Here is a 576716-nt window from a genome sequence, read left to right as displayed (position 1 = left end):
GAATATTGATTATGTGGACAGGCCCATTTTGTTTGCAACACATTACTTACTGTATTTTGTTGATGTCCTCACTCTACTCTGTCCTCAGCAACTGTATGTCATGTCTTTTAATCATCTTTTAAAACTGTAACTGATTTTAGTAGAGATGCACCTATATCAATGACATTATTATGTCTGTATGCATGTACTCCAGCGGCCTCGCGAGGACTATATATCATAGCGAACATTTATTGTCATAGCCCCCCTAAAACCACTGTTCAGCCCCCCTAAAAAATATTGGTCTCCAAAAAAAAAAAGATGAAAGGTGAGAACAAAGCTAAAATTGTTAGAGATTCAATTCCATACCAACCATCCTCAGAGGTTGTATGACACACATTGACAATTGTGAGGTGCAGAGCATCACACGTAAAAATGCAGAAAGAAGAAAAACAAGCCTTAAACTATCAAAAAGAGTTTGTTCGTACGTCACATATGTATTTCTGTCCCATCTCTGGTGTCAGGTACAATTCTGTGCTGCACTTTTGCACCCTCTCCCTCCTTCTGCCACTTCCTGCCTCCAGCACTCGTTCACAACCTGCTGTGGCGCTACTGACTCTGTCACATGGGAACAGAGGGAGGAAAGGGTGATAATGCTCGAAAGAACGGTGGGAAATGCACGAAGATTACTCATCATCATTTAGAACTGCATACAGCATTATTTTAAAAAAATTAGAATACTAAATTATACAGTGGAACCTTAAAGGTGAAAGACAATCTGCTCTGTGGCAGCTTCAGATCAATGACACCCACAAGAGAATTGTCAATAAGGCTGCGGCGTATCCAATTCACAGTAAAACACATAATTTAACATTAAGCGCAAAACTGTATCATACTGTAAAATTCAAAAAATAAATAAATCAATACATAAAACACTCTACTGTCGATAAGATGGTTGCAGATAACGTCAGCTATGCTGACTCACAGACTTAAACTCCTCGCTCAACGCCGTGTCATCGCTAGTTTTTGGGTGACTTTTGCATCATAATTTAGTTTATCACTTTCCAAATGGTATTCCAAACTTTGGGCATTTACATTTTGGTGTTGCACTGCTCTTAGTCAATCAGTCAGTTCGCTAATTAGGATATTTTTTACCTTTTGAATGTGTTTTGAGGTTATCTTTTTCATGTAGGAGTAACTTTTAGGAGAGAAATGATAATTACGAAAATTATTGCCATGATTAATGTTCAGTTTTGTCAAGAAATCTTTAAGAATAGTTTTTTTTCCTCCCAACATTTAGTGTGTGTGCGCAAAGTGTTTCATATTGTTACAGAATATTAAATGTACTCCTTTGGAATAAAACCTCTGGCTCGTTTTAGAGGAACAGTTAGTCCATCTGTGTTATTGTGTTTTAATGCGGTACTTGAAGATCCAAATGTTATTTTTTTTTTCAGGTGGAACTCAGTGTAAAAAGTTTGACAACCACTGGGATGGACATTTTAACTTTGAATGCCATACATTCTTACTTGCTGGTGATGGTCTAAAACTAACATTTTGGGGGGAAAAAATGCCGTTGGTAAAAATTTTTCTGAAACACAGCATAGGTTACTTTTGACTGAGCTTTATGAAAAGTTTTTTTTTTTTTTTTTATCCTGTCCTGAGCCATGTTAATGAAATGTTTTTTTCAAATAGCACTGACATGTTGACGAACACAACAAGGAGAGTCAAATACACCTTTTAGAAATATCGCTGTATCTTTAATTTGGTGGTGAAGGACACTTCTGCGCCAGACGGGTTTCTCATCTCTACTACCCGAAACCTATGGATATGGTTTACTGCAAGAGGAGCAGGGACGGAGCAAAGGGAGGTGAGCAGTATCTCAGTACATGTCCCTGTGATATAGAGGCCAGTGTAAACACACATGTCCTTCCTGTAACTGTGTCATAAATAGCCTGAACCATGCATGTTGCCACTTGGAAGTTACACATGGGATACAGCTGTGATATACAGCTGGCTTCAGCTGGCCTACCCCAAGAGATGTATGAAAACGTGCGCGCGCACACACGCACACAAATATTTTCCCTCATCTAGCTCACACACACACACAGACACACACAACAACAACAACAACCTCACTACTACCCCAGAGGTGCTGTTAGTGCAAACACACAACATTACACACCAGAAGGCTCATCCTACCTTTACAGCCTGGAGAGACATTGAATAGGGAAAGTGCGTGTGTGTTCGTGTGTTTCAATAATACCAAAAATTTGCACTGAATATTCATGCAGGTCTCATTCACAACGTCTGCAAATGCACCTGTAGGTGGCATCATTATCACGTGCGAAGGAACTAATGGGTGCTAAAGCTTGCTGATTTACAACTGAAGTTGCTCTGTGATCCTTCACGCAAAATGTTAATGCGCCTTACACAAAAAGCTTGTGAGTGAGTGAGAGATGTTTTTGTTTTTGTTTCTTCAATTCCGGACAACACAGTAAATCTACAGCGCTGCATAAAACCAAAAATGAGATGAAATATAATTATTTATTACAACCAGGTGCTTCAGTAAAACCTCTGTTCTGAAACCCAGGGTGCGTTCCAAGGTAATTGAGGCCCTCTACTGAACTACAATTATTCATGCACATGTGTGCACGTGCACGAGTATATTAGGGACTGAAGACAGGATGAAAGCACAGAAGTCTGTTTGTGGTTTAATCCCCCTCATAGGTCACTGGGGGTCATAAACTGGGGCACAATTGTTAATGTGCGTGGAACAGGAGAATTTCAGGTTACTAATCGGTCTCCACGTGTATGCATGCAAGCTATCATACAAACAAGATTCCCACAGGCAGACAAGTAGTATTTACTGCACTACAGTATATGCACAAAAGCATTGTTGCACTTGGCAGGAAATTGGAAAATTAGATGAAATACAGTACTCTGTTCAGTGTCGTTTGCTATGTGTCAGGGGATTGTTGTCCATTTATTTAGAATAACACACAATATAATTTCTGAGGTGTCTTGAAATTACCATCATTGTATCATTTTGTTTTCAGGCCATTGAAACCTAACATTAGTAAATTATTGCACTGTGTTTTGTTTCGAGTCACGAAAAGGTTATCATGTGGAAGTCATACCTGGGAGGGATGTTTTTCAAATGCTTTGTGCCTGTGGAGCCAGATATTAATGGAGCGATGTTATATATGTTTGTGTTGTGGCTGAAGAGCACGACCAAACTGTGACTCACTTCTTCATCAATCAGCCAACAGGTGGAGCTATTCCACACAAGATTAACAAAAACAAAGCACGTGCCATTGTGAGGCCTGATAGCAGTTTGTTACAAATGTCTCACTTGAAAAGCTGGGATCACATGCAGCACAAGTGGCTTCTTCACTGTTATATTCTGTGCTTTGTTATACCGGATTGTAATGTATTGACAGACCGTGTTAAGAACAGCATTGGAGGTGAGGGGTGTGCATCGGCAGCGGTTTTCCCAACGTAAACGCAACCACATGTTTGTGAGGAGCACCTTGAAACTGACCAGATGACTGATGCTTATTTCCGATGGAAAGACAAACGTCATTAGTTAGGCCCAAGAAATTCAGCAAACAGTACACTGAAACGAAAGTACATTTCTTGTTAAAGACAATTTGTACAGTACATATGTCATAGTGATGCCATAGTTTTAACATCTAAAAGTCTCTCTTAGGTTTGATATTTCTTTGTGTTTTCACAAGTTGCTAGTCTGCTTCCTATCGAGGTTCCCTTGAGCAAGGCACTGTCCCCAGCCTCAAGCTCTCGAGGTGTAGCATTTTTTTCCCTCTTCTTAACATGCCTGCGTCATGTGTGTGATCAGGTTGTCTGTGTGGCACAAAACAAAAACATACGGCAGCGTAAGAGTTTAGTTTCCTCTTGAGGGATTAATCACGAGTTAATCAAATGGAATTCATTTCAAAAGAGAAACTTCAACCTGTGCGAATCATCGTTGATGTAAGTTTACTCCCGTCTCCTCAGTCTTCTTGTTAGCACTTCTTGATCAAACTGTCTTGCAAAACAAGAATACAGATCAACCTGACTCTTCCCGGGTGCTATCGTGTTCTCCCATCTGCTCTGCTGTTGTTGTTGTTGTTGTCGTCTTCCCTGGCTGGGCGTGGCCGACCTACGTCTGTGCCGCATCGATTCCTCCTCCTCTCCCACCTGAACTACAACGCTGCTGATTACCACTCACCTCTGCTGCAGCTCAATTACCGGGTGTCATTCTCCACTCTTCACCCGTTTGTTGATTATCCTCCAGTGGTAACCAGCCTTTTTTGTTGTGTGCACGCCCCACTCTTTGTATCCATCTGATTTTTGCTCACCTGTTTCTTTGTCCTCAGTGCCCTGCTATATGTTTCCTTTTTTTTTTTTTTTTTTGCTCCACACTTTACCAGCCATCTTTTCCTCCCCTGAGAGGTTTTCCCCTCACCTCATCCTTGGACTTTTTTTCATTAATTAAAAAGACGGTTTTGGTTCAGTCTGGTTTGTGGATCCAGTTTTGTTTCCTAAGCTTCGGTAAAACACGTTCGTTCACCCAGAATTGCGATGCGAACACTGACAAAGAGAGAAATGCCTAGAAGGCACGGTAGCCTCAAGGCCGAAAATTGATTTCTAGAATCCCGAAGTGGGCAAAACAAGAGGTGGTTGGTTTTAGGTGAAGGCTACAAAGAGGCAGATAGAAACAATAGTATGTTTTTAATAAATGTGAGAATCTGAAGACTTATTAATTAAGGCTTAATAAACAGTTCTCCTCTTGAGTATCAGGTTTGTTCTAACCTTGAATTTGTACATTTACAGCCGAGACACTTTTAACTAACTGATAAAGCAATGCCCCTAATTTGAGGATTTAATTGAAAACGCGAATCACCAGCTGTTTAGCTTTTCAGATGCTCTATAAATGGTTTCTTTAAGGACATTTGTGACATAATCATTCTTCTCACCACATGGTTCTGTCAATGAGTGTGGGTAAGGGTGCCAGATCGCACACTTGTGTATTGTTTGGGAGCACATTCACCTATCGGGAGTAAGAAAGGAATCGTTTATGTTGTTTTGTGAGCAGCAGGAACGCTTATAGGGCCGCAGTGTTCCGGATCACCATTAACATTGCACAAATCTGTCTGGGAAATGGAGTCATAAGACTGTGAAACTACAAAATGTGTGACTGATTATGGTTATGGGGGCACTTTGGGAAACTAATGCAGTCACAAAAAGTGACCATTTTGCAGCGGCACAATGATGATTGGTCTCTCTGAAGTGGCCCATGCGAGAGAGGGCAAGCCAGGCGAGAGAAAGGATCATCTCGTCCCAAACGGAAGGGAAAGGATCAAAATCTTACGTACATGAACAGAGATGAAATAAAAATTGACAGACGCTACAATTGTACCTAATTTTGATGTGTTGACCTGTAGACTTCCCGGTGGAATCGTAAGTTCACTCCTGTCTGTTAGAATTGCTATTGATTTATTTGAAGTTGCACACGTCATCATACAGTACCTAACATTGGCTGCTAGCTTACTCTCATGAATTGTTGTGCTCAATAGCAGGTTACAGAAGTAGTGAAGATTGTCATTCTATTCAATATTGTGTATATCATCATAAAGTTAGTATTTCCCTGTGTGGCTGTTGTTTAGCGTGAAACAGACACATTTTTTTAAGTTGTAGCTTTTGTAAGTGTGGTCGGATAGCTCAGCGTTTAGTGCTGCTCAACTTTGAAGCCAGTGACGATTGTGTTTCTTTCTTCTGCAGACCCCCGTCAAAAAACATTTGTGTATACTTTTCATTTTGCTGTCTTGTATATATTGTTTTGCTCTGTGAATCATCATCATTTAATAGCCTAGGAAATGTATCGGTAGAGGTGTTTCAGTACTGATTTATACTGTTTATAAATTATCCAGTGTACAATTATACAGTGTAAGGGTCATTTTATTGCATATTCAAGTACACTTGAAAGTACATTTAGGTTTAAAGTACAATGGAAGCATCCATTTGTGGTGAGAAAATCACACCAAAATGCAGATTTGTAGCTTTAGTCTGTACAGAAAATAACTGAAGAGTTCCATACAGTTCAATTATGTATACAACTGAATAGCATGCACACAAAAACGCAAAGCTACATGTAAGCGAACACTCACGCAGATGTCCAATCAATACTGCAGAACCCAACCACCTGTTCCATACACAATCTGCGCACAAACATAGTTAGTTACATGCAAGGTTTGCATTGTTAAATCAAGCTGATTTGCTGCCATTGTGAGAGGAAATTAGCATACCAAGGATGGGATCAAATGAGCTCGGTACAGTTTGAATCATAAATTGCAGACTGAGCGAACGTGCCGGCGCAAATGGATTGTAGTTCAAATCAATATTCATAGAAAAAGTAGGCGTCACAATGTTTTTGGGCTTGTTTAGTTCACATTTAGCTTTCCCACTACGTGCCTCATTTTCCCATTGAATACTATGATGGCTTGAACATTTGGACAGGAATCTAAAAGTCAAAGTTTTGGTGGTATTGGTATGATCATTCATCATAAAGTATTTACAAGCCTTATACAGTAACCAGGGGTGTACAAAAGTGGACCGCATATGCACCGAAAATAATAAAAGCGCACCAGATTCAAGGGTCTCACTGCGCATTTGTTAACCAAAACCAAGCATGTGGCTTTTTATTTTATTTTATTATTTTTTTAAATTGCTCAATATGGGCTGAAATATGTGCCACCAGAGACTGAATTTGAATCATTTATATCAATTTGAATTGCTAAACTTGAATAATTGCATTTTTAAAAAAAAGATTTAAAATAACATCATTTGAATTTTTTTTTTTATTTGAAACATTAATTTGAAATTGAATGTAGTCGTTTGGAGCTGAAGTCCAATTAACTTAAAAGTGAATACAAGCTTGTTTTATCCCCAGTGAAAATTTCAAAATATATATTTTCCCAATCAGTTTGATCATTTCCGATTCAGTTTGACAAATTCAATTTCAAATTAGCTGTGACAGACATCCGGGTACTTTAGGAACAACAATCGATCGGAGATAGACAAATCTCCTCTTCAGCCAATCAGCGCTTTTGTTTTTGAGCATGTGACATATGGCCTCCCCGGAAAGTCAAATCTTCTAACCAGCTACAGTATTTTAACCTTGATACCATCTTTCCTTAACTTTTGTGGAATGCGTCACATGGTCAGAAAGAGATTAAAAACGTGCTTTCTTTTGAACATCGGCTTGGAAATTTAGGCCCAAAATCACTCATCTGTACTTTAAAAAGAGTCAACTCACTCTTGTGGTGGTGGAAAATGATGATCGGGTATAAGCAGACAAACACACACAACCTCACAAACACACACGTTCACACACATTCTTGCATGCACAAAGTGTGCAGGATCAATGAGCAAGAACAGACACAATCGAACAGCTTTGCTCTTCGTCATCGAGTTAGCTCCTCACAATGAGTCAGAAGGGACGTGTCGGCCGGCGTGTGGTGTGAAGCAATCAACAGTTCTTATGCTGTCAAATGCTCTGGAAGAGATCAATACAACAGCTTGAATGTCCATTTTGGTCTGTAATTGAGTGATTTATGCCAGTAATTCATGGTCTGAATCTGAAAGCCATAAAAATGTGATGGGGATGAATACATTTTGTAAAACAGTGTGTCCAGTTATGAATTCTAAATGATCCCTGCAAACACTTGAGCAAGAGCTGACGAATATAATGCCCATTGGTGGATTTTACATTGCTGTTTTGTTCACAATAATTTGGTCCAAAGAACAGTGTTGGATTATAAAATACCTTTGTTAGAAATCAAGTTGCAGTAAGGCGTAACATTGTTCTATGCAGTACAATCATGCAATTAATAATCTTTTAAGACAACCCGTGCCTCGAGAGAGGTTTACAGTTTGTGAATTAATGATAGAACGCATGTATGGAATAGAATAATCCATTGGCTCCTCTGCCTATGCAAACTTGAGCATTCTGCAGGAAGATGTCTCGAAGTCTGGCCCCCCACATGTCCTTTATTTGCCCTCTGTAACAAGTACAGCTGTACATTGTATTTTTTTTTCACTAGTGCAATAGCTGATTTCTTTGTGTGACGAATCCATTCATCCATGTGAACCTAACATCCAGTAATTGTTCTGAACTGTGGAAGACATGTAAAACTATCATAGAAAGACTCGGAGGTTTGCGATCATTTTTGGGCGTTGCTATAATCCAAGGGCTTGTCCATGCCAGCAGTTGTGACACTTTTTTACTAGCCTGTAACCAATCTTATCCAAGTAGCAATTGCTAAACGTTATCCTGCGGTCTCAAAAAGGGGAGGAGGTCAGCAGTAGCCTGTTGAATATCAAATAATGCCCTGAATAAAACAGAATAGAGTTTGTGGGACGTTTACCAGGACTTGTTATGTTTGATACTCAGATAGCAGATCTCCAAATGGATTACACATGGAGGAAATCTTGGTAAATAACCTTTCTCATCACAACTTGTTTCATTCTGTCTGGTGCAGCTGGCTTCACGTGACAGTACTTAAAGCAATCTCCTTCAGGGAGATACAGCAGCAACGACCAAAGCCAACAAGCAACAAACCAGATAGTGTGATTACAGAGTCGAGTTTGGTTAGGACCATTGCCTATAATCACTTTATATTCATCTTCCTTTATTTGAGTCGGTCTTTTATGTTGTGCTGTTAGCTGTGTGAATGTGTGATGTGTGAATTCACTCACACTTCTGTTAGGTCTAATGAGTGTAATTGCAATATAATATACAGTGTCAGCATCCAGCCAAAATCTCAGAGACGAGATTATTTTCTACTTTACGGTATCGAATACAATGGAGGAATTCCAGCTTTTCTAGTGTTTTTGTGCCAAATTTCCAAGCACTCATCCCTTGCTGCGTGCCAAGGAGCAGATTAGATTAGATGCATGTCTCATAGATTATACATTCATATCAATAAACAGATCCTTAAAGAAATGAAATTACAATTGCACATCAACTCGTTGATGAGTTAACCAATCAAAATCACTACCACTAAAAGGTAGTGTTGATGAGATGGATCACGACATCGAATTCACCTTCGTACATTTCGCGCCTCTGTCACTTGCATGTTTGGATTATTGAGGAAAATAAAATTTTGTCAATAAACTGCATTTGTTTGACTTATTTTTTTTTACTTTATTTAAAGTGAACATTAGAAAGATCAAAATAAATTAATTAAATTAATTGTAAAAAGTAAAAAAGTCTTCAAGTTTGAATACTGTCTGAGTTGTTACAAATCATAATAAATAACTGAAATGGACAGCGCATTGTGCCTGTCACTCCATGGCAGCTGTACAGGGGACATGCCTTACAATCAAGATGGGTTCCGCATCCTTTTGTGTCACCAGTAATAAAGTAAATATTGCTGTGCTCAGTTGAAAAGAGCCCTGATAAACTAGTTTAGAATGGGCTAGCTTAATCGCTGAGAAACATGCAATAATTGTTCTTTTGCATGTATAGAATATGCTTTTCCGGGTTTCCGCAGACACTTTATACAGTGTCAACTTGCCATAAGTGGTAGTTACAATGCCCCAAAAACATACATTGACGTGCTCAACTGTACAGAGGTTCCAATTTTCGAGAACTGTTCGATGTTGTGTAATTTACATAATGACGGCTTCAACACAGTAAATGGAGGGCGCGAGGGCGCACGGTTGTCAGTCAAAACATTACCTTCTTTGAAGCCAAAAAAAGAAGAAGAAGAAGAATGGAAATATTCATAGTACATAATATAAAAAAGATTTTGAATAGGATAAGCGGTACAGAAAATGGATGGATGGATGATTATAACTCGTTAAAATATATAGTTATAAGTCAATTTTTTTTTTGTCTCTGTTTAAAATGATGCATTTCAAGTCTGAGGGGGGCAGAAATTTTTAGCCATCGACTGTGGTTAAAACATTATTAAAATGCTAATAATGTCTCCATCGAGTGATTTCTTTCTCAGTGTTACTGTTGAGTATGAAATAGATATAAAAAAAAAAAAATATCCAGCTAGTGTGTAACAGTACGTTAGTGGAGCTGGCTAGCTATGGTTTAAGAATGCAGTTGTCGGTAAACTTCAGCTCAGCGGTTAGTGCATTTGTCTGCCAGTCGGTAAAAGCGTGTTTCAATCCAGGTAAACCCTGTAATGTGATTGCTTTTGTAAAAGTCGTCGTTAACGATGTTTTTGCCTCGTTCCTCCGTCAAACAGTTGCTTTGTGTGCTCATTTAAAAAAAAAAAAAAAGAAAAACTCTTAAGATTGTGTCAACGTTGGTAAATTAAAAGGGTAAAAATATCTTTGATAATTTTGAATGACTTCTAATGATTTAGTTAAAGCTATATAGATATACTGTATATAAAGATCGTGCCCTCCACCTCCCCGGAAGAAAAATCCAACAGCTGCCACTGCTTCAATATCAAAAGGTTAATACCATATTCTTGCGTGACATTTTGCTCACTAAATATTCACCATCCGGGATTTAGAGAGTTTAACCTTCTATATGAATATGAAGTTATTGAAAAATGCATTGCATCCTGCAGTCAGAAACCAGATATTAACTAATAAAAAAAAAAAGAAAAAAAAACTGAGTCAAAACAGAAACTTTAGTTTTAATACAAAAAAAGCCTTCATTACATATTCTCCTCCATGGCTGATGGTAACATTTCTCAAATGTAATTAAACTTGCGCCTGTGAGGATAAAAAAATAAGCTTGTTAATACGTCCTGGGTGTAATAAAAAAAATCATAATAATAAAGACAAAGAATAAAGTACACACAAGCACTGCCTCCCATTTATTGCTTCAGAAGTAATATTCTATTTAATAAGCCACCAATGTGAGAACATATATCAGCCTATCATTACAATAAAACAACTTGGCAACTGAAGGTTAGACTGAGGCTGAGAAAACCTGGAATTAAAACAAGAATTTAAAAAAATAAAATAAATTAAAAATCACCCGAGAAATGACAAGAAACAAGTGAAGTCGCTGGACTCGCATTCAAATAAGAAAGGATGCCGGAGACTTCCAGGTACATTTGTCAGCATTAAAGTGTTCAGTGATAGTTGCAAAAGATCGTGGATGGCTAAGCAGAAGTATTGGCTGTGTTTAGAAAGCTGTTAATGATTTGATTCCAGTTTTGGTACCTTTTCGAACAACTTATAAGCAAATGTCTATTGCGAATGTCGGTGATCATTTGATTCATCTGTTTGTGCCGTTTGACAAGAAGAAGTCGTGAGCGAAGACGTCAATTGCGACTCGAACTTCTTATGCTAGCTAGCTATCCGCCGACTGGTTAGCTGTCATCGATCCATTAAACTGAACGTGAGTCAGTGGTGTATTTTTTGTGTAAGCCTGCACGCGAACGTACACTAAGCACAGGGGTGACACATCCGGTGGCGTGTCTAAACCATCAATATGCTTCTCCTCGTCAGCTGTTGTGTAAGTTTTAACATTTACGAAGTGCATGTTTACAAAAGTGCTTTAAGACAAGGCATGCTCAGTAATTCAAGATTTACATTCCACAGAAATTACTTTTCTGCTTTCTGAAATAAACTAATCTGTGTCACCAATGTGATTCCAAAGCAATCGTTTAATGATTGAAACCACCTAATCAGCTCCAGTTAGGATTTCAATCATCCAGTTATGAGTCAGTATGTTAAAAGCAAGCCAATTATTCAGCCTATGAGTTCATAACCTCTGTTTATAACTGACTTTTTTTTTTTTGTAGGGCTTCCAAAGTTCATTCAAGTGATAATCCTCAATTGAAATTGAAATGGAGGATAAAAAGATATATAAAAGAATTCAAACATCAACATGGTCTCGGGCCCACAGAAAATCCAGACGAATAAATAAACAAAAATGCAAATTAAACACTCTGGCAGTGCACAGTAAGCGCAGTGTTTATGAGGGTGGTTTTCGTCAAAGGCATGCGCGCGCACACGCACGTACGCACCGACACTGACATGCTGGTGCTCCTCTTTTGAAACGCACTTTTAAGGGAAAAGGCAAAAAAGTGTCAGTGATGCAATCCCTTCAGCAGGCTGGAGTCTTGACTGTGAGTAACTCTGAGGTCTGCTACAGAGGAATGGAATATAGTAGCGACCATCGTCGTAATTGCCTGCGTGTTTGTGTATGGCATAGGAAGAAATATGTGTGTCTGTGTGTTGCCTTCACCACCCCTTGGCTGAACTGATGAGCTCATTATTTTTGCTCCCAGAACCCCCAACAAGTCTCTGGAAGCGCAACACACAGCGGAGCTCCCCATGAGTGCTTGCTGGTGTGCGCGTGCGTCTGCTTGTGTGTGTGTGTTTGTGTGTGTCAACTTGGCCTTTACTTTGGAGTTGTGCCTTTGAACTATTTATTGTGAAAGCAAAAGGCCCTCGACAGAGATGCGAGACAGAAGAGAGCGAGTGAAATGTGATGTCATCGAAAGTGATAGGTGAAGGCAGGTGAGTAAGATGTTTGCACAAAGTGGGAGAACGATAAAAATGAAATACTGTATCATAACGTTAGCGTTCACCCCTGTTACAGATAAAAACCGTTGATGAAATTAACATGTCATGACAAATTGTAGACTTTGGGGGGTGAAAAAAATGTGAAACTGTCAGAATTAAACAATTACTATATTTTTAACGTCAGAAACAGAAATGTACTCTACAGATGTTAATGTCTCTCATCAACTCATTTAAAATGGCATTAGTTGTAATCGTATTACATTTTATTCCCATGCATCAAGATAAATTCTTCGTCTGAAAACATTTTCTCTTGGATCCCAAACTTTGGGACACAAAGACGCTGCATTTATCGGAGCTTCCTCCATTTTCCCCAGTGCAAGTACGCACAAAAAAAGCAAATATGACATTTTTCTATTCCGCCCTGTGCCTTGCCGCGCCGCAACACGGCAAACCACGGTGCCACGCCCTCAGCACATACACAATCAATGGCAAAGTCGAGGGCGGCATTCGCATTGCCAAGTGCGGTGTGAAAAGGCCTTAACGCGTGCTAATGTGTGCTAATGCATGCTAACACATGCTAACACTTACGCATGGTAACCGAATGCTCGGAGCAAACCTGTTAGCACACCGCTAAGAGCAAGTAGTAGCGATGAGTTCCAAATAATGCTTTGTGCATCTCGTTTCTCCACGAGTGGAGACTCGTCCAATTATTTTTCACTAAGCCTACAGTCAGATTAAAAGCAATAATAATAATAAGGGATGAGAAGCATGTCGAAGGATTTCCTGGCCAAAGAACTTTTTAGATTTGTTTTCTGACAATGACGTGGTGACAATGTCCAGAACTTGTATTTCTCAGGCTAAGAAAGTAGAACTTTTTGTGTACGTCTTTTTCTAGCCAACAGCTGGAGCTGCAAGCCCCATTTACAAGATTCCGATCAGTTGTGTTGCAACACAGTTTAAGTGCTGGAAAGTAGAGGAAAATAAAGTAAGATACAATCTGGACTAAAAACAAACCAAACTTTAATGACCACAAGGCTATTATTGGTCTCCTTAATGTCCTGAAAACAGTACTAACAGTCATAAAGTACCGTAATTAAGAATATTGGTGATTTTGTTTGTAGTATTTATGTTGCTGCTGTTGCTATTCCGGGTTCACCTAAAAGAAACAAATAGAAGACGAGCGGGTTGAAGTATGGTGTAGAAATGATTGGCTCGAAGATCAATTCTACCCATTGTGATGGTCACCTGACTAGTTTGTTGCTTAACTGAGCTTTCATCGTTCATGAAATCTAACTTGAAAACAGCGGAGAGAAATGAGTGCCAGCCAATCACAGACTTCATACTCCTCGTCCTACGGACGGAGGAAAATATGTTCTGACGCTTAATGATGGTATATCCATACTTTTGATTATTTTCCAGCTGATCAACTAATCACATGTATGAATGATGTGGCCATGGAAGTCAAAGAACCATCAGCATTGTTACAAATATTCAAATCGCACTCTTCTGCTGTATTACAATATGGAAATATGAAACTGCTCAAAAGAAAATGGAGTTGGACTTTTTATTTTTTTTTGTCTGCACACATTTGAATTGTCATTCCCATTTCATGCAACATAAATTATAGTTGTCTGCAAGGACTGTTTGTTTAAAACGCTGGATATTTTTACTTCGAAAATGCGAGGAGATCCATGGAAGTATAAAATGTTATGTAAAACAAAAAGTAATCTTGCGTCTCGTTTTTTGCTTCCATCCAGAAAATCATTTATTGCTGGCGTCTTGGGAGCAGTGTGAATTCTTCACGAGCGAAATGTTGGAGTTTTGTTTCCTGGAAGATTCAAAGATTCAATGTCATTATATTTGCAAACAATAGGCGGGGAACCTGTTTGGTTGGGTTGTTGTTGAGTAATTTGGGGAAAAACATACTGGCTCATTACAACGAGTACTAGCAGTGTAGTCAAATTTTATTTTGATATATCTCTTAATATTGCTCTATTGCTTCATTGATTACCCGTCATTAACACTGCATTAGCACACATTAGCACGCATGAACACTGTCACTATTTTCAGGATTTGGGCATGAGCATAATGGAAACTAACTGGAAACATGATAAATTGACTTCAGTTAAGGTGTATTCATGGAGAAACTATTTTTACCGAATCAAAGTATATGTCATGTAAAATTCTTCAATAATAGCCTATTGGATTAGACTGAAAGATGCTTTGTGGGATAGAATTAGATTTAAAAGTGTAGAGCAGAGATTGAGGGAAAACAAGTGGCGGAAATGATAATAGGCTGAAGCAGCAGACACATAAAAATGAAATGTGAAATGGAGGCTTGATTGAGGGGAAATAAGATGGCACAACGAGACCGAGAAGGAGAAAATGTATACGACATTCACTGACCACGGATACACACACGCATTCCCTTATACACAATTTACACACTCTTAACTTGTTCCACACCATATGCTTGTCCTATTTGCTCATTCTCTCATATGCAAGCAGCGCTGTGGCTATAATTTAACAATAATTTGTTCCTGCTGTTTCATATGTCTGCATCCTATTGCTACCCTTGTGGCCCCGCAGTGGCATTCAGTTTCCATACAGTATTGCGTCTATTTCCAACATCTCCATCAGATAACATGCAGGACAATCACACATGATATTGGACCGGCGCGCTCTTTCTCTCATAGCACTGTGCTTTTCTGATTACCATCACAAGCAATATGGAACACTGCAATTCTGCATGTATAAGACTGCATTATGCTTTTATTGGCAACTGAAGACTGATTTCTAATACAAGGACAACAACAGGGGGGCATGAATAAGAAGGCACCGTTGTGAATGCAGCCTTTAATAATATAATTTTGGCTTCCACTGCAACAAAGGGCCACCTTCAGTATTGCATGTATGGCTTTGAAGAGGAAGAGAAGATCTGAAAAATGAATACTAAAACAGTGTGGTTTCGCTACTAAGTGCGCATTTATGGAAACGTAAAAGGTAAAGTGTATAGTAGAATTGACTTACATATTGTCAACATTGTCAGTGCACAAGGGTATAGACACAGATAGTCCCAAATACAGCAAAAGTGCCATGATTGTAGAAAAAAAAGAAAATGATTTTAACCAAACCCTATCTTAATTTAAATTAAGCAGCCATGTTTCCGTGGTATTCCGCCTGTAACAGAAACTACCCTGATACTATAAGTACCAAACTCTCAGCAACGACACAAAAGAAGGATTCAACCAGACCTGAACAAATTTCACTTTTAAAACTGCTAAAAATATTTGAGTGTAGCCTCATTTAAATAACCCCACCCCCAAGTCTTATGACCAAAGCCACGCCCCTCACATGCACGAGACGTGCAATGTAGGTAATGTGCACTGTAAACAAGCCAATGTTAGCCGTGGCTTCTTCTTAACTTTTGTTGCTAACTCGAGGTGGATAGTCCGTGAAGGTTTCAGCTTTTTTAACCATGTGTACTTCATGTGTTTTATGAAATTGCATTGTCCCCTTTAAAAAATAAACTGATAAACTAAAAGCTCCGGTAGCACAACGAAACAAGTCAGGGAGAGGCTGCGGGGATGTGCCCACGAGAGTACAGTAAATGACTGACGTCACACCGTCTGTCTCGGATGGGTTGTTTTTAACCAGGCACGATGGTTTCTTAAAAATTCACCTTTATCCCAACCGTAGGCCTAAGCCTAACCACCACAAAGTTCTTTGTTTTTATTTTGTACAAATGTGATACAGATTTAGAATGGTCATTCTTTTACATTTGCGTAGCCTGCCCTTCCCGCGACGCAGGAGCCAATCACGTTGCAGCGGGACGTCGCCGCCAGTCCACGCTCACTCAATTGACATTTGTGCAGGCAGCGTTGGTTCAGTTTCTACTGAGCGACGGTGTGAATGTAGATGCAGATAATGCAGATAATGTGATCGAGCAGTTCAGGAAGTTGTCTGCCTTCATTTTTGGAGCCAAAACATTAGTGATATGAATGGTTAGCATGTCTTCCTCACCGTCGAGACAACCTGGTTTTGGGTCTCTGTAGGTCTCCTGGAGCTACACACTCAGGATGTTAAAAATCAATACTTCTTCATTTCACCAAATGGGTAATGAGTGGACCAAAATCCCAACAGGGCAGTGACATCATCAAACAACTACGAAACGTCTTGATAAAAAAAATGAAAATAGAGCCTCAGCACGAGTAGTTGACTGTAATGGCTGGTCGCATGTTTCAGTCTGAGTTGCATGACTTCAACTAAGCTGAGTGATTTACATACAGTGTCTCAAAACCAGTATTGTAGTGTTGAGTGGCAGATATTGTCCAGATAGCCACCTGCAACGACTCAGAGATAGTGATGAAAATTGCCTTCAGGCTGCGCTGTATGCATCAACAACAGAGGAAGCCTTAAATTTATAAGAACATGAGTGGCGGGTACGCACACATAGCCCCTCCCATGTACAGTACTCAAAAATACTCATTGATTTTCTACACATGAACACAGCGCTATATAGAGATGGTCTGACAGAAGGGTTTGATTGTGCATGAATGAGGCTCACATATCATATCACGAGGTTGCATCAGCCTGCCAAATGTCTTTTTACTCTTTTTTTGCAGCAGCAATAGTGTGCAAATTGGAGGGGATCAAGAGAAGCAGTGGAAAACCTCAGTTTACGAATTCAATTTGCTCAGTGAACCTGTTAACAAACCAAAACGTTCACAAACCAATTTAAAGTTTTCCCATTGACATGAATTGAAATGCAATTAATCCATTGCAGCCGGAGAATGTCATATTTACCTTATTTTGATGTTTTGTTTTGGGTTTTGTTTGTTTAAAAAAAGTTAGAAATAGGTGAAAACACGCTGACTGTTCATAAACCAAAAATAGTGTGTAACCCGAAGTCATTTTTCTTTTAAAAATATGTTCACGAACTGGATTGTTTGTAAAGCGGTCGTTCGTACACCGAGATTCCACTGTATTAGTGGTTTGATCGTGTTAACAGCAAATGTGAAAAAGCAGCTGTTAATGCCACAGGTCTAAAATGCTTATTCTTCCTGGGGTGTGTAGATTCTCAGTCATCAAGGTCATAGTAATCTGCAGACGTTGAATCGAGGCAACTGGACTCTTTGTCGAATTTATTGTGTTTGTTCTTGTTTTCCAAAAGTTTTGTTTTAAAAGTTACTCTGACAGCTATGCTATTGGGCTGAAAAAAAATGATAATTTTCAGACAAATCAAGGTAAGTTGTATAATTTCCCGTTGGACCTCTCACAAACTCTCTCGGTAAAAATTAGTTGGGAATCACTGAGAGAATTGTGTCATACTACATGAAAACACTTTCTGGCTAATGTAAATGTTGCGTCATTCTACATCGCAATACAGTAATTGCAAACTTGAAGGAAGTTTTCTTTTCTTTTTTTAGTCTTACATAAAGCGTGAATTCAGTTGCTTGGGTTTATTTTGAGACCCACGCACACATAACTTAGCCATGCACTCACTGCTGTCAGGCTTGCTTTTGTCAGTGTACGCTATTGTCTTTCATCCGGGGAAAGTGAACGTTTGGAGGGGATTGTGACAGATTCATGTACACAGACACTGAATTAAGCCCGAACCAGCTGCTATTTTTAGTTATTGAAAAGGTGTCTTCAAACAGAATATATCTGATAGTTTGGATGCTTTTTATTCTTACAATGTCTTTTATCTCTGCTTTCTGAATACACTACTGAGCACTCTACTTAGTCTGTTTTTTGTTCTACGTTTGCTATTCTGTTATATTCTATTGTTTTCTGACCCAGTTGCTATTTGCTGTGTTTATAGTCTCTCAGCATCAGAGGCAGTGAGTGTCAGTTATTGCTCTGGTGTACCTCTCTTGAAGTCTGATCTCATTTAGTGCACATTTCCTCTGTTAGGGTAACGGGTGGCACACTCAAACACATCCTGATGGGAATCGGGGGGGCAGTAGGACTGCTCATATTTAAGGGTAAAAACATTCCATGTTCAGTGGAACCGGTAGATGAACAATTTGGTTTGGAAACTAAATTCACAAAGAAAAATTACCTTGATGTTTTGAGTTCATTAACAGTGTTGGCATGGCCACACAAGGTTCACTTGTGCCTCGTCTGGCGTTGCGTACACATCACTGGCTCCCTTTGTAAGTATCTTAGTTTTCTTGGGGTTTTTTTTTTTTTGTTTTTTTTTTGGGCTCTAAATCCACCTTGAATATGGCGCCAGAGAGAGTGAAAAATGATAGCGATCATGTTATTAGATGATGATTAACATAAGTAAAAAAAAAAATACAAAAAACCCAAGCCTCAGTGGACGCAGCAGTGAGTGGCATTTGTATTTATAATAAGGAAAAAGTGCATTCTTGAATATTGTGCTTTAAAAAAAAACCTGCAACATAATTAAATAAAGAAAATAAAAATAAAACATCAAATAACTTGTGCATCATGATTTATTGCTGCAATACAATTTAGTGTACTGCACCTTCTGGTGTGCCCACCTTGGCCACCAGAAGGCACTACTGTATAACACAGTCAGAGAGTAGACTTCTTCTACAACCCCAATTCCAATGAAGTTGGGACCTTGTGTTAAACATAAATAAAAACACAATACAATGATTTGAAAATCATGTTCAACCCATATTTCATTGAATACACCACAAAGACAAGATATTTATTGTTCAAATTGATAAACTTTATTGTTTTGAGCAAATAATCATTAACTTACGTTCCAAAAAAGAGTAAAAGACTACGGGTACTAGACTGGTGCATTATGAAGCGTAAAATACGACAACAGAGACCCCGGACTGTTGAACAGCTGAAGCTGTACATTGAGCAAGAATGGGAAAGAATTCCACGTACAAAGCTTCAACAATTAGTGTCCTCAGTTCCCAAACGGTTATTGCATGTTGTTAAAAGAAAAGGTGATGCAACACAGTGGTAAACATGACTCTGTCCCAGCTTTTTTGGAACGTGTTGCAGCCATAAAATTCTAAGTTAATGATTATTTGCTAAAAACAATAAGGTTTATCAGTTTGATCATTAAATATCTTGTCTTTGTAGTGTAGTCAATTAAATATAAGTTGAAGATGATTCGCAAATCATTATGTTCTGTTTTTATTTATGTTTAACACAACGTCCCAACTTCATTGGAATTGGGGTTGTACTACAACTAACTAAGTTTCTGTAATATTAGTCCTTTTTCAAAGAGGATAAAGAATATATGGCTCTTAGTATTTCAATATTATCTTATTATGTGTTGGTCCACCATTTGTTTACAAGTATCTGTTGCTTAAAGGGTTGTAAAGCAGCAAATATCGAGGCTAACTGTTAGCATTTCAATGGTATTTTCCATTATATTTTAGCATTAAGCTAGTAGGCCATTCTTAAGGCAACATTGTTTGTTTGTTTTGGACAAACATGTAATTCTCTATTTTATCTTTAGTTTGACAGAAAGTGCAATTAAATTGAAGACTGTTTTTTTAATGAAATGCCAAACTGCTGCTTGTGTGGTTTTCGTCCTGGCCGTGGAACAGTGGACCAGCTCTTCACCCTCGGCGGGCTCCTCGAGGGTGCATGGGAGTTCGCCCAACCAGTCTACATGTGTTTTGTGGACTTGGTGAAGGCGTTCAACCGTGTCCCTCGTGGAGTCCTGTGGGGAGTGCTTCAGGAGTATGGGGTACCGAACCACCTGATACGGGCTGTTCTGTCCCTGTACGACCGGTGTCAGAGTTTGGTACGCATTGCTGGCAGTCAGTTGGACTTGTTTCCGGTGAGGGTTGGACTCCGCCAAGGCAGCCCTTTGTCACCGATTCTGTTCATAACTTTTACGGACAGAATTTCTAGGTGCAGCCGAGTCGTAGAGGGGGTCCGGTTTGCTGGCCTCATTATTGCATCTCTGCTTTTTGCAGATGGTGTGGTTCTGTTGGCTTCATTAAGCCGTGATCACCAACTCTCACTGGAGCAGTTCTCAGCCGAGTGTGAAGCGGCTGGGATGAGAATCAGCACCTCTAAATCTGAGACCATGGTCCTTAGTCAGAAAGGGGTGGAGTGCCCTCTCCAGGTCAGGGATGAGATCCTTCCACAAGTGGAGGAGTTCAAATATCTTGGGGTCTTGTTCACGAGTGAGGGAAGAATGGAACGGGAGATCGACAGGCGGATTGGTGCAGCGTCTGCAGTGATGCGGACTTTGTATCGGTCTGTTGTGGTGAAGAAGGAGCTAAGCTGAAAGGCGAAACTCTTAATTTACGATCTACGATCTACGTTCCTACCCTCACCTGCGGTCACGAACTGTGGACCAAAAGAACAAGATTGCGGATACTAGTGGCCGAAATGAGTTTCCTCCGTAGGATGTCCCTCCCTTAGAGATAAGGTGAGAAGCTCGGTCATCCGAGAGGATCTCAGAGTAGAGGGGCTAGATGAGGTGGCTCGGGCATCTGTTTAGGATGCCTCCTGGACGCCTCCCTGGTGAGGTGTTCCGGGCACGTCCCACCGGGAGGAGACCCCGGGGACGACCCAGGATAGGCTAGAGATACTACGTCTCTCGGCTTGCCTGGGAACGCCTCGGGATCCCCTCAGAAGAGCTAAAGGAAGTGGCTGGGGAGAGGGAAGTCTCGGCTTCCCTGCTGAGGCTGCTGCCCCCGCGACCTGACCTCGGATAAGCGCAAGACAATGGCGTATGAAAAATGCTGCTTATTATGAAGAGAGTTTAATTGAGTTCACTACCACCACACAGCACTCATATCTCAAGTTTGAGCTCACAATTCAAAGCAAAAAAAGTTGTCCGAATGACGGCTCATATCCCGAAAAATTCTGAATTTGTTACACTCGTATCTTAAGGCACCACTGTATTACGAATGTTCAGCCTTGGGGGAGTTGTGGGAGCCACCTCGTTTGGATTTATACTTTATTTTGCTGGCTCAATCTCTGTCGACACTGCCCGCTCGCCCTCACCACCAGCAGCAGCAATTCGTTCTTTTTGTCAGTATCTGTCTGGCTATGTATGAACAGACAGGCAGAGACACGGAGAAGTTGTCGTGCTTGCAGTCTGACACTCTTCAGCTCATAAATTCCTGTCAACAGCTTGTATGTCTCCTCCCTCCCTGCTCTTCTTCCTCAGTCCCTCCACTGCTGAAGGAGTGGAGGAACCCAGTGACCTTACTGTCTCACACAGGCGCAGGTTTTGGTCTGTGACACAGAAACTAAAAAACATGAGGGCGGTATCTACCTTCATCTAGATCTTCAGCTCCCTTTGACTATATTTCTCTTGTCTTCCCCTCCTGTCTTTCGCTCCCTCAGGCGGTGTTTGCCTGCAGACAGTCATCACTGACAAGCATTTCCTGTGGTTGGGGTGAACACCTGGGTAATGAGGTTTTCCTGCACCTAAAACAGAAAGAGAGACAAACACGTCACGCGGGCAAAATAATCATAATAAATCCATAAGAAATGGGCATGGAAACACATGGAGAGAGCAGCATCTGCTAAACTTGCTGTGAGCCAACAGAGCCGTGTCAGCCAAGACCCAAAAATCCAGACATACTCAAAGTTATGCTGCATTAAGATGAGGTGAGGGGGAACAAACCCAAGTCAAGCGTCTTTTCTTCCTTTGCCGTATTTTCGATAGGCTGTATGAATTTAGCCCAACGTGTAGATTTGGGCTCTATCGACTAATCGCGGTAATGCTTATTGATGACGTCACCGCATCTGCCTCATTGTAAAAATAGCTTCAAGCATGTCTGATCACGGAGAAGCTGGCAGCAGTCGCCCATCCTGCCTCCTTTCCTCGCCGCTCGGGCACTCTCAGGGAATGCTGGGCGCTATCTTGCGCCATTCCAGCTAGCTACTAGCTGCGGCTGGCTACGTAGCGTGGCTAAACACGGTGCGGAGCAACTCCTCTACTCCACTCATCGTGGCCTGCATGATCGCGTATAAGCTACACTTCTGGCAAGTATAAGAAGAAGATGAGTAATTAACAGGAGAAACAATGGTAACCGCTAAGCTATCGTGAAATGTAGATGCAAAACCCCAGAATATGTAACTGGGTGATACAGTACACTTTTCATAGAAGTCTGGCTGGAACCCCATTACAGTGGAGAGTAATGAACATCAATTTAGTAGGCAAATTAATAAGTGCAGAAAATACTACACCACTACTATTATGTTTCAATCACTTCAACAACATGAGTGATGCCGCACATGTGAAAGCTGTGAGCATGGACAACCCTGTGCAGTAACACAATCCCCCCAAAAATAGGTTTATACGCATGTTGAAACCTCGTAGAGTTTGAAAGCATTAAAGCATGATGGTACATACCATCCATCCATTTTCTTTACCGCTTCTCCTCACTGGGGTCACGGGCGTGCTGGAGCCTATCCCAGCTAACATCGGGCAGGAGGCGGGGTACACCCTGAACCGGTCGCCAGCCAATCGCAGGGCACATACAAACAAACAACCATTCGCACTCACATTCACACTGACGGGCAATTTAGAGTTGTCAATTAACCTACCATGCATCTTGTTCTTTGCATTGTAAGATCCATACTTGCTTGCATTTTTTTTTGACAACATAATTGTATATCTTTCCTCTCCACCACAAAACATTGTTTTTATGAAGCCGCAAGAATTTCGCAAGTGATTCACTTAAGCTTGAATCTTATTCTAAATTCTGAAGGTATAACTGTCAATACAAACACAGTCATGCATGTGTGCGATATGGACTGTTTTTATTCTAATTTTGTGCACTTTCTGTGATCTAACAAAACCTACTTCATATTGTAAACTTGCAACTAACTGTAGCGACACGTAAGCATTGTGTAAATGGCTGACAGTGAAAAATATGACCAATTCCCATTTTAGTTTCCAATAAAAAGCAAAGCTTTCTCAATATTTATGGGCTCTATTAAAGCGAACAGGAGAGACGAGTTTAAGCATGAAAGCATATTCCTTATCACAATTAAAAAGCGCTTTGACATTTCTGCAAACCTTTCAAGTAAGATTAATACTAATATTGAACTCAAACAGCTGAAAGTGAATTGGCTCTTGCGTTCCTTTCATTGTCTTTTTTTTCCTTTTTGCTGACAGATTTTTCATTTGGAGCCAGTTTTTTTTCCTTCACTCAAAAATTACTTTTAGATAGAAAAAAAGTGTGCATGAGTTGAGTATAAACTAGGACCAACGAAGTATAAAGAACAGTAATTTGACAGCAAAAGTCTTTTCTTCAAGCATTAAAGTGTTGAGTGACAGAAAATCAGTCGTCCATGAGGCCCATCGGCAAAAGGGACAATTATGAAAATGAGCACACCGAAATGCTGTACCTTGATTCTGGGCATTTGAAACCAGATGGTAACTTTGTGAACGAGCAATCTAGCCACCATTAAATATGAGCTTGTGAATTTAAACCCATCGTCATGATAAAAAAAAAAATAATAATAATAAAATAAAATGCCTTCCAGCTAGGACAAAAACACAAAGATGGGAGAGATTTTCTATTTAGAGCGAAAGAGAGTGAGATAGCTCAACCACAAGCACAAAAAGAAGACGACAGAAAGGAAGGCCGAGGTGACAAGGTTAGAAAAAGAAAGAAGAAAAATCCTCTCAGGCTCACCTGAAAGTGCAGAGAGCATTAAGATGGGAAGACATACAAAAGCCCAAGCAGCTGCTTAAGGTTTACATGCTGTAAATTATTCAAGCCATCAGCTGGGGAAGGACACAGACACATAATGGTAGGGAACTGATAAGAGAAACAAGTCACAAATACAAAGACCAAGAGGTTGACGCATATGTATAAACAATGACAGAGACCGAATGTACATAGAAAGAGAACAATGGTCCTGTCTTGACCATATGACCTTTATGACTGCCACTGCCTGTCTACTACTTTTACGCATTGACACCTTGAAAGTCTTTGAATAAATACACGTATTATTATGAAGCAGCTTCAGCAGGTGCTTTTACAGTGCAAGTGTGAATGCAAAATAGCCGACCTTCAGATTAATATTCTGCACACAAAACTGTAGAACACAAGAACTGGGCGGAAACAAAATGCTCCATGCTGCAGTCGGGGAAAATATGTCTGACAGCCACTATATGCGAGTAATATGTCAAACATAATCGATTCAGAACACCAGTTGACTTCCAATTGGTTCGACTTTAGAATTTAGTTAGGAGAAGAAATAATAGAAATTGAGTCAATCACAGCTCAAATCCGGGCTCCAGCTGGCAACCAGTCCATGATGTAATTGCTCCTGCTCAACAGAAAATGGATGGATGGATGGATGGATGACACTGTCACCATTATGTAACCCTAATTAATTGTCCATGTAAGGTGTTAAGTAACTTAAAACATTCATACTGGTCATTTCAGTGTTAAAAATAGTTAAAATTGTTAATAATGGACTTAAAACCAGTAGATTTGATATTTTACCTTTTTAGGATGAGTGATGGAGCTTCCAGCTAACATCAGTTAAATTATACACAACTGCTGCTGCTGGAGTATTCAGTATATGGTATATAAAATATTTATGGCCCCAAATGAAGGCACTTTCTTTCTAGCTGTGTAGTAATAGCTTGAAAAGGTTGACTGAACTCCAAATGATAAACTTTGAGGTAAAAATATGACACAAGCTCTTCAAACATTAGTTTTACACACCAGTGGCAGGAGCTTAAAGATCGAGTTGCTGGCACTCAAAAACATATGGGTTACACATGGTAAGTCAGCAGACTGGAAAGCTACATTTGTTGGACTGCATGGCCTAAAACTGCATCAAAGGCACCCGAGCAATAAATAGTACATGAGGGCGTTCACAGTAACACTGGCAATAAAACACAAATCCCAACTACCGTCAAGACTTCATGTTGTGTCTCACTGTGGCGCGAGGGGGTGAAAGTAGGATGATGAAGGATAAGAAAGAAAAGGACCGTTACAAGAAATACAGAAAACAACTGCCAGATGAATCAAAGATCTGATGACAGACCAGTGAAGAAAGGGCAAACATGTCAACTCTTAGTGTCGGAAAAACAATGCCCATCAAATTGTGCCTCTCCATCACATGGTTTTCGTGGGCATGTCCGCATTTCCGCATGACTCCCTCTTGTTTTTCATGATTCTTGTGTGTTCTGACCCAGTATAAAAGCATTTGCGTTTTCCCACATAGTTGGAAGCACAGATTTTCCCACAAGGACAAGCAGTATTGAAAATGGATTTACGGCAGATTTCTAAAATATTATTATCATACTGTATGACTATATCATCGCTTACTGTAAGTGTGTTGTTTTTTTTTGTTGTTTTTTTTATCCAAATGTGCTGCTGACTTGTGATTCTGGAATTTGAAAAGGCAAAACGACCGGTGAGAAGAATGGAGTTGATTGACAGGTAGCAAGTGAGGCCACTGAGTGTGGAGCACGACCCAAAAACCACGAAAGAAAGCAGAGAGAGGAGGGGAAAAGCGACATTAGGACTGACTGACGCTTCCCACTGAGCCATTAGTGCAAATTAATTGGGTGGCTGTCACTTCATTTGACTATAATTACTTAGGAAATGATTCAAATGCATGCTAACTGACATATGACAGCACTCTTGTGGTGTTACAGACCGCACCACTCTCTTTCGCTTCTGTGCGTTTACAATCAACTGAATGGTCACAAATAACATTTGGCAATTTAGTGACACAAAGCAGCAACATGGGGGAGAGGTGAAGAGGGGTGGGAGGGGCAAAAGACAAAAACATGACAAGAGCGGTGGCTTGGATGTCAGAAAAACACATTCATAAAAGGTGATTTAAGGCCTGGCTTTGGAGTCACATATTACACTGTCACAAAATTCACAGTAATCACGATGATTAAAGTGAAGAAGGGTCAGACAAATAGTCGTTACGAGCTAGTCAACACAATGTCTCCCAATGTAATGGAGGCGTGTGTGTGTGTGTGTGTGTGTGTGAGATAAAGAAACATTCCAGGCAGATGGGAAGCATGTCCTGGCTAATCCACAGGCCATAACAGTTAAGTTTCCATGACCTCAACTCCATGCTGTTAAACATGCACACATTGTGCATACAACACATGTACACGCACACACACACACACACTGCAGTCCAGGTTCAGACGCAGTCAAGGTCTCATGCAGATGATCAATTGCTGTTGAATGAAAATAAAAGTTTTGTCTCCCAATGGCCGCAGTCACAGGCTGTACACGAAGCTATGTTTAGTACTACTGTAGCTCTTGTTGTGATCACGTGACTAAAATGAGCCTATCAAATTGGTTTCCCGAAAAAGATTTACGGCGACGATGGCAGGTTCAAAAGTTCAGAAAATTGTCTCAGGAAATGAAGTTTTGAAATATGAATGTACGGTCCTCTTCTTTTTAAATCTTCCAGAAGCGAGCGGAAAACTTTTATGTCTCATGTTATATGAGAGGCGAGACCATGGCTTTAATAAAATGCGGAAACGGTTAAGCGCCACTTCCAGACGAAACCCGTGTCCTTCGACTGAACATATCTACCGAATGCGGATGCCAGAAGATGCCAAATGAGCTAATTGAGTGTCATCTGACTAATTACGTACTCGTTTACAGCCCAACAAAGAGCAAATGAATGTGAAACTAACCTCGCGGACTAGTCAGTCCCAGCTAAGCCTTGTTGCATGAACTGATGAAGCCTGCTCAGATGAGAGACGAAACATCTTCTAAGACAACCAGAACAGCTCCAATTGAGTCAATGCTTTGAGAATTTTCACTGAAATATCGGCCTGACGTTGGTGCCAGTTCACGGAATATTTAATTTATTGCTGTTGTTTGTATTTAAATGTGAACTGTTTTCAGGGTTTAGATGTGTGTTTACAAAAACACTGTGACACTGTGTGTCTGTACATATATTCATGTTCTGCATTTTTCTTCATGGAGAACAAAATGTTGTATTTGCAAAACCACAAATACTGTTGTGAAAAGGAAAAGAAAATGTGCCAATTTGATTTTGTTTGACTGGTCGGCAACGCAAATCAAAACATTTTGACGTTTGGACCTTTGCCCTGAGAAAATTTTTGCAACCGGACCCCGTCGAAGTTAAACTGAAGATCCTTGCTTTAGGCCAAACTTCAAAATTCCAGCAGTGTTTACAGTTTGATGATTGATATTTTTATTATATAAGTGCTCCTGTCAAAGCACTAACACAGCTACTTATATTGTTGATTCATGATACATTCTTGAGGATTTTGTATTATGTATTCATGAGCAATGAACTCAGTCACTTTAAATGTTGATACCGCTTCAATATTTAGATGTATGGTGAATATTTTATCAATTGTTTATAATTAATGAAGCACTTCATGGTGTGGGGGAAAGTACGCTTATACTTTTAACTCATGAATTAGTATTTTATGAGAGTTATTTGCGTTATCTAGTATTCATGTTGCGACACCGTGGTTCAGATCAGGAGCTGTCGGCTGACAAAATAAACTGTCATACAGACGAGATTCATTAAAAGTTTAGCAAATGATGTGACAAAGTGACCGAAAACTGATGTTAAATATTGAAAATTTTCCTTAATCTCTATGATGTGAGGTGGAACAGTAGCTGTCAAATGATAAGTTGCATCTGATTGGCTGTGGCTCCAGATGAAAACGGGTGGGTGCCAACCACTTAGACAAGTAAGTACATTTTGCTTATTTCGCACTTCTCACAAAGTGCTTCTCATGGTTAAAATGCAAAATCACAATCATCATACACTTTATACATGAAAAATCAGATCAAAATACAGTCATCAAGATTTACTATGCCTGCCCAAACAGATGTGTTTTTAATTGCTTTTTAAACATTTCCACAGAAATGGAACCTCTTAGCTCAAATGGAAGTGTACTTCACAATTTGGGTGCAATGACCTGCAAGGCTCTATCACCTTTGGTTTTTAAATTTGTGTGTGAGACAATAAGTAAACAGTCGTTAGCAGACAGCAGAGGCCCAACAGGCCACTGAAATGATGAGGTCCACTAAGCATTGACGGCTCTGCACACTGCAAAAACTGAATCTTACCAAGAATACAATTTATTTCGAGTCAAAACTAACTAATTAGACATTGCTTAAAAAGTAACTTGTTTGTAGACAATTTTTACTTATTTCAAGCTATTTACTTGAAATAAGTAGGGGGGGGAAAAATCCAGTGGCGCAAAATTATTTTTTTTTTAAATACTCCAATGGCAATTTTCGCACAGTCATGTTAACGAAAACTATCTAAATTTGTGTTCGTGACCAGGAAGTGTGGACAGATCCTTGCAACATGGGGCCATGTATTATCATGTTGGAATATGAGGTGATGGTCGTGGATCAATGGCACAACTGATCAACTCGACAGGTACCGTAATTTGTCATGTATAATGCGCATCCATGTATAATTCGCACCCCCAAAGTTGACCTCAAAATTCTGGAAAACCCTTCAACTTATGTATAATGCATTTTTACAATGCATGATTTTGCTTCTACTCATATGATCAAAACATGTATGATCAAGTATGGTCTGTATTTTGTTAGTTTTTCAAAGAATTATTCTGAAGTTAAGCACTTTATTTGAACACAATACTTTCTTTTTATTTACTTGCTCTTATTTTGAAATTCACAGCCCTACTTTTATTTAGTAAATGAGAAAACACACAGTTGTGCTCATATGATTGATTACCCAGGCAGAATTTGTAAGATGTGTACAATTCTTTTAAGAAAACATGAAGGACCAGGCAAAACACATTTAATTTTATTTTAATGGGATTCAAATTAAACAGTTAAGCATTTCAGAAAAGCATTATCATTAAACAAAACATAACCAAAAATAAATTAATGATGGTTGTTGTTCAATCAAGTCACTGATGGTGTAGTGGTACACTCGCCTGACTTTGGTGCAGTGGGTTTAGTTCCCACTCAGTGACGGTGTGAATGTGAGTGCGAATGGTTGTCCGTGTCTATATGTGCCCTACGACTGACTGGCGACCATTTCAGGGTGTCGTCCGCCTTTCGCCCGAAGTCAGCTGGGATAGGCTCCAGCGTCCCGCGACCCTAACCAGGATAAGCGGGGTTTAAAATGGATGGATGGATGGGTTGTTCAATCATCAGTCATATTTAAAAAAAAGAAGGGAAAAAAAAACATTTCACCAATTCTGCCTTTGTATGTAAACTTATGAGCACAATTCTACATATATGCAGTCATACGTACTCCAGTCATATTGGAATGAAAGTGTAGTCTACACCTTTTTCATAACCTCTATGTGGCATACTAGAATGAAAGTGTACAACTTTTTCATTAACCTCTTGGGGGCGGTGGCATAGTGGAATGAAAGTGTACAGCTTTTTCATAAATTCTAGATGGCGGCATACATTTATAAAATGTGAAAGTATTTTTAATATTCTCCTATAGCTGTGTATAATGTGCACTATTGACTTTTGACATTTTTTTGGGTTAAAAAAACGCACATTATACACGAGAAATTACGGTATGTGAAGGAGATCTGTTGCACTGCGTGAAGAAAATGGTGGTCACACCAGATTCTTACCGTTTTTTTGCTTTTCCATTTCTTTTGTAGTTGTGGGTCAGTGAGAAATAATAAAATAAAATAAACTTAAATCTAGTTGACGCTGAATCTAGCGCCCCACTGCAGTGTTGGAATTATCCTCTCATCTTTAAAAAGTAAATACTCCTCCTCGAAAAGTACCTGCGCCTTATTACAAAACCACACACACACACAAATCACACATTTAACAACAAGAGATTATTTTTCAATCAGATGGTGTCCCAGTAAGGTGTCAACATACTGACAATGCAAGTTGTCATGCCATCGAATCTTTTCACCAGAAACACTTAATGTGTTGCTGTGCATATACTGTAGCTCATTGGGAATAGTGGGCTCTCCTTCACCACATATTCCACAGGGTTTTTCTTCTATCCTCCACATTAATTAGATTTTTTATTTTTATAGTCTAGACATTTTGTTGACAGTCATATTCAAGAAATATATAAACAGTGGTCCCCGGCAAAAAAATAGTTGATCACTGATATAATTGCATTTAAAAAAAAAAAAATTTTTAAAGTGTGAATAGGCAGGAAAAAAGGGGGTAGGTTGCCAACAATTAAAAAAATATCAATAAGCAGCAAATAGGTGAATTGACGGAAGCTGAACTGTGAATATGCGGGGTTCTGGTGTATTTGAAGGAAGATCATGTTTTAATAGAAAACAACCCTTTTTGTTCCAAAAGCACACCGCCGTGTTTGTTACAAAAAACAATATGTTCAGATATTGCTGAAAAATAAAGGTCTTTATTCCAAGGTTCAAGTGAACAATTGCATACGCAAGGACGTCAACCACAATCAGGTCCACTTTTGATTTGTTTACATTTCTAAACAACTGACATCATGTATTACGGCAGTTTGAGCTCAAGTTTTGTGCCAGTAGAAGTAGTAGTTGTATTATATCTTGAAAATTAGATTGAAATCAAAATTGTACAACCTCTGGTGCGTAAACCATACTTAGAATGTTAGAAGGCAAATAAAACCAATGAAAAAGTGCTCAACTGATAAGACACAACGCATTTCAAAATGTGTCTGAGTGAGTACAGTACAATAAAATAAAAGATATTGAAGATTAAACTATCTCCCATCTGGAAAGCATTACAGTACCTTACAGTTAGGCATATGGTTTCTTCAGCATACAGGAAATGGCTTATTTCTCCTGAGCAGACGTGCCTGAACGAGGAAGCGGCTAACCACATGAAACTAACGCGATCCAGCGTGTTTACTTGCCAACATTTGCACAGGTGAGCGATGAACACAGCACAGCCTTGTTTAGCTCCTTCTACTGAGCACTAAAAAGTGTTTGGATAAGTCATGAATTCATGTCATTCACAGATTTCAGACTCACATGTGCTCAAGTTTTATTTCACACATGAAAAGCAAATACTCTTACATAGTTTGGAGTTATTTTAATGGGCGGGGCGTCCTGTGTGGCATCAGCAACGAATCCCAATTAAACCCACCTAAATCCATTCATTACATCAACAGCATGATTTGTATGTTTGATGTAATATCTTTAACTACTAGCTATGTATTTAGACTATATTAAATGGCGGGATTAGTCATGTAACTTCATAACTCCTAAAACTGGCTTTTTTTTCACTTTGTATATTTCAATTTGCATATCTTCAACTGTGTGTACCTCTTTAAAGACGGTGGAAGAAAGGGGAATAGGATTTAAAAAAAAACGTTGTTTATAGGCAATATTTCGTTTTCATTTTTGTGTTCAATAGCTTGAATAGATTCTTGTTTTGTTTTGATTACATTTGTTGCGTTAATGGCCTTGCAGCAACAACATAGTGAGGTAATCAACGTAAAAAAAAAAAACAACTTGTAAACATCTGATCCGATGACCTCTTTTTACAAATAAGTAATCAAAAAAGGAAGCTACATAACATGCGTTAAAAAGAATGTTATAATTAAGCTGCCTTAATTCACCAAAGGAAGGTTAATGCAACATTTTTCACAGATTCAAACTGAAAAGCCTTTTTAAAAGTTAATAGATTGACTGCATGGCTGTTGTCCTGGAAGGAAGCAAATATGGAAAGAGGTGAGGGGGATTTTGGGGAGGGGTGTAGTGGTAATAACACGATTTTCGGTTTTGATTTCAGGATAGAAGAGTGTGTCAGGAAAAAAACAGCAGGGGCTCCCCTGCCTCGACTCCATGCCAGATTTCTGAACAGGGAAAGCCAGAAGGAAAGTAGATACCAACTGAACAAAAAGAGATATAGACACTAAATTGCAACACATGCCAATACAAAGACCTGAATTTACACAAAGAACCACATTGAGAAAATGCACTTCTAAAGACAAGTAGTGGGGAGAGCATTCCCAATGAATTTAAACAGCTTTGGGTTCCGCCACCAGCTCAATCACATGTAACCTCGATACAAAAAAAAAAAAAAAAAATGCAGCTGTAGCACATTTTCCTGACCGCGATTATTCTTAATCAGTCAACAAACCTGACAGTGTACCTGGCACCCGAAAGCAAGGGACAAGACCCAGGAAATGAGACCGACAGGGACGGAGGGGATTATGGGTAAATGCAGAACCGCCTGCCGCTCACACCACATAAACCCAGGGACCCGATTACCACAGGCGTCTGTATTCACACTTGAAGAGCATTTCAGTTTTAAAGTCTTCCTCCAAACCTGTGTCAGCCATCGCACATCTGTCTGTCACCCGGCCGTGCTCTGACAATACCACCGGCACAATTAATATGCTCCTGTCAGGATGGGACAATTTACTCCTAATTTCCTTCATGCTACTCAAACCTGTGTGTGTGTTTATCATAATATGAGTGGTGTCATTTCATTTGCAAAAAAGAATCTCCATTTCAATAAGGATGTCCCAATTTGCCCATTTCGAAGCGCATCCCAATTTGGAGCTCTCAATTTCTGCAGCTTTATTTGAATGCAGCTCCACATCAAAATGGTCAGACCGACTCAAACGCTGAAAAACTTTTGCTACATGCATTGCATTGTGTTGGAGTCTGCTAAGTGTATATTCAAAAACGGATAGCTACTAATGGCTGACGAGCAAAAGAACAAGTGGAGAGCTATTTGGATTTAATAATAGCAATGTATGTGTCACGAGATGTGTTGTGTTTATTTTTTGCCTTTTGATTTAACATGAATGACAGCACAGTGGACGAGTAGTTGAGACCCTTCTGTGTGGAGTTTGCATATTCTTCCTGTGCTTGTGTGCTCCGGGTACTCAGTTTCCCTCCCTCCCTCCCTCCCTGCCTCCCACATATTAGCCACTACTAATTTCTGCCATCTTGAAATCATGTGACCATAAGAAGCGTTTTAATTGTCCCATCATCACATAGCTTAAAGGAGCAAGCACATGGTGTCTTCTAACCTTGTGAGGAAAATTATATATATAAAAAAATAGCCATATATTCGCTTCAAGACCCTGTGAGGCAAAAAAAAAAAAAAAACTCTGAAGATTATGTGCACATAGGGCTGTCTGCTAAGCAACCGGCCTCCAATGACTTTTTGCTCAGCAGATGTATGCGGCAGGCTTAAGCAGGCATGCTAACCATGTAACCAATATGCTGCCCCTTACAAACAATACATTACATTTTACATCATATTGTTGTTGTTGTTTTTTTTGTTTTTTTTGTTTTTTGCATTTTCTAGATTTTTACAAACTTTAAAACAATGATTGCTAATATTAGGTCAGGTCGCTAAGGTCTCACGTCACATCACGAGCAGCGGCTGTTTTTTCTTTTGAATTCACAATGTCCTGTTGGTCAAATTCAGTATTGTGCAAAGTCCCTTTGGGGTACTTTACATTTTATGTTTACAATTGTTGAGTACTTTTTTTTCACGAAATGTGATTTGCATTTGTCTTCAGAATTATTCAATCTGACCAGTCGTTGTCAGTTTAACCAAGCTTTGCCATTTCTGTGCTCTAATAAACCTCAAATAAATCACACATTCATTTGATTTTTACACGCAATACCGGAACAGCGAAATTAGTTGTCCTAATTATTGGCTGATTACTTTTTACGCAGTTATAAATCCAATTAGATCAACAAAAGTATCAATGGGCTGCATAAAGGTTTTCCGAAGAATACTTTGTACTATCAATGCCAGACTGGACAGGACTGATGAATACTGTGTGTGATATTACAGTAACTGCATGGGATGAAATGGACATTTGTTACATATTTACTGCTATTGTATAGAGGCAGTGCTATTTCTCCGTGCGCCTTCCCTCATTATCAAGGCATTTACAATGACTCAAATTAAAACACCCATTAATCTGTCAGTGTAATCCTCCTATTGCATGGAGCAGCCTATTCAGCCCCAGTGTGGATTAGAGAACACTGAGACCCCGTGTTGGTGGTCACTGGTGTATAACAGCTCATAACGATAATGCTGTGTGTACGTGGGTGCCTGTGTGTGCGTGTGTGTGTGTGTGTGTGTGTGTTTCCTGCTGTGCTGGTGGTCAGCATTGTAAAGTACAAAAAGTGTAAGAGTGTGTGTGTGCGATGGGGGTGTGTTGTCCATGTGGATAATGTGGTTCTTTCCTTCCTTTGTAGTTACCTGGTGAAGGAGAAAATCCCTGTGAGGTGGTCTTCTCACAATGTGGACTGCAGAGAAGGCAGCCTGTAATAGAGGAAACAGTGAATTAATAAAATAAGCCCCCCGAATGGAAGATTGTTTAGAGTTAAAGGGTTTAGAGGTGGACAGAGAGAGGTGGATCTCATCACATAAAAGGCCACACCTTACATCCTTACATAAAGTGGCATACGGTGACATCATGTCTTCCCTCACGACATCCATCAACCTTCTCTTTGGTCTTCCTCTTGCTCTCTTGCCTGGCAGCTCCATCCTCATCATCCTTCTACCAATATACTCGCTATTTCTCCTCTGGATGTGTCCAAACCAACGAAGTCTGCTTTCTCTAACTATGTCTCTAAAACATCGAACCTTGGCTGTCCCTCTGATGAGCTCATTTCTAATTTTATCTAACCTGGTCACTCAGAAGATAGCGAACCTCAACATCTTCATTTCCGCCACCTCCAGCTCTGCTTCCTGTTGTCTCTTCAGTGCCACTGTCTCTAATCCGTACATCATGGCTGGCCTCACCACTGTTTTATGAACTTTGCCCTTCGTCCGAGCAGAGACTCTTCTGTCACATAACACACCTGACACATAACACACCTTCCTCCACCCGTTCCAACCTGCTTGGACCCGTTTCTTCACTTCCTGACCACACTCACCACACTCTTACACACCACCATCCTATGCTGTCTAGCCACACTCTCCCCTACCACTACCTTACAGTTGGTAACCTCCTTCAGATGACATCGTCTGCACAAGATGTAATCCACCTGCGTGCTTCTACCTTCGCTCTTGTAGGTCACCCTATGTTCCTGCCTCTTCTGGAAAAAAGTGTTCACTACAGCCATTTGCATCCTTTTTTCAAACAAATAAATTAAATTTCAAATTATCCTATTCAGATTCAGTTTTTAAATGCAATTATTCAAGTGTAGAAATTCATCCATCCATCCATTTTCTGAGCCGCTTATCCTCACAAGGGTCTCACAAGGGGAGTGCTGGAGCCTATCCCAGCTATCATAGGGCAGGAGGCGGGGTACACGCTGAACTGGTTGCCAGCCAATCGCAGGGCACACATAAACAAACATGTTTTTGGGATGTGGGAGGAAACCGGAGTGCCCGGAGAAAACCCACGCAGGCACGGGGAGAACATGCAAACTCCACACAGGCGGGGCCGGGGATTGAACCCCGGTCCTCAGAACTGTGAGGCTGACGCTCTAACCAGTCGCACACCGTGCCGCCTGTATAAATTCAAATTCAAATAGAAATGATTAAAATTCATTGCTGGCATTTCAGCCCATAGTTTTTTCTTAAAAAATAATACATATACAGTAGCTACATTTCTGTTGCATCACAAAATGTGGTCCTAAATTAAAAAAAAAAAAAAAAAGCTGCATTATTTGAAATTATGATCCATAGTACTTTATCACTGTCTATGTTTATGAGTGTGCATCTATAAAGACGTCTCAAATATGTGTCGTGTTTATTCATGGATGGCTTTTGTAGCTACTGCATAAAAATGGGGCCCACTGCTCCATAGAAGCAAAACTGAATTCTGAATTTTGGTGATCTATTCTACAGAAGCCATCAAGTCAAGTATGCTTAGAACTAACTCAATGAATACACATTTACAATGTAGTGATTTAGCGAAGAGATGCTTTCTGTCAGCAGATAATAAACAGGACAAAAATACAATTCTGATTTTTGGTCGATGGGAAAATTATTTGGCAGAAAATGTGATGTTATCTGATTACCTCTGCACAATAGTAAGTGGGTGAGATTTGTTTTTTTGATGACTATGTTTGATGTTAGGAGAATTAAATTGAGTAGATATAAATGCACAGACGTCATTTCCTTTTCTCCATTTGAGTCATCGTAGTCAGCAAATAACCATCACCCCTCCCCCAGAACGGAAATTTATAATCTGATTGTCTTTTATGTTAAGCGTGATAACTAATATATTGACAAACCAAAAAAGTGATCTATGATTTTTGTTTTTGTTTTGTTTTGTTCAATTGTATTTCTTTACGCACCACACACTGTAGTTTTTGATTTAGTTAAATTTTTTTACTTGTTTTAGTGATGATATGATAACTTGTGGCGGCACGGTGGCCGACTGGTTAGAGCGTCAGCCTCACAGTTCTGAGGTGCGGGGTTCAATCCCCGTCCCCGCCTGTGTGGAGTTTGCATGTTCTCCCCGTGCCTGCGTGGGTTTTCTCCGGGCACTCCGGTTTCCTCCCACATCCCAAAAACATGCATTAATTGGAGACTCTAAATTGCCCGTAGGCATGACTGGGAGTGCGAATGGTTGTTTGTTGCAATGTGCCCTGCGATTGGCTGGCAACCAGTTCAGGGTGTACCCCGCCTCCTGCCCGATGACAGCTGGGATAGGCTCCAGCACGCCCGCGACCCTGGTGAGGAGAAGCGGCTCAGATAATGGATGGATGGATGGATGATAACTTGTCTCCAAAGTGTTCTGTAAATTGACTGTCTGTTGTACTAGAGCGGCTCCAACTACCGGAGACAAATTCCTTGTGTGTTTTGGACATACTTGGCAAATAAAGATGATTCTGATTCTGATTCTGATTATAAAATTGTTGCTTCGTTTCCTTGAGCCCCCTACAGTTGAGAATTGTAATTGATCCGAGATGTACATTTGAAGATTTGACAAGCCGTTATTAAGTCCTTCTTTATTAGTATCTCGCCATGATCATGTTTCAATAAGCACTAGCAGCAAACTGTATGTCATTCTCTGCTGCATTTTAGTGGAATTCTTCTCCGGTCTATTAAACCAGAAAATCAGTTTCCAGAAAATCTTGCAGTATTAATGCAGGACTGCTGGTCATGCTCTAAAAAACATGGGTGGGCACCCATAAAGTGTCAGGTACAGTGTTGAACAAAAATCTTCTAATCCCCCTTCCCGCCTTGCTAGTCATTATTATTTCACAGGGCAGTCATCCCAAATACATAAGGCCCCCGACCCTTCTGGGCTCAGTCTGCCAAGCTCCAACTCTGGGTTTGATGTTCCTCCAACATCCACCATGCTATGATTATTTCATTCTTTTTTATCAGAACACATTAATTATTTAACCTTTCTATTACCGGATTAGATTTCGCCCCCTCCACCAAAACCCGAGCCTGAAACTGGATCGAGTCCCTCAGCTGTGAAAAAAGTCCTGCTTGGTTTTAGGCGAAAAGACACCCCACCCTAAGGATCTCAATAATTATAGGCCAGTGGTGCTGACCACTCATCTGATGAAGACCCTAGAGAGCTTAGTCCTTGCCTCCCGGCACCCCCTAGTGTGCTCCTCAGTGGACCCACTTCAGTTTGCCAATCAGCCTGGCATCGGCATGGAGGAAGCCATCATCCACCTCCACCACACAACACTGGAGCAGTGGTTCTCAACTGTTGTCACCCTGGGACCCGCATTTTCTTATTGTTGCAAAGTCGCAACCCATTTTCATAGAAGTTAAGAACAATAAAGACATTTTTGGTTTAAAAATAGTCTTTGAAAACACATGTAACACGTAATACAGTATATGTGAAGGATAGGTTGTTCTGAAGAGTCCAGTAAAATCAAGCATGGGTGAAAGTTGGTGCATTACATTTTGTCCTTCCAGATTTTCTATGGTCAGATGTAAGTAGTCTCCATAATAAATGTTTGGAAAAACAGTAACTGAGCTACAAAGCGAAAGACCACATCACATAGTCACAGAGTCGGGTCCTTGAATGCGGAACACATGGTGTGTAAAAGTCGCCAACGCTCTGCTGACTCAAGAAATACGGTGTTCCAACCCACCTCTGGCATTAACATGCCAGGACCTTCGTGGCTATGGCTGAACAGCTGCAAGAAAATCTTACATCACCATCAAAACATGAAGACGGAAAAGTGTCAAACATTTAGACCTGACCCTATTAGCTATCCATGAAGGTTCATTTAGGTGAGCTATTGATTGACTATTTTTTCAGGGCATTAAGTGTTTTTGAAGAGAAATCTTAATGCTTCACAGTTAACCAAGACATTTGGACAATTGTACGCATGCAACTTTGTGGGAACTTTTTGGGGAAGACCCTTTTCTGTTCCAGTGTGGCTGTGCCTGAGTGCACATGGCGTTACACCGCAGAAACAATGTCTTCGGGCAGCGCCTTTGTTTTCTTTTCTTTTGTCAATCAACTCAGCTGCTGTTACCTTGCCTCCCGGTTCATGGAGGATGACAAACAGATAATTGGTTCATTTATGATTGTGGGTGTTGGAAAGTACATTGATGCCAGAGTGATTAAAATTGTGCGAATATATTCCTATATGCATGCACAATCCTAACTATCCAGGTTGAACTGGCTATTTATTTTTTATTTATTTATTTACAATTTGGGTAGTTTTACAAAACTGCAATTGGCTGGCAATCATTTCAGGGTGTTTCCCGCCTCTCTGCCAAAGTCATTTGGGAGCGGCACACTCACGACCTGATTAAGGTTAAAACGGTTCAGAAAATGGACGGATGGGTGGTGATACAAATCTTTAAGTATGCCAGTGTGTTGGCATTCTGGATCATTTCGTTATTTAGCTGGTGGTGCCCAGGCCTCGCATTAATTCCTACCTACACAAAAATGACTTTATCCTTTAGCCTTTTTTTCCCCCTCCCACCTTCAATTGGTTTTCTACATCTTAACTCCTACATCCTCATTTCTGCTAATGAGCCCGCTTAAACCCATGCCAATACACAAATAGAAAAAGCAGAACTAGGTACAGCTCTCACTAGATCCTGTTTGTTGAAGGATTCATCATGTGAGCTGTTTTTAGTAAATAATTGATGCAACGCTGACTTTTGTCTGCAGACGAGACTTCAGGACATGAATTATGCATTGTTATTCCTGGATAGGGCAATGCAGGGACAGTGTGTGTGTGTGTGTGTGTGTGAGTTTGCACTGACTAATTTCTAAGACTTATAGTCAAAGCACCAACATGGGCTGAGCTCACTTGTGATTACACTTCTGACAACATTGTTTTGTGCGTAAATACCATCACGGTTTAAAATTTCGACAAGCTCAATATGCATGCAATGAACTTTTAATCAAACGTGATGAATGGCTTTGTTGGAACTTCAGTAATTAGTAATATCCATCCATCCATCCATTTTCTGAGCCGCTTCTCCTCACTAGGGTCGCGGGCGTGCTGGAGCCTATCCCAGCTGTCATCGGGCAGGAGGCGGGGTACACCCTGAACTGGTTGCCAGCCAATCGCAGGGCACATCGAAACAAACAACCATTCGCACTCACAGTCATGCCTACGGGCAATTTAGAGTCTCCAATAGAACCCGGGTCCTCAGAACTGTGAGGCTGACGCTCTAACCAGTCGGCCACCGTGCCGCCATAATTAATAATACTAACAGTTTATTTTTATTATATATTATATTTATTATATATTAGATCACTATTATATTATTACTTGATTAACTGAATAAGGAAGAATAGAATGTGTCTTACTTGGGGTATGTGTAAAGTGTTTTAGTATTTTTCCATTTGATCACTACTCTTTCCCTCCTCTTCTTCCGTACTTTTTCCTGCTCTGCAATTATTACAACAACAAAGGAAGCCATGTTCCCACAAACAGTGGAAAGGTTCCACCTGCGATGCTAAAATGTTTTCATCTGCTTCTTGACTGCTGTCGCAAGGGAACACAAGGAGGAAAGGAGAAAAATTGATTGAATATCAGGAAAAAAAGAATAATTACATGGAGGAGAAAGGCTCCCATCCACCCGCAACAGCCATCATAAGTGAACTGTGCTGTCATTTTCCTCTGCTGTAAATAATTCATCAAAAGAAACAAGAGCAAAACAAAAATGCAAATAAACCTTACAAAAAAATATGCCAGTAACATCAACCAGCTGCCACATGGGAAGAGTAGCAGTGGATTTTTAGTGGTTATACCTGTGATGAATTTGAGTTCATCTTATTTCATCTATCTTGACAGTACCAAAGTCACACATGCATAGAGTGGGGGCGGGGCCAGGAGCCAGGGGGGGCGGGGCGGGATTTGAGGGTTTGATTGAGGAGGGAAGTGGGTGGAGGGTGTCGGTGGTGGAGATTAAGGACACGGGGTATGGAAGGATTTGGGGAGGGGGAAGGAGAGGCACGATAGAGGGGCTCGTCAACATTGGAGGGAAGAAGAAGAAAGGGATTTGGGAGTGGAAAGGAGGGAGGGAGGGAGGGAGGCTTTTGACGGTGTATTCGTCAGTACGTGAAAGGTAGCCATCAAGAGCTTTGATGAAAACTGCAGGCCTTGGAAAGCTTACCAGTGACAGACAGCATATGATTTGGTCAAAGTATGAAGCCTTTGAAAGGTGCACATTCTCACTCCCATTCATCTGCGCTCTTGCAAAATTCCAAATGGCTTTGACAGATTGGCTACATGCAGTATTGTCCCAGTGACTTAGAGACACAGCAGGTCGTCTGCAAATACAGAGATGGCGAAATGAACGGATTACAAGTAATGTTTAAGCAAATGGTCCTTAAATTAGGAGCTATTCACAAAGTCACATTCGTATTAGGCAAATGACACAGGTCATATAATTTGATATGGAGAAAAGAAATCTCATTATCTTTGCCCTTGATGCAGAAATGGTGGCTGAACAGTAATGCATTTTAAAAGTTAAAAAAAAAAAAGCATGTGAACTGGCATTTGTCACATCTGTTAAACTCTTTATATTGATGACTTTTGCTGTCAGCTTAGTCACCTGAATTGAAGTGTCGGCTGTAGATATATGTAGATATAATGTCTCTGACATTATCTGTGTTTTTGTTATTGCGATTATATTTTCTATTGAGTCTCGTTTTCATGTGTCCCAGGTTCATGTCTTGTCTTGCTCGTTAGGTTTTCATTTCCACCTGCTCTCGTCAGCCCTGTTCCTTGTGTCTACCAATCAGATCCCTCCAGCCACTCATGTCTGTTCCAGGTGTGCCTCGTTGGCTTGTATTTAGTTCCCAGCTTTCTTCACGTCACTTCATTGTTGTTGTTGTTCCTGCTGCTTTTGTCATAAATCATGTGTCCTGGAGTGGGGAGTGTTTTGTTTCTTAGTGTTTCTTAATTGCATAGATTCTTGATTTTAGGGGACTTTATTAATTTACTGTTTAGATTTTTCCATGATCCCTGTTTGCCTTTAGATTTTTTTTTGAAATAAATACTTTTTTTAGTCTCCTGGTCTCCCGCTTGGCCTCCTTACTTCCCTCCAATTTGGTCCTCCACTTTTGCCACCAACTCCACTACACAAAGCTGCAGGCTTGATAATCTCGGTCACATCTGTCGTCTGTTGAAAAACTTGATGATTATGACGTCTTAACATAATACGATTCTCAGTGTTGTCTAGCTCTCATATTCAGTGTGAATGCATAGCGAACTAGCTAAAAGCACACTGTAGTAGTAGAATTATACAGTAGGCAAGGAGGGACTCATGTCTGTCGTCCAACTACGTCACTGGGCGGCTCAAGTTCTTATGTAGTGTAGAAGGGGAAACTCATGAAGGACGCTCAAGTGAGTCACTGGGTGCCGTTTTAGCCACATCCCAAAACAAAATCTGGAAAACTGAAATGGCGAAAAACAGTTTAACGCAAAAGTCAGTCTTTGCATGTTTTCAGTAGTTATCTTTAAGTTTGTATAATGTATTAAGAAACAAATCAGAATTCTCTTTACTCTGAATTATGCTAATCTCATGTTTAAATATTTTGAAACATTAAATGTACACGACATCCAGTGATGTCTTTAAAAAGAGATTTACGTTTCTCATTTTAAAGTGTTTAATTGTCCCTTATTTGTGTTGTGGTTTTATTATTACTTCAATGTAAATTAGATTTTTACTGCTCCTGAAAAAAAATAAAATAAAAAAATACAGTGGCCATCACACATGGATTTTTACCCTCACTTTTGTCAGAATGTTACCTCAATAAAATAAAAAATCATAAATTTCCATCTGTATTCTAGCAACTGAGTGTAAAATAATTGTACTGCCTTGGTCACAGCAATATGGACAGGCTTTCAGAGCCAACAGTCATTAAAATGAAGGGTTCTACTGGCCCAGGTCAGCGGTAACACGCCTGTCAGATGACACCCAACATGAATGCACACATACACACACGTACACGAAAGCACCCACAGATGTGATGCAATGCATTATGTTTGGAATAAGTTTCCAGACAATCACAAACAGACTCATGATACTGCACAAGCTGCACTAAGTGAAGTGAACCTACGTGGCTTTTGTCTGATAATGGTGTTGGGCCGTCCTTCTCGTAGTTACGCACACACACACATACAGATAATGGGATCTAATTTAGGTTCCCCATATCTGCAGAGTCCTCCAGAGGACTAGACCTCATTGGGAATATATTGGTGACCTACATACTAGGAACTCAGTCACACCAGTGCATGCTCGACACTGTTGGGTTCACGGAGACAATGTTGTGGGGCATCTGTATAATGTCTTCATAAAGACAGAGGTACATTCATTTATGAAAGTAGAACTCAATCACATACACAGAAGCCTGTAAACAGAATTGTTTGCTGTATACAGCCACGCACTCAGAAAATCAGCCACGCACTCAGAAAATCCTACACAAACGTGCAGAAAAAGAAACACATCCACATCAATATTTAGAAAATGTTTAATATATATATAAATTTAATTTCTATCATTCTGTATACCAATAAGAAATTCATTATCTAGGCATGTGATGTGAGCAAGCTTGCCTACAGAGGCTCTGTCATAAATCAGACAACCGATAGTAAAGAGCCGCCCGGTCTTGCGAAAATGACCAGTGCAAAGTCACAAATCACATCTTCTTTAAACGAAGCTCCACTGAAAATAAGTATAGCTCACCTTCAGCATACTTTAACTCCCATATAGTTTAAAATTCCCCACGGTGGGGAACTTTTGTAAATACTGTTTCGAGATGGTTTTAAGGATGAGACAGGATATTATAGGATAGGTTGAAGACTTTATTAATCCCAAATCAGGGAAATTCACTTGTTTGAATACAACAGCATAAAGAAAAGTAAGCAGTAAAATAATTATAAGTAGAAAAAAAATAAAGGGAAAAGTATACAAAGTATAATGACTATGGTAACGGTAACTGGGTAAAGAACAAATTGAACTACATTACTGTAAGCAATTTTGTGAGATTATTCTTAAATTTTTAATTATATTTTAAGATCATTACTTTTCACTGTACAGCAACAATGTGTAGAAATCTACCTTTGCTCGGTAGGAGGGTAAACCTACCTTCATATCTTTTGTGAAATTAATGTAGAGGTGCAACACAAAAAAAATAGATGTGTTTAAGTGAATATCCACAAAGTGTCGCATTGAACAATGTAATAGTTGTTTGTATAAGGAAACTGTCACAGGTAACATTCCTTCCTGCACTATGAATGTAGTTTGTCTCCACAGTCTGTAGGGAATGAGAAGGATGATTCGTAACTGTTGTCAGTGACAAACATCCTCCAGAGTGGGCGGTGCTTTTCTGTGGAGAGAAGATATGCCACAGTTACAAAAACAATAATGTTTCATAAGAGAAAAGAAGAGGCACTTCCTCTATTGTGTTATTATAAGCATTTGGTCGGCTGTAGACAGCGTTCCAGCGACCATTCATCATTCTTAAGGCCCTGTCGGGTTTACAGTCTGCAGACACCAATCTACTTCACTCAAGAGACAAAAAAAAAAACAGTGACTAAGGCGAGATAAAAAGTAAGCTATGTGAAACAGCATGAACATACTGTATATTGTTACTTTCTACTTAATAACCCACTGAAACAATATTCAGTTTCTTAAAGGAGAACATTAGGCAAGGACCTGACTCCTATGTGGTGGTTGAGCCTTCATTTGGAAATATGATCAAGAATAAAATTCATTAGTCACATATATATGCAGCCAAAACACGAATACTTCATTAATATTAAACACATTGAAAAGACTGTTTGCATACAATGAAGAGTAGATTCCTTTGATGAATATACAGTAGAAGTAGATCATGCAAATATTTTTTTTTTCAAACTGTTCTTGTAACATCTTACATCTTACTCCCGGCAATCAGAGTCACTTTTGTTCAAAATATTGTAACAGCCGACGCAATACCCCCAGATTAAGATGAACTGCTCCATTGTACAGAACGTATACGTAGGTATCCAAAATAACTACAAAAGTATGACCACAGAGCCTACAAGTTATTCTCGCCTACATGACCTTGAGAGCAAATGCAAAGCTTTGTTTGCTGAACTTGCTTCCTGAGTTTCACAGGACACGCACTCGCTCTGTCTCCCGATGCCTTGAGGCAAAACCGACAGAAGAAAAATCATCGGCACACCTGCAACGAGCTGCCTGCTGCTGCTGCTGCATTAAGAACAGTCATCCAATTCGCTTGCAAAAAAGAATACAAACATGGGTGGTAACGTCAGAAACTCGTCTTGACAAATTCTGAACTGGTGGCCAACGTGCAATTGTTCCATTTAAGATGGCGCGTATTGCCTTAGTCTTGATGTCTTTGTTGGGTCAAAACTGAAATCCACCACTACCGTCAGAGGCGGCGGAACCGGTATATGTCCGTGATGTTTGCCGCTTTTCTGAAATGTAAAATTCCCCTTTTCAAGAATGGAAACTTTCGATCCGCTTGGTTTTCAGGATGGAAAAGTTTGAGTAGCATTCACATTCACTCCTTAACATGGTGAGGGACGGTGCGTTCACGGAATGCTCAGTCGTAACTGACTGACTGGTAAGTGGCAGACTAAGTGGTATTCATGCACTAAAATGCAAGTCCTCTGTCTTTTATATAGCAGAATTTACCAAATTTTGTAAACTAAGAAAGGCGGGGGGAAGTAAAAAAGACATTGTAGCTGTAATATATAGTCAAACAGACTCGAAGCCTGCCCTACACACTTCCATTTAACTTATTTGCCCCCCACCCTCACCCCCATGTTGCTGCTGCAGCTTGCCCTGCACTGGTGAGTCTCACTTGCTCTTCTGTCTTCCCTCCTCTTATTACTTAATGTGTAATCTGTTAAAATAATGGGTTGGCGCGTTTGTTTTCATGTGGCGTGTCTCCACATTAATCATTAGCTTGGAGAAACGGATGCCGATGAAAGTGTAACCCCGCAAAGAGGAAACGATTGGAATGATTCAGCACAAGGGAGGGATATTGCCGTTCATTTGTACTGAACGAATCTCGAGTCACATTCGCTCAGGTGTCAACAGTGCCTCCCCCGCCCACACGCTGGCTGCGTCATCGCAGCTCCACTCCCGGCCGGCACGCTCCACACAACTGAACCGAGAAAGAAACAAATCAGGTCATGGAGTGATTTTATTCAGTAAGTTCACGCAAAAGATTCGTTGATTTGAACTAAACAACGCTAAAACAGAGCCCGGGGGACTTTTTATTGGGTCACCGATTGTCAAACTGACATAAGGTAGTTTACTGATCATCAATTAGAATGATAATGAAAAATAACACCATTTATTTTAATCATTCATTTATAATTATACTGTATGTTGATATGATTTACTTTGATATTGAGGGCAAAGTTACAGCTTGCAATACCAACATGAACCTAAGAGAACTTAATAACTAAAGACAAATCACAGAAGTATGCCTTATTAATAATACTTTATTGATTCATTTGAGTGCAACAAAATACTTTCTGAATAATAATGTCTTCCTTTAATTTGAAATGTTATGACCAGGGTTTTGCATTAACGTTTTTGCTCACCAGCCACTGTGGCTAGTGGTTTCCCAGAGTTACTAGCCACTCAGCATTTTCACGAGTCACAATTTTGTTGTTGGGGTTATGTGGAACCAACTTTCACACTGGACAAAAATGGTCGAAGCACTTCCTTCCGGTTCAGGTGACTGGCAGAGACCTATGGCAGGAAACCAGGACAAAGCAACTGTAGGAATTTGAAACTTCTACACTGTTTTTTGTTTTGTTTTGCACAAGATGTCTTAACAAACTACCAAAGATGTTAACATATATCATATTATACAGTATATGGATAAATAAATGATATACAAGTATTTAACTTTTGTCCAAAGACATCAGCCATACAGAAAAAAACTTTTTTTTTTTTTTTGCAAATTCATGTTCAAACCATCATGTCATCAGCCAGTAGTTATGCTAGTTATTCCAGCATACACAGGAAGTCCGTTAACCTGTTTTCCAGGTTTGGTCACATGATGTTCAGCATAAAGTGGGTTATAACTACCTGGATGAAGGATCCTAACCCTATTAGCCAAAAGTTATGAGTGGCATTTTCATGACGATAATACAAAAGTGAAAAAGGTCACATTCTGAAGTAAGAGGCAATGTAAGAAAGAAAGAAAGAAAGAAAGAAAGAAAGAAAAAAAGAAAGGGGACGTTGAAGGCAACATTTCTCTTCATACGTTCAGCATGTGCTGCAAAACAGCTGAGCCACTCTTATGCTAACCAGAATGAAAGATTCATGAGCAAGCCATCGTGTCACAATCAACCAACTGGGATGGTACATGAATGATCCATATGGTGGTTTGGCTACTATCAGAAACTCATCTACAGCAAATGGGGCCGCTCTGACAGGTCCAAGAGACACTGCAACGTGATATGCCAGTGGGCAGCGAACGTGACATTTTTTATTGGTATGGATAGAAAGATGTCATAACGCCAGAGCAACCAAGGTTAGATTCAAACCGGGTGGAGAAGTGTGAGAGGGTGGCGCATAAGGCATTCCTGAGCCCCTTCACAGCAAAGTGCTTGACCCCAACCCTTGCCCTCAGCTGGACCTAAGCCCAGTTAGAACCTTAACCCCTCCAACTTCATAATGCGATTTTACTGGCGTTTGCGTTCACAAAGTCTTTAGCTCCCAGACATGAAGTGTACACACAAATACCGCCATGTGGTTATCTGTCTTTTTGTATCTGAGATCATAAGAAAGGAGCTGTGCTGTGGGAAGTTGTGGGCCCAAAACCACTACCCCCACCACCATGAAGAAATGAGGACTTAATAAGCTGTGGGCTTCTGTTGTGGTTTCTTTAACTCTCTTGCGCTCTTTTTCAGCTTCTGCTTCTCACTCGATCACACTTTCTTGCTCCAATGATCTTTTACTCTCCACCGCCCTTCCTGAATTTGCTTTATCCATCAAAGTTTCTCTCATCGTTGCCCATGCCCATTTGTATCTCCCAAAATGCTCAAATACTCAAGTACAGGATCATATTTAAACTTAAACTGCAGTGCATGAATAAGTTTTATTCAGACAATATGCTTCACAATTAAAAATTACCCACAGCCCACGAATTGTTGTTAAAAAAAATATATATTTTGTGTGGTTATTGCAGAGTGACAGCAGCTGAAAACAAACACTCAGAAATTGAGGGATTGCAGACATAATGACGTGTTAACCTCACTGCATGGCCTTGGAAACCTCACTTGTTCCACTTTTCACAACAGCAATGTTTTAACCAACTTTGTTTAGTTCAAAATGGTCCCGCTTTCTTTTTAAGTGTATGTTTGGGTTATGGGGAGCCTGTTTAGCCAGCAAAGCAGTGCGGCCTGAATCAATGGTGCCCTTCCTTGATTGCTGCCAAGTAGTAAAATCTATAAAGCCGCCTTTGTTTCAAGATAGTGACCAAGCAACAAAGCTTGTCGATACCAACCTTAACTCAGTTACATACAGATAATCAACAAAATTCTTAATCAATGAAAATCCATCATGCCAGTGCTTGTTCACAATATCTAGCAGATATAGAAATACATTACAGTGGATGAAAGTCAAACACAATTTGATCTTGAAGACTCTTCTGCTGAAGTAGAAATTAATTTGTGAATAGCATTATTGCTTGGGGGAAAAAAAGCTCAATAAGCTCAATAAGATGTTGTTAATAGTAAAATTGTAAAACAATGTAACGTGTGCTGAAGTTGGTGAACGATGGGCAATAAGTTAATTTTCAGCTCAATGCTAATTACAGTTTTCCTCTTTGTCTTATCACCTCAGATATCTTTGTGACAGTACAAGCCCCAACCCTAAAGAAAAGAAAAATAAGAAAACAAAACATAGGTTAGCTGATGACAAGCCAGTTTGTCTATTTCCATCCACTATTTGTTTTAGAAAAATATTATGACATAATATCCAAAAGATTGTGGTTCAAACCTCTGATTCAATTGTTTGATGGCCAAACTTTTCAGGTTCTGAGAGTCCACCATAAGTCTAAGAAAGTCACGTCTTTAGCATCAAAGGGTGCTAGATCTATTTTTCATGTGTTGGTTTATGTCCTTCAACAGGACTGCAGGAGGAGTTCGGATAATTGAAAGAGAACCTCCTCGAAGATAAACCACACAGCTGTGTGATCATAAGATGGTGGACTTGGTTGAGGTTTAAAACCTCTGTTGTGGTCACTTTGGTCTTTGGTGCAATTCTTCATTATTATTTTTCCAGCACTCCTCCATGTACAAAGCCCGCTACCCTTCTCACCCTAATCCCTTTTGCCTTTGTTGAAGTGTGTCATTTCAATGGTGTGAGTGCGATATGAGCAAAAACTAAAACTTATGCAGCCCTTTTGAGTTTTCACTTTTTCACGCCCTCCCATTTGTGCTCTGCATTCGTGTGGGAACCTCAAAGTCCATGGGAGGAAAAATAAACATCAAGGCAACCTTAAAAAAGGGTTTAATTTACTGAAAGTCGGTTGACACCAAGAAGCAAGTCAGATCCAGACTCTATAGTGTAATGCCATTGTCACAGGCATTTACACCGACCTGTACACTTTCTACACTCGAGCACACATTCATACTGTTGCACTCCTACACACACACACACACATTTTTATAATTTTTGTGCCTTTCTAAAGATGCCAAACCCACAACAAGTCTCCTTAGCCTGCTTCCTCAACTTCAACCTCCCACGCGGTGCCTCTTAGTCAATTAAAAACACTCAAGTCTGGATTCTGACTTCAACCCTTTTGAGGTGCTCGCGTGTTCACGGGTATGTGTTTGGAAAACTTCAAGACATCCTATGCCAGAGTGCTTCCTGCTCATTCTGGTAATGGATGGGTGACCTATGACCTTTTAATACATTCTATGCCTGCCTCTGGGCTCCTTCTCTTTTTATTTTCACCATCTTATTTTTTTCCCCTCTATTTCCTGTCTCTCCATCTCACTCTCAATCTCTCTTCTTTAATGAGATGGTGACTGTCTCTCCCTGTGGGGAAAGAGGTCAACGCCCCTGACACACAAACGCACGCACACACACCTACGCAAACACACATTAACTGCAAACATGCACACACATGCACATTTTCACATTGATAAAAGGACAAGTCCCCATAGCCGACCACCCTTGCCACACACGCACACACACACACACACACACACACACACCCGCGCGCGCAGACATCACAACACACATACTGACCCAGAAATTCCATCTCTATTATGCAGAACATCAGTTAACTGATGGCGCAGCTGATTATGCAGCCACCCTGTACTAGCCCACAACTCCCTTGTGGATATCTTCCTTTAAAATCCCAATCCCAAATGTCTTTTTAGCATATCAATAGAGAATTATACATTCGGAAACAGTTCGACTTACATCCATACAGCTTTCTGCAATGTTCTCATATTATGTCAAAGAAAGAAGCCATATCAAACTAGACAAAATTAGACAAACGCTTCACACAAAAAGAAACACTAAGCTGTCAAACAAATGCTGTGGAGGATACCCACCATGATTTGTTTCCACGTGTATTAGCACATAGTCTATAAATATTTTACAAGCACATGCTGATATGTTCTTTTCAAATCATGTTTAATGAGTTTAGGATGCTGTTAGTTACAAGTACTGTATACTCGCTCTACTAAATTCTTCTCTATAAAACCGTTTTATTTCCCCTAAACTGTGTAACTATTTGCGTTGTGGAAATAGCTAAACCTTGAAATGAGAACATTTATGAAATCACCAAACAAATTATAGGGCTTTATTCATAAAATTGCATTTTGAGAGTAGCATACAATAAATTTTTATAACTAATGATGATAAAAGTAGTATACAGTACATAGTATAGTTTAGTATAGTAAATCAGAATCAGAATCATCTTTATTTTGCCAAGTATGTCCAAAAAACACAAGGAATTTGTCTCCGGTAGTTGGAGCCGCTCGAGTACGACAACAGACAGTCAATTGATAGAGAACACGTTTGAGACATAAGGACATTGACAAAAACAGTCAGTCTGAGCAATAAAGGGTTGCTAGTTATCTGGTAATGCCGGTACAATTTATTATTATTTTTTTTGACAATTGTGCAAAAAGATGCAGAGTCGTCTAGCAATTAGAGCAGTTTGAATGACTAATATAGCAGTTTAAAGTGACTAGTAGTGCGATAATCTGGGACAATGTTGATTGTGCAAATGTTGCAGATACTCCTCAGACTGTGTGCAAGAGGTGCAGATGCTACTCTGTCATGAGTGGCCAGTATTGGTCAACAACAGCTATGCAAATAGTGCAGTGTGGAGAGACTACTACAGTGAGTGCACGAGTAATGTATAATTGGTCCGACAGAAATGTCAAGCTCAAGACAAAACATTTGGCAGCACGTTGCAATGGAATTGTAGGTTAGCTGTTTAAGAAGTTGATTGCAAGAAGGTGGTGTTGGAATGTCTGCCAGTTCTAGTTTGCATTGATCGGTAGCGCCTACCAGAGGGAAGGAGCCGGAAGAGCTGGTGACCGGGATGTGGAGGGTCCGAGAGGATTTTGCATGCTCTTGTCATAGTTCTGGCAGGGTGCAAGTCCTCAAGGGTGGGTACGGGGGTACCGACAATCTTTTCAGCAGTTTTGATTGTCCGTTGCAGTCGGAGTTTTTCCTTTTTTGTAGCAGCACCAAATCAGACTGTGATGGAAGAACACAGGACTGATCTCAGGAACACTTCAGAAAACCAATGTAAGTAAATACAGTTCGGCGCTACATCCGTAAGTGCAACTAGAAACTCTACTATGCAAAGCAAAAGCCATTTATCAACAACACCCAGAAACACCCGGGCTTCTCTGGGCCCGAGCTCATTTAAGATGGACTGATGCAAAGTGGAAAATGATCTGTGGTTCGATGAGTCCACATTTCAAATTGTTTTTGGAAATTGTGGACATCGTGTCCTCCGGGCCAAAGAGGAAAAGAACCATCCGGACTCTTATGGACTCAAAGTTCAAAGGCCAGCATCTGTGATGGTATGGGGCTGTGTTAGTGCCAATGGCATGGGTAACTTACACATCTGTGAAGGCACTATTAATGCTGTAAGGTACATACATGTTTTGGAGAAACATATGCTACCATCCAAGCGACGTCTTTTTCATGGACGCCCCTGCTTATTTCAGCAAGACAATGCCAAACCACATTCTGTACGTGTTACAACAGCGTGGTTTCGTAGTAAAAGAGTGCTGGTACTAGACTGGCCTGCCTGCAGTCCAGACCTGTCTCCCATTGAAAATGTGTGGTGCATTATGAAGTGTAAAATACGACAACGGAGACCCCGGACTGTTGAACAGCTGAAGCTGTACATCAAGCAGGAATGGGAAAGAATTCCACCTAAAACGTTTCAACAGTTAGTGTCCTCAGTTTCCAAACGTAATGATGATGATGTAACACAGTGGTAAACATGACCCTGTCCCAGCTTTTTTGGAACGTGTTGCAGCCATAATTCTTAAATATCTTGTCTTTGTAGTGTATTCAATTCAATATAGGTTGAACATGATTTGCAAATCATTGTATTCTGTTTTTATTTATGTTTAATACAACGTCCCAACTTCATTGGAATTGGGGTTGTAATATGTATTAATAGAATGTAATATACTCTAAATCATAATAAATATTCTAAATTGTATTGTGGCCTCTGTCACTCTGTTTGTCCTACATGGAATAAATCAATTTCCATTCGACTTCAACTCAGCTGACTTTCTTTCTTTCACCTCCAGCTCGGCATACTCTCATCTTGTCAACGTACATCCATTTCCCAAACTCCAATTAATTTCTGGCCAGTGTGGATGCTTTTTATCAGGAATGCCCCACTGCATACACAAGCCTTTTTCTGTTAAAAATGTCCACCACATAATTTCAGCTTTACAGATGCCATGTCTGTTCTGCCTGCGGCGTGTCTTGCGGTAAAGAGGTCAACCGCGACACAAGGTTTCATCAGTCATCCATCCATTCGTCATACTACTTGTCCTCCTTCGGGTTAGAAACCAACACTGGACGAGTTGCGGGGTGCAAAACCCACGCAAGTGCAGGAAGAACATACCAACACCTCACAGGAAGGCCGACAGCCGAGCTAAGGAGCTCTCGACTGTGAAGCTGATGTACAAACCACTAAAAACCAGTGCACCAATCACATTAAATGTAATTACAGACTCCTCGTGGCAAAGGAATGGAAAAGGGGGATTCCATTTGAGGTTTGTGGGGTTATATATTCATGTGAGGGACAATTTAATTGTGGCTATTTATTAGTGTGTCACTATTTCATGAAAAATGCATAGCATTGCATTTTGGTAAAATTTTGTTGTGACTTGAGGATGTGCCATTGTGGTAAAAGCCTGATGTACAAGAATTTTAAGTGACTATAAGCCTACAAGGCTTTCGGAAAAGTATTTGTAAGAAAGACTTAAAGAACTGTCCCAGATTTAGTCAGAGGTGGATAGTAACACGCTACATTTACTCCGTTTCATTGACTCAAGTAACATTTTCCATAAACTGTACTTGTCAGTGTGCGCGTCTATTTTTAGACTTCATCTTCGACTTCAGCATACTAGGGCGCCCGTTGTACCAATCAAACGGGATCACTGTCATTTGTCCCCAATTCACCAATCAGACGACACAATGCAGTCACATGACCATGCCCGTAACCTTCGCAAGCCAATCAAAATGACTCATTATGGGCGGGGAAACAGCCGCGCGAGTGTGTTTATTTTACAGACTCCCAAAACAACAGCTTTATCATGCAGCTCTGAAATTGTGACTGCCCAAACTTGGATATTTCAGCCCATTTCTAACTTGAGAAGTCACCTTGCGGTAAATTGCAGATGTTTGTATTGTTGTTTTGGCAGTGGATATGGCAAAAATAGCACTATCCCTATGGTGTCGCACACGCACGCGCACACAGCAAACAGCTTTTTCATGAAGTAATTTAAACGAATAAAGCAAATAATGTTTCTGTCGGGGCCAATGTATGTGTTGTCGGTTTTTGGGCAGTTAGAATTGAAGTGGTGGCAGGTGTGTGTCCACTCCCATATATATATATATATATATATATATATATATATATATATATATATATATATATATATATATATATATATATATATATATATATATATATATATATATATATATATATATATATATATATATATGGGAGTGGGAGTGGACACACACACACACACATATATATATATATATATATACATATATATATAATATTTTATTTTTTTAAATTTGATGTTCATGCTCTGATTAAAAAAAGAAACTCAGAAGTGACTCACAAGTTACTCATTACTTAAGTAGTTTTTTCATTGAGTACGTTCTTACTCTTACTCAAGTAAATATTTGGATGACTACTTTTTACTTTTACTCGAATCATATTATTCTAAAGTAACTACTCTTACTTGAGTACAATATTTGGCTACTCTACCCATCTCCGGATTTAGTATTATAGTGTGACTGCTTGCAAGCCATTCGGGAACCACAAAGGTTAATTAATATTTAAAAGAAATTTAAGCTTCCGTGTTTGACGTAAACCTTTGAAGTACATATGTAAAATGAAAAAATCAATTGTTGCTCACTCATCACTGTGGAAAGGATAGATTGGCGTTTTTGCAGTGTGAAATGGTGACCTCCAAAAAGATTGCTTACGTGGCACAAAAATAACCTGCATGTTTATAAATGCAAATGTGCTTCTGTGTTCCTCTGCATATGATCCTGTGTGTGTGTGTGTGTGTGTGTGTGTGTGTGTGTGTGTGCGTGTGTACTTGTCTACTTGCTAATAAGCAGCTAAGAATGCTCTTGCGTTCATTGATAATGCCATGCATTGCATTTCTGTATGTATTAGCTTGGTAATTGAAAGGCCATCTGTGGCCTAGTGGGGAGGTTTAGTAAAGGGTAAACTATGAGGCTCATTATTTTTTGGAGAAGTATGCTCCCACTGGTCAAAACAAATGAGTTTGTGTCCAGTTTAACCTTCACAAAAACTTAATTACTGTAGGTATAATGTTTATATGCACATTATTCAGACATGTTCTTTTGGAAGTAGAGCAAACTCACATACCTGAACCATACATACTGTACAATAGTCATTTTTACATCTGTATGATGAATAGTAGCCCTACGCAGTATGAAGTTGTTGGTGTTGTGCGGATATTGCTGCTCTAAGTTTTATCATTAGCTACTTTTAATCCGATTGTTGCAAAGGTATTATAATTGAAAGCTTAAAGCCCGTGTTAAAAAAAGTTGTGATGTGGTACTGTTACTATATCCAATAGAAAGACCTTGTCCAATAGGCCTCAAAAGGAATGAAAACACAGTCCGAGTGTGCGAGCTTGTGTGTCTGTTAGGTCCATAAATTTGAGAAGAGACATGAGCTGCATGTCTCAGCAGTTTCCTGTTGTAAGCTGAGCTCTGCTGCATGTCCCTCTGGTTCGCACGTCACTCGGCCGGTCTGCAGAGCAACGCTTGCTCCGCTACCGCTGGTGAGCCAGCACATGTGTGTCTGCCTTCACGTGGATGTGTGTCTCCTGTCACCAGCAGTCCCCTCTGCACCATTAGGACCTGTTAGGGTCAAGGGCCATTGCTGCAAATGTCAAAGTTCATCCTTCCAAAGGTGAAAAGTCACAAGGGTTGTTTGTGGTGTGAAGTGACACAGGACACGCATGCAGCTGCAAACTTGATGAGGAATAGATTTCTTTTTTATTTTAGTCTTTCAATTTGTTTTTATTTACTAGTATCAGTATAGTCTATGTTTTATGAACACAGTTTTCCTTACTTCTCTTTGTTGATTGGCCTGCAAGTAGGGGTGTGGTGTCCATTTGTAGATGTGATTTCTTGATACAATAAAGTTCGCCATAGTTTATTTCCATCCTTTTCTAAATCAGTGATTTTGGATTTATAATATTCCCTTTGCTATTTTTATTCAGTTTTGTCACAGTATTTCTTCGTCTGTCGGACTATAGTCCAGATTAATTTGCAATTGTCTTTGGGTCATTACGCTAGGCAATTAAGCTTTTTATTTTATCATCTAGCCAGGGTGGACTATTAAATTGAGCAGTCCGTGTCTTCATTGGTGCATGTTTATCAGCAATCCCTATAAACAGATTCATAAATATACCCAGAGCTTGCACTGGATTTTCTTCAAGGCATACTTCCTCCCATTTCCCATTTTTGATTTCTTCCATAAACAGCATTATAGAAACATTATTGGATTCAACCAAATGACATAATCCTCGTTCCTGAGACTACATTCACTTAAATGTGCAAACAATAGCCCTTTTTTGGCAGATTCATTGTATGCCACAATCGCATTATGACTACACGGCGAGTCAGGGTGTGAGAGTCAAATCCAACCCGAGAGAACGGAGCGGGAGCCATCTACTCATCACATTTACTGCCATATTTCTCAGTCACAGATTTGGGGGTGGACGTCATTTCGTTCTTGTGAGAGCATCACCAGCCCTTAATGACGCGTTATTGGGATTCCACGCCTAAGCCTCAACCCTAGCCTCAAACCTAACCATAACAAACTTCTTTGTTTTTAATTTGTACAAATGTGATACATATTTGGGATGATCATCTTGTTCCATCTCCCGTAGCCTGCCCTTCTCGCGACGCAGGAGCCGATCATGTTGCAGCAAGCGTGTCCTGCTTAAAAACTACTGTATGTGAGAATCCTAATAACGTCTTGTGGACACCGCAGCATCGTCTATTGAGGTTTTAGCCGTCGGTGCTCGCTGACATTGTGCAGCCTGCCTCAAGGTTCTGAGAGTGCTTGTTGCATCCACAGAAGGTGCTGGTGCTACAGCATGACTGGATAACATGGGGGACACGTTTTTTTTTATCGGCACTTGAGGAAGCCAGTGTGCTTCTCCTTGTTAATGACGGTCTGAGACGTTGCGAGGCCACTCTCGGGACACAATGAGAAAATAGCACATTTTTTGTGGCATAAATGAAGCCTTAAAAAAAAAATTTCTGAACCTCTAACCTTAGCATAAAATTATTTAAGAAGGGGAGTGACATTAGAGTTTTTCCTAATACAGACTATGGCTCGACCAACAGATCAAATCATTTACAGCATAGAAGTTTTAATCACTTGCCAGATCATATTAAGGGCTTATGTGCTGCAGTTGCATGTAGCAAAGGGACTTTATGCGTGATGAACATCAGTGTGAGAGCTGAGTTCCTGAGAGATGACTCAGTTAAAAATAACTGCTGTCAGTCTGTGTAGAAAGACTTGGAAAACAGGGACATCCAAGTTCACCCAGGCTTTAAGGAGAGGGGCTGTTTTGTGTACACACAGATATTTGCTGACATCTGCACACTCTCACACAGTCGCGCCTAGACAACACAATGCCCAAACAGAAATGTCAACCGAGCACTAAGTCAACCTATTCACCGAGCGCCAGCAGCAAAGTTTCACTTCCAGCTAAACTCTTAAATGTAATTGCATGTTATTATTCTATTTCGCTACTTGTTATTCCGTATTTTCTATTTTGGGTAACCGGGGAAGTCTCATAGTATAACCCCATCCCTAACCTAATATGAACACAGAACATCTATCCCTTTTCTTTACCGCTTATCCTCACTAAGGTTGCGGGCATGCTGGAGCCTATCCCAGCTATCTTCGGGCGGGAGCCAGGGTACACCTTGAACCGGTCGCCAGCCAATCGCAGGGCACATAGAAACAAACAACCATTCGCACGCACACTCACACCGAGGGGCAATTTTAGAGTCTTCAATCAACCTACCACGCATGTTTTTGGGATGTGGGAGAAAAACCGGACTGCCCGGAGAAAAATCAACCAGGGACGGGAGAACATGCAAACTCCACACAGGCGGGGCTGGGATTTGAACCCTGGTCCCCAGAACTGTGAGGCAGATGTGCTAATCAGTCGTACACCGTGCCAGCAATTCAGTGAAATACAAATATTCACACTAAGTACAATGCAGTGTGTAATCGTTGGTTTATCGTGGAGGTTACCTTCCAGAAAACCCCTGTAATAAGTGAAATCGGCAAAATAGCGACCAATTATGTATTACATTAAGGTAGAAATGTATAAGCTTCATAGATATCCAAGCCAATAACAATGTAATAAAATTATATATGATCCGATGTCGTTACCTTTACAGTGAATCTATGAACTTGTTGTCTTAACATTGGACAGGCACTTAAATTATAATGAATATTGGTTAATAAACGTCTGGTAGAGCACTATAATAGTGAGTGTCCCACATGTTGTGTGAACATAAATGTGTTTAAATAGAAACAGTGAGCAAACTGTTTGAGGTAGGGGTCAGGTTTAATCATCGCATGGTTTGAATCAGGATCCAGGAAATGGATATAAGTCATTGTAATGTGCTCTGAAGTGTGCGGGCCTATGGGTGCGCATATGTATGAATGTGTCCATACTTTGCGCAGTTGAACAGGATATCGGAGGTCAAATAAGAGGGGTTAAAGGTTAAAGCCTGACTAAATAATTACAAGATAGTGTTTCCAGTGTCAGTCACACAAACACAAAGTTTCATGACTATAGAGGTTGTTATCTTAGAGGTGTCTGGACAGTGTCTTCCTCTGTGACCCCCCCTTAGCAATACACAAACACACACTTGAACATGTTCTCCTTCCTCTCTGTCTCTGTGACCTCCACGCACCCACCCGTCACGCAAACGCACATAATGTCCCAGCCTGAGAGCTTGTGCTATCGACAGGCAAGTAGTCAGGAAACTGACAGGGGGGAGGCATGAGAGGCCCAAGCAGGAGAGGCAAGGTGGCTATATTTAGCCTGTCAGTCACAAAGGGTCGGAGGTCACGCTGAAAGCCTACTGACACCTATGCACTCACACACATGCTGCAGTGTTCATCAAAACAAGGTCAAGAGTGGAGGGCAGGCAGCTGGCAATGGGTTTAGAGAGCCAAGGAGCAAGCAGACAGCTGCCCAGTTTTACTGGTGTCTGCCCTTTAAATTGAGACCGGAGGAAAGTTTAAACAGGACACCGGTTAATTTTTACAGCAGGGCAGAAGAGTGCAAGCACGTATGAGTAGTATGCATTGAAAATATCATTGCAATCACCCGCAGCCAAACAATTATTTAAATGATTTCAATCATACTCTTTAATTTTGCAGTGGTCTTCGTAAAGCTGAAAAAAAAAAAAAAAAAAAATGATGGAAGTATGTATTGATTGAGATTTTCAACCAATGTTCATTTCAATCAAATGATTTTTTTAAATGCCCATTTGGGGCTTTGCGGCATACAAAGATTCAGCTATTAGGCTACAGTGAAAAGAAGGAGGCTCTGGAGGAGCCCTAATGACGCTTTTAAAAGCTAAGAACTCAGCACTGGTATGCTGGTGGTAGCAGCATGCTCTGATGCACTGCACAAAGTAGATAGAAAGAGGACTACCTTTGAATTCTGCAAATTCACTTCAAATCACCAGCTAGACAGCAATAAACGTCCCAAAGCCCTCAACATTTACGGCCGATGTTTAAAAGCCAGTTTTGTCAGGAAAACGAGTCATTTACTATAAATGAACACTACCAATTCTCGCCAGGAAGAGTCGTGAAATAATTATGCCAGAAAATGGATTATGGCTGTAAAAAGTGAAATTTGCTGTGGAACATTAAATCAAATATTAGTGGAGGTGTATGCATATATTTGATTCATATGGTATAATTTTGACCCTGAGTGGATTAGAGAAAATACAAAATAAATGTATACTTATATATTTATCAAATCATGATGTATGTTGTATGTTCAGTCCACCTAGTAACAAAAACGGTTCAAATAAATGGGCCCAAATGCCCGAAATGAACGTGACACACTTGCCCATTAGGAATGTTCTGACTGCAACTGAATAAAGTATGCCTGTCGGAGATTTCTAAAGCAAAATCTATCACCACATTTCCACGGTGGTGCCAGTGTACCTGCGCAACATTTACCTGTCACCAAATTATGGCTGTGGTTAGGTGGTTAAAACATTTGTGAGGAAAATTAAAACCACTACAAGTCAGATCAATCATAATCTGTGAAGGAAGGACCGCTTCCATCTGCAGGAACCTCACATGGGGGCCCAGTCTACAAGGATGCAATCCCCTTGGACGATACGATTATTCCGTCGTGAATAAAGACAAGCCATACAGAACAACATGGGTGGTCAAGGTGGGCAGAGTGGCCAGGTGGGCGAGAGGAAAGCGGAATGTGTCGTCAACACAACAGGAGTGGACAGTTCATCCGTGAACACACACAAAAATGTGCACATACCAACTGATACACTAAATGATAAAATGACGCATGGTCAGCCAATCATGGAGACAAGGCCAGGAGTCACATGAGCACATTACCCTGGCCAAGCACTAGACTACAGAGGAAATATTTTGATGTGATTGCAGTTAGTTCGTCTGGATAAAAGTGAGGAATTCATTTTCACTATTTTGAGTCACTACAACGTTTACTCCCCATTCAACGATTACACGTACAGCCTCGTTGTCGGAGTCACTTCGATTTTACAGCACACAGTGAAGTGGCTCTAGCGTCGGTCAACATGGAACATATGGAACAATATTGGTCCATGGAAGACAGTAAATATTAGCACCACGTGCAGGACACCTGTTGAGCCTTGAAGGAGGTCCATGCTCCACTAATTGTGCTAGCTCATCAACCGTACAGAAGAGGCCGTGACCCCTACAGCCTCCTCTGTTCATGGTTAAATGCTATGCCTCAACTTCAGAGCACTCCCTGAATTCCCACACTAGGGTTGCAGTTTTAAAGGCAAACTCCGTATAGTGTGGCATCTTCTGTCTGTGTGAGCTCGTCGTGCTTGAGGGGTTGATCATGACTAAATGTGGATACGCCTCGCGTTCTCTCTTTAATGTTATGCTGTCTTGGTTCTATATTTCTTTTAACCACTCACGACACATTCCTTGGGTATTTACATCATTATCTCCCAATCCAAGTGGCAGAAAGATGAACAACAACAAAAGGTTTGTGTTTTTTAAATTCACTTCGATAAACTATAATGGTTTACATTCTCTATGGGGTGGACAGGAAAGCAATCATTATCAAGATCAAGGTCGAGCACAATGCAAAACCATCCATCTTAAGTAAATTCACTGCATGCTCACTTGTATGTGTGTGTGTGTTAGGGGGGCTGTTTTCAATACAAATGCCACCCCCAACAGTTTCTAATAAAACTCACTAGTATCCCACAGGACACACATGGAACACATTGCTCTTGTGGATTTTTCTTTTTGTTCTAAACAAATGCGAATGCACTTTTACATTGAGATCAGCCACCTTTAGATTTCTTGCTATTTGACATACAAAACTACACTTGCTCAGTGTAGTCTCATCGAACTTGGCAAGAACTAGATTTTCTTGCAGAGGGTTTTGATCACCTCTTCCATGTCACTCCAGCAGCTTAATAACATAATGCTCTACATAACTCTTGTTTTTTTTTTTTAAATTGAACATTATTTTGTTTACATACTGACAAAACAACAAGAGAGCTATATGAGGCCATGGTCCTCAGTCGGAAAAAGGTGGAGTTGCCCATTCCAGATCGGGAATGAGATCCTGCCCCAAGTAGAGGAGTTCAAGGATCTTGGGGTCTTGATCACAAGAAGAATGGAGCGCGAGATAGACCGGCAGATCGCCGCAGCGTCTGCAGTGATGCAGACTCTGAATCGGTCTGTCGATTTACAGGTCGCTCTACGTTCCTTGCCTCACCTCTCATCGCAAAAACAAGATCCCGCATACAAGCGGCTGAAATGAGTTTCCTCCGCAGGGTCTACAGGCTCTCCCATAGAGATAGGGTGAGAAGCTCGGTCATCCGGCCGGGGCTCAGAGTCCAGCCGCTGTTCCTCCGAGTACGAGAGGAGCCAGATGAGGTTGCTCGGGCATCTGGTAAGGATGCCCCCTGCACGCCTACCTGGTGAGGTGTTCCGGCCACATCCCACCGGGAGCTGTTGACCCCGAATAAGCGCAAGAACAATGGATGGAGGGATATATGTGTGTGCATATCAAATGTGGGCAAAATCAACAAACAACTCATTACAACATTATAGAAGAAATGTGAATCACAAACATCTACACCGAATTAGCAAAGTAATGGAAATACAACATTGGAGTCAGTCCCAAAATGTTTGGGTGTGACTGCAGATATTATATTTGGTCATTACACCATTACTAAAACAAAAATACTGTCAATGTGGACTTTTGCAAAGTAGTGTACATGAAAAACTCTCATAAAGCCCCCTAAATTGTTATGTATTGGTATAATTCCCACAAGTTGACCTTGACGAACGTGCCATTCCTGCTGTTAAATGTCCGAAATATAAATTAATGAGGTGTGCATGTAACAGTTTACGGGGTAGTGATGGTTTCATCTAGAAGAATGAGACATTTCAACAACATTCCCCATATTTTAATGCAGTTGCTTTGCCTCAAATTATAGGACTTGAAAAGTGCAGCACACACAGATCTACCGTTTTCGACGGGAGCACTGTTATCTGCCTATTCATGTTCATTTGACTCAGACTATAATAGTGCATTATTACCATGTGGTGTGACAATCCAATCTGATGGCAGGAGAAACTCCACCCAACCTCGATGGCAGTAGAAAGATTGCACGCAAACGGCGTCTCTCTCGCTAAATCAGATGAGGGGGAAACGACTCACAATGGGCCTGTTGTATTATTAGCCCCCGTAGAGGAAGCTACATTTGTCGGATCAGACTCCCCCAAAAAAAAGAGGTCTGGGAAAATATCAGCTTCCTGACTTAGTGTTTGCCCTTTTGCCTGCCTGTCTGGCTTCTGCAACCATTTTCTGACCCTGTTATGCTGAAATTCTCTCTCTCTCTCTTGCTCTCTCTCTCTCTCTCACCACAGTTACTTGGCCCATTCATTGTTTACTTAGCTCAAACTCGGGTGGGGTGGGGGGCGGTGAGTTTGAACAAGCACATGCACACACACTTAAGTACACACCAATCAAACGTAGCTGGCACTGAAGCACCGTTAAACATCACTGATTAAAAAAAGTGAGTTGAACCAGAATCTGATTCTCATAAAAAGCACTAGAGATCAGTGAGGTTTATGGTGACATAAATAAATTACTGAGTGCACACTGGAAATAGGTTAAAGATGTGAGGGAGGGCAAGAAAATATGATTGAGAAAGACAGCGTTTCATTTATTACCATTTTTATATTATTAGCTCTGACATTGAATTTTCCAGTCTCAGGTTGGCCTCCATCGTTTAATCAGAGCAATAAGAAAGGAGAGAATAAGGGCCCCTTCTGACTTATCTAGTTGGTAGTCAGCTGTATCTGCCTGACTCCGCACTCACAGTCAGTCTGACCTTGACTGAACTGTTTGCCATCAGTAGTCTCGCTGCTGATGTTGCGCTCAAAGTGCAGCAGTTCGTGCCAAAGACAGAGCGAGACAGTCCTGACTCAGAGGCAAAAGCAATCCTCCCTTTTAAATTGCTTTCTTAACTTTGCGGTGAAAGTTACTTTCTCCACTGCAATCAACTCCACTTCTTTCATCATCATTCATTTTATCAGTAGAAGTAATATTAGCTTTATTCCTGTTACTAGTTATTTCCGAATTAATAGTTATAAGAGATACACTGTATTTATAGTTATTAGTTATATTTTGGCACAAAACTTGTATGACCCTGAATCTTTACTCAAATCCAGTACAGATGCTGCATTAAGGGCAGGGGGGCAGTCTTCCACCAGATGTTGTTTTCTTTATTCTTCTTATGCATATTTTATATTGAATACAGAGCAGTGATTCACTTGTGGTTTTTTAATTGTGCTTTGGGGTACAAATGATTATGCTCCAAAAATTCTGCTCTCTTTTGCTACATCTACTCGACAGTATTGCCATGGGAACTGTTTTTTGTTTTTTTTCCCCCCCATCTCGCTATCTACTATTTCTCAACACAAGTGGTCAAGGCAGATCCTGAGTCAGGGTTCGAACCAAGATTTGTGATAGTGATTCATGAATCTAAATTTTTCTTTACCACTGTTGCAAAGTTGTCAGGGTTATTGCACAGTACTTTTTATTAACATTTGGTGGGCGTTTACATTACATGGTATGAGAGTATGGAACACAAGTACAAAAACATGCCCTAATATAGGCATGGTCAGTAGGTCAGTAGGTCAGTAGGTGTGTGTGTGTGTACGTGTGGTCATTTGGTAACTTATGTACACTATCTTTCACAAAAGTGCTTGGTCATGTTAGGAGCGACTGGATCTCTTTAATAATATTCATTATAAATGATAGTAAAATTAGGATGTTCTTTACTTGTATGGAAATTGTTGGATCTATCTTACCCAACATCTATAAAAAATAGACACAAAAGGAAATAATTACAATATACAATACAATATATTTAACAGAAATGAACTTTAATCATTTACTTCCCAGCTAATTGACAAACACTGGCCAGTACATTTACATAATTTACATTTTAGGTTGAAATAATGTGTCCGCGAAAGTCTGCCAACGCTGACTTTCAGGAAGACAGATTGATAGAAAACCTAACAGACAGGAGAAGCAAAGTCATAAAATGTCGAGTTCGAGATTTGAGAGAGTGGGTGTTTCTATGACAAAATTTCAAAGAAATGATGCCGTTGACACCTGCGAGCAAAGGTACAGAGGGGAGTGATGAGTTTGGCAGAAAAGTTCAAGAAAGGACTTGGAGCTAATCAAAAAATGTTTTCGATCCAGTTTTTCATTTCACCTACAATGATGTTTTCTCTAGATATTTTCTCATTGCTAAGCACCAACCTCAGTTTGGGATTGGCTACACGTTTTGAGGAAAATACTTCTTTGGCCTTAGATAAACTGCAAATCCTGTACAGCGGCAGATTGTTCAAGTTAGTTGTGCAGGGATGTTCAGCTTTTGGGTAAAATATCAGGATGAATCTAAAATGCACTATAACCTTTACAGATAAACTTAATAGCTCAGCTGGCACGTCGCTCTGAGAAAATCCCGTTCCAAGTCTCACAATTTCGAGGTACTGCTGATCAATGGTTAGGTGTCATCTTGGTTTCGTGATGTCAAATTGTCTAATTGAAGCAAGAAATGTATTGGTTGATTCATGGCTCAAACACCTTTCATGAATTTTGCCATTCATCTCCTTGTGAGAGAACAGCAAGTTGGGCAAAAAATAGTGAAGCAGTGAGGAGTTGGAAATGTGCATTCAAAAGTTTAGAGAAGGTCAAATTATGTTAACTTCTTCAGGTATTATTTAGTTGGTATAGTAACGTTTAGGTTCTGTCGAACTATCAAGTGTGCACTTTTGTTGGTTCATTTCTCACACCACATCTGCTTTGGATGATCGCATGATGATAAGAACGACAGTTGGATATTAATAATCAATCGGTCTTATTTAAAAATAGTTATTTCGAACTAATTTATTCTTACATCCTGTTTACACACGTTCCATCAAGAATGGAGCAGATTAGGCTCTCTTTAATGGCACAATATACTGTACATATATAAAAATACTGAAATACAAGTTATCAAAAATATTCATTATTGTTATTATTATTATTATTATTATTATTATTATTAAGAAGGTAGCACTTACCAATATACAGTATGTTTGATTATAATATTGGACTGTTTGGTTTACCCAATCTTTTTGAAAGTCAACCTCGGAGAAGCTCTTGATCAGCTGAATTGATCAGACGTAAATTGAGAATAAGGGTATATTTGACAAATTTGACATAGACTGCAGTGTATCACTCTCAGTGGTGCACTTATTATATATACATATACAATATTCAGTAGGGACATTGTGGAGTCAGTTCAATATTGGTTTATAGGACATTGTTGCAGGACACAAAATCATAAATGTCTGCTACATTGAGTGATTAAGACTGACATTTTAAGTTCTATTGCTCATGAACAATTGAGTAGTGACGGAATGATTTCCACCATAAGCTAGAAAGACTTCATAGGGATCAGTCATAACTGCCCATTGGCCATTGAAATAATTGGCATATGCTATAAGCCATTTGACAAACTAGGGGTTGACCACTGAGCCATTAGGAATCGGATGTCAGACAGACCTGCATTAAGCCAGTCAGAGCAAGGGATTTTCACACTTAAAAGCTACTCTGTATTATATGTAAAAACATATGGGGGGGTGGAGCAAAACAGTGCCATCTAGTGGTTATGGTGGGGCAGTGCCCTACTGTAACTAATTCAGAGTAACCAACTATATATGTTTGCCTCTCGCTTCGAAGAGATTAAGAAGCAGATTAAAGTTCATCTGAAGTTTCTCAACAGCATTAAGACATCATGTGCAAAACCTTGTTGACAAAGTCATGTTGGCTCTCACAAGCACACGTGCAGTGTGGCTGTGTCTGCCACATGAAATGTATGTGACACATCGGAAAAGTCATGAGCCCCGCACTTCCTCTCCAAACACAAGAGAGAGACATGAGGCCTGTCTTGCATTAAACAATGAAACATACAGGAAACGTGTGGGTGCATGTATGTGTGCTGCCTTTCGTTTGGTGTGTTTGTATTTGCACATGCATGTGTCCTGGTCTCACGTTCTGCCCTCGGGGCCGGTGACCAGCCTTTGTAATCGCGCCCCTTTGATTGCCTTCATTGAGTAGACGAGACTGCAACAATTACAGCCAATTAAGAATGTGCACAGGAATTGCTTGCCCCGCAGAAACATCAGCAATGTGTCAATTTGTGGGGTCAGCATTATTTGCAAAGCATATGGTCGCATTTATACTTCAAGATAATAATGATTTGTTGTCAAATCCAATAAAATAATGGCACCAACCCACCCAAAAAAATAATAAATAAATAAATAAATGTCACGGTGGATGATAGCGCTTGTATTTAAAAAATTGTACGGTATGATAACGCAGATGGTTGTCCTAAATGGAGCAAACTGTAAAAGTTTCACTTCTCCTTACAAAAAGGTACAAACCGTTAGCACTTCTGCTTTTTAATCACTTGACTTATTTCTGTGCGACCGTTGTGTGCTACATGTGTCTTCCTTTACCGCCTAATTCGACATAATGTTGTTTTTGTATGGTGGGCAGCTACAAATGCAAGTTAAAACGCTACCAGGCAAAACAAAAGCCATATATCAACAACACCCAGAAACAATGCCAGCCAGCTTCTCTGGGCCCGAACTCATTTGAGATGCACTGACGCAAAGTCGAAGAGCCTGCTTTGGTCTGATGAGTCCACATTTCAAATTGTGTTTGGAAATTATGGACGTCGTATCCTCCAAACCAAAGAGGAAAAGGACCATCCGGAATGTTATCAGCGCAAAGTTCAAAAACCAGCATCTGTGATGGTATGGGGGTGTGTTTGTGCCCATGGCATGGGTAACCTGCACATCTGTGACGGCACCATTAATGGTGAAAGGTACATACAGGTTTTGGACCAACATATGCTGCCTTCCAAGCAACGTCTTTTTCAGGGACGTCCCTGCTTATTTCAGGAAGACAATGCCAAGCCACATTTTGCACATGTTACGACATGTGGCTTGGTAGTGAAAGAGTGCAAGTACTTGAGTGGCCTGCCAGCAGTTCCAACCTGTCTCCCATTGTAAATAAAACACAAAATACAATGAGGGAGACCCTTTACATAAACCTTGTCACATTAAGCGCAGTTTCATCTTGGAAGTTCTTCCAGATTTCTCATTTCCCACCAATTGAACTTGGAATTGAAAACAGAATTGTTGCAAACAAAATGGCAGTGCTGAAAGTGGGATGCCTTCACAACTCTCGCGACTACAATGATGCAGTTTTTAAGGACATCGGTAGAAGACTATCAATTTACCTTAATTCCCTTGAACATTCCAATATTCGGTCTGAAGCCAGCCAGGGTTCCTCCAGTGTTAATTAAGCGTCTGTCTTGGAGAAAATTAAGGTCGTGATCCCCCAGACCTCATCACTCCCACAGGCCCTAGGAGAAGAGACTAAAGAGACTTAATGAAGGAATAAAAAGATGATATGACATAATGAACAGCTTAATGAGGCCTGTGTATATTTAATATGTGCTTCTTAGAGCTTAATTAGAACAATAATCAGTCTTCTTTGGAGTTGTTCATCGTTGACTGGTGGCTGCTGTTTTTATAACTGCAAAATAGACAAACTTACAAACATACTTTTTTTTATCCATTGCATGCGAATAACATGAAACAGTCTCTGTATAGTCATATAGTGCAGAGTATTCCTTTCTCCACTGATTAAATCAAGACTTTACTGACTAATTGAATATCTGTGTGACTGTTTGATCCAAACCCTACGATCATCATTCAGAATCTGACAGAGTCAAATTGTTTAATGGACCGTAGCGAGCGAGTCACATGGTTGTGTCACCGAAATGATTCAGCTCCCCTCACTGCTTCAAACAGTGTTTCCTCTATTCATCGTGACTTGCGCTAGTCAGAGACTAAGGTGCATTATTTATGCCCATAGGCAGTGTTAGGTAAGACAGTTGAAGAACCTGACACAGTGACATCATTAGCCCTCAGAGAAGTGACTCAAGCATCGCAGAGTGTTGTTTCCCACACGAGGGCTCTTTGTCTCCATGTCGGACTCATTTATTTTATGACCGTGATCCAGATTGGTGATGCCCACAGGCCCTCATTTGCAGATCGGGATATTCAGAGGTCCCAGTTCGGTAACCACAGCGTGACCATGAGAAGCCCTCAGATGACGCAGCCAAACAATAAAGCATGATGAGTCATGAAGTTGATGGAATCCCAGTTTCCATAATAAAGACGGAAATTTTAAAAAGGCTAACCTAGGCAAAAGATTAGCAGTTGTGACCGTGGTAACTAAGAAAAAAAAATACATAAATAAATGCAGTAAGCCATTTCAATGTCGGCAACTTGATTGCCTAAATGGTTCTGCTCTGCACCTGGGCTCATAAAAAGCCTTTTCCATGACGAGACGACTCACTTCACCACCTGAGCCACGGCTAGTACAGAACGCTATTTGCAACAGCATTCCTTTTTTTGATTATTATTATTATTTTGTTTTTTTTGTAATGACATCAAGGAGGAGGAGCAGGATAAATTAGGTACTCCGATACCACACAATACTTCAATTTAAGATTGAAAACGAGCTGTAACAAAGACTGCCATAGTGTCTTAACTGACTCTTATTTGATACTGAGTGGTATTAATTTAACAATATCATCAAATTGGCAGTAATAATAATTAAATGATTAAATGAATATGTAAAATATATCCAAAAATTTTTTTTATGAATAAATACATTATCGGCTTGTGGTGGGCTTAAAATGTCTTAATTCAGATGAGCTCTAAAATTAAGGCATCACTGACCCTATTTTAACAGCACGTGGTAAAACAATATATAAAATCTCTATATATAAACATCCATGGAGTCAAACCCACAATTGTGACAAAATGCCTTTATCTCAACACTGAGTAAGTAAAAGACTTTTTATTTCTTTTTTTTCTCAGAGACCCATCATCTACCTTCAGTACACATAGACACAAGCTTTTCTTGGAAACTGCTGACTGCATACAAACATGTTTTTCCAGTACTGTGGTCATCATTTCCCACCATGCCCTTACTTTTAGTGTGCTAATCCAAGCGTGGAGCTTCAAAAGACATCCACAGTTTGTTCGTCACTTCGCATGAGCAGAGCGAATAACTAATGTTGCTCTTTGCTTTTAGTTCAATGCCGTTTTGAGGATTCCTTTGAGAAGAGGTGGCAACTCAGCCCGGCTTCCTAGTTTCATTCATTTGCTCTTGCAAGTGAAAATTATTTGGGAGGTTTTCCAAGGCTTAACACTCCATTTGTTGCGTTTGGGGTTTTAAAGCGTTATGACCTTTTTTTCCCTCAAGTGTTGATCATTAGTTTTAAACTGTGTGCCAACATCTGGGAATTTTGTCTGTGAGCCTGAGGGCAGTCTGAAATCAAACTCTCGAGGGTTATTAAGTGACTTTACGTTGTAATGTTGATTCACATGGAACATTGCACAGAAATGTGTGACAACGTCGCATAAGGAAGGTCTGAACATTTACAGACCGAGTTCATGAACCATGTCGCTGGTTCACTGCTGTGCAGAATCACTTTAATCCCCTCTCAAAGTTTATTTTGAGAAAGCCAGACAGCTTACTGCTCCTACAAAACAGCCAAAGATTTCCACTCCTGTCATTTATTCCACTTGTGAGGACATATGTCAATTCCTTGTCAGGATTAAAGATTCTAGTCATTGTTCTGCAACATGAGAATGATGTCAGTGTTCCGTCTGGCCCGCTTCTGTGAGGAATTCACAGAAACGCAGCTGACGGATTCTGCAAAGATGGCAACGTGTCACTTTGTTTGAAAGAAAAGTGTTTCTTGTCACTGATCTGTGCGTAGGACACTTACATGCAGTAAAAAAAAGCATGTCATCTTTTCAATTTGTCCAAAGAGTTTTTCTGCTTGATGCCTCTGAAGGTGTGATGATGATGACGGTCAGTGTCGTCTTGTTGTGGTAGCAACAATGATGTCATCCCCCTCATAGCTTTGTTTACCCCTTCAAGCTGTTAAACAGGAGCAGGTCATGACCTTAGCCTTTGTCGGAACAACCAGTTCTTGTATGAGCTCAGCAGATTTATCGTGTCCACACAAACTTGCTTGTTGAGTGCCGGAAGTATACAGCCACAATAACCATGTTTTGAGTTTAGAGTCCAATCATCCCAGGATTTTCACACAAAATATATATTCAAAATTTCAGCATCAACAGACAGTAACAGACCCTGAAAGGATAGACTGTTAAAATCATAGTTTCTTTTTTTCTTTTTTACTTAAGGGTTAAATCCAATCTAAACTGGAAAAAAAGAAGCAGCTCAATTAGTCTAGTCGTTATTTCTCTGCACAGGTGAGACACTGTGCTACATTTGAATTTCTTCAAAGAAATTCAAGTTACCACTGTGAGTCTGTTACAAGGTCTCATAAAAGCTGCACTTGCACAAAAACACGACCATCTCCATTGTTCATCCCATATAATCTCACTTGATTCCCTGTTTATATGCCAGCCCGGTTCCTCTTTCAACATTTCCAATTGCCTTTGGCCTTCTTGCTCATACGATATAATTTGACTAACTATAAACAGTTGCTGTACAACTTAAAACGCAATTAAAAAGGTATTATACACCTTTGCCTTCAGTTAGCGCAATTAATATTCAACTTGTATGTCCATTTTCTATACCGCTTCTCCTCATTAGGGTCTGGCGTGTGCTGGAGCCTATCCCTGCTGACCCCGGTCTGGAAACCAGCCAAGCAGCACCGTATATGTAGTTTCATTAAATACTCTGCACTCAGTGACCACGACTGAAAAAAAAACGTCATCATTCGATTCAGCATATTCTGGAACCCTTTCACATTATGTGGTGGTTTTTCTTTTGAGAAATGCTGACATGTGAAACTATTTTGAGATTTTATGAGCATGAATGCTTGACTCCTGCATCTGCTTATTTATGCCCCAAATATGTGTTATACAACTTATGAAATAGTAACAAGATTAAACCCTTGACTGTCATTGGAAGGGCTCTTAAACTGTTCAAGCTGTTTCAACACTAAACAGCTGACTGCGCCAGAGCGTAAAAGGATTTTGCATGGCAGAAAATCTATCAGAATCTTAAAATCAATTTCTTTGGATACATTAGAATGGAGAAGGCCATCAATACTGGTGAGAATGTCAGGATGTAGCATACTTTGTATAGATGCAAACTGTGGAGTATACTGTATGAGCATGCTGTACGTTTGCCCAGTTGCACAAGGGAACCCTCCCTGTTCGGACATGTTTGGCCAATATGATGGCCCTCTCGTTCTCTCAGGGCCTCCGTTAAGTGTGTGGCCTTATTAAAAGCATGCCAATAACATGTTCTAAACTTGCCTGACTAGTGAGGGTTCCTTTAAAGGAGAAGAAGCACAAAGTGTAAGTATTTAATAACAGTTCATTTGCAAGTTTATTTTGTTTTCCCTTGTTTTTTTTTTGCAGTCTCTCTCATTTCCTACATTTTCCTGAGTTCCACCCCAGTGTGTTAAACTATATCCAACTTTACACAGGCCGTGACGTAATTCTGCCTGAGGGGCTTTCCCACATTCATTCCCACTCAGCTGATAACACATGTGGTAGAGAATTGTAAAAACACACATGGGCGGGTAGTAGTTTGAAACTCAGAGCCCATATCAACCTTCCCTGAGAACCAAAAAGAGGCGAGGGCGATGGCAGTGAAAAATGTTCCGCTCATTTTCAGCACCCGGCAGCTTTAAAGCTCATCTAGGCTGTGATTAAATTGGCTGAATACAACAACCCAACCCATGTTGTTGCACGCTGGCTACAGATGTGCTTCGCTACATTTAACCTCTTCTAAGTGTTCTCAATTGTTTTTCTTTCACTGGACTTATTAAAAGAAACACAAGCGCCACTTGAATAAATCTCCTAGATGCTTAGCAGGGCCTTTAAATGGTCAAAGACAGAATTCAATATTCTCTCAGACTGCTTGAGATCAGAGTTGGCTGTGGTTGCACATTTACTGCACACTGCTGTGCAAACCAAACACTGCTCCGACGAGCCACTGCAATGTCAGCTGCTTTCATTTAGTTGGACTGAGCAGTGAGTCAGCCAGGGTGGCTGGTGGAGAGTCCGCATATCCATATACAGTGATTAATCACATCTGACACACTCTGGTCTTCCCTGAAGCAGTATCTATTCATATTCTTTGGCATATCTTATAGAATTGAAACAAAGACTATTGAAAAGTAAATAACAGCCCAATGCAGCTGCAAAAAAAAAGTGATTATAAGCCAATACTCTGTTTGGATGTGTGTGGGAGATGAGAGAACAGCAAAATAAGCCCTTCAAGGGCGCTTGACAGGATAAGCTCAACCGATAAGGACTCTGGAGAGGAAGCTGGGGTTGTTTTTGAAGGAAATGACATGATCTGGTTGGATGGAACAGTGACCTCATGTTGACAAGATAATAGCTCAGAGTGTGTGTGTGTGTGTGTGTGTGTGTGTGTGTGTGTGTGTGTGTGCTGATAGATGAAAGGTTTCTTGAAACACCATAGCTGATTGTTCAATTTTGGATACAGGCCAACACTGGCTGACTTTAATTTCCGAATGTTACACATCTCACACTCACAAATTAGGACTGGGTGACGAGAAGATAGTGCAGCGCCCTAACAAATCCAGCAGATTTTGCTGTTTTTCATTTGTAACGAGACAGATAATATTTAATACAGAGGTGTGGTTAAATTGTGACACGATTTTTTTGGGTGACATTTCATTTCCTCAGTGTGTGTCTGTAATGAATTACCCTGTTGGCCCTGAGTTTGCCATTGGACCCTAAACCCAACCCCTAACCCCCACAAGAATATGTGTTCCCATTCAGTGACGGTGCAAGTGTAGCTTAGTGTCGTCAGCTGGGATAGACTCCAGCATCCCGGGACCCCGAACAGAATGAGCAGTATAGAAAATACAGGCACCTATTTTATGTTTCCGTATTGCATCGTACACAAGGGACCGTTACAAATTCCAAAGTAGCTTTTTGCTGCTTTGCACTTTCTTTAAACTCTTTTGTGATGACCTCAAATTGTCCTGGGGATTGGGACAGCATGATTGAAAATGTTTTAAAAATTATGCCAAAAAAGGATCTGGAGAAGCTGTTGGCCTTCCCAAGAGATGGGCTGGACTGGGGTCCAAAAACAAAGCTTTCCGTTGAGTTGAAGCTCTTAAAATAACTCGTGGATTATGAATCTAAAGAACCAGAACATACTCATGGACAGTGATGTAAATAAAGTACAATGTTTTTTGAGGAGAGACATGTTAGTGATGGTTGCTGTTACACTGCCAGCATTCAGAAAATAAAGTAATAGATTTCATCAGTTAGGTTTCCAAGAGTTGCTTTAACAATTAATTACTTTTAAAATAAATATATTATGGTTTGAGGAATCTTAGGCATAATCGTAGGTAGTACACAAGTCAAAGTTGGATATAATCTAATCAAACAGGCACTTTTCATGCAATCTACTGTATGTACAGTATAAAGTAGAAACATACTTTTTTTTTTTAATATTGAAAACATTTTAAGACCCACCAAAGACGATCCTTCCAAGTGATGAGGCGATGAAGGCGGTTTTCCCACACAGAATGGTTGAATCTGGCCTGTTTCGCATACGCCATTGTAAATGCTAACTTTTAATGATGTGATGATCTCACACACTCATTTTCACAGAATCCCTAATGAAGAATTAGCATACTAGAACAACATATTGTCTCCCACTAGCTCAGGGGGTGGCTGGGGGGCGTGGCGCAGCGGTGAGCGGGGACACAATGTGGTGAAATTTACAAGTTTTGCCTTGGGCTGCAGTCGGAAGAGTGGTGTCTATTTAGCCAAATCCAATTAGAAAATATGGAAAATATGTACGAATATTGTATTTGAAAATGGTCCCTAATGTTATTTGATTTCTAAATGATGCTTTGCACCTGAGATTTTATTTATCATTTACAATTCATGCGTAAGTTTGCGTTTTAACTTTTTGTTCTCTTCTCTGTCCAGATGTATAATTGCAAGCATGCATTATTAGCGGATGATGAAAACAGCATTTTCCCCCATAGTGTGAGCTTTAAAAACCTAATCAGCAACTCCATGTAGCAAAGACTGATCCACCTCTGACACACAAACCCGCCCCTGCACATGCCAAACATTGTTCTCGAGAGAATCTGCTGCACTAAATATGGCGCCAATAGCAGAGGAGAAATTTTGAAATAAAAATGCAAATGTAAGCAACAGCCCTTTAATATTACATCAAAGACATTCTAAGGTAGCTGGTAGCAGATATATAGACAAACATGATTTTTAGTTGAGCCAAAAGTGTTGGAGCAGATTACACTCAAAATAGACTAAACTGAATAAGATGGTATTTATTTGCAATCATTAAAGTAACTGCATCAAGCCTGAGCCGTTTTTCACTAATTTCAGCTGTAGTTTGTTTTGGGGCGTTGTCTCCTCTTTGGCAGGTAAAATGCAGACTCTATAGGGTTTAAATTTGGAGATTAGACGGACCTTGCCGAAAACCTTCTACGACTGCCCCGTGATGCACTCCTTTCGCAATCCGTTTCGTTCTTGAAATGGGCAGACAAATTGTGTCTGTAGACTTTTGAATTACATTTTGGAGAATCTCATCATGGCCTTCCTATTCTTCTTGCTGATGAGTCATTTGCGGTTTCTGGTCTGGCCTCTGGACATTTGCGTATTTATGATACTTTTACTCTTGCCCTCTGAAGGTTGTTGACAATGAAACATTTGTTTTCAGGGGCTTTCTTTTTGACTTTCACAATCAGTATATTAACATGCACTAAAAAGTGAACTACTGTATTGCAATAACTAATGAAACCAAGTTTTGATTGATTGATTGATTGATTGATTGATTGATTGATTGATTGATTGATTGATTGATTGATTGATCGATCGCTTAGAAGTATGTGGCTCGACATGTGAGTAGCTTAAGTAGGTGGAGAGGTCGGTTTGCTGGTAGACAGAAAGCGACTGACATTTACGACGTATATCAAAGTGTACGCATGTCTTTTCAACCCAGAGAGGAACGCACAGCAGAATAGGGGTGAATAGGGCGTGCTGAGGATGATATGAAGAAGGAGCATATATATTTCCCCCCATTTACCTTCTGACATGGCCTCTCTAAGAAATCTTAGCGGGTCCAGTGCTGTACTTTTAGCCGTCGTGTTACACTGGCTCAATTTCTGCTCTTTCATTTTGGGGATTTTTGATCTCATGATGTTCTTAAGGGGAATTGGCAAAAGAGATGCAAGAGCAGACAGCCTCAGAAGTTGAACCATCGGTTAAGTAATTTATGGGCTACATGATTCACCTGCACACACAGAGAAAGTGTCGAAGGAAGTTGTAGATTGAACCTTTCATCATAAACTTTGCATTTGTAATGTTGCAGTATTTCTTATAGGTATAGTCATTCATTTTCCAATACCCAAAGAATTCATGAACCTATCCTAATTAAGCTTTTTAAGTTTGGCCTGCCCACATGCGACACCTCCAAACTCCATAACAGTGTTGAACTTAAATTTTAATGGGTGGAGTGGAACTGATTTGAGCTTTTCTGCAGATGTGAGGCTCACATATGTGATGTCAATGGGTCCTTTCAGAAGGTGATAATTTAATCTGCCAACACCTTTTATAAATCATTAACTTCAGGGAACGTGAACCGAGACAGCTTATTTTATCACATAGTGGAAGCGGAATGTTAAAAGCAGACGGCAAATCTGAGATACTAAAAGAAGGCCTATCGGGACTTAAAGCTTTCACCTTAAAGAGTACATAAATAACAGTCTCATGTTGATTCAAGTACTTCGGAAAAAAAATAAAAAATTCTCAGACAACCCACCTCTCTCTCTCTCTCTCTCTCTCCTCTCTCTCTCTCTGTCACAGTGAGATGTTTGAGCCCACCCACAATCATATAGCGAGAGACTATATTAAAGAGTAGTGTCAGCAACTTCCCCTTAAACCCTTCTTTTTTCCAACCCTACCGCGTCATGTTAAATTGACACGCAGATCCTTTTAATAATCACATTTTTGTACAATATAGTATAGCCGATAACTTTGTCAAAGTATTAAAAGAAAAACAGAAAGCTCTTGTTTCATATTGTTATCCATTTACGGGTACAAATGTGCAAACTTGGAATAAAAAAAAAATACAAAAAAGAATGAGGAGATATGTAAACGAAAAGCACATTCATGAGAAAGTATGTATATTTTATCTACGGTGAAGTAATCCATCAAACCAGAGTGGAAGTTTGTGGGAATTTTATTGTGCTATAAATCAACCACAGATATGATCCATTTGGCTGAGAAGGAATGAAGTCTTAAGAGGTGAAATAAACACAATCTGGGTCACGAAGGGTCACAGGATTTTCTGAGTGACTTTCGTCCGCAAAGAGGCAAACGAGCAAAAATATACAGGCAACTACACATGCAGAGAGACACACACGAACTTGCAAACCTTGGCCACCCAAGATGAGAACAAGAGAGATGGAAACTTTAATCGTGTTTATAACCCAACTCTGGATTATAGGGTAGACTGACAAGAGGGAGAGTGAGGAGTTTCAGTTGCTCAGCTGTAAATAATTAAAAGACAGCCCTCCTGCATTCTGTCTCCCACTTCCTGTCTCCCACAAACACACAGGGATCCTCCATTATCTTGATTATAACTTCACTTCCCGGTATGAAGCATATTAGCTGTTGATTTTACAGGGAAGTTTTAAACGGGAAGCACCGTGTGCTTACTGTATATTGTTCAAATACAAAGTGTTGTCTGTATGTGTTTGGATGTGGTTACTAAGCGACAAGCCTCAGATCCTGCAGCAGTTATCTGTGTAGATGCTGTTATCATCACATACCAAGTGATGAAAAATGTTTTACAGTGCAAAGCTTTAGGACAAAAGTGTTTGCAAATGGGATTATTTGGGAAGTATCATGGTTTGCAATTGCTTAACTTTCTTTCCTACTTTAATAATCCATGTCAGACATTGTCACGTGACAACATTCCAACCGCATAGTGAATCGCGTAGTCTCACTGAGTCCAATGTAAAACATTCCATGTCAAAAGTACCGTTTAATTTATCAACTTTGTGGTTTTTCTAGGCTTTTCTACATGGCAAGAGTTGTGGCTAGATCAAAGTTGAGATGGAGCATGCTGCACTCAGATGACAGCTCAAGCTTAGTGACAAAGCTTTATTTACACTAAAGCCTATAGACAGCTCACTCTATTTAAAAACAAAAAAAAGTTCTTATTCAAGAATATCAGGTCTATTTCCGTTTAATGGCTTAACACTACGGCTACTGGATCACTGGACAGAAAAAAAGAGATTTTACAATTAGCACTAAAAGTTGAAATGTCTTGACATTTTCATCATCATCATCATCATCATTCACAGTTTTTAAATCTTTTGGAAGAAGAGGAAATCCTCTGCATGGTCATATTATTATATGACTTGTCTTTTGATGTCAGAACCAAGCCACATTCTCGTTATTGCCTTTAAAACGTCTGTCTCCCCTTGGTCCTGCGTAAACAGAGACTTAGTGGCGTTGCTTTTTTTTTAAAAAAAAATAATAATTGAAATGAGTCGATTAATTACTTTGGTGGAAACTATCTGAGACAATTTTGAATAATAGTGCTTGCTTTAGCTTCCAAGTTGGAGACACAAAGCTGGGTGACCGACACACAGCCATGATCAGTATTCTTCAGACCACAAAATACATTTTAGTTGCAGAACAATTTCTTTTTTTTTTATATTTACTTACTGTGCATAAAGGTTACAGTGACAGGGACTGCAAAATTGTTGCCAAGTCTTCACCCGTGTTACAGACAAAACCAATGAATGAGGCTCATGAAAATCTTTATGGCCTGAAGTCCACTTTCAGAATACGCTGGAAACTTTGGCTAGAGACAGACAACATCAATTTTTCCTCCCTAGAAAATTATGAAAATTTAAGCTTTTCTGGCTGTGCCGAATCTCCGTCCACTCGAATCTGTCTTTTTCCGCACCTTCATGCCAGATACGTACTCTGGGTGGAGGCCAGGTGAAACCCGTTCCGTGTCGACAAATCTGGTCGTCCGCGCATTCTCCCGTCGTCTTACGCACATTTCCTCTAATGCGCTCGGGAAGGTGAAACATCATATTGCACGTGAGGTTTTTTACAATACAGGTATGTGCTAGCACACTTTGTAAGACACTTCCAGAAAACTATTTGCTGTGCAGTGGCTGGAATTAAAAGACAAGCCTGTAGAGTTTTTTTTTAAATGTTCGGCTCCCGCGATGACAACAACCACAGTCATATAGTAATGGTGCAATCGTGACAAATTATATTTAATCATTTGGTTTTAGTTTCTTCTATTCCTGTCGTCCAAATATGTTTACGTGCTGAAGTTTGGTCCATGGTGTGAGCACTGCTTATCTATAGAACGGCGGGGACAATTTTTTTTTAATGCTGGACCTCCAAACATTCATGTAGTCATAAACACGGTATTCTGATTAAATTACTTTTATCGGATTAATTTCCAGCGGCACGGTGGGTGACTGGTTAGAGCATCAGCCTCACAGTTCTGAGGACCGGGGTTCAATCCCCGGCCCCGCCTGTGTGGAGTTTGCATGTTCTCCCCGTGCCTGCGTGGGTTTTCTCCGGGCACTCCGGTTTCCTCCCACATCCCAAAAACATGCATGCTAGGTTGATTGAAGACTCTAAATTGCCCGTAGGCATGACTGTGAGTGCGAATGGTTGTTTGTTTCTATGTGCCCTGCGATTGGCTGGCAACCAGTTCAGGGTGTACCCCGCCTCCTGCCCGATGACAGCTGGGATAGGCTCCAGCAAGCCTGCGACCCTAGTGAGGAGAAGAGGCTCAGAAAATGGACGGATGGATTTCCATCATCCATCCATGTTGGATTTATCTTACCCAACATTATAAAAAATAGACACAAAAGGAATGAAGACACTGGTTTCTTTTTCTCATGAGGAGGGCGTATGGGAGATTGTTCAGATCACAGCCTCTCAACACGCTCTCCACAATCCCCCCCCCCCCCCCCTCGCTCCTGTATTTATTTGAAATAGGAGGGATTTACAAATCATAATGTTCTAAGCAATAAGACACAACACAAAATATTTGATAATAAGAGGGTTTTTCCCAGACATAGTATTCTAAGTAATAAGACACAACACATTGGACCAACACCTGTCACGTCCCCGACCACATCCGATCACGTCCTTGGTCCAGGCGCCCTTCCATCGGATGATGCTGAGTCATCTTTTTGAAGGCGAGACATCTAAAATCGTCTATAATACTAATGCAAGCTAAGCAAATAAATGATAACTTCTAGAATATATTTAACAATCCATCCATCCATCCATTTTCTACCGCTTATCCGAGGTCGGGTCGCGGGGGCAGTAGCTTTAGCAGGGACGCAGAGACTTCCCCCCAGCCACTTCATCCAGCTCTTCCGGGGGGATCCCGAGGCGTTCCTATGACAGCCGAAGGACGTAGTCTCTCCAGCATGTCCTGGGTCGTCCCCGGGGTCTGCTTCCGGTGGGACGTCCCCGGAACACCTCACCGGGGAGGCATTCGGGAGGAATCCGAATCAGATGCCCCAGCCACCTCATCTGGCTCACAACGTCCCGAGTCGAGGTCAGCAGCACCCCATCCCCACAATACACAGTGAACTCCTCTCATGCCCGGGTTTGTGCTTCAGCGACCACCAAAGCTGCATTCCGCTTGGGCAGCCGGTACCCATCAGTTGCCTCAGGAGTCCCACAGGCCAAAAAGGACTCCTTCTTCAGCTTGACGGCAAGCTGAAGAAGGAGTCCTCACCGTTGGTGTCCACCAACGGGTTCGGGGATTGCCGCTACGACAGGCACCGACCCCCTTACGGCCACAGCTACGGTCGGCCACCTCAGCAATGGAGGCGCGGAACATGGTCTACTCGGACTCGATGTCCCCCGCCTCCTCCGGAAAATGAGCAAAGTTCTGTCGGAGGTGGGAGTTGAAACGCCTTCTGACAGGGGATTCTGCCAGACGTTCCCAGCAGACCCTCACAATACGTTTGAGCCTGCCAGGTCGGACCGGCATCTTCCCCCACCATCGGAGCCAACTCATCACCAGGTGGTGATCAGTTGACAGCTCCGCCCCTCTCTTCACCCGAGTGTCCAAGAAGTGCGGCCTCAAATCCGATGACATTACCACAAAGTCGATCATCGAACTGCGACCTAGGGTGTCCTGGTGCCAAGTGCCCTTATGCTTGAACATGGTGTTCGTTATGGACAATCCGTGATGAGCACAGAAGTCCAATAACAGAACACCACTCGGGTTCTCATCGGGGTGGGCCTTCCTCCCAATCACGCCCTTCCAGGTCTCACTGTCATTGCCCACGTGAGCATTGAATTCCCCCAGCAGAACGATGGAGTCCCCAGCGGGAGCGCTCTCCAGCACCCACTCCAAGGACTCCAAAATGGGTGGGTACTCTGAACTGCAGACAGGACCCGTCCCCCCACCCGAAGGTGGAGGGAGGCTACCCTCTCGTCCACTGGGGTGAACCCCAACGTACAGGCGCCGAGCCGGGGGGCAGTATACCCACACCTGCTTGGCGCCTCTCACCGTGGGCAACTCCAGAGTGGAAGAGAGTCCAACCCCTCTCGAGAGGACTGGTACCAGAGCCCAAGCTGTGTGTGGAGGCGAGCCCGACTATAACTAGTTGGAACTTCTCGACCTCACACACTAGCTCGGGCTCCTTCCCTGCCAGAGAGGTGACATTCCACGTCCCTAGAGCCATCTTCTGTAGCCGGGGATCGGATCGGCAAGGTCCCTGCCTTCGGCCACCGCCCAGCTCACACTGCACCTGACCCCTATGCCCCCTCCCACAGGTGCTGAGCACATGGGAAGGGAGACCCACGTTACACTTTCGGGCTGTGCCCGGCCGGGCCCCATGGGTGCAGTCCCGGCCACCAGGCACTCGCCTTCGAGCCCCACCTCGAGGCCTGGCTGGGGGCCCCGGTGACCCGCATCCGGGCAAGGGAAAACTAGATCCATTAATAGCTTTCATCATAAGGGTCTTTTAGCCATGTTTTGTCTGGTCCCTCACCTAGGACCTGTTTGCCATGGGTGACCCTGCCAGGGGCATAAAGCCCCAGACAACTTAGCTCCTAGGATCATTGGGACACACAAACCCCTCCACCATGATAAGGTGACGGCTTCCAGGAGCGGCATTTCCAACATAATTTAAAAAATATTCTCTTTAAAAAAAAAGTTTTTTTTTTTTAAAAAGACCATAATTCAGAATGGGAGAATGTATCCCTTAGTGAATTAAATATAATAACTGAACATAAGGCACCAACTGATGCACTTAAATGTTCTTCAGGGCAAGAATGGGGAGAGCAGTGCACATTTGTCATACATACAGTACATTTATAAAAACCTCCATCATGCACTCATCACAGTACATCAAATATACAAAAATGGCACTTTTGTGGTCTTGGCATGCTTATTTGAGGAGGTTCTATTTTTCCATCCAGCTGAAATCAAACCAAGATAAAGTTCACACTTAGCAACACACAAAATAAAACACACACACACCAGCATCCTTGCTGTTTCTCGAATAGCCTGCCAATAGCAAAGTCCTGGACTGCCAAGTCTTTGCACTGCTGGAGGTTAAGGGTTCAGCTCCTGTCAAACATGCATTTTACCAATCACACACACAGAAACTCACTCACAAACAGTATAACCCAAGTGCCCAATCCAAAAAGGGTGAGGACCTCTTTCATATAATTAGACCACAGAAACAAATTGTGGCCATCTACTAAAATCGGACCAGTAGATTTCCATCTTTTCCTCCTCCCTTCACTCATTTACTTGTCACTGATCTTTCCATTGCACCTTCAATTCTACCGGATTTATGTAGTTATTTTGGAAAAGGTTTTACCTAGTCTCTCACCTCTCTATGGGAACATGGTGGTAGCAGAGATAATTAGATAGAGACAGGGCAAGGCAAACAAACTTTGTTTTTCTTTTCTTTTTTTTTTTTACAGAGTCATCGTCCTGAGTCTGCAGCTTGTCAAATGTAAAAAAAAAAAAAAAAGAACAGGGAAGATATGCTCCTGGGGGAGTAGTACATTATTGAAAACATGAAAGTCATGTCTTTCATTGTTTTTCCATCCCAGACTCTCTGACCAAGACCAAATCATTTTATTTGGCGTGTGGACAAGTGCCCATAGCAGCAATAATATTACTTCAAATAGGCTGACAGTATTTGATGTCTCCTAATTTTTTATTGCAAATCCACAATTCATGAATGTAGACAATTATCCAAATATATTACCCTAATTATTAGGGAAGTACTGTAGAAAAATTTATGCAAATAGCTTGGGTTTATTGTGAGGGGGAATGAACCATAACTCAGAACACACACTTGTTTTGCTCACCATCTCCAGAGGAGTCAGTGCTCCACAATGTTGACATGCCGATTCAAAGCTTCGAAGCTGCATGTGATCCACCTACGATGAATAGAGAAAGTGAGCACAAGTGAAATCCTAGAACACACTTTGCTTCCTCAGATGACAGATCTTGAACGCTAGGCTGAAGCAGTGAAGAATCCATACTTAAGTAAGAGTACAGTACCGCAAAGTAAGAAATAGTCCATTTAAATTGAATAGACTGCATTCAAGCCATACTTTCTGTAAATTGTTTCTTGGAACACATTTGAGCTGTGATAATTTGACTTGCAATACTTCGATATTCCTTCTATAATAGTAGCCGAGGATTCAAAGCTGGCAAAGATTTTACCTCCTTGGATTTGGTAATAGAATCATAGGACATAAAATAATCAGACAATTTAAGATGCACGATGTGACTGACCCTAATCTGGGGAAATAAATGATCCAGATTGTCAGTGGAAATGGTTAGACACAGACAGACAATTTCCCTTGAGGATGCAATACTGACAAGACACGCCAATCGCCCCATTCACACGACACGCATTAGGAATTAGAAGCACACCTATCTCCCCACAGCATGACTACACAACTTTTGTATTCACTTTTTTAATGAATGGTGAAGGGGACAGTGATATATCACCCATAGGAACTTTAAACGTCTACAATGTGGGTTTTTTTCACACCAGCCATAAAGAAAACATCATCTAAGTGATCAACCCAAAATGATCCTCGTTAGCGTAACACACAGGAAGTCTGCCAACCTGTTTGGTCACGTGACATTCTGCATATAGCGCATTAAGCAAATACAGTGGAATCTCCAACTCTCAACACAATCTGTTCCAGTCACACTGGAACATTCTCTTGACCTAAATGACGAATCATGAGGATGTATTTACTATTAGACGTTTACCACAAACCGTGAAGTCAAAACACTTGACCTATGCATTGATGGGTGCTGTGAACATTTGGTATAAAAGGTAACATGAAAAGTGAAATCCATTGACCTCCATGTTTATGTGTAACGTCAGGGCATATTTATTTTCTGTATTTTGATCAAATTCCAAACTGTATGACCTCTGGGGGTTTGAAATTGTGAGGTAGCACCGCAGTGGTAAAAGGAAAGGGAAGACAGAGATGTTAAATAAGCACTCTTGGACATCCCACAACTCCAGGAGCTGGTCCTCCATTTCTGGGGTCTTTGTGTTTCGGGTAGAACATTTTTGTTTTCATTTACGGCCGCTTCCTCGTTCTTGATTCAGGTCGCTTGTCGATTGGCTACATTCCATTTCAAGTTACAATTCACGGAGTTATTTCCCCACACACATGAAGATTTTTGGTTGTAAATCTTGAACCCATTTCATATTTAAGAATGTGGGCACCGACCTGTTTCGGATCCTATTATCGGTGCAAATTCACTCTTAACACACCTCAGACCACAGGATAGTATAAAATAATCTTAGGAAAGGTAAAATAATCTAGTGTTTGTAGTCATTGGTCAGAAAGGGGCAAAATTGAGCACAAAAGTGCCCGATTATCTTTATGTGTTTAGCTGGCTTTAGTTTTAGCGGAGGTATTCCTCAACATGGAGCCAGATAGTGAGAGAGAGAGAGCATGAGCAATTGGACTGGGTAGGCACAGGGCAAACAACCATGTCAAATATTTTACCAGCAGAGTTTCTTCCTGCCCATTTCCAATTTCTAAACCACTTCCAAATGTACTGATTCATCTGTCCATCTTTGCACACCTTTTTCCTTCACTCTCCCCTGCCATATACATTTAGCCTTAGTATTGTAAAGTCCTTGCTTTTTCATTTGAAGCTACACCAAATCCTCATAGGAGTTTTACTCTCTGACATCCACATCAATGGGCCTTCTGCTTGAAATACGCAATTTCATTTAAAACCTCAGCCTCGATCACCGTAATAGTTCATTTTGTTCACAACAATGTGGCAGCTATGTTCACACTGGGCTGACAAGGATTAATAATAGACCTTCGCATCACAAATCATGAAAAGGCTTCGCTTTGACCTTTCACTACATTAGAAACGGAGGGTTCATAATCATGATTAAAATGTGCGATTGTTTATTTGCTGTAATTATGGGGCACTGTCAAGAAACAGAACACTAACACACTGGCCTTTCACCTCGGCCATTTTGTGTGATGTGATATAAACTGTACATTAGACAATAAGACTTGAACACTTGATGATTGTCTTAGAATTGCAGCCAACAAGATTGTAGATCAATGTAGAATTACAATCACCGGGTGGGGACTACAAGAGATGAACAGTAAGAGCACATCTAATAAATTGATTGTAGAATACATCGAGGCTTGACCCACTTAATTATTAGAACTGTCTTTGACTGTCTCTTTCTGCGCCCGATCTTAGCGCCGCTAAAGCTAACCTTATCTCACAAATGGGCCCCATCCGGACACATAATCACCAGTTATATCAATGACGCCACACTGGACAAATACACAAAATGCTCACATCACATTAATGGAACTGGACTTGATCTTTTTTACTGCAGTCCATTTGCGGTGAAAGACACAACACATTAAAAAGAGTGAGCGAACCTCTGAAATGAAAGGCTCATGTTTGAGCAATCTGTCAAAGCAAGCAAAGGTTCAAAGTAGGGTCAGTCTACCGGGGGGATTTTCTCACTATCGCTTCTCAAATAACATGGAAGCAAAGAGGCAGAGTGGAGCAGGGTGAAGCTAGACTGCAGAGACATACAGACAATGTTGTAATATGCAGAGAGAGATGGGACCAGAGATGAAGAAGGCTCCAAATCTGGCGTTTTGAAAAGTTTGGGGGACAGACAAGAACAGGGTGCTGCTCTAGATTATGAAAGAAGTTATGAGCAGCCTTTAGAATGGTTCAAAAGATTGCAATCCACCAAATTGTTGGATACGATCAAGGGTGTGAATAATTGAAAAGAACAAAAGAAACATCCATCCATCCATTTTCTGAGCCGCTTCTCCTCACTAGGGCCGCGGGCGTGCTGGAGCCTATCCCAGCTATCATCGGGCAGGAGGCGGGGTACACCCTGAACTGGTTGCCAGCCAATCGCAGGGCACATACAAACAAATAACCATTCGCACTCACATTCACACCTACAGGCAATTTAGAGTCTCCAATTCATGCGTGTTTTTGGGATGTGGGAGGAAAACCCACACAGGCACAGGGAGAACATGCAAACTCCACACAGGCGGGGCCGGGGATTGAACCCGGGTCCTCAGAACTGTGAGGCTGACTCTCAAACCAGTCGGCCACTGTGCCGCACAAAAAAAAAAAGACTATTCAAAATTAAACAAACTGGATCAAATTTGGTCAACTGGTTTGGTTGAAAATGAGCACGTTGAGATGGATTGATCTTTTATCATGGAAATGAACAGCCATTTTTTTCATCTTGATTTGAAAAAACATTTTTATGGTGGGTTATGCTATGCCTCTCAAACATCTAAAGCCTGAATCACTGTTGTTTGGTATTTTACAATAAATTTGTACCCAACTTTCCCGTCAGAGGAAAACTGGAAGACCAGGAAACACCTTTTCCCAAATGAAGCTTTTGTGTACTAATAAACGACCCAAGCGCTAGAAGACTCAATTGGAAATGTTGTATCCACTTCAAGGTTGCCCCTTTTTTTTTTTTTTTGAAATCACCTTCATCTCTGTTCAGTAATTTAGCAGGTTACACTGTGTCACATAATTTACGTCACTGATGCAGCTATCCTCTTCCCGATAAACCATGCAGCGGAAACTCGAAACAGATGAGGGTTTACCTTCTCAAACTTTAGCTGATTGTGCTCAGCTGACCATAGATTTCTTTGTGTTACAACTTCAGCGAGACAGAGTGCCAGAGCAGACAGTGCGCCAGAACAGGTGACTGGAAGGTCAGTAGGCCACGATTAACATCAAGGAGATGTCTCGCTGTACAACGCCACCCCCATCTTTCTCCAATTTATCTTTCTTTCGCATCCTGTTACTCTTTAGCCATGGCGTCATCAGCAGGGCTCGTTTTCCTTCTTTTTTAGTTCCCCTCCTCCTGTTTCAAACACACACGGAAGCCAGTCAGTTCAGTCACCGACTGAAAATGACCGCAGGCATTGAGAAGCAAAAGCTTTGTGAGAGTATGTCGGTATGGGGTTGGGTTGAGGGAGACAGTGACAGACAAATATAGGGGAGAAAATGAGAACCAGAGACAGACAGAGTCGGGGGCCCGCCTCCTTCGCCCAGTAAACACACTGGGATTAAAAAAGTTGAAGCCAAAAAAAAAAAAAAAACTGCAGAAGCTACAGAAGCCATTCTCTCATCTGTCTGTTCTGTCAACTACAAGGTTGAAGTGAAATGCTGACAACTCCTGTTCAGAAAAGATGGCTCTCCTGGAAGCACTGCCTCAGAGCCAAATAGACAACTGACACTTTTGAAGGATGTATTTCAGAAAATTATTTTATCAATCAGCCACACCATTATGGGTAGGCATATGATACGGATGGTTACTTTGGACTAGAACGCTGGCAGAGACAGAAACTCGACACAAGTGTGCAAATCATTACGAAAAGGTTTGTTGACTCCACTTCTGACTGTCAGAGATTTTAAAATATAGAGTGCTTTGACCACATTTTCCATGATTTTTAAAGAAGTGTGCCAACCCAACAGGCACCGCTTACAGATTGCTTGGCAACCACCACTTGTTTAGTTACTGTTCAAGGATTTTTCTGAGGAAAATAATTCCATTTGAAATATTTATTTGCAAGAATATGACTTGCACTGTTGTCTGCTATGTATTACCACTTTGATTCATCCAGTAGCCATAGAATGCAAGGTGGGGCTTTTTAATTCCCATGTATAGCGAGGAATTGGCTCAGGTCAAATGGCCAACAAAGCATGTGTAATTCAATTTTGTGCACAGGAAAAGTCAGTGGTTTGAAACATGCCAGTGCAAGAAAAGTTACGGCTGGGAAAAGCGAGATGGAACGATTTCCTATTTCTGCTCTAACTCCAGATGCTTGACCAAGAACACCTGAATTTGAATGTTCCCCAGATCAGATGTTCTTATAATTAATATCAGAATCCGCTTATTTTTCATGTGGCTTTAGCATGTGTCAATTGTTCCCTTTCTTTCAAATTTGGCAGAGAGGACACAAGACGGCTGACAAGTTACAGTGAAGTACTTCATGGTCCTTCATTGGCCCCAATTAAGTTGTTTGTAACATGGGGTGAACTCAGATGGACTGAAGTTAGGTGGTCTCTACTTGCTACAGAAATGCTTGGAGGAAAATGGTGACAAAGAACATACGATTTAGTCAGGATACATTTTGTCATTGGGTGAAGGTAAATCATTGTCATCCGAAAAAGATATTAAAAGATATAATCCAGAAACATAGGAAGTAAAATGCCCTACATTTTTTTATTATTTGGACAAGAGCAATGGAATTCCAATTAATGTCAAATGGCTTACTCTGGATATATAAAGTCTACACACCCCTGTTCAAATGCAAGCTTTTTGTTGCGATGCTAAAAAAAAAAAAAAAAACAAGACAAATGTTTTCCAAACCTTTTCTATCATTAATTGGAACTATAACCTGTACAACTCGATTGAAAATTGGGATGAGGCTGTGTTCAGAATTAACCAATCGCATTCAAACATGTTAAATGCGACTAAGCACAAACCTGCCACCAATAAAACTGCATCTGATGAACCCCAAATGAAGTGCAACTGTTCTATGCTTTTCCTGACATTTTGGTAGTCCCATCTTGCAAAAGTCGTGGTCTGCAGAGAGCCTCCACAACATCAGAGTAATTCATTGTTCACAGGTATTGGGCAAAAAAAATGGTACAGAAAAATTAGCAAGGCATTAAATCAACTATGGAACACAGTGAATGGAAAACTGCAAGTCCCTCCAAAATTGAAGACCAAACAAGAACTGTTCAGGGAGGCTGCCAAGAGGCTGACAAAAACATTGAAGGAGCTGCAGGAATTTGTGGCTAGTACTGGCTGTTTAGTGGAACAAACTCCTGTGGTCTTCCTATCTCTTTGCTATCAGGTCGCCTGGCAAGACAGAAGGCTTATCCCCCAAAGAAAAACATCCAAGCCAGGCTACATTTTGCAAAAAACACACTTGAGATCTCCCAAACGCATGTGGCCAACTCTGCTATGGTCACTGAAACTACAGTAAAGTTAGTTAAACTCATGTTTGGCACAAACACAACACTGCTCATCACAAAACAAAGCCAGACCTTGAGTGAAGAATGGTGGAGGCAGCATCATGCTTTGGGGCTGTTTTTATTCAAGTGAAACTAAGATCTTGGTCAAGGTGGAGCAAATTATGAACAGTTCCAAATACCACTTAGTGTTAGCACAAAAGCTTCAGGATTGATCTGAACATGATTTGGGATTAATCGGAGGTAAATGGTCGCAGGAGTCCGCTGACTCCCAATTAACGAGAGTTTGAATGTGATTGGTTAATTCCGACCACAGCCAAATCCCCAGTTAAAAGAGGGTGTGCACAGTTTTGCAACCACATTATCTCAATTGTAATTTTTTACTTCACCTCTCGAAAATAACAATTTTTTGTAAAGAGTTGTGCTGCTAATTGGTCACATTAAAGGTGGAAAACATTTCAAAACGATTTATCTTGGTCACATTTTTCAATATGACAAAAACTTGACATTTGAAAAGGGGTGTGTCGACTATTTGTGCCCACTGTACTTGTGAAGCTCGAGAAGATCAATGTAACCCAACTCTCAACTGTAATTCGTTGTGTTTTTAAATGTCACTTTGACTTCTCTCCTCGTTCCATTGATGGATGCCAGTGGAATACATTGTTACGATCTACCATCATGAATTCTTTTTAATATATCTTTTCTGACATTTCTAAACAAGAACAACTTATTCCACCTTTCTAGAACTCCAAAACAGACTCTCCTGCTGCAATAGTGCTGCTCCACCTCTGCACAGTTGATACAGACTGGTGCACGATAGCCTTTCTGAAAGAACCAAATCTATTACTGACTGTGGAATGAAAGCGTCACAGCTGTACCAGATGGCTGAACCGACAACATGCAGGCCTGAGTGTGTTGCTTAGTATAGCAGCAAGAGGGAGCAGCAGTACAGAGCACACAAGCTACATTTTTGATTGCAATGATGTCATTCTTCCAGTCAGTGGGGAAAAAAAACAAAACATAAATAAATAAAACTAACAAAAACGGGTGTTGGAGCAAATAGTGACTGAAAGTGAGTCCTGCTCATGTTATGGATGTTCTACATTTCCTTGATTCCAATTAGAATAAAGATGTAGAAACTGGCAAATCTGCTAATTTTGTGTTTATTTGCCATTAAAAAATGATTAATTCTTACTTGATGAAATACATATTTAGTTCTGAAAATGTATTGTTTAATTACATTTGTTGTAGTTTGTCACCTGAAAATGAAATTCATTTGAACATATGACTCAAAATCTTACATATATATAAAACGCTCCTGCGTTTTCCCCTGGTAAAACACAAATGCACCACTCTGTCCGCACAAACCCAGACACTGACGTCAGGAAAGAACAGAAAGTGAGCAAGGATGTCTCTGATGAGATTCGAAAACTGTTATTTTCACTGGGATTTGTTGTGTGATGTTTCCCCAACAGGCTGCTGAGTGCTGCAGAAAGAGGATAGTCACGCTAGAGCTGCTTTGTATGAATAACATTTCACGTGCAATAATCTGTGGTTTTCTTGTCACAAAAACTGCACACAAGCACAGATGGGGGAATGGCTTCAACCTTTGCCGCAATCACACAGCTGTCTGTTCCTCTCTCCCATACATATACAGTATACTATAATACGTACGTGCCAGTTTTGAAGTTAGGTATTGACGACTAAGCGACAGATTTAGACAAGGGAGCAAATTAAACAACATACATCACAGAAGGTTCGTAGAAAATTATATAATGCTATGAATAAACCAGCTTTGACTCATAGCAGCAGCCTAAATTACTGACTGTGGAGCCCGATATTTTTGGATACAGTAGGAACGGGAACATTTGAAACTCGGTTCGTAACATTGTCAGATTTCCTTCACAAAAAGAAACTTTTTTCTCATTGGGTGATCGTTAACATCAGCGAATCCTAATTGTCAAGTAAATAATGGGAAACAATTATATAACTAGATCACCCATAGAAATATGACAATGTGTCAAAAGTGTTTTGCCAACCCATCTGAATGACTCATATCACTTTTGAACAGTAACTAACTGGTTAATCAGGTAGGCTTTGACAATGTGTGATAGCCTTTGGGAGCAGTGGTTGTGTCACAACACGTGTGCGTCTATATTTGTTCGCGTGCAGAAGTGATTTGCCTCTACTCCAATTAACAGTCAAAGCTGGAAAAAGGTCATTACAAAGCTGCGTAGGAGAAGTAAATTCACGGCAAATTCAGTGACTCAAAATGATACACGAACACACACCCTCGACTGTTGAAAATGTCGACATTGTGACAATTTTATATTTGCTTGGATTATAAACTGGAAAGTCTTCAAGGACAAATGGTGATGGATGTAGTCAATGTCATTGGCGATAGAAAAAAACTAACCAGATTAACCAAGAAAATACAGCTACAATTTTGTAAATAACAAATAAAATCTATATAAGTCCATGTCTAAAGAGCATTATAAAGCCCTATGATTACACTTATTACAGTATTATGGGCTGTATAATCACAATAATAAGCACTCTTGATTTCTTCTAAGACTTGCTATATTAAGGATAGAACAAGTGTCATTATAATGAATTTATAACTATGGGACAAAGTTATTGGAACACCGACCCTTACAGGAAAAGAGACAAAGAAAATATTGAGTTGGTCCTCCAGTATGACAGCGTGTGCTTTTCTGGGAAGATTTTCTACAAGATGTTAGAATTTGTCTGCAGGATTTGTGAGCATTTGTGAGGTCAGAGGTCAAGGTGCTGTATGGGTCATTCATGTTCTTTCACACTAGACTCATCCAACTATGCCTTTAAGCTTGGAATTTAAAAAAAAGACCATCTCCAAATTTTTCCCATGAAGTTAGAAGCCTAAAATTGTCGACATTCTCAAGAATTAAGGTTAATGGGGAACAAAGGATGCAACCAATCATCTGATTACCTGATTAAGAGGCATTTTCCAAAACGTGTACCGTAATTTCTCATTTATAATGCACATTTTCCCCCCCAAAAATTGTCAAAAGTCAATAGTGCGCATTATACATAGGTATAGGGACAAATGGGGGGGGGGGGGGGGGGGGGGGAACGTTCACATTTTCTAAATGTATGCCGCCATCTAGAGGTGATGAAAAAGCTGTACCATTTCATTCCAATGCCACCGCCACCTAGAGGTTATGAGAAAGGTGTACACTTTCATTCCAATACGACAGGGGTACGTATGACTGCATATATGTACAATTGTGCTTATAAATTTACATACCCTGGCAGAATTTGTGAAATGTTTTGTGAAACTATGTCTGATGACTGAACAACAACCATCATTAATTTCTTTATGGTTATGTTTTTTTTCATCATAATGCTTTTCTTAAATGCTTGAATCCCATTAAAATAAAATTAAGTGTCTTGCCTGGCCCTTCATGTTTTCTTTAAAGAATTTTACCCATCTTACAAATTATGCCTTGGTAATCAAACATATGAGCGCAACTGTGTGTTTTCTCATTTACTAAATAAAAGTAGGGCCATGAATTTCAAAATAAGTGCAAGTAAATAAAAAAAATATTACGTGTTCAAATAAAGTGATTAGTGTTTTGTTCATATGGGTGGAAGCAAAATTATGCATTGTAAAAATACATTATACATAGGTAGAAGGGTTTTCCAGAATTTTGAGGTCAAGTTTGGGGTGCGTATTGTACATGGGTCCACATTATACGTGAGAAGTTACGGTATTTGCATTGCCTCATCATTGAGTTACATGCAATCAAAAATATAAACATCAAATATGTTAAGACATACTGTAACTATAATTACTAACATGGAAGTCTGACAAAATCCAGTGCTCATTTACTTTCTAACCAAGTAGACTTGTATGATGTGACGTTCTTACAGATCACCAAAACATCAGCTGAGACATGTCACGACGACCGCTCCCCCAAACCCCGCCACCCACCTCTCACACACAAACACACGCAACCACACAAACACATACAACAACTCCTACTCCCATTGGCTTCTACACCTTGTCAAAAAGGTACTTGTTGAACAAGTTGTTCGTCAACGTCGTATCGGGTCATCCAGATGTGCGAACAGACAGTTTTGGGACTGGAAAAGGAGGCAGAGAAACCAGGTCAACTGGTGGCCACGTGTGTCTGCAGGCGTCTACGGATCAAAAAACAAAAGGCCAACTGAACATTTGCACACGTCCAGACTTGTCTGAAATGATGCAGAAATTTTATTTGTGTCTTATCCTTAAAGCACCTGTATAAATGGACATTATAAGATAATCACTTTAACATCCAAAGTCCTTAAACATTTAAAGCAGCATACTTGTGAGCATTGAAGCCGTGTCTCTCAGAATGTTTCTCATAAATCACATTAAAGTCTACACATATGGAGCCTTTTAATACGAACAGGTGGTGGGGCAGTCAACACTGACAAGTGTGATACCAGCACATGGACACACAGTCTTGTTTAGCGCTGCTCTTGTTTCATTTATGGCAATAAATCAACTATTAAATCAGACGTTCAACCTCATGTTGCTGCATGGAAGTAATGAAGGAAAATGAAAAAGCAGCTGCCTCATCATTTAGAGTTCTGTCATCACAAATGATGAAACAACATTTAAGGCAAGGTGCCAGATTATGTTAGCATAACAGACAGAAGTTCCTCACAGAAGCCCCCCCTCATAGCTATTTAAGCTTCTAAGCTTCCCCACTTCCATTCAACCAGAATAATATTTGTGTCATAGGTCACTGGTACTGGATGCGAGGCCCTGGTTCACAGTTTCAGTTCTAGTTCAACCCGAGCGGATTAATGATCAAGTATCTCAAGTTCTTCCACATGAAACTCATCCAAGATTACCTATAAGGACTTGGATTTGTGCACCTCCTTCTCAAAACTGTTCCCACGAGATCCCCAAATGTTTTAGTTAAATTAAGAATTTTAAGACTCAACTGCTCAGTCGCAGCTTAACTTTAGCTGATGTGGCTGTAAAATCTCCATATGGGACACAATGCGATAAAGACTGCAAATTATGTCTGTTTCACGTCCAGGAGTTTTTTGGGGTTTTTTTTTTGGCTGCTGTTTTCTTCCCAGTCGAAAATGTTGAAGCAGTCTGACGATCCAAAGCCGAACCATTTCCAAATAAGTCACCAGGCTGAATGAGTCGTATCACTCAGTGCAAAAGGGGACGTAATATTCCTTACTATGAAACAACAGGAACCTGTTATTTCTCCCAGCTGACCTAGCCCAATCCCGAATTAACTGAAAGACTTTTTAAATGTTAAATATATACAAAATTGCACTGCAGGTAGACAGAAAAAGACAACTCTTTTTCATGCCTGCATGGTGTATGAAGGGACTATTATCTTGTATCACATCCAACTATTTCTTTGTCTCTTACTTTCTTCCTTTCGGTCTCCTTTTCATTTGAATATCATTAAAATCAATACAAATCATAGTTAATGCATAAAAATGAATACATATACATGTGCAAAATTTTAAAATAACAAGCTTGCCATGAATGAATATTTCAACATAGTTATTTCCTTGTTATTTATGCCACTCTGAGGCTGCCGCCGCCGCAGGAATGACAACCCTTGTCGGGATTCTGTCGCATCAAGCCAGCAGATTTGAATGCTAAACCCATTAGCCGAGCATCACTCACAGTCAGAGCTGGCGATGATAAATAACCCGACCAGAGGAATCTGATTAGGCGAGATGGAGGCAACAGATCTGAGGGAATGAGTAACAGCAATGTTGCTGTTATCAGGACTCAGTCAGATTGGAAATCGCATAGCGAGACAACATGAATCTGCAATGAGTTGTGGCGGCTTGTTTCCCAAAACGTGATTTGGGTCCCAAAATTGGATATGAGGTTTCTCACTGGTGGGTTGCAATTAAATGAAAGCGGAATTTTTGCACACATGTATGTTTAATACCACTGATGTACACAACACGCAGGCTGTTTGAAGGTGGATTCCAAGTGGAAGAATATGGCAACTTTTTGGAATGTTGCCTGAAAGTCATCTTTAAATTAAATACACTGCTCAGTCCAATACAAGGTCACCTGAATGTAAATTTCAAATGAAATGTTATTCATAACTGAATCTGGATTTTCTAAAAAGCCTTCTGTCTTTTCCGCTGACTCTCTTTTTAATGTTTGTAAAGGATGAATTGTTGTTAGGGTGGAACCTACTTCGCTCTTTGTGGTTTCCTCTGTGGTATTTACTCTTGCTGACCACTGCCTTACGTCTTTTAACTCCCCATATTTCCCAATTGCCACCAGGGGGTACAGGTTACCAAAAAAAAAAAAAAAACCTGCCTTTGAGGCTATGTTATATTTCCTCCTAATATATTTTCAAGTGCAAGTTCAGGCGTGGTAAACCCAAAGAAGGACTGAATACACAAGCATTCTTTTCACTCCAGCTCAGACCAAAGACATTCACTTTGACATTTTTTTTTTCATGTCTTGTGAGTAATTTGAGGAGGAATTCATGCAAGAAAAAAAACAACAGAACCAAAACCAGCCAAAAATGTCTTAAACCAACAAAGTGAATGACATGTCACATTGAGCGCAGTCAGTTTAGCTGTTCAGTTTTTTTTTGCCATCATTTCATAGTTTTAAGAAGCATTTTAATCATCTTAACCATTATACAGGTGTAAAAAGGCCTTTACTGCTGTAAATAATACAACATAATAAGAACATGTGTTCAACCCAATACATAATCATTAAAAATAATAATAATAATAAATTGTGTACTCAATGTTTTTTTTCTGATGAATGAAGGACACGGTTCTAAACATGCATGGAGAAGATTACTTAAGGCAAGTCATCTCACATAAAAGCTAAACTGGGTGCCAGTGGTTGCCATAGTAATGAGGTGGGTGGTGGGTTTTCACATTTCACTTGGCTTGACACCTGGGGCCTGCGCGCACCCCTCTGTTGTCACGCCGCGGAGGGGTGGAGGTCACCCCCTCCCCTTTGGGCCCCGCCTTGCTCTCCCCCCTCTTGGCGCTCTCGCCCGTCCTTGCTCACGACGGGCTCGCTTTGGCGGGCTGTGACCGGTTTTGGGTGGTTGCTGGCTCCTGCGTTGGGCCCTGTTGGTGGGTGGGGCCCCCATGCTCTCCAGGTATGGTGGGGTGGTGGCAGCGGCGGGCTCGCTGGGTAGGGGGAGGGGTGGTTGGGGGGTGGGTGGTTAGCCGTGGTCCGGTACCCGTGCCCGTCGGGCGGGGCGCTTCGGTCAGGCTTGAGACCTCCCTGGGGGGTCGGTGGCGTCCCCTTGGATGGATCCTCTGCTAGACGGGCTCACTGACTCGCTAGACCCTTCCTCAATGTGACGGCTCAACAACTCCTTACACCACTTGACTAACATGCATGTGATATGGTGTTCATTCACTCATAAGTTTGAAAGAAATGCTTTAATTACTTGTGCTGGGATCACTAACAACAACACGGGTTATACTAACATATCAACTCACAGGTTCTTACAGGTGTTGAGACACTAAAAAACAATCCCACCGCACCACTCGTCAATAGTACTGCCTTGCTCATTTTCCCACATCCTGTCCTTCCTTTGTCTGTCCTCTCTTGTTATCTTGCTTAGTTATTGCATGTCTTCACCGGGTGCCCCCCGCAACCTACAAATGACTGTTGCAATGTTACTGGTGTTCAAATATCTAGATTGTCTCACTTGTTCTGCTGTGGTTTTCACCCCTAGTCCCCTTGCCCACTCTATCTCTCTGTCTGTCCCCTAAAACCCTTTTCTGTCCAGCTGCATTTTCAATAAACATCAGAATAATATTTCTTTTTTTTTTTTTTTTAAATAAGCCGAGGTAGTATTTCAAACTCCCCTGTTGCACAGCACAAAGGCAAGCCCATTCTGCAAGGCCAAGCAGCTGAACAGGACAGGTTTATTTAAAAATAAAAATTTAAAAAAGCTAAACTGGGGAGGCAGTAACTCAGACAATAAGGATATGGGCTTTGCGACCAGAGAGTCTCTCTCTCTCTCTCTCTCTCTCTCTCTCTCTCTCGCTATATATATCGAGAGAGAGAGAGAGAGAGAGAGAGAGAGAGCGAGAGAGAGAGTGAGAGTGAGAGTGAGAGAGAGAGGCAAGGCCACATTCCCAATTTTTGATTGTGGCTAGTAGTGTCGTAAGTAGAGGTTGAACCGACGAGTAGACTAGCTGACAATGAGGGTTATCACTTCAGGGCAATTTAATCACCATTGCTGTATTTGAGCAACAAAACGGACGACTCGCTGAAATCAATAGCTCGAGGGTTTACGAAGCAAACCAGCATTTCTGGTTCTATGGTCGTAACTGAATTTTTCCTCTCACTGGTAACCTGGTGGCACGGTGGGGGCTGGTTAGAGCGTTCTGAGGTCCGGGGGTTTCAATCCCCGGCCCTGCCTGTGTGGAGTTTGCATGTTCTCCCCGTGCTTGCGTGGGTTTTCTCCGGGCACTCCGGTTTCCTCCCACATCCCAAAAACATGCATGGTAGGTTACTTAACAACTCTAAATTGCCCGTGAATGTGAGTGTGAATGATTGTTTGTTTGTATGTGCCCTGCGATTGGCTGGCAACCAGTTGAGGGTGTACCTCGCCTCCTGCCCGATGATAGCTCCACCACGCCCGCGACCCAGCAAGGTCAAATCTAAACATTTGACTTCTTCATATTCCATGAGGTCAACTTGATTTTAGTGACATGCTCTACAGCTATGTCGAGATTACACCCATGACTAAGGTGACTGTCTGCAGATGAGTATGTTGTAATTGTTACACTTCCCTAATTGTATTTCAGGTAATAATGGGTGTAATGAATGGCCAGTGGCTCCAAATGTTAATTATCCACTGATATGTGAACATTACCATGACGCAAACATTGCATCTTTTCAATAAATAAATAAATGCCAGGGCATGGGTAGAAGCAACTGAGGATTTGAGCACATATCACACTTGACAGCCAATCATCATTAGAAAGTGTTTCTCCCACAGCAAAGGACACGCAAACACAGCACAACATTTAACGATGAGTCCTGGTTAATTATTAAGAGCAAATTCAATTTTAGCAACACTAGTTCAGTGACAAGCATGTCTATACCTCCTGCACGGAGACACTAACACATCTTATAAGCCTTCCCTGTGAGAAAACAAACACACGTGCGCCATCGATTGACCTTTCCCACCGAGTGTTATTAATAATTGCAGGTCGCATTAGGAAAGGTTAACGAGCAGTAGTATCACAAATGCTCACGTGGAATACAAACAAGAGTGGTAAAGAGAGGGTCACGTGATATGTTTTATTTTTATTTGTATCTATTGTTATCAATATTTTACTCATACCCTAACAAATATTAGCTATTAGCTAACAAAACAAAATGATCACATGAATAAACCCGCAGCAAAAAGCAGGCTCAGCAAGTAAAATGCCATCATTTTTTTTCACAGCAAGCAAACAAGTTATTAAAAATGCCACATTAGACACACATGTACAGTTTAAAGTGGGCTTACGTTTGATCACCATAGTCAGAGAACTATTAATTTCCAAACAATAGTACAGTGCGTTTATCAAAATGCTTGTGCTTTGGTGTACAACTGCATCGCATCATTCTAATACCATCATTGGCTTTACTTTAATAAGCACCTGCACTAGTATTATTTGTACATACCTAAAGTGCATGTTTATTTTACATTCAGCTTTCTTTAAATTGACAGACAAAATATTTCCAAAGACTTCTGAGTTCATTTTGACATCATGTGTAATTAGAAATTATTTCTGAGCCTGTCACAGAAGAAGACATTCGCACAAGTTTTATAAAGGTAGTCGTGTTTGGCTTAGAATGGGAATGAAATAATGATTTTAGGTCAGCTCACCCTATACTAAATGTTTTAATTGTATGGTTTTTAAGTCCATATCTGGTAGAATACTTTTTAAGTAGGCCTTTAACATATTCATACAGTAATTAATCCACATAAACATTTCATTTAGTTACCTGTCTGGCTGGCTCAGTGGTTGCATGTGTAATTAACTATAACCACAGCATGGGCCTTCTGGAACATTACAGTACAGAGGGAGTCTTTCCTAAAATATTCAAATCAATTACCTAATTGCACACCCTCCTGAATGTTGTAAGGATTATCCCGGCATTCAGTTAACATTTTGCAAAATTAGCGAAAGATCAATGAACTTCTATATTGTTTATCATAAGGTTTCAATGCAGGTCTAAAATTTTTGGCATTGTATAAAACTGCTTAAAAAGTAAGTATAATAATTGGTCGGCATGAATTGGAATCTCTTTGTGTCTCTCTCCCACACACACACACACAGACACACAGTATGTGGGTCAGTTTTACGACGGTGTCAGTGTCTGGACTCAGCAGCAACATATTTGCATCAGTCATCCTAACTAGACCGTGAAGAGAGACGGATTTCCCTGCTCAGCTGTGCTAGTGAGTCAGAGAAAAGTACCCTCATAAAAGCTTGCTGGACTGAAGCGAGGCATGAGGATAACTCGGATCGAAGTAATGAGCTAAACCTCAGGCCGTTAGCTTTTGGCAATGCAGAGTTATTGTAAGTGGAAAGCAATGTGTCACGGGGCACTTGGACGATCAAGCATACAAGTCATAAAAATTTAAATTAAATCTTATTCACAAGAACAATCTGGTGGACTAATTGAACCTGCATTTCCTCAGATTCTGTATACAAAGTAAAGCTTAGTAATTAAAAGGAAAATGACCTAATTTGGTTAGGCTTACTATTGGGCTCACAATTAGCAAATTTGCATTAATCACTTCAACACATTGTATAACTTAATTACCTCCTTATTTAAATACTTGATCTAAATCACAACGGATTATCGTGTTTCATGGGATATAGTATTTTCATAGCAACGTGTCTCCCAAATGCAAGCAACACCTTGAATTTAATTATCTCAGAGGCATGGACAAGCATAGCCTAGTGGTTTGTAAAGCTTTTACAAAGCCACAAGAATTTTTTTTCATATTAAAACAATCCTGCTGTAGAGTACTAGCAAAAAAAAACAAAAAAGAAATATCAGAATCAGAATGATCTTTATTTGCCAAATATGTCAAAAACACACGAGGAATTTGTCTCCAGTAGTTGAAGGCGCTCTAGTACGATAACCGACAGTCAAGTGACAGAGAACAATTTTGAGACATAAAAACATAAAAAACACAGTCACTGAGCAATAAAAGGTGACCAGTAAGGTGGTAATGCCGGTACTTTTATGGTATTTTTAAATTATTTTTTTATCTTTTGACAATTGTGCAAAATGATGCAGAGTCCCCTAGCAATTAAAGCAGTTTTAAATGACTAATAGAACAATAGTCTGGTTCAATGACCATTGTGCAAAGACTTCAAGAAATTTATGCAGTTTAAAGTGACTAGTAGTGCGATAATCTGGGACAATGTTAATTGTGCAAATGGTGCAGATGCTTCTCAAGCACATGAGTGGCCAGTATAGGTCAACAACAGATATGCAAATAGTGCAGAGTGGCGAGACTACTACAGAGAGTGCACGAGTAATGTATAATTGGCCCGACAGAAATGTGACAACGATTTCAAGAAAAAAATTGACAGCATGTTAAAATAGAATTGTAAGTTAACTGTTTAAGAAGTTAATGGCAAGAGGGAAGAAGCTGTTGGAATGTCTGCTGGTTTTAGTTTGCATTGATCGATAGTGCTTACCGGAGGGAAGAAGCTGGAAGAGGTGGTGACCAGGATGTGAAGGGTCCAAGGGGATTTTGCATGCTCTTGTCTTAGTTCTGGCAGCGTGCAAGTCCTCAAGGGTGGGTAGGGGGTTACTGACAATCTTTTCAGCAGTTTTGATTGTCCGTTGCAGTTGGAGTTTGTCCTTTTTTGTCCCAGCACCAAACCAGACTGTGATGGAAGAACACAGGACTGATTCGATGACCGCTGTGTAGATCAGCCTCAAAACCTCCTGTGGCAGGCCATGCCTCCTCAGTAGCCGCATGAAGTACATCCTCTGCTGGGCCTTTTTGAGGATGGAGTTGATGTTGATCGCTCACTTCAGGTCCTGTGAGACTGTAATTCCCAGGAACTTGAAGGTCTCGACGGTTGACAAAAGGCAGCGTGAGGGGCAGCTGTGGCGAAGGATGCCTCCTGAAGTCCACGATCATCTCTAGAGTCTTGAGCATGTTCAGCTCCAGGTTGTGTCGGCCGCACCACAGCTCCAGCCGCTCCACTTCCTCTCGATATGCAGACTCGTCACAGTCTTTGATGAGGCGGATGACTGCGGTGTCGTCTGCAAACTTCAGGAGTTTGACAGCCAGGTGTGTTGAGGTGCAGTCGTTTGTGTAGAGAGAGAAGAACAGCGGAGCGAGGACACAACTTTGGGGTGCCCCGGTGCTGATGCTGCGTGTGGATGAGGTGGCCTCCCCCAGCCTCACCTGCTGTGTCCTGCTCGTCAGGAAGCTGTAAATCCACTAGCAGATGGCAGGTGAGACGCTGAGCTGGAGAAGCCTGGAGGAGACGAGTTCGGGGATGATGGTGTTGAATGCAGAAGTCCAGGAACAGGATCCTCACGTAGGTCCCCGCGCTGTCGAGGTGTTCTAGGATGAAGTGCTGTCCCGTGTTGACTGTGTCATCCGCAGACCTGTTTACTCTGTAGGCAAACCGCAGGGGGTCCAGCAGGGACCTGTGACCCTCTTGAGGTGGTCCAGCACGAGTCGTTCAAAGGAGTTCATGACCACAAATGTCAGGGCGACAGGCCTGTAGTCATTTAGACCCGAGATTGCAGGTTTCTTGGGAACTGGGATGATGGTGGAGCATTTGAAACAGGATGGTACTACGCACGGTTCCAGAGATCTATTGAAGATTTGTGTGTGAAGTTGCTTAAGTTGTTGTTGTTATTGAACGTGCGAAATGACTTTGTCGGTACACACACCCTAATGGCTAATATGCCTAATATAGCGTATACAATGACCCGTCTCTCCATTTGTTTATCTCCAGCTCGGCGTGAGCTGTTTCCTTGTCAAATATGTATTGCTGATGTCAGTTCCACACCTTGCATTACGTTGCAATCCTATTGTCTTAAAGAGAACATGTTATGAAAAGTGCTTTAAAAAAAAAAAACAAGTACACAAACAATTACAGTGCAGCTTTTGTGAGCTGCCTATTTTTTTTTAAATGGTGGTGGTGGGGTAAGTGTGGTAAATGTTTCAAATCATTACCCTCCCATTGAAATTCTGTTCCTCTTCGTTATGATGGTTTTGACTTTTAACATATTTAAGTACCTGCAGTATGTAACACTATATGTGTGTAAAAAAAATATATAGAAAAAAAGTCATTTTCACCCAAGCCACTAAAGAAGATGACACAATGTTGCTCCTCGGAGGTATGGGGGTCTTAATGGTCCATATTTCACGAAGAGGTTGATTTTTTTTTTTTTTTTTTGCTCAAGAAGAAGAAGAAGAAGAAGAATCACCTTTTATTGTCATGAACATGCATGCATGCACACGAAATTTGTTCTCTGCATTTAACCCATCACAGTGAACACATACACGTTAGTGGTACACACTGGAGTAGGGGGCAGCTGAAGCACCCAGGGAGCATTTCGGGGTATCAGTGTCTTGCTCAAGGACACCACAACCGTTGAGTCCGGGGGATGTTGGCGGATGGTCCAGTCATGGTCTTGAACTTAGGTCCCCCAAAGGTGGCAGTCAAGAAAATGACACTGGCAGTCATTTCCAATAATACCAATCCATTTTGGAGCAACTGGCAAATAACTAATTGCCCTTGGAACGCCCCCTTTTGATTGGTAAAATCGACACGCCACCATGTCTTTGTGTGATGTAGAGGGCAGAGACCAAAAGGAATGTAAGACTATAAAACTGTAGTAATTAGTCATAATTTAGAGATTGTCGCTCTCAGGTGGAATCCCCCTGCCTTGAAAATGACAATATATATATATATGTATATATATATATATCGTAGCTGTGAAAAAATGCTGGTGCTAAATCTGCTCAAACCAAAGATGTTGCTATAAAACAAAACAAAAAATGTGATACACAGTTTTTTTGGACACAAAAACAAAAAGAGGCATGCAGTATGGCCAAATTTTGGAGACAATAGTACATGTAAAGTAGAGAAAGTCACAATCCTGAGACTTTTTCTCATGACATTATTATTGCATTAGAAGAGGTGTGACAGGAAAAAACATGCTGAGCTATGAGCTGTTTTGCAACACTCGTGGCAGTATAAATCGAATTCTGCAAGGAAACCAAAATAGCCTGCTCGTGTGCTTTAGGGTTGAATGTGAGCTCACTTGTGCAGCCAATGCAAAGCAATGAAATTCACCCTCTAATTAGGCCTGCTCATCTCAAATTTAGAAGGCTGGGACGAAGTAAAGAAAACGTCCATGTAAAAAGCAGCCTCGGGGCATCCATCCCTAAACTGGAAATTTTGGCTGTGATTGCAACTGTGGGGCTTCATTAATTCAACAGACAGGCTCGTCAGGTCTTATAAAAATAGTTTGAGACGCTATTCTGGAATTATGATGAGGCAGAAAGGTGGTTAATTAAAGTCACAGAGAGATGTAATTGCAGCAGCCATCTTGACTCTTTTACTCACCTTTCTGTCATGTAAAATCTGCTTTTTCTGACAAGTGTACAGAATGACAAAGCCAAAGAAGGGAGGGCTACAAACAGAGCGATGAAAGTCGCTGTGACTCATCACCTCGGTAACACTCCCTTCCTGCCCACACTTCTCTGCTCTGAAGTAACTCATATGATCTTGCCCAAGTTTGAAACTGATGTCTCCGATATCTCATTTTTATTTTTCAACCAAGACTTGGGTGAGTTGAGAGTCGGGCCTTGATCCCAAACTCCCATTCTGGTAAACTTTCAACTCCAAAAGAGCCCCCCTATTGCTACTTTCAAGTTTTCATCTCGCGCCAGTGCTCAAAGAGCTTTGTCGATAAAGTCCCTTTGTAGTGAGGAGATTTGACTCACCTTTTCACACTCTTTGGGGTGTGTTTGCTTTCAAGATGTTCTCATGTGTCAGATGAGTTCAATTGGAATGCCGCTATCAGATCCCAATGTAAAAACTCTCTAATGTCAACATGAAACTTCTGTATTCAGTAGGGGGCAACGCACTGCGGCTACAATACGCACATGCTCACAACAGTCCTTTAGTCATTGTCACGGCAGGCCTAAATTCCTCAGACTCAACTTGTTCAGAACAAGATGAGAAGGTACACGCTTTATCGGCGCTATCACTATGAGTGTACAGCGAACAGTTCCTTTGCCAAGGCGACATTCTGTTGGCAAACGTTGTGAGAGGCGCCAGTCGTAGATTCAGTCTGCTCACTTTGCATTTCTTTCGTTATCTGTGTTACTCACGATGAGAAGTATGCACTGACTCTGCTCAAAAACGTCCTTGACGACATGTAGGCTACATGAACTCAATACTGCAGTTGGTGGGCTGAAGAAATCCAGTGGTGGACCCCACAGGTGAACCAAAAACGCAACCTCACATCTCGCACTTTATTATAGTTATTTTTGCATTCCAAGTCAACTCTCTCTGTATCCACGTTGACAACCTATTTAGAGACATCGGGGATAGTACAAAAAAAATAAAAAAGTGTAAATCAGTATGAACACATTGAACATATTTTAAATCAATAAAATGCGCAATATACTGTTAGAGTTTACAAATGATAGTATGTAAAGTAGGTGCATCATTAAAATATTTTATCATATTAAAAAAAAGTAATTAGCCCCATCAAACACAAACATAACAGTTAACATAACATATCGGCTAACGCAAACACCCCGTCCCCACATTTTCAGTAGGTTATCAGAAGTTAATGCTGATAACGCCGTTATCTAATGTTAATCTGTGCATTCAAGACCGCAGCTCGGATAAGCTTTTGGCTTTGACGTGAGAGTGGTGCTGTGCAATCCAGGAGTGTCTTGGGTCTCATACACAAAAATGGAACCAGGGCCATTTTGAAATTGTTCGACTTATTTTTTTTTTTTAACACGGTAAATCCAATCAATCAATCAATTATACAGTAGCCTATATTGTTTATATATTATAGTTATTTTATACGTTACAGCTTTCTGTTAAAGGCGATGTGGCAAATAGTTTATCCCACTAGAATAAATCCGTCCCTGCACTGAGCAGCAGATCTTCACATTCAGAACCAAAACAAGAGCCATTTGAAGTACGCTGACAATTCTTAAAGCTTTTCAAGATATGCAAACAAACGAAGATAGTAACAACATTTCTCTTCATAACAGTGAATAAAGATTATTCAGTTTTAGAAACAAAAAAATGATTTCATCCACTTTCTGCTTCAAGGTCTGATTTGTGAACATATCACATTATTGATCCTCAAATAACTGTTCTATATAGATCCAATTTACTGCATTAGTAGTAGTAGTTGTAATCATAGTAGTGTTCAGGGGCGTCGCACCCATGGGGTACGTGGATTTCGCAGCACCCACAGTTTTTTGACACTGCCCCCGACCCCCTTTTTAAATCGTGCCGCAGACCGTGTCAAATGTTATTTTCAGTATGTGCAGCGGGTCACTAAAAATTGCCCCCAGGCTGTATTTTGGACACCACTAGCGTAGCCCAACCGTTGCTACGAAATGGCAGCTCTTCTCCCGGCGTAGCTGCCAAGTCATGGGTGGAGAAACGTGTGGGCGGTATTATGTAAATCAGCCTCATCGCCATGGCACAGTTCTGCAGAATTTAGGACGGCGTGCTCACAGACACATTTTAAAAACATGCAGCGTTCAAAGATTTACTTGGTTGTGTAATGTCAAAATTGATGGCTGGTCAGGCACTCCAGAGACCCAACTATTTCTATACACAGTACAAGCAATTAAAAAGTCAATTTTCCATAAAGTGAGCTGTCAAAAATTGTTAAAAGAATCAAAATGAACATTAAATATTTGCATATTTTGGGTATTAAAAAATGTGAAGGAGAACACAAATCTCCCTGGAGGCAGCTTTGGCAAGGGATGAATTGCCAGCCTTTTTTTTTTAATTGAAAAGTTTGAAGTGAAGAAAAAAAACCATTTAATGAGTAACTATTCAGAGTAGGAAGCCTGGGTCTCGTTTCCCCCAATTAAATTCAGATTCTTTTTCTTCAATAAATACGTGGTTTGAATAAACAGCAGTAGAAGAAAAGACAAATAATAAAAACTGTTCCTACAGAGTGAAATTTGTCATCCTGGAGGGTACCGACCGTCACCACCAAATTGCTTTTAAGTTAAAGAAAAAGAAAAAAAAAAGGATCGTTCTTATTACACTACTTTATATTATAGTAGGGTTAATAGCTGTGCTTCATACTTTGCCCTCAAGTCAAAGTTGAATAGAGGGCAAATATATGTGGAAACATGTAAGTCATTTAAAGCTACTAGTGAGGGTTTCAGTTGACCCCTTTGACCTCAACCAAAACTAGAGTGGATGCGAGCAATAGCGCCCTGAGGCAGCGCAAATGTTCGCGTGGCTTAATGGGCAAATGAGAGAAATAGGTGTGCAAGCATGTGTGTTAGAGTCTGTTTTGTGTGTGTTTGCACATATGCGTGCTTTCGTGTGAGAATCCGTGTGTGTGTGTGTAGCTGTCAGCTCTAGAAGCAACAAACCCCGAGGCTGTGACAGACGGACTCTAAAACACGTTACCCACATACCCCAATGCCTTGCTTAATCGTGCATGAGATAAGAACACTTGGATTTCAAAATATCCCCAACCCACCCCCCTTGAGAAAGTGTGTTCTATGGCTCTCGAGTTAGAGACAATGTTTCCCGTCCTGGATGGATGAGATAAGAAATTGAATGTGGATTCAGCTGCACCAAAGTCAAAAATATGTAGGAAATGACTTTTTTTGCCACAGATACACAATGGGTGTGTGATTGTAAATGTCTACAAAACAGGCACAACAGGCATGCAGATAAACAAACACAGATGCATCAGCTGATACGCTGCCTACATGGACGTGTGGATGTTGAGGGACGCGAACAAGTTGACAAAGACAAAACAAACACAAGCTCCGCTCTACTCATGCATTTGTCCTCCTGCTCTACTCCGCATATCAACTGAACCAATGCAAATAAAGTGAGTAAATTAAGTGCTAGGAATACCAAACAGATCTACAATAACCAGAGATGTCACCGTCAACTCCAACAACGCTGGTTAATGGAATGTGCATTTGGCAATTGAGGTCATTTGAGATGAGAAAAGTAAGGTCAAACTGAAAGAAAGAGTTGACTCATCCTCTTCTGGCACAGTTTGAAGGTAATTTGAAGACTGGAAGCCTCTCAAGCTGCAGGCTCCCACAGGGATCCGATTACCGTATTTTCACGACCATAAGGCGCACTTAAAAGACTTAAATTTTCGGGCAGAAAAAAAGCGGACTTGGCTGAGGACAGGGGAAGGGTGCGTGAAGTAGGTCGCTAAAGGTGTATAATGCCGGGGTGTTTTTTTTGTTTTTTTTTTGTTTTTTTAACCTAAATGTCACCTACGAAGAGACACGCTTACGAAGCACAGTTTAAACTGCAAGCTATCAGTTACGCGGAGGAACATGGGAATTGAGCAGCCGCGAGAGAATTCAAGATCAACGAATCCATGGTTCGCAAGTGGAGGAAGCGGGAAAACGAGCTTCGCCAAGTCATGAAGACGAAGCTGAGTTTCTGCGGGAAAAACAAAACGCGGAAACAAGGCGAGGTGGCCCGAGTTGGAAGACCAACTCGAGCAATGGATTAATGAGCAAAGAACAGCCAGGAGAAGCGTCTCTACAGTCACCATTCGACTGAGTGCAATAACTCGGGGTTTGCCATCATTCCGAACTCCAACCGCTGGACATCGGTGTAAACAGGGGGTTCAAAGTGAACTTGCGAGCGCCGTGGGAGTGATGGATGACAGATGGCGAACACAGCTTTACTAAGACTAGGAGGCAGCGCCGGGCGAGTTACGCCACAATTTGTGAATGGATTGTGGATGCTTGGGCTAAGGTATCTGCTTTGACTGTTGTCCGAGCTTTCGTGAAAGCAGGCATCATTGCTGAACAGCCCCCCGGCAACGAGACCGACTCTGACAATGACGAGAGGGAACCCGGCGTGTTGGAGAACTTGCCCAGCTGTTCATTTCGAATATAGAACATGAGGACTTTGATGGATATGTGGATGAGGATTGATCAAAAAATAACGTGAGTACAATAAAGTACAACCGAACTCAGTTTTGCTCCCGCTGCCTTTTTAAAAACATTGTTTTAGCGTGCACGCATGATACCGTATGTTTTAAGCTAGCATATGTTTTACCACGCCTTATGGATGTGTTAAATACGGAAATAGACCCCGTAACTGAAACTGCGCCTTTTAATACGGTGCGCCCTATGGTCATGAAAATACGGTAAATATGACTCTGCTTGACAGTGAGACATTCAGCACACCTTTGCATACATGTACATACTACAAGCTAATCACTGTTTGTTATACATGAAGGAAAATGAGGGCCAAGAATAATAGCTACATGCAAAACTACAGTAGTGTCTGTTGCGCTTTTTTTTTTTATTATTACAAATTCAATGCTCTAAAAAACACAAACAACAGTCTAGTATGAAAGTTTAGCCCAAAGAGCAGATGTGGCTTTTCATTTTTTTTTTAAAAGATCAACAACATTTAGAGTACCAGAGTCATGATGCTGTCTCCCAGACAGGAAACTCTCTGTCTGAACTGCGGCAATTTGATAATCGAAAGCATTTTGTTGCTAGTCTAATGTTGATCCAGGTACATAAACTCTTTTTCTTCCGTTGAAACTGGGGCCTTAGTCAGGGGCGTGCAGACTTTTTCTATCCACTGTAGACCCCTTTTGCCATGATGAGACAGTGCAAACCTCTTGATCATCATGCTTGTGCAGTGAGCATCTAACTTTTGTAGAAATCATTTTCACCCTATTTTTAAGGCCTTCTTTGGAAGCTTCTGAGACAGATGAGTCAGCACAAAGGGACTGCATCGCTTCATTCTAACAGATAGAAGTTCCTCTGAGGCAAGAATTATACAGACGCTTGTCAGAAGTTACCCTTTCAAGAGAATGCAAATTTGTACTTGAAGTGTTTTTCTTGTTGTTGTTGTGGAGTACTGTTTAATATCTGCGTCTGGTAACACTTGCTGTCACTGTCAAATTTGCATTTCTGTCTGACATCATTTCTGTCAATGCGGCGACAAGTGAACTGTCGGTGAACTTTTGAGGTGGGCCGACTCGTCTCTCTCCGTGTCTGTTTCGGCGCTGCATCGTACCTGCGCGTCATTGAGAGAATCTGACAGAAAAATGAAGTCAGAGAATGTGGTAAAGAGCTACAGTGATGGGTTAGACAAGTGGGAATACATTACGTGAGGAAACAAACAGATTCTGTTTGGTGAGGAGCGTAAATAGCTGAATGTGTGCCTGGTCTATTTGTGTCTCTGGCCACAGTTTGTGTCGGCAGCTTTCATTACCACACACGGATGAGAGCATCGGGGATCTTAGTAAGCATCTGGCAGTGGTGCCACTGTCGATGTGCGTACGCACAACAGGAGCTTTGAAACGACAACAAACACAACTTGCAGGCAGAAGCGATAAGTTGCACGGGAAATACATGTAGCTTCATCGATCACTCTTTATGGCCACCCGTGCAATCTAACGAGACGGTCCAAAATGTTTGCCTTCACAAGACTAACAAGAGCCCCGCACAAAAACACTGAGTGACATCAAGTCAATTACAGTATCATGCCAGATAACGGTAATATGCTGGTTGAAAATGTGAAGGTTACAGTCAGTAAGGTTCCACTCCAGTCCTGTAGGTGATACAAATTCAAGTGCCAAAGACTCAAGGATAAAAATGTACATCTGCCATCAGATCACAATGATAAATTATACACAAAAAATACACCATTTGAACCAAGAAGTAGCCCCTCCTGCACTTTACACAGACGACAGTGTTTTGGGAAAAGGTTGTGACAATGCTGGCTTGGATGACCAAAGTAAAAGTGATTTCTGTTTTTTTGTCTCTTGAAGACATTTTACCTTGAATCCAAAAGGCTTTTTCTGTTCTTAGTTTTTCAGTGTGGAGTCTCCCTATTAGCTGTCTGTCTCTGGTGGGTGCGTCCCCTCGGGATGGTCCCATTGTTGTTGTTGTTGTTGTTGCCAAGCATAGCTGATGAACGACTGTCCTGCATTATCAACCGGTCGTTCGCCTGCCTGCTGGCAAAACCTGGCAGAATGCGGAATGCCGTGCTCCCTTACGTGCCTACTTTGTCAAAGAAACTACGAAATATTTTCTCCAAACATAACATACCAATGCATTTCCAACCCGCATTTCCTGAGACGCAAACTCCGCAAAATGTTGTTTATGTAGCGAGGTGCAGTGGCATGCAATGACCTCTTCAAGGGAGAGACCAAGATATCCCTATCCAGCAGGTAATAACCTTGCTGGAGGTACTGAACCCTGCAAGTTTGGTTTATGTCAAATTCAAAACAGGTCCATATTATATTTGTGCACAAAATCAATCAAGCCGATCAAATTCACCAAAATTGTGTTAGACCAGCAGTCTACTGTGTGCCAAAAGTTAGACGTGGTCTGAGTAGGTGTAAGTTTAGCGTGACCTTCCGCCACCAAATTGTAACTACGCCGGGTATATGTCAAAGGACACACCCTCGTTGCGCTGGAACGCCCAGCAAGCCTTGCGCTTCACCGAAAATCAGGATACAGCAGTTTTTGCGCTCTGCAGCTAATTCTCCATCAATGGAAATAGAGCCCTAAGAACTGAAAATAACTTGTGCATTACAGGTGAAATGTTTTCAACAAACAAGAAGAGTGCAGTTGTCTCGCTCAACCTTTGCAGATTAAATAATTATCTTTAAATATTTAAAGATGACTTTTAGTTGGTGTGTAAATTTTGGTTGATTTATTTCACCTGCAAACACAGATTGTAAAATAAAGCTGGTTTTATTTTGGGCAGTTAAAAAAAAAACACAATTTTCTGGTTTTAGTGAAAGCATGCAAAAAGATTACAAGGTCAGTTCTAAATCGATTTTTGACAGCTATCTGGAAGTTCACGGTGCTTGTGTGAAGTTCAGTGTGCGGGGTAATGCATAATTGAGAGCATGACTCACGCTTACTCAGCTCATTTCTCAGTGGAAGATGAATCCTTGACCTTGTCAGGAAACAAATTTGGATCCAGTGTGATTCAACACTGAATGGTTAGGCTTCCAGAACACCAAACAACCTCGCGTGTGGGCTGGACAGTGCCCATGAGTCACAAACACAGTACAACCAGTTGGCATGCAAATCTAATTTTATTCATCCATGACATAAACAAGTAACTCTGAATGTCACCTTGTGAGCCACTGCTGGAAACGTGAGCGAACAGCTAATAGCTTGTGTATTTTAATTGAACACATTTTATAACTATATAACTATATACTTTAACTAGTCCTTATTCAGCTGTATCCCTACCCAAGATTTACATCAAAGAGTGCCTTAGTTCAGCATAAAAATTATCTACAGTAGAAAGACTTGGTTCAAAACAATACTCAATACAGTATACGTTGGATAGTCGTCTAAAACTTCCGTATTGAAAGTGACTGCATATGGAAATAGCCCTCCTAACATTTCAACACAGCTAAACTATGCTTAGTCAAAAACTATTGGGTTAAATGTACGTAAATCTATGGTCCTACTTTACCATCATGTGCTGAACCTGAACATGAACCGTGTCATAATGCGTCCTGTATCCAGCTGTATTGCAGCATGCATCTCCTACATTATTGAGAGCTGGCCACTTACTTGAGTTTATTCATCCCATCTCCAGCCACTCAGATTATGACTCTTACTAGACTGGAAAATCGTGTCAATGCAGATTGTCTCATGGGGCACTTCTCTTCGTCTCAGGCATAATCTGCCCCGACGATTTTTCTTTTTTTTTTCTTTTTTTATGCTATCGTCTCATGACCATAAATGTGTAAAGATTAAAAGGCAAATATTGTTCATATTATGAAATATTTTTATGCTTACTATCTAAATCATGAATCATTTCACTGGGGAACACTTTCACTTTGTTGAGTTAGGTCTGACAGCTGTTTTGAACTAATTCTTTTCTCAATCATGTCCAATTTTTGAACTATAGGATCCCTGTTTTCTTTTTAAAAATATGAAAAACGTATGTATCTATGTAAATGAAACACTAAGATGGAATAGTTACAAGCTTTGAAAACAAAAACAAAACAATCAGAATCAGAATCATCTTTATTTGCCAAGTATGTCCAAAAAACACACAAGGAATTTGTCTCCGGTAATTGGAGCCTTTTGAGACATAAAAACATTGACAAAAAAAATAAAAATAAAAAACAGTCACTGAGCAATAAAGGGTTGCTAGTTATCTGGTACTGCCGGTACATTATTTTTTTTATGTTTGTTTTTTGACAATTGTGCAAAAAGATGCAGAGTCCTCTAGCAGTTCGAATGACTAATATTGCAATAGTCCGGTGCAATGACCATTGTGCAAAGGGCGCCGAGACTTCAAGCGAGTAGTACGATAGTCTGGGACAATATTGATTGTGCAAATGTTGCAGATACTCCTCAGTCAGTGTGCAAATGGGGCAGATGCTACTCTGGCATGAGTGGCCAGTATTGGTCAACAACAGATATGCAGATAGTGCAGCGTGGCGAGACTACTACAGTGAGTGCGCAAGTAATATATAATTGGCCCCACAGAAATGTGACAACAAACTCAAGACAAAAAAAATTTGCCAGCATGTTGCAATGGAATTGTAGGTTAGCTGTTTAAGAAGTTAATTGCAAGAGGGAAGAAGCTGTTGGAATGTCTGCTCGTTAGAGAGGTGGTTCAGTTTAATTTCAGTTCAACTTGTTTCAACTTAATTGGCTGTGTATTCATTCCTATGGTGGGGTTGGTTCTGTTAGCGTTGGATTTAGAAATACAAGTGCGGATTCATTAATAAATGGCATATAACTGTATATTAATGTTCTGAAATCCTGTTTCAAAGCCAGTGTTGCATTAAACGGACGTTACCTCTCTTGAGGAGTTGCCAAAGCAGAATTCTGCATGATATAATTACTTAGGTTGTCATCTTTTTTTCTACTTGAAAAGAATTGCAAGCAGTATGAATGAAGAACAGAACTCTGTGAATGTGTGAAAGCCCAAACTATTAAAGGCTAGTATGAATGTTGGAGAAAATGAATGCATGACAGAAAACAAGTTAAATATTAAAAGGCTAGAGGAGCTCGAGTCCCATTGGTTGAATGCATGAATTACACATTGTGATATCAGTGTAATTCCACAGTGCAGGGTTGTTTGGATGCATTTATAAAAAAAAAATGAAAACGGTCCCTTTTGTGGAGAGAAGTCTGATTTGGTGAGTTAGTGTTGCAATACATGAACTTATTCATCATCTTTTTTCCTAGGTAAGTAATAAAAAATGTCTCTAACAAAACCGAATCTGATTCAAGACTATTCAACCATCGAGCGCAATTCTGACAATGTATTACAGGGAATAAAAAAAAAAAACTGCACAGTTTTGGATAATGTTGCTGAAGGACCCGGACCATAGCAAACATCCAGCAACACAATAACAGACACTCTTTATTGCACAACAATACTCTGATAGCTGCATCTGAACAAGATTGTAGCTCACTGCAATACCCCAATGAAAATAATGTCAGCAGTCACAAGACATCGGCTCCAAATCGTGATTTTGGGACCACGTCGAACTATAACACTTGTGTTCAGATCGAGCTTTAAATAAGGATTAAGAAAGTGACGCAAACGTGAAGATGGAATCATTGAAAAAGGAGAAATAACAAATGGAGGTGAATCGTTTGACTTTGCACAGTGTTTCTTTTTTTTTTTTTTAAATAGTTTAAATAGTAATTTTTAAAATTCTAATAGAAACTCGAAAGAGCTTGACTTGGCTTAGCTCATCTTCTTTCCCTAATTTGTATAAAAGCAAGAAACTCATTATTTTGTAAATGGAAGCGTTAGTTACCATCAATTGAGAGTCAAGGACAGCTTGTACTATGCAAGAATTGTGACACATTCCGAACTCATAACATAACCCACAAAGATCATGTAGCATCTCTCCTGAAAAAGTATCAACAGCAGATGAAGCTTGATTTAAAAAAAAAAAAAAGCTACCCTCACGTGCACATGCTGGCACAGAGTAGAGAACAAGTTGACTCAGGGTGCTAACACCAGCCACATCACCACCCACACTCACATCTGCGCCATTTGGTAAAAAGGGCTAAAACGAGTAAAAGTAGAACAAAATATAATACAATCCTGATGGCTAAGTTGCAAATGTTATGCTTGAATGCCTTGACAATTATTATACTCTTTCCCACCATAAATATATAAATAGAGTTTCCAATAAGCAGTGTGGTCATGAAAGTCTGGCCTGCAACAGCGCAGGCAAGTCATGCTCGTTGGCAAATGGATTTTTCCTTTGGCTAACACATTTTTGGAAATCTGACTGAACAGATTGGTTTGGCGCAAAATGTTTTATGTATTTGGCATTCAATTACCCAAAAGCAAGTACAAATATTAAAATGAAGATGCATCATTCTTGTGGTAATGGGGTTTTTTTGTTTTTTTGTTTTGTTTTTTTTTAGTATGACAAGCTTTCCCACTTTTGAACAAAGAAAAAAAATCAAATGGGCAAGAAAAACAAAAAAGGAAAGAAGATATGCTGAATGAATGGACGTGTCGTAGGAACGAGATGCAAAGACACAAAGGCAAGCAAAGCGCTCTATAAAAGCTGTCAGCTTTATGATTTACTGAGTCACCATCAAAATTTTAAAGCCCACCAGTCCTGATACAATTACGCAAGCTAGCGTTCGTCCTCTAATGACACGTTGTATCCGTTGGTGTCTATGAATCACTGCTTTATAATCTCCTAACTACCAGACAATAACAGATTTATCTGTGATGAAATCCTGTTATTTACACCATGTGCCTGTGTTCTGAGCCAGTCTCTCTACATATGTAAGTCTCTGTGGTCCCATGTGGATGGATCATATATGTATATATATTTATATGTGTGTGTGTGTGTGTGTGTGTGTGTGTGTGTGTGTGTGTGTGTGTGTGTGTGCGTGCATGTTGGTTGGTGTGAGCAACAGATTTATCTTTGACAAAACCCCAGTCTTTAGTTGGATTATCGGGCAACACCCAGACAGCAACATGCTGAGCATTTGTGGACGTCGTAAGTTGGCCTGCAATTGACAGACAGACAGCGCAGGCTGACGCTGTCGTTACGAGCATTGTGTTTACATCTACGATATACGAGGGCAAATGAGGAGAAGAAAGAAATATGTTCAGACACTGATCCATCTGTTCTCAAAGTCACCATGCAAATTGTCAGATCCATGTTTTTTTTTGTTTTTTTTTGGGGGGGGGGTGGGTTATCACCTTCATGTGCTTTTCTGGCTGATTTGTTATAGAGAAGTGAGCAGTGCAAGTTTGACTTATATTCAAATCCTGCAGGCCAATGTACGGGCAGCGGAAAAAGAAGTCACATTCGAACACACACAAAAAAAAGATACTTGAATTTCTACAATTTGCAAATCGTTTGAAAGTTTGAGTTAGCTGAACCACCTCGTCTTCATTTATTTTCCATTGGAAAAGGTTCATATTTCCCATGCGCCTAAATAGTTAGGTACACGTGCTATTCCAGATCATTATTTTAGGGGTGCTCATGCACCAATCAGAATGGCAAGCATACACCACTGTGCAATTAGTGTATTACTGAAATAACAATCCTTACAACAGTACAATACTTTTGTTACAATGAGAGGTAATCCAAGAAATATTGCTTAAGAACCTGAATAATCACATCCAGTGTGTGTTGGTTTCTAATCTAGTCTACCGTTTTCAATTCTGCAACTCTAAATATGAAGTCATCGGCCTCTATAATGTTAGAGCAATGCGATAATGCACATATATTTACATTACTAGAAGATCATTCAAAACAGCACACACTTCCACCAAGGCCAACTTTTTTTTTTTTCTTTCCACTTCGGGGTAGTGGGGGGGGAAAAAACTCATTAACCTTGTCTTTGCCAAATATAAACTTTGTCAACTGTGATTCCATAATCGCATTCAAATTAAAAAAACAAAAAAAAGACACTTTCGCTAGGTCACTGTGAAAAGAGACGAAAGAGAGACAGATATAAGGAGCTCTATGTAGCATTCGGGCTATCCTAATCTCATCTTCCTCATCCTTTTTGCGGTTTATATCTCATCCTCTTCTCTCTCACATTTTCCTCCCTATTTCCACCCTTTCTTCAACACTCATGTTGTTTTTCTCTTCTCCGTCTCCCTGTGTTGCCTCTCTGGCTCCATTCCCTCCCTCAAATGCTCTGCCTGCTGAACAGTCATAAAAAAATAATTTATTCCTGTCCCCTAGTGTGGGGATGTATTAGCATGCCAGTGGAGCATGCTAAGTTATCTCCCAGCTACAGGCGCTGAGTGGTAATACTAAGCTCTGATCATTTGTAACAGAATAAGAATTAGAACTGTCCCTACAATTCGTTGCGGCGAGACTAATGCTATGTTTGACCGAACTGTAATTCACTGTACAGTAGCCACAGTACAGTAGTGGCGTGCATGATTGATGTGATATGCACAAAAAGGTCAAATCAATCAAAATTCAGCTTGCAGGAGAACTCACAACAGTGGTGATGTCAAGCACTGCAAAAGAGTATCGTTGAACTTTATTAGAGTTGGATTAAACATAAATATCAAATATTGACATCTATTCAAAATAAAAACAAAATTTATTTCGGTTACCTGAAGGGTAGAACGTAAAAAAAGACTCCGGTACCTTTATTTTGCTTAATAGGCCATGCCCACACAAACGCTACCGGAATTTTCTAAATTGTGTGTCTTTCTACGCATTCCAAAAGGTTTTGGGTCACTGAAAACAGACGTTCTGGAAAATTACATCAATAATTTCCCTGGAAGATGTACATACAGATGACAATACCGTGTCGTCAAAACTTGGGAGGCGCTCAAGATCATCTTAAAAGACATTCATAAGCATGTAAGGTTACGGGTTGGCTTTATGACTTTGCAAAGACACACTAGACGCATGCACTCATGCCCGAAATCTGACGACCATTTTCATTAGTCCCATAGAAATGCTACCAGTCAGTACATTTGTTTACACGCACAGATTGTTCAGGTTACCGACATACTTTACGTGCACTGGCTGATATTCGATTTTGAACTGACTTGACATGATACACTAGCAAAATGGAATACTAGTTAACAGTCCGTTTACAACTTATTTTACTTAAAATTCCTATTAGTGTGTAATGTTTGGCAGATCTGTCCAGATAAATCAATCAATCAATTAATTAATTAATAATTACTTTGAGCACAATCAAGTTGCAAAGATTGTCTTTAACTGCCGCTTCATCTATACTCACGGATTTAGGATTGAGGCCAGCAGAATCCTGAATTTCACTTTGTCCATATAATGACAATAGATTCTGTCAACATTTTTCCCCTCAATGATCGATTGAATTTCAAAGCAAGCCACGCTTTACAAGCCATTCTAAAGCGTGCCGATTTCATCTGGAAAGTCCAATAAAACACTTTTGTCCTCCTACAACCAGTGGTATAAATAATGTTATGCTCGGAAGAATATTTGATATTTGTGCTCAGTCCCGAATGCCTAGCGGGCAGACTCGATACTCATGCTCTTTTTCAACACAGCAATGTTTTTTTTTTGTTTTTTTTGTGTTATCTTCAACAAAATGAAGATCTGAAATTAATGTGATCGCAAAACCAGATGAATGATATGCTACAAAACTCCTGCCCATCTTAATGAGCATTCCAGCTTAGTCACACGTTTAAGCTTCATAGCGGGAAGATGACACAGATTAATGTGCTAATGTTTTCCTGTGTAACTCAATGGATCGGCTTTAGAACTCATCTCCCACCGAGACAAGGCACAAAGGCACTTTCATAATACTCCCAGCGAATGGTAAACGTTATGTAAACTTCAATGTATTTGATAGTGGTATAACAGATAAGCAATGTAATTAAGCTACACAAAGTGGAGCAAAAGCATGAAATGCCTCCGCAGTGGTTTGTTTTCCTACAGTAACTTTTACTACTGTAAAAGTATCATCAGAGATGGAAAGCCCTCAGAAAAGCACCTAACGGTGGTAACATTGCTCCCTTGGGTACCCTTGCACAATGATAACACAAAGCTGAGCCTCGTTGTCTTTGTAAAGCTTTTGTATTTGTTCTCATTCGATCGTGCCGATGTACTTAATGTTAGAGAACGAACGTGATAGTGGAAACAGCAGCATTTACTGTGTAGTCCTCGTCAAAGCCCAATAACGGCATGAAACAGCGAACAAACATGACATCGATGTTGAGCACGCAGAGATGCAGTCCAGGCACACGACACACCCTTCCCGTTTCGACAGCTCAGCATCTTTTTGGGAGCACACGCACACACGTCTCCTGTCCCTGCTAACCCCGTCTGCATGACTCATCAGCACCCATCCTCTGCCGCTGACCTACATCTGTCCCACCTGTGTGTCACCGTACCGTTGACTGACCCACATTCCACTGATCCTGGCACTTCCAGGCGGTGACCCGCGGCAGATCCACACCAACGGCAGGAGGTGGATGAATGCTGCTGGTGTTGGTGGAACTCTCTTCCATTAACAACTGCAGATTTATTATTGATAAACTACTCAAACACATCAGTATTGTCACTCTCACTTTTGATCCTGCTGTGCCTGACATTTCCAACATGCAATGTTTTTCAAATCTTTTTCAAAGGTTTTTTGCTTGGACTAGTAACAGCATTTGCCTTCTTTTTGACCTTTGTGTGACAAGCATGAATGACAGAATGAAAGAGATACAATACAGAGTTTTCACATACTAAAGAGGACTCATACAGTATGTATAGACAACTGACAATTGTCCAAATTCGGTAGTCGGGCCTATGACGTGCCTGCCCACCCATCAAGTGTGAAAGTAAATCCCGAGTTATGTGGCTATTGCTGAAAACGTGTCTGTGAGTGACCCGTTCTGCACTTCCGCCCCACTCTTAGGAAACAGACTTAACTTAATAAACACCCCCAAAATTCGTGGCTGAGCCAATTACTTTAATGCGACGGCTGAAGCGCTATTGTGTCAAATCCAAACGGTAAGCCGAGCTGCAGTGTTATCCCTGATTAGCATTAGCCAACAGTGTTAGCGGCATTATCTTCCGATACTAATAGTATGATAATGCTCGGCTAAGTTGTCGATGTAGTGATGGGGGGTGTATTTGTGTTTATGTGATATCAAGTGTAATTCAGCAGCTAAAATACAAAAGACAAAGTCAAAACGTATCCGTGGTTGTGTCCTTCTGCGATTCGTAATGCAGTGACAATGGGATGCTGCGCTTTGCAAAAATATCAGGCAGAAGGCGGGGCTTGGATGCCGACAACTACCGCTCGCTCTCATTGGTTCTCAATGACGCCATTGATAGAAAAAAAAAAAGAATGAAAGGAGCACATCTCTCTCAAAATATGAATTGAACCACTCTACGACAATAAAACTTATATGAGGAAAACTTTTTTTTGTGTGCACACAGTATCTCCAAATAAACATTCACTTATCCATTTGAACATTTGAAGTGCGCATAGATTGTTAGAGGGGGTCTTTGAATGACAAAGTGGAAAAGTTGTGGAATAAATATGAAGTTAGGTCACTTACTGCAACGTAGGTACACTGCCATCCTGGTGAGCTTTTTAATCTCCAAAGTATATCCAGGTTTTTACATTTCCATGTATGCCTCGAATGGCAAAGCTGCTCCAGGGGTTTAAATCCAGAGTCTTCATCTTCTCCCAAAAATCTAAGTGTTCTGCCTCTTCATCCCGAACGCTTCTTCATAGATGACTCTGGAGGTCCTACGTCTGTCTCCCAAACATTTGGGGAACATTTAACGGGCCGTCTGAGTTTAAGGTTCCAGCTGCAATCGAGAAAGACACAAACAAACAAAAAATGTAAAACAAAGTTAAGAAAGAAGAGTGGTCAGTTTATGGTCAATTTATAATAGAGAGCAAATGATGCGTAAGTGTAATGCACCAGCAAACAGCAAACACATGAGACTTTTACAGCAGGTTCCAAGTTGTCTGTTTGCACAAGTTGGGGAGATAGAAATGACTTAATACAGTTCAAAATTGTGTGTTTGGGGGAAAAAAATTAAAAATAATCATTAATGCAGCTTTCTGAACTAAGAATTGGCTATGAAAACTATTCTAAAGCAAGCATCAAAATACATTTTGGCAACTTAAACTTAAGGGAGGGCTCACGTGGAATGTAAAGTATTCAACCACACCTATACTACATAAAGGAAAGTGTTTTTGTCGTTGTTTTCCAAATATGTATGTAAAACATATTTTTTTTGGGGGGGGGGGAGAAAAAGTGAAGTATCGTCTGATTAGAGATCCTGAGGCTTCACTCTTGTCAAAAGTAAAAGTCAAATTGACGTTTAAACATGACAACAAAATCATTTGCATTCATTGCAAATCAGAATGAAAGAAAATCAAGTTCTCTCCCGGTGGATTTTTGCAGCTTTCTTGAAGTTTTCTTTGTACGGACTGAGAACAAAGGAGCCTTTACTGTAACAAAGAAGCTGCTGAGTCTTCTACCTGTTGATCTGTTCCCGGTCAACAAAATGCAAAGTTTTCAACTAATATGCAACTTTTAAACAGTTTATACTCAAGCCTTAACACGTCGGTGTATTCCAAATTGTCTATTAATTCGTGCAACAAGTTTCTTCTTCTTTTCTTATTGGCTTTACACCTGATTACATTGTTCTAAATGCCCCTAGTGCGTTCGGAAGCTCACGGGAGCACAGATAAAAAGACAAAGAACTACCAGCTATATCGAGCTGTGTCATGCTATTTGCATGAGGAATAAGTAACTGCAAACAATCTTTTAAAAAAAATAATAATAAATAAAAAAAACAATGATTTCTTGCCCACTGACTATTCGCAGTTGCTTTGTCTTGAGTCGCACATCCCGAAGGAACCAACAAAAACAAAAACAAAAAACTACAACTAAAAAAAAAAAAAAAAGTCAACCTGACTTCAATGAAAGTTTACAATCATGAATGGAATTCAAACATACTGTACTGTGAGCATGATGACGTGCCTTCAAGTAATGTCCCAAAAGCTCGAGACGGAGCGTCAGACAAAGGAAAAGAGGGACCGCTCCTCTCTCTCTCGCTCTCTCGCTCTCTCGCTCTCTCTCTCTCCTGCCACTGTGCGCCTATGTCGCTCTACCTTTGCTGCTTTGTGCTCAAGTTTGAGCGGCAACTTTTTTTAACTGGCAAACCACGCACAAAATCACTCCTGGAGCGCCCGAGGGTGGGTGTGGTGTGTGTGTGTGTGGGGGGGGGGGGGGGGGGGGGCAACTTACCTGAAGGCGCTCTGCTACGTGCTGCTGGCCGTGCGGACACACACACACACGCACACACACAAAGAATCATCAATAAATGAAAGTTTGTTGGGACACATGCAGCGTTGTGTTGTGGAGTCCCCCCCTTTGTCTGCACGTGTGATAGATGGATGGGGCTCGTTTTGGCCGCGCCTCGTTCATTGCGCGCTCCAAACTGGAGTCCCGCCCTCCCCGACTCCAACTGCGACGCACACTTTTCATCCATGCCAACGTTGCTGAACAACTTTTGCATGTTTATTTCTGCCCACAATCTTCACCGTGACTCAAAGTGACATCGTTGCTTCCGTTCCTCTTCATATATAAACCTAGTAATGCACACAAAGATCACCTTTGGTTGTGTCCAGTCCTTTCTTCCTTGGTTTTGTTCTGACTCAGTCTTAGAGTACATATAGCATGTTGCACTAACTCTCCTGGATTTACTAACTATGTATAGAGTATTTTGACAGCAGCGGCAATGGACAAAGGAAGAGACAAAAAGAAAAAGGTCTCATTCTCATGTATTCATGTTCAGATGAGAAAAAAAGGGTCGCCGTGCACTGCAGCCTCTTTGCATCTGAGCAGTGTGAGCAAGTGATGATGAGAATTTCCCAATTCGTGCACAAAAAAAGACCATCGTGGTCATTCTGGGGTGATATTTATACCCAGAACTGAAATGGGTTTATTATATGTGCTGTAAAATGCTGTACATCCAGAAAGTCATCACTTGTTGCGTTTCCTTTTGAAACACAACAGCCTGCAGTGACTTCCTGCAATATTAATTGATTGTAACTTATTGAGTTTGCCAAACCATGTGTCAGATCAAGTGCAAGTCAAGTCAATATGATTGATGTCGTTATCAAAAGCCACTTTACATGTGGAAGTGCAGTCCCCCCCCCCGCTTGCATTAAAGAACTCGCTTGCATTAGACATGATTGAAGTCGGCTGTGGTGACGCCCACACCGGCGCGGACGTCCCATTTGAAATGCGCCAGTCCGCGGTATTAGCAAAACCGGGTCTACGCCACGCGAGCGCTGGATTTTCACGAGTCATCAAAATAGAGCCCATTGTGTTTCATTGGGTGGTGCCGTTCTTTACCACTTACAACTACAGTAACTACCTTATCAAATATATCTTTGTGAAAGATGACATTTTGATACACAATTTTCATCCGCGAGATTAGCAAGTGTACCTAAAATTTTGGGTGATGGGGTGTACCATGTGTACTTTAGCAAAAGCATTGCTGGCACTTTGCGCACAAAATGTCAATCCGGCATTAAGTCATTTACTTTGATAGAAATACTCTGTTGATGTTGATAAGTTAAAGTAACAGATTGGTTCAACAAATATTTGCAAAACAAAAACGAGTTAAAAACTGACAAGTTCAAAAGCAAAAGCAGCGCTTGCATGCAGTAAAATGTCTCGTCTTGAATTCAACAGTGAAACAGAAATAAATTCACGCCGGAGATTTGAATGAGGAGAATTTCTGTCAAATCCTCCGCTCGTAGTAGTAGTTATACATTTTACAGAATCTGTGAGGCGCACTTTGAAGCAGGAAACAGTTCCGATTGCGACTGGGTGAACACGCGACAGGCATGCACACACGACCGTTTCCTCACAGATCCAGTCAGACTTATTATCGGGATTTGTCTCCTCTGGCACACTATGAGTGAGGTGAAACTTGTAGATTTGTGTGATAACCCCAAGTCCCGCCTCTTTTCACACATTAGCCAATAACTGGCCGCTCAACACACACATTGGCCTGCCGTCTTCTTCTTTGGTAGTGCTCTCTGTTCTTCTTCTTTTGGAGTTCATGTTGGACGGCAAACCAACTCACTTGTGGATTATCGTCAACAACCGGGCTGAAGGGTGGCGCAGACGTTTGTCAGCAACAAAAAAATATTGAATAATTTACTGGTTGCACATCCACGAGTAGATAAACAAAAAATTACTGACGCTGTTAGAAATTTTAGAGGCAAAATGTGAACATTTATGGGCACAGTCCGGACCCCTGCAGGTATATAAAGAGAAATATTGAAAAGGGGGCAAAAGTAGCAAATGTGCAGATTTAGTCTGGAGCAAAATGTGCAATTAAAAGGAGAGAAATACTGATAGCAACACTGCTCCGCCCCCCGGGAAGAGAGTTGAGCAGATAGGTCGACATAGCGATAGTCGTGGCTCTTTTTACGCACCCACTAGCGCAGCTCTTATCTCCCCCCCCCCTGCTGCGGTTTTACTGGACCACTGACTCCAGCAGGGAGACTGTTCGGCTCCACTCTGCTCTGCCCCGGCTCATCCCTGCAGCTCTCCCACCGAGGAGTCAGCTGAGCAACGCATGAGCCGTGCATGAGCCTGCACACTGAACAGGCTTCATACAGCTCGGGGGAGCTTAACACATTCACAGAGGTGCCAGCGCTCTTTGGAAATGCGCAAGATGATATGGCATGCTGGTGATATTATGTGCATGCGTGGTACATGATGATTTCTATCATTGGAATAAAGTTGAGGAATAAAGTATTACACCGCAGCTAACACAAAATGACTGCTGAAAAGAACAGTGAAAATATTTATATTCACTGTGGAGTCAGTAATTACTCCCAGCCATGCACTGTTGGGATGGAATAGATACATCAGCAAATTGCTGTGACTTTGCAAGGGCTTATACAGCGGCTTGAAGAAATAAAGAAAACAATGCATCAAGTTGTGCGGTGAACGTACTAGCAGCCGTATCTTGTACACAGCTTGGAAACACTGCAATGCATCAGGCTTTCTGACCATTTGTGTTAAATACATTGCTTTGCTGCTGTGCAATAGTAGGAAATCATCTTGCTCCTTAGCTAAGCGATTGCACACTTCGACTAATTCAACACAATAACGGGCAACCTGGAAAGACGATGAAATGTAACTCAATGAAATGTCTGCCAAATACAGCACAATAACGTAACAGGAAATGACCACCGGGATTTCAGAAAGCTAATTAACTTAGTTGTATGAGACACACAAATATGACATTAAAACTTGACGCACGCTCATTTAAACCACTACGCCTGATTGAAGACTATGACCGACCGTCAAAAAGTAATCCGCAGCCCATAAATCATCACGGAGAGGGCAGACATACAGTGTCTGCTCTCACTGTGGGGATATCCTTGTACTGTCATTCATTTCACACAATAGAATTTTAGCCATCACACAATCATGCGTGCGTGCACACGTGTTACACAGTTTCACACACACACACTGTAGGTATTCACAGAGCTAGACAGGCAGACATGCTTGTCAGCGCTGGAGGGCCCTTGGCTGACTGCTACTAAAGCAGCCCTTCCCCCACAATAAAGATCCGTCTGGGAGAGGGGGAAGGGAAAGCATGACTGTCTGAACATCAACAGCATAATGTGCTAGAACAGAACCTCTTGAAACATACAGCAAGCGAGGTCCTGATCAGAAGGAAAAATGGCCCGGAGATAACTGATATTCTAATTTGGAAGTAAATGACAAAATAACGCTTCAGAATTCTGATTTCATAATCATGCAAATCAACAGCATAACATTTGGGTGAAAACGAACTTAAATAGCGCCACTGCGTACGATGGTTAACTGTGATTTTCATGTTTTTTTTGTGGTTTTTTTTGTCTTAAATCCAAACTTTCCAGGGCTGATGGGACGCAGACAATACACGTCGGCCCTATCAGCAGATGTCACCTTGTGCGTCGCGTTCTGTTTGCTCACCAGACACCAATTGCAGTCTATGAATTCATTTGGAATACATTATGATGTGAGTCCCACTCATTAATTGGCAACATGAATCATAAATTTAAATATATATATATATATATATATATATATATATATATATATAGGTTAATGTGTGTCATTGCCAATGTGATTTTAACTGTAGTCTACCCTTACTGCATAGGATACCAAACCTTGCCCTATTTATCCGGACCAATGAGTATAAGAGTCATGAACGTATTTTACCATTACCAGTTAAGTTATCCGTGCTCTTAAACCTTAAAGCTACACATCAATTAAGAATATTTTAATTTAGAGGAGTATACAGTAAAATCAACCTCTACATCAACCGTTTACATTCTTGAACCAGGCGTTTGTGTTCGTTGCATGTCACTGATTCAATACTTACGTCTCTGTAAATGTATACAATAGAGTATTCTACTCAATGACTCACTGTTGAATTCATTGATTCCTACTGCAATATGTGCAAGGATATGCAATTAAGTACAGTATTTGTGTGCAAAAGTACATGCTGTATCTGTAATCCATGTAAAACCTCTCATTCTCAGATTATGTCAGTGATACATTATGTGTCAGTAGTACAGTCAAAAGGTTTTACGACATAATCCGCTCTGACTGCTAACTAGACATTTATTGGCCAAATAAAGTACTGCAGATTTAAATTCGGATTGAAGGTTGACAAGTACATATATTTTAAGATTTAAGTAGCTTCTGACTTGGCTATCATTAACTGGTGGTAGTTATACTATAGTAGTGTGCTGATAGTTATAGTTATTATTTGGATTTCTGGCAATACCTAAACCAGTAACAATCACTTATTGAAGATGGAATATCACGATACCATGACCAAATGCCGAGAAAGAAAAGTTTAAGAATCAAGAGAGCGAATCATAGAGCTTCAGTTCCAGCTGATATTTATTTTCCTTCCTTGAAAAAGTTCTGTACACAAGTTTATATCAACAATCTGACAGGCAGTGAATGGACACAATTTAGCTGGCATGAGTTCTCCTCCCTTTCTCTGAGTCTCAAAAAAAAAAGGTGGTTCCTTTGTTTATGGCATGATTAGAGACAATACATGATAATTCTACACAGCATATTGCACAGGATGGATGAAAAATAAAGTTAATATACTTAAAAACGCTTTTATTTATATATATATATGTATATATATATATATATATATATATAGATATAAAAAGTCCTGAACTGACCACCTTAAAAGTAAGGATGTGGAAAAGATAGTCATTCTAGACAGTGCCTGTCCTTGATGGCAACAACATACATAAACACACAATCTTTTTGCTTTATGGTACAGTCAAATACACAAAGATTAAGTTTCATTTTTCCCATTTTTTTTCTGAAAAAACACAACAGCTAGGTAACCTGAATCCGAAATACAAATGCTATTCACCATGCCATAAACGTACTAAACAATTATCTAATAGTTAGCCAACAAGTAGAAAAGATTATATATTCAAACACAATGAGAAACGCAGTACAAGTAGATGTTGCGGAACTCAAGTCAGAAATTTGAATATGCTTGATGTTGTCTTCTTTGTTGTTTGTTGTCTAAAAAGATAGCCTATTCGATCCAGTGGCTGGTGGATGAGTTTGACATCAGTTCATGAAAACATCAAGAAATAAGTCAATTTTAAAGCTACAATCTCCGCACGTGTTGTTGGAGGCAATATATCAGAGAGAATGAGAATAATAAAAAAGGAGTGGCTGCTTCAGAGGCTGACTGTTAAAACCACATGCTCCACAGGAATAGCCTCTGGCAATCATCACTTTGTGTGTCTTAAAGAAGCCTGTCGACTGGCACTGTAAACTGTAGAAGGTAGTCTGACACAAAGACTGGTGCTGTGTTCAAGGGCTCTTGGGGGAGAAAAAAAAAAAACATTACGTGTATGCCTGCGTGGTTCAACAAAAAACAACAATATCAGATTGGTTTAAAAAAAACAGTATTTTTTTTTAAATCAAGAGTCTTGCTGGTGATAATGTGGTAAAATTAGCCAAATTCATGCTCCATTAGAGTTCAATAACTGATCAGAAGAACTGCTCTGTGAAAACAGCCAAATGCAGCTGAGCAAGACTTCACATTGACCACCACAGTGTAATATGCTCGTTTTGTTGCTTGCCACCGCAAAGACGTTTCAGCAGGCAATCAACATGAACAATAATGAGCTTTCCAACAGCACTTAAACCAGTCATCTAAGGGGTTCAACATCAGGAAACCAAATGTAGCTGAATAACTAGGCTACACACATCGATGGTTGACTCCTCCTGCTCCATATAGATTTGTACAAAAATACACTGAGAAAATAATCAAACTGTTTCCTATATTTTAAGTGTCCAAAAATGTGTACATTTAAATATTTAAAAAATGGAATCAAAGTTGTGTTTTTAAAACTCTAGCCCTTCGCCTGAGAAGAAAATGTGACAGAATGACAAATAATTGGATGAGAACACAAAAACAAGACTTAACATGAAATTAAAAAGTCCAAACTGCTTGGCCCAGTATATAAATACAACAACCCATATGAAATGGCATGTCAATACATGTACAAAACAAAGCTCTGCGCATGAAAACAAAAATTTTCTATAGGCTATTATCTGAAATGATAAACAATTTTGGTCCTGAAGAGTAGAGAACGTGTATAAAGTTCAGCACTGATTTGTAGTTGCATTTGAATCCTGAAGTCTGAAATATTAAAACAGCTGGTGATTATTTCAGTGTCGTTTAATCCCACCCCACAAAAAAATGTTTATTTATTTATTTTTTAAATTACAAAAGAGAGGCTCTGTACATTTAAATAACCCTAATACTGTAGCTACTATTTGTAACTGCTTGCCAGTCTCACATTAGATGTCAGCACAAGATAGGAACAAAGTAGGCTATCATGCTTCAAAGTTTTTTTTGCTTTTGAGATGTCAAACTTGAAAAAACCAAAAAAAAAAAAAACAATAATAATCAACCCACCTCGGTTTCATACAAAATCCCTCTGTGAGCACACGGCAGTAACAATGTCGCAAGGAGTCCGAGTTATGTACCTTTTTAGTGGTGAAATTCACTTGGCAAATCTGTTAAAAAAAATTAAAAAATTTAAAAAAAAAAAAAAAAAGTGTCAAATGTCCCTTTGAAAAATAATCAGCAACAACATTGATTAAGTGAACGGTGGACCGCGTAACGTGCAAATCAATCACAGTAAAGTTGTTCGGGTCAACCGGTTCACCACCGAGCGTCTTGTTCAACAGGAAACCCAAGCAGTGTCACATTTGTCGGCTTCTCTCCTGTTTTGCAGCCCCCCCGCTCCTCCGCGGTCCGCACATTCAAAGCCAAGTAGCCCACCAAAAAGGGCTTTTTCCGCCATGGCGCTAGTTTTGAACGGGTCCCAACTGCTCTGGGAGTTCGGAGACAAAGCAGGAGCTGCCCCCCGAGCCGCTCGCGTCCGGTACCCGGGGCTCCGTGTGTGGTCGTCGCTTGTGGCCACTTTGGTGTCAGTACGTGAAGACCAGGTTGGAAATGGTGGACTCCAGCCAGTCCCCGGAAATCATTTCGCTGACTTCGGGCGTGCAGTAGTCGGGGAACTCGAAGTGGGAGCCCCCGGAGCCGGACTCAAAGTTCAAATCCAAGTCCCTGTCCAGCACCGAGGAGCTAAAGCTGCCCAGCGACATGCTGTCGAAGTTGGGGCTTGGGTTCATGTCGAGCAAGTCGTCCTCAAACTCTTCGTCCTCCGAGGAGGAGGAGGAGGAGGAGGAGGACGACGACGACGAGGAGGCGGAGCAGTGGGAGCCGGAGGGTGTGGGCGACGAAGGCCGCCGACTGCTGTGCGTTTGCCCGCCGTGACGCTCCGACGAGCCGCCCGGGCTGCCGCTGCTTCCGCTGCCTCCGCCCGGGGATTCGCTCCCATCCTCCCTGCCGCTGGACACGTCCTCGTACAGGCTGAGCGGCTCGCTGGAGTCCGCCGAGTTGCTGAGCGTGGGACTGGCCGGGACCGTGACCGACGACGCGGGGCTGACGCTCAAGCCGCCCCCGTAAACGTGGTACACCCGCTTGGCTCTCTTGGCCTCCGGTACCCGCTTGGCGGTGGACGCCACCGACTTGGACTTGTAGAGCAGCTGGCCGTGGTGATCCGGCGGCTGCTCCGAGGCCGACTGTGAGCTTCTGCTGCTCCCCGAAGGCGTTTTGTGGGCTTTGCTGCTGGGCGATTTGAGGCCGCTCTTCCTCGAGGATGACGACGACTTCATGCTGGTGGTGTTGCTCGAGCTCCCGTTGACCTTTTCCCCCTTTTCGCCGCCACTTCCCGGCTTGGGGCGCTCGATTTGACCTTCTTCCTGGGCCGGTACTTGTAGTCGGGGTAGTCCGCCATGTGCTTGAGCCTGAGCCGCTCCGCCTGCTGGATGAAGGGGATCTTGTCGCCGTCTCTGAGCAGCTTCCACCGCTTCCCCAGCCGTTTCGAAATCTCGGCGTTGTGCATATCGGGAGACTGCTCCATGATCTTCCTCCTCTCGATCTGGGACCACACCATGAACGCGTTCATGGGTCTCTTAATGTGGCCGCTCGGGGTTTTACACCACGCCGGGTTGTCGCCCAGCTTGTCCCCGGCGGTCGAAGAGGCTGTGGAGCCCGGGGAGAGGGGCGAGTCGGCGGGGTCTAGATCCATGCTCGCCCCGGAGCTCGAGTCCCCGCTGAAGAAGGAAGAAAGCGCCTCCGCGGTGCTCTCCATGTGGCTCATCTTCTGCACCATGTCGCCTCTCTTCTCGGCGCACTTAAAAGCAAACTCAGCTCTTTTCTCCCAGCGTGTGAGTTGAGGGTTTTTTTTTTCACTCCTCTGATGTGCAGTATAAACTCAGTCCACTTTGGCCAAATATGAAACACAAAGTTGAACTTCCAGAGCCTTTTTAAGTGTCTGATTTCCCTCTCTCTCTTCCTTCAGTGTGGTAAAAAAAAAATCGATGCAAACGAATTGTGCCCAGCATAAGCACAACACGGTCTCAGTGGCCCACTACTGCAAAAGGCTCCCAAGTACTTTTTATAAGTGCTTTTTTTTCTCTCTCTCTCGGCATCAGCCTGTGTCCCCTCTCCTAGAGACAAAAACCAGACATGCTGGGGAGGGAAAGGGGGAAAAAAAGGAACTTAGAGTGAATAACACGGTCCGCCCTCCATCTGTAGACTTGCAGCAGAGTTTCAAGCAGCCCTCCAGTCTCGTCCCCCTTTGCATGCATTTATCCCTTCCCGAGATACAACGGTGATAAAAAATAAGCCAATGGGAAGCTGTCACTAGCCTGCCTCCACGCCAAACCCACGCCCATCTCGACGCCGATTGGTCCAAAATGGAATCTAATAATAATCAGCGCGTGCAATGAGCAGCCTCGTGTCTGACCTCATTCTGGAATACAAGAAGAAACTTCACATTTTTTAAAGAGACACTGGCTTATGTTATCGCCCCCTCCCCTCTTTTCCCACTATACCAGCGACCCCATGTGTATGTCATTAACATATAGCTATAAGGGAAGCCAAGTGTATTTTGCCAGACGGAAACTTTGTGAACCGTTTGTACTAGTGGCTAAATGTGAATTTAAAAAAAATATGCACCCTGTTAAATTCACCTTTTTTTTTTCATTCTCACTAAGAGAGCATATATAACACATAATAGAGAGTCTGTGCAGCCGAAACACTTCCCTTGGGCCATTTGGGGGAAGGACTTTAACATACGCTGTAAAAAGAAAATAAATCTATTCTCAATGATGGCAATGGAGGGAAATGTGTAGCGGACACATATAGTTAACCTATCATAAACTGCCCTCCAGGTATATGAGCACATGATGTACTCCATATTTCAGTGTCACTGCCGACGCGTGTGTATGTGTGAACACGTTGTTGAACAAGCGCACGATGAGCAACAGAGCAGTTGAGCCTCTCACAGATTTAATGTCTGACACCTCAGATGGTTGGACTGATTTGAGAAGTCTCCCTCCCTCTCTGTGTTGGGCAGTGCTGTGTAGGAACACAACAGACCAACCCTCTTCAGGCGCACACTAGTAAGGGAGGGGGAAAAAAGTGGCTCGAGACGGGTGTACAATGTATGCACAGTTGCACACTCTGTGACCCCCCCACACACACACACACACAATCAACTCCGATTGCACAGAAAAACAAGCATGCGAGAGCATCAGGAGTTGTGCACAAAAGTAAACAATTTACACGCGTATCCATGTTTATAGTTTTCATTGGTACAAAAAAAAAGTTGACATTGACGTTCATTGCTGTTACATTGTGGTCCCGCTGAATTCAGTCTAGAGAATTGTATTAACGTTTTCTTTTTAAGATGCTACTGTGCTGTTTCTCTCCGGAAGGAGGAGGAGGTACAGTACACGAGCGAGCACATGGGCAGCCGTTGCCTGCCGCTAGATGGCGTCGCAGAGCCAAGACAGAGGCTCAGCTCAGCTATGGTGCACAGAATTTCAGATCCAGCATCAAGAACACTGACTGGCGGTTAGTGGGTGGGCTTACATAATCCCTCTGTGCCATAAACATGAGACTTACACCTGAGTACATTTTCTGGATTTTACTTTGGACTGGGATGAATTGTTGAATGATCTTTTATTTTTGACGCATTCGCATTGTAGGACAGTTTCAACGTGATTGTGAGTGTAACATAACTACTGATTTGTTTAAAAAAAAAAAAAAATAATCTAATCTAATCACCTCTGATCCGATGGCCCTTTTCACCATCAAAATAATATGAAAAGAGTGATGAGAGAGATGAAATGAGTCGACCACACGTTCTGTTTCTAAATGAGAGTCAGAGGTGACTTAGACCACCGGTGGGAAATTAGTATGGAAGCATAGTCACCAATGTTACTGGATGCATTTCAGCGGGTACAATTATACTCAATATGGCCTCATATCTGCGGTGCATTCAAGTAAAGCAATGGGTAATTGGGCTCCAATTTGTGTGTTCATGGAGCATAACAGCAATGGGAAAAAGGTTAACTCATAAACTCACACTGCTCCAGAATGCCATTTTAATAAGAGATTGCACGAAAATGAAATGGCACATAAATATGTTCCAGAGAAGTGCCTTGATGGAGTGCTGGCATCTTTGACAGCCTTTAGGAAAGGTGTACCTAATGAAGTGACCAGTGATTGTATACTATATAGTCCATACATATAGTATGCATAAAGTACTTCTCTAAAGTAGTTCTCTAAGTATATTACGTACATAACAAACATCTATCTATCTATCTATCTATCTATCTATCTATCTATCTATCTATCTATCTATCTATCTATCTATCTATCTATCTATCTCTGTCCATCTGTGTTTCAATCTGAACTAACACTCAATTCAACGTTTTTAACCGGTTACCTCTATTCAATTCTATCATATTGAAATTTATTCTCCACCTGAAAGATATTCAGGGTACATTACATCCTACTGGCCTCATATTCAGTTTGAGCGCACGTCGTTCTCTTGGGTAACAGTGGCCTGTCTTTGCCTTTCTCCCAGTGTGCTCACATTAGTATGCCGTGCACACACACGCACGCACACACACACACACACACACGAATACACGGGCTGAAAGGATAAGCAGTGCTTTCAAACTTTCCTCTTGCTTTTTGTGCCGCTCTCTTTTACTGCCATTGTTCTAGTGTGGCGCAGCTGCCACGCGAGTCGGAGTGGGTCGCGTGCCAACCCTAATCTCAACAGGTGTTCTTTTGGAAAACTCCCACCGCCCCCCACAACACCTCCCCTCCCTTCTTCTTTGTCATCCCTCACGCACACCCTCCCACTGGTTACATTTACCCTCCCCCATGCTTTTGTTTTTTTCATCTCTCTTTTCCCTCAGCAAGTTCAGCAAGTGGAGTTTGATTGAGACTTTTAAACTAAAACTGCGAGATATTCTACAGCTACACCTAACTGAACCAGTCCTCCTGAAAGTGGTCTCCTATGGTCACAGAGGGACAGGCAAGGATTAGGCTAAAATGCATGGCAGTTTGCTCAGTGTCCTCTTGAGTTGCCCTCTCCAGCACCAATTAATGTGTTTCTGGTTTACAGCCAATCACAGAGCCAGTTTTCTTACTCGTTACGTCTGCCATTGTCTCTTGCACCAATGGAGTAGACGAGTGCAGTACAATGGTCACCCAAGCATCATGCGTTTTACGCTGAAGGAGCTCTCGTTTCCTCTTCAGTCTCCCTTCTCCAAGTTTGACCTGGCATCAACTTTCATGCAGCAGGTACATGCACTATATGGACAAAAGTCTTGTAATACACATCATAAATTCATTGATTAGTCCGGCATTTACAACCCAAATTCCAATGAAGTTGGGACGTTGCGTTAAACATAAATAAAAACAGAATGCAAGGATTTGCAAATCATGTTCAACCTATATTTCATTGAATACACTAAAAAGACAAGATAGTTAATGTTCAAACTGATAAACTTGATTGTTTTTAGCAAATAATCATGAACTTAGAATTTTATGGCTGCAACACGTTCCAAAAAAGCTGGGACAGTGTCATGTTTACCACTGTGTTACATCACCTTTTCTTTTAGCAACATTGAATAAACCTTTGCGAACTGAGGACAGTAATTTTTGAAGCTTTGTAGGTGGAATTCTTTCCCATTCTTGCTTGATGTACAGCTTCAGCTGTTCAACAGTCCGGGGTCTCCGTTGTCGTATTTTACGCTTCATAATGCGCCACACATTTTCAATGGGAGACGCTGTTGTAACACGTGCAGAATGTGGTTTGGCATTGTCTTGCTGAAATAAGCAGGGGCGTCCATGAAAAAGACGTTACTTGGATGGCAGCATATGTTTCTCCAAAACCTGTATGTACCTTTCAGCATTAATGGTGCCTTCACAGATGTGTAAGTTACCCATGCCATTGGCACTAACACAGCCCCATACCATCACAGATGCTGGCTTTTGAACTTTGCGTCCATAACAGTCCGGATGGTTCTTTTCCTCTTTGGCCCGGAGGACATGACGTCCACAATTCCCCAAAACAATTTGAAATGTGGACTCGTCGGACCACAGACCACTTTTCCACTTTGCATCAGTCCATCTTAGATGAGCTCGGGCCCAGAGAAGCCGGCGGCTTTTCTGGGTGTTGTTGATAAATGGCTTTTGCTTTGCATAGTAGAGTTTCAAGTTGCACTTACGGATGTAGCGCCGAACTGTATTTACTGACATTGGTTTTCTGAAGTGTTCCTGAGCCCATGTGATGATATCCTTTACACATCGACGTCGGTTTTTGATGCAGTGCCACCTGAGGGATCGAAGCTCACGGGCGTTCAATGTTGGTTTTCGGCCTTCCCGCTTCCATGCAGTGATTTCTCAAGATTTTCAGAACCTTTTCAGAATCAGAATCAGAATCATCTTTATTTGCCAAGTATGTCCAAAAAACACACAAGTAATTTGTCTCCGGTAGTTGGAGCCGCTCTAGTACGACAACAGACAGTCAATTGACAGAGAACATTTTTGATGATATTATGGACCGTAGATGAAGAAATCCCTAAATTCCTTGCAATTGTACGTTTAGGAACATTGTCCTTAAACTGTTCGACTATTTTCTCATGTACTTGTTCACAAAGAGGTGAACCTCGCCTCATCTTTGCTTGTGAATGACTGAGCGTTTCAGGGAAGCTCCTTTTATACCCAATCATGGCACCCACCTGTTCCCAATTACCCTGTTCACCTGTTAATGATTATTTGCTTAAAACAAGTTGATCAGTTTGAACATTCAATATCTTGTCTTTGTAGTGTATTCAATTAAATATAGGTTGAACATGATTTGCAAATCACTGTAATCTGTTTTTATTTATGTTGTAGACAACGTCCCAACTGCATTGGAATTGTATAATAAGCAGCCCAAAGTTGACCTCAAAATTCTGGGAAAACCTTCTACCTATGTATAATGCATTTTTACAATGGACGATTTTGCTTCTACCCATATGATCAAAACATGAAATATTATCTGTATTTTGATAGTTTTTTTTAATAATTATTCTGAAGTTAAGCACTTTATTTGAACATATAAGACTTTTTTAAATTTACTTGCTCTTATTTGGATATTCACAGCCCTATTAAATTAGAAAACACACAGTTGTGCTCATATGTTTGATTACCCAGGCAGAATTTGTAAGATGGGTACATTTATTTAAAGAAAACATGGAGGACCAGGTGAAATACATTTAATTTTATTTAAATGGGATTCAAATTAAGAAAAGCATTATCATTAAACAAAACATAACCATAAATAAATTAATGATGGTTGTTGTTCAGTTATCAGTCACATTTTAAAAAACAACAACAATATTTCACAAATTCTGTCAGGGTATGTAAACTTATGAGGACAACTGTACATATATGCAGTAATATGTACCCCTGTCATATTGGAATGAAAGTGTAGGCTACGCCTTTCTCATAACCTCTAGGTGGCTGTGGCATTTTGGAATGAAAGTGTACAGCTTTTTCATAACCATTAGATGGCGGCATACATTTATAAAATGTGATTCCCCCCCCCCCCCCCCGCATTTGCCCCTATACCTATGTATAATGCGCACTATTGACTTTTGACAAATTTTTTTTGGGGGGGGAGAAATGCGCATTACACACGGGAAATTACGGTACTACCTACTGAACAAAATGAGGCTGCGTGTTTGACTGATTGACAGGCGAATCCTGACAGTCTTTCCCAGCGTGTGCTCACACACTGACATGTTACTATATATTACTCAATATATATATTACTCTTACCCAAATCATTTTATATTTTATCTTTAACCCTATAATGCCAAATGATGAAGATAATTATATTTTTGGATAATGATAATTATAGTGTTGCATTAAAGAATATGAATGAATAGAATATTTTATCTTTAGATTCCACATACTGGTTTATTAACTGCAGGAAGGTAGTTTCGTATGTTTGCACTGTTTCTCAGTTTCTTTAATTGGTACGAGTGTCAGGTGAACAGTCTTGCAAAAACTTTTGCTCCTCATTTTCCTTCTGAAGAATCAGATCTAAGGTCATTGTTATTTAAAAGCATTGACACCAACCGTGTGGTGAACTGTGCCCTCAGCGCACCTGCAGTCAGTTTCATGAAAACTTAAATATTCCCATATTAAATATTGATAGAGCTGAACAGAGTCTGTTTAAACTTAATTATACCACACACAGTGAATGCTTATTCCAAAACTATAAAATAAAATGGATTTTACACAGAAAGAGAAGTAAAACCAGGGGTGGACTGCCTCATCTGTTATACTGTGTATGTATATAAAAACTTTGACATTAATTCAGCCACTTACTTTTTAATACATTCAGGTGGATTTGACAAATGTAATGTCATATTTATTATCAGTGTCTTACTTGTTGAGTTGTTTCGGTTTTCATCTTCTACCTAATAATATCCTCTCTATCTCCGAAAAGCAAAGAAAGTTGCAATTGGGAGCTGAATACTGGACTACAATACATTAAAAGTCAATCAGGGAAACATTGTCTCACACAGTGTACTACTACAACTAACTCTGCAGCTCGGCTCTTTGATTTATTATATTTTCACTGTCATCAAAGTCAGTGCTCACAACACAGATCTTTACAACCCCCTAACAGACAGATGGCTGGTTACTGTATATATGAAATGTATTTATTCAGTCATTTCTAAAGCTTTGTTTGAACAGGTGTTTTCGGCCACAGATACAGACAATGATACAGACATAAATACACATGCAAGAACACACACTCTCGGCAGTCAATGTCTTATCTTATCCAGAAACAGCAGCTGCAAAGTATGACCCAAGCTGCGCTGTTAATGATTGGTGTGTGTGTGTGTGATCTCTCGTCTTTGCCAACTGACATGAGCTCATTATTAGTGGCCTCACTTTGATTTGTGAAGTTTAGCAAGTTGAATTTGAACATCTGCGGCATTTCAAGGTGGATTCTGTGGGAACTAGAACTACACGCACACAAGAATGTACACAAACCTTACAAGCGGTGGACAGTAATAATAACAGTAATAAGAATAATAACAATACTACTACTTAATAATAATAAAATAATAACACTAGTACTACTTGTACTAATACAGTATTAGCAATACTTATAACAACACACATAATAATAATAACAATAATAACAAAATTCTTATGTGCACCCCTGATGATGATGATGATAATAATAATAATAATAATAATAGAGAATGTATATTATTAAATAAAGAATTATATAATAATAGCAATGACTAATAATAATAATCCAAAGGAGCACCTGGTGTTCATTTTTTCCTATTATTATTATTATCATCATCATCATCATCATCAGGGGTGCACATAATTTTATTATTCTGAGGCAAATGTGTTTTACATCAGAAAGTGAAAAACAGACAAACAAAAAAGCTATTTTCAGTTCAGCGTGGGTATGTTTGAGTGTTGTTGCATCAAACATTTTCGTCTTTCTCAAGAGTAAGAGTCAAGTCATTTTTAGCTTTTTGAACAAGTGGGATTCAGCAGGGTTTAAAGGTTTTATACTGATGAGTGATGACAAAATATAATTAATGAATCTTGCTGTCAGTGTGAACATGAACAACCCTTGACCTCTCACTTGGCATTAATGTACTTGTGAAAGTTTTGCATGCGACCTCCTTGCTGCAAGCGCCACCCTGCGACAGCTGCTGAGGGACGTCGTTGCAGTTACAGTAGGTGACAGCCAACTAGAGAGACACCTTCAGTCTGCCATATGTTTGAAAGGTGTCTTAAGAAATGAATGTATCTGCACATACATTTGTGTGGATGTGGGCAACGTGCCAAATTTGCATGTTCATTAGATTATTGTGTATACGTGTATTTGCGTGTGTGTGTTTGCACGTGTTTTTTAGGTCAGAGAGGGAGATTAAGTGAGTGTCCATTCAGAGGTGATCACTTGTCAGTTAGTTTTGACAGGAAGCAGGAATCATAAGACATGGCATCACCTTGTCACCTCCAAACATTACTGTGTGTGTGTGTGTGTGTGTGCGTGCGTCTCTGTGTGTGCATGTGTTTGTGTCAGTCATACCTCTCTCGGGACGTCTCAGTACTCACCCAAACGAAGGCTGCATGGATGACACTGTGAAGGGTCCTGGAGTGACGCTCAGGTGATGAGGCAGCGGGCCGTGTGTGTGTGTGGGGCCTCGGGGGGGGGGGGGGGGGGGGGCTGGGGTATGTGTGTGTATGTGTGTTCATGGTGGGTGCGTGTGTCTTCACATCCCATGAGACTCACTACCTCCTTCTGGGAATAGATGACTCACATGATCATATTGGCGTTGCCAAAGTTGAGCTGTGATCTGTAAAGGGAGTTGATGGTGCAGTCAGTAGCTGTCGGGGTCATATGGAGAGTGAGGTCATAAGAGTTGTGAGATGAAAAGAGAAAGTTATAAATATATTACTTCAAAAGGAGGGAAGTGTTATTTGTACATACCATTTTGCTCCAGGGGTTCCTTGATAAAAAGGTAAAGCGGTCCAGTTCAGGAAGACCCTGTAGAGCAAAAAGAAATGTCTTGTAAATTTGACAAACCACATGGAAGAGTACTGTTAACAACCCTGCCAAATTTAAATGTTTAAAAAAAAAAAAAAAAAATCACCAAAATAACTGAGGCTTCATAATCGTGTAAAATCAAGCGCTGTCTCCCCTCTCAAACCCTGTGGGCGTGTCCGCTGAATATTCTGAAACCAGTCCCCACTCAACTGTCAACTGTCGATCAAATACCACTACTGTAGATGGCAGTGTATACATGCACTCTGAAAACGATGGTAGCTTACACAACACAAACTCACATTAGAGGGCTCGCCTAAAAAATGTAATTACTGTGGATTATAACCACAAACAACCAAAAAAAAAAAATTAAAATGAAAATTTACTTTGTACCGGCTTTACCAGATAACTAGCAACCCTTTATTGCCCAGTGACTGTTTTTGTCAATGTCTTTATGTCTCCAAAGTGTTCTCTGTCAATTGAGTGTCTGTTGTCGTACTAGAGCGGCTCCAACTACTGGAGACAAATTCCTTGTGTGTTTTTTTGGACATACTTGGCAAATAAAGATGATTCTGATTTTGATTCTGATAAAATAAGCACATGAGCCAATTTACACTCATTGGTGGGAACATAAATAAATAAATAAAAAATTCAATGCTTTTGTTTAGTAAAAATATTTTATTGAATAAAGCAAAAAATGGCAAAATAAACACATTTGTTAAATATCAAAGCTTCTTGCGAACTACATTTGAAAAATTATTTCAGTTATGAACTAAACAAACTTCCACCCCTGTTTCCTTTCAGTCTTTTTTTATTTTCGTGACTAGTGCAAATACACTGCAGTTGGCGATGAGGTAGGCGGGACCCGGTTTTGCGAGTTTCGCGGACCAGTGCATTTAAAAGTGGGATGTGTGGGCATCACCACAGCTCAATTCAATCCTGTCCAATCGAAGCGGGTACTCTCATTCCCTTTAAAAGTGGCACAATATGGGGAAGAGGGTGCAGCAATCCGTGCGTGACTGGAGCTTGGAACGTTAGCGGGTACCCTTAATAAATGAATAAATAAAATGAAATGGTGAAAACCATTGGTGACTGAAATACTGTATGTCAGGGGATTTAACCAAAAGTTGTTTCATTTTGACACGCCCCCTCCCCTAAAAGTCAGACGTGGTCTGAACAGGCGTAAGTTTAGACTGACTTTCAGTCACCAAATTGTCACATGGGCCTGGCAGAGGTCAAAGGACACACCCTCGTTGCGTCGGCACGCCCATCTGGCGCAGACTACACCCTAATGTGTTTATCCCAAACATGCTTCTCTCCTCTCGCACACAGCTATTTACTCTGGGCTGATTTGTCATGTTGGTGGAATTACTACGGTATCCAATAAATTGGTGTATTTCTTGTGTGCGTACAAACATAATGAACAGAAAAGCTACCAGGAAGCTTTGAATAAAACTGCTGAAAGTACCCCCAAAGTTGCGCAGGTAAAATTACAAGCACTTGTCAAAATGATCTCATAATAGATGTAGGTCCCTATATAAAAGTATACATAAAAGTTTTTTCACCTAACTGAGGACCTCTGACACGCCATATGCAAGCACAGGCCAAGATGATTGTTACGAAATATACATTAGGTACACCATATCATACCATAGAACAGATGTTTTGTTTTCAGCGAGATTAGGGTACAAAAGAGATATGATATATATTTTTTGCATTTTCACTTTTTGGAGTATGCCTTTGGTTTTCCATAAGAAGGCTACTGTAAGTATTACTTTCCAATTTTCCATCAGATTAGAAACACATTGGATGTAGCCTCCATTCAGCAAGGTGACAAAGTACATTCTCACCTATTATTGACTAACATATCCTCTTCACACCTGGCAGACAATGAGTGTGCTTGGCGTGTGTGCATGTGTGTGTGGTATATGGACATATTAACTCAGAGAAAGAGGTTTACCTTCCCTCAGACTTCATCAGGCTATTGACTTGGCATGAGTTTGATGATATCACAGTGCCACAATGGATAGCTCCTTTATTCTAGTCTTGATTTGCACTAGTATGCCTTTGGATCAGATCGTGTACATGCATGACTGAGAGGTTAAGAATGCGTCGGGCCATCGATTCTCCTCGTCGACGGACAATTACTGTACGGTGAGGGTCGTGAAATGACTGATGAACCTTGGAACAAAGCGATGACGTCACTGATTTGAACATGCAATTTGAAATCACTCAACACAACCCATTGAGAAACAATCTCATCTAAATAGTACAGAATCTTCATTTTCACTCACCAACATACTTACAAACCACTTTTACAGCTGAGCTGAGGTTGAGACGAAGGGCGCTTTTCCTTGGAAGTACGGGGGCCTTCATTGGCAGCTGAGGGAAGTGGATGGTGACAAGGGTAAAATAACAGGTTCGGCTGCTACGGAAGATCTGTCTACCCCTGTTGGATGCTTCAGAATCAAGGACAAAGCAATTTCTCGAGATAAAAGGCAGTCGTGAGAGCATACTTCACCTGGGTACTCAAAATATTCTGGAGCATCATTTATAACACGGATGCAGGAGACACTTTTGTGTTTATTCGTTCCTAACAGCTTCCAAGATTGTGGTCGTTAATCTTCATGTTTCATAATTTCATGGTAATGTTTTATTTATTTCTTTTTTACAAAACTGCAAACATAAGAAAGTAAAGAAAAAATCATCATAAAAACATTCACCAACATGACATCATCCAGATTGAACACATCAAGCCTGTGAAGGAGATCCAATGTATTAACAGTCATAAAGTTGAGCTAAATACAGTTTGTGTGTTTCTTAAAAGTGCTGATATCCTCAGATTCCTGAACTGAAACATGAAACATTTTGCTCCATTTGACTCTGAGTCAGCAAGACAATTAAACCGAGTCGCTAGATGAATGTAAATGTTGTGTATTTAATCATAATGTTGTCACCGGTTACAAACAACGAATGAGGAGAGCCGAGTGTCACGACTTTTTAGGAAAATGAGTCGATTGCGACTTAATGGAGCTCGATCGCAACGAAAGACCAGGACAGTGCGCTGCGCAAAGCATTCAGTTACACAAACACTTTCTGCCAGTCTGCCAGCCCAGAGTTAGCAACAGCGTGTGCGTTTCGCCTCTCTCACTTCTCCAAGCCAGTCGCGCTGCACTGCGGCAGGCTGGGGAGGCACACACACACTCTCTCACACACATTTTCCTTCACTCCCATATTTTTTGGGGAAAGGAAGCGATGAGGAGCGAGCGAAGGGCTCACAGTTTTCCTGTGTTTTATTTAATATCTGCTGCTAAAACAAGTGTCGGCACTGCGCAAGGAATCTACACGACCCAACTTGCCAACAAAATGAAAAAGAGACCAAAAGTTGGAAGCAGGAAGACACAATTTGGATCTACATGATGGAGTATTGGACGTAAGCTATTTTTTCTCATTGCGCCGCTTGGAGAATTTGACCCCTTCGGACTCTGGCTCCGGTCAGTCTTCGCCTGTGTGTCTTCCTGCTGATAAAAGCGATGGAAATCTCCCACTCTCATTCCAGGATACAGATGCAATCGGGCCTTCTGCGATATAAAAGCAATATAAATCAAACCCCGCTGCAGCGGTTTCCAGCTAGGCGTGCTGTCCAGCTAGCGGCACCCAGCCCAGAGAAATCGCAGCCCCAGTGGGGGGGGGGGGCCTCATGGTGGAATGGTAGAGAGAGAGAGAGAGAGAGAGAGGAGCTTCCAGACAGGATGACCTACATTTAGCACAGTCTAAGAGTCAAAGACTGAGGGAGAGGGAGAGAAATGGGGATGAGGGAGACAGTAGGAAGAAGCAATGATGGTACACAACCAAATGCAAAGGAAACAGAGAAGATCCATTAGGAGAATACATATGAATTGTTTTACTCGCATCGTTTGCTCTCCCCCTCCTCATTCTACCTGCTTTTCCATTTGTCATCACTAACCGGGAAGGCTTTTATTCAAGTGTTGTGCAAGTCACAATGCTGCTTTTGCTTCTGCTTCCTTTATATACGTTTGTTCCTGTCCTCTGGACTCTGTCGTACCACGCTTATCCCTGTCGATCGTAACCCCGCCTCGCCGGCTTTATTCCTCTGCGCCTCCTTTTCTATCGTCATTTATCTGGCACTTGGTAGCAAAAACAGTATTTTTATGGTGGATTACTATGTCTGGCTACATGCTGTTATCTGGGGCAGCGCAGGCAAAGAAACGGCAAGCAGCAGCTCCGTCTTTCTGTCGCACTGTGTGAGCCTGACTGGTTAGCTGAGCTTCATGTTTTATCCGTCAGATGGAAACATGTCTGTCTCCTGTTCGACTACTTTTGAAGCCTTTGTTCACTTGACTTTTGTGCATTCGTCCCTCTTGGCTTTTGCACGCGCATGCTACGAGGTTTCCCAGTTGCCAGTGACTTTGTAAATAACTCGTCTTCCGTATGTTTGCTTAAAGACAAACACGCCCGCTCTCAGTTTTCATGCCGCCTTCTCCCCCCCCCCCCCCCCCTTCAGTTACCATGTTTTGTACCCACTTCATCATTTCTCCCCACATGCATGGTAGTCCTTCGGGATCAGTGTTAAGGACGTGCGAGTGGATTGCAGCTGAAGAGGAGGAAATGACATGGCTAATGGAAGAGGACACACAGCCACCTGTCAGGAAAAATCAAGGGTGCAGAGCGAGAGGATATGAATCATTCATGAGACAAAATTACTCTGCTTTCACCTTCTTGAATGAGATTAATCAGAATTCTACATTCACAAGTGCACATTTGTCTTTCCAGTATCCGTCATTTCTGACTTTCAACAGCATTTGCAGAGCCAAGTTCTTCTTTTACTCACCAGTAAAATCCATATTTTTGTATTGAGGGATAGAACGCTTCAACATGTTAAAGTAAGAATGCATCATGCATTTATCATGCCATTTTCCATCTGGTTACAGTCACGTGGACGGGTTATTTATCTGAAAGCCTGCGTTGTGAGGAGGGCGGGTTTGAACCTCCGATCTTCACACATCCTCACTGTGGGGAGTTTGCATGTTCTTAAGTGTGTCTGCACGTGCAATCACATCATATTGTATAGCTTCCTTCCACCCTCAGAGATATGCGCAATATTTCAGTATTTATGTATTTATATTTAATACTCCATGTTTGTGTCTTCGCTTTGAAGGGCACTCACTGAAATGCTGTATTTGAAAATGTCCAAATTATGCCCCTTACATTTATTGTAAGACCACTGACCTTGTCTAATTTTTTTTATTGGATTTATTATAGTTATGTAGAGGTTGATATACTAATATTTCATTATATATAATTAATTTGTATCACTATAATTACCTTTCTATGCTGATTGGCTGAGAAAGATAACAGATACTGTATCTACTGCCTTTTTGACTTAAATGCATGTTACTTACTATGGTTGCTTGATCTGTAAAGGGCAAACAAACCAAAAATAATAAGAATAATTAAGTATTCTTAAAATGTTGCAAAGATGCTTTTACAACGCTCTGGCATCTTTGGAATAAAATGCGTTTCAGTGGTGGGCAAAACCAATTTTGAAGTAATAGAAAGTTTAGGGCGGAAGACTGGTTAGCACATCTGCCTCACAGTTCTGAGGACCGGGGTTCAAATCCCGGCCCCGCCTGTGTGGAGTTTGCATGTTCTCCCCGTGCCTGCGTGGCTTTTCTCCGGGCACTCCGGTTTCCTCCCACATCCCAAAAACATGCATGGTAAGTTGATTGAAGACTCTAAATTGTCCGTAGGTGTGACTGTGAGTGCAAATGGTTGTTTGTTTGTGTGTGCCCTGCGACTGGCTGGCGACCGGTTCAGGGTGTACCCCGCCTCTCGCCCGAAGATTGCTGGGATAGGCTCCAGCAGGCCCGCGACCCATGTGAGGATAAGCGGTACAGAAAATCGATGGATGGAAGGAAAGTTTAGTTGCCAGTACAATTAGACCAGCATCCTTGCCTTTTTCTTTTTTTTTTCATAATGGTGAAGGATGTGGTCTTTTAAATGGAGCGTGCTATTTTTCTGCACTGGAGTCCAAATCATGACTAACTCTACCTCCATCCACTGTGACCCAGACAGATACTCGCTTGTCGTTGTTGACAGCCTTGTTTTGGTCACTCCGCTCTTTCGATATCAGCAAAATAAGTTTGCCCTTTATACAAAACATACATCCACTGTCAGCCCCCTCACACACACATCTTTTCATACGCTCTCCTTCCCACGTATTACGACAGGTCCATTCTTTTCAAACAGCGACAATGCTGTTTGTTGTCGTTCTGTGCATTGACATTCGGTTTGTGCATGTCTCTGAAACTTGGAGGAATCTGGAATGACTGCAGAAATCAAGTCACCTTTACAGAGAACTATCATAAAGCTTGTTGCAGTTGTTCCGAGTACATGGCAGACCACCCTGCTTGTCAATTACAGTCAAAAGATGTGGACATTCTCCATGGGACTTTGTAATAGATTATGAAAGCTTTCTGGTTTCTTTCACCTTTTAAAGTAAATAGCATCTATTTGTTGTTGGTGTAAATGTACTGCCCTTGTGATGTTTTCTTTTTCTCATAGCCAAGTTATGTTTGTGTGGTTTTTCATTAATTTCTCAGCTCTATACAATTTTATATTCATAAAGTCAACTTATTTAATATTATTCTGCTCATCTTGTTATTTCAGTGTTTGAGATTAGCACCACGTAGCAGAAGTGTAAGAATCACAACACTTCAATTAAACACTAGTCACGTTCATGAATCCAAATGTGAGGCAAATTGACTGTTGAACTTTTTTTTTTTAAATAATAAATCTCCTTCATTTTTGTCAGCGCTCAATTCACAGTAGGTGATCTAATGCTTTCATAAATCTTGTTTGATTTCTCAATCCAAACCTTCCCATAATGCTGTTGTATCTGATGTGAATTTGAACACAGGAAGGAACACAACACATATTTTAAAATGTTTAAAATAAAGATTGTTTCTGTTATTTCTCCGTCTTGTGATTCTTTCCAGTTATGCTCTTCAGATACGTAAAAGTGAAGTGAGAATGAACTGAGGTGAATGTAAATGTTGTGATTACTGCAGTGTGGTCGCTTTGGCCATTAGCGACTGTTCCAAGTGACGCCTGACATATTAAAGTGGGTCACAGATCAGAAAGTGTTTAAGGTGCAGTGACAAGACGAGCCATTTAAAACCAGAATTCCCATTAGCTGCAACTATGCTGGTGACTTCATTCCTGTCTTTCCTCACAGAAGTGAACATGTCAGAAATATCTCAGGTGGCTAATAGTATTTGTATGTGAATAGATTATGTCCAAGTTTAATGCATCCAATGAGGTGCGATATGAGCAAGTGCCTACTCTACGTGCTTGCAATTTTCACCATACCTTTGCCAAATATATGTTTATCTTTCCACTGAAAGCAGGTAATAATTAGCTAAGTCAATGCATCCAGCATATTCTGAAAAAAAAAAAAAAAAAAAAAAAGCAACTCGATGTGTATCATGATGACTCCATAGCAACTGGAATTCTAAAGTTGCAGAGAAAAAAATTGGACTTTGGATGATTATTATTATTTTTTTTCAACACTTGGTACTTTTGGTGTCAATCTTGTCACATGGGCCAAGAAAAACCTATGGAAATGAATCTTGCCTAAAGTTACCAGTGACATCAAAATGTATTTCTATACCTGTTCTTTCTCTCTGTTCCATAAAATGAGAGGCAGGTTTTTACGTTACGGTCAGGTCCAACCTGCTTCAAACCACTATGTCAGTATGTTTTGTCAACAGATACAGGGATATTCAAAATGGAAATGTACTGTATGAATGTGCACACACAAAATGCATCTTTGAAGTGAAGCGTGTGCACCAGGCATGTAAATGATCTGTTTGTTCAGTTTAACTGATGCAACTGCTCTATACAGGCACACGGGAACCTTAACAGGGAGGTCGAAAAATTCATCATCTGAAGAGAACAGAAAAGCTAATAATGTATCTATGTCAAATGTTTTGTTTTGATGATGAATTTATACATTTTATATTTTCTGATGATATGGTTTCAAACCTTTACTGTTTTATTAGGTATTGAATTGTGGGCTCCTCAGCAGCGTGGGTACATTTTGTGGCTCCTTTTCTCATCAAAGCGTTATTTTTAAGCTTTTGTACAATTGATCACAAAAGTTAATAGGTATGAAAACAATCTTTTTATATAACGAAATAATACAACATTTAACAATAAAAATAACAGTTGTGTGTCTATCTTTGCAGAGATGTCCATATTTGCCTGTACATTTGCTGTGAATTTGCCAAGCGCATATCCTTGTCCTCATGTCTTGTCGAGGAAACGAGTATGAACCGGGTGACACAACGACACAGTGTGTCCTGCGGCCGCTGTCACAGAAAGAGTACACAAGCAGCCTGCGCACGTTATGCAGAACAAGGTTTCATGACATGGTTTTTATAGGATTTGAGCTGACTTGAAGATGCATACGGATGCAGAAGGAGGCAAGTACGCTTCTAGCATATTCTTGTGTGTGTAAATACACCGTATCGGAAAAAAAAAAAAATTCCCCCTTATTTTGCTATCTTACCTGTTACACATAAAACATAATGGGCCCAATGGCATGCCCAGATACGTTTGGTGTGGAAGAAGTTGAAGATACCGTTGGGACCTCACACATTGGAAGTAAGAACCTATGGAGGACCCCTGTGTGTTTGGTGTTCGGAACTACGGGCCCAAAACAGAGCACTAGTTTACTAATTATTTGTTCGGGGCCAAAAGAAGAAGTTTTTAGGTGTGTTGTACTCTTGAGTGGTCCAGGAACCTTTGGCAGGGTGTCTGCTGTACTAAACATATCTGATTGGAACCTATTCGTACTAGGAAGTACATGTACGAAGAATAAATAGTTTCTGGAACTTAAGTGGAAATGTGATTACAAGCGGTCCTCGGTCTGATGTTTCGAGGTTACGACTACGTTGCATAGCTGCAGGAATACGTTGCACAAGAAGTGACGGTACTTACTGTTTTTCATTTGATTTTTATACTTATTTTATAAATAAGTTGTATTTTTCAGACAAATAATTATAGTATAGTATGACTTAGTGATAGACTACGATGCATTTTGACGCGTACAAATTTGGCTTACGTTGCCGCTTCACGAACGGAACTCTGTCGTAAAGTGAGGACACAGAGATACGATCCAAAATAAATACAGTAAAAAGTATTTTAGAGATGGAGGTGCAAATGTGTGACAAAATCCATTCTGTCTTCTCATTTCTATTCCTGTCGGTGTAATGGACTGATGTCCCAATACTTTTGTCCATACAGTGTATGAAGTATTTGTTGAATCCCAGAGAGAAATCCACACATGAGCATAATACAGATACAAATATTGGCAATAATCAGTTCACTCAGGTGAAGTTTGCACTCACAAGGTGATTGTTCTATCTCACAATCAGCAGGCAGGATTTTGACCACTCAAACACACAATGAGAACATCAATACATTTAGTGCACACAGTCATGACCAGTGGCACACACACACACACACACACACACACACCACTCCCAGACAGTCCCATGGGGACTCATTAGGGGCCAGTCTATCGCCACCTGCGCACTGAACAGCCCAACGGAACAGTTTTGACACTGACAACGGACGGGAGCCGTGCAGGGAATACGTTCCCGCACATGCCAAACACGGGCGCACATTCACAGGTGTAGCCCATTATGCATACATATGGACGCATATAAGCATGCGTGAACATATGAAAATGCAAGTGAAGACACCTGAGAGACATCGCTGGAGGCAAACTTGAACTCTTTAATAATTCCTGGTGTGTAGACGGTGGCGGTTTGCGGGATTGGGAGCCAAGCAAGATGACAAAAATGTTCTCGGAGGTGCGATTAGTGGTCATTTTTGCCCTTCTTAGACTGACATTGGGACAAGCAAACATCCATTTTCTGTACCGCTTATGCTCACTAGGGTCGCGGGCGTGCTGGAGTCTATCCCGGCTATCTTCGGGCGAGAGGCGGGGTACACCGTGAACCGGTCGCCAGCCGATCGCAGGGCACATAGAAACGAACAACAATTCGCACTCACATTCACACTTACGGGCAATTTAGAGTCCTCAATCAACCTACCACGCATGTCTTTGGGATGTGGGAGGAAACCGGCGTGCCTGGAGAAAACTCACGCAGGCACGGGGAGAACATGCAAACTCCACACAGGCGAGCCCGGGATTTGAAACCCGGTCCTCAGAACTGTGAGGCATACGTGCTAACCAGTTGGCCCACCGTGCCAGAAGCAAACATAATGTTGTCAATGTTTTGTCTGAACACAAGTGTGTACTACAGTGATCCTATAGGGTTAAAAATAGAAAAAAAGATCAATACTGGACTGATCAATCAATACTCACTAGCAGATTAGCAGAAGGACCACTGTAGTCCTGATGAAATACGGTGCTGTGAAAAAGGATTTGTAAAGTTCAACTGTAGTCTCATCAGTACGTAGAATATTCTCACAAAAATCTTTTTTTCTTTTTTAAGTAAAGACGGACAAGCCTTTGTGTTCTTTTGGGTCAGCAGTGGTTTTCACCTTGGAACTCTGCCACTGAACACTGACCTCAACTGAGGCAAGGGCGGCCTGCAGTTCTCTAAATGTTGTCTTGAGTTACTTTGTGACCTCCTGCATGAGTCGTTTCTGTACTCTTGGGGAAGTTTTTGTAAGCCAGCCACTCGGGGGAAGGTTCACCACTCTTGCATGTTTTCCCCATGTGAGAATAATGGCTCTCACCGTGGTTCACTGGAATCCTAAAGCTTTAGAAATAGCTTTGTAACTCTTTCCAGACTGAGAGACATCAATTACTCATCTGTTCTTGAATTTCTTTGGATCGTGGCATTTTGTTGCAGTTTTTTAAGCTCTTTTGTCCGACTTCATTTTGTCAGACAGGTTCTATTTATGTGATTTTGGAATAGAACACATCTGGAGGTAATCAGGCTTGGGTGTAGTCAGTAACCCAGCTTTCCAAAAAATGTTATCAGCCACAGTTAATTAATGATTTAACAAGGGAACAAATACTTTGTCACACAGGTCCAGCTAGCTTTGAATAGTTTTTTCCCCCCTTCATAAATATAATCAGCATTTAAAAACTGGGTTTCTGTTCACTCGGGTTATCTTTGTCTGATACGTACATTGGTTGATGTGTGTTAAAGTGTAGAAATTCAGCAAAAAAAAAAGAAAAGAAATCATTTGAGAAGGGGGCAAATACTTTTTAATTTTATCATTAGTAGCAATTCAACATCGTTCAGATCTTGGAATATTAGATAGAGTTTCTTCTTATTCTACTCCTTCAATGATTTTTTTTTTTTTTAATGATTACCCACGCGGTTGGCCTCCAGTTGTCTTACAAAACAATTCTGGTTCTGAGCTCTGCGGTGTGAAGGGATTACACTCGAGGCCCCTCAGGTCTGCAGCTCCGTGCCTGACGATCGAAAAGATTGGCATCCTTTTAATTACTTCTCTAAATGTATCTGCAAGAGTTTGCCATTCACACATAATTGCGATGGCTAAGATTAAATTAACAAATTAAGCGTAACAAATTATCAGCAATGATTTCGGGGACACTGGCATGATAAAACCATGTCAAAACTCCTGCCTTTGTCAGATACGTTCCAACGGTTTAACCCAAGTAAAGTAAATAACGGCATCAACAGAAATAAACAGACCTTTCAAACTTACCAACAATTAAATTGCCAATTAATTTATTACACCGGTGTAATGTAGGGGTAGGGATTACAGAAAAACTCATAAGATATTATCACATATTACAATACCCTGAAATAGTAGTGCATCCATAATGTAGTCTGGCAGGATTGTCAAACTCATTTCTGTTGCGGGCCATATCGTAGTTATGGTTCCCTTCAGAGGGCCACGATGACTGTGAACACATTTAAATGTATGATTGTCTCAGATTATTACTACATACACCAGATCACAAAAAAGAACTAATTTTAAAATCAGTTGTTATTAAAAGTGCAGACAAATTGCAATTTTGGTATTTTAGCCCCAAAAAAACAAGTCAATGCGCATGGTTTTTTTTCGCGGGCCGCACAAAATGATGTGGCAGGCCAGATCTGGCCCACAAGCCTTGAGTTTGGCACCTGTGATGTAGTGCATTAAGTTAAAAAAAAAAACTAAAAATCAGCTCTTCTTATTATTTTATTATTCTTATTTGTGTTCTCATGAAAACTGTTCAAATCAGATAAAGTGGCAAACACAAACTTAATCACTAAAACGTGAATTTTGCAGATCAGCAGTCTTACAGACGTTTGGCAAGGACACTGTAAAAATCTTTTAAGAATATTTTTCTCATGTCTAGTCAAAGCTAAGTAAAGTAATCAGACTACTTTTGAGATTTTTACTAGAAAACCGACAAATATTCTTGATAAGATTTTGAGTTTTGGCAGTGTACCACATAGTTGAGGCAGGTTTGCTATAAGTGATGACGGAACATTTAGGAACATTTAGTTACGCCTCCAGCTGTACTGCATTATTGAACCAAGAAGAAAATGACTCACGATAGACTTTCTCATTCTATTCCCATTGTATCCTTGACGGAACAATTGAGCATGTCTTCCCTCATGCAAGGATTTGTTATAACAAAAAACAAAAAGCCTCCTTTCAAATAGAAACCTGATGCTCTTACACTATTTGAAGAACTCTACCATACCAGAACTCGCTCACTCACTCACTCACTCTCTCACTCACACGCAAGCACGTACGCGCACACACAATCCCGATAATAGCATAACCTTTATGGTGGATCAGCTCCGTATGTCTCAAGATATTTGAGCACATGGAAGTGAGGTGAAAGATCTTGTTTTCTCCTTTTTAACTTTTTTGCAGCTCTTTTTGCTGCAGCTTCCTTCTTGTTTGCCTCCTGGCCTCCCTGCGTTATCCCAGCAACCTTGCCTTGATCTGTGAACTCTGCTCGACCCTCTACCGCGAATCTCCTATGCTCCGGGGAAGGCAGCGTCAAAATGTGGAGCTGTAATGGACTGGAGGAGCTAATGTCTAAAGTTGCACAGCGAGTTAGGGGAGATGGGCGTTGATGGCATGACTATTGCCAGGCGCCATGACAGCTTCGGACTTGACTGAGCTATTGTTCATCAACTCCTGCCAAGTCATTTACAGGAATTCACAAGTGTACAATTAAATACATGTTCTTTAATGTTAAAGTTGACTTCCATTCTCATTAAAAATGTGTTAGGGCCCAAACTAACATATGGTTGTCCTCCATCATACTGAGCAACTGTTATCCCCGGACTGTTTGCATTGCCAATATGCTAATCAAGTCTTCTCTAAACAGAGCCAATGGAGTGGGAAGTACACAATTTACAGTTAGCACTTTAAAAATGTCAATAAATATTAACTCAGTCCTTTCACTCTTGGTAGGTTGGGACAGGGTCATGTTTACCACTGTGTTATATCACCTTTTCGTTTAACAACATTCAATAAACGTTTGGGAACTGAGGACACTAATTGTTGAAGCTTTGTTGGTGGAATTCTTTCCCATTCTTGCTTGATGTACAGCTTCAGCTGTTCAACAGTCCGGGGTCTCCGTTGTCGTATTTTACGCTTCATAATGCGCCACACATTTTCATTGGGAGACAGGTCTGGACTGCAGGCAGGCCATTCTAGTACCCGCACTGTTTTACTACGAAGCCACGCTGTTGTAACGCGTGCAGAATGCAGTTTGGCGTCCATGAAAAAGACTTTGCTTGGATGGCAGCATATGTTTCTCCAAAACCAGTATGTACCTTTCAGCATTAAGGGTGCCTTCACAGATGTGTAAGTTACCCATGCCATTGGCACTAACACAGCCCCATACCATCACAGATTTTGAACTTTGGGTCCATAACAGTCCGGATGGTTCTTTTCCTCTGGCCCTAGGACACGACGTCCACAATTTCCAAAAACAATTTGAAATGTGGACTCGTCGGACCACAGAACACTTTTCCACTTTGCATCAGTCCATCTTAGATGAGCTCAGGCCCAGAGAAGCCGGCGGCGTTTCTGGGTGTTGTTGATAACTGGCTTTTGCTTTGCATAGTCGAGTTTCAAGTTGCACTTACGGATGTAGCGCCGAACTGTATTTACTGACATTGGTTTTCTGAAGTGTTCCTGAGCCCATGTGGCGATATCCTTTACACATTGTCATTGGTTTTTGATGCAGTGCCGCCTGAGGGATCGAAGGTCACGGGCATTCAATGTTGGTTTCCGGCCTTGCCGCTTACATGCAGTGATTTCTCCAGATTCTCTGAACCTTTTGATGATATTATGGACCGTAGATAATGAAATCCCTAAAGTCCTTGCAATTGTACATTGAGGAACATTATCCTTAAACTGTTCGACTATTTTGTCACGCACTTGTTCACAAAGAGGTGAACCTCGCCCCATCTTTGCTTGTGAATGACTGAGCAATTCAGGGAAGCTCCTTTTATACCCAATCATGGCACCCACCTGTTCCCAATGAGCCTGTTCACCTGTGGGATGTTCCAAACAGGTGTTTTATGAGCATTCCTCAACTTGCTCAGTCTTTTTTACCACCTGTCCCAGCTTTTGTGGAACGTGTTGCAGCCATAAAATTCTAAGCTAATGATTATTTGCTAAAAACAATCAAGTTGATCAGTTTGAACAATCTTTCTAGTGTATTCAATTAAATATAGGTTGAACATGATTTGCAAATCATTGTATTCTGTTTTTATTTATCTTTAACACAACGTCACAACATCATTGGAATTGGGGTTGTACATTTGTCTCATGTCCTGGCACATTGCCAGTGACTCAGTCATTAGCATTTTGCCTACGCGTGCACGCACACACACACACACACACACACACACAAATTGCAGCCAACTCCCCAACACGCTAGCACCACTGAAGAACACGCACGTTGTTACACGCACACACGCACGCCATCCCATTCAATTTCACACATGTCAAGGGAGGCTCCCCACCAGGCAGTCATATTAAACCAGCTCATTATTTATGCAAGGGGAGAGATTGCCAGACCCCGATTTGTCTCATAAATGTTAATATATTCATCGGGAAATTGTAGACTTTTAATCTGCCCCACCAGAAAAAAAAACACTTTTGCTACTACAGCACTATACAGCATTATATTAGAATATTACATCATACTCTCCCTCCTTACACTTATTTGACTCCCTTCTCGAAATCTCTAACTGTTCATGACCGAGGAAGCGAGAAGTAGCTGGTGGAGATTTTGGGAGTTTTTTTTACCTGTCTTTACATATACAGTATATAACTCAATAAAGTTGAAACAACATCCATGATGCTTTAGATGAGTTCATCAGTAGACTAATTATTATTATTATTATTATTATACTACTGTGTCTTGATTGGACTAGATAGGCTCATAATAGTGAAAAATGTTTTCCTTCAACAATGTGTAACTTATTCATAAAAATTAAGAAAAATGTAGTTTTTATAAATATAAAATGTTTCCCCCTCCCATTTCACCACCACGTTTTATAAACACACACACATGCAGTGGGCTTATTTTAGGGCATTATGGGATATTAGTTTGGCTGGGGAAATGACAGGGCTTTGCACAGATGCTGTGGTTGCTTAGCAACTAAGGTAATTTCCAGCCAGCTCGTGCTGTTTCATTTTAGGTGCTATAGGTGTGTGTGTGTGTGCGTGTGTGTGTGTGTGTGTATTTTGTACTCCATGTGTGCGACATTCACACAAACTCCAAAAAGAACTGATGAAGATTTTATGGCAATACTAAATTGCTTATTCTTGTTTTTTTAGCAATGCAGATACAAAATGTGGTTGCCGTGGCAGCAGGCCGAGCGGCGTAACCGAGGTGTCATCAACACACTCCATCTCCTCCTGGGGGTGATCCCAAGCCAGATGATCGTAATTATCCCTCCAGTGTATTCTGGCTCCACCTCTTAGGCGACCCAAATCTAAATCAAACCACCTCTACGGTGGCACCTGTGTAAAGGAAACTATTTGCAAAAGCTTGTTGCAACGACCATTTTCTGGTCATATTAATTACCTTTTTTAATTGTAAATGGACTTAAAAGGATTGCGATTGGCCGGCGAGCAGTCTAGGTCCGCCCCGTCAGCTCAACTGCGACGCTAATGAGGACAAGCGCAATAGAAGAAAGATGGATGGCCTTCAGAGAAGGTTGCATATGAATAATATGCATAAACAGTTTTGATTCTAGGATCTGAGGTTTAGGGGTGCTGGGATTCAATTTAGCACGCTCAAAATGAGCTAGAAACACCTACGCGCATTAATAGGCACTCAGCAGCCAAAATAAGTGATGCTGTCAAAGATGCAGGGAGTTATTGTAGTTATACTTCGCACTTGCTATAGAACTGCTCTGTGTGCAATTGAGAGGTCACATCATTTGACATTGTTATTTGAAAAATTCTTTGAAAACGGTAATTCAAATTATTGTGTTGGTAAAGGCAGACAAACAGCTCTTGTATTGGATCTATTTAGATTAAAAAAATCCTAAAAATGACTTTATATTGTTTATTAGTGATTAGGAAACTGACCCCCTCCTAGGATCATTGTGACACACAAACCCCTCCACCATGATAAGGTGACAGCTCAAAGAGTCTGCTCATCTAAGTTATATGTTGGTGTAAAAAAAAAAAAAAAAACACGCAGTCTCACACAAACCAAAACACTATCGCCAACACTTCTATATCATGTCGCGAGAACTAGGCAATACTTACTATATCTTGAAGTGTGAAGACGTGGTGACGGCAGCGTGCGAGGACAGTCGGTGATCTGCCCTCGCTCAGACTGCTCACAATGTGTGGAGCGAGGTGACGCGCATGTGTGCCTTTTGTAGGGTGATCGCCACTCAACAGTTTTGTGATGCAATGGTGGCAGGAACCAACAACGGGGCAGTCGAAGTCCAGCGAGCAGCACAAGAGTAAATGCGGTGGTCATCGTTGCTGTTCAATGAAAGGAAAAACAAAAATAAAAGTACTTTTTTTGTTATATCACTAAATATAAAGATAGATCACATTTCCATTAGACAACTACAAGTTCTAACAAGTAAAAATAAAACATTTCAAGAAAGCTTAAAAAAAAAAAAAGAGAATTAAAAAAATAAAAAGGACAAAGTGTCAGTCTCTGCTTTTTCAGTTTCAAAACAAATCCTATGCACTTCAAATCAACACTTTTGAAAGTCCTTTTTGGCTTTGAAATAACTCATTGATTTACATCCAAGTTACACATTCATTGCAAACTTCAATTCCAACTTTCTTCTGAAGAAAAACGTTGGCCCTGACAGCATGTAACAGCCTGACCTTCTGTACTTTCCAAATATCAAAGGACTCATTTCAACACCCATTCATTCAATTTCACACATTAATATCACACATTCAACGGTACAATAGGCCAACATACAAACACACGCAGATGGCAGGCGCTGGGTCCAGTCCAGTGTGTGTGCGTGCGTGCGCGTGCGTGTGTGTGTGTGTATGACTTTGGCTGTGGGGGGTTGACAGGCAAAGTCTGCGTGATTGTACAGTATGTCAAGTCCAATTTTGTCTACACCAGCCAGGATAGGGAAAAGTAAATGGTTGTGAGGTGCATATGTGTGTGTGTGTGTGTGTGTGTGTGTGCTTGGTAAAGAGGGCGACACAGGCTAATGTAGTGATATGTAAAAACATCTGCATGCAAAGGAAAAGGAATGCGCAGATACAAAAACAGGCTTTACTCAGTTGCTCGGTTTTGGTGGCTGAGTGATAAGCTCGTTGAAAGCATGACAGTGAATAATAGCCAACAGCCTGCTTCCATTCTCCATCCAGGCGTCTCTGGATTGATAAAACTGTGTTAGCCACAACCTAGCTCTGCCGCAGACTTCAAACACTTATGTATTGCCTTGGAAAAGGTTGAAGGCTGGGTGTCAAGCAGATAAATACATTTCTGATCATACATCTCCTTCAATGTATTTACACTATAGTTCAGCCAGGCCATGCTGGAGTGCAGGAGTGGGAAGGAAAGGAGCGGAAATGAAGGATGGCTGGCAGAAAAGGAAAGATGCAGTGAAATAAGAAGAGCGTGATGGATGAAGGAATGAGGACATTTTACTCCTGACAGCTCTCTTCTTTCCTTTCCAGTACTCTGATCGTTCAAAGAACAATCAACTTCCTCTTCCATCTTCTTCCTCTCAAGTCGAATGGGAACTTCTTATAGTGCAACACATTGTGCAACGGGGGAGGGGTGGGGGGTGGGGGACACACACCCAAACAGGTTTGCATGGACATAAACCCCCCCATCACCACCACCGCCGCCGTCGATGAATCCATTTCGCTCGGGAAAGACGTCATTCCAGGACAAAACTTCCATCGGCCCTGTATGTTTATACAGTAGCTATGTTACGGCACAATCTTTTCCCAGATAAAATCATTGGATTTCAACAAAACAATGTTTTAGATTTGTGTTAGACGTGCTGCCAGACATGCACTTCGGCCAAGTATGTATACAATCAAAAAATAACAGCAATAAAGGATCTTATGCCAGTCTGAATACTTATGCCTGTATGATATTTCAGTTTTTCTTTTTTAACAAATCAGCAAAAATTTCAACAATTCCGTTTTTTTCTGTCAATATGGAGTGCTGTGTGAACATTCATGAGGGGAAAAAATGAACTTAAATGATTTAAAAAAATGGCTGCAATATAACAAAGAGTGAAAAATTGAAGGTGGTCTGAAAACTTTCCGTACCCAAACTACATCTTGGAAGTGATTTATAGGTTTTGTGTAACTGATGTTCAGTGAGTGAAAGTGGGTTGAGCCACATAAAGCTGACTTGGCACATGTTGTGTATTTTCACACGAAAGCATGTAAATAACAGCAGGCGGTCACACTCTCGTGGAATCAAGTGAAGAGACTCCAACAGTTTGGCACATTGTAATCGACACTTGTTGTATGTGAACCGTGTCCATCTACTGTATTTTGTAATTCCCTATTGTGGTGAAAGGCTTTCCGTCCAAGCTGCTCGTGCTCTGATGAAAAGTTGTAAAGAAGCGCATATTTGGGCCCACACCGTGTGATTAGATGTTCAGTAGGATTTCGATCAATTCAGAAGAGTCGCTAGCCATTTTTGATTGTTTTTAGGTTTTATTTGGGGATATTCGAAGACCTACGGTCTCCGATTGAGACATAACTTTCTAACATCGGGCATTTTGCGACAGGATGTTTTGATCGTCTTGAGATTTCATTGTTATCCTGCACAGACTGGCCGCAACCGTTTTCTGACTGGGGTGGCCGTGACCACCACCTAGCACCGCCCCTGGATGTTACACCAGACACCTGGGAACTGATATACAATGAGAAGAAAAAGGGAAAAAAAACACACCTATTTCAAAAATCTGAATTAATCAAGCATCTTCAAAAGTGAATATATCACAGTGAGTTGCATGTCTTTGATTTTAAGAGGATCAGCTTCACATGTCTACCAAAGTGCACACTGAGATTTGTGTCAAGTTGGCAGTGAAAAGATTTCCATTTGCACTCAGAGAGAATGGAACACGTGAAGAGTGCGAAGACGAACGTGTCGGGCTAACAGCGAGCAGGACGGACAGTGACACCTCTGTGCATTAAAGCTGCAAACTCTCCCTTCCGCATGCGCGCCGGCACCGTGACCTTTTCAACGCGGGATGTTCTCACCGCAGTGCAGGTGACAGCGCATGTCAGCCGACATGCCAGGAAAGCGGCACACTGTATAGGTTTAATGAATCCTTTAATGAGTGCTGTATTAGGCCAAACTACAGGGCTGACAGCTGCTGAAAGGAATGTATGCTGGGGAAAGAAAATTAACATGACTTTTGTTCTTCACTGCGACCATATTCAAAGAAAAGCAGTGAAAAATAGAAACATAGGGGAAGAGACGAGAGCGCAAAGGTGGAAGCAAGGTTACACATTTAAACACACGTCGCCTCACTTATAGAAGCTGAAGAAAAAGCTTTTCTGTTGCGGTCGATTACAATAAGTGCATGTATGAAACTTGCCTTTTAGAGTGAACGCCATTCATTGCTGGAATGCTGAGACTTTGATGGAAAAAATGCAAAGAGCTTTTTCACAGTCAATACTGTGTGTAATTGTCAAAGGGCAAATTCCTTATGTGTGTAATAAAAGTACAGCGTTGCTAGCATAAGTACATTTACTTACAACAAAACTAACAAAATGGAGGAACGACAGAAAAATAAGTACTATACTTATATACAGCATACATATGGACTTTACTATATATATATTATATATATACACACACACACTGTGTTTGTATATATAGAGGGATATATGTGACATACTATGTGATGTATGTGACTGTAACTGTCACTCTGAGTGTTATCATCATTGTAAAGACATAATTGTTGTTCTTGTATCTGATCACCTTAGATTTTGCAAATGCTCATAATGCTGCAGCCAGGTAGTGTACATCATGTGAACCCATCCACAGAATACATGACAAGGTAGGGCGGGCAGGAGGTCTTCATTTAGTAAGTGTCAGCAAGCGTTACGGAGACTGCCGAGCAAATGAGAACACGTGAAGGTTAATGTTAGTCATCCATATGTGGATAAGATCGAAAGACAGATGCAAAAAGACAGTATATCAAGACTGCAACATTACAGTCTAACATGTTCCACTTTCAATTTGAGCATCGTAACATTGCATGCCATCCAACTATTACGGTACACTTTTCCCACTTTCCTTCTCAAGGTCTCAATGTCAACACCTGTTCTGCTCACACGTCTTCATCTGGTCCCCCTTTTCTCTTCAACTTCAATCAACCCTCCTACTCTCTGTCCCACTCCTCATCTCATTCAGGAGGGATTTAAAAAAAAAAAAGAGCTAGTAGATTACAGATTTTATTGATATGATCCCACCGGTTTTAATCTCAGTGATGCTAAAGAGATTATTTTTGGAAAGCAGTGTGTAACCATCTCTGTGTTTGCGAACACAATCCCACTTAGCGTGCATGATACTCTGTGAAAGGATTTGATTGATATGGGAAGTGACAACCACGCACTGGCAAACCAGATGCTGAAACACGCAGAGAATATTTGCATACACACTTGAGGTCATGAGAAAATGATGCAGTGGCAAAGAAGAGATAGAAAATATGAGATAGGGTCAGAGTGAGGGTAATGGACACATTTGAAAAACAAGTCTACTTTTTTTTTTTAGTTAATATAAGTTTGCATTTTTCGTGGCAGCTATTGGAAATGCAAGGTCTTCATTTCCTATTTCTTCTAACAAGCGAGAATGTGGCAAGCCTTCTTAACATTAGGTTACAAGTCATGAGAGCTGCTTAATGGTCTCGAGAGAAACGTGGTGACTGAGTAGTACACTTCACTTTAACTGCTGCCAGGAATTTGTTGCTCCAACAAAAGAAAGAATAGAAAAGAAAAAAAAACACTATCTATTAGAGCCCCACAACCTTAACGCCGCAAATTATAAATACTATTTTCTGGGGCCCTTAGAATCTGCATCACTTTCCCCCCTTACAGCAACTGGTAATAATTGTCTTGGAATGATAATCCCTAATCTAGACTGAGTATCCCCCACATAGTTGTTACAACAGTTGGATGAAAGAAACGCCCGTTACAACATCCTCGCTAATGTTCTCCTTTACTTGTACAACCCCAATTCCAATGAAGTTGGGACGTTGTGTTAAACATAAATAAAAACAGAATACAATGATTTGCAAATCATGTTCGACCTATATTGAATTGAATACACTACAAAGACAAGATATTTAATGTTCAAACTGATAAACTTTTTAGCAAATAATCATGAACTTAGAATTTTATGGCATGACAGGGTCATGTTTACCACTGTGTTACATCACCTTTTCTTTTAACAACATTCAATAAACGTTTGGGAACTGAGGACACTAATTGTTGAAGCTTTGTAGGTGGAATTCTTTCCCATTCTTGCTTGATGTACAGCTTCAGCTGTTCAACAGTTCGGAATCTCCGTTGTCGTATTTTACGCTTCATAATGCGCCACACTTTTTCAATTTAGTACCCGCACTCTTTTACTACGAAGCCACGCTGTTGTAACACGTGCAGAATGCAGTTTGGCATTGTCTTGCTGAAATAAGCAGGGGCGTTCATGAAAAAGACGTTGCTTGGATGGCAGCATATGTTTCTCTAATACCTGTATGTACCTTTCAGCATTAATGGTGCATTCACAGATGTGTAAGTTACCCATGCCATTGGCACTAACACAGCCTCATACCATCACAGATGCTGGCTTTTGAACTTTGCGTCCATAACAGTCCGGATGGTTCTTTTCATCTTTGGCCCGGAAGACACGACGTCCACAATTTCCCAAAAAATTGAAATGTGGACTCGTCGGACCACAGAAGACTTTCCCACTTTGTGTCAGTCCATCTTAGATGAGCTGACATTGGTTTTTTAAGTGTTCCTGAGTCTATTTGGTGATATCCTTTACACATCGATGTCGGTTTTTGATGCAGTGCCGCCTGAGGGATCGAAGGTCACGGGCATTCAATGTTGGTTTTCGGCCTTGCCGCTTACGTGCAGTGATTTCTCCAGATTCTCTGAACCTTTTGATGATATTATGGACCGTAGATGATGAAATCCCTAAATTCCTTGCAATTGTACATTGGGGAACATTGTCCTTAAACTGTTGGACTATTTTCTCACGCACTTGTTCACAAAGAGGTGAACCTCGCCCCATCTTTGTTTGTGAATGACTGTCTTTTTTGCCACCTGTCCCAGGTTTTTTTGGAACGTGTTGCAGCCATAAAATTCGAAGTTAGTGATTATTTGCTAAAAACAATACATTTTGTCAGTTAGAACATGAAATATCTTTGTCGTGTATTCAATTCAATATAGGTAGAACATGATTTGCAAATCATTGTATTCTGTTTTTATTTATGTTTAACACAATGTCCCAACTTCATTGGAATTGGGGTTGTACTTTTCCACGCTTGTTTATCATTTAGTGTTCGTTTTGCGTATGACACAGCATCGCAGACGCTGTATGAATGAAGAGCCTTATAACTTTGATTTGTGCCATTGCCGGTTTCTCTGTGCACTAACAAACACACGTGATGAAAATGTCATGTTGAGAAGCTAGCTACAGCCATGACGAACAGGGACTCTTAAACGAACAGGGCCGACGGTGTGAAAAAGCGGAGGTGCGCTCTCAAAATTGTGGTTTTAAAAGTAATACAAGTACTGCTTCTACCATGTTTTTTATTTTTTAATTTTTTTTATTGTAGATACTGTATATAATGCAATACCTGGAAAGACAAATATATTGTATAGGTGTAAAATTGTTATTATTATCATTATAAATATAAAGATTAAAAATAAATGCACGTTGAATATCATTGAGTTACTGTAGTTGTTTAACATAATTATATTATCTCATGAGAAATTAAGAAAATGTGGAAACATTTCAAAATGTTAACATGAGTGGGGGGGGGGGGGGGGGGAAATAATTTCTGAGCAATCAAATATAAATGGTTTATCATTGTCCCTGGAAACTGCTTAAATTTGATTGCATAAAACCCCTAAAAAATTATGACAACAATCCTTGGTAATGGCGGTCACAAAAAAATACAAGTACCGTACATATGAAAGAAACTCAAGCTGAGTACAGTAAGAAAAAAAAATTGAAAGGAAAAAGTGAAAAGAGACAACCATAATAAACGCATACATTATTAATAAGAACATCATTATGGCTGCTTAACAATGCAGCGTCCATAAAAGGACACGAGTCATTAGTGCCCAGTGCTGACTCGAATGAAAACGACAAAGTGGATCGTTAATCACCTGACAGTACGACTCCCTCGGACAAAATTGATCCGCTGCTGCTGTCAGTCAATCACAGACGTGATATTTGAGAGATTATTATTCCAGTTGACTCAGTAAAACCGTAAACATCACACAAGGCCCACATACAAGTGCTTTAGGAGGCACGAAGCCAACTGGATAAAGCAGAGCCGTTATTCTGTATAAAGCAATAAGACGGCCATGAAAGTCCAAAAGACAGAATGCGGCACCTTAATCACTCTCGCGCAATACGCCCAGCCCGCCCCACTCTTTTTCCCTTTTTGTATGCCTTCCGAGACACTTTTCGTCGCGATAATCCGCGGCGCGTTGCTTTAATCACATCTTCGAGGATCTTCACTTTTTAATTAAGGTCCGTGTTTCAGCTCATTTCACTGCACATATTTAGAGAGCCGGTGGGACGCCGAGACATTCATTAGACAGATAGTCTGACAAAACAGCATCCGGCTGCTCCTGAGCACAGATCTTAAAGACATTGATTGGGTTTTGAACCAAGGGCACTTGAAGGCGCACACACACACACAATTACAGACAAATGGAAGAGCCCGACGTGATATATTTTGCCAATGGATACATCATTTTATTTGATATGATGTCATACTTTACACATAACACATTACAAGCAAAGTGCACTGTTAGAAATTCCTGTAGATTATTTACCACATAGCATACAGGCAAATACTTTAACGTGATTTTACAGTAACACCCGCAGTTCCCATTGCATCATGGGATTTTGGTTCACATCACATTGAGAGTTACTGCATTTTTTTTTTGCACAAGAATTGCGAAGCCGCGTTGCTCCCAGCATGCATTGCACTATGAAATGTTGAACTGTTGCCGTATTAAAGATGTTAACCCTTCATGTTCATGAATGATTACGATTAACGTAGCATGACTCATGTGTGTTTATGTTACCTGTACTTCCTTGAATGTATGTCTTATTTAACTCTTACATCACATTCATGTTGCACTTTGTTTTCTTAAAACCCTGACTGTGGGTTGTGTGACATCCGGTCAGTTCTGCTATATGCTAAGTGAAGCTAAGCTAAACCCTAAAACCCGGTAACTTATTAGCTTTATTCGATACAATCGTGCATTTCCTTGTAAACATTGTTGCCACTAAGTTTGGTTTTATGCAAGTTTACCAGTAAATTACAGTAAAAACCCTAGAAAATAATCCTTTAGAATAATCATGTAGAGTAAATCTAATGGAACCAAAAACATTCCCTCTAGAATAAATGGACAATATTCCTACGATGACTTTGATTAGTGCTGATACGTTTTTGTTTTTAAATGAACATAATATTGCCTTAACCATGTGTTTTACCGCCACATCAAAAATTCAATTGTACCCATACGAACGAATATAAGTAGGTGTCTCTGCAAGCATATCCAAAGACTATAAAACTTGATCTTACATTATTAGCCCCTTGAGTCCAAACCAGAATTTCACATTGCTCCGTCGCCGATCATCACACAATCTTCCATTAACTTCACAGCAAGCTCTTGTTTGTCATCCTAAGCTCTGCCTTCAATCATGTTTGCCCACGCCTTTACAGCACATTGCCCATTTAATTGGATTGAGAAGCCCATTTTGAATATGTACGAGCAGGAGCTGCATAGTAATCAGTTATATTCAAATGGCGGACGGTGCTGTTAATTGACATTTCTGGGTGTGTTGAAAGGACAGAAAGTCGTCTTTTTAATGGTGGGTCAGCGGTGATGGTGGCTTTGTAAGAGGTTTGCTTTCTAATGAAAAATGTGGAATCCTAATTCACCAATAAATTATGTTATCTGGAGTCGCCCTCACACTGGGAGAGATGCTACTCTCCTTATAACAAGCCGGTGTACCAGCATTATTAATGCAGTATGCTCAAGTCATTATTTTAAGGTACAATTAGCACACATTGTTACTAGAGGGACATAAAAGAGAATAGGTCAACCAAACATTATTTAACGATAGTCATGCTCCAGAAGTTCAAAGTCACAGCTAGAACAACCCTCAGTTGGGCGCATATCACCGCCAAGGTTAACGACTGAACAAAAGCAACTTGTGTTTATTTGTCTGTCCGTATTTTAGCAGGTCACGTCCTGGTTCAAAGTGGGTGACGTCAGATGACGGGGCGATACCATTTGAGATAATCGGGAGGGGGGAATGCTTCAGCAAATTTCCAAGGCGCCGTACTAAAAACGGCAATCTTCCTCCAGCCCTTGAATACTCGATGGAAGTAAGGAAAATGGGACTCAAATGCTGCATTAACAGGATACTAACGTAGGGTCAGGTCCACGGAGTCCGCGTACACATGTTGATAAATAACGAGGACTAGCACTTTTAGATTTTGTTGATATGTAAAGTGCAAATGTATTATTATTATTATTATTGTTATTATTAATGAAAGAGGCCCATCACTTAAACCACTGGAAAAGGAAGTAAACAGCTAAAAGAGAATAGCTTCCTCAATTGAGTGATTGGGTAGTAGGAGTTGAACAGACAAGTCAGCTAGTCCATAAGTCTACTTGACTATTTGGCATCGATGTTTAGCGCTTGAAGTTGACTAATCTCTAATCACGTGTTTTTTGGCATCTCGTCTTCCAAACCGCTAATTTACGGAGGACTTTCGACTCGCCCGTCCGCTACGGTCATCGGTGAAAAATAATCCACCGGAAAATGATGCTCTGCGGGGGCTGCGAAATGTCCGGCCAAATAAACAACAGTCTTCATACGTCTGTGCGGGTCCGCGACGATGAAAAATAAGCTTGCGTCACGAGCTTTAGCTACTCCCATCGCCGCTAGTCTTAAAACATCAATGGTATGTTCAATGCCGCGCGGAAAAAAACTGTGTGTAAATGAGAACTTGATTCCCTTACAATACACACCGACGACACTTGTATCACTTAAAAACACTTTACAACTATGACGTCAGTGTAGCGTACACGGCAAGCGTGTGGAAATATTTGACCAAAAATGAGACGGTCACTTGAAAAATATGTGTGAGTCTCTCCTCACACAGTGAAACAGAGAAATGTTTTTTTTTTTTTTCTCTTCAGCCTTGGCTACAATGTCCTGTCTTACAATAATAACAATAATAATTAAGTATAATGGTAAGTTTTATTTGTAATCATTTGTTTTTCTTTGTTTCTATGACGGTCCATCAAAACGTTTCTGTGAAACCTGTCCGTGGCGCAAAAAAACAATTTTTGGAACCACTGTACTGCACAGTACTGAAAAAATATCAATTATGTCATCAACTAGACAAGACGCCAGCAAATAAGGAGCTGCAGCGCGTGGATCTTCTTCGCCTTTTAATGGTGATTACAGCTTCAGCCTGTTATGGGACCACATGTATGGAACACGCGTGTCATGAGGGAACACCTGCCGCTTGTTGCAGCAGTTAAACAATTGAAAAGCACAGTTTGGTGTGTTACTCAATCTATATGTGCCTTCTGGCACTCGGAGCACTCACTAAAGAGATTGGAAGACTTAACTTAAAGGAAAGGAACATTTAAAAGGAAGCTACACAGGCGTCAAATGAAACAAAGAATACTGACAAGCAGAAAGTACTTACTTACGACAAGGTGACACGGTTCAAAACCGGGCCAAGGCCTCTTGTCTCCTCACTGCGCGTGCACGCATGCACGCACACACAACGGGTAGACAGAGAAAAGGGTGATTCCATTTCTCCGAGCTGACATAAAGATCAGAGTTTCATAGCCCAGGCGGCCTACTGAGCGCGTTCACTGTCAACTCCATTACTTCCCAATGGTGCTGCTGCCTCGGGGACAAGATCTCACACGCACACGCGCACACACACACACGCACACGCACGCAAGCACCCACACAGGCTATCGAAGCCATAATGTGAATGACAAAGACCTTCGATCCCCCGTGCGTACAGTTGTGCAGTATTTCAAACCCATGTCGAACTCTGTGTGTGTGTGTGTGTGTGCATGCGCGTGCGTGCGTGCGTAATGCTGGCCCTTCCACCTCATCGGCAAATGCCAGCAAGAACCCGAGTGTCAGTAAATGTGCAAATGCCAGTCATGATAAGAGAGAAGGGCAATTACCACCATAGGGCTTTGAGACAAACCACTTTTGTGCCTTTTCAGAAAAGAGATGTGCGCTTCAGAGAGATCGTCTATCATTGTCTTACGTACATAAAAGAGTTGAACAAAAAAAAAAAGAACTGCAATTAGAACTGCAGTTTGGCAAAACCTTGCTATGTTGTGCTGAATGTCTTTTGATACGTCTAGATTCTTTTTTTCTATAATCCGACGCTTTCGTGTCCAGACACAGACATGAGGATTGTTTGAGCTGGAAATATATGTCAAACATCTATAACGCTTTAGTGTAAAACATAGGCTATAATCTTGCTGCGGTTTTAATTCAATCAAATTCAAGGAAGTGACTGAAGATGAGCTTTCACGGGCAAATATGGAAGAACAAATTTAGCCAGTGGGAGACCCGATTGGACCTTTAATGTTTATAAACTGGTCTTTACATCTATGGCATGCCAATGGGACACTTTCACTAGCTTTGCCTGTATATGGGTCATTTTCATATTATTCGATTAATAACGGTAAAGACACTTAATAGCTGCCACATCCTGGCACTTCAGATCACAGATCCCTCTGGTGCATTGCAACAATGTAACAAGGCGCCCTCCAGTGGCATTAACGGTAAAAACAGCAACTCTGAAGACACTAAGATGCAATCGCTGAACTGTCATTTTGGCCTGCAATTTTTAGGACGCAGACTGTTTGAAGACAAACGGCCTCAATGTTAAGTGTAGGCTTGGATGAACACGTGCAGAAGCATTAATAACAACACTGTATGTGTGTTCACACATCCATGAAGTGTTTTGAAAAGACATTTTCGGATAAAGTGGGTTTGATCATCTCCCTCTCTCTCTCTATCTATCGATCATGAATGAAAAATGTATCTCACAAAGCATTGTGGGTATGTCCTGAAAATGCCTCACTTTTTTTCCTACAAAAAAATAAAAAATAATCAATCATTTGCTGTAATTTCAATGCTATTCTGTCGTTAGGATTGAAGCAAGTGATGTTATTTTCCACTCAGTGTCATAGTTTCTGAAGTTGACTCATTTAAATATTATTTAGTCTTGGAGCTTTCACAGGAACATACAAAATGATGTCATCATCTCAAACATGCATGTCAACCAGGTTGTGAATTGCATGACTTGTGTTCAGATAAAGCACATAACTTTATACTTCCTATCGCATGTTGCGTACATTTGCATTAACCTGCGTGCGCTGAAAGCCTCCCGCAGGTCTACAGATATCCGTTCGTGTAAGCATGCACATAAAAACCTGGTACACATCGAAAATGGTATTGGGGGTCGCAAGCGTGATGAGCGCTGTTGTGCCCACATGGTCAGTGGGTCGCCTGTTTGGCTGAACAGACGGAAACACACGAACACACACACACATACACACAGGTCCCCCTGGAGCAGCGTACATATAGGGGACATGTTGGCACTGATTAGGGCAGACAGTTCGCCCCCTACAAATAGACAGGGCCAGACAGGATGGCGTGGTGCCAGCAGTGGCTACAAGCAGTCTGCGCGCGTGCGTGTGTGTGTGCGCGCGCCTGTGTGTGTCAACTCTGGCCCCTTCAAGAGTCCTACCGGGAGTCAGGCTTGATGGTATAAACAAACAAGGAGGAATACACACATAGTCAACAAACGTGAAGACAGTGATGACAACAAAGATCATATTCATGTTTGCGCCCATCTTTCAATAAAGGGAGCATTATGGAGCCGAGTCATGAGACCCTCTCTCGGCTTGACGTTGTGCCATTGAGTAAAGTCGTTTGTGTGCCTGAGTGTGTGCGCTCGGCTCCCAGATCGCACACTTTTGAAGGCGTAAATGAGATTCAAGCAGCAGTCAGGGAGCCACTTCGAAACACCACAGAACGAAAGCGCAAACGAGGTAGAAGACTGACATTTTGTCTTTTTCAAGCTCTTTTCACTCCCGTGCATACCTCCAACTGAACACACACGCGCGCGCACACACACACACATACACACGCCATGCCATATATGCGCCTCACAGACCCCCAGTTGTTCATTGCACTTGCTAGTTATGCAAATGCATCTCCTCACTTAGATTGTCAAGGCGTGCAACGGGATTAGCATAAAGTTGATTTCAAAGCGCAGTCGCACGCTCGCACAGACACACACGCACACACACACTAATGGGCAACACACATGCATCTGGTCGACTCAAAATAATCATTCCCCTGACAGTACGTATCATAAATGACGTACGGGAGGCATACGAATAAGCAATGCTATTCTTATATATTGAACATCAACCAAAACAGCATGAGATCAATCTTATATAGTAGTTTGCATTTTTCCATCACACGAGCTCGGTCGGGTGAGAGAGGTCGTGTTGGAGGGTTATCGAAGGCTTAGTAAAGCGCTTACGAAATGTTGCATGAGTCTTACGTGTTTGTCCGTCAGTCAGATAGAAAAACAAAAACGTAAACGTAGACTTGACTGTTATTAAATCAATTCCCCTCCTTGCATCGTTTGATCCAATGCTGCTTCGAAATACTGTATGCTGTGTACAAAGACAGTGAAGTATTAACCTTGGTGATGATTCGAAATTTGGCGTAACCGCTCTTTGGCTGTGTTCACACTTCACAGGTTTGGTTGAGGTAAAATGGAGGATGACGGAACATTATATTGTAGCTACGATATTGTCATTCATTTGCTCCAGTGTTGACGTTATCATGGCAAACCCGGAGCACATCGAAACGTCAAATTTGTGCCTCGGCTTAATAAAGGTTGGGAAACAGTGCACTAAGTGATGCAGGCCAAACGGGTAAAACCTGATTTAGCTTTTGTGTATTTGCAAAACAATACAGCAGCTTTGTACTACTACACATGCGAAAGGTCAAATATTTTGAGACCTTTTACAATAGAAACATAAAAAAAAAAACACACATATTGTAGCAAACTGAATCAAGCTCGACTGTAATTCCAAATTTGTAAAACGAACTAAAATGAACTTTCTTGCAATGAGCGTCAGTACCATTGTTGACACATTTAAAAATATTATTTTAGCACTGTTAAGCAGTGGTGTAGTCAGTAAAGATGGAGCAGTACTATCTTAGTTGTGTATCTTATCTTCAAAGGCAGAACATATGATACAGCTCAATTGGGCTAGTGGACCTAATGAAGTGGCCAATGAAAGTACAGACACACTGCCCCACGTGTTATTATGTAAGGTTCTTTACGAGGTCAAATGGAAAAATATAATGCCGAAAATATTGGGGAGACAAACACACGCACGCGCACACTGCCATCAACATAAATGACACCTTGTTAAACTACAGAAACAATCAATAAAAGCCCCACCCAGTTTGTTAAAATGCCAGTACCTTTATTAAGGCAATACAGCCTTGCATACTGATTCTTCATGTGCAACGTTCGCTTGACTTTGGAAGGACCAAGAGGAGTAGAACAGAAAGCTTTCTTTCTGAATGGCAACTGAAAACGACTCAAAACGTCAATCAATAAAACATGGAGACGGAAGAGCCAGATGGATGAAAACACATTTGAAGGAGAGGAAGGGAGAGGAAGATGAGAAGGAGAAACAAGATTGTTTACTTCAGTTCCTCTTTTCTTTAATTTGAAAAAAAAAAACATAATTCTGCGCCACCATATGTTAACCTTTAGGGGAATACACCATATGCTTGGAAATTCAATTCAGTTCAAAAGCAGCTTTGCAACTGGTTCTGCAGAGCAGTGAAACGTTTTATCATTTGCATCTACACGTCTGTCAAGGTGAATATTCTAACTGATATATAAGTCCGCTACGTACTTTGAAAATTAATTAAAGTATGTTTTTTAGTGGATGTAAATTTCTAATGATGGTATTTAATAACACCAGCAGAAGTCTAGGATAATAGTTTGTTCAACCTTTCTTCAAGTAACTGTAAAAATGGGATTTGGTGACACAAAATGTTTGCAATATCTCAACATTATTATTGAGTACATATGACAATTTGACATTTTGGCACATATTTTAGCAAAAATCCTTGCAGTTGCCACACCTGATTTGCTTCCGCGGGCCACAGAAAATCATGTGGCGGGCCAGATCTGGCCCCTGGGCCTTGAGTTTGACACCTGTGAGTTCCACAATTCGTGGCGCGGGCTGCCGTATTCAGGACGGTCGAGAAGTTGGAAATAATATCTCCCTTGAAGTTGGGGACCTCAAAACATCTGACAACGGTGCAGCAGGTATTAAAGATCTGCGATAAACAAATACAGGTGTACAGTAAATATTGTCAGTTTGTAAAATATTTTACTGTGTGTTGGTACCATTAATATTTCAAGCGACCATTATTTTTTGGAAAGTGGCCATCAATTGAAAGTTTCCAGTGGCGAATGCTAACGAATATTGAAAACAATTCCAGTGTTTTTGCCAAATAATTCACAACAAGACACCAAAAAAACAAAACTTCTGTCAATACCAAAAACAGTTGAGAGTCATCTTTGACTTTCCTCTACGTCCTTCAGCGCCAAGCAAAACATTCCATATTGAAAAACACTGTATAGAGGCAGAAAACATTTTTAAAAAGACACTGTCAAATTTATTATGCGCCTCCCCCAGAAAAAATAAAATGCCAGACTTTTCAAAGCTTTTTCCACGTTTATGGAAATGCCGCAAATCGCAGGGAAGACGTACACTTTGAAAGACGTGAATTTCATCAGGAGGTTTTTCAAATCAACTCCAGTGAGTGTGAGTGGGGGGGGGGGGTGCCCCAGAGGCCTCGCCTTCATCCAGGATGGAGGTATATATGCACACAGTAGGCATTTTGATCCTCTCTCTCTCTCTCACACACACAAACACACACACGCACACATGCACGGCGTAATAAGGTTGCTTCTTTGCACAGATGTGATAGGGGATCATGAGCATGTGGTGAAAGAGCCCCATGTCCCCAAGAAACACACACACACACGCGCGCAGTCTTGGCCCTGCCTGTCTGCCACGGGTGTCAGTACATGTAAAAGGTCTCAACATAAATGGGATTAATGCAGTCTCTTTCCCATCGGCAGTCATTAAGTATTCTGTTTAAAGCGCAAACACACTCAAAATAAATGTACTTCCACCCTCCCCTGCTGCAGTAAATTATTCAAAGAAAAAAAAACATTTAAAGGAAAGGGAAGAGGAGAGAAAGTGAGACGGGGGACTCTGCATGAGGGGAGATCCAAAGGAGAGACAGATAAATAAGAAGGCAATGGGGAAGAAGGGGAGCATGGAGGAGTTGTTTCAGGGCTGAGAATCCTAAAAAGCAAGCGCAGTTGTCACTTTGGAGGGTTTTATGCTTTTTGCCTCAAGTCTACCTACAAACAAAAAAACATCTTCCTCATTGTCTTCCTTACCACCTTTGTGCTTCAATATTCCAAATCCCTGCTTGTTTTATGTCTGTTTACTTTCCACTGAAAGCAATTAGGCAGAGTTGTTTTTTCTTCTTCTTTTATATTCTTAAAGATTTCTAATCTTGGTTCATACAATGGCTGTGTGACTGTAGTCAAATATTTCTGCAGCTCAAGTCTTAATTCCCATCAAAATAAGAAATAGTGCATTTTAAAACGTTGGCAAAGCATAATGACCTTGACTGTCCGACATAATTGGCACATTCTCACAAGAAAAAGGAATGAATAAAAGTTTGATTTTATGGTCCTGTTATTTTGTCACCTTAAAAACAAGCCATGAGATTTCTTCCCGTCTGACAAAGATGTAGCATCTGTTGTAGCGCCATCACTTTTCATGCTGAAAACTGTCCTTCAGGTGTGACATGTTGCACAAAGAAGTAATTCATATTGTATACCAGTTGAAAGCTTCCATTTAAAGTAAGGCTGGAAGATGTTTTGGGTAGAAACGAAAATACAAATCACGTCAAAGCAGATCACTTGGAACTCGTATGAAGCGCAGCATTTACCGACAAGCTGCTCTTGAAACTAGAGAATGTGACAACAATAAAACAACAAAACCCTCAACTAAATATCCTTGCCTTAAACAATAATAATAATAATAATAAGTAGTAAAGAATGCTACACAGTCAAAAGGATTGAGTTTGTATCCTGGAGGAGTGCACGTTTTCTCCCCAAAACGTGCATGTTAGCTGAACTGAAGGCTTTAAATTGTCCATAGGTGTGAATGTGAGTGTATTTGTGCCATGTAATTGACTGGACGTACTCTTGCCTCGTGCCCGAAATCAGTTGGGAAAAGCCCCATTGCCCCCACGACGCTTACCAGGAGGAGCTGTGATGCGGTGCTAGGATGAAAACGAAACGAGATGCCGACATTATTTGTCGACAAGAAACGTAGATTTTCAAATCCTCTTTTACGGCATTGCTTTTTTTTTTTTTAAATGAATGACTCGGGGACCTTGATATACCCTATGATTGGTCAGCAGTCAATCACAGGGCACACCGACGGACAATTAGGTTGACAATAAACCTAAGATGGATGTTTTTGTAATGTGGAAGGAAAGTGGAGTAACAGGAGAAATAAAGCACGTAAAACCCGTCAAATTCTAAAAGCAAACGACCAAACTGCAGACGCAAAGGATCCAAGCTGAGATTCAAATCCAGAACTTTTCAATGTGAGGCAGACGTACGAGCCACATGCACCACCGAGCTGCCCGTGAGGAAAACTGATTGATTTTATTGTTATAAATAACAGCCACTGATGAAATATATCTTTTTAAAATGACATTTTTTGAATTCTTATCTTTTGTACATGTCTGGATTTTTTTTCTCGTCTGCAATTCATCAAAGTGAATTAACGAGTAGATACCGTGATTAACTTCACTTGCAATATGCAGCCCCACGGACTTGAAACACAGCAACGTAGATATATATTTTTTCCAATTAGCTGGGACTTTGCTGTGTTTAATTGCATTTCTTTTGGCTCAAAAGCAAGATAGAATGTGACTTCTAAGTGTCGGTATATATTCCACTTATCTGTTCAACGGTGATTTGAGAAGCTTCAAGATGAAACAGCAAAAGTGTTGAGCAATTTTCTTGCCAGTAGAAGATTTCATTTCAATTCCAAGCGTGTACATCAAGTTAAGAAATGCTTAAGTTCCACCACTAGAGGTGTTGTTTTTTTTACGGTGGACCCTTGGTCATCATTATCCAGCATTTTTCCTCTCTGTCATCACTAGCGCAGTATCTGCCGTGGCATGCTGAAGAATTTTAACAAAACAACACAATGAAGTCAACGAAAAAGCAAAACACACTTGTTTGCCAACCCCTGTATCGGGAAGTGAGTAAGGAGGAAGTCGTCCGCGAAACGTCTTGGCCAACAAGAAGGAAAAATGAATACAGGCTGAGACATCAATCAATACTTTGTATATACAACCTTTCATACTTAACAAAAAATAAACAAGACAAACAAATGCCTCCTATCTGCGCACAATCTGGGACCCATCTATTTCCCGGACGAGACGGCGACCCCTCGCCCGATGCTTGAAAGCAGCTACAGTCTTAAAAGAGAAAAAAAGGCTCGATTAAAAGGCTGATGAGACACTGATGACTTTTCTTATTGATGCGCATTCATTTGACGATGAGGTTTGGAGCGCACCTCCCTCACCGGGACTCCAACAACTTGCGTGTTGCTGTGTGCACGCTTGTCACATTTGGTTTGGTTGAAACAAACTTGAATGCAATTGCTGTGGCAGTGCAGTGTACACACAATCATTCCAAGTCTGGTGTGCATGCAAAACAAGTGGAGCAAGACCGCTTGGAGTGGTTTTCTCAGTCTGCCGGCAAGTGAACAAAGACAGTGACCAAATTTAAAAGCACAGCAAAAGCATAGGGGGGGGGGGGGGGGGGGGGGGACATATTTCACGGTAAAAATCGACAAATACGCATTGTGTTGTGTGAAATATATAAGAATGACTATATTCACTTCAGCAGACATCATTCATTTATCTTACGACATTGTCCTGCAAAATCAAATATCTTGCAAATGATTTGATTTTGAAACAATGCCTCCAAAGTGTGCCTGTAACTGCACATGCGGCGAAGACCATCCTAACTTCTTCCGCTAACAACCCAGGCTAAACTAAAAAGCACCTCCTGGGCAAACAAAGCTTGTCAACCAGTTGAGATGCATCGCTTCAACACCAATGTGCTCCGATGCGGTTAGACATGGCTCGGGCGCCCTGCCGTGGCATCTTCATCTTCTTCAGGCCGTTTTCAGAAAGCGCACAGACAACACAAATAGCATTTTCTAGCACATGGAAAAAACCTAACAAAACATGAAATCGTTAATAGTGAACCATGAATATTCAGGGGGTTATTGTATCTGCTTTATTTTTTCGCCTTTTGTCTGAGCCACCATTTAATTTGTTTCTCCCCCCCCCCCCCCCCCCCCCCCCCCCCCCCCCCCCTTTTTGGTCAGGACGAGGTGAGGTGACTATGTCACATGTTGTTTTGAAAAGTGTCTCCTCTCCTCTCCTCTCAAAACCATTGCAAGAGTCTAAAAGTAGCTATGCAGTTTCAAAAGAGACCCCTGCATTGAAATACAGAAGCCACAGAAGTCTATGACAAGCAAGGTCTCCAGCCACGAGCTTTGATGAAATACGCTTCAAGGGATGAAGGCCGGCTATAACATCCATACCCCCATTTCGTCTTCTCTTTGACTTTCTCTTCACTCATAAGTAATGGTACACCCGGAGACTCATCAATAACCTACAGCGCTCCTCTGTGAGAACGCATCAGGATCATAAATGTTATCGTTACCCCCCGATGTATAGACTAGGGGACTGCCAGACTGTATCATATATCAGTCATATCTTTGTGCAGCGATGCGTGATAATGTTTGTGGATGAATGAAGTTGTTCTCATGCATATTTCACATCCGATGCACTGTACGCGTGCGTTCCCGTCAGTAAGGCTGCTAAATCCTTTTCTTGATTGGCTAATCATGCAATCACTTCTTGACCGCATATAGCGTCACATCTTTGTGTAATGACACTCGCGCTCCTCAGAGGCTCGCACTGATTACGTTACAGGAAGCCGGCCGCACACCTAGCGACGGGTGACGAAGAGACAGAACTGGACCATCGCGAGAAGATCGCAGTTGGTCAAATACAGGTGTCTCCCAAAGTCGGCTACAACGATAAACTTCAGCTGCTCAGAAATCCTGACGAGGGCGAGTGATACCGAATTTACCGATACCGATATGAATGCTTTTCGTTGGACAGCAACAATTTGCATCTGTTCAGACACAATCTAAAAATACCAAAACATATCTGACATTTAGACAACGTTTTGAAAAGGCTACAAAAAAAATCGATTTGAATTTTCACCACGGTGGTAGATACAAATTACCCAGCAACAAACTATCAGCATTGACGCTGAGTTGATATGATATATATATATATACATATGACAGGTGTACTGGCTGGTCAAAAGTATATTAAAATATGTGCGTGTTTCCATGGTAACAAACCAGCGTACAGCTAGAATGGTTTGGGGGCTTGAATTGGAAGGTTATAACGACTACATATTTGCTGTTTGCAGTAATATCCTATTAATTGCAGACGTGCAATCATTTCGCACTCACAAAGAAGCAATTCAGGGCTTATTATTGCAGGTCCACTTCAGCAAGACGGTGGATGGCGCAACACTGGAATGTCCCCAATCACTTGCATAATTAAATTCCTCTTAACCTTTATTAGTAGCACATACAGCCGTATGACATTTTTATTTTATTATTTTTCTTAAATACACAACAAACAAAATGGGGTATTTGGTTTTTCAACATCTTTTGTCTTTGGAGCAGACACTCACAGGGTTCATGTTAGTTTTAATGTTGATCCAAAGGAGGACTTTGAACAATTAATTAACTAAGCACACTTGGGCTTTTAATGTATGTGGTCTCTGCGTCCTTATTACATGAGCAGGACCGGAGGGCATCGTGGGTCGCGATGAAAGCGCTTGATGTGCGCCACTTCAGAAGTTTACAAGGAAAAATGTCAATGTAAGCAACATATTGAAGGGGTCTTTGGTTAAATACAGTATTTGTCTTGAAGCTAATCAACTTTGCTAGGTTATCTTTAAAGTGTTCAGTTGCTTGCCTAAAATTGAGATTTTGTCTTTGTGAGGATCAGCGGCATAGGAAACGCGTGGATGGGTTTTCTTTTGATGTGACACCAAATATTTACAAAGATAAAATCTTCAGTCTTCAGTTTATGTAGTTAATTCTTCCACATCTAAATGGAAATTGAACAAAAGTACTTTTGAAGATGTTTTTTTTTTTTTTTCTCATTTTGTTTTTGGTTTTGTAAGATGAGCGCACACATATTTTCAGAAATCATCAAATGCGAACTATTACTCACATCACGTGGAAAAACACCTTGAAGCCACCACGCCACTATAGCCAATTTAATTTCCATACGCTTATGCTAATTACCCTGAAATAATCAAGCTAATTTAGAGAGATGCAAATGTGTTTGAGGTTGGGATCATTAGCAAAGAAGCTTGCTGCCCGTGCGTGTGCATGCGCGTGCGTGTGTGCGTGCGTTCGAGGGAGGCGCCAATGTGTGAGCAGAGCAAAGTGGACAACATTGATTTTGGCAGCTATGTAACTTCAGTGTGTGTGTGTGTGTGTGTGTGATATAAATGTATTTATTGCTGCTCCTTTCCCCCAATGCACCGTTTTAATAAATGACTGAAATGAAAATTAAATGTCTCATGATCCCTCTGAAGTTTAATTACAAAGCATGAGATTATGGATTTGATCCACATAAAAATAGTACGCAGCTTTAAACTGAGGGTAAACAATTATAAAGCCAGGAAATTAAAGCTATAGTGACAAAACCAACGTGTTTTCATAAGATTCAAGTATGAAAGTGGGCAAAAAGTCAAGCAATAGATTATGTTAAAACTTGAATAGCTTGCAGCATGCTTATGCAATCACCCGATAGTGACCCACTGCAAAAAAAACAAACAAACAAAAATCCTACCTCAAAATATTCTACACTGTAGAAATGTTGCTGAAAAATGTGCCATGCTTACAGAATGACTGATCCTGGAATCTTTTCAGGTCCACTTCCCGGATCTGGTGGGCCCCTGGCCCGCTTACCCACAATGCAAAGGGACTGACGTCGGGCAAAAAAGCGAAAGGGCACACTGGCCCGGCCGCCAGTCAATCACAGGGCACAGTCGAAATGTTTCAATGTTGAATTAAGACATACTCGCTTTTTTACTTAAATCGCACATAGTATGCAAGTTGCCACTTGCTTTGCGTGGATTTACTCTGGATTTTGGCCTGTTTCACTGCCGCTTCACCTTCCTCTCCCGCTTGGCGAGTGGACTAGGTGGCGAAGATCAAATCTGAGGCTGTTGCTGTCTGGATTGTGCACCGACCGACCGACTGGGACAAGATCTGAGGTGGACCGCTTCCCTAGAAGCGTTGCTCTGGACGATTCTACATCGAGCGACCGCGTCAGGTCCTGAGGAAGAACCATTTTCCCGTAGTACGCCGTACGCCTTTGGTCTTTTAACGAACATCGTACAGCAGCATAGTATGTGATAAATGTTGCCCGCTCGGAAGAGGGATCTCCCCCCCACCCCCATCTGTGGTCCCTTCTCAATGTTTCTTCTTTTCTGCCCAAATGAGGTTTGGAGTTTTTCCTTGCCCTGTTGGAGAGTTAAGATCAGCCGATGTTGGCAATCTTTGTCAACTGTGGGCCTGTCAAGCCCTTTGAGACGCTTATGTGATTAAGGACTAGACAAATAAACTTGACTTGACAGACACACATGCACTGGGACCTGAACCCAGGCTGCCTGCCACGGAGTCAGGTGAATGAACCACCATAACGTGCAAAGCTTTGATGAATAACCCAGAAATGTCAGAATTTCTACTAATAATAGTACACTCCTTTCGGTTTAAAAACATGCTCGAAATGAACCACTGGAAATACCTTTATCTTGCAACATCAAGGGACTGTCATTGAAAGACAAGCAAACACCAGCGATTGCAGTAGCATGTTCAAACATTCCGATGGAGACGGAGTGAGACACTCGAGCCAGCCCAGTGCGGTGTTGTACCTGCAAGCTCCCTGGAGGCCGGGCCTCGGTGCCATCGAAGGTTGTCGCAATTAAAAACATCCTCCTCCACTTGTCACAAACATGATGAATTTATAGCACCGAAGCAGGAATCCATGACTCTGGAGAACAACCACCGCAATATGTCACTTTTTGTTTCTTCTTCATATTCGATGCTTTGCTTCGACGTGTTAGCTGATGTATCGCTAAATGATCTTTTATCTCACCGTGGCGGCTTTTTTCCCCCCCTCCCCACCCTGAGAGGACTCACACATGGGTCGTACAGGAGAATCTTTTCAGATGGCGCCACACTGCAGAAGACATGCGCAATCTGACTGGCATTGCAGAGACCGCTACATGCGCGAATGAGCAGAAATGAAAGGGACGAGACATCGTCTCGCCGTGTGGGCGTTCGAGTGGAGGCGCGATGATTGAAGTAACAATCCCATCAACCCAATCGTCTCTATATTGAATCGCAGAAAAGTTATTTTACAATTATTATATAAAGTACCGTAGAATATTTGCTCATTTAGTATTTGAGTGGGGGGGGCTACCCTGCAGTCGTCTATTAGGGGTAAAACCTTTATTATTCTGGATGCCTTTATTTGCATAAATACATTTTGCAATTGCATCATATTAAATAATATTTCACATTTCCCCCCACTAATAAATAAGCCTATTTCATTACAATAATACTGTATATAATAAAATGTAAGTTTTAATAAGTGTAATATATCAAATCCATCCATTTTTCTATACGCCAACCTTTTTTCTGGCACGGACCGGTTCGCGCTCGGACCGGCAACCATTTTCTGACAGCGCAGCCAAAACAAGGAGCTCTCTTCTTGTCAACGCTAAAAGAAATCATTATTTTCTTCACTCCAATTCCTAATTCTTATCAGGTCCATTTTTTTAAATGTTTTGCTCCTACATGTTGCTTAGATGTTCACCATAAACTTTCGCTTTACAGATGCTATATGATATTTTTTGTGGTATCGGTCTTAGTGAATTAAATAACAAGCAGGAGGTCACTATTTGAGCAGTGTTAACAATCTACCATCAGCAAGCATGTCTCAGCAACTTTTTTTTGTGTTGTTTTTTGTCCTGCTTTAAGAACGACTTCAGTTGATACCCAAAACTGAGGCCCAATGATATATGGAATAGCTGCAGTTCATTGTCATAATGTAGTGTGGTAGATTAATACAGATAATAGAGTCTTGGTCATTGTTACGTTCTTAAAGAGCTTTAAAGCGTCTCATTCCAAATGAGAATGAGAAGAATGGATGAAATTGCCAAAGATAACACACCTCCTTCGCTCACCCCACTTTTCTTCCCCCCCGAATTGTTCACATGGATGGCATGTAGAAGAAGCAAAGAAGAAAAGAGCAAGGAGGAGCTTGTACAAGGGTGCAGGTCTCTCCAAAGATGCAGCGTTTTAAACACTCCTTTTGGGAATAACAACCTAAATTAAAATATGTATTACATAGCTGGCGAACATACCATACAAAAATCAAACATCTGGCTCTTCTCTCGGAGAAAACCTGCTTACAAATTGCAGCTGTCTTTTTTTCCAAATGTGTTGGATTCACACCAGAAATGTGCTCACAAGAGTTAAAATCACAGCACGCCACTAATCAAACATCTTATTTAGACAACTGTGTACAAAATCGCAAAGTGTTCGCTTTAAAGCAATTACTCTAGCTTGCAAACACATGTGACATCATCACACTATGGAAGCTTTCCCTAGCCGAGCAAACAACAATGCATTAGCCGCTTCCGCGTGTTGTCTTCAGGCGGCCTGCATGCAAAGTGCAACGAGGCACTCACATGTGCAGTGACCACATGCTTCTGCCTCTTGTGGAAACGTGCTAACAGGAGCTTAAAGAGGTGACCATTGTCAGCTGTGAGAGGAAATGTAATAAAATCCTGCTTAAACCCGTTGGGTTACTCGTTATGTCGCCAGTCGACCGGATTTTCTGATGACGGAAGTATCGACAGCCGTTGTCAGAAAAGTTCTGCCACGCTGCTTGGAACTTTTTCTGACCGCTTTCACCTTGTATTTGTTGCAGCCGGGATTGATTGTGTTTCAATGTAGTAAAGGTAACATCTTCAACAAAGTCAGAAATTTACAAGATATTTCGGATGGCCTTTGCACTAAAGATATTTCCTGGAAAGGTTTAATCATGAAAAATACCGTATTTTCACGACCTTCGGCCGCACCGTAATAAAAGGCGCAGTCTCAGTTACGGGGTCTATTTCTGTATTTAACACATACATAAGGCGCACCGTATTATTGGGCGCAGGCATGGTAAAATATACGCTAGCTTAAAACATACGGTAGCATGCGTGCACGCTAAAACAATGTTTTTAAAAAGGCAGCGGGAGCAAAACTGAGTTTGGTTGTACTTTATTGAAGTATTTAACAACTTGTTATTTTTGGATCCATCCTCATCCACAAATCCATCAAAGTCCTCATGTTCTGTATCCGAAATTAACAGCTGGGCAAGTTCTCCATCAAACACGCCAGGTGCCCTCTCGCCATTGTCGGAGTCAGTCTCGTTGCCGTGCGGCTCCTCAGAAATGATGCCGGCTTTTACGAAAGCTCGAACAACAGTGCAAGCAGACACGTTAGCCCAAGCATCCACAATCCATTCACAAATTGTGGCGTAACTCGCCCGCCGCTGCCTCCTAGTCTTAGTAAAGCTGTGTTCGCCATCTGTCATCCATCGCTCCCACGCCGCTCGCAACTTCACTTTGAACACCCTGTTTACACCGATGTCCAGCGGTTGGAGTTCCTTCGTCAAGCCTCCCGGAATGATGGCAAGCTCCGAGTTATTGCACTCATTCGAATTGTGATTGTAGAGACGCTTCTCCTGGCTGTTCTTTGCTCATTAATCCATTGCTCGTGTTGGTCTTCCAACTCGGGCCACCTCGCCTTGTTTCCGCGTTTTGTCTTTCTATTTTTTCCGCAGAAACTCAGCTTCGTCTTCTTGACTTGGCGAAGCTCATTTTCCCGCTTCCTTCACTTGCGAACCATGGATTCGTTGACCTTGAATTCTCTCGCGGCTGCTCGATTCCCATGTTCCTCTGCGTAACTGATAACTTGCAGTTTAAACTGTGCTTCGTAAGCGTGTCTCTTCGTAGAGTAGCTGTTCAGCCAGCCACCCCTAATTTTGTTCATACTAGGAAAAAATGGAAATAGGTCGCCAACCCGCGGCGAAAGCCACCTTCAAAATAAAAGCTTCCCAATAATACGGACGGTTAACGAATGCAACCAGCAAAGTAAATTTGAATCTTGAGATACATTCAAAAATGTAGTTTATTTGATATCTTAGGAAACTGGGAGCAAATTAGGGTTTAGCGTCTTGCCCAAGGACACTTTGACATGCGACAGTCGTAGCAGGCATTCGAACCTGTTCTATCTACTGAGCCAAAGCCACTCCAAGATAATCCCATTGGTATCGCAAGACAAGTCCAGACAGGTGTGACAGACCACCAAGGTCTCCACTAAAAGGGGTTTGATGAAGATCAAAATAAAAATCTGTGAAAACTGCAGATTTTGCTGTCATTACCCCTGACTGAAAAAATCTGTTAAAAAAAAATCTATGAGATACGTCCATATTATTGGGAGGCTTTTATTTGGAAGGTGGCTTTCGCCGCGAGTTGGCGACTTATTATCCTAATGCCTAGTATGAACAAAATTAGGGGCGGCTGGCTTGACTGCTACTTTACGAGTGGAGGCCGCAGTCATTTTCAGGGGTCCTTAGCCAAACCGATGCACATAGCAGAACTATATATCTACTGGGGGCGTGTCTTTAGCGTCCTCTGTCACGCGCACCCTTCCCCCTTTACGTCCGCATGTTGTCCTCAGTCACGTCCGCCTTTCCTCTCTATAAGCAGCGTGTCGGCAGGAAATGCTCCCAGTCAGTCAAGCAGAGCGCTCATTAAAGTCACACAACAACCTTTACAGATTTTGGAACTCGGTGCACACATAAGGCGCGCCGCATTATAAGGCGCCTCGTCCATTTTGGAGAAAATTTAAGACTTTTAAGTGCGCCTTATGGTCACGAAAATACGGTACTTATCCCAGTTCCCTTTGGGTGAGAGGCATGGTACACCCTGCATTGGTTGGCAATCAATCACAGACCACATCAGCGGCGGTGTCCAGCGCCGCGTGAGCGCACGGACGTGTAAACCGTGTCCACAGACTACTACCATGGGAAAGGTCCGCTCTCTGTCAAATAAGACGGATGAGCTATCGGCATTGATCGAGCTGCTGCGGGAGTAAAGAGAGAGCAGTCTCGTATATTTCACCGGTTGAACCTGGACACACCGCAGGACACCGCAGTGGAGAGTTTTACACTTGCCCGTGCAGAGAGCAGCAAGAAGAAAGGTGGGGGGCTGTGCGTGTTTTTTTTTTTAAAACAGGTGGTGTCACCCTGGACACGTCACCGTTGAAGAGAAGATGTGCAGCGAAGACATTGAGCTTCTAGCAGTCAACGCCCGGCCGTACTACATACTTGGGGAGTTTTCACGTCGGCATCGTGGCGGTGTACATTCCTCCGTCCGCTTACGCTGCTACTGCGTGTAAACAAATCCACACCACCTTGTCCAAGCTGGAGACAAGGCGCCAAGACTCTCACCAACTTACTACACGGTGTGTGGCTGACCACACAAGAGACACTAGAACACTGAACCTAACCAGATGCTCAAGCCGCCTCTTCTGGCACCTCTCGATGACTACAGCTCAGCCGCATCAAAACACAGAAAGCTCAACAGTGATTTGATAATTCCCCCTTCAGGTTGGAATAAGTCATTATTCCAAAAATCAGCATCTTGATGCAGCTCATTGCTAAACAATCAGAGCTTGTGAAGCCTCTTCCCTTGCTTGTTAACTGAGCAATGAGCTAATGGACCTCTAGTGTGGGTCTAATTTCAGAGCCTGCCTTTCTATCTGCATGATTGTTCAGCAGGCGATATTTAAACTTCTCGCGGGTTTATTACATTACCTTGCAGCATGCTATTTTGTTTGTTTATTTTTTTATTTGTTCGCTTCTTCTTGGTGAAACCGCTAACTAGTTAATCAATTTATGACAAACTAGTTAGAGTCCATTTTGCCGCTTCTGTGTTTGACCGATAATTAGAAATCCACACGACATTCACAATGTTAAATATTATCGTGTGTCAGTCTACTTATCAAATAGTTCACAACTGTGGAAAAACTGCTTTCAGTTGCTGTAATAATTACCATTTGCACTAAAGCCACCACTTTGCATTAAATATAATGGAGCATTAAAGCAACAAACGTTAACTGTAATCACTCTCTGAGGGATGGAAGATTCAATCTTGAGTTTATTAAATATTTAAATAAAAGTACAGTGAAAAAAAAACCCCGTTACCTGATTAGAATAACCACAAGCAATTGAGTTTGTAAAGCATTTCACAGGTGCTGACAAGAAAAGTCTGATACATGTTAGTCGTGCTTGGGCCAGCCAACAAATGTTTGACCACGGCAAGAGTGGAAAACTCTGAGCTTGACCACGAGCGAGTCAACCTCAGATTTGGTTCAATTTTACTAGGATTGAAACTAGAAGTAATATGTCCCCTGTTCAAGCTCGTCACCATTGCAAACACCTTTATTTCATAAATACAACTTTAAAGGCTTGAAACAAACTTATTTAATTACATTCTACTTCTTGAGGCGTAACTGATTTGTTCAAGGAGTTTGCCGTTTATTGTAACACGCGAGCGGAGGCCATCGCTAACAATCGAAGACCAATAAGAAACCGTTTGTTTTTCAGTCCAACCTCCATTTTGCTGCTTCAGAAAGTATTTCAGTCAATACCAAATTAGTTTAGCGAGTCGACCTACTTTATGCTTTGACTGCATATTTTCTTTTCATAAAAAAAAGGCAAAGAAAAAGCCAAAGTCACACAGTAAATACTCTGTCTCGTGTGACGTCAAGAATGACTGTTTTGAACTCTATATCGCCCCTTTGACACTGTATTTCAAGATGTACTTTATCGTGTGATTTATTTACAGTATATAGGTTAAATAAGGCCACAATAGAAAGCTTGACTTTTTGATAACGCATTTTTATGATACACTGGATTTTTAGGTTTGATGAACACACAGAAAATCACACACAATCAATTATACGACCCCTGTATTGTAAAGCACAACGTTTATCAACCTCCACAACAATGAAATCAAAGGGTTGGACGGCCTTGACATTTTGTGCAAGATAATACACAAATCCATAAACGAGGAGAGGTTGACGGCGGGAGGTGTCCTACTTTGTTGTTGTTAAGTCCGTTGTAAAAAGGAGCCATGCGGGGCTGGCAAATCTCGATCAAACCCGTTAAGAGTGGTTCGAATTGCATTCTCTAATATGTCATTAAACACGGAAGATAACGAGGGGAGGAAATAATTTGCGCGTTTCAATTCCATTTTCCTCTTTTGAATCATCTCAACACAGGGACCAATATGCAGCCTCGATTAAGAAGCTTTCAGGCCTTTGAGAGGTTGAATGGATACATGAAAATGTTTGGATGTTGCAGCAGGTAATTGAAGGCATATTGTCCTCAAGCCACCACAGAGCCAAGCCAGATGATAAATAACACAGACTCAGTCAATAATGGCTGTTCTCATCAAAAAAGCCTATTCTCTTGGGATTTGATTTTTCTCAGAGGCTCTTATCATCATCATGTTTTCATGTCAAAGGCGTACTTTTATCTGTTTGTTTTGCAGGGCGCTTAAAGTTATTTACAGGGCCGGGGGGCGTTTTAGGCAGGCGGGGGGCTGTGCTGCTTTTATGTGCAAGCAACAACACTTAACAAGAAATGACGCAAGAAAAGGTAGCAATGTGACATCTTGGCGATGCCGTCTCTCTTCCAGCGAAATTTTGGCACCGGCCTACTTATCTTTGATCACGAAAAAGCGGCTATTGATTCGCAGCCAAATGTTGACATAAAATGAGTCAAATGTGCTGATGACCTTTCTGAGTCCCCTCCAGCTGAAGGAGGGCGAAGGTACAAAAGCTGGCAGAGTATGCGCAGGAAATTATTCCTCCTTGACATTTGAGAAGAGTCGGCCTGCTGCTTTTTAACATTCTAGCCCAGGCACCAAAGAGAAAATGTCACCTTTTTTTATTTACTTATGGGGATTCACCAATTAAATGTGACTTTAAGACCATTGTATGATCGCTCCCTCACACTACTGTCATGGCTGCCCTTGAGCAAACACACGCACACACTTAAGCAATGGATCTTCATCCTATCGGTGACATTTTAAATAATGCTGATGCTTGACCCTGTTGAGGTAACCTTTCCCACACGGGCTTACTCAGAATTAATCAGCAGCGGCTCTTAAACTAACTGTCGGGAGCGAATGGAGCTCAAAGGTAGACCTTGAGAAGTTCTGAAGACTGCTCGCAAAGTGTCAAAGTGGTTTTGGGTTAGAATTTAGTTTTGCAGCTTTCCCTGTATCTTTCTGACATTACAATATGTACAAGTGTGCAGATATCCTGTTTTTTGTTTTGTTTTTTAACACCCTCAGTATTCACGACTGCAACAAGTAGCCACCAAACTTCCACAAAGTCAAAATGGAAGAAAACATGATGTCAGTCTCCCTTTACAGCTCTAAAAGCTTCCACGCTTTCTACTTGATGTTGGTGTGTGTCTGCGAAAATTGTTATCCAGAAAAAAAAAAAACCACTTGTTGTTGAGATGAGAGCGTGGCTCTGAATTACGTTTCTGGTTCATCCAGTAGTTGTTTGTCGGGGGTGAGTTTGGAGTTTCGGGTTCTTCGGTACCAAATTCCTCCAAGCATACTTTTCTCTAATCTGTCTGGCTCTGCACAGCAAGTGAGCGGCCTGTGACGGACAGCGTGTCGTCTGCCTTTAGCACCAAGTCAACTCCAGCTCCCTGCAGCCCTAACCAGGATAAGCGCCATAGGAAATGGATGGACAGATTACTATTGGTACTCACGCGTTGTGTAATGGTTCACTTGTCTGACTTCTGCGTAGAAAGCGTGGGTCCAGTTCGCACCCAGTTGTTGTTGTTGTAACTTTTGGCTTAGCTCATCAGGGAGCGCCACACAACACCAGCGATTTTTATGCCGGATGTGATGGTGTGAACGTGTGAGTGGTTGTCTGAAACGGACGATTGTTGCTGGCGGGTGATGATGCCTGTGGACATACTCAATCGCCAGAGGTTTTCACCAGTTCATCCTGCATTTAATCAGGGAACCCGCTAACATTCAGTGGATATCTGCATCCTCTTCCGCATATAGAGACGTCTCCATGCAAGACTATTGCGCCGCTTTTAAAGGGAACGAGAGAAGCCGCTTCGATTGGACAGGGTTGAAGTCGGCTGGGATGGTGCCCAAACCAGCGCGGACGTCCTATTTTAGATGCGCTGGGTCCACAAAATGACCAAAACCGGGTCTAGCCTGTCTCATCGTAGAGTTACAGTACGTCACGCACAGCGCTTGGTTTGCACTGGTCCCGAAAATAGAGGCCAACAACTTCAATCCCTCCATGCATTCTCTCTAAAGCTTATCCTCATTGGAAAAATGAAAAAAAATGTATGCAAGCCTGTTGAGAACACGCTAACTCCACACATGGAAAACTGGAGTCCAAATTCGAAGGCGGATGTCAGAACTGTGAGGCAGATGTGCCAACCACTTGGCTTCTGATTGGAATGGTCCATATAATTTGCCTGTAATATAAAAAAAAAAAATTATTAATGATATTGTTAAAAGTGCTTTCTAATAGAGACAACAAATCATGGGCATTATGTGTTGGCTAACGCGGCATTTGGACAACCTCCTACACAGTCGTCTCCTTGCCAAGTTCCCCGTTTCAGCACGTTATGGAGTCCTTGCTTGATGTAAACGTGTCGGATTTTAGGCAAGAAGCACAAGATGAAAAAGAAATGATGCAACTTGTCAAACTGGATAGGAAATGCCTCTGGAGCACAAGGGACCTTCATCTTGTTCCCCAGATTCCTTCACTCCTGACCCCCCCAATCTGCCCCCTGTCTGTAATTAGTGCTTTTTTTTTCTGGATCTCCAGCATGTTTTCATCAGTGTAGCGCCACGCACGGCCCGGCTGAGGCTCCTCTGTGGCTGTTAATAGTTCTCATGTCTCCCCTGGACTCTTCTTTAATTGCTCTGCTCTGCCTGCAGGGTCATTATTACTCTGATCAAGTGCAATACAGTTTTGTTTTGTTTTTTTCCCCTCATTGCTTCTCAGAATATCATTTTGAAGAAAACAGCTTTGAGGTCCCGCTTACAAATGTGATCATTTACCAAGAAATGTATGAGCCTTCTCTGCATTACCGAGACAATATCTGTCATATGCGCGGCTTTCAAGGCTTTGAAGACATTATTACTATTTTTTTTTTATTCATTGTATTGCTTTCATCATCAGCAAAATGACCAAGGTTTACGGCGAACAGGTCAGGCAGCATAATGAAGCTCATGAAAAACACTCACCACGTCCACTTGCTTCTAGACCAACATCACCTATTGATTTCCTCGTGAATAATTGTCATTTCGAATTCCTCCAAGGTTTCACATATTGACAACACGGTAGTTATGGCAAAAGTGTTCACTTAATAGCACTTCCATACAAATGTTTCTTGGCTGATGTACAGCGGGAGAAACAATCGGCCTAAAAGCTACTCTTCGATATTATTATGTTGTTGTTTTTGTCAAATGCAGTAATTATGGAAGAAACTGAGACATATTGTTGAAGAAGTGCCGAAACACCAGCAGACATATAATTACACATTTTGCAAAGAACCAGTGAGGTTTTGTATCCTTTGTTTCAGGTTACATTGCTGTATTGCGTACATTATACTTTTTCAATTCAAAGGAGGCAAGGAGGCCTTATTTTCACGACAGACACACAAATATATTCAAAACCCGATATACAGTGGGTCAGGAACGTATCCAGACCCCCTTCAATTTTGGACTCTTTGCTATATTGCAGCCATTTGCTAACATTATTTAAATTCATTTTTACCCCTCAATGTACACACAGCACCCCACCCACATTGACAAAAAAACTGAATTGTTGAAATTTTTGCAGATTTATTAAAAAATAAAAACTGAAATATCACACAGCCGTAAGTATTCAGACCCTTTGCTGTGACACTCGGGTGCTGTCCATTTCTTCTGATCATCCTTGAGATGGTTCAACACCTTCATTGGAGTCCAGCTGTGTTTGATTCTACTGATTGGACTTGATTGGAAAAGCCACACCCATGTCTATATAAGAAGACCTTACAGCTCACAGTGCATGTCAGAGCAAATGAGAATCATGAGGTCAGAGGAACTCAAGAGCAAGAGCTCAGAGACAGAATTTTGGCAAGGCACAAATCTGGCCAAGGTTACAAAACATTTTCTGCTGCACTTAAGGTTCCTAAGAGCACAGTGGCCTCCATAATCCTGAAATGGAAGACGTTTGGGACGACCAAAACCCTTCCGAGAGCTGGCCGTCCGGCCAAACTGAGCAATCGGGGGAGAAGAGCCTTGGTGAGAGAGGTAAAGAAGAGCCCAAAGATCACTGTGGCTGAGCTCCAGAGATGCAGTCGGGAGATGGGAGAAAGTTCTAGAAAGTCAACCATCACTGCAGCCCTCCACCAGTCGGGGCTTCATGGCAGAGTGGCCCCACGGAAGCCTCTCCTTAGTGCAAGACACATGAAGACACACAGAGTTTGCTAAAAAAAACACCTGAAGGACTCCAAGATGGTGAGAAATAAGATTCTCTGGGCTGATGTGATCAAGATAGAAATTGTTGGCCTTAATTCTAAGCGGTATTTGTGTAGAAAACCAGGCACTGCTCATCACCTGTCCAATACAGTCCCAACAGTGAAGCATGGTGGTGGCAGCATCATGCTGTGGGCGTGTTTTTCAGCTGCAGGGACAGGGAGACTGGTTGCAATCGAAGGAAAGATGAATGCGGTCAAGTACAGGGATATCCTGATATCCTTCTCCAGAGTGCTCAGAACCTCAGACTGGGCCAAAGGTTCACCATCCAACAAGACAATGACCCTAAGGACACAGCTAAAATACCGAAGGAGTGGCTTCAGAACAACTCCGTGACTGTTTTTGAACGGCCCAGCCACAGCCCTGACTTAAACCCAATTGCGCATCTCTGGAGAGACCTGAAAATGGCTGCCCACCAACGTTCACCATCCAACCTGACAGAACTGGAGAAGATCTGCAAGGAGGAATGGCAGAGGAGCCCCAAATCCAGGTGTGAAAAACTTGTTGCATCATTCCCAAAAAGACCCAAAGGCTGTATTAGCTCAAAAGGGGGCTTCTACTAAATACCGAGCAAAGGGTCTGAACACTTATGGCTGTGTGATATTTCAGTTTTTCTTTTTTAATACATCGGGACAAATTTCAACAATTCTGTTTTTTTCTGTCAATATGGGGTGCTGTGTACACATTCATGAGGGGAAAAAAAATTATGATTTTAAAAATAATTATTTAAGCAAATGGCTGCAATATAACATAAAGTGAACAATTTCAGGGGGTCTGAATACTTTCTGTACCCACTGTATGCATCCACTTCATTTGCCCTTCATGACACACAGGAATTAATACTTACCCTAAACACTAGGAGTCATCACCCACTTACATTATATCAACCTACCGTATTTTCACGACCATAAGGCACACTTAAAAGTCTTCCATTTTCTCCCGAATGGACGGGGCGCCTTATAATGCGGAGCGCCTTATGCGTGCACCGAGTTCCAAAATCTGTAAATGTTGTTGTGTGACTTCGATGAGCGCTCCGCTTGACTGACTGGGAGCATTTCCTGCCGACACGCTGCTTACATAGAGGAAGGCGGCTGTGACTGAGGACAGCATGAGGACGTTAAAGGGGGAAGGGGGCACGTGACAGAGGACGCTAAAGGCACGCCCCGAGTAGGTATAGAGTGCCGGTATGTGCATCGGTTTGGCTAAGGAGCCCCAAAAATGGCACCTACGAAGATACACGCTTACGAAGCACAGTTTAAACTGCAAGCTATCAGTTACGCGAAGGAACATGGGAATCGAGCAGCCGCGAGACAATTCAAGATCAACGAATCCATGGTTCGCAAGTGGAGGAAGCAGGAAAAAGCCGGCATCATTGCTGAACAGCCCGCCGGCAACGAGACTGACTCCGACGAGTACGAGAGGGAACCCGGCATGTTTGATGGAGAACTTGCCCAGCTGTTCATTTCGGATACAGAAGATGAGGACTTTGATGGATTTGTGGATGAGGATTGATCAAAAAAATAACGTGAGTACATTGTTACATACTTCAATAAAGCACACTCAGTTTTGCTCCCGCTGCCGTTTGAAAAACATGGGCTAGCATGCATGCTAGCCTATGTTTTAGCGTGCATGAATGCTACCGTATGTTTTAAGCTTGCGTATGTTTTACAATAAATACAGAAATAAACCCCGTAACTGAGACTGCGCCTTTTAATACGGTGCACTTTATGGTCCCGAAAGTACGGTAATTGGCTTGCTGATTGTGTGTGCATGTGTGTAAGTACGAGTTATTCTTCGGTTATTGTAAAAAATACATTCAGCTTCTTCCTTAAATCCTGCTACGAGTGAAATTATTCATCGATGGCGTCCCGCTGTGAGTGGGCGCTCGCCTCATTGGCCGCTAATAAACACAGCAAATAAATCATAGTAATTGGATTGCACAAGAAGCAAATTGAAATATGATACATAAACATATAATAAGCCGTTAGCTGCTTATGGTTACCAATTAATGGACATGGTGAAGATGTTGAAAACAGTGAAACGGTATTTAAACAGAAAAGCAAAGTTAAAAATCGCAAGACGAAGACGAAAAAGAAAGGAAAGAAAAAGCACAATACATCCAAAGAGTTACAATGATGACGTCATGTGTGAAAAAGTTGTTCACGCCGGCTGTTTGAACTCTAAAGTTTGCTGAGACATTAGAGACATTCTTTATCCAAAGCTTTGGGCCAAATTCCGAGGTGGACAACTTCTGGGGTGTTTGACTTTCGAGGTTCACATAGCAACTTCTGCACTTTTCAAATATGAAGCAACAACCTGTAGAGGGCTCAAAATAAAGGTCAATTCCTCTTAAGATATAAAACATTTGTGGACACCACCCAATCGAAGCTGTGACACCACTTAAAGGAAAGTCCAATTTTCTTTGAGTAATTGAATTGTGTTTTCTGCAAGAATGTGCAACATAAATAAAAACATTAATATTTTTAGACTCTAACCGCAAGTCACCAAAAAAACACAAGGTTTGCATGCCTGATAAAGTCAAGCAGCACCAGAGGGGGTGGAGTTGTTCCCACCAGGCTTGCTCATTGCACATTCTATCTTATAAATGAAATATGTTTTTCAAAAGTCCCTCAAGCATTTTTATTGTTTCTGCTGGTGCATTCTATAGATTTACATTGTTTGTCCCATTTTTACAGATGTCTCGAGCTGTTTTTTTGTTTTGTTTTTAAATGCTTTTAATCATGTAAAGCACCTTGAGTTACCTTGTGTATGAAAAGCGCTAAATAAATACATTAGCTTTGCTTTGCTTATTATTAATGCTGTAAATGCCTCAGGCGACTTCATTCATCTCTTGATTGGTTGGTGGAGTCGGTAAGTAGACTGTTGTATTCAAGGGAGTTTGGAACAAAACAACAAGAAAAACAGAGCAACATAAAGGAGAGTAAAATCAGAGTAGACTTGACACGTTCCTTTCTCAAAGCATCTCAAAGCCGTAAAATCAATAAATCACAATTCAAATGGAATCTGCCAATCAGATCACTTCCCCTGGGGCAATCAATCACATTGGGTTTCAAGAGGTCAGGGTTCATTCACTTGAATCAGATCTCAACATTACATCCCAGCGTACGTTTCAGTCAGGATCGTAACTCGTGTGTGTGTGTGTGTGTGTGCTATTGAAAAAAAGAAAGGGTGATTGGATGAGGGCATCATGAGCAAAAACATTTTTTCATTTCACGCACGCACGCACGCACGCACACACACACACACACACACACACACACACACACACACACACACTTTGTCTGCCAAACAGATCCATTAAAAGATTTTGGCAATGCTTATTTATTACTGTTGACATCTGTTGTATTTAAAAAATGTCCTTATAAGACGCTAAAATGTGTGTCTTTCACATGTCATTAAGTGAGAAAACACATACACACAAAGAGAGATACAAGAGATTACAGCAAAAACAACAAGAAAACATACACGAAGGTGATTTGCCGCAGTCTGATCCAAGTTTACCAAGCAGTTCAACTCTCCAAATATATTGACAGAAAATGTTCTAATGGGGTATTTTTTAGATGCAGTGTGTCGATGCACTCTGGAGCTACCAACGTCACATGATACATTTGGAAATGTTGTATAGTATTAATATAGTATTAGTTTATTAAAGAAGTGCAGTAAACGATTCGTGATGCACAACAAGTAATCACTGTAGAAAATGCTACCAGTAAGTTATATCACAGTAAAGTACAGATCAGTAACTCAGTGCTGAATTCCATGGAGAATGTGCGAATAATTGACAACCATTATAAATACATTGAAAACAAAAACAAACAAATCATTTTGTGTTGTTGGTTTTTTTTAGCCCAAAACTATTCTTGAATAAGCGGGGATATACCGCCAAAAAGTATTTTCTGCCGAGGTTACCCCCCCTTACGCAAAAAAATATTATTTTTTTTTTTAAATGGTGGAATTATTATTATTATTTTTTTTAAACAACCTGCAAATAGGTGAATCTGCTGGTGCCGAACTGCAAGAATGCAGGTGACCACTTTCCCCTACACATACAATGTAGTTTTAGGAAAAACAAAACAAAACAAAAGAGAGCGTAGTTCGCCTTCATTGTGTAATGTGGTAATTGCACTCCACCTCTCTGTTTTCTTTGTGATAGTTTTGACGCAGATCAATAAGTTACACTTATATACACACACGCAACCACCGCACACTCTTTGCATAATGTCTGGCCAATAGATGTACAGTTTGAACGCTCTCCTGGAGGTAGGAGTCACAACAACTCTTCTCAAGGTCAGCAACATTCTGCTACTTTTTAATCGACACTGCTGTGTGCATGCGTGCGTTAATACTGCATGTGTGGGATTTCCTATCAGCTCAATAAATGAAGTGCCAACTTCATACTGTATATGCAGATATTTAATTATTCATGCTAAATTAAATGGCTGAAATGCACACATCCTTTTTACGGGGTCATAATTTATAACCTTAGAGGCCTTAGTGTACAATTTGAGGTAAAAATGTCACATGGGGAAGGCGTGGGGCGGGTGGGGGTCTGCGTAAGGCAAACGCACACATGGCGGTTCAGACACACACAACACACACACACCAACAAACATAAAGGAATGGCCAAAAGGACAGGGTTGCCTAGTGCATCTGCTACTTAATTAAAATGAGTGAGGGGCCCACAGATGAGCCTTGAATCCAAATGGGGCCCACGTAAAAGAATTATTTAGTTTAGAGTGTGTGTTACTGTGGTGTTGGGGGTCTGGTCACTATGTGCAGGTTTCACGCTGCAAACAAATTGGCACGATGATTCAGACGCTTACAGGGGTGAGCTCGTACTTGTGCAATAGAGCGCACACGTGTGTTTGTGGGTGTAACTGAATCCATAGGGTCCCTCTGGGGGAATGTGTGGCGTCTAAGTTAAACGCAGTGAGCAGGACACATATATCTAGCATGACTAACAGGATTAAATCTGACTGGAGAAGGAGACAAATAAAGAAGAAAAAAAGGGGAGTACTGACAGAAAGGGAGAAAAAGCTACAACTGATGAGAAAAGACAGACCAATAAAGAACATAAACCTAAAGACATAAAACCTATTAAACTACGTAGGCCTCATAGTCTTTACCTAAAAGTTGATTCCTCTCAAAATAAACATTGAGCAAATACTGTATATTGTTGTGATTGGGTTATAACGTCGGTGAAGGCACCATTAATGATGAGAGGTACATACAGGTTTTGGAAGAACATATGCTGCCATCCAAGCAACGTCTTTTTCAAGGACGTCCCTCCTTATTTCAGCAAGAGAGTGCCAAGCTACATTCTGCACGTGTAGCTTGGTAGAAAAACAGTGTGAGTACTTGATTGGCCTGCCAACAGTCCAGACCTGTTTCCCATTGAATATGTGTAGAGGCAGCACATTATGAAGCTCAAAATATGACAACAGAGACCCCAGACTGTTGACCAATTTAAGGTGTTCATCAAGCATGAATGGGAAAGAATTGCACCTACAAAGCTTCAACAATTAGTGTCCTCAGTTACCAAACGCTTATTGAGTGTTGTTAAAAGAAAGGTGACATAACACAGTGGTAAACATACCCGTCCCTGCTTTTTTGGAACATGTTGCAGGCACCAAATTCAAAATGAGGGAATATTTGGAAGTTCATCAGTTTGAACATTGCAGTGTATTTAACTGATTATTGGTTGAAAAGTTTTTTTTTCCAATTCATTGTATTGTTTTTTTTACACAATGTCCCAAGCTTTGTTGGAATTGATGATGATCATATATTATTTTATGCACAATTTATCGAATGTTTAGAATAGCAAAAGTATTGAAACAGTCCAACTGCCATGATAATTAATTTTATTACATTTATTTAGTTGAAAAACAATCACTTGCAATGACTACATCACCGAACTTTGGCAGTCGTTCGTTTTCTTTGTTTCACAAATGATATGAGCTTGTATGTTTGGGATCATGAGTAGCTCGTTCTCTAACTTTAATCTTCCCATCATCTTGGCAAAGGTTCTTTTTTGTGTGTGTGTCTAATCTAAAAAACATTTGGCAAATTGTTGAGGCTCATCTCTGGACTTGTTGGCAAATTACAGCCTGGTTCTTCATTGTAATGAGATGTTTGCATCTTCTGGTGTAGCATTTGTATTTTTGCTCATGAAGTCATCTGCAATTGATTGCGATACCGTCCCTCTTCCGTCTGGATTTTGTTGATGAAGTCACTAGCAGTTGCTTTTTTTTTTTTTTAACAACTCCCGAAATGTTTTGGTCATCAACAGCTGCTGTTGTCATTGGAAACCGAACGCAGACATTCAATGCTATATAATGCTTGGATGATTAATTTTATAGGACACACGTGAACTGCAAAAACAGGTCTTCAAAAAAAAACAAAAAAACAATGAAATGAGGAATACACAACTTTAAGCAAAATGGTCTGTTAACAGAACAGGAACATTTGACTTGAAATGTAAAGAAAGCCCACCAATTTCTTAGAACATGTGTATTTATACTACCTGCCTAAAGAATTATGGTATTTCTTTTAAGATACTGCAGTCTTATTCATAACTTGAAATCTCAATAAATTATAATACTTTACCATTTTAAAGGAAAAACAATGCTTGAAGGAAGCAAGTAAAACGTATGCAAAAAAACCTGCCTGCTAAAAAAGAAATATTGGCAGATGAACACATATTTGCCATAATTTAAGGTGTTTGATCTTGGTTAGATTTTACTTTTTGCAATGTGGCAAACAAAACACATCTGTCAGTCACATGTTCCAATACTTTTGCGCACATGAAAAAAGGGTTTGCCCAAACAAAAGGGGATAATAAATGCAGTTGGCAACATTTGGAAATAAAAGCTGAACTATTGATCTCTTGTCGCATATTCACCTTTTGATGTCACAGCTAAATGTTTTCAGTCTACAAGCAGAACTGAAGAAACTGGAAAACGTACAAACATAAAGCATGCACGTTGTCTTGATGTAGCGTTTAGGTTTATTGTCCATATGGAAGCGTGACGCTTCTTCCTCTATTGGAGCTGCGGAGCATTTATCCAGCTCGATAATCCCTTGAGCAATGTCGAAACACTTTCACACTTAACAACCTTGACACTACCAAGCGCGCACACGCACACGAACACAAACTTGCACAGTCTGTACTTTTTTTCCTAATCTTGCAGCATTGAATATTAGATTACTAAAGAAAAACTGTATCTTAGTACAAGCCCAATTCCAATGAAGTTGGGACGTTGTGTTAAACATCAATAAAAACAGAAAACAATGATTTGTTCAACCTATATTTAATTGAATACACTACAAAGACATTTAATGTTCAAACTGATGAAATTTATTGTTTTTAGCAAATAATCATTAACTTGGAATTTTATGGCTGCAACACGTTCCAAAAAAGCTGGGACAGGGTCATGTGGAATTCTTTCCCATTCTTGCTCGATGTACAGCTTCAGCTGTTCAACAGTCCGGGGTCTCCGTTGTCGTATTTTACGCTTCATAATGCGCCACCCATTTTCAATGGGAGACAGGTCTGGACTGCAGGCAGGCCAGTCTTGTACCCACACTCTTTCACTACGAAGCCACGCTGTTGTAACACGTGCAGAATGTGGTTTGGCATTGTCTTGCTTCATGAAATAAGCAGGGGCGTCCATGAAAAAGACGTTGCTTGGATGGCAGCATATGTTTCTCCAAAACCTGTATGTACCTTTCAGCATTAATGGTGCCTTCGCAGATGTGTAAGTTACCCATGCCATTGGCACTAACACAGCCTCATACCATCACAGATGCTGGCTTTTGAACTTTGCGTCCATAATAGTCCGGATGGTTCTTTTCCTCTTTGGCCCGGAGGACACGACATCCATCTGGTGATATGGTATGATATTGTTTACACATATATGTCGGTTTTTGATGCGGTGCCGCCTGAGGGATCGAAGGTTACGGGCATTCAATGTTGGTTTTCGGCCTTGCTGCTTACATGCAGTGATTTCTCCAGATTCTCTGAACCTGTTGATGATATTATGGACCGTAGATGATGAAATCCCTAAATTCCTTGCAATTGTACGTTGAAGAACATTGTCCTTAAACTGTTCGACTATTTTTTCACGCACTTGTTCACAAAGAGGTGACCCTCGCCCCATCTTTGCTTGTGTATGACTGAGCAATTCAGGGAAGCTCCTTTTATAGCCAATCATGGCACCCACCTGTTCCCAATGAGCCTGTTCACCTGTGGGATGTTCCAAACAGGTCTTTGATGAGCATCTACATCTATCGCACTACTCGCTTGGAGTCTCGGCGCCCTTTGCACAATGGTCATTCCACCGGACTATTGCAAAATTAGTCTTTCGAACTGCTCTAAGTGCTAGAGGACTCTGCATCTTTTTGCACAATTGTCAGTTTGAACATTCAATATCTTGTCTTTGTAGTGTATTCAATTAAATATAGGTTGAACATGATTTGCAAATCATTGTATTCTGTTTTTATTTATGTTTAACACAACATCCCAACTTAATTGGAATTAGGGTTGTAAAAGAGACTGCGCAGGAAATATAAAGGCTGCATGCTGGGTGAAATGTGTTTTATAATTGTGTCAACTGCTCAGCTGGACTTTACACACAGCAAAGACACATTTGACACAAGCGCCGCAATCGCACTTTAAATCAACATTTGAAGTGCATGTATACATAAAGTACTTCATGTATGAGGCACTCTGCTTAAGAGGCCAACAAGTGAGAGAAAATGACTTGAAAACACAACGGCAGCAGCACTTACCGATGATGGAAGTGAAAGAATTGGAGGTCTACAAACATTAGTGCTGAACTTTTGTGTTATGCAGACATGCATGAATATGATTAATGGATTCCAACTGGATTAAAGAAGAAAACCTGCTACCTTTTTTTTTTTTTTTTTTAGTGCAATTGAATGGTTACTTCTCTCACAATGAACCTTTTCTACTTTCTAGTTTAGGAAAATGACTGAATGTCAAAAACCATCCACTGTGGTGTGAGCGGAATTCTGAGTGTGCAGCTCCCAGTTGGGAATATCAACAGTGGGAAAATATGTTCTTTGCTGGCTTTCCATGAATGAAGCCTGATAGCCTATAAATGACTGATACAAATACTCGGAGATTATAGGGCGCGTGTATCCCGCGTGGAATCTGAGTGAAGAACCGGACGACGGAGAAGGCATTATAACAGCAATACATCAAGATGCACTCTGGGACTAGGGACTATGAAACCCTATGTGGACTATAAATCTCCATAATGCAGGTGTAGAAATTCTACAATTTTGATATTATATGCAACTGCGACATTGGTTCAAAGATCTTTGTACAGGAAAATAAACAAGTTTCTTGAAGAATATATATGGAGAGCAAAGGGAGAGGACAAAAAAACGAGATTAATGATGACAGTCGACAGCGTATGAGAGAGAGTAGAAGTACTTTTCTTTTTGCAAGCTCATCACAAACAAATAAGCCGATCGTCAGGACCCAGCCTGCCAATTAATATTTAAGGAATTAGTTTTCTTTTTACAGAAAGAAAAGAAGCTAGTTGTTTTTGCCATATGAGGATCTATTTTGTGAGCTTAGGCTATAAACAGCTTGAAATCCCTTTGACAGCCCGCTCTATCTCACACACTACACACACACACATACCACGGGGGATTTTAATTTCAATCTGTGAAATTGTAATTGCCTCTCCTGTAAGAGGCAAAGGATTGTGGGAAGGCTGAGTGCAGCATCTCAATTCTTCCACTTGATTTTCCTTATCTTTAAAATCTACTTTGGAGTGATTTTTTTTTCTTCTGGATGTTGTTTTCCCATTTTTCTTATCTTTCTTCCCTTTTTGTTCACAGCTAACCCTTGCATCCTCCTCTCACACCTCCGTGCTCTCATATCGGTTTGTCTCAAAGCGGCGAGGGTGAGGGGCCTTGGAATTAACGGGCGCTGAATGGAGGCCGGTCGAGAGAAGACGAGCAGAGAAAAGCGTGAGAATGTGAAGATGAAATGAGCGCAGAAAATGTGTTTTTTGGGGGGGGGGGGGGGGGGGGAGATGGCATTATTATTTGCCTTCGTCCTTTGTTGTATCTTAAGTGAATGACTTTGCAAGCGTGCACGTGATTGTTGTTTTGCAACGTGTCGGCGAGAAAGCCCGTAAAACTCGCTCACATTGGAACGGCCTTCAAAGCGGGAGGCCGACTACAATGAGAGATTTCAATGTGTTTCCAATTACTTATTTAGCCTATTCCCCCGACTGCAAGTACAGTTCGGTCAGGAAGTATTTGGACAGTGAGTTACGCACAGATACGACATAAAACAACATTTGATTCAGGTGTGGACCTGCATGAAAATATTGTATAGAATTTAGGAAGAATAAACATTCAATGCACATTTTCGACATTTTCAAGGGCTCACAAGTACCTGACCAAAGTTACGTATTAGGAGCCATCATAACTACTGGATATTTTGATACTTGAAGACAATTCCTTTCCAACCACTGCCTATTGAGTCATCCGTTTAGATATCAAAAGAACTTTCATTTCATGAATAATTTTCAAAATTCAGGCGTATGAAAGTAATGATTCCTTGTAGTATCAAACTGCATTTTGTGTATGCAATGTGCCAATGTGAGGGCAGCTACTGTATGGTGTATTATGCTTGCAGAGGAATATTTGGTCTGGTTATTTGGGATTGCATTATTTTATGTTTTGTGTACCTTTTAAGTTTTGTTTGTTGGTTTTGTGAACACTTTGTGAACATCACATTATAAAGTTTGTTGTCTATGCCTTACCTGAAAAAATAAAGGTCAAGAAATAAAATGTACATTGATGTATACAAAGTACAAAGACTAGTTGTTACAAGTTTTTTCACCCTAATGCCATAAATCATGTTCTTAAACTAATATAATCCCCACTAGGCAGTGTTTTCTAACCTTTATGGAGCCATGGCACATATTTTATATTTAAAAAATCTCACAGCACACGCAACACGAAAAATAAATGGCTCCAATTCAGGCAAATGTATTTGCGATTGACATTAATGTCCCGGTATTCACCAACTAGAAGCTGCGTTGTTGTCTTAGGACTGCGATGCAAATTTGAAGTTTGCGCTTCACTATTAATCAGTCGTGTATTATGAATGCATTATTATTACGCATTATTGAATTTCAGGTTCAGTTGAAGCACTTCCTGCTAGCTCTATTAGTCATAAAAAAATTATCGATTAATCACAAATCCAAAGATGAAGTCCTCAAGATATCTACTGTCCTTAACACAAATTGCACTGAGTTGAGTCAGAAAAGTTATTTTTTCCATTTTCCACTTGATCACTAACTTTATTTTGTGGTCCCAAAAGGGTAGAACTATTTTTTTTGGGGGGGGGGGGCGGAGCAGAGCATTAGTGTGTCTCTAAATCCATCACACATCCGTTGACAGCCTCCTTGCTCAGTTCAAACACGACTTGCCATCGATTCGTCTTCATTCGAAAGGTTATGCGACAAGGTCACATCCAACATCGGCATCTCACAATTGATTATCAGGCAACACGGTGAGCGAGCGCTTCCTTTAAAAGCAAATGAGCTCATGTGAAAGTATTGTTTGAATTTGATTGGTCACAAAATAACATTAGCTTACAGGGTGCGGACAAAAGCCTCGTCGATGGGCTTCAGGTGTGCATGATATCCGATTCTACAACCCCAATTCCAATGAAGTTGTTACGTTGTGTTAAACATAATCAATACAGAATACAATGATTTGCAAATCATGTTCAAACTATATTTAATTGAATACAGTACAAAGACAAGATATTTAAGGTTCAAACTGATAAACATTATTGTTTTTATCAAATAATCATTAACTTAGAATTTTATGACTGCAACATGTTCCAAAAAAGCTGGAACAGGTGGTAAAAAAGACTGAGAAAGTTGAGGAATGCCCATCAAACACCGGTTTGGAACACCCCACAGGTGAACAGGCTAATTGGGAATAGGTGGGTGCCATGATTGGGTAGAAAAGGAGCTTCCCTGAATTGCTCAGTTATTCACAAGCAAAGATGGGGCGAGGTTCACCTCTTTGTGAACAAGTGTGTGAGAAAAATAGTCCAACAGTTTAAGGACAAACGTACAATTGCAAGGAATTTAGGGATTGCATCATCTACGGTCCAAAATATCATCAAAAGGTTCAGAGAATCTGGAGAAATCACTCCATGTAAGCGTTGAAGGCCCGTGACCGTCAATCCCTCAGGCGGCACTGCATCAAAAAACGATATCAATGTGTAAAGGATATCACCACATGGAACTTCAGAAAACCAATGTCAGTAAATACAGTTCGGCGCTACAGCCGCAAGTGCAACTTGAAACTCTACTATGCAAAATAAAAGCCATTTATCAACAACACCCAGAAACGCCGCCAGCTTCTCTGGGCCTGAGCTCATTGAAGATGGACTGATGCGAAGTGGAAAAGTGTTCCACATTTCAAATTGTTTTTGGAAATTGTGGACGTCGTGTCCTCCGGGCCAAAGAGGAAAAGAAACATCCGGACTGTTATGGACGCAAAGTTCAAAAGCCAGCATCTGTGATGGTATGAGGCTGTGTTAGTGCCAATGGCATGGTTAACTTACACATCTGTGAAGGCACCATTATTGCTGAAAGGTACTTACAGGTTTTGGAGAAACATATGCTGCCATCCAAGCAAAGTCTTTTTCATGGACACCCCTGCTTATTTCAGCAAGACAATGCCAAACCACATTTTGCACGTTACAACAGCGTGACTTCGTAGTAAAAGAGTGCGGGTACTAGACTGGCCTGCCTGCAGTCCAGACCTGTCTCCCATTGAAAATGTGTGGGGCATTATGAAGCGTAAAAGGCGACAACGGAGACCCCTGACTGTTGAACAGCTGAAGCTGTACATCGAGCAAGAATGGGAAAGAATTCCACCCACAAAGCTTCAACAATTAGTGTCCTCAGTTCCCAAACGTTTATTGAATGTTGTTAAAAGTAAAGGTGATGTAACACAGTGGTAAACATGACCCTGTCCCAGCTTTTTTGGAACGTGTTGCAGCCATAAAATTAATTAACTAAGTTAATGATTATTTGCTTCAAAACAATAAAGTTTATTAGTTTGAACATTCAATATCTTGTCTTTGTAGTGTATTCAATTAAAAATAGGTTGAACATGATTTGCAAATCATTGTATTCTGTTTTTAGTTATGTTTAACACAATGTCCCAACTTCATTGGAATTGGGGTTGTAGATTGTCTCCACAATATTGTCAGCGCCTTTGGAATTACACTTTTGTAATTACTGCCAGGAGTGCTGGACTTAAGTTCCGCATGATGGGCTTAAACATTAACGATTTCATGTGCGGACGATTCCACGGGAGCACTTTACCATAGCAACCAGGCAGCCCTCAGGACTCCCATGCCATGAAGTTATTACGACAACAACATCATTAAAAATTTCAGGGCCGCCAACGGAAGACCTCTAATCAAATATTAACAGGAGGAAAACAACAGCTGCAAGTCTTTTACTACTTTTTTTGCACTTCTTCTTTATATAATCTGTTATTCTAATACAGTAATCTCTCCCTATATCGTGGTTCGCCTATAGCGGATTCAGTGCATCACAGATTTCTTTTAATCACACTTATATTGCTGATAAATCATCATCACGACATTTCTTTATATATACTTTTTAATTGTGGTAAAATAAGCCTTTTTGTATCCTAAAACATCAAAATTCATTAAAACACATGCAGTGCAATCATTTGTGCTGAGCGCTGAGATTTCCAAGTGTCTTTGAACGCATCTCCGTGTGTAAAGGCGGGGAGCCGCGAGAGTTCGTCGTCGGTTACGTCTCACAGTGACTCCGCATTGTGGCCTCATCAATAAACGTGAGATAATAAGTAGGACTAGACGTTACAATACGTTATTCAAACCCTACGAGGGCGCCTAAACAACAAGTTAGTGGCAGATGAAGATGTTAGCATTAGCAGCTAACTAACAGAAAAGATGCACTCTATCGCCACCTCGTCTTCTGCAACATTGTACAGTAGCAGGATAACCAATCCCAGTCATGAATTGGAACATTTCTTTTCACTGAGTCTACAAACAGCTCGGCCTATCTTCAAACTCATAACAGCTTTTCAATCCATGTAATAGTGCACCGCTGTTATGCCTCATATTAAAGTACTTTCAAGAACGATACAGCGCTGCGCTAAAATATTGACTTTGGTCTCACGGCCCAATAGTGAATACAAATGCCTCGCAACACGAAAAAATCCAAGATGTAGAAGCCCATCAAACGCACATGCGCTCCAAAACAGAATTGGCACGTCACCCCGACTCTCCGATGGCGCCAATCGCTCCCTTGCGCACTGTAAATGCCCAGTTTCGGTGTGCGTGTGTGTAGATAAAATCCAGCAATCACTGAACGCAGGCATAAAGGTCCATCAAACCAAACACTAGGTTGAACTTAAGGACTCATGGACTTGTGCACATACACACTCAGTCACTCACACACATTAGGAATGGATATTCCTGCCAAGTAATTTTCCCCTCTGTTCCAGAAGGCATTGGTGTGCACTGACGAGCCGATAGAAAAGCAAAGCGGAGGGAGATGAGGAAAGGGGGGAAGGGGCGCATGTGTGGATTTGGGTGCTTAGTAGGCGGGAGGTGGCGACAGAATGCAACAAAGCATGTTGGGCCCCAAAATTGCAAAAATTAATTGGTCACACTCATGTGGGCCAGCTTGCTTCTGGCAATCTCACTGATGCCCGCAGTTGTTGGGATTGAAGGCAAGGAACGTGCCTTTTCATGACATTGAACGCAACGCTTCAGTGAAAACATTTTTTACTTATAATCACGCTTTAAAGTGCAGCTTACATTTAAAGACTTTTTTTTTTTTTTTTTAAATCGTAGAAGCACACAGTTTGAAGTCTATTGTCAGCTGTGTTGAGTCAATTGGGTTGAAACTTCCACATCATGCTTGAGTAAAATGTCTGTCGATTAGACGAGAATTGTCTTCACAAGCCTCCAAAGTTGCTCAGAACTTCAGAGCTTGAATTGCTGTGATTGATGCATGATATCATATGATAAACTGTTGTAATCTCCGTTAAATGAGCATCCAGAGGATTACCACCACAAGTATGTTTTCCTTTTTCTTTTGAAACTCATCTCGCAAGCACAAGCAGTAATCTCCTCCTGCACATTTTTTTTCCCCACAACATTGCACATCACGTTATAACGTGATACTGAACTTTTTTCAAATATATTTTCTGTTGCCCCAGCAATACACTTCTGTAATAAACCATCTGCTTCACAAAACAAATGGTTCTTCAGTACTCAAGACGCGACAGCAAATGAAAGGACCTCGCTAATGCTTTGAACATTGGCAATTATTCCACAGTTCGAGACATAAAAACGACGTTTCTCCCCAAAATCGACTTAATAATACTTTTCGGTTTGTTTTCTGAGGACATATTTGAATCCCGCCCACATTTAAAGTGAAAACCTGCGCCAGGCTGCTGAAGTCAGCGACTGAGAAAGAGGAAATTTCTTTACTTAATTAGTAAATGTTCTGCGGCACAATTGTCACCTACATTGAATGTCTGGATGTTTTTTTTTGTGTGTTTTTTTTTTTTTAAAGTAACAAGTGAAAACAGTGAGGTTAGATAGATTTGAGTAGGCTTGGTTTTGTTAAAATTGATTGCTGTAATCTGCTTCATTGCAGTAGGAAGAAGGGGGGCATTTTGGGGGGCTGTTGTGTTGATGTGAGTGTGCAACAGTAACAATAGCAATTCAAGATATAACAGAAACTTGAACAAGGCGGTATTTGGAAACTCAAGCAAGATCATTATTATTATTCTTTTTTAAATGCCCTAAAAAGTTGTCATTTTGGAGTTGGGGGGATTCTGCCTGACAGCGTCGATATAGAAAATATGAGTAAATACTGCCACTTTATAGTATAGTACATTCCTGCGGCCATGCGGCAATTTTGGTCTCCAGTTCCGTCGCTGGCGTCACACCAAGACACATCGATTTTGGCTATGTAAAAGGGGCGTTCCCAGGGCAATTAGTTATTTACTGATTGCTCCCAAATGGATTGATATTATTGGGAATGTCTCACAGTTTCATTTTCCTGAAGAAAACAAAACAAAACAGTACATATAGAGAACTTGTTATTGAAATATAGGCCAACTGGACACTATAGGTCCTTTAAAACTCATTCATGTTAACATGGATATTTGAATTCAATAGCCATCAAGGGCAGTGAATTAAGCACATCACACACATACACACAACACACAAGTGTGTCTGAGGGCTACAAATATCTCTCTCCTTCAAAGAGATATTGTATAATGTATCCAGAAAGATATCCTTAAAGCTCCCACAGTTCATATAAAACGAAGTGAGGAAAAAAACTGTTTTTTTAATGGATTACTTCTGAAGAACTTTGGCTTTGAGCAACAGCAACTGGAGGAGCCAAATTGGGCTTCAGCAGGAAAACATCAACGTTCTAATTATTTCAATGCTTCCTCTCAACAATCACAATGATTGACTGCCTCAAACGTAAAACCTTTAACAAGACTGGTTTCAAGTGAACGATAGCTTTCATAGAAATCCTCAGTTTGTATTTCTCTTTTTGGCTTGCACCAAAAACAAAACAAAACAAAACATTGAAGATCTCTTCTGTTGAAAACGAAAGGCATTCATGAAGGAGCGGAATAAATGACAATGATCACAAACCGAGCCGTGCAAATGTGTCGTAAATGTCGTGAAATGTTCCCTCATACTAAATGTGGACAAGCAGGAGCGATACAATAATCCAAGTGGTAAATGCGAGCACAAATGAACAAATGAAAAGGTCACAGTCGGTCGGAGATGGAGGTTAATGAACAACTTGGTAGATCTACTGGAGATCAGTGTTCCCCCACCTTCTTTGCACCGCGGACCTGTTAGGAGTCGGCAATTTTTCCCACGAACCGGCTGTGGTGGCTTGCGCGCATATATACTATATATGTATACACACACACCGATACATACATACATGCACACGCTTGCCTCGCTTCTGCTTCCTCCTTCGCCGTTCGTGGCGCGTCCACTGCGAGCGAGATGCAGGAGTGGGGGTCAGAGTTATTGTCGGCGGCCAGACCAGACTGCAGTTCCGTAGCTCCTCAATGAGAGTAGACTTTTAACTCCGTAAAAGTAGTTCTGCCTGTGTCGAGCAGCACCCTACGACTGTATCTGTATCAGAGCGGTAAACCCGTGTTTTAAGTAGGACTCCTGATATCGTTCAAAAGAACACATCTTTTCAGTAAACGTAACGAGCTGAATTAGTTTAGGAAATGATTTTGTTCTTTGAGCTCCGCCGCCTTCAATCAGTCTTCAATCAACCTACCATGCATGGTTTTTTTGGGGGTGAGGGAGGAAACCGGTGCGCCCGGAGAAAACCCACGCAGACACAAGGAGAACATGCAAACTCCGCACAGGCGGGGACGGGGATTGAACCCCAGTCCTCAGAACCGTGAGGCAGAAGCTCTAACCAGTCGTCCACCGTGCCGCCCAAGTGTTAGAAATGACATCAAATTCGGGTACTCTTCCAATCTTCCTACAAATTAATACTGTGTTGTTGTAATGTGTGTGCTTCAAATTTGGCACCTTGATTGCAGTTTTTTGCCGCAGCAACTGTGTAACACGACCCTAGCTAGTAAATGAAAGAGACAATGTCCACATTTCCACGTGATTAGCACACGATGCGCACGGACAGAAGCAAACACGTGCGTTGCATCGTCTTGACTGGAAAGCTTCTTGAATTCACATGAAACGGGCATCTCAGCGGCGATGACAAATTGGCGACAGCTGCGAGTGAGAAAGAGTCAGAAAGTCTTGTTTTTATGAGACACTACTGAAGGGAGTGATGCAAAGTGAATAACGATCTCCTCTCTCCAGGTCCCGCCTCCATATTTCATGCTAAGTGATGATGTACCAACATAAAGGGTGTCACAGCATCCATATTTCATTGGAGAACAATGCAGTGTAACGGACACACACAGCTGAAATGTGCTTACAAAGCATCAAAAGAACTGTCACACACTATGGATGGCTGCAGAATAATATAGGGGCGATGCTGGATGGATGTAAGGAGCTTCATGGCGACACGCATCATTTGATCGCGTAATACAAAGCTACACTTAGTGTAAGTGTGTGTGTATACCACACGCATCATTTGATCGGTTAATAAAAAGCTTTAGCGCTTGCGTTAGTGTGCAACTTGGCACGCATCATTTGTCCATATGATACAAAAGTTGCACGTTGTGTATGCTATGTGTTTATTTGGAAAAGCCGTGTGTGTTTGGCGAACGCATGACACGCATCATTTACTGAGATAATACAAAGCTAGCGTGTGAAGGCACCAAACTGTTGCTATATCTAATAACAGGCTTTCCGAATGGAGAACTGAAGGATTCTGGCTATTTGGAAACGCACACACACGTATGCACACTATCTATACACTGGCCTTCCGCTAAATTAAGCATTTGGGAACCTACAGCCACCACATCAGAAAGGACACACAACAAAACACAGCTGACAGTGAGGGAATCTCACAGACAAGCTGACAGACAGTAGAAACACACACACACACACACACATGCACAACCACAGAAAGAAAAAGAAAAGGACTGACAAAGACACATGCCGGTGCAATGCGATATAAATTGAGGGCATAGATTATTGTGTGTGAGATTTCAGAGACCATGCTGGGATGGCAGCACCTTAAACCGGGAAGAGATTCGAAAGGCAGACTGTGTGTGCGTGTGTACGTCTGCACGTGTTTGTGAGAGATGGAGCAAAAGACAGACAAATTCCGGCTGCAGTAAAGACTCAGGAGACGCTTTTGCGGTAATTCTATAGGAGCCCGTTCAGACTCTCTAACCCTCTGAGGTATATGTGTTCGCACCACAGTTTGCTAGTAAATCATACCAAAAGTTAGAGAGCATCACATCTCATTTTCCAGCAGCGTGAACAAACTCGACGCACGTGTGCGCTTCTTAGTGACAAAGCCTCTTGCAAACATGCTCGACATATAGCGTGCTGTATTCTGCCATACTCCTAGAGCAGTGTGAATATTATTTTATTCAAAGGAATCAACAAAAAACAAGATTTTTCAAATAGTAAGCAAAAAAGTCAATTATCTACATTACTTGAGTTAGAATCATTTTTGTAAGACCAGGTTACATGAAGTCAGTGTTGATTCATTACATTTAGAATTGCACAGAACACTTCAGTAGCATTTTGCTGAAACAACAGTTAAAATAAATAAAAACTTATTTTAACTTAACTAAATTTCTAGTTTTAATCTGATAAGTTTAAAACAAAACAAAGCAATTTCTTCCCATTTACTTCAATGGCGGAGTCCTATGAAGGCATGCGTGTCCTCTTTTTAAATCCTATTACACACTGGGCCTTATTATTATTATTTGTACAGTATTATAGAAGAGCAGCGTAGGTACGTAGTCAGTAGCCTATTTATTTTATTATTTATTGTCTTCTTCTTTTTGTGTCTCATAAAAACAAGACACAAAAAGAAGCAACACACACTGCACCTTCATCGGGATTGCTTCGGTTTGTTTTGGTGAACGTGAAAGTGGAGAAAACAGTTACAACATTGAACTTATGACTACTAATGTGAACTTTATCACGTTAAAACATGAACTTTGTCACATTATAATGTGACACTGAACTTTTTTTTTTCCTGTTGTGGCAGCAATACGCTTCCGTAGAACACATTTTGTTACCACTCAATTTTTTTCCCCAGTATGCGAAAGTTTGCCTTACTTTTGATGTTTGAGAACAAACAATGCATTTGATTCCTACATTGTGAAAAACAGATTTTTACTTTTAGTAGTTTTAAAGGCTGTGGGAAATCAAAGCTGAAGAGAAATGGCCAGCAGATTGCATCAGTTATGACTAAGAGCCCACCTCATTCTACCGTTGTTGTTGTTTCTTTGCGTCTATAAATGTCAACAGAGTCTGCGTCTGTATTTAATGATGATGGGGTTAATGATGAGAAACAATTTGACAATGTCGACCACACTGGTTTGTTAAAATGGTTTCATTCTGTAGCGCATTCATAAAAATGCCAAATGATGTTTAATGAGAGAATTACATGTTTCCAAGAAATCAACTGTCAAGACTCTTTACTGTGAAAATCAAACACAGTATCGGCGTTTGGATACAGCTCATTAACTTGGGATACAGCTCATTAACTTGGTGTAGAAACCTGAGCGTGAGTCTAGAAGTCCACAAGCAGCACACGGGCAAACGTAGCTGTCGACCACGAGGAGGTCACTTGGGTGTTCCATCAAGACAATTGAAGAACAGCACTTCAGGATGGAGACAGTTTGTACTGAAAGAAAAACGTTTATTCGCTTTTAACACAATGACTCAAATAATGGCCAAATGAAGTGAGATTCAAAGAAAAAAAAGTCAGCCAAACGAGGTGTCCTTTCCCCTCTTTGAGTGCACATAGCACAGAAAGAAACAGGTAGGAGAATTTGATGACGTCGCTGCCATTCATGCTGTTAAGACCCCAATTATGTCGCCGTCCTCTCCCTGGTTACGACTCGTCTTCCGGCGTACGCTTGCGCCGCTAATAGATCCTCTCCACAATAAAAGCCAGTAAGGCAGCCGCCAGCGTCAGTCCGACACCCAGCCTCTTCAATAGCTCTCGGTCCACATTGTAAGACCCCGTCAACAAAAGAGAGGAAGACATAGAAGAGGGACCTTGGACACCATTTGCCATCTGCACCTGTAAAAGGAAACACACAAAGAGAGAAGAAAAAAAAAAAAAGAAGCTTTTCAACATCATCTTCTCCAAGAAAAGATAATCAATTTCTCCACAATGAAGTTGGAATAAAGTTGACTTGCGGGTCGGCGTGACAGCCAGCTGCAGGAATTCTACATCACACACACACACACACGAGATAAACTAGTTTGGTGGAAAGGCTGCAAGTTCTAATCAGCACATACGGTAAAATCCGAACGAGGGCCTGACCGATTAATCGGCTGACATTAGCCCTTTTCAAATTGGCAAAAAGTGGTTGATTCTTTAGCGGATTTGTATTTTATTTTTATTTTTATTTTTTAAACACACTAACACATTATAACATGAGACAAAAAAAAATAAATCAGCTGATATTTCTTCATTCTGTTGTAATGGTAACAAATTATTGTCAAACAGTCTAATGTTCCGCCTGTAATTCATATCTTTATTGTTTATATTTAGTGTTAAGGGACCAAAAAATAAGTTATTTTATTCGTTATATATGTCTGAAATTAATTAGCCGATTAATTGTTATCGTAATTTTCATCAACCAAATAGTGGAATTGGTCTAAAAAAATGCTATCTTTTTTTTATTAGACTAAATAATTTGACCTTTAGAAAAACATGCAGCAGCGTTGACTGCTTTAAGGCCCGGTAAATGTTAGAATTGTTGTCATTTCAGTGTTTTCTTCACCTGCTGTCTGTCTACCTTCGTCTGCTGCCTCTCAGCGAGGCCGTTTAATTTGAGAATAACTAACATGATAATGAACCAAATCGGATACCGTGTAGATGAACGCATTCATGTCAAAACAGCTGTTATTTTATGAATAAATGAAGACCATAAGTGATCATAATTAAAGCACGAAGCTGTACGGCAGTTTGGCGGTAATCAAATTATTCCTAGGCGCCCGTGTGCTGAATTAGAGTTGATGTCGACAATGAGCCGTGATGGGACGTGTGAAAAGATAAATGTGAGGAAGACAAAGTAATACAAGATTGATTTTTAGGTGAAGTTGCTTTGCTATCAGTTGTTGCTGCTAGTATGGAAAATTCAAAAGGCGTACGGTGCCTCTGGCCCAAAATTGGGGAATATTTTGATGTTTGTTACTGGTATATTTTCTTTTTCGTTGAAGCAAGTCGGTTCAGGCTTAGGCTATTGATCACTAAATAAATATGGAATGCTAAACGATGCGATGTGTCAATTTGAGCGTTGGTCACGTTGGAGGAGAGAATCTGTGAAAATGGATCGGGATGACCTTGAGGTGGTTCCTGCACATCTCCTCCTGCCCGACTGTTGATAAAAAGCCTTATCACCGCCCAGATGGATTATGTAGAGGGATATTGAGCAATTGATCTGCGGCTTTCTTGGAAAAACCTTTCATCAAAGTTCACTCGGGACAACAACGTCATGAGCTTTGCCGTTTTATATTCACCAACAAAGTGCATCGACTTATTCGCTCCCTTCACACTTTTCACCTCAACCGTCAAATCTTTCGCGATGATCATCGAACGCACGTGCCTTTCGTCTTTTCATGTTTCTTCAACTTGAAGAAATATTTTCCTTCACTGTCTGGTGTATCTTTACAAAGTCACATCAAAAAGCATATGAAAAATCTCCCAAAGTTGTGAATGCACGTAACTTCTTGGCCAAGCAACTCCAATTTTAACCTCTGAGAAGCAACAATTTTGCATATGGACAAAGTGTTATGTGGACGCCCACACGTGTTGCATGCACATGACTGTGTGAGCAGCTGCACAGCATCGGTCCAACACGCTCCCATCCTCCAGTCTTCGCAACTATCGACTAGCGTTGTCTCATTCACAATCTCCTCTGTTGCCGCACACAAAGCTGCAGGGATACAATAACCGCCAACGCCTACGTGACACATCCACACTTTTGTGTCACTTTCCAGTGGTGGTGGACGATAGCGCTATAAGCGCAAAGTCTCGCCGACACATTCAAATTTGGGTCACGTTAGGCTCACTGCAAAGTTGGATTACCTGATGGTGAAACTAAAACTTGTTTTGTTGTTGTTGCTACAGATCCTCAAAAGACAATAAGAATGCTTTTTGCTCGAGGACATGATGGTAGTAGTTAGGGGTGGAACGGTTCACAGAAGTCGCGGTTCGGTACGCACCTGGGTTTTGGGGTCATGGTTCCATACGAGTTCGGTACCACAGGAAAAAGCAACACAAAGTCACAAATTCATAATTCTAAGATTCTTTTATTTTCAGCAGAGAGAAGTGTAAGAACATGTAGAACATGTAGAACTACCCGAGTTAGCTTTGAATAAGCAGCAGAGTCTTTATGCACCACTTACAGGTAAGCTTAATTCTTTCTCTCTTTAACGAGGTAAGGCAATTGAGAACAGTGTCTCATTTACAAAGCCAATCTGACAGCAGCAGACAGCAGGGCAAAACAAGGCAAAATAAAAGCATGTACAAATAAATGCAATAAAAACAAATACATAGACAACAAATTGTACTATGTGTTATGGCTACATATTTCCATAAAACATTTCATTACACAATAGCATATGATGAACAAAAGTTTCATCAACTAAAAACAGGCGTGGCGATCATGTACAATATCGCTCAATAACTTCTTAAACGATGATATCGGAATGAATGAGGAGAGTTCAGGTTTAAAACGTCTACATTTTCAGTCATCAGGGAACCTGCTGTTGACAAAACCCTTTCGTTGGGCACTGAGGTGAATACTAAAAACAACAACCCTGCTTTTCTTTTCTTTTCTTTTGCCTGTCTGATTTCAGATCTAGAGGCTTCTTAAAAACATTGGGGATAAATTGTTGGACTCACGTTTTGTTTTGTCTTGCTCCGTGACTGGCTTATCTGGATGATGGCGTCTAATATGCAGTATAGCATGTTGGGACGCGTGTCCACAGACAAGACCGCACAGCTACCGAACAACGCCGGCACGCTGTCCTCGTCCTATTCGCCTCTCCAACGCCATCGCTGTTGTACTCGACAGGAAACCCCACATTTTCCCAAACAGCTGAATTGAATTGAATGCCGCCTGTCAGCTGAATTTGTCAGGTGCTTTGTTTAATGCCGGTTGGCAAACCTGGTGGCATTACCGCCACCAGGTTTGAAGTGCAGATACGCCAATGAACTCACAGCGTAGTCGTGAGTGTGATTGCATGCACCAAACAGTGGCGGTTCGGGATGAATTCAAATACTGTTACACCCCTCGTAGTCGTGTAATCCTTGTTACCATGTACAGTGAACATCTTGAGTGCTCATAATCTGAGGTAGAGAGAGACATTTAATAATGAAATTGGAGACCAGAGCAAAGGAAACAGACAGACGAACCATCATCTATCAATGGTGTCAGGCCCAAGTGCACTACCACCTTCTTCTCTATCCGTCTCTTTAACTGTCTCTCTGCAGGTGTCATTAAACAACGGGGTGCCAGGATAGAGAGTGAACAGTGCCATCTAAAATCTATTACTAGTTGGGCGGATAAGTGGCGGTGGGTGCATGTCAGCACAGTGGGAGGAGAGGAAAGTGGAGAAAAGCACAGTGAAAAATGGAGAGAATGCCGTCGGAAAAGATACGCTTTTGTGTGACATTTCACCACCAGGTGCGCAAGCAGACGTCTGGGCAGCGTAATGTTGCTCTCTCTGCTCCCAGCGGGGGGACAGAGCCAACATAATCATCCAGAAAAATCATCGAACAGTGGACTGGTACAGGTAAAGGACTGTGAGGGACCAAAATGGTACTTTTGTCTCTCACGACTGCAACTCAACACCAGCATCACAAGAGAAAGAAGAAACAACAATACGCACTGGTCACATTTCGCATTTGATCCTCACCAGCTGTCACCGTCACTCTAGACACAACTCAATCTGTGTGTGTGTGTGTAAAAAGATACTAAGTACAAGAGTAGGCTATCAAAAACCACAGGGACAATTACAAGGAGCTGCAGTTCAATCTATTAAAATGGACAAAGGCCCACAAAACAAAAGAAAATATTGAAAGACACGGTAAAGACAATTCTGAGATTAGTTTCTAAATACATTATAAACATTTGAAAATAATTAATGAAAACGTGCTACGACTGAGACCAATGTAGTACCGAACTGTGGAGATAAATCAGTTTTTCAACATTTAAGTTTTCCTGATTTTTTTCGGGGCGTGGCTAAAACCGCGACCGATAACGTACTTTGGCATCCGGCATGAGTGGGCCTACGCCAGATCGGAAGACATCGCGTCGCATGTAAACAGTTGACGTGAGATCTTCAATCGGATCGATTTTAATCGGAACGCCTCGGGATCCCCCCGAAAGAGCTGGATGAAGTGGCTGGGGAGAGGGACGTGTGGGCGTCTGCCCCCGCGACCCGACCTCGGATAAGTGGTAGAAAATGGATGGATTGATTTTAATCGGAATGAAACAAAAAAAAAAAAGTCTGCAATGTAAACCCGGCTAATATCGTCGCTGTGCCTTTTCTGGAAATCACTTTCTACAGGCTTCTGATTGGCTAAAACTCCCTTACAGTAACAGTACCACCAGATGATTTAAGATGCACCTTGCATCTTACAATTCGCTGGCATCGGGCTGTCCAAATTCGGTACTTTTAATATTTTTTCACAATTCGATACTATTGATCAATCCCCATTTGGGTACGTTATTCTTTCAAATTATTGATCCGTTTAAAGTGTTGCAAATGGCTTGCTCTCTTTGACGTTGCGATGTTAATGGTTCAACAAACACAGCATTTTTTTGGGGCTTGATGTTTTGGAGATGCGAGGTTTCCGCCTAACATCAGCAATTTGATGTTGATTTTTTTTTTTTTTTTTACTGAAAACAAAAAAGGTTCAGAGTCCATGTCCATAATTTTACAGTGGGATCCAAAACATCAAGAGATTAGTGTCAACAAATCTGTTTTGCCTCAGGTGCGTAATTTACAAATTCATAACTAATCAAGAGCACATTCCTTTCAATGCAGATTAGTCACATTGCCTTTGATTATTGAAAAGGCAAGGCTATGCTTTCATTTGCACAAAGCACACATTTGTCCATTTGGAAACAAAAAATCTATTTCAAAAAGGCTCCTTTGTACAATTAGCACAACCACAAGCGAGCATACAGATGGACTGCAGAAAATGTTTTACGGCCGCCTCCGTAAAATACAGTGAATCCCATTTGTGTAATTGCGGCCCATGCAAACACATGTCGGGCACATGACGGCCACTGTAACAGACAGGAAATGTAGCAGATGCTTTAAGCACTGGAGTAAAGCGTGCTGACCTGAGTTACGATTACTTTCAAGACATCCTGTTTGGAGATGCACACACATATGGCTAGTTGGATAAGACTGAAAACCTGCTTGCTAGTCTACTTGCACACAGTCAGGAACAATAACAGCTACTTTTCTATGTCCTGTTACTCCAGCTGTTGCGTCGTTCCAAGCAAGCACATCTGACTTCCAGTAACTTGTGGGTAAAAGCTATTTGCCACTAATCTTAAGAGTGTCTGTGCTGATTAGGTCGCAAGGTTGTTTAGGGCCTGAGATCTCATGGGGCAATCACATTTCTCAGGTGGATCTCAGAAAACTGGAACAACATTTAGACAGATACGACAACATGTTGCAAGGCCACTAGGCGTTTCCGGCGCCTGGCTTGGGTACTCGATGAGAAGCAATCAGGTACACTGTAGCTACTGCCAACTCCTCAAAGGCAGTCATAGAACTTTCAGAGGAAGCATTTCTTTTGGATGCTGTATGTTGCACACCAACACAGCCTGATTCCACAGACTACCAGGCTTTGACCTTTAATTCATTACATCATGAAATCCCTACTTTAAATACAATACAGTATGAGGGGCTCCATTTAATCTAAAAGCTGACAATGAAGACTGTGTGATCAAAAGGTAAGACTGTCCCAATTGGAAAAATATACTCTTCTTCTGTTTTTTTTTAAGAGGCTATACTGCTCCTTATTTCCAATTTCAAGTAACAAGTCAATACAATATTAACTTTCTTGTACACAGTCACTCTACAAAACCTGCTAATATAAGTGACTAGTTTAATGTTTGCAAGCATACCACCATATACCTGACTCTGTAGTCTTAACTCTAAAAACTAGAAAGAAAAAGCTGATGACTTAATGACTTAAGATCGTTTTTGAGCAATTGATGGCTGTGTTCTTTGTGATTTATATATATTGCTCATCTTTGGTTCAAAGGCAAACGTGTAGCAAGGGGCATATAAAGCATCTTGATGTAAAATAAACGAGAGAGGATGAAACCACGTAATGCCAGTTGGCATATTGGGTTAAAATAATGAAAAGCAGATATGACTAATATTTTGATGGCGTAATAAAATTCTCCATTATTAGAATTTTGGTTCCTCAAAGCACAGGCCATGTAATACAATCTGACATACCAAATGAAATGCTTGAAATAGCTACGCCTGCTGTTTTGAAGACAAAACAAAGTATTTGCTGTGAGAGAAAACAGTCAGACAGGCCAACCGCAACCTTGCGACATTTCTAAGAAAAAAAAAAAGTTTAAAAATAGATTAGCAAGCAGTAACTGTGTGTTTTGATTTTTTGCTGTTGTTTGACAACACATGCGACAACGTGTGACATCAAGCAACGACCTTGAGTTGTATATAAACAGACAGAGCTGCGCAAAAGCGACATGTTGATTGGTATTTTTCTATCTAGCAAGTGTGTCATTTTCCTAAAGATTGCGTTTACAGCCAATGATTTGTTCATATAGCCTGGAGCCAGTATCTATCTGGAAGGCACACCAGGGGGTGGCGGTCGCGTTAGAATGGGCGAGTCTTTTTCATGTTAGCGCGTCAAAATAATAGAAACTCCTCTCAGTAAGACACACTGCGGTTGTACACAACTGCAAACTAGAACACTAACAACAGACATTTTTCAATGGACACCTTTCAGACAGACTTAAATCCAATTTGAGCTTGTTATATTGTACAGGTATACCTAATGTTATGGTTACTAAGTGTGTCACATGTATGCAAAGGGCAGAATGTGAATTTTCACATGAACCTTCGATTGAAGGATGATGCAAACTGCTAGCAATCACCCACTTGATGTAACAAAGGCAAAGACGACCGTAAAGGGAAAACCAAATGGCACAAACTAAGTGAAAAGCATCCACACTCAACTGCTTGTTTGAACTCTGTAGCAGAGAAACAAACAAACAAACCAAAAAAACACATGTATGGTATTGGTGAGAAATAAACAGGTCATTTGATGATAAGCCATTTGTTTAACAAAAGCTACAATCAAACAAAAAAACTATGTCCGTGAAGAAAGGAAAGGCCAGACAAAGGTAAGAGCCCAACATATTTCTTCAGTCATTTAAAAGTTGTTTATTAGCTTTTTTCTGTCTTCTTTTTATGTTGTATTTCATACAAACTGTCAATTTGCTGCCTTGTGGAGGGAAGGGAGCTGTTTTCTCTTCTCTCATCCATTCTCTGGCTCTCCTTGAGAAAGTATGCGGTGAAAAGACCTGATTATTATTAGATGGCACTCACGCTGCCTTTGCTGTCCCCCGATCTCTCCATCTACCACGCTCTCTTTCTTTCTTGCTTCAGTTTTTTTTTGTCTCCTCCATCATTTAATTTCATCTGAGGATGAGGACTGGTGAAGATACTTTCTCATTTTTTTCTCCTTTACCACGCTGTTGAGTGCTTTTTCTGCTATTGTGTCCCACTAAAAGACTCATTACTGTCCTTCCCCTTTCCACGGGAAAGTGCTGTTTGTGTGATTTAAGGGTTGACAGACGGCTAAGAGGGAGACAGAGAACAAAGGCTAAATTTTCAGGTGCTGTTGTCGCTCTGAAACCTTGGTTTTTCCAGTGGGATGAAAAAGCAAAAACACCTTTTCATACACATCCCATAGTAACCTTTGCTGGAATAATAGATTAAATCCAACTCTTTTCACATTGAAAATGACTCAAATATTTTCCGTAACGAGGGCAAATGTGGTGTCTGCCTAGCAATCTGAGAACCGTTGAGAAGAGATGTTGCATATATTTAGTTTAAACTGAAATAGATAAACCTCTTTGGCAATATTCTGGACTAGAATCAAGCAAAAGAGGTGAGCACTTTATTGTCAACCACTTTTGCATGGAAAGGAATTACAATTCTCTGTGTGTTGTGCATACCCTCTACCTAGTGTTGCGGTTGATTCAAACAAAACCAAAAAAGAGATCAACATCCTTTGAGAAGTAAGCCATAACAGACGGTGGTGTGCTTTAGTTGTAGGGAGAATGAAAATTGAAGTAAACGATGGCAACCACCAAAGAGACTGAAGTGATGCAGCCATATAATCAGAACTGGACCTCGTGTCCCACATGCTTGTCAAGAAAATCCTACGTAGTTTATGCCACATTCCACATTCCCTTGCTATATCGCCGCTGATCTATTTGTGATCTCGCTACATTGCACATTTCTGTGTTAAATGAACAGATTTGGTGTGTGTTGACATATATTTACAGTGTTTAAATAAGTTACAATGCAATTACAGCATGTGTCAAGTTTAAAAAAAATGTTTTAAATATGTTTTCGAGTGTGTGGAAGGGGTATCTTAAGACTTAAACCACAACATTATTATTCTTTTTTTTTTACCTTATCGCGATAAGCGCACATTTTTCGACGTCACTCTCAAGACATAAAAGACTTTGACAAAAGGAAACAGTGGTTTCTCGATGACATAGCTCTTTCCCGTGAAAACTCCTCAATGCTCAATCCTCGGTCCTCCATTCACCATTAAACGACAACTAAGGTGCTCCTCAATATGGCGGCGTCAGAACAACTTCTGAGCTAGGAACGTCGCAATTAAGAAATATGAGATTCAATCTCAGATAAGGCAAACAATGGCTCGTTTGTTTTGTGTTTTTGAAGCCTAGCCTTTCCAAACAGTTTATGTCAGAGCTTTCTCAGATTGATGTCAGGCTACAAAATCAGTGCATCATCAACTCGCGTGTATCCGTTGTATGCATCCAACCTATGTCGTCTGAGATGTTTACATCCACAGATAGACATCCGCTTTTACCGCGATAACATCATAGCCGAGCATCGACCGGGCCGTATTTGCTGAACACTTGCACGTGTGTATGGAAGCTGGCTGCTGTGCAATCATTTCTCTTTGTGGCTTCAAAATGACAGCTGTCTCACTTTGTTCTACTTTGAAGCGATAGACATGAAAGACCTTGGAAGGTCGATCTGCCTTTCCAATCACTTGGTGCTATCATCGAGCAAACTATCATGCACCTATGATGCATCACACCATCTTACTCCCCCTTTTCTTCTTCTGTTTTTCTTCTGTTCACGGCCAAAAGCCTGCAATTTTAAGATTGCAAGTGGGTGAAAGTGTAATCATTCATTCGTGTATCACAAGCACGCACACACACACACACACACACACACACACGCACACCTTAGTGTGTGCTGGATTCAAGCAAACACTGATTGATAACAGATGGTCTTCAGATATGTACCTGTATGGCAGCCAAATGAATGTAAATAGTTGTGTGAGTGCACTAGCATGAGATAGAAAAACAGTGAATCCAGATTAACACATACATGGCACATGACCGGAATTTCCAATGTACCAGAGAAGGCCAAGTTGAGTGGAAGCAGTTTGAAAATGATTTGTACAGCCACTGTGATTGAAGTGTTTTATCGGTAGCATTCCTATCGAGCAACTGTAGAGCATCTATGAGGGTGCACAATGGTCATTGCACAATGGTCATTGCACCGGACTATTGCTATATTAGTCATTCAAACGGCTCGAAGTGCTAGAGGACTCTGCATCTTTTTGCACAATTGTCAAAAAAATTACTAAATAAATAAAAATAAAAAAAATTGTACCGGCATTACCAGATCACTAGCAACACTTTATTGCGCAGTGACTGTTTTTCTCAAATGTCGACGAAGAACACTGATGTATTTTGGTGGTTTTGTTTAATGTAAAATATATAGATAAAATCTGTCATGACACAAATATAACCAAAAAATGCATCAAACACAACAAAATGAACGAGGGCATGTGTGGTTGAAATTAATGAGGAAGGGAATGTGTGTCGGATGGGGGTGTAGACTTTATGAGGCAACTTTAAAAGGTCTTTACCACTGAACTTTTCATTGCAGTGACGTTGCTCGGCTTTTCCGTGAAACCCGTCGTACTGTTCCTTATTTCATTCTGCCTTCCGTTTCCCTTTCTCTTTCTCTCTCGACTTGTCTTCCCTCCACTTTACGTCGATCTGATTGGTGAGATCGGTATCGGCCGATAATTAGCATTTTATGCTGATCGGCTTTCGTGTCATAATTCGCCGATCCGATCAAGCTCCGCACAAGACATTTAACTTCGGATCGCTGTTGCGTATGAATCCAAAAGCTAGTTTCTTTTTAGCCTTGTTACATGTCTTGTGGCGCAGTACTGTAACTATCTGAACGCAGCGTGAAAAAATTATTAAAGCCAAACGGACGCAAACTCTGGACAACACCCGTCCATACAGCCGGGACACTGAGAAAGTTAGAGTAAGCGTGTCATTAACAGTATTTATTAAAGTAATTGAATTGCAATAAAGTAATTTAATGTCATGTAATTTAACGTTGTAATGTTGAGCTGACCTAAACTTATGTCAGTGGCCAATCCTTGAATCCCCCTTAGAGGTCATTGATGTTTTAAATTTCGTCTAAAATGCTAGAGAATCATTTTGAGCTGGGATGGGCTCCAGCACGCCCGCGACCCTAGTGAGGATAAGCGATACAGAAAATGGATGGATGGATGGATAGATAGATACAGTACTCAGTATACACAAGTATATACAATAAATGAACAAGTCATGTAAATGGCCACATTGCTCTATCTTGTGATCGGATTGGTGATCGGTTATCGTTTTTTTTTTTTTTTAAACTTGCTGATCGGTGATCAGCCCCCAAAATCCTGATCGTGTAAAGCCTAGTCTTCCCCTTTATCGCTGCGAAACCCTTTGCCTCTGTTCTCTGCCTTCCTTCTCTAGCTGTCTGGCAGTAAAGGTTGATGGAGTGTGAAATTAGAAAGTGGATCATATTCTGCTCTGTGGCTCAATGTCCTGAGCTATAAGCTACAGCTAGTCACAGTGAAAAATAACATGCACTGAAACGGATACATTAATGTGGTGTTTGTGCAAGTCTGTGCATGTGTACGCGTGTGTGTGTGTGTGTGTCAGTTTATCCAATCATGGTTTATCTTAGATGACTTATCACTGACGCATTGGACTTTTCTCAGGGGGGGACACAAACACATGTTAACAAGTTGTTTTTATTTGCAACCGACTATGTTGCACCCGTGTTAACTCCTGGAGATGACTATAGTGGTGCCTTGAGATACAGGGTTGAATTCATTCGGTGTAAACACTCTTATCTCAAATCCTCTTTCGCCATTGAACTGAATATGAAGCAAATTCATCTCTTCCAGCATCCCCGTCTCCCACCAGAAAACAGAAGTGTTTAATAAGGAAAAATAGCACTCCATAATATTGTACTTGTGACTACTGTAACACAGGGTGATACAATAATGAAATCGAATGTAACGCATTCAACAGTTTGTGCCGCATGTGCTCATGTTTCACACCATCAATGTGCTGCGCCTTCTGGTGTGCCTGCCTTGGCCACCAGGACGCACTATTTTATAATAAAGAGAGAAACGCAGAGAAACGACAAAGAATACACTTCTGTTGGTCTACCACCCAGTAAGTTGCTGTAATAGTATTACATTTTTTGTCACGGATGAAGAATATTTGCATGTGGGTAATATTATATTATCTGTCCATGTTTTGTTCCAACATATGTCTTCAAATATCTGTTTCTTAAACGGTTTAAAAACCGCGACTGTCGATGCAAACTGTTAGCTTGTCAGTGGTGTTTTCCATTCATTTGGTCATTGTTGGTTTGTTAGCATTAAGTTCGAAGACCTACCTCAGGCAAAGCTGTGGTTGTTTCATTGTCTTTATTTTATGCTTAGTTTGACCATAAACCTCAAATGGAAGTGGCATTAAACAGCTTGAAACCGCTCTTTTTTCATGAAATGTTCAACACGTGTTAAAGTGTTGCTTATTGTGGAGTTGGATTGAGTTACTGCCACCATAAAGCGCTTGTATCTCAAGTTTGTGCTCCCAAGTCAAAGCAAAATTCGGTTGAATGACAGCACGTATCTCAAAGAAATCGTACGTTGGGTCACTCGTATCTCAAGGCACCGCTGTATTTCAGTAGATGATACAGAAGCTTTATAAACCTATCCATTATACACAATGTAACTAAGGCAAATAATTCAAAGTTACTGAAGTAAATATTTAAAGTACTGCATATATCTATTGCATGCGTGTGAATGAGTTTACCTGCATCAGGCCAGACACTTCTCCTTTTTGAAGTGGGGCAGCGATGGAGGGAGTGAAAGGTTTACTGTCTTCCACCGGTCGTCCTTTCAGGAAGTGTTTTCCTGCCTCGTAAATGTCAACTTCAATCATTTTCCCTTTGAACTCTAACCTCTTGGGCACCAGTACCTGCAAAACAGAAATCGTCATCAGTCAATCAACAGTTACACTAATATGTGTGTATGGATATATGACAATAAAAAGTAATTCTGGACAGTTCCCTGCTTCTACCTTTGAAGGAATATTTTATAGGTTACCAGTAAAGGCATGCTTGGATGAGTTTGGTGTAGAGGGACTTGAGGAGACATCAAACCATCAGTCACCTTTGGGGTGAACTAGAACAGAGATTTCAAGCTTGGCTCTCCCTCAGGTCCAACAACAGAGACCTCACAAATGTTCCTCTGGATGAATGGACAAAAATTCATCCAACATTTTGTCCTTGAAGTAGCTCGAATTATCCCACGACGCGTCCCTGTAGTATTTCCTGTACTACTTTAAAGTTGTACTCGATCTTTCCCCAATACACAAAAATAGGCTAGTTGTGTGCCCACCATGGCATAGCTGAACAGAAGAAGAGAAATGATGGAGCCGAAGTGTTACCGCTTTGGTGGCACAATTACGCTTGGCTCAGTGCTAATCTGTCAGTCTTTATCCAATGGCTGGAATATGATAGGCAGGGCAAAGGAGGCCACAGCGTCTACCAGCCGGCGCCGCACCTGCCTAATCATGGCACCTGCTGCTCACCACAAAAAGGTGAGCGTGTGTGTGTGTGGGCAAGAACAAGCAAGCAGCAAACTGAGAGTGGTGAAACGGTGGATGTGGAGGAGGTAGGTGACATCGGGCGTGCAGGTGAGGGTCATTTGAGGTCCATTAAAGGGAGATTAAATGATGAAAGTGCTTGTCCTAAGTCAACGGAAACCCCCACCGTAACCCCCCTAACCACCTTGCGCAATTGTCAGGTTACATAGCCATCTGATTGGTGTTAAAGTGTGACCGAGTGATTTGTTCACATTCCTTTTGCGTCCTTCCTTTCGGCAACCCACCCACCGCCTTTTCACATCCATTTCCTTGCACCCAGCGCTACACTTACCTAACCCTTGGCTTCTCCTTGTTCGCTCCCCCAATGCGCCCATTCCTCAGAGCTCAGCAGTCCTGGGCTTTCATTTATGAGCCAATTGACAGATTGGTTTTCCAGCGGAACCTCTAAGGTCAAAACCAAACTATTCCTGGACACTCTGGTCTACTCCAGATCATGTAAACTTTATTAACTACAGTATTACTATTTTTAAAGTAGCAAAAAGTGGAACACTGCTATCTAACAAAATGTTCTATAAACTGTGTTGGGCAATACAATACTAAATACAAATAATTAATAATTAAAATAATAACTAAATAATTTCAGTTACATTTGAAAAACAGCCGACACTTGTGATTGGCTCTCTGTGGTCATGTGCCATTCTGCGTAATCTCTAAATATGACCGCGTAGCACCATTTGTGGTGCAATCTATGAGTTTGTCTGAGATTTTGAAAAGGTTAGACTCAGAGTACTGTAAATGAACTTTGACTTTTGAACAGTTTTATCTGTATAATTTTGGACTTTTTCTGGAGCATTCACTTATCTGGGTTGTCATATGAAGACATGTCTAATTTGTGCACTTTTGTCATTAGGGCAACATGGTATGGTGGTTTTCCACATGCTGCACACATAACAACAAACATATTTACATTTTATCATCCTTTTTGTATGTCAGTTTATTATTTGTGTAAAGAACAAATATGTGGTTAATTCCAAAAATAACTATCTATGGTTTTTATCCACTTTTTAAAAATAAACACCCAATGATCCTGTCGATGCATTCTTTCAAATTTAAGAAAGGTAATCAAAATGTAATCAAATGTAATTCGTCATATTATTTTCAGAAAGTCATTGAACTAGTTACATGACATTTTCATCAGTGTAACTTGTAACCAAGTACATTACAAAGTACACTGACCATATAACACGGTAGACAAGTGGTTAGCCCATCCGCTTTACAGTTCGTATCTGGGCTCAGTCATTGATCAAATTATATAAAGTTTCACACCTGGAACGCAATAATTCAATTACCATTATTTCTTATTGGAAAAATGTATTTGAAATCCATACAAATCCAGTGATTGATTTTTACAAGGGTCTCTCAACAGCAGGAAAGCCTTGCTCCTGAAGAGTCAAGGCATACATACAGACGGCAGCTCGCCTGCGTGAGCGCACATGCACCTGTGGCAAGTGTGTGAAACTTGCAACCTGAGTTCATAGCGTGCAGAAGTAGGCGCACAGGGGGCGGGCAGGAGGGGCGAGGGAGGGAGGGGAAAAATATTGCCATCCGCTGCGCTCCCTGCTAATAAAAAGCACAACTTCAAACATGTTTCTGATGATAGTTAAACCGCAGAGGAAATTGATTTATTTGAAGATGTTTTAAAGTTAATTTTTCACAGGTTCAGAGAGGTTCTTTGAAGCCACGTTCGATGAACAGCTGTGTGTGTTGATGGAATGTTCATGTCTTTAGGGCTGATGTTCGCACATTTGAAGATGGGGGAGAAAAAAAAAACGTATTGCTGCCAAATGCTCTCATGACCACCGTAGGGGGCGTGTGCGCGTTTGTGTGAGCGTGTGATATTCCGGCTAACCTACTTTATTCGCTAGATGAGCTTAAACTAGTGGCACCTTACTGTGAGACCTCGTGACATGCAGAGCAAAGCCCCTCATCTGATTTGCTAAGTATGAAAACGGGGAAGAACTGAATTAGCGACATGAATGGAATATGAAATATAGGCAATACGGGTGGGGGGAAATCTTAATGATTTACAGCTCACTCACTTTACACTTAGTGCTGAACTGAAGCTTCCTCCAACACTAAAGATATCTTACAAAACAAAAAAATTGTTAAATCTGTCTTACCTGTTCATAGAACCTGTTGTGAGCCACATAATATTGGGAATCAAAGGACTCCTCTGTCACCAACACATGTTGTCTCTCCCCAACCTAAACACAATCATATAAAAACACAAATTTACTGCATTGTCCTCTGAAGAAATATCTATTATAGAAATGCTAAAATTGTTCATTTTATGTTAATTATTCATGCTGTCTTCTTTATATTACAGCATCTTTAAGATTCTTGCCATTGGTAAGACTGACTGACACCGACACCACATTTGATAGAATGCTTAGCTCTAACAGTATACGTTTACACAGACTTTGCTTCACCGCACACAAAGTAATGTTACAGTATATGTTTGTGCTCATTGTGATCTCAATTGAAAGTTTCACTCAAGTTTTCATTGCATCTCAACATTTAATTACCACCTCGAGGCGCCTGAGCCACTTTACTTTCAGTGCCTTGCCTAAGAACATTCTACAATAGTCATCCCTGGACTTTAAAAAATGTTTAAAAAAAAAAAATTAATAAAATAAAAATGGATGAAAGGAGAATGGTGAAAAAAGCAAGGCTGCGAATTTAATACAGAAAATGTCCATTCAGGATATCAGAAAATCAAGTCAAGGCAAGGCCGTTGCACTTTGTGACGCACAATTTGTTCAACCGAGCGATTCAACGTGCTTTAAAGAGTCAAGAAATATAATGAGAGTGAGAGAAGTGTGCAAAAGCACAGAGGGGACTTACAAAATAGTCACAACAACTAAAATGTAAGCATATTAAAGCCTTCAATAATTACTATGTGACTCTTAAGATGGCACCCTTAAAGAACAAAGCTTTTGTGATAAACTTGGTTAGTATAAAATCAACTGGGTAGTCCACGTCTGTGTTGCATGATCACAAAACCGCCTCAATTTGTCTTTTTTGACTCTTCAACAGGCACTAAAGCAGCACACACGGCCAAAAGCTGACACAAGGATCAGATGGCAAAAACAGATGGAAACTAACTATTTGGCTCCAAATAAGGAACAACATTTTTCAATCAGTTCATGAATGACTATTTGTAAAATGTGGCTGTGTTACTTTATATTTGGTCCGAAATCTTACTGGCGAGTATGGTGGAGCTGCCAAAGATCTTGGACATGGCTGGAAATGATCTTTACATGATTGTGGTTGTGGGCGAAAGCGAAGTACTCTGAGAAAATCCAGACACGCATGGCGACCCCCCAAATGTGGGGATAACATCGGCGTAACATAACAATATAACGTCGATGGGTTTGTAAACTTGTGCCGTTTCCTTACTGCTTCGGCATCTTTTCACAAGCAAACCAAGATGCAAACCACGTGAAGTCACTTTGGATTTGTTTCAATCAGGCCTGTCAATTAAGATTATATTAAATGATAACCAAAATGTATTCCAACAATAATTCTGGGCGGGGATCCTGCTGATGAAACAACTCCAATGCAGGATATATAGCCAACATGATGGATTTGAAATATTGCAACCATGTAAACAACCCCCTCTGGGCAGTCTTTGACGGAGTAAGATTTATTTTCAACACCCCCCTTAAAATACCTTAAGTGTCAATTTCTGTGTGTGTTTTTAAGGTTAGATCTTCACACTGAAATGTTGCCAAAGCCTGGCCTGATAGAATAATGCAAATGGTCTTGTCACTCAGGGACTCAACTTAATATCTCAGCAATTTTGGGACTGCGCTGCCCCCAATGAACAAAGCAGCAAGAAAACGGTGGGGTATAAGATGTACTGCAGTCCAAATGACCACGATTTCCATTTTGATACTGTTTGAAATGAACCCAATACTTTAAAAGTGAACTGACTGATCACTTTCCAAGCAATCTGTCTTGGAAGGCCTTAGAAGTTAAGCTATGAGAACACTCGCATTTCCGCAGACATCTGTCCTCACTTCCTCCTTTTTTCTGTCTTTAAGCTCAAGTCCTTCGAACTCTGGGCATGGCGTAACTTTACAATGTGTGTGTTCCAACACAGCCACCACCTGCACAGGCATGCTGACAAGCTCCTAAATCACAGACCTCTGCAAACAAAGCAAATTTCAGAGAGCACAGACCCTTTGAACGTGATTAACACAAGGCAAACATTTGGATTTTTGCTACTTCAGATTGGAGGCAGATGTCTTTCCTTTGCGGAACTTTACATCCTGACCTTATGAGACTTAAGTACTTTGTTTTCATGTTTCAACATTTGAAGAAGACTTACCAGTGATATTATTATTATTATTATATTTGTATATTTGTATTCATATTTGTAAATAGTCCAAATGAGCAGTGACAATTTCAACCCATCATTCTTATACGCAAATGTAAAGCTGTAGTGGTTAAATTCAGACTGAGATGTCTGATATGTGATGAAGAAGAAGAAGAAATACCTTTATTGTCATGAACATGCATGCATCCGCACGAAATTTGTTCTGTGCATTTTACCTATCACAGTGAGCGTGCATCTGCCTGATATCCAATCCCCACCTATATAAGCAGCAAGCAGCAACGATGTTGGTTTAGTGTATGTGCGAATGGGATTATCATGCACGAACACATCCCTGCATCGACAATAACGTACGGAGGAAATATGTTTTGCAGCAAATCAAAAGTTGGTGAGCTTCCTGTGTCAATTACACAGCGACTGGTGTGTGTTTGCATGCAAAACAATATAAGTTGGCCTTTGCTTGTGCACTTTCTGCCACAGAGCGCCCGTGTTTGGATTTGTGTTTACCCAATATGTTGAATAGCAGGCCACCAAATAGCACGTCTTTGCACAGTGAGTTTTAATTTCCATCAACATCCAGAAGACGACATCCCAGAGTACATGGCAGATCCGCAACAGATTTATAGGATCATGAGTTTAATTGCTAATTAATCCACATCATAACACGGTAATGATGGCACCGTGGCTTTGAATTTGTAATCAATGTTTTTATCTGCGTCATAAATAAAGGAGCAAGTCACTCAAACAGGATTCAAAATCCCTTGCCACCGTGTTGGCTTTTTAAGCGATGCAAACCACACAGAAAGCCACTTGGACTGCTGCAATTAATTTGTGAGTAGTAGTAGAAAAGTAATGCTATTGCATTCAAACAATGTAACGCTTCAATATAAACTACTAAGTATTTATGGATAATTTCTAAATGTTTTTTTTTTTTTTTTTACAATATTAGACTGCCTACCCTCTTAAGTGTCCTTTTCCTCATCTCTTGTCTGAAGAAAAGATCCTCACACGGCACCTCCACCAATGTAAAATTCTGTCTTATTGACCCACACATTTTTATTTCTTCGCCCATCTCCAATTCATGAGCTAGCCCTTCTCTCCCCTATGCCCACTTTCTTTCAGCCTCCCGTGTTACACGGTAACACTCACAGAAACACAGCGAACATTGATGGGCCTTCCTCCTGCCAAACCGATGCAAATTTATCACGCGCATAAAAACCAACAGCCCTGCGCCGCTCAAACTCAGCACTGTGGGGCTCCTCCTTGGGAGAGTTTCACGGTCATTGTGAAGAGGCAAAATAAAGGCGCTGTTTTGGTGAGCCTGCTGAAAGACCACATAACAGCTCAATTGCACTTAAGCGGTTCAGACAATGGATGTTTTCTTTATTGGTTTTACAGTAGACTTACTAACTATAATGCCCTCGCATGTGGGAAAGGAAAGCCACAGTTGCCGATGCACTTTTCAGCAGTTTACTGTACCCCAGGAGAACAGTAAAACACAATGAGTGCACTCACGCAGAAGCTGCTGTCAGCCTCAGCTGTCATCCACACGCACACACAGAATCACCGACATCACAAACCGCTCCACCAGGCCCCGCCTTTTAAAGGCACGTGCATGTACACGGACACGAAAAATACGTCCATTATTTTCTGTACATTTTAGGCGATTCGTTCGGATATGTTTGCATGTGTTTTAGTAGTGTGGAAAAGTGTGGGAATGGGTTGAAAAAAGTTCTTTATATGATCTCTCTCTATCACAGGTGGGTCTGAAAAGTACACCCCACAGAAAATGTATTCAATATATTTATTTTTCTTAACGCTCCACTACATTCTAATTTCATATGGCATAAAGTAAGAAAGGCCATAACAACGCTTTACGGTACATTTTATGACCAAGTAGTAACCCAAATGCGTTTCCTTTACAATCTAGTTTATGTTCACATGCATGTGTTCATCTGGCTTATTTTAAAGTAAGAAGCACTTGGAGGTACTTTTCCTGGTCAATAAACTGACTTGTGACTCCTTTACTTACATCTGGAATCTGTTAATCTATTGTATATGGATGATACATTTTTCCGCTGAATCATAAGTGTAGTGATAAAACATTTTTTATTGACAGGCGGAAAATGGTTCTTTAACTGCAGTAGGCTGGAGTACTATGATTAGTAGTCGCTATGGAACCATAGATTTATATACGTAGTATCGCCACCATATTTGTAAAATTATTCACATCAAAATTACTGTTGAATGTATTAAGCATAAAACATATTTAGATTTTAACAGTTGGATATTGTGGCCTATTGATTTCTGATTACAGTATCCCTGGCAGTGTACAAAATATAACTTCAATTTGCGGGAAAACAGAAAGAGAAAGAACGATATTGACAAAAACCATTGCAAAATGTTTTCCTCCACATTGAATGTGACTTACAACCTGGACTACTCAATGGAAAAAATGAAATCTTTTCGAGAGGGGAAGTAAATATGATAACTAATTATGATGATATACTGTAACTGGGATGTGGCTGTGTTCGGAATTAACCAATCACATTCCAAAAAAAAAAAGAGTAGCTGTTCTACAAATTCAAAAATCTTACCTTTTTCAGACGGATATACTGTATTTCAACCACTTTAGCTTAGCTTGGTTTTTTGTTCTTGTTTTTCTTTGGGTCAGAGTGTGACGTGATTCTTTTGGGGATCTCGGAGGCTACTTCATTTGATCTCACAGGTACTTTTGAAGTGATTTCTTGATCTGGCATCAGTGTGGCCAGTAAAACGGAACTTTGCTTTCCAAAAACTATGGTTAATCACAGTTAACTCATGATTTAACAAGGGGTTAATTTCTTTTTTTTTTTTCTTTTTTACTTTGGGACATATTTTAGGATTTTCTTTCCCCTTTAATCAATAAAAGCATCACTTGGGAACGTCATTCTATATTTACTTGAATTGTCTTTGTGATATGTTAACATTGGCTTGATAATAGATGATAGAAATGAAGTGTGATAAACATCCCCCCCAAAAAATTAAAACAAATCAAGAATGGGACAGAGAAGTGGTAGTTGCATGGAAGACACGGTAGAAAAGCAGAAGAACATGAACCAGGGATCACAACATTGTTCCATCTTGGCCTGCTTCGCCTAAAACATACGCATGCGCATATTAATAGACACAAACATTGCTCATTGACACAATTACAGCATAAACACAAATGCATCATTTATTTTGGCTAATCAGCAGAAAAAAAACATCTCACCTCCCTATTGTGTGACCAATGGAGTTTGACAGATGAGACTGATAGATGTCCCATTTCCACGCATGCATGCACATACAGAGCTCTTGTGTCTCAATGCTAGAATAAATCACATCCCACCAAAGAAACTAATGGGAAAAAAAAATGTGGGTAATACTTTTAACACATTAATGGTAACTTTATTTAGGGTTTTTAAATTGCTAAACCAGTAGTTATTATTTTGTTGGTATAAACTTGATAAACTGCTTAAAGCTAAATAGGAAAAGAACCTTGAGCCCACAATCTGCTTAAATATGGAGAAATAATAAAAACTAAGTTTGTAACGTTTGGGAGCATCTTGTTCGGCCGAGCTTGTTTCTTTTAAGTTTTAAGTGGAAAACAGACTGTCCCAAACTCAGGCTAATAGAAAGCAGCTCGTACTGAGCAGTGAAAACTGTTGTATTATGCAGATACTGCTAAAATAATTTGGAAAAAAAAATAAAAAAAGTAAAAAACCCACACCTTTGATTTATTCATTGAGCGATGAGAGTATGCGAAGGTGCGCGTACGTTATTGCGTGCAAGGCTTGCGGCGAACCAGCCTGGGGCATCCGAGCGCCCATATGTTTGCAAGTGCTGCATCAATCAGAGGCAGGCTGTGATTGTCAGGCTGATTGTCCATTATGTCTGTGTGGGCTCGGAGGCCTTGGACCGAGTGTGTCTGAGGGAGAATAAGTCAGTGAATGCGTAATGCACACATCCATACATCCACATTAATCTATAATTGAGGCTGAAAATAACACCTTGGCAACAGGAGTATGATTGTGATTACTGGAGGCACCTCCTGAAGACCGCAAATCATACATGCAGAGGAAAGCAAATCTGGCGAACACGTCTGATTGCAATTGAAGGCTAGCCCTCTAGTCGTCTTATTAGCAGGAGAGAAATATACGTGTTTTAATAAGAGAGGGGGGGGGGAAAATCTGGGCCACGAGGCCATCCTGGTGGCTGTGGATAAGGCAAGAAAATCTCATGCACCCAATGTTTGATTGCGTTAAAAGTCTGCACATCATCACTGATGCCTAACCTGCTGTTTTCCCTTGTCCTGGCTTCTAGCAATAACTGAGCTATAAAATGTGTTCAAGGGGATGGGAAATTTGCCTGGTAGATCGTTTTTTATTTTGTTTGCTTTACTGGTGCCAAAAATGATCTATTCACGTCATAGATGGAAAACTTAATCCTCATTGTGTAGAGAACATGGTAGAGTTGCTAAGGGAAGTCAGCATTATATAATGTAATAGATAGTTAAACAACAGCAAAAACTCAAAACTTGAATCCCTTACCAACGTTTGTGTGTAACAAAAAAAGTCTACACACCCCTGTCAAAATGTTCTTGTGACGTACAAACCAAGGCAAATAATAACGTGTTCCTTATTTTAATACAGCCTCCACTGTGCTTCACTGTGTTGTTGGTGTCCTTTTTGGTACCTGTATGTCCAGTGATACTTTTATACCAAACCTACCTTTCACAATAAAGGCCAACACTTTCAATCTTGGTGTTGTCAGAGATTTACAGACCAATTTAGTCAATGGCATCCCCGAGCCTTGTACATTGTCTAGATCAGCCTAAATAACAGATATTTAGGATAACTGTTAAGATATGCACATATGTGCCTGTTTGTGTGACTTTGTGAAAAACATGAAAAGTGATGTAAAATGATGGACTGTCAAGTACCATTTCTTTCTGTCTCAAAGGAATACAAGAGCAAGGGACAAAGGTGTGGAAATAGCATGGAAGACTGCCAGATGTTTGGAAAATTGGGGCCGATAATTTCAGCTGATCTGTATTGGCTCAAAAAGATTCGATCCTTTTTATTTCTTACATTTTTAAAGTTCACAAAGTGGAAAATAATTCTGAGATACAAAGATATTGCCAAATGGAACAGCAAAAGCCTAGTTTTATATTACACAATGCAACATTTCAGATTTTCTTTCGATGAATTATTACAAGAGTGACAGAGACCGCTTCGGGCAGCGTTCTGTGCATCTGCACTCTGCAGCCATACACGCGGTCTCTTTAGATAGCGGTGCCTTGCAAAAACTATAACTCCCCTGAGCACGTGTTCGGAGCGGGAGGGAAACGGCCTCATGCGGGGATTGTCCTCCAATCCAGGTTGGGAAAGGAATAGTTTCAGAACCACCTGCAGACCCCGGAGGGATTTTACTGGTCTTGGACATTGTGGAGTGTGGAGAGAACATTAAGGTTGAAAAGCCCTGACAGCACAGATCAAATTGGTGCTCTATAGGTCAGAGAGTATGGGTAGAATGAAGCCCACATAATATGGTTCCCTGTTGGGAGATGGTTGGCTTGGGGTGACAAGAGTAATGTATGCCGAGAGACTTTTCGGCCATTCGAGCCAGGTCAGCAAGAAAAAGCATCTACAGATTTGTGAGTGTGTCAGTACAATATAGCAGAAAGGTTAGATTGCCAATAGCTCTGAATACATTATTGGTACAGCGAACAGTGTTTTTCTTTTTTTTCATTGTTCATTTAACATTAGCTGTTTGCCTTTTACATGCTGTCGAGGAGTTCAGATGAAATTTGTTATTGTTATACAAATTGAGTTGTCACAAAACATATGAAGAATTCTACTCGATTTCCCGCAATGATATCAACTCAAAAATATGAAAACGGTAGATCTGTCTCAGTGTTTTCAAAATTCACAAACCCTGATTTGGATGCTGCCCATTGGGTTGCAAATCTTTCTATGAATGCAAATCCTACACACACACTTCTGCCTGAGGATGAAACCTCAAATTTACAGCCGGGCATTAATCACACTGATCAAGTTACGTAGTTTTTCCAAAATATTAGATTCTGTCCAATGGTGCCTCAGACAGGCTCATTCAGATTTTTAAATTCAAAACAATCAATCCAGAATTCAGAAGTCAAACATCCAACTAGACAAGATATTGGTCCCATGTTTCGCTTGTTCTTGTTTTACATTGCACAGACAGTTTGGAATTACCACTAAACTTGCTGCAATACTAAATCTGGCGTTTCCAGTCATAGTCCAAATGTTTTGTATGTATTGCATGGGTTGACAAAACAAAAATTCAACCAGAAGCTTCTACCTTCTGGCCCATGTTTGATTTAGTCTTGGTTTGTTTTATCCATGCATCCATTTTCTGAGCCGCTTCGCCTCACAAGGGTCGCAGGCGTGCTGGAGCCTATCCAAGCTATCGTCGGGCAGGAGGCGGGGTACACCCTGAACTGGTTGCCAGCCAATCGCAGGGCACATACAAACAAACAAACCATTCGCACTCACATTCACACCTACGGGCAATTTAGAGTTGTCAATTAACCTACCATGCATGTTTTTGGGATGTGGGAGGAAACCGGAGTGCCCGGAGAAAACCTACGCAGGCACGGGGAGAACATGCAAACTCCACACAGGCGGGGCCGGGGCTTGAACCCCGGTCCTCAGAACTGTGAGGCAGACGCTCTAACCAGTCGGTCACCGTGCCGCTTTTGGTTTGTTTTATTGAAATTTTTTTGTTGGTGTGTAACATGACTAAAGCTCAACTTCCTCTCTAAAAATGATTAGAAATCGATGTGGGAAAAATGTATAAAGTTGTGGAAGCTCATAAATAAGTACAATAATAATTGCATTATATGTAAATGATGATCCAATTCTATAAAAATGAACTGATCCCAAATAGTGTAAATGCGATTGGATAACATATCGCACTCACTCAGGGCTGAGAGGAGATTACCGTATTTTCACGACCATAGGGCACACTGTATTAAAAGGCGCAGTCTCAGTTACGGGGTCTATTTCTGTATTTAACACATACATAAGGCGCACTGTATTATTGGGCGCAGGCATGGTAAAATATACGCTAGCTTAAAACATACGGTAGCATGCATGCACGCTAAAACAATGCTTTTAAAAAGGCAGCGGGAGCAAAGTTGAGTTTGGTTGTACTTTATTCAAGTATTTAACAAAGGGGCGGCTGGCTTGATTGCTACTTTATGAGTGAGTGGAGGCTGGTTTGATCGCCGCTATATACCTACTGGGGGCGTGCCTTTAGCGTCCTCTGTCACGCGCACCCTTCCCCCTTTACATCCGCATGCGGTCCTCAGCCACGTCCGCATTTTCCTCTGTATAAGCAGCGTGTCGGCAGGAAATGCTCCCAGTCAGTCAAGCGGAGCGCTCATCACACAAAAACATTTATAGATTTTGGAACTCGGTGCACACATAAGGCGCGCTGCATTATAAGGCGCCCCGCCCCGTCCATTTTAAGACTTTTAAGTGCGCCTTATGGTCGTGAAAATACGGTCATGTGTCATGACCGTTCAGTGGCCACAGGCAGAACAAAACAAAAACGACATATTGGTGCGAAAGAATGCTTACTAGCCACTGTATGGATGATGTGCCTACTATAGCATGACATGTAGGCTTCCATATTAATATACTGTATGTGTCAACTTGAGAAAAATTGACTGTAAATTCAGCTCTCGATCAAATCTGATTAATTTACAGATTCTTGTGAAATGAAAGGGAACATTAAAAATCAAGTCAGTTTTCTTTATACCCACAATACACAGTGTGTGTTTTAGTTTTTTTTAGCATTACAATTAGTCCTAATTAATTACATAAACAAGAACATTTTACAGAGTGTAGGCTAATGTGAGAACGAATATGTAGCCAAAATCATAATGGTTCATTTCCATTTTGTATGAGTAGTTTATGTTTTTGTTTTATTTCACAGCAGTAATGTTTCCTTGTTAAAAATGTTTAACATGTTTGTAATACTTGTACAGCAAATAAAAGTTTTACGATGTCCGAAGTGTGAGCCTGTAAGTAATTAAACCATTTTTTACTTATATGTTACAAAAACTACAAAAATGTTTTTTTTTTTTTTTTTGTTTGTTTTTTTTTAAAGGAAGAACTTGGAAGTCAGCCAGTCAGGGACCTGATCGTGTTCGACATCATACGCACATTTGCCCCTCACTCTTTCCCCCCCGACATGAAAATGGAAAACACCAACTAAATCTCCAAAGCAAAAATCAAAACAGACAAGCCAGAATTTTCCTCTGCAAAGTCACATTGGATTGAGCAAGATGCGACTTAAAAGGAGCAAATGGCTCGCGAATGGGGGGTGATATTAGCAATTGAATGGTGTTGATTGATTTATCCTGGGGGAGGGAGTTGGACATCTTCGGCTTCAAACTGACTCAGAGAGCACACGCCCACAAATCGCGAACATTCATCAAAGCGAGCAGGTAGTAATCAGACAGAGGCGAGACTGCTCGTGCAGCTGTGCCTTTCAAACCAACAGGCAGACAAGACAAAAAGCAAACCATCAGCACTCAGCAGCAGACTGGGAGCTCCAATCCAAGTTGCAGTCTTGACTAAACAATGAGATAGAGCTGCGCAATATCATGATATCTTCTATTGTAGAGCGATATAAAAGAATGGGTTGGGATATATACAACCCCAATCCCAATGAAGTTGGGATGTTGTGTTAAACAAATAAAAACAGAATACAATGATTTGCAAATCATGTTCAACCTATATTTAATTGAATACACTACAAAGACAAGATATTTAACGTTCAAAACTGATAAACTTTATTGTTTTTACCAAATAAATAATCATTAACTTAGAATTTTGTGGCTGCAACACGTTCCTAAAAAAGCTGGGACAGGTGGCAAAAAAAGACTGAGAAAGTTGAGGAATGCTCGTCCAACACCTGTTTGGAACATCGCATAGGTGAACAGGCTCATTGGGAACAGGTGGGTGCCATGATTGGGTATAAAAGGAGCTTCTCTGAATATCTCAGTCATTCACAAGCAAAGATGGGGCGAGGTTCACCTCTTTGTGAACAAGTGCGTGAGAAAATAGTCCAACAGTTTTAAGGACAATGTTCCTCAACGTACAATTGGAAGGAATTTAGGGATTTCATCATCTACGGTCCATAATATCATCAAAAGGTTCAGAGAATATGGATAAATCACTGCATGTAAGCGGCAAGGCTGAAAACCAACATTGAATGCCCGTGACCTTCGATCCCTCAGGCGGCACTGCATCAAAAATCGACATCAATGTTTAAAGGATATCACCACATGGGCTCAGGAACACTTCAGAAAACAAATGTCAGTAAATACAGTTTGGCGCTACATCCGTAAGTGCAACTTGAAACTCGACTATGCAAAGCAAAAGCCAGTTATCAACAACACCCAGAAATGCCACCAGTTTCTCTGGGCCCGAGCTCATCTAAGATGGACTGACGCAAAGTGGAAAAGTGTTCTGTGGTCCGACAAGTCCACATTTCAAATTATTTCTGGAAATTGTGGACGTCGTGTCCTGCGGGCCAAAGAGGAAAAGAACCATCCGAAGCGTTATGGACGCAAAGTTCAAAAGCCAGCATCTGTGATGGTATGGAGCTGTGTTAGTGACTATGTCATGGGTAACTTACACATCTGTGAAGGCACCATTAATGGTGAAAAGGTACATACAGGTTTTGGAGAACCATATGCTGCCATCCAAGCAACATCTTTTTCATGGCCGCCCCTGCTTATTTCAGCAAGACAATGCCAAACCACATTTTGCACGTGTTACAACAGAATGGCTTTGTAGTAAAAGAGTGCGGGTACTAGACTGGCCTGCCTGCAGTCCAGACCTGTCTACCATTGAAAATGTGTGGCGCATTATGAAGCGTGAAATACGACAACGGAGACCCCAGACTGTTGAACAGCTGAAGCTGTACATCGATGGGAAATAATTCCACCTACAAAGCTTCAACAATTCGTGTCCTCAGTTCCCAAACATTTATTGAATGTTGTTAAAAGAAAAGGTGATGTAACACAGTGGTAAACATGACCCTGTCCCAGCTGTTTTGGAACGTGTTGCAGCCATAAAATTCCAAGTTAATGATTACTTGCTAAAAACAATAAAGTTTATCAGTTTGAACATTAAATATCTTGTCTTTGTAGTGTACTCAATTAAATATAGGTTGAACATGATTTGTAAATCATTGTATTCTGTTTTTATTTATGTTTAACAAAACATCCTAACTTCATTGGAATTGGGGTTCTATCATTACTGGGATATATAACTACCTACATGTAAATTTGGGATATCAAATTTTGTCCATAATAAGATTGCCTAGTATGAATAAAATAACAACCAAAGCTTTTGGAAGTTGGGAGCTATTTCAGAGCTGAATTAAAAGTTGATCACACACTTGAAATGAAAATCCACAATGCACTTATTTACATTGGTATTTACATTATTTACAGACACAAACACAGGCTGCTGCGACATGCCTACCGAATGCAAACATGAATGGTGCTTGCCAAATACGGCGTTCATCCCCGACATATGAAGGCTCGTATGCAGGGACGGGTTTCGTCCTGGAAGACCCGAGCAAAACCTGGTACTCCTGAATGAAAATGAACTTTCATTCGAAAACCAATCTTTGAGCCCAGAATCAGCACGTTCTCAATACCGTTCATCACGTACAAATGAATTAAGTTCAGTTCACGCTTACCCAAAATATGTAGTAGATCATGAACTTGTGTTCATTGAACTCGTTCAGGTACAACACTGTTGGAAGGTGAGTTGAAAATAATATTTATCACTGCTATCATTCAACAAGATACACGCAACATACGGTGCCGTGAATTCTTTTTATCTGATTATATTTTTGACATTTATCACACTTAAATGTTTCACATCTTCAAACTAACTTTAATATCACACAAAGACAACCCCAAGATAAAATGCAGTTTCTAAATGAAGATTTCTATTTATTAATGGAGAAAAACACTGCTCTACAGCAAAATTCACCGTCTCAGTACTCAGTCGTTGGAAGTGACAGAAAAAAAACTGAAAATATGTTTAGGAATAAATGAGCACCTAAAAAAAAATCCTGTGATCTTTTTTGGTTGTCAATATCTGCACACTGCAGTCCAATACATAACTGAGAGCAAGGTCTAGTTGTAGTAGTTGAGCTAAAATCTGATTGAGCCTGACTTTTTTTTTTAAGCACCAGAGCAGTTGTATATAAGGTTTACATGCAAGTAACCAACAAATAAAAAAGGTTCAAGCTGTCACTGTGAGCTTTTAATGTGCTGTGAGGATGTCGTGACCTTGTTTGTCTCAGTGAATCCATTGTTACTTACATCTTCTCACATATGATATAGCCCACAGGATAGAACATATAAACTGGCATATTAGCCTGTGGTGAATGTGGCTTAGGTGGCCGACAAAAGCTGATGGCGGTTTCGCCCGCTCTATACGTTCGCCTCCTAATGAGCATGAGCCGTCACGCATTAATGTCAATGGGCCCACATCCGTAAACAGGTCAGCACAAGTAACAATGAATTCATACAACATTAGATTAATAAAGTAGCCGCTGTCCTCCAAAAGCCCTCCACACTTTGAGCCACACTTGGCGGACAAAGTTATTAACTAATACGTTAGACAAATAAACAGCTTGGTTTCTCCTCTTGGGTCAGAGTAACATGCACTACACCTCATCACATCCGAACTCATGGAGGCAACTGTAACTTCGACGATGTCTTTTGGCAGTATTGCAAATGTTATACAGGGGTCCTCAGTTTATGGACTTGGACATGGACTTACGGTGTTTCCTAGTTACGAACAGCGTCAAAAGTCAATTAGTTTGCACCTATCCAGTGTGCACGCCAAAGACAAATTAAAGGTAGAAATTGTTGTTTTGTCTTTTTATGTTTCTGTTTTTCCTTTAAATACAGTGTTCCTTCATGGTTCACCTGTTGCGGATGTGCATTGTGGATTCTTTGTCTATATCGCGGGATTTTGAGTGTATGCTATCATTTTTTGTGGTAAAATAAATGCTTCTTATAGCCTACAACATTAAAAAAAAAAATAAAATAAAAAAAAAAAAAATTAAAACATTATATGGAATAAAATAAACAGTGTACAGTACTACTGTGTATTACTGTATGTTTAAGAGTATATAAAGTGTTTATAAGAGTTTGGTAGCGGTTAATAAGAGTGTGGGAAAGATTAATGAGAATCTGGCGAGGTTCATATAGCTTTAAAATATGTATAGTTTATAAAAAAAAAAAAATATATATATATATATATATATATATATATAAAACACAAAAAAAAAGGTTTGTTGCTACTTCGTGGATTTCACCTATTGTGGGGGTGGTCCGGAACCTAACCCCTGCAAAACCAAGGGATTCCTGTATTTCATGTTCATGGTCCACTAGTGTTCATCACCCAAATATTTATTGTAATTATGACTTCACTACAATGTTACTATAGGTTAGCGATTGCGTGTCTTCCAAAATCAGATTACGTTGTCATCGGAACAAACGGAAGGAACGCTGTCGTAAGGTCTCCCTGCAGTGTTTTGATTATAGTGCAATAATTAATGATATAATGCAAAATGAGACAGCCAATAAATAGTATAAGTAGAAGTTTAGTTTGGCAGTTGAGGATCATCCATTCTAATAGACGTCATGCCTCCTCTTTCCCCGCAGCAAAAAAAAAACCAAAAAAAAAAAAAACTGGTGATGCCGCGACACACCTTTTCTACAACCCACACAGTTGACCCCTCAGTTGACAAATGAATTTGACTGGTTGTTTATGTTCAACGCTAGCTTGAGGACTTTCTGTCAGGGCGTGTTTTGTCTTAATCAAAAAACACTTTCCAACCAATGCAATTACAACGTGGCCTTGCAGTCCGCCTCGGAGTACGGACGTCAAAAAGCAAGTGCAAAAACACACATAAGGTAACAAGGATGAAGACAGATGTGATAACAACCACTTTTGCGTACTTTTAAAATCATTTCTTATGAAGTTCCCATTCACAATATACAGTATATGAATATTTGTTTATGTAGTGATTAAGAGGAAGAAATGTTCACCTCAAGGTGATCTTTTCACTTTAAGCTGCAACATTTTTCCGTTTGTCTATTATCTTTTTTTTAGCTCCTCCAAATAAATCAGTCCTACCATCTGTGAAGGTCCAACTTCAGAGATTGCAACACGAAGACAAACATACAACACACAAAAGTCTGTTTAACTACATATTTTTTGTATATACTGTATAAAAGTGTATTGTATGGAAAATTAGGCCAAGTATCATGGAATTAGAGATGATGTAAATTGAACAAACACCCCCGCATTTAGATTCAGTCAAGAGTTGGTATTAGTAAAATATCATCTCATAATACAGTACTAATAAAAATGATATGATAACAATTGTATTCCAAAGCAAATGTATGTAGTGCACATATTGCACGGAACAGTGACGCGCCGTGCCCCTGCACACAGGTGGCCATTAAAATACTTTGATCTCCACTGCTTTCATTCAGCAGGAATCTCATGTCATCAGGTTGTCTGACAAGCCTGTAGGCTGCTGCGCTTACCTTTTAATGGGCACACTCACGTTAACAATATGACACCAATACAGTAGATAAGAGGGATGGATGCGTGAAGACGTGACCAAAAAAAAAAAAAAAAACCTGAAACTTCCAGATGAGGCTGTTTCCCTTTTGGTATTTGATCATTTCAAATAATGCAAATGTATTTTAAAGGATAACACTAAATATATCAAAAAGCTAACCTGACGGAGAACAGGGCTGTTTATTTCTCACTTTTTTTTTTTTTTAAATATACAGTGAATTGAAAGTTTTTCGTTTACTCGTGCTTTATCATTCAAATATAAATTCCCAGTGCTCAAGCCAGTCATTCCTAATTACTTTTAGCAGCCTAGCTACCAAAGAGCTTGTTTGCACTGCAAATTATATGACTAAAATTATCCAGGATTGGAAGAATACTAATGAGAAGTACAAATATGTAATTTGAAAGAAACTCGGATCAGATAACAGCCTCATTAATTGCAGCTTTATAAGCGTGCCTCCCCGAATGAGCAAATGTGACAAAAGGTGACTCAGTCTGAGGCGCATCTCCACCCATTCAACTTTATTTACCTATAACTTTATAGGATGAACAACTAAGCTGCTCTTGTCAAAGAAAAGAGAAAATCCCTGATGTTGCTTTGCTGTTTAAAAGAACTCTTAAGTCCATTTTTTTCCCCCCACTGGCAAGACTTCAAACAAGCCGCTTCAACAGGTCTGGGCTCATATCTTATTATCAACACTCACAGATGAGCTGCAGTGAAGAGGAAGCAAAGAGAGAGACAAAGAAATATAGCAAAAGGGAGAAAAGCGTGGGAGAGGCTGTATTAAAAAAAAGAATATAAAATTGCAATAAATGATGTTGTGTCTATATTTTCTTTCACACAAGAATAGTCTATTAAACTCCAAAGACATAATGTTAGGAAGATAAAGACAGGTGCAAAAACAGTGTTTGAATTAATTACATTTTTAATAACGGTTCATTTCGCTTTTAATCACTCCGCTTTTTAACGAAGAATGAAAATATGATTAAATGACATGTATTATAACAGCATTTATAAATGAAAGTGAAATTCTAGTCATTAAATAACTTTACTTAAGAGACTAAAAATGACAGCAATAATCCAATTTGATTTGATTTAATCTAACCTAATCTAGTCTCTGAATGAGTGAGCCCAACATGCACGTTTCATTTCAACCTTTATTTAGCAAGGTAGACCTCATTGAGATTATAAATCTCTTTTACAAGAGTGTCCTACACATGAACTGTCAAAAGCACATCATTGTGAGTCACTTGCTCCCTTAATAATAGATTTGATTAAAGTATGTGACAATAATGTCTTTGGCAGCTCTTGGCTATTTGACAGATTTGTTTTTGCGCATGGAATTATAGTGGTGGGTCAAATGAAAACTTGTCAGGCTAATTTTGAAACCAGACAAACAATCTTGACTGAAGCCTGTGTTTATTTTGGTCAAATGTTCATTTCTTTGCGGGCGGTGGGAGCGGGGGTGAATGGAGCGGTTAGAGTTGCGTCTCAGGTCAGTTTTTGTTGGCTCGTCAAGTGTAAAAGGCTTTAGGCAATTTCATTGACCGTCAAGTAATCACACATTTTGGGCTTTTTCCGTTCCTGTACAATTACATAATGTATTGATATTATGGCAATATCATTAATACATTGTATATTTTTGTAAATCGGAATCCTGGGGAGAAACGATATTTCTTTAGCCCCCAAAATGTATTATAATGTATGTAATTAGAATACTTAATAATCTCATGACATATTCCATATGAACTTCCTGATTAACAAATAGAATACATCAAATCCAGGAACAACTCCGCAATGCACTTTGTTTTTCTGTCTGCATCATGCTATCCTCGCCTTATCCAACCAGGCCTGGTAATTAAAGCTATTCATCAGCTCCAAACAGCCAATTAACAGTCCTTCAGCACAACAAGGCAACGCACGAATCGATACAAAACACACGAGGAGATGACCAAGGAAAAGAACAATAAGAATAAGAGGGGCAAAGATGTGAACACATGTCAAAGCTATTAAAAAGGGGCCGTTAACCCCATTACCTACGATCCAGTTATTCTGTTTGGTCTAATTCTTGTTTCAATTATTGTTGATGGTGAACATGTAAAGCTGTTTACAATTATTTTGTTATCTGCTGTGTTCAAATGTTTCATAATTTTTTCTTCAGTTATAAGTTGGAGTATTGAAGTAACACTAAATAAAATGGTATGTTTAAATACAGGTCATATGTTTCTTAAACACTAATGATAGTGCTTGTTTGCAAATAAGAGGCATTTGTCCCCTTAATTTACTAATTCATTTTTCTAAAGCATCTTTATAAGTAAAACTATGGTATATGAATCTTAAGAGTATAAAATGTATGGAAACAAATCAGGATGAAAACCCATGAATCGTTCCAACTTAAGTGATGTGTTATTTTTCATATTTTACAAGAAAGATGTTAGAGTTGCACAATAATAGCGGACAGTCTATAACAGCCCTTTTTTTTTTAAAATACCTCCACTTTACCACAATATGGCATTGATCTACTAATTAGCCTCCAGTGAAACAATCAATACCAAACTCAACATCTCATTCAACTCAAAAAAAAAAAAAAAAAGCAAAACTATTTAAGGTGCTTAAAAGTTAGTATCCAAAGATGAAATGTCAACAGGACGATTAAAACAGATGTGAAAACAAGGCTTATTTTAGCTAAAAACACATAAAACATAATGGTAAAATGCATGATATAATTTTCTTGCTTGTCATCACATTTCATTCTTACACACACACACACACGACAAACAAATAAAACCACACCTGAACTTAAGACTGAATGCATCACTTTCCCCTCCTGGTGTGGCCCAATTTTGTAACTCCGCTATAAAGAGAACAAAGCGCAACAGGAGAGAACCTCCAGTGGCCCTATTTGTTCCTGCCTCGAGTGTGTGTGTGTGTGTGTGTGTGTGTGTGTGTAAGCACTTGTCTTATTCCTCGTCAACTGGTCTAAGCTCATAAAGGCACAGCCATGAACCTAATGTATCATATGTCACAAAACGCTAAGTGAAGATGCACAAAGGCTGTTAAGTGGGAAGTTCCCACTGGGAGCTCTTATTAAAAGTGCATATAATATGTGAAACGCTATTATGAACCAAAACAAATTTTTGGAACAAACATAAACAAAATATTGTACAAACCGAATAAAAGATTAAAGAGTAACAACTGTAATAAAAATCTGCAATATTGCGGAACCATCAAGCAAGAACCGCGATGTAGCGGAGGATTACTGTATCTGTATTCCGTGATGAGAAGTTGCAGGGACTCATTGTTCCAGGGCTGGGACTCATTGTTTCCGTAACATGTCCATCCCGGGACTCACATACAGTGGGTACGGAAAGTATTCAGACCCCCTTAAATTATTCCCTCTGTGGCCCAATTTTGTAACTCCGCTATAAAGAGAACAAAGCGCAACAGGAGAGAACCTCCAGTGGCCCTATTTGTTCCTGCCTCGAGTGTGTGTGTGTGTGTGTGTGTGTGTGTGTGTAAGCACTTGTCTTATTCCTCGTCAACTGGTCTAAGCTCATAAAGGCACAGCCATGAACCTAATGTATCATATGTCACAAAACGCTAAGTGAAGATGCACAAAGGCTGTTAAGTGGGAAGTTCCCACTGGGAGCTCTTATTAAAAGTGCATATAATATGTGAAACGCTATTATGAACCAAAACAAATTTTTGGAACAAACATAAACAAAATATTGTACAAACCGAATAAAAGATTAAAGAGTAACAACTGTAATAAAAATCTGCAATATTGCGGAACCATCAAGCAAGAACCGCGATGTAGCGGAGGATTACTGTATCTGTATTCCGTGATGAGAAGTTGCAGGGACTCATTGTTCCAGGGCTGGGACTCATTGTTTCCGTAACATGTCCATCCCGGGACTCACATACAGTGGGTACGGAAAGTATTCAGACCCCCTTAAATTATTCCCTCTGTGGCCCAATTTTGTAACTCCGCTATAAAGAGAACAAAGCGCTACAGGAGAGAACCTGCAGTGGCCCTATTTCTCACCATCTTGGAGTCCTTAAGGTGTTTTTGTTTTTTTTTGCAAACTCCATGTGGGCTTCATGTGTCTTGCACTGAGGAGAGGCTTCCGTCGGGCCACTCTGCCATAAAGCCCTGACTGCAGTGATGGTTGACTTTCTAGAACTTTCTCCCATCTCCCGACTGCATCTCTGGAGCTCAGCTACAGTGATCTTTGGGTTCTACTTTACCTCGCTCACCAAGGCTCTTCTCCCTGGATTGCTCAGTTTGGCCTGACGGCAAGCTCTAGGAAAGGTTCTGGTCGTCCCAAACGTCTTCCATTTAAGGATTATGGAGGCCACTGTGTTCTTAGGAACCTTAAGTGCAGCAGAATATTTTTTTGTAACCTTGGCCAGATCTGTGCCTTGCCACAATTCTGTTTCTGAGCTCTTCAGGCAGTTCCTTTGACCTCATATATAGACAGGGGTGTGGCTTTCCTAATTAAGTCCAATCAGTATAATCAAACACAGCTGGACTCCAATGAAGGTGTAGAACCATCAGCAAAAATTTCAACAATTCCGTTTATTTTCTGTCAATATGGGGTGCTGTGTGTACATTAATGAGTGAAAAAAATAACGTAAATGATTTTAACAAATGGCTGCAATCTAACAAAGAGTGAAAGATTGAAGGGGGTCTGAAAACTTTCCGTACCCACTGTAGTCTCAAGTGTGAAACGATCTATGGAATCCATTGCACACACGACAAATAACCTTTACCTACCATTAAAAAAGTGGGAAAGTAGAGGTCAGATTTTTTTTTGTAACCTTCCATCATGAAAATTGAAAAATTCAAGATTTACACGGTCAGTCATAACTTCTAAAATCCCTGAAAAATCCAATAATCTCGTGCAATTCTAAATTAAATTACAGCATTCATTTCTATGCTCATTTTTATTGTACATACATAAGTGCAGGTGTGGGGAGTAAGTGCCTGTTGACTCATACAAAAAGCAGATGTTGTTGTCAGACTGTTGTTACTCGACTGCTGGTGTTTACCCACACGGATTAACAGAGACACGCACCTATACCTCTACATCAATTTTCGGATAACACTATCCCATTGAGGATACTTTATTCATAACTCAGAATTATTGCATAATAAACTTTGATTTATTTTTCTTTTACAAGTGATTAACTTGGACAAATGAGTGGCAAGCAGAACTTATTAAAGTTACATTGGCCATGTCCTTGCAGAAATGTTTTATACAGGTGTTGCATTACAAACGACATGCACGCTATAACATTACGTTATTGAAACAAGACTTTCTGGGAACTGTAGCGAGGATGAAAGTTTTATAATACTCAATTTTCACAATTCGCAAGTGGGGAGAGCAGCTTTTTCTATAACTTCTCTGTATGCTATTATATCCTTACGTACAGAAGCAATGTTTTTGCAAATGCTTTCTTGTTTTTTTCTTCTTTATTTTGTTAACCTCAACTAATATGTGGTAGTTAGGAATAACTATCGGAGCACTTGGTATTTTCTTCTCCTTTTCCTCAAAGCGCTATAGCTGGTATTTAGCACAAATATGTTCTACTGGCTAAATCAGTGTTACAGCAGGAGTTAAAAGGCCCACCTGCTGCTTGAAATAGACCTCACAACCTGCAAACAGAATCTGGATTCACTTCAATCTTTTATAACGATAATAAACACGTATTATTCAGTGAAAGTAAAAAGGTGAATGTTTCATATCCAATTACCAAATTGAAGGCGTGAGTAGTTTTAAAACCTAAACATTAATACAGGGCATCGCTTCTAGCCAGTTTTACCAAATCTAAAACAAAATATATTAATGATTTCAACACTGATGATTGCCATGTAAGGGTGGATTAGCAACAGTAGAGGTACAGAAACAGAGAGAAAAAAAAATGTTGTGAACATGTAAACACGTCTATGCACAGTGAGCGATAAGCTCGCCACAGTGTGTTTAATGAAAAGCTGGAGTGCCTAACAAAGAAAACCAATGTAGTTTGCGTCTCTCAAGGCAAAGTGAATTAATCCTGCAGATATTGGCTGAGTTATTTGGCTGTCTTAGCATTGTGTGTGCAACTCTGTGATAAAGTGATAAACAGGGATTTAAATGGAAAGGGTGAAAGGAACAACCAACCACACAACATGCACAACATCAGCCAGATAAATAAGTACAGGAGCTGGATCAGTCATCTGTCCCTCGTCTTTTAGTGTGCACGAAAATAGAGGTCCAATCACAAGCAGTGAGGAATTCCTCTGACAGCACAGACACAAAGAAGTAACAAAAGTTAAAGCTGTTTCTGTCAATAGCTTGAGACAATGTGTCTGAATTTCCATATAGATTGTAATGATTTTTCTTGAAGCAGGCTTCAAATGTCTAAAGATTAGCTGAGCTAAGCAATCAGGGACAGCGAAACAATTAGGCAAATGAGGCTGCATTCATAATAAACCTTTATGCCTACTTGGCCGACACGCGTCCACTTGTAGGCTGGGAGCAATTAGACTGCTGGTGGCATTGTTCCAACGGTTTTACCCTTTTAAACCGACAATACAGCAGAATCTGAGGCTGTACAGTTGTAAATTGGACCAAAATTTTTGTGTAAAATTTTTTTTTCAATGACGTTTTGGTGACACTTTAAAAAAAAAAAAAAAAAAAAAAACTTTAAAAAAATGGAGGAGCCTCAACAAATAAAGTTCAGAGAAAGACAGAAGAAAGGAAGAATATACACTGCAACATACATGATTTTGAATAACGAAGAACCGTCGCACAAACTAGACAATCGCAAAAAAGAAATAAAAAGAATAAATACAGTCGGTGACCGATACTGTACCTGCACACGTAGCGATTGAATCTCGCACATAAAGTATACCAACTCACTGCACCGGAATAACTGCAACTCCTGGTGTTCTTATTGGAAAACTAATTTGTGGGCCACCACATACAGTGGCTACCGAAAGTTTTCAGACCCCCTTAAATCTTTCACTCTTTGTTATATTGCAGCCATTTGTTAAAATAATTGAAGTACATTTTTTTTCTCAATGTACACACAGCACCCCATATTGACAGAAAAAAAACGGAATTTTTGAAATTTTTGCTCATGATTCTACACCTTCATTGGAGTCCAGCTGTGTTTGATTATACTGATTGGACTGATTAGGAAAGTCACACACCTGTCTATATAAGAAGACCTTACAGCTCACAGTGCATGTCAGAGCAAATGAGAATCATGAGGTCAAAGGAACTGCCTGAAGAGCTCAGAAACAGAATTGTGGCAAGGCAGAGATCTGGCCAAGGTTTCAAAAAATATTCTGCTGCACTTAAGGTTCCTAAGAGCACAGTGGCCTCCATAATCCTGAAATGGAAGACGTTTGGGACGACCAAAACCCTTCCTAGAGCTGGCCGTCCGGCCAAACTGAGCAATTGGGGGAGAAGTGCCTTAGTGAGAGAGGTAAAGAAGAACCCAAAGATCACTGTGGCTGAGCTCCAAAAATGTAGTTGGGAGATGGGAGAAAGTTCTAGAAACTCAACCATCACTGAAGCCCTCCACCAGTCGAGGCTTTATGGCAGAGTAGCTCGACGGAAGCCTCTCCTCAGTGCAAGACACATGAAAGCCCGCATGGAGTTTGCTAAAAAACATCTGAAGGACTCCAAAATGGTGAGAAATAAGATTATCTGGTCTGATGAGACCAAGATAGAAATTGTTGGCCTTAATTCTAAGCGGCATGTGTGGAGAAAACCAGGCACTGCTCATCACCTGTGCAATACAGTCCCAACAGTGAAGCATGGTGGTGGCAGCATCATGCTGCGGGGGTGTTTTTCAGCCGAAGGGACAGGGAGACTGGTTGCAATCGAAGAAAAGCTGAATGCAGCAAAGTATAGGGATATCCTGGATGAAAACCTTCTCCAGAGCGCTCAGGACCTCAGACTGGGCCGAAGGTTCACCTTCAAATAAGACAATGACCTAAGCACACAGCTAAAATAATGAAGGAGTGGCTTCAGAACAACTCCGTGACTGTTTTTGAATGGTCCAGCCAGATCCATCTTAAACCCAATTGAGCATCTCTGGAGAGACCTGAAAATGGCTGCCCACCAACGTTCACCATCCGACCTGACAGAACTGGCATAGGAGCCCCAAATCCAGGTGTGAAAAACTTGTTGCATCATTCCCAAAAAGACTCATGGCTGTATTATCTCAAAAGGGTGCTTCTATTAAATACTGAACAAAGGGTCTGAATACTTATTGACACGAATAGAGAGTGGCTGGATCCAAGAGCAGTCGGAGGCAGATGCGAAAGGATGAATAGTTTATTGATGAAAGGTAATGGCGGTAGTCCTAGGTGGGTTGGCAGGCGGCGGTGTGGACAGGTGGCAGGCAGTGGTGAGGACTGGCGGATGGCTTGGCGGCAGGAATTACGTGGATCAGGAACATGGGGGGAAAACACACTGGAACAAGGAGACACAGGAGTCAAAAAGGGAACGAGGAATAGGGTGACTCACGGGAGGTAAATGGGCCATGGTACCACTGAAAGTAACTGCAATACTGCGGCGAGGAGTTCAGGGTGCAGGTGGAGACAGGCTTAGGCAACGAGACGTGGAAGTTTGGGTGAATTTTCAAGGACAGTGGAAGCTTCAACCGGACGGAAGTGGGATTGATGATTTTGGTAATCGGGAAAGGACCAATGAAACGAGGAGTGAGCTTACGGGATTCAGTCTGAAGTGGGAGCTTGTGAGAAGAAAGCCAGAGAGATTTGCCCACCTTGTATTTGGGCGTCAGGGAGCGATGACGGTCCGCAAGCTGTTTGTTGCGTTCAGCGGACCGGGTCAATGCCGCACGGACGTCATTCCATACAGCCTGGATCTGCTGGAGATGATCCTTGACTGCGGGGACTGCCACTGCATTTCTGGCCAAGCAGTATCTTTCATTCAAATATTTACTGTAATTATGAGTTTAGTGCTGCATTTGCAGCAGTTTACGGCACGTTCCGACTTACAAATTCAGGCTACGTTGCTATCATAGGAATGGAAATCTGTCGTAAAACTGAAGATCCCTTCCAATCAGACTTTAGACTGCTGTTGTTGAGATGATTCTTTTTTTTTTTCCCAGTTTAATTTCACTCGTATTTTTCTGCATTATATGTCATCTCTTGCCTACTTATTGAAAGCTACAAGGACAATACAATGAAGCAGCACTGTGTGGCCACACAGATTAGAATCCCAGAAAACCGGTTGCAAGTGAAGTCACGGCTCTCATTTGCGTTTCGTCATTTGCAGCGCCGTACATGCGTACGTGTGTTTCATAAGTCCCTCTTGTGTAAGCTTGACAGATTGAGCAAAATGTATACATGTCTATAGAACTCTGCTGTGCAACAGGAAAAGAAGAGACAAGCATGTCTTTGGCAAACAGCATCGCAATGTGGGCGGAATATCATTGCAGACGCGCACACCAGATTTTAATTAACATGCGAGAGGACTGGGGACAGTCAGTGGCATTGTTATCTCATGCCAATATTCTGAAGATGGTGTGACCTATTGGACACTTTTTAATGATAACACTGAAATAGACGTGGACAGACAAGCAAATAGAATGTGGAAAGAAAACAAACCACTGAACCCAATACATGTTTTGTCTCTTTCCGTTGCCGCTTTTGTCTACTCAAGTAGTACATTAATTAACAGGAAAAACGAGGAAAAAAGTGTGGCGAGCAAACGTCAAGTTTGACAAAGACAGAGGTTAGCTTTTCGCAACATTATAAACCAGTAGCTTGGAAAAATCCTTCAGCAAATAAACACAATTAGGATCCCCAAGTGGGGAGGGGGAATAATGGAAAAAAATATATTAAAAGTGATCTGTTGGGGAGAGAGAGAGAGACCCGTTAGACTAATTAACTTTTTCCATTTTTTTTGTTTATTCCTTCTTTGTGACAAATGCTAATAACGTCAATGTTAGCGGGAAAACTGGAAGTTCACAAAAACTGGTAGGAGGGTGAATTTATTGTGTGCAATTAAGTTATATTTTCCACGAACGCTCATTCATCGTAACTCCCCCTACCTACTTCCTTTATTCCAATTGAATTTTTTTTATATTTTGCACTGCCTCTCTCTTTTTGCCTTCCCTGGTGGGGCTGAGCAGGTGCAACGGTCCATGTTGACAGCTTGTCCCTTCTCTCTAGCTGCAAGGCAAACTGTCACTCTTGTCATTCAGGCCTATGCACACAGCACGGAAAATGGATGCGGCATCTGTATATGTATGTTCTCAGGAGATTATGATGGCGCACAGTGACAGGGTCAAGGGGCACTGTAAGCACTGCGAGAACCAGCTGAACGCGTGCACTGCACATTCACCCGGGCATGCGTCTCACAACTCACAACACGGCAGGGCCAAGCCTTCAGGGGCAAAAAAAAAACAAAAACAAAAAAACTTTAAATTAAAATAAAAAAAAGAAGAAAATCAAGAGAAAATGAATGGTGTTAGTCTGTGTATTGTGTTTTTACACAATTTATACAACCTTGCAGTATGTCTGTGCTCAGCAAAAGCACATTTTCTCTGGAGTACCTAGAAATTGATGTGAGCAGCACCAGCAAGCATATTAATCTCATCTTTAGCTGAAACAAGACGACATTATTCCTAAGACTATCATATAATCACATGCATCAGTTCAACAAGAAACAGCTTTTTTGTTTGTTTGTTTCATTATCTTTCTCAATGCAGGCATGCTGACATAGTGAGAGTACAAAATGGTAAAAAAAAAAAAAAAAAAATAGATACAACTATTGGGATTGCACAAAAAATACATACTTGAGTCCCACAAAAGTTTGTAAAAGGGTGGCACATGAGCCCAAAAAGAAAACATTAAATTTTGGATTTGGACAGGTGTAAATAAATGAATACATTTTTCGATGTCAAAACCGTAACACCTGTTTCTTTGGTTGTCCTCCAAGAAACAGTAATCAACCAGCCAATTAAAACACCCAAAACAATTCAAGAAGTCATAATTCCCTAACTGTTAGCGATCTGTGCTCTACTGAGTGTCAGTGCGTAGTTTAAAAAAAAATAATTCCCTACTTTAAGCTCGTGACAACCAGCTGACCACATACATCAAACCCTGTTTATTCTATAGTTATTTAAGATAATACTTGCAAAGTTGACTGCCTTACTCGAAAACACGAGAAAAAAAACACACACAATCTACAAATGAATGATCCAGGACTAATCTCTGAAATACGGCGGCTTTAGACAGAAAACACTGCAATATTATGTATTCTAAAACAACACACTGAACAGTGGGGCATCATTGAGAGTTCACTGTAAACACTACTGAGCGTGCGTGTGGAGGTGTGTGCATGCGCGTGTGTGGTGCAGGGCACTGGCCCTAGACAAAGTGCTGTGCCAGGCTTCTGCCCACCGGTCTTTTCATTGCTGATGGATGGGCCGAGTTCAGCACCATCTGGCTACAGGATACTTCGCATTAATCATTGCAAACACACACAGAGGCACACCCACTCGCAACGTTTCTCTTAAAATACACCCGGGGGGTGGGGTGGGGGGGTTGAGTGTTTAACACTGTATGTACATATTCATAAAAATGTATACTCTCTTGTCATATTTTCAAATTAAACACTTTAACTGAGATCAACTATATGACAGGAAAATACAAAGCCCAATAAAGAAGGAAGCTAATATTTCATTAACCCAATTGAGTGGCAATATAAGTCTGTATTGAAGGTTGACATTTACCTCTCTCGTGATTTCTCATTAGCCATGGGAGGTTAAGACACAACTTTGGCAATAAAACAACAATTAGTTCATTGAAAAAACATTCTTTCATTTAGGGTTGTAGCCCGCAGCTTTGAAACAATAAAGGCCCACATACAAAACAGCCTCCCCGCAACTCAGTCTTTATTAATGACCTTTTCCTACATCGCCGAATGCATATTAGCAGTAATAGCCGTAAAGATGCAGACTTCTCGCTACCCTTTATATACATGCTTTCTCGCTGTTACACGTGTACACAGACAGCACACTAATGTGAACTCACAAAACCTTCTCTAAACCATAAGCTGAAAGGCCAGGCACCCATTGGATTCAAACTTAATAGGAGGGCTACTGTCAGACTAACAGCGATATGGTCTTAATAAAAACAGATTTTCATCCGCATTTCCTCAGTGAATGGACATAGGCAAGGACGGGCAGACCTTGGTGGATCTGGGAGGACTCATGCTTGGCATTAGATCTTTTTAGCAAATTATATCTCACAGCTATCTTGACTTGTAATGCACAGGGATTTGTTTTGCACGTCTACAATCTCTGGAGATGGAAAAAGAATTACATGAGCATTCTGGGATTTATCGGAAACTGTGTAATAGTAGATTTGTGAAATCATTTTAGTGAAAGAAGGATTGGACTAGTGTTCCTGGGTTGTGTTTGAAATCAGAGTTGCACTGTTCAGATGCAGTGTCTATTTTTAATAGTATTTTGGAATTCCACCTCGTAAGAAGAGGAGTTCTCTCTGTGTGCTGTAAAGCTTTCCACAAAAAGAGAGCAATAATCATCCAGATTTTCCACATCATTTAGTTGATGGTGCCTCGGTATTGAACACAATACTAACTGCATCACTGAATTCAGTAAGGCTCGATCACCATACCGCATAGTTAAATGCTGAGCATCAAGCTCCGAGGAAAATGGGGCCCCATTGTAATCAGGAGCCTAAACTTAACATGCTTTCATCCACAAGATTGGTGACAAGAGATGATCCCTATTAAGTGTAAAACTCAATCATCACGGTCCATGAATGATGACTGACAACTTCTGATGTCAAGTGAGGGGCTTCTTCGGAGGCGCATGCTGAAGATGAAAGATGAAAGTGCGTACTGATGGAGAAAAAAAAAGACAAATACAGTCTTACCTTGTGGTCATAAGGGTTGTAGGAGTGAAATAGTTGCGATAGTTCTTTTGTCCGTTGTTTCTTCTGTGATTGCAAACAGAGATGGAATGGAAGGTTAGACAGATACACATACACTTTAAACAAATGAAAAATCAAAGTCTAGATTAAATTGTTCCACTCTAGTAAGCCAGCGCGGTCTAATTTAAGGTAAAAACACAGCCTATGGTTTGAAGATGTGAGACGTGATACATCTCGACTTATTAACTTGTGAGGTCACTTGAGCAGACGGAGGAAAATCATTATGGCTAACAGCAACGTCCTCAGTCATTTATTATCTCTGGGAAATATAAAATGAAGACTGGAAATTAAGCTAGCAGGTTTTGGGCTTGGGGATGGAAAAAAAAAAAAATCCCTTTATGTGATGGAGGACAGCACACAAAATGGGGGGTGTGGCCTCAATACCCTTACATGAAGTTGTGTTCTGTATGTGTGGGAGTGAGTGATGCACTGCAGGCCATCAATTTGATTGTGCAAGATGCAACCCTATGCACAATCATCCGATCACCTCATCACGCCTCATATTCCTGTGATCACACATTTCATCTTCCCAATGACTACTTTGCAACCCCCCCAATTAATGTTCTTCTGGCTTCGATAATAATTTTCCATGTCCATCTACTTCAGGGTTTATTTTTCTTTCACCTAAATCCCTCTAGCACTCCCAGTCGAGGGGCTGGTCCACCGACTGAAAACCTCTCTCTCTCTCTCTCTCTCAATCTTTTCTTTGGCTTTCCCTCGGTGCCCTTCTTCCTCATCTCCTATATCTCCACACAGGAGGGAAGAACTCATACTTATTCACTCTTCACTGTCTCCCCCAGCATCTCCTCCCCCCTTAGTCAGTGAATCACACTACATGTGCCTGGAGCACCTTAGGTGAGAGCAATCCTCTCATCATCACTGCTTAGAACCATTCTGCCTACTTCTGCCACCCCTTCATCAGGTGTGTGCATGTGTGTGCGTGTGCGCAGCCACAACACAGATATATATATACGCAGGTCAGGGTTTCTTTATCCCCCAGTTTCTCCAATGATATGCACTACATGCAGCAAATTCATACACACACACACACACTAAAGTTGTTGTTCAAATGCACTCATAAAAAGAACACATAAAAATGTAAATAATAGAAGGACATAGAATGAGAAAATGTGCAGAATGTCAACAGAGACTGCAACAATGAACTAAACACAAAATAGTGGAATAATAAAGATTCTCCTCCTTAATAATGTGATCTTGTAAAAGTAATGTGAGACTGTCACAGGCAGACATCCACATTATGACATCCACATTTTCAATTAAACTTGAGGCTCCAGGTAGGATATGCCAGGATATTACATTACATACTTTTTTTTTTTTTTTTAAATGTTGAAATAATTAATTAATTTCACTCTCTAAAACACCATTTCCATCAAATACATGTTTTACATTTTAAAATCACAGGCAAAAAACTCACATTTGCTCCGCTATGATCATAATGGTACTGCACAAGTGCAAAGTTCTAATAATGTAATGTGTGTGTGTGCGCGCACGCATGTGTGTGTACGTTGTGTGTGTAAGTGTGTTGTCTTCAACCCAGAAAACTAAATCTAGCGTGCTGTCAGTGACAACCCGGCAATGCAAAGCCAATGTGTTTATGTGGCTTTGCCATCAATGTGATGGGGAACGATAGTTGTTGCCATGACGTCCATCTGTTGTTGCTGTATCTCGAGACAGATGCTGTGGCTAACAGGAAGTGACATTACACAGATGCCTACACTTACACAGAATACGGGGGCCCACGCTCAAAAATCTCATTTTATGAATAACACAGTATTGTACATGCATGTGTGAAGATGTTGTTGTTTTGTGAGGAATTCTTTTTGTGTGGCTTAATACTGTACGCATGAGGCTGATCTTTTCCGAATTAAGACATTGGCTTTGGTCTTTTCAAACTGACTTTTCAGACATTGCAAGTTAGTAAACCGCAATACAATGTAGATTAATAAAGTGATTATACAGCCTCTCACTGGATCGAGTTATAATTATGTATGTGTGCCCAAAGACTTAACAGGAAAATAACTTGGTTACAATTCTCTGTAGAGAGTTTAGGGTAAACAAATAACCCAATGATGAAATTATAGGACAAAGATTGGAATTTCACATCCCTTTTGGATGCATGTTAAATTGCCCCAATTTTAGGTTGAGTTTGGTGCAATAACTTGCAGCTATAAAAAAAGACTTTCCACACTAAAGTTCGACCGAAAATCCATATTCATATATATATTGACACGTGCGGCACGGTGGATGACTGGTTAGAGCGTCGGCCTCACAGTTCTGAGGACCCGGGTTCAATCCCCGGCCCCGCCTGTGTGGAGTTTGCATGTTCTCCCCGTGCCTGCGTGGGTTTTCTCCGGGCACTCCGGTTTCCTCCCACATCCCAAAAACATGCATGAATTGGAGACTCTAAATTGCCCGTAGGCATGACTGTGAGTGCGAATGGTTGTTTGTTCCTATGTACCCTGCGATTGGCTGGCAATCAGTTCAGGGTGTACCCCGCCTCCTGCCCGATGACAGCTGGGATAGGCTCCAGCACGCCCGCGACCCTAGTGAGGAGAAGCGGCTCAGAAAATGGATGGATGGATATTGACACGTGTTTTACAACCCCAATTCCAATGAAGTTGGGACATTGTGTTAAACATAAATAAAAACTGAATACAATGATTTGCAAATCATATTCAAACAATATTTAATTGAAAACACTACAAAGACAAGATATTTAATGTTCAAACTGACAAACTGTATTGTTTTTATCAAATAATACGTGAGAAAATTGTCGAAAAGTTTCAGGACAATGTTCCTCAACGTACAATTGCAAGGAATTTAGGGATTTCTGCATCTACGGTCCATTACATCATCAAAAGGTTCAGAGAATCTGGAGAAATCACTGCATGTAAGCGGCAAGGCCAAAAACCAACATTGAATGCCCGTGACCTTTGATCCCTCAGGCGGCACTGCATCAAAAACCAACATCAATGTGTAAATTGATGTATTATCACCACTATTATCACCACATGGGCTCAGGAACACTTCAGGAAACCAATGTCAGTAAATACAGTTTGGTGCTACATCCACAAGTGCAACTTGAAACTCTACTATACAAAGCAAAAGCCATTTATCAACAACACCCAGAAACGCCGCTGGATTCTCTGGGCCCGAGCTCATCTAAGATGGACTGATGCAAGGTGGAAAAGTGTCCTGTGGTCCACATTGAAATTGTTTTGGGAAATTGTGGCCATCGTGTCCTCCGGGCCAAAGAGGAAAAGAACCATCCGAACTGTTATGGACGCAAAGTTCAAAAGCCAGCATCTGTGAATGTATGGGGCTGTGTTAGTGCCAATGGCATGGGTAACTTACACATCTGTGAAGCCACTATTAATGCTGAAAGGTACATACAGGTTTTGGAGAAACATATGCTGCCATCCAAGCAACGTCTTTTTCATGGACGCCCCTGCTTATTTCAGCAAGACAATGCCAAACCACATTGTGCACATGTTACAACAGCGTAACTTCGTAGTAAAAGAGTGCGGGTACTAGACTGGCCTACCTGCAGTCCAGACCTGTCTCCCATTGAAAATGTGTGGCACATTATGAAGCGTAAAATACAGCTGAAGCTGTACATCAAGCAAGAATGGGAAAGAAGTCCACCTACAAAGCTTCAGCAATTAGTGTCCTCAGTTCCCAAACGTTTATTGAATGTTGTTGAAAGAAAAGGTGATGTAACACAGTGGTAAACATGACCCTGTCCCAGCTGTTTTGGAACGTGTTGCAGCCATAAAATTCTAAGGTAATGATTATTTGCTAAAAACAATAGTGTAGTGTATTCAATTAAATATAGGTTGAACATGATTTGCAAATCATTGTATTCTGTTTTTATTTATGTTTAACACAACGTCCCAACTTCATTGGAATTGGGGTTGTACCTTGTAGAGATTTTGATACAGTGAAGTTGTTGCTTTGGCACATTTGAATAATTGCATGTGAAAGTAAAACCTGAAGGTGAAAACAAAATAAATAAATAAAAAATAATCAAACTCATTAATCATGTGCTAGTCGTACCTGGCCCCAGACAGCAACTTCAGCGTCAGCTCACACTTAATGCTTGTTGCCTCTGGTCAAGTATTATTGGCTCCCATGATATTCATTAGAGAGAAAGCCTTTGCATTTGGGACGGACGAGCATGTGTTTTTGCATGTGTGTGATGGCGGAGATGAATGATGGCAACACTCTGAGAAAGTGCTACTAGTAGCTGGCCAGCTGTTTTACTTGGAGGGCAGCTGCACCAATGCCTCATGGGTAATGAAGTCCTTAACCAATTAGAATCTGGGGAAATTAAAAACACAGTCCCACCAGAGCTACTCATCTCTTTCCCCATCACTTTTTTTCCCCCTTCTCACTCGCTTCGGCAGCTGCTCACTGGAAACTCTTTCTAGCATTCAAACAGACAGCCCAACACACGCAAACACACAGACTCGATTCAGCAAGTCCATTTATTAAGGCTAAGTTCCGGTCACCTGGGGATGATTATGGAGATCCAAGCTAATAGCATTCACATCCTTCTATTCTCTACATGCTGCCATCTATCCCTTTATCCCTGTGGTCTTATTTTCCTTCCATCTGCTTCTGCTCTACGCTCCATGCAGCTTTCTCGCATATATCACAGACTACAATAGGCAATAACTTGCAGATACCACAAAACACCTGGACCTCCTCGCAGCTGGACAGTCTCTAGCTCTCGTGTGTGTGTGTTTTATTTGCGTCACTAATTAGGCAGTTGGCTTGGGCCACTGGCCTAATAGATCAGCCTTTGGTGATTGCCCGAGTTCTGTGCCTTTTCATCTGCTGTTAATGTTAAACAAAACAGTACACTGACTAGATTACGTTTAAGGTCTGAGTTCTTTCTTGCAGTGCCAATATGCATCTAATCATCTAACAATACACAAAAAAGCAAGCACTTTTCAGATTTTTTTTTTTTTTTTTTTACGTGTCTAAATGAGCTGGTATTTATTCACCAAACCTTGATCTAGCTAAGATAAACAGTCTCCAACATTTCTGCTTCGACACATACAGGTCACCCAAAAACAATCCTTCACTCTTTGTATTTTGAATTCTTAGACCACGTCAATTTGACATGTTGCTAATGTTTGTCTAAACTATTGACCAGGCTTCAGGCCACAAGCAAAGAGGCGAGTGCATTTTGAAGGGGCGTGGTGAGCAGTGGCTCATTTGCATGGTGCTACCAGTAGATGTTTAGTGTGTTGTAATTCTTTACACTTTGTGTATTTTGTATTGCGAAACAAATGCATAGTATTTTTGGTTAAAGGGATGGCCGGAAGCCAAATGTCTTCCCCTTCTAGTTTCATCATTGTCGTTTAGGCTCAAATCTTATTAGTCCAATTGAAGGGTGGTGCAGAGCAATGTAAGATTGCATTCTAAGCCCAAATGAACCTCGGCAAGCTTGTTTGGAAGCCGCACTTTTTCTCGGTGGTCTGGACCTGTTGCTTTGTTTCTGTTCGGTTACTGTGTTCACACCTGACTGAACAAACTGCACCAAGGGGAAAAACAAAAAAAAAACACATTGATCTGCCAGAAAAACAACAACAACTGAAAACTAGCATTACATACTGTTGAATTTATTAATTGAAAAGGCAAAATATAAGCTTGCCAATTATCCCACAGCTAATTGATGTGAACTTTCAGCCAATACAGTCGAACAAAGACGGTGAGGTCTATCTAAGTGCACAGTGCCACTCCAGAGCCCAATGGCTCATTCCCCAGTAGGTATTCTTTTCATTCCAATTCCAACTTCTTTTCTACTCGCTTTCGCTCCCTCTTCTCACATCCGCTCCCTACTCCATCTACTACTCCATCCATCCCTCCAGCCCCATGGCTATTCAGCGCACTCGCGTTCCAGACAAACCATCTGGTCCGCTTTATTAATGACTGACCCTTCACGGCCTCAACGTCGCCTAGCTCCCACCAAAGCGTGTGTGTTTGTGTGTGTGTGTGTGTGTGTGTGTAAGAGCAGGTGCATGCTGACAGATGTAATTTTTTTTTTTTTGCAGGTTTGTCCAACAGAAGCAGGTGTAATACTAACACAATGTTTGTTCTTTTGTCACGTAGTAACTGTTAAGTACGCCTTCAATTCAATTTTCATTTAAACGTAGTTGGCCGGTGGCCCATTACTATGAAGTAACCTATTGCATGATTGTAAAAAACAACCGCATCCAAATTATCTGAAAAGTAAGCTATTGCAATAAAGTTTGGAAAAACTCTCATTTTCTTGTAAACCGTTTCTACAAGCTCTGGCATTTTTCCACTGTCTAACTTTCAAAGAGTTGGAGGTAGGGTGTGAAGGGGTGCCTGCTTACATCCAACCCCTGACAATAAGAGTCGGATGAGACCGATCCGACAGAAAGAAAAGCGAGCAAAAAAAGATAAGAAGCGGAGCAGCTGTGCGGTTGCCTGGGGATTGATCCCTCTAAGACGCACTCAGCGTCTCCTCAGAGAATCAAGTGAAGGGGGGGGACAAAGGGAATGACTTATGAAGACGCTCCACATGAAAGAAATGTGTCAACACTTTGATGGTAAAGAGTGAGAGAGTGTAAATGCAAGAGTAGATGGAGCATAACATGCAAGGTTCAGAATAGGAGGTCACGCTGCAGAAAAAAAGGTCAAAAAGTAGCCGAGCTTCAATTTGAAGGTAAGCACAACTGGCATGTTCTGATGGTTAAGTTTCAATTTGAACCTGTTGAATTATGGAGCATGCTAATATTAGCAACCTGGAACTGTTGTGTTAATAGCTTCATGCTCACTAACAAGTCCTCATTTAGTGCTGTAGTTCCTTGCATCTGCTGCTGCAAACAAGATGAAACACTCAAGGCTTCTTTATACTCGCGCGGCGGGCGACCGCGCTGACGTCACTGCGGCTATCCCGCACGCAGTTTGCCTTTATACTCGAGCGCAACCCACGTGCGCCGTTTTGAAAGTGTACTGCAGTTCTCCTCCAAGTCAGGGGTGTCGCTACGGCTGGTATTGGCTAGGACGCCACAGGGTGGCGTACAGTTTCCTCTGCATTTTGTGGCCATTTCCGGTTGCCGTTTTTACTTTCCTTTCCGTAAGAAGGAACGAAGCAACAAAAACGCCGACTGTGGAACAGAGTCTGCTAGAACAAATGGACCTAGATGACCAGACGATAGGTTCAATTCTGCTGCAAAATCGATCGAGAAGGTGGCGGCGTAGGTGCTACGGGGAACCGGGAGGAACGCTGATTACATCATCACAGCATGTGACTAAAAGGGACCAATCACGAGCGATGATCTCCGCGGCATTCTACGCGCAGCAACAATTTTTGCCGTGTGCGCGTCAACCTATGCAGAGGGGTCGCGCGGGTCGGTCACGTGATACGGGAATTTCAAGAGGCCTTAAGGCCTGCCACCGCACACCGAGTGCTGCGGCTGAACCCGACTAGAATGGACCATCGCAAATTATAGTGAGTTGGTGACTCACACCCGTACATGAAGCGATTTGATATTCCGACGCTTTGCGACCCTGCATTGTGTTTTGACACTCCACATACAGTATATTGTACTGTATCACTTTATTAAAACCATAAAAACATAGCCTGAGGGTCAGTCAAAGACAGGAAGTGGACAGGAAGGAGAGAGTGTGGATATTTTGTCTTCTTCTTCCTTGACCCCATTCACCGACTGTAGCCGGCTCGCTACATAAATCGCTCGTGTGCATTTTGGCGACGGAGAGACTATTTTATCCACAAGTACATATATAATTATGTACCTGTCCTCGCATACTCTCTGCGGCCCCCATTTCGAGAACCACTGTTCTAAAGGATTGCTGTGTGACAATTCTAAAATTCTATTGGAGCCGCAAGACCTGTAGGCTTTGTGATAGTTGTTTGACTGATAGATGCCTCATCCCGTCACCTACACTCAAGAGCATACGCTAATCCAAAGTAAATCCGCCCAGGTAGTTTCAACTTGGAAGACATTTGGAACTCACGAACAGGCTTTAACACTTACTGTAAGACGCGTGAGCATTAATATTTGGTACCTTCAAATGACGACTATATATATGTGGGTTTGTCTTTTGATAGCTTTCAGGATTAGTAATATTAGAATCTTTATAGAAGTTATGGAGACACGACAGAACTGGAGCAGGATTTTTGGATTTCAAATGACAAGCGGCAGGCATGTGTTTCCTCTTAACCCACACAGGGAAATTTATTGAGTGTAATTCTAATTTCTTTAAATGCACACACACGGAGGAAAAATCACCCGAAATAAGCACACGCAAGTCCTCATATTGCAAACTTCAAAGCACTTGAGGTTTGGATTAAAGTTGAATTAAAAATCGGGGTTTAATTTTTTGGGAATATATAGTTTACATTCCAAAGTTCAGTATTGCTGTATTTGAATGGGAAAGGTGTTTTTATTGTCGTGTCGTTCTTCCTTTTTTGTCTTATACGGGCTATGACTATTGAACATGACTATTTGATTTAGAACAGAAATGAATCAATGTATCAACAAGATTCTATTATGTAGTCACTTCATCTTGAAGCAATGTGGGTTTGAACGGTTAGTAGAACGCAACAATGCTTCAATGTTGTTATAATAGATTATCTTGTTTTGTTTTTTTTATTAAATCTTACCTAGCGCTTATCGTTTTCCTTGCTATGGAAAAGTCATTGTATTAACTGTTCCAGAGCCCTAGTCACATATTTTACTGACTAATACATACAAAAGTAAAAACAGGATAAAGCCCCCCCCCCCCCCCACATAAACTGTAATGCATACAAGTCAAGACAAAATGCTTCACACTTGAATTGTCAAAATGAAAGACTGTATCCTCTCTTCTTTGCATGCACTCACCACGTGTGGAGGCACTTGCTCCATCTTGGCGGCTGGCGTCCCAGGTCTGGGGTAGAACTGATTGATGAAGAGACTGGGGAATCGATAACGTTTCACCAGGTCTATAGTTTCTCTGAAGTCTTCCTCTGTCTCGCCAGGAAAGCCGCAGATTATATCTGTCGCAATTGTTACACCTGGGACCCTGAGAGAGTGACAGAGACGAAGAGCGTGAGACGATTTAAATTAATGACCGCAACATACAATGGGACGACTGAGCATGAACAATTTCAAACTGAAATGCTTGTAGACGACCACAACGGAATCCTGGAATCCTCCAATTCCTTATGAGAAGTTATGTTTAAAGTTTATCATGATTTTTGACCTCAACCCCATCCAACACCTTTGGGACGAACTTCAATTATGTTTGTAAAATAGGAGATGAACAACAACTATAACAGTACAACTCTGGCCCCGTTAACAATAAACTGCACTAAATAACCTGCTATGATTGGGACCACAACTACGGCTACTGCTTGATCAATTTTTTATTTTATTTATTTTTTTAATGGGGAAGAAAAAGAAGCCGTGGTTTGTGACGAACCAACATTTTCCCACTGCTGAATAACTACGTGAAGTTCCGTAGAAGGGCAGGGCAGGTCCCCATGGACTCATTCAGCCAATCTAAACCTGATTTGGAAACCATTAGCCAATTGGTTGCTACTGATTATTGATCTGGTTGCTCACTGGATTAATTGTAGCCGGGAAAAGGGAATAAATGCATTGATTCGTTCTACACATTGTGTTTGTATTGGCAAGTGTTGAGCGGCTCGTGAAAGAAATGCAAGGCCGGGCCGTCCGTGGCTGGAAAAAGCAGCTCTCTCTGGAGTAACTACTTGACATTACAGTTTTAATGGATGCTGTTTTCACATGTTGCAATACAGTTTTAATGATTAGTGAAAATCCCTGAGGCATTTGACCTCATACCTGATGGCCAAACCAACTGTCCACTGTTTTCACGAAAAGGGCAAAATTAGCAAGTGGAGATTTCTGACAAACAACATTCATGAGAGAATACTTTACGTACATTAGAGTTGTCCCGATCCGATCACGTGATCAGAAATGGGGCCAATCATGTAATTTTCAGATGATAGTTCTTGGGTGAAAACAATATATATATATTTTTTCCTGTTCTCTTTGGCGCCAGCACGGTGGATTACAGGTTAGCACATCTGCCACACAGTTTTGGGGACCGGGGTTCAAATCCCGGCCCTGCCTGTGTGGAGTTTGCATGTTCTCCCCATGCCTGGGTGGGTTTGCTCTGGGGCACTCCGGTTTCCTCCCACATCCCAAAAACATGTGTGGTAGGTTGATTGAGGACTCTAAATTGCCCGTAGGTGTGAATGTGAGTGCGAGTGGTTGTTTGTTTCTAGGTGCCCTGCGATTGGCTGGCAACCGGTTCAGGGTGTTCCCCGCCTCCCGCCCGAAGATAGCTGGGATAGGCTCCAGCAGCCCGCGACCGTAGTGAGGATAAGCGGGAAGGAAAATGGATGGATGAATGGATGTTCTCTTTGGCATTCCAGCATCCTCAATTTGAGCATCTACATGTATTTGCATTGGAGGAATGTTCTTCATTCTTCATCTCTATAGGGACACTTCTACATTATTCGTACATTTGTTTTGATCACGCTGGATTATTTTCATACTTCTGCTCACTCATGTGTTTGAGAACTCTGCACCATTTGGACAATCGTCACTGTACCAGATCATTGCACTATTAGTCACTTTAAACTGCTCAAAAAAAAAAAAAAAATAATAATAATATATATATATATATATATATATATATATATCGTCATAGTGGCTGTTAGTTGTTGTACTAGAGTGGCTCCAACTACCGGAGACAAATTCCTTGTGTGGCTTGTAACATACTTGTCCAATAAAGCTGATTCTGATTAAGACAGGGGCAAATGGTATTCATTGTAGAATTACACATTTTTCTGAATACAAACAACAAAGGGAAACTATTTATTACAAGCCCTCTACTAAAGAAACAAATTGGCACTGTATTCCATAGCCTATATATGAAAGATATAAAAACAAAAATAGCTTGGTAAAAAAGTAATTATGTGTGTTTGAGTAATGAGATCAAGAACAAGAAGAGTAAAGAAAACAAGACAAGGAATGGTCTCCCCAATCGACAACATGATGCATCTTTGATTACATTAACTTCCTGCATCTGCAACCCCCTGATAACCCCTGACCTATTGATGAGTTCCAATTGGCTGATGGTCATTAATATTAACCAATGGCCTTCAGACACAGTCATCCTTGACCTCTGAGATCTAACTGATAACTTCCCTACTGAAAGGAAAATTAAATGTGTGTGTGTGTGTGTGTGGGGGGGGGGTGCAAATAGATGTCCAGAGTATATTTTGATGAATGACGAACACGACAGGCGCCACGGTGGCCGACTGGTTAGAGCGTCAGCCTCACAGTTCTGAGGACCCGGATTCAATCCCCGGCCCCGCCTGTGTGGAGTTTGCATGTTCTCCCCGTGCCTGCGTGTGTTTTCTCCGGGCACTCCGGTTTCCTCCCACATCCCAAAAACATGCATTAATTGGAGACTCTAAATTGCCCGTAGGCATGACTGTGAGTGCGAATGGTTGTTTGTTTCTATGTGCCCTGCTGGCAACCAGTTCAGGGTGTACCCCGCCTCCTGCCCGATGACAGCTGGGATAGGCTCCAGCACGCCCGCGACCCAAGTGAGGAGAAGCGGCTCACAAAATGGATAGATGGATGATCACGACAGACGACATTTCCATTTCAGGACTCACATGAATGTGGCGTATCACCCAGTTAATAACATACAATTTATGAATGATACTTGTATCCTTCCGCATTGTATTGATTAGCAATTTTAGTAGCAATAAGGTGGGGAAAAAAAATCGATAGAAGCATTTAAAAATACAGGGATTGGTTTGATCAATATTTACTGAAACAAAGGACTATTTGCCGTCTGTGGGCAATTAATTTAGTCAAAGCCCCTGTAAGGTGAAGATGTTTTGGGGGGGTTTCAATTGTATGCACAGAGTTGTAAATTTTAATACAAACTTTTACAACCCCAATTCCAATGAAGTTGGGACGTTGTGTTAAACATAAATAAAAACAGAATACAATGATTTGCAAATCATGTTAAACCTATATTTAAATGAATACACTACAAAGACAATATATTGTTTTTGAGCCCAGTTTAAGGACAATCTTCCTCAACGTACAATTGCAAGGAATTTAGGGATTTCATCATCTACGGTCCATAATACCATCAAATGGTCCAGAGAATCTGGAGAAATTACTGCATGTAAGCGGCAAGGCTGGAAACCAACATTGAATGCCCGTGACCTTCGATCCCTCAGGCGGCACTGCATCAAAAACCGACATCAATGTGTAAAGGATATCACCACATGGGCTCAGGAACACTTCAGAAAACCAACTTGCCGTAAGTGCAACTTGAAACTCTACTATGCAAAGCAAAACCCATTTATCACCAACACGCAGAAACGCCGCCGGCTTCTCTGGGCCCGAGCTCATCTAAGATGGACTGATGCAAAGTGGAAAAATGTTCTGCGGTCCGACGAGTCCACATTTCAAATTGTTTTGGGAAATTGTGGACATCGTGTCCTCCGGGCCAAAGAGGAAAAGAACCATCCGGACTGTTATGGACGCAAAGTTCAAAAGCCAGCATCTGTGATGGCATGGGGCTGTGTTAGTGCCAATGGTATGGGTAACTTACATTTCTGTGAAGGCACCATTAATGCTGATAGGTACATATAGGTTTTAGAGAAACATATGCTGCCATCCAAGCAACGAACAAGCTGAAGCTGTACATCAAGCAAGAATGGGAAAGAATTGCACCTACAAAGCTTCAACAATTAGTGTCCTCAGTTCCCAAATGTTTATTGAATGTTGTTAAAAGAAAAGGTGATGTAACACAGTGGTAAACATGACCCTGTCCCAGCTTTTTTGGAACGTGTTGCAGCCATACAATTATAAGTTAATGATTATTTGCTAAAAACAATAAAGTTTATCAGTTTGAATATTAAATATCTTGTCTTTGTAGTGTATTCAATTAAATATATGTTGAACATGATTTGCAAAAAACGTATTCTGTTTTTATTTATGTTTAACACAACGTCACAACTTCATTGGAATTGGGGTTGTAAATGGCTTGTAGAACCGATACAATTTTAAGTAATAGTAAAGCTCAATCGCATTAATATTTTGGAAGAGTTATCAAAAATAAATAAATGATAAATTATCACTGTTTCCTGCTATGTAATGTTCTTGTCACTGGAGCGCATGAACATATTGCTTCAAGCCATTCTATTCAGTGGGAGGGGAGGTAAATAAAATTAGTTCATAAACATGCATATTTTTCTTGCCCTTCCCTTTTTAATCTCCAAGGGGGGATGTTTAATTTGCTGCTTGTAGCCTTTGGTGGTGGGGGAGGTTGCATATTATTTTACTAAGAGCATTCACACCATCGATTGACAAAAATGTACAAATCAGGCCAAATTATAAACCAACACATGGAGATGGAATACTGCAAGAAATATGTGCAAATTGACTTTTGTGGATTAGGTGGAGGCTGTGAATGCTTAAAAAAAACCAAAAAAAACACGCACAACACACTGTCATTTTGACACCTCTGTCTCTCCAAGATCTAAGGGTGATAGAGGTGTGATGCAAGATCATAATGAACGAGGGCCACATTCGTACACTCCTTGTTAAAATGAGATAAGGAGCAATGTGTCTTGTTATTGTTCACTTTTCAAAACCAGAGTGGGAGAAACAGAGAGCTCGAGGTAATGATCGCAAGACAAGGGTGGAAACCAGGACACACACCAGATGAGTTTGCAGCTTCAATTTGCTTTCAATTAACTCAATAAGAGGCTATTTTTAAACATGCAAAACTGCTAAAAGAACTTAGAACAAGGGAATAAACTTTTTTCAGTGTGATTTCAACATCTTTAAGTGACGTATATAAATAAATAAATATAAAAATGTTTTGAGAATAGACAGATTTGCAAAGCAAAAGAAGCACAATTTCCAAATGTATCTCAGATGTTTGGTCAACGTATTCATGCTTGTGATCAAAAGAACAGAGCGAGATTGCAAACCAAAGACAACGGGCCGACCCATTTGACTGACGGCACAAACGAATGAAAATCTTGTCTGGTGTGTGGAAAGCTGATAGAGATGGACCGAAGAGACATCTCTCCACTTAAGTGAGACATTATTGAGTGTGTCAGCGCTAAAAAAAAATTATTTACTAATTATTAACAATTAGTATTGATTAGACGATGATACCATAGGGATTTTATTTTTATTGTTTAATGAAAATGTGACGTTAATATCCAAATAAACACAACATTGTTTCTGCCCTTGGCCCTGCGCTAGTAACTTGTGAAACAAACTACATTTTGGGTCTTTATGAAAGGGCAGACCCGTTATAATATTAAATAAAAAAGGCAGTCTGTGTAACGCTCTCCCTTAGGTCATATTAAAAGTAAGCATGGCAGCTAATCTTTAAGTTAACTACTGTAAAATCAATAACTCACTCTACCTCAGACATCAAGATGCAAAAAGCAGCTAGCAATTCGACAGTAGCTAGTTAACAGCTAACACTAGCGGCTCAAGTTAGCGGTTGACCGCACTGCCGGCCGGAACTTCAGGTCTGTCTTGCATGACATCACACACGATCGTGACAAGACTTATTGATTATTTCAAGCAATTTAATATACAGTACCAGTGCCACCAGTCTGAGAATCTGGTCATAGGAAACAAAAGTCTATTAATTAACACTAATTGCGCCGTCATTCCCCATCTGCCTTCAAAAGGCTGAATTAAGTCTCATAAAAAAAACACATGATTTTCTTGTGCCTATTTATGATCAACTCTTTGTTTGCTAAGGCCCTTGTGTGTGTATTCGTTTCCACAGTTATCCACTTCATCATATATTCAAACCATGTGCATGCGGATGCAAGCATGTTTACTCAACAGATGCCTGTGAGCGGGTCCCCCCTGATAAGATAAAGACAGGACCACTGGGACAGAAGAACTCGAAAAAAGAAGAAAATAAAAACATTTGAGAGGTATGGAGGTATAACAAAGACGGAGATGGAAGGATTTAAATGGAAGGGACAATCTGGGAAGGTAAATATTTCCAGATTCATCTGTTGAGAAGAGAGCACACTACCCATCTGTGTTGCATTGTGTTTGTTCTCTGAAATGCTAATGTGTGACACTGTGGGACTGCTCTAGTGTCGGAGGTGGACAGTGAAGGGAGCGATTTGGAGGTTTGGGAAAATCGCAGCCTTGTGTTTGCGCAGGAATCAAGTCATACTAAGACATAATCGGACATGTTAACCATCATGAAAAAATATTCTTCTTTTTTTCACAAAAATATCAATGTTGGCAAAATGATTCCTGTCAACACGGGATGACACTTTGTCAAGAAACACGAACCGCATGCGCACCAATAGCTTTACTTCCAGGTCGTTAAAATAATCTTTGTCAATGTATACTATGTTACCTTTAAGTAATGTAATTCAAATAATCTTTGTCAATGTATACTATGTTACCTTTAAGTAATGTAATTCAGCTAGACACAGGAGTGGTGTAGTAAATGTACACTTTGCTTGAGAGGTTTTTAAAGCACAGGGCTGTTTCACTATTGTTGTTTTGGCTGTGATGTCAACAGGCCAACCATGATCAATTTCACAGAACACATTTTCACAGAATACCGTTTTCAGCATTCACACGAAAAGAGTGACAGCGACATTTGTATTTGAATGGGTTGGATGCTCTATCAAATTGTCAAAAGAGTCAAATGTATGCAATTACTAGACTTGAAATTTTATTTCCATTTATACAACTAGATGAAAGCTTAAGTCGAGTTGCTCTTGCAGGTAGTTTGTCACAATTGAAGGAAATACCCATGTTAACGAGATAGCTCATGTAAAGACCATGGTATTTACAACAGTTTTCATTGTCGCGGATTATAAATTAAATCTATGCTGAGGATCATGACAACTCATTCACATATTTGAAAGATATAGCCGTCAATGGCAGTGAATGATCAGATATGAATTTGCCTGTTCCTTTCGGCCAAAATTTCTTAAGTACAAAATTGCTGTGTTTGAAGTGTGCGTTCACACACAATTTGCAGTTCACCCCATTATAGATAAAATTAGTTGCATTGTGACATCCGCAGAGCAGCGACAACTGCTTTCAATATCAACTGGCGTGGACAGTGAATCTCTGGTGTTAAACTCTCTGTAAAACACTGGTCGTATTTACGCCTCTGATTCAACATCAAACGCCGGTAAATTTAGGATCAGGTATCAATACCTTTACACACAGGACAGACAGCAAGCCAGGTAAAAAAGCTCTGAAAATGCAGATTTTCGATCACCAACATAAAACAGCAAAAGAAAAAGACAAATTGGCAGGTGCATTCATTTTGATGTAAAGTGCTTGTGCAACTCAAGTATGAAGACAGTTTAATGCTATCTAGAGCACATGCATGCAAGTAGAGCAGTGAAAGCAAAGTGAAGAGGTGATCTTGCAAGCAATCTTGCTTGTAATTTTAGTGCGGAGAGAAATTATTTACCATAATTTCTCGTGTATAATGCGCCCCCCCCCAAAAAAGCCAATAGTGTGCATTATACATAGGTATAGGGGGGGAATAAATCTAGGTTATGAAAAAGCTGTACACTTTCATTCCAATATGCCACTGCCACCAAGAGGATATGATAGAGGTCTACACTTTCATTCTAATACACCACCGCCACCTAGAGGTTATGAAAAAGGTGTAGCCTAAACTTTCATTTCATTCCAATATGAAAGGGATACGTATGACTGCATATATGTGCAGTTGTGTTCATAAGTTTACATACCCAGAATTAGGACTGATGACTGAACAACAACCATGATTAATTTATTTATGGTTATGTTTTGTTTGATGATAATGATTTTCTGAAATGCTTGACAGTTTAATTAGAATCTATTAAAATAAAATTAAATGTGTTTTGCCTGGCCCTTCATGTTTTCTTTAAATAATTCTACCCATCTTACAAATTGTGCCTGGGTAATCAAACATATGAGCACAACTGTGTGTTTTCTCAGTTACTAAACAAAAGTTGGGCTGTGAATTTCAAAATAAGAGCAAGTAAATAAAAAGATTTAAAAAAAAAAAAAGATGCATTGTAAAAATGCATTATACATAGGTAGAAGGGTTTTCCAGAATTTTGAGATCAACTTTGAGGGTGCGTATTATACATAGGTGCGCATTATACACGAGAAATTACAGTAGTCTCCTTGCTATACGCCAGTGAAAAATCTACCCTTGAACAATAAAACATGCAGTAAACGGCTTTAAAAAGTACAAAAAGAAAACACTAAATCAGTAAGATTATTGCAGAATATTTATCTTTACCTGGGATTTACCATAACTTTTTCAGACAAATGCATGTCTTCCCAATGGAAACAAATGAGACACATGCATGCCATGCGTGCAGACACAGGTATGTTGACTGTGGCTAGTAGCTTTCAGTAAACACGAGCCATTTGTCTGGAAACTTGCAGTGCAAAATAACCTCTGTGCTTGTGTGCACCAAGTCATTTGTAAAGATCAAGGGACGCAAGGGAGAGCCACGTGAATAATGTTCCCACCAGAGTCATCAGTAAACTTTATCATTTAATGAAAGGGCCTGAGCAGAACTGCAGTTCAATTTAACTACAGCGCACATGCGGAGACACGCATGCTTCATTAAGCGTGGATGAGATTTCTGAGAACACACAGACAGAAAGGATCAACGGACAGACAGACACACAATGTGGGCATGCAGCGTGCCTCCTGCCAGGCTGTAGATTTCGCACTTTATTTCAATTCTATCAAACCTTTATTGACATGCTTGCAGCAAGGCATTCATCATTCCCTCTCGTGCTGCACTGATCTGACCTGGCCGGTTATCCAATAAGATCAACGTACCGGATAAGTGATGAAAAACTTTCATGAAACAAATGTATGATCATTGAGCTTTGAGACAAATAATCAGCTTTTTTTTTGACATCGAAACAGAAATATGGTTTAAAAATAAAGGATAAAGAAACTACATCTACTTTCTGTTTGAGAAGCACACATTACAGGTGGGGGGGGGAATACAGTGAATCAATGAGGAAGTAACACCCCCCCTGTTTTATAATTGCCCCATTCATAGTATAAATGCTAAATATACCCCAAACTGTGATTTCAGAATGCTTTAATACCATTTAAATATCATCTTACAACATTAAAACTAAAATACACTGGAAATGTGAGGACACTGGTGTGTATGTTGCTGCTTCACAACATGTTGAAATAGCAAATACTACTTTCCAATTAGCTATTTTATGAAGTTTTTAATTTAGAGACACTGGATATAGACACTCTCATCATCTTGAATACATGTATTACAAACAACTAAGTTTGGTCGGAACTTACTGTACCTTCCTTTGAGCACCTAACTGTTAACTTCAACAACAATGTCAATAGCAATCTGGACCCTTCTCTGCATCATCCTTAAGAGGTTTACCACCCTGCTTTCTCCCCAGCATCGAACCCGCAAAGAGCATCACCTGCCTGTCACACTTCAACTGGAAGCTTCAAAACTACAAAAAAACACTAAGCTATTAGTGAACAAAAGTGAACTTTTTTAGTAGTTAGTTTCATGAATAACTAGTTGAAAGATGGTGAAAGATAATACATTTGTTTGTGTTTTACACATGACTTACACAATACTTGAGAATGTTGTTGTCGTTTTTTGTTTTTTACTTCAGATTTCCAGATCTCTTTCCCTATGAGCTCCTCTGGCTCTTCCATGGCAAGAACTGCATTTCATCTCAGAGAATGAATGAATGAATGGCTGTAGGGAAACAAACGTCAGTCAAAAAGTGTTGGAACAGCACGGGGTAAGAGTGAATTCCAAAGCCCTTAATAACTTAGCAGCAAGAAGTAAGTGAACCTGCGAGCTTACTGCTTTGGCGGCACAGTTCCCTCGCTTGTAGACAACAGAGTAAAGGAATGCAGAAAAACAAAAGCAAGCACTGAAGTAGCAACGAGGCAGCGCTGTCCATCAGTGGAAAGCCGCCTGAGTGGTCAAAAAAAACACACGAGTCACGTGCCAGAAGTCCTCGCACGCAAACTGTGCGGCTGACATGATGAGACTGAAGTGTGAGTCAGACGGCGAAACATGACTGTTGTTAGATGTACCCAAGTAGCAGCTGTAGTTTTGTGTTGGAGCATGTGGACAGTTAAAGATGGTTTATCTGCTTATATTATGTGTCCATGCTGGTGCTGCATATTTGTTTGTGATAAACGTGGTTGCATTATTCTGTTCTCCGTGTGTATGCAGCGAGACAAAATGATTCTGGCCGTATTTTCAGTTAAAATTAAACATAAAATGACACAACAAAGTGGCGAGAGACTTTTAGAAGTTGCGAAGTCGTCAACCATCACATTAGCTTTGTTTGTCGAACTGCCGAGCTGCTTCACGGTTCCATTCTAATGGCAACAGTGATCACTTTGTTCTAAAAAGCAGCAGAGTAACTACAGTAACTAGACTAATTTTTAACTTGCGAGATGTGCTTCATGAAGCGGTATAAGAAATAAATCTGCCTTGTAGTAAAAATGCAAAATCCTACCCCATCAAACAGATGGGGACTCAGATTTTTTATGGGGTGTGTTCAGAAATGCATTTCGAGCACACTGTGCGACACTCAGGACCGTTTACATATATCAATATGGCGGCACCCATGTGGTCCGTCATGATTCTCGCTGAAAAGCGAAAATGTACCGTATCATACATACATTTGTAACATTAGACATTAGATATCATAATGGAATAAAGGTACAGTGGTGATGGGTTGACATAATTCCCCGACAGAACTAAGGGCTAATGTGTTCCACACGGTTTTTGGTGTGCCGGACTTCTAGTTTACTTTTTTCAGAAAGAGTTCTTTTACTCGTTTTATTTCATTCAACATTTTTTTAACTTTGGAAATGTGCTCTGTGAAATGGCGGTACATGAAATAAATCTGCCGTCTAGTAAAGACAGTAAATCAGATGCCGTCAATGGAAGGACGCGGGAGCAACAGATATATGATATGATACGGCGGCGCCCACGAGAACGTCATGATTCTCAGGTGAGCAGCGAAAATTTACCGTATTATACATACATTTTTGACAAGACAATATATATATCATATTGGAATGAAAGTACACCATTTTCACAACCACTAGTTACCAGTATACGTTTATACTGTGGAATAATTTTCCTTATACCCATGTATAATACGGTCTTTCGACTTTTGACGAACGTTTTTGGAGAAAAAAAGCATATTATACAGGAGAAATTATGGTATTAGAAAAGTCTGTGTGTGTGTGTGTGCAAAGAATGCAAAATCCAATCATTAAGCAGCATCGATAAGACACATTTAAGTCGATAAGACACATTTAAGTAAGTAAACATAACTTTTGCAGCTATTTTTACTACGTGTACAGTATGTGAAACTGACTACTATTGAACCTCTTGAGGCCGCACATAACGTTAGTGAAGATATGCACTATATATAGACTACTAATCTGTGTTATAACGCCTTGAAATTCATAACACACACACAAGCAGTAAAAAGCATCAGGGGAAATAAGCAATTATTTTGGATCAACTCAGGGGATGACGTTACAACGTGAGGCATTCAAAAGGACATTTTATCTGACTGACCAATTAAGAAAGCAGCCACATGAAGTGATCTTGAACAGTGAAGACACCCAAAATTAGTATTCATCGCACATGTGAGCCATTGATAGGTGCAACACAATCACTTGGAGAGGCCAATGAAGAATCGCACTCCTCACGCTTAGCTGAGTGTCAATACAACTAAGTACATCTATTTTTCTCCTCTCACTATATGAGTGTGGGGGCTTTACAACAGGAAGGACAGGTAATGGGGTTCTGAGAAGATACAAATAAATGACAGCACTTAATGAATGAATTATTTCTCGTAATTAAAGCTTTAAGTCTCTACTCTGCATGAGTGTGCTTAAAGAATACAAAGTGTCATCCAGAAAGACGTGTCAATAAGAAAAACACTTGTAAACATGACTTTTGCAACTACAATCTCTACGTACTGTATGTTTATTAACATAATGCAAATATGCATACTGTTTCACTTTTTAAGGCAGCAAATGAAGTGAAGAAAGACTACTAATCATCTGAGTTAAAACATGTCTTGAATTTATCACACACACTAGAAGCGTAAAATGCATCGTGGGAAATAACCAAATATTTTGGTTCAACACATGATGTTGCAATTGAGCAAACATTGAGTACAAAGTGACCCAAAGTTTTTTTGGGGGCACAAAAGCTGACATTCTTCTGGCGGATGATCATTTTTTTGAAAGCAGCAAGGAAAATGGAAGCTTGGAGAAGGGCATGTTTAGTGCAAATGTGGCTAAGTAGAGGGCATACAGTAATTTACAACAGAAAACCATTGACCGTATGAGTCACATGTATAATTAGAAACCACTATCAACATTAAAATAGGTTAAATTGCTACCTAAAAGGAATAAACTACTTGTTAACATAAACATTTTTCAAATGTCCTTCCAGTGAGTGGAAATAAGATGTTTCACTGGGGAGAATTAGCAGATGTCGATTTGTTGACTATTACTCTACATCCTCAGCCTCTTGGCCATACCGAGATTAAAGGTCTTTAAATATAAGTGGAATGTGCCCAAATGAGGCAAAGTATGGCTGCTTGATTCAACTAGCGGAAGCTCAGCTCAGAGTGTAGAAAACAAGTGAGCGCTTACAAGGAAAGCATTTGTGTGACACATGCTTTATAAAACATATACTGTATTTGTATCGATCCATCCATCCATCCATCCAGTTAAGTACATTTTACACAATTTGTCCCCTTTAAACTCAAGTCATTAAACAAAAGCAAAGCAACTCCCAAAGGATTCATTGGGTTCCAACGTTACTGTCTATGAACACTGAAGGGTTGTGGCTGTTGTGAAGCTCAATGAGGACTTAACACGGAGGCAATCTGTCTTTACATTTCTTGCAGAGTCATCATGTGGAGAAAGAGCAGAAAAATAATTAAGGGGTAAAACCCTGAGAATTCCCGCCAGTGAAACCGGGCCAGCCCTGCCTTGTTTGCTGCTCTCGCTTCCCGCCTGCCTTCCCTCCACGCATTTCCCTCTATTTTTTTCCCTCTCCAATCTTATCGTTTTTTTTTTCACTTCTTGTTTTCTTTCCAGGCCCCCAGGGAGACTGACGCCCCTCCTGCATGCTATCCCGGTGAAACATTAGCCTCATCTGATACCTGAAACCTGAGTGTGACCAGTAAACCAACGAAGGCATGTCATCAGCAACGTCCACGTGCACGCGCGGACACACACACACACGCAAAAGAGTCACGCTATGGCTACATGCGTCCTCTTGAAACACAGGGAGGCTTGATATCACCCTGTCACTCCTCCTGACTAATAGAGATGACTAACACATGAACACACACAGACGCTACACAAACACAAGCATCTTGCAGCCGGTTGGAGCCAGTCACTACACTCAAGAGACAGACTGGCAGACAGAAACATACACATACGCATGCAACATTTGTCAAGACTTTCAAGCAACAGTCAACAGCGACAACTCTGCAGACACTTTGACAATGCAAACAACAAGGTCGAACAAAGTGTGTGGCACCTATGAATGTAACAACTAAAATGAGAAAAGAAATAAATGTTGTATCTCATAGATTTTGCATCAAGGTAAGGTTATTGGATGATAAAATCAGCCACTAAATCATGAAAGAAAAACAACTTTCAAACACAGACAGCTCTGGTTTGTAAGCCACATATAATAAACATACTGTTCACGCTGACGGTGGCAGTACTGTGAAAAAGTTATTTGATTGAGGATGTCAAGAATAAGTAGACAGTCAGCAAACTGAACTAAAGCTAAACTCCAGCAGTTGTAATTGTTTTCACATGGCAGAGAGAATATATGCCTGAGTTTTCTCTAATTTTCCATTCATGTTACTGCCATTTTTTGTTGTTGTTGTTTTTATGCTAAAGTAACAGTTTGAGAGTCTAAAATGACCGCAATAGCGATGCTAATTTCCATTTGCCTGTCTACTGTTTCCAATTGCATGTTAGGATCAGGCTTGAAGGCTTTGGTTAAGTCTAATGAAATTAGCAGTGATGCTGTGTTAAAAGTACTTTGAAAGAACATTTATGTTAAATGTTGGTTGTCATCTGACAAATAAAACACTGCATGCTCAGGTAGGGCAGAATACATAAAAATTTAAGATCAGAAAAAGAAAATAAAACACCTGTCAACCTTATTGCAGGAAAAATACTGCTAGTGCCACGAAACATATGCACAACAAAAAGAATTTTCAGCAAGGAAAAGGTGTGTGCGCTCGAGCAGAGCAGACTTCAAAACCAATTGGAATGCAAATTTACTTATCAAAAAACAAAAACAAAACAAAAAAATCATTAACATATTTTTATTAGCTTAAGAGAAGCTAAGAATAGACGAGAATGCGACGCTCTTGTGATCTTGAAAATTGCAAATAAGGTCACATCTTTGTTTAAGCCCCAGAGGTTAAAGCTAAGGGAAAAAAAGTCACGGCCTATCGTCCAAAATTGGGTTAGGTTTGATCCAGAAACATTAGGGGGAGACCACTTTTGTGGTGGGGGGGGGGGGGGGGGGTTTGGGTCACACAACCACTTCATAAACACAGCCAAAAGCTCTCTCAAAATTTGAATTGTAAAATAAAAAATATTTTGCAAATAACTTAAAATTATCCCATTTTTAAATTGATTGCAATGGGTTCATTTTCATACAAGAGCAGCCTCACACAATTGATGGACATGCATGGACAATTTTTTTTTGGCACATTTAACAACCTAAAACTACAGAGGATGCTTTAAAAAAAAAAAAAAGGGGGGGGAGACTTGTAACTAAATCCCCACATGCAGAGTGAAAGAGGAACGCTAGGTTCCCACAGGTCACATTGTAGGTTAAGGGTCATTGTTCTAGGCATCTCATATATTAATCACCTGTTGACCCATTCAACCGATCCTTATTCCTTTGCAACCACAAGTGCAAACTCCCCACTGGTCCTGCAGCTGCACACCTCTTAAAGAACATCTAATGTAGAAGTCAAATGTTTTTTTTCTTCTTTCCTTTCAGCCTCAGGGGTTACTACTGTACCCACGAGTAATAAACGACACCAGGCAAAGCGGACACCTATGGAAGCGAGGTTGTCTCTTTCGTAGGACGACGGTCCACGCCTAGGGGTGGACAGACATTTCAGAGGTCAGCAACACGAAACCTTCAGGGAAACCAATCCACAAAGCTGAGAGGAACTCAAGAATGCCTTGAAGCCCCCTCATCCTCAGGCACTCCCCAATCATCAATACCTTCCTGCTAACATCATGGCTAACACCTCCACTTCTACCACTAGCAGCCAACTTGCCTTGCAGTTATGCATTAGAACATAATTCTGACAGACTCGCCTCCTTTGCACACAGACGGCACCAATCAATCGTCAGACACTTACATGTGTTTCATCTTTGGCCCCTGTGGTTCAGACACGCTTAATCTAAGAGAGTATTTGACGGTGGGGAAAAAAACCGCTCAGATCATATAATAAACTACAAAATAAGTGTGGAGAATCCTCTGACCATGTTCTCTCACTGTGTAACCGCTTTATTCCACCATAACAGGATTTTCTCCATACAACTTACACGAGGGCTGCACTTCATTATTTGACTTTAATTGATAGGAACAGGAAGAACACGGTGGAAAAAGTTGGCCACTGATGACAAATTAACAAATTTAATGAAATAATCACTCCAGTTACATTTTGAATTATGCATGGAGAAAACATTATTGTTGGAAAGGAATTGCAGAAATGAGTTATTATGTTAAGGAGGGCACATTTAATGGTAGAACGTTTCTCTGCGGTTGATTCCCTGTCTCAAAACAATAGACTTGAACATAATCGTAACGTCTTTACTGCTCTAATGTAAATATAAAATGTAATTTATTCTGTTTTACAAGAAAAAGCTTCCAGTAGGATGCAGTTTAGGCCAACGTTACTGCAAAACACAATTTGAACAATAAGAATAAGAATATTGAGTGTGTATTTCACTCAAATTTTTCAGCTCTTCAAAGCCTTGTTTATAGTTTCCACAGTAAGATCTGCAAACATGCTGAATTAAAAAGCCTTTAAATAGCTAAAACATAAAAAATAAAAATGAATTAGCAAAGTGAGATGTATGCTTCAACAACTTCCCAAGCATTGTTGCCTCACGTTTACACTGCGATTGCATTGTGAAGGATACCGAGGAGGGAGGTCCGATGTGTGTCTGCATGTTTTTGCTGATTAGAAAGGCCAGAAGCATTTGACCTTTAGCGACCTCCACAATGTTGGTGGCATGAAGCAGAAAAAAAATATATATTTATCTCCTGTTGTGTGTGTCGAGTAGATAAACCCTGACCTTGCACTAAACAAGAACTGGTCTGTCTCCTACTTTGCGGTTAACTTCTTTTTGGCCTAACAAAGCACTAATTGTCATCTGTGAGGCTCCCAAGCCAACCACCTGCCAACCTACACATGCAAGCACACGCACAAACTCTCACACACACACACACACACACACACACACAAGGAATCCCCTTTCAGTTTGAGTTGTCAGCTTTGACCGAGAGCACCAAAGTGAAGAGACAAATGAATTAGTCACTGAATGACTCCAACATTCACGAAAGAAAGAAAAAAGAGAAAAAAACCAAACAAACAGATTGGTGGTCCCTAGTCTTGGCAGGTCCACTAAACAACAAGTTGTGATTTAATTACAGTTGCAAGAAAAACAATGTGAACTCTGTGGAATTACCCTGAATTTCTGCTTAAATTGGTCATAAAATATGCTGTTACAACAATAAACTGACGGCTCCAAAAGCTACTCAGAGTCAAAAGTCAGCCAACTTAAAAGTCCAATAAAAGTGATAGGATTGAAAGTGTTGGTTGAAGACTCTGCCATATATATACATATAAAAAACAACAACCCAAAAAAATAACACAACCGTTTTGAATCATTGACAAGATTTATCAGAATACCTACAATTACAAATGAATTTGCATGAAATTCGAAAAAAAGGTTACAAAATTATCTGTAACAGCCTTTACGTTCATCAGTTCCAGGTAAAACACATTGTTTAGATTGCAAAAATTCAGCACTGTTGTTACTCTCCCAAACTGTAAGAGCACAATAAAAACTGCTCAATGAGAAGAAAAATCCCAGCGCATAATTTTTCAGAAATCTACTGGCACATGATCTCTGTTGACAAATCTACGATTTGTAAAACAAAAACAAGAATGGGTGTCAACTGGAGGATATCACGGAGAATGCCACTACTGTTCAAAAAATAATTGCTGCATGTTTTAAGTTTCTGAAAGAGCATCTGGATGTTCCACAGCACTAATGGCAACATATTACATGGACAGATAGTTGTTTGGAAGGAACACAATGCCATGGATGGAGAAAAAGAAACTGTGAAGTATGGTCCCAACTGTGAAGTATGGTGGAGAGGGCATCACAGTTTGGGACTGCAATGCTACCTCAGGGCCTGGACGCACTGCTATCATTGACCGAAAAATTTATTCCCAAGTTTATTTTACAGGACACATTAAGACCATCTCTCTGCCAACTGAAACACAATAAAGGATGGCTGATGGAAAAAGACAACCACCCAAAAGGACAGAAATAAATCAACAAAAGAATGACTTCAACAGAAGAAAACGTGCCTTGTCAGAGTGTAGCCCAGTAAGAGTCCTGACCTCAAGCCTAATGTGAAGTTGTGTCTTGACCTTAAGAGAGCGATTTACACTGGACGACTCAAGAATACTGCAGAACTGATGCCTTTTGTAAAGAGGAATGATCCAAAATTGAGCGCTGCGCACATCTGATCTGCTGTTTTTCTGTTACGAGTCGCCACATTCTTTTCCATCTAAAACTACAGAAAGCATTTGGTTGAGGTTATTGCTGCCCTGGACAGTGACACTTGTACGCTCTGTCCAAGTATAACATGGAAACCTAATTGTTTGTGTGAATCAATTAAAAAAACCATTATCTGTGGTTGTGAGTTCAACGAAGATCAGATTACATATTAAGAGCTTTGATGCAGAAACCCGGGTAACTCCAAAGGGTTCACGTACTTTCTTTTGCTGCTGTATTTAGGGCACATGCATTAATACTGATGGGGAACATCTCTTGAGATAGTTGTTTCAAAAATGTCAGTATTTCATTTGTAACAGGCTACGCAGGCTGTGAATATCATTCATCCAGGTAATTTCATTCTCAGGGCATTGAATTGATAGTAACTGGACTGTTTTCTTTGTCTTATAAGACGTTTCACCTGTCATCCGAGCAGGCTTCATCCGTACATGCAATAAGGCTTAGGACACAGACTAATAGGCTATTGACACACTAGTTTCCCCATGCTTTTTATATACAATAACATTCCCCCTACTGGTAACTTTCACAAGACCAGTAATTTAGTATAAAAGCTTAAGACACACAGAAATGATGGCACAGAGAGACATGATGGTGACACACACTAGGACAATCTTACATACTCTCACGCCATCCAACATAGCGGGTGTGTGTTTTGGCTTGTCCTGGCCTCGCTCCCAGACAGAGCTGCAGCCCAGTTATTACTGCCCCTGCTAAACTGAGCCAAACGCTATATGAGTACCGGCACTGAGTTCACTTAACCAACATCATGTTTCGGTAACACAAGCCAGCAACGGACTGACCGTGCATAAATATATACAAAAAAGACTCGCGCAGCGGGGTCGTCTGCCAGTATAAACAAGATCGTATGATGTGATGCACTGAGTGTGGTGAGGTTGTGTCTCCTTAGACATTTGCCACGGCCTTTTAGGATTAGTGTCACTGTGGTGAATTCCTTTTGAACACTAAAATAACAACTGGAGACAGTGGAGAAGAACTCTGCTAGACCAAACAATGGCCTAAGCCACAAATCAACACTCAAAGACAAGCGTCAATGTTAAAGGGGCATCAGGACTGGACAGAAAAAATTGAATTGTTCAATCTTCAGCCCCAGTGAAAAATAGACTGTGACTAATCAGACGCCTACAAAACTTAAATACAGGTTTGATAGAGAGATGGCAAAAGAGAATATTGCCAGAATACTGACACAGCAGATGGTAATGTAGGTAATGTGAAAACCAACATAAATTCTGAAATGAAATATGGAACTGGAAAAGTGTCAAGCATGGAGTCTAACACTCCCAACATCGAATAATGTTTCAAACTAAAGGTTGATAAACTGTAAATGTCAGGAGTGCAAAGACCAGATGGGTCAAGATTTCTTTTTACATAACATTTTGGAAAGTTACAAGACTGTTTATTCGCAGAAACTAAAACAAGAAAGATATACTTGGTAACACAGTACAAGTAGGGAAAACATAAATACAATATATGAGCAAGCAACAAAAGAATTAATAGTGAGGGTAAACAACAAGAAAACAAAACATTTACAATTTGGATGGTACTTGCTTAGGTGTGGGATGACAGTACTATTAGCATAAGACTTGGTAGACTACTGAAAAAAGATTTAATGCTGGGATGTTTCTCATTCAGAAATGTATTGTATTCTTTCTTTAACAAGGAGATGCAACTGATGAAGGTTTCATTCCGATCAGGTGACAACTGGGAACGCTACCACTTACAAAGAAAAAAAGCAGTACAGTTCGCTTCGGTTTTCCAAAGTACACTTTTGTTGTGTTCAACTCTGATCTGGCATACGTGTGTAGACAGGCAGAAAAAAAACTATTCTCTCTCTAGAACGCTGCAACACATTATAGGAGAATAGAAAACAACTTCTGTCCATTGAAATCCATGCTGTGTTTTAAAATTTCACATTTTATTTTATTTTTTTGCATATCCTCCGTACTCCAAACCATACCTTACAAGTGCCAACAGTACCGGTACCTCCAAAAAGGTTCTGAAAAGTGGGTGGATACATGTTAAGATATTTTGGTAGACTTTATAATGCAAAGGTCAAAAATGTATACCAGACCGAACCATACTGTATGGTGAAATGGAAGGATGCCCAACAATGGGCATGATATTGACTCGATATGCAGTAAGAGTTCTTTACAACATATGCGATAGTAGAGCAGGAAAACAGAATAGTCGAGTAGAAAATGGTGTGAGACATAAAAATATGAGTGAACACCGCAAGTAAATTGAACACAAACTGTATACTTTGAATATAGCGATGCGAGATGTCAATGTCTCATTATGTGCTTTTTGTTGTACCTTCCGGCTTGTATTTGAGCAGATTGTTGACCTACATAAAAGTTACATACATAGTGTCCATAAATATATTTACTGAATTGTATAATACATGGATTTCACCTGCTTCGGGCAAGCTATAACTGCCTTAACCTATTTAATCTGCAGCAGCAGAATAAACGGGCAGAACGGCAATGTCGTATTTGTCAACTAAATGGTGTTTTGAGCGACAAATACATCATAGACTGCTTATCTGAAAACATTGCGTGCTTGCCATTTAATTCCAGGGGAAAAGCCTTTCTTAAGGATAAGAGGTTATCATCTGGCAACAGCAATAACATCCTTGCATATAATACACACATCTTACTCCAAAATCACTCTGTAATATGAAGAGATTTGAGCCAGATACGAGGCCTAAGCCCATTTTCAGATGATTCTCTTCATACTGTATTATCTTATTGATATTTGTGCAGAGCAACAATCGATCACAGTCCGATTATTTTTACATACACTGTGCATTATATTTTATGGTCTGCACAATGTCACAAGATGGAAATCTAGTTTTACAGTAATGTTTATACATTGGGAAGGAAAGTTTGAGGGGGGGGGGGGGGGGGAATTGTTGTCAGTGCTCACATTGTGCAGCTCCAAAACTAAATTAGGATTCAAGAGTTGCAGAGCGAAAACAGTGGTTACGCAGCAGTGAAATTTGTTTCTTTCACACTGCTCAGAACAGCATCATCAAAGGGAAAGATAAACAGAATAAACTTAACTCCAGGCATAAAAACAATAAATCTGAGCAAACGTGTGAATAAAAGAGCAGAGTGTAGTTAGAAGATAAGGTGGCGTTTAGTATGTGGGATCCTGTTAGAGTGGTAAGACATTCAGAATGTGCAAATATTGCTATGCCAGATGAGGCACTATAGGCACATTCTGAATATATTCAAGTTTTTCAAGTTTTATGGTGTTTTGTTTTGATGCAGTTAAACTCCTGAGTTGTGTCTATGATGTATGCTTTACTCCCATGCTGCACCTGCAAGCCTGGAGGTGGACTGTGTAATGAGCTGCCGTCTTTTTAAATTAGTTTGCCGACACAAACTACTAGAACACTTCAAGATACATTTGAGTGAAGCCGGAAACTCTGGTCTTCAGGATTTAAAAATTCCTCTTAAAAGTTTGACCAAATAACAGCCCTGATGGAAGATGAAAACATCACTGAGGTCACGACTGCCTTCAAAACCACAAGTCCACAAAAAGGCCAACAGCTTGGCTCACCGCTCTTTCAAGAAGTCAACCACTCTTCTGAAGTCATCAATGCAATACTCTCTCTTCATGTCCATGAGCACGCTGTCCGAGGCCGACTGCACAGGAACGTGAAGGAAGGCGTAGACATGCGGATGATTCAGTATCTTGGCCATCTCCTGAAGAGGCACAGGAACACACAAGGAATGAATGGCATCATTTGTTCAATGTTGGAAGGGATTTAGTAAAGACGAAAAATTAAAGAGAGATCTAAAGGCAACTTGAGAGACTTACAAATATGTTCGTGTTTACTTAATTATCGTGGCGAAAAGCATGCTTTGTTTTCCATTTATCCACACAAACCCACAAAACATAAAAAACATTTTCTTTTTTAAATGCTGGCTATTCCATGAAGGCATACATGTGTTACTAAGCCTCATAGTCCTTTAAACCCGTCAAAGTGAAAATAGCTGCAGGCTTAGAATGAAATAAATGTTTAAAAACTTCAAAAAGCTGCAAGTCCCACATTACTCTTTTTCAACTCCTAATAACACCCTGGCAGAACATATTTCTACTTGATATAAATGAAATAAAGATAATTTTCTATTAAACCAAAGGCAATTGTCCAGTTGCTTGAAGACTCAAAAGATTTAGGATTGCCAATTAAAAAAACAACTCCTTGTGAATTTTAAAGTAACTCAAAAACAAAAGAGTTTTCCTTTTCTAATGTGTCCCATTAATTCTGATAGTTTCACTATTTTAATAGCAGACATTTGTTTATTTTTTTTTTTTGTAGTAACTATCCATTTAAACTGACATGCATTTTAATATGCCATATTAATTAGGATAGTTTGCAGGGCCATTACCTTTTTTTTTTGCACTATAATTTCCATAACTAAAAAGCAGGCTCGAGCACAGATGTCAAATTTGTCTGACGGACATAATCAGGGTGGTATCATTAGCATGCTAATCACCACAAGAAGGGGCGAGAGAGAAAAGTAGAGGGGAGAAAGAAATGATTTAATGATTTCCTCCAAGAATGTGCTGATTGCAGTCCGTCTTCTCATTAGGATCTATTGAAGAGCGTTCCTTCTGCGTGCGCAGACAAACGCACGTGTGTGCATGTACACGCACAAATGCGGAGACATACAGAGCTCAGTCACAGCGCACCGCAGGGGGTTGACCACTGCAGGCTCCAAATTAGGAAGAATTAATTTGGTTGGGGGGAAAAAAGGAGCTTGATTGGTGACAGAAATCAGCTTGCTGCAAGTTTGTGAGCGCGCGCGTGTGTGTGTGTGTGAGAAAGGGTGAGCAGGTGAAAGAAAAACAATTCAAGCAACATAAAATAACATTTGTTCTAACACTGTGTCGAGCACTGACATATTGTCTTCAAAGTCATCCAAAATTACTCTTTGTACGTGATGATTGGATGTTTTGATTTTTGCTCAGAACTAAGTTTTACAATGTCCCAAGACCGACTGACCATCTACATAGAAACTCAACATCACTTTTAATTCGTACTAATAAAATGGCCAAGTTTTCATACAAACAGTCTTCGCTTAATTTGGTCAACCAGTCCAAAAATATCAATTGATCAGCAAAAAATATATATATTGAATATGCAGCCATATAAAAAGAAATTCATGAAATGCATTTTAATCTCCTGGAATACATTTGTAGGCCGAGGGTCAGAGAAACATTGGGATATGAAAAGATTGTCGGTACCCCCCTACGCACCCTTGAGGACTTGCCAGAACTAAGACAAGAGCGTGCAAAATCCTCTCGGACCCTCCACATCCCGATCACCAGCTCTTCCGGCTCCTTCCCTCTGGTAGGCGCTACCGATCAATGCAAACTAGAACTGGCAGACATTCCAACACCTTCTTCCCTCTTGCAATCAACTTTTTAAACTGCTAACCTACAATTCCATTGCAACATGCTGCCAATTTTTTCTGTCTTGAGTTTGTCGTCACATTTCTGTGGGGCCAATTATATATTACTCGTGCACTCACTGTAGTAGTCTCGCCACGCTGCACTATTTGCATAGCTGTTGTTGACTAATACTGGCCACTCATGCCAGAGTAGCATCTGCCCCATTTGCACACTGACTGAGGAGTATCTGCAACATTGCACAATCAACATTGACCCAGATTATCGCACTACTAGTCACTTTAAACTGCATACATTCCTTGAAGTCTCGGCGCCCATTGCACAATGGTCATTGCACCGGACTATCGCTATATTAGTCATTCAAACTGCTCGAAGTGCTAGAGGACTCTGCATCTTTTTGCACAATTGTCAAAACAAAACAAAAAAACAAATTTGTACCGGCATTACCAGATAACTAGCAACCCTTTACTGCTCAGTGACTGTTTTTGTCAATGTCTTTATGTCACAAAAGTGTTCTCTGTCAATTGACTGTCTGTTGTCGTACTAGAGCGGCTCCAACTATCGGAGACAAATTCCTTGTGTGTTTTTTTGGACATACTTGGCAAATAAAGATGATTCTGATTCTGATGGAGCATTTCAAAGCATGTTAGGCATCCCATATTTTTTTCAGTACCTCTTTCCACTAATTAGGTGCAAAAAAGCTAAGCACTAAATAACTGGAATCGTCGTCTATTCCTATTTGCATAAAGCAAAATGAATATGGTGCAATAAGTACAGTCCAGTGGAACTTCTAAAGGTCATACTTAGGCTTTACACGATCAGGATTTTTGGGGCCGATCACCGATCAGCGAGTTTAAAAAAAAAACGATAACCGATCACTGAGCCGATCACAAGATGGAGCAATGTGTCTATTTAAATGACTTGTTAATTTACTGTATATACGTGTGTACTATCTACTGAGTATCTTAAAGTATTCATTCTCTAGTCCAGTGATTCCCAACCAGTCCGTCATGGCACATTAGTCTGCCATGAGCAATTTCAGGGGTGCTGTGGGAAATTATCAAATTTTACTTAACTGCTCAAAAACTTATTCATTTACAAGAAATAATGTATCTTTGTTGCTCTATTTATGCCAGTGAGGCATAGTGACAGACATTAAAAATAAAAGCTCTTCTATTAGATGGCAGGAAGTACATACAGTAATTACCGTGTATCTACTTTTTGTGACATTTTTGTTTGTTGGTGTGCCGAGAGATTTTCCAATTGTAAAATATGTGCCTTTGCTCCATAAAGATTGGAAATCCCTGCTCTAGTCAGATCGTGTATTCTAATCAGTCAGGTCAAACCAACATTACAAAATGACAGAAATAATGGGAGCTAACTTACTGTAGTTTAATTACTTTATTGTAATTAAATGACTTCACGCACACCAAAATTTTAGAGCATGATTCGACATAACAACTGCATGGTTGCGCACAACCGTTAGTGCTAGCACTAGCTTGCTAGGCTACATAACATTTTGCTGGCTGCTTGCAAGCAGTATGGTATTAAACGTACGTGAACGTAATCTCCCGGGCACTGGTGACCACCAGCACACGTTTTCCCCCATTTTGTTCTTATAATACACGCGTTGCGATGTCGTCCCCATGGTAACGAGTGTATCCGGTCTCGTTTATGAGTTGACAAGATAAAAGTCATATTGTGGAGTATAGCGATGCTGAGCAAAGCTCCTTGTTGACATGCGCCTAAAATAAATAAATAAATAAAATGGGGGGAAAAAATGAAACAAAATTATAACTCAGAGCATCATTGACAGCACTCACCTCTCAGGATATAGAAAAAGAAAAGCAAACGGCGAATAACTGATATTGCTGTGTTCCCACAAGAACACAGACAGGATAGCGGCAAGAGTGTGGTCTTATTGTGCTTTTTTTTTCTTTTTTCTTTTTTTAAGACAGTGTTTAATAACAGCATAAGAGGAGTAACAGCCTGATGTGCACGTGGCTCTAAGCCTGTAGTAGAAGTCATACAGCAACACTGCTACACAACACAATATATATTCAGCGGTTACTAAGCTTTTAAAGTCTCATATTTATTTATAATGAATTTAATCCTAGCAAAATACCACTATCATAAAATGCAATGGCTTTCCTCAAAGAAGTCCTGTAATGTTTACTGAATTCTAACAAAGAGGCTCAGCCACGAGAAAAGTCCATTTTCCACTAAATTTATATTTTGGTGGATTAAGTCAGTAATGAATTGGTGTGACATACTAAAATTGCTTTTATATTATTTCTCCACACTGGCTTGTTTACAAATCTAAATATGGGTTTTTGACCAAGTGTAATAACAATATCACTGGGTCGATTTCAGAAGAGCAAACATACATTCAAATTTGTGCACCTAATTCTGCGTACCGTGGTGGTGTTTTTGTATGCGAGCGACATCCATTATTAGGGAGAGCAATATGTTGCAGTGTAGATTCCCTATAAAGGATGAGTCCCAGATGACGCAGGTGTATGTGCATATGTGTACTGGGGTGAATGAGGTCTAAACGTGATAGTTTGAGAAGCAGGGCATTGCTGAAGGCAACTGGGGGATTCATCTGTAAGGGGAGGACTTTTCATTCACGAGCCATTTATTGTGCGTGTCTGACACAGTGCATCCCATCCTCCCATCATTATCCACAACCCTGATATGAATCTCTATCGTTAGCGATCCCCGCAGACCGCAGGCCTTTTTAGTGCTCGCTGACACTTTGGCGAGTCCACGGAGACGACGATGTTGCGATAACGACGGCACGTTCGAACGTCACCTGGTGGGCTGATGTGCTTTTTCCGTTAAACGAGGTGCAAGTGCATTTTTGTGGATTTGTTCTGTTTATCAATTGAACATCGGTATAACATTGTGTCACTTTTTTCCTTCTCTCCCTCCCCCGTGAAGCCTATCGCTCTCATTCACGCAAGCAAGTCACAAAATCCTTTCATCTTCACTATATCAGCTCAGATAGACACACAAATCAGAAAGGTTCTATCTTAACTGGCTTAACTCAAAGGATCTGATATCTAGCCCCTTAAAATCAGATAGCATTGAAAGGAAAATATGTGTGTGTGTGTGTGGGGGGGGGGGGGGGGGGGGGGGTTGAGGCGGGGTAGACTTGGATGAAAGATCTCAGAAGAATCACACACTAACTTTCACGTCTTTCCTTTATTTCAAAAAAGAAACGTAGGTCTTTTGTTTTCTTAGCAAATATCTATTTGGGAGTTTTCACTGTTGCTCCCTGAGACATGGCCTTCCTGTTTGTGTTCCCTGGGCTGCATTACAAATGAAATAGTACAGTTAACTTTAATTTTCAAAAACAAAAACACATGACTGAAGCTGCCAAGTTATTATCAGACCAACAGCACATTCGATTATTACAATGCTTCATCCTTTGTAAAACCATGTGGATAGATTTTTTTGTTATTATTATTTTTATGGTGGGCAGCTCAGAAATAGGTAATTATGCTGGTTTTGACATTAAACCTGTATTTGAAATCTTCATTTATAGACGTTTTATAGGCAGATTTTCTGGTATTAGCTATCGAAGAATAGCACAGATGTAAAGTTTGTAAAAAATTATATATATATATATATATATATATATATATATAAAATATATATATAAATAAAATATATGCACACACACACATCGATTTATATTCCTACGATTCAACTGCATCGATCTGTGCTTGGCAAGTTAGCCTTCCGGACATACTGTAAATATATTCATTTAAATCAATTTAATGCATCACTGTAGGTATTTGCTATGTGCCAGAATAACAAGATAATATTTTATTAGACAATTTTTCATGACTTTCTTCAAAGTCAGAAGTTTCAATACATTTCATGATTATTGGTACCATTGGCTTTAAACTGTATGACTTAGGTCAAACGTTTTAAATATCCTTCCACAAGCTTCGTACAATAGTTTTGAGGACTTTTTGGCCATTCCTGCTGAGAGAACTTGTGTACCTGAGCCAAGTTTATAGGCCACCTTTTTCGCACATGCCTTTTCAGGTCTGTCTGATTGCGATCAGGGGCTTGCGATGGCCACTCCAAAACATTGACTTTGTTATCCTTAACCCATTTTGGAACGAATTTGGGAGTATGGTTCAGGTCAACTCTTGCTCCTTCTCGTGAAGCAAACGCCGCAGGATCTCTTTTTAGACAGGCTGGTTGTTCGTGTGGCCCACACTGAAGGGGAAAACTCGTAGTTTGTAGTTGGGGTATGAAATATATATATATTTTTTTTTATTTTTTTATTTTTTTTGTGACACTAGCCTTGGAACTTCACTGGCACACTTCATATATATGCGAAGCAAACCCACAAGTTGTATTAAGCGGGTACACCCAGGGGAGTGTGATGGAAAATGTATTTGACAATCTGTTCCCAGGATATTAAGTCAAATCCCAGTTGGTGGGAACTGCATTCAGCAGCAGCCAAGAGAAAGCGAGCCGCTTGGATATTATACATCTCAAGGATTGCTCTTGATTTTCGCTGGAGGCTAACACCAGCATGCAGCACCTCACACAGCGCAGTTACAATACATGGATTGTACAAGAAAGTATTTGTAGTATTGGAATGTCAATGGCACCTCTACATAGTGACTGAGCCGACTATGTTACGCAAAACAAGTAAACAAAAGGCTTAATTAAGTTGGTTGCCTTTTTTTTCTTCCCCTAATGAATCTACAGAAGACTTTGTTTTCTGAAGTTCAAACAGTAAGCTCTTTTAACTGGAAAGAGCAACGATTCAATATATGATATCACTTATTAAGTGCACTACAGCTGCTGACATGAGGTCATGAATTTACTTGGATTCAATTTGAGTTTACCTTATTTTCACTCAAAACGAACAGCTGAAGAAACAACAAAAAATCCAAAATAAATTAGTTGTAAAGCACAGTTTCAAATTATGGACTTTCTTAAACTGGACCTTGGGTGCATCTGAATCCAATTGCAGAAGAGTTCCAAAAGCAATTCAAAAATGTGTGTGGTCAAACTGTAAATGTACAGTGCCCGCACCACTACTACAACCAACTGCCACACAATAAAACATAGTGAAATAGCAAACTACGGGGCAATAAGCCAAACAAGGACGTCGAAATGCGCGTGAGTATGTGCTAACGCCGAACTAACAGAGGGAGTGGCTCCTGTTACGTCACGACACAAAACGCAGACGACACAGTCTGAGTTATATTTATCAATTAAACTTCTATAAAATTGTTATATAATAACCTCAAAATTGCAGTTATTTTTTTTGTAAAGGGGGTCTAGAGGTATCAAGAAGAATTTTTAATTTTTTTATATCTGACCTGTGACCTGTCAGCCTCAGGGCTCACACTGATTTTGAATCTATACTTCTTTTTGAGAGTTCTGCACTTTTGTCGGTTGACATTTACTTGACTTGGCTTCATACATCTTCAAATTATATAAATATAAGACTACTATTAATGTTGCACCTCGTCAAAGTCGCTCTCCCACAGAGCAGTTTTGACAAAGGCAAACTGAATGTCTGCAATTATTTTTCAGATTTACCCAGAACTGTGATAACAGATTGATACGAGAGATTTGGTAGATTGAAGGTTACTTCATGAGGGAGCATATTTGTTTCCCTTTTTTTTCTTGCTCAAGTCCAAGCGTAATGAGATAAAAGTCATGAGTTTAGCCACACTCTCAGCAGGAAAGCAGAAACTAGCTGCAGCCAAGTGGAGAGAAAAAAAAATTAACTAAATTGGGCCAATTAAAACACTTTCTAGACGGAGAAGAAAGGTGTCTGCGCCGAACTGCTCAGAAGCATGAGGCACGCCTGTGACTTCATCTACAGTGTTTATTGAAGTGGAGCAAAATATAGACAGGAAACAGCTGTACATTAGCAAGATCTTCTTCTTAAAACGGTAGACCAAAGGCACGCTGCTAAAGTCTGAATTCACCGAATGCATTCTTAGGGCGTTGTTTGGCTCATAATCGTCGCCAATCATATTGAAACAAATTGAAAATTGTCGCCCAAGCACGGTCTCTAGAAAACTTTAAAACTGATCACCGTCATTCAGAAAATGAACGACTGACTATGCAGGAAGGCAGGGGTCATAATTTACAGGCAGATGAGAGCAGTTTTAGTGTGGGGCTTCATTTGGTGTGGGGTCCCTCACACAATGCTCCATTAAGCCGCTAATGTGACGAGGCCCCCAAAGGCTTCATTAAAATGAAAATGGTCTTGAAGAAGTGGAGTCTAAGTGTAGTTTGCTTGTGTGCATGGCTCAGTGTGAAGGTGAGAGACTAGCGTGCGAAGTTATACTGTATTTGTACACATACATGTACTGTATGTGACTATTACTACATTGGTATAAAAACTTTTCAGGATGCAATTTCATCATTTTAAGAGTTATTTCAAGTAATCTGGGATGTCACAGTGGGATGGCAAAATATATTTTTTTTAGCTGTAATTGGGAAAGTCTTAAAGATTTAACAACAATAGAGCAGTATCTGGTGGGATGTAATTAGTGTAAATGTTGACCCAAAATGGGTCTGGTGATATTGAATTACTCTTGGCTTTTTGACTGAATGAAGTGAAAAATGCCTTCATAATGAATTTATGTGGATAATGTATGTAAGTCCCAAACACATGCTATATTTTTATATATTTAGGTCACAGAGGAGAATCATAGTCGAGCTCAAAATGTTTTGGGAAACATTTGTCTAGTTAAACAAGTCAAAAAAAGTCAAAGCAGTTATTTCTTAAAATATATTCTCTCTCTTAATAGCAGACACATTTCATTAATTTATTTCTTAGATTTTTATTCATGTAATGGAAGTCAGTTTATTTGGGTGCAACTTCCTGTCTATCATTTTTGATGGACTGAATACTTTTTGGGCAGTGTTCCTGCAATAAATACAATTTTGTTGAGAACCGGCACACTGACAAAACATAAAAATAAACACCTTTAATCCGATATGTCCGTCTCGTGTAAGATTTGAAGAAAATGTGAAAATTGGTATTGTCAAACCAACTTACAGATGGCACGCTTGACATTATAATTGCACACCAAAATGCAAATTCCTGTGTTTAGACCTTTTCTCTGGGTCAGATTAGGTTGCAAATTGTTATGCTTGTATGTAGGACCTTATTATTACACACTGTTTTGTTGTATCAACTCACAGTTTGGAACTAAGCATTCATAAGAGAAATATGTTAAAACATTGCATTAGTATTCATTTGACTGAATGTTGTTAAGCAGTAGATGTCTTGGAACTGCTAGAGTTTTGTTAAAGAAAGCTTAACAAAATGTAAAGTAAACCCCTCTGAGCTTGCCCAGGAACGGCATAAGCCCACCATTGCACATCGCTCTGTGTGGAATGTGTGAGCAGCATATCTAATGGCTCTCTGGTCAAACTCCGAGGAGCTTGGAGGAGGATGGTTAATGGACAAGAGCGATTTCATTCATCTCAGCCTGGCTGATTGCTACGTACGAGGCTACTTTCACACCTCATTTGATGCTAGCATGCTCAATTCAATCACACGCAGGCTCGCAAAAGCAGTCGCGCAGGTATCATCATGTGCGCGCACAGACAACTTACACGATCAAAGGATAAACCGGTGCACCTTTGAAAGCCATTTAGCAACTGATTAGCAGGTGGATCAATGGACAGCGGGATGAATGGCTAAAAATATGAAAGCGTAAAAATGGCAGAAAAGTGAGGAGCAAAATGTGGCATTTTATTTAAAACTACTCTAAAAGGAAATACTGATTGCTCAATGCAATCAACTAAAATGTCGGAGAGCAGAGGACCATGAGAGGCGACTCAGCCTGTAACTGCTCCAATCAGCAAATGGTACTGAGGTTGTCTGACAGAAAGAAAAGAGAGGGGAAAAAGGCAGCACATGAGGAAATTGCATGTTCTTGGTTGTCAGAGGGAGACAAGGCACAGGAAAAAGTCTGTGGGTGCGCTTGCGGGGGGAAGTGAAGAGGTTACTTAGCATTTTCAGTTCCAATCACAACCATTTACTATGCTGCAGTTTTACAGTATGAACGTCACTGTTTTTAAAATGAAACGGGGGTCAGTCGGGTGTACTCTGGTCTTCACTAAACATGACGGCCTTCATCATAAAGCTCTTCTTATTGCTGTGATTACCAGTGTCATGCTCAGAGCTGTGGAGAAGGGATTGGACAAAATGTATTACATTTCGGAAAAAAAGTACAAATGTATTGGTAGGAAAGGAGATACTTTTATTAACTGCGCATGCAATGTTTGAATGAACATTTGATCACTCTTAACGGCCATTCAGGTGTAAGTTAAGGGGGAGCGAGGATGCAATATTACAAAAAGATGCATAAAGATGACAAAATAGCTCACTTTGCGGTATACATACCATTCTTTTTATTATTACTGGCAAGTTCGCCATATTGCACAAAGCAGCCTGGACAGGGATATGCAATGTCATATGATGAAACGTTTTTCCTCAGTTTCCAAACCTTATGACTTAAGGGCGTTGGAATGCAGAGGTTCTGCTCTATATTGCAAAGGAGGGAGAAAGAGCAGGAATAATCACCTGAGAATAATCTCATTTATCCAGGTCATTGGATCGAACACAAACGGACTGTTCTGGTTGACCTAGAAGATGTTTGGCCTCTCATCCGAGCAGGTTTCATCAGTTCGTGCAACAAGCCTTATTTAGGACACAACATGCCGAAGGTTTTGGTGTGGAAACGTGACCATTTGTACTCCAAGTTGGATGCATGCCTTAAACCACGAATGGTATCATTCTTTTAGAATGCAAAAGAAATCACAAAACACAGAGAAACTGGAAAACAACATAGGTTGCAAAAAGATGAAATTGTTTTATTTTTTATTAGTATTATTTTTCTTTTACTTTTTTTTTTTTTTTTTTTTTTTTTTATACACATATTGGCCTACAGGTTGTCGTCCTCGTAGAGTTTTGAAGTGGGTCAAGAAAGGGTGTTGGGGAAGTTGGTGGGAAACAAATCAAGAAGTGTGGGCGTAAGTTGAGCGGGGGAAAGGGTAAATGGGGGACAAGAGCAACAAAGGGCAAAGATAAGTTGAAGAAGAGGACTCTTATCTTTTCTTATGTAGGTTAATTGACTGAGGAATTAAAAGGAAAAAAAAGATATCATTCAATGTGATGCATGGACATTAACAATAAACGGGTTGGCAGCATATGAAATTATTATTAAGATACACACACACATACAGATGAAGCTAGTGTGTCATCCAAGCATATTTCTAATTATCGGTTAATTGTTATTCCCTACCATTAGGAGGGTGGTTTTTAATTGTAATGTAGCCAAGCAGAAACCCTACCTATACATGTGGGGGGACAATTAGCCACCTCCATTAACCCCTGGTTAATTACAACCTCCACTGCTACATCCCACAGCTCTGTTCTCACTCCTCTTTAGCCCTCAAATCTATCCCCGGGCCTTCATCCCAATTTTTTCCCCCAGTTCTGTCCTCATTTCAGTTTATGTTAGCCAATCAGCCTTAATTGTTTGATTCAAATGCATATAATGTGTGTTGTGAACTTTAGAAGTGTGTCTCCTTTTTTCTTTTCTAGGTTAGAAGTCCCTGTTTGAGTCCTCCATGTCATCTCTTTCTCCCTTTTTAATTTTCTCTTCAACATTTCCAAATGAATTTCCTCAGAGATTGATCGTAATCTTAAAAAAGATAAGCGCAGCTGCTTTTTGGAAATCACATCATTGTAGGTTACCCACTCCCCTCCGAAAAAAGTAAATGTGTTCATAGAAATTCAAATCATCTTTTAAGGCAAATGTGATCATGGTCTTTATAAGCTAAATAGAACACAAGAGTGGAAAGAACGCGACGAGGACAAGAATAAGCTTCATTCATTTTCAAATTAAAATATTTCTAGGAATACTGGAAACGATGATCATTAATAATGATATTTAATTAATATAATTATTACGAGGAACATCTTATTTGAATTCATTAGTAATAATACAGGTGACCATGGTGTACCCCACACCTCTCACCCAGTCAGCTGGGATCAGGGTTATAAAACATTTGATTATAATCATCATCATATTACCATTATATATCTCACTATAGCTAGTTTTTATTTCCTTTTCACTTTTTTTTTTTTCAAATTCAGTTGAATTTAATTCATTTTTAAGAGATTTGTGATGCTTCAGTTGAAGACAAATTTCCTGATATTTTAAAAAAGGAAACTGTTGCAACGTAGTATTCCGCCATTTTGGTGTGAATGACAGGACCGTGGTGTACATAAAGATGGAAGAAACAGGCCGAAGAAGTACTTCTTTAAATAGTGTAATTATATGATTACGACTGCTACTACATAATAATATACATGTATATAGTGCTTTTAATGGACGCTTATGTGTTGGAAAATATATGTTTCATATATATATATATATATATATATCAAATATATCAAATATTACTTCTATTAGTTTTAGACAACCTTCACATGCTTTATTGTTATGTTGTTATGTTATGACTATTAGCGCTACGTGCGTCATACTGTAGATAATTGTTTTGTTTTCTTTCTCTGTCTCTCTCACTTCGATATAACAAGGGGGATTTTAGCCTGGGCTTCAGAAAGGGGTGACAACTCGTAAGACTTGTACCTTTTTCTCTCTTTGCAAAGACTTTTCTTTCGTGTAATAAAAACCCACAAAGACAAGATTGCTTCCTCACTTATTCTGTCAGAAAAAGATTTGCCATAACACTTTACATTTTAATTACTGCCATGGGTTATTGTTGCGTATACGAGGAGCGCCATGTTAGGGAAGGAGTAACTAGCATTGGCCAACAGCTTATAGCTGGCCAGCTCGACAACAAACTGAAACATTACGGAAGATTCCGGGAACAGTCCGAGGCTCCTTATGGAGTTGACATCAGAGTAAGCAGGGGCAGAGAAAGTTCCTGTTCGTGATTGGCAGTGGTGGAAGTTCACAGCTGATCATCTGCTCAACATACGGAACAGTAAGTTCCCAACTATATACAACCCCAATTCCAATGACGTTGGGGTGTTGTGTTAAACATAAATAAAAACAAAATACAATGATTTGCAAATCATGTTCAACCTATATTTAATTGAATACACTACAAAGACAAGATATTTAATGTTCAAACTGATAAACTTTATTGTTTTTAGCAAATAATCATTAACTTAGAATTTTATGGCTGCAACACGTTCCAAAAAAAGCTGGGACAGGGTCATGTTTACCACTGTGTTGCATCACCTTTTCTTTTAACAACATTCAATAAACGTTTAAGAACTGAGGACACTCATTGTTGAAGCTTTGTAGGTGGAATTCTTTCACATTCTTGTTTGATGTACAGCTTCAGATGTTCAACAGTCCGGGGTCTCCGTTGTCGTATTTTATGTTTCATAATGCACCAAACATTTTCAATGGGAGACAGGTCTGGACTGCAGGCAGGCCAGTCTCGTACCCGCACTCTTTTACGACAAAGCCACACTGTTGTAACACGTGCAGAATGTGGTTTGGCATTGTTTTGCTGAAATAAGCAGGGGTGTCCATGAAAAAGACGTTGCTTGGATGGCAGCATATGTTTCTCCAAAACCCGTATGTACCTTTCAGCATTAATGGTGCCTTCACAGATGTGTAAGTTACCCATGCCATTGGCACTAACACAGACCCATACCATCACAGATGCTGGCTTTCGAACTTTGCGTCCATAACAGTCCGGATGGTTCTTTTCTTCTTTGGCCCGGAGGACACGATGTCCACAATTTCCAAAGAAATTTAAAATGTGGACTCGTCAGACCACAGAGCACTTTTCCACTTTGCATCAGTCATCATGATTATTTTCTAAAAGCAATAAACTTGATCAGTTTGAACATTAAATATCTTGTCTTTGTAGTGTATTCAATTAAATATGATTTGCAAATCATTGTATTCTGTTTTTAATTATGTTTAACGCAACGTCCAACTTCATTGGAATTGGGGTTGTACATTTGCAATAATTACAGGATCTACGAATTACTGAGTCTAAAACATACATATTTGCTATATTGTTATTACTCACTCTATACTACAGAATCACATTTACTGTTTTCAACTTTATCCCATTCTAAGAGGTTTTAAAAAAGAAAAAGACGGAAAACAGCAAACAATACTATGCTTTGTTGGGTTTACATATTCTTCTGTATTCACATTCAACTGAATGAATTCATATAAAATAATGGCGACATTGTTTGGCCACAGCATGAATTACTGGTTTATGGTAATTATCTTTTCTTGATTCATCCAAAGAATTCCAACAAATAAGAGTCACTCGTCAAGCTATCTCACACACTCCATTCAATATTTTGGTGTTGTGGTTTCTGCTTACTCCTGCCCCCCAAAACAAACATGTTCCCTGAAAGCAGAGGTTAGTAATGCTATTGCCTATTGAAAATTGTGACATGCTGTGCTGTTACCACTGACAGAGACAATAGATGTAGAAAAGAAATCCAGATAAACGGACAGAGTGAAAATTGGCAGATTTTAGTGATAGTAAGTCAGACTGACAAGACACATGGCGAAGAGCAGACTGAACGGCGAGAGAAAGAGAGGATAACAATGTCCATTGTTCCATTAGGCAAGGCAATAATGACTGATAAAATGAGACTACTAAAGAGGACACAATGGTCCTTAATTGACTCATTAGTGAGAGAGGAGAATGAACTGCACTAATGAATGGAGGTTTGCAGCTATACTGCTTGCTAAGCAAAACAAAAAGGCATTTAGTTTATTAAATCTAGACAAAGCAATATTTGTCCACTAAAAGGGACAACACAATATTCCACAGGGATAAGGCAAAAAGAAAAAATAAATAAATAGGAAAGAAATGCTCTATTGTCAATAATACATTTCCTTAAATACATTCCATCTAGTTTGTACAATATGTCCTGGTATCCTTGCCATAAATGAGCACTGATGATTTTGGAAAACATTTTTTTTTTAGCTTTCCATACCTCAAGGTGTTCCAGGATATAGGGTGGGTTGGTCATACCGAGCCTGAGCATGGCCCCTTCCGGAATTTCCGCCACCAGCCTCCACAGTAGCGTGGGCAGGTCAGTCCCGATGTCTCGACCATAAGCTCCTGTGTCCTCACTGGTCAGCCAGATTTCACACACTCCCTCTAAACAGACACAAAAACAAGGAAACATCGGATACGTCAACAAAAGACCCTTTTCCACCGGGCAGCATGATTCAGTAGGGTTGAGTGTAGTATTGTATCTGATTCTTTTGGTGTTTTTATTGGAAATGATCCTAGCGTTAGGGTACTGGTAACAGTACACTGCGGTCAACCGTACATCAATCCACACGCTGCCGTCCACTGATTGGCTGACAGACAATTACGACTTTCATGTTACAATGGACTTTACAAACAGCATAAGAAAACGGCGTTAAACAAAATTCTACATAAAGAGGAATTATGAGCGTGCACCCCTTGTGGAGTATATGGATAATATTCGCCTTGTAGCACGTCACGTCATCTTTGATTAACTCATTGGCAAGCAGCATGCAGTCTTCCTGCTATGAAGACGCCTACATAGCCTGTGGTGGAAACACATGCCAGATCAAGGTGAAGCGCTTTAAACTGTACTGCGGAAAACAAAACTGAACTGTACTACTGAGATGAGACGCAACTTCAATTTCACTACTGCATGCACAATAAACAGTCACGGTAAATACACGTATGTCAACCTCATTGTGGTGAATAGCATGCAATACACAAGAGGACCTTCTTTAATGTGAGTAGAACTTCCCCCTGGGGAATCATGTTGATCATTAATTGGATTTTATAGCACCTTAATTTAGAGTTACAGTAGGTCTGCAACAGGGATTGACTTTTGAACAAGAGAAGCTTTCATTTATCACAATTTCATACATTAGGAAGAAAAATAAACCAGTAAATAATCAGGTCTTCTTTAAACTCATTTTGTGTTCAAGCTCAACAACTACAACAACAATAACAATAACAATAACGACTCCAAACCTAAAATGTAGAAATGAAGAATCCTTTTGGATCAAAGATGAAAGGTCTTCAACAAACATCAGTTGCCTTGATTCAACTGTTGTGAATTACCATAACCTGGATGATTGAGAATCTATACAGACATTTTAGCATGTCCATTTTTCATATTAGCAAAATTATTGGAACATATGACTCACAGGTGTGTTTAGTTTCCCAGGTGTGTTCCAATACAACGATGATTCAAACAATAAATATCGCTGAGTGGCAATCTATTTATTTAGTTCAATGTGTAACAAGCATGTAAGCCAGAGAGCTGTCAAAAGGTGGAAAAATAATGGTGAAGCTGAAAATAAATAGGGGGGGGGGGGGGGGGGGGGGTGAGGGTTGATCAATGATGAGAGGAAAACCCTTTACTAAAGTGAAGGAAAAGCTAAAGCTTCGTCAAACAAATGATCTGGTCACAATCTCAAACTCAGCTCATCTGTGAAACTCAGCTCATTAATCTTCTGATGCAACACACAATGGTAGAAAAAAAATTCAGAAGTCTACATCAATATTTTGTCTTCAATTAAAAGAAAGATACACCCAGACTGATTGGGTTGATCCTTCATCATGTGAGATAATGACCCAAAACAAATAAGAAGTTAATCAGTGGAAAGAAGTGGAAGGTTTTAGACCGGCCAAATCAATATCTAGACTTAAAACTCTAAAGAATGTTTATTTTACGTGCTAAAGAAGAGACTGGAGGGAGTCGCCCCAACCAACAACTGAAAGAGGCTTTGGTGAAAGCTTGGAAAATAATCACAAATAAGCACCCATGTCAATGACAGTACACAAAATAAAAAGCCTAATTCCAATGAAGTTGGGATGTTGTGTAAAATTTAAATAAAAACAGAAACAAATCATTTGCAAATACTTTTCAACCAATATTCAGTTGAATACACTACAAAGAAGAGATATTTGAAACTGATGAACTTATTTTTGCAAATATTCACTCATTCTGAATTTGATGCCTGCAATACATTCCATAAAATCTTGGACAGGGGCATGTTTACCACTGTGTTACATTACCTTTTAGTAAACACTCAATAAGCGTTGGGAACTGAGCACACTAATTATTGAAGCTTTGGACGTGAAATTCTTTCCCATTCTTGCTTAATGTACAACTTCAGTTGCTCAACAGTCTGGGGTCTCCGTTGTCATATTTTGTGCTTGATAATGTACCTGCATAAATGCGCCTGCACACATTGTTAATGGGAGAAAGGTCTGGACTGGACTGGACTCGCACTCTTTTACTACAAAGCCACGCTGTTGTAACACGTGCAAATGTGGTTTGGCATCGTCTTGCTGAAATAAGCAGGGATGTCACTGAAAAAGATGTTGCTCGCATGGCAGCATACAGCATGTTGCTCCAAAACATGTATGTACCTTTCAGCATTAACGGTGCCTTCAAAGATGTGCAAGATGCATTGTTACAAATAATGCTATCTTGTAAACTGCGTATCACATGTAGATGTGAAAATGTGTAAATATAAGCAAAATTGTTGCTCTCTTGTCCCATTCATCTTTTGGTGTCAGTCAACACAAAAATAAAGAAATTTGACTTAGCTTTGAGTTGATACTACGGCAACGTTACTGAAAAAAAAAATGTAGCTCCATTTAACATTCATTCATTCATTCATCTTCCGTTCCGCTTATCCTCACTAGGGTCGCAGGCGTGCTGGAGCCTATCCCAGCTATCTTCGGGCGAGAGGCGGGGTACACCCTGAATTGGTCGCCAGCCAATACATTTAACATTCAGTTAAAAATTTACAATCAAAAATCACATCGTGCCCTTTAATTACTGTTAAAAGTTTGTCATTGATTCAATGCTGCAAAGCCATCACAGTCAGTCACAATAATTAAAATAACCACCTTATAAACATGCATTGCCATAAACTGAAGGTCATATACAGCAACAGGGGACTTATCCGGCTTCATGCTAAATTAGAGCAACACTCACTGCTACAGCTTAATGAGCTAACTGTCATTTGGCTGCAGGTCTGGAAATAGTTGATTGTCTGCTTAAGCTATGTGTTACGACATATCCCGGGATCATGCAGGCAAATCTAAATGCATTTGCACTTGCAGGGAGGCAGTGGTACACACTCACAAACACACAACTGTCATTACCATTAGCCAAGTGGAGTTGGACAGAAAGATGCGTGTGGTCATTTGGAGAGGAGAAACGCTGTGGCTAATTGGATGTGTGTGAGTGTGGAAAACTTAAAGGAGTAAAAATACATAAAAGGTGCCCATGGACAAGAAAGATTAAAGATGATGGTGGCATAATTGTCCAGATAGGATCCACTAATGATTTTTTGCAGGACAGCTGCACCTACACCCACATCCATCAATCACACGTGATCAGATACAAAGCATGACACACACACACACACACACAGACACACACACACAAACAACAGGATAGAAAGAATTAATTAAAGACAGTTCACCTTGGTCCAACAATCAGAATAGCCTGGTTCATTAAATTCACTTAATCACTTACTGAAGTTATTAATTTGAAATTTGAGGAAGCAAGTAGGCCTTATTTAAGCATGGTCTGCTTTACAGTTCTACAGATAGAGGTGGTCAAGGTTAATAAAGGAACAATGACGTCGCCATTAACCAATGTGGAATAAAATTTAAGATTAAAACCCGTGCTGTGGTGTTTTTGTGTGTGTGTGTGTTTTTTTTCCTTGTAAAAAGTATCTGTAATGAGCCTTGAGCCTACTACAATGAACATTAGCACACATTGGATGACACAATGATGCAGTGGAATAACCACAGTGTTGGATCCCTTACTTTGTGGCGATACAAGGTGACTGCATATCCCGATGCCAGTCAGGACAATGGAACCTGAAGCTCTATATATTGCAATATTAAGGGAGGATTTTGGTGTTAATTCTCAAGCATGAGCCATAATCCCCCCATAAATGTTGAAATAAGGACAAATGTGCTATATTTGTCCAAGACTGCATGAGAATACTATACACAACACACAATAGGTGTGTCACTTCATTTTTTATTTTTTTTATTATTATTTTTTTTTAAAGCTAGTTTTCAGATGAAATAATGTAAGGTGTCCTTGTAGTGATAGGTACAATGCTTCAACAGACAACCACCTGGAGCACAGGACAAACCTTGCATGTGCACTGAGCTTTACAGACCACTTGGAAATTAAAGGTCATGTTAAAAGTTGGCTAGTGGCCTAAGCGAACAGGAAGGAGATAAAAAGGTTGAACCAAGTCGGGAGTCCTTTCAAAAAATGTAATCACTGAATGCAATATTCCAATGCTGACAAGCAAAACATGATTTAATTGAAATTTTTGGAAAGGGGGGGGGGGGGGGGGGGGGTTACTGAAGCAGTTTGGTCATTGTTATAGCTTTCTTTAAAACTTTAAAAAAAAATAAAAAAAACATTCTGTTATTTATTCAGACAGAAGAAGAAGGCGATGGGGTTAAAAAAAAAAAAAAAAAAAACATGGACGATTAGTTCATACAGTGGTGAATTTTGTTATTCTGCTTTAATTTATATATGTGTACAATGGGTACATTCACCATTGAGCTAATGTTACTTTGTTTAGCTTAAATGACACCACACGGTGTGCCAAGGTCTTACCCTCGCTTGCATCATGCACATCCCATGATTGAATGGATTCCTGTAGTTGCCACAAAAAAAAAAAAAAGACATCCCTTTTTGGGTCAAAGCGCTGTTCCAGTTAATTGCTGGCCACATGCTTTTGAAATAAATGACTACACCGGCTTTAAATGGACCTAGGAGCTAAAAATGTCCATTTCAAAACAAAATTCCAGTGACTCTTTGCACATGCTGGTGCCAAGCTGTATTGTATTGTCTAATATTCAAATGTTCCTGTGGTAATTATATTTAAGGGAAGGGGCACATTGCAAGGGTCACAATACACCCAATAACCTGCCCACTACAGTTGATTGCCTTCTCTGCTTGATCATTAGAGTCTTTGTATTATCACACCGATCGTGTTATTTTTGGCAAAAGATGTAGCCGTTGAGTTGGAAATGTTAGCCTGGTTTCCCTCATCTGTCTGCACTCACACATACACATCGAGTACACAGCTGTTTCCTCTGCTTTCCATATGTGCAGCAGAGAGAGGGGCCACTAACTATCATGAATTTCATTGTTAATGCATTACTTGTAATATAAACAGAGAAGTTGACATCGTGAATTACAATTAACTTAATGTACCATAATCAATTCCCAGCGCTTTACCACAATAACAACTGTAACATAGTAAACTAAGGATGTTTACATGAAAGGTTCCATATACCGAAGCCAAAAAGTATGAAAACACTCCCATTCTCCCATAACTGAAGATTTTCAGCATATTTTGCATCGATGTCAAGAATTTAAATGTATGTACTGTACATAATGCATTGGACACTGCAGCATTATATAAAAGTACACTTTGCTGGAGAAGTCTGAATATTTCACACAACTTTTGAATCGGATATCATTCTATGGTGGAGGTGGTCAAAATGTTGCGGCTGACCTTGTGTGCGCAACCCTCAAGCCTAACCATTTTTTCAGTAAGCCAGAACAATTGGAAACAGGGACCAGGCAGAAAAACTTTTCCTGCGCACAAATTCCATTCAGTTCACTTTGGCACAGCCTCGCAAAGACGGCAAAACAATGGAAGATGAAAGGAGACAAGGGGTTGGCGATACTAAATATGGGCCAACAAAGAGCAGAGCCCACTTTGTTTAGGGTATGAACCTTCTCAGCTGCCAAAGAGAAGTAATAATACACAGTACCAGAGGAAACAGCTGTGTACAGCCCAACCATACAATAGCACAGAGTTACACAAGCATAAGTAAGGCTGCAGCTACCAAATATTTTTAGAATCGATTATTGCTTTGATTAGTCGAGTACAAAAATATTAAGTTTATTGCAGTATTTTTTCCCCCCCAAATGACTGCTTATGAACAACTTATTGATGTTTATTCGGCATTGGTTAATGTTTAAACACAACCAAATAAACAACAGTTAAGCAATATCACACGAGGGAATGATGTACTCGCCAACGTTTCTGAAACTGTATATTGTTATTGGGATATAAAATTGCCAATATCGGGATATTGTTCATATAGCACAGCACGACTATCAAAGAGACTTGCTTGTAGCGAGTAACAACTAAATAAGAAAATCTAAATACTGGAAACAGCCCTTAGTATTTATTACACAGTAAAGCTCCATTTATTTAACAAGAAATGAATGACATGACATGCCATGATGAATCATTTTTACTACTAAACTACTATATATCCCCCACAAACTAATCTAGTCTTGCCAACACTGTCTAACACTAGGCCGCACGCACACTAACAGACCCGTGATATTGTTTATATGTAATTTCACGTGGCATTATCACTGTGTGGGCCACTTTTAAACAAATGGCAAGGCAGCAGGTGAGGTAGCAGATGATGCTTTGAAGCGGTTCCGCGTTAAGCGTGACACATCTAATTGATTCAGGTGATTGGGAGCTGAATTCAAACGCGAAAAGGTTCTTAAATCGTAATGAGAGACGAGAGGGCAAAACAAGACCAGATATTTTTCGGCTTTTCCAGTAGTTTCTATTAATACATGCAAGAATTGTCATATTGTACATGAGGGAACATTTTCAGTTGCTTCTCTACAGGTTCCTACCTCTGTTTTATTGGTTTGTATTTTTTTTTTTTTTTATTATCTATGAAATGCCATCTTTGTATAAAGTTTGAACAGATTGTAGATTACATGAGCATGAAAAGGATCCCATTAAACTGCAATAAAACCCAATTATTTTGCATGTTACACAATATACAGCATCTTGAGGGTGAGCGAGGATGACGGAGGAGGAGTAAAATCATATAGGGCTCAATTCATTGCAGTTTTTTGTTTGTTTTGTTTTATATCGCTATCTGTGGAATGACCACGTAAACAAATCTGTCATCTATACATACATCACAAGGGCTTAAAACATGCTTCGCTGCGTGTTGCTTTGTGTCATGGAAAACAAGGATTTGATACAGTATAATAGGATCAGCTTCATGTGCATTATAATCTAATAAACACGACCACTCACGCAACCAGTAAGGAAGTGCATGACCTCATAACGGCAATAGCAGCTGAGATAGAGCCCCTTCAGCATATTAGCTTAACAGATCTAGCAGCGTGTTTTTGGTTTCGTCTTGTAGCTGTAATTTAAAGCATTTTGAATCGAGAGAACGTGGAGTCAAACAAATTGGGAATGACGCACGTTAGCATATTTTTTGAGTTAAAGCATTTTCAATACTGTAGGCAGCATCGGCATCACTCAGTGAACACTCCTTTTTAAATTGTAAATAAGCCTCAACCACAACTTGTCCGCCTTGACTTGACCTGTCAACTCTCCACGTCGATTGCCATGGAGACGATAATTAGACAGAATATAAATATGCACAAACACACAACAGCCCACCACAAAGAGAGAAGAGGATAAACATAGCGCAAGGATCGATACATTCCCCCAAGTGCATATTCAGCTTGTTAACTCACAGCAATTCACATCGAAACAACACAGCTAAAGAAAGAACAAAAATTAAATAGCGCGTATTCTCAAGGTACAAGGTACTTTTATTGTCAATTCTTCAATATGCATAATACATACAGATGATTGAAATTACGGTACTCAAGGGCCCATGGTGCTACAAAAGACATATATACATATAATAACAGCAATATAAAAGCAAAATAAACTATAGCGTATATATATGAAGTATAAAAAGTAGTAATTGAATGTGCAAATATCAAAGGTCAGGTGACGCGTGCAACATAGTCAAGGTCAGAGAACCAACGCAAATAAGACATTTATAAATTAGATGACAAAACCCCAATGCTACTAAAGTGGTTGGTGCGAGTCTGCGTCTAGTGTGTGTGTGCGCGCATGTATTGTGTGTGTGTTTGAGTGTGTTTGCATCTACATGTTTGTGGGTCAGAGTTCAGAGTTCAGGTGGGCAGAGGACAGAAGAGGTAGATGGGGCAGAGCGAACAGAGAGTTCAGGGATTCACGTTATGTTCAGCATTTATAGCTTTTTATCATCGTGAATAATTAGAACACAGCAAACGATGTTAAAGAAGAGGATCATTTCTCATGAATCTCACAGTGGATCAGTGGCAACTGCACGTTTTCTCATCTTTCTACCCTTAAAAGGTCCAGGGAGGCTGGGATTTGAACTCGCAGGCAGCTAAATCTTCGACTGTCACCTCGTCGTGCTGCCCTCCATGAGTAAAATATGAATGCTTACTTCAAGAATGGTTGAATAAATTCTGTGTTAATACACACGGTGAACGACTGGTTAGCACATCCGCCTCACAGTTCTGAAGACCCGGGTTCAAATCCGGGTTCACCTTGCATGTTCTCCCCGTGCCTGCGTGGGTTTTCTCCGAGTACTCCGGTTTCCTCCCACATCCCCAAAACATGCATGCTAGGTTAATTGAAGACTCTAAATTGTCCGTAGGTGCGAATGGTTATTTGTTTATATGTGCCCTGCGATTGGCTGGCGACCAGTTCAGGGTGTATGCCACCTCTCGCACAGTGTCAGCTGGGATAGGCTCCAGTGCGCCCGCGACCCCACTGAGGATAAGCGATACGGAAAATGAATGGATGGACTACAAACATTTCTGGGGGAAACTAAAAGAACATTTAACCCAAGGGACAAATTGGAAGATCCAGTTTTATCTGAGAGCAGCTTCAGGTAAACTCATGAATGCAAGTAGCGTGCAATTTCCGCTTGGTCCTTCTGTAGCGGCATCAAAAACAGACCCAAAAGAAAATGCGCACACACACTGAGCACGTGGCCTTTTAAGAAATATTTTCCCTAAAATTCATTCAGTTATGTTGTTTGGTTATGGTTAATGTATATTATGATGTGTTGAAATGTGCAGGTTCTGGTGTAAAAAGACTTACTTTTTCTTTCAAAATAATGCTTGTGAAAGAAAATTGTAATTTGCTACATGATGTACTGCTGGGAAACACCACCTTGAATGTGTATTAGGCATAAAAGTAGGAGTTCCGTAATTATATGCGCGCTACCACAATCAAGAAATGATTAATTTCTTAATCACATATGAAGAGGGAGAACACACACATCTCATACATAAACGGGCGATAATGTTTGTGCTGCGCCATTACTTCGAGGCCTGTCTGACCTTCAGTCACTTCCGTCCCACCCCCATCCGACAGTCAAGCCCCCATAGCCGTCTTGTGCCGTCGCAAAAAAACCTCCCCGCCCACTTCAGGAAAGAGACTAATTCGAGGCCAGATGTCAACAGCAGCAACTTGAGCAACTGAAAGTCGTAATAGAAAGTCAGACAGTGTGTGCAGGCTACAGCAATGACCATGTGTCATTGTCAATATTAACAACACTGTATGCGCAAGTGCTTTTTGATTTATGTGCAGCTTCCTGACATCAATATAACTCTTGTGACATAACTTCATTACAACATATGATAAATCAATTTTCCCCAATGATTTGATGCTGATGCTACCACAAATCAACCTGAACTTGAAGCTGTGTACAAAGATGATTATTACTATTGTTGTTGTATTCTTAAAATGCATTTGTGCAGGGTTTGCTTCTTCCTCAATATGAAAACAATTCCTGGACAAATGCATATTTTAAGGATGGTAAGCAGTATTCTTTGGTCACCTTTGAGTGACTAGAATGAACAAAATGCTGTAATGAAGATTCATATTTAAAGATGTAAACAGATGCAATCACTCCCAGGCCACACCCATTTCCATACGCATGAGCAAATGCCACGCACACACAGTTTAACGGGCATAATTAAACATCTTAATTTAGAGTAACAACTGTTGCTGTGGAGCGTGGGCATCATCATCCTCGCGGATTAAACCAACATGTACTTGTATTATGCAAATACTCCTTCTCAGGCATGTTTAACATTAAAAAACACGCATGTATGTACGTACACGAATGTGCATGAATACACACACTCACACACACAGATGTAGATGCATGTGAGCAACTTTAATGAAGAGCCAACACAATCCTTTAAACAACACAACATGTCCGCTTTAACCTACTTTCCAAACTGCAGGCATGACCTTCTATGCACGCCTGCACATGAGATAAGGTGCCTGCATACATCAAAGCTTCTGCTGGCGTGTTTGTGAGCATGCTCGTGCGCACGCAACCTATGTGAGGAAAAACGTGCCATATAATACGACCCCAATTCCAATGAAGTTGGGACGTTGTGTTAAAATAAAATATGCTGCCATCCAAGCAACGTCTTTTTCATGGACGCCCCTGCTTATTTCAGCAAGACAATGCCAAACCACATTCTGAACGTGTTACAACAGCGTGGCTCCGTAGTAAAAGAGTGCGGGTACGAGACTGGCCTGCCTGCAGTCCAGATCTGTCTCCCATTGAAAATGTGTGGCGCATTATGAAGCGTAAACTACGACAACGGAGACCCCGGACTGTTGAACAGCTGAAGCTGTACATCAAGCAAGAATGGGAAAGAATTCCTCCTACAAAGCTTCAACAATTAGTGTCCTCAGTTCCCAAAGGTTTATTGAATGTTGTTAAAAGAAAAGGTGAGGTAACACAGTGCTGAACATGACCCTGTTCCAGCTTTTTTGGAATGTGTTGCAGCCATAAAATTATAAGTTAATGATTATTTGCTAAAAACAATAAAGTTTTTCAGTTAGAACATTAAATATCTTGTCTTTATAGTGTATTCAATTAAATATAGGTTGAACATGATTAGCAAATCATTGTATTGTTTGTATTTATGTATAACACAACGTCCCAACTTTATTGGTATTGGGGTTGTATATTGATCAGACATATTGTATGGATATATCAGAAGTAATTGGCAGAGGGGCTCAGAGTACTGTACTCGTGCATGTGTGAGTGTGTGTGCTAGTATATGTAGCTTTGTATTTGCGGATGTGTATATAGGGTATATTGGAATGGATGTAACATCCTCTCTTTCATCTTTTTTTTTCAAGACAGAAGTATCTTGTGAAGTTTCCCAAGCAGATGGCCAGCTACATAAGAGGAAAGTGAATCTGTTGGGACAAGTACAGCCCTCATCATCACAGCAGAACTGCAACTGCAAGAGTATTTCCTGTGAACCCACGAGTGGAGGAATGCTGAACTGGTGGACGGAGAAAAAATAGGAGAGTAAAATTGCCAATCGACATTTATTCATGTTTCATAATAAAAAAAAATTTCGCTTTTTTTTTTTTTTCCTCTTCCACTCGGTATCGCAAGTTTTATTGACTATCCAAGAGTTTAAAATGCTTTTGGAAGAAAATTAAAGTGCTCCATTGTTAACTTGTCAAACAAACAGGGTGCTCCCGTACAGAATTTTAAAATAGAGAAAAGATCAAATAAAATGAACACAGAGACAAAAGTATCGAGACAACTTTGTGGGAACAGTTTGGGGAAGCTCATTTCCAGCCACAGCTTCCGTGCACAAAGCAAGGTTGATAAAGGGCGTCGATTCATCTTCACCTTATTTGCAACGGCATATACCGGTTCCCCTTTTGATTCAATCTAAATAATGAACCACAAAACAAAGTCACTTCCCCTTTTAAATATCAATTTGCTGCATGTACAACTTGAATTCATTTTCCACACATCTAAATAAGAAGCAAGAGAGTAAAGAACTACTCTGAAATTCTGACGACAGCATAACAAGAAATGTTTTGTCATAGGCCAACATTATCCAGTCGTTTATGGTCTTATATATGTACCATAAAAGTTGTTCCAATGAACAATCTGGTTCCAATAATCAGATAATATCCTAAATTTAACTATTAAATTGCATTTAATCTATGAACTGATTGTCATAGTTTTTAATCAGAAATGAAGGAAAAGATACCATTTTTGGCTCGTGTCAAGATCTTGATTCATGTTAATTAATCCAACACACAATTTGAATGTGACGCAAAAAATGAATGCAGTGACCTGCGTTTGCATGTAAACAATATCTTTGGCTGACGGATGACAGTGAATCCAGTGCTCCCAGATGGAGAAGCCACCAAAAGGCCAAAGAAAAAGCAAATAGTAGTTCAGAGTTCATCCTTTGAGGCTTGCTAAAACTCGCAAAATTTACTGATGTCGCATGTGACATCATGCTAAATGGTGATCTGGAGCAGTGACGCAACTGTAGGGGTATAAGGTAATTCTAGAACCTGCGCGGTGTCCACATTTTGAAGTTCAGCTTTATGTCCAGTGTGTGTGCGTGCATGACACGATGCAAGGCACTGACACCATTGTATATTTTTGTTGCATACCACTCAAGAGAAGCAGACCGAGCACATTGCAGGAAAGCCAAGGTGACAAAGCGAATGGGCACACAAACGCAGTCCCTCAGTTGAGTCTAAGGGGCTTCGGAGCCTTGCTCAAGAACACGTTTTGGGAAAAAAAAAAAAAAAAAAACTGACTAAATAACTGTTTTAAAAATATATCTCCTAATTAATCAGTACCTTTTTCCAGGCCTAATTGAAACAATTTAACAAAGACATTGTTTTCAATTGCCGTATGTAGCTATGAATTACAAAAGTCAATATAAAAGGGTTATCCATCAAATGGGATTCATCCACACTTGACCCCACTGTCAGTCTATCAGGATAATGAACATGTACAATGCGTCATTAAAAGCACATGAGTCGAAGCCAAGGAGAGAACGAATGTCGACGGGGAACCGGGATGAAAGGACGGAGAGGCTGTAGCGAGTGTCAGAGGGTCCAATAGTCAAAGGAAGCCGTGGGGGGCAAATCACGTCTCGGTTCACGGAGCCCACAGTACAGCACGGCACTGGCAGCACCACGTACACACCCGCACGCACATAACGTATGGAAATGACTTCCTATTAAAAAGCCATTGAGGTGGTAATAGTTCCTATCTGCTGTCAAAGAAGTCACACGCACACAAACACACACACACGCACGTGCACGCTATTATGATTAATCAGACATAATAAGGTTTAACTTTAATTCAAGGCTGTCGACCTAATTTCTGTTCATATTGTGGAAGGATGTGTGCGCGTAGTGGCCTGTGTGCTTGTACAGGACCTAATTTGATAAATAATAATACGTCTGGTCAGTATTTATGCTAATATATTCATGACCCACCGGGAGGCATGAGGTTTGTGTTTGTTAATTTGCTGAGCCAGTAAGTGTGTGTGTGTGTGTGTGTGTGTGTGTGTGTGTGTGTGTGTAAAATGAGTTACTGTGGCAAACCATGCTGAACTTCACTTGCAACCTTTTTGTGTTTCTTTGCTTATTGGTGACTACGATGGTGACATCATGTATTTAGCTTGTATAGCAGTATTTGGAAAATTGCATTGCCTTATAAAAACTGCGTTCACGACAACATGTTAAATTTGAAGATTGCTATTTACATAGTTACATAATCACGTAAATATTATAGCTTTGATGTAAATTATTAAACATGCACAATATTCTGTATTATTGCTCAGGGCTAATGACTTAATGAATAGTTTGTTGCACAAGTTGAATATTGCTAGAAACAGTATTATCAGAACAACGCAAAGAGGAAATACAGAAAAAAGAACAGTAAAGCTTGCCTGAAGAGAAAGAAACAATCTTGCCACATTTTACATCTTACCTAACTGACTTCAAGAGCATTTTCAACTGAAAACAAAAAAACTACTCTTTTGGCTGTTTGTTATTTGCAGCATGAAAGCGCAAACATTTTGTTGGGGTGGGGGGTAAATGCGTCTGAATGCTGAAAATGATCATCTGTGGGCATGTAATGCACAACTAAAAACAATTCGAATAAAATCTTTCCCAAATAAGTCACCTGTCAAACCAAATCCTTCAACAGTGAAAGGACAAGTCAAGTCAGGTCAGTTTTATTTATATAGCACCAATTGAAAACAGTTTTCTCAAGGCAGTTTACACATTTAGCAGGTCAAGAACTACAGTCATCTTCTCACTCATTCTTTATCAACTATGAAACGTGACTCATATTACAGCATCAGACTGATTCGCCATCGTTGTTGTCTGCATGACTGCATTATGCTCCCCCCTGGGGGCCGAGGCGGGCACACCGGAAGGAGCAGCACAATGAATTCAATTACAGCATTAAATCATTATTTGTCACACTGTTTCATGATTTATGTTTTATTTGATAATGTTACATTATGTTATACTACAAACAAAAACAAAGAATAGTTTTTGTATTTTGTACTTGTGAGGGATCTCCAATAGGAGGCAACGACCACTGTAGACTAGAGAGGACACAGACACACACACTCTTCATCAACATGGGAGTGTTTTGCTCCTAACCCACATACACAATGAGGGTGTGAGGGAATCAAAGAGAAGGCTTTTCTCCAGCATGACAGATGCGAGGAGAGGCCATCTTGTCAGGCAGAAACACTCAACAGCTTCTTCAGCCGAAAACCCGAAGTGACATTTACCAGCGAGACATGTCAGCGCAGTCACAAATGCAGACGCATAAGCAAGCACGCAGCAGAATTACACTAAACTGCAGAAAGCAAGTGGAGCACATGATTTTCTTTTCTGGCCTCTCTTAGACACACAGTACAGTATTACATTTTATACCAATTTGTGAACACATTACTATGTTAAAAGTGTAAGAAGCTACGATTTACTGCAACACATGCAATAAGACACTAAGTACTAATACTTCACAATGTAACAATAGTTGACAATCGCACGAACATTGGCCATAGCCTGTGGAACCTTTCGTCCAGTACTGAGCTGACCCCTGAAAAATTATTGGAGAAAGTTTGACTGACGGGACAAAGATGCACATTTATCAAAGGTTGGACTGATGAGGCAGAGGATGACCATTTAGCAAAGTGACGGAAAGGCTCAGGATTTGAGAAAGAAAAGGATCCGCTCATGATCCCCAACATACAAGCTCATTTGCCAACCCGGAAGGAATGATGTCATGGCTTGGGTTTGCATCACAGGCTCAATCTTCATTGACAATGGAAGCAGCCAAACAAACTCAGAAGTCTACAGAAACATTTTGTCTGCCAATTTAATGAAAGACGCAACCTAACTGATTGGAGGATCTTTCATCCTCATGCATGCACTTTACCTGCTCAAGTGAAGACTGAAAGGGGGCAACCACCCAAAACAAATAACAGTTGAAAGAGGCTGTCCCGAAAGCCCGGAAACACATTTTTACAGTTCCGTGACGTCAATGCATTGCAGGCTTGTTGCCTTTATTGCAAGCAAAGGATTCGGGACTAAATATTACTTTGAAGTCAATATGTTCCAATAATTTTGCTTATCTAAAATGTGGAATTTCATTACAAATAATGTTTCTAATCTGATACCTCAAAATAAAAGCTGTTGATCAGTTGCCTACTGTCAAATTCATCTTTTAATGTCAAACCCAAATATTGTTTGTCTACAGCCAAAATAAAGGAATTAGCCTCACAAAAAATACATACATAAATACCACATAAGCTTTTTGACAAAATTAGAATTGTGTTTCCTCAGAAGAACATGCAACTCGTAACACTGCAGCACGGACTTGAACAGAAGCTGACCAGACTGCAGGCTGACACAGATGCATGCCCCAACTTGTACAGACATGTACTCAACTTGGAAGGTCCAGGAATATGTAGCAATGAACAACATTATATATATATATATACACCTTCCTAATAGTTCTAATTTTCCATGAATGTTTTTTTTTGGGCACTCATATTCTTCTTATTTTCTCACATTTGGATTTTTACCTTTTTGTTTACTTCAAATTACTTTTTCTTTGCATGTCTGAAATACCTGTGAAGTCATGTAACTGTCAGTCTTGCTCATTTTGCCAAGTAAATGTACTTTCAATTTCATAAAACTGATATGTTAATGTGAACCACTTTTAAGCTCCACAAAAATCTTGCACACTATATCTATATAGAAAAGCTAACCTCAAAAATAACTTTTTGACATTTAAATATAAAAAGGGGGAATACATGTGGAATGATATGCCGATGAAGCGCCCGCTTTCAAATAGTTTCTTGACATTGCGTGCAATATTTCCATGATGTTTGATTGAAAAATGATGAAAAAAGCTGAACATACAAAGCCACTTGTCAAATAATGATGCCTCCCATAAGATATTCGCATTTCAGTCGCACTGCAACTTCGAACACATTCAGGAACATATTTGTTTCTTCATGTTGATTCCCTTGAGTAGTAAAACACAATTATTTTTCCAGTCAGGCAAGGCCAATAAATCCATGTGCAACCTGAAGCAGCTAAAGAGAGTAAGTGAGTTAAAAAAGTGGAAGGGAACATTGCTGGAGGACATACACAACAGTTTGCAGCATTTCCAAACATTTCTCAGAGCAAATGTCTGTGTGGGTATAAGTGTGTGCATGAGCTGTCCCCCCGTAGCCCATTCGTGTCACCCACCGCTAGGGGCTCGCGGCTGTGGCCATGGGTGGCCCATTCTGTGAGAACTGATCCCTGCAGGGAGTGTGAAAAAGAAAACCCTACATGACATCAAAATAAACATCACGAGGAGGACACACACACACACAAGCAAGCAAGAATGCACACACAGTCGCAGGGGGGGCAGAAGTGTAGCAGCGATAACAGACCCCGAGAGCAAAGTCATTTCTATGAAATGCCTCAAGACATCAATGCAGCCACCATCACATTGTTTTATAGGACAATTCTGCAAAAAAAAAAAAAGTCTGCTTTTTTTCCGGAGGGATAGCTAAGCTGCTAATTAAAACAAATGTATATATCAGACATGCCCATCAACTTTACAACTAGTAGGTTTGAGGTAATTGTTCCCATAGTCTACACAGGCTAAAACAATTACATGTACAATCAAGAGAAATACATGTATACTGAGTCCAATGTACCATTTTTAAGGCCCTTTTGTCTCGACTTGCTTGCTGTCACCTTGCTCTTAAACTTGTGGACTGTTTTGACAGAAAAACAGGATCGTACATAAACCTACAGGCTTGCTTCTTTTTCTATTACTGTAGATACATCTTGATTTGTAAATGAAGTTTACGAATATTTTGTTTTCACCAAATATACATCTCCGCACAGTAAGAACTAAGAGTCTGACCTTTTGTTAAAATGACTTGATAAAGTTAAATATCATTCGATAAAAAATTTTCTGTTCACAATTCCTGGATTTAGCATTGGAGTGAGCAAATGCTTTTATTCTGTATTCAACTATATATATATATATATATATATATATATATATATATATATATATATATATATATACACACACACATTAATCAGACAATTTTAGGATTGTATATTTTCTCAAAATAAATCTGAAGTCTAAGCCTTGCATTTACATCACCACTGATTCATTGTACCTGCTATAGGACAATTCCTTTATACACTAAGCTTCTTTTATAGAAAGCATTTCTAATTCTCATAACAGTAATATCACCATTCTCTGCCTGGCACCTCCTATTCATGTTGCAGCATGGGAATTGCTAATGCACGATAAAATGTGCTGAGCTATTTCAAAAGTACTGCTTTTCTTGCTGTGTTTCAATGCCGATAAGCCATGGCAGAGCATCAGACATTTATGACGGAATGATCCCACAATGTTCACTTGTTGATCAAAGACACCAGGCACTGCAAGCAATGGTGTGATTTGAACCAAAACAGATAGCTGGGAATGATGCTAAAGAGACAGAATAGATTGAATGTGAGGGAGGATCAGAAGGGGAGACGGGAATGACCAAGAGAGAGCGCAGAGGGGCAAAAAGAAAAGCAAAACACATGAGGATGGAAGAAGCATCACTGCTTGTAATGTGGGAGTCAAGTGGCTGAATGGATCCAGGCAGGGAAAAAGGCAAACAGCCAAAGTGGGGCAAGTTGCATAATGTCTCAATTGAGCAATCATCACATTATCTGAATTTGAAAAATTTGAAAACAGTGTCCAGCCACTGCTCACATGTTGACATTTTACTTGCCAACACATTTCAGTCTCAACATTTCAGCTTTTAGTGTTCTCGGCTGAGGCGGCCGACCGGAGCTGTGGCCGTAAGGTGGTCGGTGCCTGTCGTGGCAGCAATCCCCGAACCCGTTGATGGACACCAACGGTGAGGGATGCCGTCAAGCTGAAGGAGGAGTCCTATCGGGCCTTTTTGGCCCCTGGGACTCCTGAGGCAGCTGATGGGTACCGGCTGGGCAAGCGGAATGCAGCTTTGGTGGTCGCTGAAGCATAGCGGGGATGGGGAGCTGCTGACCTCGACTCGGGACGTTGTGAGTCGGTGGGGAGAATACTTCGAAGACCTCCACAATTCCACTGACACGCCTTCCCATGAGGAAGCAGAGTCTGGGTTCTCTGAGGATGGCTCTCCTATCTCTGGGGTTGAGATCACCGAGGTGGTTAAAAAGCTCCTTGGTGGCAAGGCCCCGGGGGTGGATGAGATCCACCCGGGGTTCCTCAAAGCTCTGGATGTTGTGGGGCTGTCCTGGTTGACACGCCTCTGCAACATCGCGTGGACATCGGGGACAGTGCCTCTGGATTGGCAGACTAGGGTGGTGGTCCCCCTTTTTAAGAAGGGGGACCGTAGGGTGTGTTCCAATTACAGGGGGATCACACTCCTCAGCCTCCCTGGTAAGGTCTATTCAGGGGTGCTGGAGAGGTGGGTCCGTCGGGAAGTCGAATCTCAGATTCAGGAGGAGCAGGGTGGTTTTCGTCCTGGCCGTGGAACAGCGGGCCAGCTCAACACCCTCGGCAGAGTCCTCGATGGTGCATGGGAGTTTTCCCAACCAGTCTACATGTGTTTTGTGGAGTTGGAGAAGGCGTTCGACCGTGTCCCTCGGGGAGTCCTGGGTGCTTCGGGATTATGAGGTACCGAACCCCCTGATATGGGCTGTTCAGTCCCTGTACGACCGGAGTCAGAGTTTGGTCCGCATAACCGGCAGTAAGTCGGACTCGTTGCCAGTGAGGGTTGGACTCCACGAAGGCTGCCCTTTGTCACCGATTCTGTTCATAACTTTTATGGACTTTCAAGGCGCAGCCGAGGCGTAGAGGTGGTCCGGTTTGGTGGCCTCAGTATTGCATCTCTGCTTTTTGCAGATGATGTGGTTCTGTTGGTTTCATCAAGCCGTGATCTCCAACTCTCACTGGAGTAGTTCGCAGCCGAGTGTGAAGCGGCTGGGATGAGAATCACCACCTCCAAATCTGAGACCGTGGTCCTCAGTCGGGTGGCGTACCCTGTCCAGGTCAGGGATGAGATCCTGCCCCAAGTGGAGGAGTTCAAGTATCTTGGGGTCTTTTTCACAAGTGAGGGAAGAATGGAACGGGAGATCGTCAGGCGGATCGGTGCAGCGTCTGCAGTGATGCAGACTTTGTATCGGTCCGTTGTGGTAAAGAAGAAGCTAAGCTGAAAGGCGAAGCTCTTAATTTACCGGTCGATCTACATTCCTACCCTCACCTATGGTCACGAGCTGTGGGGCGTGACCGAAAGAACAAGATCCCGGATACAAATGAGTTTCCTCCACAGGGTGTCCAGGCTCTCCCTTAGAGATAGGGTGAGAAGCTCGGTCATCCGGGAGGATCTCAGAGTAGAGTCGCTGCTCCTCCACATCGAGAGGAGCCAGATGAGGTGGCTGGGGCATCTGATTCGGATGCCTATCGGACGTCTCTCCGGTGAGGTGTTCCGGGCATGTCCCACCGGGAGGAGACCCCGGGGACGATCCAGGACACGCTGGAGAGACTATGTCTTTCGGCTGGCCTGGGAACGCCTCGGGATCCCCCCGGAAGAGCTGGATGAAGTGGCTGGGGAGAGGGCGTCCCTGCTAAAGCTACTGCCCCCGCGATCCGACCTCGGATAAGCGGTAGAAAATGGATGGATGGGTGTTCTCTTCAGGTATTTTATCAGATTTCTTCCTCAGGGAGAAATTTGTCTTCATTACAGCATTGGTGTGCGATTCATGTTGATACTCAGATTTGTCTTTGCCATTTTCAAGATAAATACAACTTATGTTTGAATAAATAAATGAATACAAAAATAAAAACTTGTGGCGGGCTAGGACTTTTCTAATTGTGTGGATTCCCCCATCGATTTTAGTCTGTCATTTATACTGTACACCTTTCTTTCCAGATATGCACTCTGGGTGGAGCAAACCTAACCCCGAAAATCTGGTGTTCCGGCCATTCTCCCGTCGCCTTATGCAATTTTCCTCCCATGCGATAGAGGCTGTATTCAATAAAGTGCACCGGGAAGGTAAAACATTTTATTGCACTTGAAGTTCGGATTTAGTTTGGATCTTTTTCAGGGATTTCAATGACATTAACAAGTCAAAATTCATGCCCCCAGGATTTCCAGGCAGCCTGGGATGTCAGTAAATCACACCTTTTTGGTGTCTGCGCACTCATTCCCAGGTTACGGTCGGTGGGTGTGTCAGAAGTCTGGATGAAGGAATCCATGTAGATGAAAAGTATCATGTCCAGAATCAGATCGGAATCAGGTGCGTAAATCCATTGTATTCTTCTATTATTTAAATGATTTTATTTAATTTTAATGCTGATTATAATCCCGCTAGGGGAAATTCAATTTACACTCTACTAGATGTATTTTGTGTTGCATACCACGCACATAGAAAAGCTGGCATGCAAGGAGGATTGTCAAGAGTGAAAATGTTCCCCCCAAATTTGGGTGAATTTCAAACAGTACGACTGCCGGGGGCTTAAAGTTCAGAAGTTGTACTGTTTTCAAATTCCTTGTCACTATTCTTAATAGCTTTGTTCCCAGATGCTACGTGAAATTCACCAGCCATTATCACCCAGGCTACAGTTCAAATTCAATTGCCTATACTCCTTAATCAGGTGGCACTGGCCCTTTTTTAAATGAATGGCATGTTAGTCTGCTAAACAAATCCATCTCTTTATTACTATTACTATTATTTATGAATGGCCAAGACGTGGTAATCACTCAGCTGCACCAAACATTTTGGAAGGCCCTCTTTTGTCCATGCTGGCATGAGCACACAGTGTTTTGACTACTTTGTCTCTTTAAAGCACTTCAACTTTAATGGTGAATTGTGCGACACAAAACATTTTACAGAAACAACTTAAAAAAAAAAAAAATTCTACTATGTGAATCACTGAAGAGGAATACTTTCTCTGAAGTGTTTGAGGAAACCAAAGGATAGAAAAGTGCCACAGAGCAGAACTCATCGGTATCAATCAGGATTTTGTTTGGTGACACACGGCCAAAAGGCTGAAAGGGTTCAGACAACGGCTTGTGTAGATTAAACAGCCCAATTAATCTCTCCTTCTTCAGCCTGCCAAATTCCAGGTCTCAACTTCAAAGCACACACAAAGTTGAGGACTTGAGCCATTTGTACATTTTTCATTCATGTGTGACTCAGTGGGCTTATGGAAACAACCTTGTAGTCATGTAGTCTCTTATCTTCAATAGTAGAGTGACGGGCTACGAACCAGTCAGGGCAGAGTGCAAAAGCTTCCTTATGTTGCCCGAGGAGATAAAACCATTTTATGGAGAGGGTGGGGGGGGGGGAAGGTAAGCTCAAAAGAGAATGAAACTTCAAGTTCAAGATGAAATTATATCAGTGATCTTGTGACATGAAGAGAATAAAGCGTGAAAGACTATGAAGCAGTGCAGAAGGACATGCTGGTGAAGGGGGAAAACAGGAGAGGAAAATAATAAAGAAGGCATAAGTTATTGAGAAGAGTTCAGTACAGTACAACAACCCTCAGATGGGTCAGAGGCTCCGAGGGGAATTTTTGTACATTTATTTATTGAACATGTGTCATAGGATAAGCATAAAGACACGCGCCAATGGATAGCGATGAGGTAACAAACTGAATCTGACCTGCATGTCATCATTAGCTCTCTTCTTAGTACAAGTGACGTAATCATTTGACAATGTTAAAACAATTGCATGCTATCTTGTTGACTTTTCCAAAGGCTTCCATTAATCTGAGAAGTTTCAAAACGGGATGTTATAGCTCATGATTTTTGTTGTTGTTGTTGTTTGTATTACATGAAAATGCAGGCAAAACATATATATATATATATATATATATATATATATATATATATATAAATCTGCAAAACAAGGAAGGTGACAATTATTCTTCCTCAATTTTGGGGCTTTAATGGACAATAACGGAGTAAATAGGTAATCTTGTAACTTGATATACTATATAAACGACAATGAAATTGTCTGTTTAATATCTGGCGAAAAAGAAAAGCACACAAACAGAACGACAGTGGTGTTATCATGGGGGGGGGGGAGCCAAAAAATGAGTCAGAGGATTGAGAGGGGTTAAACATTTTAACAGGCGCAAACCGACTCTTAGGAGGATGAATGTACATGTGTGAAGGCCTTACAGACAATAAACAAGTTCACTGGGTGAGCACATGGTCTCATCTTAAACCTAAGTGTTGTACTGCCACCTATAGACTGAATATGCAACTGCTCTCCCCTCCCCCACAGAGCAGTCAGCTTCAATATACAGCCTTGTTTTAAGAGAACGGGGAGAGTTGAGTAGCGGTAAAAAAGCTCCCAAAATCATTAAATTTAAGAGGGGGGAAAATTGTGAGGCAGCGCAGCGATGGGAGAACGTAAAAAAATTACACTACAGTACTTTGAGGGGGGAAAAAAAAAAAAAAAAAAAAAAAAAAAAAGCTTTTTGGTAGTTACACATTTCAATAGAAAAATGAACAAATGAAGCTGCAATTTAAAAAGAAAGCGGATCATTAAATCTAGACACACGTGAAGTAATGCAGTCCAACGACTGTGGAAAAAGGACAGAGGAAAAAGGTGTGGACACAAGTTCACAGAGGACAGAGCAGATGGCGCACGCACACACACACACACACACACACACACACAAGCACACACTGGTGACATAATAGCAGCATGCCAGGTGTGCAGTTGGTGGCCTGCAGTCTGGCATGGGCCAAAGTGTGCAAGTGTGTGCTGTCTCAATCCCTCGCTGTCTTTGTGTGAAAAGGGCCCCCTATTCACTCCACTCTGCTGCCAGCTTGGCACTTAATCACAGGACAACACTAACACACCCGCGCGCACACACACAAGAACACACTCGCGCAAACACCACCCTCTGTTGCCTTTTTGTCCACCCTCTGGAGCGACTGAAAAGACGCCAACGAAGAATCACGAGAAAAACAAATCAAATACAATATTTTGGATGAACTTTAAGATGAATATGTAAACAAAAGACGAGAAATAGAAATGTCAACTTACTCCTGCACTAACAAATTCACCGACACCACACACACACACACAGACACACACGCACGCACAAAGGAGCATGGCCATGCATAATGAGCGGTGGTAGAGGTGAGACAGCAGCTGTGTTGTCCAAATCGGGCCTCGAGAGAGTGCCCGAGGAAAGTGTGGATGACTTTCTATCGTGGTAGGGACAAATGGTTGGATGCAGAGAGCATTGTGAGGATAGTTTGACTTGTCAAATGACAACGTTTCAAAACAAACTTTGGGTTGGATTTTTGTGCTGTGTGTGCACGTGGGTCCACACATACAACAGAAGTATAAATGTGAAAATGTGTCTGTTCGTGATTCCTGGTGTTCAATGCAGGACATAAAACCACATTGCCATGGAAAACATCATATTGGAATTTTAAAAAGTCCTCTTAGCAAGTCCACAACATTTCATTTCTACTCCAAGACTGGCACAATATTTCTGTGTATACTGTGCATCAAGATCATCAATACTGGTGTTATGGAATATTCAAACTACAGATGAGCCTTTGATTTCGTTTCCATATTTGGTCATGCAAAAACTATACAATCGTCAACTTTTAAATAGTATTTTTAATGGCAGAACATGAGCAGAATAATGCTGCCTGGAGGAGTTAGTGGAATTCAACTTCCCATTGATGGTTACCAAATTCTTTCGAATGAAACACTGAAGCTTAATGAACAGCGCCTCTGTTGGTTACAGTCAAGTACTGCATTCCACTTAGCCTCATTTGCCTTTATTTGTTATTCAAAAATCAATGCCACACAGACAACAGAATTCTTAACTATCAATTAATCCATGCCTATGTCAATCGCTACCTAAAATCTTTAACCATCTTAGTCTGGAGCCGACAATAAAGCAACAATAAAGCTTCTCTCCACGGAAAATGTAACATCTCCTCCAAGAGCACAATTGACTTCATTCTGAATACATTAAGCCTCAAAGATTTGCAAAGAAAGTCGTCAGGAAATGTTTCTAGTGGCATACATGTGAACTCTGCTCTGAGTGTGTGGTTTAGAATTCAGTGGCTGCACAAGAGCCAGATCATGAAAACCGTTGCTGGAGCCTAAACTATGTCTGAGCGCGGAAGCGCACACATGGGGAGACTTTTCTTGCTTGAAAATGGCAGCTTCTCAGTCTACGAGAGCTTCTATCCAGAAATCAATTTTAGCCCTTCCATGAGAGCTTTAGCCTCGGATAACGACTTTGGCTAGAATTTATTTAGCAAGCGGAGTTATTTCAAATAGACGGCACATGGTGGTGACTCAACTACAATCAATGCAGCCCTGTCAATACTGAAATCTTTCCAATCTGTCATCTACACAACAATAGAAGACATTTGACAGAACCTTCATATTGACATATAGGCATTCAGGATTGTACCCATATACTGATCCTTCCATTAAAAAACAAATCTATGAACCCTATAAATCTCCCAATCTCTTAAGCCCTGACCTTGGCATTGTTAATGACTGGCTGGCTCTACTTACAGGGTTAATAATAATCTTTTTGTACTTCAGATGTGAAAATTCCAGTAACCAAAAAATTCAGTTCTACCAATGAAACTGGTAGAACCGCTGACCCGTGGAGGATTGTTCCTGGCAAACTTTGGCATCCTTGCCTGCCCATGTGTCACGTTACAGCAGTTGCAGCAGCAGAGGTAAACAGGAGCTGACACCTGTCACAGATGTTGCAGCTAGGCAGTGAGCTTGCCCACATATCTATCTGAGGCTATCTGTCAAACGCCATCCAGCTGATGCCAGTGAAATAAACGGCGTCATTCTTGCTGTTTGAAATTGATCGTTCAGTCATGTGGAAATGACAGAATAAGGAAGATTAAACATGGGCATATTGGACATTTGTTTTCATTGGACAGCAGAGCACAGGAGGCTATTCAACCTTTGACTGGTTCACATTTAGAATTCCTTTTACCCATTAGAAATCATGGCAATTCTTCCATTCAATGGGTTAAATTTGCACTCACACATAAAACAACACTGTTTTACTGACATTGTAACAAATGTCACAAAGAAGTTATACGAGTATGTTTCATCATCAAAACTTAGCAAACCTTAGTTTAAATGACTAATACTATTGGCGATTTAGTTCATACTGTAGCCGTTCTTACCATTTGCCTGTTTGCCTTAGCTTCACTGATGCCCTTGTAAAAAGGTATGTTCACAAAAGAAGGTGAGGCTGCAAATGAGATCTGCTGATGCTGTGATACTTTGTCTCGCCTCTCTCCGTGTTTGACCTCTGGGCTGTGTTTTATTTTATTTGAAGTCAAATTCTCAGTTCAGCTTCTGAACCGTTTGAGTTATAAGGATTTAAAATCCCTTGTAAAGGAATCTCCTGTTTAAAATTTTGTGAAAATGTGTCTTAGTTATCTGTCCAAGAATAAAGTTTGTGTCATGCTGACTTTGTATACAGTATTTCTTTATCAAAAATCCTGTTGAAAATCGAATGCATCAAACTTCCAATAACGGATGACATCCACTTTAAAAAGTCATTGGCAAACAGAAGGCTTTCAATATTGGGCTCTAGCGAGTCTTGGCTCTGTAAGACCGGCTCGAACCCCGAGTGGTGTTGTGATTGTTAGAATCAGTGTCACACACTAATGTAATGTGTCATGCAGGAGTGATGGCAATGCGTCTGTATCTATGAAGTGTCATGTCGTGTTGTAGTCAGGACATCCGACTGACACACAGTTGCTAAAACGACAGCCAAAGTAGTGGTTTGAAGATCCCAACAAAAAGTGTACTTACTTTTTTTTTTTTTTTTTTTTTTTTTATAATCACAGCTGTGGCCAATCCGACTGAAGTAAATCTCAAGGTATTTGTAAAAATCTATCACAAAACAGCAGTTGCTTAGGGATTAAGAAACGGCTCACTGTAAAAACGCAATGCATTTGTTTGGTTTCAAATTCTAATAATAATATATAATAATTAATATTAAACATTATAAAGGTGCAAATCAACATTCAGAATGAAATTATGCATGAAACTGCATCACACACTGCAAGTACAACTTGTTTTTATTTTATTTATTTTTTTAAACAAAAAACTGTCAGCTGTTACTAGGAAGCTAATTACTTTAGAAAAAAGAAAGTCATCACAAAACAAGGATGGTGTTTGTGATCACGCTGCACAGTTTGGTTTGGCAAAATCTCCTGCGCGTACTATTGCAACAATTATAAAACTTTTTTTTTTTTTAAATCAAATTTGTTAAGCCCTTTTCTCAGCATACAAAGACACTTAACATATGTGCACACAAGCAAAGAGACAAGTCAAAAATTATGGTGGATGAAGCGAGGAGTGTACGAAAGAAGTATGGAGGCTCTCTAATATTCATTAGTCAGTAGAATAAGAAAATTCCATTTACCTTTATCAGATTCAAGCTATTTAATTGACCATTGTGGCCTTTATGATATTATTTTTTTTTTTTATGGAAAGGTACCAAAAATGTTGTCGATGTATGTACTTACATACACTCGGTACGGAAAGTATTCAGACCCCCTTAAATTTTTCACTCTGCCCCCCGCGACCCGACCTCGGATAAGTGGTAGGAAAATAGATGGATGGATGGATATTGCAGCCATTTGTTAAAATCATTTAAGTTCATTTTTTTCCACATTAATGTACACACTGCACCTCATATTGACAGAAGAAAAACGGAATTGTTGAAATTTGTGCAGATTTATTGAAAAAAGAAAAACTGAAATATAACAGTATTCAGACCCTTTGCTCAGTATTTAGTAGAAGCACCCTTTTGAGCGAGTACATACCCATCTCCTGAGTGCATCTCTGGAGCTCAGCCACAGTGATCTTTGGGTTCTTCTTTACCTCTCTCACCATGGCTCTTCTCCCCCGATTGTTCAGTTTGGCCGGACGGCCAGCTCTCGGAAGGGTTTTGGTCGTCCCAAACGTCTTCCATTTAAGGATTATGGAGGCCACTGTGATCTTAGGAACCTTAAGTGCAGCAGAATTTTTTTTTGGAACCTTGGCCAGATCTGTGCCTTGGCACAATTCTGTCTCTGAGCTCTTCAGGCAGTTCCTTTGACCTCATGATTCTCATTTGCTCTGACATGCACTGTGAGCTGCAAGGTCTTATATAGACAGGGGTGTGGCTTTCCCAATCAAGTCCAATCAGTATAATCAAAACACAGCTGGACTCCAATGAAGGTGTAGAACCATCTCAAGGATGATCAGAAGAAATGGACAGCATATATGGGTGTCACAGCAAAGGGTCTGAATACTTATGGCTCTGTGATATTTCAGTTTTTCTTTTTTAATAAATCTGCAAAAATTTCAACAATTAAGTTTTTTTCCTGTCAATATGGGGTGCTGTGTGTACAGTAATGAGGACAAAAATGAACTTGATTGACTGATTTTAACAAATGGCTGCAATATCCATCCGTCCATCCATTTCCCTACCACTTATCCGAGGTCGGGTCGCAGGGGCAGTCACCACCTCATATGGCTCCTCGCAATGCGGAGGAGCCGCGGCTCTACTCTGAGATCCTCCCGGATGGCCGAGCTGCTCACCCTAAGGGAGAGCCCGGACACCCTGAAATAGTGAAAAATTTAAGGGGGTCTGAAAACTTTCTGTATCCACCGTATACTATATGCAATCTCAAAATGTATTTCACTATCATTCATTTCAATGTATTTTAGCGTATTAAAAGAAACGATAACATGGTCTCAGTCAACTAAATGCTGCGTTCCAAAAATTCAAGCCCTATACATACCTTGACGTTCATTCAGTTTGAAAATACTCAACCACTTGTGGGAACCCAAGTTACAATGCAACAAATTTTTAAGCAGTTGAAAAGAAATCTTAATTGCTTATCACTTCATCATTGACTATTACGGTGAATTTGGTCATGTATGTAATAATTGATACCTTGAAATAACAAGGCAATTACAGGTGCAAAAAAAATTATAAACTTTGGCTGTATGGATCGACATTTACTCACATATTGTTGCACGATTATCTGCAAACAAAGAAACTAGATTCCACACAAAATATTTATGACGTGATGAAACCTCAACACATTACATATTCTAAAAATAGCTTACACACACATACTTTTTTTCCTGTGACATACCCATGCAGGTTGTACAATCTTTATTCATTGTCTCTGATGTTTAAAAATTACACATTTGAATAATTCCCACTATGTTAAGCTGTGCACTTGCTCACTCTTATTTGCACATGGAAAGAGAGCTATTTACCTCAAATCACATTTGAATAAATTCCATAAATCCTTTCAAAGTTACACAAGATAAACCAATCACACTCTCAAAGCTGGCTGACTGGCCAATCAAAAGAAGTATTCATACTTGCTGATTTTTTTTTTTCCTGTTCGTCACCAAACAGCAAGATTTTGTTAGTTCCAATTTAAAAACGGAGTGAAAGCGAAAGCAAAAAGAGGGGCTCTTCATTTAACAGTAATGTAATTCCAAACAGCACAGACAGCCTTTGGTTTATTATAAATGGATTGAATGATGTGTTTAACAAAAGACACTTCTGAACAGGGAGCATTTTGATTAGATGTCGGAAGGGTGTATGTAAGGGCCAATAATGTCCCACAGGAAACCTGTTCATCACAGTTGCCAGTGTGCTCGTGTATTTGTGGGAAATGATTGTGTTGTGAGGAACTTCATCTGTTTTCGTATTCACAAGAATGAAAGGAAAGGTAGGTCCTTCAATGTAATCTCATGTTTAGATTGAAACACAAATTATAGGCCAGGACATAGACTGTGTCACCTGGGCATCTTATGTTGGGGACCTAAGCAAATAAATCTCATTTATTTACATAAATAAAATAAATTCAATTAAATAAAGTCTTGCCAAAGGTACATTCATTGTCATTGTTTTTTTTAAATGGGGTCACAACCTTTAGCTTCCTCTTTTTGTGTCTTGAAAATAACAACCGCCACTTGCTATCATGTTTCCTGTTATAACGGATCACTCATACATATCTCACCATCAAGCAAAACTTCCTGCTTTACGTTTTATGACAAGTGTTCCTCTTGAACTGGAATAGATTACATTTCAATGTATTACAATGTAATTTGTGAAGGCAACTGCAGCAAACATTTGGCAAGGGAGACAGTAAGTGTATTTTTACTGCATTAATTAGGGTTGGTGATAACAAACTTTCAGAACACAACAAATACCGTATCCAGAATGTTCTATGCTACACGTGCCCTTCAAGTGTACAAAAAGTGGAAAGGGCATGAGATCGTCAACCTGCAATTGATTTGCACGCACAAGCCAACACCAAGGTCTCGCCAGCTGGTGAGTTCGCCCTTGAACGGCCACCCCCGGGCACTGCCGTGGTATGCATACGGTTATTTAGAAAAGTTCTGGATAGTTGCGCTGCAAAAAGGTCTCAAGTTCAAATGTGGGCTGCAGCCGTTCAATGCACAGTTTGCATGTTACGCTTGTGCTTGCGTTGGTTTTCACCGGGCTTCCTCCCACAGACCAAACACATCATGCGATTACATTACCCATACGTGTGGATTTGAGCGCGAACACTTCTCTGTCTGTGACACTTGGGATGGAGCTCAAGCTCCTTTGGCCCTCCAATGAATAAGCAGTATGAGTGGCACGTGGACGAATGAATAACCTGTTAATCAAGTAATGAATCAATCGAGAGTCGGCAGGATAGTTTACTCGGTCCTGACTAAGCCTTGCTGCATGAACTGACGAAGCCTGCTCGGATGAGAGGCGAAACGTCTTCTTAGACAACCAGAATGGCCCAGTTGCGATCAAATCAATGCCCTGAGAACAAAACGACCTGGATGAATGAGAATCATCCCAAGCAATCAAGAGTCGGGTTACGCACCTCAGTTCCATCTGAATCTTACGCTTCTAATTAGGGGGGGGAACCGTTTGTGGATGGCTCACTTCTGTTTCAGCATGAGTGTGGCCCAGTTCATAAAACAAGGTCCATGAAGCCATACTTAAATGAAAATAAAATAATAAATAGTAATAAAAGACCTGACGAGCCCACAAAGAGGCCTGACTTCAACTCCAAACACCTTCAAGAGGAACAGATCAGACAGCCAGGTCCTCACATTAGTTACCTTTGACTAAATCTTGACCAAAAGAAAAACCAACAGACCACAATTGTGGTTTAAAAAAAAACAACACTTTTTTTTAACAATGGAAGCAATTATATACGCAAAAGGGAGGTTTCGACTCGATATTTAGAGTTCAGGTAAATAGGCATTGCATTGTTTATAATAACTGCACTAAAACATGATCATTCTATGATGTCAATAGGTAGATTTGCCCTTGACTGACCCGCCTGGGGGTCTTTTTGAACCAACCCTACTGCTGGGAGTCTACTCTTAACGAACAGATGCCAGGGCACAGCAGCTGTTCATCTGGCATCAAACCAAGCCAACTGAATGGGCCCACAAAGCAAGAACAAAAAACATCAACATGTGCTACTAATACCGTCCCCGCATGATAGGAGAGCCACACGCACACGGAAAGCAACAATTAACATTCATGTGAAAATATGAGAAACATATGTATTATTATTATTATAATGAACTCACCTTGAAAAGACTGTTGCGCTCTCTCAACCAGCTCTTCTATAGGATAGCTGGCCAGGTCTCCTCTGGCATGCTTTGTCTTGCAGTAGGTACACGCATTCAGGCACCTGGACGACAACGTGTACAAGCAATGTGTCCATTATCTAACAAATGAAAAAGCAGCCTTTGTAGTGTATTGATATATTGTACGTTACTTGTGCTCAAAGTGAAATGTTACAAATAAATATTAACGGTAATGTTTCAATATGGCAAACTTCTGTTACCAGAAAACAAACAGTTACTTCACAAATTAAGACGTTAGTTATAACAATTCAACTTGTCTTCATTAAAACATAAAGTCTAAAAAAAGCAACATTCATATTAACATGTAATTAAATTACAAAATGTGTGCAACTCCAAAGGCCTCTTTATACACCCGCTGTCGCGCGGCCGATAACGCCCGCATTGGATCACGTGACCGACGAATTGCCCGCGGACACGTCAAAAATGTTTCCTCCTAAGGATACATTACATATGAATGCATACTGGATACGCTGTATCTATCTTCTGTTCAATGTTGAAGATATTAAAGAGCAAATCGCAAAAATAATTGATCAAGAATCGGATTGATAAGCAGGATCGATAATGGAATCGATATCACTAAATTCTTATCAATTCCCATTCCGATAATTAGATGCCCTAACACATGATAAGATACACTTCTTAATTTCATCTGATAGAACAGCAGAGGTTGACCAAAACAGTAAACAAGACTAACACAAGTGGGAGCACCAGGAAATAAGTGGGATGACAATTTCAATTCAAATAAGATTTATAAAGAAGCCCTTAATCTGAATAAAGGGGATCCTTCTCGATAGCTGTCAATGTACAGTGTGGCAGTTAATAGGAGGAAAAAAAAATTCTCATTTTCATCCGTTAAAGTCTAATGTCTGACCTTAAATTTGGTACACTGAAACAAACAAGTTAGAACAAAAAAATCTTAATGCAGTGTACAATTTGCTGCAGCATGTCAAATAGTGTTTTATCCAAATGTTCTAAAATATCTAAACTGTGACAAATAGTTGACTTCAGTCCAGTTTATGAATGAAAGAACCCTCTGTTGGCCCACTGTGTGCCTTTTATAAAAAAGACAGATTGTAGAGAGTCTCTTTTTCAAATTGGTTTGCAGGGGAATAAATTTGCCTTGACAAAGAGTGTAATGATTAATAACCAGAACGGGCCTCGGTATGCAGCAATTCATGTGATGATGGTATACTTGGCTTTACGACAAGACTATTCTGTCTGCTATAGAAAAATAGAAATAACAGGCATTGCACTATGGCTTCACAGAAACTGGCCTTGGACCCAAAGAGATACTAATCTGGCTCCAATAACATTGATTGTGTTCGGGTGCAAAAGCATACCACTGTTTTAACGATGTGATACTTTCTGAATCTCTAGTTTACACTGTAATATTTGAATTCCAGCTTTCCTCTAGCCCAGGCGTATTTACACATAGACCATGTTTTTGTTTTTGTTAGGGGTGGGTCGTGGACATAAATGTAATGATAGTTTTACGCCCCAAACTCACTCAGAGTACTACAGTAGAACCTCTAAAGTTGAACGTCCCTGGGGTTGCCCAATTTGGAATTTAACAAAACCAAAGATGCGACATAAAAATTGCAGCTAGAATTGATAAAGATTTTATGAAAGAGAGTTTGAAATGAGTATTTCCACTGATTGTATATTAACTGCTAAAGATGAATTAGAAAACAATATTTGGCTTGCTACTGGTGCTTCCTCCCATCTTCTATTTTAATTGCCCACTTTAATAACATCACCACCATCTCAAAATAAATTAACATTTTATTTAAATCACGCTTTTTCTAATTTAATGTTTGAAACAGCACTTCAAGAAACAGCGACGGATTAACACAACAGTGCTTCAGTAATCCTTTTGAACTACAAACTACATGCAAAGAGGCACGTCACCAAAGGCGAGAAATTGAGTAGAAAAATAGTTGTGTTTTAATCTGTCTATCCCTGCCACTCTATGCATTCCTTATCCCAGTCGAGGGCACTAAAGATGGCAGCTAGGTCACATAACCTCTATGTGGCGAAAACAGAGACAGATGGGACCCTCAAACAGACACACACAGACACACACCACAGCCACCACCACCACCAGGGGGTCCATCCATCTTAATGTGATCAGGCCCAGCAGAGTGGATCACACCAACATTAATCTCAAGAGACAGTCAGTGGTCTACTTGCTTGTGTGTGCGCGTGTGTGTGTGTGTGTGTGTGTATCAATTATAAGTATACGTGTACATGTGACTTTGTCAGTGGACTGCGCGCTGAGAATTGGTCCAATATCACGACAGCGCATTAGCAGATTCGACATCCACATCACCCCAAACCAAGTGCGACAACTAGTCAGCACTCTGGCACAAAAAGAGGATGGAGCAGAGGAGCCGTGTCACAGCACGCCCTGTATAAAAACAGACACCCGCCATGCACTCCAAGTTTGTTGGGGCCAAGAGAGAACCACTTTTGACTTTAAAACTAAATCACTGTGAACGTCAGTATGACAGCAAAAAGAAATGCTTGTATATTGTTTCCCCCCTTACCCATTTTATTTCCTCCTTTGTTTCTCACATACAGCCCTTCTGTTTCCTACTGCCTAATTAAACCTCAGAGGTAGCTGCAGCACCTGACAACTGTGTAGTTCATCAATGTGTTACAATGAGAGGGGCTTCCTCCCCAGTGTGTCTGGGGCTGGTTTGTGTGTGTGTGTGTGTGTGTGTGTGTGTTAACGGCACTATTGTGTTGCACTCTTGAAAAAAGAAAGCACTGCGGTTTCTCTATACATTTGCAAACCTCCCTTGACATGTGCGCACACACACACACGCACGCACGCACACAAACAGAAACAAGCAGTTTCCTTTCGAGGGACTCCCTTGTGCAACATCTTAAAAGACGGAGACTTGGGAGACAGTTAAGCAGGAAAAGGTTTTCTCAATGATAAGCATTTAGAGTTTGCACATTAATTAGAAAACTGCTCCATGCATAAAGAAATTGGGCCGTGTGCGCGCGCGAGTCTTCGTGTGTTGACGGGGGGTTCGTGCCAGCTTGAGAACGCAATTATCAAAATAAAAGCTCACACCGCTCGGGCAAATCGGCGAGTTTGAAATTTTTTAAAGCAAGGTTATTCAGTGCACTTATTGTTCACACGGAGATAGGATGGAGTGGGTCAAATAGCAAACACAACCTTCAACTGCTAATATATGGCCGAACAAAGCTGAGGTCAGGAAGTGTACAGTCAGTCATCGCAAGTTGCAAGTCAAAGAATACGGCATCCTCAACAATGAAGCCATATGGAGAGAAATTTATAGATGGTTATCATATAGAAACGCTAGGCAGTTAAATCATCCTAGATGGAGGGCATGGAACCTGAGGAATTTGCATACACGGTAATCGTACTTTTTTTTTTATCTTGAAAAATGCCTCTAATTAAAAAGGTTCCAGATCTTTGGGGTCAGTGTAAATTTACGTGGGCTTGCTTGAGACACACACTGTAAATAATAGGATACTAAAAACAATGTGGCCCTGCTGATTTTTCTTTTTGCCAAAAATATCTCTGTGCAAGGTAGAAATGCTGAGAAATAAACATGCACACAACCACACATAAAACATTTTGGCTCACAGTTCTCATAATAGAATGTGCGTGTTAGCTTTTGTTGAATCTGTATACACGCACGCACCCTGAGCTAACTGTCCTTCTGTGTCTGCGTGCGTGTGTCTGTATGTACGCGTCAATACAGCAGAGCTCGAAATGTTTTCAATCAGGCCTTTGTACATGAATTTTGTCATGGCGCAAAGCGAAACTACTGCATGTGAATTTGACAAAAGGTCACAAGATGACCTTAGAGATCTTTGACTACTACAGAAGTCTTGCTTGTTGTTTTGGCTCTGAGAGAGAGCATGTGCACAGTGGATGTGTGAGAGACCAAGACTTCATGTCAACATGGGACCTCTGAGTGTTTTCATAACTTCTTGTTTTGTCTGTAGCCAGACCTTGAGACTCTGTTTTTACTAGATCAGTCAGGTCATTGTTACAGAACAAAAATGGTGTTTTTGTGTACAATGAAATAACCAAAGATTCTTCTAAAACATTCAGACTCGATGAACTAGGGTATTTATTTGAGATTTGACTTAAGATGCGTACTATTTACATTCACCACACTATATTTGGACTACATGTATCACAGACACAGTACAGTGGAATTCAGAAAGTCGCAATAAATTTCAGTCATGCAAGACCTCAACTCAAAATGTGATTATTAACTACACACACACATGCTTTGCTTTGTATTTGACTTTTGCATGCTTTTTGTATGATTCCACTACAGAAGGGCAAAGAGGAAAATATATTACCGTATCCTACCATGGAATCAGAAATGGAACTGATAATGATGTACTGGGAGCGTGTCTGTGTTATGACAGAAGCAACAATAAGTTGAACTCAATAAGGACGACTGAGTTTAGTCTTCATGTGATGAGAATTGCGTTCCAAGGACCACATTTGCCAACATGTTCGTATCCGCTACGCATCACCACAGTTAAGAATACGTTTTTTGATTATGCAGCAATTAACTTCTTTTATACTTGGACCGGCATTACAAAGTGCTATGCATGAGGTCAGGAACCCTCCCGTTCATGTGCATTTTCTATCATTTTCAATAGGGGGAAAATTGTTTTCTGAATTGAAACAAATGATAGTCCCATGACGTCATATCCGTTCTGGATAATACGGTTTACCCTCTTCCGGTTTGGGGCAAACTATGACAACCGTGTATTTATAATCTCGAGTAAACGGCAGAATATGAGCAAAGCAAAAGCAAAGCAAATTATTTTTAGCTCACATTTCATACACAAAGTAACTCAATGTCCTTTCCATGATTAAAAGCCTTTTAAAAACAAATAAAAAAAACAGCTTATACACATTTAAAACAGAACAAAAATAAAAGTACAATTAAAACAGTGTACAGGAAGTCCTCGAGTTATGACACACTCCACCTACGACGTTTCGACTTTACGACGCCCGTGCCTCGTCCGCCATTTTGTCCCAGCACCTTAGTGTTTCTGCTTAGCTAGTGCATAGTGCTTGTCTGTGTTTGTGCGGCGGGAGTATCTTTGTCTTTTTCGCCGTCCTTTTTTCACACTCTCAGCAGTACTGGTAAGTACAGCATCTCATTTTATTTTTTTATTTTTATGTATTTTAATTTCTTGTTTGCCTTTCCTGCTACGGTCGCCTGACCGTGGTCGGGAGACGCAGGGGTTAACTCCCTTCTCTCGTTGCACAGCTGAGCTGGGTGGCGGCAACAATAAAGGCACGAAGCACCGATTTGCTGCTTTAATGGCTTTATTAGCTCGACTGCACATTCGACGTCAACGGGTCCTCCGCTAATCGCTACTCTTCCTCGGTCGCCGTCACCACACTTGCTACCGTACACACTCGCACTGGCGCGCACTCCTTCCTCCTTCACAGTCCCGTCTCACTCCCACATCCACGCACACGCGCACACACACTGAGCTTGCTGTCACAACCACGTGGGACAATACCCGTAACAGAAGTATTTCGCCGTAAATTTCGACTTTAACGGTGAAATCTGACTTACGCGGAAATTCGTGTTACGTCGCCAGCGCAGGAACGGAACTCGTTCGTAAATCGAGGACTTCCTGTACAGTGTAAGAAATATTTAAAAGTGGAAATGCTCTAAAAAGCATGAGAAAAAAGAAGAGTTTTTAACCTGGACTTAAAACCATTCACACTTGGGGCTCACTTTTGTTGGCAACTTATTCCATTTGTGTGCAGCATAATAGCATAATGCTGCTTCACCATGTTTGCTTTGGACTCTGTGCTCCACTATTTGACCTGAGTCTGTAGATCTCAGAGCCCTACTGGCTTTCTAATCCATTAGCATTCTTTCATGTATTCAGGACCTAAATCATTTAGTGATTTATAGACCATTAGCATAACTTTAAAATCTATTCTAAAGCAGTGTAGAGACTTCAGAATTGGCGTAATATGCTCTGACCTAGTTGTTCTGGTCAGAACCTGAGCTGCAGCAGTTTAATGCTCTTTTGGGGGAGTCCAGTCAGAAGACCATTACAATAGTCAAGTCTACTTGAGATAAAATCATGGATGAGATTCTCCTGGTCTGTTTGGCACATGTAAGCCTTCGCTCTGATATGTTTTTCAGATGGCAGAAGGCAGTTTTAGTAATTGATTTGATATGACTGTTGAAAGTCAAGTCGGAATCTATCAGTACCACCAAGGTTTCATACTTGGTTTTTGTTTTTTTAAAGAGAGTGACTCCAGGTATTTACTAACAGTAATACTCTTTATTGCAAGAAACAATTGTCTCGTTTTTTGTTATGTTTTGTTAATTGAAGACAATTTTGGCTCATCCAGTTATTCATTTACAGAGTTTTAGTTATAGTTTGTGCTTCTTTATGGACCTGAAGCAGATAGCACTGTACAATTCCCACGGCTGTCTGTCTTTATTTGACAATAAAACAATCAAACACAGATTAAAAAAAAATATATACAAGACAATGTAAGCTATTTTCTGCTTAAATCACTGGAAATGTTCTATTAATATTAATACAATACCACACGCATATTCTATCACTAACCGGGATGTTTTTTTAATCAGCATACTGATGAGCCATATCTAACTTTAGGAAGAATATTGACTTTTACTTTCATTATGTAAGAAGAGGCATACATCTTAAAGCCCATCTGTGTATTGCTGCTCCGTGCTTTGGAGGAGGACTTACAAGGATGATTTATGTCCGTGATGGTTAGTTTGGGCAAGTCCTGTAAACACGGTGTGCAGAATAAGGCAAATTTTCAAAACTGGCAAAGACCAAAACATAATTCGAGATTACGTGCAAAGAGCCCATTGTGTTCAGCCTATGAGGTTTCCCAGCATTTTGCCTCTCTTCTCATCTCTCCTTGCTATCATGTGAGGTGAGCTGAAATAAAAAGAAGGGGGGAAAAAAAGGTAATACAAGAAAGCTACAGACCACTGCATCTTCCAAGAGAATCAAAATCCTCATTTTGAGACATAAAAAGCAGTCACGCTTTGTTTGACTTTGCTGGATGACTTGTGAAATGTGCAAACTGTGAAACAATTGGAACGCCTGCTGGGAGAGTCACCCATCAACAACAACCAGCTCACAGCAACCAAAATCATCACAGCCTCACTGCTGCTGTCAACTCGCCACTTGAGCTGCAAACAATACTGTCGATCAAAAGTCATGGTCAGTATTCAAAACGGACACGCGGAGACAACTGCCACTGTCAATTTCATTGAGACTTTCAGAGCTGCAAAAGTCAACTTGACAAGGGAGTGCTGACGTCAAATCAACAAGTTTACAACTTTCAGTTCACTGGGGAAATTTCAACACTTGGGAGGAGAAACATGAGAAAGCTGGTATATTCAAATCTGTTGTCTGAATGTGTGCGTGCATGTGCAAATGTAAAATGTGCTTTCCTGTGACACGCTGGTGTTAATTCAGTTACTCGGGGGTTCTGTAGCGTAATGTCTTGTAATGACATACAATCTCATTTTGTCCAAGGAGAGACATCAATCTTTTGGATTTACTACAGGGAGCACAAGCTCTCCTGGTCTCCTGGTGATTGAGGGAGAGAGAGCCGCTTGTGTGTGCGTGTGTGTGTGTGTGTGTGTCTAACGCGTGCATTTGTGTCTTTGTGTGTTAAACAGTGGGAAAGAGGGAAATGGAATAATATGTTCAGACCAGTGGAGCTGAAAACTACCCATACATTGGTTTGATAAACATCAGGAAGGCCACTGTGGTGCGCACTGCCAGAGGAGGTGGAGGTGTGGGTCAGAATCTACTTTTGTGTGTTGGTCCTGGGTGAAAATAAATAAATGAGAATTTATTTGTGGGTTTCTTTGTGAATGTGTGATGGAAAACATGTTAGCGTGCCAAATGTAATGTGATTGTGTCGACATTGTGCATGCATGCATAATGTCAATCTCACACAGGAGATCAGCAACTGTAAACACCCTTTAAAGTTTTGTTTGTCAACTTTGTATTAAGAGACTTTTTTTGTAATGAAAATATTTTGACATGAGTGACATAACATTTCTGAAGCATGTCAACATGTTGTCTACTCTTGGGCTCGGCTTCGCATGACGCTTTAGGATAGCAGACCAAAAAAAAAAAGGAAAAAGGCCCACGACTAGTGATTGTCAAATATGGCTATACGTACTTTACAGCTGAACAGTCAAGCGGTAGTTAACTGATGCTTTTGAGATGAGGGAATGGTCGATTAAACCTGAAGAGAATATCATGTCAAATCTGCTACAAGATAAGATGCATCTTGAGCGGGCTTGCCAAACCTATAATTAACTTTTAGGCCTGCCTCGCCTTAATTTCCCTGACCCAATATCATTGTCATGTCTTCCATTTTTCCTGTACAGGGACTTCAAACAAAACAGGAGGAGGTTTGACTGAGTTCCAAATAGACAACAGAGCCCATCTGTTGCTCTTGTAGAACGTTATTAAAACTGTGCATTTGTTAACTAAAGTAATATTTTAAAATTGCTAACTGTCATGCAAGTGTAAAAATAAGTTTAATTGTACACTAAATACAGCAAACGTAATAGAATATATATATATTCCTTTTGATTACTCATAAAAGACACTGTTTGCAGAAGAAGAAAGAGACGGTATTTCTAATTTGTCTAAAAATTCATCGTGCTTTTTAACATTTCAAATTGTCAGTCTGAAAAGTTGTAACTGTTGTGTATCTACTGAGGTAGAATTACTGCTTGTAACATTAATTAAGATCACTTGGCAGCGTCAATCCCCCTCTTATATGATTCCTGTTGACTAATTGTACTGAGCAGCAAGGACAGCGATGTGTTTACCACTTACTTCTGTTGCAACAATTCCAATTTCCGGTTTGAGGGTCACAATTATACCCTTCCTCTTTGCTAGCACCAGTATCATTATGTAGTGGCATCACAGAAAAACAAAAACAGCGAAAGAAAAAGGTAACACGTGGAATTGATAGGCTGAGTCTCACGTTTTGCAAGGTTTGACATTTGTATTATTGTAAAACGTTTTCAGAAAATAGAAAAATGATATGTACATATGAGGTCATTAGAATTTGCATGTTCTACTGTTTTGTGTGCAAGGAGAGGTATTCTTTCTACAATAGAGAGCTTATTTATCTATTATCTGGCTGACCTGTGACACAATAGTTTAAATGAGGACAATAACAATAACTGCAGCATATCAGGTCAAAGTGCTACTGTTTCAACTGCCTCAGGTTTTCTTTTTTTTTTTTTTTTTTTTTTTAGAGGTAATAATTATAACCTAACCTAACCCTAACGCTGCTGACAAACAGAGTGGTGGCTGTGGTTTCAAGGGGAGTTCTAGCCCTAGACTCAGAGTCCAACGGTTTATTGTTTTTCCTCTGCATGTCCATGTCTGTGACCCCAAACTGACCCCTCTCAGCTGGCTAAAGCTGTTAACATTGCACCTTGGTCACAATGCCCAACACAAATCTATGTTAAGGTCAGCGACAAGGTTGATAAGAAGCATTATTGTACTCTGGTCAGAGCAGAAATCACAGGAAACTTGCAGCGAACACACTTAGGGCCTGATGACTTGAAAAAAACATATTCAAAAATCTACTCACAGTTGCACAAACTTTTCAGAGAGTCTCTGGGTAAAGTCCATGCATGCCTGTGTATATTTTGGCATGGTGATTCCAACAGTTATTTACTAAACCTTATAACAGTTTGGGCCACAGGAATTTTGGCCCACTCATCTTTGCATAATTGTTGTAATTCAGCCACATTGGAGGGTTTTCGAGCATGAACCGCCTTTTTAAGGATATGCCAGAGAATCTCAATAGGATTCAGGTCAGGACTTTGACAAGGCTACTCCAAAGTCTTCATTTTGTTTTTCTTCAGCCATTTAGAGGTGGACTTGCTCGTGTGTTTTGGATCATTGTCCTGCGGCAGAACCCAAGCTCATTTCAGCTTGACGTCACGAACAGATGGCCGCACATTTTCCTTCTGGATTTTTTGGTAGACCTTAAAAGTGAACTCCAAAGTCAAGGTACAACAGAGGCAAATGGCACCATTTCTTGTTGTTTGAACCAAAGTTGACTTCATGGGTGACAACCAGGGTGCCAGAGTTTGCAGGTTTTCATAGTGTTGAGACAAAAGGTGGAGGACCCAAATGCAGGGAGGCAAGGCACGAATGCAGGAATCTCAAAAAAGTATTTATTCACAAACACAACAAAGGCAAACAAGGATCATGAAAAAATCCCTGCAAGATGCATGACAAAACTAGGGACACATGAGACGTGACAGAAACAACAGTGAACAGAAATAAACCAGGGAACCAAATACAAGGTAACTGACGAGACAACAAGGCACTCCTGGACAAGACAAGTGGCCGGAGGGAGCTGACTGGTAGACACAAGGACCAGGGCTAACGAGAACAGGTGGAAACGAAAAGTTAATGGGCAAGACAAGACATGGACGTGGGACACAGGAAAACGACACAAAACATGAAACAAAACATCGAAACAAAAGCAAAGACTATGGCACACGGAGGACATCACTGGAGCTTATCCTAGCTGACTTCGACAGATCATTAAAAAAAAAAAAAAAACAAGACTGGAATTTGCCACAGTGCATATTGTAAATCCACTAAGATTCTTGGAAAATGTTCTTTGGACAGATAAGACAAACAAGGAGCTTTTGGGCAACGGGTATCAACTCTATGTCCTCAGACGCAAATATGAAGCACACCAAGAAAAGAAAACGGTCCCTATTGTGAAGCATAGAGGAGATCTATATTTGTAAATCCTATTGAACATCTGTGGAGGAGCTGAAATATGCCACCTGGAGAAGGCACCCTTCAAATCTGAGACAACTGGAGCAGTTTGCTCACGAGGCGTGGGCCAAAATATCTGTTGACAGGTCTAAGACAAGTTACAGAAATGTTAAAGGTACTCTCAATTTTTTTCCAGGCCTGTTTCATTCTCAGTGACAATTGTGGGTTTTTCTTTCATTAGAAAAACAATACAGTAATCGACAAAGAAGACAATCTACCCCGCTAAGCCTGCTCCATTTAGTCTTTAATGGAGGCAACTCGCCTTACGAGCAGATAATCTCCCTCTGCACATTTGTCTTGGTGTCTATCGCTTGTCATCATATTAAAAGATGAGTACTGAGCAGTATTAAGAGACTTCTTATGTTTTGTTACTTACAACGATGAACATAGTTTTACACCTTTAAAACACTATCTCAGTTAAGGATGTTAGATGTAACGGAAAAAAACATGGTCTGCACAGTGAATAATGGTTGCCATTATTTCTTACTGCAAGAATAAAATGTAAAATGTATTGGAAGGTGGCGACGGAAACTGATTTGACTCAAAATAAGAGAAAATATCCTGCCTGCCTCCCTGTGCACCTGGAGGACACACATAATGAAGCTAGAAGAGGACCAGAACAGACTTTAGCATTGCAAACGCAATGTGAGAGATCATAACCACCAAAAATGTAAACTATATAGAGAGAAGGGAATGGACACATAATGAAATGAAATGAACTGTAACTGCGGAACAAATTACTTTTTCTTTTTTTTTTATGCCTGGAGTCCAACAGCGATGGTTCATGCAAACAAACACAGCAACACCACACATACACGTTTAATGACCCATTCTGACTGAGTGGCTGTAAATGCCTGGTTTATGATGCTAGAGCATCCCGATTCAGCTAGCTTACAAAGAGACTTTTGTTGATGCTGACAACACACACACACAATCAACACACACACACACACACGCACAGATAAACCCCGTAAGAAGGGACCCTTAGAGTACCCGAGGGCCAGACACACACACTTACACATACACAACCACCAGCTTGGCTAATAGCATCACGTGTTCTAAAACTGGGACACAAAACAGAACATTAGAAAGACAAGTGTAGTCTCTTATTTTCAGGCTTAGGCTATTTAAGCAATGAACTCTGCCCTCAGGCATATCTGTTTGCAAAAAGGAGCTATGCTGAGAACAACATGAGAAAGAACGCTTAACTATATTTGAAAACTAAATGCTGGCAATAGGAACGTGATCTAATTTCAGAGCATGTGTATGTGCAGTTGGCACAATGAGGAAGTGAGAGATAAATATAACTCACCTAATTGAACCCATGTTTGTCTTCCTATGCATTATTGTGTGCTTTGGTATCACACAACCAGTAAATCAGTTTTAGCTGGACTACCGTATTTTCACGACCATAAGGTGCACTTAAAAGTCTTAAATTTTCTACAAAATGGACGGGGCGCCTTATAATGCGGCGCGCCTTATGTGTGCACCGAGTTTCAAAATCTAGAAATGTTTTTGTGTGATGAGCGCTCCGCTTGACTGACTGGGAGCATTTCCTGGCGACACGTTGCTTATAGAGAGGAAAAGCCGAAGTGGGTGAAGACAGCATGTGCCCGTTAAAGGGGGAAGGGTGCGCGTGACACAGGACGCTAAAGCCACGCCCCCAGTAGGTATATAGCGCCGGTATGTGCATTGTGCAAAACAACATCGGTTTGGCTAAGGACCCCCGAAAATGGCACCTACGAAGAGACACGCTTACGAAGCACAGTTTAAACTGCAAGCTATCAGTTACGCGGAGGAACATGGGAATCGAGCAGCCGCGAGATAATTCAAGATCAACGAATCCATGGTGCGCAAGTGGAGGAAGCAGGAAAACAAGCTTCGCCAAGTCAAGAGGACGAAGCTGAGTTTCCGCGGAAACAAGGCGAGGTGGCCCGACTTTTATCATGCCTGCGCCCAATAATACAGTGCGCCTTATGTATGTGTTAAATACAGAACTAGACCTCGTAACTGAGACTGCGCCTTTTAATACGGTGCTCCTTATGGTCGTGAAAATACGGTATATTGATTTTTTTTTTAACCCCCCCCCACCCCCCCCCCCCCCCCCCCCCCCCTCTGGTGAAGATGAAACTAATTTAGTGCTAGGGGGGAAGCTAATCTAATTTGGATTTAATAGGTGCAAATGAAATTAATATGCAATTTAATGAACGTCATATTGTGAATAAATCGGAACACGGAATTAAACTGCCCCGTGTGTAAAAACTATGCCATGTTGGTGTTGTGAGGGTTGGTGCACATAGAAGCAAAGCCGACGGGACGGAGGTTTGATCAGATAGACTCAGAATTAAAACAAGGATTGTAAAAAAAAAAAAAGTAATTAGCACTATAAATGCTGGTATGACTAGACTGTATTCATATGCCTCACTGACCAGCAATTGGCCATCTGAAATCAATATGGGCACGATAATCATGAACTCCAAGGACTGTCTTAGTCAAACAGAAGCTTGAAGAAAGTCAATTTCGGATAAATGCCCATATGCCCATAATCTAGATTAATGAGAAGAGTGTTTTAACTGATAGTGGAGTTCTGTAAATAAAGTCAAATGTAATCAAGGTAACTACGACAGCACCTACAAAAATAACATCACACGCTGTGACGTCATACAAAGATAAACAAATAAAAGGGCCAAAATTTACTGGTAGTTTGGATAATTTAACCTAGTATATTTTTGAGCATTTTATTATGGTTATAGTAATATTACTTGGTACATTGCAAAGGTAACATTTTTTGACATTAACATCTAACTGCAGATGAATACGGAAGTGTTTGGTGCCGGAGCATCGTTTCAATGTAACATTTGCCTACATGTCCTCTAAAACCTCTGGTCAACTCTCCAAAATGCTCTTTTGAGGCAGGAGGCAGCAGAAGTTGGGTCTGCTCTTCATGTGCGTGTCACACAAAGATCTCTCTTGTTTTGTCGACTAACAAATGTCACCAATGATGTCACTACTTCAGAGGCGGATTTAAAATGGATTATCTAAAAACAGAGCGTATAAAGAACACACTGTCTCTCTCACATATAATTTTATATCAGCAGAGCCTGGTCAAATTAGGGACACCAATGGCTGACCAAATTACACAAAAGCAGATGTTCAGCATGGATTTGCAGCTACTATTCACATAATCCGACAGCCTCCTAAAAGACTTCCAGTATAGAATAACAAAAACAAGAGGATTTGTTTGTCGCCACTGTGACCCCTTCAGAAAAATACTGTAGTTGTAGTAGTAGAGGACTTCACCTACACTGCCTATACTACAGCAAGCAAAAAAAAAAAAAAAAACAGCCACATTCGTCTTGACTCAACCTCTAAATTATACATTACATATGCATTTATAGTAATGTGTCGTCCATACTGAACATGTCAAACAAAGAAATTATGTGAAGGCCAAGCACAATGAAATTAAGTCTACAAAAAAAAAAAAAAAAAAAAAAAAAAAACTGAAGTAGGCCAGTGAGAAAACAGGATATGGGTTTGTAGATGTGCCCTGCGATTGGCTGGCGACCAGTTCAGGGTGTACCCCGCCTCTCGCCCATAGTCAGCTGGGATAGGCTCCGGCACGCCCGCGACCCTTGTGGGGATAAAGCGGTTCAGAAAATGGACGGATGGATGGGTTTGTAGATTTGTAAACATGAAATTATCCCATCAAACTCATTTGTTCTACTTTCTTTGTTTGTATGGATTACTTGGTTTGTTCCCAACATCTGGTGAAATTTTCGGGTCAATAGCACCTTTGGAAGTATATTTAGTGACGTGTTAAATACTTATTTCAGCTGCTGTAGAAGTGTTCATAATCAAAGCGGTGTGTTTAAAAAAAAGCAAAAACACTAAATCCTTGTAATAGCTTTATTTCAATAAACTCAAAAGCATTAGGAACATTATATTCTCTTTCGCAACATGAATAAAAAATGTATCAGATTTTGTTCATGTATTTTCACGTCACAGAAAGTGAAGAAAAGGTAATATCAAACTGCTCAAAAAGCTGCGCGGTACCCCCCTTCTATCGCTGGCGTTAGGTTCAAGGCCCCCACCCGCCACACAAACGAAAATCCGTGACATAGACATACCCTGTTTAATTGAATGTATTTACACCCTAAGGATGTTTTTATAGAACTTACTACCCTTATTTCGTTATGGTATTTAAACACACTTTTAAAGCAATACAAACACATTTAAGCGCATAATATAGTGAGACGCAGAAAGTGTTTGCAAAGGAAAATGCAGACTGCTACTTGAGAACAGCCTCATATTCCTTTTTCTGTAGATTCATTTTTCTTCCATTATAAGGAATTTGAGCTTTTCACACTTGTTTTTAATACACTGCTTTTATTCTTAGTAACAAAAAAATGATGGGTTTCTGTTACATATACAGTATACAATATTTTGAAGACAGTACAATGGTCTTCAGAGGCTACTAAACACAGAAAGTTAAGTAAAGACAGCAGAAGGATGTATAAATTCTCTCAAGCTCTCAATTACATACATACACTATCAGGATCAACGCTGGATAATACCGTATGTCCTTTGTGTCTTACCCTGTGTTAATGGAGATGATTTCAATCAGAGGGTTTTTCCTTATCTTGGGCAGGTCCAGTCTGGCCCCCCCTAGCCTCCGACCTCCATCTTTCTTCTGGCCCAAAAGACGAACGGAGTGACCTGAATCAAAGAATGAAAATGATGTGGTGACTTTCAGGAATCACACACCCAAGGTTTTCTCAAATAGTGCTGATTTGTTTGGTCATTTTTGATCAACCACCGTTCCCTCAGCTTAAAATGAATACATTAAGTGTCACCGCACACAGCTCAACCTGCCCGAACGCCCGTAAAGTGGACCATCGCGAAAAAAATGACAGCTGCCGAGCAAGCAATTGAGTATCGCACATATAGTACACGCCTGTATCTGGTTTCAAGACTCCACATACAATAGATTATATTACTTTTTATTGAACCACAAAAACATGACGTGATTGTCAAAGAAGAAACAGACTGCCAAAAAGACAGGAAACAGCAAGGAGGAGTGTGGCTATTTTGAGAGGCTGTTGGCAATGATCGATCGCCCTATTCACTGAGTGCACATGCATTTGAGCGACAGAGAGTCGCCGCAATTTGCATTTTAGCCACAGGTAGATATTAAATTATCAAAAATAGTTCGGTATTATTGTGGAACAATTAATAATTACGCTTAAAAACCGGAAAAGTTTTTTGTGAAAGCGCATGTGCATTTATTTATTTTTTTTTAAAAGGCTTTTCCATCTGTGATGTTGTGAAGCCGTTCACCGGCGATTCATATTTTGAATCGCAGCAAAACTAGTGTCTGATATTTGTCCACTTATGAAATGTAGTTGCCGAACCCTGTGCAATAGTTCATTCCAGCTCCTGAAAATGTAGTTCAATAAAGGGGTCCTGCACACAGAAGGACTGTAAACTACAAAATGTATAACGCTATCTAGAAAGAACACTATAGAAGGGATGCAAATAAAAATCCATAACTGAGTCAAATAGTTAAATGTCAGTGATGTTCAACCTTTATTGTGTGGAAATGGGATGCGGTGGTCTCCTCTCTCTAATAGCCTCATAGAAAGATGTGTGTGAGATGGAGGCGCTGAGGGATGGAATTGTCTTGCTGTTTCCATCCGCTTTACATGAGTCTCCAGGGAGGGTGGGCTCAGGGCAGGAAGCATGGCTATCATTGGTAGATAAAAATTACTATCTGCCCCTGAGGAGGACAAAGAGCCAATCGGTGAGGCGTGACTGGTCGTAATATCCCAGCACAAGCGAGGAAATGAGAAAACTCCACTCATGGAAAGAAGCAAGGACTGGGTGCACATTAGCTACTGCATCTGTTGAGACAGAAAGCTGTGTGGGGATATATTGAGATATTATTTTTAGATTACTTTTTTTGTTTAAGTCTCTACCAGTTAATCAAAACATCTTCACAACAGCAAAATTTCTCTGTGCAAATTATAAAGGTGAGATGTCAACTAGAACTCTTCAAGGTCCATCTATATTTTTCTACAGCTTTTTTTTTCTATTTTTATATTGGAAAGTTTGAAGCCTTTTATTACGAATCCTTTACTCTTGTAAATTATAGGCCACTGGCCAGATTACACAATCTTGCCAGACTCAAATGGTCAAAATTGAGCAGTGCAAAAATAGTTTAGAGGGACCAATTGCTGTGACGGGTAACCCTAAATGTACCCCGATAACTCTATTGTCTGTGCTCACTAAATGCCTTCTGCTATGGTCCCGCTGCAGGTCAATTCCGAATTTTTTGCCCAATGACATGCATCTTCTCCCCCATGTCAATGTGAACAGTACAATTCAGATTTTTTCATATGCAACCCAGGCCTCTTTGCTATGTGGATATAAATCGGATATGTATCTGATGCGAGTGGAGTATGGATGCGGATGTCGCACTCATCCATGCCTACATTGCAATTGTTCAACAAAACGGACACACCACAAAAGCAACGTGCCGATGAAAAGATGCTTAAGAACTGATACATTTTTAAAAAAGAAGTTGGCTCCAGTTGGAAAAAAAAAAATCCTTGAAATTGCTACAAATGTGCTACACGCGGTGCCATTCTTACGTCCGCAAACAGAGGGCACCTCATGATGTCCCGTTTTGTGTCACGTCACGGACTCATTCCGTCCACATCAAAAGTTGCATTTGTTTTTGTAATGTGAACGATTACATAAAAAGATCAGATTCACCGAAAAATCAATGCAATGTGATCGTAGCTTAGTTTTAGCCACCCTTCAAATGTCCCTGCTTTTTCTCCTTTGTTCACACATAAATGCGACTTGACGTAATCCATCCAGTCATAAATGCCTCCTGTAACGTGATGGTGAAGGAGGGATAGCGAGAATAAATAAAAAGGCAAGATGAATTCCTCATAGATGAAAGCTGTATACGATGACCAGATAGGATGGTGGAATCACAGCGGTAGGGGTTAAAAGGATGACCTGTTGACCTACGGCTGATGTCTCATAAGTGGTGAATCCCCTGTTTGATTGGAAGGCATCAGCCGGGTGGGGAACATTGGAAATAACGGACAAAGGTGAAGATGAAGAGGCGAGCACGGGTTTACTGTTCATCAGTCATCTTGTCAATGTAATGGCCCAAGCAACACCTACAACTGTATCGAACAGTGTTAATAACTTAGCGTTGTCTGCTAAATTAATTTCATGCTGGAAGCACATGAAAGCAAACATTCAAAAACACATTCTTCTAAAACCAAAACATATAGCTTTGGTGCTTTATAGCAACAAGCCTCTCAGCAGCATTTGGTGTTGTGGAGTCCAGATAAGAGGTCCGTCAGCATCAAAAGACTGTACAATATCCTTCAGAATTCCATTTTAAATACGTGTGAATGTGTCACCTCTGTTTCTGCCTCTCATGTTTTTATTCTTCAGCTTGATCTTATTTTTAGCAAGGGACACAATAACAGTTTGTTTACCCTGGTGAAATAAGGATCATGAGGTCATATTGATGCTATATTGCCTCTGATCTCTAGCTAAGTAGATGCATTAGCCCGTCTAACCTCGTGTGCCCCGATTTCTGTCTCATACGCACATACCCCTTAAATCTAAACCGTTTCCAAAAGCCATCGGAATAACAGGCGAAATGGTATCATCCGAGGCAACAATCTCAACCAGAGGAGATCAATATCGGATCACCAATAAAAACATTGAAACAGCCCTACAAAGGATATACATACCGTAAATTAGTTATCAATGGCTCAATCTGACATCAGTGAAAGTGAAAAACATGTTTTATTCTTTTTTTTGCATGGGACACAATGCGTCTTACTTACAGTGGTGTAAGCCCTTGCCACTAAATAGAAGGATGAGGAAATTGGTAACATTTTGGCAATTCAATTGCAAGTAAAAAAAATACCTGGGGTGGTCACAAATGTTTGTAACATCAATGTTTGCACATAAAGGAAGTAACAACAACTGTCCAAAAGACTATGCTTAGACTATTTGTTGCACTTCCAGTTTGCCCCTTACTCTCCCAGAATTCCAGCCATTGTATTTTATTTTATTTTTTTTTAAATAAAGAGAAATTCAGGTTTTGGGAAGGTAAAATATGTTTAAAATACTGTGTGCATGCGCAGCAACTAAACCTGAGATAATGCAAGTCATTTACAACATAAGCTTTATGGTTCAGGGATTCAGTAAAATGAAACAGCTTTATTGTGGTGAGGTATTCTTATTGAGTGGCAGCTATTTTCATTTTAAACTAAGACCTCAACTGAAATGATCACGTCCCGCTTCAAGAAGCCAGACCATAAAAGCTTGCCGAGTGCTTTTGTCATGTGGAAAACAGACCCTCAAGCAATTGCGTTGGAGCAAAGAACTGCATCTTGCGACTCATTGGAGTACGCATTTTAGTTACCATTACAAAAGGCAAAACCCCAGTTAAAAGGTCTCCTGGCCTCCGAGCTGAAGTAACAGCTCTCAATTTATATGAGGTCATAAAGAACAGTAATGATACTGGGGAAATTAGTTTCAGTAGGTGGGAGCAGGAGGTGCGGATGGATAGAGTCGGGATATGAGAAGGCGGACAGGTGAGAAGAATCAAGGAAAGACGTTTAAAGATGCTGAGGGATGGTGAGAAAAGAGAACTATGCAGGAGAGTGGTAATAAAAGTCCAAAAATCACAGTGGATCTCTGTGCTGTGTGTGCATACAGTGAGTGCGTGCGGCCAGACTATCTTGGGTTGATTACATTGTAAAATTCCCTAATTAGGAAGCTCGCAGTGCAACCACTCACATATGCACATGCTCTATAGTCAATCTGTTTTACAGTAGTTGTGTTTATATATATAAAAAAAAAAAAAAAAAAAACAGCTGGGGGTGTATGAAAGCTTTAGTGGACCTCCACACTAAACTCTGTGTGACCTTCATTAAACAGCAGAGGACTGCAGTGCCAGATAGTTGAAACTGGTGAACTAATCACTGTCATGTGAGTCTGTCTTCTTCGACAGAAACGGGCACTTGACAAGCTGTTTTGGAAAGATCCAGAAGTGATTAGGCTAATGTATTTTTCTTCATACAATTCTGGCCACCATTATTGGTACCCTTGAAGATTTTGATTGAAATTTGTATCACAATATTGAAAAGAGAATTTCTAAACAAACAAAAAAACAACTCTCTTTTTAAGCAAACGTAGTTTCAAATAGTTACTAGAAAAAATGGCCCTGGACAGTAGTAAAGGCACCCGTCCTGAATGTTTTGTCACTCACACTTCCGCAAGGACAACTGGCTACAAACACATTCTTCCGGCAATTTATAAGCGTCTTGTACCTGTTATACAGTATTCTTTTCCCCATTTGTTTAGTTATTTCACCCATGGCGGAGTTCACCTTCTTTTCGAGGATTTTCTTTGAGATTTAGATCCGTATTCCGTGCCAAGTATTTTTTTTTAAACTGTTTCCTTTTGGACTATTGTGTGATTTTGATGCAAGCTTACTGTCTTTATCATTTGGAAGAGCCAAATATGGTGGCTAGAAGTCAAAATATTCATATATTTGTGCTTTAAGTAATATACACTGTTTGCATCGTCAATTAACTTAAATTACAAGTGATTTTGTTGTTCACTTTTTTTTTTTGCATTCAATTGCGAGCAATAAACAGAAGTAAATGTTGGTTGGGCTTATGGATGGCATCTTCATGTTTGGCAATCACACCACAGTGGTGTGGAGATTTGTTGGTCCCCGTGTGTGTTCAAATACCTTTAACAGCCTCGTCCACCACCTCTACCACTCGATCAATCTGTTGGACCTAAAATACACAAAGGCACACGCAGGTTTATTGATGCCGAGGGTCCACAAATTCAAATAAAAGCCTAATATTGACAGCATTAACACAAGTGATCCATATTACAACAAGCTGTGCACACAGACACACTATGTGTACAAATACATTTCAAGTTCAAAGTTAAGGAAATCAAATTGTGTCTGTGTTTAGTTGTCGCAATGTGGCTAAAAATATGTATAGATTTCCTAAATGTCACAGAATTACCGCAGCATTGCTTGGATATGCTGTAGATACGGCAATCAAATGCTAGTGGTGAATGTGTGTGCCATTGAGGTCCTATCAATGTTTGAGGCGATGCTATTAAACAGTACATTTACTTTCCAGCTGTAAGACAGTATGCAAGAGAGGTATGGCCCAGGTTTTAAAGAGACCATTAAGTACTTGGAACGTTGCCATATGAATCGCTGCAGCATTGTTTTTAGGTAGCAATGTGCATTATAGCACATTCGGCATTAACAGATTGGATTGAACAACAAAGATTGGGATGACAACACAGGACAATCTAGACCAAGTGACTCTCAACTGGTGGGTCGGAACCCATTTTGTGTGGATCACAGAGAGCTTGTAAATAATTACAGGGGCTCCTCAGTTTATGACCATACTGATATGCGACATTTTAAGGTTACGGACGTTATTTAACATGCATTCCAGGTCAAACTTGTCTTTTATTTAAAAAAAAACACATTTACTCCATAAAGAAACAGTGCAGCTCGGCGTTTGCCGATGCTAACGAACAGCATCGGCGTTGACGAATAGCACCGAAGTCGCAGTATACATCTTTAAATGACGAACATTCGAATACAAATGGCGCTGAAGCGACATATACAGAAAGATATAACAATCCACACAGCATATATTATTTCTACTCAAAAGCAAGCATTATTACTGCATCTTAGCTGCAAAGTTTGTCTTTGTGCTTTTGTGTCCTCCCCTCATTTAGAGAAGCACAGCTCATCATGACTAATTTAGTTAGCATGACTGAACTTTATTGATCCTTGATTAAAGTTTATTTCGAACATGCGATTCCGACGAAAAACGAAGTAGTGAAAAATCCAACAGTATCAATATTTCATTCTGAAACAGTGTACTGCCCATCTAAAATGGAGTACGAAGAAGTCAAAACTTAACACTTCAATTTTGGATCTTAAAAAAATAAATGAATTACTTACAAAAGCACACATTTTTTGTTTTATTCCATTGCAAATGAGTTCTTTTCGAAGCAAGGTTCCCATTTGATTATCTTCTAAGACATAATAACAGTAGTTGGCAGTGTGAAATGGGCACAATATGTGGGACAAATATAAAGACAAGAACAAAGAACATGCAAGGGGTATAAAAAAAAAAATGTGCGTTGAGAAGGCTGATGTGTATGTACCTCTTGTTTACAACAATTGCTTACACACTGTAATTCTCTGATTACCAAGCCAGCGCTGTTGTTTGTGTGCGTGGAGATGTGTGATGCATCTTAGATAAAGGATGTGACGTGTCTGGTTCAGAGACGTGAAACACTGTGGGCTTGCGTGACTCTGCACCTCGCACACAGCTACACTGTCATTCATTTCACAGCAACTTTTGACAGCAAAACAACAGAACAAACAACGCACATTATCTCGGGAGTGAATTAATTCAACGGCGCTCTTAAGCACCCACCACCTAGCCGTTAAGAGAATTCACTAGACAAAAAAAAATAATCCATGACTGGTAATTTGAATCTGATTTTCATATACCACCAACTGTCACTCCTGTTGTGTTTTGATAAGAGGGCATACGGTATGAAAGAAGTGTGCGTGCACTGGCACGCCTTGGTCTGTGATTGTTACCATATGTGCCCCTTCATGCATGTGTGGGTTTCTGTCTGTCCGTTTGTGTGCGAACGCTCATCTGTATCAATGCAAAATCCAATCTATTCATGACAATGGAAGGCACAGCAGTGGTAAACTTCCCAGCTGTTTCTGCCTCGCCCTGAAGGCGTACACGCATACAAGCTTGTTTATCTGAATGTAATTATATTATACATACATGCCACTTGAATCTGATTTGAATGTAATTATGTTACATGTGGCATGTTTACTTAAATGGAACTCCATTATTCATGGGGATGGACTTTTAATGCAATATTTCAGCCGCTCCCTACTCCCGAACACTATATTTGAAAGTGACAGTAATCAGGACTGGACATCAGTTTGCTTGATTTATTGACAATTTCAATAAAGTAGCTTTTTTTTTTTTAACTTTAGTAATTAAATTCCACATTAAATTAATTAAAAAGGCCCTTGATGTTGTTTAGGAATAGCTTCTTTGAGAGCAAGGAGCTAAGAAAGGAATACTTAAAAGATTAGTTATTTGTTATGCGTAAAAAATATATGTTTGCAGCTGAAACAGGGAGAGAAATAACATTAATTTCCCATGGATATGAATTGTATGAGCTGAACTAAATACTGTACTTTGTTAACCATAATTGGCTATGTAGCCGCAGGAGATTGTTGGAGTCAATTCAGTCGTCTGGGGGCACCTAACCAACCAAAAGGAAAAATAAAAGGGGAAAAGATAAGAAAAATATATTTGTGCTGCATTACTGGGTATGAAAATCCGTTGTGACAAATGTTTTTTTGTCAATACACACTTCTTTGCTATACTAATTCTGCATGATCTATAACTGTTATCAGGACATCAATGTGCAATCTTTGAAATGTGAAACCTGTTGAATTTAGCTTGAACTGATCTGATTCTTTAGCGTGATTAATCGGTGTGACCCATAGGAGTATATACTGTATTCCTGATCATTCATTCTACACTGGGAGGATGAATGATATGCCGTGGAGATTCTGCATCAATAAAACCTCCTGTACTGAGGATTATATCTACTGTACTTTTCGCAGTATTTTTCATAGTTTGCCCGGGGGTGCGACTTATACTCCGGAGCGAGTTATATGTGAAATTATTAACACATTATTATATAATTTCACGTTATTTTCACACTGACAACCGCAAGAGGGCGCTCTAGGCCTGTGTATCTGTACCTGCTACTATATAAATTTCCCCCCAAAAATGCGATTTATATATGTTTTTTCCTTCTTTATTATGCATTTTTTGGCTGGTGTGACTTCTACTCCGGAGCGACTTATTATAGTCCGGAAAATACAGTACGTGATTTATTCCAATTCATTAAATTTATTCCAATGCTTACTTCAGATCTACTGGGTTATGTCAGCATAAACCAGCCTAATACATGAATGGACACAAATGAGAAACAAGTTAAAAATAGATCCATTTATTGTTCTTGATTTTTTTGTCAGGGCTATTAGACTTGTTCTATAAAAATGTCCTCACACCTGTTAGAAAAGATTATTTAGATTTTTCAATAAAACTCTAAACATTACCGCAACCATCTTGCTTTTATATAATGAAACCCAATGGGGTGTGATGAAATGAAATGACAGTAAAGTTGTTTTAACATGACTTTGATATGATATTCCTGTTATAATAGGATGTGCTCACTTATGCAACCACATAATTTATTTATTTTTTTTACTTTTATTCTTTAAAAAAAAATCATCTTCAATGCTATAGTTCACATTTAAGATGGGAACGGTAATTATTTTCTCATTTAAACAGGAAAATTGGACTTTTTATATCCGCTGTATGTAATATATGGCATCACGCGTCTCTTTCTCCACATCCGAGTTCCTCATATTTCTTTTAATCCTGACTGTCATACATCGGGCCACTTTTCTCTTGCCCAACCATGTTCATTTTTGTGGTAATGGTCCTGTCTTCTGGCGAGTGCTATCGATCCACTAAACAGCAGGGGGGCCCGAACAGACCAGACCAGACTCGGCATGCCGCCAGTCGGTGAATGACAGCTAAAAATGCCCTGTGGTACCTTTTGTGCCTGCATGTACCGAAAAGTCATCCAAAACATTTTCATCTACCTTGAAAACTTTGTTTACATTAAGACTTTTACTTCAAAGTCATGTTTTATTGCCCAATGGACTGTACAATAAAGAGAGTGTATTACAGACCCCTATGATGCTGAGCCCTTTGAGATAATCCATTCGAGGTTGGGCCTGTGGAACACAACCAGCTACCACCACCTTCTTCTGTTGCTCCTGGGCTTTTCTGCAAAAAAAAAAAAATGGAAAGATAATATTTAACAGCATTTTTTTTTTTTTCTACAGAATTCCATTATGCAGGAAATTCTCCCACAACCACTTAAACTGTGGTCCTACTTCATTCACATTATCTTTTACTATTTATTTAAGGCTTTGTTCACACTGATAAAACACACGTCAATAACTTCATGGCCATAAATAATTGGGTCTGTCTACACCCTTCACAAAGAATTGAGTTTGAAAGGACAATTCTGAGTCACTATTCTATCCATTCATATTGTTGACAAGATGTTGTCAGTGTTGGTTTCTTGCTGCAAGGAAGTCGCATGACACATTTTGCTACTTGAACTAGAAAAACTGTTTTTTTTTCTACTAGAGTGGAAAATATAACAAGACTAAAACATAGTTGAGAAGTTGCTTTAAGGTGAGAACACTGTTTAAACGGTGTATAGTCCATTTACATTCAATAGACAAAAAATAGCACGTTTAAAGAGTTCAAAAGGTCTGTTTTATTGGCATGTCAATCTGTTTTCCCTTGACTCGCAAATTATGTAAAAGTGTCAGCTGTATGATAAAACACAAATATAGTTTATTTACGACACAGCACATCGTATGCAGCATCAATTTTGCATATGGAAAGTCAGGAACCAGTAACAGCAACATGGTAAAGTGGCCAATTATTCACAGTTGGCTCTTTCTGTAAATTAAGACCCCACGTTAAAAATATATAAATAAAATACAGTGGAGAGAACAGGGAGCGTGTGTCTGTGTGAGGGGGGGTTTATGGGAGTGCCATGTCACCTCCAGTTAGTGGCAGTAAGATTTGAGACACTCGGTCTGTCTGACAAAAGCATTTGGAGGCGCTACCCAGACTCCACCATGAATCTTTAATAATGAAGCCTCCTGACAGCTGGAAGTAGACAGGGAGGGATGAAAGGAGGGAGGGGGCGCATAAAAGTGAGGGAGGAATTAAGAGGACAGAGGAGGAGGAGCAATAAAACTGGATGCAAACTGTCAGTTGTGTTTTGGTTCAGTGTGTGTTTGTATTCTTCAGCAAAACAAAGATACTGAGGTAGAAGAGGTGGGTCTGCCACTATAAAGTATAGTTTAAAAAAAAAGGAGTGAACATGTTGAAAGATGGCAAACAATCCAATTCAGAGCAGAAGCGAGCGAAAGCAGAGTGGATCAAAAATAAGAAAGAGATGACTGGCATGTAGTGGTTTGAGTCATTTTAGCGTCTCTTATATTTCCACTTACAGTATATCATCTATTTCTGCACATTTGGAAACAATGCTTGTTAGAGATACATAGGAAAAAAAATACATTGCATGAAAACAAAGAGGCTGATCTGGATCCAACTTCTATTGATCTTGGGATATGTACCAAGTAAAAGCTCACGTCAAAACCCGTGCCTTCTTATTTTCCTTCTACATTGCGGAGGGCTGACATGGTTGACAATACCAAGCAGACAGTCACGTATGCAACAGTAAACTATCACGAGGCTTAAAAGAAAATACATTCAAACATTCAAGGTTGTGCAGTTTGCGACACAGGTAAACCTCCAATTTGTTATGAAGTTTTCTTCATAGGAAGTAATGGAAATGTACACTATCTGTTCCAGCTTGACAATGGGGTCGGTGTGGAAAAGGTCATAAAAAACATTGAAAACCTGCATTTTGTGTTTACTTGTGCTGTCTTTGACTAATATATATTTGTTATTTTGATGATGGGAAACATTTAAGTGTGGCAAACATGCTAAAAAATATGACCTCAGGAAGGAGGCAACCACTTTTTCACACCACTGTGTATGTAGTGACACACCCATCGCAATGTTAACAATTGAGCAATACAAACCAGGATGCAGAAAGGAAAAGGGGAAAAATAGCACAGCACAGTATGCTTAGTACTACAGACAAATCTGAGTTGTCAGTCAATGGAAATTGTAGTCTCTCATGTTAAAACAAACACTAAAGGACAATTCTCTTTTAAGCCATTGTATTATACCAAATGCAAAATCTGCAAAAATTAGTTAGGAGAAACCAAAGTCAATCACTGCATATAGAGTAGCAGTTTTCCCCAGTGGTGTTGCCGTATGATTTGTGTGAAACGGGAGTGGATTTTGACTCCCGCTCCCACAAAGACAGATCCCAATGCCTGCCAATCCTGCGCCAAAATTGCATAGATTTGCCTGAGCTTGAGTTTAAAACACACTGCTCTCTTACTATATCCTCAATATCACATTATGGAATAATTGTATACGATATGTCACACTCATGCTGTACTCCCTATGTTGAGGCTTATCTTTCCAAAGCCAAAGAAAAGTGAAACATGAGTGAATAATTTGATGCTGGGTGAATTGAGGTACACAGATGTCTCACACGATTCGCAGAGTAACTGCAGTAGGCTGATGTAGCGTGAATGATGATACATTTAACTTAAAAAAACCCATTTGGTTGGTTTCCCAGTTGTACAACTTTAGGGCTGTTCAAATCGGGTTGTTCCACTTTAATGACAAAATAGAAACTAGAAGCTGAAACACTTGCTGAAGCGAGGAGAGTCCGACAGTGAACATTGTAGCTGTAGTCGAGTAGCTTGTTCTCTTGACAGTGCTCGTCATCAAGTACCACACTGCTGTCACCCACACACAGTAGAGGTACGCCTGCATAATTCACACCATTGCCTGCCAAAACGTGCCAAACATTCCTATAATACGCTACTCGCTCCTTGCCCATCGACATTGCTGACACAGCGAGTAAGCGGGCGGCGTCGGAGTCGCTGTCTCATGACCTCGAGGGGAACAGGCCAGTCTCGTCGCACACTGTTCCTGCTTGGGATTAAATGGAATGGGATTATGCGATGCACTTGCCGTCGCGATACTTTTGAGCCCAACCGAGCATTCGCTGCCAGTGAACCGGACCAGAGCAGATGTCCCAAGAGATCAGAAGAGGTGTGTGTTTTTTTGTGTGTGCGTGCGTGTGTGTGTGTGTGTGCGGACAGGCCCATTTTGTTGGCATCCCGCTCTAAACGTCTTCAGTCCCCGTCAACTTTGTGTTGCTGCTCTCCATTGTCTGAAGACCACACGCATCCATGGACACCCACACATGGTATTAACAAAGCACATGCCTTAAACATACAGTAACAAGCGCATACGAAGAGTCAGGGATGGCGATGTAACAGCCTATGCATAGATTTATGACCTCTTTGGTATGTACAGTATGGTAAGGAGGGGTATGCTGTACATACTGGTTTTAAACAGCTGAGTGGACACAGTGAATCAGTCAAATTAGACCAGACTAAATGTTTAACTCGGTTGATCAGGTTGACTTAGATATATATATACAATGTTGAAGCACGTAAGGCGAAAGCACACTACATGACCTATATAGAAGCTTCGTCAAACCTATAAGAACATTTAAAGTGAAAAAGGCAAACATCTGAAAGGAATCTCCTGAACTGCAGTAAACAAACTATGGCTTGCCAGTTGCTAAAAAGCTCCAATGCAATACAATACCCCCCCTTGGCAAGGCATCGATTGAATTGTGAAAATCCAACCAAAAGGGGTCCCTTGGTATGCTGGTTTTTGCTAGGTTTAAAATCAAGCGAGAGAAGTTTGCGCATGTGAGAGTTACGTCCTTTCAATGACTGCCTGACACCCTTTAGCATTTAGCAATATCTACATAGTGAGGAACCACATGAGGTTATTACACACCGAGCCGAACATATGCTACTTCGATCGTGTCAGCTCCAAAGTCAAAGGCCTCTTAAGTTTTACAGTTTGTAACTGGACCCAAACTTTCTTGAGTAAGAGTGAGTAGTATAATAATATTTCACAGGGGTTAACTTCTTTTAAAACGTGTATAAGAGTTATGAATGTTAAAACATTAAAATGATGATTCTTTTTTGACTGAATAGTTTTCCTATACAGTAAAATGTTTTATGAAGGCAACAGCTTCATGCTGAAACAGATGAATTACATTTTCCATTTCATAAAAATGTCCACTAAATTTGAATGAAAGGATTTGGTAGTTCAACTATCAAAAAAAATAAAAAATCTTAAAGGTTTGTACAGAAAAGGGTGGCGAACAAACTGCTACATTAAACTGAGATCATCAGAATCAGAATCAGCTTTATTTGCCAAGTACGTCCAAAAAACACACAAGGAATTTGTCTCCGGTAGTTGGAGCCGCTCTAGTACGACAACATGGTCTGTGCATAGTCATGCATGTTGTCATATGGATAACTTGTCACATTGCAAATATCTTTGCCAGCAGAGGTCGCAACTAAAAAGAACAATACTAGTTATCTTCCTTTGCATGGTCAGGGGTCGTGTCCTGTCTGAGAAGTGAGTTGAGACGAGCGCAAATCAACCTTTTTACACAAGCCAAAGCAAAAAAAAAAAAAAGTTAATGTTATATATTTTAAAATAGGCTTCTTCCTAGCAGTAATACATGGGGACTTGTTCGAGGAGAGATGAAGGCATCTTGTCATACCTTAGTCATTGCCCTGTTTTAAGCGAACTAAGCTAGAGCTGGCATTGGCAAACATGGTAGTTTGGGGCAAAATGTCTCAAGTCATTTTGGGGTTAGTTGTCACATCCTGTATTTTCATAATGAATCAAAACTTTCTTTCTTGTCTTCAGTAGTTTTCTTTCATTTTAAAGTTTTTCTCCTCTTCCTTGTCCTTGCGTCTGTCTCATCTCCTTGCTCATCCGCTTATTTGCACTCCGCCAGTCGTTTCTGGCTGAGTTGACAATGAGCCAGCCAATCAGCACACTCCTGACCTCTCTGCATTAGCCTAAGCAGCAAGAGGCAAGGTTAAGTATCCATCAAGCCTCAGTAATTAAGCTATAAGCTGGTATGTGCAAGTATGCAATACAAGTTTAAAAAAATAATACCACATTTCTTTTATTTTTTATACTGTATTTTTGACATTAACAAACTTTTGCAGCGTTGCCCTCTAGAGTTTTGTCATTGCCCCAATTTCAATGCCACGAGAGATCCTGTTATTCACTCAAATACGTGTACTTACTTGCTTTTGCTTTAGCTATGCGTCTATGTATGTAATGTTTTATTCATGTTTCCATATTTGTTTTGTGTTTGTTTTCCAGCAGCAGGAGATGAATATCAGTGGCTGACAGGATGGTTGACACAAATGTAAAGAAATACACTGTTGCGTATATGAAGATTACAGCGTCTCCACGGGGAATCAATTTACTAACAAAAATGCCTAACTAACTCGCCGATGGGATTTGACTACAAGCTAGATGAATGAAAGCTGTTGCTGACCCACATAAGTTGTAAGGGGCCATAATACTTTTTTTGGGAGAAGACAATGCTGAAATATCTGCTTGACTCAAATTGGACAAAGTTAGCATCATCTTGGACGATACAACCTGGGACAGACATTTGTAAATCAGGAGTCTCTCTGTGTTAGTCATGCAGCCCCAAAAAGTATCAAGTCAAATCATAGCGTATTACCTCTATAATAATACAGCAAAGTAAAATATGACATGAGAAACATGGGGACTTATTTTCATTTTTGTAGAAGGACCAAGAACAGAGTATCATTAAGACCAAGCATTGAGAAGAAAGGTGACAAGACTGTATAAAGGGAACGAAGAGGAGGAGGACAACATGGAGGCTGTGAAGGAGGGTTATGATTGAGGGATATGAGGGATTTGATAGATCGAGGCGCCTGGAATCTCTTTGTCTCCAACATCAGAGCACTACAAATGGCAGAATGGCTTGTGCCTATAATGAATTATTGACAAAATAGGGGACCACTCTTGGAAAATATGTTCAATAGTTTTATTTTATACATTATAAGGAAGCCTACATGAAAATGCACCATATATTCATCTATGGACTCGTGTTAGAGAAGTCATTGTTTGATTCAGAACTGTGCAACCTCGTGGACGTTCAATTTTATAGGTTCCACAGTATTGGTGTGGGGAAAAATATAAATGACAATAAATCAAGAGTGACATCCAGTTATTGCTGTTAAACTGGCACTGAGTGCTGGTTTTCTTAATGATCTGGCAAACCCTGTATAACTGGCGCGGGGTACACTGAATCATTTGGAGGCTTGCAAGCCCACCAAGGTGGCTGAAAATCTGTGACAGCAGGTTTTTCACATGAAGGCCAAAGCCTTGCAGCCATGTGTGTGTGATTTCTTTAATAGTGGCGCTACAATGACATACATTCATTCAAGCTGCAAAGCCCTGAGAAAGATACACGCTCATGAAGTCGGGATATGGCCAAAATGTAGCTCTAATTGTTTGAACAGCAAAACAACTGGTTGGATTCAACATCGTACTAGTCAGGCTCAAAAAAGTACACATGCACAATCCACCCCCACAGCTCCATAGTAACACAGTGATAACAAGAAAAATGGCTGTTTTGTTCTGCGGGAAAATGAAACATTTTCTTAATGCTGTAAAACAAAAAGACATCTGAAGAAAATAAAGAATTGTGATATTAGTCATTGAGTCATTCCATTTTTATACGTTAGACAGGTTTTTAAAGTACAAACTGCTAAAGTTGGATCGTCTCTGATTTTGCAATTTAAATGTGTAGTTGTCCACATTCATCATCATATTACAGTCAATAAAGGATTTTGAGTCAAATCTGTTGTTGACAGGTTACCACCAATCTGCTGTGTGATCAATAAAGCTGTAACATGTAGTTTATGGTTAGTTTGCATGGCCTTTGGGCCAACAAGTGATAAGATTGTGGTAAATTGTCAACATGGGCCTAGTAAAAAGGCATACACTGGAAATCTAAGTCTTTCATAAAACAGTATAGCTTCTTAATAAGCATGCAAACTTGATTGGTAAAAATAGATGTAAAAAAAAAAAAATGGTGAATGTGTTATCAACAGTCCACTCCATTGTCTGCTTGAGTGGGTCATAATGAAAACATAAGAAAGAAAAAAAACAGGGGCATTACCCAAATGAACATTCCGATAGCAATAAGTACAAAAGATGGAATATGCGTTGGTTAGTCCAAGTAAGGAAAAAGAGAAGCTGAATCCTGACTGGTCTGAGTGCGAGAGACTACCATATGGACCCGACTGCCTGAGGCTGAGGTTTGGAGTAACAACTGCTGAGAGAAGACCATAAGAAGAGATTTCAGGATGGCAAAACACTAACACGGAATTAAATGTTCACCATCAAAACAGCTATTAGGAATGATTCTCCTAAAGAGAGCCACACACTTTTTAGGATAGTTATCAGCAGGGAATCCCCATATTTACAATTAACAGATGTATACATTAAAAGATGAAACAAAAGTGTAATAAAAGTGTAATCCACAGCCGAAACCAGCAATGGTGCTGTGGATTCCGTTTCAAATAACAAAAACATGATGCCCACTCAGTACTACATCAAGTAGACTTTCACTATGGCACAAGCCCTCCAGGCAGAATTCGGTCAATACGTCACCGATGTGGAAACAGGAGTTCAGAAGATTCAGAGAGCGAGAGAGCACGCTCAATATCATTACACGGTGCTTATCATTACATTTGCTGATTTGACTTCCTTGAGGCTGTATTCATGCTAATGACTCTCAAATTGTAGGTACTTTATTTTTAACCTACTGTGGTACATATATTTAATGTGCAGATTAGGTTTAGACTGAGGTGATAGACTGACTTTAACCTGACTTTAACCAAACCTCTTTTGTTACAAAGCATTTCATGTTGAGATGTAAAAAAATCTAACACAAATATTATTTCTATTAATTTATTAACTGGTTAATTGATGGTTAATTCTAATGGTCACGAGCTGAATTAGATCATTTTTCTCCATAGCTGATTAAGCAAATGTATTGAAATGCCCATCCGTCATCTGTATATATAAATGTTAGCATTTGCCAGACTGAATAGGTGAGGTCACAGGGCGAGCTCAAGCTACCCCTGAAGAGAGCCAGAACGTGCGTGAGCTTGTATGTAAAAACGCTGCCATTGTCGCCTACATTTTTACAATACAGGCCAGAGTGACTCCAAAGACGTGTGTGAGTGCATGCGCTGATCCCAAAGTGGAGAGAACGGTGAATTCTTACCAGGCTGACAGAGGTGGAAGGGCATTCTTGGTTGAATGAGTCGATGCAACGTTAGTTCAAGCATAAACAACCATGATTGGTTTCAAGATCATGAATTATTACAAGCGAGGGTTTGTAAAAGTGGAATGGCACATGCTCAGTGACCTGGGATGCATCAGCACTCTTGGAAAATCAACACTTTTTTCCCCCAGCTCACACAAATTTAAAATGCCAATTATGTTACAGATAGATAAAAAGCTAACCACGTTAGCCTAAAAAAACATTTTATAGATGGGGCACTCTAGGATCGCAGTGAAGTGAAACAAAAAAGCTTTACAAAAAAAACAGCCAAACCAATATCAGCCAACATACGAACTAAAGCTACATTTACACTGCAGGTCAATTCCGATTTTTTTGCCCAATGTGAAATGTATCAGATTTGTTCATGTCAATGTGAACAGTACAATTCCGATTTTTTCATATACGACCCGGGCCACTTCCATATGTGGATATAAATCGGACTATGTATCTGAATTCAGTATGGACGCTCACGGGGCGCGCATCCGACCTATACGTCATCAAAAGGCAACAAAAGTCACAATTGTTCGACAAAACAAATGCCATAAAATGGCAATGGCGGAAGAATCAGCAGAAAATAGTCAGTGGCGAAAACGCTTTAGAAGTGATAAATATAAGTAAATGTTGACTCCGGTTTCACAAAATCCTTGAAATTGCCGCAAATGCGTAATGACGTGACCTCCGTAGGGGGCCGCATGTACTTCCGTAAAGGCGCCGCCTTGCAGGTGTGCGCATGCGTGTGACGTCCCGGATATCTTCTGTCCACAGTAAAAGCCAAGCCACATTTGTTTTTGAACGACTGCATAAAAAGATCGGCTTTAACAAAAAATCCGAATTGGGCATCACGCTCTGCAGTGTGACTGTAGCCTAAGTGGCTTTTGTGTCCGCAAGCTCTACTTTAAGATGCTGATTGATTATCTTTATATATTGTACAGTGTAGGCATGTTTCTTTTAAGCCAGTTAACGTACGTTAATGATGCTTGATGCACAGTGAGGTAAGCGGACGGAGGAAGATATGTGAATACATGTAGAGCTGCAATGTTTGGGGACGATGCAGACTATAAGGAGTCTCATTATAAAGCAACAAAGTCTAAACATCCATTCAGGCCGTTAATTTCCCCGGCTGATGTCTTCTCCCCAGCACAGCCTCAAGCAGCTCCTCGGTGAATCATCTGTCCCTCTAAAAGGCCTTCTCATTTAACCACACAGCTTTATTTATCCTGAATAACATCCATTTAAAAGCCAAACATACAGTGTGCACAAAGCCAATTGTCTGATGAAATTTCAGGGCAGAACCCCATTACTTACAAAAATAAGGACAAAATAATAAAGTACCTTTTTATCCCATGTATACAAATGCTTGAGGCGACAGCAATTAAAAGGAAGGTTCAAGGCGAGGTTTGAAGGGTGGTGAACTATTTGCTGAAGAAGGAAGTTGTTTTTTTTTTTTTATCTATTTGGCTTGGTAAAAAAATAGTTTTAGTTGGGAGATTAATAGAGCCATCTAAATTTCTTTGTTGACCCAAATCCCTCTCTTTTATTCCATAATGCTTAAGTTGAATAAACAGGCTGTTTCTGAATGCTTCAAATAAAATAAAAATTCAATTTACAATGCATTTCAATCATACATCATCGTACTTTAAAAATGAAATTGAAAGGGGTTGAAGAAAGGATCAAGCAAACTGTCTTAGCTACATGACTGATTTTGTTTAAAACTGTGCAATTACATCGTATTGGAGAATTCTTCAGTTTCTTCGATTTCTTTCTCCTACCTATTTGACCTCGTGCCATCTTTTGTAAAACGTGAATCTCTCCAAACTATTTGCTGTATTGCACATGAAGTCTCACTAATTGACTTCGCTGATTATTACCGGTTCCATCTCATTACAGCACACAGTCCTTTATGTCTTCCGAACCAATTAAATCCAAAATAATGTTATCAATTAGAGTAGGCCGACTTTTTCATTGGCCTTTGTATTAGGAGTAAAAAGGATGGGATTTCTTTAAAAAACTTGTTTAATCAGATTATTATTTTTTTTTTTTTCAGATACAGATTTTCTCTGTAAATTTATTGACTGCTGTGAATATAACATCATTAGCAGACCAAAATATAGCAAATACCAAACTCAAAACTGCTGAAAAGATTGTCGGTGCCCCCCTACCCACTCTTGAGGACTTGCATGCTGCCAGAACTAAGACAAGAGCGTGCAAAATCCTCTAGGACCCTCCACATCCCGGTCACCAGCTCTTCCAGCTCCTTCCCTCATGTATGCGCAACCGAACAATGCAAACTAAAACTAGCAGACATTCCAACAGCTTCTTCCCTCTTGCCATCAAGTTCTTAAACAGCTAACCTACAATTCCATTGCAACATGCTGCCATTTTTTTGTCTTGAGTTAGTTGTCACATTTCTGTCGGGCCAATTATACATTACTCGTGCACTCACTGTAGTAGTCTGTTGTTGAGTAATACTGGCCACTCATGCCAGAGTAGCATCTTGCACCACTTGCACACTAAATGAGGAGTATCTGCAACATTTGCACAATCAACATTGTCCCAGACTATCGCGCTACTAGTCACTTTAAAGTTGCATACACTCCTTGAAGTCTCGGCGCCCATTGCACAATGGTCATTGCACCGGACTATTGCTATATTAGTCATTCAAACTGCTCGAGAGGACTCGGCATCATTTTGCACAATTGTCAAAAAATAAATAAATAAATAAATAAAACATTTACCAGATAACTAGCAACCCTTTATTGCTCAGTGACTGTTTTTCTCAACGTCTTTATGTCTCAAAAGTGTTCTCTGTCAATCTGTTGTCATACTAGAGCGGCTCCAACTACCGGAGACAAATTCCTTGTGTGTTTTTTGAACATGGCAAAATAAAGATGATTCTGACTCTGATTTACTCACATATTCAATGTCTTTATGTAGATCATACTCCATCATCTCATGCAGTTATAATTCTAGCATTAAAGTACATGTGTGTGTGTCTTATTTTCATGTCATAATCTTATATTGTTAACACTCAACTTTACAACTTACTTTTACGGCATTACATGTTTGTGGTATAACAGAATTGTATACATACTTAACTTAATGTCCTCCATGAACCTTTCTGGGGAAAGTGCAGTGTAACCCCTTAAAAACCATCATTCTAACAGTGCGGTTGCATGTCAAAGTGGACTGCTGAGCTACAGTGGTTTCAGACAGCCAGGAAAGGGAGTAGCCCAAATACCACATGCGGCCTGATTTCCTCACATCAGTATTCCTGCCTTGTATATGCAGCTATCTGTCTGTTTGTTTATAGCACCTCAGAGGTTAAGGACTGCCCCGGGTATATTAAAGCACCACCAACCCACTGACCTCGTGCCTTCCAGAGGTTGGCATCTTGCTGCGTACGTGCCCGTGCTCCCATCAGTTTTTGCGCATGCAGTATATGCACCTATAGCCAAGTTGTAGGCCTAGGGCTTGTGTCACTCCAAATATTGTTTGGTTAAATTGCTTTTTGCCTCAGTTGCAGCATCTCCATCTGCGTTCTTTGAAAATAGGAAACAAGTCCAGCTAAACAGTTAACCAAAAGTTTTCAAGTCCAAAGAGTAACTGTAAATGAATGTGGGTTAATGGCTCTGTCGCAGGCACTGTAAGGTCGCTGCGACAGTCAAAAGGTTAGCCATTACCTCACTTTTGAATTGTTTACATCCCCTTGGTCCATCTTTAAGTTGAACACCCCATCATGCGGTCATTTATTTCCATTTCTGTGACATCTTCTGCTTCTCTTTTTACTGTGTGCACCACTTCTACAACCCCAATTCCAATGAAGTTGGGACGTTGTGTTAAACATAAATAGAAACAGAATACAATGATTTGCAAATCATGTTCTACCTATATTTAATTGAATACACTACAAAGACAAGATATTTAATGTTGAAACTGATAAACTTTATTGTTTTTAGCCAACAATTTTTAACGTGGAATTTTATGGCTGCAACACGTTCCAAAAAAGCCGGGACAGGGTCATGTTTACCACTGTGTACATCACCTTTTCTTTTAACAACATTCAATAAACCTTTGGGAACTCAGTACACTAATTGTTGAAGCTTTGTAGGTGGAATTTTTTCCCATTCTTGCTTGATGTACAGCTTCAGCTGTTCAACAGTCCGGGGTCTGCGTTGTCGTATTTTATGGATCATAATGCACCAAACATTTTCAATGGGAGACAGGTCTGGACTGCAGGGAGGCCAGTCTCGTACCCGCACTCTTTTACTACGAAGCCACGCTGTTGTAACGTGCAGAATGTGGTTTGGCATTGTCTTGCTGAAATAAGCAGGGGCGTCTATGAAAAAGACGTTGCTTGGATGGCAGCATATGTTTCTCTAAAACCTGTATGTACCTATCAGCATTAATGGTGCCTTCACAGATGTGTAAGTTACCCATGCCACTGGCACTGACACAGCCCCATACCATCAAAGATGCTGGCTTTTGAACTTTGCGTCCATAACAGTCCAGATGGTTCTTTTCCTCTTTGGCCCGGAGGACACGACGTCCACAATTTCCCAAAAAATTTGAAACTTTGTTAGTTTTTCCACTTTGCGTCAGTCCATCTTAGATGAGCTCGGGCCCAAAGAAGCCGGCGGCGTTTCTGGGTGTTGTTGATAAATGACTTTTGCTTTGCATAGGAGAGTTTCAAGTTGCACTTACGGATGTAGCGCCGAACTGTATTTACTGACGTTGGTTTTCTGAAGTGTTCCTGAGCCCATGTGGTGATATCCTTTACACATTGTCATCGGTTTTTGATGTAGTGCCGCCTGAGGGATCGAAGGTCACGGGCATTCGATGTCGGTTTCCGGCCTTGCCGCTTACGTGCAGTGATTTCTCCAGATTCTCTGAACCTTTTGATGATATTATGGATCGTAGATGATGAAATCCCTAAATTCCTTGCAATTGTATGTTGAGGAACATTGTCCTTAAACTGTTCGACTATTTTCTCACGCACTTGTTCACAAAGAGGTGAACCTCGCCCCATCTTTGCTTGTGAATGACTGAGCAATTCAGGGAAGCTCCTTTTATACCCAATCATGGCACCCACCTGTTTCCAATTAGCCTGTTCCCCTGTGGGATGTTCCAAACAGGTCTTTGATGAGCATTCCTCAACTTTCTCAACCTTTTTTGCCACCTGTCCCGGCTTTTTGGGAACGTGTTGCAGCCATAAAATTCTAAGTTAATGATTATTTGCTCAAAACAATCAAGTTTATCAGTTTGAACATTAAATATCTTGTCTTTGTACTGTATTCAATTAAATATATAGTGAACATGATATGCAAATCATAGTATTCTGTTTTTATGTATGTTTAACACAACATCCCAACTTCATTGGAATTGGTGTTGTACAACGCCCCCTCGAGGTTTCAGCATAAGCCATTCAAAGGTCAAAAGTGCTACTGTCATTTTAAAAGACAATGTATATCAAGCATGTCTGGAAGCTTTAACTTATAGAGGATGGATGTGACGTCCACTGAGAAGCCAAGTGTGTTCTTCTTCCTAGGTCTTAATCAGTGTGTTATTTCAAAGTTTCTTGTGAGATACAGCTGTCTATTGTCACCCTCAAGGTGGATGAGCGATGGCAACATTTAGGGAGGGAGCGAATGTTGTCTTCAATATCTTGCCGCGAGTAAAACATACTTTAGTATGACAGTTATTTCCAGGTCACTGCTTGTTAAGCAAACAATCATTGTCAACATGAAAAAAACAATAGCTCAACGAGTGAAAATGCATCTGGATCTTTAGCCTAGCTAATTTTGTCACAGAAGCTAAACATTGTTAATCAATAGCATGTAAAAATCTGTCGAAAAGTGCTTTCGGATTATGTGTGAATCAAAAGTCGTGTTTGTGTTAAAAGTAGAGTGTGTTTGCTTAGGTTTGTGGTATCCACACTGCCTTGGTCCGTTGATGAACAGATCCTGGTTGATCAGGTTTCAGCATCAGTTTGGTTGAGTCTCAGATCCCTCTGTGTTTATATAAAGATACTCGACAGCAACACAGCAGCTGCTATGCTGACTGGTGCGCACACACACCTGCCACCTGAGTCAGTCATGTCTCTCATACCTACTCACACACAAACACACAGCCTAAGTACATAATGGCCACCTTTAATACTCAATGACAAATGTGGCCAAACAAATGGTGAAAACAGATTCTTGTCTTTCCACCGCATTTCTGTTCTTCGAGTCGTTCATGTCGCCGAAGCGGTTTCACTGAATTCAAAAGAACAAGCGAGGGGGAGAGGCAGATGCTCCACACGTGTGTTTGTGTGTGTATGCAGGCCGATCATTGCAGTATTCTCCATATGCCAGCTGCCAGATCAACTACATCTCACCCTGACATTTCAATGCACTCAGTATCAAGGCACCAAGTCAAAATACTTATATATTTTGACTCATTTGGGAAGCATTATTTTCAATATATTTCAAGATAAAGTGTCAGTGGCATAGAAATGTGGTAAAAAGTGGAGTCTAATGACAAATGGGCTCATTTTATCTTTTTGGTGTTTTTCATTATTATTATTTTCTTGTGGGTTGCTTATGTTGGTAGACAATATGGTATTTTTGAATCAGTTAGATTTATTCATGGTAGTAAAATGGTGTAACTGGATCATCGCTATATGAAACCATCATCAGATAAATGACTAGTACAGAGGATGTATATGCTTTGGAGAGGGAATTACTTTAAATGAGCAATCACCACAACATGGGATATGGTACCGTTAGTTTCATCTCCATCGTTTAGGCTCCTCAGAGCACAACTGTTACTGTACTGTAAGATTCAAAGTTTTGGAGATTATTGAACGCCTAAGTCGTGTGATTTTGATTGCTATCTGACATGTTGCATGAGACCATTGGTGGAAAAAATTGTCCAAAATTAACAGTCTATCAGTTGCATTTTTCAAGGATTTTCCTCTAAAGATAAAAAATTATTGTTCTGTCAATGCAAGGCTGCTACTGATTTTGAATGATACGCCATCCAAGATGGCTTAAGTAGCTAGGTCAAAGGTTAAATCAATGCATACCATTCTGAATCTGTCAAAACCACCTGTCAACCATCTATGTGACATCAAACTAATTTTAACATACACGCTGTTATACTTCTGTCACTTAAGAAAAAGAAAAAAAGAAGACTATATAGATCCCACAGTGGGGAAATTCACGAGTTCAACGTACTCCGTTGCTAAATCTGCAATATTGTTTTACGTTTGAGTGTTTGTGCAAAGAAGAATAGGCTAATTGTGCCACACTGATAGACTTGCACCCAAAAAGACTGATGGCTGTAATAAAAGCCAAAGGTGCTGCAACAAAGTTTTTCAAATGAGTTTGATGTATCTCAGGGGCTTCAACATTGAAACCCAAGTCAAGAAACAAGCTCACATGGGAAAATGTGGACAATTTAGAGTAAAGGATGTGGAAAACTAGAGTGGCCAGAGTGAGTGAAGTTGTAAAAGTGAAGTGAGGATAAGTGAGGGTGAAACTGATAGACAGAGAGCAGTAATGGTGTGACCTTGTGCTCATTTGTCATCACCAGCTGAGAGAAAAATGACCTGAAGGAGAAAGCTAGAGCACCTGAAACCCATCAAAATGTACTCTTCTCAACTCTCAATCTTTAACAGCTCTGCCAGAAAAACATGTTATCGTTGTCCAATAAAATGCATGCTTCCCCAAATTGTCCAAGTTCTTGCACAAGCTTTTGATGGAACATATTGAAAAGTCACTTTTTCTTGTATACTAATTATTGGGTCTCTGTTGTGACACAACAGGGAGGTTGATTTACATAATTCCACCCCTCCCCCCCCCCCTCCCCGCACACACACACACGCACACACACACACACACACAGAGTTTCTCCTAACATGAATTTTTCGAAGATCAGTCATTCAGTTGGACTACACAGAGGTACAATTATATCAAAACCAAAGGTTAGCTAACTGCGTTGTTAAACATCTGTGGAAGCAATTGACACATTTGGTCTGGAGAAGACCCCCTTCAAACCTGAGACAACTGGAGCAGTTTGCTCACTAGGAGTGTGCCAAAATACCTGTTGACAAGTGCAGAAGTCTCACTGATAATTACAGAAATCTTTTGATTGTGGTGATTGCCTCAAAAGATGGTGCAACAAAATGTTAAGGGTACCATAATTTTAGTCGAGACCAGTTTCATTAGTTAATTTTTTATAATATGGTAACCACAAAAATAAAAAATGGCTTCTTTTCATTGATTAATTTTATTACCGTAATTTCTCATGTATAATATGCTCTCAGGTAGAATGCACACCCCCAAAGTAGTGCTGGGCGATATGGCCTAAATTTGATATCTCAATTATTTTTCCCCCTAATGTCAATATTCGATATGACTCGATATCTATTGTATTACAGTTCATAAAAACTGGACCAGACCACATGTAGTTACATTATGTGAATGATTTTGTTCTTTGAGCTCTGTCACAGTTAGCAAGCCCGCTCGGACTGGAAACAGAAGCGTTCGAGCCGGCTGGGACCGGAAGCGGAAGCGTTCTGTGCAGTCTCAACGTGTCAATTGAGATGCCCAGCTGTTGTGGCGGAGAAGATCCGGTCAATGATAAAACACACGCTAGCATGCATGCACGCTAAAACAATGTTTTCAAAGAGGGAGCGGGAGCAAAACTGAGTTGGGTTGTACTTTATTGAAGTATATAACAATGTACTCACGTTATTTTTTTTATCAATCCTCATGCACAAATCCATCAGAGTCATCATGTTCTGTATCCGAAATGAACAGCTGGGCAAGTTCTCCAAAAAACCTCTCGTCATTGTCGGTCTCGTTGCCAGGGGGCTGTTCAGAAATGATGCCGGCTTTCGCGAAAGCTCGGACAACAGTCAAAGCTGATACCTTAGCCCAAGCATCCACAATCCATTCACATATGGTGGCGTAACTCGCCCGGCGTTGCCTCTCAGTCTGAGTAAAGCTGCGTTCGCCATCTGTCATCCATCGCTCCCACGCCGCTCTCAACTTTACTTTGAACGCCCTGTTTACACCGATGTCCAGCGGTTGGAGTTCCTTCGTCAAGGATCCCGGAATGATGGCAAGCTCCGAGTTCATTTGTTGCACTTGGTTTTTCACAGCGGCTGTGAGATGGGCGCGCATGGAGTCACAGATCAACAGGGACGGTGACGAGTGGGGAAAAAAACAACCAGTCTCTTTACGTACACCTCACTCAGCCACTCTCTCATTTTCTCCTGGTCCATCCAGCCCTTTTGATTGGCCTTAACAATAACTTCGGCTGGAAACTTTTCTTTAGGCAGCGTCGTCTTAAAAATCATCATAGGTGGCAGTATCTGTCCATTACCATGGCAACCAAGCACAACAGTAAAAGCCGACTTCTCGTGCCCCGTTCTGCGTATCGCTACCGTGGTGGTCCCCTTCTTCTCTAGTGTGTGGTTAACCGGGATGTCGAAAGTGAGCGAAAGTTAGCGTTACCTCGTCCATGTTGGTGATGTGGAAGGCTGGATGTATTTGTCTTGTAATCCGCCAGAGGTTGCTGTGCCACGGTCTATCCGGATGGATAGATGGCGTCGTTTCATAAAACAAAAGCACCAAGACGTACCTCCTTGAAAATGTTCGCTTTTCATTTCTTCTGCAAGCGTTATTGCCCTTAGTCGAATGGTGACTGTAGAGACGCTTCTCCCGGCTGTTCTTTGCTCATTAATCTATTGCTCGAGTTGGTCTGCTTCGTCTTCTTGACTTGGTGAAGCTAGTTTTCCCACTTCCTCCACTTGCGAACCATGGATTTGTTGATCTTGAATTCTCTCGCGGCTGCTCAATTCCCATGTTCCTCCGCGTAACTGACAGCTTGCAGTTTAAACTGTGCTTCGTAAGCGTGTCTCTTCGTAGGTGCCATGTTCGGGGGTCCTTAGCTAAACCGATGTTTTTTTGCGCAATGCACATACTATATGCCTACTGGGGGTGTGCCTTTAGCATCCTCTGTCATGCGCACCCTTCCCGCTTTACGTCCGCATGCTGTCATCAGCCACGTCCGCTTTTCCTCTGTATAAGCAGCGTGTCGGCAGGAAATGCTCCCAGTCAGTCAAGCGGAGCTCTCATCACACAACAACATTTATAGATTTTGGAACTCGGTACACACATAAGGCGCACCGCATTATAAGGCGCCCCGTCCATTTTGGAGAAAATGTAAGACTTTTAAGTGCGCCTTATGGTCGTGAAAATACGGTATTTGTCTCTGTGAGGTTGATTAGACCTTCTGCATCTGCTTAATTCCTGGAATAATGCCATTTGTGCTTTCAACAATAACACAACTAATTATTTGTGGCAACAACAAAAAACATTTCTATATACACTGTTACTCAAAATTCAAATTAAGGACTCTCATATAACAGCTGCTTACATCAAAAACGTTTGGCAAAGTAAAACATTTGGCAAAGTAGAACCAACTTAATTGCAAGAAAAATGACCTCCATTTTCACTGACAGCTGGTTAATTATGAACACCCACACACAGTATGCTGTAGCTGGTCAGAGAGAAAGCTGATGAATTCAGTTTTTATGGTAATAGTCAATAGTGAGAGGAGAAAAGGTGTGAGGTTGTAAAAGGCCTTTAAAAAGAATGTCTTAATTAAATGCAGCCCAAAGAGTCACAACAGGGTCCTGAGGCAAAATACAGATGCAAAGTTTCTCATCCATGAAAACAGGTACCGTAATTTCTCGTGTATAATGTGCACCCATGTATAATACGCACCCCCAAAGTTGACCTCAAAATTCAGGAATACCCTTCTACCTATGTATAATGCATTTTTACAATTCATGATTTTGCTTCTACCCATATGATCAAGACGAAGTATTTATATTTTGTGAATTTTTTCAAAGAATTATTCTGAAGCACTTCATTTGAACACATAATCCTTTTTTTAATTAACTTGCTCTTATTTTGAAATTCACAGCCCTATTTTCATAACTTTTTTCATAACCACTCGATGGAGGGATACATTTATAAAATGCCCCCCCCCCCCCCCCCTACACCTAATGTATAATGCGCACTATTGACAATTCTTTGGGGGAAATAATGTGCATTACACACGAGAAATTGCGGTAATTGTAAAATGATTCTTAAGTAGTATATTGGACAAAAAGTGGTCACAGATAGAATACATTTATTGCTCATAGTGAGAGGGATTTGTTTTTGTAGTTTAATTAGCCTATGTTATTGCTATGCCATTTTAGTGCAGGTGCCATCTTGTAGGGTAGAGATCAACAGTAACAACAATTAAATTTGGACGTCAAAAAGAAGCACATGGACATTAAATTTTGAAACAGTACTTTGCGTACTGTTTCGATGTAAGTCGTTTTTGAAACATGCAACTACTGTGTCAACAGATGAACTTGGTCGAGATGGTAGAATGAGCACAATTAAAATATGGATGCTGATGATTTTTGACCGGTCGAATGCTATGGTCGCCTTCAAGTTGACTGGCTCGTATCATCAGTGTTTATTGTCATCATTTTAAAGTGTTGAACTTATTTTCACACTTAAAACCATCCATCCATTTTGTACCGCTTATCCGAGGTCGGGTCGCGGGGCAGTAGCTTTAGCAGGGACGCCCAGACTTCCCTCTCCACAGCCACTTCATCCAGCTCTTCCGGGGGGATCCCGAGGCGTTCCCAGACCAGCCAAAGGACATATTCTCTCCAGCGTGTCCTGGGTCGTCCCTGGGGTCACCAAGGAGGCGTCCGGGAGGCATCCAAATCAGATACCCCAGCTATGCCCCACCTATGGCCACAGCTTGTGACCATAGGTGAGGGTAGGAACGTAGATCGACTGGTAGATCGAGAGCTTCGCCTTAGCTCCTTCTTTACCTCAACGGATCGATACAAAGTCCGCATCACTGCAGACGCTGCACCGATCTGCCTGTCGATCTCCCGTTCCATTCTTCCCTCACTCGTGAACAAGACCCCAAGATACTTGAACTCCTCCACTTGGGGCAGGATCTCATCCCCGACCTGGAGAGGGCACGCCACCCTTTTCCGACTGAGGACCACAGTCTCAGATTTGGAGGTGCTGATTCTCAACCCAGCCGCTTCACACTCAGCTGCGAACTGCTCCAGTGAGAGTTGGAGGTCACGGCTCGATGAAGCCAACAGAACCACATCATCTGGAAAAAGCAGAGATGCAATACTGAGGCGACCAAACCGGATCCCCTCTACGCCTTGGCGGAGTCTAAACCTCAGCGGAAACGAGTCCGACTTACTGCCGGATATGCGGACCAAACGCTAACTTCGGTCGTACAGGGACCGAAAAGCCCGTATCAGGGGGTTCGGTACCCCATACTCCTGAAGCACCCCCCACAGGACCCCCCAAGTGACACAGTCGAACGCCTTCTCCAAGTCCACAAAACACATAATTTAGGCCATATCGCCCAGCACTACTTAAATCTGTTGGCAATATTTCAAGTAACATTTTATGGCACCAATATTTTGGACCAGGAACCCGATTATTTCTACAATGGCTCATGGCAAATATTGTTTTCCACCTTATAGTTTCCACTTAATTTGAATAAAAATTTACAGCCAAATCGTACTTTGTATGGCTAAATCAGATATGATTACAATAGATTTTTAATATATTATTAACATTTCTGAAGATGCTTTACAGAAATGGTAAACTTTGGAATGAGACACTATGAAAACTGCTCTCTCGAAAATGTAAATCCACTTTCAGTCATTCGGGTGTCAACGTCTTTTATTAAGATGTCAGTGCTTTCTGTGAAGCAGTCACGTGACAAGTCCATCCAACCTCACTGAGAGATTTAGCTCTCCCTCGTTTCTTAAAAGCTCACACAACATTGAGACTCCTTCTCCAGAAGGAGAGAAAGCTATTAACATGAAACACTGCTAATCCTGTCCTATCCTAAAGGGCGAATGCAGACTATATAAAAAAAGGAAAGAAAAAAAAAAACGTCTATTTCCCCTCCACTTTCGGTCACAGCTGAACTGGGTCTAACATATCAGAGATATTCTGAAATAATCATTTTAACCAACTGCTCTAAGAACATTTGATACAGTACATATTTCCATCACAAGAAAATGGTTAAAAAAATGTTTTAAAAAAACTTAATTCCTGCCTACTAAAAAATAAAATGTGTTCTTTAGCAAGCTTCAGAAAGAGCCATGTAGTTTTAAACTTCAAAACACAATCACAGAAAAATATTGGTGATATTACAACAACAAATGCATGAGCATTGCGAAAATTACTTCACATTCAGATATGCTTCATAAAAAAGCCTTAGCCAAGTTTTAAAACTTATTGTTTCAAAACTTCTACTCTTATCTTTGTCACGTTCCTTTAGAAGCTAAAATGGCCAATATGCTCACTGAGCCCTTCAATGTGGATGAAATGATTCCTTAAAGCACCGAAACTAAACTCCAACTCAATCCCTTTACAAAATGCAAAATTTGACTTGGGATTCAACTGTACAGACTAAGTCATTTGCAATACACCAGGGTGAAAGGTCCCCTTTTTATCTCCAATCCTATATTAACTTGGCCTCTAATGGCTTCAACCCACAATCGAGAATCAGCTGGAAAAAAAATGCTGGAACCCTGTGGGGTGTCTTAAAAGCAACCAACCGTCTGAGACTGAACGGATAAAAGCCTGGGGTTGTTTGTGACTGCTGTTCTGAAAAGCCTTATAAAAGCCACAGTCACAATGTGACAGGCAGTGATTATGCAGCCATTTATTTCACCAAACACTCATGTACACAGACACACACACACACACACACACACACATACACATCCCAAGAGTAACACAACAACACATGGACACAGAAGAATACCAGTTTGTGCATGTGTGGGATTTGACTTCCCTCAATTTGGAAACTGACTTTAACATGTCTTGCTGTGAATTTGACAGCTTAAAATGTAATTTATATTGAGGTCCAAAAGTAGGCTCTATCGTCACCATCCAACAAAACATTAAAAAAAAGGCATTTCTTGAAACAGCCATGAAGCTAATTCTTAAAATGGACCATGAATGAAGCCATATAGACAAACAAAAGTTTAATACCATCTGGCTGAACAGGGAATAAGGCTGTTGGTTTGGGATCGACTTTTGAAATATCAACCAACGTTATTTTTAGATTAAATTGAGATGGCATAAACTTGAGGATGGTTTAGAATAATTCTGCGTAGGTCTGTGGCTGTAGCTCAACTTCCCATATGTAACTTTGTTCTTCTTTTTTTTTTTCTGCAAATGAGTAGTGCAGTTCATTATGCCCCCAACTGCTTCAATACATAATTCCACAAAATCAACACGTTTTCAAAGACAAATCGATTGTTATACACATCCCGAGTCCATGATAAAAGCTTTAACCGCTGCATGAGGTTTAGGATGGATTATAAAGGTGATTTATTTCTGGAGATGTTGGAACCTGTCTAAAATAATGACAACAGATCCTTCACTGGGGCAGAATTTTGTTGGAACCCTAATAATCTCCCTTAGCCAAAATCTACCCGGGCTGTATACAAAGTGTGTCAGAAAAGCTCCGGGACTTGTGTCAGAAAACATATCACAAACCCAAACTAACCCTCTCAGTATTGACTATTACTACAAAATTTGAGTTTTACTCTGCAATGTGGACCAGATGATCAACCGGCACGTTTACAAAGCTTCCGTGCTGGAGTAGCCTTTCTAATGCCGCTTTTCCATTACAAGTTCCAGAACGGCCTCACTTGGCCTCCGTTGCTTTTCCATTACAACAGGCATCAATCAAAAGAATGGACAAAATGCCCACACCTCCTCAGTCGACCACAGAACAAAAGATGCTTTGAGCCTGCCGCAAACTGCGCGCCGTGGTCGAACCCGACAGGACCGGACCATCGCGAGTGATTCATAAGTGAAAGCCCGGTGAACCTGTAAAGGCGTTTGATGCTGTGTATTCAGTATAATTCAGTATTTTATTTCATTCACTAAACCATAAAAAGATAGATTAATAGTTAAGGGAGAAGCAGGTTGCTAAAGAGAGAGGGTGTACATAAAAGTGACAGTGTGGATATTTGAAAGGATGCTGACTGGCTCCATTTATTTGAACGAACCCAGCGTGTACGTACGTTGGCGTAAATTCTGTGCTTTTTTATCCACAGGTACATTATACATTATGAATATGGTTAAGTATTGATGTAAAACAATATTTTATGCTTGATATACTATTCATATGGCTAGATGTGGCGTGGCTCACTAAACCCAGAAATGTGTTATGAGTTATCTGCAGCGACGTTAAGACGACGATTGAAATTTTGAATCGCGGCAAAATCAGTGGCAGACTGATCGGCCACTCATGAAAACAGTCGCCTAATCACGCACGCTGCGCAACGGTTCAGTAGGGTTCGGCGGCGGCGGCGCTCGGTGTGCGGCAGCCTTTAGACACCGTGATTATGATAGTGGCAAGTCACCGCGCTTAAAGAAACGCCTAGATCTGTCGGCCAATCAGATGACAGTTACGTCACGCTCTCCTCGGCCTGCATTTTAGAACCAGGTCGGAGGAAGTCCTGAAAAGCGGTGTCATTGTCACCGCTCGGCCTCGAAAAAGTGTAATGGAGACGCGACCACACCGGGCAGAACGAGGCTGGTTGGGGGTAGAATAGGTAATATGAAAAAGGGGCATAACTGACCTGACCTAGCTCCGAGTGATTATTTTTTTCCCCTTCTTTCCCAACTAATGGGGATCATCAAGTGGACCATTTTGAAAACATGGACAACACCAAGATGGCCGTGACAAGCAGCAAATCCACCTCTGAATGACGCAATAAAAACTAAATGAAAGTATTGGAGTAGCCAAATCAAAGTCCGGACTTTAACCCAATTGAGATACTGTGATATGATGTGAAACTCTCAGTTCATGCTCAAAAACCCTCCAAAATGAAAAAGTTAAAACAATTCTGCAAAAAAGAATCATTATATTTCCTCCACAGCAAAGCGAAAGACTCGTCTACAATTTTGGCAAATGCTTGATGTTATTTATTGTTGCCAAGGGTTGCACAATCTGTTATTAGAGTCAAGGGCAACTACTTTTTTACATTAGGCCATATAGGTTTGGATTTTTTTTTTTTTCCATTTAGAAAATGCATTTTATATTTCTTTTTGATTGTCTTTGGGAGATATTCAAGTTGGTTTGATGATGTGAAACACAAATGTTTCACATCATCAAACCAACTTGTAACGCAAGTATAATAAAAATGCAAAGCATTGCAAAAATGGGAAATACGGATTGGGGCAAATACTATGCACAAAGCTAAAAATACAATCCATTTTGGGAGTATGATAGAAAAACATGTTTATCAGCAAGGAAAATGAAATCTGTTTACAGTAAAGCAAGGCTGTGCAAAATTGCCATACCCTTCATGAAGTTACAGGCTAAAAACTGATGAAAAGAGCAAAGTTGATGCTGTAACAGTGCTGATAAACTCAACGTCCTCTGACTTGACATTCCATTACTGAAAGCCTGTAAAACTTTTCAGTGCCTCTGGAAATGAGAGCAACTAATACCTGGCCATTCAAAGCCAACAGAGCTGATAAAAGTCAAGTCCATTAGGAACAGGGATTTAAACATTATTAGCCTTCCATCACATTACCTTCATCCCTTCTGATGCCTGCTTTGCCTGATGAATGAGGTTTAAAAAAAAAACTAAGAATGTTATTTTACTCCATCGTACATCCATTGCGCAAAATTCTATTTGACTGTTGTTGGGGCTGAATGTCTTGAAGGTTAAACACATAGCCGAGTGATATAATCTGCCCTGACAAAAGGTGCATTACTTTAAAAGGATAAGTCCACCTTGGTCTAGAATGATAGATGCTGACCTGATTATTACCAAACGCTCTGTTAAAACCCCCTCAATACGCACTGATTCAAAAGGTCCTAATTTCCCTGAATGAGGAAGGGCCTCAAATGTAAAGACTTTCTGCAGTAATATCAGATATCCTAAGTATCTTGGTTTATGATGAAAAACTTCAAGTATATGCAGAAGTTAGGTACCTAAAAGGGAGTACAAACCTTGGTGAAGCTCTTATACTACTACTCATTTTAACATTTTATCTTCAGTTGACATGTCTTCAAGGCTTACAGTATGTACTTGAACCTTTGAAGGCAATTTTTAATATTTCATGTGAAAATCATTACTACTTAAAAGGTAGACTTGAATAGGGGAAAAAACGTAAGCGTGGTTCCAAGCGGTACATGGGAAGGCATCTATTCAGTAATAACCTTTGCACATTCATAACAGGCAAGGACCAAAGCCTCAAGGTCTTTACAATGGATATATTAGAGATCTGACATCGTTGACTTTGGTCCCAACAGTAGAGAAAAATGCTTGTTGTGCCGGCTCACATCATAGTGAATCAAATGTGGCATTTCACCTCACCATCTCTATACAAGAACAAAATAAGCCACAACAGAGAATAAGAGAAAGGAAGAAAGCTTTCACTTTCCCAACTTGAACATGTTCAGCACTGGCAGCATGAGTTATGTCCGTGTAGATTTTCAGTCAGCAAGGTCACGGTAATCCCCAAAGGTTGAATCAAGACAACTGGACTGTTCTTGTTTGTTGAGACAAACAAGAGCAGTCCAGTTGTCTTGTCCCCCAACCTTCGGGGATTAGCATGAGTTATGTTTCATCACGGTTGTTATATCTCCTCAGAATTGGCATAAGCATGTTTTTGTTGCTTCAAAATATAATCTTAAATCCTTTTTGTCCCAATGCAAATTCTCATGTGAAAAATCAGGTCATAAACTGACTTCCAAAACGTTTTTTTTCTAAAATTCAGCTTTAGAAAATGATATATTTTAATATTTCATTATTAAAACATGACTCTGCTTCAATACTTTACCACAAGAGACGGCAGACCACATGTTGACAATACAATAGAGGACATTAAGACAAGGCCTTGTATGGTTCAGCCTTGACTTCTGTGTGGCCCCAGGCCTGCTGAAACCAAAACATTGGTACCTGAACTCGGGAATACACTATTCACATCCCCTCTCTGCCGTTTCCCTTTGCCCATCTTGGTCCTTCTCGATTAAGATTTATGTTTGTGTGTACCCTGAAATGTAGGCTAATGCCCTGCAGAACTGACATATTTAATGCCAATCCCTGGGCTGTACCAAAACCAGCCCCCAGCAGCAGTCGTGTGTGTGCGTGTCTGGTCGACTACAAATCCACATCTTGTCTATGGGAGTCAGTAAACACAGACTTAAAACAACTGCCCTGGGTTTAAAAAAAAAAACTAAAAGGTCACTACGCATTTTGGACTGTTTATAAAACATGACAGAGGATAGGAAACATTACTGGCCTTAATGTCAGTCACACTCCGTTAGTTTATTTAGAAAACAACTTTAAGGCAGAAACAATGCTTCACTGTTAAAAGTAAGGCATACCTGCTAACAATCTACACTACAACAGTCTACAAGGATTTCCTAAAAAGAGGTATCCTATGCCATTTTGCCCCAAATAAATTGTTACAGGGGACCCATGAACTGCTTCGGTCAAAATAGCACAAGGATCAAGAAAATAATAGTGCATTTCCACCTCTCTTAACAGTGTGTTTAAAGAAGCCAATTTTGGAGGGGGCTGTCCTGTCTCATGCAAATGAGCCACTACGCTACCCATCCACCATCTTTGTAGTGTATGCGAACACAAGTACGGCTTTGTGTTACAATGACAATTAAGGCCTCTTTATACTCCTGCGGTCGCGCGGCCGACAACGCCCGCATTGCATCACGTGACCTACGAATTGCCCCACGCAGCACCTCTGCGTAGACGAAAATAGTTCTCAACTCGGGTTGCTGCCAATTCATGAGTGGTGAAACCGTGTTGGGGCAGTATTACTTTAAATGTGAGCCTTCTGAACCGCCCAGTGGGCCCACTTCAATACACATTACCAGACAGCAGGAGTACCGTATTTTCACGACCATAAGGCACACTTAAAAGTCTTACATTTTCTCCCAAATGGACGGGGCGCCTTATAATGCGGCACGCCTTACGTATGCACCGAGTTCCAAAATCTGTAAATGTTGTTGTGTGAATTCGATGAGCACTCCGCTTGACTGACTGGGAGCATTTCCTGCCGACACGCTGCTTATATAGAGGAAAGGCGGACGTGACTGAGGACAGCATGCGGACGTAAAGGGGGAAGGCTGCGCGTGACAGAGGACGCTAAAGGCACGTCCCGAGTAGGTATATAGCGCCGGGGTGCAAAACAACATCGGTTTGGCTGAGGACCCCCGAAAATGCCACCTACGAAGACACCCGCTTACGAAGCACAGTTTAAATTGCAAGCCATCAGTTACGCAGAGGAACATGGGAATAGAGTAGCCACGAGAGAATTCAAGGTCAACGAATCCATGGTTCGCAAGTGGAGGAAGCAGGAAAATGTCAAGAAGACGAACCTGAGTTTCCGCGGAAACAAGGTGAGGTGGCCCGAGTTGGAAGACCAACTCGACCAATGGATTAATGAGCAAAGAACAGCCCGGAGAAGCGTCTCTACAGTCACCATTCGAATGAGTGCAATAACTCGGAGCTTGCCATCATTTCGGGAGGCTTGACGAAGGAACTCCAACTGTTGGACATCGGTGTAAAAGTGCAGTTCAAAGTGAAGTTGCGAGCAGCGTGGGAGTGATGGATGACAGATGGCAAACACAGCTTTAATAAGACTAGGCGGCAGCGCCGGGCGAGTTACGCCACAATTTGTGAATGGATTGTGGATGCTTGAGCTAACGTGTCTGCTTGCACTGTTGTTCGCGCTTTCGTAGAAGCCGTCATCATTTCTGAGGAGCCGCACGGCATCGATACTGACTCAGACAATGACGAGCGGGCACCTGCCGTGTTTGATGGAGAACTTGCCCAGCTGTTCATTTCGGATACAGAAGATGAGGACTTTGATGGATTTGTGGTTGAGGATTGATCAAAAAATAACGTGAGTACATTGTTAAATACTTAAATAAAGTACAACCAAACTCCGTTTTGCTCCCGCTGATTTTTTAAAAACATTGTTTTAGCGTGCACGCATGCTACCGTATGTTTTAAGCTAGCGTATGTTTTACCATGTCTGCGCTCAATAATACGGTGCGCCTTATGTATGTGTTAAATACAGAAATAGACCCCGTAACTGAGACTGCGCCTTTTAATACGGTGCACCTTATGGTCGTGAAAATACGGTAGTTAGTAGTTGCATAATACTGTACAATCAATCCAATACTGGTTATTTATCATTTTAGAATGATTGCAAAGGATGCAAGGATGAATCAAATCACAGCAGTTTTGAGGCTGCATCACTATAATAAGATAACTTAGCGATCTGAGCAGCCAGGAACTGTGAGATGTTAACAATATACTTATCTGCTTATTTTACTTGTGTCATTTAAGTCTAATAAAATAAAATGAGCTAGATAAATGTCAAGTGGTGTTTGTGTTACTCTTCTTGTATTACTGTAAAAGATGATTACATTAATTGTAATCTGTACATGAACGTGTATATATTCAGTCATCAAGATAATACAATTCAAATTAAATAAACACAACGTAAAAACAAAACAAAAATCATGAAGCAAAAAAGGTTCATGTAAATAAAAGTTTTCTAAACAACATACTTAAAGAAACAAGTGGTTTACACACAATTGATGACAAAAAGGGAAAAGTCCAACGTCTGCCAAGACAACACTGCCAAGAGAGTTTCTAGCGGCCATAGTAATTACTTGCAACGCCAGAGCAAACATCTGGCTAAATACACAATATAAGCAAAGCATATACAATTTGGACTTATTCCAAGAGTTCATTCTGTGTTGGGTGTCCCTTTTCAATTTAAAAAAAAATGTTTTTTCTTCCCCTTACTCTCTTGTGGTTGCTTCATAAATATTAAAATGATAATGAAATGAATTTAAATAAAACAGGGGGATTGATGTATTTTAAAAACTGAGGTACAGAACTCTGAGTTTGGTTCTAATTCATTAAGTAAACATTCTCTTGATAATAAAAATTACTAGAGACAGCCAAGTGGAGAAATTCAACACATGCAAAAAAAACCAACAAAAAACGCAAGCATAAACAGAGCTGTTTAATTACACGCTGGTGAGCAACAGTTTCTGTAACACAATCTGCTGTCATTGATTTGAAAGCTGTGCGACACTGATTTAAACTATGCATTTTGGCAATTAAAACACGCATATCCACACGTCATTATCCACACTAAGAAGGAGAATATTATTTTGACCAATGGTCTTTTTAAACAATGCGCTGACACCTAGTAAGTGTTTGTAGATTTAGGATAAGCTCCAGCACCCATGAAAATCGTACAGGGTAAGATGAATATATCGTGGATAGATTGATGGATGAACAATGTACACAAGCCATATCCCCATCTGCTCACATTTTCTCACAGGCTTACCATCCAAAGCATTCACATCCACACTTGGCAGGGAAGACTGCTGTGTCTCAGTTCTCCAGAAGTAATCAAATGTCTTTTCCCTCTGCCTCTCTGAACCAAAATGGAGGGGATCTAAGATTCGACTAAAATCCCTGAAATTTGAACCAACACTAGGGATGGGAAGCTGCAGCCACCTCACGATTCAATTTAAATTAAGATTCAGGGAGCTACGATTTGATGCTTTTAAAACAGTATCACTTTTGTTTTTCCTCCTATTTTTGAGGAGCTGAACTGAAGGATCTGAAGTATAACAACATCCCACAAATCGCTCAGTGTGCAGGTATGAGTCCACAACTGTCATTTTTTTTTTGCAATGGTCCCGTCCAATCGGGTTCGACCGCATCACGCAGTGTGCGACGGGCCTTTGGCACGTAGTCTTATAACACACAAATCAACTCACACATCATTATCAAAGGGATCTCACACATTGCATTCAAGTCGCAGAAAGGTGAGGCACAGGCTCCATGATGTGAGGTCTGTCTATGGCTTTGAGGATGTCGTCAAAGACACGGACACACCAAACTTAATATAGCGATCTATATACTTGTGCCAAAAGCATAAATGTAGCAATATTACATTTTTGTATCATGTAAAAAAAAATAAACATTTTTTTATTAAAAAAAAGTCAGCCCTATATAATGGTTCATGTTGCATATTTGTGGCACATACAGGAATGTTCTACAAGAGATACTGAAATAATAGATAAGATATAAGATATTGTTATAACACAATATTGCGGATATTTTCCAGGGAAATAATCAGGAAAATTCTTGCTATCCTGTGAATAATCTGCAGTTTACAGCAGTTGTTTATTTATGGCACGATTTTCCACATTTTACAGCGATTGTTTAGTTCATCAAGCCTGCTATGACCTGCGTGCGACAGACGAGATGCGCTCCCACGCGCATGTTCTAGCCAGCAGCAACACACGCAAGCAGGGGAGGTGACGGCGGTCGGCGGGTAGGCTTGAACATTTACAATGTGTTTTAATCAGTTTAAATGTGTAAAACGTGTGTGGAAGGGGTATTTTAAGGCTGTGTTTTTTGTTTTTTTTAATATGGACTCTTTATATTGCAGATCCTCGCCTATGGTAGGTCTGATGGGTCTAGCAACTCCCGCAATGAATGGGGATCACTGTATTTGAGTATTCGAGTTAGACCCAATATCTAAGGCAAGTTGCCAGTTACCTGGCTGTATGACATTCCCATACTGTCACTCTCTTGGAGGCTAAAACCTATGTAGAAAAAAATGTGAATTACTGTAACATTTATTGCTTTCACAAGTGGACATATTTTGGCGGACTTGAGTTTCATGAATTGACCCATGTCGAGCGCACAATTCTACATTTAATTGAACCATACGGCGCACTACTACACAACACTGCAGATGAATGTTTATAAATGCATGCTGCTAAATATGAACTTATATCTCCACAAGGATTAACAGTGTTACACTTGATTGCAAGATTTAAATGTGTAATAAATACAGAAATGACTTTTAAAAAAAAAACATGAAACAATATGCTCGATTCTGTACAAATGTGTTACTGTTGTTAGGAACTCGTGTTTTTCGTGCCAGGAGGTGCATGCATAGCGGTGAGAGTGTGACTGAGCACAAGGCAGTGCAAGGAGGCCTGTCACCTCTTATATTAGTTCTTACAGTCATATGAAAAGATCGTTTTGTTTTTTTGTTCTGATCCTCTACCTCCTGCAAGATTCAAGTGATGAAAGGCAAACACATAATCTCCATTTTTTTGTGCTTTTTACTTCTCACTGGTAAAAACTCAATTTCATGTGACTAATAATCTTTTAAATGGCTAAAACAACACCAAAAAAAACTAAAGAACTGTGTGCATCTAAAAAGAAAACGGCTTCTCAGACAGAGATTGTGTGAGGAATATATTCAGACCTGTGCCCAACAAATGTTCACCTGCATTTTACCGACCGAAAAATGGGTCTAAATTTCCATCATCTAAACCTTTCACGCAAAAGCTTCAAAGCAACAGTAATCGATCTGTGAAATAAAATAAGATCCAGTCAATAATGCACTTAAGTATACTTAAACTCACTTTAGATGATTTTGGTGGCAGAGCGAACAACAGTTTAACAGCAAAATTGTCACAAACCCAGTGACTCATTGTTTTGCTTTCACTAGCACAATAAGCACATCCGCTGGGTGTGGGTGTGCCCCTGATTGAGGAAAATTAATCAAAATGCAAAACAGTTTCTAGCTTAATTTGACTGTGTTTATGCAAATGGACATCCCTTTCTCCAATTCTCTGCTCGTGTGTGTGTAATGTGCATTGAAATAGCCATTTAGCAATTCTGAGAACTGTCGTGGCCAGGTGGGTTGATTGTAAACCTAAATTTACCAGTAATTAAAACGTTTCATAAAGGTAAATAAGTAAGAAAGTCATTGAAAATTCAATACTTGATTGAGTTTCTGAAGTGGTCTTCTGCAGGACTTTTGACAGTGCAGCTGTTCAGAAGCCATAAATCTGCTTCTGATGGGTCATCTGTGAAAAGACAGACATAACATATTATTTAGTTTAGTGCTCATAATGAAATATTAGATTCAAGAAGGAACAGACCCGCATTAAGCAAACACTTTGGTTAATAAAAAGGTAATGTATTTTAATCAAAAATGTTTTATAATCAATTCATAGGATATAATTGCTTTGATAATAATGAGGACTTTGTAATAAATGCCATATTGTATTTTTTCTTCATAATGCTTCCTGTGCTGTATGATGATGAGGTCATCATGTCCGCATATCTACTCTCTGTAGTAAGTAGGGCCTTGGTTGTGTGCTTTCAGACTTGATGAGTGAGAAAGTACGCCAGAGACCCAGCTCTTGGTATACAAGCAATGAAAAAGTCAATTCTTTGTAAAATGTCCACTATAAAAGCCACTGAATGCGCTGCACTCAGGGAGACACCACTACCCAATTAGTCAATTATATAACAAGCATAGAGGAAATTATCAAATTAAAACTATTCACTCTGCAAATTACATGGTAATATATCAAATGATCTCACTTTGCTATTGAATAATAATCCTTAGATGCTTCAAGAAATTTTAACACATACATCAAGCCAGACTAGGGAAATGTTGTATCTTTGATGAGAAAATAAAATAAAAAAGCCAATCATGGGTTCCAAAGTTTGTTTAGTTCTCCTTATCAGTGTGCCAAAGTTACTTGCAATGACTCAGCATGTAAATATGCATATATTTCAACAACTCTAAGGATCGCTGTGATTAGGAAATCTCTGGAAAGTTAGATTTGCATAATATTTGCATAGGTATGGAGGTGAAGCCAATGGCAAGGGAGAAATTTGCTCAGTTTTTGCATATCATGGCCATCAGGCAATTATGTGAAATGTTGTTACTGCAGATGTACGCAAAAAACTGTTGATTTATCTGATGAAGAAAACCCCTTAAGTGTGTGGTCCTGTCTTGGTCATCATGAGTACATCACACGGTCGAAGAGCAGGAAGCACACGCGGCTATTTTTTCCACCATCATGTGTGGGGTCTCTTACATTTCAAACATTTGTTAAGATGTTACAACATTTTCCATGTCTTATTCACTAAGAACTCAACGGCAACATAATATCATAACCACATTATGACCATTATCCAGTACAAGAAAGAGTTCTATCAAATATTGTTCCTTTACAAAGGTGATGCTCAGTTTTGATTGACACTGTCAGAGAAATATTAATTTAACAATGTATTCATTATTGTGGTTGTAGTTTTCAGTGGTGCAGTACTGAACTGAATCAAAATGAGAACTGCGTGTAATATTTTTTGTACCTCAAGAGAATGAAAACTACTGGGAGCAACTCTTAAGTATGATGAAGTACTGTGAACTGCAATATAGCAAGGGATAACTATATAAATAAATAAAAATTATTGCTATGCGAAAAGATGAGGACCTTTCCTTTCTGACCAGGTCTTTTGTATTAATGTTTGTAATTCTGTGAATCATATATTGAAAGTGTCTGTGTGCTTATTCTTTGAAAATATGTCCGCAGAGAGACCAAAATAGGTATATCTAATGTGTTTATTTTTATTTGCATTGACCCCACTAAAAATATCATATAAAAACAGACCAGGCTAACATTGAAAAAGCAACACCTGGGGTCAGACTGAGTGTGTGTATGTGTCTCCACTCATGTACCCAAGGTCATGCATAACACATTTCAATCACATACTCACTATGGAGATTGGGAGAGAGGGTTAAAAGGTGCGGGTGAATTTGTGAAAGCAGCATCTGGATAGTCTGACAAAAAGAAGCAAGGACAAACAAGTGTATTCATATGTAGAGCATGAAAAACATGTAGAAGTTACCATCCAAATACGGATTAAGACTGACAAAAAAAAAAGAATAATAATAATAAATAAATAAATAAACGTGCATTGTGCCGTAAGTCTGTTATTGATTTACCCACAGGTGTCTGAAGCGCCCCACAGAGATACCGTGATGAGGCTCAGCTGCTGGGTCAGAGAGCAGGGATGCACATGAACAACATCAAGCAGAATGGGAATATGACAATTTCCCCAAACTATGCAGATGTGCCAACTTACAAACACAATATGTAAAATGTCATTTTAACTGAGTGAGTTGCTGTAATTAAGAAGACAGCTGCTTTTTCTATTTCATTTTCTTTCTTTTTTTTGGTCTGTGAAAGTAATTAAGAAGGTATTCAGTACTAGGTAGTTGTGTAAAAAAATGGATGCATGTCTGGAACACCGAAATGGTTTTGTCTGAAATGTGAAATAATAGAATGATGCTGCTTACGAACACTATGATGTTCCCATGGGGATTCCTCTATGGGACCTGCTTGGGTTTTCACACAGTCCAGAGAAGTTCAGAGCAGTTAGATTTTATATCATCATGTTTGAAAAAGAGCTCTGGAGACACTGCTTTCAGAGCACCATACATTTTTAAAACAGACTTCTTTAATTGTCACTCTCAATTATGGATCCATATCATATAGTACAACCCAAGTTTCTTTGCCTACTCGATTTGTATTCTCTCTTGCAGACATGCAGACCTACTTTAGAAAGTTGCAGAACTATACACGATGGAAGCTTTCATGTGGTTCTAGAGGGGGCTAAGCAAGTTGAGATATAGAATTTCAATGACAATGACACAACCCAAAATAAATTTTGATTGCGTGTTCAAATAAAGTGCTTAACTTCAGAATAATTCTTTGAAAAAAAAATAAAAAATACACAATACTTCATGTTTCGATCATATGGGTAGAAGCATAATCGTGCATTGTAAAAATGCAATATACATAGGGAGAAAGGTTTTCCAGAATTTTGAGGTCAACTTTGGGGGTGCGTATTATCCATGGGTGCGCATTATACACAAGAAATTACGGTAACTGTTTCCTCTTGGGGGGGAGGGAGTAACACCGCACCACCACCAGCTCGCCCACGGTCTTTTCTCATGCAGATTTGTGCAGGTGAGCCAAGGTGACCTTGGCAAAAATATTTGTAGCGTGGAAGCACATAAACAACATCATAGTGTTGTACAATTTCCATTGGGTTCCAGCTACGGACCAATGCAGAACCTGACACGTGGTGATTATTATTGTTATTCGCTGATAATCTTGTCTATTCATTTTTATCCTCATGCCACCAAAGCAATAACATTATTACTTTGGCGCCATCTTGTCATTATCTTGGTGGTGTTGTTAAGGTTGATTTCATTTTTAGTAATTTTTCGTCTATGTTTGAAATTTCCTGTTTCCTTGGCGTTGGTGTTGTCTATTTTGACATTATATTTTTTTATTGTGACAATGTCTGTATTCTCTCACATGTATTTATTGTGTGTAAATGCCAAAAGGTGAGTTAAATGAATTCATACTGTTTGTGTAAAGTGCACACATTTGTCTGCACGTGTGATGTCACGTCAGTTTGTGGTAGGGTACTATTTAGGCTAGTATGCTAATTAATATTATTGATGAGCCTCATGTATATGTGATTTGCTTTTGTTGAATAATTTAACTACAAGTTGTTTATGTAACATACGTTCTTGATTGTATACATGCTGGTGTTGGTGCTTTATGGTCATCTCCATTTTAAATGCTTTGCCACCATTATGTGGCACCTATACGCAATAACAAACCCCTTTTAGGGAGGGTGTCAATTATCCACTGATTGTTGCTATTCACTTTATTCTGTTTACTTTATTGTGAGACAGCTCAAACCTCACAAAAAATTAACACTGTTTGCTAAATTACATAGGATTGTAGAAATGTAATTTTTAAACAGACAGGATGTCTAGAAGAGCTTCTGAATTAAATTCTGTTTCACACACACACAGGCACTGTTGGCACTTTTGATGACTGTACTGGACTCAACTGATATATATTTCTGATTTCCCTAAGCTTTCTGCTCCAAAACCACTAATCTGTGTTTTTTGGTCCGTGTAACGTTTCCATTTCAGCTGAACAGATCCATACCGCCCAAGAGTTTGTCTGGCCAATTTTTGGGTGCACAGCGGGGTTCAAATAATAGCGTTCACACTTGATCAAACAAACCACACTCTGAGAAATAGCACCAGGGTTCATTTTATCCAAACCAAACTGGTCAAGTGTGAACACACCCGTATATTCATATGTTTGGCTTGAATTTAGTATAAATATGTTATTACTGTTGTAGAAGTTTGCAGTGGAGAAGATAAAATGTTTTAGGAGAACCTGATTGCATGTTTTACTTGTTGCAAGACTTTAAAGAGGCATTGCTCATCTTTCGTTATATGCCAACACCAGCACATATGGAAATGAAACAACTAAAATTGACCATGATGAGCAGATTTTACAGCGCAAAAAAAAGGACAGGTTTAACTACAGTATGTCTCGGATTCTCTCTCATAACGGTTTAGCTCTGGGAGACAATATTGAAAGGTAAAGGTTACTGTCGCTGCCAAAGCAATGCTGTGCGTGAGCGCACGCATGTAAATGTGTGTACGAGAGACACACACAATGAAGACAGCGGCCACCCTGGGGCTCAATACAATGCTAGTGAGCTTCACACACAAACTGTATCATGACCCAGTTTTTCACCCGATCTCACACACATTGCCTCACGCACGCGCACACAAACACATTTGTGTTGTCATTTCTGTCTTCTGCCCTCCATCCTTTCCACCCCCTATCTCAATGCCGCCCTCCCAGCACCCCCACCCACTCTTATCTGTCTAAACACACACACAAAAGACAACACACACACACAGAGGGCATGCTGACCTTGGGATGTAGCACCATCGAGGGTTATAGGAGCTAGCATGCTGGTGCAAAGAGTGGCTTTGGGGTGAATAGATGCACTTGACTGCGCTAATAAGGCCTGTCTGGCCCGATTGGCTGACCAGACTGCTGGATGCCAGGCTAGCTCAGTGGACAGGTGAACTGGAAGGCAGGGTAGGGCAGTGACCTCAGTGATCTGCATCAAGACTACTCGCAAAAGTGAGATGGACTCAAATATAATGCCTACCGGATGAAGAGTACACTAAGGGTAACCCCGAAACATGCAACATTTACTTTTAACCAGAAAACTGTGTAACCTGTGTTTTGAAAAGAAACATAGAACTCTACAGTACTGTAATTAATACAAATGTCCAATAGCAACATAAATAAACACAATGTAAAGAATTAAACACTCTGCATCATGGTTTTGTTTTAACTAATTGTACTGCTCCTTGTGGTGGAAGCACCTTGGCTACGTGGGGGGCTAAGAATACATAAATATAATGTACTACAGGTAGATTTGATGACGTTGCAGTAACAGAAGTAGTTTTTCCAGACAAGAATAATATATGCCTGTGCGTTTTGTTGCATGCTCTGTTTGCATAAGTTGCTACTGTTTGTGTTCAAATAAAAGGTTTAGAACTACTGTGTTATTAATGCTAGTTTGTTAGCCTGTCTATGGCTTTTCCCATTATATGTTAGCATTAAACTAGTGGACTTTCATAACAGTTGTATGGTTTGGCTACATACATACAGTCTAATTCAATTTGTTTTCTATGTAGTTTTACAATAAACAGTCAACTGGAAGTGACAATAAACAGTACCTGGCCTTTATTTATAGAATTGTTCAATATCTACTGCTGTGAAGTTCGCTGCCACCACCGAGCAGGTGTTACACAATATTTTTTTTGTTCGTAAGTAATAGCAAAAACAAAAAAATTATAGAATAAAATTTGAAAACGCCGCTATTTATATCACACAAGATGCGAGCTCTTTTAGTTTCAATTGTATCGTGATTTTGAGTTTGGCTTCTCACAACCATAAAAACATTATAATCAGACAAAAAAACAATTATTATAGTGAACGCCGCGTTGTGTGCATGCAAATTCCTGTGTTGTAAAAGCACCCTGAATGCACCTAGTTTGCTTGCATGTGACATGTTATTCTGCCCTCCCTGAGCATGCTTTAGGCTGTATATTTGACAGCCCAGTTGGAGTTTACTGTAAAACTAAACCGCACAACATAAATATTTACACACATTGTATATTTAAATACAACACATTGTTCATTTTAGAAACATCACCCGCATAATGCTAACACAATGGAAAACCCTACTGATGGGCTAGCAGCAGTTATTTAATCTATTGTTGTTGTTTTTTTATTTATTATTTTACTTGCTACTAATTTAGTTTCTGGTTGTTCTTTATGTTTGCTAATTGTCATTTCAATATCAATCAAAATAATCAGGATTTTAATTGTTTCCAAAATTTTTAATTCTGTTCTAAATGTCTACATTTAAATCTATATGGCCCATGTGTATAGTGTGGGGTGCACCTTTACCTTACTGACATGGTAAATTTGAATGGGCCTTAGAGGATTTATGAGTTTCACGTCCAATCAAGTTACACGCAAATAGACACAGATACACACGTACACACACGCACACAACAACACACACACAGGGGCCTGGGGGTTTGGCGGTTGGTCTATCTGTCTAGCAGAGTGAGCAACCATTCAGGCATAGATGATAATGCAATCAACTGTCATTAGAGGGACATGCACACAGGGCTCCCATGATGCTCTTTCAGCTGTCAGTCACTTGTGCAAAATCACATACATGCCATTTAGTTACATTTAGTTACAGAAATACAAGTTCCCCAAGCTGAGACTTTACAAGCTGACAAACGTACATACATTTTATGCAAATATCTGGAAATGCAGAGAAAGGCAACATCATCATCCAAATGACTATATTATGAGTTCACAAAATTTTTCACATTTCCTCATCAGAAATTAATCATCTGATGCAACTGCACAACAACACTGTCGCGTGTTACTTTCCACGTATTTCCCTCTCACCGCTACTGAAAGGGAGTTAGTTCACTTGAGTTTTTCTTCCGAGGGGGGAGGCGGCGACGCTCGCTGCGGGCTGGTCAGACAGGCTCACCGGCTTTCACATGCGGAGAGCGGAGCAGCCACGAGCCTCACAATCGATCGGTAAAGAGAAGCCTGCAGGCTGGGGCGGTCTGTCTATGCCTGGGCAGCCCACAGTGGCCAGCCAGGTCGTCGCTCGGTGCCAAACTGAAGCATAGGAACGTTTGAAGTGTAGTGCAGCTTGCGGGCTAGCTAGCTGGCTAGCTGCCTTCTTTATCAAAGCACAAGCAAGTGATCAGAATCAGAATCAGAATCATCTTTATTTCCCAAGTATGTCCAAAAACCCGCAAGGAATTTGTCTCCGGTAGTTGGAGCTGCTCTAGTACGACAACAGACAGTCAATTGACAGAGAACACTTTGGAGACAGAAATGATGCACGATGCTGTCCCTCCGTGTAGAAGGCCCACTTGTGAGGGCACACGTGTTTGTTACATTGAGAACGCTGGCTCGGGAGCGGAGAGGTAGGTGGAGAGCTCCGCTAGTGATATAGACAAGCTCAAGAAATTTGAATGACCTGATTTCAGGCCTCTTGCCAGAAAAACATCTGGAACTCAGGAATGAGTGAATGAATGAATGAATTTTAATTCATATTTCACATTTTAATGAGGCACCATAAAGCCAATATTACAGCCTAAATACCAGAAAAAGTTTAGCAAAATACGGGATCTTTAATGTATATATTTGTTTCAGATACTTATTATAACAGTTTATAAAGTCACAGTATGTAAAGTACAAATAACTACAGCATACTCAGTCATTTTAAATGTATTAGTATATGTAGTAAGGGAAACATTCAGGCATATGATGCAGGAACAGAATAATCATCAGCATGATTGTCTTGTCAAAATGACTAAAATGATAATTATGCTTTACAAGAATATGCAGAGAGAGAAGACAGCAGTCCTGTAATGTGGCCTAAAAATATTGGAATATGAGTGATGGGCAAAATCACCCTTCTCAAGCATGAAACAGTAAGCTCTTCAGAAAGATGCTCAAAAAATGAGGTCATGGGATGGCACAAAAAAAAAAAAAAGTGAATACAGACCCTAAAGCCATTTTGGCTCCAGAGGGAGGAGCGCAAAATCTGATAACATGCCCCACGTTATGTCCCTTGTGGAAACCTCTGTTGGGGCCGAAGACTTGTAAAATGAATAGAAAGGATAAAACCAGTTCTATCTTACCTGCTAGAGGCTAGCGGGGTTGATACTAAAATAGCTTACTGTGAGCTGCTGTCAAAAGTGGGTGGAAAGTTGAGACGAGTGAGTAGGATCGCTACAGATCATTCCAGAAAAGACATAGCCCATGCTTCGTCCTTTGTCTCTTCTGAGAGACATGCATAGCTGGGTGTGCAAATGTCACTGTGCATCATTGTTTACTCGGATGTTGGAGTGTACGCCTAGTTGAGCACAGTAGGGGGCATACCAGAGATCTCCTACTGAACAGTTTGACAGCATCTTAAAAACAACCATCCTCTTGGGACTATATCCAGTTCTTAACAACTATGAGTCCATTACTGCTGAAGACCAGGAGCTGTAGCATCACACATGGGAGGAAAGTGGGCTGAGAGTATCCGAAAAAGTTAAAAATATTTTAAAAAAAACAACTGAGGTACAAATAAAGTAATAATCACTGGTAAAGACAGGCGGCAGAGTAAAGAAGGAAAAGTACCAAAAGTTCAGACTATAAGCCACAACTTTTTAAACCCGGCTTTAACACCTAAGATTTAATCAAGGACAATGCTTAATTACAGATTTAAAAGGTCGTAGGCATGCCACCTTCTTGTCTATTTTTAGCTTCTCTCTAACTCACCGGAATCACATTGACTGTTTCATGTTTTAGTGTTATGTTTTTTAAATGAAATCCGCAAAAACTGAAGCTTTGAGATCAGCATTCAAATCTGCTCTGCGCAACGTGACATAATGCCCACGACACAGCCGCCTTCAAGTTGAAGGTGATCAACCATGCCACTGAAAAAGGCAAACTAGCTGCTGCACTTAAACTTGGAGTAAATGAATTGTTGATACGGCATCGTTGGACAAAGCAGTGCAGGGAACTTCCTTGCTGGAGTAGGAGGAAGCTGTGCTGCTTCTTTTCAGACACCGAAGACTAAGACTGCATTTAGTGGGCAGGATGGCATTACAGTACATAAATGTGACTAATCTTAAATTTTGGAACTTATTTTTGTTGTGGTATTAGCAATATTTTCGTTATTTCCATTATATCCTTTCTTTCAAAATCTGAATATATTACATGTCGACCAACGTTACGGAACGGACTGTATTCAACCTTTGGGATTCCACTGTAAAATGATTGCAATATGCACAGGCATTACAATAGGTGATTAAGTAGGGATAATTCAGGAAAACAGGCAAGCAAAGCTTTGAGAGGAAAAGAAATGATGAATGAAATAACTCAAGCCAAGCACTAATTTGGCTGGCAAAGGGTACACCTGGGTCCGGCAAAAAAGCCTCAGCTAACAGTTAAGCAGCAGAAACTCTAGAAAGCACGCAATAATCTTAGTTACATATTTGTCCACCATTAAAGGACATTAAGATAGAGAGAAGAGAAAGACTTGTACAGCACATATGGGCCGCATATTGGAAAGATACAAGTGGTAGTGATGAAAATGTGATAATGGGTTCATTGTGATTTTAAATCCGCATTAATGGTGATTTATCGAGCAGCGTACAGGCGGGTAGAGACTGTGCCTGAAATGATTTCTGCCATTACACATCTCACCTTGCAGAGAAACGATGATATGAAACCTCAGGTTCAAGCACTAATTGGGGCCAATCACCAGTCTGCAGTCCAGACAGAAAGCCATTATGGTAGTCAGTGCAAGCATGAAAAGATGTTCCACACAGTGAGGAAGATGGTTAAGAGTCAAGGGCAAGGAAGTCAGATTGTCTGGGCAAGAGGAAGGATCTTGGAAGGCTACTGACAGACTCAGTCAGTTACTAGTGATTTCACTTTTACCACATGAAAAATAATTATAGCACCTTTGAGATGTCTGCTCATCATGAGCATAAATTCACATTTTGCCTCACTGATGGAAGATCAAATTAGATCAGCACAGAGTAAGTAAGATAAAAACAGAATGGTTAAAGTAAATTATTCGGCAATTTATACTGCTTATGATAAAGGTTGTCAAAGAGTTGTGCATTGTGCATGTCATTAAATAAATATTGTTCTGAGCACAGTGAGGAGGCAGAGCACTTCTTTCAGCATCTCAAAGCAACTGTCAAAATCATTCAGACCACAGCCAGTTCCCCAAATCATAACAATAACACAGTGGGTAAATATCGTTGCACTACATCTCTGACATTGCAGTTGTGGTCATGTTTGTTACTATCCCTAGGCGATGGCAGTTTACTTTCAATGAGAGGTGTGCAGCTTCGCCTCTGTGTGTTTGTAAAGTGTATGCAAAAAGGAAAAGTCATACATCAGTTTGCAGTGAACATAAAATGGCCTGGGTGTGATCCAAAAACATGCAGGTGTGTCTGTTTTCTTCCATGTTGGCCCCTGGAAAAGGAGACAAAGAAAGACCAAAGGTAAAAGCCACCTGTATGTAAAAGATCACCTGTCCTGGATGAACTGCGACAGGTGGGGCTAAAGCTTAGACATGAATGCGAGCTGGTGTGACAGTTGAGAGGTGTTGATGTCTGCAATCATTGGAGACAACCTGAACAGGTCTGGTCTACACCATTGGCTCTAAACTGTAGTGACCCCGACGCCCGCATTTTCCTACTGTCGCCAAGTCTGACACACTTTTATTGAAGTTAAAAACAATAAAGAACATCACATTTGTAAACATACTCTAAATACAGATTTACATGTTCTAAGTGCCTTTCAGAGCTCCTTATTGAGAAACCAAGGATGATATACAGTCCCCTCCAAATGTATTGGAACGGCAAGGTCAATTCCTTTGTTTTTGTTGTATACTGAAGACATTTGGGTATCAAAAGATGAATATGAGACAAAAGTGCAGAACTCCAGCTTTTATTTCATGGTATTTAAATCAAGATATGTTAAACAACTCAGGACGGAGCACCTTTTGTTTGAACCCACCCACTTTTCAAGTGAGCAAAAGTATTAGAACACATGACTGATGGGTGTTTCTAGTTGCTCAGGTGTTGCCTTTTAGATTGATTGCTTAAACATGAGATAGTGCTTGTTTTTGGCTTTGTGTTTCACCTGTGAAAACTGCATTTGCTGTTAAGCAAACATGAAGACTAGAGAGCTGTCTATGGGAGAAAAGCAAACCATTATGAAGCTGAGAGAGAGCTATTGCACAAACATTGGGCATAGCCAATACAACAATTTGGAATGTCCTGAAAAAGAAAGAAACTACTGGCGTACTGAGCAACAGACATCGAACATGTCGGCCAAGGGTATCAACAGCAGTTGATGACAGAAACATTGTGACAGTCAGTGACATCACTGCCAACCTCGACAGGGCAGGGGTGAAGGTATCACAATCCACTGTTCAAAAAAGACAGAGAAGACAAATACAGGCCATACCACAAGATGCAAACCACTCATCAGCAAAAAGAATCGGAGGCCAGATTGGATTTTGTAAAGTACAGAGATGAGCCACAAAGGTTTTGGAACAACGTTTTATGGACTGATGAGACCAAGATTAACCTCTACCGAAGTGATGAAAAGGCCAAAGTATAAATAAAGAAAGGATCTGCTTATGAGCCAAAACACACAAGCTCATCTATGAAGCATGGTGGAGGTAATGTCATGGCTTGGGCCTGCATGGCTCCTTCTCAAACTCACTAGTCTTTATTGATGATATAACTCATGATGGTAGCAGCAGAATCAATTCTGAACTCTACAAAACCATTTTGTCTGGCAATATACAGAAAAATGTTTCAAACTAATCAGGAGAACCTTCGTCATGCCACAACACAATGACCCAAAACACACTGCTAACACAACAAAGGACTTCATCAGGGGGATAAAGAGGAAGGTCTTAGACTGGCCAAGTCAATCACCGGACCTTAACCCAATAGAGCATGCATTTTACATCCTGAATCGGAGAATGAAGGGACGAACCCCCAGAAACAAACAAGAACTGAAAGTAAGTGCAGTAGAGGCCTGGAAAAGCATTTCAAATGAAGAATGCAACAGTCTGGTGAAGTCAATGGGTCGCAGGCTTGATGCAGTTATTGTAAGTCAGGGTTATGCCACCAAATATAAGATGTTATTCACTTTAAGTTAATTTAATCATGTCTGTTCCAATACTTTTGCTCACTTGAAAAGTGGGTGGCTTCAAACAAAAGATGCTCTGTCCTGAGTTGTTTTAACACATCTAGATGCAAATACTATAAACATAAAAGCTGGAATTCTAAACTTTTGTCTCATATTCATCTTTTGATCTGAAACCCAAATGTCTTCAGGATAGTACAACAAAAACAAAGGAATTGACCTTGCCATTCCAATACTTTTGGAGGCGACTGTATTCTTTTTAGGAAATTGCAACATTGATAGTTTGTCTAGGAAACGAAAGATTCAGACCAAAGCTACAAAAGTCTGGATTATTATGCTATAAAAACCTTTTATGGGAGTGGCTGTTTAAATGAAACTGGAAGTTGCTTTTGAAATAAACAAACTTTTTTCCTCCCCAACTAAAAGGAAAGTCCTGGATGCACTTTGAATATTGCACCGCTCCTAAGGCGTAACATACCCCCGAATTTGTATGCAAGTCTGAAGGCGCCTTGGTCTATCACTAATCTACACTAGTGCAGTACTAAAATCAAAATTAAAGTAAATATTTGTGATAAAAACACCTCTAGGCTGAAAATATAAAACAATCCAATGAAAAACAATACCTGTGCATGCCTTCTTGTACGACGTGAAAATGTATTGTTACGCCATCTGAAACATCAAAATGTCGTGTCGGTACCATCGTAAACCGAGGATCCCCTGTAATTTTTACCACCTGTCCACGACTCACTCAAAATGGCGCCACGACCCATTTTGGGTCCCAACCCACAATTGAGAATAACTGCTCTACATTATACAGTAATACACAATCATAACCTATTGGAGTGATTTTAAAGACTTAAGATGCTAAAGGAGAAAGGTCTATGCATTGTAACCAAACTATCCAATTTTAAACACACGTATGCAGACACATGCGCGCGCGCACACACATACACACACACACACGCACGCACATTGTCACAGATCTCCCTGGAATAAGAGTTCATTTAAAAAGCAATTTTCTTTGACTTGTTACTGCAGCTAATAACCCTTCCAATATTTACGCCTTCATATGTTAAGTAGCCTAATTCGATTAATAGTGATATGAGGCCTTCAACTGCCATTTTTTCCTAATTTCAAAGTGGAATTGAAACAATTTAGGTCATCTGGCCCCATATTCCCATAACCAAGCTGAGGGACATGCAAATCAGATGCAAATGCCACAAAAATGTGAAACTAGTCATGGGCCTGAGTAATAAATACTGAATTTAGCCTCTTGGCATTCCAAAAACAGCCAGTTGGGGTTCAAATGCAAATAGTATGCAAATAGCCCAGATGTAGAGCGCTTTTATTTTTCCTGTTACACTGAGCACACGGGGCATCCTGGTGGCTTCGAAGATAGAGGCCCATAACACGGCCATATGATCTTGTGGTTTGAAGCCAGATCATCGTGCAATCGCCTGACTCATTTGCATTCCTCCCCCGACACTCTCCAAAACACAATTAAGTTTTAAGACTAAACCGAAAGAAAACACCCTAAACGTGTAGAAGACATTCAGTGAGATCCTAATCAAGAATGTGAGACCATGAAACATGGTCTAGAGAGCGACAAAATTATTTCAAACAGTAAATAGCAGACAGATGAATAGAAGATCAGCGCAGCAGCAGGACGCAAAGGTGGGCCGACTGAGAGATGCAATTTGACTGCAGAAGGGATGAAAGTCAAATAAAGTTAGAGTTTGGATGGTAATGTAGCCAAAAGATAAAGATACTGAAGCAAATGAGATAGAGAGAGTTGTTGAGACAGCCAGTAATTGGCTGGAAAATCTTTGGGAACGATTTAGGAAGAGTGAGAGATGCTTGAAGCAGAATGTTTCCGAAACAGTTTGGAGAAAGTGAAGAGAAAAATTTCACTTGGCATGTGCACTATAAAACTGAATTGAGGAAAATATGCAAACAGACTTCTGATCAAGCTTGTTCACAGAGAGGACGGGTACCCGTTCGGTAAATTAATCTAAGGAAAACACATTTTGCAGAACAGCTCAACACATGATAAGCTTAGTAGACCACCTTTTTCAATTGGCAATGTCTACCAAATTACATGCACCATTGGCACACACACACACACAGCTTCGTCAACACACACCTGCAGATCTACCATATTAGAAATAATCACTATAATGCACTAAACTGAAACTGTTTTGCTCCAAACATACTACCTGATCTAAGTCTGGCTGTGATGCCAATGCATTCGAAATTAACACTGCAAAGCACTTAATAACAGCCTCCAGCCCTCCATACAAGATTCTTGCCCAAGTGCTTAGCACATAATGGTAAAAAGGAATGTGGATGTTGGCAGAAAAGCAGGTGATTAGAGAGGCTGCTCTTACTCAAAGCATGCCAAGAGGCAGACACACACACACAAGTTTGCCTCTCTTTTTCCTTGCGTATCACCAAAGCGAGCGGATGCGTTTGCTGCCCTTGTTCAGCACAACAGTTAAAATCTTGGGACTGTAACCATTCTGGATGCAGCACGTGTTTCATTATTTGAAAGTGCATTACGCAACGAAAGGAGAGAAAGACAAAAGGAGCAAAACATGTCATGGTAAGGGATAAAATGCTATTAAAAAAAAAAGGTTACAAATGCCTGCCAATTAATTAAAATACACTATCGGCTTGTGAGGCTCCACATACTGCGTATTGATAAACTATCACTTTTATTAAACCATAGAACAATAGCCTGACTGCCAAGGAAGAATCAGGTTATATATATAGCTAAGTAGTGTTGTACGTATATCGTATGCACTGTATTTGTATAGCTTGGCTGCGGTGTGGCAGCCAGCTGGGTCAAGCTAGCTTAAAACCTGGAAATGTATTTTTTGCGTACTGTGAAAGTTTGTGCATTTGCACTGGCTGTAACAACATACAACAAACAGCAATTTGGCCGAATCTCAGCCACACATGAAAACTAGATGCCCAACCCCGCACTCAGCGCGAGAGTTCGGTCGGTTTGGCCACATCGCTCAGTGTGTGGCGGGCTTTTATATACATCAACTCAACGACTCAACTCATATATAGTTATATATATATATATATATATATATATATATATATACCCTCTAACGCGTATGAAGTTGCTACGGAATATGTGAGTGAACATCCTTGCTTGCATGAGAGCCGCCGTGCCTCTGAGCATGAATACATTAGTTAGATGGTGCAAACATGAAGTTGTGTCCCAGAGAATGTGCCTCCAAATTAATAAATCATTACGAAAAATGAAACAATTTGAAGTGTTTTCCTGAGTTAATAATACATGTATTGGTTCAAAGTATGCGTTCATAAGGAATCGCAACAGGAAAAGGTGCAAACGCAAATGGGAAGTGAGTGTACTCACTGAAAAAGTATACACATTCACACACCAAATCAGCTACCTACACACACAAAAACCCGTTAATTCCAGGGAAAGCAGATGACATCCGAATTATCGAATGTCCTGTCACCGTCTTTTCATATGCTAACCCAGTGGCTGTACACATCTGAATCTCTTTAATGTTATGTGGTCAGGAACTAAATCAAGTGTAGGCGCTCATGCTGCGAGTGCATAACACACCAAGACGGGAATTCTAAAAGCAATGCATTACTAGTCATCATTAAGCAACAGGCAGTATTTCGTGTATTTTCGGAGACTTTCAAATTAAAGGACTGATGTTGCACTAATTCATTTACCTATAAAAGGGCATCCCACCTGAAATTTGGCTCACCATGTTGTTATATGCAAGCACTCATTCTGTCATTCAAACAGCACGGCGGGGGTCCTGCTGTCATCTGTTCCGCTCAGCTCATTTGCTGCTGCAAGCCACGCTGCTTCAAGCCACTGCTGATGAAAAGTTGATGGCGCCAAACCTCAAAGTGAAGGCAGTGACAGCTGTAAAGCCACCTCGGTTGTATTTGAAAATACAAAAGAATTGTCGTGAACAGAGTTGATTTAAAAGCAAGACTTGTCTTTGAACTATGCTAGTCCAAACAAATACTTTATAACACTTCTTTGACATTGCAGCAAAAAAGGGCTAGAAGATCACGAGGCCATTTGTCGTAGACCAGAGACAAGAAAGTGTCTAATATAAGAGCAGGATAACATTGTGTGTATGGAGATACAGTTTAGAAGGATAGGAAAACCAAAGATGAGGTTTTTTTAGTACTTTATATTTGTACACAGTATCACATTTAGGATGGAGGAAAAAAATGGTGTGGCGTGAGATGTAAACGTTTGCTATCAAAAGATGAATATGGGACAAGAAACATTTCAGCTTTTATTTCGATTTTTGTTTCACCCTACAGCAAAAATAAAAAGGAATTTGTCTTACTGGTCCAATACTTTTTTGAAGTGTATAAGTATCAATGTAACATAATAACAGTACAATAAGTATAACAGTAATGTACAGTGATGTCACAATTTGAACAAAATGTGTTCTGGGATACTGGTCGAACTGTAATATGGTATGAGTTAGAAGAAAAAAAAAAAACATCTTAAATGGTGACAGACAGTCAGAGGAAGATTACCGCTTGTACTTGGAAGAGGATTCTTTTTAAATAAAGACTAGCCATCTCACGTTTCATTCTCCTTTTAAATATATTGTCGACAAAGACCTGTTCGGCACTTTGCAATTACTCGTACCCTTTTACGTACTTAGTAAAAAAAAAAAAAAACAAGAAAAAGCAAAGTTTTACATATTTGTCCCCAATATTTTGAGGGAGTTTCATATTATATAACCTCAGGGAGTTTGATTTGATTTAGATGGAAAAAAAAATGTTTTTTTATCTCATCACAAGATGTCTTCATTTTTTAAATAGTTGTTTCAAAATTAATAATGCGCTATGCAACATAAATGCATTACTTGAATAGTAAATACCGTGAAACCACATAGAAACAAATAGAAATTGTTTAATATCTGCTCCCAAAGAGAGACCCACACTCATTAAGACATATTTAGTCACAAGACCTTTGTGTGATGTGTTATGCATGATTGGCTGCCTTTTTATTTCATTTTAGTTGAGAATCACCGTATCAAGATGATGTTTTTAAAGTGATTCATCATGACCCCGATGCAAGTCACAAGCTGGAAGACACTTGTTTAACAAAAAGGTTTGCAGAGACTCATGATCAAAATGTCCTTTTACAAAATCTGATTTTCACAGCATGACTCATTTCACATAGTTAAAAAAAGAAAGGGACCGATCATCAAGGCCTTATCTACTATAAAAGCATTGAGCCTTACACACACGCATATAGGAAGTCAGCAGGGGACAGATTTATTGTGTTCATCCTTAGGAGCTGCACACAAACACGTAATCATCAGATCAGATATCAAAAGGCAGTGTCTGTCTGAAAGATTAGACAAGCCATCTGTCTCACTGAACTAAAACCTCAGATTATCAATAAATTTCACACAGTTCCATATGTTTCACATCTTTGCATTTGTTCCATCAAACATCAGTTGAGAACATACTGCACAATGAGATATTAACAATAAATATTCATTTCCCAACATTTTGTTTTGATCAGATCTTTTGCTCACTCTGATGTATTTTAGTTAATCGACGAATACTTATGTGGAACAATAATCCAATGGGCTTTTCATGAATCAACATCTGGAAGTGTTACATTTCATTGCTGCCAGCTGAAAATCAAGCATGTCCAAGTCATCATTTCCCTTTTAAAGGCAAAGACAATCTATTTCAATGCACAGTGTTTTATAAAAACACTTGGCTTCCAATTTTGACCAATAATCCTGTTGATTATCCGAAAGATAACCAGCATGTCTGGAAAATACAAAAAGATAGTGTCCAGTTTGACTTTTGTATCGAAACTTTACGTTAAACATTCTATTTTGTCTTCACCTGGATTTTGAATATGCATCAACAAGAGTTTCTTTAATGAGTCTTCTCTCATCTTAAAAAAAAATAAAAAATAAAAAAAGTTAATGAGGGTTGTGCAGTCTATTGTGGAAGTGCATGGTTGATGGACATGTGGTGGCCAATGTAGATACTTGTTAAAACACAAAGTAGTAAAGTGTGTTGTCATTGGTTGTTTAGTCCAGCAAGTGTTGACATTCAAGAAATTCAACATGGATTTCGAAAGTCGGAATTACTCTAAAATGTGTGGGGTTTTTTTGTTTTTTTTTATTGGACATCAAGTCAATGTATTGTGACCACTTTCGTGTTTTTTTTTTTAAATCATCATGGAACTCATCACTGAAATTGTACCGAAAACCTGCAGCTGCAACCAATTAAGGCGGCAAGAGGTATTCACATTACAAGAAGAGCAGAATGCCAGTGGCAAACAACAAACTCAACGACTCATCAAACGGGTGACATTTACACAAATTGGCACACCCACCAATGCTGCTCCGCAACAACTTGGTATTTACTTGGTGACTTTCTCCATATCCATATCCAGATCCATAAAGCTCCGTCCACAAAAATGGAAGTGCTTTCGTATCATCGGACATCAATTTCTGACTCACCTTTGAGCAGTCCAATTTGCATGCACAGTGAAAACTCCATGTCAATGTGTATGAGAGCACAATATTAAGGCTGACGAAGTCAATACGTTGCATACAACTCCACATCGACGTCAATATTTGGAATTTTGTTTTACAACCACACTAAACTGGAAAGGCAAAGGGCCGAAGCAATTAGGAACTGATAAACAACAGTACTATTAGAATAATCAATCAAACCAAAACACGATCCAACTGGTTAGAGCGTCTGCCTCACAGTTCTGAGGACCGGGGTTTAATCCCCGGCCCCGCCTGTGTGGAGTTTGCATGTTCTCCACGTGCCTGCGTAGGGTTTTTTCCGGGCACTCCCGTTTCCTCCCACATCCCAAAAACATGCATGTTAGGTTAATTGAAGATCTAAATTGCCCGTAGGTGTGAATGTGAGTGCGAATGGTTTATGTTTATGTGTGGCTTGCGATTGGCTGGCAACCAGTTCAGGGTGTACCCCGCCTCCTGCCCGATGACAGCTGGGATAGGCTCCAGCGCTCCCGCGACCCTTGTGAGGATAGGCGGCTCAGAAAATGGATAGATGGATGGATAGTTGTCATATTGTGTAAGGGATTCGCCGGCTATTTGTCCATAACAAAACGTATTTTCTTGAAAAATCTGCCCCAAAACGTTAAGGTCAAACATCATAATGCATGAAGTCACGTGAGACGTCAGCAAAGCTTGTGAGACTTTAACACACTGGACGTGTAAGTGTTCAACTTATTTATTTAGGTCTCTCTCTCTATTACAAAAAACTAGAAATTTGAAAAGGGGTGTGGAGGTTTTTTTTGTTTGTTTTTTTTAAATGCATACATTTGTTGTTTATGCAACACTGAGCCAGTAGAGTATGGACAAGTACTTTAGCATATAAAGCTGTTTGCCTTTGCTTAGACAGTTAGTGTTCCACTTTTTCAACTAGATTAACATTTCGGGTTACAAAGTGCAACAGTGAGAAAAAAGCAGACACCCCCACATCTTTCCGAGGGAACCAAAATTCAACACTAACTTATAAAGATAAACAGTATTGTTTTATTCTATACTGGATTCAAAACTATATTGCTGTTACATAAAAACCTGATTCATAGCCCAGTCGTAGAGACCTTGCAAAGTGGCCAGCACAGATGTTATGTGCTCTCATACAAACTTTAGACGGCGGCTTGGCTAACAGCAACATTCATGGTGATTTCTTCATAGCATACAATTGTCTGTAATTCAGATGAGTCATGTAATTATCATGGAAAAAATATATATATGTAAATTTCAGCAATTTTATAAGCTTAAATGGAAACAAAGCCATAGTAGAAAACGAGTATTGCACAAAAGCAATACAAACCTTTGAAGGCTGCCGTTTTTAATGGTCGCTCTCTTTAGACTAAATGAGCCCAGTGCCGTTCAGCCACGATAAGACATCATTGTGTTTTGAATTCCAGCCCCATCCCCAATGTTGGACAAAAATGAAAGCCCACACCAGTTCCAGTGTATACACACACACAACAAAAACAAGCTCAATTATTATTTGTCAACAGCCTGCCTAGTAGTGTGGCCGGGAGAAATATTATAAGGCTTACAGCACTCGAACGACACGCGCACACATAATGAGCTGCTTACTGTATATTCATGCAGCTCTTCTCTGGTCAAGCAAGGCCCTGCCAACGCCTCCAATCATTTTTTGTTTCTGCTCAGTGATCAAGGTTACTTTGTCCGACGCCAATTCAAATTAAACCGGCTGCTCAAATCATTCACAGCTTTTAAATCCACTTTATCTAATATGTGTGCTCTCACATGGAAATCTAACACATAGCCAATTCATTTATATGTATGAAGGAAAGATTAGACCGGGACACGTGTAGAATTACTTTATTACAAAACCAATGACATGCCCATACACACACACCAACAGTCTCAAAATATCTGAATTCTTTAACCTTCCCAGCTGCTATCATATTCTGTTTTCCACTGGTCCTTCATACATCATACGAACCAGTAAGCCCAAACAGTGTTCAATCACATGGAGCTAGAGCTTCGCTTTCCATTTCAGCAGGTGGTCAGCAAATAATGGCACTGATGTCCAAGAATTGGACCCTATGGGAGAAAGTAGGGGTCATCTTCCAAAAGGATATAAAAAGATGGGCGGGGGGGGGGCCCTCCTTGAAAAAAACATTTGTTGCATGTCCTTGAAGGCCTCATTCTGCATTTCTTTTGCTTTGAACTCATCCACACCAACATACCATCAGTCTCACGTCACATTAATTGCTAATTTCTTTCAAGCAGTAATTTCTTCTCTTCTTCATGAGAGAAATTATACATTTGTTTCTCTTGAATCGAGATGACAGGGCAAACAAAGAAGAGGACAAATTAGTAGAGAGAGACACCAAAAGGATCAGCTTATAATGGAACAGACAAGGTACTTATTCCAAAAGAGGTGCAAACTGACAATCCGACAAAGAAAATGTCAGAGAATAGCTCTGTCTCTGGTTCTTTGCGAGCAACTGTTAAGAAGTCAGGTACGTCGTTTCATAATTTGTCCTCCGAGACAAGAAAGCAGAGACAACTTCCAAAAAGGTAAACATAACTCCATTTATCTGGTGCTGATCCTGATTATTCTTTTCAGAACTTGTTGGACTATTCATGCTCTCTGTTGAGCTAACAGCTCCTACTTTATTCCACTGCTCAAATCACATGAATGGTATTCCCAATAAATGCCTTCAGGGTATTCCAAATCCCTGCAGAATGCAGGCAGTTTTCCTGGGATAACAAGGGGTGACTGGCTGTCTGGTTTTCTGTGGGGAATCGGGAATACACCCCCAACCCCCAGAGGGAAACCCCATTTCCAGCATCTCCAATCATTTAGCTCAATGTTGCTTCATTAGGTAATGGAGTGCATATAAATCTAATATAAATTAACAACATAAAAAAAAATACTGGAAAAGTTTTGATTATTGCTAGCTATCCTGATGCTTTTGTAGTTTCAGAAACAACATCAGCACCTTTTGGGAAAGAAGTCTTTTAATTGCATATTCTTCATAAGTTTAACGATTTACCTCAAAGGATTGTTTTTTTCTGTTCCCTTGCTCTTGCACACACATACAGGGAATATAATAGTGTAGAGCAGTAACTCAAAACTAGTGTACCGAGAGAGATAATCAGGTGTGCCACCAATTTCACTTAATTTGTCCAAAAATGATTTATGAATTGCTGTGATAGGCTCCAGCACGCCCATGATTCTTGTCAGGATAAGTGGTACAGAAACTCGATGGATGGATGCAAATAAAAATGTGTTTATTTATCTATACCAGAAACATCCAGTGAAAGACAGAATAAATAAATGGTCTTCCATGAGAAAGTAGAGGGTACAATAAAACTCTGTAAGTACTGGAACTTTGGGTGTCCCGATCCAACTGTTTCACTTCCAATCCGATACCGATATTGCAGCCTTCAATTTTGGCCGATACCGGTCTGATGTGATTTCAGCAATGATCATACATAATGACTTAATTAAAATACTTACTTTGTAGTATGAAATGTTAGAAAAGGCTTGATAAATTGATATTACTCAAACAGAGAACAGTAATCAGCAACAGTAGGTATGAGGAAAAAGTGACCCATTTAATCTTAACCAATGGGTTACATCCAGTACCTGCTGTGCACATCTTGACCTCTGAGGGGCAGTGTGGTGCTCGCATTGAGAGACACACAGTAACAAAGAAGGTAAAAGTCACGATCGAATATTGTTTTTATAACTCCTTTTTCACAGAGTTTGAATAATATATGCCAGAGTATTGTTATACTGCCTGTTTGTATCTGTTTATAAAGTATTTATGTTCCAATACTCGTTATTTTGATATAAGTGCCACGAGTCTGATGCTCATTTTTGTTAGATCGTCAATGTTATTTTTCATTCACTGTGCTAGCTTTGAGCTAGCGATTTTTGTGAACAAAAACGAAGACAGAAACTAAGTCTGTGATGTATTTGAACATTCAATAAGTGTAATTATTTTATTATGTCTGTTTAGTTTTACAGTGAACTTCAACTGGAGTGTCAATAAAGGACTTTAAATGAGGAACATTCGCTATAACTCCCTTGCTACTATGTTAGCAACTTAGAAACCTGTTGTTGTGATCGCGTGGGTTCTGCATGATATCCGGGCGCTGATGGATAGAAGTGCTGGAGTGGCGCATGGAATGGACTGCTAGTATAAGAGCCAGTCCGATCAGATCCAATCCTTTTTTTTTTTTTTTTTTTGCTGACATCCAACCGATTGCCGATCTCAAAGATCAGATCGGGACACCCCTAACTGTATATACAAATGATAAAAACCTAATTAATATTCCCTATTGAAATTTATTTTTTGTCACATTTGAATCAATAAAAATAGCATTTTATTATAAAAACAATAAAAAGAGAATGTAAAGAAATTTCGGCAAAAGTCCCACTAACATTGTAGTACATTTGTGTGCTGTGCCTTTAAATATTTTCCTGTGGGCTTGTCCCGTTTGGGGTTGCCACAGCGCATGATCCTTTTTCTATATACAGTGGGTACAGAAAGTATTCGGACCCCCTTAAATTTTTCACTCTTTGTTATATTGCAGTCAGGGGTGTTTTTCAGCTGCAGGGACAGGGAGACTGGTTGCAATTGAAAGAAAGATGAATGCAGCCATGTACAGGGATATCCTGGGCAAAAACCTTCTCCAGCGTGCTCAGGACCTCAAACTGGGCCAAAGGTTCACCTTCATAAAAGACAATGACCCTAAGCACACAGCTAAAATAACGAAGGAGTGGCTTCAGAACAACTCTGTGACTGTTCTTGAATGGCCCAGCCAGAGCCCTGACTTAAACCCAATTGAGAATCTCTGGAAAGACCTGAAAATGGCTGCCCACCAACATTCACCATCCAACCTGACAGAACCGGAGAGGGTCTGAAAGGAGGAAAGGCAGAGGAGCCCCAAATCCAGGTGTGAAAAACTTGTTGCATCATTCCCAAAAAGACTCATGGCTGTATAAGCTCAAAAGGGGGCTTCTACTAAATACTGAGAAAAGGGTCTGAATACTTATGGCTGTGTGATATTTCCATTTTTCTCTTTTAATAAATCTGCAAAAATTTCAACAATTTGTTTTTTTTTTGTCAATATGGGGTGCTTTGTGTACATTAATGAGGGAAAAAAATAACTTAAATGATTTAAGCAAATGGCTGCAATATAACAAAGAGTGAAAAATGTAAGGGGGTCTGAATACTTTCCGTACCCACTGGATATATTTTCCAATCTTCTGCATCCTTCTCTTAAACACCAACTGCCCTCATCTCTTCCCTCACTACATCTATCAATATGCATGCCGTCTATTTGTACAGTCGTCCAATTTCAGTCTGCTAAAAAAACCATTCTGTTTGAGATAAGTTTTCGAATGTTTATGTTCTAAGGCGCCAAAACGCTGTTGTCAAGTAAACAAATGGCTCACTACTTTTTCTTACTTACTTTTCACTAAGTTTTCATCGTGTCTGTGATGTGGTCAAAAATTCCTTTCCTCACAATAATCAATCGATGCGATTGAGCGATGATCCCTCCTTTCCTCGTGCAATTCCACTCACCTCTTTTCTCTATCCCGGTTTCTCTCGAGGGAATTTTAAAAGCAGGCCAGGCTGGGTTACCTAATCCCATTGCCTCTAAAAGGTTCCTGGGTGCTGCATACATGAGGGTCACCTTGTAGGATCACCCTGACACGCACACGCATGCACGCACACACAGGGCTTGGGATCATTCCAATTTCCTGGCCTCTAAATGGTTACACTTGACTGCTTGGACTCATGGTCTATTTGTAGGCTTCAGATGAATTCCAGGCCATGGAAAATGTTTGCATGCGTATTTGACAGCCGAAGCATACGGATGATGTAAGTAAGGCATACGGCATTTTTATTTTTCTCCACTTCAAGCACAAAATGATAAATGCAAATCATTAGTAATGTATGCTTATGTGTTTGAGACATTTTTAAACACAACGACTCTCTAAGAGATAATTAGGCATTCCATGTGTTTATGTGACAACTTTAATATTCAAAATGGTTTAAGCCTGTCAACAAACGACTTTGCATATCCATATTTACATATTAACAGCCGCCCCAACCGTCAAATGCCTGCTCTGCGCTTTTAGAGTCTTAGTCTAAACAGAACCAAGTGCAAATGTCGTGATAAACATTATTTTGTGTTTACATTTAGCTATATAAACCGGCATACATTACATTTATAGCAGCCATTGTCTGGTTCAGTTGTCTATTGTTATTATCTCGTTACCTTTAACAGCGCTTGAGCGAGTGCAGCATATTGTCACCTGTGCTTCTCACCAGTGTCTGTTTCTGCGAGACTGACTGTTTTGCTTTTAAGGTTGCGTCCGCCTCTTTGGACTGCACCCTTGATCCATTACCCTGCGGATACCTCCTCGCCAGTTCTCCTTAAATCGCTTTCCCTTACACCATTTTCACTGTCCAAGTCGGCGGCGTGGACTGTCTGACACATATAGCGGCAAGTTAGCGGAAAGACAGAGTCTCTTTCTCACTCACAAAGCAGTCCATCTGATCTTGCAGACTGACGCCTGTCGACAAGCGCACACGCATCACATCACACATTTGCCCTATATGGAACCACTTCTCACCATCTCTGCAGTGAGCATCTGCCGAACGGCCAAGACTGCCTGTTTGTAAATGTGAGAGGCGGAGTCAGAGAGAACATTTTAAGGCTTCACTCACTATGACACGGCGGCGCGTAATGATGCGTAGCACACGGTCAGCCAATCAGAAAAATCCTCAGCCTCCGATTTATGAATGAGGCGCCGTGTATGCGATGTCTACGCGTACACGCTTAAAGCGAGAATACTCCGCTGCGGTGATGTAATACAATCACTCTGAGCGGCTAAATAACTAGTGTGGTATGAAAAGAATTACATACAACAAGTGTGAACATTTCAAAATATAGGTGACATATGTGACGCATGAACCTGTAACAGGCAACACGACCTTTTCTTCAAGTGCCACACAAGGACATTCCTCAACCTTCGTGTTTCACTTCAAGGAGCAATAATATTCGGTATTTTATTTAGACATTATTATAATAATAATTAATTACAATCATTATTTCTTTATTTCTTTATTTTTTTAAAGGCACATTGGTCCCAGCTTTAATACCTGCGGATCTGTTGTTTGTGCATTTTAGCAAAACACCTCACACCCCCTCTGTGAAGTCATATCCTCCAACTGCCTGTGTCCAAACAAGGAACTAAGAGCAGCCCATTTGGCTGACACTGTGTACAAGGGAGTCATTTTGCCTTACCGCTATGTAAAAATCATAACTGAAGTGTTTTGTGTGAGGACGGCTGGCAGCGACAGGGAGGGGGAAGCAGGCTTGCGTGTGTGCATTTGTGTACACACCTTTCTATGAAGTCAGTTTCTGGCACATTGCTCCAGCCCCTCAACGAGTTTATATGCTGCCAGTACGCTATCGCAGGTTAACAGTGCCCTCTTTGGTCGTACAGTGATGGACATGAAGCTTGTGGGTGGGCATACACAGGCCGTTGAGCAGGTGTAAACACAATGAAAGCAAAGCAGCCTCCTAAAATCTGCCATTTTGTTAAACCAACTGAGACAAAAGAGAGAATCGGAAGCAGGTTCCGCTTTTAATTGCGTTGTACTTCATTTCAATTTTTAGTGGTTGAATAGTCTGGCTTGATTATTGATCATCTTAACTGATGTGGGAATGATATGTTCCATTGCAGCTAACATTAAAAAGACGTACAGTTCCATGACACAAACATAAGGCATTGGATTTAATTAACGTTGAGGAACAAAAAGTTACACCTCTGAAAACTGTGAATGAGAGAGGAAAAGTAGATTTACAACAATGTTGCTCAGATGCATGACCTCATCCTGTCTTTCGGCTTCTCTTAGGTTAAGGCTGCCATCTAGCGGCCGCCACAACAACTGCTACTACGGCTCACACCAGATGATGTCATAGTTGGAGAAAGAGTGAAAGAGTTAGAGGAGGGGGGGTTAAGACAGACAGAGAGGCAGGAGAGTGTGTGAGGGAGGGAGAGAAGGTGATGTCATGTTTTTATAGCTTGGTCTTTGTCTAATACAGTTTATTCCACAATGCGGCATCAATCTGATACACGATGTCAGCTGTTTTGTCTTGTAAAGACATGCACACAAAAATGATCTCACAAGAACCTGTGTTCAGTAAAACACACTACATCCCTCTGTCCTTGGCATTTTACACTATTCCACTCTCCCATACACCTGCAGGAATTTCATACCATTCAAGCCAATTGCATTGCATTGAATACACCACTCACAACAGAACATAAACCTTAATATAATCCATTATCCATTCTGGTCATGACAGGCAATTTCTCTTTGCTACAACCTCAATGAACAATGAGGAAAAGACAGAAGACCGTCGAAGAGAACGAAACGGGAATCAAACTAATCATTCAGCTTTACCAGCAAGCCGTTACCCGTTAATTACTACTCTGCAGACGTGACAGAAAAACTGGTAGACAATGGAGACAAACAATATTCCCAAATGTTCGGTGAAGGCTGAAACTACTTAACTGCATAAAAGAATAGCAACCAAGAAGGCTCATGACAGAGAACCAAGAATAGTATGATAACATTCATTGCAGTTCATTGTATTTGTAGAATATTTGGCTACTCTACCCACCTCGGCACAGAGCACTGTCGTGGAGTTGATTGGGGGAGAATGACTTTTCTGTAACATGGCTTGCTGACAGGGCAACACTGCCCTCTTGTGTTACACAACATAATTACATAAATTCAGAGGCCAATTTTGGTAAAACTCAATTGATTCTACCCTACCAGAAGAATTCTACTTCAGCTTCCAATATTTGTGAAAATAACTATTTAAAAAAAATAATAATAATAATTATGCATTGGAACAATGTTCCCGGATCAAACTGTTGCCTTGACAGGCTTTATTAACTGAACAGGCAATGGTTAATGTAAAATTGTAAAGAGGAGTCGAACTTCAAAGTTCCCACCATAACGTGTATGAGTTGATTTGTAGGTTTCACATAATTCTAAAACATAATATAGACCACAGAAACGGTGTCTTACTTGTCATTTTGTATCCACTCGCAGCAAGCTGTCCAGCCATGTATTCCCCATCTGAGTTGTTGTGACTGCAGCCCCACGTTTTCATCCAGATTTTCTGGGTGCCGGGAATTAGACTGGAAACATATTTAGCAGATCATGAATGGAAAGGCCAAGTACTAAAACACCTGAATAGCATAAACCTAATTCTTAAAAGGAACAGCTACAAGTATATAGTTAATTTAATTGTGGACATGTCAGTTTGTAACAAAATATTTCACACCTTCATTTACAGATTATTGTAAGCAACACTACGCAAAGACAATAAAGATTTTTATTTTAATTCTAATTAATAATCTGGTCGCTCTAATTCAGGTGTATGAATATAATGCATTGATGCTTAGTTGTGAAGCACGTCGATTAAAAGTCAACACGGGAGTCATTCAAAAATTCCTCCTTTTGGTGTGCACTTTTGAGCTTTTGGTGGCACCATGTGGCGCAGTGTTGTTGTTTTTTGAGGTTTGTTTACATTCAAGATTGTATGTGACATTTACATCCAAGTACTCTAAAAAATTAGGGTAAAAAACAGAATCTTAGTGACTATAAAGCCATTGATTTAGTATACCTGTCAGCTTGGAGCTCCTCGCTGTTCAAAATGTCTTTTTTTTTCCTGGACCTGGGTATGATACTCCTCCTAGCAGACTGCCTGTCATGAGGGGTGGGGTCACTAGGAGACACCATGTCCTCAATGTCGTCAATCGGAGCATCGCAGGCCGAAGGCATGATCTGAAATAAGCAAAATACTTTGCCAGCGAAAGTGCGGATTCACTTTTTACACGGCGTGCTGTTGTATAAGTCAACAATAAAGTGGAGCGTCTCAACTGAAGTTTACTTTCAACTGTAGATTCATATAAATTCATTTGTGTTGCTGCTTCCACTGGAAGCGCTTTTTTACAATTGGCTTCCCAGAGAGCTGGAGCCTATCCCAACTGACTGGGCAAGCAAGAATACACTGTATGCGCCAGCACGAGTTCAAACACAGTTCTCTGATTAATATTGTGCTTGTGGAATAAGAATTAAACAGACTAATTCATCAACATAAAAGCAGCACCATGTTAGGGGGGAAATAGTTTACAGCAGCAGACCAGAAGTGACGGCGAAGCAAAAGCAGGGCCTTACCTGCTAATACAGCGGGCAATTGAACTGTGTTGTGATGGATTTAATTATTTCATCCTGTGCACACCATGTCCGAGAGGGAAAATAGGCTGTGGCCATAAGCGCAAGTGTAGCGAAGAGTAAAAGCGTTTTACATCAACTTCTTGATCCGCAAAAAGAAATCCGGATCGGCTCATAAATCGGTAAGTGCACATAGATGACGACGTTATGATCATGTAATGAAATTGAATGTCGTTGCAGAATATTTACTAATTGTATGGTTTTGTTAAAGGGCCCGTATTTTGCCAAATCAACTTTTTCCAGTATTTGGGATGTAAAATTGTCTCTATGGTGCCTCAGTAAAATATGAATTAAATCATCCACGCAGTTCCAAACGTTTTTCTGCCGAGGCCTGAAATCGAAGTAAATCAAAACTTATCTATGTCACTAGTGAAGCGCTCCACCTACCTCTCCGCTCTTGAGCCAGCGCTGTCAACATAACAATCACGTGTGCTCTCACAAGTGGGTCTCTCACTATTCAGAGGTATAAACAGCCAAAATACGGGACCTTTAATATATAAAGATGGCAGGAATGGGTGAACATACGCCACATTCTTGCAAATTTGCACTCTCGCGAGAGTGAAAAGACCTAAAAATGACAGCCCCCTAAGTGAGTAGATGTATTGTTTTAAATATGTTTGTTTTGTCTTTTTGGGAATAAATACTTCATCAATTTAAGTAAACAGCAGCTGATGAAGAAGATATGCGCATTTAAAATATAACAGAAAGTTCTCACACTTTGGGTTTAGGTGTTGTGTTTTAAGGGGCCTATCCCAAGTGACTTTGGCAAGAGGCAGTGTACACCCTGGACCTGACACTAGCCAATCACAGGGCAATTATAGATAATCAACCATTCCAACCTGCAACATGAAAACTGTGAGGGAGATTGCATTGCCTTGATTGCGCACTTTCATTTTTAAAGTTGTTTCATGTTGAAGATTTTAAACATGAAAGTGCGGAAACTATGCAAAAATATGGGAATTTGAGAAGGGGGCTGCTACTTTTTCACGGCACTGTGGAATCTTATGATAAACACAACCGTGTAGTGCCGAACAACTGTCCTCCCTTAACTTGGCTCGTGAATACACGATGCAGCTGACATGACCACATTGTGGTTCCTCATGCTCACGTGTAAGTGCGCTATGAAGCAGCGGTACCCGTCAAGAAGTATATTTTTTTGCACTGTAGCAAAGAAAGGCGTTTATTTTGACGTTTGGTTGGTCCCTGCTAGCTGTTAGCTGGGTTACTTGAAATGGTGTGTGGCCCACGTGACACCTACTTTAGCCAGATATTCTTGATATACTGCAACATTTTACTCTTACCTCGATTGAAATGTGGCTGTTTGATCACTTCGAGTCGAATTCACAAGCAAGAACAAGTCAAGAGACGTGAAAGTAAGCATTTGTAGCAGCAAGACGGACGCGTCAAAACTCCTTGTCCGCCATGTTTTTCTGACACTACAGTACCGTGAGAGAAGAGGGACAAAATTCCTTTTGGCAAGAAAGAGCCTCTTTGTTTTAACGATAGTCTAATAAAAAAAAACAGTTACAAAAAATGTTGCTGTTAAATATATCTATGGAGTATAACCCATATAGTAATGGCCGATCAAATATTTATTATTTTTGTCTTTATGTCCTAAAGACATGCATGGTAGGTTAGTTTAAAACTACAAATTGTCCTTTTGTATGAGCGTTTGTCAAAATATGCCTTGCGATTGACAAGCAACCAGTCCATTAGTTATTCATATCGCTCATATTCACAAGAGTATCAAATGGCTTCACAAACCCACAGGTTGTCAAATATTTTACATGCCACGGGCCACAATTGGCAAGCAGGCCGTAGTTTGGACACCAGTGCTTTATATTACTCTACACTTTATGCATTTATTATTTGTACAAAATGGCAAATCTAGCAAACACAGATTGGAATTTTGATTCTTTTGAAAACTCCAATTGAGCAGAATCTGAAACTCATTACAAACCGTAAATGGAACAATTCTTGCTCAGTTATATTTCCTTTATTCAAATGTTCAATTACAAAGTCTGACAGTACAAAATAACAAGCCCATTTCAACCCCCCCCCCCCCCCCCCCCCCCCATATACAACCCCAATTCCTCATTTCACAGATGTTAAAGGAACAACTGATAAACACACATCAAAAGCAAAATACTAACAGACATCACACCAAAAACCGTTCATCCAAATTGGAAGAAGCAAAATAACACATTACAGCTTTTTTTTCCTCCACAAATTAGTAGATACAGGCAGCATTTATATTTCGTCTTTTTTTTCGTACACAATTTTGTTTTAGCCATTAACGAAGTACTTCAGTTTAAATTTGTGAATTTTGGAGTAACCAGAACATACAACAGTGCCGTTTCAATTTTTGCTGTTATTTGGAATATTTTCTTTAAGAACAAATAGCATTTGCAACAGTGATCATGAAACTTGTCTCACCTTGTGAAAGCAACAATATAGGCTTAACTTTGCATTACAAAAATATCAAGACTCCTTTGGAAACCCAGGGAAAGGCAATCTTTCCAAAGAGCAGGTCTCAACCTCACAAAATCAGATAAAATGGTGAGACCAGATTCAGAAAAGTTCAGCTTGTATACAGAGTATTAAGGCCACTCTGAAAATAAAAATTAAATGAACTGTGGGAGAGAAAGACAAAAAAGAACATTACAAGAGTAAAGTCCAAACTTTAACATGGTCATAAATTTAAAGGAATAAAGACACTGACAAGTATGGCAACATTTCCACACAAACGCAACTGCCATATATGAATCAGGTTATATCGTGAAATATTTCTTTAAAACACTTCAACTAAATAGAATAAACCCCAACAAAAGAGGTCATTTCTGTTTGTGTTGTTTTTCGGGGGAAGTGTCAAGCGTTTCCGCAGTTACATAAAACAGCTTATGATCAAAACATTCTTCAAATATTAAAATGTTCTCCTGGAAATACAAAGTATTCCAACTATTTTTAATTTTACAACTTTATTTAGGGAATTCTGTGAATTAATTCTCGTAGTATTTAATTTTCAGTGTGGCCGTAATACTCTATCGTACTATCCCACAAAAATCAAGAAATGTGGGAATTGTCTTATGTAGCTTTTCATAAGTACTAACAAGAGACACCATTTTTTTTTCAAAATCTAATAAGTTGGGGGGACAGGTAAATGAGTACTCAACCTAAAATAAAATGGTAAAACAAAAAAAACAAAAAACATTCCCAAAAAGGTAAAAACGGACACACAGTGTCACAGAAGCAAAGCTCGACACTTCAGCAGTGGACAGAAGTCACTGATCCCAGTCCAGTGGAGACAATTATGTCTTGAGCTCACAATGAGGGCGAGTGAGTGACAGAACACACAATTTGGGGTGAACAAATAAATGACCTTTCGGAAAATCAAACCACACATACGGCACAAAATAACTAATGACTTCGGCGATAAATGTGTCCTTAACAATCAAAGTATTGCGTTTATAAAGATGGGACACAAGGGAGACAGGTGTAGGAAAGCTTCCCTGCTAATAAGGTAACCTCAATGGCAAAATAAGGTATGGTGACAACTCATATGCCGATTACTACTGTACTGTCAACCAGTGAGAGGTAGCCCATGGTACCTTATGCGCAGATAATGTTTTATTTTTTTTTTTTTTAGAAAAATTCTTATCCATCCATTTACACATGGTGGGCTTACACTTGAGCAAGCACGATCTTCTGACTTGAGCGCATACGATTGCAACATATCAGGTCGGGATTAAAGTTAACACTAACAGCAGCAATACGACCTGCAGCCGCAGGTTTGCCGAGTTTCAGATTCAGACATTTGTTTTACTGTCAGATGTGTCAGCAAATATAGTGAGCCACTGGGAGCGAGAAGCCTCCAATAAGGGATGTTATTTCGAGTTTGACATATTGAGATGGTGGCTGAGAAATAGTTCTGTGTGTTTTTTTTTTTTGTGTTTTTTTTTTAAATGACCAAGATATTTCGAGTTTATTCTCCGGTTTTAAAATCCATTAATAGTAATCACAACCTAAAAAAATACTACTCACCTAGACCGTGTCTTATACAGCCTTGCAGAAAACACCAAGTGGCTCATGTCGCAAAGTGGAAGTGGTCAATTTACTTTTGTAGCAGTCAAGAGTTGTGTGACTCTCCTCTGGGCCACAAAGTCACGCCGCACTGTGTAGGTCTAGAGCTTACATTTATCAAGTAATCAGTTGCGATAAATAAATTCAAGTTTCATAACTGGCCAAATTTGTCTCAAACAATCAAGTGTGACTGCTCTTAATGGCTATGATAAAACAAATGGGACACTTAAGACTTCGAAATTACTTTTTGGTATGAGGAAACGCTTTGACTTCTGAAAAGGTTTCGTCCCATTTAATATACAAATTTACATAAAATATTGAAGTGGCTCGAAGTTCATCTTAATGTGTGCATTTGTTTTGTAGCATAAAAAGTATCCCAGCTTCCTTTCACAAGCCAAGTGGTGTCTTCTGAATATGCCTCTCTGACTACGTTGACTGCAATTATTTTGAAAAGGCTGATATTTCTATTCATGCATTTTAAGTACCTAGTATCTCCCCTCAAGCTTTACTGGAGTCCTCGCAGGGTCTGAGACGACACATCTTCAGCTGAAAATCTGTATTTGTGACACGACGAGTAAACATGCCATTTTGTCTGCCTGGGGACTGGAGGGGAAAAATAGCCCTTTTTGTTGAATTTCCTTGCATTTAGAATTGGCTTGTACTAACTACAAAGTCACAGGCCTCCAAGCTCACCACATCTTCAACTCACTTCAATGCACATGACCGGGATCTGGATCGGCTAGCGCTAGCTGCACAGGAGGTCATCAAGGCCGAGCGAGGGCATCCTATCAAAGTCACAGGTGTCAAACAAGTCGCTGATTCCCTGGTCATCTCCCAATCCTAAAAGGTAGTCTTCTTGCTCCAGCAGAGGAGGCCCCAGGTTCAAAAAGGGCCCCAGCGACGAGGGCATCTGGTCTTCCGTTTGCTGGAGAAGACTGGTGTACGGAGACGAGATGGGCGACAGAGCCGTAACGGACACAGTGGTGGAGGTGCCGGGGGACGGGGTCAGGACGGTGGGCTCTGGAGACCGGGAGGAGGGAAGAAAAAACAAACAAAAAAAAGATCAGTCATTCGTTATCTGTAATCAGTTTGATTAAAGCTAAATACAGACAACATATACAACAAGTTACGTTCTAAAAGGATGTTCATATATTTAATTGTTTGCAAGTTATTTTCCATATTTCTGTTGTTACAATCATTATTAGCTTTGTCAGCTATCGCTGCAATGCCACTGACATGGAAATTGGTTACGTTTCTTGAAACAGCCCTAACGCGCTAAAGATGTCTCCTTAACGTCGTCATCTTTAACCTTTAAATCCACTAGACTGTTTCAAGCCTTCTCCAAGTAGTGTTTACTCTGCTCGCACACACACGAAAAATCTCAGGAACAGCTAGAGCACAAGCTAACAAGTGTTACCAAACTGTAGTTAAGTATTACCACTTTCATTCCAATATGCCACCGCCTACTAGAGATGAGAAAGGTGTACACTTTCATTCTAATATGTCACTGCCATCTAGGTTATGAAAAAGGTGTAGCCTACACTTTCATTCGAATATGACAGGGGTACGTACGTATGACTGCATATATGTACAGTTGTGCTCACAAGTTTATATACCCTGGCAGATTTTAATCAAACATATGCGTATAACTATTTTCTCATTCACTAAATAAAGGTAGGGCTGTGAACTTTCAAAATAAGAGCAAGTAAATAAAAAGAATTACGTGTTCAAAAAAGTGCTTATTAACTTCAGAATAATTATTTGAAAAAACTAACAATACATATATAATACTTCATTTTGATCATATGGGTAGAAGCAAAATCATACATTGTAAAAATGCATTTTACATAAGTAGAAGGATTTTCCAGAATTTTGAGGTCAACATTGGGGGTGCGTATTATACACGAAAAATTACAGTTAGTACAATCAGGTTTAAGCCTGTTTTTTGCACACACAAACCTTTTGTAAAACAGGCCCTAAGTGTTTTACCGAGTAGGAAATAGACTTATAAGACCTTAGAACGATATTAGAACCCACCATAATCTTGGTTGTGCACACAAAATTTCTGTGGCAAAATGGACTGCTGTAGAATGCAGAATACTCCTAAAATAAAATGGCTAATCATGCACAGGTATCTTGGCAACACACTGCGTTTTTCTTTTCTTTTTTTGGAGCAGACCTTGAAGGACTTTGAGGAAAGGAGAGTTCCCATTGATGTCCATGCCGCCATTTTTCACCGGACTACTGTGTTCGTTCTCCTCGTCTGGACATAACAGAACCTCTATAGGACCTCTGGTGCTGGTCAAGTGGATGGATAGACTCTGAGGAAAGGAAGTTTAAATTTAAAACAGCTGAGGTGGATTTTTAGTCAGTAATGCAGCTGAGTGAAGGAAAGACTACTGTAACAACGTACAACATTGCAATACAGCTGTTGTCCACTATTGGCCAAAGATTTCAACATGCTCCCCTTGTAAACTGCTCTAAAACAGTTTTACTTGTTTGTTTTATGAAAAGCATGACAAAAAAAAGGTGTGCAAATTCTTACGGTGTTGCATGTTGAAAAGGTTCACTAAGCCAAGAACCACATCGTTGCATACAGTCGGAACACGTACCTCATCAGGGTCTGTTACTTCTAGTTTGGTGTCTGTGGGCGCTTTGACAACAATCACAGTCTGATCCTGAAGGTTTCCCAGCCGTTTGATGTCTTCATAGGTCACATATGCATACGTGGTCAACTGGTCAAAGAATAAAACTTTAGATTGAATGTTAACTTGGACAACTGTAAGGCTAAAACCGACATGGTAGTTAAATGGGTTTTGTGCCCGTGCCGTCATGGGTAATACTGAGAGAGAAGAAGAGAAAAAAAAAAAAAAAAAAAAAAACTTGTATTCTATCCGGATGAGGTCAACACATTGTTAAGTGAGCACGCACATGATACAAGCACGTGTTCCTGCAACAAGGCTTTGTACTAGATGCAAGTGCAGACCCGCAGTCCAAGCCCTAAAATAATGTATGACGCATCAGGCGCCTGAAAATTTCAGCGACTAATCGAGGATATTTCTCATTGCCGGGCGACTCGCTCATGTGCCTGGCATCCAGGCTGCATCTCTGGATGAGCTGCTCGAGTCTCTGCTCTTCTTCCACCAGCGCTGAAACCTCTGCCGCCAGTCTTTGTCTCTGGTTCAGCGAGCCCTCAACCTCCAACAGACTGCAGCCCCTGTGGACGCAGAATGGTTTAGAAACAGAAATTGGTGGTGTCGAATATATGCGGCGGGAAAAATGAACATAAAACATCTTACATCCACTGAATGTTGTTCTTTGATTTCTTCTTGATGAGGTGAATGCCCTCAAGTACATTAGTGATGTCATACAATCTTCTTTTCTGCACCTAAAACCACAAAAAAAAAAAAAACACTTGAATGTTTGGTTGGTTAAACTTAATATCTAACACCTATCGACCACATTAGGAACAAATGCACCATATGAAACCAATTACAAAATGCATATTTAATAACTCTCCTCCTTGAGCCGTCACCTTATCGTGGTGGAGGGGTTTGTGTGTCCCAATGATCCTAGGAGCTCAGTTGTGTGGGGCTTTATGCCCCTGGCAGGGTCACTCATGGCAAACAGGTCCTACGTGAGGGACCAGACAAAGCACGGCTCAAAGACCCTTTATGATGACAACAAAAAATGGACTCTGGTTTCCCTTGCCCGGACACGAGTCACCGGGGCCCCCCTCTGGAGCCAGGCCTGGATTTGGGGATCGAAGGCTAGCGCCTGGTGGCCAGGCCTGCACCCAGGGGGTCCGACCGGGCACAGCCCGAAAGGGTAACGTGGGTCCCCCTTCCCATGGGCTCACCACCTGTGGGAGGGGCCATAGGGGTCGGTCGCAGTGCGAGCTGGGCGGTGGCCGAAGGCGGGGACATTGGCGATCCTATCCCCGGCTACAGAAGCTGGCTCTCGGGACGTGAGATGTCTGGCAGGGAAGGAGCCCGAGCTGGTGTGTGAGGTCGAAAAGTTCCGACGAGATAGTCGGGCTCGCCTCCACACACGGCTTGGGCTCTGGTACCAGTCCTCTCGAGAGGGGTCGGACTCTCTTCCACTCTGGAGTTGCCCACGGTGAGAGGCGCCGAGCTGGTGTGGGTATACTTATTGCTCTGCGCCTGTACGTTGGGGTTCACCCCGGTGGACGAGAGGGAAGCCTCTCTCCACCTTCGGGTGGGGGAACGGCTCCTGACTGTTGTTTGTGCCTATGCACCAAACAGCAGTTCAGAGTACCCACCCTTCTTGGAGTCCTTGGAGGGGGTGCTGGAGAGCACTCCTGCTGGGGACTCCATCGTTTTGCTGGGGGACTTCAATGCTCACGTGGGGAAATGACAGTGAGACCTGGAAGGGCTTGATTGGGAGGAGCTTTTTAACCACCTCGGTGGCAAGGCCCCGGGGGTGGATGAGATTTACCCGGAGTTCCTCAAGGCGCTGGATGTTGTAGGGCTGTCCTGGTTAACACGCCTCTGCAACATCGCGTGGACATCGGGGACAGTGCCTCTGAATTGGCAGACTGGGGTGGTGGTCCCCCCTTTTAAGAAAGGGGACTGGAGGGTTTGTTCCAACACGGGGATCACACTCCTCAACTTCCCTGGTAAGGTCTATTCAGGGGTGCTGGAGAGGAGGGTCCATTGGGAAGTTGAACCTTAGATTCAGGAGGAGCAGTGTGGTTTTCGTCCTGGCCGTGGAACAGTGGACCAGCTCTACTCCCTTGGCAGGGTCCTTAAGGGTGTATGAGAGTTCACCCAACCAGTCTACATGTGTTTTGTGGACTTGGAGAAGGCGTTTGACCGTGTCCCTCAGGGGGGTCCTGTGGGGGTGCTTCGGGAGTATGGGGTACCGAACCCCCTGATACGAGCTGTTTGGTCCCTGTACGACCGGAGTCAGAGTTTGGTCCGCAGTTAGCCGGACTAGTTCCCGGTGAGGGTTGGACTCCCCCATGGCTGCCCTTTGTCACCGATTCTGTTCATAACTTTTATGGACAGAATTTCTAGGCTCAGCAGAGGCATAGAGGGGGTCCGGTTTGGTGGCCTCAGTATTGCGTCTCTGCTATTTGCAGGTGATGTGGTTCTGGTGGCTTCACCAAACCGTGACCTCCAACTCTCACTGGAGCGGTTTGCAGCAGAGTGTGAAGCGGCTGGGATGAGAATCGGCACCTCCAAATCTGAGACCATGGTCTTCAGTCGGTGTGCCCGACCCAAGGGTGGCGTGCCCTCTCTGGGTCGGGGATGAGATCCTGCCCCAAGTGGAGGAGTTCAAGTATCTTGGGGTCTTGTTCACGAGTGAGGGAAGAATGGAACGGGAGATCGACAGGCGGATCGGTGCAGCGCCTGCAGTGATGCAGAGTTTGTATCGATCCGTTGTGGTAAAGAAGGAGCTAAGCCGAAAGGCAAAGCTCTCGATTTACCGGTCGATCTACGTTCCTACCCTCACCTATGGTCACGAGCTGTGGGTCGTGACCGAAAGAACAAGATCCCGGATACAAGCGGCCCGAAATGAGTTTCATCCGCAGGGTGTCCGGGCTCTCCCTTTGAGATAGGGTGAGAAGCTCGTTCATCAAGGAGGATCTCAGAGTAGAGCCGCTGCTCCTCCACATCGAGAGGAGCCAGATGAGGTGGCTGGGGCATCCGATTCCCCTGACGCCTTCCCGGTGATGTGCTCCGGGCACGTCCCTCCGGAAGGAGACCCCGGGGACAACCCGGGACACGCTGGAGAGACTATGTCTTTCGACTGGCCTGGGAATGCATCGGGATCCCACCGGAAGAGCTGGATGAATGGGTTGGGAAGAGGGAAGTCTGGGCGTCCCTGCTAAAGCTACTGCCCCCGCGACCCGACCTCGGATAAGCCGTAGAAAATGGATGGATATTTAATAACTGCAGCACATTGAGGTGTTACCATTTTCTAGCATGGGAGAGGGAATAATTGTGAAAATATACATGTGAATGACTATTCGGTGTCACAGCTTGTTGTCAATGAGAATTGAAGACCCTTGAAGCACAATAGTATATTAATACAGTATATTTTAATGTAGCTCTTGTTGGATCTTGTTCATTTTGTGTCACAGTACTAGGGCTGGGCAATGTGGGAAAAAAATCCTAGCGCATTTTCTTCTTTACATATCAGTCGATATCATTCAATATCACTTTATAAAACAAAAGACTATTTTGTTCAATCTTAACTGCTTCCCGTTGACTCTTAAATGAAATGCGAAGACGTCAGGGAGTTGGTAATGAGGGTCCATTACTTATCAACCACTTGAATCCCCCATTTTCGACCGTGCTTAACTGTTCGCATGTCTTTTGCGATAGAATGAGCTAATGCGCTCGTGACAACTCCATTTCACTTCGATTTGTTTTATCATAAGACATGGCATCAGAGGAAGCGGACTCTATGATCTGTTGTTACTGCTAGCTATCGTTATATTTCCTGTTTTTTTTTTGGTCACCTATGCGCTACGTAATGTTGTGGCCGGTAGAGAACGTACGATACGGTCGGTCCGCAGCGCCTCGGTACCTGCAAAGTTTCTGCGGCAAGGTTTAGGTCCAAAACTCCATCGACAGACTGGGCGAGCAGGTCCACAAACTTCTTTGTTAAGAGGCCCAAGGAGGTGTCGTACCGCGTCCTCTCTGGTGGCGACTTGGGCGCTACAATGGAAGAGGAATACAACATACTCAACTCAGACTTTATTATAAATGAGATTTAAACGATAAGCAGGGAGCCATTAAAGATTCAATAAGTTTCTTTTTTTACTTGAGAGCAACCCAATTCTGAATAGCAACAAACACTGACCTATTACCAAGAAAAAAAAAAACAATCGTTCGGGGATCCTCAGTTAACGATTTGAGTCTGTAATTAACCTATGCTAACGCAGTAGTAAAAGCAATAATTGATAGTAAATATGTAAAAAAAAAAAAAAACATTTAGGCCATACATATTAAACTCGTAAATGAAAAACAGTTAAGCATCATTCTTGTGCCATGTGACGATGTATTCCCATGCAGCTGCGCAAATTAGTTCATTACGTGCCGTTCATAACCTCGAAACCGAAACTCGAGGATCACAGACCAGTGACCCGACCAGGGTATCGTGGCGCCTTAAGTGTCCCGAGAGATCATCAGGGTGCTGCAGGAAAGGATCCAATTTCACTTCATTTGTCCCAAAAAAAAAAATCATTTATTAATGACAAATATATCTTTGTTCATCCATATCTGCTCTTTACCATGACATGACGGAAGGTAGAGTAAAGCTGTGTATTCCCCGGTTGCCATTCATACAACGGAACAGCTTTGGGTTCAATTAAAAAAGGCCCACATTTCACACAGAGAGAGTACAGTTGTGAGTAAATTGAGACCAGATCGTTATTTCATTATATTTTTGTCCTTTTTGTCAACAGTTTTGTTTGCTGGCGTACCCTCAGATGTTTCTAATGTAAAATGGGTGCCATGGCTCAATAAAGGAATAAAAAGAGTCAGACACAATGTACACCACTGGGCATCCTCTAATTCTATATAAACACTGAACATTTATATTGCAACAAGGGGAGCTTAAATTACATTGTTAAATGTATTTTGAATGACACGGAGGTAGTCCAGTGGTGAAGAGACAAAATTTGCCATGTGACCTACGCACACACAAAAAAATAATAATTTTAAAATTAAAAAACGATTTCAGAGGTAGCAGGCATGTGAGCTGGAACGATAAATCCAATGTTTCCGCAGGTTACCCTGGTGGAAAACAAAAGTAACTCAAATCTCTATTAGACACTACCTTCAGGAAAATTTAAAATTTAAAAAACTTGTTCTTCAGACAAAGGCATCCCAAAGAAAGAGCAAAATGTTTGTTGTGGTACTTTATATAATGGCCAGTCTCTGCAGTAAGTGCTTTTTTGGGCTGGCCGCATCGCCACAGTCTGACTTTTACTTGCCAAAATTGACTTAAATACAACCCAACAATAAAAATCCAAATGGGCTTTGATACCTAGTGCACAAACAGAGAAAGTTTCGTCAAGGAATACAGCGTCGTGCATAAAGATTACTGTTTAAACCAAAAAAAACAAAAAAAAAGTAATTTTGTGTTTCGACTCAGCTTTACCTAGTCTTAAATAGTCTATCAACTTAGGTTCAGTTCCAATTCTGCAAGCGACATGCAAAGTCTTACTTTTGGGAGTCTTTAAAAGTGCTCCATTGGCCAACGTAGCGCCCCCTCTGCCTCTTGGGGTCCTCGATGGTTCCGACAGGTACTGGTGGTCTGAATCATCGAGGGCTAGGCGCCTTTTGGCCTACAGGGAGAAGATGGAAGAGAAGGTTTTCAGAAGATACGCGTTATAAAATCTTGTGAAGAATCGTGTGATTCTCATTTCAGTAAACTTAATACTGATTAGCACAACTTGATTTTGTTTTTGATTTTTTTTGTTTTTTGCACGAGCTTCAATGCATTTAATGTCATCATTGAACCTAAAACATTGTTGGACTGAGTGCCCTTACAAATGCATGTCATTTAACTTCCCTCACGGGGAGGAATAAAGCATCTAGTCCAGTTGGTCATGTTTTGCCTTAAACTGTACTTTGTCACTCATGTGTAATGAAAAAAATATACATTCTCAAGCTTTCCAAAGCCTTCATTGCGGTTAAGGTTATTGTCATTTACAAGGCCTAGTGACTTTTCTGCAAGCCCCCAAACTTTTTCCTCCTCCAATCACTGCAGTTGTGTTTTGGGGGTGCAATGCAGTAACGTCGGCGTTCCGATGCTGCATCGCCTCAAAAGCTCTCATACAGGAGACATATGGATTTGAAGCACACTTGAAGGCATTTTATTGCGACTAGTCAGTGAGGACTCGGTCCTGTGTTGACAGTCTAAATGTCAGCCATTTTATACCAGCTCCCCCTCACCCCGTCTGCTCGTGCCTCTGGCCTCACATACAGATGACGACTTTAGCTCGAGAAATCAACACTATTGCACAAAACTATTACAAAATGACCAACACTGAAAAGAAAGCTTAGACTACTTCGTGCGGTTTGTACGTGTTGGGAGTACAGGAAACGTGCAAAGTAGCACTGAGGGCAACAAACTCGACTTGTGAAAAAGCATCATCACGTCGCACTTGAATCAGTCAAGTCGAGCAATAGACTTGTTCAAAACGTTGCATCGAAAAGCAAAGTTCGCCTTTGTTTTGTTTGTCGTCCACCTGCTGAAAATTGCGACTAGCCGTGACAGCTAACTCATTTTCGAGCCTCAATCCGAGTTGCATCTCGATCGGCGATTTGGACGCTGTCGACTGGCATCCAAAACTGAGCCCGAGCTAAAAGTGGCCTCGAGAACCACAACCTCAAGTCGAAAACAAACCGAATACACCAAAGGGGTTTCCAAGTGAGCAAACGTGGAGCCCAAAACCACAACCCCCCCCCCCCCAACCCCTAAAAAAAAAAAAAAAAAAAAAAATGAAAAGCCGAAGAAAGCAGCAACTAGGCCACCGCTAACGTTGCTCATCTCTTACCGATGTTTCCATCTGGCTGCGAGGCTCAAGCATCACCAAGTTAGCACTGCGAGCTCCTCGCACACCAGCGGACGTCGTGTGAACGGTGCCACATTTTTGTTTTCTTTTTTCTTTTTTCTAATGCACACTCCTTCGCCTACAAGCCGACAGGGGTCCACTGGGACAACTTGGCTAGTTGCGGTAGTTAGTTAGCTGCCTGGCTAGCAAGCTAGCTGCCAGAACAACAAGCTCGGCTAACCCTTTAGCATGGCTAGCGTCGTGTCGCCTTGCCAAGCTCGTTAGGAAGACACAAAATGCATTCCCCCCCAAAAACAACAAAACCCCGTGCTGGCTGCGATGGCAGATTACCGGCGGTCTTCCTAAGGCGGGTCGATGTCCTGCTCCGTTGGCTGCAGCCTGTTGTGGAGTTGTGTAAATGTTGTTTACGGACGGCTCGGACGAGCATACATTTGACGTCTGGGGAACGTTGCGAGGCGGCGGTGTCGTTATGATTTGGATATAAGTCGCGTTGGCCTGAGCGGGGTTCAAGTGATCCGAGAGCGCTGTCAAAATGATATTATTGTCCAAATGAGAGCCCCCGACGCCCGCTAAAATCACTTTGTCCGGAGCCGAAGAGATCCCTCTTCTCATCTTGTTCTCGGGTAGCCCCCCTTTTTTTTTTCCTCAGTTCTGTCTCGACACTTTCGAGCCGCTCGTGTTGCTAATCCACCGCGAGAGTGACAAAAATAATCAGACCGAAGCAAAGATGAACGTCTGAATCATCGACTTTTGCAAAGTACTGGTCCTCGTGTGCGTGCATTTAGGCAGATGCGACGGATGAAAAAGTAGCGCAAGTCTCGTTCGGCCCGTCGAGAAGTGGCTTCAGGAAGCGGCCTGATGAATGAAGGGATACGCTTTACGCGCTCAAGAGCCCTCCCGCGAAACTCGGATTTCCCGGGAAGATTTCAAATGCAATTTGCATGTCGCGTGCTATTGGCTCGTCGGTTGGCAGTCACCGCCCCGTTTTCTGGCGATTCTGTCCAATCACGTCGGCGGAAATCGCGCGCCACGTGCTCATTGGCAGTGGTAAACAGGTGACGTCAGTCGTCACGCGTGCCGTAATCCCCAAACGGGGCGGTAGATGGAACCGGCAACTAACTGGACACGGGCACAATGTTACAGCAGACATTAAATCCATCGAATTTTCAACGTCAATGTGATAAAAATCGTCATTTAACGTGACTAACCCAAATGGGTGAATCTGGGATTGTGAATCCCATGTGGCGAAAACAACAATCAGAGACTGAATATTCCTTCACCAGATATATTATCAATTTTAACAAACTTTACCCTCGCTTAAGTAGTCATTCGGAACGACAACGCATTTTCATAAACAAACTCATAATATAAATAAATCAATGCATAACAAATATGCAAGTGGTTTGTGTGATTTTTCATTGTTGTTATACTTTCATTATGTTAGTGTATTTATATTGGCAGACTTTTGTACACTGTAATTTATGCCCAAAGGTAAAAGTCAACACATTTTGTATGTACAAAGAGCAACTACACAAGGACACAATATATATATATATATATATATATATATATATATAAATAAAGGCAGTGCTGCTAGGAAGAACACACACACCTCACTGTTTGTATAACATGTATTTATTGTTCACACGTATTAAAAATACTTGTATTGAGTTAAAATTCCAAAATTCAAGTTGTCAGGAAGATTTATTGGTTACATTTCACAATTTTTTTTTTTTTAAGTATATTAAAAAATAACAGAACAAATACACTCATTGACAGTATATTTGATCTCACTTGTGCAAATAAAAAGGTCCAAATTGCATGGATTACATTGTACCCATCCATTTGTATCGCATGCATTGACACACATTCTCCATTGGGAAAAAAAAAAAAGAAAAACACAACCAACAACACACAAACGTACGCAAACCCTTCAAATCGGTCTCGACTCCCCTAGGCAACGTTTTCAGTAGCAACGCTGAATCCTGTTTTCCACCACCCCCTCCATTAAAAATTGCTAGAGGTCAATAAATAGTAGCAATTCATGAAATTGTTAACTAAACATAAATCAGTGTAAACATTTGTGAATTCCAGAGTCAACATTTTACCTGCACTTTTGTCTTCGCCATGTTACATTTACCGCAATATAAGTTAATATATATTCCAAAGGGGAACGATAGCTTAACTTTCTCGGCATTTTCCTCAAAGTGTGATTATATTTTAAGTGTTTCAAATGATTACTTCTGAACGTAGATGGAATGTGGTTTAAAAAAAAAAAAAAATCTGAACTTCTTGGAGCAACTCCGTTCAAACAAAGAGGAACAAACGCATCAAACAATACATACTTTGCATTCACAAGTCCAACTGTGGACACCAACATGCCACGTGAGGAGACGTTTGGAATTCCTTGGAGAAACTGAAAACATTTTCCGAGGTTTGCCTTGTGCACATCCCATTTGAACACCGAAACTTGTGGCCGATTGTGACACAATGCCTAACACACCCTGCGATATAGTGATAGAGTGAAGGGATTTTTTAAATCTAATTTTTAAATGAGCATTCATCTGTACTCATTCTGTGCGGCTATAGATCTTTTGCATACATTTTTACGATTTTGAAATGGTAAAGAAATTGTGGTATCAGTGTCTTGGGTGGATTGTAGTTATGCTTTAGATCAGTTGTACTTAAATTGTAAGTACAATCTACTTGCATTTAATCTTTAAGAGCTCTTTATTTTTAAACTTTTGTGTGTAGGTTTAATTTTCAATTCATTTAAAAACATTTTAAACATTGAATTTTTTTTTTAATTTGTCCTCTAAGCGTAGTGTTAAGAGTTCAAACTGTGTATAATGTAACGGGGTATTAAAATCATTAAATATAGTTTTTATGAATAAAACCTGTCTTGTTTTTTTTTTTTTAATGAACACTGGGGCCGACTATGCTACTGTACTGTTTCCTGTTATCCTATTATCTTGGGCATCGAGCACCATTCGCCTTTTCTTTTTTTAAACCATCACGCTAGTTTCACTTGTTTTGTTTGCGCCACACAGGCACGCACGCACACTTATACACACACAACGGGAGTGTCTGGTGATTGTGGGTAATGGAGCTCCAGCGACACAACGACAACCTTTGTGTGCCATCACAGCCACAGTGTGCATATTTGTACTCCAGTGTCTTGCTTCTGAGTATTACTTGCGGTATTTGCCTTCACACTCCCACTGCGCTGGCTCGAATCGCACCCAGAGACAGGCAACCTCCAGTCTAGTCCACACTGTTGTCAATAAAGACCTTCTGTCAGATGTATTGGCAACACAATCCCGGCTCATGATGTCCGTTCAAAGACTGTTCTGTCTTCAAATCATAAAAAAAACAAAAACAAAAAAACATTACGTACTGTACTTTCTTCTTTTTTGTTTGCATGAAAGCCTTTTTGGGGATCTGGAGGAGGCTTCAGTGTGTTTTGTCATTGTTGTTACAGAGGACAGGCAGACACTGGGCGGAGGGGGCGCGTGCGGGCGTCTTTGTGGCGGCGGCTTTGCTTTTGACATTGGGGTGCAGGACAAGCGCAGCCAGGATGCTGATGATGTGCACGTGGAAGTACATGGACCTGCAACACACACACGCACGCACACACACACAGAGACTCAGTCGCTGTGTCAAACGGGGAGAATTGCTCCAAGTATAGCTATTAAAATGGACTTTTTAACTTGGTTTTACAGGGATCGTTTGCAGCCCCGCTCTTTTTTCAGATTTTTTTTTTACATTACTGTAATGCCCTGGCATGTGGGGAAATGAAAGCCACAGTTGTTCGTTTATTGAATGCTGGGAGAACAGTAAAACACAGACACAATGGGCGTCATTCGCTAACAGTGCGCATAAATTTGTGATTAAATCATGCATGCGCACATTTGACACACAAATCTGAGTCATCAATTTGTTCGTGCTTGAATTTGTTCGTTCTCTGCCAACATATTAACTAGGACCTCCACAAAACATGCGTACGCATAAGTAATGAATGATCAGCTTTGGGAGAAATTGTCATATCATTTATTTAGGAAAAAACAGCATTCCGTTACCTGTCCCTGTGTGGGAAAACAAATTCCTCCCATATGTTAAATCATGAATTAATTGTGGCTTCGTCACAATTTTTGGTTAATTTTCACTGATCACACCTAAGCCTGATTACCTCCAGAACTGTTCAATGAAGAAATCACTTATTCACAATCTGTTCCGACAAACTCAAGTCAGACAAAACATCTAAAAAAAAAAAAAAGCTGCAACAACATGACACGATATAAAGAAATTCCAGAACAGTCGAGAAATAAAGTAATTGACGTTTATCACTCTGTAAAGAATTACAAAAGCCATTTCTAGAGCTTTAGGATTCTAGCGAACCATAGGGAGAGCCATTAACCTCATATGGAGACAACATGGAACAGTGGTTAACTTTCCCAGGAGTGGCCGGCCTACAAAGATTACCCCAAGAGAACAGCACTGACTCTTCCAGGAGGCCACAAAGGAACTCAGGACAACTTCTAAAGAACTGCATACCTCCCTTGCCTCAGTTTTCGGATTGTGTGTGTCTCGTTAGATCTGGGGTTCATGTAGCACAGCATTTCAGAAAAATAACATCATACCAACAGTCAAACATGGTGGTGGTCATGTGATGTCTTGGGCTGCTGCTTTGCTTCTTCAGAACCTTGACAACTTGCTGTGATTGATGGAACTATGAATTCTGGTCTAACAGAAAATCCTGAAGGAGAATGTGACCACAAGCTGAAGCGCACTTGGGTTCTGCAGCAGGATAACAATCCAAAACAACAACAACAAGTCAACTTCTGAATAGCTTAAAAAAAAAAAAAAAAGCAAAGGAGTGGCCTAGTCAAAGTCCAGACTTGAATCAGATTGAAATGCAGTGGCATGACCTTAAAAAAGGCCATTCATGCTCCAAAACCCTCATTTTTTGCTGAATTCAAACAATTCTGCAAGGAAGACTTGGCCAAAAATATCTCCAAAGAGATGTGAAAGACTCTTTGCCAGTTCTAGAAAACGCTTGATTTCAGTTGTTGCTGCTGAGGATGCCCCAACCTGTTATTAGGATTAGGGGGCCATTACTTTTTCCACACAGGGCCAGGTAACTGAGTAGTTTCTTTCCCTTAATAAATGAAACCACCATTTAAAAACAGCATTTTACGTTCACTAGGGTTATATCTGTTATATTTACATTTGTTTGATGATCTTAAAGAAAGTGGGGAAACTATGCTAAAATGTAAGAATTTGAATGGGGGGGGGGGCCCAATACTTTGTCACAGCACTGTAAGTAGGTGAATGTTTCCAAATATAGCTGACGATAGATTCCACAGGGGGAAAAAAACATGAATAGGTGAAGTTGTGAATGGCAAACAGGTGGCGATTCACTGGCCGAATTAGAGGCCAAAATAATAATGATGATGAGTTAAAGGCACCTGTAATAGACCATGGTGGGTTCTACTGCCAAGAGTAGAAAGGGCATGATAGTGTAGCAGATGGCCAACTGGGTGGACGCCCACGTCAAGATGTCGTAACCCAGCTTTAAACCTCTGGAGCCCAGGAAATGATGACGGAACGACTTTCGTACCTTGTGGGCAAAGACGGACGGTGATTAATATATACAACGGTTTCACTTCTGCGTGCTTGTGCGAATTTACTCAACTCACAGCTCGTGCTGCCAGCGTGATCGGGATGGCGGTGATGAAGGTGAAATAGTACCCTGGGTAAACGCCGTGCCACAAGGCAGACAAGATGAAGGTCAAGGCTAAGCGGTGTCGCGGCGCTCGGTCGTAACACACCCTGGTGATGAGTGGCGGGAAAAAGGCAGCAAATTTACAATGACGTGTCTTATTAAGTGAAAGCATATGCATCAGTCACCCCGCGCTACAGTATATTAATTGCTCGCACCCCCGCAATTTTCACAAATTTTCAAGCGATCGTTATGGGTTTCTTTCTACGCAATACAGAAAACTGTGAATGTAGATTTGTTCACCTTTAGTGTTCCACTGCAACAACCCAAAACCTTACCAAGAATATTTGTTTTATTTGTGGTCAAAACTAATCTGACGACACTTAAACCAAGACTCCTCAGGTAAACAAGTAACTTGTCTTTCGTGCCAGTGAGCTAAATTCTTTTTTCTTACTTCCACTGGCATTTTTTTCCACTTATTTCAAGTTGAAATTCGCTTGAAATAAGAGAAAATGGTTTTAGATGATGAGTCTTATTGTAAGAGTAATCCGATTAGTTTTGAGTAGAATTGAGATTTTGAAGAATTCTTAAGATTTTGTGCCGCAACGTGCCGCGCAGCATTCAAGTCTATTGGATGTAGATACAACATAATTAAGAGCAAGAAGAGGCAAAGAAGGTCCCAAACTACCGTAAGCTCCAGTAATAGTTATCATTCCCACAGAGCAGAGTGACAATACGCTTGTTTTTGTGTGTGAGTTTTAAAGTAAACATCTGGAAGTTTACCAAACAGCTTGAGACAACCACAACTTGCCTAATTTGGGAGCCAAGCGAATAAGAATCTTCCCCCCCCCCCCCCCCTCAAAGTTATACAAAATTATTGCAGTGACTGAGTGAGAAGAGAAGCTAAGGAATACTTGAAAAAGTGTTGAAGTGTGTTTTACTAAATTTGAATGTGTTTAAAGCATGTGGGAGAGGTAAACGGTCTCTCTCGATCGCAAATTTTCCACATGGGTCGGTCTGGAAAATCTCTCCGCGATAAAGGGGGATCTGCTGTATTTACATTTTAAGCCAATTTCCAGTTTGTATGTTCCAGTTGTCAATGAAAGTCTTGAAGCTGGTTGCTGTCTGAAAAAGACAAATTAGTAAACTGGATTATTTATTGAAATGTCTGCCCCATGTTTGAATTGCAGGCTGAAGGAAATGGATGGTACCTCAATCCCCACGATGTTCAGGTTACTGAGGAGGTTCCAGGAAGCTTTTCCATTTTCATCCATCCCGGAGAAACCAAAACCGGCAGCGTTGTTGATGGCATCACCTGACATAAGACACAGAAGAACGAAAAGCTAGTTTAAGACTAAAGCTGCAAACTGCAGTGAGCAGTCTCTCACACCCTCAAGCCTGTCAGGACGCGTAAAAGAGGTGAGCATGATGCATGATTTGAGGGGAGTATACACATTGTGAAGTGGCGTTGAAACTAGGAATCTCATAACGGGACACATTACAGAATATTTGCTTTTTTAATTAATTTAGTATTGCCCAACTATCGGCTACATATGGTTCAAATTTGCAAACAGAAAAACTGTTTGATATTATATTTTTGCTAATGGAATATCACAAGCAACATTTTATCCCACTTGAGCAACTATCGTCATACTTTGTAGTAGCAAAGGTTGCGACGCACTTTCTGACTGAAAGCAATGCTTTCAAGATAACAGATCCCCCACACTTAATGGACAGAGTAAGACTAATAAGACTGAGCCTGGAAGATGACCAGATCTTCAGGTGAGACTCATGGAATGATCTCCAGTGCACGCTACCATTTGTTGTATGGCTGCTATTTGCTTAATACAACATTTAACTTATTTCTTGGTCTGATCATTGACTCTCCCCCGAGCTTATCAACAAAAGAACCAAACTAATTACAAAATCTCTAGGACAAATTTGGCTTTGAACAAGACCAGGAAATGACCCTCAAACTCAAACCAAAACGGCAGACGTTCTACGTGTTTTTGGACGTGGCTTTGTGAAACTACTCACAGTTGACATGCCAATCAAATGTCGGGGTGCCAAGTCAAACTATCCTCGAGATTGAATTTTCCAAAAAATGCGACCCCAAACTATGTTGCTCACCTAGTGTCCAGGCAAAGTAGAATTTGGGTCGGGCAGCTTGAATGGAAAAGAAAGCGTAGGTGAGTCGCGTGATGAAGGGGGTGTGGCTGACAAAGTGGGGCTGGACGTTGTATTTTATGGGCAAGGACCGTGTGATGGTGAGGAAGAAGAGCATGCAGCCGCAGCACACCAGCAACTTTTGACACACAGCATTCTGTGGAGACGATGGACACAATAAACACACACACACACACACAAAATGAAAGCAGAATGATCCAAAGAGAAACAATTCACATTCACGCCTACAATTTAGAGCCTTCAATTACTTAACATGCCAGTTTTTTGGGAATGTGGAAGGAAAACAAAACCAGAACCTGTGGCAGATGAGCTAGCCACAGGCGCCCTTGGGCTGCCTCATAAAGACAAAACTGTATTAAATATATTTGTTAATTTCGTGATGCAAATTAAGTTATCACAGTAGCAATAGTTTCATTCGTTCCGCTTGCACCTCAAAATATTTGTATATCAAATCAATATTCCCCATTGAAATGAAATGTCATTAATCTGTTCCAGCCCTCCAACAAAAACAAAAAAAACACCAACGTTAGTCAGATGCTTTTAAGAAAAATATTACTGTTTTAAATTAAAAACTGCAACAGCTTTCACGTTGCCAAACTCATAAGTTGGGGCACTCGTCAGTCAAGGTATGGCTGTATCTACAACCAACAAGAAACAAAAACAGAGCAGCATTGAGGGATTTAAAAAAAAATCTAAATCGAACACAAAAAGGAAAAAAAGGTTTTTGTAAATGGTAATAAATATGGACTAATTAAATATAAATATGGACTAATTAATAAATATGGACTCATGTAATATTTTTAAAATGATCGACAAGTGGGAAGTATAATATTTAGTTATTGTATATCAATAAAATGAATTATAATATACCCAATATGTAGTGTAAGAATATGCATAATTTAATAGTTAAATTGCACATTGAAACTTGAGCAATTACGTTGTAAATAAAAGGTATTTCATTAAAACCTAAAAATAAATATATATATATATATATATATATATATATAGTTAGCTATATATATATATATATATATATATATATATATAGCTAACTATATATATATACATATATATATATAGTTAACTATATATTCGTCAAATTGACGAAACAAAATTCTGAAATCATTTGGGGAAAAAATTTTGGATGTTACATATAAAAAAAGAATGTTCATTCATGGTAAATTGATGCACATTGGGGGTTTAAAAAACAAAAATCAATAACTCTTTAACTGAGGATTTCAAAATGAATGCACAGCATATGAATATGTAAATAATTTTGGACCTGTCCTGAGGCATCAAGATGACTGCACTGGCGACTAAAATTCTCAGGCGCACAATCAAAACCAACATCAGTGGGGCTAAAAATCCCAGAATTCTTGGACCTCTGACATGAAGATGACTTTACCAAGGTTACATTGTCCTACTTTGTTGGTACAAAAAAAATATGATTGTTACACTATTTATATCTATTCTGTGTAGTTTTGTTAAGGCTGATGTCTCTATTTACTCTGATACATGAAGTTTGTGAGTCATCTCGAGAATGAATGTTTTTTTCGATTGTCTTTAGCCAGGGCTGCTGCCAGGAATTTGGAGCCCTGAGAAAAATATCACTCTGGCCCTCACCACTTCCACGTCAGTCATGGGCCCTTAGAATCGTAATAACTTAGGATCTTGGTTATTAGAGCCCACGATTTGTGATGAGGGAGAGCGAGAATGCAAGATATGAATGTAGAATGTTACCAGAGGTGACGGGTCTGGACTTTTATGGTCGCCGTTCTTGCCATTGCACGTGCTTGAGTGTCGCCTGAGCCTGCAGCTAATGTGTGTGCCCTCGATGAAGTCCATGTAGTCTTTGTAGTTATTGAACGGACCCACCAACACGCTCAGGAAGTTGAGATTGTAACTCAGGTATTCGATGAGAGAAGGTCTCACACTGCACAGTGAACAAAGACAAAAAAACAAACAAAAACAAAAAAGGTTTTAACAATGCGAGCACTTCAGGTGCAAGGGGACATGCTATTTGGATTTGAAACAATTCCTTGATGAAAAGGGAGTTCATAAAAGTGTGAATTTACAAATGACAAAATGTGACTATAAAACTAACAAACAAACATGATTGATTTTGATTGAAATTTGTGAAGAGTTGTAGAGGCACTGATGAGGAAGTAGCAGAATGGCAGAGGTTTGTAAATCTAAATGATACCCAACTTTATAGGACACATTGTAATGATGCCATTATGTCAGCAGCCTGAAAACAATTGAACTGTTTGTTATAATTGTGTGCATGGATTTATTGCCATGTAATCTTTCCCATGCAATGTTCCTAAATCGGCAGCATGCTATTTATATGAACAAACTATTCACCGTGTCTGCATGTCCGTGTCCTTGTGCTTCTTAGCTAAAGGGAGAGAGAAAGTGATTCATTCTTAAAATAAGATGAAATTCGTTGAAAAATATCTTCCATCAATATTGAGTTCAACAAATTCAAGAAAGTCGTGGATCTGTTTGATACCAGCAATGCCAATGTTGGGACAGGGATGAAACAGGCTCGAAAGGTTGCAGACGAAAACATGTATATCTTGTTAACATTCCACTTGCAAACTAGTTAATGGTGGTCTAAGAGCGGCTGTCATCCAACCGTTTACCTCTTCTACAACTGATTAGTTTGTATGATGACGGGCTTACTGTCACACTGGTAGCGAACATTTTGTGACCACACAGCACAACTCCTCCATACCTCCTTTGCACCAATATTAGAATGTCACCATCCTTAAAGAAACTTACTTTACTTCTTCCAAATGCAGTAACTGTATGCAAACTTACTTTATTGCAAGCACCTTCTGTTCTGAGGTCAGCTCTTCACCTTTCTTACACATACCTGGAATTAAAAATCGATTTTTGTATTTTATCAGTATCATTGTTTCAAACGTGACGATTTTCAACATCTCACAATCTGTCGGTTCTTAATTCCATTATTAAATTACTACTTAATATCACATCAAAGGGACGTGTGCGTAAGTGTGTAAATGTGCGTAGGTGTGTGTGTGTTCTTACCGTCATGGAGCTGGAATGCAAGTGAGGTAATCTTCTGGATCACTATCATCAGTGGCCTGAGCAGAAAATATAACTTTATATTATGTGATATAGGACAAACCATTCATTGCCTCTATTTATTGTTTGACACTATTTAAGCAGTCAAAATCTTGAGCAGTCAAACAGCATTAATGGCAACAAAGACAAACGTTAACACCACAATATTGCAACCAAGCCATAACTGCAAGTTTACATTTCAATTTAAGCTGGTGAGAGGCTGCATGTGCGTCTGTGTATGTACAGTACGTGTGCGTTGCATTGTGTGCACAAAGAGGCTGGCAGTGCCAGCACTGAACAGAGTTAGTAGTTGGCTCTCGACAGACATTTTCAGGCTGAACGCCAGTGTGACCTCTACAATTTAGTCTCACTCAGTATTATGACCCACTGAAAGCAACATGAGGCATCAGCGCAATGCCTGAGCAAAGCACAGAAGGCAAACCTAACACGTTATATGTGTTATATCACACGAATTTCATCATAACCTTGTGCTGGAGGAGTGTATTTTATTTTACAGTAACCAGTGAAAATCCTCTTTGTGATTCACCATCATCATCTGTTCAACTTTAAAACGGTCAACGGGCGGACTGCTGAGTGCAGGTCTAGCTGCTCATCCCCAGAGTCATGTGGAGTGATGGGAGGCTGCCAACAAATTCATTCCCACGACAACTACGCTCACCAGCAAAGTCAGCCTCCAACATTTAGAGGTGTAACTGCACTCAGCAAAATGTATTTTTTCATGTAGTGCTCGCGAACATGGCGACCCTCCAGTGTGCTATGTTGCAGCGTCAGTGTCGTTGTCAAATGAGTTATCATGTCCCCCCTTCCTGCGCGCCCTGCAGTGTAGCCTCTTCATGACATAACTTCATATATTTACAATCCATGTGCTAAGCGATTTAGTTAAGCTTCTAACAATGAGATGAGCAAAAAAAGAAAAGAAAAACAGTGTTGATCATTTGCATACAGTCCCGTCCCATACTGTACTGTGTACACACATCTGGTGTCCACGCCAAGAGCAGACTGTTTTGAAACCTAAGCTACCATTTGGCGCCTCATTTGTGAGAATACATTCTCCACTCTAAAAAAGAAGTTTTCAAACCACAGGTGCATAGTGCGGCAAAAAATAAAAGGCCAAGTTGGTTCAAATGGCGTTTGAGAGACGTAACCAGAAAATGCGCAAGCGAGTGGAAGGACACGTCGCACATAGAAAATACCGAGACTCGCTGCCTTCACTCTTCTAAAGCTAAGCTAATGCCCGCTGTGGCACACCAGTTTAGAATGCTTAATGTCACATGTGTGCACGTGCTTATTTCACCACAGAATGTGCTCCCGCGCGCTATCCTAATGGATGTGCTCTGACGCCAACACCGGACGGACTGTCTTAGAAATGTCTAGATTCTGATAGCAACTAGTGTAGTTGCGACCACTTCCATGCCCTAAGAGACAAAACTATGACATTCAACTTCATCCGTCACTATAAAACCCAAAGACTGGAGAGCTACCTTATGTCATAGTTCATAGTTTAGCTCACAAATAGCTGGTCAAACATTAACTAAGTTTGATGTCAGTTCTGCTCTCAATTGTGAAGACAAAGTAATAGACAATACGGAGACTGGTTTAGGACCATGGAAAAGAAAAAAAAAACAACAAAGAATTAATGTACAGCGATTTAACATACAAATACTGAGTGTGAAGTGGCTAATGTGCAAATATACTGTATGAGCTGATTTGCGTATGACTTGCTCAAACTAAGATATCGCTTGACTTGCTTGATATTTGCAAAAGTAACTTGGGACTTGATTGAAACTTAAGACAAGTTATGACTTACTTATGACTTGCACACGTGTGACCTCCTCCCACCTCTGTTTAATAATGAAGCACGACTGAGCTAAAACGCCCTCCTGTGTTGCTTGTTGTTTTGTTTTGCTTTTTCTGAATCTCTATTGAGTCCACCAAAAAGTGCGTAACAAGCTCATTTAACTGCGCATAGACTCAGAAGTGCCTTTGCTTTCTAACCTAACATTGGACCAGTTGCCGGGAGACAGCGTGAACGGTACCTGCTTGGACAAAGTCACACCACAAAGAACACACACACACACACTACCTCTTTTTTTGTTTTAATCAGCTGTAATGTATTTACTGAAGGTTGTATCAATGGTGACTGTGCAAGCATGCAGAGCACACTGCAGAAAAGTTAACTGATAACACATGAAGTGCAATTACGAATGGAATGTCAGAGTAAAGGTGTGGCAAAGACCGTTTTCTCACCCAGAGAAGTCAGTGGACAGTATTCCATATTTAAAGATGAAGACTCTGCTCACTTGGCACACAGTCAGGTATCCCATCGCCATCACCATGGAATACCTTGGAGAGAAAAGGATTTTGTTCTGGTCAGAGGTCCGACAGCCACTGGAAATCAATTGCTGATCAGCTGTGATGATGATGACAAAGTAGAACATGTTCGCACACGAATGTAGAAGCAAACGATTAACGATACAGTACCGACACACGCTACCAACATGTTGCAGATGATTTTCAACACTCCAAATGTCGTAATTTGGAAAAGTCGCTGCACAGCCACCTTCTTCATGCGTTGTCAGATTTCATTTTCCACTTGTACAAAAGATGAGATTAAAAATGCTGATGAAGTCGACCTCCTCAGTAGGCCTCGCGCTCAACGGAGGTCATTTGAGTTGGCATACAGTGGTTAACTTATTTGTCAGATACTGCTCGATACTTGTAATGTTAAAAGGTTTTACCATGTGTCTATGCGAAAATGTGATGACTCATCTTGTATTCTCAGTGTGCCCTGGACCTGTGCAAAGACATGTACTGTATAACGCTGTATGTTTAAGACACGGTTTACACAGCTACTAAACCGTACACAACAATCTCACTCAGACTGCAGCTTTCTCCTGTGTGTATTCCTCCACTTAGGAAAAAAAGTGTCATAACAAACTGCACCTGACTTGCTTGATTTCATACTTAAAATATGAATACGCGTGAAAAGCGTAACATACTGTACATTGCCGCAAGAGCTGCAGAGAGGTAAACAGGCCCTTGAAAGACACAAAGTTCTACTGTCTTTCTGATTCAACAGACTGGTCTGTCAGGTTGACTTTCGCCAGACATGTTTCACATTGGTGGCATGCTTTTAATCAACATTTCCTTCACTCAGGCTGCATTACAACAGGGCAACAATCCAGCGCACTGGAATGCGCTTCGAGTCAATCATCATCGCTCTCCCGTGCGCCCGGATGTTGCCCCGGCAGACTGGTCGGGCTAGTCGAGCACCAAAAGAGCTCAGTCTATCTAAAATAAATCTAGGCTGTCGGAATTACAAATTCTAAACCTGCATAGCTGTGCATCTTCATAACTTCCTCAATAAGACAGAGGAAGACGTATACCGTGGATGAACTGGACCGTGAATGGTGAAACTCTGCAGCTAATTGATGGCCATTGTAATTGCAAAGGTTGTCTTTTTTTTTTTAAACCCAAAACAACTTTTGAAAAAGGGGTATAAATCACCACTAAGGGTTTTTAAGGTTGGGTCCCGCAAAAAAGAAAAGAGGAAAAAAGGTTTTGGGGGATTTACAAAAGACTTATTCTAACCAAGTCATCGTTTTTAGTCATTAGAGTTGGACAGAATGCACAAAGGAAAAACAAACAAACCACATGCATTGTAACTCCTCCCAAAGGGCATAACTCAGCCAATCAAATCATTTATTGTGAGCAAGTGGGTGTGTGTGAGGTAGGCAAGAGATGAGGAGAGAAGGCTATGCAAGAAAATCGAGGGGAATAAAGAGACCTAAAGCTGTTTAGTTGTTAATAGTTATATTAGATATTTTACATCCAAAATATTGTGAGAAAGTTTGTTAAGAAACAATGCAACAACGGAAACTACTCAGTATATAAATAGATACTAAATTAATAACAATTTAATGCTTCGTGAGGCCTTCCAATTCAGTGCGAAAATATATAGCAATAAATAGAGTATATAGTGAAATACATATGTATTTATTTGACAACTAAATATTTGGAAATGAATTATTTTGCATACAAGACATTATAATGTTCTTAAAGGCCTTAAAGAATTTCTTAAAGAAATTCACCTGAATTGGGCCTATTTAACTTTTAATTGAGGACTCCTCATCTAATGTATCCTACTGAGTGTTAATTCAAATTATCTGCAACGCAAACATGTTTATTAGTCGCTGTGGTTCGCAGTGTTGCAGAACTGCACTGAAAAGTGTTTCTAATCTGTTAGCCCTCCTCTCTAGCTATGCGAGAGTTCCAAAACATGAGAAACAACATTTTTGATAGAGGTTTTGGACTGTACTCATTAGAATCTACAAAGGCCAAAAAGGCCCCCGCATGAGTGATGTGACCAATGTGCACGTTTGAATGAAATGGAACGCACAAACAAAAATAACATTACCTGTGGACATTGTTGATGTCAGCCTGGATGATGATAAGGTAGTTCGCAAGCACCACCGCCAGGAAGTGAGAGGAGTACCTGCAAAGGAGGACTATTTCGATTTAAATATTAATCATTTCTATTTAGTTTGGAGACCATATAAACGTTTGTATACTCTTTACAGTTCAAGCGGGCGAGCATGGTGTGTAGGATCCTCGTTACCGTACCATCCGAAGCAGAAGACGAGGAAGGCGACGCCGAGCAGAGTGGCCACGGCGTGCCTCACGCGGGGATCGCTGCGACGAGGGCTGAGGTAGAGACGAAACCAGAAGGCGCACGACAGAGCAAACAGCTGACACGCCAAAAAGTTCACCTTTAAATGGCACGTAAAGGAAGTTTAGAAGAGTGTGCAAGATAATCAAAAAGTACTGTATCTAACTAATTAACAAGAATGACCACTAAACGATGTGTGATGCAATTCACTTCATTCAAATTGTGTCTATAGGTCTGTTGCTGTTTTAGTGAACGACTTTTTTTTTCTTTTCTTGTCTGTGTGTGTCCTCTGATAACCCCACCAAGGCAGCTCTGAAGGTACTGACAAAAGCATTAACCAATCACATCAATCCATTTTCAAAAGCACTTATCCTAATTAGGGTCACGGGTCAGCTGGAGCCTATCCCAGCTGACTCTGGGTGCATCCTGGTATGGTCTAGTCACCAGCCAATCACAGGCCACATCATAGAAAAGCAGCCATTTACACTCACATTCACAACGACTGGCAGGTTCGAGTCCTCGGTTAACCCAAGATGCATGTTTTTGGAATGTGGGAGGAAACGGGAGTACCCGAAGAAAAGCCACACAAGCACATGGGGGAATGTGCTAACATTTGGATTCCAGTCGAACCCAAAACCAACAAACTGTGAGGCAGAGGTGCTGATCACTGGTTCACCATGATGATCCACAGATCGCATATTTATCACAACTTTGACATTTTTAACATTTTTCACTTTAAACAGCCTACTACTTACAAAGGGTTCGTTTGTTTGTTTTTTTTACATCTGCATAAAACGACCTGGTTTGGGTAAAGTTCGGCCTGCGGGCCACATAAGGCCCGCTCTGACCTTTAATCTGGCCCACTGAGCATTTACCTTATTAAGAGTCCTTTGTTGTATTATTTTATTATTATTTCCCCCCTGAAATTGTTCAATTAAAATTCATTTATACATTTTTTTATTCGTTTAGGGTTGTGCTGAGTCGTCGTTAAATTTGTGTCCCATTAAAAATTAAAATGTGTTTTGCCAATCACTCGTTCTCATTAAAGAATGGTACAGATCTTTCAAAATCTGTCAGTTTATATAACCTTGTGAGCACAGCTGTATCACATCAAATGTATTTGTTATTCTGTTAATTATAATTTCATTACAAATTTTAAAATAAATGCAAATATATTTTTTACATATTTTACATATACTTCTTTTTTACTTCATCTACATTGACATAAGTGAAATCAGTGATTCCTCACTAGTGTGTCGTGAGAGTTTCATATGTGGGGTCGCGGGAAATTATCCAATTTAATGTAATTAGTCCAAAAAATTAGTACTTATCAATTACCAAAACATCTTTGTTCATCTATGCCAGTTACTTATATTGACAAGCAGAACAATTTAATGCTCTTCCACTAGATGGCAGAAGGTAGGATAAACCTGTGCATCCACCTGTTGTCATTAATACAGCAGAAATGTCATTTCTGCGAATATATTAGCTGAGTGTCCAATTAACAAAGCTCAGATTTGAAATGAGTCAATGTGAGAGTAAATTGAGCTCAGACCATCATCATTTTAGTATTCATACTTTTGGTGACTTTTTTTTTTTTTTTTTGCTGGTGTGATGTGAGACTTTTCAAACGTAAAAAAAAAAAAATTATAATAATAATAATTTTAAAAAGAAATTGGGTGAATCGGCTCAATAAAAGTGGAGCAAGTCTGCTAAATTACGACGACGCGTCTTTCAGAACAAGTATCCCCTTTTTGGGGAGATAAGTGGGTGTTAGCAGTAGTTAGCATTCTTACCAGTTCAAGAGGAAATCCCAAATATTCACTGACAGGCAGCAGCCACTGAGAACCGGTGATTAGAAACACATTGCCCACGCGCTCGCCCATCCTAAACAATGTTTGTCAACAGACGAGCCGTCGTTTTTGCCTTTTTTGTTTGTTTTTGTTTTTTTAAAACGAGACAGCAGCTATTTACGTTAACTGAAACGCATCGGTCAGGTCCCGTGACTAGTCAAACTAGTCCCCGGTTCGGTGAAGACAAGCACGGCCGGTAATGGTGCTCCTCCTTCTCCTCCCGCCGCCCGCCACACAACCACAAGTCAGTCTGAGACGACACCAAGATGAGCACGACTTCCGCATACATCTTCAAAAATAAAAGTCAATCTGTTTAAATTTGAAGTGTCTATTCGGCTTTTTTTTAAATGATACATTTTATAACGTTTTTAACCTTAATTCTGTACTCTTATTAAAAGGCAGTAGCTGGAGTTATATAACATCTATAACACGCAAAGAAAGTGTAAATGCCCTACTTCCGGTTCAATTGACGTGACGTTTTACCTTGACTGAACTATCCCCTCCTTGAGCCGTTACCTTATCGTGGTGGAGGGGTTTGTGTGTCCCAATGATCCTAGGAGCTAAGTTGTCTGGGGCTTCACGCCCCTGGCAGGATCACCCATGGCAAACAGGTCCTAGGTGAGGGACCAGACGAAGCACAGCTCCAAAAAAAACCCTATTATGACAAACAATTCAGGAAGATGTTTTCCCTTGCCCGGACGCGGGCCCCACTCTGGAGCCAGGCCTGGAGGTCGGGCTCGAAGGCGACCCATGGGGCCCGGCCGGGCATAGCCGGAAAGAGTAATGTGGGTCCCCCTTCCCATGGGCTCACCACCTGTGGAAGGGGCCGTGGGGGTCGGGTGCAGTGTGAGCAGGGCGGTGGCCGAAGGCGGGGACCTTGCCGATCCGATCCCCGGCTACAGAAGCTGGCTCTAGGGACGTGAGATGTCACCTCTCTGGCAGGGAAGGAGCCCGAGCTGGTGTGTGAGGTCGAGAGGTTCCGACTAGATATAGTCGGGCTCGCCTCGGGCTCTGGTACCACTCCTCTCGAGAGGGGTCGGACTCTCTTCCACTCTGGAGTTGCCCACGGTGAGAGGCGCCGAGCAGGTGTGGGTATACTTATTGCCCCCTGGCTCGGCGCCTGTACGTTGGGGTTCACCCCGGTGGACGAGAGGGTAGCCTCCCTCCGCCTTCGGGTGGGGTGACGGTTCCTGACTGTTGTTTGTGCCTATGCACCAAACATCAGTTCAGAGTACCCACCCTTTTTGGAGTCCTTGGAGGGGGTGCTGGAGAGCGCTCCCGCTGGGGACTCCATCATTCCGATTCTGTTCATAACTTTTATGGACAGAATTTCAAGGCGTAGAGGGGGGTCCGGTTTGGTGGCCTCAGTATCGGTGACATCAGCAAGAGAGAGAAAGGCGCAAATGAACGTTTCAAATGAAGGAGCAAGGGGACATTTAAGCTTGAGCGTTGGGATTCTCAGTTTGAGGGCTTTGGACGTGAATTGGAGCCAGCAGCAGCTCTTGTGTGAATGTGCATCATGTTATCGCTGGTAGGAGTAAAGCAACTGAAGCGTATGGGCAATGTCATCCTTGACCACATGGAGTGGTGAGCACATCTGTCTCACAATTCGGATATTTTGGGTTTGAATCTCAGCTCAGGCCATCTTGTATGCGGTTCACACAGTCTCCCTGTGTTTGATGGGCTTTTCCTCGAGTACTCCGATTTTGTATCTTGCATGTTTTCTATCAGCACATTTTTTACGACAACAAACGTTCCGCACAGCTAGAAAGAGTGTCCAGTCCAGTTGAATGTTTAAGAGTTTAATAAAAGCAGATCAAAGTGAAAAAGAAATCCTTAACACCCATGCTTGGATTAGCATGTGGTTTATGACCACTTCTAAAATTCAAAATAAACAAATAATACAATCTGGTACATGCATTTCTAAAGCTCCTACAAAATAACAGTCGTCAAGACCGTTGTCGTGTACGCATCATAATTCCTATTCAATAGTGCTCTTCCAGTCATGTTACAGTTGCTTCTCTATAAATAAGATGACATCAAGTACAACCAAAATAAAGTTAAATACAGCATAAGAAGAGTAAAAATGGATGGGACTCGACTTTCTTATTTGATCTTAGGGTTGAAACTGAACCTGACAGTCATTTCCATGCAACTCACTTTGTGTGCTTTGTTAATCTTATTTTACATAGTAGTACATTATTTCCCAAACTAATAAAGCTTGAATTTGCACCTTTTTGTCTAGCTGTAACTTCATCTGAGAACATCTTTCAGTCAACTTGAAGGAACAAAAACAGGACCGGCGTATCCAAGTGCATGCATGTGCCATGTGGAGGTCAAACAATCACAACCAAGGTAAAGGTAAAACAAACCGTTTCTTTTGGGATGTTAACAAATAAACAGCCTTAAATAAAAAAAAAAAAACAGACAGAGAAGAGCTATAGGTGGTAAGTAAAATGTAAAGCAAAGAAGCTATAAACAAATTAAAGATGTCTATGGAGAATGTAGAGGGAGAAAACCCACATCGAGTTCACACCAGTCTCCCATTTTGAGAGGCAATGGAAGCAAAACAAAAAGTCAACTATTAAACAAAAAATACATTTTAAAACTGCAAAATTGCTTTTCTTTTTTTTTTTTAAAACAGGTACACAATCTGTTAACAATAATAAAAATGCTCAGCTGTGAATGACAAGTATTTCTAATATTTATTGAGCTGCACGAGAGGGACAAATTATTAGAAACCTTTTTGGTAGGATGTCGGATTACATTTACACAAAAATAAACTTTTTTTTTTTTTTAATACAAAAGTGAGCATTATTATCTTTTGTAAGGTAATAATTGTTCATGCAGCTGTTGGATTGGATCTCATGAGAGCGTTGTGAGTGTACCTAATAATGTGGTCAGAAAACTTTTAACCAGTAGAGTGTAGTAGACAAACAATGTAGTGCATAAGAAATTATTTATTGACTACAAAAAAAAATAAAAAAAATTGTCATTATCTATCTATGCCAGAAACATATAGTGTCAAGCAGAACAATTAAAATGCTCTTCCACTAGATGGGAGATTGTAAAATTAAGCTGCTGCCAGTCACACAACACAATAAAGTTTTGTGGTGAACTATTTCAGGATACTGTGTATACTTTTTTTTTTTTTTTTGTCAAATAATGGGGCTTGTCTCAATAATTTTTTGGGAATATATACAAATACATCATATCAACAACATTGAAAACAAACAACAAAAAGTTAAATACTTCAAATATTTGAGGTCTTTAAAATGATATTTCTAAGCTGCTAAATCATAAAGCATGATGATAAATTAAAGTCCCATGTTAGTCAAAATCAAATCTATCTCCTTCAGTCCTATAGACACACGAGACATATGTCAGTGTTACGTCATCGTTGTCAGGTGTAGCAGCTGATTGGTGGTTTTGAACTGGTGGCAGGTGACCGGATTTTTCGTTTTGCTTTGCACGCGCTTGACGCAAATTTGCATGTTGCTCGTCTCACGGAGAGTCGGCAAGCGGGCTTGTCTTTCGGGGTCACGTCAGGAATTGATGGAATGAAGCCGCCACTGTTGTAGTGACGCAACGTGACGACAGGGAGAGAACAAGGACGCCTGTTTAGTGTGGTGAAGAGCAGCAAGATGAAGATGATGATGATGATGATGATGATGATGATGTCTGGAGGAGACGTCCATGTGCTTCACTTTCATGAAGCTCTTCAATAAGATCTTAAATCTTGAGTTATTTTATTTTATTTTATTTATTAAATTTTTTTTGGGTCCATGGGTCCAAAGTGTAAGTTCACTTCAGATCACTTGTTGTCGTGTGCGGCAGCGCCCATTTGCATCTTCTCCTTGTTGGCGTCCTTGTTGGCGTCTTTCTTGTTGTCGTCGTCGTTGAAGAAGAGCAGAGGGAACATTCCCAGGATGCAGCCGATGCCGACGCCGATGGCTTTGCCCTGCACGTGGAAATGTTACTGGGAATTGAATCAAATGGAATGTTTCATACATCATACATAGTGTATCATATCTCATACATTATCATACCATTAAAATTCCATACTAGAGGCGTCACAATGAATCGATTAATCGATAACTAATCTATCAACGAATTAATTGTTTTGATAGTTGATTAATTGCTGAGAGCCAAAATTGTCCAAATCCTCACATTTCAACCTCTCTACAGTAAATATTCTCTGATTTCTTTAGTCCTTCATGAAAGTAGACTAATTATCTTTGTGTTTAATCACAATAAGAAATTTGCAAAAATCTGCTTTTACTTTACTTTTACAGGAAAATGATAAAACATTTTGCCCATTTTCTGACATGTTACGGACCAAACCAGAAACTGAATCAGAATCAACCTGTGGAAAAAATAACAGTCAGTTTAATCTATTACAAAAATAATAGTCTATTATAAAAATCAAAGTCATTTGAACCTGACGCAGTCTCAGAAGTGTATATCAAAGTAGTAGCCCTTCCTTCGCATTAATCGGTACCCAAGAAGTAGCTCTCCGTTTCAGAAATGTTGGTGAGTCCCAAATCACTCTGTCTCTCGTGATATTGCTTAATTTGCTTTTTATTTGGTTTTATTCATTCATTCATTCATCTTCTGTTCCGCTTAGAATCAGTTTCGGAAAAAATGCTTTTGAAATAAACGATGAAAAATAATTGTTTGCCGATTAGTCGATTAATCGATGGAAAAATCGAAATCGATTCTAAAAATATTTGATCGTGACAGCTCTATTCTACACCATCTAATACTATTACCACGGCATAGTTGGTGACCTCTGAAACGCAACAAATCCAGTCGAAAGTCTGAATAGGCAGACGTCAGATTTGTCTACCTAATAACAGGAACGGTCCATTTCAAAACATTGATTTCCTGTCACTGTCACGCCTTTGTGAAAAGAAAGCGCATTGAAGATTGGCGTGAACTCTCGCCGTCAGCCTTTTGGTGTTTTACGAATTGAACCAATCGGAGCTAATTACATCTCACGCCGCACACTATTGAAAATCTTTCAGGTGTCATTTTCTTTCTAACTGCGAGCGATCAAAAGGGCACGTCACTGACGTTTGACTGTTGTTCAAGGCAAATTAAAGCCATCGTTGCCTGCAGCTGGTTAAATAAAAGCACCACAAAGGAATAATGGTCCTAATTAATTTGTTTTACTTCAGGGATCTCTCAACAATTTGAAAGTGCAATTGAATTTTAATCACTGTGGTAAACATCAATTAATATGCATCTGTTAACCACTCAAGATATGAGAAGAAGCAAAAGAAGTCAACCAAATTTTGTTGCGTATTATGTAGGGGTGGGCGATATAAATCGCCTTCGATATAATCGTGAATGTTGCTTTAACGATGTGCAAGTTTACATGATCAAGTATTCATACCGTCTCTGAAAGAAAACAACGGGACGGGTGCATGGGAGGCATAGGATGAGGAGAGAAAGGAGGAAGTGCATGAAAGTCCTCATTTGCCGATTCAGTGATAACAGTCACGTGACAAGCAAAATGAACTCTCGCTCACAAACTAGCGGGCTTAACAACCTTCTCAGGAGTTTGGCTGAATTGAAACAATGGACCTCAATGGAACGCATGTTCCGCGTTCAACGCCATCATCCCTGAACTTCTTTCCTCCACGCTTCTCCAGCTAAGCGTCTCGCCTGCCATCTGCCAGTGGATTTACAGCTTCCTGACGGGCAGGACACAGGCTGGGGAGACCACCTCATCCACACGCAGCATCAGCACTGGGGCACCCCAAGGTTGTGTCCTCTCTCCGCTGCTCTTCTCTCTCTACACGAACGACTGCACCTCAATGCACCCGGCTGTCAAACTCCTGAAGTTTGCAGATGACACCACTGTCATCAGCCTCATCAAGGACGGTGACGAGTCTGCATATCGACAGGAAGTGGAGCGGCTGGAGCTGCGGTGTGGCCGACACAACCTGGAGCTGAACACGCTCAAGACTGTAGACATGATTGTGGTCTTCAGGAGGCATCCTTCACCACAGCTGCCCCTCACGCTGTCCAGCTGCCTTGTGTCAACCGTCGAGACCTTCCTGACTGTAGTTCCTGGGAATTACAGTCTCTCAGGACCTGAAGTGGGCGATCAACATCAACTCCGTCCTCAAAAAGGCCCAGCAGAAGATGTACTTCCTGCGGCTTCTGAGGAAGCACGGCCTGCCACGGGAGCTGCTGAGGCAGTTCTACACAGCGGTCATCGAATCAGTCCCGTGATCTTCCATCACAGTCTGGTTTGGTGCTGCTACAAAAAAGGACAAACTCTGACTGCAACGGACAATCAGAACTGCTGAAAGGATTGTCGGTACGCCCCTACCCACCCTTGAGCACTTGCACGCTGCCAGAACTCAGACAAGAGCGCCCAAAATCGTCTCAGACCCTCCCCATCCCGGTCACCACCTCTTCCAGCTCCTTCCCTCAGGTAGGCGCTACCGATCAATGCACACTAGAACTAGCAGACATTCCAACAGCTTCTTCCCTCTCGCAATCAACTTCTTAAACAGCTAACCTACAATTCCATTGCAACATGCTGCCAATTGTTTTGCCTGAGTTTGTTGTCATATTTTTGTCGGGCCAATTATATATCACTCGTGCACTCACTGTAGTAGTCTCACCACGCTGCACTATTTGCATATCTGTTGTTGACCAATACTGGCCACTCATGCCAGAGTAGCATCTGCACCACTTGCACACTCAGTGACTGTTTTTTTTCCCTCAATGTCTTTACGTCGCAAAAGTCTTCTCTGTCAATTGACTGTCTGTTTAGTTTTTTTTTTTTTTTTTTTTTTAACAAAAACCTAACTGAAATACTATAGTGCAGACCTGATTTAGCATATTCTCCTGTATACAGCCATAACTTGAACTTTTAATTGTTAAATATTGCCATACAATATTCTTGTATACATGTCCAGGTAAGCAAGTACAGATGTACAGTTTTTTTTGTTTTGTTTGTGTTTTAATGGGATGTCGTCAAATTGTCGCTACCGTAAAATAAAATATAATATTTTTTAGTTACATTTTGTTTTTTTAAATTAATTAAAAATATTGCCCACCCCTAGTATTATGTATTACATACACACAACGGCGTTTTGTCTCCTGAGCGTGTTGCGACATTACCAACCGAGTGGGAGCTGACTCTTGTCTGCCACATGTCGGCCTGCTTCGGACTCAGGTCAGGAATCTGCATCCCAAGTCGAGATGCCAAAGCCTCCACATAACCTGCCAGCCTGGAGAGATAATAAGAAAAGCAAAAGAATTACAAAAAAAAGAAAAAAAAACAATGAATATAACATAAAAGCACTTCAAAGTAAAATATTTATTCATCGGGAAAGTGTTTTAAGCATGGGCAGCGTTAAGTCGCTGCATTCATTTGTGCTGGATTGATAGCAAGCCGCGGTGCAAAAGCGGTCAAGCTGCTTCGCAGTTATCGGGTTCGGGTTTGAATCTCAGCTTCTGCTTCCTCATACATTCTACCAACATGCATGTTAGGTTATCGGAAAATTCTAAAGTTTCCATAGGAGTGAAGGGTTACAATCAGATCCACAAATATTGAAACATCGGCAAAATTCTCATCTTTTTGGCTCAAAACACCACCACAATGGAATTGAAATGAAACAAATGTCTAAAACGCATCAACGACATCAGCAGACGCTGGATTTCGTCCCTGTGATGCTCTGCCAGGTCACTACTACAACTGTCTTTACTTCCTACTTGTTCTTGGGACATTTTCCCTTCAGCAAATAAACTACATGCTCAATTGGATTCAGGTCAGGTGATTGACTTGGCCATTGCGTAACATTCCACTTCATAAACTTAAGAAAAAAACCCACAAAAAAACTCTTTAGTTGCTTTCGCAGTATGCTTATGTCGCAATATTTATGGACCTGACAGTATTAGTCTATATGTGCCCTGCAATTGGCTAGCGAGCCCAAAGTGGGACAGGCGCCAGCTCACTGACGACCCTAATGAGGTACAGAAAATGGATGGATGAATGACAGGAAGTGAGACGTCTCTAATATTGTATTGCAGTATTAAAACATTAAAATCCAGCGGCCATGTAATGTCATTTAAGTTAAGCTTTGTAGACACACTAGAAATGATCTACATTTTGCGATGTGCATTTATTTATTTATTTTTTGTCAATTTGCAATCCATAAAACCAGACGAAGAAGAATTTGCCCACTGAACCAACAACTGGAGTCGTCAACATCTTGACAGTGTTATTATTTTTTGAGTGAGGGGTTGAGGTGGGCGAGGAGGCCGTAAATCCTTGACGTGCCATAAATCAATCATTTCTTGACCTACGCGCCCAGCCGTCACCTCACTCCCGAGGGACGCTCACGGCACAAAATATCATCGCAAACCTCCATTTTTCTCACCCACATATTCAATCCCCCTCAACTCCCACACACACTTGTTGCGGCATCGTGAAGGGCAACAATCGGCAGCCAACGTCCAATACACACTGAGACAGGATTATTATAATATGGAAATCGTCAATTCTACTGGTATACTGGTGGGGTTTGAAAAAAGGATAATTATTGGCATTACACAATACTGTGTGCCAAAGAACATTTACTTTATCTGTAGTACTTGGTATACTGTAGTTTGTGGAGCTGTGTGTGTCCACATTCCGCTTTAATCATGTTCTTCATAAACTCCATCATTAATATTTTACTCCATGATGTAGATACATGCCAAAATAGCACAAATCTGTGATGAATTGACGCCACCTCTAAAAAGGGGTTATATTTGCCTATCGATGCCACAAGAAGGTGCCAAAGCAATAATTGTTATACAAGACCGGTCTGAGCACAAAAACAGCAAATGGGTGAATTTTTAATAAATCATGTGAATAGGTGAATTTGCATGTAGTGAATCACGAATAGGTGGAGGAACTCTTCACACTTTGGAACAACTGCCAACAAATATTGTGCTCCAAAAGTGTCAAGCCTCTGGGAGAAAAATGAGCCTCAATGGGCTGCACTGCTGCCTTAATGATTACGAACCGTCTCATTGCGGCAACTGGATTGATGATCTCCGTGATTAATCTGTAATGTTGTGAAGGATCTCAAAATCTAATTGCTACAAAATCATTTGTCACTGGGGGGAAACTGGAGGGAATTTTACAGTTTTTGACACTTTTGACAATATTTCCATTTTTATGAACGCCGATCTGAAAAGTATTACGACTCAAATGGGCTGTATTTCACTGACATGTCGTTCCGGTGCGACAAATACATTTGTAACACTAAGTAATAACTAGATGAAATGTAGTATTTAATGGCCGCTCAGCTCTTCAGTGTCACACGACTGTTGAGTCAGCGAGGCTGAGAGATGACAAATATCAGAACAGAGAAGGTAGCAGGGAGACAATATTTTACAAGGTGACTTTACAGGGGAACAGAAACAATCCATCAATCCATTTTCTACAGCGCTTACCCTGTTCAGGGTTTCACACCATCACTGAGTGAGAACTGAAGCCACGCTGCCTCCACAGAAGTCAGCTGATTGTACACCTACGCAATAAGTGACAGAACACAAACTCCCGTATGACCACCAATAGTGGCCAGAGGTGTCTAATTATACCTTTTTTTGTGGCAAGATGAAAGAGGATATAAAGTGTAGGATATGATGATAATGCACCAAAACTTTACTCCGCTTCTGGGTCATAACAAAGTGAGCGGACATTTATTTCTCTCCACTGTTATCCCCTGGAGGCAAAAGCTGCAATCTTTTTGGCTTCGCAAAGTCCTATTCTATGTTATCGATGGTTCTGTTCTGGCTCTGCTGGGAAGCAGCAGATGAATTGGCCCATTAAAAAAAAAAAAAAAAAAAAAAAACCAGCAGCTGAGACTGAGCTGGCGAAGATTTGATCTGTCAGCAAACATACACACATGCCGTCCACATCTACGGTGTACATAAGGCATCACACCCTGCCTTAAGGAATAGAATGCAGCATATTCGTTTTATTATCAAAGGGGGAGGCTCAGGAGGAACACAGTGGAGAGACCAGACAGTCACACTGTTGAGCACATCTCAAGCACAATTTGGACTTCGACCAGAAATTTCAGGCCTGTTAGCAAGCATCAAAGGGCTTACGCTGGATGTGTGTTTTGCTTCTTCTGTGGCTTTATTACCGTACATTTAAAAAAATAAAAAAATAAATAAACAATAAAACACACAACAGGGGGTGTCAAAAGGAGAACGTGAAAAAGAGATGAAGAACACACCGTTCCGGAGGTTGGGGCATGTAAGCAGCAAAGTGGCCGTCATTTTGTGGAATTTTCTAAACAAACACCTCAAAAGTTCTCCTTAAAAATACATTCAGGAAAAAAAGTACAAAAAAAAAAGAAAAAAAAAAGTATTGATTTAAAAAAAATATATATTTTATTGAACCTTTATTAAACAAGGTAATCCTATTGAAAACAGTTTCTCATATACACGGCCGACCTGACTGCAGACGGCAAGGCAAAACAGGGCAAAAAAAACTAACAAACGACTACAGTACTAAATACAACAAACTGAAAAAACCCCAACACCAAAACATAAAAAGTATTAAAGCAATCTATTGCCTTCACTACTCTGAAATAATGTTCCATTATTTTTTTATGGCAAGTGATGCCATTTGAAACGTCACGGTAATTTCGACTCCTAGAGTCGGAGAGCCACATGGAATGAGCTTATTTTAAACTTAAACTTGTCAGCCAATTGGAGGAGCGGTTCCCTGAGTAGCAGACGAAAGGAGACATGTTAAGAAATAATAAATATTTCATACAAGGAAAAATCTTAAAAATTAGACGCATAATGTGTATCTGTAACACACATCCCTGACCCTGTAAGTCCAGTGGTTAACTTGTTTGTTTGTTTTCGCCAAGAATTTTCAAAGGGACGAGTCTTCATTTAACCTACCATTCATGTATTTGGGCCCTTGTTGAAAGCCAAAGTATGGCTTGCAGAATCTTTGAGAATCACAATGAAAACAAACACTGGCACGAATGCGGCACATAAATCAATTTATTGAGTTTTTCATTTGGCTCGTTTGGTCGGAATAATTTCAACTAATTCATTTATATTCCATCCAGTCCGCCTGGAATTGGGGGCCAGATGCAGCAAGTGCGAAGTAGGAAAGGCCAGCCTGTAACGCATGCAAATGTAAGGCTGTGAGGATAGATTTGGCTATTTGCCATTTGACCTTCCCTGGAAAAGAGATGATTCCCACCAGGGCTGCATGAATAATTTAGTTGTTGTTTTTTTTCCCCAATACATCATCATTTACAGGGAGTATTGTACAACTGAACAATGTTTACCGTTGAGATGGTTCACTGGTCATTTGACTCCAAGGACCTGAACTAGATCAGTGCATGCGGTAAAATGACATGAGTGGTTTCCGCCATTTTGCTGGCAAAAGTGAACATGAAGTGCGACAGCATCGTTGCATAGCGGCAGCTCTCTGCTTCTCTCATGTCTGACCTGATCTGCTCTCACCTTGACAACCCCCCCCCCCCCCCCCCCCCCCCCACCCCCACCCCCGCAGGTGCGTTCTCTTCTAAAATGTGATAGAGTAGCACATACACACATGGGGGGGGGGGGCTTTTGTTGATCATGACTTCATTACAAACAGTAGGCTGTTCAATGCAAATGTCTGAATAATACAAAATAGCAATATTATAACACTTTCATTATCAATGAAAACTTTTGCAATTATTATTTCAAATGCACAACAATTGTTCGCAATTTTTTAAGAGAAAATGACCTGTGAAAAACTAAGCAGTACTATTGTTATTTCAAGCATAACCATCAGCCAACGTACTGTACTGCTGACCGTTATTAGTGTGCAAAACCTTTGGGACACTGACCCCTAGTGGGTGTGTTTATTTTTAATATTGTTCAAAGTGTGGAAAATACATCCATGACATTAAAAAGCACTATAATGATAACACTGTCCACAATGCTGAAAACAGTTAGAGCACTGTTATTTCTTAAATAAGACGTCAAGTTATGGGATACAGTTTACTTCTCAGAGAAGCCCAGTCAAGCCCTGGATTAAATTTGGCTATAAAAGGGGGACTTTAGCTACAAAATGATCATTTCTGTTCAAAATGGAAACAAACTAACGAAAAAATCAAATGTTCGCTAAAATGAAACAATCCGCATTAAAGCACTGACAAAAAGTCTCAACAGTGTATTAAATTTGTTACGCACTGTATAATTAAACATATTTCTGCGCTGCATAAAGAAATCACTTTGATCACACATTTATGTTTTAAAAAATGCACGGGTAAAGTTGTCATAAAACGCATTTTGCCTCAAGTCAGACCTCATGAGTCATAAATCTCAATTCAAGAGTGTGTGTGCATCTTGAGAGTTTGCGTGGAGGCGCGCGAGTGTGCATTTGTGACTTGCCCGAGTCCTGCCAGATCAGACACCAAGTTGCCGAGAGCAGCAGCTGAGGAAGGAAGGAAGAGTGGAGAGTGAGATTCCTTTTTTGTTGAATTGCAAGACTGACATTTGCATCCGGCGTGGCCAACAGGCAAAATGACTGATTGACAGACAGACAGACAGACAGAAGCCCCTCCCCCACAGCGGAATCAACAAATCAACCTTTACAAAGATGAAAACAGCTTTGATTGACACTGTCACAGATACATTCATTGACGAAAAGGTATATTATCGTGGCTGTATTTTGCAGCGGCCTATATTTTGTTTACCTCATGCGTGAGTCAGAATATTAGAAACACCACTGTAAACTACAACTATAATAATTTGTTTTTTTTGGGGGGAAATAAATAAACACTATTACTGTTTATCTATTCAAGGCCATATATATATATATTTTTTTTTACACAGCTCTTGTATTATTACATGGGCGGGTCTACTGGAATGTGCTTTGTATCTTCTGCTATGCATGAAAAAACAAATAAACAAAAACCTGCCAGTTTAAAGCCCAGCAGCCTTACAGGATGGCCACATGTTTGTTAAACAATCTCTTTTTTTTTTTGGATGATACACCTGAACATGTGGCCAAATGAGCCACAGAGGATTTGAGTTAAGTGAAGTGAACATGTGCCAGCACATCATGAAAGAGACTCAGCTGGCGGTGTGTGTTTGAGCGTCTTACTCTCACAGGAGATCATCTAAAGTTCCCAAAATTTGAGAGTCAAGCTGTGTTAAGTGAGAAGATCTATGTCACGGGACGCCACACTTCTGCCTGCTTGCAGCTCACAGCTGCGACACGAAAACATTGACTTTTCAGTCCGCCTCCACGCGTTGCTGCAGTCGCACTCTGACAAAAATAGTCATTTTGGTCGGAAAAGCTTGGGGACGGAGCGGGAGGGAAGATATGCGACTCTTCAGATCATGGTGGCTGTTGCTCAGTAGGTAGAGCGGGTCGCCCAGTGACTGAAGAGTCAGCGGTTCGAATACCGGCGTCTACTGTCCGCTGTCGACGTGTCCTTGGGCAAGACACTGAACCCTAAATTGCTCCCAGCCAACAGCCGCCCACTGGCGTATAAATGGTTGAATGGGAGCCTCTGAAAAATGCTTTTGGGCACTGTGATGGTGTAGTTAAAGTGGCAGAGAAGTGCACTCCATTTACCATTTCCTATTAGCCAGCAGAGAAATATCTTGTCCTCCCTATTCATAGAAACAGACACACACAAGCTACACAATAACAAAGCATGAAGTGTGAGGTTTTTTTTCCATCACGTGCTTCTTGTGTGCGATGAGGGTGATGCAAAGATTCATACATTTTTAATATTTGATGTTAAGCGTCACAGGATGATTAATTACAGCTATTAATCATAGTGTAACAACTAGCATCCCTTGTGCATTTCAATGCATCTTTCCACATATGGCAACAGTGATTAAATGACAATTATCCACTAATTACAAACCTAAGAATGTGAATCAGATAAAATCACGTCAGTTTTATTGGAGAGAGATACATTTATACTTTGCTATTTTATGATGAACTAATAGCTGAGTATTTTGTATACGTAGGTTGTAATACCGAAAACAAAAAGAGCAATAGATTGTGGCAGAATGTTTTATTCTGTCTTGACCTGCAGTCAACAATATTGCCCACCAGATATAAAACTAGTGAATAAACAAGCCAAGAAAATACATTTTATCAGAGGGTGCTGTTGGTCATAATGTCCTCTGAACCAGCATATATGCAGCTTTTAACAGCAACCATAAAAGCAGTTTTTCTCCACTCAGCCAAAAAAAGCAACATATTCAATAGCATAGATCACTTAATCGAAATGGTGCATGCACCCTCCATCTGCGATGCGGCGTGGAGTCATTTACACACATTTGCATCTCGGAAATGGTGTAATGGGTGGACTTGACGGCGGTCTTGACACAAGTGCTAAATCGCCGCGGAGTGGCCTTGATACGGGCAGCCGTTCGGAACTTGAATGTCACCGGAGTGGCTGTAATGGCGTCTCAATCGTTGAAAAGGTCAGAGAGGAGACAGGAAAAGAAGCTGCTCATTCCTTTTCGGTATGAAATCAACTGCGGCGCAACGTGCGCTCAAATCTCCACAATTAAAGGTAAGAGTCAAAGAACGTCTCAAAACGACATCTAAAATCGTCTCTGAGTTTGCAGCTGTGACCACTAAACTTTTGTGACCTGACACGGCTTATTCGCCTCATAAGCAGGGACAACAGGTTCCACGGGAAAATGCACATTTCCTTCATCTAGGGGGAAAATTAACAATCAATGATTTTTTTGGGCAAACTCGCTTTTTTTTTTCTATATTCATCTTGACGGCAGAAAAAGGAATTAGTCTAGTGATAGCCACTTGTAATCAATTCAATTCCGCCTAAACTGAATACAAAATAAGCAATCCTTGAAATGGTTTATATTCGCGTAGCTTTGGACCTAAAGCAAAACGACAACGTGGCATCTTGTGATCAACTCTTTATCATCCTCAATATTATTTCATTTCTACAGCTTGTACTACAGTAGACACACACAAATGCTTTAAGGTTACATTTAAAGGCAGGAAAAGTGATGATGGGTACAAGTGAATATCACAAGCATATTGCATCCAATAGAGTAAAAATCCTGAAATATTTGGAGGCATTCAATGGGAACTCAAGTGACTGTTGATGATAGTGACTGGCGTAAAAAAGGACGCACTAATTTGACCTGAACATACCCCTGTCATTTTATGTAAGATATTACAGTATTTCAAATCATTAGAAATCTTCATCTGAAAAAAAATGTAAGTACACCATTAAATGATCATTATAAAAGTGCTGTGTGTCATATTTGAACAGTTATCATTTGCCATAATTTCTCTTGCGTACACAGATGAGATGTTGTCAACTGAAGAGAACCTTCATTAGTTACAATGACACATTTTTCTTTTCTTGAATTAAAAAAATGTATGACGATGCTCTTACCTGCCATAGTAGAAATGCCAAGGATCACGCCGATGGACAACTCAATCTGTGTACCCTGGAGGCCAACAAACACAGAAAAACTATGATAACACAGGTAACTCTGCAATACTTTTCTATTAATAGGGCAGTATTTACATGCTGCAGTCAATCCATCAGTCCACCTATCCATCCAAACAGTCAAAGTAATAAGACTTAAGAATAGAAATAGGAATATTTTACTGGCAATATTTAAACACTTTATACTGTAGTTATTCATTGTTTTCTTTCATGGAAAATGTATGAATTATAAAACTAAATTTTATATATATATAATCTTCCACTAGGAGCATTGCTTGTTTCATCCTCTGTAGAACATTTTGTGGCTAATTAAGCTATAAAAAAAAACCCAAAAGGAATTAAAATGCAAACAGGAAGTAAGGGACTTCCACAGTATATTGTTACACTGTTTTCTGATGGGATTTTGTTATTTAAGCCTAACTGATATTGTGAATGGCTGTGAAGACAAATCATGTGGTGGTGGTTACGCATTTCAAAAGGGTCAGGTGTTGGCCTGAATTAAAATTAAAAAACAATTTTGAGAACTAATTGACCAGCGAATTAATACAACTGACAATAATAGTGGTTAACCTCTCAGAAAGAATTGTGAAGAGTAAGAAAAAAAATAATTCTGTTGCTCTTCATTCACTGCCATTGACGGACACAGGAGTCAAATATCCATGTTAACTGGGAGGGATGGCTGTGAATGAGTTTTCAGCAATCGGTTCAAGGGAAAGGGAATTTTCAATTAAGTAATGAATTTATGTACCTTTTAAAAACCTTGGTGATGTGCCTGAAAAGACTTAAAATATTATATTATGCCATATGTTGGGAGAAAAATCAGAAATAAAGGTTGTGACATTGCAGAAACAGGGAAATTAGATTGTCACAGCAGCAATATTCACAATTACACCAAAATAGGAGCACTAATAAAGTGAAAAGAAAAAAGAAAAACTAATAACAATAATAATAATAAATAATAATAATAAACACAAAAGCAGCATTGAAGGGGACCCAAGGAAAATTTACATTTAAACTAAGATGGAAGAAAAGGAGGCAAAGCTTTAAGGTATTGTCTGTTGGTTCACAGCAAGTAATAAATAATAAAAGTTTACATATAGTATACAATGCCACAGCAGTACGCATACCACTAGCGCAAAGGGAATACATTGGAATGGGAAATAACATCAAGTAATGAATCATATAATCATAGTTTAAGGCAGTGCAATGAAACGTTATCTTACCAGTTTGAGTAGTGGGATTATGTTTCATGAAATTAGATTTCATTTGCCATCTTTTGCTTCGCTGGCCTTCAGTAAGATTAATGAGCAATGATTAAAGGAGCATGTGAGAGGTGATGCAGAATGTTGGGAAACAGAGAAAGGCACAAGAGCAGACAGACAGTGTGAAAGGATGACTGAGTAGCAAGTGTCACAGTCCCATCTGGACTGCTGACAGTCTAATTACAGTGAGTACGGAAAGTTTTCAGACCCCCTTAAATTTTTCACTCTTTGTTATATTGCAGCCATTTGCTAAAATCATTTAAGTTCTTTTTTTTTTTTACACATTAATGTACACACAGCACCCCATTTTGACAGAAAAAAAGATTTATTAAAAGAGAAAAATGGAAATATCACACAGCCATAAGTATTCAGACCCTTTGCTCAGTATTTAGTAGAAGCACCCTTTTGAGCAAATACAGCCATGAGTATTTTTGGGATGATGATGCAACAAGTTTTTCACACCTGGATTTGGGGCTCCTGTGACATTCCTCCTTGCAGATCCTCTCCAGTTCTGTTAGGTTGGATGGTGAACGTTGGTGGGCAGCCATTTTCAGGTCTTTCCAGAGATGCTCAATTGGATTTAAGTCAGGGCTCTGGCTGGGCCATTCAAAAACAGTCACAGAGTTGTTCTGAAGCCACTCCTTCGGTATTTTACCTGTGTGCTTAGGGTCATTGTCATTTTTTAAGGTGAACCTTCGGCCCAGTCTGAGGTTCTGAGCACTCTGGAGAAGGTTTTTGTCCAGGATATCCCTGTACTTAGCCGCATTCATCTTTCTTTCGATTGCAACCAGTCTCCCTGTCCCTGCAGCTGAAAAACACCCCCACAGCATGATGCTGCCACCACCGCGCTTCACTGTTGGGACTGCATTGGACAGGTGATGAGCAGTGCCTGGTTTCTCCACACATGCCACTTAGAATTAAGGCCAGAAAGTTCTCTCTTGGTCTCATCAGACCAGAGAATCCTATTTCTCACCATCTTGGGAGTCCTTCAGGTGTTTTTTTTTTTTTTTGCAAACTCCATGCGAGCTTTCATGTGTCTTGCACTATGCAGAGGCTTCCGTCGGGCCGCTCTGCCATGAAGCCCCGACTGGTGGAGGGCTGCAGTGATGGTTGACTTTCTAGAACTTTCTCCCATCTCCCGACTGCATCTCTGGAGCTCAGCCACAGTGATCTTTGGGCTCTTCTTTACCTCTCTCACCAAGGCTCTTCTCCCCCAATTGCTCAGTTTGGCAGGACGGCCAGTTCTAAGCAAGGGTTCTGATAATCCCAAACGTCTTCCATTTCAGGATTATGGAGGCCACTGTGCTCTTAGGAACCTTAAGTGCAGCTGAATTTTTTTGGTAACCTGAGCCATATCTGTGCCTTGCCACAATTCTGTCTCCGAGCTCTTCAGGCAGTTCCTTTGACCTCATGATTCTCATTTGCTCTGACATGCACTGTGAGCTGTAAGGTCTTATATGGACAGGTGTGTGACTTTCCTAATCAGTCCAATCAGTATAATCAAACACAGCTGGACTCCAATGAAGGTGTGGAACCATATCAAGGATGATCACAAGAAATGGACAGCACCCGAGTTAAAAATGAGTGTCACAGCAAAGGGTCTGAATACTTATGGCTGTGTGATATTTTAGTTTTTCTTTTTTAATAAATCAGCAATAATTTCAACAATTACGTTTTTTTCTGTCAATATGAGGTGCTGTGCGTACATTCATGAGGAAAAAAACTAACTTAAATGATTTTAACAAATGGCTGCAATATAACAAAGAGTGAAGCATTTAAGGGGGTCTGAAAACTTTCTGTACCCACTGTACTTTAGTGTTTTAATAATTTTTCTTATTTCTTTGGTCAAATTGTGTTGTCACTTTTTTTTTTCGCCTTTTAAGAAGCATTTTTATTTAAGTTAGCGTTAGCCTCCTTCCCTCAATCTGGAAATTAAATTCCTACCCACCTTTATGTTCTACCTCCCTTTGCCAATTCCCTCAAAGTTGGATTAGTAATGCATTAGTTTTGGTTTTTTTTCTCTCAAATGCCCGATATGTAGGCATTAAATGGGAGTTGTGCACTTGGACCAAGAGTGCAAACCAATTCTCAGACTGGTAGACTTCTCAATTAGCAATTCAATTTCATCTGTTTCATCAGCATCTGTATGGAGTTGTCTGAGCATTTTCTGGATGTGACACTTACGGCAACAATCATGATACAGTTGTCCAGAAATCCAAATCCAACAAAAGGAAGCGCATTGTGCAGGAGAACTGAAAAATAACAAAAACACAAATCACGTCAAGAGGAACAATATTGCAACACTTAGTGAGAAATAAATAATCCCATTTGGTGTGATTTTGGCCTAGTGGGGGAGAAGATTTATGGAATGTTTTACATAAACAACAACAGCTCTCCGTGATAAAATAAATATTTCATTTGATCAGAGTCAATTGTTGTTTTATTTTGTATTTTTGTAGCCATTTAAATAGTGCACTTTGTTTTAAATCTAAATTGTGCATGTATTGTCTCATAAACAATATCCTGTAAATAATATAAAATATTTTGAAATAATTACTCTTGACCCCATTTCTTTAAAATCACCAATTAGTTCAATTATATACAGTTCTAGACCAGTGCACACTACAAAAATCACAGGTAACAAATTGTTCAATTAATTATTGTGACCTAAAAAACAGGCAACAATTAATGTATTGGACCCCATTAAACTGTGCAAGGATAACTAATGCAATGTGTAGTTACTAGTTAGTGTATGTGAAAACAACGTGAGGGTAGATTATGTCATGTACTTGAGAACCAATTTCTGTTCACAATGTATTTTGATTCAGACATTTAGCAGGCCTTCCATTAATGGCCTTTGCAAACTTCATTAGCCAAATGGCAAGAGAAGGGCAACAAGCATCACATTAGACAAAGGCTTGTGTGGCTGAGTGCAACGTTCAAGTTCCAGAGAATGCTGGTTGAGGTAATGACTGTTATTTTACTGTCACTGTTTATTTAATGTTTCCGCTAAAGCAGGAAAAACTACGTTTCACCGCCACATAGGAAAAAGTGTGCTTTACACGTCAACTGATTCAATCCAGTTCAAATGTGCATTGTGCGAGGGAGCGGAAAAGATCTACGGCTGGTACGGTTAGTCCCAACAAGATAATGTAAAACACACACGTAAATACATCAAGAGTATTTGCACACAAAAAATAAACACATAAAAATGTACTTCTTACCATATCTTAACTGTGCTGCAGTCGGTGGCGCAATGTCAAGCTGCCCTGTTGGCAAAAAGATGATGAAAATGTTACAACCAAGGGTGAAACATCTGGCTTGCTTTGTGAATAAACAAAACATGGACGAGAGAAAGTTAAAAAAAAATTAAACAAAAATACACTATGAAGTGCTGATAAAAGTGCATCTCTCCCCCGTTGACTCGTTCACCTAGAAAGATGAGTGTGTCTGAAATGATGCATCGACTTGAGTGTAGCTGGTGTGTGTGTGTGTGCCTGTATGTGTGCGTGTGCTTGAGAGAGAAACAATCTGTCATTCATACTCAAATATTAGATATTTAATAAGGTCAGGGGGGGGTGGCAAGGGTGAAGAAATAGTTTGGTTAATGGAATGTCGTGAAAGGGGAGTGAAGAAGGAACTCCAAAATATTTTTTTTCTGTTGTTCTTAGCAATCAGTTTTTGTCCATATTTGTGGCAGCACCAACCAGAACTGGTTGGATGATTACGATATAGAATTGAATTTGTTCCTGTACATGTACTTGTAAAAATGCTCCGCTACTATGACACTTCACCAGCCTGACATATACTGTACCTTGCGTGTAGGAGCCATCATAGCCATGTGGAGATACTTCAAGATAAACATGGCTGACAACTGAGCCAACTTCAAATGATGCTCTTCAAAACGGATAATGAACTACGCTCAGGCAGCGACGGAAGCACTGCTCCGTTACGCCCAACTGTGCTGCCGCCAGGAAGCCGCCGCCGAGTATCACTGAAGTGTCCTGTCACCCTTTTATTGTACAACTTGCGGTATTCTCAAGAAGCAGTCCTTTCGTCCATTCCAAAGAAACTCAATAATGCTGCCTCCAACAAATAATACAAAAACACGGCCCCCTCGGATGTTAGGCAGCTACACTACCAATTAACAACTGAATGTTATTAACGAGGGACTTTCCACCTACAGACTCTTGCGGACGAACAGTGGCCTCTTTTCAAGGCACTCTAACGACGGTCCCTTTTTTGCAGTCCGAAAGAATGGTACGATCTATGGTTCAGGGGTGTGCGTCCAACTTGGAGCATAAAGTTGAGTTTCTCCAACTCAGGCTAGTCTGTCCTAAGTAAGGCTTGTGGCATGAACTGATGAAGCCTGCTCAGATGAGAGGCAAAACCTCTTCTAAGACAACCAGAACAGTCCAGTTGCGGTCGATTCAAATCCGTGAGAATGAAAATATTCACATGCATCTCTATGGATGAAGTGGTTTTCCTAAAGCAAACCTTTCAAGAAGTTAGTAAACTATTGAAAGATGGCAGAAGAACATAAAGATGCCTCCTGTTAATGGATTACCATCTTGTTTGTGTTCAACGTCTGACATGGAAGTTCTTTGGAGAAGAAGGTTTCAATCAGTAGTCAAAGAATAACCAAATCCACATTTCCACAAGGCAGGCTTCCGTTTCCATCACTGGTGGGATGGAGCAAGCTACGTATGTCACTCACACAAATAGTGTGGCCCACATCAGTGGAACACACTATCTGCAAATGAGAAACTGACAAAAATGAACACGAAACCGTACAGTGCTGCATGCTGACAACCGATAACAAGACCACACTAATGACTTTCCATCCCCTCGCCATGCGAATCCAAGGCATTCCTTAAAACGGTACTTCCTGTGCTCTCTCCTTTCCATTATAATGGTTGTTGGAAGTGCCAACTGTGACAATATACTGTCAACTAACCAACAGAGTGCAAACATATGCGAAGCAAAAAGAACGGAATTGTACTGCTGAGTTGCTGTACTATACAGAACAGATAGACGCAGAACACGGCAGTTGCTTTAAAGGCCGAGGGCAATAACATGGTTTCCTTTTGCAGGTTCTGTGAAATTGGATTTGTTTCACTCAGGTCTGTGGAAGTAGGAATCCAATTTCAACGGCCTGCAACGTCTACTTATTCTGTCACACATTTCAGCCGGCCAGCAGAAGACACAAATTACAGCGCTGTTTTAAACTGTGAACTTGGAGTTTTAATCAAGTCACGTTCAAATAATTTGATTAAACATATTCGAGTCATCAAATAATATACCAGTCGGTTTCCTCCGCCCACGTCTAGTTCCATTTCCTACTCTCCTTTCATTTGAGGGCACAGGCCAGGATCATCTGTTACTGAAGAACCAATGAGGAGTTTAGAACAGCACATACTTTCTTTATCATCATGTTCCATTCCACAAACCAAATACACACATTAGTCAGACGAAGGTGATGCCTCTTGGTAGTTACTCCAGCCCCTAACTACAAAGCAAATCCGCACCAGAGAATAAAACCTTGGCAAATCCATTAACAAGAAGCAGAAGCACTCGAAGAGTTTTCTGTCCCAATTTACGAAACCTCACCTCACTATTTATCGGCTGACATGACTCACTACAGGTATTGATTGTGTGCCATCCGAAATCCCACAGCGCTGCCCTACTGCAAGAATTGGGATCTTGGGGGGGAAAGTCTTTAATGGACTGTGATAAGCAGCTAACCACAAGCAGGGACTCCACAGCAGCCATGTACTATTTCCCCAGTCGTGCACCCCCCTCCTGCAGCAAAACACCAGATAAATGCTAGCTGATTGTAGACATGTTGATAGATAAGACTTTAAATACACATTTGTTCATGGGCTTGTCAGCTCTAACAACACCCTGAAGCAACACTTTCACATCCTTTAACATTATTACCAGAAGTGGAACAGCGCGCACACATGCACAAACAACACACTGGATTGCATAGATCAGCAGTCTAACCAATGCAAGTTGCTAAAAATCTGCTCATGTCTGACACCATTTGTCTGTTTTCCCAGTTGGTGGGGAATGCGATATTTGATTTAGTCTCCTCTAAAGAGATGAAATGATACGAATTTTGCCCCATGTTAAGATCTCATACTATACTACTGTACTACAGTATATATTGTAGCATTAAATACAAATTATACGAACATTTCCAAAAGTGAGAATACCAAGACTTTTTTCAAAAAAATTGGATTGAAAATGTAGTTTTGTGAGAAATGGGTTCTCATTATGTGACAGTGAGATGCAGCATAAATGAATATGAGCAGATGCTGTATTTCCCATTTCATGGACGCATATTATGGCGTGTGCGTGTAGGTGTGTGTGTCTGTACTGTGGAGGTGTGTGTGTGTGCATGTGTGTACATACCACCTCCATCGGTGGGCACGAGAACATTTCACCCCATTAGATTGTGTGTGTGTTTGTAAGATCAATAGAGAACAGTACAGGGAGAGAGACATTCATCTAGTTCACAGCACTGCAGCATTTTTTGTATGATTTATGAGACAGAACACAAGAAATTACCCACACAGAACGTGGGCCGGAGAGTGGGACAGTGGTTACGAAAGAGGAAGTGCAAATGTAAGACCAGCTACGGGAAGACGGGAGAATGAATCCCACTGAATGCAAGGATACAAGTATCTGATGTCAGCAAATATCCCACAGAGTAACGGGGAACCTCAAGCAGAAGAAAGGCAAGTGGAGTCGCTTTCGACTGGCAGGACGTGGGGAATAGGAAGTTTTAATTGGGCTGTCTAAAATTACTTTAAAGACATACTGCAGTGAATTCACTTTGAGCACCAACAGAAGCCACCACAGTTCCTCAGAGATGATGGTGATGATGAATCCAGGCACACAATCGATCTCACACGCCATCCATTTTCGTGCTGATACACGCCATCTGCTCAGAACAACGCAGCCCATGTCAGAATGCACAAGCAGCTTACTTGAATGCAGCATCAAATACTATTCAGTGCTATTCTAGACACAGAATTAAAGCAAGACCTGCTTGTATCTTTCAAAAAGACCATTAATTCACCACCGTTTCAATTAAGATTTAATTTAAGATTGCTACCCCCAAATTAGCAGGTGGAAAGGGACAAACACCTTTCCACCTGGGCCAATGTCTTCCCCCCCCCCCCTTTCTTCTTGTTCACAGAACTCCATGCAAACACAGACTCATCAAAATGCATCACTCATACCATGCATCCATCCAATTTCAATACCCCTTATCATCACTAAGGTCACGGGTGAGCTGGAGCCTATACCAGCTGACTTTGGGCAAGAGGGCACCGTGCCAGCCGGTGACTGCGCATTCCTAGAATATTCATGAGCCACAAGATTTGACTCAAGTCATCCGAGCGTTTTCGTAATAGCATCAATGCTTCTTTGTGTACTGGAGGGTCTTTTCGAGTTGGTTCGTGTCACATGAGGTTGTCGGACCGCTACACCGTCTACGGATTTATTTGTAAGCCATAAAAATCCACCAGTAAATAATAATGTGTCGACCGGAGCTGCAGTTAATTCTGCATTTACTGTGAAAAAAGTATCAAGACGCGTCAAAGAGGCCAGATGCAAACTAAGGAGCAAACAGTGAGGGGTAATGGGACACAGAGTATGTACAAAACATAAGCGTTATGTGTAAGACGAGAGTAAAGCGTGAGAAAGAGAGAAAGTTAAACATCTTGCTTATGCGGGACGTCGCTTTGTCCCAAGAAGAAAATAAACACAAAATGAATCCTAACCGTTTCTGGTGCTCAGACTATTATGACAAGCAGTCGGAATTACAGAAGATAAAAAGCACCGTGACTTTCAGGATGATCGTATTGTTATATTACCTGAGTGTCTGTGGTGCCGTTATAAGTAGATTTATAGAGTGATCCGTCTGTTCAGATATTTCAATAAAGGCAAGCCATATGCAGCCATTTCCATTTTGAATCCAGCCAGTTGGAGCACACGCACACACGCTGATAATTAATTAGGTTTGTTTCTAAACTTGGCCTCTATCCTAAACTCAGAAGAGCTACTTTGGCCAATACTGAATTCAAGTTCACATAAATCAGCATAACTGTATCTAAGAATCTCCCTTAAAAAATAAATTAAATTACTACTGAGAGAGAGAGCGGTATTTACTATAGAAATCTTTATTACAATGGTGAGAGACATGTTTCTAACATTTTGATTACCTTATGTAGTTTTACCGCCATCTCTCAATGAAATCTATCATAAAATGTGAACGTACATCTTTGTACAGTGCCGTGAAAAGGTATTTGCCCCCTTCTCAAATTCTTAATTTTTTCCAGTGTCCCCACTTTATTTAAGATATAATTTAAAAAAATTATATATATATATATATATATATATATATAAATTTGACAAAGATAACCCATGTAATCATAAACTGCTGTTTTTAAACGGGGATTTTATTTATTAAAGGGAAAAAAAAAATCTATTCAAAGTTACCTGCCCTGTGTGAAAAAGTAAATGCCCCCCTTGTTAAATCATGTATTACCTGTGGCAAATCACATTTTTTGGGGAAAACTGAGTTTCTTTTTCTTTAAAAAGATGAGTTCGTTTTCAATAACCGCATTCATGCCTGCTTACATCCAGACCTATTCAATGGAGAAAACCCTTCAATAGAACCTGCCTAACCAAATGAAGTTGGCAACAAAATGCCACGATCCAAAGAAATTCGAGAACAGATGAGAAATAAAGTAATTGACATCTATCAGTTACAAAGTCATTTCTAAAGCTTTAGGACTCCAGTAAACCACAGTGAGAGCCATAAGCCTCAAATGGAGAAAACATGTAACAGTGGTGGACTCATCCAGGAGGTCACAAAGGAACTGAGGACAACATCGACAGAATTGCGGGCCTCCCTTGCCTCAGTTAAGCTTATTGGTCATGACTCAACAATAATGAAGATTCTGGGCAAAACTGCAAGGCAAAAACGACTGCTGACCAAAACGAACATAAAGGCTTGTCTTACCTTTGCAAAAAAAAAAACAAAAAAAAACATCTGAATAATTCCCTAGATTTTTGGGACAATATTCTATTGGCTAACGAGATGAAAATTCAACTTTTTGGAAGGTGTGTGTCTCGTTACATCTGGCGTAAATATAGCTCTCAATTTCAGAAAAAAGAACATCATACCAACAGTCACACATGGTGGTGGTGGTAGTGGGAGGATTTTGGGCTGCTTGGCTCCTTCAGAACCTGGACAACTTGCTGTGATTGATGGCACCATGAATTCTGCTATTTAACAGAAAATCCTGAAGGGGAATGTTCAGCCATCAGTTTGTGACCTCAAGCTGAAGCAAAGCAAAGCAAATTTATTTATATAGCGCATTTCATACACAAGGTAACTCAATGTGCTTTACATGATTAAAAGTATTTAAAACAAAGAAAACAAAACAGCTTCCAAACATTTAAAACAAAAGAGTTAACAAAATAAAAGTCCAATTAAAACAGTAACTGAAGCACACTTGGGTTCTGTAGCAAGATAATGATCCAAAACAGACCCACAAGTCAACTTCTGAATGGCTTAAGAAAACAAAATTAAGGTTTTGGTGTGGCCTAGTCAAAGTCCAGACTTTAATCTGATTGAAATGCAGTGGCATGACATTAAAAAGGCCGCTCATGTCCGAAAACCCTTCATTTTTACTGAATTCAAACAATTCAGCAAGGAAGAGTGGGCCCAAATATCTCCACAGAGATGTAAAAGACTCATTGCCAGTTCAAGAAAACACTTGATTTCAGTTGTTGCTGCTGAGGATGGCCCAACCACTTATTAGGTTTAGAGGGAATTACTTTTTCCACACAGGGCTAGGCAGCTTAGATTTTTTTTTTCTTTAATAAATAAAATCCCCATTTAAAAACTGCATTTTATATTTACTTGGGTTATCTTGGTCTGATATTTGCATATATTTGATGATCTTAAATATTAAAGTGGGAAAACTACGCAAAAAAAAAAAAAAAAATGAATTTGAGATGTGGGCAAATACCTTTTCATGGCACTGTATATAAATCTCAAAAGACATGTTGCACATTGGACTAAAAACTAATAGTGTTTGGATCTGTCTTGCATGAAATGACATCAAAACATTCAGCAAGCATCAATTTTGCTTCATATCAACATGGGAATGAATTGCAATGGTGCCCTTTTTGAACACTCGGTTTGTAATGACGTGTGTGTTTGTGTGTGTGTGTGTGTGTGTGTGTGTGACTGTGAGGATCACCATGGGCTGCCTGATGCACAGCTGTGTGGAAACAAATGAGCTGAGGAACAATGGCGAAATGAAAAGGGGAGACCCCTCGCTTTCAAAAAACAACAACAAACGCACTCAGAGAGCGCCAAGGCTTAAATGTTAAACGCAGGCACCTGTAAAAACAATAGGTGAGCAGCTACATTCTAGAATCTTAATATAACAGAGCTAGATTGAATTACAAATGTAGATTCTTATGGGTTAAAGGTAACTTAATTTAAGTGACCAATAGTCACTGATTCAACTGTTTTACAGCCCGCATATGCACCAGGTAATAGAATCTCTGTGGGGTTTTAAATAGATGAAGGTGAAGGCGTCAGCAGACTTGAATCTGGACACGCAGGTCATGGGGTGGGGAGAAAAAAAAAAAAAGCTGATCGTTGCAAATAAGTTACCTCAATAGGTACAGTCACTAATGACAGGAGTAATACTAAAAACAATGCATAATGGAAGCAATTTTGCATTTAGTGTGGAATTGTCACAATGGTTTCCTGTAGTTGAAGAAACGCGATAGGTATACTGTCAAACTACAGCTTTAAAATCTGTTTTATGTCATACTGACTCATAAAAATATTATTATTATTATTAATAACCTCGTCATTGCCACGGGGGCAATAATGGCCTATTGGTGACCCAGGCTGAGCAGTGGTCACACCTCATGTTGTATTAGTACATTAAAGATGAATTGTTAGTATTTAGCATGCACGTCCATTGTTTTTTTTTTCCTGGTCATGTCTTTGTTGGGGAACAAATACATTTACCACAACAACAACAAAATTCTCGATAACTGTGGAGGGAGCAGCCTACTGAGTCATTTTTATTTTATTTTATTTTTTACACCTTAAGCGTTTCAATTTTTCAGCCACAAAACCTCCAAACTGTCATGGTCTCATTTCTCAAATGTACAGCAATTAGCCTTACCACATCACAATTCCGAATAAGTTACTGTGTAGCAATGATTTGCTGGTGCCTATTGAGAGCGACACATTCAACATTTGAACATTTCATCGCGTGAGTGGAGATAATTTTACTCCCAAAACTGGGGAGGAATTTGCACATTAAAGAGTTTATTTTTACTTTGACGCAAAGTGTTGAGCCCATTGGAGTTATAAATTGGGTTATTTTTTGGGCCTTGGAGATTAGCGCTTGTTGACATTTATGCTGGTTGACTTTCGATTTAAGGTCGGAGATTAAAGTGTGTCGCTGAGCTTGCAATGCCAGGATGAAGAAGAAAGCCATCCAAGACAATGACAAAAAGTCTCCCTGTTGGATCTCTGCTCTCAAAGAGTGCAAAACAATCCTTCGAAGTCTCACAATGCAGAGCCGCTTCTGCATGGCTCTCCTTGCCTGACTCATTGATCTGTCCTAACGATCAATGCATTTTGTTGCTTGGACCGGGCCAAGATTTGCAGCGTCATGTTTTGGTGTGCTTATAAAATGCACAGCGACACATCATCAACTCTTTCCACGTGCAATGAGTAATAAAAACAAGGCAACATGTAACACTCACGTAAATTGTGATTATATTCTGAGGAGTTATCATGTGGCAAAACTTTCAAAGTTCCAATCGGAACAACGGGCCTCCTGAATGTGCTTTACAAATACAGTGGAACCTCTAAAGTTCGACATCCCTGAAAGTTGTACAATTCAAAATTCAACCCCAAATTTGCCTGCGACCATGGATCCGATTATTTTTGTTTCCATTTTGTCTTATGATAAAAATTGCTTCCAAAGCTTAACAAATTGGAAGTTGAAATTTTAGGTTCCACAGTTGATGTCCGTTGCTTTACCGGCTTGAAGACACCTTCAGCGTTCTAACCTATCAATGACAAAATGTGAATTATATGACCGAATGTCCCACCGGACACAAAACGTCTCACATATGACGATTGATTGATGGTTTCAGAAAATGAGAGTTAAACGTGACCAATTGATCCCAGTCAATAGATGATTTCCTTTACACGCAGGAAGGTCAAAGGTTAGAGATTGCAGTTGAGGCAAAATGACACCCGGGGGGGGGGGGGGGGGGGATTGATTCAATAACAGATGCTGTGATTCCCACTAGCTGACATTAGGTACACCTGTATTATCTAATGAGTTCCAATAAAGAAAATACATGCTTTAAAAAGACTTTGCAAATGTATTGATGTTGAGTTTTAAACAGCCCTTGTAATTGATACCAGTTGATTGTGTAGGCGTACCTACTGAAGTGTCTGGGGAGTTCATTATTATTCAATACATGGAAATGACGCTCGCGGCTGCATTAATTAGTCAGTCAGTAGGACAGGACTATGTTACTTGTAAGGCAAAACTGTGCACTAGTTGATATTACTACACTATTAGTAATTGTAGCGCTAAATGTTAACTCGTAGAATTTCATGTCACCTGTTGTCAACTAATACAGTTTTGTCTGACAGTAACATGTGGTTGTCCTACAAGTAGGCCAACGTTGTCCAACTCATGGGGACAAAGCGCGTACTACTATACGGACCGACGCTGGATATCATCCGTCCATCTATTTTGCATTGCGCTTATCCTCACTAGGATCGGGGGGGTGCTGGAGCCTATCCCAGCTGACTTCGGGCGAGAGGCGGGGTACACCCTGAACTCCCCAGACACTTCAGCAAGGTACGCCTACACAATCAACTGGTATCAATTACAAGGGCTGTTTAAAACTCACCTAGAAACAAACAACCATTCGCGCTCACATTCACACCTACGGGCAATTTAGAGTCTTCAATTAACCTACCACGCGCGTTTTTTTTTTGTGTGGGAGGAAACCAGAATACGCGGAGAAAACCCACACAGGCACAGGGGAGAACATGCAAAGTCCACACAAGGCGAGGCCGGATTTGAACCCGGGTCCTCAAAACTGTGGAGCGGATGTGCTAACCGGTGCCGATATCGGAGATATGGGGAAAAAAATGCTCAGACGGCTTGCCATCGTTTTGTGAGGATGTATGCACAGGTGCGCTGACCGTAGGTTTTTAACCCCAACCCCATGCATGTCAATCTTTTCAAGTATGTCCTTTTTAAACAAGCTAGAAAAGTGTGTAACCATACAGTACTTGGTTGAACAACAGAACCTCTGATCCTAGAATCGCCACATGACATTGACCATTAAAAGGGTGACTTACAGGCCACCACCCCCCCAAAAAAACCCAACAACAACAGGCTACCGTACCCAGTCTGTCACCCACCTTGAGCTATGGCAATGGACTCGAACCGGTGCAGTTCCCGCAGCAGGCAGGTTCGCTCAGACGGATGGAGGCTATAAATAAACTCCTTCGCTCCGCGGGGCGAGTTGAGGGGCTCCACGGGCTCCTTCAGCGGGTGTGTGCCGAGGTGACGCCGTTGAAACAGCGCGGAGGGCGGAAGCTCTGCGGTCGACACACCCGGGACGGACACAGAGGGTCCGGCTCGGAGCGGCCCCCTCCCGGCTCTCAGGTAGAGGACGGGCCGCAGGACTCCCCGCAGGCGGGGCAGCATCTCTCGGCGGAGGAGGACGGTGGCAGTATGGGTCGGGAATCTGGAGGGTCATGGAACAAGTCCCGTTAGATTCAGAAGCGGTCAAACGAAAACCCATTTGAGGGCTGAAAGCAGGCGTGGCTGTCGCAATAAAGCAAGAGTGTCACCCCCGCGCCCACTGGGACGCCCGAGGCTCGAAAATGAGGCGATAACGGTCCCAATCCAAGTGCAACTTGGCTCACCTCACTCGACGCTCGGCTGTCCCGTCCGACGAGCTCGCGGATAAAACGGAGAAGAACAACAACGGCGACTGTCTCCACGCATATGTCTTCTTTTCACTCGCCGTGCGGTAAAAACCTTTACAGCCGACGCTTTTTAATGGCAATAGGGCCGTAAATGACTCTATTAGCAGGCATAGCGCCGGTGGGTGCACCCTTCGCTTGACTTGGACGCTGTGAGGTGGACGCGAGACAACTGGAGCCACTGGAAGCGAGTGACACAAGTGACCAATGACAGAGCAGCTTTTCCCCCACGTCACCACTTGACGTCAGCACGTTCCGGAAGTGGAAATAAACCATGATACATTTGTACTGTATCTAACGCTTACTAAGGTCGACTATTCTACACTATTTCAACTGGAAAAAAACAAAAGAGGTATTATATTGTAAATATCATTTGTAAATATTAAAACAGTTTACCTTTTATAAGCTGGCAGGATCACTGTTGAAAAATATATCGTGCTATAATGTAAGCTTTTTTGTATTCATCAACGTTAAAACTACAGTAGCGTGTGATCGCATTATTGCCCCTTTTCCGCACGTGAAGTGCTCGTCTAGTCACTTGATGACTGCGTGGAAAAAGCATGTACCTGTAGTACTTATTTCTACCCTAGGACAGTGTTCTCACTATGACGGTTAACATAATTCACATGAAAGCAAAGCATCCAGTATAGGTCCATTTGTTTATAAGGCTTTGTGTTTTCGATTGTTTTAATACACGTTTATTGATTAGATGAGTGTTTTCAGAGCGATGCATATCACGGTGGAAACTCATGTAACGTGATCGTGAAAAGCCCAGCCAACACTGACCCCTGGTGGCCAAAACTATACACGCGCGTGGTTGTTATCCATCCATTTTCTCCATCGGTGGTCCCCTCCCAGCCGACCAAAGAAAGGCACGAGGCGGGCTAAACAGCTCGGTGAGGGGGCATATAAACAAACAAGCATTCACGTGCACATTCACACCCATAAACAGCGTAGAGTTGAAACATGGATGTCTTTGTAATGTGAGAGGAAACTGCAGTATTTGAACACAGGTCTCCTGTTCACCACAATTTGCCTGATTTGAGAGGAAAGAAAAAGAAATATCTCTGAGGAGGTAAAGTAGGACAAAATAGCTGCAAAAATGTCTTTTTGTTACTGTTTGTTTATTGTAATTGCTGACATTGCCATTGCACAAAATAACAACTGTGTACTTTTGAAAACAAATTACCCGTTGAACTGTTCATTGACAGGTAAATATATCAAACGCACTGTGAGTGAAATTACAAACCAGAACTAAAACAACGACTTTACACTCCTCAAAACAGACAGTATATTTTTTTTGTCATTGGATACAGAATAAGGAACTCTGATATAATATAGAACTGCTATACTAGTCATTTAAATATGAACATTCCAAGGTGGATAATACAAGTTTTATACAAGCAGACTGCTGAAGCGAAAGTAGTTTTGGTTACGTCAGGTTAGAGTAGAACACATAAATGACAAATTTTAGGCTAAAGAATTTTGGGGGAAGACTGCACTTAATGTAGCTCCACATTAATAATACTGATGAATTGTCACGATTACAAATATGGATGAGCTTGTGTGGAGACCTTCAAGCCAGCTAAATATACTTTTTTTTTTATTTAACTTTCTAACCAGTCAACTGACAAAATACAGGTTATACTGCAAATGTAGGTGTGAAATAATAGACCCAGAGTATACTGCACTGCTGCCAGAAAATCAGATTGCATGGGTGTGAATCACTCATATGTTGATTTAAACTGAAGACTTTGCAAAATAAAGAGAAAATAAATTAAAATGCTTGTACAGCTAAATAATATTTACATGCCTCATTATGTAGTCACCATGATCTGACAGTGCTTAAAATTAAATGCTAACACACAAAAGTGTGAAGTGAAACCTCATGTTGCTGCAAAAACTTATTGTCCTGTATAAAGAAAACTACAGTACTTCTTAAATAATACAATTTTGTTATGGACTTGTCTCCACATCGTCATTGATATATTTCCAACACCGACCTTTGAGCTTGTCCACAGATTACAGAATAAATGTTACACATTGTTGTGAAAAACAAAACGTTTGTAGAATTTTGTTTATAACTAAATTTAAGCGTTCAATATATACATTTTTTTATTTTTTTTTTTTTTTTTACATTTATTAGTACGGTCTATGTGCGAATGACTCCGCCGTTATGAGGCAGTGTGGCTAATAAATGCTACGAAAAAGGCTGATGTAGTGCACAACTGGCTGTATAACGTTAAAGACAACACTGCTGCTACATATCCTGTTGAGAGGAATCATGCTAAAAGCGTCGGGCAGTGTGGAAGAGCATGACGAGATAAATAAATGTTAAGTGTGAAAAGCAGCAACACGCTTTTTGGCAACATGGACATACAGCAACAATTTGGCCAGGTAAGAGGAATACATATACGAAAAAGCAGTAAGAAACAACAACATTAACTAGAACATCAGGCTAAACTTGATGCCCACTTCAGATGATGACTCAGATCACATTGGGTGTGTCCCAGTTTATTCTACACAATGACATGGTCCTATTTTTTTGTACTTCTGAAATTAACCAGCAATTGACTAAATTCAGCAAAAAAAAACTTCCTGCTCTAGGTCAAAAAATGGCCACCCTAACATGTTTTGGGTTGAATCATGGTACAGCATGTACATTACCAGATGTGTTCTGCAATCCACTATTGTTATTACGTTTGTATCATTGATATATTTTTTGAGGCATCACGAACCAGACAAAGTGATCTCATTGCTGAGATCCTAAGCTCACATCTGATACCTGCATTGCGAAGAGAGGTATTCTAATAGTAGAACCTGCACAAAAACAGGTGAACAGGTGAAATTTGCCTGTTGAATAAAATGAGATGCCTTAAACTTTATCTTCTCTCTCTCAAACGCTCTTGACTTTTTGTGTCGTTGTGCTCACGCGATCCGAGGTGCTGAGCGGTCATTGGTGAGAGTCCTCTTGAGCTTGACTCCGTTGCGGATGGCCACCAACATGTTGCCATCTGCCTCCTCTCCTCCTGGCTCACTGTGAGGGTGCTGCTGGGCCAGTTGGTTGGGCAGCGGGACGGTGGGAGGATTGGTCGAAGCCTGACCGCTCCAAGACGCCACGGGCAGCGCTCCAGCATTGTCGCCTTGTGGAAATGTAGGAGAATCTGGACTCCCTCCGATCTCCTCTATACCCTTGCTCCCATTTACCACACCCGACATGTCGGGAACCGTTGGAATTTTTACTGGGACGACTGGCGTGCGAATAGGAATGGGACCTGTACCTACAACCGAGCCTGAGCGGCGGGCGGAGGGTTTGGAGGAAGGGGTGCGGCGGATTGTGGCAACACCCGGGGTGACAATAACTGGACCATGGCCTGTAGAATAGGAGCCAGAGACATTATGGGATCCAGAATAAAACCCATGATTTGAACTACCTGTAGGGACAGAACCATACCAGTAATTACTTAGACACCCATGCTCTACTTAATGGATGTGTGACTGTAAAAGTGTGATGTGTACCTGTTGGAGTAGGTGGATAAGGGCCAGTAGATGTATATGCGTGTGTGGGTGTTGAGGGACAGGTTCCATTGGGGTAGCCCCCTTGGACAGCGTAAGGAGGCTGAGTGCTGGGCAGGCCGGCTGTGGAGGCGGGCCGCTTGGTCTGAAACATGCGCCGGTAGGACTGGCCGATGTCACTGTTTCTCGGGATGGTGGACGACTTGTCGAATTCGGACTGCTGTTGCTCAGGATCCTGTTCCCCGGCCATTGAAAAATAGTCGTAATCTGACACTGGAGGGGAAGAAACGCAGAGAAGTCAGTGTACTGACAACGCTGAGCTTTAAAAATGGTGGTGACTGTTACCTTGTGAAGGTATAGTGTCCTCGGAGCAGCAGGGTGTATTGGTCTGAGTGTTGTATCCACTGGAGCACTGGATTGAGTCCCGACTGGACCTCTGGCCATCAAGTTCCAGGCCTCTTGATAACGCTAGAGCCAGTTCATCATGGGCCTCAAACTCATCAGCCTGGAGCCATGAATACATTTGAAGATGGAGTAGGGAGTCTCAGTACATGCATATAACATGGTAGTATTTACTCATGATGAGTAACCTTGATTGGTGCTGTCCTGTTCTTTTCATCCAGTGACACTTTTTGAGGAGTGTGCATTTCGGATAGAGCCGGAGTAGTGGTCGAAAGGTTTTGCGGTGCGCTGCTCTCCCTGCCTGTAACACCGTTACTGTCCAATACAGCTGGTGGCCCCTTGTCCTTCTTCTTTCTCAATGTATTGACCATGGGCTGGTCGTATGGCCCTGGCTTTGCCCAGTCCTGGAAAGAAAGACAAATCTGTGTTCCGCAGAACAATCCACTACATGTAGACCGTCACGTGACCAAACCCGGAAAAGGGGAAAGCTGACTTCCTGTGTATGCTACGCTAATGAGCACGACTACGGTTTAATTACATGATTGAAGCCCAACTTGCTGAAACTTTGTTTTCTTTATGGCTGATGTCTTCGGACAAAAGTTGTATACATGTATATCATATAGTCATAGAAATGTGATGTATATAAACCAGTGATTTGCAACCTTTATTGGACCAAGGCACATATTTTATATTTGAAAAATCTCACAGCACACCTACAAACTAAAATGCTACAAAACATGGATACACCTGTCAATTACGTACTTTTTGCCATCTAATAGAAGGATAGATGAACAAAGATCTATTATTTTTCATAAATAATAATGTTCTGACATATTAAGTGAAATTAGATAATTTCCCACGGCACACCTGAAGAGTTCTCATGGAACACTAATGTGCCACGGCACACTGATTGGGAATCACTGATGTAAACCTAGACATTAAATATTGTGATCTTTGGTGGCTCTGTAGTTAGAACTCTAAATAATAAAAATACATTGTAGATGTTTAATGTTCCGAGAGGGTTTTGTCACAGCTCCCTCCGGCATTCACCCAAATCGGGAGGAAATGCTTAGACCCGTTTTGCCGAAAGCAGATGTAAGCTAGGTTGTGCATATACAGAATTTACACATGAAATTTGGTGGTGTAGTTTTTGCCAAACTAAAACATTCATTATACACCTTGGACATTTCTTCCTTCCTTATTTTAATTGTTCTTTTTTTAAAGAAAAAAAAGCATGGCATGGTGATCAGACCCCAGACAATCTTGGAGACGAACCTTCCAGCTGGGAACACGAGAGGACGGCACCATGAGAGAGCCCATCGGGCAGTCTGGCAGCAGTGCTGAGGCGGGACGTGACCATGGCCCTGTTGGGCAGGACGAGGAAGTGGAGGATGGAGGGAAGAAGGGGAAGGCTGTGCTGGAGCCTGAGCTCAAACTCCCAGCATTAGTAGGGGAGTTGGGTGGGCTGTAGTGGTCAAAGCCATTGGACAGCTGCTTGTGTATGTGGGTGGGAGGATAACAAAAAGAGAACAGAAACAAACAATGGGATGAATGAATGAAAAAATAAATGGTATGAAATAAAAGCAAAACACCACAAACAGGGAGGGTGAAATCTAACGAGGCATTAGTTACTCAATGCCTTATTTTGATTGTTATTATAATAAGTCAAAAATATTTTGTTGTCGTACTAGAGCGGCTCCAACTACCGGAGACAAATTCCTTGTGTGTTTTTGACATACTTGGCAAAGACGATTCTGATTCTGATTAGAAATTGCTTATAGAATTTTTAGTATCACTTTAGTTCTTAGAAAAACATTTTTAAACAGACAGCATTTCTATTATCTTAGTTCTTATTTTCCAGATGGCCAGTCACTTGACCATTCAGGAGTGAGCTAAGATAGCTGCTTTCTTTTTCTTATCTTCTTATCTTGACTTTCTTTGCTCCATGTAATAAACAACATGTATCCTTTGTTTCAATAAAATCATACCAGGAATGACAATTGTAGTACTAATTTTAATGCCTACTTCGTTTTCACCCACCCTGGATATCAAAATGGCACAACACAATGAAGAACAGCTAAAAGAAAATAAAACTGAAGAGGAAAAATAATATACCGGTAGATGTCATTGGGTTTCGAGTTCAAGATAGGTCACCCTTTCTTTTAGCGCGTCAGAATTTTATTGTCATGTGAGGGTAAACAGCCGTGTTGATGTCATTTTTTTGCCAAGTATGAGGTTTAGTACAATGCAGGGATGCGGGTAATTTACTGAATGAGTAAAAGTGTTTCACCTTGTCGACAGTATGTGGAGGAAGAGCATCAGCTGCTGCTAGAGAAGCGGGGTCACTGCTCAAGTCACTGTGAAGGTGCCCAGACTCTGACACGTCAGAGGAGCTGGAACTGGCACACGGCTGGGACAGCAAGCAAAGCAGCAGCGGGCGGGACAAAAGACGGTAGCAGAGGACATACACAAACAGACAGACAGTCAGCGACACAAGCGGTATGTCAGACAGCGCAGGGAACTTTTCCATAGCTCTCAGCAGTTAGTCAGATGTGCAGTCATATGACCATAGCGGCTGTGGTAACGGTAAAGCAGGAAGTGCATCAAAATTAAATAAATGGCAGTGTTATGTTGGGGGTGTTAGGCTTGCTAAATGGAATGGTCCTGTCCTTTTTTTCCCTCTTTGCATCAAGGATAAGAAAGCGTCATCATATTGGAGATTTAACATTCATATTTCAGTGACCGGCGGCACGGTGTCCGACCGGTTAGCACATCCGCCTCAAAGTTCTGAGGACCGGGGTTCAAATCACGGCTCCGCCTGTGTGGAGTTTGCATGTTCTCCCCGTGCCTGTGTGGGTTTTCTCCGGGTACTCCGGGTAGGTTCTGTTGTTCAACCAAGTACTGTATGGTTACACACTTTTTTTGCTTCTTTAAAAAGGACATACTTTAAAAGATTGGCATTCATGGGTTAGGGTTTAAAAACCTATGGTCAATGCACTTGTGCATGCAACATCACAGAACACTGGCAAGCCATTTGAGCATTTTTTCGATATCCTTCCTTGATATCAGCACGGTGGTTAGCACATCTGCCTCACAGTTTTGAGGACGCGGGTTCAAATCCGTCCCCGCCTGTGTGGAGTTTGCATGTTCTCCCCGTGCCTGTGTGGGTTTTCTCCGGGTACTCCGGGTAGGTTCTGTTGTTCAACCAAGTACTGTATGGTTACACACTTTTTTTGCTTCTTTAAAAAGGACATACTTTAAAAGATTGGCATTCATGGGTTAGGGTTTAAAAACCTATGGTCAATGCACTTGTGCATGCAACATCACAGAACACTGGCAAGCCATTTGAGCATTTTTTCGATATCCTTCCTTGATATCAGCACGGTGGTTAGCACATCTGCCTCACAGTTTTGAGGACGCGGGTTCAAATCCGTCCCCGCCTGTGTGGAGTTTGCATGTTCTCCCCGTGCCCGCGTGGTTTTGCTCCGGGTACTCCGGTTTCCTCCCACATCCCAAAAACATGCAGGGTAGGTTAATTGAAGACTCTAAATTGCCCGTAGGTGTGAATGTTTGTTTGTTTGTTTGTATGTGCCCTGCGACTGGCTGGCGACCGATTCAGGGTGTACCGCGCCTCTCGCCCGAACATAGCTGGGATAGGCTCCAGCATGCCCGGGGGGGACATTCAATGGGATGCAGCATGCATACAAAATAACTAATGCAGCCGTGCTCATGATTTATCCCAAACCACACAAAGCCAACACAGACCAACCACATTCTCACTAATGTTTTTTTTATTGAATTTCAAAAATGAGGCGCGTGAATAAGGATACACTAAAAGTGCTCCCGGCCGACTGTGTGTTACGTTTAAAATGCACATTTGGTCAAAATTAACTGAGGTTGCTCGAGCCTCTCCAAACCACAGTTTGTCAAAGCGCTGGACTGTTTAATAGCAGGATGGGGGTGACCTGCTTTGCCCCTGGGCAATGGAGGCGCACTAATTTCCTGTGGAGTCAAGCTGTAATAACCCAACCACAGTCACATAAAGTTTTTGCTCCAAAGGCTGGTTAGGTATAGAATTAATGTCTACATCCTACCACTCAGATTGTAAATAATTTCTCTTGATACGTCACATACTGCGCATCTTTCCGATGTCACTGAGTGTGTAGCAGAGAGCTTCTTCTCACCTTGCTTTTCGTCGGCATTGGTGACGATGGCTTGGAGGATGTGTACTGGTCATGTGATGAAGAGATGAAGCCAGAGTCGTGGGAGGAGATGCTGGAGAGGCGAGCCGGGGCCTGCTGGGACAGCGTGGAGCTGCGGTTCCGTTGGCGAGGTTGGTGGTGGTGGAAGAGGTGGTGTGAGGAAGAGGAGGAAGAAGAGGAGGAAGGAGAATGAGAGTGAGAGCCACTTGATCCCCTGGAGTCACTACTGTTAACACTGTTAAGACTACTGTGGCAGAGAAGGGAGGGAGGAGGGGACATTGACAGGAGGAGCAGAGAACCAAGGGCACCCAAAGAGGTGAATACAAGAATGGAATTTGCATAAAGTGGAGAGAAAAAGAGGAAATGAGGAAGGCAGAGAATTGGCGTATGTGGAGGAAACAGGGTAGGAAATAATTAGCACAGCTCACAATGATTTAGCAGACAGTGACTGAGGCCACTTCAGTCAAAACAGCCCAACAACCAGCATAAGAGACTTACCTATTGCACATAGGGAGGTGGATGTACAACCCCAATTCCAATGAAGTTGGGACGTTGTGTTAAACATCAATAAAAACAGAATACTATAATTTGCAAATCATGTTCGACCTATATTTAATTGAATACACTACAAAGACAAGATATTTAATGTTCAAACTGAAAAACTTGATTGTTTTTAGCAAATAATCATGAACTTAGAATTTTATGGCTGCAACACATTCTAAAAAAGCTGGGACAGGGTCATGTTTACATCACCTTTTCTTTTAACAACATTTAATAAACGTTTGGGAACTGTGGACACTAATTGTTGAAGCTTTGAAGGTGGAATTCTTTTCCATTATTGCTCGATGTACAGCTTCAACTGTTCAACAGTCCGGGGTCTCCGTTGTCGTATTTTACGCTTTATAATGCGCCACACATTTTCAATGGGAAACGGGTCTGGACTGCAGGCAGGCCAGTCTCGTACCTGCACTCTTTTACTACGAAGCCACGCTGTTGTAACACGTGCAGAATGTGGATTGGCATTGTCTTGCTGAAATAAGCAGGGGCGTCCATGAAAACAGGTTCCAAACAGGTGTTTGATGAGCATTCCTCAACTTTCTCAGTCTTTTTTGCCACCGGTCCCAGCTTTTTTGGAACGTCTTGCAGCCATAAAATTCTAAGTTCATGATTATTTGCTAAAAAACAATAAAATGTATCAGTTTGAACATTAAATATCTTGTCTTTGTAGTGTATTCAATTAAATATAGGTCGAACATGATTTGCAAATTATTGTATTCTGTTTTTATTTAACACAACGTCCCAACTATGTATGTGAGGCCAGCCCCTTTATTTTTGCTGTAGACTGAAAACATTTGGCTTTGAAATCTAAATATTAACATAAAAACAGATTGGCTTTTATTTCCCGATTCTGATTGACATCTGGATCTTATACAGAAATCGGAAGATAGCATAATTTGTAACTTGTACTATAAGTAAATAACAGTTTTCGGTGATCAAAATTATTTTTGAATTCATATGTTGTGATGCTTTTCTCCTCTTTAGCAGATAAAATACATGCTCAAGTGGATTTACATCTGGAGACTGACCACCCAATTTGGTTAGTAGCATTTTTCTTAAATTTGCATGCAAAATGTTTCCGTAGACTTCTGAGATCATTCTGCTGTTGACATCATGTGAAAAAATCAACGAAGATTAATGAACCTGTCCCAGAAGAGTTAATATCACCATGAGGGACCGCTGCGACTTCCCCATTTCACCCCCCAAAAGTTGAGCTTTTTCATTGAACTTCATGTCCATTGTATTAAGCAGATGCTATGCTGTTAGAAATGCATATTTGTCAAGCTCCCACACTATCTTCTTTTTATAAGTTAACTACAAGCAGACACTGTACGTACAAATAGCAAATATGCGAGTTTGCTGACAGGGTGGACATTTTTGGATAATGTTGGCATTTAAGTAGCACATGGTGGGCCTTTACTTAGCAACATGATTCAGTTAGCAAGCTGACTCTATACTGGTTAACTGTGATACTGGTTAACTGTGATTTCATACATACTTTTGTACAAAAGTCTGTTTATCTGGCACAAAGTAATACACAGGATTAAAAACATAGATATTTTGAATTGGATGGAACCCACCATTGCATGGCAAAACAAACTGAATCGATGACCTGATCTGAACTGCCATTTGATAAAAAGTGGATCTCCCTCTGACATCATCGTACTCCGGATATTGTAGCACAGTGAAGCATTGATAACGTCAGTTACAACAAATGTCCACCACTAGGGGGCACAACTGACAGATGCTTTCGACAAAACTACATGACATTTGCAATGCCATCATGTTCATTCAAATCATTAGTGGGTAAATGTACACCTTATTTAAGAATTGTCCCTATTTCTGTTTTTATTGTGTGGCTGTTGTGTTTTTACCTGCACATGCTGGACTTCCTGGATGTAGTGGTGCTAGGGGAAGAGGGTGGAGTTTGGTATGACCAACTATAGTCTGAACCTTTCAGATCCAAGATCACCTGAGAGGAACAAACATGATTATACTTGTACATATGAAGAGTAGGGAAACATTAGAAAGTGATTCAAAAAAATCTGCTAAATACTGGTGTATTACTTGTTCACTGGCAAGGGGTAGCTTTTGGGGATCAGAGGTCAGTGATTTGAGGTCATCAGATATGGCCTGGAGATGGGTGACCTCTCCCAACATTGAAATCTCTTCATCCTGTAAGAATTTTTCACGGTAGAGGAGAATGAGCCATCATGATAAGCATTGACACATCAAAGTGCAAAACACTTACAGCATCTATTTTATGCAAATGTATACATGTATTACATTAAACATAAATATTTTTTCTGAGTATCGAACAAGAGGTGCTGCAGGGCGATCCAGATGTTAACACTACGACTTAGTGCTTACCACTACAGGCCGTAGCATGGTTACGAAAGAGCAGAGTCTCTGTCTTTCCTCTATCAGTGCTTTCCTCAGGGCCTCTTTCTCAATTTCTTCCAGAAGAATGTATTTGTCACTGACATCCTGCATCGCGCAGTCCAACTGGGGCAGGATATCACCACGACCTGCCATATGAAACATGCACACAAAATATGAACACTGGACAACAATGAACAGCACTTATTTGAGTAAAAAATAAACTAGTTAAACTAAACTAAATTATCAGTCTTACAGATGGAAATAGAATTACATATATATACATTATATATATATATAAATACATTTTATATATATATATATATATATATATATATATATATATATATATAATGTATATATATACACACACATCATATACATATATATATATATATATATACACACATATATATATATACACATATACACACATATATATATATATATACATATATATATATATACGTATATATATATATACGTATATATATATGTATATATATATATATGTATATATGTATATATATATATGTATATATGTATATATGTATATATGTATATATATATATAACAGGCATTAAAATGAACAAGACACTGAAGAAACAAGTGTGGTCATTTTTTTCCCCCGTAACTGTGTATACAGTTGGTGGTGTTCACTGTATATACATCCTGTATATAAAGTATACCATAAATAGTCCATACCTTTATCTTTTGGTAAATGTGGAAAGATAAGAAAAAACTGTTTTAGGCTAATTTTGCGCTTTTTTTTTTTTTTTTTTTTAAAAACACTCATGCATGTTGAGATGGCCAGTCCCTATATCTGCATGACTCTTTGTCAAGCCCCAAAAATCTAGGCTGTTTCAAGATGCAGTGCAGGGTGGCATAGAATACACTGAAGCATAATGCAACCATCTTGAATTCCCAACAGAAGCAAAAAAGTTGGCGTGTGCCCAAAGCTGGGGCATACAATGGCCCGCAAAGTCTTTGATATACCAAGGTCAAACTCCTACTGAAAACCACTGAGGTCTATCTGATATTGTGTCTCGGTAAAGAAACTCAAGTGGAGCCTTTCAAGCACATCTGACCTTGTCAATGGCAGTCAGAAGTAAAGCAGCACAGATGTGTGATGACAAATTCACTGTGTATAGTACATAATGAGGTTGCACCCCCCCCCCCCCCCCCGCCCCCCCAAAAGCTCATTACATGGCGGATTACATTACAAGAGTTGACATTAATGAGACATGACGAGTGAAGTACACAAATATACAGTGCAAACTTCACGTCTGCTTTGGGTGGATTAAGTTTATTACAGATTGGGTTTTTAGCCAAAGTATGGAAATGCACAATTACAAAGGACTTTTTTTTTTTTTCCAGTCACAGGTACTCATTCTTTGTCAATTGATTTTGGCAACTATTACAATGAAATTGATAGCGGCAATTTAAATATAATGGGTAGCATACATGTACAGACAAGTTGTTTTAGTTGCATTCCAATAACTGTCAATAGATTTTTTCCCCTGTGTGAGTTGGTGTCCATTGTCTAATGTGGACAAATTATGATAAATGTTTGTCGTAAAAAAAATTACACAGGATGAATACCGTGGAGAAACTTTGCAGCAGTTCATGACGACGTATGGTATAAAGTTTAAATACCATGTAACTTAGATGGAAAACATTTTATGCAGACAGGTTTCTAGTGACAGTGTAGGCTACTAGTTCTCGTGAGTAACTATTTATTTTATCAAACCCAAGGGTACAGATCATGAGTTTGGTTTCAACCACATAACCAAATTCATGTGAGCTATTCTTTTCCCTTGCACACAATATCTGTATTTTCCCATTCTTCGAATGTGACATTGACTACTATGGGTATTTGTGAATAATCTTACTGTCAACAAGCAGTTATTTCAATGTGCTATAATCAGTAGTGATTACAACTTCAAAGCCCGGCCTGGAACAGTATACATTTTATGGTGTCTCCTTGCCGTGCAGACAAAACGGAAAGCTGGCTTTCTTTCTCCCATGACGTTTTAACATAACACATTTGGTTTTCAAAGTACATACTGAAACCTTTAAGTAGTGGTATTGTTTCTTGTTAGAGGGTCAACCTCACTAAGAATAGTTTTAAATAGAGATGAGCATGATTGAATCGATTTTATTTTTGCTGGCTAAACTGTTCAGGAGTTATGTAATATTTGGTTTGTTTGTGCGGTTATAATTTGAGTTGAAGTATCAGGAAACTCATCATTAAGGCTTATTGTGTGATTCTTTTCTTCGAATCCTATGAAAGTGCATGATGAAATCACAAAATTAAACATTGTTTTTGGCCCCATAACCATCTTGTGAACACTGACACTGGTAAATACAATGCAGCTCTTTCAAGAGACCACATACACAGAATCAAAGTTTTATTTCTCTTTGACCTACATTCTTTGACCTTTTTACTATTTTTCTACTGATATTGAGACCCTGTTCACAGAGAAATCAGTGAAGGGATAAAAAGGACTGCATGCACACAGATAGATGTACAAGCTCATGTGTATCACCTCAGTCACAAACAACAACTTTAATTCACACAAAATACTGACTGATAACTTCTTAAATGTATTTGTGTTTATGTTGTATTAGGAAACATTTTACAAAATCATACGTTTTCACTTTAACTTGCCAGCTATTCAGCTAACAAGAAACTAGTGGGAGTTGGACTGACATATTGCATGTGTATACATGCACTCACACGCGATTAACCTATCCAGCTTCCACATGACCAGTGATTACATTAAGCCAAAGTTATGGGCTGTTTGTTATAACCATGTGTACTGATTGTCCTCTCGCCGAGAGAGTTGAGGTAACAGCTAACAATTTGGGCAGCTATTATTAATTTATTATTAGTTGGTTTGGGGTTGTGGCTCATCTATTGTATGTTAAACTACTAGAAAGACTTACGTATTTTGTCTGTATGTTGACCGATATGACGATAACTGCACATTAGCACACAAAGTATCATAACCTTGTTTACAGATGGGTGGACGTTGACCCACGAGCCTTGCACTTCTCTTTTCTGCTCTTAGTCTGGTGGAAACACATTCACTCTTTGTGCCCACCAATATGAAGGCCTGGAAGTCAGGGAAACTGGAGAATCTGACCTTTAATTCTACACGCTGTGTAACCACACAGCTTGAATGCGAAAAGCCATGAGAAGACAAAGGAAAGGAGGCAGAGGAAGACGCATTAAAGGAACAGACCCTGGGTCTTGGTTACCTTGGATAAGGCTCCGAAACCGGTAGCATACCATCAAGATAACCATAGCAACCACATAACTTAAATTAAAGATGACAGCTTATATTCAGCAGCAGCCCGTTTTGATGGATTCTTTACAATGGTCTTGGCAAAGCATGAGAAACATCTACCTATGCATTGACACTGACTGACTTACCCAAAGTATCAGCTGCGGGAAGAGAAGGATAGAAGTACAAGGATAAGGAGAGAAGAGAAGTCAACTGAAAGAATAACACCTTCCTTCTGGTAGTGTCTGCCTTGCGGCCACTCAGTGTGTTTAGCCTGACTTGCTATGTGGAACAACAAGGAACCACAATCACCAAATCTGTTGTATGAGTTGCAGAGTTCAACTGATGTAATGTTTTAAAATACCAAATTATAGATCTCCAAAAACAAAATGGGGAGAAACGCATCTACGTGCTTTTTGTAGCACTTTTTTTTCTCCTTAAATGTAGGTACACGTATTTGTAGAACCTGAGCCAAGTGAAGTGTAGAGAGAAAGCCCCTGCACTGTGAAAACTACCAAGTAAGGCAATGTTTAGCTGTACCAGATTTGCATAAACCTTCATCGTTCAGGGCAAAGTACTTCTGCACACATCACAATGGCCCTAATTTGTCATGTATGTATTTATAAAAACATTAGGTGTAAAGGTAAAATAAAGTTTTTACCTTTCTTTGCTTTCTTTTGAAGTTTCAGTGTGTCTGATGACTTTTTCTTGATCTCCTGTCGAGCTCGCTTATATTCTAGTTCAGACAAACATTAAAATGTGGGTGCGTGACTTTGTAAATGTTCAAATCAAATCAATCAAAAAAATCGAATCAAATCCTGATATTTCTCTGCTCAAGGTGATGACAGTGACCTATGACTGTTCTACCTTTGGCATGGTCCTTATCCAAAGTGTAGACACCTCTTTTCCACTCCTCCATCTGTTCTTGTAGGGGGTTGATCAGAGCCTCCAGGAAGGTCCTATAGAAAAAACAAGTTACCGTATTTTCCGGACTATAATGCGCTCCAGAGTAAAAGTCGCAGCAGACAAAAAATGCATAATAAAGAAGGAAAAAACATATACAAGTCGCATTGGAGTATAAGTCGCATTTCTGGGGGGAAATTTATTTGATAAAATCCAACATCAAGAACAGACATTTCATCTTGAAAGGCAATTTAAAATAAAAACAGAATAGAGAACAACAGGCTGAATAGGTGTACGGTATGCTAACGTAACACATTCAGCTAACGTTACATGACGCATAAACAACGAACTGAGAACGTGCCTGGTATGTTAACGTAACATTAACAGTTATTCAGATAACTATAGCATAAAGAATATGCTAACAAGTTTACCAAACCATCAGTGTCACTCTAAATCACTAAATCCAATGAAAGCTTCACCCCCGGTGTCACTTCTCAACAACTCCGGAGGTAGACAATGCGCCGTTTCCTCTTCTACCTCGCTTTCGTCAGACTCATTGTCAGTTGCAGGTACAGATACACAGGCCTAGAGCGCCCTCTTGCGGTTGTCAGTGTAACAATAACGTGGAATTATATAATAACGTGTTAATAATTTCACATATAAATCGCTCCGGAGTATAAGTCGCACCCCCGGCCAAACTATGAAAAAAACTGCGACTTTTGGTCCGAAAATTACGGTACTCACCTTTAATTCGTTCATTATTAGTGTTGTTCATTTGAAATGTATGCATCCTCTCATTATACATTTTTAGTGTATTTCATTGAAATTGTGACAATGGGGAGTATTATCATGTTTAATGTTCATGTTACAAGCGCACTCTGCAGAGTTTATTGCAGTATATGACAGACAATTGGACATTACAACCAAAAGGTGACATCTACTTTGTCAATTATCAACAGGCGGGAGACCAGACAACAGTGTTTATATCCAGCTGTGTCACAGTAGTATGTTAGAAGCTTGTCCAGTCCTATCCGTCAATCATTAACCAACTGAGTCAAGAGACATTTGTGCATTTGTGAGTGTGTTCAAGAAGCCGCGAGTGCTGAGCAGCTGCAGGCTTAGTGCATACAACTAAAATTAGACTGCAGCCTTCTCTTGTAGACATTTCTCTGTCTGTCTGTCTGTCTGTCTGTCTGTGGAGCCCCCACCCATGCACAGGGCCCCGATATGGAGATCCTAGAGGAATGTGCTGAAATGCCATCTGAAATTAGAGCCCCTTGTCTGGGTAATGTGTGTGTGTGAAATAGACACATATGTGGTGTACGTGTGTGACGGTCCACGCTGAAACATTATAGATGCCTGATGCCAGATGCATAGTCTCTCGCCCAGTCCAGCACTACAGGGGGCATTCTCGCACACAAGAGCAGATGACATCAGTACTTGGCGCACAGAGTGATATAACATGGGCAGAGACATTTATTGGATGTGCACCGTAAGGGTCGAAGAACACCAAACGTGTTGAGTTACTGCATACTCCATCATGGCAGACTTGACTGTACATGCCAACCCATACACTCTTACATTCCAGTCAAGCACTGACCAAACCAGTATACTTGTCATGTAAATAAATTTCAGTAGTGTGGTACTTGAGCAAAGAGAGGTGCCACACACAGGCACACAAAAATTCAATTCCTTACATGGAGAACTGTTTGAATTTAGCTTCAATGCTGCGATGTCTCATGCACATCCTGGTCAAAGCTGATCCGATGTCTCTGGTGCCTCCTGAAAGACAAAAATAGACAAACCTCGTTACAAAACAGGCATGTGAATCTGTGACAAAGTCAGTATGTTTACTTCTACTGAGTTCAAGCACCTAGACTGCACAGAAAATATCTTGTCAAAGGTCAGAATATCACACAGTTTCCACATGACAGTCTATGACTCTCTCCGACTGACAGTAAAAGAGATTAGAAGACAGTCTCATTGAGAAACGAGTCAAATGAAAACAATAACCACAAATATGCCTAAAATGGCACTTATCAGTCTAATTTTCTCCAAAAACATCTACCTCAAAATCAGAATGCCTTTACCGTCATTGCATGCGCTAGTTGAATCAATTTCAGAAACGAATCTCAACACAACAAAATGAATACACAAGCCTCCTATTAAATCTCTTTATTGGATAGTTGGGGGCCAATAGTGTGTGCCCATTACGTTCTAACGAAGACAAACTTCTTGGCAGCTGAACAGAGAGAGAAGTGACTCATGCATATAGATGGCAAGCAGCAGGGATAGAATGAAGAAATGTTGCCCTTAGCTATTATTTTGTGGAAAAAAACGTGGAAGACCTTCATTTCTGATCATATTCTAAAAATTATCAAACCATTGTGATCCCATACAATATATCAATTGTCATTTTATGTGTATTGGATGTGTTAATAAAATGTCATGTTAAGACGTTATGGTATTAGGGGGGTTGGAACGACTTTACTGAAGAAGAAAGAACCATTGGAGTCGATTTTTTTATAAGAAATATAAACTCACTGACCCATGTGTTAGGAATTGTACACATTGTTAGGTCAAGAAACGGTGATGGGAAGCTGGAGATGGAATCATGCAAGACTTGTGTCATTTTCTTCCCTGAAGGCTCAGTAGCTGTCCTTTGCTGGAAGGCCTCACGCTGGATGTCTACACAAGGACTTGATGTTGACTGACAGAACCTTTGTGTAGTTGCTCAGTGTGAATCACAAGTTTCTCCGCGGGACTGTTCCTGCATGTCTTTGTGTCTGTATGCGTTTGTGTCTGCATGTGGGAAAAGTGGGGCCAACAGGTTCTTATGCGTGGACGTGTGGGTCCGTCCTCTTGTGTCAAGTGTAAATCCCTTCCAGCAGAGCAGTCCTGATCTAAGCGCAGTTTGTGCAGCATGCATACAGAGGCTGAGAACAACTGTAAAGCTAATGATAAGGCTTGCTTGGAAAACATAAAACATGAAAAATATCTTTTAAATGTCATTTCATTTGAGAGCATGAATGTATTTAAACATTGTGTAATATCTTTAGTCCTTTATTATTGAGTAAGCCGCAAAGGGTTTGGTTAGTAAACAATAGTAACAAATGTTTAGTTTCACTTGTTGATCCATCCATCCATCCATCACTAGACAGCATATTATTCTAGAGGGTGGGGCTAACAGATGTCAGGGTACCACAGGGAGGCCATAAGGCCCACAAAAGTGTTAGTACTGGCAAAAGCTATTCATTGCACAGTAATTGAGCAGCTCAAGTCTGCACTGTCAGGGGAAGAGTTTGGTTTCAGCTGATAATTAATTTTTTACTACCACACCCGTACATCTGGATTTGATATGAAGCATATGTAAGGACCACAGTCGGCTCGCGGCAATATGCCATATACCTAAACAAGACTGCCTCTGTCAAGGGTTGGCCGCGTGACTGTGATATCTGCAATCACTTTCATCTGAACAGTGTTTCAGTCAATGGAGAAGTCTCATCTGAAATGACCCATGCTGACAAACGTGATGGGCACTGCCACAAAAGGGTCTGCTGGTCATGCTGACCTCGTACGGTAACAGTCTGTAGCTACGTCAATGTAGCTTCTGCAACAATTGTTTACATTACCCGTTACATTTTTTGCCAGTTTTTTTTCTGGGCGGCTCTTTGTATAAACGGTGTTGAGATGGTATGGGGGAGAAAGGAATTATCAGAGTAGTAACAAAAGTATGACGCCTAAAACTGGAAAGGAATGCCCTACTGTCAGTAAAGGGGTGGTAACTTAAGCCCCGACACGTCTCCCATCTTGTTGTTGCCTGATGAGTAATTTATATGGCACACTAGATGCTGGCGCTGACATGTCACGCATCAAATTATCTGAGAGCAGGGAAGCTGTGTTGGCACAATCCTGCTTTGCTGGGTTCTGTGTAAAAGGAAAGGGCAAATAAATGTAAATCTATTATGGTTCTAGTGTGTCAGTTCTTGTAAAAGAGGCTTGTATATGCTGTAACTGTGCATATGTAATAGCCTGGCTTCCCATAAAATACACAGTTGCGTTCATAGGATTTTAGGTGCGCTTTGTTTTTAGAAAACCAACTTCAAGCCAATGTCAACTCTCTTTTCATTTTCACTGGTAGAACAATATTCTCATTAATCCTGGCACAAAGTTCACAGCGATTCAATCTCTGCTGTGCAATACAGGTAGCAAGAGGATGCTGGTAGCGACACGTGAACATCCCATGTTATTGTTGGAAAACTGTTGTGGCCCTCTCAGGATAAAACGGACGTAAACACACAGCATCTACTGTGTCAAGCAAAGCATCTTGTGACTTCCGATAGAAATAGATGCAGCTCCAGTTGTGTGCCACACATCAACACAAACACACAAAGACAAGCTGCAAGCACCTCACTGGCAGACAAGGCCACCAAACTGCTAAAAGTGTGTATGAGGAGCAGCATAGCTGGTTGTCAGCAGAAATAGCTGCAGTGTAACATGGTGGTTTGCAGGCTTGTAATTATACCTGACAGTTAACTGGTTGGGGGGACGGGGGAATATCAGTTTACATGATTTGGCTTGTTCTCTGAAAGACACTGACCGTCCACAACGAGCATGAGCTTGTGTGGCATATTACATTGTTCCTTGGTATGTGACGACATATTTGGATGTATGATTGTGCACTTTACATAAAAAGACTTTCTAAAAAAAAAAAAAAAAAAAAAAAAATTCTACAATGTAAAAGGGAAAAATGTCAAAGGGGCAGTGTTACATAGCTAGGGTATAATGACAGTAGAAGGACATTGTTCAGGTCCGTGTCACTGTCTACAACATTTGCCTGTAGGCTCAGAGAATGTGAGATGACAATGAAAGCAATGTGGCAAATGCCTTACACTAACCTGCGATATAAAATTCAACCCCCCCCCCCCCCCCCCTACAGCAGCAATTTTCTTAATAGCACCCGTTTCTTAATAGATCATATTTACAAAGACATCAGCACCCTCAAGAATAGAGTGAAGCTAAAAGTAGTAAAAGACTAATTGTCAGCCGGGAGGGGGGCCATCGGGGACCATGGTCCGACTGATGGAAAATTATGGACAGAAATTCAGGCAAACGTTCAATTTGAGCTGCTTACAGACACAGAGGTTGTTTTAATCCCAGCAGCGAGTATAGCAGCAGATGTTTGCTGTTAACTGAGGAGTAGTGGTTGCACTGATAAGAGGCTGGAGAGCGTACAGCTGGAATCAAACACACGCACATATACTCACCCAGCTGGACTGAGGTACAGTGATCTGTTGGCTAACTAATTAGAGAGCTGGTGGGAACACGACGGCAGCACTAACAAAGATGGTTTAAGAATGATCATGATTCTCTTCATGTTGGGCTCCACTTTTTCAAGATCGTGTACTTCTGCATTTCTGATTAACTCCACAAGTGTTTTTCTTACTTTTTATGTGACAAAGTGTAAATGTGGATGAAAACATCTTTTACAACAGGGATTACATTAACAATAAGTCAACAGTTAGAAAGAAATAGGAACGGAATGTACACCAGAAAATGAGCAATATTTAATCCTTAATGCGCATTTGACGTCGGTGCACCGCTGTCTGTCCTGCTTAATATGACAGTGGCTAAACTTTTGTTTCTTTTAATGGAAATGATGACAGTTAGGAATGTTAACATGTTAAAATATGGTTAATTGAGGTTTGGTGATGCAATTGTTTGACCCAGGAACTTCTTATTCACATTTCCTTTATTCTTGATAGGAAAACAAATTGCAGACGGCTTAGAGGTTCCACTGCAGTACACTTATGTGTGACTGTGAAAAATGCAGCAGGAATGTTAAAACAATAGTATGGTTTGCTTACTGCAAATACAGCATATATCAGTGAAAACAAAAACACATTTTTGTGGCAGGCTGTATCTAAATATTCTTTCCATACAAAACGTTTCTTTTTCAATTTCTCTGAGACAAAATACTGTACAACAAGGGTGTCCAAACGTTCCTCCGGATACATCTCCATACAGAAAATTCAAAGGATACAAGAGCCCCTTAGAAATTATTCAACTTTAAGTTCTTAAATATGCTAAAACCAATCCATAAAGCAATTATATGAAATTAAACTAATTAACTACAAAGCTACTAATAACGCTTGCTCAGAAAACATAAAACATGAAAAATATCTTTTTATGTCAGCTCATTGAAAGCTGTGTCTTTTTTTTTTTATTTTATTTTTTTTTTTTAAGATGGGCAGCCGTGGCCCAATGGTTAAGATCATCGCCTGCCACAGTGGGGGAACTAGGTTCAAGACCCTGACTGGACCATCCGTCAACATCCCCCAGACTCACGGCTGTGGTGTCCTTGAGCAAGACACTGATACCCTGAAATGCTCCCCGGGCGCTTCAACTGCCCCCTGCTCCAGTGTGTTCTACTAACGTGTATGTGTTCACTGTGAAATGCAGAGAACAAATATCGTGTGCATGTTCATGACAATAAAGGTGATTCTTCTTCTTCTTTACACAAAAACTTTGTGAACCCAAAGATGACAATATCCAATGTTTAGGCTTTTGTCGTGTTTACATCATGAATCACATCATATTTGCATAAATAAATGATATACATGTATTTCACTTTTGTCTGATGACACACCAGGTTAGCTCATCTGTGGGAGCTCAGTAAGTACCTGCAGCAGCAGACACTCACGTTAAAGTTTTTTTAATGAAGTTTTTTTTCTTAAAAGAATGCTCTCTTGTGAAAACGTAACCTTCCCGACGTAAAAAGAAAACTGACATTCAAAGGTTTGATAGTACTGGTAAAAAAATTTAAATAAAACAACTGAGAACTGTATTGTTAAATTCATAAAAAGTAAAATGTTTCTAAAATTAAAATTCATAAAGAAGTTCAGATGATTGCATCCAAAAATATCTGGTTAGCTCCTTCAGTTAAACCAGGGTAAATATGACATGTCACAAATCAGACTTTTACATAGAGTAGAAAGTGGCGCTAATCATTTTTCCCTCCGATACTGAATTATCTTTATTCACAGTTACAAAGAGAAATTGTGTTACTATTTTTGGGTTGTGTTTAGTTTGGTAAATGGTTTCTTTGCCTCTTTGCATTTCTAGAAAAGCTCTACAAAAACTATTATTGCTTTTCACTCCCCCCCCTCTCTCCTTTTTATATTAATAGCGTTGTGGGCCATGTCCAATGTTATTTTTAGTATGTGCCGTGGGGCACAAAAGAATGGGATGCGAGCCACAAATGTCCACCGGGCTGTAGTTTGGACACCCCTGCTGTACACATTTTCCTACTGGAGCAGTTGGCATGTCCAGATTGAGCCACCCACATAGCGCTGCTAATGGCTCGTGTTTCATTCACAGATTTATGAGCCTGTGTAATTAGTCCGTCACTGTGACAGACATGTAATCACAAAGTTCTCAACATCAATGAGTAAAATCCCTTTGAAGAGCAGTTTGTGTTTTTTTTTAATGAAAAATCTAATTTCTCAGTGAACACAAGAAAATCTTTCTAAATTTCAATGATGACTCATCTGTGCATGACATTTTGTGAATTGTAAAGTATAGCTTTTCTATACTTTCATTTGGTGTTTACTGTACTTCTTTTTGCAAAACTGCCACGTTATCCATCTATCCATTTTCTGAGCCGCTTCTCCTCACTAGGGTCGCGGGCGTGCTGGAGCATATCCCAGCTATCATCGGGCAGGAGTCGGTGTACACCCTGAACTGGTTGCCAGCCAGTCGCAGGGCACATACAAACAAACAACCATTCGCACTCGCATTCACACCTACGGGCAATTTAGAGTTGTCAATTAACCTACCATGCATGTTTTTGGGATGTGGGAGGAAACCGCAGTGCCCGGAGAAAACCCACGCAGGTACGGGGAAAACATGCAAACTCCACACAGGCGGGGCTGGGCATTGAACCCCGGTCCTGAGAACTGTGAGGCAGACGCTCTAACCAGGCGTCCACCGTGCCGCCTGCCACATTATTATTTTTGTTATTATTTTAATTAACTTAGCTTGCACGATGGCAATTCCCAATTGCAATCAATGTAAGACAAAAAGAGCCAAATGTAAAGGTGCTTTCCCATCAATAAGGTCATGGTCTTTTAGAATAAATAGCCTGTTCTGTCGGTTGTCCTGAATGGTGGGGGACTGCCGTGTCACTCTCTTAATACATCGGATGACAGATAGCCAGCTTCCTTAGCGGTCTTACTTTGGCATCCTACACACTCCATGGTCAGAGTTTCTAGCCTCAGTGGGAACCCACACAAGTACCGCTGTGGGAGAGCATACAGTACATACACACACAGGCACCTGCTGCAAAGTCACGGGTGCTGACATGCAAAAACACTGTCCGAACACATCCATCAACAGCTGTTGACAGAAGATAAAAAAGGAGGGGTGTGGGGGAAATAAAAAGTACAATTAAATGTCACGGGCTTGACTCTAGCTAACACTGTTTATTTTTATGAAAAGTAATTACTAATCATTCATTCAACTATACATCACTCGATCAGTAGATACATAAATTGTTTTTCATTTATCCTTCTAAGGGGATTTTTTCCCACCGCATACTGCTATTGTGATATGTAGGCAAATGCATGTGTGAATGAATCAGTGTGTTGACTCAAAAGCTGCATACCAATGTCTACTGTGCATATACAGTATACACAGTGCACAACAAATGGAATGATCAGTGTCAGTGGAGAAAAAAAAAAAAATACATATGACCCAAACGCAAATGATCTGATTACGAATGTAAAGTATGAAAAAGTGTGACAGAAGAAGACAAAGACATACTACACTAAGATTAAGGTGTCAAGTATGGGAATGTGAATATTTGTAGGGTGAGTCAAGATAGCAACAAAGAGTAACTTGAGTCTTCCACCTCTGCGTGGTTTTGCAGCTTAAATGCTAACGAGGTCTTGAGGGCACAGGCAAACAAGAAAAGATAGCTGACAAGTGTCAATTCCACTGAACAAAATGTACAGCTCAATCCCAGTAAATCTTTATGTTCCTTATCAACAGACGCAATGTTGGGAACCAACTAAGATAGCATGAGTGCATTGTCTTCTTGTACAGAGTACAACCTTATAAAATAGACATGCATACAAACCTCAAGCACCAGTACAGTAGAAAAAAGTGCGTGTATAAATTAATTATACGACAAACCAATGTAAGCTTTCGGTCACAGCTGCCCTAAATTAACAGCATTAGTAATTATTGCCGAAACCATTTTTGTTTGTTTCTTTTTTGTTGAGTCTTTCATGTCAAAATGCAATTGTTTTTGCTGTCCATTAATTTTCACACATACTGTTCTGGCTTTAGTTACTGTACTGTATGTTTCACGGTATGATGTGCTACGTTGCTAACAAGGCGGCTGAGTTAGTCCAGTCAGAAAACAAGTGGCTGGTTCAATGAGTAGCCAAAGTCAGTACCAAAATAAATGTTCAAAGCAAAGTGCTGAATGTCAAATTGGAAAGTACCCGGTGGAAAAACTTAAAAAGAGAGTTATTTTACTATGCTGTCCAACAGGAAAACACCAGTGACAACATCATAAACAGCAGGAAGTTAGCTTTTGCCAGAGACAGCGTGCCAATTACATTCCTGGCATGACATTCAAGGCATTAGACATGACACGAATAATTAACATCTAAAAGTCCACAACACAAACATTGCTATTGTATCTAAGGTGCTGTTCTAATCACAGTAAGCAATTGCCTGCATCGTGTCCTAACAAGTAGAAGTCTGATGGTCAAAAAAACACGCAATAAAGAGAGATTCAACGGTATCATGAGATGGCCTGAGACCTTAGCGGTTTTCACATTGGCTCCATGTAAATTCCTGCATTAGAGGCTTAACAGTACAGTAAATATTCATTTGATTGTCTCATTCATCGAAACGGGGCATGGCGTGTCGAGTCGTGTTCAGACAGCCGTTGCAGATCGGCGCACAGAGATGAGTAATTAGATGAGTGGCTATGCCAAAGAGGTGTGGGCATTTAGCCTTCTCTGGGTATACTTCCAGGAAGATGGCAAATTTGTGGGTCTTACACTAGTCAGAAAATGGCAAAAAGAAGGCCATCTTGGATTTCCGGTGCGCAAGGGACTAGTGAGGAGAGTATAGATTATCCTCGAGACCCCCTCGTGTGCTTTTTCAGGCTATGGCGTCCCACTTTTCTATAAGCTTCCTATCTGGTTTGACACATATTCCACAAATAGACAAAAAAAGGATTGACCAAATATACGATTTAGGAAAACTCATTAACGTCTCATTTGCGTCATGCTGAAAAATCAATTTAAAACCATGCATTAAAGAGACCAATAAAAGTGGTCTAGCCTCGCCAGTACTGGTTGGTTGTTCCATCTTTCCTTCCTAACCTTAGTAAAAGGAAAAGTGACAGTCCTCTCGTCAGACATACACTGTTGATAATTGAAACCAAATAAACAGAAAAGACTGAGCAGTTTGGAAGCACAACACAACACTGCCTTGTTTGAAATGATGACCAACAGATTACACCCACCATGTGTGCCATTGCATGCCGATTTGTGTGTGCGTGTTTGTATGCCACTGATATTGTCAATGAGCAAGTGAGGTGACATTATCTAACCCAGCGTCACTCCACATCCATCCGCCCACCCACGTACACACAAAGCCTTCACACAAGCAAATCATTCATTCGGAGAGCTTCATGAAGTGTCTATGGCACAACAAAGAACAATCAGGATAAGTCAACTCGCTAACCGAGTAGCATCAACAGCTACAATTTAAAAAACATAATTATGAAGTCAATTATTTAGCTAATGGTTTGCCCAAATGAGAACTCTGGTACCTCTCTTGGACTGAAACTTACCAAATTATAGCATGACCCATTTTGGGTTCCCAACCCAAAATTTGGGAAACACAGATATATGTTACACTTCAAGGCATGAGAGCAACTTACAAAGCTGCTTGCAAGAATGTATGTCAATGATTGCATTACTCTGACAATCTACCTATAAAGAGGCAAATGATGGAATTAGGCATGTTGGACATTAATCCGAAATTATCCCGCCAGTTTCTCTGCTTAAATATGTGTCATGAAAGATGGGATCCTTCAATAGAGTGACCAAATTAATCACAGAAGGAAAAAAAAAAAAAAAAAAAGTTCTGTTTCCAAATTGCTTTGCCTCTTCAATACACACACACCAACCAAAAACAGTCAAATAATGGTAAGAGACATACAGTACTGCATTTTCTTCATACATACATTTACATTCATAAGTATGTGCTACTGTTCAGTAGCAGTTGTTGCTCTCCACAACAGATGGTCCTCCTGTCCTGTTACTCATCAAATGTCTGATGGCCTCCTAGTGATTTTACCTGAATATGTTTATACCAGTGTCAAGGTTACGCCAATGTTAATTCTCTAAACAATTCACACACAAAAACCTGCTTTTATCAACCGTCTCTAGACCCCTCCAATTTGTACCGCTTTTGCTTGGAGTTCCTCGTGATTAAGCAAATAACAGTTTAGTGTTGCTTGACAGACCAGCTGATACACACCTGGCTTGGCAAGCATTAATGTAGATCGGCAAGCCAATACAAAGAAGAAAGAAAACACTGCAGACCAAGAAAATAAAGACAGAATGTGCTTGATGAAGTGAGAAAAGAGCTACAAGGAAATATGAAGTCTTTCATTGTTGTCCGTATGGAAAGCCAAAGTTCCTGTCAAAGTGAACCCGACCATGGTCAGATTAATGCCCTTGTTTTATTTGGGCTTCAGTCAAGGTCCGCTAAGGTAGCACCATATCAGTGAAACCTAGTGTGAGACTGTAAGAGCCTATATAGTAGTATAGAACAGAGGTTAGATTGTTGGCTGGCAGCCGAAGGTCTAAGGGGACTAGGTCTTCGGTTCAAATGTTCAGCGTTACTTGTTAGAGAAAGGAAAAACTAAATGTAGACAACACGAGCCCTTGTGAGTGCTTCCCCGACATGACTGACTGGTCTAACCAGGTTCATGTTTAAACAAAAACAGCGCGCAAACAGAGACAACACTCACAAACATCGTTGGGGTTACACACGTGCACAAATGAGTCTTTCCTTCTCTGACTCATGATTGTTTAGCATTCTCTCCTGTGTCTTGAAAAAAATACTGGTACTTGTTTGCTTCCTCTGTCCTTATCAGCTGTCCTCGCTCTCAAGCGTGCACACGCTGTGTCCCTTCCATGACAAGGACATTTTGGAGCCCATCTCTGAATTTGTTATATAATAAGATAGCTGTTCATGTTAAAACAGAGGTATGCCAAATCATTCAAACCTTATGTTAATATTTGACAAAGTACCTAAACTTTGTCAAATTACAGAAATCTGATATTATCTGTAATATTCCATAATTATTTTAGCATTATTAAATCTGTCATTGATCGTGTCAAAAGGAGATCAATTTAAGCATTTTAGTGTATGCAATTTTCGTATCAACTGCTGCGGTGCTTGAGGGTGTGCACAAAAGGTTGTGCAAGTTTGTACTTGTCAAAGGCCTCGTAAATCTATGCATGAGTGTCTTTTTCACAATGTGGGGTAGTTTAATTGCTGGTACCAGTGATTTGTAAGATTACCAGGATGGGGTCAGGTCAAACGGGGAGAATAGAGACTCGATTCAGAGCCATGCGCGGAACTTGTACAGAGAACGACGAGGCCAGAAAACGTACACGCTCAGGCTGAAAGTGAAAAAGAGGACAGTCTTTTCAAAGGAGGCATTGAGGCAGTGGAGCGGTTCAGGGTCTGAGGCTGCTCTGTAACAGAAGCCAAGCCATGACCTGAGCAGGGCACATACACACAGATGGAAGGCCCTTTCCATTTTTCCATAGAGCTCTATGGTCACAAGAGAGCGGCCTAACATACTTCATTGCACAAAAGGAGTATACAGCATATGATCATGTTCATCATGTTTTGCCCAAAAAAACAGCTTCTACTCATTTCAACACGCCATACGATCAGTTGTTTAATAAAACCAGGCAGATCGTTTTTGTGTTCACAGTGAGGAGAGCTTGGCAACACAGATGGCAGGCTCTCTGATGGGCATGAAGGGCGATGATAACCAGTCCAACCAATCACGAGAGCAAATGCGTATACGTGTGCTTGGCACAATGTACACACTTGCACACACTAACTCTTACACACACGACGGGACTGCACACACTTGTAATGTGAAAGTGTTTACATGACTTTGGTGCAGTGTGCTATACATGGGGGATTAATGTTCCGTGTTTTGGCCCCGATTGACTCATTTGGACTCAAAGACCATATGGAGTTCATGTGGACACACACTCATTACTAACCTTATATATGCCTTTCAGAGTTTTGGACCCTGCTGTTCCACATCCACATTTAATGAACTCTGAGCTATTAGTGTACATTAACTCAACTTTCCCACATCTGCTCTGTAAGACCGTTTACATAATATGGACCCTCATCAAGCTCAACAAAGAACTAAGTGGTTCTCATGTGGATTGTAAAAAGACCTCGAGTTTCCTTTCAGAATTAGTATTTTACATGGCATAAAATACTGCAACATACTCCCACAGATGCAGACCAATAATTGCAAATGAGATCTGTTTGTGCACATGCAAAAAGGTGTTGCATTTACAAGGTCACCACAGGCTAAACGACAGGGATTTTTGGTGTATTATCGTGTTGTGATCATTGCCTGTGAATTTGGAAAAGGGATTGCGGAATGCCTTTGGCACATAGTGGACAATAAAGAAACAAATAGGGGACAAAGAAATGTGTTTCTAAAATGTGTAACAAACATACAACAGATATTAAAAAAGAAACAAAACATGCACACCTCCTGACTGGAACTTATGTGGAGTGTTTAATAGACTTTACACCGATTTTATCAGCCTGATCGGTATCGGCCGATAATTAGCATTTTATGCTGATCGGCTTTAATGTCACCGATTCACCGATCCGATCAATGACGTCATTGATCGGCTCCGCAAAAGACATTGACTCTGCGTCGCCATCGTGCACAGTATATTTGAATCCAAAAGCTAGTTTATTTTTAGCCTTGTCGCGTGTCTTTTGACGTAGTACTGTAAATATCTGACGCCCAATAAATTTATTTAAAAAAAAAACGGTGGGAGACAGACAACACGTAATGCTCGGATCAGACTACAAGACAAATTTGCTCTTTCACGACTGCACTATGTCAGACTACTGCAATAAAATCTTGTATTCCGATACCACTGCATCCCGTTTTTTATGATCATTGGGCTTTATCTTGTCAACTCAAATGCGACCGGATACACTCGTTACCGGGGCGACGAGTGTGGATCGCGCCAACTGTATTATAAGGACAAAATGGGGGGGAAAGAAACGTGTTGGTGGTCACCGGTGCTCAGGACAGCAGAGTAAGTCCGTTTAAGGCTTGCTTAAGCTATGTTCACGTACTTTTAATACCATACGGCTCGCAAGCAGGCAACAAAAACGTTATGTAGCCTAGCAAGCTAGTGCTAGCACCAACGGTTGTACATAAACATGTACATAACATGTACAACATGTACATAAACATGTACAACATGTACATAAACATGTACTGTTCTGTCGAATCATGCTCTAAAGTTTCGGTGTGGGTGAAGTCATTTAATTACAATAAAGTAATTTAATTACAGTAAGTTAGCACCCATTATTTCTGTCATGTGGTAATGTTGGTTTGACCTGACTGATTAGAATACACGATCTGACTAGAGCAGTGATTTCCAAACTTCATAGAGCCAAGGAACATATTTTACAATTGAAAAATCTCACGGCACACCAACAAATAAAAATGTCACAAACAGTGGATACATTAATTACTGCATGTACTTCCTGCCATCTAATAGAAGACCATTCATTTGTTCTGTCTGTCACTATTCCTCACTGGCATAAATAGATGAACAAGTTTTAGTGAAAAACTATTGGAACAGAGTTCCACATACCAACTGCATCTAGGAATCTTGATCATGCCCTAACAATCAGACGAGTCCAAACACACTGAAAAAGTTGACCTGTTAACAGGGGCACTGGAGTAGACAGACAAGCGTCCGTGCGCGCGCACACACACACACACACAGACACACGTGGACAGCACAGATGTCTACATGCATTCATCCTGGGCATGAATATGATATTATTATAATATATTAATTCGGAGCCTTTAAGGGGACATAAAATTTACTTTTTAATTGCCTGCATGCAAATAGTCGGGTCTCTGGAGTGCCTGCTCGCACATCAAGTGTGAAATTAAACAAATGTCAATTTTGTTCGCTGCATTTTTCCCGAAATTGCCTAAGTAAGCTGTTCAGAATTTTAATCTGATTTCAGACGTCTGCTTGCTTTTCTTTTCAGACTCTGCGCTGTTGGAGAAGAAAGTAGCAGCTTGCCTAGTCAGCCTAGCTCCATCCCAGAAGCCAGAGCGACTCGGCGAGCATTTGCATGAGGGAGAAGCGTGCACTGAAAACCTAGTGATTTCGACAGGAGTGAAATGAGTGGATGTTAAGTATGTTGTAATTCTCTATCCATTGTGCATTTTTAGCAAAAAATGTCAGTGACATTTTATTACTTTAAGACACCTGCGAACTGTACTAAATCGACAGCAATAAAAAATTACCAAATGAATGAAAATTGTGCCCATGATGAGTGTACATAGAGTATGTAACCATCTGATCACAACAGCACGTGCATTACCATTAACACATTCAGTTCCATTGACGGCTTTGGAAGTCAAATATCCATGTTAACTGGGAAGGCTCGCAGTGAATGAGTTAAGCTCGAAATCAGGTCCGAAAAGCATTATTATCCACCCATTTTCTTTTACCGCTTATCCTCACTTGGGTCGTGGAGGCGGGGTACACCCTAAACTGGTCGCCCACCAATCGCAGGGCACATAGAAACAAACAACCATTCGCACACACATTCACTCCTATGGGGCAATTTTTTATTTGAACACTGCATGTCTAGCGTCTGGTATGACATGACTATCTGTGGGTGCATTCAAGTCAGCTGTTCCGTAATTGGAGGGGAGAGGGCTGGAAGCTTTTCTCCACCAGCCTCACGGAGACAGTAGGCTACTTGGTGAATGGGATACCACAGAGAGATAGCTAGCAGTTGTTTCCATGCGAGACACATACAGTGACCACACGCCATACATTATTAGGTATTCTGGTTGATGAAAATACTACTTCAAATTCTCTCAATAAAAAAGAACTTGTTCAAATAGTGTGGTGAACAAAATATGGCCATCTGCTCATGACTGGATCACATTTACAATGCAACACATGCACGCGACGCACACATACACACACACACACACACACACACACACACACACACACACACACACACACAGACACCTGATAAATAAGAGTATGGCTTGATTTGAAGTCACAGTGTAAGTTTGAAATTAAACCAGATATGGCCATTTGTAGTGCTGGTGTCCACATCGGCGAGATTCTGAAACTTCTTCTACATCGCACAGAACTCCAGGAATGCCATGGTTCTTCAAGCAAGCAGAACATCTGCACCAAGGTCGAACATCCTATATTATAACAAGAGCGCCACACAGCCACGCTAGTCACTGAAAATCTCGATTTAAACCAGGAATTATAAGTGTTCAAGGCCATATTTTTCCCTACCAGGGAAATTCTTCGAATGCATTATTTGTTTTGTAAGCAGAACAAATGCTGGATTTGGTGTACAACTAAATACACTTCTATCCTAAGTAAATGCATACTCGATAAAACCAATACCACAGAGAATCTAAAAGAGAGGAGTACACAAAGAATGGAAACATTCAGACATGGAAAAAAAACAGACAATGGAGAGATGCAAAAGACACCAATGCTCTCAATTAGACAGAAGCAAGGAAACCCTGTGTACGTGTTGTCAGTGCAAAGACACAAGCGGTTCACATGTGAGAAATAACAGTGAGACCCCTCAAATTGACGATAAAGTTTAAAAAAATGTTTTAATGCCTTTCTAATTATTTGTTACTGAATAAATAATAGTCCTATTTGTTAACCAATTACCGTACAAGTGGGATCAAATAGAAAGAAAGGCTTCGCCTGACAGCAAAGTGAGTCTCTCTCTCTCCATTTTGACATTTAGATCAACTTCACAGCTGACTTTCACCCCTATTTTAACAAAAATGAAAATTAAATCCGTCACTATCAGGTGCAAATTACATCCATGACACAATAGAGGAAACCATATGCACATTTCATATCACGAGTATACGATATATACAAAAATGTTGATTTTTGCGATCCAAAATGTAAGATATGTCGCGGCTAGATGGTGGCAGAAAACAGCACATCAGCCCAGCATTCTGTGTCTCACTCAAAATTTCAGATATACATTGAGAATCAACAACTCACAAGTCAAGGCACAACTGTATTATAATGTTATTGCTAGAGAAATGTTAACAAAAACAATTACAGATACAGTAAGTATTGCAACAAGTTTTTGTTAATACATGTTTTTTTTTTTTTAAATCAGAAGCGTATTATAAATTGTAGGCAGCAACCAAAATGAACTTAAGCATCCAAGACCCTAGGAAATTTACTTACAATTCCAAAGATTATAATTACGTATGATATTATACAACATCACTTCTGATTTTAAATGAATTTAACATTTACTATTCAAATCAAATTACACTACAGTTTTAAGAGAACCCACACAGTCTGTTGGCAAATGATAAACATGTCTCAGCATTATCTTTCATCTAAAGTTTTTTACAACTCTAAACATAACAGGCCAACGGTTGTCCCATATCCAAGTCGGCAGAGTCGATAGATCAACTCAATCAATCAATCTTTACAACAGGAAGCCTTTACAGCGTCAACAACAAAGGTGTACAACTAAACACACTTCTATCCTAAGTAAATGCATACTCGATAAAACCAATACCACAGAGAATCTAAAAGAGAGGAGTACACAAAGAATGGAAACATTCAGACATGGAAAAAAAACAGACAATGGAGAGATGCAAAAGACACCAATGCTCTCAATTAGACAGAAGCAAGGAAACCCTGTGTACGTGTTGTCAGTGCAAAGACACAAGCGGTTCACATGTGAGAAATAACAGTGAGACCCCTCAAATTGACGATAAAGTTTAAAAAAATGTTTTAATGCCTTTCTAATTATTTGTTACTGAAATGTTAACAAAAACAATTACAGATACAGTAAGTATTGCAACAAGTTTTTGTTAATACATGTTTTTTTTTTTTAAATCAGAAGCGTATTATAAATTGTAGGCAGCAACCAAAATGAACTTAAGCATCCAAGACCCTAGGAAATTTACTTACAATTCCAAAGATTATAATTACGTATGATATTATACAACATCGCTTCTGATTTTAAATGAATTTAACATTTACTATTCAAATCAAATTACACTACAGTTTTAAGAGAACCCACACAGTCTGTTGGCAAATGATAAACATGTCTCAGCATTATCTTTCATCTAAAGTTTTTTACAACTCTAAACATAACAGGCCAACGGTTGTCCCATATCCAAGTCGGCAGAGTCGATAGATCAACTCAATCAATCAATCTTTACAACAGGAAGCCTTTACAGCGTCAACAACAAAGGTGTACAACTAAATACACTTCTATCCTAAGTAAATGCATACTCGATAAAACCAATACCACAGAGAATCTAAAAGAGAGGAGTACACAAAGAATGGAAACATTCAGACATGGAAAAAAAACAGACAATGGAGAGATGCAAAAGATACCAATGCTCTCAATTAGACAGAAGCAAGGAAACCCTGTGTACGTGTTGTCAGTGCAAAGACACAAGCGGTTCACATGTGAGAAATAACAGTGAGACCCCTCAAATTGACGATAAAGTTAAAAAAAATGTTTTAATGCCTTTCTAATTATTTGTTACTGAAATGTTAACAAAAACAATTACAGATACAGTAAGTATTGCAACAAGTTTTTGTTAATACATGGTTTTTTTTTTTTAAATCAGAAGCGTATTATAAATTGTAGGCAGCAACCAAAATGAACTTAAGCATCCAAGACCCTAGGAAATTTACTTACAATTCCAAAGATTATAATTACGTATGATATTATACAACATCACTTCTGATTTTAAATGAATTTAACATTTACTATTCAAATCAAATTACACTACAGTTTTAAGAGAACCCACACAGTCTGTTGGCAAATGATAAACATGTATGTCTCAGCATTATCTTTCATCTAAAGTTTTTTACAACTCTAAACATAACAGGCCAACGGTTGTCCCATATCCAAGTCGGCAGAGTCGATAGATCAACTCAATCAATCAATCTTTACAACAGGAAGCCTTTACAGCGTCAACAACAAAGGCGGCTAGTGGCTTTGAGAAATTATACGTGTTCAGCAGATTCTGTGATGTTTCATTTTCCCCACCCGGTACAGTTCCGCTGGCCATGGTATGGTTCAGTTTGAATGGTAACCCATGCTCTGGGTTGGGTTTCCACCAAAGCTTGTTGTGTTCTGTCCGTTTGTCATGGGGACCTTAACTTTGTTTGAGAAAAGGCGTGTTGAGTGTCTTTAGCTGCACCCATTAAGTACCGTACGATTGATACCCCAACAGCAGGTTGACAGGGCAGCGGAACAATGTGCATCAGCTGACTTAGTACCGAAAGACAAAAAGGAGAGCACGCAAGAAAGACCTTCATTCATTTACTATGTCACCTCAGCCGGCTACGGCCGACTATGACGAGCCAGTAGATAAGGTTCTGATCCAAGGAGAAGCTCATCAACATCATATCTACAGTAGCAAGATCATATACAGCACACACACACGGTGAACAATGTATGAACAGGGCAAAAAGTTGATATCTTCACTGAACCCACCGAGAGATCTATTACATGCACATGACAAAAGCTTTGTAGAGTCCAACAGAGCTCTGTGTTTCTGTGAGAAGTGAGACTGCAGTTACCCAAGTCTCACTCGTCATACATTTAACAGAGAGACTTCTAAATACTTTCATCTCTAAATGAGTAAATATATTTTGTGGGCTGTGCCGAGGGGTTGGAGATAACATTTATTAAATACATGCATCTTTTCCTCCCATCAGCCATTAGTAATTATCGTTACCACCAAAAAAATACGTTATGTTCCCTTTAAAAAGACTGATGGGAAAATTAGAGTCTTAGCAGAGGGAAAAACAAGTCCAAGTTTTATAATGTTTGCCATTGCACAGTCATTAGCAAGCAAACATGATTATCCTGTATATTTATACACACACACACACACACAATTTGTCAAGAGACAGTATGTAACGGGAGAATGACAAAAGAGCCACCAGAGCAGAATGACAACCCAATAACGGAATGGAACTAAATAAAGGAACCAAAAGACAGGACCAGAGTCTCTCTTTCCCACTAGAGCAGCAATTTGAAGTTCCCTGAACCAAGGCACCTGCTAAATGGCACAGACAAATAGATTTGATTCCTACCTCTGGAGTTGGTTGCCAGGTCAGCCACTTTCTGAAAGGCATCCAAGAAGGCAGCCAAGGCGACCACTGTGGCTCTAGAAGAGGGACAGAAAGAAATGCTTTAATTACATAAAACACTTAATGACCAGTCCCTTCAGAATAGGCATCTTATTTTGCAGTCCGTACGTTGGTAACTATGTCTATAAACAGTGACTAAAGGTGACTTGGGCTAAGCACAGCTACTCAAGTGAAGTTTAGCAGGCTATCAACGACTCTCTGTTCTTCCGTACTGTCAAGGAAATATTGTGGTTGTAGCAGTCAGTGGTGAATCTACATTAGCAGAGACCAACAACCTTCAAACCATTCCTGGAAAAAGAAGCTTGGTGTTTTGTTTTTTTTACTAAATCCAGGTAAGGCGATTGAGAACAGATTCTCATTTGCAATGCCGACCTGGTGTGTAATTGAATTATGTCTGCCTCCGCTACACTGGGTGGCGCTCATGCTCCTTTAAGCTCATTTAGCAGTGTGGGTCCAATAAGGAAGAGTGGCATGCTGCTATTTCTTACCTGGTACAAGCCAAATGGTAAAAAGGATACCTTCACAGCTCTGTACAATTTGTACGTGTGGAAACGTTCTCTACCTTGACTCTCAAAGTGGAGCTCAGTCCTCATGGAATTAGTTATTAAATGCTAATGAAAAGGAAAGACTGGTATGGAAAGAATAGAGTAAATAGATTCTGATGACTGGCTTTGATTTAGAATTTAAAACAAACTCCACTGTGCAAGCGCAATCATTCATCCGTTTTCCGTACCGCTTATCCTCACTAAGGTCGCGGGCGTGCTGGAGCCTATCCCAGCTGAATCTGGGCGAGAGGCGGGGTACACCCTGAACTTTAAAAAAGTTGAACACTTTCAGATTAAGCCGTTAAATGTATTTTAAAAAGCCTGGCTTCATTTGATCTAATGCAATAGTTTGGGTTTTCTTTAGTGCATGTAAACTTCTGACGGACTAGACACAACACACCGCTTATTATTAAGATCACAGGTTTGGGGATGAAAGCCTCTTTTGTTGTTGCCCATGTGTGCATGATGCATTTACCAGGTATCTGATCTCAACGAGCTACAAAAAGAAATACACAACATGTTCCAAGGCACTGAGAGTTACAAAAACATGTTTGTTCCAAACCTGAGCGCCTTAATTTCTCAACACTTGTTTACTTCCAGGGTCCAACAGGAAAATCTTCACAGCAAACTGGGGACTTTCCATGGGGCTACAGCTTTTACAATTGCTGGGCACGAATCTATTGGGTTTGTCTTTTAGATTCTTTAAATATTGACAATATTTCCCAACATAAACTCACATGGCATTTTTTTTTTTTAAGTGTCTGTGTATCAAGTCACAATGACGAGCTAATCACATGACATCTATGCTGAGGGTTCTCTGTAAATGGAACGGTGTCTCCAGCAAGGCAATTTTTACGAATAATACTTTCCAATTGCATTTCAAAGGGGCTGCCACTAGTGTGACAGAACAAAACGTACTGTAAACCACCAAGTTTCAGAATTTAGTTAAGAAGGCCAAAAATGCCATAAGTCCTGTATTCCACCAATTACGGAACGCCGCTTTTCTTATCGCACAAACCGCTCATAAAAATGTAGTATTGGATAATAAAGTAGTGTGAGGGCAGAGTTTACTAAAAGATTCCAAGGGTGTGGCTTGACCAGAAAAAACAAACAAAAAACACAACATAGGCACACTCGGATTCCTTTCTATTTCAAGCACAGTGCTGGCACAAGAGGAGCTCCATCCAACAGTTCATTTACCCAATACTATGTACTCATGGTTTGAACGCTCTCACGAAGTCTGGTCATCTAAAGTTATTCATTGAAAACAGGTTTCAAGCTGTGGAAATTAGGCTAAAAAGAAAAATTCTGGATTTCCGTGACTAGGAAGAATGTTTATCTAATAAATATTCTTACATGGTGTTCAATTTAACACAGCGCCTGTCCTCGATATGAGAAATTCATTTTTATTTTAGCCAATTCACGATAGCCTGGCCAAGCCAACCTCCACTCCCCATAGATGAAGGCGTAGTATAGCAGAGTGCTCTGACAATGATACATTGAGTGCTGCTGCCACCATCTATTCTTAGTGTGGCAGAAACCGGAATGTAGCTGTGGTTGATTTGGCTCCTGGAAAGAGTATGAATTTAACACCACTTTTGAGACACTAAATTCCAATAATTTCGAGATGAACATATATTTCAACTGTACTTCAGCCATTGCATGTGTGTTAGGTGTTGTACTGCAATGAATATATTGTCTGTCTGTATCCTTTCTCAATATCCAAGCTCAAACTGATTTTATTGATGTCTTGAGGGGCTCTTTCCTTTTCCAAATGAAGTCTCAACCAGAATAAAACCTGAGTACCTCTAAGACATCAACCAGCAAATAGACCAAAGGGGAACATGATTAGAAATCAGCTAGCCTTTTTTCTACCCCATACAACTTATTTTAAGCTGTGTTGCTCTTAAACCAAAATGGGCAAGAGGGGGAAAATGCCATAGTCGGACCCAAAAAAAAAAAAAAAAGGCTGAACATTGTAATTGCTCGATTTCCTAGTTGCTTTGTGAGAGGGGTTCAGAGGGTCTAAATTACAGAGTAGTACCCTCAGGACATCATTACATACACAGACATATGCCACAAGCACTGCTGGATAGCCACTTATCTGGGCCAAAGCGGGAAGGTGGGTGTGTTTGTGTTTCACCGTGTGTGTCCCTCTATGTAACCCAGTCCCAAACAGATTACAGAGCTCTATGGGTGGATGCGATGTGGGGATGGCTATGCTGTGGCCGAAAACCACTACTTATGCCAAATTGGAAGTGGCTATAGAAAACATTAAAGCAGACTAAAAAGGTTGGATCGTGGTTTACCATTAGAACAAGTAGGAAGCACACTCTTAGTGATCTCAATACTCATTTTTAGCGATCCATTAGAAATCTGCCATTAATACAGCTGGCAAAACTACTGCAGCCTACTCCAGCGTGTAAGACCAGTAACCGGGGCAAAGTTTGAAATACCAAAAAGTCTGACTATAAATAGCCCTGCTCTCATTCCTTGGATTGTCCATATCCATGATATAATCCTCATTATACATATGTATTCTATTTGTCGTCTTGTATACGAGTGGCATACGTACACACAAATCTTTTTTTTTTAGTACATTTTTAGAATGTGTGAAAAGCCAGGTAAATATTTAACATGTTTAACATTCACTCCTCTCGGCCCAGATACTTTTCCAGAAAGGTCACCTTGTGTGAAATCACCTTTAAAATCTGGTTGAAATTGACCAGATTTTCTTTTTGTGTATCCTTCTTAAAATGGAATCTAGGTGTAGTTATGTTAATTCATCTTCATCAAATTAATCCTACAGCCGGATTAATGAATTCATTTAACCAGAAGAAAGGTTATAAATGGCACATCGAGATTAGCCAGAAAAGAAGCGCGCGAATGATGCCAGGGTGCCTTGTGAGACGCTCTTTGGAGGTTGCCTTTTCCTGAAACAGACGCTCAAAACTGATTCACTTGGGTGACAGAACATCTTTCTGATTCCTATGCAATACACAGGATCACAATGTCAAATAACAAACAAACAAGGCTTCATGTTTTACAGTTTCCACTGATATAAGGTGATGGTGAATTTGCTTAAGTCTTTTATGTGGTTTCAGTGGACTCAAATATGATGAATCAGAACAATTTACACTTTTAGAACCTCTTTCAGCTGTTTAATTGCAATAACTACTCAGGGACATTGGCCCGAATAACCTTTTCACCAGAATGGTCAGTGGTCTGTCACTATGTACTTTGAACACTATCACACTGCACAGACCCACAGACACTTTACTGTCAAATAAGCGGTCATTAGCAAGCGGACCACAAATGCTCCCCTGAGTTTAAGTATGACAGGGTCACATGTTTAACCCTGAAATGATGGGAACGCTCGAACAACATATCACCATGAATCAGTCGTTACACCGAGAAAACAGAGGAATGGAGAACTGAGTGGCCTCTAGACACTATTGTTAAGTCCCCGAGCCTTTATACAGCTGTCACTATGAGTCTGTCCCACTACACGTCGACACTTACATGGCAAGAGATCTGCCGTGCACTGTTAATCAAAGAATATTCCAGACTGCAGGACAGCCGTAGTTACAGTACTTGGAGAATAATAAGCTTTTATCTCAGCTGTCGTAAACTGTTTGTCCATTGACACGTGGCCACTTAAAGCCGGCCAAGTGAAGTGGTGAGAATTGGCGGTCGTTGTTAGCAGAAGACTGGCAGGAGGTGTGCAAATTCACAGCCTCAAGGAGACAATTACGACTGAAAGATGAACAGACAGGATGGGCAGAAAGGATGCTGAGAGCTTCAAGCTTATTTAAACTTTCAATGCTTGTTGGTCAAAGGACATATTATAACTTGATTAAAGGTAAGTAACGGTTTTCATCTCCAAAAGAATTGCTATGTTTTAATATAAAAGGGATCAGCTGTGTGTCGTTGATACACGGGAGGTATGAATGTTGCTCCGCAAAGTGACTGGCCATCATAATCATGCAAATGTGTTACGTAAGCAAAAGCTCACCTGAGCTGTGACTGCAGTTTGCCAGCCTTGGCGATGAAGTCCTCCCAAACCGGGTAGCTGCTCTGTGAACGAGAGAAGCCTCATGTCGTAATCAAGACAGATTTCACAAGTGCCACGGCGACAAGACATTTGATAAGCTGATGTGAGGGCTGTGATAAGCGGGTTCCCCAAACAAATTAGTTCAATCAGGGTGCAAATTATTATTATTTTACCTTTAAAAAGGAAAAACAAACCCAGATATTTACCATCATGTCCTGTAGGCTGCAAAATGGGTCATTGGCTTCTTTGGGAAAAGTCCCCTCGTAGCAAAACTATTAATACTATGTCATAATGAGCCTGGCACCTAATAGAACTCTAAATTTACTTAATTGAGGTCTTGGGCTCAAAATACTTGAATCTAAACTATGGCAGGCAAAGAATGGTGTTCGAGGAGCCTGAAGGCTATGAAGCGGAACCGCCCAAGATAAAGACAGGGACGGCTTGACCAAATGTTTGCCAGTGATGTGCTACTACCGTCAAGTGCCTAAGGAATGTTATGTTATGCTGTCGAACATTACACCCAACAATGACTCGAGCTCTTTCCCCTCCTCTGACTTCTACTTTTCTGCATTACATCACTTATTTCCCCTCTCTGAATTAAACAGATGCTAGTCAGTAGATACTTTGACGTGGTTTAATTGGCTTTGGCCACCCTCCTTTGAGTCTATTTCTTTGATTTTACTGCTTAACTTCCCTTGTGGTTTCTAATGCATCTAATATATATATTGTATATATAGTTGCTGATAGATCATTAGTAAAAGGGGGTAATGAACCACATAGTGCCTTGGTATTTTTCTTCATTTCTCTTTTCTAATGTCAATCCATCCATCTTCTTCCGCTTATCTGGGTGGGGCCGTGAGGCTTTCTGATGTGCATTTCATATTTAATACAGAGCAGTGATTCAATTTAATAGAAAAAAAAACATGTGTAATGTGTATATATAGTTGTTATAGGGGTAATCTGTTCAGAGTGACTTTGTCCAACTTCTTGCTGCCATATGTACAGCATTGTGGCTGTGGCTAGGGATACTTTTGATTAACTCCTGCTCTGCAAAGTTTTATAATGCATAGAAAGCCTAGGTTAGATATTTTGGAGACAAAGTTAGAGAGACCAGACTTTATAAATACTGATAAGGGGCTCCACCAAAGATCTTGAGTTCTCAAGCGTTGTCACGCAGGGGGACACGCATTTTCTTATTGTTGTTAAGTCGCGATTAATGTGTTTGCTCACGTAGTAGCCGTGTGGCAAGAGTGCGAAGAAGCACTTACATGCCCTGTCCTTTACCGAAACGTTTTCAGTGAGGGAACTTTGTATGGGACAGAAGCATAGCAAATACATGTACCGCTACTCCCCAAGTAATAACGTGTCTGATATGCCTGTCATAAAAATGTTATCCTACAAATAAAAGGCAAGTCGGACCTGGGATGCACATTAAACACTGTAAATCACAATGGAGTTCACTGTTTCGTTCCTACGGCGGCAACGTAATCAAAATTTTTCACGAATCCTAATTACGGTAAACATTTGTATGAAAAACACTTCTAGGCCGTAAATATACAATCCAACGAAAACCGGTAAATATTGCGGTACTCCGGTACCAGCGCGTGGGTTCTTGTGCTGCGTGATTATGTATTCTTATCCCACTGCGCAAACTACAGTAATCTTAATCTATTCGCGGAGGAAATGGAATGAGCCCTGCCGTGAGTATCCCAAAAACGTGACCTATTGATGCACCCCCAAAATGCTTTAGAATATAAAAAATAACCTTACAACATTAATTACCCTTAAAAATAAATGGCTTACATATTATTGCATTTGGAAAAAAATGCATGTGCACATGCAAAGACTCTCTGCAACTTCCACTAACCCAGGCTAAACGTTGTACCTCCCCAACATACAAAGTTTGCCTCTCAGTCGAGATGTATCACTTCAACATACTTTCTTGACACCAATCTATATTTATCATACAAAAACAAACAACCCATTTCTTAAACTACAAAAAAAGAGCTATAAATTACTAATTCGTGTAACTATATAGAACCAACTAATCCACTATTTACCAATTTAAATACACTATGACTTAGTTGAATGTAACACTGCGCATATAAAGTACAAAATAGACAATCATTTACTTTTTCACAATACCAAAAACAGTTTTTTTTAGTTGAGGGGAACAGGTGTTTAAAAAAACAACAAGACAAGAATGAATATAAAGCAGAGATGTGTCTCTGTTAGAGTTATTGATTTGATTTTGGGAATGATCTGAAAATGTGTGGTTTACTGACACCTTTTACAAGTACAAGCAAAATATATGAATCAGGCAAAAAGAAAAGAAATTGTGAATGTATTGGAACTTCTGATTGTCTTAGCTTGAGTGTTGTGATAGATTTTGTTTCTGCATTGTTTTTGTTTTTTTAATTGTGTTTTGTTTTATTTAATTTCAGTCCTTCGAGATATTGAACTTTGTTCGCGTTGGGGCCTTGGAGGGTCCCTTGCTGAAGTATGTTTTTGTTTTGTAAAGAAGAGGGCGTAGGTTTAATCAGCTGCAGCCTCACCTTGCGCCTTTTTGATTAGCTTTGACCTTTATTGTGTTTTGAAATGACTCATGGGCTAATTGGGAAAAAAAAACAAAAAAAACCTACATACCTACCTGTCTCCAGCTGAGGATAGACGTATATCGTTGCAGTGGTAAGCATCCCCTGGTATTTTTTCCTACCCGTCTGCCACTGCCACCCACTTTTGGCTCCCGTCCCCACCAGTTTAGAACCTCTGACCTCGAAAGGTCAGATTGAGCTGACACTTACTGTGCTTAACTTAAAATGGGAGAATCAAATATAACACCAATCGCGGTTATTTTGAAAATAGGTGGCCGATATGAGAGACACCGTTGAACATGAAATTAAACAACGGACGCTAACGGTCTTCAACGGACGTCTGGCCATTTTGACCCTCCCTCCTCCCCGCACGTGAACCCCAATAGACCCCTCGGACATTGTTCCACTCCGACGGTCACATTCTTTCCATTCCTTCGGGGCAAGTACAGCATCTCAGACAGAAGCGAATTGTCTCTTCAAGTCGTCTGTCAATTTTTTTTTTTTTTTATTAAAAATGAAAAAAAAAGAAAAGGCGAAATAAGACGTCCTCCTTTCCACCTGCTTTCGTCGAAATGGAGCGTCCGAAATAAAAACGACGACAGAATACAAATGTCAACAACACATTCACGAAGTGTTTCATCAAACGTATAAAATAAACAAAACAAACCACAAACACTTACCTACATATATACTAATTTCATGAGTTTAGAGCTCAAGGGGGGAAACAAAACCAAAACAAGTTACGCGAGCAAATAGTGCAAGTTTCTACTAAACCACCGAGAAGTTAGTTTCGCTGGGTCCATCGGAGGCTTGTTGGAAGCTGTGGGATAACAAAAAGCGTTTGTCTTACCTTCATGTCTCCGATGAGAGTTTGGAAAAGTCCCCCAAGCGCACTGCAGTCCTTTTCGATAACAGCCTCCATTTTTCTTTTTTTTTTTTTTCAGAGAGACCACCTCCAAAGTGGTCGCTCCCCCCCCCCCCAACCCCCTCACCACCTCCGAAGTCCAGCAGGAGGTGGGAGGGAAAAGTCAACACGAAAACAAAAAAGAAGCCAGAAAATAGCTACAAATATCCGTTCCTGAGTAATGAACAACAAAGAGGCGTTTCGACTTGAATATTGTCAGGGGGAGGAGAAAAAAAAAAAAAGCGTTCGACGCTGTTCACTTCAAACAAACTGTTGGAACAACGAGAGTGAAATTGAATTCCCAGTGGCTTCTACACGCCGGATGCTTCGTAGCCATGTCAAAACGCTTTAAAAAAAAACAAAAAACAAAAAAAAAGAAGAAGTTAAGTCTAAACTAGAGACACGGCACGGTGCTCTTAGGATTTTGACAGGTAAAGCGGTGGAAATACTCGGGAGTATCCTCTCTTTTGTAAAACACGGACCGAATGAGTGAGTGGGTGAACTAACACCAAGTGCACTGCCGAAGCTAGCAAGCTAGCATCAACACAGAGAAACGGGCTTCCGGTTAACTTTTACACGATGAAATAAAAGCAAATCAAAGCGATATTGTGGTTTTTTTTCTTCAATATTTTTATTTACAATCTAAGGGTGGGTTGAGCGAAAAAATCCACCACATTTCCGTATACAGTATATGCTGATATATTTGGACCCGCGTTATTACACAGCATTGGTCGAAAACTATCAAACTTGAAGACGTTGTTTGAAATCATCGCTCTTAATGTGAAGGCTCCTCATTTCCTTTGATGAAAGACGTTAGTGTCATAGAACGAGCACAGCCGCAGCACTGACGCGGATGTCTCACAAAAAAAACAACTAAAGAAAACGTCAAATTTCAGTAAATGTATACACGAGAAGAGTACTGCAATGCATTTCATGCTTCGTTACACGTGATAGTGCAATTGCACCGTGCAAGTCACCATGGAAGTTCCACGACTGAAAAACCATGTACTGTATATCAGACAATGAGCGACATCTGCTGACTGAAGTTGGAACGACAACAGACGACAGCAGTAGCGTCAAAAAACAAAACAACAAAAACAACGAATGCTAAAACGTGTAGTAGTAAACAAGTCTTTATGGTTCTCCATAAAAATCCCTCCAGATAATGCATTAGTTAAAAAGAAAGAAAGAAGAATGTCAGTTTGAAGAGAAACATTGCGTGCTCTACACATGCACACTTACAACCTATTCCGTTTGAAATACAGAATTAAAAACTTTCAAAATATTTATATAAATTCAGAATTATGTTCAGTGCATGTCAGTAAATACCCAAATTACCCCACAAAATGTTGGGAAAAAATGTTTAACTGGCATTTAAATTCTGTTTATGATGGATTTTTACATTTGGAAAAATTACTTTCATGTTTACAGTACAGTACAATAATACCCTCCTGACTACCAGGGGGGGGGAAAAAATACATATTGTCCAATCACCATTTCCTCTTCTTCAAAAAAAAACCTCCCCAACATGTGTGAGGTAATTAGAATACTGAAAATATTTTTAAAAGTTTTTATTTTTAAGAGACATCTAGATGGCAATCAGGTAGTCGCAAAAAAAAGTGAACATAACCATGAGTTTAACATCAACATAACTGTCTATCATCGCTTTTGTTTTGTTTTTCTTCATATGAAAGTAAACTCCGAGAAATATACCTTGCGCCTTCATGACATCAAGTTCAGGAGGGCTTGGTCTGACTAGCATATATGGTCACGCCCCTCTTCCTTTCTCTGATGGCCTTTTCTATCCCCTATATGATCTTGCACTCATTGGCAATCCTGTTCTCCATGAGGGAGTCGAGGAGGTTGACTGTTGTAAAAAAAAAAATTAAAAAAAAAAACCTGTCCAAGAACACTTGGGGCTCCTTGGCCAAATGAAGATCAGCTCGTTTTCCCATGACCTTCACACCTGTACCTCTAAAGGTCAATTTGCCTTGTAGACCAGTCTAAGACCAGACCAGTTGTTGCGGTCGAGACTCACATCTTCAGTCCAGTGGTTTGCCTGGTACCAACTGGCGCACTGAGAAGTGCCCAGTAGATAGAACCATTTGCTCGTCAATCCACAATTTTATAGTTCTACTCACATTCAGACATCCTTCCTTACTTTGGACATTAGCAATCCCCACAAGAGATTACTTGTATTTATTATTCTTATTATTTTTTTAAATCATCTTAAACATCAAGTTCATTTACGATCATAATGGAATATCTTAGCTTGTAAAAGTGATTTGTGGTCATGAATTTTGCCACACTTGGAACTCTAATGTTTAAGGACCAATAGGTTAGAAGGTTTGGATGATCTTGGCAGTACGTGTAATTGAAATTCCCAAAGAATGATTTCAGGTCTTCCTAAGTGGAATTCAGTGTTGCTCCAGAAAAACAGGACAAAATAGAGACAATGACCACAAATGTCGACCATGATAATACTATGCTAATATGCAGTGAAAATAATTCAGACACATGTTTTAATGTGTTTTTAAGTGACTTACCAGTATATAAAGCATGCCAATGACGTAATTAGCCACGAGAGGTCGACAGTGAGCCATTTTTAAAATTGAGACAATGGCATGCAGCCCTCCAAAAAAAATCATATAACATGAAAAGCTATTTATTGAAAATACTTACTTGTGATCAGACAAAGAGAACCTCAAGTTTACTGGTCACAATACAGCAATATATTGACGGATCCCCGTTGTTTATGTATATTACCGCGGATATAAAAAGTCGACACACCCCTGTTCAAATGCCAGGTTTTTGTGATATAAAACAAAACAAAACGAGACCAAGATAAATCATTTCAAATGTTTTTTTCAGCATTGATGTTTTCGAGGAGGGGAAGTAAAACTGAACTGAGATAATGTGGTTGCACACCCTTTTATAACTTGGGGTGTGGGTGTTCAGGATGAACAATTCTTGTTCAATTGGAGTCAGCACACATTTGACACTGTTTAAAGTGTGTCTGATTAACCCCCAATAAAGGTGAACTGTTCTGATAGGCTTTTGCTGAGGTTTTGTGCTAACACAGACTGGTATTTGCAACTGCTCATAATTCCTGCGATCAATCAGAGGCACTTTCAATGTTGGCAGGTGTGTGGTGACCCCCATTTAACATCAGTTTGAATGTAATTGGTTAATTCTGAACCCAGCCCCTGTTATAAGGGTGTGCACACTTGTGCAAAAACGTCATCTCAGTTGTTTATTTTGACTTTTTTTAAATAGAGTTGTACAGGTTATAGGTCATGTTAATGGTAAATAAAAGCTTTGAAATAATTTAGTTTGGCCCTTTTTTGTTTTGTTTTGATAAAGTATTAAGAAAACCCGGCGTCTGAAGAGGCGTGTGCAGACGTTTTATATCCTCTGTGTGTAAATAAAAGGACATGTCATTTGTTTTAGGTGTTTTATTAAACAGTCACCTTAAAATATGTATTATGTATTTTTTTAAATGTACTAAAATGGTAACAAAGACAATCAAAAGCAATCAATCTATTTGAAATGAGTAATAATTTACTATCATAATATAAACTGTGATAGGCCACACTTAATCTAACTGATAATAATACAGTGCCACAGCAAGCAAGACTGATTGAGTGAATATTTATGAACATTATTTATTCTTAATGTGAATTGACTTTTAATATGCTTAGAAATAACAGTGTAGGTTTCTGTAATGTTAAAATTCTTTAAAACGTTTGAGTGTTCAATCCTAAACGTTAAGGAGAAGATACACAATGATGTCATCTAATTAACTATTAATACATATAAAGATAACATCCATCCATCCATCCATTCATTTCCCGTACCGCTTTATCCTCACAAGGGTCGCGGGCGTGCTGGAGCCTATGCCAGCCATCTTCGGGCGAGAGGCGGGCTACACCCTGAACTGGTCGGCAGCCAATCGCAGGGCATAAAGATAACAGTGTAGGTTATTTTAAAATTCTTTAAAACGTCAACTATGGTAGGTTTGTATGTTAAGAATACACCGTGATGTCATCTAACAAAATGAACTTTTAGAATTTCAAATACCCTATCAATATAGAAAAATTCATTAACACATCATGTTGAATGAGAATTGAATTTCACAAAGGCCTTTCCAAGAAAATGTGCAAGCATATGAAGCTTCTGTTGTTCATGAAACAAAAGCAGCACACTCGGTGAGAAGTAGCAGTTTTGGAATTGGGAAATATTCCCTACAGTGAGGATGTGAATCCTGTAGAAAAAGGAAGTTACAGTGTTGATGTGAATAAAAAGCCAGTTGCGTAAGTGTGACCAACAGTACTCACTCACATGCCATACTACATGAGTCATTCTTATTATGTTTTTGTCTCTTCCCCTCACTACTCTACTCAACATGTTTGAGAAGTTAAGACCTCAGAAAGGTCCTTGGTCATTCCGTAATGAATAAAGTCCACACACACACGCGCACACACACACGCACACAAATCACAAACTGGGCATTCCAATTCCACACTGAACAGCAGCGTGCTCTATGATGCTATTGTGAATGTTTCACGTTGGTGGAAAACAGGTGAGAAATCATTTGGAGTTTCAAGTTAGATTCGCCATCTCTTGAAGGCCATCACCAAACTCCAGCCGTAGCAAAGCGTCACCACAAACGCAAATATCTGTGACAGAAAACAGACAAACAGAATGTGGAGAAAAGATGAACCAACTTGTAGGTCAGCGTTTCATGAAGTAAAGAACTGTACTGACAAACTATCAATCCCGAATCATTTTGATTGATATTAACGCACGCAAATGTCTGATGAGCATTTGATTCAGAGCCCAGTGGACTGGTGGGCAGCCAAACTTGTCAGAAATCCATGAAACCATCCATCTCTCCATCTCTCTCTTGGACACCGTTTGACCTCATTCATCACGGGTGAGCTTTGGGCGAGAGGCTCGGTTACAGTCCGGACTGGTTGCCAGTCATTCACGGGGCACGTGTAGACAAGCAACAATTCGCCCACGCATTCACAGCAATTTTCATTCACACGCTGACACACAATAAGAAAGATTTTACTCACCGTTGCCACGACATTAATATTGTACTGGTTGCCAGTCAGCACAGTGAATACATTTCCCCGAGGGTAGTGTATACACATTACAGTTGCGGTGCTGTTTGGCAGGGGCGTGATGATGGCTCCTCCGTTGGCTGCCGTGGTCGCCGCCTCCAGCACGAAGGCGGCAAAATAGAAAAGCAAAGCTATAAAATGGTAAAAAACATCCTGCAAAGGAGAAGAGATGATGTGTTAGGAACTAGAATGGCACTCAGTGCACAGATCTTCACCAAGGCTTGAAAGAGAAGTGGAAGGCCTTACTTGTGTCGGTACTTGCGGAGGATGGATGGGTGGTAGTATTTTTTGATTTGGGATGTCGCGAATAAGTGAAGTGAAAGTTTTCGAAGTGAGAATAAATTCCTGTGTTTGCGTCTATATCAGGTACAACTCTTCTCCTTGACATTTTTTATTGTGGTGAATGACTCGGGAGACACCTTACACAAACGGTTGCTCCTCTATACGTTTGCTGTGCAAGCACGTGAGTTTCAGTCTTTTAAACACATTTACGGAGTCCGTGGCTCAATCGCAGTCGGTGTTGACCACACGCATAAGTATTTGCCATCGGTAATATTGATTTACCATCCATCCACCAACCGTTTTATTAGCGGATCAAGGAAGAAAAGTCCCTCTTAACACACCCCACACCAAAGCGTAAATGGTCAGAATAATGTTTCAGAGACATCTAAAAAAAATATGCATCTGCAGACGTTGATGGGAAGGGGAAACATTTTTCAAATTCTGTTTGATTATCAGTACGCGTGCATCCTGCTTATGACTGCAGTGTCCAAAGCTAAGGCACGTGGGTAAGCTAACAGTGATCAATCTGCTCAATCAGCAGCGGTTTATATCACCCATATGCTGTAGTATCAGCTCAGCATCCTTGGAACCCAGGCTAGTTTTGCCAGTAGAAAAGCATCAATAGCAAGTACAGCTGTAATGAGCCAAGTAGGGCGAAGGGGAATCATAAACCAACAATTATCAAAACAAAACCTTTTTGCTTTTGTACAAGGTGAAGTTAATAAGAACGGGAAGTTTCTAAAGGCTTCAGGTGTCAATGCGTTCAACTAAGTGAACCGTGACGGCACTACAAACATGAAAAAAAGAAGAGGGCATTTGAAGCAAAAAAAAAAAAAAAAAAAGACTGTAATCGCATTTACATAGGGAAACAAAAATACGAGAGAGGAGTTTGTGTTGTCAATTCTGTGAAGCCGGCGGGACAACAACAGCGAGGCCTTTGTTGTGTTCTGGTGTGAGATCATCGTCCATGTCGCTCATTGTTCTGATGAAAAAAAAAACAGCACATGCTTGGCTTGTCCCGCGAACAAAGCTTTGAGCAAGGTGCAGACCCAAGCTTCACAGACACTGCACAGGTTTTTGGGCAAAGCTAAACAAACTTTGTAACAAACACAAAATATGTGCAACAATTATATGTTGGATGTGCTTTTAGAAACAGATTTTATATCTTTGTTAGTGTAGGAAAGAATTGTAATTTGCCCACATCGGAGCTCTTGCTGTAAATCCAGATATTAATGGCTCGTGATGACAAATGGCTACAAAGAAAACCGCAATTGTCGTGAGAGCTTTTCTAGCGTTCTTCAAATCCATTCGTGTCATTTGTCTGGAAGATTCTCGAGAGCCATGAATGCATCATTTAGCACTGCGATCAAAACAATAACTGGCCTTCTCTGCGGGCGTAAACACGATCAGAAGCACTGACCGATATTTACAACCTAAATTCTTTGATTTGCTCCATGAAATTGTATTAACTTAATCCCAACCGTCTACTCTCTTCATTTCGTAGCGTTTCACTCGACAGCACTGCTTCCCGTACGTGTATGTGGATGTTAAGACTTTTTTGTCCAATCCGATTTCAGCCTCCATGTGAAGCCATGTTACTCTAATCTGCTCAGGGCTTTCAGAATCAGTAGCGCTGGCAGATGGACCATAAACAATATTAGCAATGGAACTATTTCTTTATCCAATCAGAATTCAACTTCACCTCACAGGGCCAGCTATTTTTTTTAATAGTGGTGATCGTCAGTTATGTAACTTTTGTGCTGTGTTGCATTGTACAAAACTATCATCATGCTGGCACATGCAGCACAACTTCCTCTTTGATTTCATAATATATTTCATGAAATAACGTAATCCATTAATTAGAGTGTCGTTTTACCAATGTATTTTTTTTGGGTGTGTTATTAAATGAAGGTTTGAAGAGGTTGGTCACTTTGGTGATGATCTGGATAAAGGATTGTTTTTCCACTTTTGTCAAGTTTGGGGGCGAGGCAGAACCCGTTTTAGTGAGGATCTGCAAATAGCAGGGTAACTTTGTGAGACAAGACAATGGCCAAGGTAGAACCCATGCTGGTGCAGTTTGTGTGACTTTTGTTAACTTTGTGAGATAAGGTAGAGGCCAAAGATAAAAGTGGTTAATCCTGAATGTTGTCAAATTTCCAAGATTGGCCATTGGCTATGGGTGAATTCATTTTAGCGTGGATCTGGGTATTGCTGTGGAACATATATGATATACTGTATCTCGTAGTGACGATATAACTCTATCGTTACTATTGTAATTTTGATGTCTGGGGTCTCGGGTGAGCTCTGTTGCTACACAAATGTAGCATCCGAGATGCTAACACACGTTATCATTACATTGTTACACCATCATTATGCGAACGCCGAATCAGAAGTTTCGCTTTCGAAATCACAAAGAATTAAACAACAACATACGACTTCCTTTATTCTGAGGACAGCTCTGAGAACTGTTGCCAGGTCGCATTTACTAAAAAAAAACAACCAAAATAATAAAAAATAAAATAAAAAAGCCACATACAAAATATTGAATGATAGAGGTTTCCATTAGCCTAGCGCTGAGCCTGGATATTGATGGAAGCGCCGCAAATGAAGCCAAAAAGAAGCCATCCCGAGGTGGACGGCGACCGCGGCATATAGAATCTGAGAAAGTTTATCCAACATGGCGTGAAAGAGTTGGCTAGCTAGCCAGCAGGCTAAGTAGCTAACGGGCTAGCTGCAAAGGTGGCAACTTGTTCCGAGGCATGAAGACTCTCGGCAGCAAGGATTCATGGCGCCGACAGGTAAGAGCGTGTTTTTCATTTGTTGGACTATTATTTCGGAATAGTACAAGGAGTAACGATTCGGTTCTGACTCCTTAGTCATTCGTTACTCTCAATACGACTAGTGAATGGGGATTTAGTACGAATTTGTGAGCTTTTGTGTGACCAGAGTGACTTCAGACACACTGTATTTCGGACACGACAATAACATTGGACGAACCATGAATGATGGTTAATGTAGTGGCCGCAACACTACTACTTTGCGCTAGCATATTCAAAATCGGTGCTCGAGGAGCACAGAGGAGCACATTGCACATTCCATTATCTTACAATGTAGATATCAACAGTGTGCATTCCATGAAAACTGGTTGTACGACCATTTACTTTGAATAGTATCTCTTCCACTAGATCATTGTAGATATGATTTTTTTCAATCTATTCTTTCTTTTAAAATATATATTCTATGTAGACAACCAGGTACCTCAATGGAAAAGGAACAGACAACAACAGGCTCGAATATTACCTACCAAAAAGTTCCAGTCAATACTGATGCGGTCAGCCAGGCCGGTGATGAGGAGGAGGAGGTAGGCAGAGGAGAGGAGGAAGGCGGTGACAGACACAAACATCACCCAGCCTTGCAGCAGAGGGACTGGCACATTGGAGGAAGCCACCAGGATCCATACTAAACCACCAAAAAACTGGAGACACGGGCATCTGCATGTGAACACGCTACACTACTTGGTAACATTTCAAAGACTCCCTTTTAGACGGATACCTTGTAGTACCGAAACGGTACTTTCATGGCAATTTAGCCCGAAAGTCAAACCAAAATTTTAGTTGAAACCATCATTGTGGGTGATGCCACCAAATCAAGTGAGACGTCAGCTTCGTGAGGATCACCGTTTGAAGTAATTCCCTTTACATTCATTAACATGGGGAAAATTGCTTTGCAAATAGAACATAAATGTCAACCAGCTTCCTGGGATGGATTGGTAACAGTATCTTTTAATGGAATACCTTTCTGAGTGTCCCTTAGAAATGAGCATTACTATCATTGTCTAAGTATTGCCAGAGCTCTTGTGTTGGATCTTTCAAATGAAAGTAAACTTGTGTAGTTGTTTCTTATATTGTGTAACGTTCTTTGGCCAAGAACCTTATGTTTACTACCGCAATTTCTGTATCAGGCGAGCAAGACACACAGTTTCCGTGTTACAATCCTTACTAAATATTAAGATATCGGATTAATGAACAAGCTAAAGTAAATTGAGTTTAAAACGCAAGTTGGGTGGAGCATCACAATCACGTGTGACAATCCTATTAAGGACTATACTGTATATTGTCTTTTATTACCTCATGAGAAAATCAAGTTAAAATACCCTAAAGGTCAGAGGTGTCTCGGACGCTGAGATCACCTTGCAAGTGTAAAGGTCGTCAGGAGAGACCACGAGGTTGCTATCCTATGCTGCTAAACATCCACGATAATGATCGCACGAGTTCCTGATCGAGTTTGAGGACAGCCACCAATGTATACTACTCAGCTACACTGACCAGTTCAATGAGGAATATTTGAATTACAATGGAAAGGAAAGGGGCGTTTTTATAACAAGGAATAAAATGAGACATCGTTGAACATTATCAGCGTAATCCACACGAAGAAAAATGTTAAAGATCAACACTTACTATTTCAAAGCAGAAAAGAGCTCCAGAATAAGTCCTCAACACTTCCAGGCCCAAAGGCAACGAAATCGTGGGCGCTGAGAAAGAGGTGGCAGCGGGATTTGTGGCCGGCTCCGACATCTCTGCGTCCGCCTCTCTCTCTCCTCTTTCTCGGCCTCCTCTCAGGTTCGCTCACCCCCCAGGGAACCCAGCGGAACAAAGGACACGAGACACGGGGGAAATTCCTCTGGAGTGGTGTGTCCCTCTCCGAACTGAACAGGTCGGACAGGTGCACCGGCCACTCCCCTTGGAGCCGTGATGCTGCGTTCAAAGACATCACGGAAACCGTTTGATCCAAAATGGTTTGGGATTAAATGCCTATCAAATAGAGTTCATGGTTGTTTTGTTGAAAATTGATGGCGAGTATATCAAATATATTGCGCTACAAAAGATGCAGGTGGACACACATTTTTAGCATTATTGGAAATTCAAAATGTTTTCCCCGATAAAACCAAATTAATCGACTATTCTTTTTCAATTTGAGCAGAAACACTTCACTATTCCAAAATTGGGGGTTCAAATCTGGTTTCTGGACTTCCTCGATGGTTCACGTTGTATGTTTTTTCCGTGTACTCCAGCTTCCTCCCCTTTCCTAAAATATAGATATTAGGTTAATTGAGGACTCTAAATGAAAATTATAATGTATAATTATTATAATTATATATAACTATTATAATAATTTAAATAAATTACTGGTTAACTAAATTAAATGCAAAAACAAATAAGTCCAACTAGTATTCATGAGTGTAGAATTAAAGCTGACAACAGGAGCACTGTGGAAGACTTCCACACGAATGTTAAAGCACACACACGCACAAAAAAAAAAAAAAAAAGAGTTCAACTTAATGCTTTGAGAAGTTACTTTGTTGTAGGGTTGTCCAGACTATGCCACAGTTAATGTTTAGTCAGGATTTGGAATACAAGAGCCAATATTGACATAACCTCCAAGAGGACATTCTGGCGCAATTTAGGAGGGTGAGGGTGAGCGTGAGGCGTTCCAATGACTCAAGGGACAGTGCCCGGGTACATCACGTGCTTTCATGCCATTGTTTTTAAGAGGCCCAATGCTTGCTTGGCAAATCTTGATCAACTGACAGCCTGATATTTTCAAAGAAAAAGAAATGGATGAGAAAGTTGTGAAAACCATTTTTATTTATCTATGATTTAGCTTTACAGGGACTTTAAAAGTACAAAACATACAATTTCCCAAGACAAAAATAAAAAGGGCCAGTACAGTATTTGTATTTTCTTTTTCTTTATTAACACAGTTTTTAACTTTGTTTTATGACGTTTAAGAGTGTTAAAACATTCAAACATTGCTTGTACACTTAAATATGATAGTGACAGCTTGACGCTGGAACAGATTACTTCTATTTTGATTATTTCCTGGTGATGCTGAGGTATGGAACATATAAAAAGATGCTGATCATTGTTTTGCTCAATTTAACAAGAGGGCGTGGGCGCACACACACATGCACACACACACACACACTGCACGTTAATCCTCACAAACCCAAGAGAGAGGCTCACGACAAGGCATGTCATTCCATCCCTGCCCCGAACGTGAGAGTTCCGCACAGTCCTCGTAACCGCCAACATCGTTTGGCTCCCCTTCCTGCCAGAATCCTTCAAAGTCCAGTTCGTCCCCATTCACCCACTTCCACTTGCCCTCGTGCTCCAAGTCAGACAAACCAATCCAGATTCGATCGTAATATTTGGAGATAAAACTCAGCTCCTCTTTTGTGGTGATAATGACCAGGTCGCCTCCTCTGTCTTGACAGTCTCTTCTGCTCGTTTTCCACGACTTCGTTTCGCCTTTCTCAGAGATGTAGTAGCATTTCTCCTTGAATTTGACCCACTGCAACGGGCAAAGTTTTTCTAAAGGAAGCACAATAAATTGATCATTTTGAATTGATCATTCAACAAAATCTATTTTTAAAATAACAGCCTCGCAGAAGTGCCGATACAGTACCTGCCCTGCCATAGTATGAATATGTGGCGCTAGTGTTTCGATACTCTCCCATGAGCAGTGATGCCAGTACTAACGACCAATACCTAATGACCACTTTTTCGAATAACGAGTATTCAGTGTAGGGAAGATGACTTTGGAAACGTTGAAAATCTAATAGTTGTGTAATTAGTTCAATTACTCTCTCAAAGTAATATAACTAATTACATTTCATTACATTTTGATGACTTTTTACATTTTTAATGAATGCATTGGATTTGTTCTCAAAAAAAGTGGAATAAAACCACAGATCATTATTTTGGATTTAACCACATGATTGTTCTTTACACAAATAATAAACCAATAACAAAGCGTAATTCAATGTGAATACATAATAATACAAAATGTGTTTGTCGCATTATTTGTGTAGCGCATGTGGAAAAGCATGTTGACCTAATGAAAAATGTGCACAATTTAGGCAATATAGCTTCATATGACAAACCAGATAAGTGAATGTTCCATAAAAAAGTCAAAAATTATAAAGATGAAACTGTTGATAAGTAAATGTGATTTTAGGTGTTCAAAAGTGTAACGATGAGTCTAACCTTTTCAAAATTTCAGACAAACTAATAGATTCAATAGAATATAATTCGAGGTTATATTTGGAAAAATATGTCATGTTCGAGACTATGCAGAATGGCACATGGCCAGAGAGAGCCAATCACAAGCGCCGGCTTTAGAAGGAGGAAATGACCTGTAAAACAACAACAACAACAACATCCCATCTTTTTGTTCCACAGATTTTCCATATCTAACTAAAATTGTAATCATGGAAATGTCTAAAAGCAATTGTAATTTAACTACACATTTTCTCCCAGCAATGTAATGGATTACAATTACATAAATGTTGTGATTAAATTACATGATATCATTGCATGGAATTTGTTACTCCCCACCACTGTGAGACATGGTGCATTCCTATTGTGACTACGATGAATCGCACAAGTCGAAGGGAGGCCCATTTGGCTCACTGAAGGTGCGTTACCACACAACAGCAACTTGCTCAAGTTAGTAAGTCACCAGGTAACTTGCAAGATAGCGAGCGTGACCGAGAGGCCGCAATGTTTATAATACAACCCACAGTCAGGGTTTCAAGAAATAAAAATGCTGGCAAGTGCGCTGCTTCGCCATCACTAGTTTTGTTATTTTCCTTAGTAAAAAGTGTGGAAAGGTTCTAACTATTTGAGTTTATGTTTGTTCTTGCTTGTTTATTGCCGCATTAAGAACTGAGTTATGCTCCCATGTTTGGCTTGCAATGCATTATGGGTTGTTTATTCATGACCTACTCCAGAGCCGTGAATACAGTCTGGATCGCTACGTCTGTACAGCACTGCGGTGTTTAGTGTGCAAATAACCGTGAGTAGACTGTTCATTCACTTAGCAATTTATATTGTGCTCGTTTGCCACGCTGCTTCGTGTACGGCAGTTTTAGTTCTTCATGTAATCGGTATCTTGCCCATTTAATGTGTTAAGCAGGAATCCCCGAGAAGGAATGGTGTGTGTTTATAATCAGGTTTCAACTTGTATTTTGTGTGCGGTATTCACCTGTGCTGTTCCGATTTAACTCTTGAGTCTCCTCCTTTAAGCAGTCTCGACTTGCAACCAATGTGCTGATTTGGCTCTGCAGCACTTCCAGCCCTTTGGTCAGGTTGCTGGATATCGACTTCAGTTGGTCTCGCTCATCTCTGAGGGTGTCCCGCTCTGTTCTGAGGCCGTCTCGCTCATTTTGGAGGGTAGCTATCTCATTCTTGAGGGCGTCCTGCTCACGTTTGAGAGATTCTTGCTCCTTTTGGAGGGTGTCTCTCTCATTTTTGAGGTTGTCTCGCTCATTTTTGAGAACCTCTTGCTCCTTTTGGAGAGTGTTTTTGTCATGCCTTAGAATGTCTTGCTCACTTTTGTGAATTTCTTCCACAACTAGAAGGGCGTCCCGCTCATTTAGGAGTGCCTCTATCCCATTCTTGAGGTGGGCCCGCTCATTTTTGAGTTGTTCTTCCTCATTTTTGAGGGCTCCTTGCTCATCTTGCAGGTTGTCACGCTCATTTTTCAGGACCTCCTGCTCATTTTGGAGGTTTTCTAGTTCAGTTCTTAAGGTGGCTCGTTCATTTTTCAGAGCATCACGTTCAATGTGGAGATTGTCTCGCTCGCTTTTGAGGGTGTCGCGTTCATCGTGGAAGGCGTTCCGCTCGTTTTCGAGAATGTTTCGCTGGTTCTGAAGTGTGTCCCGTTCATATTGAAGGTGGTCTCGCTCCCCTTTGACAGTGTCCTTCTCCTTAGTCACAGAACAGAGATTGGTCTCTAACTGCTTGTTGCTTTCTAACAAGGTGGTGTATCTGCCCTGTAACTGGAAACATTGTGAAGTCAGATTGGGACACGTGGTGAGAGAAAATTGTTCAGTGTCTTTTAGAAGGCCCGCTCCCACGTCTGCAAGAAAATGAGCACATACTGAATCCTTAAAAGGACCACGGAAGAATCCTGTCATTAATAGCAAGTGTTGATGATCTACAGTGCGGCTCTGCACTCATGCAATGACGTGTCGAATGTTGTTTGGATTGGCAATCATGTCAAGGCATGTACTCACATTGGCCCACCATGGCTATAATGACAACCAGCAGCAGCAGATAGAGCAGCCCCAGACACACTGCAACAGCTCCAATCCACCACACTGAGTCCCCCCCAAAAAAAGAAATACAGTGTTAGCAGTGCTAATTGGTAGTTTTTGTTTATTTTTCAAATGCATAAAAATCCAAGATATTCTTACCTGATTTTGGAAATCTCTTTCCGTGTTCTGATTTAGAGTCCATTAATTCCCAACCATCTCCCCTAATCACCCCCGACTTGCTGTTAAATGTCACGGACATGTGTCTGATTTGTATTCACGCCCTCTTGGTTGTCACCTCACCATAGGTTTCACAAATGTTGCAACAAACAGTCCTTGTTAAGGCACTGGCATCTGCTGAATCAGGAAAAAAAAACAAGCAATAGCCACGCCTTTGGATGGGTTTAAAGGAACCGTATGGGAAAAAAGAAAACAAGTTATGACTTCTAATAAGTGTATGGAGCATTTGATCTATTATTGTTTTTAATCATACAACTGCTAATAACTAAAAACTGTCATCTTTAGATCATCAAAAACTATGTGTACTTTTAATTTTCTAGAATGAGTAAGATGTAACATTTTGGGCCCTTTTTTTTTATCATCAGTAAAGGGCGGACTGAATATTTCAGATTATAGGACTGTCAGCAAACTTCATATTTCCTTTTTGCAATAACAGGAAGTCACCAAGCTTAAAATTGTGCATGGGCAAAATTGTTATTGTGTATGAATTTGCAGTCTCAACTGTTAAACATCTCACCATCAAATTAATGCCAGTGTTGAGGATGAAATTTAAGTTTAGTCTGATCAATATGTGCCATCAAAACATTTAGTTAAATGTGCAATTACTTCCATCCATTCATTTTCTATACTGTTTGTCCCCATTAGGGCTGTAGGTAACGGAAGGCTATCCCATTCTAATTCATCTTTTGGGAACGTGTACTTCCTTCAGTGTCCCCAAGGAAAACATGCAAATCTGCTGTATGCCGGTAGGACACGCCCCACTTGACTTGAGTGTTAGTGGCATTAAAATGAATCACACTAACCCACACCCACCCTAATACTAAATTGTGTTAACCTTAAGCCTAGCTCCATGGACCTACTCCATTACTCCTTTTTGATTTTACTTCATACAAATGTGATACAGACTTAGAATGGTCATCCTGTTACATCTGCATAGCCTGCCCTTCTCGCCATGCAGGAGCATGCATAGAACACAAGTGGGGTTCCTAATAACGTACCACACAGTGTGAGGCACATGAACTTTTCTAGTGCGACAGAGGTCATCCATTTAAACTCAGACCGCTCAGAAGAGAATACATTTGTTTGTGCACCAACTTGCAGCGTAAAACTACATTAAATCCAACATTTTCCGAAATGACACTTCAAATGGACACTTGTCTAATAAGTACATCATTTATTGAACTGTACTTGCATGGAAGTCTGTTCAATAATTCAAGATGCTGAGTAGACAGCCCCTCCTCCTCGTCATCCTGTTATCCTGCCTTTTGGAAACTCACAGATGAAAAACATGGCAGTGTCACACTCCACATGATTCCATGTCCCTGTGCTGAGCAGCTCCACACAACTCGCGTTGTGGCTGGGTGAAGTGAGCTCCTCGTCTTGACTCCATGCAACAAAGTCGGGAAGTGGGCTGGAATCTGCATCCCGGGAACTGTTTCTTCCATTGTGCTGAAGAATATATAGGAAAAATCCATTGATGAGCGTCTTCCCACACAGGCAACGCCAACACCTACAGTACATGCATGATATTAATTAACCAGGTTTCAAGGGTTCACTTTCATTCTTTAACCTTTAAAAAGTCCTGCATGGGATTAATTGTTAATACTGAGCCGGAAAACCGAAAGAACAATGATGCCCGTCCGGCACACTGTGCTGCATACAGCTGCGCACAACGGCGTAAAATTAGGACAAGGGAACTGGGAATTACCTTTTACAGGTCAACATATTTTGGTTTCTTTTTTCCTGTATTGATAGCACACGCTTTGGCATTGAGAAAAAAAGTAAACCTCAATAAAATTGGTTGAGAAATGACCAGGTTACGACTTAATTTCAGTGTCCATACATTGCCTTTGAAGGGGACGTAGCCCCTGCCAACATGGCCGCCACTTAGGCACTTTACTCACAGAACGCAGGCATATCTCGTCTTCTTTTCATATCGGTGAACTCACCCATCTCCAATATTTTCTTTTGTTCAAGTGTGAAGCCATTGAGTATGATTTCAAAAGAAATACGTAAAAAATGTAATCATAATAATATGATTTGTCAGCATGTAATCAATAAATAAATAATAAAAAATATATAATAATTATTGTGCTGACATCATTAATGTACTGCTTACAGCACAACCCCTAGGGGGCCATATTTGCACAGGATATTGGTATTTTTCTGTACTATTTTGGGCATATAATGAGTATTTTGAGCACTTGATGAGACTGGATTTATTTAAACCGAAACAAGCGTTGATGGTTGATGAGCTTTTCGGTTGAAAAATTGTGACTTATCCTACTGTAGTGTAAGCGTGTACATACTGAGAGCGTGTCCGTGTTGTTCGGCAGGAGCCCGACGTAAACCCTGGTGAGTCCAGACTGACTGACATAATCCGCCATGAGGCGGTTGCTGTCGACGGTGTTCGGCACGGCCAAGGTGCCGCCTCTCAGCTTGCAGTTCATTGAGGCCTCCTTGTAACTTTTGGCCTCCTTCACTAGCAGGTAGTAGCGCTCCTCACTTTCTGTCAGGCCCAACATGACTGGACGAGAGCGGAGAGATTCACTTTTTAAAGTACATTTATCTATCATGTCAGGAAACAGTATTGAGCCTTTTCTCGAGTGATAAGCGGCTCACTTAAATGTTGAAATACAAACGCTTGGACACACTCACTGTTCTTGACAAACTTGACGCCGTTCCGCAGCTTTCCCACATTGACGTCCATCTGTCCCACCACCCTCCTGTATTTTCCACAGTCACATGTAGTGCCTAGTTGATTGGATACAAGATCTTTGAGCAGAATCATCTCCTCTTAGACTGCCGTAAGCCTGAGTTTGGCCACGAAGAGTGCTAATTGTAGCATCGCTGCTCAAGCTTTTGCTACGAAACTACCACTCATGTTTGGTGACAGTGTAATTTCAACACAACTGCACGAGGAAAAAAAAGCCTATAACTTGCTCCCATGCAGAGCCCTACCTGCTTTTCCCTTCAATCCAGAGGGTCCATCCAAGCCTGTAGCCCCTTTGTCCCCTACAGAGGAATATATGACATAAACGTAATATATCTCATTGCAACAGGCCATTCCAGAATTCCCCAAAAGGTCCTTTCTATACAGAGTCAAACCTATTATTCGATTACTTTGATGAACACTTGCAATTTAACTAGCATAGTTTTTGTTTTTTTAAATCTGTGAATCTTTTCTGGTCATTACAGTAATCTCGATATATAATGCAGCCCTATGGGGGGCACAAGCCAGTGCAAACTGTAGGCCGGTCCCAAGCCCGGATAAATGCAGAGGGTTGCGACAGGAAGGTCATCCGGCTTAAAACCTTGCCAAACAAATATGAGCGTTCATCCAAAGAATTCCATACTGGATCGGTCGTGGGCCGGGTTAACAACGTCCGCCACCGGCGCCGTCAACCTGCAGGGCGGCGGTGGAAATTCAGCTGCTGTGGGTTGAAGTCGAAGAAGAGGTGGAAAGCACAGAGCCTAGAACTGAATGTGGGGACTTTGAATGTTGGGACTATGACAGGAAAATCTCGGGAGTTGGTTGACATGATGATTAGAAGAAAGGTTGATATATTGTGTGTCCAGAAGACCAGGTGGAAAGGCAGTAAGGCTAGAAGTTTAGGGGCAGGGTTTAAATGATTTTACCATGGTGTAGATGGGAAGAGAAATGGAGTCGGGGTTATTTTAAAAGAGTTGGCTAAGAATGTCTTGAAGGTGAAAAGAGTATCAGATCGAGTGATGAGGCTGAAACTTGAAATTGAGGGTGATATGTATAATGTGATTAGTGGCTATGCCCCACAGGTAGGATGTGACCTAGAGGTGAAAGAGAAATTCTGGAAGGAGCTAGACGTTCTACAGTACATGCACGAGGGCAGCAGAACGGTGGTGAGGTGTGCTGTAGGTGTGACAGACGAATTTAAGGTGGAGGTGGGACTGCATCAGGGATCAGCCCTGAGCCCCTTCCTGTTTGCAGTGGTGATGGATAGGCTGACAGATGAGGTTAGACTGGAATCCCCGGAGACCATGATGTTTGCAGATGACATTGTGATCTGCAGTAAAAGCAGGGAGCAGGTGGAGCAACAGTTAGAAAGATGGAGGCATGCACTGGAAAGCAGAGGTAAGACAGAATATATGTGCATGAATTAGAGGGGTGGTGGGGGAAGAGTGAGGCTACAGGGAGAAGAGATAGCAAGGGTGAAGGACTTTAAATACTTGGGGTCAACCGTCCAGAGCAATGGTAAGTGTGGTCAGGAAGTGAAGAAACAGGTCCAACCAGGTTGGAACGGGTGGAGGAAGGTGTCTTATGTGTCAGGTGTGTTATGTGACAGAAGAGTCTCTGCTAGGATGAAGGGCAAAGTTTATAAAACAGTGGTGAGGCCAGCCATGATGTACGGATTAGAGACAGTGGCACAGAAGAGACAACAGGAAGCAGAGCTGGAGGTGGTGGAAATAAAGATGTTGAGGTTCGCTCTCGGAGTGACCAGGTTGGATAAAATTAGAAATGAGCTCATCAGAGGGACAGCCGAGGTGCAATGTTTTGGAGACAAAGTTAGAGAGAGCAGACTTCGATGGTTTGGACACGTCCAGAGGAGAAATAGTGAGTATATTGGTAGAAGGATGATGAGGATGGAGCTGCCAGGCAAGAGAGCTAGAGGAAGACCCACGAGAAAGTTGATGGATGTCGTGAGGGAAGACATGAGGGCAGTTGGTGTTCGAGAGGAGGATGCAGGAGATAGGCTTACATGGAAAAGGACCCCTAAAGGGACAAGCCGAAAGGAAAAGAAGAAGACAGTAATCTTTATATATAATAAAATTTAAAAAAAATCATTACACACTCAGTTGCTGTCATAAAAATTGCTTTGGACAATTATATGAGCCCTGAACTACAGTATGACGACAAATAGATAATTTCACTCGCTTTACAAATCCATCCATCACAAACTGGATTGAGCAGAGATATTTTGTTGTACTTGTACAATATCACCAATAGATGGTGATATCACACAAATGTATAGAATTTTAGGATTTCACTATTAGTGAAGTCAACAGTACTAACTGAATACTCTATGATCTTATGTTTAGTCCAAGCAAAACAATTTTGACTCAAGGTACTAAGTGATTTAAAGGAGACGTACTGTAAATCAGTAATTCCCAACCAGGGTGACAAAGCTCGTGACACTGGGAGACCGCATTTATTATTATTATTACACCTTGTGCCATTTTATAGATATTGCCAGAATGAAAAAGTGCTATATGTTGACCGAAGAACAGTGTTGTTGTCACGCTATAAAGCAAAGCAAAGCAAACTTATTTATGTAGCGCATTTCATACACAAGGTAACTCAATGTGCTTTACATGATTACAAGCGTTTAAAAACAAAGGGAAAAAAACAACTTATAAACATTTAAAACAGATAAAAAAATACAATTAAATAAAAATACAATTAAAACAGCGTAAAGTGCAAGAAATATCATTTAAAAGTGGAAATGCTCTAGAAAGCATGGGAAAAAAGAAGAGTTTTTAACCTGCACTTAAAAACATGCACACTTGGGGCTGACGTCACTCCTGTTGGCAATTTATTGCATTTGTGTGCAGCATAATAGCTAAATGCTGCTTCACCATGTTTGCTTTGGACTCTGTGCTCCACTATTTGACCTGAGTCTGTGGATCTCAGAGCCCTACTGGGTTTATATGCTTTTAGCATTTCATTCATGTATTCAGGACCTAAACCGTTTAGGGATTTATAGAACAGTAGCAGAACTTTAAAATATATTCTAAAGCTGACTGGAAGCCAGTGTAAAGACTTTAGAATTGGAGTAATCTGCTCTGAACTCCTTGTTTTGGTCAGAACCTCTGCCGCAGCAGTCTGAATGAGCTGCAGCTGTTTAATGCTCTTTTTAGGGAGTCCACTCAGAAGACCATTATAATAGTCAAGTCGACTTGAGATAAAAGGATGGATGAGCTTTTCCTGGTCTGCTTGACACATGCAAGCCTTCACTATGGATATGTTCTTCAAATGGTAGAAGGCATCTATCAGAACACCAAGGTTTCGGACTTGGTCTTTGGTTTTTAAAGACGGTGACTCCAGGTATTTAGTAACAGCAATCCTCTTTTCTTTATTGCCAAAAATAATTGTCTCAGTTTTGTTGTGGTTTAATTGAAGAAAACATTGCCTCATCCAGATATTTACCTGTTTGAGACTGTGACTGTGTTTGAGATTTAACTGTGGCACAAGGAAAATCTTAGTTCTGGGTCAATGTTTCCCCTGAAAGTCAACAACACTGCTTGTGAAAATTCGTTTTTTTTTGTTCCAAGTGTTTATTGAGCTGTGACCTAACTGTTTGCATGTTACAAAGCCACTTTTCCTGTAAGATTATTAAAGCTAATGCTTACGGAGAAAAGTGATTGCTCACAAACGTAGGGCAACAGTAGCAGTCGTTAAAAATAAATATCTACCACACACGGAGGAAACACAACTATATGACATCATTTATTCCTCTACGTGATAACCTCAGAAATGGGGGAAAGCGTAACAAGATTCAAAACACTTGTGTATTGTTTATTTTTCTGTTGTGCTGTGAAGTAGCTTAGAAAACTCCACTCAGTGGCCATAACATTAGGTACAACTGCATGTTTTTTTAGAACACAATGCAGTACAGTTCTACACTAATCAAAACTATCCATCCATCCATCTTCTTTACGGCTTATCCTGTTCAGAGTCACGGGTGACCTGCAGTCTATCCCGGCTGACATTGAGCGAGTGACAGAGTACACCTTGGACGAGTCGGCAACCAATCACAGTGCACATAAAGACAAACAACCATTCACACTCACATTCATAATATTTGGACAATCTAGAGTCTTCAATGAACCTAACATGCATGCTTTGGGAAGGTGGGAGGAAGCGGGAGAAAGTCCTTCCAAGCATGGGTGAGTACACGCAAACCCTCAACCTCTGAACCGTGAGGCAGACCAGCTAACCTCTAAACCGTTGTGCTGCCCCACTGAAAACTACAACACCAATATAATGAACATATTGTTGTATTAAATTGGACATATTTCGGAAAATTGACCTCCCGCAGTTCTGGTCAACTGTAACGTAATAGAGGATAATTGTGTTTGGTATCAATACACCACACCAGGGGTGTCAAACTCATTTTTGTCGTGAGCCACATTGTAGTTACGATTTCACTCATAGGGCCGTTGTGACTGTGAAGCCATATAAGTGTGTCATCGCTTCTTCATAGTGTTACATTTACACAACAAATTAATAGATAACTAGTTTTGAAATCAGAAGTCAAGCATAATAGTTTGTTCAACTATTGTACAAGTTAATGTAAAAAGGTGTTTGGTAACAAAAAAAAAAATTGCAATATCTTAGTTAGTATTTATTACATATGACGATTTGAAATTTTGGTACAGATTTGAGCAAGAATCATGGAAGTTGAGTCAAATTATTTGCTTTCATAAAATGATGTGGCTGGCCGGATCTGGCCCCCGGGCCTTGAGTTTGACAACTGTGACATTACTAATAGTTGAGACAAGGCACCTATTTTACGTTAGAAAAATCTCACAGCACAACACCAGACAATAAACAAACAAACAAAAAAAACCAAAGGGAAATATTGTAAATACTTAATCAGTGATTATCCCATCTCAATTACTCACAAATGGATTTACCCAGTGTGAAATCTGGGCATGTTTAGTTGAACACAAAGCTGTTATTCTGTCTGTCCTGCTGTCAACAGCTTAAATGTACATTCTGGCATCTAATGGAAGACCATTTAATTGTTCAAACGTGGGTCCCCCTTCCCATGGGGTCACCACCTGTGGGAGGGGCCATAGGGGTAGGGTGCAGTGTGAGCTGGGCGATGGCAGTGGACCTTGCCGATCCGATCCCCGGCTACAGAAGCTGGCTATAGGTATGTGGAATGTCACCTCTCTGGCAGGGGAGGAGCCCGAGCTGGTGTGTGAGGTCGAGAAGTTCCAACTAGATATAGTTGGGCTCGCCTCCACGCACAGCTTAGGCTCTGGTACCACTCCTCTCGAGAGGGGTTGGACTCTCTTCCACTCTGGAGTTGCCCACGGTGAGAGGCGCCGAGCAGGTGTGGGTATACTTATTGCCCACCGACTTGGCGCCTGTACGTTGGGGTTCACCCCGGTAGACAAGAGGGTAGCCTCCCTCCGCCTTCGGGTGGGGGGACAGATCCTGACTGTTGTTTGTGCCTATGCACCAAACAGCAGTTCAGAGTACCCGCCCTGTTCTTGGAAGGGGTGCTGGAGAGCGCGCCCGCTGGGGACTCCATCGTTCTGCTGGGGGACTTCAATGCTCCAATGGAAGGGTGTGATTGGGAGGAACGGCCCCGCCCGATCAAAACCTGAGCGGTGTTCTGTTATTGGACCTCTGTGCTCATCACGGAATGTCCATAACGAACACCATGTTCAAGCATAAGGGTGTCCACACGTGCACTTGGCACCAGGACACCCAAGGTCGCAGTCCGATGATCGACTTTGTGGTCGTGTCATCGGACTTGCGGCCGCATGTCTTGGACACTCGAGTGAAGAGAGGGGCGGAGCTGTCAATCGATCACCACCTGGTGGTGAGTTGGCGCCGATGGTGTGGGAAGATGCCGGTCCGACCTGGCAGGCCCAAACGTATTGTGAGGGTCTGCTGGGAACGTCTGGCAGAATCCCTTGTCAGAAGGAGTTTCAACTCCCACCTCCGGCAGAATTTCACCCACGTCTCGGGGGTGGCGGGGGACATTGAGTCCGAGCGGACCATGTCCCGCGCCTCTATTGCCGAGGAGCTGTGCACGTAAGGTAATCCCCGAACCTGTTGGTGGACACCAAATGTGAGGGATGCAGTCAAGCTGGAGAAGGAGTCCTATCGGGCCTTTTTGGCCTGTGGGATTCCTGAGGTAGCTGATGGGTACTGAGATTCGCCCGGAGTTCCTAAAGGCTCTGGATGTTGTGGGGCTGTCCTGGTTGACACGCCTGTGCAACATCGCATGGACAGTGCCTCTGGATTGGCAGACTGGGGTGGTGGTCACCCTTTTTAAGAAGGGGCACCGGAGGGTGTGTTCCAACTGCAGGGGGATCACAGCTCTCGAGTAAATAATTGCGCAAGTGTACTTAATGTGGTAGCCAGTAAATATAAAATGCATTTTCAATTGCATATATAAAACTGCTGCAGATACCGTGAAGCAGTTACTATGCCTGAAATGATTAATTACCGGGAATTAAAATTGGTCATTGCTATTACGCAACAGACAAATACTGCGTTAGTGTGCAGGATGCCGAGGACTTTGCCAAGTCGTACCTTGGTCTCCACTGGGTCCCGTCTTTCCCATGTGACCATTGTCGCCCTTCATCCCCGCCTCTCCCGATGCCCCTGGAAATGCATAAAAAGAAAGAGCGAACAAGAGTGGACGTATTTCGGTCATCTTTTAACAACTTTATCACAAATAAAGGTGGAACAGAACATAATGTGTTTCTTTTTATATGTTCCTGCAAATATGTCGAATATCACCACACTTCAATGAATAAGCCCTTATTTCTCGCCATACTTTAAAGAGCCTCTCATCGTTGTGTTTTTTTGTGTGTGCTTTAAATTTGGATTGCATCTCTAAGCATAATTAAGAACTCAAAATAAGAATACAATTTCACGAAACATTTCCGTCCGGGTGGGGCACAGACCAAGGAAGAGCCAATCACATGCTGGCACCCTTTAGCTATCTTTTTTTTTTTTTTTTTTTGCTTGCTCTGATTGGCTAGCACCAAGACATGACTCGTACTTTTAGTGGATAATGATTCGTTAAAGCACTCAGGCAACACACACACACGCATGCGTAGGTATGCAATGCTGTGCGTCTGTGGCCGGTCACCATGCTTTATTCGTTCGTCCCTGATCATTTTTGTGCATCTCAGACGTGGGACACGCAACAAATGAGATCCCTGCTAATTTAATATTTGTACTTTGGTGGAATGTCATTCTTTATTCTTTTTTTTTTTTTAAATAGCTTGGTTAGGTTTAATTAGACTGTAGAAAATGGCTCTTAGTTATGTAAAGGAGTGTGTCATTATACATTTCAATATACACAAAAAACTATTTGAAAAACTTGATTATCTTCTGCAAAGGATGATTCTATATTTTTCTTCTAAACTAAATGCACGGATTTGGATTAATTCATACTAAAGAGTTTAAAATGTGTGCGTGTGTAAAGTACAGCCAAAGCCTGGCCGTCTGCTGCGATTATTTCCTCAGGAAACTATTCCACTGGAAATGAATGATATTTGAAATAGAAAGTGACACATTGGAGAGGGCTGTTGCCATGGGAGAGAAGTGGCACACACACACGCACACACACACACGCACACACACAAACACACACGCTCATAAAGTTTACAAGTTTGTGTTTCTTGATGATTTGTAAGACACATTATTGAAAGGTATGCGGTCAAATGAAAATACACTCCAGTAAATTACAAACTCTTGTCAGTATTAAATAGTATGAGTACAATATATGTACATATGTGTAAAAAAAAAATACAATATATTTGTAGCTGCACATTACAATTAAGCTTTGACTGAAGCGCAAAGAGAGATTCTAATTGTTCTCCGCTGTATGAAGAAATTGGATGTGTTGCTCTGTTTTCCCCGCGTTTAAAGTTGCCGAATGTTGTTTTCCCCCGTGCCTACACCAGCCAGTTCAACCGTTCATCCATCTTTCAGATAACACTTGTTCCTATCGCTGCTGTTGCTTTTTATAATGGCCAAACCCTCCAACTGGCTTAACGTCTGGATTCCCCATGCAGCTGCCGGAGGATAAAGAGGTGGAAGGCCTCATTTTTCATCATGAAGACGTCTTTCAAACTACCTAGAGTTAGTAAAACACAATCACGCAGATGGTAGGGGGACTTTTCAAGCCGTGATTAAAACCCCTTGATTCTAGGTTGTTTGTTCAGTTATGAACTGGGTTACAGCAAACCCGTGTGCAGAGCCCCATTTTTATGTGCTTCGCCGCTGGCTTCCACATCACAGGCAATTAACTCCCACAATAACAAATTCGCAGCTCAATTTAGACTTACTTTAATGTAAATGTAGGGGGGGGGGGAAAGGTCCACCGCTGTTTGTTGACATTAATAAACCAAGAGCAACACATTGTTTTTGTTTCCAGGGAATTAGCTGTCCTTTAGTCCCTCTTAACATTCCAAAATTAAGCCACGTTTTCCTGTCAAATCTGCTAAATTAAAAAGGGGAATTTATGCGTCATCTGTTGAGCGCTTGACATATTACAGCTAAGATGTTGGAGGCTGTGATGGTGTTACAGTAAGTAAGTGTGCGCACAGAAACCATAATGGCTGGCTGCACCTAAGTCAATCCAAATTGAAGAATGTTTACGTTTAATGCTTACATTTACACGATTACTCAATGAAGATTTGTGGAGAGAAACAACCTGACAGTCTCATTTTGAGTGTGTGTGTGTGTGTGTGTGTGTGTGTGTGTGTTGGGATCTCTCTATGCTGTCACTGACCACATTCAGTATACTTGCCCAATCCATTAGGATCCCATAGAAAGGCTGTATTTAAAGGATGCTTATTCATATTATGTTCTATTGTTTATCTAAAATTATGCACCTCTCAGGTGTAAGGTAACTACCACAATGATAAACATGATTAATAATGTAAATTGAATAACTCTGTGATGCAACAGTGTCAATCAAACCTTCACATGATTATTTCTTTGTAGTACTCAAGATGTCTCACTCAGCAAATATGACCCATAAGATTGGACGATATGGCCTCAACTTTATTTCACATTTTAAGATGATAATTTTGAGACACTATATAAAATACACAGTGATTGTGTACTATACATACAAACGTATTTGTCAAATTCTTTAGCATATAAAATATAGCAATGTTATTTATTATGTTTCTGGCATTTTTAAGACCTTGAGTGTCATTTTTAAGGTGAATTAAGGCCTTAACATTTGAAAAAATCTTGATGTAAGACTTCGGTTTGATCTGATTTCCCCACCATTGCCCCCCTTTTCGCTGTTCTGTATAAATGGCAAGTCGACCTAGCAGTTTTTGCACCTTTTGAGGTCGTATCAGAGCCATAACAGAGTTGGGATGGCAACTGTGAGTAAGGGAATTACCCAAAGCTGGGGCAGTGTTGTGGAGTTTAACACCCACCCATTTCACATGCCCCTGTCGTGTTGCAAGCAATCCTCGCTGTCTCATAAAGGCAAGTGTGTTCGACTTCATCGAGAAAAGTGAAGTCCCATTCCTTACAAATTTCTACACATGCAATGCACTCAGGTTGAATAGGAAAATAGCTACATTATTTTGGATTTGTGGCCGTCATTTTCTGTTTGCTATAAAGGTTCAGATCAAACAGAATAGGTTGTAATGTACAGAGCAATAGTTGCATGGATCTTAATGTTAAAATGAGTCATTCGAATGAGAAACATCATTAAGTTTGTGGTACCTGGATGTCCTGGTGGTCCATTCTTCCCGATTCTGCCCTCATCCCCTTCGTTTCCAATCTCACCTTGGTCTCCTGCATATATGGGAAGAGTAGTAAAAGAAGCAAGGCGGGGTTTATGTATCATAGTGTACAGTCTTCCCTCGTGAAATCGCGGGTAATTTATTGCGGATTTAGTGCATTGCGGATTTTATTGAAAACATTTTTTTTTTTTTTATATTCTTATCGCACACAAGTCGCCAAATCACAGGCTTTTGAGTGTATGCTTTTTTTGTGATAAAATAAACACCTTTTGATACATCTTCGAAATAAATTGTTAACTAACTTGCTAACTAACTAAAATAAACGCTTCCTCGCCTAAAATACTACAACTATAGAAAAAAAAAGAAAAGAAAAGAAAAGAAAAATTCATTAAAACACATATTACAAGGAATAATGTAATATACATAGTGTACAGTACTACTGTGCATTACTGTATGGGTAAGTGTTTTAAAAGGTGTTTGAGAGTACTGCATATAGAAAGAGTATAGTAGAGGTTAATATTAGTGTGGGGAAGATTAATAAAAGTCTGGGGAGGCTCATACAGCTTCAAAATATGTATAAACAATCCAAAAATATGTGGTTGCTACTTCACGGATTTTATCTATTGCGGGGGTGGGTTTGGAACCTAACCTTCACGATAAACGAGGGATTACGTGCACAATATCAATATCTGTTGTCATCAATTGGGCACATCATTAATAACTGATGCAAAATCCAAAATTGGGGGATGTGAGGGTGAGCAAGTTTCAATATAATTTGAATCCCTTGTGGATGCGTTTTGACTTTGTGTGCTTTAAAAAAAATACAAATAAAATAAAATAAAAACAGACCAGGCCTAGTTCTTATTTTAAAAGCAAAGGTTCCATTGAACTATTAATGATGACATCGTTTTTTGAGTCAAAAACGAATAATGAGGTGTACAAGAGAGGTTTTGGCTGCATGGGATGTCTGACGTAGCTGCCAAGGACACTTTGTAACCTTGGTGCTGGGCAAAGGCAGCATAGCAACAAACATCTTTGAACGGCGGCATATGAAGACTGACTTCTAAAAGGCTTATTGGTTTTGTTAGTTTTGTATATTTTTTCTGTACACTGAAAAGAACTGGCATGGTGACCGATTGGTCAGCACATCTGCCTCACAGTTCTGGGGACCGGTGTTCAAATCCCAGGCCGGCCTGGGTGGAGTTTGCATGTTCTCCCCGTGCCTGTGTGGGTTTTCTCCGGGTACTCTGGTTTCCTCCCACATCCCCCCCCCCCCAAAAAAAACATCCAGGGTAGGTTAATTGACCACTCTAAATTGCCCGTTGGTATGAATGTGAGTGTGAATGGTTGTTTGTTTATATGTGCCCTGCAATTGGCTGGCGACCAGTCCGGGGTGTACCCCGCCTCTCGCCCAGAGATAGCTGGGATGGGCTCCAGTGAGGATAAGCGGAACGAAAGATGAATGAAAAGAATTATACGTCGTAAAATTATTCAATGCTATGTAATTAGTTCAGGCTCAGTGTTAGTTATAGATGTTAATCGGTGTGGCTATTGATGTCGTGTAGTTTACCATCACCGATTTAGAATTTAGGGCATATAGAGGAAAATCCGAAGTTGAACACAACTTGTTCTGTGATGCTGGTTGTTCTACTTTCAAGTTCCTATGGGAAATACAGTCAAGTGAATTAATAAATTCCAGGTTTAACCACTGTATAGTCAATCAAAAATAAAGTAAATGGAACGGCATGTTTTGAAGATATTGTTAAAATTAACAAGTTTAGTGTGGAGAGGAATTTATTTACTTATTCACTTTATTTATTTATTTACATTTACGTATTACGTATGTTAGCGTCTACTAGTATGTGCATAAACAGGCAGACCCTTTCCAGTGTCACAGTAAGTAGCAAACCTTTATTGCTCAGTGACTGTTTTTTTTTTTTTTTGTCTCCAAAGTGTTCTCTGTCAATTGACTGTCTGTTGTCGTACTAGAGCGGCTCCAATTACCGGAGACAAATTCCTTGCGCGTGTTTTGGACATACTTGGCAAATAAAGATGATTTTGAGCTCCAATTCACACACACTCACACGCACGCACGCACAATCACACACAAACAAAACACCAAAAGCTAAAGAAAAAGCTAAACCTTCTCCTTCTTGACTTCATCGTTTGAATGTGCACTGCGTCTCACAAGATTTGCTGATGTGCTGCATGATGTCACGAATGATGATGGTTTGAACGTCTTGTCTTGAAATTATATTGATATTTTTTTCCCAGAAAAGTGTAAATGTACCACTTCTGGGTCAATGAACTTTGGAGGTTCCACTGTCAAAGATACACTTTATGTGTTGTGATCGACAATCGCCACCTTCTGCGGTTTGCATCGTCGAGCTGTGCTACATCATACTGAGTGGAGGTATTCTTCTTATAACTTATAGTATAGTATCAGTGATGCTCCTAAAATGAATTCCAATCAAGTCAGCATTTGTATCCTTGCAAAGACAAATCTTTGGATACAGCTCTTGTATTGGACATTACTATGTGGTATGTTGGTGAAGTCAACCTAGAATTTTGTGATCCCATACTCAACAAGGTTCTTGATGCGTCTATGTACTGTAAATGTACGAAGTAACATGAAGCCCGAAAAAGAAAAAGTGTGCGAGCAGTGTGTTTCACAAGACCCTGAATCACACATCAGATCGCCGTTAGAATACACAAACGTGGGCAAGGACATTCTCATGTGATGAATTCTGCAGTCACTTGTGTCTCAGATTGAATTTATATCGTAGTGTCTTGTCCAAACGATCACGTCAGTGTAGTGGCAGAAGTCGAAAAAATACACAACAATTTAAATTTCTCAGTGGTACCACACACACAAACAGGTCTTAACTTCCTCACGCACTCTGTCCACGTCATCTCACATTACATTGGTGTCCTGTTGGCACAAAAGTGTGGGGGGGGGGAAATGCTGCTTAACTTCGCCTGGTGTGTGTTTTATTGGCTCTGTCTGAATCAGCAGGGGAATAAGCTACTGGATGTTGTAAAATGCAAAAGGCATTCCCTCCCAAAAGGCTGTGGGGTAGCAGTCGGCTCGTTGTTAAATGACAGGACATTACATGCTGGGTACCTTTATCATCAACGCTATAAAGCCCTCCAAAATTATTCTTGGTGTTTCCTTAGAATTTTCCATTCCGTCTTTCAATTGACCACATACTGACAGTAACAAGCCAACCAAATTACAAGAGACAAGCCTCACATATTAAATAGCCAGCAGTTAGTCTGGAGTGGAAAAGCATTTGCATCGCGGAATCCCCCTTTATAGTGACGTTGTAATTACCGAACAAAAATATTCCAGTTGAACTCTTTTGTCCCACAAAAACAAAGCACACGTAGCAATGTACTGTATGTGTTGTGGCGTTTACCTTTAGCTCCAGGTATGAGGGAGTGGCTGCAGACTTCGGCAGATGAGGAAACATAGGCGAATGCCGCTGCAGCACAAAATAAGAATAACCCACTTGAGTGTCTTGCCATCGTGTACGAAAGGAATTTATAGAGAATTGTATGAGTGTCGCCTCCTCTGTGCTAATGTGTGCCTGCTGACAGATTATAAGAAAAGACCATGAGGTTAGTGCAGCGCTAATGAGCAGATAAAGCCAAAGTCAGAAAACACTCACATGGATTTTGTTTACATGGGCCTATCAGCTCCTTGTCATACTTTCAAACAACACTTAGCAGAGTCTGGCATTCCTCTGAGCTCAAATTGCAGCAATTAACTTGAAGTTTAAACAGCATCATTACAAGCTTCTGTGTATTTCATACATTTGGTAATCATGGTTGACCTCCATATACTATAGTCTAACTAGTATATAGCGTTGATTCAGAAATGTGAAATTGCCACTTTTCTTTCATATAAATTACAATACTGATGGATAGTTTACTTTTTAAGGCATTTATTTCAAACATAGTGCTCGTAACGGGGAAAAAAAACACAACTCACTTAGCACTAGCCAGAAACTTAGGATACAATTGCCATGAATCAACCTCGGAGACAACAGCATCAAACAGTTCTCTGAAATAAGGGGCATATCTTGCTTTTCCGAATCTGTTGTAGTTCTCATTAATGCTCCCTGGTTCACGTTTCTCCAAGTCACTGTTGTCCCCGTTTTTTTTCTGCCTCATAAGGTCTCGATCTCGATCAATCAAGATCTCAACTCCTGTTGACGTTACCGCCCGCTATTTATGTTTTTTTTTTTTACATCGCGTTTAGTCATCCGCGGAAGCCTATTTCGTGAATGTAAAGAGTAAAAGTACACAAATCTGTTTTCAAATGCAGGGACTGAAAGTAAAAAGTCGTCAGAAAAATAAATACTGAAGTAAAGATCCTTGACAAATCTACTCAAGTACAGTAACTTTTGTATTCGGTTACTGGCACTGGCTCAAAATAGGGGTGACACAGTCAAGCAGTTATTAATTATCCAACTTTCGAACTAGTGTCACAGCCGTAATAGGCTGTGCTCAGTGTAAAAAAAGAAAGAGAGCAGGAACAACAGCCCAGTATGCAAAAGAATATGCACTTGTTAGCATTGTTGTAAGCTGTCCTGCTACCGACAGCCGACAATGGGGACAAGATAGGAAATGGATGGATGTGAGTTGTGAGTTGCGGTGGATAATCTGATCCCGACGGTGGCCTGAAGGCACATTAGATTTGATAGAGGTTGACGAAGGGGAAGAAGATGTCAGCAGGCGTCCTTGGATTTTCACAATGATAGTATTAAAAAAAAACAAAAGAAAAGTAATGCCTGCGCTGTAAAATTCTACTTCTTCTTTGGCCCAAGCCACACCCCTCCACATAGTTTGATGGAAATTGGTTCCATATTTTTTTGCTGTGTGTTCGCCATCTCCTACACTGATATTGACACCGACCCAAGGAAGACTCGGTCTTCTATTTTTCTTTTCATATCTCACTGAAATGTCATCGAATCAAAAAGCTTTTTCGTGCCTCGGTCCGACGCCAACGTGTGTTTCACAGACCGGCAAGATAACTCCGACACAAACCCGCGCATGAACAAACTCTGGTTTCTAAATATGGGACCATGCCGTGATTAGGGAAGTTGGTGGAACAGAAGAAGGAAAACAGGGAAAGAGATAAAAAGGGAGTTAATTAAAAAAAGAAAAAGAAATGAGGTCTAATTACAGAAGAAGACACAGGGAGGGCAGAGAGGGGAAATTAGAGAAGAGAGTGCGGTTAGTGCCACATGTTTTTGGCCCTAAGTGCAGGAAGAAGACTAATTCTAGAATTTTCTTCAATGAGATGACTTTGACTCTACGTTTGTGGTATTTCCAGGGACATCCGTGTGGACTAGTCTCTGAGGTAGACAGAGTTTGACCAAATCAAGAGAGTATTAATCAGAAAGAAAACATTTATCACAGTCAAGTGCTTCCTTTGGGAATGGCTTTGGAAATAATGACCTCCAAACACAACAATTTGAACCATTGTTTCAGAGCCTTTGCTATGCTTGGCATTTGTTAGCGTTATTTATTTTCGCAGGCACCAAAAAATAATAATACGGCAACTACACGCAGATCGTTTGGGAAATGTCCAAGTCAATTTTTGTTTACAGTCATGGAACGACCTAATTTAACTTTTGAGTGGAAAAGATACAGGCCTGTAACATTGATACAGTCAATCATTCATCACTTCTTGTTTGTTTCTTTTGCTCAATGCTGAACTTTATTTCATGTCTTTCATAGACAATAGCTAGGAAAAAAGTCAGGCTTCATGCTTCTAAAATCACTGATAGAGCAAGACCCAAGTTTCTTTTGGCCTCAACTAATATTTGTTCAAAACTTCGAAGGCTTCAGGATATAGTTTCCGCCGAGGAATTTATGGATATGAAAATCTGTGTATTTTGGTTCAGCAGCTCTTTTTTGGTCCTGGCTTTTATTGTTGCTGACAATAGCTGGCTGGTTGGGGAGACGTCCTGTGAAGAACAACCAAAGCCAACAACATGCCTTCCTAAGTTCACCATCATGCTTATAAACCGATACAAGTATGAGGCCATCTTGTTTAACCCTTAAACCGAAGACATTGGCGCTTTCAGATGCAACGTATTGTCTGGCCACAAGGAAACATTGGGATTACAGTTGTTTTGAGAGTAAAATGGCATCTATTAAGGAGAATAAACTAATCATGACCCTGATGGGACAAGCTGAAAGTTGAAATAACAACTAATTGTAGTTATAAGAGGTAGAAAAGACTACATCTGGAATGTGCAAGTTTGCATGTGTGTGTCACAGCAGTCTTTCTTCATCATTTTACGGACTTTCTCTGCATTCCTACTTGATGAGTACAACCCGCATACATGTACATTACAAGCCTCGTGAAGCTAAATGTTGACATGTGGTTCGTGTTGCTTTTTCTAATTAAGTATGTGATTCACACCCCGAGATTGAGGGGTGACTGTAGCGGTCACCGTCGTAAAACGCAGCACCGCCTATTTTTAAAAGCAAAGACATTTGGGACTCCGTCAAGCCAATCAAGTGCAACTTCAACTTGTCTTCTCTAAATCCCATTTCTATAAAACATGAATGTTTTGTGTTCGCAAGCAGGGCTGCGAGACATGTGATCAAATGTGATGATGACAGCTAGTCCGATCTTTGCGGATACGGCTAAGATGATGAATAATTTGTCATCAAAGGATGATCCTCACCAGAAATCAATCGAAGCATGGTTGTCTTTGCAGTGATTTCCTTTACGCTAATTCCTTGACGTGACCGGCTCACCTTCAGATGATTTCTTTGAGCTGATGAGAACATTTAGAAAATGGAACAAAACGTGGAAGGTGATTATATTAAGGGCCAAGTTGAATTAGTAAACGACGCTGAGCTAGTGTGACAACCAGTGACACGAAAATCACATCGGCAGCACCTTTGGTAACAGGACGTTGAACGTTAGTTTGAGGTAGGATAGGATTAGTCTACCTTGTTGCTGGCGTTGGCAAGGATTTCAGTTCTGATTGAACATGACACAAGAATGGTGTCAACATGAAAAACACAGAGAGAAGCAAAGGTTGCGGGAAACGTCTTGCAGCCATTTCACACGTGTTGTGAAATCTTAGCTAACCAAAAATAAATCTGGGGAGACAGAAGCGTTTCCAAGTTGTCATTCCTTGCTTGAATTTCTTGAAAACACAGACAATCACTGTGAGGAATTTGAAAGCGGACATCATCTGAGGCCAACTAGTAGAGATCACCCACAGGAGTTGTTGAGCTACGATGATCAAGGCAAGTCAGCATCCATAACATAATTTCATTTCATTAAGAAAGCCACCAACATATCCGTTCCATCGGCCCCTCAAGCGTATTACTCATGGTGGGCAATTGCGCGACTGCTTGGATGCTAGTGAATTAAATACATATGGTTAGAGCAAAAACATGAATTCAACACCAACTAGGACTATGATATCTAAACTTCATGGAAATTGTCTGTCAAACTCACTTGAAGTAATATCATGGCTTGGGCTTGCATGGCTTTCTTCTGGAACGGCTTCATTCATTGATGTAACACATGACGCAAGCAGCAAACGGAAATCAGAAGCCTACAGAAACATTTGATCTCCCAATTGAAAGAGAAATGAAACCAAACTGCTTTCATCATGTCGTTAGATAATGACACAAAACACGAGAAAACAACAACAACAACAAAGTTGTTCAACAGGGCTGAGAATGGGAAGGATTGTGACTGGCCAAGTCACGCTCTGACTTAAACTCTATTATAGAGCATTTATTTGGAAGTGAAAGAAAGAAAATATAAAAGAATAATGCCCAAATAAAATAAGGCTTGATGTAATTAAAGTATGTGCTATTCACTCCGGTCTGTTCCAATACTTGGGTCACCTGAAAACATTGGTGTTTCTTAAGAAATAATGCTGTTGGACGTTGTGCATCAGATCCAGATGTAAATATCTTGGGAACAAAAAGTTGAAATGTTGCTCTATCTCCTCGTATTCATCTTTTGGTGTCAAACCCGAATGTTTTCTGTCTACAGCAAAAATAAAGGAATTTGCGTCACAGTTCCAGTACTTTTGGACAGTACATACATGTGATTTATTTCTGAAGCTGGTAACACCAAGGCTCTATTTGACTTTTTTTCAAATAGAATATGCATTGGCTCTTAATCACCAACTCTTAAGCTTTCTTATTACCCTAAGGGAACATGCATGCATGTTTTGGAGAATAGACATTGGTATTAACAACCAGTTGACAACAGCAGTCTGTCTTCTGAAAAGTAGCTGTCATGATCCACTCTGAGTTGTCTTTGGATTTTGTCAGTTGGCTCTTGCATGTGTTTTTCCTTTGTTTCCACTAGGTGACCCAGGAGAGAGTTGAGATAGGCGTGTCTGGGAATTGTTGCAATCAGCTCCATGTCTTATGCTCTGCAGCCACACAAGCAAGACGCTACAAGTCTTTCTTGTATTTCATTTAGTTTCATTTTATGTCTTGTTTTCTTGTGACCCATGTTCATGTCTTGTCTTGCTCGTTAGGTTTTCATTTCCACCTGTTTTCGTCAGCCCCGTTCCTTACGTCTACCAATCAGCCACTTGTGTCTATTCTTGGGGTTCCTCATTGCGTCGTCAATTTGTTTGTATTTAGTGCCCTGCTTTCTTTTGGTCTGTGCTGGTGCATTTTCCGTCCGATGTCATGTTTCCTTAGTCCTGTCGTGTTTTTTTTTTTTTTTTTTGTCTGGTGGGGAGTTTTTTTTTTGTTTCCTTGTTTCTTTGATGCTCTGAAATTCAAAATTGGAATTTAGATTTTTGGACTTTTAACCGGCAACTGTGCTAGCAATGTAATATTTGTTATATTTAATTGAGCAATTTCTTCCCAAAAATTGGTGAAACTACATTTTACAATTGATTCAACCTTTTAAGAAAATGGCTAATTAATTTATTGTAAATAAAATAAAAACAAAACAAAAGAAATATTTTGTATTGCTGGAAACCAGTATGATATCAAGCGGAAACCCGTGTCTGAATTTGGTCAATTAAAATGCATTTCCCCCACAAATCTATACTATTGTCTGGGGTGACATCGCGTTTTTTTTTTTTTTTGTTGACAAATCTAAAGTGTTGAAAATGGCTAGCTCTATTTGACAAGGCAATGTTAATGGTTCAACAAGCTTGCTATTTTTTTTGGGGGTGTGGGGGGGCGTTCCTGAAGTGATAGTTTTTGAAATGTGAAACATTGACCATGATTTTCATTTATTTTCAAATCATTGGTTAATTATAATTAAATGCAAAATGACAATTTAAAAAATGAGAATGTTATTTTTTAAAACCTTATCTGGCCCATCTCTCCATTTAAAAAAATATATATTAAAAAAATCTAATGAAGCCCTTAAGTTCCAAATTTTGCCCACCCCTGCTCGAGAAGAAAAATGGTCAGAGTAGTCGTTTTCTAACAGGAAGTAGCTGTTTTGTTTTCAAGTGTCTGAAACTAGACCTGCGCTGAGGTTAGGGAAAGGTCATGGTATTAAATTGTTTTTATTTAGCAAAGTCACACATTTGATTGACATGGAAATACAGTATGTATGACTCAAAATACCAGTGTTGAACCACAACACTGGTAATTGTGAAGGATGGCTGTTTACATCTGCCTGAACGTTTGTTGACTTTGGTTCAATGTCCAGCGCTTCTTCCAGGAAGTATTTTATAGAGAGGAGAGTTTGTTTTAAGATAAAAGTTTTTGTTTTTCAACCGTGACCAGTGGCTCTCCTCAGGTTTACACAAACTACTGTGTTTCTAAACCTCAGCTATCACTTTATTGCCTTAACCCGATCCCAATCTCAACTCTTATTTGCTTCCCATGCATCACCTATTTGTCCAATTTCAGTTTGGGGCACACATGAAACTCACGTTACAGGGTCTTTAAGCAGTTATTCAAACGCAGATCTGTTTAGAAAGCTCAGAAAACACTGGAGCATGAAAACCAAATATAGTCGCGAGGTGTGCGACAACATTAACTGGAATACATGGCTGTACGACAACCCTAACCTTAACCCACCCAACACCTTTAGAATGAACTACCACAGAGATTGTGAGTAAGGCCCTCTTGTTCAACATCAGCAATTTGTTTCAAAAGTATTCTGATTGAATGCACAGAATGGGAGTGTAATAATACCTTCAATAAATCTAAATTCTCTCTCAGTTTAAGGCGCTATATTCCATTTGGAGCCGTTTGCCCAAATTGTCACAGTCTCGATGAAATATCAGATGGGTTAAGATGCAAGCACGTCAAGCGGGCGTAGTTGTCAGATGGATGTTAAGAAAACAACTTCACTCTTTCTCATGCCTCCACCTCGCAGTTTTGGGTGTCACTCTGTTTTTCTAGCATACTTCATCCAGACATGTGGTTGCATTTCTACACCAAACATCCCTCATATTCCTTCGTGATTGACATATTGCATTACAACTAATTCCTTCTCTTTGGATGCAAACTACATCTTTAAAAATGGGAAATAACCTCTGGATTAGAGATGTTGAAACAACAGAACTCGATGCTATGTACCAGTGTGAAAAAAACAAAAACAAAACAGTGTTGTATTTAATAATATGTTCATATTCAGCACATTTAAACTCACGCGAGAACAATATCTGCAGTACTGTCCTGTATATCTATGCTGATTGGGGCCACGGCTGAGCTGGAGCCTATCCCAGCTGATTTTGGAACATTTTGAGTCGTCATTTGACCGAACATGCATGTTTTTGGAATGTGGGACGAATCTGGACTTCCGGGAGAAAAGCGGAACTGGGAGGTAGACGTGCCAACCACTAGCCACCGTGTTGCTCGGACACATTTCGGAATGGATTACTATCGAAGGTATGAATTTTAATTTGAAGATGCTACATTGACGCAGCTAATAAAGGAGTCCGAGGGAAGTGGCTTGGAAAAATGGTGTCAAGTCTTAAGGTCACCTCACTTCTCTACTTTAATGTGATGTAATTGTTAAATCTACCGTCCTTGCCCCTTCACACTGAGCAATCGCTACCCTCCCTCAAGTTATGAAAATAAGTTAAAATACAAAGAACACAGCTAAATGGTGACTGTTGTATTCCCTGATTTATGAAAGCGAGAGGAATAAGACCAAGTTCATGGCTTCAAAGCTACCTTTATCTTTTGCCACACAGTATAAAAGCACGAACATTCTGAATTTGATTTTGGGGCCGTTGACTTACGGAATGACAACGGACAGCTGGATTTGCATTTGAATTATTGCTGAAGGCCGCCGTGTTGGTGGTGTGTTTTTCTGGATTTTGAAGAAAGTCCCACTCGCAGTCATGTCTTTATTAATGCAGTAGTAACATGTGCGTCAGTACAGAACAAACGCTGCCCAACGCAGTGCGCATGTATACGGCTCCATGACAGTCGGCTCTGCGCTCCCACAATCGGCCTTATAAATCCTCCCCGTGATGTGGCGGTTTAACGCTGACACGAGAAAAAGGCTCCAGGGTCCAAATGTTGACTGAGACGATGACGAGTAAATGATTCCGACTCGGAAACAAATTTATGTTAAGCCACAGCAAAAGCTTCCAAACATCATTTGAAAAAAAGTACGGGGATGTGAGACGAAAAACATGCATCACTGATGTATAACATTTTTCCCATGGTCCAAAGCTGTACCACATTTGTATTTTTGGGGGGGATATGTCAGCATCTATGTGTTGAAAACAGAAGGGTGTGTACAATACTTTACGTAATGAGTCTGTTACAAGAAAAACACTGCAGCAAGAAAACCGAGAAGCACCAGCGAAAAGACACCATGATTGTATGGACATCTTAATCAATCAGGGTTTGTGCTCAACCCCCGATTCTTACAGCAGATTTTCATCCATTTTCCACACAGCGTGTCCTCGTTAAGGCCACGGGTGACTTTGGCTGACATATTCACGTCTTTCATTGGCCATTTTGAGTCTTCAATGAAACGAACATGCATGCTTTTTGGTTTGTTTGTTTTTTTAGAGTGAGAGAGGAAGACAGAGTACCCCAAGAAATCCCCGACACGCATTCAAACGCCACACAGGAGCTAAAGTCGAGATTTTAACTCAGAACCTCACAACTGTGAAGCAGACATGCTAACGCTACTCCACCGCGCTGACAGATTTTTTGTTTTAATAGATATTTTGAAAAGTTTAATGAGTTAATGTACTGTACGCACAAGTTGAACATAATCCATTGCATTGAGTTATTCTAATGTTCTATTTTCAAAACCAATTGTTCAGTAGGAAATAACGTGAATAATTGTTTTTAAGAATTATTTTGACATTGCTAACCCACATATTAGTAAAAAGAACTTAACCACTGAGTAATCAAACAAAATGTTCATTAGCATCTGCTTGGAACAGTTAATTTGTGCATCTTTCCACTTTCACCCTTCTGTGATGTCAGATGGAGTGGGCTTAACGCACTCAATAAGTTGAAGAATGCATGATGATATTTTCAACTTCTTTGTTTGACTTTTGAAGCAATAGTTTTTTCCCCCTGAAATGTTTGATTGAACTCTCCAGTAAATTGCTTTTGAGGCTTTCCGCTGTATTTTGTATTAAACTGTTGTTCTATGAACTTGGTGGGAACACATAGTGGAAGGCAAGGATGTACGGAACGAACATTTGTCAACTACAAAAGTATGTTTTCTTGACCTCTGTATTGCCGCTGTCTTTCCTTTCGCCAGTCTCCTTCAATTTGCCTATACAATAATGACAAAAGAAAATGGCAAGCTTTTGCAAAGAGTAAAGCAAATAATTTCCAGACTATTTAGGGGAACTGGGAACAGCTGTCCTTTGACAGATCATGCTGGAAAGAACTGAAACACAGGCTCATCAGTGCCAAAATGTTATTCTCCAGTGTCAATCATTTAGGCACACACACTGCGTTGGATCTCATTCTGCATTTTTGTTTCTTCATTTTTTAAATATTTGTTAAAAAAAAAATAAAAATCGATGAACATTTGCCTTGAACAAAGCTATATTATTTCGCACTCAGTCTTTCTCCTCTCACTCAGCCAAACAGTGATGACAGCATGTCACTCACAGTACAAAGCTTGCGTACATTTTCGTTCCAGAGGGAGCGAGGCGAAACACGTGATACGGCAAACGACAGGAAGGGAGGGGAAAGACTAAGATGATGCAAAGCAGATTTTGATGACTGATTGATTCGGTGTCATACGCAAGTTCAGATTCATATCAGCCAAGTTTGCCTCCAGCATCTTTTAGGTTTTCAGATGACGGATGTTTGTCAGGTAAAGCCTTCTCTTCGGCATGCTTCACTTTTTCCACATTTTGTTTTGTCACAACCGTATTCCAATATGTAATAAATTCCCCTTTTCCCCCTCAAATTTTTCTGCACAACATCCCATGATGATATATATATTTTTTTTTTTTGCAAACTGAAAACAAGGAATTCACACTTTGACAACATTAAGACATTTGATGGCAATAAATTAAAGTAAGAATGACCACCTAAACTCAATTTTGAGCTTTGTGGCAAAGGTTGTGAATATATACATGCTGGATTTCTTAGTTTGTTATTCTAATGGTAAAATACATTTCTTTTTTTTTTTTTTTTTTTTTTTTTTTTTAATCATGTTGACATTATCGGGTGTTTTGAGTGGGAAACAATATTCCATTTTGGAATAAGGCTGTAAATGACCAAATGTGTGGAAAGAAATACAGGGCTGTGAATACTTTCCAGTATATGGTGCTCCACTTTATATAAGTTAAAGTATAAGTATAAGATCAAAGAGAAGGCCATACCTGGCAAAGATCCATCATCTTGAAGCTACCAGATGCTGGAGGCATGCTTGGCTGATATGAGTGGACTGTTTATTGAAAACATGAATTCTGCAGATGGAGACAATAAAATGACCTTCCGCTAACCTTAGATCGGGGTTTCCGAAATTACAAATGTGGTTTCTTTTGCGGGATCTGTAGTTCCGCTTGATGACCAATAAGACCATTTCACTCTGACAATCAGCAGCCCACGTTGGATCCAGACATTTTATCCTCCTTTTTTGTGAAAACATACGTGCATACACTGTTACCCCGAAAATATGCAAACTCATTTCTGTTACTTTACACTTCCTTTTCAAAACAACGTGCCAATTTAAATTAACTGTAGTTGCTGCAAAGTGAAAGAAAAATAAACTTACACAAATACCAGCAATGGAAGAATGCATAAATAAGAAATACGTAATGTAAAAAGTATAAGTTTGTAATAAAAACAAAAAGAAAAAAACAAGAACTCTCATGCATGGTTGGAAGGAATATGTCTTATTCCTACTGAGAAGGAAATCATTTACCTGAAAACACAACTGCTGTAACATGCATGTATGTATTGTATTGTTTATTTCGCAATAGGACGTGTTAAGTGTGGTGGTCTAATTGGCCTCACAGTTCAAAGGTCCTGGGTTCTAAATCTCAGTTCAAACAAGATAGGACAAGCGCTCCAGAAAATGGATGGACAGATTAAGAAGAACCTTCTAAGTAATTTTTTATCCAAACAGTCTGTTTTATTGAAATTTCTCTTTTAATTGAATTGAAAATCCAGAGACATTTGTACTCTGGCCAGCGGAACTATTGCTCATTTCGTCATGTTTGGACTAAGCGGGACTCACTGACATCATCGTCAATACGGCCCTCAAAACACACATCGTGGTTGTTCAGTCCATTTACAAAGCAGACTGTCTAGCTTTTCTGGAAGTGGGCAAATTGGAGCCACAGGAGCCATCTTAACGCTGTCTCATTATACTTGCCTTCTTCCTGTCACTCTTTATGCATGCAGTCAACATGGTACTGCACTTCGTCCTAGAACACCTCGACAGCGTGGGGACCTATGCGAGGATCCTGTTCGTGGACTTCAGCTCAGCGTTCAACACCATCATAGCTGAACTCCTTTCCTCCAAGCTTTTCCAACTCAGCGTCTCGCCTGCCATCTGCCAGTGGATTTACAGCTGTCTGACGGGCAGGACTCAGCAGGTGAGGCTGGGGGAGACCACCTCATCCACACGCAGCATCAGCACTGCGACACCCCAAGGCCGCTGCTCTTCTCTCTCTACACGAACGACTGCACCTCAACGCACCTGGCTGTCAAACTCTTGAAGTTTGCAGATCACACCACTGTCATCGGTTTCATCAAGTGGAGCGGCTGGAGCTGCGGTGCGGGCGACACAACCTGGAGCTGAACACGCTCAAGACTGTTGAGATGATGGTGGACTTCAGGAGGCATCCTTCGCCACAGCTGCCCCTCACGCTGTCCAGCTGCCTTCTGCCAACCGTCGAGACCTTCAAGTTCCTGGGAATTGCAGTCTGTAATTGTGGGGGATCAACATCAACCCCATCCTCAAAAAGGCCCAGCGGAGGATGTACTTCCTGCGGCTTCTGAGGAAGCACGGCCTGCCACGGTGTTCTTCCATCACAGTCTGGTTTGGTGCTGCTACAAAAAAGGACAAACTCCGACTGCAACGGACAATCAAAACTGCTGAAAAGATTGCCGGTACCCCCTACCCACCCTTGAGGACTTGCACGCTGCCAGAACTCAGACAAGAGCATCCAAAATCCTCTCGGACCCTCCACATCCCGGTCACGCCCTCTTCCAGCTCCTTCCGTCTGGTAGGCGCTACCAATCAATGCAAATTAGAACTAGCAGACATTCCAACAGCTTCTTCCCTCTCGCAGTCAACTTCTTAAACAGCTAACCTACAATTCCATTGCAACATGCTGCCAATTTTTTTGTCTGAGTTTGTTGTCACATTTCTGTCGGGCCAATTATACATTACTCGTGCACTCACTGTAGTAGTCTGTTGTTGACTAATACTGGCCACTCATGCCAGACTAGCATCTGCACCACTTGCACACTGACCGAGGAGTATCTGCAACATTTGCACAATCAACATTGTCCCAGATTATCGCGCTACTCGTCACTTTAAACCGCATACACTCCTTGAAGTCTCGGTGCCCTTTGCACAATGGTCATTGCACCGGACTATTGCGAGATTAGTCATTCAAACTGCGTCTTTTTGCACAATTGTCTAAAAAAGAAAAAAAATGTATCGGCATTACCAGATAACTAGCAACCCTTTATTGCTCAGTGACTGTTTTTTTTGTCAATGTCTTTATGTCTCCAAAGTGTTCTCTGTCAATTGACTGTCTGTTGTCGTACTAGAGCGGCTCCAACTACCGGAGACAAATTCCTTGTGTGTTTTTGGACATACTTGGCAAATAAAGATGATTCTGATTCTGATTCTGAGGGACATATATTCTTTGATGCCCACTCGTTGTCTGATGGCCTCAATATGTCACACAGGTCCCGTTGGAGAAATAAACAGCCGGCTGTTTCCTTTGGGCTTCCTGGTTCTGATGAGAGGAGCAGACTGCAGTGCTGGCACCACTGCAGTGCGCTGGTCTGGTGCTCGTCAGGAGCCTTTTGGAAGTCAGCATTACGTGGCCAAATCACACCACAAAAGTCAGTCAATGCACCTCTCCTATGCCTTCACACAAACAAAGCCTTGCTCTTGGAAAGGTCAGGAAATGCATCACAATTTTTAAAGTGTACCTTCCAAGGATGAATCAAGATATCCCTACGGGAAAAAAAACATACCCATCTGGTAAAGTTAGTGAAATGTCACGTTTGTGCAGGAAAAATAAACGGGGGTTGTGTATATTTTTCCAATTTTTCAAATAACAGGATGGAAGTTTTTGGGTATGTTTGTGGAAACGGCGGCTTAAAGTCAGCTGTTGACGTCTGTGGAGCGCTTCTGACTTACGCGAACATGTCAATCTGGCAGTACACCAAAACACACAACTGTGGACTGTAGTTTGTTTTTTGTACAGTGGAACCTATAAAGCTGAATGACCTCTGCTGTCGGACAATCTAATCTAATCGAATCGAATCGAATCTTATCAATCTATCTATCTATCTATCTATCTATCTATCTATCTATCTATCTATCTATCTATCTATCTATCTATCTATCTATCTATCTATCTATCTATCTATCTATCTATCTATCTATCTATCTATCTATATCGTCTCTGGTATAAAACATGTATTCCTAATAACAATATTTTGATATACTTGGTATTTAAAGTATATTTCATTGTAGTTACGTACTGCAGTGATTCCCAACTGCTGTGTCTTGCGAGATTGTCAGACGTGCTGCGGGAAATGATCCTTTTTCATTTGAGTGGTCCGAAAATTCCCATTTATTGACTTGCACTAATGTGTCTTTTTTCACCTATTTAGCAATATATAGACATATAGTTCTGCTTGACATACTGTATAGATAATTCAGCTTCATAATTGACCTGTCCTATACACTTTTTGTGATATTTTTTCTTGGTGGTGTGCCATGAGAGTTTTCCATTAGAAAATATGCGACTTGGCTCATAAAGGTTGGGATACACATGGACTACTGATACTGTAAGTTTCATTATTCCTTGCTGTAATTCTGCGTTAGCATTTTTTTAGAATAGAACAGACATTTACTGGAATGGTTAAAGATCTCGGAATTCTGCAGCCAAAATATCCTCACTTGTTTCCAGTGTTTGGGGAATAACATTTGATAAAAAAAAAAAAACATTGCTTCACTGAACATACTTTAGATTAATTAACTTTGTTTCCACTCCTGGAACAAACAGAATCCTGCTGCTCGGCAGCCTGGTTTTGGCCATAAATTGGGTTTAAGTTATAAAGATAATCATGACAAAAATCACTGAGGCATTAAGTAGAATCAGTCCATTAAAAAAAAAAAAAGCGATTTAAGCGATTAAATGTCTTATCCTGTTCATCTAAAGAAGCCACGGGAGTTTAGAAGCATCTTTTTCATTAGTCACGGTCGTGTGTCTGGAACATGGAGACACGTGTCACTCGGGTTTGAGTCATCAACTATACCGATACCTCATGTTGTACTTGGACTGTCAGCACCTGGTGGGTTTAAGAAAAAAACCAAAACAGAATCGCTTCTATTACGAGAGCCATTCGAGCGCTCGTTGCGCACTTGCCGGATTCACTTCGCAGAGGGGAAATATTTTACAATGACGACAAAACAAGACATAAGTGAGCCATTCATTAGGTCCTCCAGAGTCTGGAATTTTCCCTCTTCACAGCCAAATACAAAGTCACGCACATATTGTGTACACTGAAACACTGTGACAAAGTCAAATATTGCCGCCTTTCTAATGAAGCCAGCAAATTTCATGGATGATTGCCAACCTCACTTAATGAACCTGTTTTTCAATTGGCCTTGGCATCTATATTTTTGGCTAAATGAATGGATGGAATAATCTTCACTTACTAAAGTATTCACCGCAATGTTTGCACCACTGACAGGTGTAAATGAATTCATCCCACCATTTTCTAAAGCGCTTATCCTCATTAGGGATCACGTAATTGACTGACAAAATGTATGCAATTGTAATCGATTACATTACTGGGAGAAAATGTGTTATTAAATTAGTTGCATTTGGAAATTTCCATCATTGCTATTTGAGTTACATTTGAAAAATAGCCACAAAAGCGCAGATTTCTTTTCATATCACTTCCTCCTTCAAGAGTTAGCTCTCTCAAACATGACATAGTTTTCCAAATATATCCTCGAAGCGCCACCTTATGGTGCAATCCTTTAATTTGTCCGACATACACATATTTTAGGATGTATTTACATTTCATCATATTTTGTTATCAGTTTATTATTTGCGTAAATAACAAAGAAGTGTTTTATTCCAAAATAATGATCAATGGTTTTGATCTATGGTACTTTTTTCAAGGAAACATCCAAGGATCCTGTTCATTCAAAATCAAAACATAATCAAAGGTTACTTTGAGGAAATAATTGAAATAGTTACACTACTGTTACATTTCCCAAGTAATCTTCGCAACACTGGCTGGAGCCTATCCCAGCCAATTGCAGGACGCATACAGACAAACAACCACAATTTAGTTTTGAAACTACCAAGGATGTTTTTGGAATGTGGGAGGAAGTCTGAGTGCCCAGAGAAATCCCACACATGCACTTAGAAGAAATGTACGTGTAAATTCCACAAAGGAAGGCCAGAGCTGGGATTTGAACCCTGTACCTCAGAACTGTCTGGTAGATATGCTAACAATCAGTCCGCCATGCTGTCCACGTCTTAAAAAAGTGACAGTTTAATATTAGAACAAATGTTTTTTACTTATCACTACCACAGGAAATGTTCTTTTGTCGAAGGTTCTGAATGATTACACTTGTTGGCTTGGGATAGTCCCTGGTGGAAATGAGCACAGACACAAGCGTATTTACAAGTAGGCCATGATAAGAAAAGAGAAATTGCCTTTAAGTGATAAATTCAGCTTCTAGTATTTTTGTTTCACACAACCGCAGAAAAAAAGGAACTAGGGAATGGTGATTATCATCATCATCATCATCATCATCATCGTCACTGAATCCTGTTGATTATCGTGGGAGATGCACTCAAAACTGGCGCACTCGCATTATTTTCTCACAGATTCTCTCATTTTAAATCCAATAAACCGAACTTCACAAAATACATTGGAGAATACCTGGCAAAGAAAACATTTAGCAATTTAGCAATGCCTTACAATTCTGTTCGAATCTTGGTTCCGGCCTTCCTTAGGGCAGCCGTGGCCCAATGGTCAAGATCATCACCTGCCACCATGGGGACCTATGTTTAAGACCCCGAAAGCGCCATCCACCAACATGTCCCGGACTCATAGCTGTGGTGTCCTTGAGCAAGGCACCGATACCCGGAACTGCTCCCCGGGCGCGTCAGCTGCCCCTGGCTCCAGTGTGTTCCACTAACAAGTGTGTTCTTCTGTATCGTCTGTCTCTCACTTCCATTGCGGGCCAATCAAGTTTGGGAGGCGTGACAAAGGCCAACAAAGGTAGTGGTGACTGATGTGGGAAATTTGTTGTATATTGAAAGTTAATTTCATTGGTGTTCAGTATTCGTTAACATCGGATCTGCAAAATGTCTCATTTCAGCTCACATCTGTGTGTGAGAGCGTTGCGGTAGAAGGAAGGGGTGTCACTTGCCCGCGTAAACACTTACTCACGGTGGAAATACAAACACAAATCAACATTGATCACAAGTGTGTTACAACTAAGGCTACTTTGTCCTGTCATCCACGATCAACTTTTAGTAAGAACAGACGAAACAATTGAACACATATTCTCCCACTATATTGAGTAAAAGGCAAGTGTTGTTTTCTAGTCTTCGGGCAAACCAGAGCTCTGTTTCTAATTGGTTCTCCGCTGCTTTATAGCGTCATTCAATAACAGGTCGCGTTACATGACATTTTCTTGATTAGAACACACAAGTACAGCATCAATCCATCCATTTATTTTCTATATCCTGTTTATCCTGCTTAGCTTGTTCACGGTCACGGGGAGCTTGAGCTGACTTCGGGTGAAATTCACAAGTGAGCCGCCGCTGGGGATTTTTCGGCCGATTCAACGTGTTTTATAATCAGTCATCAGACGTCATTGACAATTGATCACTCCTATTGCCTGATAGGTAACGAATCAGCGCACAAGATAAGAAACGCAAACAAACGATATCCAAAGAAGGCACAAACAGGTTTTGCTCATACAAGTATTTGAAAGCAAAACTCTGAGAGGAGATGAAAACCAGCGGGGGGTGGCCTTAGGCAACCGACTTTGGGGGGAATGTATAGTGCAGTGTATAGAGGTGCAGTGTGACCATCAGACCTTCCCCACGGAGATACAATCGCAGTAGTTGTTATTTTTTGGTTTGTTTCTTGCACTGCCGCTATGTCGTTTCTGCTCGTACAAAAAAATAACAAAATAAACGACACAGCGCTGACAACGGCAGTGCCAACTGCAACTTCTTAACAGACATCCTGACACTGTGGTAGCGCGAGTGCAAATGACATGAATTACGCTTTTGATATTCAAACCCACCAGTTGAGTGTCACTGCTATAAAAAAATAAATAAAATACAGTCAGCTCCAATGAAGCTGCCAATTGTCTTTTCAAGAAAAATTAGAGCAAAGAAATGGAATTCAATATATTATAGTATAGTATAATAGTACTGATTTGACTCTGTGATGTATGTCGGTCTACTGTAAACCTAAAAGCCTGAACTTAAACAAATGTTTACATCACGAGATTCCTTTAGGTTGCCATTCCTTTTATACGTTACCACTGAATGAGACCAAGCTGATGTTATGTCAGCTCAGAGCTCATTCAGACATCTAGTTTGGCAGCTCCCTGACGAGATGAGAGGAGAAGAAAAGAAGAAATTGGAACAGTGTGTGACCACAGAAAGGCCTTAGACCGTTTTTAACGTGCCCCACTAAATAGAAGGGGAAAGCCAGGAATACTGAAGGGGCTTTCAGCTGCGCCTCTTTCGCAAGCGACCTGGCGAACTGCTCAGGCAGCGTGCAGGCTGGCGGGTGTCACACACACGGCGGAGGCGTTAAAGAAGGCAACACCTTGCTCAACTGAATATCCAATTATGTACTTCCTCCCGAAGTCCCGATTTGACACTTCTGAAATCGTAATGATGACACTTTTCTTCTCATCAGTCCTTGTTAAATGGTCAGATTGATTGGAAGTCCTGTCATTTCACAGGAAACCATGCAAGAATCATGAGAAGTCGAACAGGGGGGTGGCATTTTCCAGACACGGCGATTCTTCCTACAAATATGACATTTACAAAAGAGCAAACGTGACCATGATGGATCACAAACCCACATCAACCGTCTTAACTTCCGAGAATACACGCAGATACTGGCTCAACTAAGGCTTTATTTAGCTATTTCAATACTAAGGTTCCTCAGAGGAATAAAGTTAATCACTAAAACAGAACCTTGGAAAGAAATCCCCCCGCGGCAGGAATTGACAACATCTAAACCACATTTTAAGGGGGGACACTAGCCCACTAAAGCATTCTTGAGATTGTTGAACGCGCATTCACACAGCCCTGCACACTCACAGAAGGAAATACACAAAGACAAGCCATCCATTTTCTATACCGCTTGCCCTCAGTGGGTTTGTGGGTGAGCTGGCGCCCATGCCAACTGACTTTGGGCGAAGGGCAGGGCACACCCTGGACTGGCACATATAGACAAGGATTTACACAAAGACCCGTGGTAGAGAACCTGAAAGATGCACATGCATCTCTTACAAGGTGCCAGCCTACAGTATGACGGGGTGTAACAAAAACGGCATTGAGGCTGCATTTCGTTGGTTCACGTAATGGAATGCCACGAGATTGTTCATTTCGGATTTCAAAGCGAAGTGTTCGAACGGTAGTCACAGTTCAAGCAGCAAGGGCTGCCGGACAATGCGCGACTTGGCTGAACGCGCAGGGTGCGGGGTTTTGCAACTCGTCTTCAAGAGCGGCCGACCGTCGGCCGCTATTTGAAATTTCAATCGCAGCCGTTGCAACTTTGCAGATGTCGCGGCGAACTAAATAAAGCCATGTCGATACCATATTTATAATTTCATATTTGCCTGTGGCTAAAAAGTGAACTGTGGGGAGTCCTCGCTGCCTACAGCCTCTCAAGTATCCACACTTTCTCCTTTATAGAAAATAAACTCACTTTTTATTTTTATAAGTATATAAGTTATAAGTATTATAGGTGAAAGTTTAATGCAATATCTCACCAATTCAGTACAAATCTTTTCTCAGTCTTTGCCTGGTTTTCAGCACTTACATTCAAACATATTTAATGTGTGTATGCATATTCATTATAATCATTGTTTCCTATGTGATTGTTTTTTCTTCAGAATATGAACAAATCGGAGTTTGAGCAGATTGAAACCAACCTTGGACAACTGTATTTAATTGAGGCCAAGCGAGGACCGATGGCGGGCCAGTCCGAGACCTGGATTCTCTTTGTCGTTAGCCATGCCTTTGCAATAAGCACGCAGTGCGGCATCCCAGACAACGATGTTTCCGTTTTGAGGGGGTTTATGCTGCTCTTCTCAGCAGTGATTGTGTCATCACAGCAGAACAAATTGCAGCAGCACCGCCGATTCCAGTCAAATTATTTTCATTTGGTGTCCACTTCCCTTAGGACGAGGCCTTTCTGGAATGCTGCTTTTGATCCAAATAATGATTACCATCGCTTGCTGACATCACCTGCTCCATATGACATTGTTTCTCGACTGTCACGTCGTTGCCTGCAAATACCAAATCATTTGATGAGGTGAAATGTTACACGCCATTAAGTGAAGACATTTTGACTAGATGACTCATTAAGCATGTGTACAATTTGTGATTAGCGTAAGTCCTTTGTACACAACTTGAACTACCATCCACATCCAAAACCAGTTTCTGTTATTGTTTATTGATAAAGTACCCTGGAGCAATTTTGGTCAATCTGCGTCCACCACAAATACTCAAAATGGGTAGCATGACGGAGTTTCCTTGTCCCCAAATTTCACCAGCGCTTTGAAGCCTGAGGAGGTTTAGAGAAAGGCTTAGGAGCTCAGCCCATGAAATAATTACTGGTTAACCACTAGTGACCACATTCTCGTCTCTGATGTTGTCTTCTGAAGGCTCGATGCAGCTGGCTGATGGTGCAGGCCTTTGTAGGGTGGCACATTGCAATGGTGGTGGCCAAAGCTGGGAATACCCCGTCATCGGAGTCTTGGACCCGATTCCTGTATTTTATGGGAGCTAAGACGTGACAGAAATGAGGGCTCCTCAACGGTGCCAACTTAGGGACTTCTGCGCTATATATAGCGACTTTAACAACTATTTTTCAAAGAAGCAACCAGTTATGGTGTTATTGGAGACTTCTGGACAATCTGAGACTCCCTCCGGAGTGCAGAGTCCTTCGTGTCCAGGCTGCTTACGCAAAACCACCACTTGCTAGTTAAACCATGTTACTCCCATAAAGCAAATGCCCATACAGATTCAATTGTTTGTCACTTGTGCAGGCAGAATTTCATAACCAAGCCACCGATTACATTTCCAATGGCAATTATAGTAAGAATTGCTTGCTTACAGACACATTTTCAGAAAAAGATTTTAAAAAAAAGCCTTCCAGAGACTCAACTATTTGTATCAAAGCAATTAGAAAGTCAATTTCCATAACACAGTATGTCCCCTTTTTTGTTTTTGACAAATATACAGTATGATCATTCACAGATAAATGAAGTCAACCTTTTTAGGCAAGATAAATATATGGCCGATTTTAGAACTGTTCTTGAGAAGAATGAAGCAAAAAAATAATAATCAGGCTGCCATTAAAAGGCCCGGTGCTCATGTACATCAGAAAAAGGATTCAATATTCCAACAAAAAGCTTGAAAGATGACACTGACTTTCTTACATGGCCACACATTTGGAGAAATTCGGTACCATAGGGGCAAAAATTCAAGGAAAACAAAACTCTCTCACAAATCTAAATTTGAGTGACTGCTCAAATGTGAATGAACGGTTGAATGAATTCAATCAGGGGTGCCCAACTTGATGATTCCAACGGTACGGCAACTTACGGAAAACTTGCTTGACCACAGAGAATCCGATGATTCACACAGTGAATATGCCGTCTGTCATCGCAGTCCTGCTCCTGCTTCGGGTTAGAGACGTGAAAGATCAGCGGTGAGTATAGTCACCGCTTTCACACCCTGTGAAAACCACACCCCGTGAACTGTACAACCGTTTTGGGTTCAGTGGGAAGGCACCGCCTCGCACTTGATAACCTCCGTTAAATATTTCACTGGTGACTGTTTCAGCATGTCTTCGAATCAGTCCTAAATACATACAGCAGTTTGCACTAACAGTAACATGAGTTCCCTTTTGTCACACTGTAAACCTGGGCCTTGAGTTTACTATATCAATATTAATGAGTACAAATACTCATTAATATTGATGCCCCCCCCCCCCTCCCCCCACGTTACAAAAACATGCATTCTTCAAAATTACAAAAAATGTGTGATTGGTTGTTTGTTCGTGACCGAAAGAACGAGATCCCGGATACAAGCGGCCGAAATGTGTTTCCCAGTGATGCCTCCCCAGTGAGGTGTTCCGTGCACGTCCCACCGGGAGGAGAACCCGGGGACGACCCAGGATGTCTCTCGGCTGGTAGGAGCCCAAGCTGTGTGTGGAGGCGAGCCCGACTATATCTCGTCGGAACTTCTCGGCCTCGCACACCAGCTCGGTCTCCTTCCCTGCCACAGAGGTGACGTTCCACGTCCCTAGAGCCAGTTTCTGTAGCCGGGGATTGGATCGCCAAGGTCCCTGCCTTCGGCCACCGCCCAGCTCACAATGCACCTGACCCCTCTGGCCCCTCCCACAGATGGTGGGCCCATGGGAAGGGGGACCCACGTTACCCTTTTGGGCTGTGCCCGGCCGGGCCCGTTGCTCCAATATCACAATTTTAATTATTACAGTAGTGTACGTAGTACTGCGTAGTAACTTCATGGAAGGGCGGGCACAAAGGGGGGGTCCAGGCATGACTAGCCCCCTACGTGACAAAAAATAGCTGCACTATTTTTGATTTTTTAATTTATTTTTGTAGCTTTTTTCCAGTGTTTTCTGGTGTGACCGTCTTTGGTTTTTGACTCTTTCCTCTTTTCCAGACAGATTGGTTTGGATTCAAGGAAACTGCTCATTAGACCGTACTTTTCTTCTATTAAAAACATATTGTGAGCTTCTTAATGGTTGCGTTGTGATCCCAATAGATGAATCAAGTCCCTTGGTTTACTGGGCCTAAACATTTCTGGGAATAGGATTTATTTTTTTTCAAGTTTCAAATTGGTTCGCAAACTCACAAGTGCCATGTGTGTGCACATTCACAAAAATACTGAGAATATTGTTTTAAATCCATGTACAAGGAAAAACCACACAATGGATCCAAACTTCCTAAATGAAGTTGCGCCTCATATCCATCTGGAATGAAGTTAATAAAACAATGCAAATTAACAGTAACATTTGCCAGATGCATTCACCACAGAAAAATCTTATTTCTAAAATCTTTTTTTTTTTTTTTTTTTTTCTTCTCTGTAATAAAATGCAAAACATTTGAATTTCAAACCAATCTTCTTCCAACTTTATTGGACGTCTATTTCCATGTACGTTCCAAGTGTGTGTTTGCACTGATGGAATACATGAAACAACGTGCATGCGCAGTAAGTAGAAGAGTAAATAATTCTACACATCAACACCGGCAGTGGTAACATCCATCCATCCATCCATCCATCCATCCATCCATCCATTCTCTTTACCGCTTATCCTCACTAGGGTCGTGGGCGCAGTGGTAACATGTAAGAAAATAATAATACATTAACAATACACTTACTCTCCCTCCCAATGATTTAAATGAGACTAACTTCAGCA

General features: G+C 40.6%; 9 protein-coding genes and 5 long non-coding RNA genes across 24 annotated transcripts; 1 reads left to right on the top strand and 13 right to left on the bottom strand.

Annotated features, from left to right (window-relative positions):
• The first annotated feature begins 28731 nt into the window (after positions 1-28731).
• LOC133479958 (uncharacterized) lies at positions 28732-34699 on the top strand. Its single transcript, XR_009789127.1, has 3 exons — positions 28732-28830; positions 31166-31274; positions 34583-34699. It is a non-coding gene; the product is annotated as an uncharacterized LOC133479958 (long non-coding RNA).
• Positions 34700-43593: 8894 nt separating this feature from the next.
• On the bottom strand, positions 43594-74095 carry LOC133479957 (uncharacterized). The gene is made up of 4 exons (XR_009789126.1): positions 73960-74095; positions 67674-67799; positions 51300-51491; positions 43594-44118 (listed from the first exon to the last, which is right to left on the bottom strand). It is a non-coding gene; the product is annotated as an uncharacterized LOC133479957 (long non-coding RNA).
• A 7867-nt stretch (positions 74096-81962) lies between these two features.
• LOC133479956 (uncharacterized) lies at positions 81963-121404 on the bottom strand. Its single transcript, XR_009789125.1, has 6 exons — positions 121250-121404; positions 119831-120086; positions 93081-93220; positions 86656-86918; positions 82858-82929; positions 81963-82102 (listed from the first exon to the last, which is right to left on the bottom strand). It is a non-coding gene; the product is annotated as an uncharacterized LOC133479956 (long non-coding RNA).
• A 4801-nt stretch (positions 121405-126205) lies between these two features.
• On the bottom strand, positions 126206-130546 carry sox4b (SRY-box transcription factor 4b). The gene is given in 2 exon segments (XM_061777019.1): positions 126206-129621; positions 129624-130546. Coding segments are annotated over 2 exon segments (1248 nt in total). The 5' UTR covers positions 130057-130546; the 3' UTR covers positions 126206-128806.
• Positions 130547-150253: 19707 nt separating this feature from the next.
• Positions 150254-179014, bottom strand: LOC133479019 (uncharacterized). Its single transcript, XR_009788805.1, has 3 exons — positions 178836-179014; positions 155614-155838; positions 150254-150769 (listed from the first exon to the last, which is right to left on the bottom strand). It is a non-coding gene; the product is annotated as an uncharacterized LOC133479019 (long non-coding RNA).
• Positions 179015-209739: 30725 nt separating this feature from the next.
• Positions 209740-418627, bottom strand: cdkal1 (CDK5 regulatory subunit associated protein 1-like 1). Of its 2 annotated transcripts, none has more exons than XM_061776897.1 (15): positions 418477-418627; positions 416565-416725; positions 415964-416076; positions 388104-388188; positions 355952-356048; positions 351845-351893; positions 346641-346761; positions 331114-331217; positions 300210-300376; positions 285329-285474; positions 263635-263815; positions 254672-254734; positions 225821-225904; positions 222846-223010; positions 209740-210451 (listed from the first exon to the last, which is right to left on the bottom strand). In XM_061776897.1, exons 2-15 carry the CDS (start codon positions 416720-416722, stop codon positions 210293-210295), a joined length of 1692 nt encoding a protein of 563 aa, XP_061632881.1. In that variant the 5' UTR covers positions 416723-416725; positions 418477-418627; the 3' UTR covers positions 209740-210292. The 2 variants fall into 2 exon arrangements, with proteins under 2 accessions (XP_061632881.1, XP_061632882.1); XM_061776898.1 differs by having other exon boundaries at positions 209740-210049.
• LOC133479310 (uncharacterized) lies at positions 389890-396460 on the bottom strand. The gene is made up of 4 exons (XR_009788906.1): positions 396309-396460; positions 390477-390518; positions 390127-390169; positions 389890-389957 (listed from the first exon to the last, which is right to left on the bottom strand). It is a non-coding gene; the product is annotated as an uncharacterized LOC133479310 (long non-coding RNA).
• A 2145-nt stretch (positions 418628-420772) lies between the features above and the next one.
• Positions 420773-431738, bottom strand: LOC133479815 (transcription factor E2F3-like). 3 transcript variants are annotated; one of them, XM_061777251.1, is made up of 8 exons: positions 431142-431738; positions 429458-429578; positions 427814-427944; positions 424555-424643; positions 424314-424472; positions 423868-423982; positions 423435-423576; positions 420773-422275 (listed from the first exon to the last, which is right to left on the bottom strand). In XM_061777251.1, the coding sequence occupies exons 1-8, from the start codon at positions 431421-431423 to the stop codon at positions 422001-422003; spliced, it is 1314 nt and encodes a 437-aa protein (XP_061633235.1). In that variant the 5' UTR covers positions 431424-431738; the 3' UTR covers positions 420773-422000. The 3 variants fall into 3 exon arrangements, with proteins under 3 accessions (XP_061633235.1, XP_061633237.1, XP_061633236.1); XM_061777253.1 differs by lacking the exon at positions 431142-431738 and adding an exon at positions 430794-431129; XM_061777252.1 differs by lacking the exon at positions 431142-431738 and adding an exon at positions 430485-430710.
• Positions 431739-433667: 1929 nt separating this feature from the next.
• On the bottom strand, positions 433668-448602 carry mboat1 (membrane bound O-acyltransferase domain containing 1). Of its 3 annotated transcripts, XR_009789107.1 has the most exons (14): positions 448297-448602; positions 446455-446600; positions 446249-446326; positions 444079-444174; positions 441775-441830; positions 441544-441598; positions 440461-440653; positions 438664-438856; positions 437745-437848; positions 437594-437658; positions 436511-436643; positions 436280-436431; positions 434209-434421; positions 433668-434085 (listed from the first exon to the last, which is right to left on the bottom strand). XR_009789107.1 is itself a non-coding variant. In XM_061777445.1 (13 exons), exons 1-13 carry the CDS (start codon positions 448384-448386, stop codon positions 434265-434267), a joined length of 1518 nt encoding a protein of 505 aa, XP_061633429.1. In that variant the 5' UTR covers positions 448387-448602; the 3' UTR covers positions 433668-434264. The 3 variants fall into 3 exon arrangements, 2 of the variants coding, with proteins under 2 accessions (XP_061633429.1, XP_061633430.1); XM_061777445.1 differs by having other exon boundaries at positions 433668-434421; XM_061777446.1 differs by lacking the exons at positions 446455-446600; positions 448297-448602 and adding an exon at positions 446410-446443 and having other exon boundaries at positions 433668-434421; positions 446249-446339.
• Positions 448603-450139: 1537 nt separating this feature from the next.
• LOC133479115 (transmembrane protein 65-like) lies at positions 450140-479363 on the bottom strand. Its single transcript, XM_061775635.1, has 8 exons — positions 479136-479363; positions 478626-478954; positions 468337-468381; positions 467297-467364; positions 463794-463848; positions 460786-460828; positions 455501-455606; positions 450140-452314 (listed from the first exon to the last, which is right to left on the bottom strand). The coding sequence occupies exons 2-8, from the start codon at positions 478912-478914 to the stop codon at positions 452168-452170; spliced, it is 753 nt and encodes a 250-aa protein (XP_061631619.1). The 5' UTR covers positions 478915-478954; positions 479136-479363; the 3' UTR covers positions 450140-452167.
• A 937-nt stretch (positions 479364-480300) lies between these two features.
• LOC133479114 (protein MTSS 1-like) lies at positions 480301-523619 on the bottom strand. Of its 4 annotated transcripts, none has more exons than XM_061775631.1 (16): positions 523050-523619; positions 519567-519628; positions 514950-515023; positions 496143-496227; positions 494410-494501; positions 494204-494278; positions 490244-490401; positions 489941-490048; positions 489748-489845; positions 487298-487562; positions 485404-485523; positions 484389-484604; positions 483302-483517; positions 483057-483216; positions 482715-482984; positions 480301-482629 (listed from the first exon to the last, which is right to left on the bottom strand). In XM_061775631.1, exons 1-16 carry the CDS (start codon positions 523119-523121, stop codon positions 482124-482126), a joined length of 2577 nt encoding a protein of 858 aa, XP_061631615.1. In that variant the 5' UTR covers positions 523122-523619; the 3' UTR covers positions 480301-482123. The 4 variants fall into 4 exon arrangements, with proteins under 4 accessions (XP_061631615.1, XP_061631616.1, XP_061631618.1 ...); XM_061775632.1 differs by having other exon boundaries at positions 487298-487559; XM_061775634.1 differs by having other exon boundaries at positions 487298-487427.
• A 2924-nt stretch (positions 523620-526543) lies between these two features.
• On the bottom strand, positions 526544-533235 carry mal2 (mal, T cell differentiation protein 2). 2 transcript variants are annotated; one of them, XR_009789093.1, is made up of 5 exons: positions 532972-533235; positions 531819-531989; positions 528185-528385; positions 527912-528044; positions 526544-527782 (listed from the first exon to the last, which is right to left on the bottom strand). XR_009789093.1 is itself a non-coding variant. In XM_061777386.1 (4 exons), the coding sequence occupies exons 1-4, from the start codon at positions 533086-533088 to the stop codon at positions 527711-527713; spliced, it is 561 nt and encodes a 186-aa protein (XP_061633370.1). In that variant the 5' UTR covers positions 533089-533232; the 3' UTR covers positions 526544-527710. The 2 variants fall into 2 exon arrangements, 1 of the variants encoding a protein (XP_061633370.1); XM_061777386.1 differs by lacking the exon at positions 527912-528044 and having other exon boundaries at positions 532972-533232.
• Positions 533236-534141: 906 nt separating this feature from the next.
• Positions 534142-537955, bottom strand: LOC133479769 (CD209 antigen-like). The gene is made up of 4 exons (XM_061777141.1): positions 537774-537955; positions 537594-537677; positions 536561-537436; positions 534142-534885 (listed from the first exon to the last, which is right to left on the bottom strand). Exons 1-4 carry the CDS (start codon positions 537871-537873, stop codon positions 534506-534508), a joined length of 1440 nt encoding a protein of 479 aa, XP_061633125.1. The 5' UTR covers positions 537874-537955; the 3' UTR covers positions 534142-534505.
• A 1050-nt stretch (positions 537956-539005) lies between these two features.
• On the bottom strand, positions 539006-553996 carry colec10 (collectin sub-family member 10 (C-type lectin)). 2 transcript variants are annotated; one of them, XM_061777143.1, is made up of 7 exons: positions 553778-553996; positions 550339-550410; positions 547165-547236; positions 540813-540866; positions 540510-540605; positions 540161-540378; positions 539006-539361 (listed from the first exon to the last, which is right to left on the bottom strand). In XM_061777143.1, the coding sequence occupies exons 1-7, from the start codon at positions 553884-553886 to the stop codon at positions 539149-539151; spliced, it is 834 nt and encodes a 277-aa protein (XP_061633127.1). In that variant the 5' UTR covers positions 553887-553996; the 3' UTR covers positions 539006-539148. The 2 variants fall into 2 exon arrangements, with proteins under 2 accessions (XP_061633127.1, XP_061633128.1); XM_061777144.1 differs by having other exon boundaries at positions 539006-539300.
• Between the last annotated feature and the right edge of the window lie 22720 nt (positions 553997-576716).

Source organism: Phyllopteryx taeniolatus, chromosome 6 (genome assembly GCF_024500385.1).
Source record: "Phyllopteryx taeniolatus isolate TA_2022b chromosome 6, UOR_Ptae_1.2, whole genome shotgun sequence".
Lineage (NCBI taxonomy): Eukaryota > Metazoa > Chordata > Actinopteri > Syngnathiformes > Syngnathidae > Phyllopteryx > Phyllopteryx taeniolatus.
This window is presented reverse-complemented; position numbering and strand designations above follow the sequence as displayed.

What these genes read in the sequence shown, in the direction of transcription:
- cdkal1 (XM_061776897.1), bottom strand. Translation starts at nt 416,722, where the DNA reads ATGCCTTCGGCCTGCGATGCTCCGATTGACGACATTGAGGACATGGTG. An exon ending in AGCGCAACAGTCTTTTCAAG is followed by an intron (nt 300,377 to 331,113) that starts GTGAGTTCATTA and finishes GTGTCTGTTTAG; the next exon opens with AGGGAGTGTGTGAAATCTGG. An exon ending in ACAACCCTTATGACCACAAG is followed by an intron (nt 225,905 to 254,671) that starts GTAAGACTGTAT and finishes GATTGTGTTTAG; the next exon opens with GTTGGGGAGAGACAACATGT.
- LOC133479815 (XM_061777251.1), bottom strand. Translation starts at nt 431,423, where the DNA reads ATGAGAAGAGGGATCTCTTCGGCTCCGGACAAAGTGATTTTAGCGGGC. An exon ending in AAGTAACAGACCCTGATGAG is followed by an intron (nt 423,577 to 423,867) that starts GTACGTGTTCCG and finishes TCCTTTCCTCAG; the next exon opens with AGTCTATCCATCCACTTGAC. An exon ending in TTTCCTCAAAGTCCTTCAAG is followed by an intron (nt 422,276 to 423,434) that starts GTCTGCTCCAAA and finishes CCCGGTCTCCAG; the next exon opens with AGCCCACCGTCCTGACCCCG.
- mboat1 (XM_061777445.1), bottom strand. Translation starts at nt 448,386, where the DNA reads ATGGGCGAGCGCGTGGGCAATGTGTTTCTAATCACCGGTTCTCAGTGG. An exon ending in GTCCAGACCCGTCACCTCTG is followed by an intron (nt 438,857 to 440,460) that starts GTAACATTCTAC and finishes TCGTCTCCACAG; the next exon opens with AATGCTGTGTGTCAAAAGTT. An exon ending in CCCACCATGGTCTATTACAG is followed by an intron (nt 434,422 to 436,279) that starts GTGCCTTTAACT and finishes TGTGTGTTGCAG; the next exon opens with GTCCATGTACTTCCACGTGC.
- LOC133479115 (XM_061775635.1), bottom strand. Translation starts at nt 478,914, where the DNA reads ATGCTGCCCCGCCTGCGGGGAGTCCTGCGGCCCGTCCTCTACCTGAGA. An exon ending in TGGCATTTCTACTATGGCAG is followed by an intron (nt 460,829 to 463,793) that starts GTAAGAGCATCG and finishes TTCCTTCCTCAG; the next exon opens with CTGCTGCTCTCGGCAACTTG. An exon ending in TCTGATCTGGCAGGACTCGG is followed by an intron (nt 455,607 to 460,785) that starts GCAAGTCACAAA and finishes TTATCTCTCCAG; the next exon opens with GCTGGCAGGTTATGTGGAGG.
- LOC133479114 (XM_061775631.1), bottom strand. Translation starts at nt 523,121, where the DNA reads ATGGAGGCTGTTATCGAAAAGGACTGCAGTGCGCTTGGGGGACTTTTC. An exon ending in CAATGCCGACGAAAAGCAAG is followed by an intron (nt 485,524 to 487,297) that starts GTGAGAAGAAGC and finishes TTGCTGTCCCAG; the next exon opens with CCGTGTGCCAGTTCCAGCTC. An exon ending in ACAGGACAGCACCAATCAAG is followed by an intron (nt 483,217 to 483,301) that starts GTTACTCATCAT and finishes TCATGGCTCCAG; the next exon opens with GCTGATGAGTTTGAGGCCCA.
- mal2 (XM_061777386.1), bottom strand. Translation starts at nt 533,088, where the DNA reads ATGTCGGAGCCGGCCACAAATCCCGCTGCCACCTCTTTCTCAGCGCCC. An exon ending in CTCTTTTCTGCTTTGAAATA is followed by an intron (nt 531,990 to 532,971) that starts GTAAGTGTTGAT and finishes CCGTGTCTCCAG; the next exon opens with TTTTTTGGTGGTTTAGTATG. An exon ending in GTATTGACTGGAACTTTTTG is followed by an intron (nt 528,386 to 531,818) that starts GTAGGTAATATT and finishes TCTCCTTTGCAG; the next exon opens with GATGTTTTTTACCATTTTAT.
- LOC133479769 (XM_061777141.1), bottom strand. Translation starts at nt 537,873, where the DNA reads ATGTCCGTGACATTTAACAGCAAGTCGGGGGTGATTAGGGGAGATGGT. An exon ending in AAAGAGATTTCCAAAATCAG is followed by an intron (nt 537,678 to 537,773) that starts GTAAGAATATCT and finishes GGGGGGACTCAG; the next exon opens with TGTGGTGGATTGGAGCTGTT. An exon ending in GTTAAATCGGAACAGCACAG is followed by an intron (nt 534,886 to 536,560) that starts GTGAATACCGCA and finishes TGCTTCCTTTAG; the next exon opens with AAAAACTTTGCCCGTTGCAG.
- colec10 (XM_061777143.1), bottom strand. Translation starts at nt 553,886, where the DNA reads ATGGCAAGACACTCAAGTGGGTTATTCTTATTTTGTGCTGCAGCGGCA. An exon ending in CCTCATACCTGGAGCTAAAG is followed by an intron (nt 550,411 to 553,777) that starts GTAAACGCCACA and finishes CCATATATGCAG; the next exon opens with GAGACCAAGGTGAGATTGGA. An exon ending in TGGACCACCAGGACATCCAG is followed by an intron (nt 547,237 to 550,338) that starts GTACCACAAACT and finishes ATGCATTTCCAG; the next exon opens with GGGCATCGGGAGAGGCGGGG.